Source organism: Thalassophryne amazonica, chromosome 10, assembly GCF_902500255.1.
Source record: "Thalassophryne amazonica chromosome 10, fThaAma1.1, whole genome shotgun sequence".
Classification (NCBI taxonomy): domain Eukaryota; kingdom Metazoa; phylum Chordata; class Actinopteri; order Batrachoidiformes; family Batrachoididae; genus Thalassophryne; species Thalassophryne amazonica.
The window spans coordinates 81172651-81663758 of NC_047112.1; the positions used below are offsets into that span (position 1 = coordinate 81172651).

Sequence of the window (491108 nt, forward strand, 5' to 3'; positions counted from 1 at the left end):
TCTCCTGCAGACGCCTGCGCTGCCTGCTCTCCCATTGGTCGTTCAACAGCCGGGTGACGCCCCTCGGAGTCCATGACGCTGGCCGAGATATCCTGTTGGGAAAGTGTAGTGACACGGACCCACAACAGGGGGAGCAAATGAACGGTCAATAGATGAGCCAAAATATAACAATTTAATGTTGTGAATGTGCACAACGAACATACAGACAATCTCAGAATATCACAACAGTCAATACACAAAGGTGACGTGTGGGCAGGCTCGAGGATAGAAGACGTCTGTCCTGAGGAGAGCCGGAACCACACGATTTCCGCCGCCCCAGAACCTGGTGAATACTGGAGCCGCCAAGTCCCGAATTCCCAGGTGATCACCGTCCCCGACTGTCGGATCTGGTACTGCTGGCGAAGAACAAAGACAGTCAAGTGTGGGTGTGTGTACACCCAGTAACAATAACAGTGGGAATGCCACCTCCACCTCACACTCAGCGCGTTGCAGCGGTCTCAGCTGAAAAGGAGCGCCGTCTTGCACAGCCTCCTCAAAAACGACCGGTTCTCCTGCAAACACTCACAATAAACAGATTTACAAAAGGCTGAGGATATTACCTCCAATGAAGTATGATATCTCGGCAACGAGGTGGAGATGACGTCTGGTCTTTATGGAGTGAGATGATGTTGAGTAGATGGGTGACAGCTGTCAAGAGGTAATGAGCGACAGCTGTCACCCCCGGCTGTGTCCATGGCGGCAGCGCCCTCTCGTGCCTGAAGCCCGCACTTCAGGCAGAGCGCCCACTGGTGGTGGGCCAGCAGTACCTCCTCTTCTGGCGGCCCACACACAACACAAAATGCCAGCATCCTGTGGTTCAGGTTGACAAATGCACTGGGAGCAGACAAACACAGAGGGACTGCTTTTAAAATGCGATGTTGCTTTAGATACAACAAGTAACTAAAGTATTTTCAGGTGTTGATCTCCAAAATAAGGATGCTTTATGTGTTTCTGTGAAGGCTCTCAGTTGTCCAGGTGGTTTCCATAGTAGAGAAGCTTGAATCTTCGACTGGACTGGGTTGCTTGATAAGTTGCTTGATAATGACTCATTACCTCATGGTAATGAGTCATTGGCGTCATCAGGAGAGCTGTCAGGATAGCTGTCAGGAGAGCTGTCAGGAGAGGCATCAGTCCCATCGTTAGGAGGGACAGCTACTCTGTCATTAGGAGGGTGCTAACTAAAGCACAATAGGTGCTAATTAAAGCAATTGTTTAGTCACTAGCCAATAGCAGTCTGCCTCTCGGTAGGAGGGGTCTGGTTAGGTTTAAAACTCCAGCTTTTGTGGCTTCTGTTTGTTCTTCTCTGCAAGAGTCCAGACAGAAGTCAGACTACCAGAGCAAGAATTTTAGCTGAGGAAGCTTCTGCGATTTGAAGCGAAACGTCATCACGTCAAGCAACCCAGTCCAGTCGAAGATTCAAGCTTCTCTACTATGATGCTTTATGTGGATAGGTTTTCATCAGGCTGTGATGATGAATCCAACTGAAACAACGTAACAGGTAAGATTAAGACTTCATATTTACTTGGTGTGTGAATGGTTTTAGTATTTGTAACAATTACTTTTGTAGCGCCTCCCTTTTGTAACCGGTCCATAATTTTGGGACCCCTGCCGAAAGGTGCCGACAATATGGTATGGGTCAGTTATTTTGGTACCCCTTGTGGAAATGCAGAATACACCAACATGACACATTCAGTAAGTTCTGTGGTCATCCGGAACATGTCAAATGCATCTATATATGTCAAAATGCATGTGATAGGTTCAAAGCATGGTACTCATAAGTTTTAGGTGTGCTAGATATTGTGTCAACCTATTTCGACTCATGAATAACTTACAAGTGTGTCAACAATTGCATAACTTGCATACATGAACCATATGAACCAAATACTGGCATGCGTTGAAGATATTATGCCTGCCCAAAATCTATCAGTGAACTCGCTGTACTACGACATATACCAGCATGTGTCAAAGTGCTCTTAACTTATACAGAACTTACCCATAACGTATTACACATACGCCACCGTATTTCCTGCATTTATAATACGTCGGCATACGCTGGCTAAACCGTCAAGGTGTGACAGGGTCTTTACCATTTAGATATTTCAGCCATTTTTATACACAGTCCCTTCACTTTCAGAGGCCATAGGTAATTGGACAAACTACATAAAGTTTATTTATCAGAGAGGAATTTTAAAGCAAGAAAAAAGATCACATATAGACTCAAGTCTCCCATGTTCATTCTGCCAAACTGTAGCTGAGAGTTCATGTGTTCATTTTAGAAAAAGGTCTTTGTTTCCCTTTACCCAACCAACTGGTGCTGTCCTGGACATCTGTGTGAACTTAATAACTTTCAAAAATTTGATGTTCCTCTGTATTGTTAAAAAAAAATTTTCTTAGTATGGCCTATGCAGTGGGTCACCCCTTTGAGTCCAGACTGCTTGAGGTTTTTTCTTCAGTATCATTAGAGGGAGTTTTTCCTTACTACTGTCACCTGTGTGCTTGCTCTAGGGGTTGGTAAGGTCAGACCTTACTTGTGTGAAGCACCTAGGAGCAGCTTTGCTGTGATTTGACGCTATATAAATGAAATGAAATTTACCACGAAGAGGTGTAAGCAGCGGCCTTCTTGCATGGTGACTCAGTTACGCCATCATTTGGGTAAATAACAGACGCTACACTGACTACAGTCGTTCATTCACTTGTGATTTATGTTTCGACACTAAATGGAGCAAATCCAGTGAAATGCTTTGAAACAATTGGTGATGTAATGAAGTTCCATTTAGCACCGAATGTTATGTTTTCCATTCACTTCATACTCCGGAATAACTTTTTTTTTTTAAATCTAACTAAATCCCCCAACTCAACAGAAAGAGGTATGCCATGGTATTTTGAGAAACATTGTTGTCCCAAAAGGTTTCAAGGTACAATGAGCAACTCTATAATATACTGTATGAAAATTTAAGAAGATTGAGGCCACACAAATTTTTACATCTTTAAGATTTGCATGCATTTTAATACAAAACACAAGCTGGCAAAATTCAAACTGCAAACATATTGTCACAATAGAATCAGAATGAAGCAATATTTACAATGACATTGTAATTTATACATTCGGTACATGGCAGAATACAATTACTCTGCACTAAGATGCAGTAAAATAGAAATAATTTCTTTACAAAGATACAATAATTTTTTCAAAGAAGATATAGAAAATGTACAGTATGTTCATGAGGAGTGTAGATCAAGACATGTGACCTGTAATAAGTTGTGGGATGTCCATCCATCCTTGAATCCATCCATGACTTATACCAAATAAAACTGCATTTCCTGGACATTAGCTTAACAAACATTCTGGCATCCCCTCTGTCAAAATCCTGTTATTAAATAACTTTTTCATATTAACTCTGCCTCATTTCAAGATTTGTGATGCGGCTGATAGTACAGATGGAAGCAACCTAAACCTGATTTTATTTTATTTTTTATAGTATCACATTTGGACTGTTTAATACACGTGGTCTGATTTTTTAGCTGAAATCTGGTGATGTGACTGCTATTCAAATAATCAGATAAGGGTACTCACAAATAGAGAGTTAAAAAAAAAATCAGAGATTGCGAAAGTCAGATTCAGTCTGTACTGCAAACATTTGCATGGCTGAAAGAAAACATGAATTAAATTGATCAAATATACAGAAAACAGACAAAATTTTTGTGACATGATGTGACGGGTCAATATAGTGCGGCTGATTAAAAGCACTTCTCAGTGAACTCAATTCATAAAATTTAGGGTTGGGACGACTAATGAAATCAGTCAACGAGTTGGGTACCATTAGTCATCGACTCGTCGGTGACTAAATTTGACATTGAATGAATTAAGCCAGTTTTTAATCTTCTTGCTGAAACTCAAATGTGACATTTATTTTAACAAATATAAGCACAAAATTACAAATAAGCAAACAGCATTAGCACGAAGACAATACCTGCATTCAGTTACTAGGCATAGACTACCTGTTTGAGCTAATTCCCCTACACACTTTCTTCATTGATTGAAGGGAGTGGTGACAGCTTCAACAGGTCTATTTTTAAAGATTAAATAAACTTTATAAATGGCTTTCAACTAGTTGACTAATAAAAAAATAGTCAACTAGTCGGATGTTAGCTAGTCATACTCAATGATTACGACTAGTTGTCCCAACCCCAGTAAAAATGCAATGCGATGCTCAAAACAGCTTCTAAAAAAGAAGGCTAAACAACAATACAGCAGTTACGCAGTTGCAGAGAATAAAAACTAAAAATTTAATACTGATGTTTATTTACATTTTATAAAATCTCCTCCTCACTTTCAGTATAAATGAGAGTTCCAAAGAACCTTTCAGTGTACAACATATGAAAACAGGCAAAACATTTTATTCTTCAAAGCAAAATTATGTATCAGTGTTAGCGTCAAAGTCATTTTGCACATACTTTGACTTGTAATAGGGATATTGCTGCCCCAGTCACCTGTTCTTACACTATGAAATTGGGTATGATCTCCTGCAGAAAGTGTATAACACTCTTCAGTGCCAGTCTGTATTGTAGGAGTGGATCAACGGCTTCCCTGTGGCTTCACATGTCTTCATCCAGACCTACAATACAGATCAGCGGCTTTCAGCCTGCTATGAGATGAAGCTAGCTGAGTTTGTTCAGTATGGATGTCATGGTAGAAACAAAGAGATCAAAGCTGAGAAGAGAAGAGGAAAGTTATCAGCATGAGGACAGATGAGTAAATTTTGTACTGGATTTTTCATGATGGTAAGAGCAGCACAAAATAAAGATGACTAACTCATTGCTTCCCCTCAGGGAGCTTTGGTGGCTGCTCTCTGGTCTTGTGCTTTCATGCACAAAATCTCTCACTTGAGTCCACTGTAGAAATAACAGTGCACCAGGTTCCAGCACACAATGACTCTTAAAGAAAATGACAGATAACAGTCTGCTTTATTTCATATTCTAACTAAAGCATGCCCATCCATGCTCATGAGTAATTAAGTGTATAAATCCAACCCTTTTTCACCCTGCACCATATCTTGCACTCAGATTATGCACCCTTGAATGAGCAAACTGGAGCTGGGCATGCCCCAAATACACTTCAGTTTTGTAACAGATTGTGCATCATCGATTACCACGATAAGGGCCATTGTCTCTCGTTCAGGTTCCATTATTTTAGCATGCTACTCTTCTTAGTGGTGCACTGCTTATGCAAAGTTTGCCACTTGTCAATGACATGGTTTAGAAGTTCAGAAAAGCTGTTCAGTCTGTGTGACTTCTCATGTCCGTGCACACAAATTGCTAACAAGCCTCAGTCACAAATCTCACAAACCGCAATGCTGATGCATTTTTAAAATATTAATTTGGATTCAATGCAAAAATGAACCAGCACTCAAATTCTATAAGGAAGTTTAAGGTGAGTGTACAATCATTCTGGTCTCTTGACAGTGTCAGAACACTTCAAAAATAACAAACATTAACCGAACACCAACAAGCGGGAGTGACGACAGTAAAGCTCTTACCAGCAGTGGGATCAGGCACATGCTTTGTTTGCACAGCTCGCCTGGGTATCATCTTATCTGAGTTATTGTGCACAAAGGGACAGAGTTTGTACGTGCACAGATGAGAGACACAATGCTCTAAATATCTGCTGCCTACGGTGGCCACATGCAGTGAATCAAAGTGTGAAATGTTTTCAAAAAGCTTGCTTGTGAGATCATGTTAGGTTCAGATGAATCGTGTCACTGAGATAAATTGCTATTCCTGATTTGTGATTCATGCAAAGGCGAGAAGTGATGCAGTCACAGATTTGGCTGCCGCGTCTCTTTGTTGTGCTTCTAAAAAGAGTATTTCTGGAAAAAGCCTTACAATTAATTTATTATGACACAAATATCTGTATTCACTGCTGGAAAGTGATATTCAATTAAAATGTGAATTCTGTAAAACCAGTTTTTTTCTTTTTCTTTCTTTTCTCCAAATAAATATCAACTTGTAGCATTTTAAGTGATTGATCTTGACATTTATAGGCAAGTTTTCAAGCTGCTCAGACTGCTAAAGCTAATGACCTATTTAAGCAGTCTACAATCGTAACGAGGCAATATTAGCTAGGAAGCTAACACTAGCAGTCATTCACAGTCCCTGACTCATTTTATGTTATGTCGCTGGCGAATGGTCTGTTAGGGCCACCTTTAAGCAATGAAAAACAGTGTTATTCAACTTTCAAACACATGGCTTATGAATTGTATGGAAACATTTCACCATCATTGATCTTTACATTTATAGGCAAATTTTCAAGCTCCTCAGACTGCTAAAGCTAATTCACCCTATTGACGTATCCCATAATCCCTTACGTGCCAGAGAGTCGCTGCAGTCAACAGCATATAGAGAATCAACACGATGACAGTTGTAAATTAATATTATACTACAAAAATGTATTTTTTTATGCTTTTCATCACGTTAATAAGAGACTATATGCATGATACCCTGAAAACTTGCTAAAACAATTATAACAAATAATCCGTACGTTTAATCTGCCTGGAATTTAATAAACGCAAACCAAATTTCAGACATATTATATTAGTCTTGAACAAAGAGGACAAACAGTGTTGTAAAGAACAATAATCAAGACGTTAAAGAGCAAACTTCACTTTCCCCCAGAACGACATGATCAGGAAGTGATTGTAGCTCACAGCAGCTCCCGTTGAAAATAACGGAGCGACAGCCTGTGATTCTCGCATGTTTACATAAAATAAACACAATAACAACGTCTGTAAACCCAGAGAATATATTCACAAGAGTTTTAGGCACAATATAAAAATAGTTTTATGTTGCGATGTTAATGGTGTTGTCTGTGTGCAGCAGTTAAAGTGCAGTATGATCAGAGTGTCTCAATGCAGTTCTCAATGTTACTGAGATCTCGCAGCGCGGCGAACTCTTCGAAGTTTTGCGGGATTTGAAACGTCAATAGGGCGAATGACCTAATTATGCAGCCTACAATCATAACGAAGCAATATTAGCTAGGAAGCTAATACCAGCGGTCATTCACAGTCCCTGACTCATTTTATGTTATATCGCTGGCTAACAGTCTGTTAGTGCCATCTTTAACAAATGAAAAACAGTGTTATTCAACTTTCAAACACATCGCTTATGAATTGTATGCAAAAATTTCATCATCATTGATCTTTACATTAATAGGCAAATTTTCAATCTGCTCAGACTGCTAAAGCTAATGACCTACTTATGCAGCCTACAAGCATAAAGAGGTGGTATTAGCTAGGAAGCTAACACTAGCGGCCATATACAGTCCCTGACTCATTTTATGTTATGTCGCTGGCTGACGGTCTGTTAGCGCCCTCTTTAACCGATAAGAAACAGTGTTATTCAACTTACAAACACATTGCTTATGAATTGTATGCAAAAATTTCACCATTAGTGGAAACAGAGCAACAACACAGTGAATGATGCATGTTGCCAAATTCACACTCGGGCAATGATTCCTAACCAGGAGTATGTGTACCTTAGATTCTCGTAGCCATAAGCCCTATGATTATTCAAATTTCTTGGATCACTGGTGATAAATTGGCTAAATAATTAAGATTACTGAAGAAGTAATTTCAAACAAATCTATGCACAGTACTGTCCAAATGTTTTAGGCACTTGTGTGGAAACCCATGGTCATTGTGTAGTTGAATTAGTTTTGTTAATTCATGAAATGTTCAAGCTAGTTTTCTGAACTTGGAATTGTGTGTGATTTGGTTAGATGCCCCGTATTGCTCACTCAGGATTACCACAGTAGAGTCAATATGAATTCATATGTTGATTTGGCACAAGTTTTAGGCTGGATGCTCTTCCAGGATGAATTCTAGGTAAAAGAAGGACATTTTGGAACATTGCAATCAAAAGTCCAGATGCTAACAGCAGATAATTTAAAAAATCAGCTGTTATTCATGTGAAGATTTTTAATAATGCCTACTTTAACAATTTTATTCAATTTAAATCACAAACAGAATTTTGTTTCTATTAATAGAGGATGGATTATACCTTAGGTATAGTTTTTACCTAATTATACCTTAGGTGTAGTTTTTCTGGTTGACTGATTCAGCTTTTTTTTTTCTCTGTCCGAAGTGCAGATTTGACGGACTCTACCGCGACTCTACCCATTGAATGGCATGAGAACTGCTGGATGACCCTTGCCTGTGGACCGGACGCCTGCATGGACTTCTCATCAAATGCATATTCTTTTGTTGTGTTAGGTTCTTGTTTTGTAAAACTTTGCAAAACCTTGTAACTGTTAGAATGGCCTAAGCAGAGGGTCAGCCCTTTGAGTCTGGTCTGCTTGAGGTTTCTTCCTCAATATCATCAGAGGGAGTTTTTCCTAACCACTGTCACCTGTGTGCTTGCTCTAGAGGTTGGAAAAGTTAGACCTTACTTGTGTGAAGTGCCTTGAGGCAGCTTTGTTCTGATTTGGTGCTATATAAACTAAATAAATGTAATTGAAATTAATATTCATAGTTCAAGTTGAGGTCAGGTTGAATTAAAGCATTGGGTGAGTTTGGGTCACCTGTGAATGAACCCATACATCACTGGGTCACCATTCCTATGATTATTATTATTATTATTATTATGTTAAAAGATGTCAACATGGCCAAAAATAATATATTTGCTCTCTCTCACCTATGTATATCTATAAGAACCCAAAATGTTTGTGCTAAATGTGCAGGAGTTTTTACAAGATTACTGATAGGAATTTTTTTACACCTGCTAATTGACTCGCTGACTTACTCCATGATGCCCATGCCTACCTTGTGAGTTGCAGGGAATATATAGTTCAACAGCAATTGAAGGACCGAATGGTCCCCCCTAAAAATTGGTCCGCCCTGCCTTCACTGTGCATGTGTCACCTGGGACAATGGCAGCAAGTCTGAGTCTGAGTCTCTAAACCCAAAGCGATCAAAGGGAATAATGTGATTATTAACCATCAGATGACAAAGTAAAACCACTTAAATCATTCTAACATCAGCTTTAAGCAGAAACGAGGGGATATTTGCCTCATTTCGCCACTGTCACACCGAAATGATGAGCTGCTGAGCTCTGATTGGTCTGCCATCTTTTATTATGAAATAAGTCTGAATTTATGTGGAAATGATTGTTGTACAAAAGCTTCAGATATCTGTCGCTGAGATAGTGCAGTTTGAAGCAGAAATGAGGTGATAATTGGTGGATTGCAGCTGACACTTAGAAATGACAATGCTGATGCTCCGAAATGACGCGTACACAGTGAAGGCAGGGCAGATCGATTTTTAGGGGGGACCGTTCGGTCGACGACACCGGTACATAAAACAAAGTCAGTCTGGTTTTGTGGGTATACTTTCAAACTTCAATCTGGGGTGCAGTAGTAGTACTCTGCCTTCCAACAAGAAGGTGCCTAATTCAAAACCACCAATGCCCCAATCTTCATGTCCACCTGGATTGTGTCCATAAGGGCATTTGATGCAACACTTGTGTAAAATCAACATGCGGATCCACGTGGCGTCTGCTGTGGAAGAAGCCAAAAGTACCAAATCAAACAAAAACAGACTTTTAGTATTCAGTCTTTTCCATAAACATACATAGAAGGGATTCTGAGGAGAGATATTTGAGATACTATTCCATGAAGCACACAGAGGGCACCTACAGGTGTATGCAGAATGAAGGTCAGGTAGAGTATGTTTGGAAGAGCAGTTGTGTTGTAGTTCCAACATTTGTGAACATTTTCTAACACCTGTGAGGATATTATAGTATACCTGTCTAGACACAGTAAGCTGTTGCCAATGAGCTTTGTTTTCTCCTTGAGTGCACCGAGAAGAAAGATTGGGTTGTAAATTCAAAAATGAGAGCAAAGTCAGAGCAATTTACACAAGATAATTTGGAAATCTGCAGCGTGTGAGAATGGGCATGCTCAGACAGTATATCTGAGGTAATGTAATAACATTATGCAGACGCTCTATGGAGCGAAACAACTTGCTGGAGACTGCAGCAACACTGAAGTGTCTGTCCTTAGAACCTGAAAATCTGAAGCAGCTGAAGCGGTACAGCAAAGTTAAGCTCCAGTGCAGCGTAGCAGCAACACAAGACGCCTCGCCGAGGCCTGGTTTACAACCAGCACAGTCACTTGTCCCTCTAGTTATCCAAGTTAAAATAGGATTTGAGTTTTCGGGTACCCGGCTCGACCACTCATAAGCTGCACGTGCCATTCTGCTGTTACAGTACTGAATGTGAATTCATCCAACACAGGGTGTGCATGTCAGCGATTAGTTCTCCAAGGCTTCATTGGATAATAAGGCTGATATGGCTTCTCCACTGTAGAATTCAGGCATGTCGAGGATCCATTTATTTTCCAGAAAAGTCACATCACCTCAGGGAAAAGTTCATTTTGCACAAAAAAAAAAAAAAAAAAAAAAAAAAAATCCACCAGCAGTTGTAAAACAGCATGCCATGTTTGCTGGGCTACAGCTACAAAATATACAGTGCATCTGGAAAGTATTCACAGCGCTTCACTTTTTACCCATTTTCTTATGTTACAGCCTAATTCCAAAATGGAGTAAATTCATTTTTTCCACTCAAAGTTCTACACACAATACCCCATAATGACAACATGAAAAATGTTTTAAGATGTTTGCAAATGTATTTAAAACTAAAAAACTAAAAAATCACATGTACATAAGTATTCACAGCCTTTACCATGAAGTGCAAAATTGAGCTCAGGTGCATCCTGTTTCCACTGATCATCCTTGAGATGATTTTACAGCTTAATTGGAGTCCATCTGGGGTAAATTCAGTTGATTAGACATGATTTGAAAATGCACACACCAGCCTACATAAAAGGTTCCACAATTAACAGTGCATGTCAGAGCACCAACCAAGCATGAAGTCAAAGGAATTATCTGTAGACCTCAGAGACACGATTGTCTCAAGGTACAGTTAGTTAGTTTATTATTTTTAATAAATTTTGAACAAAAAAAAAACAACAACTTTTTTTCCAGGTTGTCATTATGGGTTTTTGTGAGTAGAATTTTAATGGGGAAAAAAACAATTTCATCCATTTTGTAATAAGACTGTAACATAACAAAATGGTGAAAAATTGAAGCAGTGTAAATACTTCCCGAAAGCATAGTTTGCAATGGTTGAATTACAGCTAAAATACTGTAATTAGTGCAGCATTTTGTCATTGAAATCATTCAGTTAGTGATATAAGCACTGCATTTGGTACAATTACATGTCTTTTTGAACACACGCACGCACGCACACACACACACACACACACACACACACACACACACACACACACACACACACACACACACACACACACACACACACACACACACACACACACACAGCAATTAGTCATTTGAACTTTGCAGATGGCTGCCATATTTTTGAAGATGGCCACAAAATTTGTAATTTTTGTCATATTTGTGCACAAAACTTCAATAATAACTTTTTGCATTAATATAGTACAAGCATACATTTCTGATGTACAACTGTAATTCTACATCCTGTTTGCTACTTCAATTAAAAATTCATCTCAAATTCAAAAACTGAATTGAAATTCAAGAGTCAGTCTCAATTAAATTCAGAATTTTGTATAGCCCTTACACACACACACACACACACACACACACACACACACACACACACATATATATATATATATATATATATATATATATATATATATATATATATACGTACACACACACACACACACACACGTATGCATATATGCAACATTTGTGGTAGCCATACTGGAAAATGTCAGCCATTTGGAAATTTTGAAATGCTAATTTATTTAATGGACTCTGAAGGTGACTTAAATTTGGTGCCTGTATAACCACGTGAATGATTCTTACACTTGTCTGCTGCACTAAATGCACTTATATATATATATATATATATATATATATATATATATACACGTCTTTGAAAGAATGTTCATAGTATAACATAACGGCTGATAAAGAAAAACTACAGCTGTCTGCCATTTTTATCAGTTGTCCTGAAAGACATCACCCCAGGTACTGACTTCATTTTCATTGGAGTCTGACAGCGCCGCCGTACACAGGTCACTGAAGATATCTGGAAAACACAAAACATCTGAATTAACTTTAACCTTAATACCTGCTGGCATCATAATATCATATTATAAACTATGTCCAACAGCCATGTGGACAATCGCTGGCATTCCAACACAAAGTATAAGAAAGGTAGTGGGAGTGCACGGCCCAGCTCCAGCGCCAATAAAACAATCCGCCAAACAAAGCAGCTTTAATAGGAGTGTAAAACAAGGAGACATAATAATGCGGCATTCAATATCTGCAACAATATCGGACAGTGGAGTGCATAAAGAATTATAGGGAAAGCAGACAAGGGCAATCAAAACAGACAGGTAAAGAGGCCTTTTTGTAAATGGGCTCCACTTAAACTACTGAAGGTCAATGGCTACTGCATGGAGCTCTGTCCTCCTCTTGAAGTATGAAAAGTCGTCAGGGAGGGAGTCAGAAAGAGATTATAGGCAAAATCAAGGAAGGGTTGGTCGGGAAGAGAGGGGCAAAGGAAGGGATACGTGTTTTGAAGAGGGGAACAGAGCTCTATAACAAAAGAAGCAAGGCCACGAGAAGCACTTCAAGGACCAGCCTTCGAGTTGGCGTGAAAGGGAGGAGATGGTCGAGAGATGGATCGAGGACAGTGGGGGCATTGAAGCGAGAGAACAGTGCAAAGGAGAGAGACAGAGAGAAAGAAAGAGAAGGACATTAAGAACAGTCTGGGAGTGGACATCCTTTAAAAAATAATACAGCCACAGACGCTGTATGGTACTTCATTATAAACTAGTGGTCAAACTGAGTATCTGTTGTAGATTTATAGGACATGTGTATGTACATACATAGCACTGACAGTTATTTACCACAAAGAGATATGACCATTGGTTTCATTTTACAAACAAGGAACTGGTATAAACATGGTCTTATTTCAAAGTAGAGGGCACTCTGAGATTGGATACCTCCACTAAGGTCTAATATCAGTCTCTATCTATCCTTATGCCTCGTTTCCACATACTGCAAGTGTAATGTCCATAAGATAATGCAGTATGCAGTATGGGGAGGTGATGGTCTAGTGGTTAAGTGTTGGGTTTCAGATGAGAGGATCCTCACTTCAAAGCCCAGGCAGACTGCAAAATCACTAAGGGTCCTTGGGCAAGGTCCTCAACCTCCTAGTTGCTCCCGGTGTGTATTGAGTACCTTGCATGGCAGCACCCTGACATCGGTGTGTGAGTGTGAATGGGTGAATGCAAGGCATAATTGTAAAATGCTTTGGTGTTCAAGCCAAAGAATTGCATGTCATTACGAAGACTCAAATATGAGTTTTTCATCATCTAGTTGTATGAGCACGAATTACTGCAAAGACAAAAACAAGAGGCGACAAATTTGTCTCAGAGCTGCAAGACATAACTATTATTCAAAACATGTTAAAGTCACTGATCTACTTTCGTTTTACTTCCTAAACTACACTATTTAAATGGCAACAGTCCAGCAACTGAGAAAAAGGAGCTAGCTGCTTAGCTTTCGAAAAGTTGTTGGTAATGTGACCGTAGGACCTTTGTGGCCGGGACAGCGGTGTGATCAAACCCCAGACTGCTTGCACTAAAGACCAGAACTCTAACAGGTCAGCCAAAGGGGAATTCCCCTTTAGCCAAGCTAGCGGGAACGTCTTTTCAATCCGGACTTCATCTTGCTACATATATCCCCACCATTTTTGATTTTGTCCCAAAGTCACAGGTGCATTTAAGCATGTTCTGTGATTACCCACATCCTGCCAACAATGTCAGTTGTGACAGTAGGACCTTTGTGGCCGGGGCGGTGGTGGGATCAAACCCCGGACTGCTCGCACTAAAGACCAGAACTCTACTAGGTCAGACAAAGGGGAATTCCCCGTTAGCCAAGATAGAGGGAATGTCTTTTCAATCCGGACTTCATCTTGCTACAGTAAGGTTAGACCTTACCCATGTGTAGTACCTTGAAGTGACTTTTTTTGTGATTTGGCACTATTTTATATAAATAAATTGAATTGAATTGTTGGGTTTCCAAAGGGGACCCTGGAAGGAGGAGCTTTGCACATATGATGGACGCATACAGAGATGAATCTGTGAACATCCAACAAGGCTGTGTACATAGAGGTCTGTGGAAATGAGTTGAAGTGCAGGTAATGGTGCTGTTTAGCCAAAGTAACGGTAGGGGTGTTGTGTCACCAGAGTACAAATGCCATCAAAATCCATGCATGGCATTATTAAAACAATTAAAAGTGATTGTAGCTGGCTCGAAATCTAATCTTCCTTGAGCCAGGGCCCACGTCTCCAATAATTTGACTGAAATCTGTTCCTACAATAACCTATAATGCAGGTTATAAACATTCATAGTTAAGAATCACATTAGGTATACTACAAGCAGTACAAGTACTATGAATTTGGGCACAAGCACAGTATAACTCTGTTTTAACCCCTTTCACTTTCTGTATAAAGGAAAGTTCCACAGGCTTGTTTCTATGGTTACCACAAAATCTTGCATAATTACTGGGGCGCTGCCAAGGTGGGAATGTTTTTTCCACCATTCTGACAGATAGTTTGTTGGTTTGTTTGTTAAATGCATTACTCAAAATCCAACTGACCAGTTTTTGTCAAAAGCAAGTGAATATTTTCAGTTTGACCGGGAATAGAAGCCATATATGATGGGGTAAGCCTACATAAAAAGAATAGATGAAGAAAAGTTTTAAATTTGTCCAGTGGCTTCATAGCGAGCAGTACATCTCTCAAGAGTACTCTGTGTTAGGGCTTTTAGACTAATCTGTAGCATTAAATTTCATGTAGATGATATAGTTTATGTACAATATGTGTTTGAAATGTGCTGGACTGGCAACCTTTGTGATAGGACAGGAATAAGAATTATTCTGACAATATTATGAACACATTCTTTTATACACTGCAAGTGTTGGCTGTGTTTTGCTCCTTGGTGCAGTTTGCCATGTTCATGAGTGCGCTACTGCTTCTTTGACAGCTGCTTAAAACTTTAGCGTTTGAATTCATTCAATCTGCTGGTTGATCTATTTTGGAAGTTTGCTTAGAAGCTGACCTACACTCTGTTTTTCCTATAGTCCTGACATTGTGACATTAATTATTATTATTTCTCCAGCCACAGACTGCTAATTCCCAAGTACAGGACCAACAGACTGAAAAATTCCTTTCTCCCTCAGGCTATCAGACTGTACAGGAGTAACAGGAAGACAGGGAATGGGAAGGAGAGGAACAGTAGTAGTCAGTAAACCAGTAGTGAGCAGTATTTCTGGTACTTACATTAGTATTTACATTTTGCAAATTGTTTTTTACTTCTATTTTTGATACTCTGTGTGCTTCTTACCCAGTGTGATGCTATACAATGCTGCTGGAACCACATTTTCCCAAAGGGAGTCTTCCCAAGGGATTAATAATAGTCTATCTAATCTATTCTAATCTAATTAATGGCAGTCAAAACACTTTAAACCAAAGCTACAAGTGTGTCTTTTGAGGATACAAATAAGGAAACCTGTCAAGTGCATGAAACAATGTTGTACTTTTTGAAATAATGAACCACTCCCAGCTTTGTTAACAGAGAGAACCACAGAAAAGGAGGAATCGTCGATAAAGTGAAGTGCTGTGAAGAAAATGATGAGATCATGCGCTGATGATTAAATTCCTCAAACCAAAGCTCATCCATCCCTGTCCACTCCATCCAACCTCAACCCCACCCAGCAATCCCTCCCTCTCCCAAAGCAGCCGTATTGCCAGATTCACATCCACACCCTCAGATTATGGCCAGACTGCTGTGAGAGACAGAAAGTGAGCTCCTGAGTGGAGTTGGAGTTACAAAGGGGGAGCGAGGAGTGAGTGGGTGAGTGTGCTGCATCAAGGCCACCAGCGGTTAGTCAGACGTACAGCAGTGATGTTACTTAGTGACCTCCTTCAGATGACGTTTGCAGTATACCAGGTGGAATCAGCCCTGTTTCCTCTGTTAAAAGCTTCTTGACTAGCCTAGAACATGAAACATAATGCATGGGAGGGTCTTCACTGAATCATAGGATCAAAAAACAAAGCAGAGCAGACAACAGAAGGGTGTCCTCCTAAAATTCAGAGTGAAAAAAAGTATATTCACAAAGGAAGAATAGCAATTAAACACTTGCCGCTCACATAACACAAGCCTGTTTCAAATAATTTTCTCAGCAGCTCAAGTTATTTGTAATCACTGGTCAAACTATGTTCTGGAGCTGTTGTGCCTAAAACAGAGCAAAAATCATTTATATATGGCACATTTTCTCTTACTAGACTACAACACAGTAGGTGGCAGTAGTGAGAAAGTATCCTTTCATACAGGTAAGTAAAGTAAGAAAGGATTAAACCTCAGCAAGATGACAGCAAAGTGACCACATTCCTTATGTTTAGTTGCATCCATATGTCTCTCACTTGCAGTCCTCCCTCTTATGACAGAAGGAAACATACAACAAAAACACGAGGAGAGGGTGAAGTGAAGGGGACGTCTGTTCCAGCTGTTATCTCACACAGCCTGATCGCGTTTCCCACAGCATCCAGTTCTGCCACTTTGTCAGGGCCCTTTGCATCACTGTAGGAATGCTGAAGGTCCCCTTATTAGGAGACATATGAGTGTCTAGGTTTTCCATATTTGTACAAATAGATGGCATGCTTTATGAAGGTCCAGTGCTTATCTCCTGATTCCCTAGCATGAATGGAAGACGGGATGCCAGTCTGATGCAGGTTACTTTTCCAGTGGACTGGAACAATGCATATTAAGTGTCTTGTCCAATAGTGCAGCAGATAACAAACAATCGTGCAAATGGTGATACAAGCACCAAAGTTGGCACAAATACTCTTAGACATTACTCTTCTGGACAAACCAACTGGCCACTTGAATTTTCAGTAGGCGGCCAGGTAGGAGTCAATTGAAGAATTGCACAGGGGTCAAAATTAAAAATGCTCAAATCATTTTGAAAACTACACCACATTATTTGTCTGATCGTAAAGATTCCAAAAAGGTATAGTTTGGACTATCTATGACTGAATGATCAGGAGTTATGGGGTAAAAACAGCAAAAATGGTGACAAAGGTCAGTTTCAGTTTATACAGGGGTCAAAACTTCCTTCAATTTTGGTAAAAAGTTATGCAAATTATTGGTTGAGCTAATAGGATTAATAAATGGAATAGTTTTGATTGTGTTGAATGTTTGGTCTCCAAAGTAAAGGTCAAACAAGGTCACCGTCCATTGGATTCTATGCCATGTGACATATGTTACCCCGTAACATAATAACTAAGCATGACACATGGTCCAAACTCTTCCCTTTTAAAACCCTCATAACTCAACTAATAATTTGCATCACTTTTTACCAAAATTGAAGGAACTTTAACTTTGCTCACAAAACCTTAAAAATTAGCACATTACTTTAAAACTAAAACATATATCTGATATTTTCACTTTATAAAACTTCAGACATGACAGTAATTTTAAATAACTTGTCCAAAATTAGTTTGGTTAAAATTTGAACCATAAGTTAAAAATGTATGCCTCTGGATGACTTGGGTGATATTGCCAGCCTATCGGTATGGTGTTAAAGGAAATGATTTTTTTTTTTTTTTTTGGCCATTTCTCCTTTGTCTACAGAGGATAGAGATGCTTTTCATAGAAGCAGCTCTCTTCTGTTAGCAGAGGGTATAACTGTCCATCTGTTACAAAACTTTTAATAGGTAGGTGCTGAACTGATTTTAAATTTTAAAAATGCTTGTCGCTGTTCAGCTTTGTTTACTTTATTTATCGACCTAAAAGTTATTGGACAAAAATTAATCGGAAGATAATTGGTCCGATAATGGTTTTTAAAGTTATCTAAAAAGATAATCCGAAAATGAATACATTATCTTCGATAATTATCTGTTATCGGATTATCGGAAGTGTGCCCACCACTGTGTCTAAGGAGTATTTGTGCCAACTTTGGTGCTTGTATCACCATTTGCATGATTTTGCTCTGAATATTCTCTTAGCTGCTGCACTAACTACAGACACAGAGAGCATGAGCGGGATTTGAACCCAGGTCTATAGATTGGCAGCCTAGTTCCTTACCTGGTCTTGTTAGGAGAGAAGGCATCCATCCCACTTTGGATGGAGCACGTCTAATCTCTAGAAATCTGGCCAATTTTACTAAACCCTCCAAATCGTGACTATCCAGGGTTGGGACCAGGAAGCAGAGTTGTAGTCTTACACACCTCTCTGCAGCTTCTCTTCCCCTGCCATCTCCCCAATACCCCATCCCCGTAGAGACGGTGCCTGCTCCCAGACCACCAATAACCAGTAAACATCTATTTAAGCATAAAAATTCAAAAAGAAAAAATAATATAGCACCTTCAACTGCACCACAGACTAAAACAGTTAAATGTGGTTTATTAAATATTAGGTCTCTCTCTTCTAAGTCCCTGTTAGTAAATGATATAATAATTGATCAACATATTGATTAATTCTGCCTTACAGAAACCTGGTTACAGCAGGATGAATATGTTAGTTTAAATGAGTCAACACCCCCGAGTCACACTAACTGTCAGAATGCTTGAAGCACGGGTCGAGGAGGAGGATTAGCAGCAATCTTCCACTCCAGCTTATTAATTAATCAAAGACCCAGACAGAGCTTTAATTCATTTGAAAGCTTGACTCTTAGTCTTGTCCATCCAAATTGGAAGTCCCAAAAACCAGTTTTATTTGTTGTTATCTATCGTCCACCTGGTCGTTACTGTGAGTTTGTTTGTGATTTTTTAGACCTTTTGTCTGACTTAGTGCTTAGCTCAGATAAGATAATTATAGTGGGTGATTTTAACATCCACATAGATGCTGAGAATGACAGCCTCAACACTGCATTTAATCTATTATTAGACTCAATTGGCTTTGCTCAAAATGTAAATGAGCCCACCCACCAATTTAACCACACTTTACATCTTGTTCTGACATATGGCATAGAAACTGAAGACTTAACAGTATTCCCTGAAAACCCCTTTTTGTCTGATCATTTCTTAATAACATTTACATTTACTTTAATGGACTACCCAGCAGTGGGGAATAAGTTTCATTACAGTAGAAGTCTTTCTGAAAGCGCTGTAACTAGGTTTAAGGATATGATTCCTTCTTTGTTATGTTCTTCAATGCCATATACCAACACAGTGTAGAGTAGCTACCTAAACTCTGTGAGTGAGATAGATTATCTCGTCAATAGCTTTACATCCTCATTGAGCACAACTTTGGATGCTGTAGCTCCTCTGAAAAAGAGAGCCTTAAATCAGAAGTGCCTGACTCCATGGTATAACCCACAAACTCGCAGCTTAAAGCAGATAACCCATAAGCTGGAGAGGAAATGTTGTCTCACTAATTTAGAAGATCTTCATTTATCCTGGAAAAAGAGTCTGTTGCTCTATAAAAAAGCCCTCCGTAAAGCTAGGACATCTTACTATTTATCACTAACTGAAGAAAATAAGAACAACCCCAGGTTTCTTTTCAGCACTGTAGCCAGGCTGCCAGAGCTCTATTGAGCATAGTATTCCTTTAACTTTAACTAGTAATGACTTCATGACTTTCTTTGCAAATAAAATTTTAACTATTAGAGAAAAAATTATTCATAACCATCCCAAAGACATATCTTTATGTTCGGCTGCTTTCAGTAATGCTGGTATTTGGTTAGACTCTTTCTCTCTGATTGTTCTGTCTGAGTTACTTTCATTAGTCACTTCCTCCAAACCATCAACATGTCTATTAGACCCCATTCCTACCAGGCTGCTCATGGAAGCCCTACCATTAATTAATGCTTTGATCTTAAATATGATCAATCTATCTTTATTAGTTGGCTATGTACCACAGGCTTTTAAGGTGGCAGTAATTAAACCATTACTTAAAAAGCCATCACTTGACCCAGCTATCTTAGCTAATTATAGGCCAATCTCCAACCTTCCTTTTCTCTCAAAAATTCTTGAAAGGGTAGTTGTAAAACAGCTAACTGATCATCTGCAGAGGAATGGTCTATGTGAAGAGTTTCAGTCAGGTTTCAGAAATCATCATAGTACAGAAACAGCATTAGTGAAGGTTACAAATGATCTTCTTATGGCCTCAGACAGTGGACTCATCTCTGTGCTCATCCTGTTAGACCTCAGTGCAGCTTTTGATACTGCTGACCATAAAATTTTATTACAGAGATTAGAGCATGCCATAGATATTAAAGGCACTGCACTGCAGTGGTTTGAATCATATTTATCTAATAGATTACAATTTGTTCATGTAAATGGGGAGTCTTCTTCACGGACTAAGGTTAATTATGGAGTTCCACAAGGTTCTGTGCTAGGACCGATTTTATTAATTTTATACATGCTTCCCTTAGGCAGTATTATTAGAAAGCATTGCTTAAATTTTCATTGTTATGCAGATGATACCCAGCTTTATCTATCCATGAAGCCAGAGGACACACATCAATTAGTTAAACTGCAGGGATGTCTTTCAGACATAAAGACATGGATGACCTCTAATTTCCTGCTTTTAAATTCAGATAAAACAGAAGTTATTGTACTTGGCCCCACAAATCTTAGAAACATGGTGTCTAACCAGATCCTTACTCTGGATGGCATTACCCTGACCTCCAGTAATACTGTGAGAAATCTTGGAGTCATTTTTGATCAGGATATGTCCTTCAATGCGCATATTATGCAAATATGTAGGACTGCTTTTTTGCATTTGCACAATATCTCTAAAATTAGAAAGGTCTTGTCTCAGAGTGATGCTGAAAAGCAAATTCATGCATTTATTTCTTCTAGGCTGGACTACTGTAATTCATTATTATCAGGTTGTCCTAAACGTTCCCTGAAAAACCTTCAGTTAATTCAAAATGCTGCAGCTAGAGTACTGACGGGGACTAGAAGGAGAGAGCATATTTCACCCATATTGGCTTCTCTTCATTGGCTCCCTGTTAATTCCAGAATAGAATTTAAAATTCTTCTTCTTACTTATAAGGTTTTGAATAATCAGGTCCCAGCTTATCTTAGGGACCTCATAGTACCACATCACCCCAATAGAGCGCTTCGCTCTCAGACTGCAGGCTTACTTGTAGTTCCTAGGGTTTGTAAGAGTAGAATGGGAGGCAGAGCCTTCAGCTTTCAGGCTCCTCTCCTGTGGAACCAGCTCCCAATTCAGATCAGGGAGACAGACACCCTCTCTACTTTTAAGATTAATCTTAAAACTTTCCTTTTTGCTAAAGCTTATAGTTAGGGTTGGATCAGGTGACCCTGAACCATCTCTTAGTTATGCTGCTATAGACTTAGACTGCTGGGGGGTTTCCCATGATGCACTGAGTGTTTCTTTTTATTCACCTCTTTTTGCTCTGTATGCACCACTCTGCTTTTAATCATTGGTGATTGGTCTCTGCTCTCTTCCACAGCATGTCTTTTTCCTGATTCTCTCCCCTCAGCCCCAACCAGTCCCAGCAGAAGACTGCTCCTCCCTGAGCCTGGTTCTGCTGCAGGTTTCTTCCTGTTAAAAGGGAGTTTTTCCTTCCCACTGTCGCCATGTGCTTGCACATAGGGGGTCGTTTTGACCGTTGGGGTTTTTCTGTAATTATTGTATGGCTTTTGCCTTACAATATAAAGCGCTTGGGGCAACTGTTGTTATGATTTGGCGCTATATAAATAAAATTGATTTGATTTGATTTATCCTATAAGTTACCTCCTCTTTATGAATCTAACTGAAAATAACTCTAACCTGATCTCTAAGCAGAATTAAATACATGTAAGTGGAGTGTACTAATGCACTGAACAGACGCACTGACCATGTTTGTCATCAAAGACTTTGGTCCAGTGACATCAAATAGCTTTGACAATGTGTAATTGTTTGTTGCCACCAAATATTCTCCAGTGTTGTATGACACAGTATGCATTTCTGATGGTGGCAGCACACCGCGACCCTTAATTGGACTAAGCGGTAGAAGATGGATGGATGGATGGATGGATGAATCATATTTAATCATATTTGGAGTCAATCTGGGTTCATCTGCACCATTTCGTTACATTTTACCCCAGTTTCATTATTACACTATGTAACACAATTTTTGTTCCTGGCTTCTAAGTGTTATATTTCAACTGCTTATGTCTATGGAAAAATGACTACATTCAGCACAAACTTTGATTTCATTTTTTTTTTTTTTTTTTTACGTTCTACAAAGTTCTAAAAGTTTCTTGAAATTTCTAGATAATTCTGGAAACTTCTAGAAAATTCTGGACAGTTCTAGCAGTTAAAGAACATTCTAGAAGACTACTCAGTACTATTGAAGGCGAATCGAGAATATTCTTGAAAACATCCATCCATCCATCCATTTTCTTCCGCTTTATCTGGAGTCGGATCACAGGGGCAGCAGCTCAAGCAAAGCCGCCCAGACCTCCTGATCCACACACACCTCCCCCAGCTCCTCCGGGTGAACCCCAAGGCGTTCCCAAGCCAGCAGAGATGTAGTCCCTCCAGCGTGTCCTGGGTCTTTCCCGGGGCCTCTTCCCAATGGGACATGCCCGGAACACCTCTCCAGCGAGGCGTCCAGGGGGCATCCGGAAAAGATGCCAGCTCAACTGACTCCTTTTGACGTGGAGGAGCAGCGGCTTGACTCCGAGCTCACAGAAGCAAAGTTTCTGTGGAATAACAGCTATTTTCTATTTATTTAAGGCATAACAGGTTAGGAAAACACACTGTGTACCCTGGAACAAAACAAAATAAAAATTTGTTACATGGTGTTATCAGTCCCCATTTCACTTTAAAATAATGAAATAAAACAAATAAACTGAATCATATTTGGAGTTAATCTGGGTCAGTCTGCTCCATTTAATTACTTTTTACCCCCATTTTGTGATTATTAGGCTCATTTTGCTCCATTTTGTCCATTTCATATTTAGTATCTCTTTGGTGGGTTCAAATGCAGATTCAACAACAAACAAACTGGAAAGTACTATTATAGGTGAGGCACGACATCTATTTGGGGCCACGTACGTTCTGGCTCTACTTCTGCCCTGCTCAGTCCCATTGTCATGGCACTGTGAATGGTCATGATAGCTGATTCTCCACAAATCCAACACAGATCTCAAAAACGTACTTCTGTGACTGTACTCACACATTGGTGGTACATACCTGATTGTAAAAGTGCATGTTTCATTGTTTTCATTGAGAAAAGTTGCTGGTAGTGAGAGTGGCAACTCCACCAGACACCACAACAGTATTGACAAACAAATGTTAAAAATATCACCTTTTTCCACTTGATGCAGCGACAAGGACAAACCAGATTATAAACTATGCAAGTATATTATTGAGATAAGATAAGATAAGATAAGATAATTGCTATGTGCCAGATTCAAGAACATCAGTTGGAAAATACATTATATGTATCAGGTTGAGGGAAAGTGCCCCATCGTCTACAAGGAAGCCAGTCGTTTTCTACATCTTTTATTAGAGAAATTGGGACCTCAGAAGAGGTGACTTGATCGAGATTGCTCCCTAGCCCTTTATAGCACATAATTTAGCAGATATTTTTGACCATTCGATCATTGTTGCCATGATCTTCCTGATTTTTGGATTGGCATTTCTAAATGTGACATTCTACTTCTTTATCTGTGGAAAGGAATTTGTGATTGCATTAAAAAAACAATCATTAGTATTGCATATTTTAAAGAAATATATTAATATTAAAATGCGGGGAATATGCCAAAGGATAGTTTGTCCATTTTGACAAAGTGAGAAACTGGGCTGACACACTGTCACAATCCTAAACACAGCAAATTTCTGTTTCTACTAATGCACTGTGACTAGCGTCATTCAAAGTTCATAAAGTGAACTTCAAGCAAAGAATGTAAATGTATTTGTAGACTTGTGTGAAGAGTATTAAATCACGTTTTGTGTGAGGGCTTTGTCTGTGAGTAGCTGAGCGATGGTTTATTGAGTGGCAAAATTGATTTTTACAGAGCTGGTTTTCAGGCCAGGAAGACAGAGTGAGACAGAGGGCATTTTTAATGACCTGGAAAAGAGTCAAGACATTGAAGATTCCTTTAAAATATTAAAATCACAAGGTTGTTTCGAGAGCATTTGAGTTCCTTGCCTTGTGGCCAAACCTTTTGTGGTTTCTTTTTTTGGACAGTGAGGGACTTAGATTGAAACATAGGTATGAAATATCAAATGACTGCATGAATAGATTTGAGCATTTCATTCTATTGTATATGAAGACTAATAAAACCTGAAAATATTACATGTATGGCAACTCAGACAGTTGATGACAGTTTGGGTCTTATAAGGATTTTAGGCATTTTCTACAAACTGATCTCACATTCTCAGATGACCTCACCGAAACAGAAACCTATACAAACATGTGAATGTCCAGCTCAACAGCTTCAACTACAGAGACAAACATAAAAAAACAAGACAAAAATAAAGTTTGTCTTGGTAGCCTGTGCTGTGTGTCAGCACTGAAATAACAAGAAAAGAGGTGAAAGTGTCAAAGCAAGATGGTAGATATGAGAAGAAGGCAAGTCCAAATGTGCATCTGTTTGTGGTGAACGTGCCCAACGTCTTGAGATATTGACTTTTTTCAGCAGTGACTTTTACGTGTCAGATCTGAGTGAGGAATCATGAGGTTGCTGGACAGAGGTTTTTTAGTGATGCCAACCTTTGCATGAGGAGGAAGGTCCAAGTCTTTAGGGTCCTGGTGCCTTCATTCTTTTCATATGGCAATGAAACTTGGACAACAACCACTGACTTAAGGCAAACCACTGGATACTGTTGGTGGTGGTGGAAAGGCTGTGTCAAATGAACAATTACTTAGGGCAGTTCAGTGAGAGGGGCAGGACGGTGGTTTGGTGCTAAGCACTGTTGCCTCACAGCAAAAAGGTCATGGGTTCGAGTCCCACCTGTGGTCTTTCTATGTGGAGTTTGCGTGTTCTCCCGTTTTGCGTGGGATCTCTCCACATGCTCCAGCTTCCTCCCACATCCAAAGATGCACAGGTTAAGTGGATTGGACACTTTAAATTGTCCATAGGTGTGCGTGCGGGTGAGATTGTGTTTGTTTGTCTATATGCGGCCCCGCGACAGACTGGCATCCTGTCCAGGGTGTACCTCACCTCACGCTCTGTGACTGCTGGGATAAGCTCCAGCCCCCCGCGACCCTTGAATGGACTAAGCGGTTGAAGATGAGTGACATAATTGAGTGAGGGGTACTACTTGAATTCTGAGGGAACATTATGTGTGATACAGCATGCAGGTGCCTCTGTGCTGCAAACCACAACAACTGGAAAAGGGGATGTAAATGTACTGTATGCATCACCTGGATGTGGCAGATTGATGGCTACAGTCAAGAGATGGGGATGAACCAGGGGTGGCTGGTCCCTACAGAGTAGACAGTTTTAAGAATGTCTTCAAAAGTGGATAAGGGTGTTGTGAGGGCCGTTCTGTTATCTTTCCATCTGGATAAGTCCCTAGCACAGTCATTGAGCAGAAAGAATGCATAACTCGCATTTATGAGGTCTATTAGAAAAGAAACCAACCTTTTTATTTTTTTAAAAAACTATATGGATTTAAATCACGTGCAATTACGTCAGATAAGCTTGAACCCTCGTGCGCATGCATGAGTTTTTTCACGCCTGTCGGTTGCGTCATTCGCCTGTGGGCAGGCTTTGAGTGAGCACTGGTCCACACCCTCGTCGGAATTCCTTTGTCTGACTTCTTCCTGAGAGACTGGCGCTTTGCTTGACCAAAATTTTTTCGGAAACTTTAAGGCACTTCCAAAACACATCCAAGGCACATCCAAAACACCTCCGTTGGAAGCATTACAGGACAAGTTTAAACATGCCCAGCTGTTAAACAATTTCTTGGATACTCACTCGACTGAAAGCCATTGAAAACCGCCTGAATCTTACGAATGGTTATCAACACGGAGGTGTTTTTCTGTGGCGCCGTGCCATGGGCGGCTGGGTGCCGACGCGCGAATCCGTCCGCACCTCTTTCATTACAAAATCTCCTTTAACAGTGGAATGTCCGGATAAACTGCTGATCCCGACCTCTTCTGAAACTTCTCTGTTCTCTCACGATGTCCTGGGTCAACAGAGGCTTAAATTTGGAAGTTTTCAGCTTGAAACAGGCTGACGACGGCGGCTCGGGGCGCGGCGCGCCATCCGGCTCCGTGGGCTGTCCTTAAAGCGACAATAACACTCCATAATCTCTCATCAGCCGTTAAAATTTTCACCGAAAACCGTCTGAATTTCTCGAATGGTGTCCACTTGGATGTGCCTTACAGTTTCAGAAAAATTTTGATCAAGCAAAGTGCCAGTCTCTCAGGAAGAAGTCAGACAAAGGAATTCCGACAAGGGGGGTGGACCAGTGCTCACTCAAAGCCTGCCCACAGGCGAATGATGCAACCGACAGGCGTGAAAAAACTTACGCTTGCGCACGAGGGTTCAAGCTTGTCTGATGCAATCACACGTGATTCAAATCCATATAGTTTTTGAAAAAATAAAAAGGTCGGTTTCTTTTCTAATAGACCTCGTATGTGGAAATCACAACCTGATTGACAGGTAAGAAGGTGTTATACTTGCTTTTATCTTGTCTGGCCTTCAAAAAGAGACTGCTTTCTGGCCAGTGTTTTATCAACTTCTCCTATTTTATCATGGATTTGGAGGTTCTATAGAACCTCGTGTTTTCCAGCCTGTCACGCATATAGTGTATGTGTGTATGTATGTGTAAGTAAGTGAGAGTAAGAGTAAGTGGGCTGTAAAGGGGTGATCGTGCAATGAGTGACGTTGAATTGTGAGTGTTTTGAACATGTCCACAACAGTTGGCTACTACAAGTCAAGCAAATTATCCATTGTGCTTATAATTTCAAAATTTTCAACATGAATTAACCCAATTCGGGTTGCTTAAAATGCCATAAAGGCACAACTGGGTGGCATGATGGATTAGTGGTTAGCACTGATGGCTCACAGTAAGAAGGTTGTGGGATCGCTTCCCACCCTTTCTGTGTGGAGCTTGCATGTTCTCCCCGTGTTTGCGTGGGTTTCCTCCAGGTGCTCCGGTTTCCTCCCACATCGAAAGACATGCAGGTGTGGTGGATTGGAATCTTTAAATTGTCCGTAGGTGTGCGTGTGGAGGTGACTGTATTTGTTTGTCTGTTTGTGGCCCTGTGACAGATTGGCATCCATTCCAGGGTGTACACTGCGTCACGCTCTATGACTGCTGGGATAGGCTCCAGCCCCCTGCGAGCCTTAACTGGAGTAAGTGGTTGAAGATGAGTGTGTGTGTGAGTGTGAGTATTAGTAGTAGTAGTAGTAGTAGTAGTACATGAAAGAATGTCTTCAAAAGTGGACATTTACTCTAAGAGTGTTGTCAGGGCAGTTCTGTCATATTTCTGTCTGATTAAGTCCCTGGCCTGCACAGTCATTGAGCAGAAAGAATGCATAACTTGCATTTACGTGGAAATCACGACCTGATTGACAGGTAAGAAGGTTTTATACTTGCTGTAATCTTGTCCCACCTTCAAAAAGAGACTGCTTTCTGGCCAGTGTTTTATCATCTTCTCCCATTTTATCATGGATGTGGAGGTTCTGTAGAACCTTGTGCTTTCCAGCCTGTCATGCAGATAGTGTATGTATGTGTGTGTGTGTGTGTGTGGGTGTGTGTGTGTGTGTGTAAGTAAGTAAGTAAGTGAGAGTAAGTGGGCTGTAAAGGGGTGATCGTGCAATGAGTGACGTTGAATGGTGAGTGTTTTGAACATGTCCAAAACAGTTGGCTACTACAAGTCAAGCAAATTATCCATTGTGCTTATAATTTCAAAATTTTCAAAATGAATTAACCCAATTCGGGTTGTTTAAAATAAAGGCTCTGTTATACAGTAGTGTTCAGAATAATAGTAGTGCTATGTGACTAAAAAGATTAATCCAGGTTTTGAATATATTTCTTATTGTTACATGGGAAACAAGGTACCAGTAGATTCAGTAGATTCTCACAAATCCAACAAGACCAAGCATTCATGATATGCACACTCTTAAGGCTATGAAACTGGGCTATTAGTAACAAAAGTAGAAAAGGGGGTGTTCACAATAATAGTAGTGTGGCATTCAGTCAGTGAGTTCGTCAATTTTGTGGAACAAACAGGTGTATATCAGGTGTCCCCTATTTAAGGATGAAGCCAGCACCTGTTGAACATGCTTTTCTCTTTGAAAGCCTGAGGAAAATGGGACGTTCAAGACATTGTTCAGAAGAACAGTGTAGTTTGATTAAAAAGTTGACTGGAGAGGGAAAAACGTATACGCAGGTGCAAAAAATTACAGGCTGTTCATCACAATGATCTCCAATGCTTTAAAATGGACCAAAAAAAAAAAAAAAAAAAACAGACGCGTGGAAGAAAACGGAAAACAACCATCAAAATGGATAGAAGAATAACCAGAATGGCAAAGGCTCACCCATTGATCAGCTCCAGGATGATCAAAGACAGTTAGAAGACGAATGTGTGAAGCTAATTCATTTGCAAGAATCCCCCGCAAAGTCCCTCTGTTAAATAAAAGACATGTGCAGAAGAGGTTACAATTTGCCAAAGAACACATCAACTGGCCTAAAGAGAAATGGAGGAATATTTTGTGGACTGATGAGAGTAAAATTGTTGTTTTTGGGTCCAAGGGCCACAGACAGTTTGTGAGATGACCCCCAAACTCTGAATTCAAGCCACAGTTCACAAAGAAGACAGTGAAGCATGGTGGTGCAAGCATGATGATATGGGCATGTTTCTCCTACTATGGTGTTGGGCCTATATATCGCATACCAGGCATCATGGATCAGTTTGGATATGTCAAAATACTTGAAGAGGTCATGTTGCCTTATGCTGAAGAGGTCATGCCCTTGAAATGGGTGTTTCAACAAGACAATGACTCCAAGCACACTAGTACACGAGCAAAATCTTGGTTCCAAACCAACAAAATTAATGCCTCGCAGATGTGAAGAAATCATGAAAAACTGTGGTTATACTGATTCACAGGATTGCTAAAAAAGCAGTTTGAACATAACAGTTTTGAGTTTGTAGCGTCAACAGCAGTTGCTATTATGTATTATTGTGAACACCCCCTTTTCTACTTTTTTTTACTAATAGCCCAATTTCATAGCCTTAAGAGTGTGCATATCATGAATGCTTGGTCTTGTTGGATTTGTGAGAATCTACTGAATCTACTGGTACCTTGTTTCCCATCTAACAATAAGAAATATACTCAAAACCTGGATTAATCTTTTTAGTCACATAGCACTACTATTATTCTGAACACTACTGTATTAAAGATGTGTCAGCACAGTTGCACATCCATACAGTCCACGTTGTGGTTTGGATGACGGGCCAAAGCATCATGTAGTTGATCAGTCAGATGCTGCAAAGTTCTATACAGCTGCACTTAACTTTGATCAAAGCCAAGAAAACAGAAAGACGATATAAAGCAAAAGTGGAGAAAGAGTGCTGGTGAGGGACAACTTTTAGCAGCAGAAACCCAGAGATGTGGATGACAGGAGACAATTATAAGGCCTGAAATATGTATGAAGTGATGAAAAATGAGCACATTCAAAGCAAGTGGAGCTTTTATCTAACAGAGTATTAGTAACTTCTAAATGTGGAGAGCCTGCATTAGACCAAAACACTTTTCAGTGCTGGATTCTAGAGGCTGTTTCTGGATAAAGGAGGCAGCTGCTGCTTTTTCCAGTGACCGGAAGGATGGAAAGATGCAGGGGAGGTATAGTGTATAAAAGATTTATTATTCATTTGAAGCTATTGTGTTTTCAGCCATTTCCCTTGATTTTACAATGGACCATTAGTCACACGTTTTGTTTTTTGTATGTCCCAGTGCTTCATCGGGGTAATGTTTCAGTGAATGAAATTTTAATTCTGAATGAGTAAAACTGAGCCTTTAATCCTCCAAGAAAGAACAGGGGGGAAAAAAGAGGAGCACTATCTCCACCAGGCTCATTTGCTCACTCAGGCTTGGCTGATTAATGTGGTCCAAACTCGAGAGACACTTTTAACCACGGGAGCCATGGTATGGGTAATGATTAGAGGAATGATTTTTAAAAACTCTCATGGAAAAGCACAGATAGACATACTCTAGTACCATCCATACATCAACATCCTCTTCAATAGCTCTGAATCACATTCTTTAATTTTTTTGTTGAAACTGCATTGGAGAAGTCAACTCAAAGTTTTTCATTTCACTCAAGACCTTTCAATAAAACTTTAAGCATCAGGTGGAGGAGGTGATAGCTTGTGACTCAACAGCTGTGAAGGCAAATGAACAATGGAGCAAGTACTCAGACTCCGATTGTCTGGGATTTCCCAGCCATTGGACCAAGCCGGGGATCTGTCAAGGACCATGTGTTTGTCAGAGTGTCATGGCATTCCCATGTTAAACAAACACACACTGCATCCAGGGTCTCTACTCGACCCTGGATGCAGATTTTTGTGAATCTGGAAGCTCTTAGCTCTGAGCTGGCACAGAAGCAGCAGATCAAATGAGCAGCCCTATTTAGGATTGGCCCGACTCACCCTGAACTGGGAGAGGGCTAGAAAAGATGTCCTAAACATAGTCTGCTTCACCTTAACCTGTCAGAAATCCACATCCAGAAGGTCACCAGTCAACACCTCTCGACACTCCCTCTGCAACTTGTGAGTGACTGACATGCCACCGTCATCAGTGCTTACATCTCAACACTCGACGTCAGCCATGAAGTGAAGGAACCCTTGTATGCCAAGTTAGACAGTCTATCTGCAATCCCAGCAGCTGACAAGACCATCGTCCTAAGCGACTTCAATGCCTGGGCAAGAAAGGACCACCAGCTTTGAAAGAGAACCATTGGGAGAAATGGTTTGGGCAAGTGCAACATCCTACTTCGCACAACATTTGCAGAACATGATCTTGCCATCACCAACACCATCTTCAGGCAAAAAGAATAATATAGAGTCTCCTGGCAACATTCTCACAAGGCATTGGCAACTGCTGGACTACGTCATCATCTGAAAGCAAGACCCAAAGGATGTCCTGTCCATCAAGGAAACGACTGACACAGAGCACTAGTGGAAGGATCACTGTCTGTTCTGCGCCAGGATCTGGCTGAGCCTGCCAAATTGAAAACCCTCCTCCCCCTGACTATGCCTCTATATCCTGTCCATGAATATCACAAACAGGATTGCTGACAAAGCGCAGCCTTGGCGGAGGCCAACCCCACCAGAAACAAGTCAGACTTACTGCCGAGCACCCGAACATAGCTCTCACTTTGTGAGTACAGAGATTGGATGGCCCTGAGAAGGAACCCCCTCATTCCATAGTCCCGCAGCACATCCCACAGTATCTCCTAGGGTACCCAATCATATGCCTTCTCCAAGTCCTGCTGAAAACCAAAGATGATGTCAGTGCTCAATGGAAAAAACACTTTGAAGACCTCTTGAACACAAACCCAACTGTTCAAGAGGAGGAATTGCTCAGTCATCCACCAAGACAAGATATCTTTGAAGAACTCAGCCAAACCCCAGCTCCCAAAGAAACTCTCCTCACCCTTAAAGGCAGGAAAAACAAGAAAGCACCCAGGGAAGGAGGTCTGTTTCTCCATCTCCAGGTGCACAACTCTTCATCAAAATCTGGACTTAAGAAGAAATTCCCATAGTCCTGAAAGACTTAATGATTGTCACCATCTACAAACAGAAAGGAGACCAGTCTGACTGTGGAAACCATCGCAGAAGCTTAGAGGCAATATGAATTGAACATGGTGGGAGGGTTGTGTGGTAGTCAAGAATGAAATGGTTCAATCTTGGACAGAATTGATCAAATGTCAAAACAAATCATAACAAATTAATGTGCATGAATCTTCTGATAGTCTGAGAGTCCCTTCTTGTTTATTATCAGCAACACCACCACCATTATCATCTTCTTCATTGCTTATGCATAGCAGGTGTGGAAGCAAGTCTTAGTTTGAGTTATGGGTAAGTGATGGTCAGATGGTTAAAACTGTGGTCTTGTGACTAGACATTTCTGAATTCAAATCCCCGTTAAACCGGAAAATCACCAAGGACCATTGGGCAAGGTCTTTAATCCCCAAGTTGCTCCTGGTGCGCAGTTGAGCGCCTTGCATGGTGGCACCCTGACACCATTAGTGTGTGAATAGGTGCATCACCATAAAGAGCATGACAGTGCTATATAAAAGCAGTCCATTTATCCAAAATAGTTAGACTTTAGAAAATGTCCTGTTTAAACTACCTAGACCTTTTCAGAACTCAGAAGAAGTTTACTGCCATTGCCAATGAACAGGATTCACAGACTAGGAATTTGCTTTGGTATAATGGTGCAACATTAAACAGAGAGCAATATAAAATGCTAAGATAAAATATGTGCTAAAATAAGATAAAATACAAGATAAAATATGAAATAGAAATATGAAATATGAAAGGCTATGTACAATGACACAAACAGAACAACAAGGCAGTGGAAGGAGTACAATTAAAAACCAGAGTGTTGTGTGGGCCGCCAGAAGAGGAGGTACTGCTGGCCCACCACCAGAGGGCGCCCTGTCTGGAGTGCGGGCTCCAGGCACCAGAGGGCGCAGCCGCCTCACAGGAGCAGCTAGGGTGACAGCTGTCACGCATCACCTGCAACAGCTGTTACCAATCAGCAGGGGTACATCAGCAGGACGACGTCTCCACCTCTTTGCCGAGATATCGTTCTACCTGGAAGGTAATATTCTCAGCTGACTGCTTGACAGTAACCTTTTGTGATTTTTGTGAGTGATAACAGACCTTTTTTTCCAACGAGAGGTGGAGGTAGCTTTCCTGCCGTGCGGATTACTGGGTGCAAACGCGCCCACCTTTAATTGTGTTTTTGTTCCTCGCCAGCAGTACCAGGTCCGACACGCGGAGGCAGTGGCCACCTGGGAGTTCGGGACTTGGCGGCTCCAGTATTCCCGGGGTCTGGTGGCGGAGGAAATCGTGTGGTTCCGGTTCTGCTTTGGACAGGTGTCTCCTATCTTTGAGCCTGCCCACACGACACCTTTGTGAATTGATTCTGATCTATTGTTGTAATCTGTTGTATTTGTTGTGCACATTCACAACAGTAAAGTGTTGTTATTTGACCTACTCCATTGTCCGTTCCTTTGCACCCCCTGTTGTGGGTCCGTGTACCGACACTTTCCCAACACAGAGTACAAATCAAATTTTCACGAGTAATTTGATTTTTATTTGAACAGTTTGGAGATAATGTTTTTACTTTAAAGAAAGAAAATGCAACAAAATTGCTGAGGAGTCAAAATATCAAGAATTGAAGAAGATAAATCATCCATGTAATGCATTGGCTTAGATCTCTTTGAATAGAAGTGGTCTGCTAGGACAAACAAAATCACTATAGCTGATTTTAAGGGACTCTGCTGTTGATAAATTATATAATTCTTAATTATCCTCTAACATAGAAGGGTTTGACACAGATTTAACCATGTTTGTTTATCTTACAATTTATATCATCAAACAAAGGTGGCTGTTTTTGTTCCTTCATGGACAAAGCAGTGAGTGCTGTTGATTTTGTACCAGACTGGCATCATTTCAGCTAATTTGATGCTGGCAATCATATCTGAGTGCAACGTGCAACATTTGGTAAATCCCATGTTTCTCACTTCTCTAGAAACTAGGCAGATGCGGTTGGTTGTCTTTTGCTTACTGAAAATATTGCAGAGGACGAGCCAATGTCTCTGTGTTGAAATCTGCATTGATACTGCAGCTATAGGTTACAGACTACAGATAAAGTTTGGCTCTGAAGAAATGCATTGGCACCGTCTTCTGCAATCTACTGTAGCATTTTGTTGCCAGTGTTGTCTGAATAAAAGCAATTTGTCAATGCACTGATAGGCGCATGATTAATACCTCCTTAATACAGGAATGACATCGGCACAAGATGCTATTAGGGTCATCTGAGCAGCTCGCCGCGTTGTGTGCACTCAGACGTGGCTGGCCAGTCCCCGTTAGCACATACATATCAGCATTCCATGGAAATGTGCTCCCCGCACCCCCCGGCATGCCATATGTGTTGCGAGGAGGAGGGGCGCGAAAGACACGAACGAACGCCACATCTGTAGTGGGGGCAGGGGGTGCAACACACGCGTGATACACATGGCACATATGTTGAAGGGGGAGCCGATATTCTGGCATGGCACATGTGTGTTGCTTTGCCACGCCACAGTCATGGGAGCACCTAGACAAATTTCACATCCAGCTCGAAAGTGGTCGTCTGCTCACTATTTCCATGCTGACAGCGCAAATGGCCCCACATTTTCCAAGTGTCCAACAAGCAGTGTTGGATGTTTGTGTGTATCACCTGGAATTTGGCCGACACCTGCCGCGAGAGGGACCGAATGGGCTCTCACAGGACACCCTCTGTCTTTCAGCCTCTGGTATGCATGAATAGTTGTAGTGACAGGTGTACGAGGCGTTAGAGGCAGCTCCGATTTTTCACGAATGGCATGCAATTCCTCCTTTGTGCGCTAGTCGCCTTCAATCATGTTATGTGTGAAGGGGCCCTTACAGAGTGGTGGCCTTGGCCTTGGTCTATATTTTTACTGCCCAAGCCCTATGCTGTTAACAGTGTGGAGAGTTTCAAATATATAGAGAAAGTTATCAGAGCTGGTCAAACTTTCTCAAACTCTAGAAAATCTGCATTTAAATGTGACGTTGCCTCAGTGTAAAGTCTAGAGCATGAGTGGGCAGGACCAAGGAAAGGGTACATGCCTGTTGGTGCAACACTACTGCACAACCAGGAAGTCAGGCAGGAATAGTATAATTTTTAGCTGCTTTGCTCAGGCATCTCTACCCCCAACACAAAATGCTAAAAGGTTAGATGCAGAACTAAGCAACAAAATAACTGCTGTGGGGTGAAAGCATGGCAAAATCGTGCCAATGGATTGAAAGTTTGAATGGAATAAACTCTAAACTCCAGCTAATGCCAAACATCTGAAATAATAAATGTGGGCGGTATGGAAGTTGTACTTTTTTGACATGATGTTATTTAGACATTCAACCAATTAATTCTGAACTCACAAACTCCAGAATCTATGTAAAAATGTAAGTAGATAATATGAAACAGACTAAAGTAACAGGAAAACTATCACAAAAATGCAGAGCCAAAAGTACACTTTCATTTCCACAAATAACATTCCAAATAAGGACAGTTTGAGGTCACACAGAGTGAATGAGATGAGACATTGTAAATGAGGCCAAAATGCTTCTTAAAAACATTTATACTTACTTTATTTGCTTGTATCACACTTGAAAAAGCCTGGAAAGTCTATATTGTTGCATTTTTACTTATTGGAGCAAAATGTTACATAGTCATAAACTCAGCCAGAAGACAAAATGTGGTATAGAAACAAGTATAATGACATCACCCAGTCAAACAGTGAGCAATCAGCAACTCACCAGTGTCCATTCTCTGCTTCCTCAAGAAACTGGACCAGGTCACCTGTCTCCAGGGATAGATCTCTGGTTTCCCGAGACTCGTAGGTCAGCTGCACCCGAAACCGACCACTGTCACCCTGTTAAAGAAATTATGTGAAATATTTTTACTAATAGAGATCAGAGCTAAACTGCAAACCATTTGGTTATGGTATACAGCTGTATTGTATGATACGGTACAGTGAGTGTTTCATGAACTAAAGGGAGAGCAGTTCGATCCCTGGCTACTCCTACATATGTGTTGAACTGACGTTGAACAAAACAATGAAGCTCAAACTATTTCTGGCATTCCAGTCAACATCCTCAATGTGCAGGTCTTGGTTTTTGTGTGAATGTGTGAATTTATGAGCAATCATTTCAAGTGTAGCTCACACTGGAGACAAGCATCTAACAAATGCATACATACACATATATTGTACAACCAAGCCAACCTACTGTATGGATGTGAAACTTGAATTATAGCTAGTCGCCTACTATTATATAACTAATTATAACCATAGGCATGCCTGCTGAAAATAGACATCACATCCATCTGAAAGTCTAGACTAAAATTTCACTTATGATGCCAATTATGATTAGCAGGTCTTAGCTCATTTATCTCATAGTAATCATGTTTGACTGAAATGTTGATTTTTGTCTGCGTAATTTATCCGTAGTATAATTGTTCAACGATTTGTTTTCTCATGTATTTGTTTTGTAAAGCACTTTGAATGTCAAATGTGACTCATGAATAAAGTTATTATTGTTGTTATTAATAGAAAACAAAATTGTCCCCAAAAAGATCCTTGAGGAACTCTGAACCTTAATATAAAAGTAGCAGAGTTATAATTGTCTGTGGAGGTACACTGAGTTCAGCAGAGGAATTACTGTCTTTGAACAATGGAAGGACAAATGGTGACATCCAATTGCGGGGGATCAAACCACATTTTAAACTGAGATTAAAAATCAAATCAATGGGTCTGGCAATAAAATCTGTGTCTGTTTTAAAAACACAAGGCTCATTCCGGTTTAGACTAGTCCACTTTTTTACAATCAAGACGTGACAGAATTTTAGAAAGTTGGGTTGGGGAAATGGGGAGAAAATGAATACTACAAGTATTCCAGGTCAACTTGGTGTGGTAACTACACAGTCTTTAACATATGCGTGAGAAAAAAAAGTGTGGTAAAAGTTAAATTGATAAAATACTTATTAAAATCATTTGCTATGTTAAGTTTCCCCTTTATTTTGTACTGCTTTACCATTAAAGATCAGGAAGATTAAAAGGAGACATTTTCTGTGATAATGATTTTACTAACTTCCAAAATTAAATGGGATCATTAAGGTTCTCATTTATTAAGTTCAAGTAGTACTCGCTCCTTGTATTTGCAACCATCTTAGTGCATTTGGTTATTAATGCCCTATAATATACCCAGTTCCATCATTAATAACTCTTCATGATCTCTTCTGGCCCATTTCTTTATGTCTTTCTCTGATAGAGTCATTAAATGATGGGTTATCTTTACTACTAATTCTAAATCTTGTCAGAGGCACATGCTTATTCCTTAGGGCCAAAAACAGCTGTTTTAAAAATAACTACATTCCAAGTCAACACTGTCTATTTCAAGTCACGCTTATATTGATGACTGAAATATTTATAATTTCCTCTGAAAAAAATCGGGAACAATGGTTGGGTAATTTGTAGTTTATAACATAAGCAACTTCACAATGATCACTAATATCATGAATGAATATTGTAAGAATAACAACAAGCAGTGTGGACTTATCTAGTTATTTATATATTTTTTGTCTTTGGCATTGAGTTGCCAATTGTTTTGAGGCATTATTAACTGTGTGAATGTTGACATTTCATTAAAAAGAACAGGATTGACTTTGAATCTACTACTCAGAATGAACACAGCATTGTGAATTAGGTGTTACTGTTTGGTATATTCCACCATGAGGGTAAAATGTACTCAAGATTATTTCACTATTTTCACAATACAGTGTACTGGCAGTGGTCACTCATGAGAGGCATTTCCAGCGTTGACATTTGCGTCAACATAGGTTGTGAAGACTGTGGAGACACTGGACATGTGATAATTGAGAATAACTTTGAGACGATTAACAAAAGAAAACCAGAAATTTTTGATATCAAACATTACTTATGATACTCAGCAGATTTTTGTCTAACTCTACCACCCAATAGGTGATGCATCAAATTGGGAAACTGGTCAAGTAATTGATTATTAATGAAATACCATCTTAAAAACATTATTTATTGTACATTTCTATATCTATGCCTGCCAAAATGCTAGAAGTTCCAGGGTTATCTGTTAAGGGGCCGCAAAATAAAAACTTTCAGAAGCAGAGTGCACTAGTGCAGAATCCTTCAGGATGTACAGTACAGGGATGTGTACCATCGAGGCTCTCTAACGTACATCACACACATTATAATGGAGCCTGTCATACCCAGCAGACCTGCCCTGGTATAATCCTCACCCACTTTTCCCTCATTTCTAAAATGTCAAGTCGCCAGTTCCCACTTCTAACAAGACGGTCGTCTGTGAGGTGTAATTAAGCAGGGGACAGGTCCTCTTTCAAGAGAGATCTGGAGGGGATTTCGCTGAAAACAGAGGAACATGAGCGATGAGTAAAGAAGGAACGAGGGACGAGTGAAGAACTCTGATAGGATTCTGAGTGATCATAGAATATGATGATTTATGATGAAACCTTTAGGGGCCCAGCTGGACTGGCCTGAGTACTGACTGATAGTCTCTATGTTCATTCAAACATGGACTTTAAATACACATCACTATGTTAGAAACCAGAACACGGTCCAAGGAATGTTCCACGTTTCCAGGGATCTTGAATGTTACTTACATTTTTATTGCTGCCTTCCTCTTCTGAGGAGTTGGACGACTCCTCTGCACTGGAGGGTATCGTTTCAAAGTCCTCTGTGTCCATGGATGGGAGGCACCGCTGGGTCCAACCTAAAGGGAATCAATACACATATTAAAGACCAAAATGCAATCATAAATAGCGATGGATATTTCTGGTCCGCTTGAGAGATGATGGTACTTCAGATTGAACAGCTTGTTGTGGTAAGTCTTCAGAAGTGTGAAAGCTGTTATAAAACTCTGGTGCTGTCCAGAGATTTGGCCTCAGATCCAACGCAAAATTGTGGCTTTGAGATTGACAGTCTGCATACTGATACTGAACAATGTGATTGGGATTTTTAATGTGTTTTTATAGGAAAAATGGATGTTTGTGATGTTTTGTACACCTATAGCTGACAATAAATATAGGTATAATACTACAGAGTTACACCTCATCAGAACTCATCACTACCATGGTGTGACCCTTGCACTGAGTGATATAGTCCCCTCTAAAATTATTGGCTTGACAAGGCTAATTAACTTGTTTTTATTGTACACTGAAAACATTTGTGTTTGAAATCAAAATATGAATATGAGAACACAGTTTAGAATATTGTTTTTTTTTTTTCTTGGTAATTACATCTAGATTTGTGTAATAACACAGAACATTGCACCTTTTGTATCAGACCACCGATATTTGGATGTTTCTTCTGACCCAACAAACAGAAAGTGAACATAAATGTCAATATGAGAAATGCACGCTACTTTCCAACTGAGTAAAGAGAGAAAATCAATTTGAGGCATTGCACAAACAACAGTGCATAGCAAATTCAACAATTTGGAATGGCCTGAAAAAGAAAGAACACTGCTGATATACAGAGCAAAAGATATTGAACGGGATGGCCAAGGAAAACAACACAATCATTGTGAAAACTGCAAAGAAAAACCTAAAAAAAAAAACCCAGCCAATTACATTACCAAGATCCTCAGCAAGCCACCATTTGAAGAAGGCTTTCAGAGCAGAAACAGAGGCCATACCATAAGAAACCACTCATTAGACCTTTATTCATGATGTAATTCATAATGGTGAGATGAAAATGATTTTAGAAGTCGACAGGAGGGGGCTTTTCTGTGATTTTGCAAAGACAACTAGCGGTTACTTTGGGTGCCAACACACTTAGGCTTTGGAAATGAAAGAAACTGAAAAACAGCTCATTTCAAGTGAAGTGTGATGTCAAAACTTGTGGAAGAACAATAAATTAATCTGGATGGAGGGCCACAGGCAAAAAGCAAATACTTACACACAATTACATCCCACAATTACATCCCAATTAAATGTATTATATTTTTCTAGAAAATTTATATTCTGAATTTTAAATTAAATGTCAAAATAGTACATAGACACACGTGTTAAATTTTAGAAAAGTATGTCATTGTATTTATCTCAGGATACTCTAGCATGAGGTAGATCTGTGACTCCCCCTGGATAGGACTCCAGCCCGTTGCACATTTCTTCCCCACTTATTTACAGCTGGGTGAACTGGGTCAATGCAAATGAATTGTCTTGTCCAGGGGGACTCACAGGAAGTGTGACCAGGAATCAAATCCAGATCTATGCATTGGTAGCCCAACTCCTAACCCACTTAGAATGCTAGCAGTAATTTATTTTAATTTAGAGAGAATTTGCCCATTGTCATAGTGGGGAAAAAGAAAGAGTGCAGATTAAAAATGGCCCGAGGGCCCAACTTCAGGCAGCCTTGATTGAGAGAGATACAGTTGTACAGTAAATACAGTTGTGGTTAGACATATACCATGGTAGTTTTGGGCTTTTAATGATGTCTCTGAAAGGTTCTTTTGCCAGGGTGAAATGACTGTACAGCATACATCATTATTGAATTTAAAAATCAAGAATTGGGTGCACAAGTTTGAATTTCTTTTGGATCTTCTGTAATTTGCACAGGGTCAAAATTATACATACAGACTCATATATATATATATATATATATATATATATATATATATATATCTTTTAATAAGTGGTACTGAAGGTTCTACGTTGTGTTTTAACGTGACAAGGTCAAGGCCTATTAACTCCTTTTTAGTTATCATGATTGACTACAACTGGTAGTTTTCTTTGCCTGCATAAAAAGTACGTGTTTGACAGCACTCATTTGACTGACCAATGACCAATACTCAGAATAATGTTTTGTGGAGAAGTGTAGGGTTATTGTGGGTGTAGCACTGTACGCATGCATGAACACAAACAAGTGTGTCATGGGACTCATCCATACTTGGGTGTATTTGGCAAAAACCAGCAATACTCAGCAACCACTCATTTATAAGTGCACATATAATACTTGTAGTAGATAATACAAATTTTGCCTGCAAATTTAATGAATTGGGTCAGATTTCCTCAGTGGAATTGGGACACAAATTAGTGCCAAAAATCAGTAATGGGAGATGGTCGTTAAACTAAAATTAATATCACTAAAACAATGAAATGCTGCGCAATCCTTGTCTCTTTTTGTTACCTGGTTGGGAGGTAGATCGTGGGACAACTGATTTGCCACCAGCAGCAGTAATACTGCTCGTGATGCTCTGACGTTTTCCAATGGCGGCCATAGCACCACGTAAAGTATCTGGAGGAAAGCCACACGCTTTATACCACACTGTCACTAAACATTATCAACCAACTAAAATTTAAAGAAGTTGAAAATCCAATAACAACCACAAAGCAAGCAAACAAAACCAAAAATGAGATCCAGTCCATTCAGTTTCACACAAAAAGAGGTCCGTCACAAGACTATTCATGCACAACGAACCAAAAATGAAACACCCCAAAATGAATGACACACTGTCAAACTCAGAGGAAAGAAACGTATCAGATTCTTTTTTCATCCAGTGCTCATACATTTTGAAACATCACATCACATTGCAGACAAAATCACAGCAAAACACAGCAGGCAAACACAGAAACGGATTGAACACACAAATCTTGCATTGGTATGCATAGGTACCCACATCAACACCAACACCAAGATCAATTCACAAAAATAATCTTACTAATTCATCAAAAATTAAAATACCCAGCATGCTCTGAGTCTATGCATGACATATCTCTGCCGGTACCTTCATAGCCAAATGGAGTGGGATCGCTCTTTATTTCGTGTCTCTTGGTCTTTATGCTAGCAGAGAGAGGACCTGGGCAGGGGAAATGAGTTTAACCACACTTAAAAAAAAAAGAGGTCAGCAAACAGCATTACCCCACAACAAATAATTCATTTACAGTGCATTAACAACCAATAAAATAAAAAACACAAGGTTACATTTATTATCATGTGCCCGTTTTGTTTTATGGAACCCTATCTATCTATCTATTCATTAATTTCAAACATGTTTTGTCATTAGCAAAGTTGACTATATTTACAATATTTTCATCTTCACATTGTTGTGTTTCAAAAGGAGTAGGCAGACGTATAAACCTATATTACCCTACCCCATTTCTACAATACATTATAACACATTTTTTCTATAACACAATTCAATCTTCTTCACATCACACCAGCTTAATTAAAAATACCGATCAGTTTAATTCAAATATATGTACTTTCAGTACAGTGGAAACAAGAAACACAACATTAAAGCTATTTAGGCTGTTGTTTTAGGCTCGTGTGTGACTAATGTCTTTCCAGACTGTTACGAAAAGTTTTTTTTTGTTGTTGAATTATTGTGAAATATATGTTTATGCAACTTAAACTCCGGTGTGACATATATGTTCTTTTTAAAACTGTGATATATGTCACTATTTGCCAAATACCAGCCCAGTCTCACGTTTTTTTTTCGTGCTCCCGTCACGAAATGAGTCAAATTTTTGTGACAAGGTTTTTTAACTCACTATTCCTAACCCTACTCCTACCCCCAACCCTAATCTTAACCATAACCTAATCCTACTCCTTCTCCCCACCCTAACCATAACCCCCCCACCCCCCCGCTTCACTTTTAATTAGGTGCAGCCTTCACGGAATGAATTAGAATGAATTTGTGCTGCCGTGACGAAAATGAGGCGCTTTTCGTCACAATATCACAAACCAATAGATTAATGTATATTTCTTGCTACTGAATCACGACTTGCCGTGAGACCAGGTTGCAAATACACTGTTGAAAGTCCATTGCTGCTATTTAATTATCATTATCCTTTCTTTAACGCTCAAGATTAACAGTGTATTCATTCATTGAGCATATTACAACACAAATTTAATCCATTCAAATGGCATTTGTAACACCAGCCTCATCACTATCTTGTCAAGGCGGTGCAGGTTTTTCTGGGAACTGATCTCCTCAGCAGGTGATTTCATAGATGATCAAGACTTAAGGGGTGGCACAGGTGATTGGGTGCAGGGAAAAATTTGCACTTGTCATGGCCCTTCATGGGACGCTGTGCCCACTCCTGTTCTAAATGAAACTACTCAGATCCTTCTCTGCTCGGAACTATGCTTCATAGCTTGTTGAACAAGATCATAGGCTGGACGAGTGTTTTTTGAATGCTGACTCGTCACAGTTGCGTGTCTACATCTATTGCTCTAAAGGAGGCTGATCCAAACACAGCAGTGAGAAATTGTGCATGAAAGAGAATAAACAACAAAATGCCTGTGGTTATTTGGAGTATGTAAACTATAAGAGTAATGGTGCCCTGACACTTGCATGACTTTGATCAGCGCACTTGCATGCACATCGTTGTGATGATCCCACCCACTGTGTTCCCAGCTGGATGCCTTGTGTTGTTCCACTGGCTGCTACACGTTGTGCGCTGGACACTGCATATATAAAATAATTATTTTGTAGGGGATTAATCATTTTCTCTTAGAGTTGGCTGTTGAAAACGCCTCTAATCATTTCCAGAATCACAGAGGAGCGCTCCAGCAGCAGCTTTTCTCTCGCAAGTGCTGAACGAGGTGGGGAAAGCATTTGGAACCGTCTGAAAAAGGTAGTTATATGTCATGTTTATATTGTAATGGCTTGGTAAAACAGTTGCATGTTCATAACTTCTTGTGAGCAGCTGTAAAAGTATGTTTATGATAGATTTAACATCTTATTATAATTGTGCAGATGAGCTGTGCTCTGATGCGGTGTGCTGACACAATCACTCGCACTCACATGCAGTGTTTTTGAATTGTTTGCATAATGTTCGCATAAGGTTCACGTAATTAATGCGTGACGGAGATTTTGAAGATTTAAAAATTTTCTTTGCTCACTTGCACGAAGCTGCACAGAGTTTACAATAGTTTACGACAAGTTTAAGACAAGTTTACTTTTGTGCACAGCAGAGTGTGTGCAAGTGCATGGATCAAGTTGTGCAAATGTCAGGGGGCCTTACGTTGCTTGTTGCAGGTACTTGCCTACATTGAAATGAATTAGCTGCAGGGTCATTGCAGAGTTTTAGAAATATTTAAGGACTATTTGCAAGTTAAATGCAAGGCTGTTGCAACCTGCCACGCACCACCAATGCCTGTCAGTAATGAAGGCAGACTAGAAACAAAAAAAAGAGGGTGGGGAAGGACAAAACTGGGAGCAAAATTATCATATGCATTGTTCACTGCAAATACTTACAAACTGTTTCATCACCTGTGGCAACACTGCAAGGACTTTGTGACCATGTGTTCCTTATAAACAATTATATAACGCATGAACAGATCCTTGTCATTTGGTGGTTTGTATGTCACGTGACACTGAGAAAAACAGATAGCAGTCTGTACAGTACACGATGCACAGCATCAGCTATGGACTACATTGTCAGGATTGTTTTTAAACTATCTGACTGTTTTTAAAGTTGACAGAACAATTTTGAATTGGATTGGACTCCAATTTAAAATTCATGTTGGACTGTTTGAAACCTCTTGACGTCAAAAGAACAGTGACGCACACCAAAATGCAAGTGCCTTTTCTCTTGTTTATAAATTACTAAAATATCAAATGACAAGGACCTATTTTAGCCGTTATAAACAAGTAATGAATGTTGTTTTCATTTTTTCAATGGAAAGAATATTTCGCCTCGTTGAATGGAACTTTTCATCTTTCATTGCATTAAATATTCTTACCATTGCACTCAAACATTCGTTGTTTACTATTACATTTTTTGTTGCATGTGATAGAAGCATAAGAGGAAAAAAATCTAAGTACAGATTGATGAAATATAGTTTGTAACAAGTGTAGAATGTACTTTACTGCTGCTGACAAATATGCAGAAGTAGTGCATACTCACAGAACAATTAAGCAAACACATAAACACACATCCCAGCAAACATGACTTTCAGATAACATCAGGTTTTGGTCAGAATTTGGTCATGACAAGTAATTACATCACCTAAATGTCATAAAAACATCAAAATTGATGTCAGATCATGACATCTGAATGATATTATGAAATGACGTCATTTGGAGGGTCATTTTGTAGATCATGTGACGTCCATACATAATGTCAAGCAGACACTGGAAGCTTGGTTGGTTGTCTTGTATTTATTAATAATTTTTTCAGCACTTGAAAGGATAGGGTATGGGGAATGTAATCTAAACTGCATCATTCCTGTAGAGAAAAAGGGCTACCATATTTTCCAGAGAATAAGTTGCGTTATTTTTTACTAGTGATTTATACTCCAGTAAGACGTATATACCGAAGATTCACAAGCTTGTTGTTAATAATTGTAATTACAAGCTTGTTGTTAATAATAGGAACTTTAATGACTATTTATATGGAACTTTCCCAAGAATGAAAACACTAAACAAAATAAACTCCAATAATAAAAGAACAAATTCATACACTACAACAATGTACAAAAATCCCAAATTAAAGAGCTCATTACACAAAAACAGGTGTGACTTATCGTCTGGTGCGACATATATATGCTTTTTCCTCTTCAACAGGCAGTTTTAACAGGTGTGACTTATAATCTGAAAATACACAAAATCAGTTTGCAGGAATATTGTAATAGCTTGGCCGGGATCTGTTATTTTAGGGGAAGTTTATAATGTAGTTACATAAGAGTAATTTTTTTTCATGAATTATCAAACAGTCACAGAAAGGCCATTTTTTGTTTGGGAAAAGATTGCTTAATGGTCAAGACACAACGTCAATCCATGGTGTAGCTGTAATGTAACTGGAAGTCTACAAAATTACATCAAGACAAAGCTACTATAAGGTGCCAAGGTCTCCAACAAGTGACGTTTTCACCTCATCGTACCAACAGAAATGCTTGCTGGGTTCCTGACAAGTGGAAGTAGAGTACAGAGAAAATATGATCCTTTTGTGGAGGACAATCAGCTGTGTGATACTGAGACCAGTAGTGGCTGAGGGAGAGGTCAGAAGTGGAAAATACAGTCAACAAAGTAGTGTTTGGGGCTGTTCAGAAGTATCACCGACAGAACATGAAACACTGCCCCTGAACACGTGAAAAGTCATTCTGAGTTCTGAAAATTTTTCTTTAAAGTATACTTGAGCCTCATGGGTGGTTTTTTACTTCACAAGGTTGTGGTTCACTTGCTGCCCGAGTGTCCAAACTGCATGCCTTTTTTCAGGACAGCTGATCATATAGACTGTTTCAGTACTGGGATGTAGGTTGGCACCGTGGGATAAAGCTGTTCTGAAAGTCATCCAGAAACAAAAAGAAAGAAGAAACTCTTGTAGTTATTTAGAAAAGCTTCCAGTACTTTTTCACCTCCCGTGCTAGTCACGCATCAAAGTGCCTCACCATGTTTGTTCTTCACACAAGATATTCATCAAGCGTTCATGAAAGAATATTCACACCCATTACTGACCCCCGCCCCGTCTCTTCGTTTGACCAGCCACTGGTGAATGTGTATTTGCTTCACTCCAGCAGCTGTGTTCTTTCAGAAACTGCCTGGAACATAACCAAGCAAAAATACCCCCAAAGAGGTGGCCACACCCTTTTGAATTGGAGCCAGTTGTTCCTGCACCCCATGGCACATCTGAACCCCACTGTGGTTCTAAAGGGCCGCCACACATGTGGAGACACGCCTGACTTTAAATAAAACCATAAAATCACTTTTCATTTAATGCAACAAAACAGATTAAATCTGAGCTTGGGTCTTCTGTATGCCTTCTGACAAACTGTTGATAAGATTTGACATTTTTCAGGAATTCCTTTTCTGTGCCACTCCACCATGAATCTGTAACATTGGTGACATAACAGAAAAAAGTGCACTGTGGACAGTTTCTCCAACCACAATCACAGTGACAGAAGTCTGCAATGCATCCACACTTATGTGGATCTTATTCAAATTGTAAATAAGACAATAGGATATATATATACACTCAACAAAAATATAAATGCAACACTTTTGGTTTTGCTCCCATTTTGTATGAGATGAACTCAAAGATCTAAAACTTTTTCCACATACACAATGTCACCATTTCCCTCAAATATTGTTCACAAACCAGTCTAAATCTGTGATAGTGAGCACTTCTCCTTTGCTGAGATAATCCATCCCACCTCACAGGTGTGCCATATCAAGATGCTGATTAGACACCATGATTAGTGCACAGGTGTGCCTTAGACTGCCCACGATAAAAGTCCACTCTGAAAGGTGCAGTTTTATCACACAGCACAATGCCACAGATGTCACAAGATTTGAGGGAGCGTGCAATTGGCATGCTGACAGCAGGAATGTCAACCAGAGCTGTTGCTCGTGTATTGAATGTTCATTTCTCTACCATAAGCCGTCTCCAAAGGCGTTTCAGAGAATTTGGCAGTACATCCAACCAGCCTCACAACCGCAGACCACGTGTAACCACACCAGCCCAGGACCTCCACATCCAGCATGTTCACCTCCAAGATCGTCTGAGACCAGCCACTCGGACAGCTGCTGAAACAATCGGTTTGCATAACCAAAGAATTTCTGCACAAACTGTCAGAAACCGTCTCAGGGAAGCTCATCTGCATGCTCGTCGTCCTCATCGGGGTCTCGACCTGACTCCAGTTCGTCGTTGTAACCGACTTGAGTGGGCAAATGCTCACATTCGCTGCCGTATCGGAATCCACATCAATATTTTCGTATGGTAGCTTAAATCTACGCATTTCGACATCGCCGTTGCTCCGCCAGTTTCTCTCGCTATCAGCTGACAACGCCATTATTGACATCTGCATAGCAGCGCTGTCAGGGCGCGGAGTAATACATCAAATGTGAAATGGACGAATATTATGCCATCGTCAACGCAATATTTTATGTTCTGAAATTGCACACGATTAACCAATCAGATTTGCGGAACAAATGTAACTGGATTAGAATGACTTTTCAGACACAACAACATAGACGGTGGCAGAAGACATCAAACGCAAGGCACTTTTTACTCATGGTGACAACATAACTCGTCTTCACCAAACAGACTGCACTACTTGAGCTAGAATAACACAGCAAATCTATAACGATAACGACACAGCTCTAAACTAGCATGCATTGCTACTATACATACATATATATATATATATATATAGTTTGCTCTGGGATGCCAATTAAACAACTTCAAATTTTAAATTTAAAGAACACAACGCCCATACGGCCGAGGGTATTTTAGAATTGTGTTATTTTTAATTCCTCTCCTGCCTCTGCCAGTTGAGAATGAACTTCTCATCTGTATTCCTGCAGTAACTCGCACTTGTTCTGCTACTTTGAATGTCACCCCCACATTTCAAATGTCAGCTTATCAAAATTCTGATTTTCTTACGGTTGCTTTAAAATGAAGATGAAAAAAAATATGTAAGGGAGCTCATTTGCAGTTTTTGTTCACACTTAAACATTGTTTAGATTCTCAGCAAAGACACGACTTTCTCTCTGCATCTCATACATTTCTGAGTGTAGTAAATGGGGAGAAGGTAATAAGAAGGTGGCTAAACATAGATGCATACATTTGGCATTACTGATTTAGTTAATGCATGAGTTATGATCATGAAAAAGAGTGACATTGTAAAGCCTTTTTTGTGAAAAACGAAAGACCTCCACATCTAAACACTGTTTAGACATATTTTAATTTGAAGTTTGGGAATTTACTTTCAGGGCATTTTTTTGTTTGGTTGATGTACTTAAACATCAAACTCAGGACTGCCCACTCTACTGAACAGAGTGTTGGTTATTGAACTGTGTGTTTACCAAATGAGTTGACTCACTCACTGTAAACCAAGTTTACCCAAGGGTATAATAATGAATTGAATCTTGAATCTTGAACCTTGAACTGTCAAAATTCTATTTACCCAAATCCCAATATGGTGGGGTGGTTAGGTCAGCAACACAGATGGTTGTTTTTAATTTCAGAATATGACACTCATCTGTGAATATGTCCAAATTTATCTACCAAAGGGATCAAGCAAACACCAAGCCAGCTGAATACCTCCAGCAGGGGATGCCTGACAAGAGTGGTCATTTATTACACTGTATGCTGCATCAGAAAGTTTTCACAGTGCTTCACTTTTTCCACATTTTGTTATGTCACAGCATTATTTCAAAATGGAGTAAATTCATTTTTCCCTCAAAATTCTACTCGCAACACCCCATAATGACAAAGTATGTTGTATGCAAAGTATGCTTTCATATCTTGGCTTTGTGTTTAGGGTCATTGTCCTGCTGAAAGATGAACTGTTGCCTCGGTCTGAGGTTGAGCACTCTGGAGCAAGTTTTCATCCAGGATGTCTCTGTACATTGCTGCATTCATCTTTCCCTCAATCCTGACTAGACCTCCACAGCATGATGCTGCCACCACGATGCTTCACTGTAGGGATGGTGCCTGGTTTCCTCCAAACATAACGCCTGGCATTCATGCCAAAGAGTTCAATCTTCATCAGACCAGAGAGTTTTGTTTCTCATGGTCTGAGAGTACTTCAGGTGGGCTGTAATGTGCCTTTTATTAAGGAGTGGCTTCTGTCCAGTCAGAAATACCATACAGGCCTGATTGTGGAGTAAGGAGAATGTTCAAGAAGGACAACCATCTTTGCAGCAATCCACCAGAGGAATGCTGGAACTCTGACCGAGTGACCATCGGATTCTTGTTCACCTCCCTGACTAAGGCCCTTCTCCCCCGATCGCTCAGTTTGGACAGGCTGTTGTATGGCTGGGGGTGCCTGGCTGCCTTTTGTTTCTGTCTTCATTTCTGTCTTTTGTTTTTCCTTCCAGGTGGCTTGCGTTCAGGACTGAGTGGCTGTGTGGCTGAGCTATCAGGACCTCACCCTGATCACCTGAGGCTGGTCATGTGCAGCTCGTCAGGACTCACAGCTGCGGTGCATCTACAAGGATTGGAGCATGGTTGCATTTAAGTCTGGAGTACACAGTGTGTATTTGCCAGAGACTCGACCTTGTGACCAGACGGGTGAGATCGTCGTCTCGAGAGCCATCTCATCATCATGGATGCAGAGACCATACCAGGTTTTGATGCCATGGTCTGTGAAAGAGGAGGGGGTGAGGTCTCATGCTCGTCAGCACACTTCCTGAGGTACAGTAGGTTTTGTGACTAACATTAGTACAGTCAGTAAATGTGGTGTCCCTCACACCTTATTATATTGAGCTGTTATGTTAGTCGTTTAATCAGCTTCCACTGCAGTTGAGAATGTGAACTGGGTGTTCCATGCCTGCAGGGTGGGAAGCTGATTAGTGATTAAGCCAGGAAGTGTTTGCTGTTTATGTACACCTTTGAGTGGTCTCTCTGTGTGTGGAGTGTGGACTCACATGATGGTTTATTCTTTCACAGACTCGGTTTGTCGCGGCCACCTGGGGGGTGTCGGCGGGGTCCTTGGGTCCGAACTGTTTCTGGCTCCGGACCGTTTGTGCTACTAGGAGCGCACCGTATCTCCACCTCGCAGACCGCGCACTCATTTGTTTGTAATTTGCACATCACTGTTATGTTATTAAATTCAGTTATCCTTTGTACCGTGCTCTGCTTATTTTATACTGGGTCCTTCAAACGCTGGTCGGTTCTCCGTCCTGCGTCCGACACATAACACAGGCTTCAACTCTAGGAAGAGTCCTGGTAGATCTGACCATCTTCCATATCCAGATTATTTAATTTAACCTTAATTTTACCAGGTTAGTCCCATTGAGATCAAGATCTTTTTTACAAGGGAGACCTGGACAATTATTAAAGTTTCCAGTTCATCTAACCTGCACATCTTTAGATGTGAGAAGAACCCGAAGCACCCAGAGGGAACCCATGCAAACATGGGGAGAACATGTAAACTCACCACAGGCAGAAATGTTCCTGTACTCTTCCTCAGATTTGTGCCTTGAGACAATCCTGTCTCAGAGGTCTACAGACAATTCCTTTGACTTCATGCTTGGTTTGTGCTCTGACATGCACTGTCAGCTGTGGGACCTCATATGGAGACACGTGTGTGCCTTTCCAAATCATGTCCAATCAACTGAATTTACCCCAGGTGGACTCCAATTAAGCTGTAGAAACATCTCAAGGATGATCAGTGGAAACAGGATGCACCTGAGCTCAATTTTGAGCTTCATGGCAAAGGCGGTGAATACTTATGTACAGGTGATTTCTTAGTTTTTAATTTTTAATAAATTTGTAAAAATTTCAAAAAACATTTTTCATGTTGACATTATAGGGTGTTGTGAGTAGAATTTTCATGGTAAAATGAATTTCATCACTTTTGGAATAAGGCTGTAACACAACAAAATGTGGAGAAAGTGAAGTGAATTTATTTGTAAATATAGTTTATATTGATACACACACTCAGTACAATATACCAATTCATGAATTACATATACCATATTTTCTCATCGGAGGGCCCAGGGCCAAGCATTAGCCCACCTCCCTTTTTGAAGAAAGTGTTGTGTGGGCCACTGAAGAGGAGGTACTGCTGGCCCACCACCAGAGGGCGCCCTGCCTGAAGTGTGGGCTTCAGGCATGAGAGGGTGCCGGAGCAACCGGGAGTGGCAGCTGGCAGTCATCACCAGCACCAGTTGTCACTCATCATCACCACAACCACATCTCCATAAAAGCCGGACAGCATCTTCACCTCACTGCCGAGAAATTGTTGGACAATTGTTTCCCACCCTTTCTGACTGTTTGCTGGGTGTTCACGCGCCCACCATCACCTGTCTGTTCTTCCTGCCAGCAGTACCCGATCTGACAGCCGGAGGCAGTGTCCACCTGGGGACCCAGTGCTTGGTGGCTCCGGGGTGCTTCAGATCCGGTGGCAGTGGAAAGCGTGTGGGATCCGGCTCTTTTCTGGATGGGCGTCTTCTATCCTCAAGCCTGCCCACACGTCACCGTGACTTATTGACTGTTGATCTCAATTGTGTTGTCTGTTGCTCTGTTGTGCACATTCACAACATTAAATTGTTATATTTTGGCTTATTCCATTGTCCGTTCATTTGCGCCCCCTGTTATGGGTCCGTGTACCTATACTTTCACAACAGAAAGTTGGTTAAACACCCACCTGAAATTAAATTAAATTACCTGGAATACATTTAGGGAATGAGAAAAGGACAAACAAATGGACACAATCAGGTGAGATATTTGTGATAAAAATTTTATTTGTGATGAAATTAGAGATTTTATTGAAATTGGCATTTTGATGTAAATGATACTGGCTATGCTCATGCACTGGCCCACTACCCCTTCAATTAGAATTTTACATGGAAAGCCCTGGGCCCTCTGATGTTTCATACAGTGCAGCGATCTCTGTATTCAAATGATTTCATCAAAATAACAACAGTGAAGATATGTCATTCATTTCCCAAAATGGAAAATATAATTTATCAAAATGTATATATTTCAACATATTTCACATTAGATTTGAGTCATAAAAATGTGCCAAGCTACAAAAAACAAAACAAACAAACAAACAAACAAAAACAAGAATGTAAGGCAAACCATGTTGTTATTATTATTATTATTATCATCATTATCATCATCATCATCATCATCTGTAGTAGTAGCAGTATTAGTAGTAGGCAACCCCAGCACAGATACTTGATATCTGCTTGATCCTTAAATTAATGGATATTGTGGTTGATAATTGAATCCACAGTATTACTACATCTAATGATTTTTCCATTTCAATATCTTTTTTTCTAACTTTAAATGCTCTGGAGCATGTCAACTGCTGACTAATTACTTTTCACCTCTTTGACAGACAAATGCTCTTTGATAATGCACTCATATGTAGGCTTAATACAAAATTATGGTGGAGCCTCATCCATTTTTTGGTAACATGAAATTCTTCTGCTTGACTGAAGCTTAATTAGCTCTCCAGTTAATGCACCTTGAGCATATATAATTAACATTTGATTTCTTAGACTTACGTACCTAACATTTACTGTTATGGTCATCTGCAAAGTGACTGGGCTGTTGATGAAGTACAAATCCACTTTTCCAAAATGAGCTGTCAAACAAATATCTAACATTCTAATATTTGCAACATAGTGTCATGTGGGTGGTTATTTTATGTGTGGGTTTTTGTTTTTTCTTTGTATTCATGTTTGGGTTTTTCTTTATGTTCATATTTTGTCTGTATTGTGTTTGTCTGACTTCATGCTCTTGTCTTGTGTTGGGCCCTCTTCCTGGTTGTTCTCCCACACCTGTATCTTATTTTCCCGAAATCACATCTGTTATTTAAACCCTCTGTTTTCCCTCCTGTGTTTGCCGGTTTGTTGATCCTCGTGTTTTCGTTCCAGCCTTTTTCTCACAGTTCTTAAGCTTTTTTTTGCCTCGTCGTAAGGCCTGTTTGCTTGTTTTTTGACCCCAACTTGGTCTCATGATTTAGACACCGTTGTTGATTTTGGCTTTCCTTCCTGTGTACCGACCTTTCTTGATTTTTCAGTAAATCATTTTTTACACTCCACGCCTCTGTGTGAGTCTTGCATTTGTGTTCAGCCTTTTTTGGACCCATGTTTCTGATACATTATGATTAGAACTTTGTAATGAACAAGACCTTTTTACACCAAGCATGATACAAATATATGTCCCAATTAGAACCCTTTATGGAAAAAGCATTTGTTTAAATGCTATATTCTTTGCCTAATCACTGCAAGCATTGCTTTCATTTGCTGAACAGCACAACTCTGTGTGTGTGTGCACATTCGTCAGTCTGCTGTGTGCATAAAAAAAAAAAAAAAATCAGAGAGTGAGTAAAAGCAAAAACGTCAAAAAGAATTCAAAATAGACTGGAAACAAGGAGATCTGAGACAGGTTCAGTACCTTTTGTGCGACGTGTCGCAAAGGAGGAGGAGGAAGAGGTGGCAAGAGAGGAGGTTAGGGAGAAGCGTCGTGGGACCTCTGCCTCCTTAGCAGCAGGTTCTGCAGCCAGCGAGGGGTCAGGAAGGAGCGAGAGACATGGACAGGCAGCGAAAGAGAAACAAATAACAGAGCGAGAGATGCAAGAGATAGAGGAAACAAAAAGAGTGAGGACGAGGGGGAAAATGTGGTGGGATGATGAAAAAAGGGCGACATACAGAGAGAAAAGGAAAAGCAAGAAGCAGGGAGAGATTGCAAAGAAAAGAACAAGAGCATACAAAGGGTAATACAGCAGAAGTTATGTGTCAAAAGAAAAGGAAAAGGGTGACACAGTGACAGGATAAAAGTAGGCAAGGTTGTTAGTTGGGTTGTCAATACGGTGAACATCAACTTTACATCTTTTTCCCATTAAAATCCCCATTATTTAAAGACAACACTGCTGTCATTACTGTTGCAGCAGCATAATTATGTAAAATTGTTTAATGTCATGTAATAGCCTAAAATGGTTGTAGAGTGAATGGCAATGAAAAAAAAATGTTAGGAGCAAATGCATGCAACACCATGTAAAAATGGAGAGTATGAGGCTGATTTTAACAACATCTAACCAGGCTGCACTCCAAACCCCAACCCTATAATGAGAAGTATTTTACAAGAAAATGACTAGAAAGAAAGCCCAATTAATTTTGTACTCTAGGTCATGATGCCCACTGGATTTTTTATTATGTGGATGCTTACTTCCATTATAACTGTGTGTTCTATTCTATTCTATTCTATTCAATTCTTGTTGCATTTTGTTTATTTCAGCTTTATTATTGTTAGTAGGGTGAAAGCAGTTGGTCAAGCAGACCCTCTGAATCTGGTCTGCTTGAGGTTTTATCCTCATAAGACACCTGAGGGAGTTCTTTCTTCAGAAGGTCCCTGATGGTCCCTTAGAAGGACGGGGAGATGATCGTCTAGTGGTTAAGTGCAGGGGTTGAGACCAGAGGAACCTCGGTTCAAACCCAGCCTGACCGGAAAATTACTAAGGGCCTTTGGGCAAGGTCTTTATTCCCCAAGTTGCTCCCGGGTTGCAGTGACCATCTTGCGTAGCAGCACCCTGACATTGGCGTGTGAGTATGTTTGTGTGAATGGGTGAATGTGAGGCATTGTAAAGCACTTTGAGCTTCTGATGCAGATGGAAAAGTGCTGTATAAATGCAGTCCATTTATCTATCAGTCAATTAATCTGATAGTCTATATATGTGTAGGGCAACTTGGTGGATTAGTGGTTTCCATTGTTACCTCACAGCAAGGTCTTGGGATCGATTCCCACCTGGAGTCTTTCTGTGTAGAGTTTGCATGTTCTCCCCATGTTTGCGTGGGTGCCCCGACTTCCTCCCACATCCAAAGACGTGCAGGTTAGGTAAATTGGAAACTTTAAATTATCTGTCAGTGTGTGTATGGGTGTGAATGTGTTTGTTTGTCTATATGTGGCCCTGCGACAGACTGGTGTCCTGCCCAGGGTGTATCCCACCTCATGCCTTATGATTGCTGTGATAGGCTCCAGCTGCCTGTGACCCTTAATTGGAGTAAGTGGTTGAAGATGAGTGAGTGAATGAGTTTTTTGTCTTCTTTTACCAGAATTTGCCTTTGTCTCCCATGAACCTGACTTGAAAAGCTATTACTTATGTTAACTACCATAGGGTTAGTTAAAATTCACAGCCCTCACTATCTTAGCATGCAAAGGCAACGAATTTGGTCATCTCTAGTAAACTGGAAGGGGAAAAAAAAATCCACTTAAGTGATGAGCGAAGTAATTAACAACCTTCTTAATGCTTAAATGATCCGGTGAACTCGAGATGAAGTCAAAATATGGTGTGGTATCAAGGTGCAATCCAGACTGAAATACAGCTATGTTTCTAAGAGTGTGTGGGGACTCCCCTTTGGATGACCTGGTCTCATTTGACCAGTGGCATTCAAATCCTTCCCAAAGCCACAAAGATATTTCACTCAGTTACAAATGAAAGACATTACCACTCTTAAAAAATAAAATGCCCCGTTGCTGGCAGCACAGTGGCTTAGTGGTTAGCACTGTTGCCTCACAGAAAGAACACCATGGGGTCGCTTCCCATATGGGGCCTTTTTGTGTGGAGTTTGCATGTTCTCCTGTGTTTATGTGGGTTCCCTCCGGGTGCTCTGGCTTCCTCCTACGTCCAAAAACATGCAGGTTAGGTAAAACCGAAACTTTAAATTGGCTGTAGGTGTGTATGTGTGTACTGGTGTGAATGTGTACGTCTGTCTATATATGACCTTGCTATGGACTGGCGTCCTGTAAAGGGTGTATCCTGCCTCGCACCCTCTAACTGCTGGGATGAGCTTCAGTCCCCCTGCGTGATTCCCCTGCATATAGAATCACATATGTAACCTGTCATTTTGTGACAGGCTTTTATGGTGATTGTTGGGAAAGTGTAGTGACACGGACCCACAACAGGGGGCGTAAATGAACGGACAATAGAAGGAGTTAAATTTGAACACTTTACTGTTGTGAATGCCACAACCACACACAGCAGATTATAGAATAAATACAAAGTCAATGGATAAAGGTGTCGTGTGGGCAGGCTCGACGATAGGAGACGCCCATCTAGAGAAGAACCGGAACCACACGATTTCCTCCGCCACTGAACCCGAAGGATACTGGAGCCGCCAGGTCCCGAGTCCCCCAGGTGGCCACCGTCTCCGCGTGTCGGATCTGGTACTGCTGACGAAGAGCAAAGACAGTCAAGTGTGGGTGTGTGTACACCCAGTAACAACAACGGTGGGAATTCCACCTCCACCTCTAACACACTCGTGCAGCTCCTGTCTCAAACACTTATCTGACGGAAAGCAGAGCGAAGCAGTCGCAGCTTCCAATCAATATTGGAATATTCAGGCTGAGAGTATTACCTCCGTAGGAGAACGATATCTCGGCGACGTGGTGGAGGTGTCATCCTGGTTTTATCCGGGGTGAAGTGCAGATGATCGGTGACAGCGGTCATAGTTGATGAGTGACAGCTGTCACCTCGGCTGTTCCTGTGAGGCGGCAGCGTCCTCTCGTGCCTGAAGCCCGCACTTCAGGCAGGGCGCCCTCTGGTGGTGGGCCAGCAGTACCTCCTCTTCTGGCGGCCCACACAACAGTGATGGCAGCTCAGTTATGAAGACAAGCTGTTTTTAAGGACAATTCCTTCAACATGAATGATGAATTAGGAAAATAACTCACCGTACTCTTCTTCAACTAGTCTATATAATTGTTCATGGACTGGCACCTCCATACCTAGCTGACCTAATTAAACCTTATGTACCGGCCCGGGCTTTGCGTTCTCAGGGTGCAGTGAATAAGAAGTCTGCAGGTGATAGAGCTTTCGCTTATCGTGCCCCTGTTCTGTGGAATGATCTCCCCGCGTCAATAAAACAGTCAGTTCTGTGGAGACTTTCAAGTCCAGACTTAAGACGCACTTAATTTCCCTTTCGTATGGTTAGCATACTGGCACAGTATAGTTCTGCGGTTTTTGACTCTTTTAATTCATTTTATTAGAAAACGTAACGTGCCGCGGCCTCAACTTTACCTAAATTCTGGGTCTCTTAGTGAAGCTTAGGGCTTGTGGCCGGTGATCACCTTAGTATTTCCTGTTTTTCTTGTTGTTTAATGCTGGCAAATTATACTGTACTAAGTATACTGATTTGGCGCTATATAAATGAAAATAAATTGAAATTGAAAATCAAAATCTTACTCTAAATGAGGTATCTAAAAATTATTGCTGGAATGTGCATCGTTGTTGTGGAGGTTCTGCAGTTTGAAACATTGTCACCTTCCTAAAATAATGGCCTAAGTCATATTTTCCAAAACATGACTTAGGCCATTATTTTAGGAAGGTTACAATATGGCTGACGGCCAAAAAAAAATGAAAATGTCATCTTGGAGCAGTTCATTATTCAGAAAGGACTTTCCACATAGTTGTCACAGACTCTGGAAAAAGCAGTAAACAACACACCGCTCAATATCAACAACTATCAGGTATCACTAATTGAATTTGTCATGCTTTGTCTTACATATCTCTGGAGTTTGATGCAACATCAGTGAAACAGAGCAGTGAAACACCTTTCATTCATACTGAATGTAACTCCTGCCCCCTAGTGAATATAAGGGAGTGTGTGCAGAAACTGCATGGAGGCGCTGGGATTATAAAGCTTGTAAACAGAATAAATCCAAAATTCTTCTCCCTCCTGACTTTAAATTCTCTGCCACTATTAAAATAAAAAACACCCGAGCATGGAATGAATGTCTGAGTGCTCGCGAGGCACCCCATGAAACAGATAAATCAGCCCTTGATTCTGGCCTTTCTTCACTGATGCACTTGCTGAAGCAATGAAGTGGAGAAAGGTGCAGAGAGGACACTTGTTAATGGAACGTCCATTCAGGAGGACATCTGCCATCGACTCAGCATTGATTCCTCTTTCATATGGCAGACAGTGCTTTCATCACTCATTATTGAGGGGAAATGTGCACACATCATGTGTGAGCCTTTTGTGTCTGGGCCTATTGTATAACCCAGTGAAAACACAAAACTGCCAAAAGATTGGTGTGCCAAGCTTGTGGCAAAAATCTTTTTTCATGTTGTCATTATGGGGTGTTGTGAGTAGAATTTTGAGGGGAAAAAATGAATTCACTCCATTTTGGAATAAGGCTGTAACATAACAAAATGTGGAAAACGTGAAGCACTGTGAATACTTTCTGGATGTACTGCAGATTACACAACCTCAGTGTCTGTGTGGTATTTTTTTTTTGTAAAACACTTGAACATCAACATTAGTTTGCAGAAAAAGATTGTAATATGACATTGTAATGGAGCTATATGCAGTATGAATTTATATAATATATATATTATATATATATAATTATAAATATTCTCACAAGTGACAAGAAGCTGGTACTTGATTGCATATTTTCTGCAATTTGATGAGTACTTTGCACTTCTACGTAATGTCATAGGATCACTTTGCAAGCTCAATATGCTATGCATTGTCTATGAATATGAATAAGGGAAAACTGTAAATGGCTTTTTTTTTCGATGATGGCAGCAATTGAAGAGGCAGCTTTTTGAGATCAGCATTTACCTACATAAACCCCATAGCTTCATAATGCAAAGTAGAGATTACAACAATATGATAAATTGAGCCTTGAAGGAAAAGCACAGAAAACATGCTCATTGGCACCTCAACCATTGAAATTCCAAAAACGCAGACATTTCAGAGTCCTCTTTCTCTGAAGAAACTATAAACCTCAAAGTTGTATTCAATTGTTAATGCCACAATGCAGAAGGTGCTTTTAAATTCTACAAAATCCAATTCACTGTACCTAATAAAGTGGCCAGCCTCTCTCTCTCTCTCTCTCTCTCTCTCTCTCTCTCTCTCTCTCTCTCTCTCTCTCTCTCTCTCTCTCTCTCTCTCTCTCTATATATATATATATATATATAATTTAGAAAGAAATTTCATTGCACTTGTATGACAATAAATCTATATATCTAACTATACACACACACACACACACAGGGTGAACACTAAAACACTCTTTGGTTTCAAATATTTATAATAACAAACATCATATGAATAATTTTACAATTTTGAAGAAGAAGAATCTGCAAAACAGCAAAAAAAACAAAACAAACAAAAACATGAGTTTCTGCAAATGTTGATACCAAAATTGTAAGATTATTCATGTGACTTTTGATATTATACTGTACATATTTGAAACCAAGGAGTGCTTTTTTGTTCACCCTGTATACTATATATACACTCAACAAAAATATAAACGCAACACTTTTGGTTTTGCTCCCATTTTGTATGAGATGAACTCAAAGATCTAAAACTTTTTCCATATACACAATATCACCATTTCCCTTAAATATTGTTCACAAACCAGTCTAAATCTGTGATAGTGAGCACTTCTCCTTTGCTGAGATAATCCATCCCACCTCACAGGTGTGCCATACCAAGATGCTGATTAGACACCATGATTAGTGCACAGGTGTGCCTTAGACTGCCCACAATAAAAGGCCACTCTGAAAGGTGCAGTTTTATCACACAGCACAATGCCACAGATGTCACAAGATTTGAGGGAGCGTGCAATTGGCATGCTGACAGCAGGAATGTCAACCAGAGCTGTTGCTCGTGTATTGAATGTTCATTTCTCTACCATAAGCCGTCTCCAAAGGCGTTTCAGAGAATTTGGCAGTACATCCAACCAGCCTCACAACCGCAGACCACGTGTAACCACACCAGCCCAGGACCTCCACATCCAGCATGTTCACCTCCAAGATCGTCTGAGACCAGCCACTCAGACAGCTGCTGGAACAATCGGTTTGCATAACCAAAGAATTTCTGCACAAACTGTCAGAAACCGTCTCAGGGAAGCTCATCTGCATGCTCGTCGTCCTCATCGGGGTCTCGACCTGACTCCAGTTCATCGTCGTAATCGACTTGAGTGGGCAAATGCTCACATTCGCTGGCGTTTGGCACGTTGGAGAGAAGTTCTCTTCACAGATGATGCGAAGGAGATGTGTTGCACTGCATGAGGCAAATGGTGGTCACAACAGATACTGACTGGTATCCCGCCCCAATAAAACAAAACTGCACCTTTCAGAGTGGCCTTTTATTGTGGACAGTCTAAGGCACACCTGTGCACTAATCATGGTGTCTAATCAGCATCTTGGTATGGCACACCTGTGAGGTGGGATGGATTATCTCAGCAAAGGAGAAGTGCTCACTATCACAGATTTAGACTGGTTTGTGAACAATATTTGAGGGAAATGGTGATATTGTGTATGTGGAAAAAGTTTTAGATCTTTGAGTTCATCTCAAACAAAATGGGAGCAAAACCAAAAGTGTTGCGTTTATATCTTTGTTGAGTATATATATACACACAAGGTCTGTGAGAAAAGTAACGGACCTTTTTATTTTTTTCAAAAACTATATGGATTTGAATCACGTGCGATTACATCAGACAACCTTGAACCCTCGTGCGCATGCGTGAGTTTTTTCACGCCTGTCGGTTACGTCATTCGCCTGTGGGCTGGCTTTGAGTGAGGAGTGGTCCACCCCTCCCGTCGGAATCTCTTTGAGAACTTCCTGAGAGACTGACGCTTTGCTTGATCAAAATTTTTTCAAAAACTGTGAGGCACATCGAAGTGGACACCATTCGAGAAATTCAGCTGGTTTTCTGTGAAAATTTTAACAGAAGATGAGAGATTATGGACTGTTGCTGTCGCTTTAAGGACTTCCCACGGAGCGGGTCGTCACGACGTGCCCTGAGCCACCGTCGTCAGCCTGTTTTGAGCTGAAAACTTCCAAATTTAAGCCTCTGTTGACCCAAGATGTCGTGAGAGAACAGAGAACTTTCAGAAGAGGTCTGGATCAGCAGTTTATCCGGACATTCCACTGTTAAAGGAGATTTTATTAATGAAAGACATGCGGACAGGTCCGTGCATCGGGACGCAGCCGGCGCGGTGCGGCGGCACAGGAAAAACACCTCCATGTGGATAACCATTTGTAAAATCCAGGCGGCTTTTGATGGCTTTCAGTTGAGTGAGTATCTGAGAAATTGTTTAACAGCTGGACATGTTCCAACTTGTCCTTAAGGCTTCCAACGGAGGTGTTTTTCCTGTGGCGGCATGCGGCGCCGGCTGCGTCCTGACACGCGGACCTGTCCGCACTTTCTTTCATTACAAAGTCTCCTTTAACAGTGGAATGTCCGGATAAACTGCTGATCCCAACCTCTTCTGAAAGTTCTCTGTTCTGTCACAACGTCCTGGGTCAACAGAGGCTTAAATTTGGAAGCTTTCAGCTCGAAACAGGCAGACAGCGGTGGCTCAGGGCGCGTTGCGACGTCCCGCTCCGTGGGAAGTCCTTAAAGTGACAGCAACAGTTCATAATCTCTCATCAGCCGCTAAAATTTTCACAGAAAACCAGCTGAATTTCTCGAATGGTGTCCACTTCGATGTGCCTCACAGTTTTTGAAAAAATTTTGATCAAGCAAAGCGTCAGCCTCTCAGGAAGTTCTCAGACAAAGAGATTCCGACGGGAGGGGTGGACCACTCCTCACTCAAACCCAGCCCACAGGCCAATGACGTAACCAACAGGCGTGAAAAAACTCTCGCATGCCCACGAGGGTTCAAGCTTGTCTGATGTAATCGCACGTGATTCAAATCCATATAGTTTTTGAAAAAAATAAAAAGGTCCGTTACTTTTCTCAAAGACCTCGTATATATATATATATATATATATATATATATATATACTCAACAAAAATATAAACGCAACACTTTTGGTTTTGCTCCCATTTTGTTTGAGATGAACTCAAAGATCTAAAACTTTTTCCACATACACAATATCACCATTTCCCTCAAATATTGTTCAAAAACCAGTCTAAATCTGTGATAGTGAGCACTTCTCCTTTGCTGAGATAATCCATCCCACCTCACAGGTGTGCCATACCAAGATGCTGATTAGACACCATGATTAGTGCACAGGTGTGCCTTAGACTGCCCACAATAAAAGGCCACTCTGAAAGGTGCAGTTTTATCACACAGCACAATGCCACAGATGTCGCAAGATTTGAGGGAGTGTGCAATTGGCATGCTGACAGCAGGAATGATAACCAGAGCTGTTGCTCGTGTATTGAATGTTCATGTCTCTACCATAAGCCGTCTCCAAAGGCGTTTCAGAGAATTTGGCAGTACATCCAACCAGCCTCATAACCGCAGACCACGTGTAACCACACCAGCCCAGGACCTCCACATCCACCATGTTCACCTCCAAGATCGTCTGAGACCAGCCACTCAGACAGCTGCTGAAACAATCGGTTTGCATAACCAAAGAATTTCTGCACAAACTGTCAGAAACCGTCTCAGGGAAGCTCATCTGCATGCTCGTTGTCCTCATCGGGGTCTCGCCCTGACTCCAGTTCGTTGTTGTAACCGACTTGAGTGGGCAAATGCTCACCTTCGTTGGCGTTTGGCATGTTGGAGAGGTGTTCTCTTCAACTCTATGCGAAGGAGATGTGTTGCACTGCATGAGGCAAATGGTGGTCACACCAGATACTGACTGGTATCCCCCCCCCCCAATAAAACAAAACTGCACCTTTCAGAGTGGCCTTTTATTGTGGGCAGTCTAAGGCACACCTGTGCACTAATCATGGTGTCTAATCAGCATCTTGGTATGGCACACCTGTGAGGTGGGATGGATTATCTCAGCAAAGGAGAAGTGCTCAGTATTACAGCTTTAGACTGGTTTGTGAACAATATTTGAGGGAAATGGTGATATTGTGTATGTGGAAAAAGTTTTAGATCTTTGAGTTCATCTCATACAAAATGGGAGCAAAACCAAAAGTGTTGCGTTTATATATATATATATATATGTAAGGATTAAACAACTCGAACCCGTGCATTATACGGTTTGAATGCACGACGCGGAGTCTAAAACACTCAAACCGCATTCATATAATGCACAGGTTCGAGTTGTTTAATGCGCTTATACCATGGTCCCACACAGTGAGCTAACACACAAATATTTATTTAAGTTAACAGAACTTGATAAAAATATGTGAGTATTTGGGACTATTTTATACCAGCCTCAAGATATTTCGTCTCTGAAGCGCTTACCGAGTCTGCGGGCTCGCACCGCAGCAGGCCACTCACACCGGCCCCCTCTCTGCTGTGTCGAGCTGCGGCCAATTCTGGCAACAGGTCCAGAAACCACACTCGCTGTTTTGATGCGGAGCGCTCCGGCAGCCCGCAAGGATAGAACTGTTCTCTTCTTCTTTCCCGTTTTCAATCTTGTCCAATTCATCCGATGTTAAATCTTTACACCGTTGCTTTTGCTGTTCTTCTCGTTTGCTCTCCTCCTCTATCCATTCCTCAAACATTTTATTTTGGCCAAAAATATTAAATCCACTTGGAAATCCATGTTTTATCACGTTTTTGTCATTCACCTGTCAAAACACAGCTGATCTGCGCCAACTGGTTCGCGCGTTGCTATGGTGATGGCCAGAGCGGAGTGATTATAACAGTGACTTAACTCGCCGAACTACGTGTGCGTATACACGAAAATAATGCACGCCACTTAGACATGGAATTCTCACTGACCATGGTAAAAAAATAAATAAATAAATAAATAAATATATATATATATATATATATATATATATATATATATATATATATATATATATATATATAAACAACATTCATGGATATTTTCTCATCTTGAACCTTGTCGCATGGGGAGCACATGGTGGCTCATGGTAAACTTATCGCTGTTCAAATCAGCCTGGACAAAAGAAGAGTATTTCCATCAGACCCAAACAGACAAGCAAAATGGGGAGTACTTATGGAGTGAGAGACCAGGGAGCTGTCTTCCACAAGTAGGATATGTAGCAAAAATTCCTCTAGTGGTCATTTGTTGGTTTGAGTGCCAGATAATTCAGAGAAAGCTGGAAAGGGAGCTTACTTATTGGTTTTACACTGCGGATGAGTCTATGGGATTCCACTTCTGTAGACAGGGGAGGAACAAAGAAAAAAAAAAGGTCTCCCAGTACCGTCTTCATATTGGATCATTTGTTCATCATCTCCAACATCAGGCAAAACTGACAAGTTAATTATAATGAATGAATGATTGATTGTAATATCAGACCCGATACTGCTATTTTATGCTCCACTGCTCATTAACAGTTGGTGCATTGTGTGTGCATGCACAGAATTCTGGTCATATTCTAGACCACTTGTTGTGTGGGCCGCCAGAAGAGGTACTGCTGGCCCACCACCAGAGGGCGCCCAACCTGAAGTGCGGGCTTCAGGCACGAGAGGGCGCTGCCGCCACGGACTCAGCCGGGAGTGACAGCTGTTACTCATTACTTCCTGACAGCTGTCACTCATTCTTCATCATCTCACTCCATAAAACCCAGACGTCATCTCCACCTCATCGCCGAGATATCATACTTCACTGGAGGTAATATCCTCAGCCTTTTGTAAATCTGTTTATTGTGAGTGTTTGCAGGAGTACCGGTCCTTTTTGTGGAGGCTGTGCAAGACGGCACTCGTTTTCCTCTGAGGGATCGCTGCAACATATTGAGTGAGAGGTGGAGGTGGCATTCCCACCGCTGTTGTTACTGGGTGTACACACACCCACACTTGACTGTCTTTGTTCTTCGCCAGCAGTACCAGATCCGACAGTCGGGGACGGTGATCACCTGGGAATTCGGGACTTGGCGGCTCCAGTATTCACCAGGTTCTGTGGCTGGCGGAAATCGTGTGGTTCCGGCTCTTCTCAGGACGGATATCTTCTATCCTCGAGCCTGCCCACATGTCACCTTTGTGGATTGACTGTAATGATATTCTGAGATTGTCTGTATGTTCGTTGTGCACAATTCACAACATTAAATTGTTACCTTTTGGCTCATCTATTGACCGTTCATTTGCGCCCCCGTTGTGGGTCCGTGTCACTACACTTTCCCAACAGGATATCTCGGCCAGCGTCATGGACTCTGAGGGGCGTCACCCGGCTGTTGAACGACCAATGGGAGAGCAGGGAGCGCAGGCGTCTGCAGGAGGCATGATTGGTGAGCTGCAGCACATTCTCACCGCCTTTACGGCTCAGTTAGATCAGATGACCGAGCAAAACATCCTCCTGAACCGCAGGGTGGAGGCTCTCTCCGCACAGATGGCGGCGAGCGCTCAGGGCGCTGCTGCAGCTCGTCCTCCTGCCGACCCTGTGCAGGATATGAACGTTCCAGTGGTGGTTCAACAACCCCTCCCACCATCCCCTGAAGCATACATAAGCCCTCCTGAGCCATACGGAGGTTGTGTGGAGACGTGCGCGGACTTTCTCATGCAATGTTCGCTCGTCTTCGCACAATGTCCCGTCATGTACGCGTCAGATGCTAGTAAAATAGCTTATGTGATTGCTCTGCTTCGGGGTAAAGCACGCGCCTGGGCTACGGCGCTCTGGGAACAGAATTCACGGTTGTTATCAGCATACACTGGGTTTGTGGGGGAGTTCAGAACAGTGTTTGATCACCCTAACAGAGGAGAGACCGCTTCAACTGTGCTGCTGTCAATGAGACAGGGACGCGACAGCGCAGCCAGTTATGCAGTCAACTTCCGCATCGCGGCTGCGAGGTCCGGCTGGAATAACGTTGCGCTCTGCGCCACCTTCATAAACGGACTGTCGTTAGTCCTGAAGGAGCAGCTGGTAGCTAAGGAGGAACCGCGGGATTTAGATGGGCTTATCGATCTCGTTATACGGTTAGACAATCGGTTGGAGGAACGCCGTCGGGAGTGAGGCGAAGGACGTGACCGGATACGCGCCGCCCCTCTCCCTTCCGGGTTCGAAAAGGGGCCGCCCTCCTCACGCTCCACAGCCGCAGCGCTCTGTGGGGCAACAGCTCCCCCTGCTGACGTTGTTAGAGAAATGCACAGGGCCAAAATGAGGAGGCTGATCCGTGGGGATTGTGTTTTCTCTGCAGCTCAAAAGAGCACATACAGAAAAACTGCCCCAAACGGCCAAAACGACAACACTCGCCCTTAGAGACTGGGCTAAGGGGGGGTCAAAACATTCAAGTGAGACACACACACAGATTGCCACACGACTCCCAGTCACAATCCTGAGCGGGGATTTAACCCTTCAAGCCCCAGCACTGGTGGACACGGGGTCAGAAGGGAATCTGCTAGACAGCAGATGGGCAAGGGAGGTAGGGCTTCTTCTGGTGGCGCTTCCTTCGCCATTGCAGGTTCGGGCACTAGATGGCACCCTCCTCCCTTTAATCACACACAAGACACAACCAGTAACTCTGGTGGTGTCTGGAAACCATCGGGAGGAGATTGAGTTTTTTGTTACTCCTTCTACCTCCCGCGTGATTTTGGGCTTCCCATGGATGTTGAAGCCCCGGATTGATTGGCCATCTGGGGTGGTGGTTCAGTGGAGCGAAACCTGCCATCGGGTGTGTTTAGGATCCTCGGTTCCTCCCGGTTTACAGGCTACGGAGGAGGTCAAAGTCCCTCCCAATCTGACGGCAGTGCTGGTTGAGTACCACGATCTTGCTGACGTCTTCAGCAAGGATCTGGCACTCACCCTTCCCCCGCACTGTCCGTACGATTGTGCCATTGATTTGGTTCCAGGCGAAAGATGGCGGACTCGCCTGTGCAGGTGCGGGCACTAGATGGCTCCCTACTCCCTCCAATCACACATAAGACACCACCAGTAACTCTGGTGGTGTCAGGAAATCACCGGGAGGAGATCGAGTTTTTTGTGACTCCTGCTACCTCCCGTGTGATTTTAGGGTTCCCCTGGATGTTAAAACACAATCCCCGGATCGATTGGCCGTCCGGGGTAGTGGTGCAGTGGAGCGAGACCAGCCATCGGGTATGCTTAGGTTCCTCGGTTCCTCCCGGTTCCCAGGCTAAGGAGGAGGTCAGAGTCCCGCCCAATCTAGGGACAGTGCCGGTGGAGTACCATGACCTTGTGGATGTGTTCAGTAAGGATCTGGCGCTCACCCTTCCCCCCCACCGTCCGTACGATTGTGCCATTGATTTGGTTCCAGGCGTTGAGTTCCCGTCCAGCAGACTGTACAACCTCTCACGACCTGAGCGCGAATCAATGGAGACCTACATCCGGGACTCTTTAGCTGCCGGGTTGATCCGGAATTCCACTTCCCCGATGGGTGCAGGTTTCTTTTTTGTGGGAAAAAAGGATGGCGGACTACGTCCATGCATTGATTACAGGGGGCTGAATGAGATTACGGTTCGCAATCGATACCCGTTGCCATTGTTGGATTCCGTGTTCACCCCCCTGCATGGAGCCAAAATCTTTACTAAGCTGGATCTTAGAAATGCGTATCACCTGGTTCAGATCCGGAAGGGAGACGAATGGAAGACGGCATTTAACACCCCGTTAGGTCACTTTGAGTACCTGGTCATGCCGTTCGGCCTCACCAACGCCCCCGCGACGTTCCAAGCCTTGGTTAACGATGTCTTGCGGGACTTCCTGCACCGATTCGTCTTCGTATATCTGGACGATATTCTCATCTTTTCTCCGGATCCTGAGACCCATGTCCAGCATGTACGTCAGGTCCTGCAGCGGTTATTAGAGAACTGACTGTTTGTGAAGGGCGAGACGTGCGAGTTTCACCGCACGTCTTTGTCCTTCCTGGGGTTTATCATCTCCTCTAACTCCGTCGCCCCTGATCCGGCCAAGGTTGCGGCAGTGAGAGATTGGCCCCAACCAACAAGCCGTAGGAAGCTGCAACAGTTCCTCGGTTTCGCTAATTTCTATAGGAGGTTCATTAAGGGCTACAGTCAGGTAGTTAGCCCCCTGACAGCCCTGACCTCTCCAAAAGTCCCCTTCACCTGGTCGGATCGGTGCGAAGCCGCGTTCAAGGAGTTGAAATGACGGTTCTCTACTGCGCCAGTTTTGGTGCAGCCCGACCCTAGCCGCCAGTTCGTGGTTGAAGTGGACGCCTCTGACTCAGGGATAGGAGCCGTGCTGTCCCAGAGCGGAGAGACCGATAAGGTTCTTCACCCGTGTGCCTACTTTTCACGCAGGTTGACCCCAGCTGAACGGAACTATGACGTCGGCAATCGAGAACTCTTTGCGGTGAAAGAGGCTTTTGAGGAGTGGAGACACCTGTTGGAGGGAGCGTCTGTGCCTTTCACGGTTTTCACTGACCATCGGAACCTGGAGTATATCAGGACCGCCAAGCGGCTGAACCCCAGGCAAGCCCGCTGGTCACTGTTCTTCGGGCGTTTTGACTTCCGGATCACCTATCGCCCCGGGACCAAGAACCAGAGGTCGGATGCCTTGTCCCGGGTACACGAAGAGGAGGTCAAAACTGCACTGTCGGATCCACTGGAGCCCATCCTGCCGGAGTCCACTATCGTGGCCACCCTCACCTGGGACGTGGAGAAGATCGTCCGGGAGGCCCTGGCACGGAGCCCGGACCCAGGTACAGGTCCGAAGAACCGTTTATACGTCCCACCAGAGGCCAGAGCTGCAGTCTTGGACTTCTGTCATGGTTCCAAGCTCTCCTGTCATCCAGGGGTGTGAAGGACCGTGGCAGTTGTCCGGCAGCGCTTCTGGTGGGCGTCTATGGAGGCCGACGTCCGGGAGTATATCCAGGCCTGCACCACCTGTGCCAGGGGCAAGGCAGACCATAAGGACTTCTTCAGCCGTTACCGGTGCCTCATCGCCCCTGGTCCCACATCGGCCTGGATTTCGTCACGGGCCTCCCGCCGTCCCAGGGCAACACCACCATCTTCACGATAGTGGACCGATTCTCAAAGGCGGCCCACTTCGTGGCCCTCCCGAAGCTCCCAACAGCCCAGGAGACAGCAGACCTCCTGGTCCACCACGTCGTCCGTCTGCATGGGATACCCACCGATATCGTCTCAGATCGTGGTCCCCAGTTCTCCTCACACGTCTGGAGGAGCTTCTGCAGGGAACTGGGGGCCACCGTGAGCCTCTCGTCCGGGTACCATCCACAGATGAACGGACAGGCAGAGCGGGCCAACCAGGAACTGGAACAGACCCTCCGCTGCATAACATCCGCGCACCCGACGGCCTGGAGTAACCATCTGGCCTGGATCGAGTATGCGCATAACAGCCAGGTGTCTTCTGCCACCGGCCTCTCCCCATTTGAGATGTGTTTGGGGTACCAGCCCCCATTATTTCCCGTGGTGGAGTGAGAGGTCGGTGTGCCCTCGGTCCGGGCCCATCTTCGGAGGTGCCGTCGGGTGTGGCGCACCGCCCGTTCTGCCTTGTTGAAAGCCCGGACGAGGGCCAAGACCCATGCAGACCGCCGGCGGTCCCCGGTCCCTGCATACCAGCCCGGGCAGGCGGTGTGGTTGTCAACGAAGGACATCCCCCTGCAAGTACAGTCTCCTAAATTGATGGACAGGTTCATCGGCCCCTTTCGTATCCTCAAAGTCCTCAGCCCTGCCGCAGTGAAGCTCCAGCTCCCAGCTTCACTGCGGATCCACCCAGTCTTCCATGTTTCCAGGATCAAGCCTCACCACACCTCACCCCTCTGTGCTCCCGGTCCGGCGCCACCTCCTGCCCGGATCATTGACGGGGAGCCGGCTTGGACTGTGCCCCGGCTCCTGGACGTCCGTCGAATGGGCCGGGGGTTCCAATATCTGGTGGACTGGGAAAGGTATGGACCCGAAGAACACTCCTGGGTGAAGAGGAGCTTCATCCTGGATCCGGCCCTCCTGGCCGACTTCTACCGCCGACACCCCGACAAACCTGGTCGGGGCGCCAGGAGGCGCCCGTTGAGGGGGGGGGTCCTGTTGTGTGGGCCGCCAGAAGAGGTACTGCTGGCCCACCACCAGAGGGCGCCCTGCCTGAAGTGCGGGCTTCAGGCACGAGAGGGCGCTGCCGCCACGGACTCAGCTGGGAGTGACAGCTGTTACTCATTACTTCCTGACAGCTGTCACTCATTCTTCATCATCTCACTCCATAAAACCCAGACGTCATCTCCACCTCATCGCCGAGATATCATACTTCATTGGAGGTAATATCCTCAGCCTTTTGTAAATCTGTTTATTGTGAGTGTTTGCAGGAGTACCGGTCCTTTTTGTGGAGGCTGTGCAAGACGGCACTCTTTTTCCTCTGAGGGATCGCTGCAACATATTGAGTGAGAGGTGGAGGTGGCATTCCCACCGCTGTTGTTACTGGGTGTACACACACCCACACTTGACTGTCTTTGTTCTTCGCCAGCAGTACCAGATCCGACAGTCGGGGACGGTGATCACCTGGGAATTCGGGACTTGGCGGCTCCAGTATTCACCAGGTTCTGTGGCTGGCGGAAATCGTGTGGTTCCGGCTCTTCTCAGGACGGATGTCTTCTATCCTCTGACTGTAATGATATTCTGAGATTGTCTGTATGTTCGTTGTGCACAATTCACAACATTAAATTGTTACCTTTTGGCTCATCTATTGACCGTTCATTTGCGCCCCCTGTTGTGGGTCCGTGTCACTACACTTTCCCAACACCACTATATCTTATATCAGGTGCATTTAACCTCACTGCATTCAAAATCACATTAAACTCTGGTTACTTTTGGACTCTTATTTTATAAAATTAAAAAATACATTTTGTGGTCCGAATAGGACCTCAAAGAGTCAATATTGGCTCAGTTTCAACTTTTATTTGAATTATTTGGTTGTTAGTTGAGCTGAATTTTATTTTGTTGATATGGAGTTTCCAGAAGAAAAGATCAGGTGTGATCTGGGAGCATGCACCAGTGCTGGACATCACAGCATCCACCGCACTACTGAACCGCCTGTGTTCTGACTTTCAACCATCCATCCTCACCTCCTGATAGGAGCCATGGAACTGCTTCAGCCAGATGATACATATGTGGACCGTCCTCAGGGAAGAGCACCACATAGTCATAGTGTCATAGATGTGTGACATATCGACATTTACTTACACTGCAATTAGCATGCCTCATCTGAGTCTCCTTAAATAACCACTCATTTGACACAAAATCACTCCAGCAGTGCCCAGAAATTCTGCAAAGAGTGCCAGAACCAAAGTGTCTTAGAGTCTTAATCTCAAAGCCATACAGCGAGAATGGAATCACCAGATTTCTAAAGTCTTGGACTATCATTCTCCAGTTGAGATCTCAGCACCACCAAAGACCTCTATCCAGGGTCACTGTAACTCCATAAACAATTTCCCAGACGTCCGTTGACCTCACAGGGTGAACTCTCAAGAGACATGAATGTCACTGCTGAGATAAATGAATCTCTCATCAAGCTCAACAGTTTTACTTCAGACCATTACACTTGTGTTGGTTTAGTAGAAGAAGCCATTGAAAGCCTGGATCTTAATCTTGATCCAAGATAATCCCTAACCCAGCCACTCTGGCTCATCTTTCAAATTCTCAAGTGCTGACTGATTCCATAAAGATCACAGTGTGGCATACAACGTCAAGGTCAGTGAAAGTTTCCTCACCAGTGAAAACAACTAACCAACTGGACTCCAAGAGTAAGAGCTACCATGCGATCCTGACAAATGTCAGAATCGACTAGGAAGAAGTCAGGAGAATTCCCAATTAGTTTCTAGACATCAAACCCAGCCTACGCAGAGTTACTCTGAGTGCTCTGTGAAGTCAGAGTCTTTAAAATGGGCAACTGCTCATAGTAAAAAAAAAACAACCCAGAATGCATTGCACACTACTTGCTTTTGCCTGCATTTTATAAGGTTTGCAGGCAAATGCATTTCAAGCGGTCAGAGTTCACAAATTGGGCACTTCTACAGATCCAGCTGTTCAACAGGATTCTCCAGCATGTTCCCCTGAGAACAGGATCAATCTCCTTAGCAAACTGAGCATGTCTTCAGATCCAGCTGTTCAACGTGATTCTCCAGCATCTTCCCATGAGAAAAGGATCAATCTCCTTATCAAACTGGACACTTCTACAGATCCAGCTGTTCAACGTGATTCTCCAGAATCTTCCCCCGAGAACAGGATCAGTCTCCTTAGCAAACTGGGCACTTCTACAGATCCAGCTGTTCAACAGGAATCTCCAGCATCTTCCCCTGAGAAAAAGATCAATCTCCTTAGCAAACTGAGCACTTTTACAGATTCTGTTGTTCAACAGGATTCTCCAGCATCTTCCCATGAGAACAGGATCAATCTCCTTAGCAAATTGGGCACTTCTACAGATCCTGCTGTTCAACAGGATTCTCCAGCATCTTCCCCTGAGAACAGGATCAATCACATTAGCAAACTGGGCACTTCTACAGATCCAGCTGTTAAACAGGAATCTCCAGCATCTTCCCATGAACACAGGATCAATCTCCTTAGCAAATTGGGCACTTCTACAGATCCAGCTGTTCAACAGGATTCTCCAGCATCTTCCCCCAAGAACAGGATCAATCTCCTTAGCAAACTGGGCACTTCTACAGATCCAGCTGTTCAACAGGATTCTCCAGCATCTTAACCCGAGAACAGGATCAATCTCCTTAGCAAACTGGGCACTTCTACAGATCCAGCTGTTCAACAGGATTCTCCAGCATCTTCCCAAGAGTACAGGAGCAATCTTCTTAGCAAACTGGGCACTTCTACAGATCCAGCTGTTCAACAGGATTCCCCATCTTCTCCTGAGAACAGGATCAATTGCCTTGCAAACTGGGTACTTCTAAACATCCTACAGTCCAACAGGATTCTCCAGCATCTTCCCCTGAGAACAGGATCAATCTCCTTAGCAAATTGAGCACTTCTACAGATCCAGCTGTTCAACGGGATTCTCCAGCATCTTCCCCTGAGAAAAGGATCAATCTCCTTAGCAAATTTGGCACTTCTACAGATCCAGGTGTTCAACAGCATATTCCAGCATCTTCCCATGAGAAAAGGACCAATGTCCTTAGTAAACTGGGCACTTTTACAGATCCAGCTGTTCAACAGGATTCTCCAGCATCTTCCCATGAGAACAGGATCAATCTCCTTAGGTCATGTGACTCCACATGGTGTGATTATCAGCCCACACTGATGAGTAATCATGCTGCGGTGACAACAGCAGAGCAGTACTTGTATGCCTATTCATATTGTATTCTTTTTTAAATAATGGCAATACAAAATACTAAAAATTAATTATGCAAATATCAGCTGACCCTATATACAGCATTGTGTTAAAGAAGATAAAAAGTTATGTGAAGGTTTTCAACCTAAAGCAGGAGAGCTGCATGGATGACAAAAATATACAGCAACAGTGGTATCGCTCAGTTTTCTCTACCTTTCTCACTTTCAATCTCTCCATCTACCTCCTGTCTGCTTTCATGCATTCCCAGACTACTAATCAATGTGAGGCCTTGGTCAAATGCTAACAAGAGTGGATGTATTGATTTGGTAGGTTCACCTGACTCTGTTTCTCATGTCACATACGAGAGGAAGACAAATGATTATGGGCTTGTCTTTACACGGTAGGGTATACCGCAGCCACCGCACCTGGCAGGAGTTACCTCCTGCTCCTTCTGTACGATGGCTAGCAACGAAGTCGCTCCCCTCAGACGTATTCAATTGAGGGCTTAAATGTAAGTGGTTCAACATTTTTTTTGTTGTCGTCGTTAATTTTTGCACCACTTATTAACCGCCATGCTCCCCTTTGCAAAAGAACAAGTGAAACTTCATCCTACTTCAATAATACTATGGAAAATAGCTACAGAAAGAGCTTTCTGAAATGTAGTTGACTGAAGTGATATTATGCAATAGCATTCAGTTGTTTTTTTCCTACCAGACTGCAAATTATGTCCATTTATATAGCACATTAAATTCTATCTTGCTGTTAAATCTTGTTAATGTGGGTAACTGTCTTGCACAGTCAATGAATTCAGTTTTTTTAACTGGTTTTAAGTGGTACATAGCTTGATAGGTAATTTAATAAAAATAAAGAACATGAATTACCTTTGTCTGGTTTTGCCATGCTTGAACAGGATACCTCACATCAGATCCTAATCTCACTTTAAATTGACATTATCACAAATTACCACCTAAAGAATGACATTTCTTTAAACATAAGGAGCCATCACGTTATAATTTCAGGTAAATTATCTACTACAGCTTTAAATATTAAATTAGAGCTAAATTAATTCAGACAAGAACTGGCACCAACGGGTCTCAGGCCTATATCACACTTATTTCCTCTTCTTCTTAAGTTGTTAAGCAAAAACTACGATCGCATTAACTTTGACCTATTTTAAGAGGTCAAAAGGTCACATTCTGTTTCCTATTTTTATGCTCACATGGTGAGGGTATTTTAGCATTGCATTATAATTTTTAGAGTGTAATGACATGGTTGCCAAACAGAAAAATGACATAAAATGCAAAGTCGAGATTTTTTCTTCTTTTTCACTCAGTTACTCACACAGGTAATAATATACGTAATATTCGTATAAGTGTTAACGCAGCAGTCATTAGCAGTTTCCAGCATCATGTCTCTTTTTTCAGCAGACTCCATGTATGCACACGCCGTCCACACAGATTAGTTTCCTCCCCAGAAAACCTCTCACTTCTAAGTACATTATGTGCATGAGAATGCTGCAAACATAAGGTATATCTGAGTTTGAAAAGAGTGGCAGGTGCCACTCTGATTATGCCCACAACACACCCTTTAGTAATGAAGAACATAAATCTAACCCCTTTGCACCCAGCACCCACCATCATGCGCTGTACAGAGAGCGAAACTTGACTTGGACACACCCACTTGTAACATATCCACTGTCAACAGAGAGCTTGATGAGTTATCAGCTGTAAACGCTTAATAACTCTACAACTACAACAACATGGAAAACAGAACATGGAATCAAGGTCCGTTTTCCCGCACAGATGCAATATGCTTCCAAATGCCAAGTGAGCTTGAATATTAAAGGGTGACATTTAACGTGAAACTGTGCTGTGGTGACTCTCCTGCCACAATCTCTCCCTTTCTCACATTCACATCCATCTGTCTATCTCCTGCTGTTCCCGTCTTTAGATTCCCTCTCTCCAGGCCACCCTCCCTTCCTTTCTTACATCACACTTCCCTCGCTGTGGCGCTGGCAGATGCAGCCCATACTGAAATGAACAGATAAAAGATGAGAAAGGGGAGCAGTGGGAGATGTGGCCTTTATTATGTCGAGACAGGAGAGATCTGCCTGGCGACAATGAGACGTACGCTGGCACGGAAATTTATGGAACATTTGAAGAAGAAAAAGAGAACAAAGGATGTTATGTGACTGGAGAGTGAAGGCTGAACCAGCAGGAAGGAAAGCGAGGCGCACACCATCCCCTCTGCTGCTGCCGCAGAAGATTATTATTATTACGATGATGAAGAACCGGATGATGACAGCAATAATGATGTGGTTGTGATTATCACAATGCAGTAATAAATAGATTATGATGACTAAACGGACATCGATGACATTTGTCAATAGAGGAAGGATAGGACGAGCAAACAATCAGATATGGATGAAGCTGGACACGCACAGTGGCGACTCGCATGCCGTTACCTGCGGGAAGAGACCTTCTGTTGGAAAGTCCCTGCAAGGTGAAGCGTTTCCGAGCGTTAGCGGCGGAGTTGCCTGATTGGCTGGCTGAAGCATCAGCTGAGCAGGAAAGCAAGAAGGGGTCAGAGTTAATACGGCGGCAAAAGACAAAGAAGAAAGTGTTAAAAAGAATAAAGAAGCAGATCGAGTAGTTCATAAGTAAGAGTCAGAAAAATGAGTATTTTTTTTTATACATATAGAGTTGGGAAATAGGTTTTCATACATCTTGGCTAAACACTTTCAAACTCAATTTTCTCCCACTGCACACATTCCATTTTGTCAAACATTATGCACTGCATTAGTCTGAATTTCTACTATATTTCCATTTAAAGTTATGTAAAAATAAGAGTTCCAAGATGGATCATTTTACTTTTAATTCACGATGTCAAATTTTCAGGAGGTCAGCACTTTACATGTACCAAGATGAATGTCTGTTTAAACAGCACTAGTGCAGTGTCTGTAGGAAGTTTGTATTTCTATAGAAAATTGGGAGCTTATAGTATATTTTTCATGGATGGTCGTATGAGACTGTGTTTGAAGGTGGGATGTACAAAAATGTGTACTTACTCATATAGTTTTAACAGACAGAGTGTATAGTAGCTAAGACATAGTTGACATTGAGATACAAAGAGACACGCAAACACAGTTATTTTAAGAAAAATATTAGCATTCATCCAACATGGTCAGAAACCCAGATATTGGAAGGAATAAACACAGGTACATGAAGCACAAACATATGGATGTGAATACAGTAGTTACTGATAATGTGAGTATTTCACATTTTTAATTTGTTTATGCCATTTCAAATACAAAGAATAGAGAAAAATACAGAAAATAAAAGCCAGGATGATGGGGTACATAATTAATGGAATGTTTGATATAATACCTGTAAATAATCTGTTGTATTGCCAGTTTTCTTCAGACAAGTCAGGGGATGGATACATGAACATTTCCAAGTCACTGAATATGTCTTCATAACATCAGTTATGAAGAAATAATAACCTCATAAAAACCTCAATGTCATAAAAAAGGGTCTCTTTGTGGCAGTACAACCCATCTAACAGTAATTTCTCTACAAAATATAGTGACATCAATGATAAGAGTCACGGTTTAACTTCACGCAGTTGACGTTATTACAAGAAGCCAAATGTGGATCTAAATATAAGAATGGCAATAAAAAAAGGGCTATTAAATAAAACTATAAAATCACATTTTCCCTTTAAGATAATGAAGTGTGATTTTTTTTTTTTAATCACAATTGTTTGAAGGAGGTCAGAGAAAAACTGTTCATTCATAGAAATATAACTGATTGAGGAACAACAGCCTGTGAAGGCGAAATGTGAACCACCTTGCTCAACAACTGTGGTTTAAGTCCCCTTGAACAAGACAATCAACCCTGAAATGCCTGAGAGAAGTTCCTCAATAACACGCAGTCATGAGGAGAAAATGAATGAGTATTGAGAATTATTGTAGATAAAAGGCAGATACAAACGTGGATGAGCAGAAGCAGAAAAAGAGTAAGTTACATCACTCAAACGTTTAAACCTACAAAAAAAGATTTTTTTAAGCCACTGAAAATGCTACAAAAATGTGCAGAAAAACCTTTTACCCTGATAATCCATCCATCTATCTGACATGTGTCCAGACTGTGAGGACTGAATTTTACGTTGACCCCGACTGTGGCAGAGCACTTAGAGCCTGTTGGCCTTCTGAACTCTGCAGGTTTGAATGGGGCCAAATCAAACACATGGGGATTTATTTGTCACACATACAGGACATGCACAGACACAGAAGGCATTATCTTCCACCCAGTATTTTATGCTGCCTTCAAGGTGACATCTTTTCCAGGGACATCTATGCATTTTTCAATGAGACACTGCAAAACCACATTCTGCACATATTACAAAAGTATAGCTGTGCAATATACATTAAGCCTTTTCTGATTTGGGGTTTGTTATTTGAGTCCATAAAATTGTGTAGTTGTCTTTCCTTATATATAGCTGAATCTCAAGAAAGAAGACAGTGATAGAAACCCCAAAATCTGACATTGTAGCAACATTTTTTTCTATCAAACAGCAATAAAATACCCATCACGTTCAAGGGGGCCACGCAACCTGGCTTTTGTGGACTTAGTGTTTCTCAGGCACCAAGACAAGGGGAATTGTTCGCTTTGACTTACAGGTCAAATCTCAGTCTCAAATCAAAACAGAGTTTCAAATAGTCACCTGAGTCCTTGGATTCAGGTTCTTCTAACCTACATAAAGAGGCAAAATTCAAACTGGTGAATTTAGATTGTTCAGCTTGCAGCATTATAAGGCCCCCTTGAGCCTTGAGGGAAATTTCTGGATGAATTCTGTGAATTTATTTTACATCTATGTGTACATGCTGATGGGGATGAAACTGTGGGGGGTAGCTTTTATATTAATAAACCAAATGATAGTTCATGTAGAGCTTTACTAGCAGGGTTGTATATGTTTGGGTTTCAAACATTTATACAGGAACCCACTGAGAGTGGTCCAGATTTTGGAAGGACTGTTGCAGGACTTCTATGCATCCTTTCTGACAATTTGTTTGTTAAATTTGTAATAGCTGTTTCCTGTCAATTGAAGGATGAGAGCAATGTGTTGTCAACATGATTTACTGGACTGATTTACTGACCCACAGCCAAAACAAAATTTAATTGTCAGATTAATGAATTAATTACCAGAGGTTTTCAGGGCACTTCCTGTGGACAATATTACTGATAATTTTAACTGTGTGATCTGCTGGACTTATTACACCTTTGAAGATTAGCTGGCACTGCTTGCAAATGCAGACACCCTGGCTTACTGTGCATGTGTGGACTTGTAAATGTAGGTATTTGAACATATGTTGCATCATTCAAGGCCAGCAGTATCTTGTCATGGATGGCATCATTGCTTGGCTGTGTATAAATATACTCTCTCAGCTGCCAAGACAGCCTACTTCGCTTCAGCTGGTAAACAGCAAGCATCATCTTAGATCTGTGTTTAATACTGTGGTGGAAAAAAGTTTTTTTTTTGCAAAAAGAATGGAAATAGCTGTCATGAGTACTTCAAGAAAAAAGAGGAGCACAGGTTGACATGAGCGTTGAGGAAAGTGGACTACATTCTTTGTAGGAGATGAAACCTAAAAGAAACTGGAGATTGCAAGGTGATGCTAGACAGCATCAGATGGTGGTTTGTAGGATGACTTTAGAGGTGAAGAAGAGGAAGAGAGTGAGAGTTCCCTAATGGGATCCGCCAAGAAGCAAACAAACAACAAAAAGAAAAATGAGAAACATAATAATTATAATTAATAATAGTTATTATAATAAGGAAGAATCAACCAAATCTGTATATTACCTAATCTATGTTTGGCCACACATTCTCTGTAAGATCAGGACATTTTAGAGTTGTTTTTGCTGGATTCTAATGTTGAACAAAACTAAATTCAAATTTTTAGATTTGTCACATTTTGAGTGGGATGGTGTTCTGCATTTTAATTATGAGTTTGTGTTTTCAGGTCAGTTTTCAGACTGTATCCTGCGCCAGGATAATCTCTACTGCTCACAGCTGTTCCTGCCATCATTGTCACACTCACACGCAGAAAGAAAGCAGAGAGGTAGAACACGAAGATATAAAATGTTTTTTTAATCTTGGTTTTTTTTCTTGAGATTTCCGCCAAAATGGAATTGAATCTAATCAATTTTAATTCATAGATTTCAATCAGTCCTCTGAAATCAGTTTTGCTTTCAGTTCAAGTGAAGACCAGGAAAGCTTGGCTCTTCCTCTGTCTGTTGGCAAAGGTAAAAATATCAGCATGGATGGATCCCACAGGAATCTTTAGATCCATAAAGATTTGAAACCAGACCAGAACTCAAAATGCAACAGTGTTTGATTTGGCGAATGCACATGCTGACTGAGAAGGCATTACTTAAAACAGGGGTCACCAACTCTGCTCCTGGATATTATCTGCCTTGCATATTTTTCACATGTACGCATTGCAACACCGCTGATTAATCAAGTATGGTTTTCCTAGCTCTCGATTGGCTGATCACACCTGATGAAGTTAATTAACAGTGGGCAGAGCAGGGAGATTGAAAAAAACATGCAGGACAGGTGACATCCAAAAGGAGGGTTACTGACCTCTGACTTGCCTTTAGCTACTTGAGTCTGAACCTAAGACTTGTCTTAAATGACTTGAGACCTGGTTTTACTGACTTTAGAAGGTGTGACTTCAGGCTTGCTTTGACAAGTTTAATAATTGATTTGAGGCATGTCTAAAACTACTTGAAACTGGACTTGTTCTGGCTCCGACTTGATATCCGGTCTGAAAACCTTTAAACTTGACACTCGTCTCAATTGAATGACTTGAAATTTGTTGTGAGATTGGTTTTGAATGGCCTGAGATCTGGCTCTAATGAGAAACACTCATCTTTTTTTTCCAATATCTTAAAATTAAGAATGCAGATGTGGGACTTGAAAAGATTTAGAAACGTGCTGATGCAGACATGAGGCTTTAATCAGATTTGGCTAAAGTAAAAAATGGTAGAAAATCACCACTTTTGGAATGAGACTAAAGATGGTTTCTTCAAACATCTTACTTTATTCTTATTTAACTGATTGACATCAGGTTTTTGATATTTGCGGTGCCATCTCTGTTGTGTGGGCCGCTGAAGAGGAGGTACTGCTGGCCCACCACCACCAGAGGGCACCCTGCCTGGAGTGCGGGCTCCAGGCACCAGAGGGCGCTGCCGCCTCACAGGAGCAGCCGGGGTGACAGCTGACACTCATCACCTATGACAGCTGTCACCACTCATCTGATCAGCATCGGTATATCAGCAAGACGTCATCACCTCTTTGCCGAGATATCGTTCTACCTGGAAGGTAACGTACCTCAGCTGACTGTTTGACAGTATTCTTTTGTGATTTTGTGCGTTGTATTGTGGACTACTTTTCCAACGAGAGGTGGAGGTAGCTTTCCTGCCGTACGGATTCCTGGGTGCAAACGCGCCCTCATTTAATTGCTTTTTGTTCCTCGCCAGCAGTACCAGGTCCGACACGCGGAGGCAGTGGCCACCTGGGAGTTCGGGAATTGGCGGCTCCAGTATTCCCGGGGTCTGGTGGCGGAGGAAATCGTGTGGTTCCGGTTCTGCTTTGGACAGGCGTCTCCTATCTTCGAGCCTGCCCACACGACACCTTTGTGAATTGACTCTTGTCTATTGTTGTAATCTGTTGTATTTGTTGTGCACATTCACAACAGTAAAGTGTTGTTATTTGACCTACTCCATTGTCCGTTCATTTGCGCCCCCTGTTGTGGGTCCGTGTACCTACACTTTCCCAACAGGATATCTCGGCCACCGTCATGGATCCCGAAGGGCGTCAACCGGCTGTTGAACGGCCAATGGAAGAACAGGGCGCACAGGCGTCCGCAGGAGGAATGATCGGTGAGTTGCAGCGGATCCTCACCGCTTTCACGGCTCGGTTGGATTTAATGACCGAGCAGAACGTCCTCCTTAACCGCAGGGTGGAGGCTCTCGCCGCGCAGGTGGAAGCGCGCCCTCAGGGCGCTGCTGTGGCTCTCCCTCCTGTCGACCCTGTGCGTAACAGTGACGTTCCACAGGTCGTTCAACGACCCCTCCCACCTTCCCCGGAAGCATACATAAGCCCTCCAGAGCCGTACGGAGGTTGTGTGGAGACGTGCGCGGACTTCCTTATGCAGTGTTCGCTCGTCTTCGCACAACGTCCTGTCATGTACGCGACTGATGCCAGCAAGATAGCTTATGTAATAAACCTGCTTCGCGGTGAGGCACGCGCTTGGGCTACAGCGCTCTGGGAGCAGAATTCACGGCTCCTTCAGACATATGATGGGTTTGTGAGGGAGTTCAGAACAGTGTTCGATCACCCAAATAGAGGAGAGACCGCTTCAGCCGTGCTGCTGTCAATGAGACAGGGGTGCCGGAGCGCAGCTGCCTATGCAGTCGACTTCCGCATAGCGGCTGCGAGGTCCGGCTGGAATAGCACTGCCCTCCGTGCCGCCTTTGTAAACGGACTGTCGTTGGTCCTAAAGGAGCACCTGGTGGCTAAGGACGAACCGCGGGATTTAGATGGGCTTATTGATCTCGTTATACGATTAGACAATCGGTTAGAAGAACGCCATTGGGAACGAGACGAAGGGCGTGGCCGGGCACGCGCCGTCCCTCTCCCTACCGGTTCCGACCGCGTTCCGCCCTCCCCACGCTCCATGGCCCCTATGCTCCGTGTGGTTACAGCTCCCCCTGCTGACGAAGCTATGGACACGAGCAGGGCCACATTTAGGGCACCAGATAGACTGAGGAGGCTGGCCCGCGGAGCGTGTTTTGTTTGTGGCTCGATAGAGCATCAGGTAAGAGACTGCCCCGAGCGGTTAAACACCAACGCCCGCCCCTAGAAACTGGGCTAGGGGTGGGCCGAGACATTCACGTGGGACACACCCACATTGCCACACGACTCCCAGTTACAATCCTTTATGAGGATTTAACCCTGAAGGCCCCAGCACTGGTGGACACGGGCTCTGAAGGGAATCTGTTAGACAGCAGATGGGCCAGGGAGATAGGGCTCCCTCTGGTGGCGCTTACCTCGCCTGTGCAGGTGCGGGCACTAGATGGCTCCCTACTCCCTCCAATCACACATAAGACACCACCAGTAACTCTGGTGGTGTCAGGAAATCACCGGGAGGAGATCAAGTTTTTTGTGACTCCTGCTACCTCCCGTGTGATTTTAGGGTTCCCCTGGATGTTAAAACACAATCCCTGGATCGATTGGCCGTCCGGGGTAGTGGTGCAGTGGAGCGAGACCTGCCATCGGGTATGCTTAGGTTCCTCGGTTCCTCGGTTCCCAGGCTAAGGAGGAGGTCAGAGTCCCGCCCAATCTAGGGACAGTGCCGGTGAAGTACCATGACCTTGTGGATGTGTTCAGTAAGGATCTGGCGCTCACCCTTCCCCCCCACCGTCCGTACGATTGTGCCATTGATTTGGTTCCAGGCGTTGAGTTCCCGTCCAGCAGGCTGTACAACCTCTCATGACCTGAGCGCGAATCAATGGAGACCTACATCCGGGACTCTTTAGCTGCCGGGTTGATCCGGAATTCCACTTCCCCGATGGGTGCAGGTTTCTTTTTTGTGGGAAAAAAGGATGGCGGACTACGTCCATGCATTGATTACAGGGGGCTGAACGAAATCACGGTTCGTAACCGGTACCCATTGCCCTTGTTGGATTCAGTGTTCACGCCCCTGCATGGAGCCCAAATGTTCACCAAGCTTGATCTTAGGAATGCGTATCACCTGGTTCGGATCCGGAAGGGAGACGAGTGGAAGACGGCATTTAACACCCCGTTAGGTCACTTTGAGTACCTGGTCATGCCGTTCGGTCTTACAAACGCCCCCGCGACGTTCCAAGCATTGGTTAATGATGTCTTGCGGGATTTCCTGCACCGATTCGTCTTCGTATATCTGGATGACATACTCATCTTTTCTCCGGATCCTGAGACCCATGTCCGGCATGTACGTCAGGTCCTGCAGCGGTTATTAGAGAACCGGCTGTTTGTGAAGGGCGAGAAGTGCGAGTTTCACCGCACTTCTTTGTCCTTGCTGGGGTTTATCATCTCCCCTAACTCCGTCGCTCCTGATCCGGCCAAGGTCGCGGCGGTGAGAGACTGGCCCCAACCCACCAGCCGTAGGAAGCTGCAACAGTTCCTCGGCTTTGCTAATTTTTACAGGAGGTTCATTAAGGGCTACAGTCAGGTAGTTAGCCCCCTGACAGCCCTGACCTCACCAAAAGTCCCCTTCACCTGTTCGGATCGTTGCGATGCCGCGTTCAAGGAGTTGAAACGGCGCTTCTCGTCTGCACCCGTTCTGGTGCAGCCCGATCCTAGTCGCCAGTTAGTGGTTGAAGTGGACGCCTCGGACTCAGGGATAGGAGCTGTGCTTTCCCAGAGCGGGAAGACCGATAAGGTCCTTCATCCGTGTGCCTATTTTTCCCGCAGGTTGACCCCGGCCGAACGGAACTATGACGTCGGCAATCGTGAACTCCTTGCGGTGAAAGAGGCTCTTGAAGAGTGGAGACATCTGTTGGAGGGAACGTCCGTGCCCTTCACGGTTTTCACTGACCACCGGAACCTGGAGTATATCAGGACCGCCAAGCGGCTGAACCCCAGGCAAGCCCGCTGGTCACTGTTCTTCAGCCGTTTTGACTTCCGGATCACCTACCGTCCCGGGACCAAAAACCAGAGATCGGATGCCTTGTCCCGGGTACATGAAGAAGAAGTCAAAGCGGAGTTGTCGGATCCACCGGAACCCATCATCCCGGAGTCCACTATAGAGGCCACCCTTACCTGGGACGTAGAGAGAACCATCCGGGAGGCCCTGGCACGAAGCCCGGACCCCGGAACTGGGCCGAAGAACAGACTCTACGTCCCACCAGAAGCTAGGGCTGCAGTCCTGGACTTCTGTCACGGCTCTAAGCTCTCCTGTCATCCAGGGGTGCGAAGAACCGTGGCAGTTGTCCGGCAGCGCTTCTGGTGGGCGTCACTAGAGGCCGACGTCCGGGATTATATCCAGGCCTGCACCACCTGCGCCAGGGGCAAGGCTGATCATCGCAGGGCTTCGGGACTGCTCCAGCCGCTGCCCGTGCCCCATCGCCCCTGGTCCCACATCGGCCTGGATTTTGTCACGGGCCTCCCGCCGTCCCAGGGCAACACCACCATCCTCACGATAGTGGACCGATTCTCCAAGGCGGCCCACTTCGTGGCCCTCACGAAGCTCCCGACGGCCCAGGAGACAGAGGAGCTCCTGGTCCACCACGTCGTCCGGCTGCATGGGATCCCAACAGACATCGTCTCCGATCGCGGTCCCGAGTTCTCCTCGCAAGTCTGGAGGAGCTTCTGCCGGGAATTGGGGGCCACGGTGAGTCTCTCATCCGGGTATCATCCCCAGACCAACGGGCAAGCAGAACGGGCCAATCAGGAGGTGGAGCAGGCCCTGCGTTGCGTGACAGCCGCGCACCCGGCGGCCTGGAGTACCCATCTGGCCTGGATCGAGTATGCCCATAACAGCCAGGTGTCGTCAGCCACCGGCCTCTCCCCTTTCGAGGTGTGTCTGGGGTACCAACCTCCTTTGTTTCCGGTGGTTGAGGGAGAGGTCGGTGTGCCCTCGGGCCAGGCCCACCTACGGAAGTGCCGTCGGGTGTGGCGTGCCGCCTGTTCTGCCTTGCTGAGGGCCCGGATGAGGACGAAGGCCCATGCAGACCGTCAGCGGACCCCGGCCCCTACGTACCGGCCAGGGCAGGCAGTGTGGTTGTCTAATAAGGACATTCCCCTTCAAGTGGACTCCCCTAAACTGCAGGACCGGTATATCGGTCCGTTTAAGATCATCAAGGTACTCAGTCCAGCCGCAGTGAGGCTTCAGCTTCCGGCCTCACTGCGGATCCATCCTGTTTTCCATGTGTCCCGGATCAAGCCCCATCACACCTCACCCCTCTGTACTCCGGGTCCGGCACCACCTCCTGCCCGGATCATTGATGGCGAGCCGGCTTGGACTGTGCGCCGGCTCTTAGATGTCCGCAGGATGGGCCGGGGCTTCCAGTATTTGGTGGACTGGGAGGGGTACGGACCTGAAGAACGCTCCTGGGTGAAGAGGAGCTTCATCCTGGACCCGGCCCTCCTGGCCGCTTTCTACCGCCGCCACCCGGACAAGCCTGGTCGGGCGCCAGGAGGTGCCCGTTGAGGGGGGGGGTCCTGTTGTGTGGGCCGCTGAAGAGGAGGTACTGCTGGCCCACCACCACCAGAGGGCACCCTGCCTGGAGTGCGGGCTCCAAGCACCAGAGGGCGCTGCCGCCTCACAGGAGCAGCCGGGGTGACAGCTGACACTCATCACCTATGACAGCTGTCACCACTCATCGGATCAGCATCGGTATATCAGCAAGACGTCATCTCCACCTCTTTTTCCGAGATATCGTTCTACCTGGAAGGTAACGTACCTCAGCTGACTGTTTGACAGTATTCTTTTGTGATTTTGTGCGTTGTATTGTGGACTACTTTTCCAACGAGAGGTGGAGGTAGCTTTCCTGCCGTACGGATTCCTGGGTGCAAACGCGCCCTCATTTAATTGCTTTTTGTTCCTCGCCAGCAGTACCAGGTCCGACACGCGGAGGCAGTGGCCACCTGGGAGTTCGGGACTTGGCGGCTCCAGTATTCCCGGGGTCTGGTGGCGGAGGAAATCGTGTGGTTCCTGTTCTGCTTTGGACAGGCGTCTCCTATCTTCGAGCCTGCCCACACGACACCTTTGTGAATTGACTCTTGTCTATTGTTGTAATCTGTTGTATTTGTTGTGCACATTCACAACAGTAAAGTGTTGTTATTTGACCTACTCCATTGTCCGTTCATTTGCGCCCCCAGTTGTGGGTCCATGTACCTACACTTTCCCAACAATCTTGAGTGAAAAGTGTATTACATGTGGCATGCCACAGGGCTCCATTTTGGGTCCGCATCTGTTTCTGGTGTATGCCAATGACATGGCTGAGGTGGTTAATTGTAAACTAATGCTCTATGCAGATGATTTGTCACTGTTGGTGTCCAGAAATGATATACTGCAGATAGAGGTGACCCTATCTATGGAACTCAAAGCTGTCCATTAATGGTTGGTGGACAACAGGCTATCGCTTCACCTTGATGAAAAAGAAAGTATTCTGTTTGGGACAAAGAGGAAACTGCAAGGGGCGGGGGAGTCTTAACATCATATGTAAAGGTACAAGCATTGTTGCAAAGACACTTGTATCCTATTTGGGAGTTAAAATTGACCAAATTCTATCTGGTGGTATATGTCATAATATCATTTTCAAATGTTCAAAATGAAGTCAAATTTCTCAACAAGAATGTGTGTCAACTAAATCTGAACACAAAGAAGCATCTGCTTTAATACAGTGTCATTATGATTATGCTTGTACTCCCTGATACTCTGGTCTGAGTCAAAGATTAAAGACCAGACTGTAGGTCAATCAAAATAAGGTTGTCAGGTTCTTGTTAATATTGCCTCCCCAATCCCATATTGGGGCTGGAGAATTGCAAAGTGTTGGAATGCTGCCAGTAGACTATCAGGTATAGCAAATAAAGCTACATCATATGTATAACATCAGCAGGAACAGTGCTCCTGAGTACATGATTAGTCAGTTTCGACTGTTGCATAATGGTCACCACACTAGAAATAGTTTATTGTCATACAAGGTACCCCATGTTAAAAGCTCAGGTTTTAAATCTTTTAAATACACTGGTGTTAAATTATGGAACAAGTTATGTAGTTGTATATAACAGGCCCATTTTAAAAATGTATTTAAAAAAAACAGGTCATAAATTTTCTTAGTCACAGGTTTTGTCAGAAGATTAGAATGATTTTGTATTTTTTTTAATTAATTTGTGTATATAGGTGGCCTAGTAGTCATTTTTAAATAATTTCAGTTTTTTTAATCTTTGTTGTTTGTTTGATGGAAATAAGTCTGTGCTTTTTTGCACCATCCTCGGCAAATATATGTATGGACATTGTCGTGGTTATATCATATCATGTATTTTGCCAAATCAATCAATCAATCAAAAGATATCCAGATGCACCTCACACAAGATGAAAATGACATCTAAAATCTTGTTTTTCTCACCACACTACGGAAGAAACAGGCTTGGCACAAACAAGCAGTATCACACAGCTTGGTACAAACTGACGCTTCTTAAATCAGCTGACAAATACTGAGACATCAGGGACGCGTGCACACTTGCTTGTATGTGATATTCATCACTGGGAAGTAGCTGACCAGGACTGAGATATCAATGAAAAGTGTGCAAAGTTGGAAACTTCTGCACACTCCAGAAGTTTATCTCCAGAAGAAACAAACGGTCAGAGAAGAGAAAAAGTGGCAGGAAGAATGAAGGAAATAGAGGATTTAAAGAAAATATGAGTGTTGACTAGATGTGTGGTAAAAATACACTAAAAAGGGAATAGTTGAACCAACTTAAATGAATTGTTTCAAATGGTAACAGCTAAATGAATTAAGTTGTTTGAATTTGTTTGTAAGTTAGAGTTGATCTAACTTATTAACTTAAGTTCAAACAACTTAATTTATTTAGGTATTACCAATTGAAACAACTTTTTAAGTTGGTTCTTTTTTCAGTGTTGCTTATGTGAATTGTCCTCCGAATGGTATAGACAGAAAAACAGGTGACTACTGAGGGATTTTTAGACAATGAACATCAGTCTGCATGGTCCCATATACAGTATTTTTAAGATGCGCCCAAAATTGTAATCAAATCAATGTCTTTCTCAAATACATTAAAATAGAAGTTAATTTGTCACAACCTTGGCTGTATTAAATCTTTCTTAATTATCAAGTGTCTGGGTGCTGTACTCATCGTAGACAATTCTATCATATCAACGAAAACTGTTTTCCAAAGATTACAGACAAGAAAATAGATATCAATCAGGTACCTGCATTAGAGCATTATATTAACTCAGATATTTTTCTCCATCTTAAAGCTGTACAAAATGGTTATTCACATATCCTTGCATTTTAGAATTACTAATAACACGTATTGTTGGTGAGACTACTAAATTTCTATAAATACTATTTCCCTACTGGTGGTACTCATGCTTTAAAATATCTACTAAAGAACCTTTGTTGATTACTGTTTAATATAGTTTGAACAACAACAAAAAACTGTATGTTGGCTGGTTCAGATCATATCAATGCAAGGTCAATGCTCAACATTAGTAATAAATAAACTGACTAGAGCTAACTTCTAAGGTGCCACAGTGGCTTAGTAGTTGGCACTGTTGCCTCAAAGCAAGAATGTGCTGGGATCACTTCCCACCTGGTCCTTTCTGTGTGGACTTTGCATGTTCTCCAAATGCCTGCATGGATTTCCTTCAGGCACTCCGGTTTCCATCCACTATCAAAAACAAACTTATTTAGTGTCTGCCCTGACCAAGCCAGTGTCTCTACATCTGGAGTTGGTCCCTGGGTGCTGGAGTGTGGCTGCCCACAGCTCCTAGTGGTTGGATTGTGTCTAACTGTAATTAGGATGGGTTAAATGCAGAGGACAAATTTTGCTGTTTGTATTCATGTACGAGGTCTATTAGAAAAGTATCCGACCTTATTATTTTTTTCAAAAACCATATGGATTTGAATCACGTGTGATTACATCAGACATGCTTGAACCCTCGTGGGCATGCGAGAGTTTTTTCACGCCTGTCGGTTACGTCATTCGCCTGTGGGCAGTCTTTGAGTGAGGAGTCGTCCACCCACTCGTCGATTTTTTTCATTGTTTAGGAATGGCTCAGAGACTGTTGCTTTGTTTGATAAATTTTTTTTCAAAACTGTAAGGCACAACTGAGTGGACACCATTCAATAAATTCAGCTGGTTTTCGGTAAAAATTTTAACGGCTGATGAGAGATTTTGGTCTGGTAGTGTCGCTTTAAGGACGGTCCACGGCGCCTGACGGCGATCTGCGCTTCGAGGCGGCAGCGTCTCGCCGTTTCAAGTTGAAAACTTCCACATTTCAGGCTCTGTTGACCCAGTAAGTCGTCAGAGAACAGAGAACTTTCAGAAGAAGTCGGCATGAGGAGTTTATTCGGACATTCCATTGTTAACAGTCATTTTGTAATGAAAGAACGTGCGGGCAGAGTTGCATGTCGGGCTGGACCCGACCGCGGGGGGTCGCGGCAGGAAAAACACCTCCGTTGGAAATCTTAACGGGCAAGTTGGAACATGCCCAAGCTGTTAAACAATTTCTCAGTTACTCACTTGTTGAAAGCCATTAAAAGCCGCCTGAATTCTACAAATGGTTTTCAACACGGAGGTGTTTTTCCTGTCGCGGCGCACACAGATTTGCCGAGTCGTCACAGAAACGACTCGGCGAATTTGCGCGTACGTCTTTCATTAAAAAAATGTCCTTAAACAGTGGAATGTCCGCATAAATTCCTCATGCCGGCCTCTTCTGAATCTTCTCTGTTCTCTCACGATGTCCTGGGTGAATTAAGCCTTAAATTAGGATGTTTTCAGCTCGAAACAGGCCGACGACAGCGCCTGGAAGCGCTGCAGGACGTCCCGCTCCGTGGGAAGTCCTTACACCGACAGAAACACCCCATAATCTCTCATCAGCCGTTAAACTTTTCACAGAAAACCAGCATAATTTCTCGAATAGTGTCCACTCGGATATTCCTCACAGGTCCAGAAAAAATTTTGATAAAGCAACGCGCGCCGTCTCAAGCAGCGTGTGAAACAAAGGAATTCAGCCGAGAGGGCGGGACCACATCTCACTCAAGGCCTGCCCACAGGGAAATGACGTCACCGACACGCGTGAAAAAACTCACGCATGCGCACGAGGGTTCAAGCATGATTGGTGTAATCGCATGTCATTCAAATCCATATAGTTAAAAAAAAAATAAAAGGGTCAGTTTATTATCTAAGAGACCTCGTATGTACAATGACAATAACAGCCCCTTCTTCTAAGAGAGATGCAGGTTGGATGTAAAGGCATGTATTAAAAAAAATAGACCTAGCTGATTTTTTTTTTTTTTTTAATGATACACGTACAGTGCTCCAATTTAGGGTCATGGGGGACTGGAGCCTATTCCAGCAGTCATAGGGTGTGAGGCATGGTACACCCTGGACAGGATGCCAGTCTGTCACAATGCCACATATAGACAAACAAACATACACACCTGCACATACTAGTTTAGACAGGTAGGCAGCTCTAGGAAGAGTCCTGGTGGATTTGAACTTATTATATTTATGGACGATGGAGGTCACTGTGCTCACTGGGACCTTCAAACCAGCAGAAATGTTTTTTTCCTTTGACTTCATGCTTGGTTCGTGCTCTGACGTACTGTCAACTGTGGGACCTTATATGTAGACAGGTGTGTGTCTTTCCAAATCATGTCCAATCAACTGAATTTACCCCAGGTGGACTCCAACTAAGCTGTAAAAACATTTACAAGATGATCAGTGGAAACAGGATGTACCTGAGCCCAATTTTGAGCTTCACGACAAAGGCTGTGATTACTTATGTACATGTGATTTCTTTTTTTTAATAAATTTGCAAAAATCTCAAAAAGAACTTTCACATTGTCATTGTGGGGTATTGTGTGTAGAAAATTGAGGGAAAAAAAAGAATTTCATCCATTTTGGAATAAGGCTACAATATAAAATGTGGAAAATGTGAAGCACTATAAATACGTTTTGGATGCACTGTGTCATTGTGTCATTAACATACTGACAATGTATTATTTCATTGCTATTTTGGGCCTATAGTGAATTTTTCACTGATTTCAAAAAATTTTCTTTCAAAAGGATTTCGAGCATAGAAAGCAATTATCAAAAGGGGAGCACAGCACTCAGAGACTTGATAGCTCACAATTTTTTTAATAAGATGAGGGTTACAGAAAAAGGCAAGTTATCATTTAGCATTGTCAATAGCCAGGGGACAAGAAGGTACACAGAGAAAGACAAAGAAAAAAGAAAAGGAGGTATGAGTAAATCTGAGAAGACAGATATGGGTTTGGATAGGTGACTTTCTAATCATTGCCAGAAACCCATTTGAGGTGTGAAACAAAAAAATGACACTGTCAACTGTTCTTACATGTCACACTGCCACGGGGAGTGGGTGGTGTGTTACTGAAGCCAGTCATGAGAAAGTAAAGCAAATACACAACAGTATGTCTGAGAACTTCCAGACTCCCTGATGCACCTACAGACATGAGTGGAATATGGGCATGTGTCTCAAATGAAAAATGCACAGTATAACTTCTGTACTGTGAAATGCTAATTTTTATTTTTGCAGGATCCCAAATAATTCTCATGAGTGTTTTTTAAATGAGAAAGATTGCAAAGCTGAGGTCCATTGAGTCACAATGGATCTCACAATTTTCAAAAAGGGGGTATTTATTGACAATTGCGTGTGCATGCATGCTGTACACAGTAGAGCCTTATGGTACGTATGGACGGACATGCACACTGTATGCAAAAAAAAACAGTGCAGACTCGAAACAAATGTTTTTCTGCATGCAGTAGCTCCTACACAATTACATAAAAAGGCTGTGTGCAAACGTTGCTGCTCAGCAACGTTCAAGCTAACAGTCATGAAAGAAATAGAAGAGAAGGGGCAGCACCATACTGCTCTGATTTTCCTAGACAATAGAAAGGCATGCGGGAGTGGTGTAGGAACAAGGATAAACTTGCAACCCCAGCCAAAACAGCAAAATGGCTGACTGGCAGGGGGGAGAAAAAAAAATGTTATGAGGACATTGAAGAGGAGATGCTGAAATGTTTCTACAAAGGGAGAACGGGAGGTGTCCGTGTGATAGAGAAGACTTTGAAATACAAGGCACTGTAGCTGCATAAACAACATGGAAACCAGAACTTCAGAGCCTCGAATGGCTGGTATTTGAAGTTTGTGAAATTACAAAACATATCAAATCGACGATCAAGTGAAGATGCTCAGTAAGTGAAAAAACTGACAGATAAAAAGGTTGACACATTTCTGAAGTATGTCTTGAGAATGCGCAAGCTATGCAAATATGATGCCAATATGATTGGGAATATGGACAAAACACCAGTTTGGTTCGAACTGCCAGGGAAGAGTACCCTTTCACAAGCTAGGGAGGGTGAAATAACTGTATCATCAACAAGGCATGAAAAAAAGAGGATCACAGTCACACTGGCTGCCTACGCAGATGGTACCAAGTAGGCACCCTTGGTATTGTTGCCAGGGATCACCCCTATGAACAAGGATGAAACCCCTAGTGCCATACAGGTGTATCTGGGAGGAAACCATGGGCAGATGAAGACTCTATGAAGCATTGGCTAAAGGTTGTCTGGGAATGAAATAGTCGGTCTAGCCATATACTTGTGTGTGACTTGTTTCGATGCAATTTGCGTGGCGATGTCAAAAACATGGTGAGGAAAATCTACAGCACTGACATTGCAGTGAAACCAGGAGGCTACACATCATGCCTGCAACCCGCTGATGTGAGTCGGAACTGTCCACTCAAAGCCCACATGCAAGAGTTGTAGGATGAATGGTTGTTCAGCGGACTGATTGAGAAAACTTCCTACTGGAATAGGAAGTGTCCACTGAAGAAGGATTTACTCAAATGGATCAAAGAGTCATGGTGAGCAATAACCACTGAGGTGATACACAAATCCTTCAAAAAGTGTGGCATCTCAAGTGCTATGGATGCCTCAGAGGATGACTTGGTTGAGGCTCAGTCTGATTCTGATGGTGACCCATTTGAGGGATTTGACGTAGATGGCCAGATAAACAAACCAGGGAAGAGAGGTCACAAGGCCAGACAGAGTGATGACTGGAGGGCAGTGGCTGGCTGGAGGGCAGTGGCCAGGACTGCTGGCTGGGAGGCAGCCACAGCAAGGCATGGATGTCACAAGGAAGACCATAGCAAGGATCAGACATCAGGACAATAGCCACAGCAAGGGAGAGACATCTTGAGGATGGCCAGGCATTCATAGCAAGGCAAAGATGTCAGCAGGACAGCCGGACAGTCACAGATGTCAGAATGATGGCCAAATGGTCACAGGGCACAAATATCAGAAGGGCAGTTGGGTGGTCACAGCAGGGCAGAGACCTCAGGAGGATGTCCAGGTGTTAAAGCAGAGCAGAGATGCTGGAAGACCTATTTACAGGAACACCTATCAGAAATCTTCACCATCTTAGATGTTGATGCAAGAGCCATGATTGGGAAGGTCAAAGTCAGAAACGTGAAAGGGATGTTCATCACTGGTAACTTTAGAAACAGGGATGGAGGAGACAAAATGGTCTGTGGCCTCCTCAGACACTACTACATGAACACGATCAAAAAAGATGCCCCGGTGTTTGGCAGCCTCATGGATCTTAACATGAATTGGAGCAAGAGAGGTGTGCTAGCCACCTCACAGTGACAGGACTGAAAGATTTCAGAATTGTTCAAAAAACAAACTATATGCAAATGTAAAAAAAAAAGCCATTACCTTTGTAGCGACAGAAGTAATGGCTTGATTTCCAATGCATGCGAATGAAAGTGAAAATAAATGAGACAAAATAAACAATTGTGAAAGGAATGAAGGAGGTAGGAAAAAGATGAAGGAAGGAAAGTAGGGGACAAGGAGGTTGAGTATATTTTATCCTTCCGATGATAAAAGAGTGAATGTGGAGGATCAGTCCTGTCACTATCACTTAGCCATGGTTTCAGTAACCCCCCCACACACACACACACGGTCAACACAAACCCTTGTTGCCAGATTGCAGATATTCTCACTCACTGAACAGTGACACAGAAGGGGCTCTCACATGCGTGAAATCGTACCTGTTATCCCTGGCTACTGGAACCCCGGCTGCTTTCGGCCTGACTGTGTTGTGCTCAAGTGTTGATAAATGGCTTAGTCTGTGTGTGTGTGTGTGTGTGTGTGTGTGTGTGTGTGTATGGTCAGCCTGTTACGGAGTGGGTATACACCACATTCTCTATGATCTCTGATTTTTGTCTACAGGTACTTTTCATTACAAAAAGTCAGTAACACGTACTGTTTCTATTGAAAGGCAGTGAAGTTTGTTTTTGTTTGACATCATGGGCAATAGATAATGTGCTGGTGATGCCACGGATCACGTGATATGTGCTTATGCAAGTTTCCATCCATATTGGACAGCAACTTCAGCACTGCATGAACAGCAAATGATTGAATCTTATGTTTAGCAGATGTGTTCTTTCGCTTTATTTACAACTGTCTACACAATTTATAAAAATAAACGCCTGCCTTAAATAAACGGCTGGCATCATGTGCATTAAAAAAATTACATTTTCTGGAGTCACTCTTTTTTTCTAAGTCTGCTGCGGTGTGGTACCTTAAAATCCTAAAGCCTGATTCATGCTTTTGCAGTTCTGTGACTCCATGGCCATGCAATGACGTCGATGTGCATGACAGTTTCAAAGATGTCTATATGCAATTTTTCTGGATGATGTTTTTTCTGGATAAATTTGTCCCTCAACGAGCTCTTCTTTCTACAATTATCAACCTCCAAATCACAGGTAAGGCGTACAATTTCCTCCATGAATTGCGGGTCATTTGAGAGTTTTTTCCAACTCCATGTTGTGAAGTTGGTCATATTTGTGGACTTTTCTGTCAAACGTAATTGATGCATGATCAAAATGTAATCAGTGGGCGCACTGCAAAAAGTGACAAATTACAGCCTTTTATGGTGTTCGATTTAGCAGGTGCACGTCAGACTGCAAGTCCCGTGTCTGAGCACGGTTTGAAAAAAATAAACAGCCGGGCTTTTAATCATGAAAATATGGTACCCACGTTCCTCGAATCGGCAAGTGTCAGTGGTGAACTTCCAGGCGGCTCTGTTTGGTAGATGACGGGGTTTTTAATGGAAATACGAGGACTGTCCGTAAAGTATAGGTCCTTTTTATTTTTTTCAAAAACTATATGGATTTCATTCATATGTTTTTACATCAGACATGCTTGAACCCTCGTGCGCATGCGTGAGTTTTTCCACGCCTGTCGGTGACGTCATTCGCCTGTGAGCACTCCTTGTGGGAGGAGTCGTCCAGCCCCTCGTCGGAATTCCTTTGTCTGAGAAGTTGCTGAGAGACTGGCGCTTTGTTTGATCAAAATTTTTTCTAAACCTGTGAGACACATCGAAGTGGACATGGTTCGAAAAATTAAGCTGGTTTTCAGTGAAAATTTTAACAGCTGATGAGAGATTTTGAGGTGATTCTGTCGCTTTAAGGACTTTTCACGGTGCGAGACGTCGTGCAGCGCTCTCAGGCAGCGTCATCAGCCTGTTTCAAGCTTAAAACCTCCACATTTCAGGCTCTGTTGATCCAGGACGTCGTGAGAGAACAGAGAAGTTTCAGAAGAAGTCGGTTTCAGCATTTTATCCAGATATTCCACTGTTAAAGGAGATTTTTTTAATGAAAGACGTGCGGGCGGGATTGCAGCGTCGGCTCGCAGCCGCCGCGACGCTCCGCCACAGGAAAAACACCTCTGCTGGAAGCCTTAAGGACAAGTTGGAACATCTCCAGCTGATAAACAATTTCTCATATACTCACTCCACTGAAAGCCATCAAAAGCCAACTGGATTTTAGCAAATGGTTATCAACACGGAGGTGTTTTTCCTGTGCCGCCACGCCGCGTCGGCTGTGTCCCGACGCGCGGACCCGTCCGCACGTCTTTCATTAAAAAAATCTCCTTTAACAGTGGAATATCCGGATAAAATGCTAAAACCGACTTCTTCTGAAACGTCTCTGTTCTCTCACGACGTCCTGGATCAATAGAGCCTGAAATGTGGAGGTTTTAAGCTTGAAACAGGCTGATGACGCTGCCTGAGAGCGCTGCGCGACGTCTCGCACCGTGAAAAGTCCTTAAAGCGACAGAATCACCTCAAAATCTCTCATCAGCTGTTAAAATTTTCACTGAAAACCAGCTTAATTTTTCGAACCATGTCCACTTCGATGTGTCTCACAGGTTTAGAAAAAATTTTGATCAAACAAAGCGCCAGTCTCTCAGCAACTTCTCAGACAAAGGAATTCCGACGAGGGGCTGGACGACTCCTCCCACAAGGAGTGCTCACAGGCGAATGACGTCACCGACAGGCATGGAAAAACTCACGCATGTGCACGAGGGTTCAAGCATGTCTGACGTAAAAACATATGAATGAAATCCATATAGTTTTTGAAAAAAATAAAAAGGATCTATACTTTACGGACAGCCCTCGTATATTGCATTCGAACAGGACGTTTTGTCCAATGTGAGCAAAAATCCATTTTATACTGTGTTTATTACAAGGAAAACATACAAAAGCATTGGGACTGTCTGGTAAGTGCAAATAACAGGTTTATACCTTGATGGTTTTGGCAAGATTTACTGTACTTACTTGGGTTTTTATTACTGAGATGTCATTAGTAACCTGACTACATTCTGCAACCATCTGGCTGCAAAGAAGCTGTAGGCATCCAAATGTTTATATGTCTTCAGGGCTTCTCCTGTGTAGGGTGATGTAGTGTGGATAAAGTAATTCAAATGTCTGGACGCCACACATCTGGCTTCCGCTCAGAATTGATAAAACTGGTGAACGTCTTGAGGGAAATATTGTAAGGATACATGTGGGTCTCTGTATTTTCTCTAAATACCTCTTTTGATGTTCAGGATCGAGCACTTTTGCTATATCAGACAAAGTAGCTTGGCGTCCACAGACAATCTAGCATCGGCCACGCTGTGGTGTATACGGAGTTTGCCGTCCAATATGGCTGCATACACAAACCGTGTGTTGTGTGCGACGTCAGTGCACACAACACACTGTGTAAATGAACACATAAGCACGATGCAAACATGATTGGTCATTTTCACCTGGCATTTTTGAGGTTTGCAGGTCCAGTGTATATCCTTTCATTTAAAATTAAGATTATAGTCATATGTGGCCCCATTCAAAATGGTGATGTGGTCAGGCACTGTGATGGTGAATTTATAAGGTCTGACAGGAGAAGGTATTTATGAACATACAGCAGCAAAAATCTGGTGCATTTAAGGCGCAATACTTAGATGCACTTTACATACGTGGGTTTATGATGCACATATATTCTGTTGGTATGCACACACGGACAACCACATGGACAACCATTCCATCCCCGTCTGTCAACAGTAAACATCTGCTGCAGCCAGGTGAAGTGTGGGCGCATGCACGCGTGCACACACACACACACACACAAAATGCCATATTCTGCTACATCCCATATTTAGTTGTTAACTCTATCATGACTAGTTATCCAAAAGTCACAATAGCACTGCAATGGTTAGTTTAGACAGAATGGGCAGATAATTCAAGCATTCAGCTGACTACAAAACACATTACTGAAAATGAATCTCTTTCACTAGTGTCAGCAAAAATAGCACCTTTTTCAATAGACATTTACATCAAGAACTTGTATAGAGGGAAATCCTCCCTGAAGTTGCTTTCTCAATGAACTGCTTCCAAAAAAGCAAGAAGGGGACATAAAATTCACCACTGCATCATCCATCCATGCTGACTGATGTCTTACAAATCATATTGTGAAAACCATGTTGATGTGAAATATTTACTCAACAAAAATATAAACGCAACACTTTTGGTTTTGCTCCCATTTTGTATGAGATGAACTCAAAGATCTAAAACTTTTTCCACATACACAATATCACCATTTCCCTCAAATATTGTTCACAAACCAGTCTAAATCTATGATAGTGAGCACTTCTCCTTTGCTGAGATAATCCATCCCACCTCACAGGTGTGCCATATCAAGATGCTGATTAGACACCATGATTAGTGCACAGGTGTGCCTTAGACTGTCCACAATGAAAGGCCTCTCTGAAAGGTGCAGTTTTGTTTTATTGGGGGGATACCAGTCAGTATCTGGTGTGACCACCATTTGCCTCATGCAGTGCAACACATCTCCTTCGCATAGAGTTGATCAGGTTGTCAATTGTGGCCTGTGGAATGTTGGTCCACTCCTCTTCAATGGCTGTGCGAAGTTGCTGGATATTGGCAGGAACTGGTACACGCTGTCGTATACGCCGGTCCAGAGCATCCCAAACATGATCAATGGGTGACACGTCCGGTGAGTATGCCGGCCATGCAAGAACTGGGACATTTTCAGCTTCCAAGAATTGTGTACAGATCCTTGCAACATGGGGCCGTGCATTATCCTGCTGCAACATGAGGTGATGTTCTTGGATGTATGGCACAACAATGGGCCTCAGGATCTCGTCACGGTATCTCTGCGCATTCAAAGTGCCATCAATAAAATGCACCTGTGTTCTTCGTCCATAACAGACGCCTGCCCATACCATAACCCCACCGCCACCATGGGCCACTTGACATCAGAAAACCGCTCACCCACACGACGCCACACACGCTGTCTACCATCTGCCCTGAACAGTGTGAACCGGGATTCATCCGTGAAGAGAACACCTCTCCAACGTGCCAAACGCCAGCGAATGTGAGCATTTGCCCACTCAAGTCGGTTACGACAACGAACTGGAGTCAGGTCGAGACCCCGATGAGGACGACGAGCATGAAGATGAGCTTCCCTGAGACGGTTTCTGACAGTTTGTGCAAGAATTCTTTGGTTATGCAAACCGATTGTTTCAGCAGCTGTCCGAGTGGCTGGTCTCAGACGATCTTGGAGGTGAACATGCTGGATGTGGAGGTCCTGGGCTGGTGTGGTTACACGTGGTCTGCGGTTGTGAGGCTGGTTGGATGTACTGCCAAATTCTCTGAAACGCCTTTGGAGACGGCTTATGGTAGAGAAATGAACATTCAATATATGAGCAACAGCTCTGGTTGACATTCCTGCTGTCAGCATGCCAATTGCACGCTCCCTCAAATCTTGCGACATCTGTGGCATCGTGCTGTGTGATAAAACTGCACCTTTCAGATTGGCCTTTTATTGTGGGCAGTCTAAGGCACACCTGTGCACTAATCATGGTGTCTAATCAGCATCTTGATATGGCACACCTGTGAGGTGGGATGGATTATCTCAGCAAAGGAGAAGTGCTCACTATCACAGATTTAGACTGGTTTGTGAACAATATTTGAGGGAAATGGTGATATTGTGTATGTGGAAAAGGTTTTAGATCTTTGAGTTCATCTCATACAAAATGGGAGCAAAACCAAAAGTGTTGCGTTTATATTTTTGTTGAGAAAAAAAAAAAAAAAAAATATATATATATATATAATTTTTTTATTAAACATGGAAATACATAAACACAGCAAATTGCTCAAAGATAGAATGTATTGATGTATTCGCTCTTCACTTACTATATGTGAAGTGAATTTAATTGTTATTATTGTTATTATTATGGTGGCCAAGTGGTCAGTTTATTTGCTTCCAAAACAGGTTCCCAGTTCAAATCCACATGTGCCCATTCCAGCCCAGTCTCACACCTTTTCTTCATGATACTGCCATGAAATGTGTAATTTTTGTAGATGTGGTCAAGTTTAATTCACAATTTTTAACCCTACCCCTACACCTAACCATAATGCCCCCCCCCCCCCCCCCGCATCACCCCAAATTTTGTGATACATCATGAAATAATTTCATGATACATCACCAAAATGTGTTACATTATCATGACATATCAAAAACTAATAGATAAAATGTTTTTTTTTGTGACACCTTCACAAACCAGAGATCGGGTTGGCCCATTCTCCATGTAATATTCTACATGTAATATAGAATTGTATCAAGAAGAACATCTGGTATAAAACTTCCAACTTAACATGCTGATCTGTGTTGGATCTGCTGTGGCGACCTTTAACGCAAAAAGGACAAGACAGAAAACTTTTTTATAAAGAGAAAGTGTGGCCTGTTGTCTTGTTACCTTACTAACTACTATGGTGCCACAGCCAGTTATACAGTTGAACATCACACAGGTTAACTTACTAATATTTTCAAACAGACAGGTGGGTGTTTGGGGGAGTCATCTTTGAAATAAATACTGTAAATTTTAAAAAATAAATAAAGTAAAATCTATTTTAAAATAATGTCTGAGTCTGTACTTTAATAGCTCATTTATAAATTCCACAATAAAGTATGATGGCACAACGTTAATCCAGTTTGCATTTTGCTCAATTTCACAGCCTCCTACTTTGGCTTTTTCTGTCACAAACCCTGCTTAATTATTAATACTTGCAAATAAGCACTACCAGTAGGTCATGTGTTTGTTCTGTGTTAAGCTTCCATCATTGAAACTCAACATTTACAAACCATTCAAGAAAAGCCACATTTTTCCAAGACACATTCAAAGACAATGAATGACCCCTCACCTCGTTTCTGCCTCATGTTAGGGCTGGGGTTGCTCCTCCGGAAGCCTGTCTCTGGACTCGAAGAATCAGATTGCCTCAATGCCATCTTACGCACATTTCTTATGCAACAGAAGAAGAGGGAAGCAGTTTCAGCCAGTGATGCTAAATACCTGCTTTTTCCACCACTTAGCAGTAAGAGACACCATCATAATTTATGGATCTGTGAGGTTTAGTTTATCTGCTCACCTCATGGGGGCGCCGTAGATGTTGTCTGAAATCTTTTGATGGAGTTGGCTGGCTTCTGAGAAGACAGGAGAGACATTACATCTAACTATTGTCCAAACCTATGGTTTCTTGGTTAATTTATGCCAGAAAATAAGATTGTTTGCAGATGACATCCATATTTACTTTGAATTTTTCACCATATATAACTACTAACAACTAAATGAGCTTAAACAAAGCAAAGACAAAACCAAACTCATGTATGCCAACAAGGCAGTTTGGTTACAGCCCAGTGAGAGATTTTGGACAAACAGAGGTGAAAAATCATCCAACTGTATTTCCAGCAGCAATGATTAGAACTGTTATTGTACCTATTATTAAAGACAAATCTGGTGATGTGACTAAGAGTAACTATAGACCCATCGCATTATCTTCTATTATTTGTAAGGTTTTTGAAAGGGTTTTATTATCTCGATGTGAAAATTTCCTTGTAACTTCAGAATATCAGTTTGGTTTTAAACCTAAACATTCCACTGATATGTGTATCTATTTACCTCGTGAAGTGATTGATTACTATAGAAAAAGAAATAGTCCTGTGTATCTTTGTTTTATGTATGCCTCTAAGACATTTGACCGTGTTAATCACTGGACACTTTTTAAAAAGGTATGTGATGGGGTCTACCCACAATTTATGTAAGAATAATAGTGTTTTTGTTATATGGCTGGGGGGCCTGGCTGCCTTTTTGTTTCTGTCCTTTGTTTCTCCTTCCAGGTGGCTTGCATTTGGGACTGAGTGGCTGTGTTGCTGAGGTTATCAGGACCTCACCCTGATCACCTGCGGCTCGTCAGGACTCACAGCTGAGGTGCATCTATATGGATTGGAACATGGTGGCATTTAAGACTGGAGTATACAGTGTGTATTTGCCAGAGACTCGACCTTGTGACCAGACGGGTGAGATCGTCGTCTCGGGAGCCATCTCATCATCAGTGGATGCAGAGAACGTCCAGGGTTTGATGCACGGTCTGTGAAAGAGGAGGGGGTGAGGTCTCACGCTCGTCAGCACACTTCCTGAGGTACGTTAGATTTTGTGACTAACATTTATACAGTCAGTAAATGTGGTGTCCCTCACACCTTTATTATATTGAGCTGTATGTTAGTCATGTATCGGCTTCCACTGCAGTGGAGTTTTGTGAACTGGATGTTCCATGCCTGCAGGTTGGGAAGCTGATTAGTAATCAAGCCAGGAAGTGTTTGCTGTTTGTACACCTTAAGTGTTCTCTCTGTGTGTAGAGTGTGGACTCACATAATGGTTCCTTCTTTCACAGACTCGGTTTGTTGCGGCCACCTGGGGGGTGTCGGCGGGGTCCTTGGGTCCGAACAGCTTCTGGCTCCGGACCGTTAGCGCTGCTGGGAGCGCACCACGCCAGACCGCACTTTCTTTTGTTGTTTTTTATATCACTGTTATGTATTAAATTCAGTTAGCCTTTGTACCGTGCTCTGCTTATTTCATACTGGGTCCTTCAAACGCGGGTCGGTTCTACGAGCTGCGTCCGACACATAACAGTTTTGGTATCGTAGCCAGTTGGCATGTGTCCACTATGAATTCCATACATCTGAACTGTTTAGGGTCTGTAACGGTGTTCGTCAAGGAGGTGTTTTGTCTCCAAGACTTTTTAATATACACACACACACACACATATATATATATATATGGGTGATCTCAGTCGTAATCTGGTTAATGATAAAGTTGGTGTATGCTTGGTAATAGACTTCTATGCTGATGATATAGTTTTACTGTGTCCCTCAGTTAAGAGCCTACAGAAATTACTTCACACCTGTTCTGATTATGATATTAAGCATGATATTTTGTATAATAAGGCTAAAACTGTATGCATGTCAATATTACCTAAAGGTAGATCCCTTCTGAATTCTCCCATGATTTTCATTGAAAATACTCAGCTCTCTTTTGTGGAGAATTATAAATATTTGGGGATGATCACTGTTCATAACCTCTCTGATGACAAAGATATGGAACACCAGATGAGATCTTTCTATGTTAGGGGTAACTTTCTGTTAAGGAATTGGAGGTTAAACGCCAACTATTTAATGCTTTTTGTACTAATATGTACTGCAGTCATCTCTGGTTTAATTTCAAAAAATCTACTTTCCATAAGTTAACAGTTGGCTACAATAATTCCTTCAGACGTATATTTCACCTGCCCTGTTCATGTAGTGCCAGTGGAATGTTTGTTTTTAGTGATGTGCCTAGTTTTGCTGAAGTACGCAGGAAAGCAATTTTTGGGTTTTGTTAGCGTGTTAAAAGCAGCAAAAACACCTTGATCAACGATGTGAATCAGCTCGTTATGGGAAGTCATCGCTATGGGAACACTGGCATTCCACATTATATACCACTGGTAATAAATTTTATTTTATTTATTTTTTTAATTAAATTTTTTTTCTTTCTTTATGTTGTAGTTATTTTGTGTGTTTTCTCAATATGGACCTGGTGTCTGAAATAAAGTATCTTATCTTATCTAATATGTATAACAATGTATGAAATGAGCAATGCAAGGTGTCAAATGTAATACTTTCTCAAAGTACTTTGTGTACTTGTATTACTTCATTTGTGTCCTCCGATAACTGGTGTGCACAAAAGAACAATGTGGGTTTCTATAATGCAGTCCTTTTATTTTCCCCAACACCCTTTATGGACCATTTATTTTTACTACAATTAATACAGCCTTATTGTGCCTTTGAGTAGAGATGGATATATTTTGGGTTACATTTATTTTATTGGATAACAGATTTAACTTATGAAGATGTTACTGCTGGTGTAACAGACAAAAGTTGCATCACATACAGTACAGTTTATCCCATCACAGCCACAGAAGGCTATAACTCTTTCAAAGTTGTCTGGGTGCTTTGGTGGCTTCCCTCACCAGTCTCATTCTTGCGCAGTCACTCAGATTTCGAGAACTGCCAACTCCAGACAGATTTACCATAACAGTACCACACGGTTTGTATTTCTTAATATTTGATGTAAATAAAATACAAAACACATGGAGTCACTTGGAAAAGACTTGTTTAAAGAAAATATGGCAGTGAAAGTAATGACTTACAGTAAATTCATCAAAGGATGACAATGTCTGTGCCACATACACATTTTATATCTGTATTATTTCATGTTATGATATGAAAATGCTTTCTTGTTCAATAACTATAGATATTTTATATATTGTCTATAGATATGACTATATTCCAACTAAGAAATGATCCCTTTATGTAAGCCTTGCCAAATCTCTTGAGAGGCTGAGTGATATCATTTCCTCCAAAATTCTAAAGTGAACTTGCTCTAGCATTTTGCTCATGTTTATTCACATAGTGAATGTCAGGCAGTATTCGTATGATTATTTGTGTTTTTGTGTATTTCACTCATGAATATTTGTTTCCAAGACACCATTCGTGATGGCGATAATTACATGTGGCGAGAAAGACTGTGATGAAGCTTCTAACAGCCATTAGCAGGCCACATTTTCTGAGCTGTACAAAAGAAGCTGATGCACTATTGAACAGCACTCATAGGTCTTCAAAGAAAGCAGCTCTTTTGAGCCCAAGCTTGAAATATGCAGAAATTGACTATGCAAGGTCTGCATTCATTGTGAAAAGAAATTTAAGAGCAGTTCCACATGAAAATGGACAGCGGATTATTTATCTGCACATTGGATTATACAAGGTCTGTCAATAAAGTATAGGTCCTTTTTATTTTTTCAAAAACTATATGGATTTCATTCATATGTTTTTACGTCAGACATGCTTGAACCCTCGTGCACATGCGTGGGTTTTTCCACGCCTGTCGGTGACGTCATTCGCCTGTGAGCACTCCTTGTGGGAGGAGTCGTCCAGCCCCTCGTCGGAATTCCTTTGTCTGAGAAGTTGCTGAGAGACTGGCGCTTTGTTTGATCAAAATTTTTTCTAAACCTGTGAGACACATCGAAGTGGACACGGTTCAAAAATTAAGCTGGTTTTCGGTGAAAATTTTAACGGCTGATGAGAGATTTTGAGGTGATACTGTCGCTTTAAGGACTTCCCATGGTGCGAGACGTCGTGGAGCGCTCTCAGGTGCCGTCGTCAGCCTGTTTCAAGCTGAAAACCTCCACATTTCAGGCTCTATTGATCCAGGACGTCGTGAGAGAACAGAGAGGTTTCAGAAGAAGTCGGTTTCAGCATTTTATCTGGATATTCCACTGTTAAAGGAGATTTTTTTAATGAAAGACGTGCGGGCGGATTGCAGCGTCGGCTCGCAGCCGCTGCGACGCTCCGCCACAGGAAAAACACCTCCGTTGGAAGCCTTAAGGACAAGTTGGAACATGTCCAGCTGTTAAACAATTTCTCATATACTCACTCCACTGAAAGCCATCAAAAGCCGCCTGGATTTTACAAATGGTTATCAACACGGAGGTGTTTTTCCTGTGCCACCGCACCGCGCCGGCTGCGTCCCGATGCGCGGACCCGTCCGCACGTCTTTCATTAAAAAATAAAAAGGACCTATACTTTATTGACAGCCCTCGTATACTTAAATCCCAGCTATAGCCAAACTGCAATTTAATTTGAGTTTGATAAATTATTTTTTTACACTCATGAGTAAATTGGCTGCAAGTACCAGTTGCACAATAAAGAAATGTCACTGTTACATTTTGCACCTTTCACACTTTAAAACAAGAATGTAATTTTTTCTGAGGCTCTGAACCAGTTCAGATGGAAACCGATGTCACCAATCAAGCTGGCCTATACAAAATCAAATGTTATATATCAATATGTGCATGTGTGTATTCATCACTAATTTGCAGTACAGATGACAAATTCTGATATTATCTCAGGGTTGAGCCGGATACTTGTTTCAGACGAGTATCCGGTGCGGTTAAAGCATTTCTGACAAGCACGAGCATGAACCAAGTAAAACTTGTCAATATCTGTGCTTGTGCTCGTATTATTTCCCTGTTTGTCATCACTGGATGTTTGCATGAATCACCAAGTTTACACAGATCATTAAAAAATAAACAGTCTTAGAACAACCTCTCTCTCTCCCTCTCACTCACTCTCACACACATGCACAGACACACACTCACAGACACCTTAATCAAAATGCCAAGAACGTTAGGTCATAAAAATAAATAAACAATTGAAAAAAAAATCACAGTTTGATCATAAAATAAAATAATAATAATAAAAACGTTGTGTTGAGTATGACAACTCTTGTTCATGCATACTTAGTTCATAATTTCCTACGACGTTGAATGTCAATTCTGAGGCTGTTCTGTTATTAATTCACGTTCTGAGTTTATAAAAAACTTGTTCTGTAAAATAGTTCCTTTACTATTGTGATCAAAAACATTCAGTCTCATTTCTGAGGCTGTTCTGTAAATATTCATTCATACACTGAAGAATATTCATGTTCTGAGTTTATAAAAAAACTTGTTCTGTAAAATAGTTCCTTTACTATTGTGATCAAAAACATTCAGTCTCATTTCTGAGGCTGTTCTGTAAATATTCATTCATACACTGAAGAATATTCATGTTCTGAGTTTATAAAAAAACTTGTTCTGTAAAATAGTTCCTTTACTATTGTGATCAAAAACATTGAATGTCAATTCTGAGGCTGTTCTGTAAATATTCATTCATACAATGAAGAATATTCATGTTCTGAGTTCATAAAAAACTTGTTCTGTAAGTAGTTCTCTTACTTTTGTGATCATAATCATTGATTTGAATCTCAAATTTGAGGGTGTTCTGTTAATCGTTTTCAAATAAACAATAAATATAGCAACTTCTGATCAATCCATATCAATTTCAGACTTAAAATAATGTACTGATTTAAGCCCCACCCATTTCTGGTTAAACCACACCCAGTTCCAGTTTATGCCCCACACACTCCAAGTACAGATACAGATCATTTACATTTTGAACAGATAAAGATACAGATAGTGGTGTACTCGCTCATCCCTACTTTCAAGTTCTTTTGTGTATTTAATGCCATATTTGCCCACTTAGTGGGCATCATAAGTCTTCCTACAGTTGCTTAACTTGTCAAATGAAAAACATTTCAATGTGGGCATCTCAACTAACTACCCAGCAGGTGGCAGAAACGTCTATGGGGATATTATATAAGCAAAAGGAAGTTGCTTTAATTTCGTGCCTCAAAGTTAACCACTGTCTAATCACTTCATCGCCACTATGTGCTCTTAAAATTTGGTGAGTTACAAGATTATTTTAGAGTTTTTGTTTATAAATGCCATGGACTACGTCACTCAGATGAGTCAGAAGGGCTGGCTCTGTCCTGGAATGTACTTTCGATACCATAGCAGTGGGAGGTGAGAGAAGTATGTTAGCTAGAGTGACATCAGTTATGGATGCTCACCCACTATATGAAACTGAGAGCCTTAAGCAGCTCCTTCATTAAGAGATTGTTGCACCCTCAGTGCAAAACAGAACACTTCTGCAGGTCATTTGTTCCATCTGCAGTCAGACTGTATAAATACATCAAAATATTTTTCACACCATAACCACCTGCTGATTTTACACTGTTAACTACATCTTATGCACTTTTTGTGCTTTATTACATGCGACTGTGCAATTTATCCTGTGCAACAATTTTACTATATATATATATATATATATATATATATATATATATATATATATATATATATGTACAGTGAGGAAAGTAAGTATTTCAACACTCTGCGATTTTGCAAGTTCTCCCACTTAGAAATCATGGAGGGGTCTGAAATATTCATCTTAGGTGCGTGTCCACTGTGAGAGACATAATCGAAAAAAAAAAATCCGGAATTCACAGTGTATGATTTTCTAATAATTTATTTGTATGTTACTGCTGCAAATAAGTATTTGAAAACCTGTGAAAATCAATGTTAATATTTGATACAGTAGCCTTTGTTTGCAATTACAGAGGTCAAACATTTCCTGTAGTTTTTCCACCAGGTTTGCACACACTGCAGCAGGGATTTTGGTCCACTCCTCCATACAGATCTTCACTAGATCTTTCAGGTTTGGAGTTTCAGCTCCCTCTAAAGATTTTCTATAGAGTTCAGTTCTGCAGACTGACCAGGCCACTCCAGGACCTTGAAATGCTTCTTACGGAGTCCCTCCTTAGTTGCCCTGGCTGTGTGTTTGGGAAGACCCAGCCATGACCCATCTTCAGTGCTCTTACTGAGGGAAGGAGGTTGTTTGCCAAAATCTTGCAATACATGACCCCATCCATCTTCCCTTCAATACGGTGCAGTCGTCCTGTCCCCTTTGCAGAAGAGCACCCCCAGAGTATGATGTTTCCACCCCCATGCTTCACGGTTGGGAGGGTTTTCTTGGGGTTGTTCTCATCCTCTAAACATGGTAAATGGAGTTGATTCCAAAAAGCTCTATTCTGGTCTCATCTGACCACATGACCTTCTCCCATGCCTCCTCTGGATCATCCAGATGGTCACTGGTGAACTTCAAACGGGCCTGGACATGTTCTGGCTTGAGCAGGGGGACCTTGCTGCCCTGCAGGATTTTAAACCATGACAGCATCATGTGTTACTAATGTAATCTTTGTGACTGTGGTCCCAGCTCTCTTCAGGTCACTGACCAGGTCCTCCTGTGTAGTTCTGAGCATTCTCAGAATCATCCTTACCCCACAAAGTGAGATCTTGCATGGAATCCCAGACCGAGGGAGATTGACAGTCATCTTGTGTTTCTTCCACTTTATAATAAATAATCATAACAGTTGTTGTCTTCTACCAAGCTGCTTGTCTGTTGTCCTGTAGTCCATCCCAGCCTTGTGCAGGTCTACAGTTTTGTCCCTGGTGTCCTTAGACAGCTCTTTGGTCTTGGCTATGGTGGACAGGTTGGAGTGTGATTGATTGAGTGTGTGAACAGGTGTCTTTTATACAGGTAACAAGTTCAAACAGGTGCAATTAATACAGGTAAAGAGTGCAGAATAAGAGGGCTTCTTAAAGAAAAATTAACAGGTCTGTGTGAGCCAGAATTCTTGCTGGTTGGTAGGTGTTCAAATACTTATTTGCAGCAGTAACATACAAATAAAGTATTAAAAAATCATACATTGTGATTTCCAGATTTTTTTTTTTTTTAGATGATGTCTCTCACAGTGGACATGCACCTAAAATGAAAATTTCAGACCCCTCCATGTTTTCTAAGTGGGAGAACTTGCAACACCGCAAGGTGTTCAAATACTTGTTTTCCTCACTGTATATATATATATATATATATATATTATATATAGTCACTTATTTTCTATTTTTCATGCAGTCTGTTCACATTAGTATTTATGTACCACCAGCAAACATTGCAATATACCTTAGTCACCTTTAATGTAAATATTTTCCTTTTCTTTACTACTGTACGATTCTTGCTGCTGTATCAAGTGATTTTCCCCGTTGTGGGATCGATCAAGGTTATCTTATCTAGTCCAATTTTACAATAAAGTTTTTTTTTTTTCTGTACAAGCCCTTATGTGTTAGTGGCAGAGGGTTCCGATATTGTAGGCTATCTACATCCAATGTCTGGTCCAGTATGCCACATGCATGCACTAAATGTTTGGCAAAGTTTCCTTTACTGTTCCTGACTGACAGAAAATTGAAGATCATAATTTGGAAGAATGTATTCCTTTTTAAGTACTTCTCTAATCAATTAACCAATTTTATTTTTTCTTCAATAACTTTTTCAACATGTCGTAATGGACAGATGTTACCATTGTCCATTACAACATGCAAATAATCTGTATTATATAATGGCTGAGTGGATCCTTGTCATTTGATTGGTGCCTTGTATTTCAAGTGACATGGATTATTCGTCCCATTTGTGTCGCGTTACATTTAGCATGCAATTTGGTTTCGTTTACCATGCAAATTTGGTTCTGTACATTTTGTACCATTGCACGCTGGTACAAAACGGCTTTGCCTCGTTGAATGGAACATTTCAGCTTTCACCTCATGAAATATTCATACCACTGAACTATTTGTATAATATTATTTCATTTGCCCATATGTATCTTCACTGTGCTTTTACATATCAGTTGCAAAAAAATGTTTGGCCATATGGGACCTTGCTCAAAGATACTCTTTTTTTACCCTGTGTGGACCATGTTTCATTAGGTCCTTGTGGTTGCTCCTGTGCCATGTTTGGTGCACCATTAGGTCAGTCCTACAAAGGTCAGCATTCTTCTTTAGGACATGTTGTAAAAAAGAAGTATGTGACATTCACTTTTTCAGCTGGGTGTTTTTTTTTTTCTTCCTAATGTCTCATTTCCAAGTTAGTGTTATAAAACTTTTTTTAATCCAAAAAATTCCTTTGACTCTCTGCTCTCCTTTTATCTCCAAGCCTGCAGTCATTGCTGCTTCAACTTCTCCAGCTCCTTTTACTGGCCTGATAGAAATCACTTTGTGGCTCTATAAAAGTGTGTGTGTGTGTGTGTGTGTGTGTGTGTGTGTGTGTGTGTGTGTGTGTGTGTGTGTGTGTGTGTGTGTGTGTGTGTGTGTGGTGGTGGTGGTGGTGGGGGGGGGGGGGTTACAACAAAAAATTCTTCAGAATGCTACTCAGTGGGAGCAAAGCTTTGTATCAGCTCATATCCAAACAGGAGGGTTCATAAATGCAACGTTAACAAACCCTGCCTGCCAGAGGATTCTGCTGTGTGAGAAGAAATCTCCAGTGAAGCATCTAGTAAAATAAGTGCAGAGCGTAAGGCACAGCCTTGGCCAAATGCATAGCTCACATAAGTGAAATACCAAGCACTGTGAATGATCTGCCTTGTCACCTCCAGTTCCAAAGAACCAATGAACCTTTCGCAGAAACGCAGCCTCAGCACCAAGCTTTTCCACATGCTCCAAATATTGTATTCAGCACTCGGGATATATTTTTTCATCATAGATCTAGCTATGTTTAATTCATAAAGGCTAGTCACAATGAGGCCTGTATAGCCGACAAAAGTCTGAGAGCGGAGCCTTGGCACAGAGCAGCAGAAAGGATTTGAATTTAGTGTTGCTGTAAGACCGTGAACAGTCATAGCCATCAAACAAAGTCAATTCAGTTCGACTGAGCGCACCGCGGCTGGCTTTCTAATGAGAATATGACACACAGTTGCCGATCATGCAATAATTCACATGCAGGCATGTGCTTACTTATTTTCCAATCCTGGTTCCTTTCCGCATCAAACCTTTTCATGCTTGCATCAGCTCATTGCCCTCACCAAGCAAGTAATGTTTTATCCAGCATCTACTGGGTTGGTTGCAGGATTAATCCAAAGGCAATTAATCAATTTCCACACCCACAAAAAAGTCCGTCCTCAAATAGAAACAACAGGATTCGGTGTTTTGGATATTGCTAAGGGTACACATGTTACTGAATGCCCTTCTTGTTGTTTTTATTTTAAAATATAGATGTGGTGTTTCAGTGACTTTCTGGATGTGGCCATCAGAAAGGTGTCTGTACTTGGTGAAAATGCCAAATTTGTCATGTCTCTGGGTCCTTCAGCCTTTGAGACAGAGAGATACCTGTGAAGAGCTTATGGGGTCGGGAAATATGTAGACAAAGGTGTTTGGCAATGCCAGTACTTTTGCCGGAGCATGAAGGTCCAAGTCTTTTGCGCCCTAGTGTTTCCTGTCTTACTATATGGGATCATGGGATGACTAGATGTCTTTGGTACTAGATCACTTTAGAGGTACAGCTGGAATGACTTTATGTCACATGAAAACGATGACAAGTATTGGTTGTGTAACCTGGGTGACAAATCCTGTCATTTTTATTTTGCATCTTTCCCATATTACTTGTACTTTACATGCTAGCTCTTGCGTAAATACGTCACACGGTCATGTGACCTAGCGCGGCCAATTGTGTTGGCATAAAGAGACTGAAGTGACTTGCTTCTGTTAGGAGCGTGAGGGGTGCGTGCATTGCGGGTAGGCTGCAGGAGCCTTCTATCGGTGCCGTCGATCTGAAACAACTGGGCGCAGAATGTTGACAATCTATGGAATTGGCCAGATTTGATGGTGAGCTAATGAGCCTAAACAGCTGTCTGGGACTTCCAGAAGATCTCCCTGAATTTAAGTGAACTGAATCTCCTGGCTTGGTCTGGTAGGAGGCGCCATTGTGCAGCCGCCTTTTCCTTTTTGTTTGCCCCTCTGCCATTCTTAATAACGGCCCAAATATACACATCTTTGTTGGACTAAAAACTTTGTCCAATATTTGGACCATTTTTCCTTCTGGTCTGCGTGAGGCCGTTGAACTGTGGTGCCTTTGGGCAAAAATTGAAACACATTGATTGGAACTTGTGATTGCAAAATACCGTGCGGGGATTTTTTGTTGTTGAATTGTTACATTTGGACTGTGAACTGTTGAATTGTGACTACTCATGACTTTACTATTTTTATGGTGTTTATCGAATGGCCATTCGTATATGTGTTGTATGTTAAATTGTTTGTCTTTCACAATATATGATACTGCTCACACCAAAAGTTAATTTGTGGTTCAGTTTTTTATTCTCCTCTCCTAGAGCCGTTCTTAGTTCTTCTGATCTAGATTATCAATTAGATTTATTAGTACTGAAACTGCTATTTCTGAGTAACAGCCTGTGGGTTACACTTGCATTGTGAGGGAACGGGTCATGTGGTGCATTTCTCTGGGTATGATTTAGCATGCAGGTCCCAGTGTTTAGCACCCCAGTGGCTGAAGAAGGGGTCGGGATGGACCAGTTGCCTGCTTGAGTGGTTGCCATCAAGGACCAAGGACAATTCCATAGTGTGTTGATACAGTTTACACATAGTCATCATGGGCTACATCATGGGTTACAAAATGTGGTGAGCCAGCCAGGAGGTTGTGAGATCAGCCAGCAAGACTCCAACCCTCATCCCTGCTGGCTGTACTACAGTCGTTGATGGGTTGTTGCATCCCAGCATGCCAACTCCTGGCCAGTGGGAGCTTGTGGAGCATCCATCCACTGCCAGGTGGGCTGTGTGTTAAGAACTCTTAAATTATGCTCCCAAGCCAACCCCACAAGAAAATACCTGTCCTTCTCAGTAATGAGTCAGACTAAGATGTGACAGTTCAACCCTTCTCCATCACAGAACATGCAGTGTCACCGCAGGTCCTTTCGCACAGTGTGAAATCCTGTTCATTAAATTCTGGTAATGCTCTGACAATGAATTTTGGAGACTCGCCTATTCCTCCTGAGTGGAAGGCAAGGATCACGGAGAAACTCAGTCAGATTCCTGAAGTCTTTTCGTTTAACAACATGGATTTTGGATGCACTAACAAGGTGAAACATCACATTAAACTGAGCGATGAAACTCCATTCAAACATAGAGCCAGACCTATCCATCCTCAAGACATCGAGGCTGTCCGACAACATCTAAGGGAACTATTGGAGGCTAGTGTCATTCGTGAATCGGAGTCACCCTTTTCATCACCTATTGTCGTCATCAAGAAAAAGAATGGAGACATACATCTGTGCATTGATTACCGTAAGTTGAACCATCAGACGGTTAAAGATGCCTATCCTTTGCCCAATCTGGAGGAGTCACTTTCAGCATTGACCGATTCCAAATGGTTCAGTGTACTTGATCTAAAATCTGGGTACTACCAAATTGAAATGAACAAAGCTGACAAAGTAAAAACAGCCTTTGTGACGCCCACTGGATTCTGTGAATTTAACCGCATGCCTCAAGGGGTAACAAACGCCCCATCGACATTTCAGTAGTTAATGGAGAAGAGCATGGGGGACCTCCATTTAACATAAGTACTGGTCTTTCTTGATTATCTTATTGTGTTTTCTGATACACTTGAAGAACATGAGCGAAGACTGCTGCGGGTGTTGTGTCGCTTGAAGGAATATGGACTGAAGCTCTCTCCAGAAAAATGTAAATTCTTTCAGGCATCCGTTAAGTATCTGGGACACATTGTGTCAGAGAGAGGGGTCGAACTTGATCCAGATAAAATCTGTGCTTTAAATTCCTGGCCGATTCCGAGGGCTTTAGAGGAATTGAAATCATTCTTAGGATTTGCTGGCTACTATCGGAGGTTTATAAAGGGTTACTCTATCATCGCCAAGCCCCTTAATGACTTGACACGTGGCTATGGGCCTACCTCCAAGTCTCAGAAGAAGACCAGTCCAATTAAGTTCCAGGACATAAAACAGCCATTTGGGGAGAGATGGACACCCAGTTGCCAGCTGGCTTTTGAAACGCTCATTAACAAACTAACCACTTCACCTGTCCTTGGCTTTGCGGACCCGAAATTGCTGTACCTTCTACACACTGATGCTACCACCACTGGGCTCAGTGCAGCTTTGTACCAGGAACAGGATGGACAGATGAGGGTAATTGCTTATGCCAGCCGCGGTTTATCTGCAAGTGAGTCGAGGTATCCTGCTCATAAATTAGAATTCCTTGCACTAAAGTGGAGTGTGTGTGAAAAGTTTCACGACTATCTTTATGGGGCTAACTTTGTGGCAGTGACAGACAACAATCCGCTCACTTACCTTTTAACATCCGCAAAGTTAGATGCCTCCAGCCATAGATGGTTAGCTGCCCTGTCCACCTACACTTTTAAGTTGCAATATCGAGCAGGTAAACAGAACCTTGACGCAGATGCTTTATCTTGCCTACCTCGCCCCCATCTTGCTGACTTGTCCATACAGAGAGACCGAGATCTGATCCACAAATTCAAAGCAGAACATGACATGGAACCTGATGAAGTCCAAGAGCTTGATCTTGACACTGTGTCTGCCATCTGCTGCCGCAGTCTTGTCACCAGTCAGCCTGTCTCTTTGAATTCCATCACCTTGGTTGAGTCTCTGAGTATGTCACCAAAAGCCATACCAGACTGTTACAGCAGTGAAGACCAGCATGGACTGCCAGTTTTTCCCTTCCTGTCACATTTGGACCTTAAGGAAATGCAGTGCGCTGATCCAGTCACCAGAGAGGTCATTTACCAGATGGAGACTGGAGAGAAAGTTCCCCTAAGGGCAAGGCAGGAACTCCCAGACCTTGTACTGTTGTTCAGGGAGCTGAATTGTCTTGAGTTGCAAGAGGATATCTTGTATTGAAGGAGGCAGGAGGGAGAGTATGTCTCATTCCAGCTGGTATTACCTGAGGAGCTGCGGTCAACTGTCCTTAAAAACCTGCATGATGATATGGGCCATATGGGCATTGAGCGGACCTTCGATCTCATGCGTTCCCGGTTCTTTTGGCTCCGCATGGCAGCAGATGTAGAGGTCAAAGTCAAAACCTGTGATCGTTGTGTGAGACGTAAAGCACTCCCAGAGAGATCTGCACCCCTTGTGAATATCACAACTACCCGTCCTCTGGAGTTACTCTGCATGGACTATTTGTCACTCGAGCCTGATCAGAGTAATACAAAAGACATCCTTGTTTTCACCGATCATTTTACCAAATTTGCAATAGCTGTCCCTACTGCAAACCAAAAGGCGAAAACGGTGGCAAAATGTCTATGGGAGAACTTCATTGTGTGTTATGGGATACCCAAATGGCTCCACACCGATCAAGGGCCCGACTTTGAGTCCAAGTTAATAAAAGAACTCTGCCAACTCGCTGGTATTGTAAAGACTCGCACGACCCCATACCATCCTTGTGGTAACCCAGTAGAGCGGTTCAACCGGACTCTGCTTAGCATGCTCGGTACTTTGGAGCCTGAGCAGAAGTCCAGATGGAAAGACTACGATAAACCGCTAGTGCACGCTTACAACTGCACCAGAAATGATGTTACTGGCTTTACGCTGTATGAATTAATGTTTTGCCGTTCACCGCGTCTCCCGGTGGATCTGGCCTTTGGGTTGCCTGTGCGGGAGGATCAGTCTATTTCACACTTCCAGTATGTGAAGAACTTGCGGTTGCGACTGGAAGAGAGTTTTCAACTTGCGACGAAGAATGCTGCAAAGGTTGGAGAAAGGAATAAATGTTATATGGCTGGGGGGGCCTGGCTGCCGGTTTGTTTGTCTTTTTGTTTTCCTCCCAGGTGGCGTGCATTTGGGACTGAGTGGCTGTGTTGCTGAGGCTGTCAGGACCTCACCCTGATCACCTGCGACTCGTCAGGACTCACAGCTGAGGTGCATCTGGATGGATTGGAGCATGTTGGCATTTAAGACTGGAGTGCACAGTGTGTATTTGCCAGAGACTCGACCTTGTGACCAGACGGGTGAGATCGTCGTCTCGGGAGCCATCTCATCAGCAGCGGATGCTGAGAAACGTCCAGGTTTGATGCACAGTCTGTGAAAGAGGAGGGGGTGAGGTCTCACGCTCGTCAGCACACTTCCTGAGGTACGTTAGATTTTGTGACTAACAGTTATACAGTCAGTAAATGTGGTGTCCCTCACACCTTATTGTATTGAGCTGTTTGTTAGTCATGTATCAGCTTCCACTGCGGTGGAGTTTTGTGAACTGGATGTTCCATGCCTGCAGGTTGGAAGCTGATCAGCAATCAAGCCAGGAAGTGTTTGCTGTTTGTACACCTTTAAGTGTTCTGTGTGTAGAGTGTGGACTCACATAATGGTTCCTTCTTTCACAGACTCGGTTGTTGCGGCCACCTGGGGGGTGTCGGCGGGGTCCTTGGGTCCGAAACAGCTTCTGGCTCCGGACCGTTAGCGCTGCTGGGAGCGCACCACGCCAGACCGCACCTTTCTGTATTATCACTGTTATGTATTAAATTCAGTTAGCCTTTGTACCGTGCTCTGCTTATTTCATACTGGGTCCTTCAAACGCTGGTCGGTTCTCCGAGCTGCGTCCGACACATAACAGTAGTCTCTGGCCAAACATCACGGACCCAGCGGTAGCAGAGACGGTAACGCGCCGGGAAGGCGGCAGCAGACGTTCAGTGGTTATCCGGATCAGTTGCGGGGCTCTCCGCCCGGAAGGTGCGTGTTTGAAACCCATTACTGGATACTAATTTGTGCTCTCTTGCAGCCGTGTTCCTGTGTTGTGCCTTATCCGTGGGTCGTGGTGGAGTGTGACTGGCGACGGCTTCGCGTCACACTCCGACCGGATAAGAGGTGTAAACGGGAGCTGCAAGAGTGCGTTTGTAATGGGTTCACGCGCACGGCGGAGCTCTGTTAGCACGGGTCGCTGAGCTTCTTGTGTTACAGTCATAGCCCCGTTTCCCCGGAGAAAGGTAACTACTGCGTCTGTTGTATCAGCTCCGGCGTTATTTAGTTGAGCACATTTTGGTTGTGTGTTGCACTCAGCTGCGCACACAAAAGCAGCTCGTTTGTTTTTTTCTGTCGCCCAAGGGGTTTTTTCATTTTTAGCACTCTGGTTCCCCCTTGTGGTGACTGAATCACGTTACCGTCAAGCTCTTGAGTAGGAACAGGTGTGTTCCATTTGGTTGAGCTTGACGGTATAACTCACTGATTTGTTTTGTGTTAGTTCATTTTGTGTGGGTGTTTTTTGAGTTGGTTTTTGTGTGGGCTTTTCTTTTTTGTTGTCCACTATTTGTCTGGGGGTGTGACCCTGTAGCCTTTGCAAAAAACAAAAAAACACAAAGAGAACAGGGACCCAAACAACTGTGTGTTGGTCTGTTTTTTTTTTTCCTTTGTTTCTTTTTGTTTCACATCCCCAGGGTTGGATGGTACGGTCCCCTGGGGGGTGATGGGGTGGTCTTTGGGTTGTTTTTTCTCTTTGTTTTTTGTTATGCCCTCTCTTCTCCTCTGACTCCAGCCGGGTGTGCCGTAGTGTCGGCATTGCTGGAGGGGTGCAGTTAGGTTGTGCTGGGCGTTTCCCAGGTAGCCTCTGCACCCGGGAGGGGAGGGGGGGGGTTTGGGTTTTTTTTTTGTTTTCCCTCCCCCAGTTTCCGCCCTCAGGGTTTGACTGTGGTGTCCTCTGGGGGGGAACGGGCGTTGGGTCCATCTAGCCGTGGACGGCCGGGGCTGGGTCCATTAGTCATGCGGGGAGGCGTCTCCTGGGGTTGACGAGTGGTCCTCTGGGGGGCGCTGGTGGTCCCCGTGGGTGACGTTGGATCCCAGAGGGACCTCGGCCGTGGTTATTACTCCTGGAGCTGGCAGGTGGCCCTCTGGGGGGTGTTGGTCCCTACGTGTCGTTTGGGGGGGAGGAGGGGGGGGTATTTTGGCATTTGTTTGTGAGCTTAAATTTGGATTGTTTTTCTTTTCTCCCCTTCCCTGGGGTTTGATGGAACGGTCCTCTGGGGGGGGGGGGGGGGGGGGGGGGGGGGGTGTTTTAGTGTTTTTGTTTGTGGGCTTGGGTTGGGTTGTTTTTCCTTTCTCCCCTTCCCTGGGGCTTGATGGGACGGTCCCCTGGGGCGGGGGGGATGTTTTGGTTGTTTTGTTTTCTGACTAATCACACATGTTTGGTTAAAGGCTGACCGCACAGGTGTAGGAACTCCTGGCCACACCTGTGCTGAGACTGTCAAACAAGGGCAAAGATGCAGCCAGTTCAACCAGTCTGTTGGAGGACGAACGCAGACGCGGTTTCCAGCCATGGTCCCTGGAGGGGGGGTGTTTCTCCTGGGCCAGGTGTGTGTGGTCGCCGGGAGGCTTCCCGTGAGGGTGGGGTACTGTTATATGGCTGGGGGGGGCCTGGCTGCCGGTTTGTTTGTCTTTTTGTTTTCCTCCCAGGTGGCGTGCATTTGGGACTGAGTGGCTGTGTTGCTGAGGCTGTCAGGACCTCACCCTGATCACCTGCGACTCGTCAGGACTCACAGCTGAGGTGCATCTGGATGGATTGGAGCATGTTGGCATTTAAGACTGGAGTGCACAGTGTGTATTTGCCAGAGACTCGACCTTGTGACCAGACGGGTGAGATCGTCGTCTCGGGAGCCATCTCATCAGCAGCGGATGCTGAGAAACGTCCAGGTTTGATGCACAGTCTGTGAAAGAGGAGGGGGTGAGGTCTCACGCTCGTCAGCACACTTCCTGAGGTACGTTAGATTTTGTGACTAACAGTTATACAGTCAGTAAATGTGGTGTCCCTCACACCTTATTGTATTGAGCTGTTTGTTAGTCATGTATCAGCTTCCACTGCGGTGGAGTTTTGTGAACTGGATGTTCCATGCCTGCAGGTTGGAAGCTGATCAGCAATCAAGCCAGGAAGTGTTTGCTGTTTGTACACCTTTAAGTGTTCTGTGTGTAGAGTGTGGACTCACATAATGGTTCCTTCTTTCACAGACTCGGTTGTTGCGGCCACCTGGGGGGTGTCGGCGGGGTCCTTGGGTCCGAAACAGCTTCTGGCTCCGGACCGTTAGCGCTGCTGGGAGCGCACCACGCCAGACCGCACCTTTCTGTATTATCACTGTTATGTATTAAATTCAGTTAGCCTTTGTACCGTGCTCTGCTTATTTCATACTGGGTCCTTCAAACGCTGGTCGGTTCTCCGAGCTGCGTCCGACACATAACAAATAAAGCTCGGTTTGATCAACGAGTCATTCCATCAAGTCTGGAGGAGGGAGACAGAGTTTTGGTGTGGAATGTCAGACTTCGTGGGAAGCACAAGCTTGAAGATAAATGGGAGAAAGGTGTGTACGTCATTGTGAAACGTGCTGGTGACCTACCAGTGTACACAGTACGGCCTGAGGACAGCCCAGATGGACCAAGTCGTACATTACACCGAGACCTACTGCTTCCCTGTCCCTTCCTTTCAGCAAGTGCCGATCCAGAACTGTCGCCAGCTACACAATCTTGTCGTCCTTGTACAAGGAGCCAGAGGCCAACCGGTGTCGAGGACGTTGTCGATCTGGATGGGGAGGAGGATGGATGGAGTCCTCCGTGAGTCCGAATACAGCCAACAATCTCTTGCAACCTTGTATTCACAATGTTTAGCATGCACCAGGAGTCGCATGATCTAAGGGGAGAGGGTATACCCTGGGTGACAAATCCTGTCATTTTTATTTTGCGTCTTTACCATATAACTTGTACTTTACATGCTGGCTCTTACGTAACTACGTCACACGGTCATGTGACCTAGCGCGGCCAATTGTGTTGGCATAAAGAGACGGAAGTGACTTGCTTCTGTTAGGAGCGTGAGGGGTGCGTGCATTGCGGGTAGGCTGCAGGAGCCTTCTATCGGTGCCATCGATCTGAAACAACTGGACGTAGAATGTTGACAATCGATGGAATTGGCCAGGTTTGATGGCGAGCTAACGAGCCTAAACAGCTGTCTGGGACTTCCAGAAGATCTCCCTGAATTTAAGTGAACTGAATCTCCTGGCTTGGTCTGGCAGGAGGCACCATTGTGCAGCCGCCTTTTCCTTTTTGTTTGCCCCTCTGCAACTCTTAATCATGGCCCAAATATACACATCTTTGTTGGACTAAAAACTTTGTCCAATATTTGGACCATTTTTCCTTCTGGTTTGCGTGAGGCCGTTGAACTGTGGTGCCTTTGGGCAAAAATTGAAACACATTGATTGGAACTTGCAGTTGCAAGACACCGCGTGGGGATTTTTTGCTGTTGAATTGTTACATTTGGACTGTGAACTGTTGAATTGTGACTACTCATGACTTTACTATTTTTATGGTGTTTATCGAATGGCCATTCGTATATGTGTTGTATGTTAAATTGTTTGTCTTTCACAATATATGGTACCGCTCACACCAAAAGTTAATTTATGGTTCGGTTTTTTATTCTCCTCTCCTAGAGCCGTTCTGATCTAGATTATCAATTAGATTTATTAGTATTGAACCTGTGCTATTTTTGAGTAACATCCCGTGGGTTACACTCCATAGTGTGTTGATACAGTTTACACGTAGTCATCATGGGTATAAATGAAAGGGCAATGCATGGCCCTCAATGTATTCTTTCGACTGTTCTTGTTCTGTATAGCTTACATCTTCAATAGGGAAAATACAAGAATTTGGTCCACAAGCTGTAATTTACTTTGGGTTTCTGAAATCAGCATAAATACGCCCACTTCAAATATTAATTCAATGGCACTGAAAGCTGCAACATGTCTTTTAACTTGCCAAAGCATCTGAACTTCATGAGTGACTACAGCTGGTAGCTTCTCTGTGCCAACATAAATGAGTTTAACACCAACAAACAGCACAATGGGAAAGTCCAAGGAGCTCAGTGCAATACAGAGACAGAACTGTAGGAGGGAAACGAACACAAGTCAGGAATGTCTCTTGCAGCCATTTCGAAACAAGTGCAAATTCCAAAATCATGAGTTTAAACAAATATACAAAAGCACAATTTATTGGGCGATATAGGCACTTTTCAGCTACTCTTGATCTGACGAAAGAGGACTACGCTCGAATTATTTTATCAGATTTACTTTTCAGCGACACAGGTGGGACTGTAGTTACTTCCTCTTCTGATCTTCATCTTAAATTGGAGCGCTTACAAGCTAAGGAAACACGTCTTTATCTCCACGCTGTCACTTTAAGTGATTATATGCGCGTGAAAAGAATCCCACACGGTTTAAAAATTAATAAAGGACTCATTATTGGTAGAAACAATGCCACTTTTTGTGATCAATGGAGCGAAGTGTTAAACAAATGCTCCTTTGATTTGATAGCGCTCACAATACAGGAAGTCTCACAAAACCTCATGCGAGTTCGTTCGCTACAGGAAGAGATCACAGCGTCCAAGAAAAAGAAGTTCGAGAGACTCGGACTACATAAGTGGTAATGTTTATCAATGGAGAAACCTTAATTCACGGAGCAGACGTGGGGCTGCAGCTACACGGGCTAATCATGGAGGCAATACAGCAACACTCAGTCATGATGACACCACCACAGACTTTGACTCTGAATCTAGCTCGGACTCATTAAGAGTTGATCCTTTTTTAGACAGACGATGAGGAGTGGATCATCGAAGACAACAAGCACGAGGAAGAGGACATGCAGGAGGGGGAAGAGAACGTGTCGCAAGGGACCCATATCCCAGGAGACAGACATCATGCAGGTACACAATGTCATAAACTTGTCGAGTAAAACGTTATCTGAGACCTGTGTATCAGCGCTTACTAAAGGCCTCTCCTTTGTGCCTACTACGTATTGTAAAGACTTTGACGCCATAGTGGACTTTCAGAAGTTCTTTCGTAATTTACGCCTGAGAGAATTTTATGGTGCCATTAATTCCGTCAACTTGTCCACCTCTGTCACTCAAGGCTCTGAGACCGGAGAAGTGAGACTGACACAAAAGCAACAGGAGGCGAATAACATCGATCAACCATCCATTACTGGGCTAAAAACACCATTCAGAGGTAAAAGTATGTTTATTCCACCACAGAGGAGAAATGCCTCCATAGATACATACTGCAGACTTGTGGAATGTGTCTCAACTTCTCTCAACAAAAAGACAATATAAAGTAGCAGATAACCTTACCAGAGAACAAAGGACTGAACTGGAGTCCCTTAAAAAGGATAACTCGATCATCATAAAACGTGCTGACAAAAGAGGAGCAATTGTAAGTCTGGATCGGATAAAGTATATTAAAGAAATACAAAGACAATTAAACAATGCATCTTTTTATAGAAAACTGGACCACAATCCTACTGCAGAGTTTAAACAGAGGATCCATAAAAAACTTGATTATCTTTTGCTAGACAATGAAATTTCGACATCAGAGTATTGATTCATGAAGGTGGACAGCCCAGTTACTCCAGTCCTGTACTTCCTTCCTAAGATTCACAAAGAGTACATGGATACACCTCCGGGCAGACCCATTGTTTCAGCCATTGGCTGTTTAACAGAAAATATTTCAGCCTTTGTTGATTTTTTTTACAGCCACTAGTTATATCACTTCCCTCCTATGTTAAAGATTCTATGGAATTTTTGAAAATGTTACAATCCATTACAGTCCTGGATTGGTGTTTATTGATTACCATGGATATCGAGTCCTTATATACAAATTCCAATTGAGAGTGGTCTCAGAGCTGTAGAATTTTTTAAAAAATCAACGGACAGAATACACACAGAGTACTAAAAGCATTGTAGATCTGGTGGAAATTGTGTTGACATCCAATTTATTTATGTTTGATTCTGATTATTATTTGCAGATTTCCGGGACAAGCATGGGGTCCAAGATGGGGTCCAAGATGGCCCCTAGTTTTGCTTCTTTGTTTTGTGGCTTCTTTGAAGAAGTTGTTCTCTCTGGAACCCCTCATCCTTATCTACAACACATTGCACTTTGGAAGAGGTATATTGATGACATATTTTTTGTTTGGAACAATACTGAATCATCACTTAGGGATTTTCATAAGTTTATCAATGATAATGATTATAATCTGAAATTTACCATTGAGTGGCATGAATATCAAATTAATTTTCTGGACATTTTGATTCATAAGAAAGACAATAGACTTCATACTAGTTTGTACAGAAAGCCCACTGATTGCAATTCGTTATTGCATGGTACATCGTATCATCCGATTCATTTGAAGAAGCGTTTGCCTTATTCACAGTTCAACCGGATACGTCGTATCTGTAGCTCTAATTCTGACTATAATTTACAAGCTGAATATTTGCAAAAAAGTTTTGAACAGAGACAATTTAATCCAGTGTGGATCACAGTAGCCCGAAAAAAAATTTGAGACTATGTCGCAAAATGACTGTCTTTATAGTAAAAACAAAAATATTAAAACAGAGCCTTCCAGATTGAACTGTATTGTACAATATTCACCACTAGGTGGAGCATTTGAGAAAATCATTAAGAAGCACTGGCACTTCATCAAAACTGATCCTAAATTAAAAGATATCAAAGATTTTTCTTTGCCACCTCGCATTGTTTTTAAGAGGGCTCCTAATTTGAACTCCATGCTTGTCTGTGCAAATTTGCCTTCACGCTGTCAACCATATTCTACACAAGTATCACCACATGGTAACTACAGTTGTGGCCATTGTGCCCAGTGTAATTTTACATATACAACTCAAACATTCTTACATCGTAGGACTGGCAAAGTCTTCAAAATTCGTGGCACTATTTCATGTAACACTGCTAATGTTATTTACATGTTAAAATGCCCCTGTGGCTTAGCCTATATTGGTAAAACAACAAGACCTCTTAAAATTAGAATATCGGAACACAGATCTAATATTCGGAACAAAGATAATAAAAGTTCAGTGGCCATTCACTTTACACAGGCTCAACACAATGGGACTCATGTATCAACGTTGTGTACGGCGATATTTGAGGGTATATGGGGTGTACGCCAAAACGGCTGCACTACTTGGCATTTATCAATGTGGTCGTTGGCGTACGCTGCGCTGAAAATATACAGCAGGTCGAGAGGTGGCGTAAATTATACACCAAAATGAACCAGCGCTGGAATCCACATAAAAATGAAGATGATCAACATGATAAACAGTGCCATTATACAAAACAATGCATATGTTACATAAATAACACTTTCCTGATTATACTACATAATAATCAATACAAATCCCGCTTTTGCGGGATTGTTATGGAGCATGATCCGTGGCCACAGCGTTACTGCAAAGAGAGCGCTGCTCGCCTTTTTCTCCAGACTTCGAGCCTGGAGCCAGAGCAGCGCTGAGCTTAACTTTATGTGGTGTGATCGTTTTAGACAATGAAATTGATAATTGCAACTCTAGTTTTGTCATTCCCTTCACCCGTGCTGCAACCAGGTTTTGTCATCTCCATTCGTTTGTCACAATAAAATAAATAAAGAAATACATTTAAAAAATAAAGAAATCTGACAGATTAGGCGTGTCTTATTAATTGAGCGAGCAAATATCCACATGTCAAGAATTATTGACATGTGAAAAGAGAATACAGTGGTCCCTCGCTATAACGCCGTTCACCTGTCGTGGCCTCGGAGTCTCGCGGAGTCTTTAGTCCAATTTTGCATGCCTTTTTTTACAGTGTCCTGTGTTCTGTGTATCTGTTTATAAGAATCTTGTTGCCCAGAAGAGAAAAGAGCACTTTAAGAATTAAATTTGTCTTTGTGTTTTTTTGTGAATGAAATTTATCTGAATTTAAACTGTATTTAAATCTGTCTTTTTTTATGTAATAGATATTTTAATGGATCGAAGTGGAACATCATTACAGTATGAACCCTGCTTGATGATTGTGTGGGCACACAGTTTTTTTTGTTTTTTTTTTGGATTCTCACACATGTTGCCAATCACAGTTTATATACAGGTGTGTCCTGACATGATGAAGGGCGAGGCCTGAAACGTCACTTTTGGTGTGTCATTACAGGTCTGTTTGGCAGATAACTGGCTGTGCAGATCTCTCCTTCGTTTTTTTGTGCTATTCCTTTTTTGATCCTGCACGCCAATACGGACTGTGATGTGCGTGTCATTTCATTATTAGATGTAGGCACTTTGCCAAAGTCTGGAGGAAAACCCAAACTGCTATGCCCTCTCCACCAAACTTTTGCATCAGCTTCAAAGATAATGTCAGATTCAACTGACACAGGGGTTGTCTGTGCTGTGACTACAATACATGGAAGCTGAAGGTCCACGCGCCTGTTCACCAGTAGTATAGTAGTAGTAGTAGTAGTAGTAGTAGTAGTAATAGTAGTAGTAAACTATTCTATGCTCAGCACATTGCAGAAAGTTTGTTCATCCTGCAGAAAAATGAGCAATAGAGTAGACACAGGAAAGCCAATTCAAGCTGTAGAGAAAGGACCAACACTGTACGATAAAACTGCACAGCGACCGTGATATTAAAGGAAAACTATGGGAAGCAATAAAAGCGGAACTTGAGGTTAACGTAGGTGAGGTAAATGTAGGTGAACGCTATGCTACACCTAAGAGTTGATCTTGCAGTTTTAGTTGTACTTATGTGAAATTTCAGGCTCAAAAATTCCAAAGCAGAATCTCACTGTAAACATTTGAACATAAAATGAAATGCTGATGCTAACACTAACACTGTCACAAAAGCTTGGCGGAATCAAGCCCTTACCCTCATATGAAAAGGAAGTGGTTCTAATATAATAACCGCAGAAACCAAAACAAAGACTGATCATCGGTAGAGTTGAACAAGTCGCATTGTACTCAGACATCTTTTTTCATTCATTTTTGTATCTGTGTCTTAGCACCATTTCAAAACAAAGGAATCAGAGAGTGGTTGCATAGCCTGTGCGATATACACACTATGATATAAACGTACAAGTGGAGGTGTTTTGACCGTGTATGACTTCATTATATGACTTCTGTGTGATTTCATTATGTCATTTACAGCATTCATTTATTGCAATTAAGGGTCACTGGTGTTGGTGGACCGGTTTCAATGACCTTGACCTTCAAACTAGTCCAAAATCTAATCACCTCTTGATATCCATCCTAGTGATATTCCAACCAAGTTTGAAGGAAATCCATCCAGTTGTTTTTATGTCCGCCAAGGACGTAATAAAATCATTGGCGTTTATTTATTCATTTATTTGTCTATCTGTTAGCAGGATTACGTCAAAACTACTGCACAGATTTTGATGAAATTTTCACCACAGATAGATATTAGGCCATGAAAGACTCCATTTAGAATGGCGTGCTGTCCGCTAGTGCTGCCGTTTTGTCTGCCTCTGTCACCGGTTAAAAAGCCCTTGAGGATGCCGATGTGGGCTCTATCGTCGTTTTACACGCCGTTGATTAGGGATACAACGCCGGCCGCCAATTACGGCGGTGTAAACTGCAGCACTACAGGAAGGGGCAGGATGAAACGGCGATTAAAAAGTATCAAACACCATTGTTCGCGTTGTCTCCGTTGTCACGCGAATTCTCCTGGAGCGCTCCCGGAATTATTCGACATGTTGAATAATTTTTTCGACGATTCCTGGTAAAGCCGGAACTAAGCCATGCCCCCTAGTGCCGGCGTTAACAACGGCGTGTGATCCTTAAGACAGCCAAAAACTCTTCCGGGACGCTTCCGGGATGTCTATGTGTAAACGGGGCTTTAAGCAGACAGAGTTACTCCTGTATATGTACATGGTCATTGGTATCATTTGGAATATCGCCATCTAAACAGCGACGCACGTCTTCCACCGGTGCGTGATTTGGTCTGATGTTCATGCAAATCCTGCTTCGCGTAACTTTTCAGCCACCTTCTTGTAAATGTCGCTATCTCGGTACTTTCTACCGTCAATAAAAGACATTATATTCATGTCTTTCATGATACTCAATCAATCAATCAATCAATCAGTTTTTTTTTATATAGCACCAAATCACAACAAACAGTTGCCCCAAGGTGCTTTATATTGTAAGGCAAGGCCATACAATAATTATGTAAAACCCAACGGTCAAAACGACCCCCTGTGAGCAAGCACTTGGCTACAGTGGGAAGGAAAAACTCCCTTTTAACAGGAAGAAACCTCCAGCAGAACCAGGCTCAGGGAGGGGCAGTCTTCTGCTGGGACTGGTTGGGGCTGAGGGAGAGAACCAGGAAAAAGACATGCTGTGGAGGGGAGCAGAGATCGATCACTAATGATTAAATGCAGAGTGGTGCATACAGAGCCAAAAAGAGAAAGAAACAGTGCATCATGGGAACCCCCCAGCAGTCTACGTCTATAGCAGCATAACTAAGGGATGGTTCAGGGTCACCCGATCCAGCCCTAACTATAAGCTTTAGCAAAAAGGAAAGTTTTAAGCCTAATCTTAAAAGTAGAGAGGGTGTCTGTCTCCCTGATCTGAATTGGGAGCTGGTTCCACAGGAGAGGAGCCTGAAAGCTGAAGGCTCTGCCTCCCAATCTACTCTTACAAACCCTAGGAACTACAAGTAAGCCTGCAGTCTGAGAGCGAAGCGCTCTATTGGGGTGATATGGTACTACGAGGTCCCTAAGATAAGATGGGACCTGATTTTTCAAAACCTTATAAGTAAGAAGAAGAATTTTAAATTCTATTCTAGAATTAACAGGAAGCCAATGAAGAGAGGCCAATATGGGTGAGATATGCTCTCTCCTTCTAGTCCCCGTCAGTACTCTAGCTGCAGCATTTTGAATTAACTGAAGGCTTTTTAGGGAACTTTTAGGACAACCTGATAATAATGAATTACAATAGTCCAGCCTAGAGGAAATAAATGCATGAATTAGTTTTTCAGCATCACTCTGAGACAAGACCTTTCTGATTTTAGAGATATTGCGTAAATGCAAAAAAGCAGTCCTACATATTTGTTTAATATGCGCTTTGAATGACATATCCTGATCAAAAATGACTCCAAGATTTCTCACAGTATTACTAGAGGCCAGGGCAATGCCATCCAGAGTAAGGATCTGGTTAGACACCATGTTTCTAAGATTTGTGGGGCCAAGTACAATAACTTCAGTTTTATCTGAGTTTAAAAGCAGGAAATTAGAGGTCATCCATGTCTTTATGTCTGTAAGACAATCCTGCAGTTTAGCTAATTGGTGTGTGTCCTCTGGCTTCATGTATAGATAAAGCTGGGTATCATCTGCGTAACAATGAAAATTTAAGCAATACCGTCTAATAATACTACCAAAGGGAAGCATGTATAAAGTGAATAAAATTGGTCCTAGCACAGAACCTTGTGGAATTCCATAATTAACCCTAGTCTGTGAAGAAGATTCCCCATTTACATGAACAAATTGTAATCTATTAGACAAATATGATTCAAACCACCGCAGCGCAGTGCCTTTAATACCTATGGCATGCTCTAATCTCTGTAATAAAATTTTATGGTCAACAGTATCAAAAGCAGCACTGAGGTCTAACAGAACAAGCACAGAGATGAGTCCACTGTCCGAGGCCATAAGAAGATCATTTGTAACCTTCACTAATGCTGTTTCTGTACTATGATGAATTCTAAAACCTGACTGAAACTCTTCAAATAGACCATTCCTCTGCAGATGATCAGTTAGCTGTTTTACAACTACCCTTTCAAGAATTTTTGAGAGAAAAGGAAGCTTGGAGATTGGCCTATAATTAGCTAAGATAGCTGGGTCAAGTGATGGCTTTTTAAGTAATGGTTTAATTACTGCCACCTTAAAAGCCTGTGGTACATAGCCAACTAACAAAGATAGATTGATCATATTTAAGATCGAAGCATTAAATAATGGTAGGGCTTCCTTGAGCAGCCTGGTAGGAATGGGGTCTAATAAACATGTTGATGGTTTGGATGAAGTATCTAATGAAAATAACTCAGACAGAACAATCGGAGAGAATGAGTCTAACCAAATACCGGCATCACTGAAAGCAGCCAAAGATAACGATACGTCTTTGGGATGGTTATGAGTAATTTTTTCTCTAATAGTTAAAATTTTGTTAGCAAAGAAAGTCATGAAGTCATTACTAGTTAAAGTTAATGGAATACTCAGCTCAATAGAGCTCTGACTCTTTGTCAGCCTGGCTACAGTGCTGAAAAGAAACCTGGGGTTGTTCTTATTTTCTTCAATTAGTGATGAGTAGAAAGATGTCCTAGCTTTACGGAGGGCTTTTTTATAGAGCAACAGACTCTTTTTCCAGGCTAAGTGAAGATCTTCTAAATTAATGAGACGCCATTTCCTCTCCAACTTACGGGTTATCTGCTTTAAGCTATGAGTTTGTGAGTTATACCACGGAGTCAGGCACTTCTGATTTAAAGCTTTCTTTTTCAGAGGAGATACAGCATCCTAAGTTGTCTTCAATGAGGATGTCAAACCATTGACGAGATACTCTATCTCACTTACAGAGTTTAGGTAGCTACTCTGCACTGTGTTGGTATATGGCATTAGAGAACATAAAGAAGGAATCATATCCTTAAACCTAGTTACAGCGCTTTCTGAAAGACTTCTAGTGTAATGAAACTTATTCCCCACTGCTGGGTAGTCCATCAGAGTAAATGTAAATGTTATTAAGAAATGATCAGACAGCAGGGAGTTTTCAGGGAATACTGTTAAGTCTTCAATTTCCATACCATAAGTCAGAACAAGATCTAAGATATGATTAAAGTGGTGGGTGGACTCATTTACTTTTTGAGCAAAGCCAATAGAGTCTAATAATAGATTAAATGCAGTGTTGAGGCTGTCATTCTCAGCATCTGTGTGGATGTTAAAATCGCCCACTATAATTATCTTATCTGAGCTAAGCACTAAGTCAGACAAAAGGTCTGAAAATTCACAGAGAAACTCACAGTAACGACCAGGTGGACGATAGATAATAACAAATAAAACTGGTTTTTGGGACTTCCAATTTGGATGGACAAGACTAAGAGTCAAGCTTTCAAATGAATTAAAGCTCTGTCTGGGTTTTTGATTAATTAATAAGCTGGAATGGAAGATTGCTGCTAATCCTCCGCCCCGGCCCGTGCTACGAGCGTTCTGACAGTTAGTGTGACTCGGGGGTGTTGACTCATTTAAACTAACATATTCATCCTGCTGTAACCAGGTTTCTGTAAGGCAGAATAAATCAATATGTTGATCAATTATTATATCATTTACCAACAGGGACTTAGAAGAGAGAGACCTAATGTTTAATAGACCACATTTAACTGTTTTAGTCTGTGGTGCAGTTGAAGGTGCTATATTATTTTTTCTTTTTGAATTTTTATGCTTAAATAGATTTTTGCTGGTTATTGGTGGTCTGGGAGCAGACACCGTCTCTACGGGGATGGGGTAGTGAGGGGATGGCAGGGGGAGAGAAGCTGCAGAGAGGAGTGTAAGACTACAACTCTGCTTCCTGGTCCCAACCCTGGGTAGTCACGGTTTGGAGGATTTAAGAAAATTGGCCAGATTTCTAGAAATGAGAGCTGCTCCATCCAAAGTGGGATGGATGCCGTCTCTCCTAACAAGACCAGGTTTTCCCCAGAAGCTTTGCCAATTATCTATGAAGCCCACCTCATTTTTTGGACACCACTCAGACAGCCAGCAATTCAGGGAGAACATGCGGCTAAACATGTCACTCCCGGTCCGGTTGGGGAGGGGCCCAGAGAAAACTACAGAGTCCGACATTGTTTTTGTAAAGTTACACACCGATTTAATGTTAATTTTAGTGACCTCCGATTGGCGTAACCGGGTGTCATTACTGCCGACGTGAATTACAATCTTACCAAATTTACGCTTAGCCTTAGCCAGCAGTTTCAAATTTCCTTCAATGTCGCCTGCTCTGGCCCCCGGAAGACAATTGACTATGGTTGCTGGTGTCGCTAACTTCACATTTCTCAAAACAGAGTCGCCAATAACCAGAGTTTGATCCTCGGCTGGTGTGTCGCCGAGTGGGGAAAAACGGTTAGAAATGTGAACGGGTTGGCGGTGTACACGGGGCTTCTGTTTAGAACTACGCTTCCTCCTCACAGTCACCCAGTCAGCCTGCTTTCCCGGCTGCTCGGGATCTGCCAGGGGGGAACTAACGGCGGCTAAGTTACCTTGGTCCGCACCGACTACAGGGGCATGGCTAGCTGTAGAACTTTCCACGGTGCGGAGCCGAGTCTCCAATTCGCCCAGCCTGGCCTCCAAAGCTACGAATAAGCTACACTTATTACAAGTACCATTACTGCTAAAGGAGGCCGAGGAATAACTAAACATTTCACACCCAGAGCAGAAAAGTGCAGGAGAGACAGGAGAAGCCGCCATGCTAAATCGGCTAAGAGCTAGTAGCTGCGCTAAGCTAGCAGATTCCTATAAACACGCAAAGTGAATAATGTGTAAATAATTTAGAGGTGATTCAGCAGAAGGAGTGCTTTAGTTAAGGCACGTAAAGATTACACTGGGAAACAAATCGTAATCTAGATAACTAGATCAATCTAACTGCGCAGATTAAACAGCTAACAGATACAGAAAAACACCGCTGTGCTCCAGAACAGGAAGTGATACAATACCGCAGTGAGAGACAACCACCAGTAGAGGCCAGTAGACCACAAGAAAGCAGTCAATAGCCTAACTTCCGAATTGGCGCTGCTCGACGCGAGCGGCAGCCTCTCCAGTAGCTCCGTCTGAAGTGCGTCTTTTCTTAAGTTTTTTCTTTTTTTTTTCCTCTTTGTAAGTTAGTACACACGTCTGGTATGAATATATTATTATATCCGATGGATATGTGCACTTCATTTATTTCATACACACGGGTCAGCGAAGAATATTGTGTTTATTCTCTGGAAGAACTGCTGGCCCTACGGCCGAAGGGACGCGAAGGCATTGTCCACACAATGCCGGAGGAGCTGAGGCGGAAGTATCGGGGCTGTAAAGCCGGCGCTAAGCTAAAGGCCAGGCTATAGGCTAAGAACGCAGCGAAGTGGCGATATAAAACCTCGGTTCCGTTGGTGGTCATAGAGAATGTTAACTCACTGACCAACAAATCCGATGAGCTGCCGGGACTGGTGAAGAATCAGAGGCTCTACAGGGAGTGTAGTCTACTGTGTTTCACGGAGACGTGGCTCACTAGCGATACTCCGGATGCTAACGTGGAGCTACCTGGATTCACCATGCTGAGAGCGGACAGGGACGCGATGCGAAGCGGCAAGTGTAAAGGTGGGGGACTCGCACTGTTTATTAACAACAGATGGTGCAACCCTAGTCATGTAAACATAAAGGAGATTGTCTGTTGTGGGGACATTGAACTGATGGCGGTGAGTCTCCGACTGTATTACATTCCAAGGGAGTTCACACACGCCATCTTTACGTGTGTTTACATTCCTCCACGGGCTGACGCGCAGGCAGTGTGTGACGGCATCCACTCCACCATCGCAGCGCTGCAGACACAACACCCTGAGGCTTTCTTCGCGATCTCTGGTGATTTTAATCATGTCACACTGAACTCCACTCTCCCTGCTTTTCATCAGTTTATGGACTGTCCCACCAGAAAGAACAGGTCTATTGATCTGATGTATGCCAACGTGAGGGAAGCATACACAGCTGCTCCACTACCACCACTGGGAAAATCAGATCACAATCTGGTTTTTCTACAGCCTCAGTACAAACCACTGGTACTGAGGTAGCCCATTACTACACGTTCATTCAGAGTCTGGTCTCCTGAGGCAGAAGAAGCCCTCAGGGACTGCTTCAAGACTACTGACTGGAGCGTGCTGCAGGACACACATGGTGAGGACATTGATGGGGTGACACAATGCATTATGGGCTACCTGAACTTCTGTAGGGACTTTGCTGTTCCCATAAAAACTGTACGTTGCTTTCCAAACAACAAGCCCTGGATCACCAGCGATGTCAAGAATCTTCTAAACCAAAAGAAGAGGGCGTTCAAAGACGGAGATGGGACAGAGCTTAGGCGTGTACAGCGGGAACTAAAGGCTCGCCTTAAAGAGGCCAAGGAGTCCTACAGGAAGAAGGTGGAGAGAAAGAGGGGGTCTGGGATGCAATGAAAACCATCACAGGCTGCAAAAACAGCAGCCGCAGCCCAGTGGATGGGGGTGTGGACAGAGCAAACCAGTTTAACAACTTTTTTAACAGGTTTGATTGTTGTACCTCTGCAAACCCCCCATCAACCCCTCCCGCAGCAGTTATCACTTCATCACCATCAAAACCCCCAGCAGATCAGCCCTCACCCTCACCATCATCATCATCACCGTCAGCACCAAAACCCACAGTAGATCAGCCCTCGTCCTCGCCCTCACCATCCTCACCACCATCATCATCATCGTCACAGTCAGCCGGAACAAGCACCCACTCTCACCGTCCTCCCTCCTTCACAGCAGACCAGGTCAGGAGAGAGCTAAGGAGACTCCACCCCAGGAAGGCAGCAGGCCTGGATAAAGTGTGTCCCAGAATGCTTAAGGCCTGCGCCAACCAACTGGGGGAGCCCATCCAGCATGTTTTCAACCTGATCCTGCATCTCGGAAAGGCCCCAGTCACGTGGAAGACATCCTGTGTCATTCCAGTTCCTAAGAAGGCACACCCAAAGGAGCTGAATGACTACAGGCCAGTCGCTTTGACATCCCACGTGATGAAGACCATGGAGTGACTGCTGCTGAGCGTCCTCAGACCTCAGGTCAGACATGCTGAGGACCCACTGCAGTTTGCATACAGGGAGAAGGTGGGAGTGGAGGACGCCATCCTCTACCTCCTTCACAGGGCCCACTCTCATCTGGACAGGGGTAACAGCACTGTGAGGGTCATGTTTTTTTTTACTTCTCCAGTGCCTTCAACACCATCCAGCCCCTGCTACTGAGAGACAAGCTCATGGAGATGGAGGTGGACACTCATCTGGTCACCTGGATCACTGATTATCTAACTGGAAGACCACAATACGTCAGACTCAGTAACTGCACCTCAGACACAGTGATCAGCAGCACTGGAGCACCACAAGGAACCGTGCTCTCTCCAGTTCTGTTCACTCTGTACACATCAGACTTCAATTACAACTCGGAGTCGTGCCACATGCAGAAGTTTTTGGACAACACTGCTATTGTGGGATGTGTGCGAGAGGGACAGGAAAGAGAGTACAGGGACCTGATATAGGACTTTGTGGAGTGCTGCAAATCAAACCACCTGCAGCTGAACATTGCCAAAACAAAGGAGATGGTAGTGGACTTCAGAAGGTCCGGGCCCACTCTGCAGCCAGTCTCCATTGAGGGGGTTGATGTGGAGGTGGTCCAGACTTACAAATACCTGGGGACACTTATGGACTATAGGTTGGATTGGTCAGCCAATACTGACACCCTCTACAGGAAGGGACAGAGCAGACTGTACTTCCTGAGGAGGTTAGGGTCCTTCAGGATCTGTCATAAACTCCTGCGAATGTTCTACCAGTCTGTGGTAGCCAGTGTCCTCTTCTCTGTGGTGGTCTGCTGGGGGAGCAGCATGAAGAGGAGGGATGCCGGGCGACTGGACAGGCTGGTGAGGAAAGCTGGTTTAGTGCTGGGAACAGAGCTGGAGACACTAACATCAGTGGCAGAGAGAAGGACCCTCAGTAAACTGCTGGCCTTCATGGACAATTTTGAGCACCCTCTGCACAGCACCATCATCAGGCAGAGGAGCTCATTCAGCGGCAGACTGCTGTGCCAGTCCTGCCACACGGACAGATTCAGGAAGTCTTTTGTCCCTCAGGCCATCAGACTGTTCAACTCTTCCCATCTCAGTAAGAAATAATGCTGTGACACATCTGTTTGACCTTTTATTGCTTTCTTTTGCACTACCAACACTGTTTACACTGCTTACTTCTTTGCACAACCTACACTGTTCACATTGTGTACTGTTTACATCTGTGCTACCTCCTCACTACTGCACTACTACATTTACTCCTCCGTCATATTCTCTGAGACTGGATGCTGTACTTGCACACAAATTTTATTTTTATTTTTAGTTAGTAGCTTTTATTGATTAGTCTATTTTTCTTTTATTTACTTAACCCTATTTTTGTGTGTCTGGTGCGATGTGTGTGTCTTGTCTAATGTGTAAGCAGCTGGATGCCTTGAATTTCCCTCTGGGATCAATAAAGTATCTATCTATCTATCTATCTATCTATCTACTCGGTTTCCTCCTCGCTCCAAAAGTGTGGTGCTGTGCTGCCGCGTCTGGATTTCCCCATGCTTGTTTACCTCTGCTTCTGTGGTGTCCGGTGGGTTGCGCACACCGCATATAAGAAGTTGCCGTACTCAAAAGACCAAGATTCCTTGCGGATAGGACATGCGCAGAAAACAAAATAATGTTCCTTTCTATGGCCATATTCCGATGCGCGTTTATATGACCTGATATTTGGGTTACAAAAGGAGTAGCCCAGGGGTCATATTCAGGTTTTTAAAAACCAGAATATGAGCATATTCCGGTATTTGCGGGTGTTTACATGCCTGTGCTCAACCGGGTTATTGCTTTTATCATATACCTATAAATGATACGCCAATATGATTGGATACAACACGAAAGAATAAATAGCAATACACCCTTTTCGCGGACGGGTAATATTTTTCATACCACCCGAGTAATCAGCCAATCCGGACAGCAGAGCGGCGCCACGACGAAGAGGTGCGGTCAGAGGAACTGTGAAATACTCGTGAGTCACTATTAATAATTTCTTACATGTCCAACCTCGTAGGTTGATCATTAAAGTTAAATTCATTAGTTCTAAAAGCCATCATAATTATTTATAGGAAAACATTCTATTTTTTTTCTACTAAGGTTTGAACTTTGTTAACACAGGAGAGAAAAGTGAGAAAATGTTAATGCCTGTTTGAGAAAAGTGCATAAAATGTGTAGTGAGGGGTTTTACAGCCTTAAAACATCTATAATAATTGTAAAAAATAGCACTGATTACTTCGCAGATTTCGCCTATCACGGGTTATTTTTAGAACGTAACTCCCTTTCGCTGCCTCGCAGTTTTGTGGATTTTTTTAGTGCAATTTTCAATTTTGCATGCTTCTTCTTTTTTTTTTAACAGTTCATTGTGTTCTGCGTCCTTATCAGGCGGGCCGGTCGGCATCACCCCGATTGCTCTCACTGCCTCCGATGCGCTTACTGAGTCTGTGGGCTCGGTAAGCGTCGCAGCAGGCCACTCACACACCCCCCCCCCCCCCCCCCGCTTTGCTGAGCTGCATCCAACTCCAGCACCAGGTCCAGAGACTACGCTCGCTGTTTTGATGCGCAGCGCCCACTGCATGGTCTCGGTAACCGTGGCCGCAAAGCTCCGTGGCCATGAGTTGGTGTAAGGTTTTCTTCAGGGTGTATGAGGTCTGTCCATAAAGTAATGGACCTTCTTATTTTAGGACGCACAGCAAAAAAAAAAAAAAAAACACCTCCGTGTTGGAAACCATTCAGAAGATTCAGACAGCTTTCGATGGCTTTCAGTCGAGTGAGTATCCGAGAAATTGTGTAACAGCTGGACATGCCCCAACATGTCCTGTGAGACTTCCAACACAGAGGTGTTTTTTTGCTGCGCGTCCTGAGCTGCTTCGTGCCGACGCGCGAAATCCTCCACACGTCTTTCATTACAAAATCTCCTGTAACAGTGGAATGTGCCGCAAAAGTGCTATGTCCAGCTCTCCTGCCATTTCTGTGGTAGTCACATGATGTCCCGGATCAACACAGCGTTCAGTTTAGAAATGATCTGGTCGATCCAGTCTGTCGATGGCCGCTCGGTGCGGCGCGCGCCCTCCGCCGCTGTGGGCCGTCTTTAAAAAGGTTTTAACAGTCCATAATCCGCGTGACGCCGACGGAATCTTCACCGATATCCAACTGAATCTATCGAATGGTTTCCAACTGCCTGTCTCTAACAGTTTCTGAAAAAAATTTCATGGAGCAAAGCGGCAGTCGCTTAGCAAGTTCTCAGACAAAAGAAATCCGACGGGAGGGGTGGACCAGTGCTCACTCAAAGTCTGCCCACAGGCGAATGACGCAACCGACAGGCGTGGAAAAACTCACGCATGCGCACGAAGGTTCAAGCTTGGCTGATGCAATCACACGTGATTCAAATCCATATAGTTTTTGAAAAAAAAATAAAAAGGTCAGTTACTTTATGGACAGACCTCGTATAAAGCCATATTCATTGGTGAACAACTTAATAACTGATAATATTCCGATTATGAAAGGGTTATTGGCTGTATGTAAATGTAGTCAATGATGTTTAGGACACACAAGTACACTGAGTACCAGTTATGTGCACCCTGCGTCATATTTACAAAACAAACAAGGTGCGAGGTGCGGGAAAAAAAAAAAAACCTGTCCAAAAATAAATAAATAAATAAAACCGGGGGGGGGGGGGGGGGGGGGTTGTCCTGACAGGGGAGTTCGTGGTTACGTTACGGCAGAGCGTCTCCCCCATCTCACCTCTCGCGTTAGGTGAGTAACGCTGCACAGCGCAGTTTGTGCAGGGGGAGGGGGGAATCATTCAATGTTTGGACAAGGAGGTGGTCGAAACGGAGTAAGACATAATCATGGATAGGAAATGATCAAAGCCATCAGGTGCCCAATTTCGAAAGAAAAAGAAAGAAGAAAAGGAGAAACGAGCAAAGGAAAAAGGTATGTATGGATTTACGTATTCCCGCAGCTTCACAGTGCTTTAAACAGTGTTTAATAGCGAAGCAAAGACTGCAGCGAAACGAGACGAGTCATTGGATAAATGCTGGGCTTTGTCCCGCCCATCGGACGCTCAGCGTGTCTGGGGGTCTATGGGGCAGTGGGCTGGCCTCGGCTGGCCCGGACGCTCAGCTTCTGCATGATGATTGGATGATCTATCTGAGGCTGAATCCCTTTTTGATTGACAGCGAAATGAGCGAATGAGCGAATCAGCGATCTTTCGGTGTAAACATCCGTGGGAGCATTTTCATTCTTTTCTGAGTTGAACCGGAGACTTTCCTAACCCTCTTAGCAGCATTTTCTTTGTTAAAAGCGACTAGCGACAAATCGAGCTTCTATTTCTGGTGTGTTTTTTTGTAGCTGCTTGTGTTTGGAGACTGACTTCTATCACTCTTTCTGACTTCTATCGCAGTTTCTGTCCCTACCGAGCAGCGGGTGCTGCTGAGCTCCTTCACCGTCACAAAGCACTCACAGGCGGACACACTTCACACTAGCCTCGCGCCAGTCCCAGCTAGCGAGCTAGCTAGGTAGCAAGCTGCGCATAATGGCAGACAATTTTAATGTGGACCGGATTTTGGCGAAGCCATTTGATAGTCTTCCTTACGAAGAAGCCATAGCTGCTGTCATGGCTTCAGCTCTCAATGGTTTGCAGGCCAAAGTTAAAGCAACAGCCCCCAGTGCAATGTTTGTGCATTGCTATGCACACAGACTGAATCCGGTTCTGTCTCAGGGGGCTAAATGCTTATCTGAGTGCAGAATATTTTTTGCATCACTCTCTGGGTTTGCCACATTTTTCTCAAAATCCACAAAGAGGATGTCTTTTCTTGAGTCTGCAGGCTGCTCAAGGTTGCCCAGAAATGCTCCTACTCGATGGAATTTCACATCACGGATAGTGAGCACTGTGACAAACAATTATGATGCCTCCTGCAAACTTTTGAATATAGACTGTTTTCCTCTTACTTCTTTTGCACTTCTTGTTATTTATGACAAATTATTGTGGTTTGCCATTTTTGCTTTTAAAGAGTGTTAACTTCTTCACTTGTTGCTTCCTGTTACTTATGATACACAATAGTGTTTATTTCTTCTTATGTGTACAGTAATGGGTATAGAATTTACCTCTGTCGTTAGTTAATTTATTTATGATACATGATTGCGCGTTACCATTTTTGCCACTTTAATGTATAGGGATTTTTTGTACATTTTTTGTCAATTCATGGTATTCTGTAATATACAGATTGTTTAACTTCTTTTGTTATTTATATGGTGCGACTTTAATGGAGGTATAAGTCTTGTTCATTATGGTGTATGGTACTCTATGATAATGCAAAGTGCACTCTGTTGGTAAAACTGAATAACGTGCAATATTTTGACCATCGGGTGGTGCTGTAGTGCAGTTGTGCTTTCTTAAATACCTGTATCTACCTAGTTGTAATGTGAAGTCACTGAGTCTTTTGTTTTTTTATGTTCAAAAACTTTATTGAAGTAATTATTGTTTATCTTTGTGTTATTGCAGTAGTCATTAAAACCGCAAGTTTGTTCTTGAAAATAGCTGTTGTAAGTTAATTTGTGGGATTGTGGGTGTTCTGGACAAAGTTAGTGTTTTCATGGGTGGTGGGGCGGAGGTGGTGGCCACGTTAGTGTGCGCGGGGGGGGGGGGGGGGGGGCACGCAGGGGGTTTCGCCCGGGGAGTAAATCACTCTAGGACCGCCACTGGCATCATGGATCGTTTTCCATTTCCATTTAACACCAGGACCGGATATTCAAAAAGGACACACGGTTCTCGGGGTAAGTGAAAAAGGAGTTTAAGACATGACTGCCATTTTTCTCCATTCTCCTTCCTCCTTCCTTCCTTTCATGTTCATCCCTTTTTGCTCCCTCTCATTCCCTCTGCACCATCTCTCACACCATGAAAGTCTCTCTCTCTCCACCCATCACACCTCTGGCCTTGTCGCTCCCTTTCAGTTTCAATATCCTTCCACTCTTTTTCTCTGAGCAATTTCATTCCCTCCTTGCTTTCTCTCTTCCTCACAACCATGTGGAGTCAGAGGTGTAAATCAGAGCCTCTGCGTGCCGGGCTTCGTGACAAGCCTGCTGCGTCATTAGTCAGTCTGCTCACACACACGCACACACCGTCAGTGTGCAGATCTCACAGGCTGGTTTTCCTGTCATTCGGAAGCCACAGAGTGGAACAGTGGATGGCCGCCGCTCACCAGCACAGAGCGCGAAAAAGGGCAGAAACTATAATTTAGCCAATTTATTGGATTTTAAAAAAAATATCTCTTCAAAGATTAGACGGAACTTTACTTATCCCTTGGGAAGACTCCCTAAGCGAAATTGAAGTTCCAGTAGCATTGTATAGCAGCACACAGGGTACGAAGCACACAAAGCATCAAAAGTGAAAAAAGAAAAACAATTTGCAAATATAAATATCAATACACAATATAAATGCCAGACATACTGATCTATACTGGTTTACTGGCTACTACTGTTCCTCTCCTTCCCGTCCTCTGTCTTTCTGTTACTCCTCCTCCCCCTGAGTGAGAAGTTGTACAGTCTGATGGCCTGAGGGACAAAGGAGTTTTTCTGTCTGTTGGTCCTGCACTTGGGAAGGAGCAGTCTGTGGCTGAAGAGACGCTTCTGGTTGGTGATGACAGTGTGCGGAGGATGACTGGCATCGTCCATAATGTCCTGCAATTTTGAAGATACGGTTAAGGATATACGTTTGCATACACCTGGTGTTGTGCCGCATTCACACCGGATGCCACGTGAGCGACGGTGGCGAGAGGTTGCCATGTAATCCTTATGGAAGTACGCGTTGTGGTGCCACAAAAGTCCAAGCCACACAATGGACACGAATCGTCCATGAAGATAGTTTTATTAACTACACAGATGTATAATAAAACAAATGGTGATTGGTTTATAGCACAATTATGACAGAGTTGGAGCTGAGAGCGAGGAACTGCAGCAGCAGCCAGTTTTTTAAAAATTGTTTACATGTGCGTGCGCGAACGGGACAGGAGGTCCTCAAACTGGGTACTGGAGAGGCAGAGGTACCGCTGAAAGCGGGCGTCATCCAGACGCAGCTCCTGCATCAAATGATGAAACTCCCCGAATTGGGAACATCTCATGAGGATGTTGTGAACCCAGGGATGGCGCCGCTGGCGACGTCTGTCAGCTTACAAATAGAGCACAGCAACTTGCTCCGTGTGATCAAGGTCCGCCATGTTGACTTGACGGCGAGTGGAATGGAAGCTCCTCCTATTTGATGACGCATTGGGGAACACACCAGGCGAGGGTGGCGTGTCCATCGCCAGGTGAGGGACGCGAATTTGTGGTGTCACGTAGCGTCCGGTGTGAACGCGGCATTAAAACGTTCCACTCAAACTTTTCATGTTTTAACATGACATTTTTTAAATTATAACAAGATATGTACACTGACACTGTTAATTTAACAGTCAGTGTTAATTTTACACTGCTGAGTTTACTGTGTAAATGCATCCATATATGATGACTGTCAAAAATATTGTTAATATTTAAGCAGAAAAACTACAATTACAGTTATAAACTTAATTAATATGAACAAAATTAACATTTTAGCTCCATAAATAAACCCAGTATTTTGGACTTCATGTTTCAGGTCTATGTAAAAACCTATGGGTGAATACAGTCTATGGTTTCCCGTCATAGTGACTTACTGACCAGTCAACGTAGTGGTGGAGATGGAGCAAATTCAGCCCAGTCTCACGTTTTTTTTCATGCTCCTGTCACGAAAAGCGCTTGATTTTCGTGACATGGTTTTTCTTATTTTGCTATTTATCTTCCCCTTCTCCGAACTTGAACCATAGCGTTAGTGTCTACACTCCTCTAACCCTAACACCCCCAGACCTCTCCCCATCACCCCACATTTCGTGCCCCATCACAAAATTAATTTGTTCCCCCGTCACAAAAAGCACCACATTTCTGTACCTCCAGCACAAACCCACAGATTGATGTCGTTTTCATAACCCAGTATCATGAACTGCCGTGAGACTGGGTTGAGCAAATTACATATATTCTTGGATTCTGTATGACAAGTTGATAAATTTGCTATACTTTTTAACAGGATTGGAATCATTCCTTGTTTAACCCCCAGTTGACCAGATTGGAACCCCACAAATATGAGGTCTATTAGAAAAGAAAACAACCTTTTTATTTTTTCAAAAACTATATGGATTTGAATCACGTGTGATTGCATCAGACAAGCTTGAACCCTCGTGTGCATGCGTGAGTTTTTTCACGCCTGTCGGTTGCGTCATTCACCTGTGGGCAGGCTTTGAGTGAGCACTGGTCCACCCCCCCCCTCGTCGGAATTCCTTTGTCTGACTTCTTCCTGAGAGACTGGCGCTTTGCTTGATCAAAATTTTTTCTGAAACTGTAAGGTACATCCAAGTGGACACCATTCGAGAAATTCAAACGGTTTTCGGTGAAACTTTTAACGGCTGATGAGAGATTAAGGAGTGTTACTATCACTTTAAGGACAGCCCACGGTGCCGGACGGCGCGCCACGCACCGAGCCGCCGTCATCAGCCTGTTTTGACATTCCACTGTTAAAGGAGATTTTGTAATGAAAGGCATGCGGATAGATTCGCGCGTCGCCACCCAGCAGCTCATCGCGCAGTGCCACAGCAAAACACCTCCGTTGGAAGCTTTACAGGACAAGTTTGAACATGCCCAGCTGTTAAACAATTTCTCGGATACTCACTTGACTGAAAGCCATCGAAAACCGCCTGAATCTTACGAATGGTTATCAACACGGAGGTGTTTTTCTGTGGCGCCGCGCCATGAGTGGCTGGGTGCCGACGCGCGAATCTGTCTGCACGTCTTTCATTACAAAATCTCCTTTAACAGTGGAATGTCCGGATAAACTGCTGATCCCGACCTCTTCTGAAACTTCTCTGTTATCTCACGATGTCCTGGGTCAACAGAGGCTTAAATTTGGAAGTTTTCAGCTCAAAACAGGCTGACAACGGCGGCTCGAGGAGCGGTGCGCCGTCCGGCTCCGTGGGCTGTCCTTAAAGCAACAGTAACACTCCATAATCTCTCATCAGCCGTTAAAATTTTCACCAAAAACCGTCTGAATTTCTCGAATGGTGTCCACTTGGATGTGCCTTACAGTTTCAGAAAAAATTTTGATCAAGCAAAGTGCCAGTCTCTCAGGAAGAAGTCAGACAAAGGAATTCCGATGTGGGGGGTGGACCAGTGCTCACTCAAAGCCTGCCCACAGGCGAATGACGCAACCGACAGGCGTGAAAAAACTCACGCATGCGCACGAGGTTTCAAGCTTGTCTGACGTAATCGCACGTGATTCAAATCCACATAGTTTTTAAAAAAAAATAAAAAGGTCATTTTTTTTTCTAATAGACCTCATATCCACCACTTTGAAGAGGAACACTCTTTAGTATCTTGCTAGGAACCCAGATTTATTCTGCTCCTGTTTGGATTAACACAGATTGTCTCTCGATATACTATCACTGATAAGTGAGACCCTTCGGCTGCTCCCTTGTTTTGCACTTGGGGTCACCACAGCAAATCTGAGGTGGATCTGAATGTGGAATTGGCACAGGTTTTAGGCCGGATGCTCGTCCTGAAGCAACTCCAAATTATATGATGAAATGTGGCAGAAGTGGACTTTGAACCAGGAACCTTCCGCACTGAAACCAAGTGCACTAACTTACTGGATAATAAAAAAAAACTCTCCTAATACCCAAATATCTTTAGTGTGTGTTCTGTCTCCAAATACTATCTTTATTTGTCCAACAGCAATATCAAAGGACTGTTCTCATGAATGTTCTCAAAGCAGTGTTTAGCAACTAGTGAAGGATTTCAATTTGTATTTATAGTAGATCTGTTCAGTATTGGCTAGTAACAGTAATCTCCCATTGTCACTTACTGCTGAGTGTGCGCAACGTCTAATTTGTAATCACAAGTTTGTGTCTGTTAGTTTCTTCAGCTTGTTGCACCTCAAATCAGAAATGTAAATGCATTTTTTTAAATGGGATTCTGCTTAGAACAGCAAGTCTAAAAGGTCTAAGTTGATAAGGTATATGTGACGATTTACGTAGAAAAACAGATTGTGTAGTTTTGACTTGCTTGTAAAAAGACTGTACCCTTCCAAAAATAAAGAAATGTAGAATACTGGGGTGATGATGAACTTGTATCTTTCTGACAACTAAATTCTACAGTGTGTGACAATGTTTGTATATTTTTATTATTATTATTATTATTATTGCAATTATATTTTATTCTGTCTGCAGCTCAGAGTTGATATTAGGAAGAACACATTTTACTTATGTGGCAGACAGAAAAAGAGAATGACAAGCCAATCTCCAGACTGCAGTGAAGAACCACTTCGAGATGTGTTGATAGATGCTGGTGGTGACAGGAAAATGTTCATGATAACAAAAACATGTTGCATTGTTGCAGCAGTACATAATGATGGCACCACAGCAGGGCAAAGTAAAACAGAAAATAGAGTATGTGCAAGGACTTGGAAAATGGAATTTTTACAAGCAGAAATTCAAGTTTTTTATACAAGCGGCAATTCATAAGTCCAGTGGATTTATTTCCATGTTTGTACCAGAACTGCAGACTGCTGTACGGTCACATTAGGCTGACTAGACTGACTAGTCGTGTAACTCTTTGTACCAGGATGCTGGAAATCTCCAGTGCCGTGACTTATCCACCAGTCAGCTGTAAACAATGGAATCTGAATGATACTGAGAAAAGCAATGAAACAGCTGAGGGTGGGTAAAGCTGCACAAATCTGTGTTATTGGGGCAGAACGTCATGATCATGTGGAATATGTGCAAGGAATTGGAAGCTGGAGTTTTTTACAAGTGGAAATTTGAGTTTTGTTTTGTTTTTTTTTACATGCAGCAATTCACAAGTCCAGTGCATTTATTTCCATGTTTGTACCAGAACTGCAATATGGGCAAGATTTTAGAGTGTAAAATGGACAAAACGTTGGTAGTGGAAAATTTCAAATTCCTTACTTGCAGCTTGGTGCAGCAGAACTTCCTTCTGATTGTCAATAATTACACCAGTGAAACAATTAAAACCACCATTCTGAATCATAAGCACCAAAACATGCTATGATTGGCACAGTTATCAATCTTGTTAAATAGACTGAACATTGGCAAAATACATGTGTCCTGGGTCTTCCCCGGGGCCTCCTCCCGATGGGACGTGCACAGTTATCAATCTTGTTAAATAGATTGAACATTGGCAAAATATAATGCACATTAAATATTTTTCAAGACCATACAGCTCTATGTATTACCTTAAACCACTACTTAATGTATGAGCAACCATATGCTGTCACGGAGCACGTGATTAGAGAGCCTGCAGGGCCTACTATTAATGTGAGTGTGGAATCCATGAGTTTAGTGAGGAAACTAAGGCAGGAAAACCATTATGGTGATACTGGTTTATGTGCCAGGATGGGAAATTTTTCATATCAAGACTGTTGCCTGTTTTCATCAATGAACCCATAAAGGGTATAGAGGACCATGATATGCAAATTACTATTACTATTACTATTTCACATAATAGCCAGTCTGCTCTGTATAAACCTAATCCCATCAGAAGCTAAGCAAAGTGGGTCCTGGTTAGTATTTGGATGGGAGACCTCTGCAGAAGACCACAGCTGTGTGTTTCTCCAGGTAAAACTGGAGTTGCGTCAGGAAGGGCAGCCGATGTAAACTTGTGCCAAGTCTAAATGGAGATATGTGCTGGATCTGCTGTGGTAACCTAGTTCAAAATAGAAGCAGCCGAAAGGCGAATAACAACTATTTTGGATGATACTATAACTGGGGATGTCCCACTAGCAAATTCTGTAATGCATTTAAAAATTCCACTTTTCCACATGGACCTTCAGTCCATGTGTCTGTTACATAACGGCCCATGATTTGGGTTCTCAGGACACAGGATTACTATGTGTCCCTAAGGTTAAAAAGAAATCAGCAGGCCACAGAGCTTTCTTTTAGCATGTGCCTGTTCTGTGAAACAATCTGCCTGCTGAGATAAAATGGCCAGATTCTCTGGAGTCAATCAATTCTAGATTAAAGATTTATCTCTTTTCCCTTTCATATGGCTGGAATATGGCTTGTGCATTATTAAACCAACCAAACCATTTTTCCTCTCCTTTTAAACTGTGTTATTAGCAATTGAGCAGGTTTCGGCCTCATTATACTCTATCTAAATTCTGGGTCTGTTAGTGAAGAAAAGGGCTATCTGCTGGTGACCACATTATTACCATCTATGCTTCTCTGTTAGTTTACTGCTAGGAATTAGTGCCCTATGTGCTGTCAGTTCCAACTGATTGTGTTCTCTCTCTCTCTCTCTCTCTCTCTCTCTCTCTCTCTCTCTCTCTCTCTCTCTCTCTCTCTCTCTCTCTCTCTCTCTCTCTCTCTCTCTCTCTCTCTCTCTCTCTCTCTCTCTGAGGTGCTGCGGCTGCAACTGAGGCCCAAGTTCTACATCACCTGCTGGACCCTCACTGAAGGCTCAGAAATACACAAACAGACACTGGCTGAGACACTTAAAACAACCTAAAATTCCACTTTTACTTGACTGTGAACCCGTCTTTGTTTGGCATGGTTGATGTTTGATGACTGTTTGTGTGTACTTTGTTTATTTAGTCTCTGTTATTGTTAAAATGGTGTAAGTAGTGGGTTGGGGGAGGTGATGGTCTAGCGGTTAAGCGTTAGACTTCAGACCAGAGGATCCTCGATTAAAAAACCCAGCCAGACCGGAAAATTGCTAAGGACTAAGAGCATTCCTCCATGAATGGGTGAATGCAAGGCATCATTGTAAAGCGCTTTGAGCTTCTGATGCAAACGGGAAAGCGCTGTATAAATGCAGTCCATTTCCCATTTACCTCTCTGAGTCTGGTATGCTTGAGGTTTCTTCCTCAAAATATACTAGAGGGAGTTTTTGGTGCTTGCTCAGAGGCATTACTGAGGTTAGACCTTACCAATGTGAAGCGCCTTGAAATGACTTTTGTTGTGATTTGGCACTATATAGGTAAATTGAATTGAACTGAATTATGTTAAAGTAACTTAGTGATTCGGTCAGGCATGTGTATCTGTGTGCAATAAAGGGCCAAGAGTTTGCAGTTTATCTCCCAACTGATCGCAATTTTCTGATGAGTACCTGCCCTTAACTAAAAGTGGTGCCCATCAGCAAAATATCCTGCAGAGGTGGCTGGGGAGTGATAATATCAGGATACTCATGACAACTCTGAAGGAGTTATAACCTTCAGAGGCTGTAATTGGAGAAACGGCACAAAACATCCTTTGCCTGCTGCCTCACAATTACAATTTCATTGTAGAGTGGAAAAGAAAAATGACACTGGGCCTCAATAAAAAACATTTTTGTAAATTAAATTAAATTTCTCTTTTTTTTTATGACAGGCTTGAGCAAGTGGGGGCAGGGGTGGTGTCCAAGCGGTTAGTGTGCTTGGTTTCAGTGTGGAAGGTTCTCGGTTCAAACCCCACCCCTGCCACATTTCTCCATGTAAGGTGGAGTTGCGTCAGGAAGTGCATCCGGTGTAAAACTTGCGCCACATCAACATGCAGACCCACCCACTCTGGATCTGCTGTGGCAGCCGCAAGTGAAAACAATGAAGCAGCCGAAGGGTCTTACTTACTTTACAGGCTTGATCAAGTGTTTCACGCCAGATGCATCAAATGCTCAAAAATCCAGAGAACTACATAAATTATGTGCGCAAACCTGCTAACCTCCACCTCTGTGTAAATAGCATGCATAAGTGAGAGTGAATTACAACAAGTTAATCAACAAAAATGCCAAATAAGGCTACATGCCCCACCGATACATGTCAGAGGTCCCCATTTGTTGAGATCGGCAATAGTGGAAAGGATTTTTTTAAAGAAGAACTATGGTGACATTCTCCATCAGAGGAAAACAAAAGAAAGTCTACAAGTCTTAATGGAATAAAAAGTGGACTCAAGTGATTTGGCAAGGTCAGATAATGGGACAAAATAATAAGTGGTTTTAATGTCATTTTACCCAAAGGATGGACTTTGCTACTTAAATAAAGGTAAAAGTTTGACATTAAATTGCATTTAAAAACCTCTTCTCTGATCAAGCTTCACTGTCTGTCATAGAAGAGGGTCAAGGATAAGTCTTCATTGTGGATGGGTTATTATGTGCTATAAGTGTTTTTGCAGTGTGAGTTCATATTATTTTGTGGTTCAGTGGGGGTCGATCAGCATAGATCAGACCACCCACCATAGATCGGACTATGATGGGTGGATGGTCCATAGCCCATCCACCCACATGTCTGAGGAGGTCGGTGGGGTTTAATGTTTCATGCACTGGACTTGACCTCCCATCAATTATTACCAAATTTCAGGACTGATTAAGAAATATCTCATACATAGGGTGTCTCAAAAAATGTACCCAAAAGTATTTTGACAGCACAGAAAAAACAATCAATATTACCAGACATTTTCTGCATGACCATGTAATTTTTCTCCCCAATACACAGTTTTTAGTTCAGTCTTTCCTTTTTGATGTTTTAACCCTTTATCTTTTACACCACATGATCAATGTAACCTCCTTGTCTGAAGTTTCCTTAACAACAAATCATCTGTCTCCAGTTTTCCGGAAAACCACCTAGTAAATTCAAGTCTCCTTGCCATTTGCTGAGGAGTTAGTTCGCTCTGAGACTGAATTTTATATGGAAAGAGATGCAAGTCAGCCCTTAAGATGGGTTGCACAGAACTCTGCAATTTTTGTTCTCTGAATTATGGTCAACTGCTGCATTTTTCCTGGACTTTAATGTCTTGCAGAATAAACTTTAGGGTTCCTGAAATGAGAAAAAACACCATTATATATATATATATACACACACACACACACACACACACACACACACACACACACACACACACACACACACACACACACACACACACACACACACACACACACACACACACTTGTGGGACCCCATATTTCATAGAGCAGACATGGCTGAGGTGGGATCACCTGTGATCCACCAAATTTTAGTGAGACTGCTAAGGCAGTGAAAGCAGTGATGGGGGAACAAAGTCACATGGACATGCGGTGTGGAGGAAGCCCTACTTCAGAAGAATTTGTGAGCAGGTCTGCTTACAGAGGGATTTTAGCAATGTATTCCTCAAAATCTGCACCTCCTTCCACCGTAGTAACAGCAGGTGACTATACGGTCCTGATACATGACTGCTGTACGGTCACATTAGGCTGACTAGACTGACTAGTCGTGTAACTCTTTGTACCACAATGCTGGAAATCTCCAATGCCATGACTTATCCACCAGTCATCTGTAGACAATGGAATGTGAATGATATTGTGAAAGCGAGGGTGGGTAAAGCTGCACAGGTCTGTGTTATTGGGGCAGAACTTCATGATCATGTAGAATATGTACAAGGACTTGGACATTGGCGTTTTTTTACATATGGAAATTTGACTTTTTTTTTTTTTTTTTTTTTACAAGCAGCAATTCATAAGTCCAGTGCATTTATTTCCATGTTTGTACCAGAACTGCAATATGGGCAAAATGGACAAAACGTTGGCAGTGGAAAATTTCAAACTCGTTACTTGCAGCTTGGTGCAGCAGAACTTCCTTCTGATTGTCAATAATTACACCAATGAAATAGTTAAAACCACCGTTCTGAATCATAATCACCAATACAAGCTATGATTTGCACAGTTATCCATCCATCCATCCATTTTCTTCAGCTTTATCCGGAGTCAGGTTGTGGGGGCAGCAGCTCAAGCAAAGCTGCCCAGACCTCCCGATCCACACACACCTTCTCCAGCTCCTCCAGGGGAACCCCGAGGCGTTCCCAAGCCAGCCGAGAGATGTAGTCCCTCCAGCGTGTCCTGGGTCTTCCCCGGGGCCTCCTCCCGATGGGACGTGCACAGTTATCAATCTTGTTAAATAGATTGAACATTGGCAAAATATAATGCACATTAAATATTTTTCAAGACCATACAGCTCTATGTATTACCTTAAACCACTACTTAGTGTATGAGCAACAATATGTTGCCACGGAGCAGGTGATTAGAGAGCCTGCAGGGCCTACTATTAATGTAGCACTTTGAGATTTCTTTGAAATGTAAGGTGCAATACAAATAAAATGTATTATTATTATTATTATTATTATTATTATTAATGTGAGTGTGGAATCCATGAGTTTAGTGAGGAAACTAAGGCAGGAAAACCATTATGGTGATACTGGTTTATGTGCCAGGATGGGACATTTTTCATATCAAGGCTATTGCCTGTTTTCATCAGTGAACCCATAAAGGGTATAGAGGATCATGACATGCAAATTTAGTCCCCATTACTATTTCACATAATAGCCAGTCTGCTCTGTGTAAACCTAATCCCATCAGAAGCTAAGCAAAGTGGGTCTTGGTTAGTATTTGGATGCGAGACCTCTTCAGAAGACTACGGGCTGTGTGTGTTTCTTTGGGTAAAACTGGAGTTGCGTCAGGAAGGGCATCCAGTGTAAAGTTGTGCCAAATCCTAATGGAGTTATGTGCTGGATCTGCTGTGGTAACCCCGTTCAAAATGGAAGCAGACCTGGTCCATGAACCATTGATCAAAACCCAGCTGTGAAATGCTCGCCGTACACACTGTGTGATCAGCCTGCTTTGTGAAACACCCTGAGAATATGCATCAACCTCAATAAGTTGCTAGATATCATCGACCAGCTATGAAAAATGGCAGCTTGAGTGGCATCTTCCTTTTGAATTCTGATGTTTGTCAGACATGTGTTCTGGCTCCTGCTCTGCTCAAGAGTTGTATGGACTGGATCTTGGGTAGGGTTGTCACATTCTGTGATGCACCCTCACTGACCACTTTGTTAAGTGCACCTGTTCCATTACTCAATCATATGGCAGAAACTCAATGCATGTAGGCATCTAGACGTGGTGAAGATGACTTGCTGAAGTCAAACCAAGCATTAGAATAGGGATGAAAGGAGATTTAAGTGACTTTGAACGTGGCATGGTTGTTGGTGCCAGATGTGTTGGTCTGAACATTTCAGAAGATTTTCACACACAACCATGTCTAGGGTTTACAGAGAATGGTCCAAAAAAGAGAAGATATCCAGTGAGCGGCAGTTGTGTGGACAAAAATGCTTGGTTGATGTCAGAGGTCAGAGGAGAAGAGGCAAATAGGTTGAATGAGGAACTGCGTGATGCTGTCGTGTCAATATGGACCAACATCTCTGAGGACCGTTTCCAACACCTTATTGAATCTATGCCATGAAGAATTACACAAGGAAGTTCTGCAGGAAAAAGGGGGTCCAACCTGGTACTCGCGAGGTGTATCTAATAAAGTGGCCGTGAAGTGTAAAACAAGATTAGATTAGAGAGAACTTTATTCATCCCTTGGGAAGACCCCCTCAGGGAAATTGAGGTTCCAGCAGCACTGTATTGCAGCATACAGGGTAAGAAGCACACGGAGTATGAAAAGTGACAGGTTTACTGGCTACTACTGTTCCTCTCATTACCGACCTCTGTCTTCCTGTTACTCCTCCTCGTGGCACTTAAGAAGCTGAATGTCTGGGTTTGAGAGATTATCCTAAATGAAAACTAAGATTCAGGCTTTCAGTGACCTCCTGGATTCAGGCATCAGACGTGTATCTATTTGCGGGCAAAGTGTTAAACTTGCTGAGAGATTCACTTGTCTTGGCAGTGACATGCATTCGTTTGGACTTCAACGTTTGAGATCAAGAGATCTCTGGGAAGAGTTTATGGAGGAGGATGCTGAACAGAGATGATGCCAATCTCTTTGCAGGACAATGGTGCTCCAAGTCTTCAGCGTCCTGGTGCTTCTAGTCGACCAGTATATAGATGAGACTTGTACACTAACCAGGTATTGACTGGATGCCTTTAGTACAGGGTCTCTCTGGAGGAACCTTGGTACTGTTCGATATTGCTTTAAATATTTGGTCACTGAGAGAAACTCAGCTGAGGCATGTCACCTACATTATGAGGGAATATCAGGTGCACTGTGGACAGACTCCACTCTCCTCTGAGCATGTTTGACCCAACATAAAGCTGCTTCAGTCAGGAGAACTTGAGCATTTGGGAAATGGCAAGGTCCCTACGTACCATCTGGCTGTGGGACAAGCATCTGGCTGCTTTAGGGAGGCCGGGATGGACTGTGGTCTGCACTAATGTGCAGCACAAGCGAGCACTCCCAGATCTGACCTGACCGTACAACATGCAAACAAGAACAGATTCTCTGACTCACACACCGATTCATACAGGTCCGTGTTCTTCAGCTTCAGACTAAATTGGAAATAAAGTTGTGATGAAAGAGGGAAGAAGCATCCAAGAGTGCATCACATGTGTTTATGTGTGTGAAGGTACCTCTGCAGGCCTCGAGCTGGACTGTGAGAACTTTACGAATCTCTGACACCCATATATTTTTCACATCCATGGAAGAAGCCTGAGGAAGGAAACACACACACACACGTTAAGTAACATGTACAAAAACCTCTTCACACTCGCTCACACAGCCTGTTTCACAGGCAGGCACTGTGGTGCAATGCTGCCCCCTAGAGGATCACAGCAGGAAAGAAAAGAAAAAATCAGCACTTCCCAAGAGGATTTTTTTTTTCTTTTGTTTTGGACAAACAAAGATTTAACTGGTTACTCTCCTGTCTCAATTAAATCGTAACTGATGAAAAATGCACTCAAGATATTTCTGTGTTTTTTCATCATGTTTTGAATCCAATAGCTCCTTAATAGTTGCACATTTATTATGCAAAAAAACAAAACAAACAAACAAAAAAAAACAATTGCAAGCATTATAAAAATTGTATATGCACAGTTTGCAGTCATTCACGTGCCATGAAAGTATTGATGGTTTTCTTTTTCAGACAAATGTTGAATGATTGTGAGGATAAAAACAGATGTGTCTCATTTGACATACCTGGACAATGTAGACCTCCTCTCGACCGTTGTACCACACTTCAAACTTCTTGCTGTCACCTTTAACGTTCTCCGTAATCCCAACAGCGCTCATCTGGACAGATGCAGACAAATAAAACAAAAATGACTACACATACACACACACACACACACACACACACACACACACACACACACACACACACACACATATATATATATATATATATATATATATATATATATATATATATATATATATATCAAAAGTATTTGGCCCCTTGGTATTCCACACATTTTAATTCCATGCAATAAAAATGCTAATTAATTATTTAAAAATCATACAATGTGATTTTCTGGATTTTTTTTTTTTAAGATTCCGTCTCTCACAGTTGAAGTGTACCTAAGATAAAAAATTTCAGACCTCTTCATTCTTTGTAGGTGGGAAAACCTGCAAAACTAACAGGGGGTCAAATACGTATTTTCCCCACTGTAAAAGCCAAGATGATAGGTTGCATAAGTAATGGGCTTTGGTATAATGTGTAAATAATCAGTTTTACTGCCAGTTTTCTTCAGACAAGTCAGGGGATGGGTACATGAACATTTCCAAAACAATTCAGGGGATGGATACATGAACATTTACAAAACAAGTCAGGGGATGGATACATGAACATTTCCAAAACAATTCAGGGGATGGATACATGAACATTTCCAAAACAAGTCACCGGTTGGATACATGAACATTTCCAAAACATTTCAGGAGATGGATACTTGAACATTTCCAAAACAAGTCAGGGGATGAATACATGAACATTTCCAAAACAAGTTAGGGGATGGATATATGAACATTTCCAAGTCACTGAATATGTCTTGGACTTTATTTACAACAATTACAAAGAAATTGCAGTATGGCACTCTGTGTGGAGTAGATAGTTCTCAAAAAACTGAGTTACTGTGCAAGAAGGAGAAAAGTGAGGAAAGCCACCAAGACACCCAGACAACCAAGAAGTAGTTATAGGCTTCTGTGGATTGAAGAAATTGTGCATAGTGTATATTTTGCATGTTGTATTCCCAGTTATACAGCTTCATGATGAAGTGGTATAAAGGAGGACTTTCTTAAAAAGAAGACCTGAAACTTCATTTGCCAGGAGATACATCTGAGACGCAAGCCTAGATTTGATGTTTTGGTGAAAGAAAATTCTCCTCTTTATTAGCAACAAGAAACCATGAATTCATCCTGCTTCATACCAGCAAGTGGTCATGTGTAATGTGTGACATTCTCATTTCAGTGTGGACCAAAATTTCTGAGGGATGCTGCCACCATGCTACTGAATCCATGCCATGAAGAATTAAAACAGTTCTGAAGGTAAAAATGGGTCCAACGCAGTAATTAGCAGTGCACCTAATGTAGTGGCCAAGTGGATAAATACTGCACACGGTGAGGGGTGTTAATCACAGATATGCACCCCACATTTCTGGGGAGCCTGTAAAGTTGTCAGATGTGCTGAAATGTCACCCGGATGCTTTCCTTGAAGGGCCATGGTTGTGTTAAAGTTAAAGGTTCAAACCTCACGTGTTACATCATCAAACCGCATGCAAGATCACATCCATGGGCCACTGTGACCAGTGGTTTGTTATGGATATACAACCCCTGGCAAAAATTATGGAATCACCGGCCTCAGAGGATGTTCATTCAGTTGTTTAATTTTGTAGAAAAAAAGCAGATCACAGACATGACACACAACTAAAGTCATTTCAAATGGCAACTTTCTGGCTTTAAGAAACACTATAAGAAATCAAGAAAAAAAGATTGTGGCAGTCAGTAACGGTTACTTTTTTAGACCAAGCAGAGGAAAAAAATATGGAATCACTCAATTCTGAGGAAAAAATTATGGAATCACCCTGTAAATTTTCATCCCCCAAATTAACACCTGCATCAAATCAGATCTGCTCATTGACATTGACCCTATGCCATGACATTGACCCTATGTGTCTTTTTGCAAGGAATATTTTTGCAGTTTTTGCTCTATGGCAAGATGCATTATCATCTTGAAAAATGATTTCATCATCCCCAAACATCCTTTCAATTGTCCAAAATATCAACATAAACTTGTGCATTTATTGATGATGTAATAACAGCCATCTCCCCAGTGCCTTTACCTGACATGCAGCCCCATATCATCAATGACTGTGGAAATTGACATGTTCTCTTCAGGCAGTCATCTTTATAAATCTCATTGGAAAGGCACCAAACAAAGGTTCCAGCATCATCACCTTGCCCAATGCAGATTCGAGATTCATCGCTGAATATGACTTTCATCCAGTCATCCACAGTCCACGATTGCTTTTCTTTAGCCCATTGTAACCTTGTTTTTTTCTGTTTAGGTGTTAATGATGCCTTTCGTTTAGCTTTTCTGTATGTAAATCCCATTTCCTTTAGGCGGTTTCTTACAGTTCGGTCACAGACGTTGACTCCAGTTTCCTTCCATTCGTTCCTCATTTGTTTTGTTGTACATTTGTCGATTTTTGAGACATATTGCTTAAGTTTTCTGTCTTGACGCTTTGATGTCTTCCTTAGTCTACCAGTATGTTTGCCTTTAACAACCTTCCCATGTTGTTTGTAAAAAGGTGTGTTCACTCCTTTTTAGATACAGACTAACAAGCAGATCTAATATGATGCAGGTGTTAGTTTTGGGGATGAAAATTTACAGGGTGATTCCATAATTTATTCCTCAGAATTGAGTGATTCCATATTTTTTTCCTCTGCTTGGTCTAAAAAAGTAACCGTTACTGACTGCCACAATCTTTTTTCTTGATTTCTTATAGTGTTTCTTGAAGCCAGAAAGTTGCCATTTGAAATGACTTTAGTTTTGTGTCATGTCTGTGATCTGCTTTTTTTCTACAAAATTAAACAATTGAATGAACACCCTCCGAGGCCGGTGATTCCATAATTTTTGCCAGGGGTTGTAGGCTGATTTCACACAATCAGAAAAGATTCAACACTGTTAGTCAATGAACATATGAGATATGAAATAAACAGGAACTATCTTCCATTAGTCCAAACGTGATTGTAAGTGACAGATGACTCCACTTATATAAAACATTTCCCACAGCATGACCGCGGTCTGACATGCAATAAAGATGTGCAATGAAACGTTTTGATTTGTAAGTGCAGCACAAGTGTCATTGCTAGTTTCCAAATTGCACCCTTGTTATTTTCATACCCAATCAATCACCTGCGCAGTTTAATCAGCAACTGGAGGTTCACTCCTCTTTACGCCTGCGGTTCTGCTGGTCTTAAACTGAGCTGTGGTTAGATGCAGTGCTCAAGCACAGCTACCGTGGAGTGAACGCTCAAGTCTGGGAGCACAGCGCCTGTCCTCATCACTTTCGCCACACCACAAAACCGCCTTGTGTCCTGGCTCACAACCACCCCCAACAGACAATAGATCCATCCCCACCTCTCGAAAGTAACCATAGATCTGTGGCAGCCAGGTGAAGAGTGGGCATCCCGTTTTTCCTTTCGCCAGCCACTGAGGTCCTCAGCACTCAGAGACCAATGAGCTGGATCATGCATCGAGAAAGGCGCCACATGGCCAGCTTTGTGTTTCCTTTTCGACTGAAGTGTGTGTGTGTGTGTGTGTGTGTGTGTGTGTGTGTGTGTGTGTGTGTGTGTGTGTGTGTGTGTGTGGTAACTGTGGTGTTTGCATGCAACACTGCTGCTTGCCTTGAATAGAACAAGAGCGCTTGCAAAGTTCTGTTCTATACCTGCAGTTGCTGGGGCCTGTCATTTAGAAAAAGGGGGTGAAAAACTTGCCTTTTCTCCATTCTCTTGGGGGGTGCATAAATTTTAATTAGTTGTGTTAATTAATTTCAGTTGAGGGCCAGTGCCAGTTCTGGGTGCCAGCTTGATCCACACTCTAAGAAATGAAACACAGATGTTTTAAATGTAATTAATACTATTATTTTCAATAAGTATACTTGCAATTGTTACTTTTAGGTATTTAAGTAATAATGTTTATTTTTATCTAATTAATTTCAACTACAATATTGTTTTGCACTTAACTGACAATGTTATGTGGAAAAAGTTACCTTAACTTTATCAATTAAATTCAACGTTTTAGTTTTTAGAGTGTAGTGCAGGTGGTAGGCTGAAAAAAATGATAAATGGTAAATGGACTGCATTTATATAGCGCTTTTCCATCTGGATCAACTTAAAAAAAACTGATGGAATTTGTTACAGCTAATTTTTTTTAGTTTTTCACAATGTATATTTATAATTTGGTAAAGTGATTCCAGCAGATTTAAACTGGAAACCATAATTTTCCATTAGACCAATGTAAATAAGTATTTTTAATGAAGTGCGCTGATGTTTCACTTTTTTCAGTGTAGGAGAAAGAAAAGAAGAGGATAATAGCTAAACTATCATCCATGTTGAGGAATGTGCACCATCCATGCTGAGGTAGTACTCTGACAGCGCCAAACAGTTCCTTCAGTGACTGGTTGCTCCACCCAGTGTGTGGTAAGGAGAAGCACCGTAGGTCCTTTCTTCCTGCTGCTGTCTGATTGCACAGTCAGCACTGTAACAGTAGACTTACACAGCACACTTGAACTGCCTTTCTGACTGCTTTTTCAATGTATAATGACTTTTTAATTAATTACCGTGTACAATAACTGTGTTCTTGTATGTGCAATATTATGTGAGCTCACTGTCTTAATAGACCGTTGTTGCCTATTTGTCCAAAACATGTACGAGTAGCAGCTCTCACAGTTTATTCCATAGGGTGCTGTTGTACTATGATCACCCACGATCCAAAAAAAGTAATAAAACAGGATGAAATGGCTTAATCTGGTTTACCTCCAAACAGGCTGGTGTAGAAAGTACAGACATGGCAACCTGCTTCAAAACGAAAGTAAACTGTGCCCTCGGCCACATGTTCCGTGGCTAACAGTTCTCGTTTTACTGTTTTTAAAATGCTTGAAAAATGTTGAGTTGGTGTTTTCTTTTTGTGATGACTGGAGCAATGCACTTTAATGTTTTTGATGAATGGAACATAGCATTTTCATGGTGTTCCGCAGTCTGCCTGGCAGTGCTTCCTGATGGAAAAGTCCACTGTTTTTGTTGGGAAAGTGTAGTGACACGGACCGAAGGACAATGAAAGAGTCGAATATGAACACTTTACTGTTGTGAATGAGCACAACCACAATACAGAGGAATACAGAATTTTGCAAACAGTCAATCCACAAATGTGACGTGTGGGCAGGCTCGAGGATAGAAGACGTCTGTCCTGAGAAGAACCAGAACCACACGATTTCCTCCGCCACTGAACCTGGAGAATACTGGAGCCGCCAAGTCCCGAGTTCCCAGGTGGCCACCGTCTCCGAATGTCGGATCTGGTACTGCTGGTGAGGAGCAGAAACAATAAGATGTGGGTGTGTGCACACCCAGTAGCAACAATGGTGGAGAGTCCACCTCCACCTCTCAAACACACTCATGCAGCTCCTGTCTCAAACACTTATCTGGCTGGGGTGTGAAGTGAAGCCGTCGCTGATTACGCCAATCTCCCAGATAAGGCACTCCACAGGAAAACAGCTGTAAAAAGAGTTCAGACTAAGACACAGTTAGTTTTAAGGCTGAGAATATTACCTTCACAGGTCGATGATATCTCGGCAACGAGGTGGAGATGACGTCCGGTTTTTATGGAGTGGTATGATGAAGTGTAGATGGGTGACAGCTGTCATGAGATAATGAGTGACAGCTGTCACCCCCGGCTGTGTCCGTGGCGGCAGCGCCCTCTCGTGCCTGAAGCCCGCACTTCAGGCGGTGGGCCAGCAGTACCTCCTCTTCTGGCGGCCCACACAACAGGACCCCCCCTCAACGGGCGCCTCCTGGTGCCCGACCAGGTTTATCCAGGTGACGGCGGTAGAAATCGGCCAGGAGGGCCGGGTCCAGGATGAAGCTCCTCTTTACCCAGGAGCGTTCTTTGGGTCCATACCCCTCCCAGTCCACCAAATACTGGAACTCCCGGCCCATTCGACAGACATCCAGGAGCCGGCGCACTGTCCAAGCCGGCTCCCCGTCAATGATCCGAGCAGGAGGCGGAACTGGACTGGAAGCACAGAGGGGTGAGGTGTGGTGTGGTTTCAGTCTGGACACATGGAAAACAGGGTGGATCCGCAGTGAAGCTGGGAGTTGGAGCTTCACTGCGGCAGGGCTGAGGATCTTGAGGATTTTAAATGGTCCGATGTGCCTGTCCTTCAACTTAGGGGAGTCCACTTGGAGGGGGATGTCATTCGTTGATAACCACACCTCCTGCCCGGGCTGGTATGCAGGGGCTGGGGACCACCGGCGGTCTGCATGGGTCTTAGCTCTCGTCCGGGCTTTCAACAAGGCAGAACGGGCAGTGCGCCACACCCGACGGCACCTCCGCAGGTGGGCCTGGACCGAGGGCACACCGACCTCTCCCTCCACCACGGGAAACAATGGGAGCTGGTACCCTAGGCACACCTCAAATGGGGAGAGGCCGGTGGCAGAAGACACCTGGCTGTTATGTGCATACTCGATCCAGGCCAGATGGTTACTCCAGGCCGTCGGGTGCGCGGATGTCACACAGTCTGTTCCAACTCTTGGTTGGCCCGTTCTGCCTGTCCGTTCGTCTGTGGGTGCTACCTGGACGAGAGGCTCACGGTGGCCCCCAGTTCTCTGCAGAGACTCCTCCAGACTTGAGAGGAAAACTGGGGACCACGATCCGAGACTACGTCAGTTGGTATCCCATGTAGACGGACGACGTGGTGGACCAGGAGGTCTGCTGTCTCCTGGGCCGTTGGGAGCTTCGGGAGGGCTACGAAGTGGGCCGCCTTGGAGAATCGGTCCACTATCGTGAGGATGGTGGTGTTGCCCTGGGATGGCGGGAGGCCCGTGACGAAATCCAGGCCGATATGGGACCAGGGGCGATGAGGCACAGGAAGCGGCTGGAGAAGTCCTTGGGACCTTTTGTGGTCTGCCTTGTCCCTGGCACAGGTGGTGCAGGCCTGGATATACTCCCGGACGTCGGTCTCCATAGACGCCCACCAGAAGCGCTGCCGGACAACTGCCATGGTCCTTCGCACCCCTGGATGACAGGAGAGCTTGGAACCGTGACAGAATTCCAAGATTGCAGCTCTGGCTTCTGGTGGGACGTAAAGTCGGTTCTTCGGCCCAGTTCCGGGATCCGGGCTCCGTGCCAGGGCCTCCCGGACGGTCTTCTCCATGTCCCAGGTGAGGGTTGCCACGAAAGTGGACTCCGGAATGATGGGCTCCGGTGGATCCGACAGCTCAGTTTTGACTTCGTCTTCGTGTACCCGGGACAAGGCATCCGATCTCTGGATCTTGGTCCCGGGGCGATAGGTGATCCGGAAGTCAAAACGTCCGAAGAACAGTGACCAGCGGGCTTGCCTGGGGTTCAGCCGCTTGGCGGTCCTGATATACTCCAGGTTCCGATGGTCAGTGAAAGCCGTGAACGGCACAGACGCTCCCTCCAACAGGTGTCTCAACTCCTCAAAAGCCTCTTTCACCGCAAGGAGTTCTCGGTTGCCGACGTCATAGTTCCGTTCAGCCGGGGTCAACCTGCGAGAAAAGTAGGCACACGGGTGAAGAACCTTATCGGTCTCTCCGCTCTGGGATAGCACGGCTCCTATCCCTGAGTCAGAGGCATCCACTTCAACCACAAACTGGCGGCTAGGGTCGGGCTGCACCAGAACTGGTGCAGTCGAGAACCGTCGTTTCAACTCCTTGAACGCGGCTTCGCACTGATCCGACCAGGTGAAGGGGACTTTTGGAGAGGTCAGGGCTGTCAGGGGGCTAACTACCTGACTGTAGCCCTTAATGAACCTCCTGTAGAAATTTGCAAAGCCGAGGAACTGTTGCAGCTTCCTACGGTTTGTTGGTTGGGGCCAATCTCTCACCGCCTCAACCTTGGCCGGATCAGGGGCGACGGAGTTGGAGGAGATGATAAACCCCAGGAAGGACAAAGAAGTGCGGTGGAACTCGCACTTCTCGCCCTTCACAAACAGCCGGTTCTCCAACAACCGCTGCAGGACCTGACGTACATGCTGGACATGAGTCTCAGGGTCCGGAGAAAAGATGAGTATATCGTCCAGATATACGAAGACGAATCGGTGCAGGAAGTCCCGCAAGACATCATTAACCAAAGCATGGAACGTCGCGGGGGCGTTAGTGAGGCCGAACGGCATGACCAGGTACTCAAAATGACCTAATGGGGTGTTAAATGCCGTCTTCCACTCGTCTCCCTTCCGGACCCGAACCAGGTGATACGCATTCCTAAGATCCAACTTTGTAAAGATTTTGGCTCCATGCAGGGGGGTGAACACGGAATCTAACAAGGGCAACGGGTATCGATTGCGAACCGTAATCTCATTCAGCCCCCTGTAATCAATGCATGGACGGAGTCCGCCATCTTTCTTGCCCACAAAAAAGAAACCTGCACCCATCGGGGAGGTGGAATTCCGGATCAGCCCGGCAGCTAATGAGTCCCGGATGTAGGTCTCCATTGATTCGCGCTCAGGTCGTGAGAGGTTGTACAGCCTGCTGGACGGGAACTCCACGCCTGGAATCAAATCAATGGCACAATCGTACGGACGGTGCGGGGGAAGGGTGAGTGCCAGATCCTTGCTGAAGATGTCAGCAAGATTGTGGTACTCAACCGGCATCGCCGTCAGATTGGGAGGGACTTTGACCTCCTCTTTAGCCTGTAAACCGGGAGGAACCGAGGAACCTAAACACATCCGATGGCAGGTTTCGCTCCACTGAACCACCACCCCAGACTTCAATCAATCCGGGGATTGTGTTTCAACATCCACGGGAAGCCCAAAATCATTCGGGAGGTAGAAGGAGTCACAAAAAACTCGATCTCCTCCAGATGATTTCCAGACACCACCAGAGTTACAGGTTGTGTCTTGTGCGTGATTAAAGGGAGAAGGGTGCCATCTAGTGCCCGCACCTGCAATGGCGAAGGGAGCGCCACCAGAGGGGGCCCTACCTCCCTAGCCCATCTGCTGTCTAGCAGATTCCCTTCTGACCCCGTGTCCACCAGTGCTGGGGCTTGAAGGGTTAAATCCCCGCTCAGGATTGTAACTGGGAGTCATGTGGAAATATGTGTGTGTCCCACGTGAATGTCTTGGCCCACCCTAAGCCCACTTTCTAGGGGCGGGCGTTGGTGTTTAAACCGCTTGGGGCAGTCTCTCTGCTGGTGCTCACTCGAGCCGCAGACAAAGCACTCCCTGCGGGCCAGCCTCCTCTGTCTGTTAAATGTGGCCCTGCTCGTGTCCATAGCTTCGTCAGCAGGGGGAGCTGTTGCCACACGGAGCACTGAGGCTGTGGAGCATGGGGAGGGCGGAACCTTTTCGGACCTGGAAGGGAGAGGGACGGCGCGTGCCCGGCCACGTCCTTTGTCTCACTCCCGACGGCGTTCCTCCAACCAATTGTTTAACCGTATAACGATATCAATAAGCCCATCTAAATCCCGCGGTTCTTCCTTCGCTACCAGGTGCTCCTTCAGGACCGACGACAGTCCATTTATGAAGGCGGCGCGGAGCGCAACGTTATTCCAGCCGGACCTCGCAGCCGCGATGCGGAAGTCGACTGCATATTCGGCTGCGCTCTGGCGATCCTGTCTCATTGACAGCAGCACTGTTGAAGCAGTCTCTCCTCTGTTAGGGTGATCAAAAACTGTTCTGAACTCCCTCACAAACCCAGTATAAGTGGTAAGGAGCCGTGGCTTTTGCTCCCAAAGCGCCGTAACCCAAGCGCGTGCCTCACCACGAAGCAAGTTAATTACATAAGCCACCTTACTGGCGTCAGACGCGTACATTACGGGTCGTTGTGCAAAGACGAGCGAACACTGCATAAGGAAGTCCGCGCAGTGGAACGTCTTTATTCTGCACTGGGTCGGCAGGAGGAGGAGCTGCAGCAGCGCCCTGAGCGCGCGCTTCCACCTGTGCGGTGAGAGCCTCCATCCTGCGATTAAGGATGACGTTTTGCTCGGTCATCAGATCCAACCGAGCGGTAAAGGCGGTGAGGATTTGCTGCAACTCACCAATCACGCCTCCTGCAGACGCCTGTGCACCCTGCTCTTCCACTGGCTGTTCAACAGATGGGTGACGCCCCTCGGGATCCATGACATTGGCCGAGATATCCTGTTGGGAAAGTGTAGTGACACGGACCCACAACAGGGGGCATAAATGAACGGACAATGAAAGAGTCGAATATGAACACTTTACTGTTGTGAATGAGCACAACCACAATACAGAGGAATACAGAATTTTGCAAACAGTCAATCCACAAATGTGACGTGTGGGCAGGCTCGAGGATAGAAGACGTCTGTCCTGAGAAGAACCAGAACCACACGATTTCCTCCGCCACCGAACCTGGAGAATACTGGAGCCGCCAAGTCCCGAGTCCCCAGGTGGCCACCGTCTCCGAATGTCGGATCTGGTACTGCTGTCGACGAGCAGAAACAATAAGATGTGGGTGTGTGCACACCCAGTAGCAACAATGGTGGAGAGTCCACCTCCACCTCTCACACACACTCATGCAGCTCCTGTCCCAAACACTTATCTGGCTGGGGTGTGAAGCCGTCGCTGATTACGCCAATCTCCCAGATAAGGCACTCCACAGGAAAACAGCTGTAAAACGGGTTCAGACTAAGACACAGTTAGTTTTAAGGCTGAGAATATTACCTTCACAGGTCGATGATATCTCGGCAACGAGGTGGAGATGACGTCCGGTTTTTATGGAGTGGTATGATGAAGTGTAGATGAGTGACAGCTGTCATGAGATAATGAGTGACAGCTGTCACCCCCGGCTGTGTCCGTGGCGGCAGCGCCCTCTCTTGCCTGAAGCCCGCACTTCAGGCAGGGCGCCCTCTGGTGGTGGGCCAGCAGTACCTCCTCTTCTGGCGGCCCACACAATAGTTTTTCCAGCTTTCCTCCCAAACACAGCTGTCACATGTGTGAAGCACGTTTGAATCAAGACATTAAATGTAGTTGCACACAAGCTGTTTTTACTGCTGCAATTCTGAATGATTTTTCAGAATAAAGCTGTGGCAAAAATGTGCGCTTTTTTGGACTTTGTCCACATTTCTTTGGGCAAATTACAGGTATTTGCTGCCATGTTATTTGTAGATTCAGTCATGTCCGTGTAGTTACACAGAGGATGCATGCCTGCATAAAAAGGTGCCGCTCCCCAAGGCGTTCTACATTGAGTGACTTGCAGAGTATTCATTGTGAATGTGCCAAACCATGCAACAACAGTCTATTGTGTCTCACAGGTGTGTAAAGTGTAGTATTTTTCTTCTTTCTTCCCTTTTTATACACTCTGTTGTCACTTGCTGCTGAACTAATATAAATGTCCCAGCTGTGGGACAATAAAGGAATATCTTATCTTATGTTCAGGGTGCCAAAGTAACCTGGTGTGAAACTCTGATGGCTTAGTTCACTGAATAGAGATCATTTTCAAAAATGTAGTTTAACTGCTGAAGGTGGATCTGAAAAGAGTCGGAGATCCAGCAAATCTAAATCTTGGTGAACAGTTCAATCTGATCGAGAACTAACAATTTGAAATTTTGGATTGGATCCAACCAAAAGACTTTTGGGGGTGGGCTTTAGAAGACATTGAATGTCAGATCCCATAATTGATTCCATATTTATGAAGTAGAGATCTGTGAACAAGTTCACAAAAAGACCCCAGTGTCAAAATATGACTTGCTTGCATGAATTATATATATGGTTCAGAGGAGACCTATATATCCCTTGAGGCTGGTTGGTGCCAATGCTCATGCTTGGACTTCATATCAGCGTGAAGTGTATGAGAGTCAGGATGACAGTTCATCACAGGTTACCTCTCCGGACCAAGCCCAGTACCCATTAGGGCTGCCACAATTAGTCGACTAGTCACGATTACGTTGACTATCAAAATAGTCGACAACTAATTTAATAATCGGCATAATCGTTAATTTTTTTTTAAGCTTTGTTTTTCTCTCAAAACTGCGGCAGTACCTTCTGCTGCCTTCTCTGCACATGCACAGTATTGGTAATCCGGATCAGCCGTGATGTCACCAGAAAAGTTAAACTCAAACAATCTCATGGCTAGCTGGCAATGAAGTGCAAAGGTTTGGGAGCATTTTAACCAAATTAAAGAGAAAAATGTGAAATGCAAAATCTGAAAAGCAGAACTTGCCTTCCACAGCAGTACAACAGCAATGCAGGAGCATCTGAGAAGGAAACACGTTGTGGCTGATTCTGACGAAGTGAGAGTCGTCTTGGTAAACTAATTGGCTAGTTAGCCACTAACATTAACGTCTATAGTGAGCTATTTACTTAGCTGTAAACGTTAACATTAACAATGACGATTTCATTAGCCTTAGCACACATAGGTGTTTTCTGTAACGTTATAACAGTGATGTTATATTTGAATAGGAAATGTGATAACACCAGTGTTTTATAACGCTACATTACAGTGCTAAAAAATACATTCTTCTTCAATGAACGACTTTGTTACCAAGTAAAAGTTAAATGGTAAATGGACTGTATTTATATAGCCCTTTTCCATCTGCATCAGACGCTTTACAATTATGCCTCACATTCACCCCGATGTCAGGATGCTGCCATACAAGGCGCTCACTACACACCAGGAGCAATAGGGGATTAAGGACCTTGCCCAAGGGCCCTTAGTGATGTTCCAGTCAAGTGGGGATTTGAACCGAGGATCTTCTGGTCTCAAGCCCAACACTTTAACCACTAGACCATCACCTCCCCTAAAGTTGAATGAACTATCATCTTAATTGTCTTTATTTTTAGTTAGCACTTACCTTAAACACTTCAAGCTTAAAGCTAATGATGGTTATATAACAGCAGCTGTATAGGCTATGATCCCATTAGTCGACTAATCGCAGAAATAATTGGTGACTAGTCGATTATCAAAATAATGATTTGTGGCAGCCCTAGTACCCATTTACAGCTGGGTGGACTGAGACAATGCAAATGAAGTGTCTTGTCCAAGGACAGACAAGTAGGAATTAAATCCAGGTCAACACACTGGTAGTCAAACTCCTTATCCCATTACGCTACTTGCTCTATATATCCTGGTAGTAAATGTTTTTTTGTGATCAGGCCAGGTCTGGGAGAATACACTGGTGCAACACTACACTGCATCTAAAACAATATGTCCATCTTGGGTCCTAGATGGCAACCACTCAAGCAGACAAATGACCCAGCCCCATCCCTCAAAAGTAGCCACAGTCAGGTGGATTACCTGTGATTAAATACCTGAAGTAATAAACTCTATATTAAAGAGCCCAATATGGACTCAACAAATAAACACATAAGTCCAGTTATCTCTCCTGAAAGATGTCAGTCCAGAATTATTTTCCTTCATTTAAATCTTCATGTGGTGTACTACCATTGTGTGAAGGTTCACTGAAATCCCTAAAGTGATTTAAGAGAAGATCTCCTTATGAGAGTCAAAGATTGACATACCTTGAGTGAATGTTTGAAGCCGTAGGATGGTGTCTTCTCGTGTCCATCTGTGGTCTCTTCTCGTTTCTTGCAGAACAGCAGCATCTTGTCATACAGGAACAGGTGCCTCTGCATGGGCTTAAACCTTGCAAGGTCCTTCACCTGAATCCAGATCATCAATCAGTTAGATACAGAGTCTGTCCGCACAGTCTGACAGCAGTTCGAATTAACTTTGTTTGACTGCAATATGATCCATCAGTCATCATGTCCGCCTGCCTGCATTTATCAATAACTTTAAATCTTTTATGTTATATTTTGAAAGAAAGCTTTTTTTATTTTTTATTGCATGGAATTTCTTACCTGAAAATAAAGCTAAACTGTTGACTTTATGGAACACAAAAACACACGTTTTGTGGATACAGGGGTGGTGGCCAAGTGGTTAGTGCGCTTAGTTTCAGTGCGGAAGGTTCCCGGTTCAAATCCCAGGTAATGTGGATTTGCCTCAGGAAGGGCATCTGGCGTAAAACCTGTGCCAATCCAACATGCAGATCAACTTTAGATTTGCTGTGGCGACCCCGAGTGCAAAACAGGGAGCAGCCGAAGGGACTTACTTTTATTCTGAATTATATTGGATAAAAAAAGAAAGAAAGTGTTGAACAGACATACAGAGGGACTGACAGAAATGCATATTTCAGTAGATCTGATAACTACTTCATATTTTGTGCATATATGAAAGTATGACTGCGCTCTAGTAGCCCAAACTGCCCAAAATGCACAAAAAGAGGAGCAAACAGACCTAAATTAGTAGCTATTATATAACAGCTGAGTGGATCCTTGTCATTTGATTGGTGCTTTGTATGTCACGTGACATGGATTATTCGTCCCATTTGTGTTGCGTTACATTTAGAATGCAAATTGGTTCCATTTACTGTGCAAATTTGGTTCCATACATTTTGTACCATTGCACGCTGCAACCATGTGGCGTGTTTAGCTCAACATGACGGAGTTTGTTTTGCCGATGGATGAAGATTTGAAGGAGCTAATTGATGGTGTTAATTCTTCTAACAAAAGAAATACCAAATCACCTATGCCGTAAGCCATCTGGAGGCATGAAGAGGTGTTTGGATGAAGTTGGGATGAAAAGTTGGATAAATTTCTGACGTGATTTTTTTGCTGGAGTGAGGAAAGCAAATGGCAGTCTGTACATGAAATCAGTAGACGGCGTCACGGACTACATCATCAGAAATGGTCTTTATAAGTTGACTGAGAACAATTTTGGACTCCTATTTAAAGTTCGTGTTGGATTGTTGATGTCAAAGCACCAGTGATGCACACCAAAATGTAAGTCTCTTTTCTGTTGTTTATAAACTAATAAAATATCATGACAAGGATCTATTTTTGTCATTATATAAAGCAAATAATGAATGTTTTTACATTCTTTCAATGGCTCAAATATTTCATGAGGTGAAAGCTGGAACATACCACTCAACTAGGCAAAGGAGAAATCAACAAAGAAGTGCATAAGTTGTTGATGAGTTGAATATATTTTGGAAAATGTGCACATTTTCTATGTTATTCTTGTGATTTGCTCCATTAATGATCAAAAAAATAATTTAGAGTGACACAAAATATCCATAGTTGTGAATTTCTTCACAACTATGGATATTTTGTTTTGCGAGATGTGCGTTCACATTTCGTGAGATTTTTTTTCAGTATTTGCATTGTTTGTGTTTCACCATTCTCAGTCTTTTTAAGACAAAGGTTTTTAAGCTTGTCATTTGTGTCTTATTGACATACGAGGTCTGTCCATAAAGTATAGGTCCTTTTTATTTTTTTCAAAAACTATATGGATTTCATTCATATGTTTTTACGTCAGACATGCTTGACCCCTCGTGCGCATGCGTGAGTTTTTCCACGCCTGTCGGTGACGTCATTCGTCTGTGAGCACTCCTTGTGGGAGGAGTCGTCCAGCCCCTTGTCGGAATTCCTTTGTCTGAGAAGTTGCTGAGAGACTGGTGCTTTGTTTGATCAAAATTTTTTCTAAACCTGTGAGACACATTGAAGTGGACATGGTTCGAAAAAGTAAGCTGGTTTTCGGTAAAAATTTTAACAGCTGATGAGAGATTTTGAGGTGATACTGTCGCTTTAAGGACTTCCCACGGTGCGAGACGTCGCGCAGCGCTCTCAGGCGCCGTCGTCAGCCTGTTTCAAGCTTAAAACCTCCACATTTCAGGCTCTATTGATCCAGGACGTCGTGAGAGAACAGAGAAGTTTCAGAAGAAGTCGGTTTCAGCATTTTATCCGGATATTCCACTGTTAAAGGAGATTTTTTTAATGAAAGACGTGCGGACGGGTCCGCGTGTCGGGACGCAGCCGGCGCGGTGCGGCGGCACAGGAAAAACACCTCCGTGTTGATAACCATTTGTAAAATCCAGGCGGCTTTTGATGGCTTTCAGTGGAGTGAGTATATGAGAAATTGTTTAACAGCTGGACATGTTCCAACTTGTCCTTAAGGCTTCCAACAGAGGTGTTTTTCCTGTGGCGGAGCGTCGCGGCGGCTGCGAGCCGACGCTGCAATCCGCCCGCACGTCTTTCATTAAAAAAATCTCCTTTAACAGTGGAATATCTGGATAAAATGCTGAAACCGACTTCTTCTGAAACTTCTCTGTTCTCTCACGACGTCCTGGATCAATAGAGCCTGAAATGTGGAGGTTTTAAGCTTGAAACAGGCTGACGACGGCGCCTGAGAGCGTTGCGCGACGTCTCGCACCGTGGGAAGTCCTTAAAGCGACAGTATCACCTCAAAATCTCTCATCAGCTGTTAAAATTTTTACTGAAAACCAGCTTAATTTTTCGAACCATGTCCACTTCGATGTGTCTCACAGGTTTAGAAAAAACTTTGATCAAACAAAGCGCCAGTCTCTCAGCAACTTCTCAGACAAAGGAATTCCGACGAGGGGCTAGACGACTCCTCCCACAAGGAGTGCTCACAGGCGAATGACGTCACCGACAGGCGTGGAAAAACTCACGCAATGCGCACGAGGGTTCAAGCATGTCTGACGTAAAAACATATGAATGAAATCCATATAGTTTTTGAAAAAAATAAAAAGGACCTATACTTTATGGACAGCCCTCGTATTTGGCTTTGAGAAATGATGCACTATTAGTGGTGCAGCTTAGCTAAAATTTCCAAAAAAATTGTTCATTCTGCGATAAAAGCATGGAATTTGGCACACATATTCTAAATTAACGAATGTCTATTTTCAGATATGGAGCCAGCCTGGAGCACAAAACGATGCAAATTATTGGTTGAGTTAATAGCATTTTAAAAAGGAATACTTTGCGCCATCTGTCATGCTTAGTTATCATGTTATGGGGTAACATATGCCATACGTCATAGAATCCAATGGAACGTCGACCTTTTATGACCTTTACTTTGGAGACAAAACACTCAGCACCGTCAAAACTATTCCATTTATTAATAATTTTATTTCAACCAATAATTTGCATCACTTTTTACCAAAATTGGAGCAACTTTAACTTTTGACCCCTGTACAAACTGAAACTTACCTTTGCCACCATTTTTATCATTTTCACCCCATAACTCCAGAACATTCAGTCATAGATAGTTCAAACTAATGATAGTTCAGACAACTAATGTGGTATAGTTTTCAACATAATTGGAGCATTTTAAAATTTTGACCCCTGTATAATTTTTTATTGACCCCTGTAGCTCATTAGAGGTCAACTCCAGGATGGCTCCATATCTGAAAAAAAAAACATTATTTAATTTAGAATATGTGTGCCAAATTCCATACTTTTACCACAAAATGAACAATTGTTTTACTATGCCGCCCCACTATATATTTTGCATGGCAGTGGAAGATTTACATGATAAGATGTTCATATAAAAATAGATCACAATATGGATTGTGGAATATAATCAGTTCTGCGAGAATGGAAGCAATAACCAAAATAATGTTGTCAGCATAATCATGCAACATGACCTTTTGCGATGTGTACATGCCTTTTTGTCTGACTCTGTCAAAAACAGTTTATTTCTGACAGAGCCTACTGTGACCACTGTCTGGTGCAATGTGACAGAGCCATTAGTTTCATTTGACATGAAAATCTTCTCATCAGCAGTTTTTAAGTGGAACTCTAATTATAGTTTAATCCATGTGACTTTAGCGTGATGTTGTACCTTGCTGTGTCCTTTCTTATGGTCAGTCCACACGTTGAAAGACCCCTGCATCAGCAGCTTCCCCAGCTCGCTCAGGTTACCCTGTGAACACACAGTCCACAGTCCACACAGAGATGATCAACCACACAACGCCGCTCATTAGACCACTTCATCTCGACAGCCCATACAACCTTTCCTTTTTCACTTTTGTTGTGATACCGTGTCTCTGAGATAATGGGCAAAACAGTTTTCAGGAATCTGTAGAAGGTAATCTGGTGGATGTTTCTGTACTGTTCGCACTTAGAGTTTTAAAGTGCCTTGCCCCTTGGTATTTCACACATTTAAATGTATTTATGCCATTTCAAATACCAAAAGTAAATCAGGCTTCTCAACATAGAAATGTCTAAAATTATCTTGCTTAAACTCAAACTCATCATAAATCTCTACAGCTTGATATAAATTAATAAAAATATAAAAGCCAAGAAAATGGATTGCATAAGTAATGGAATGCTTTGGTATAATACCTACATATAATGTTTTGTTGCCTGTTTTCTTCAGACAAGTCAGAGGATGGATACATGAACATTTCCAAGTCACTGAATATGTCTTGGACTTTATTTACATCAGTTATGAAGAAATACAAACAGTATGACACTCCATGGTAAATCTGTGGAGAGTAGATAGTTCTCCAAAACTGAGTGACTGTGCAAGAAGGAGAAGAGTGAGGAAAGCCACCAAGACAACGAGACAATCGAGAAGTTATAGGCTTCTGTGACCGTGACTGGAGAAATTGTGCACAGTGCAGCCACCCTCCTTAGGAAACCCATTTAGGATGCTCAGACCATGAGAAACAAAATTCTCTGGTCTGATGAGACAATTTGAACTCTTTGGTGTATCATGTTTGGAGGACACCAGGCACCATCCCTACAGTAAAGCATGATGGTGGTGGTGGTGGTGCTGTGGGGATGTTTTTCAGCGGCAGGAACTGGGAGACTAGTCAGGATTGAGGGAAAGATGAATGCAGCAATGTACAGAGACATCCAGGATGAAAACTTGTTCCAGAGCGCTCTTGATGCCAGGTTGTGGCGACAGTTCATCTTTCAGAAGAATAATGACCCTAAGCGCACAGCCAAGATATCAAAGGAGTGGCTTCAGGACAACTCTGTGAATGTCCTGGAGTGGCTCAGCCAGAGCCCAGACCTGAATCTGATTGAACATCTCTGGAGTGATCTGAAAATGGCTGTGCACTGACACTCCCCATCCAACCTGATGAAGCTCTAGAGGTGCTGCAAAGAGGAATGGACAAAACTGCTCAAAGATAGGTGCACCAAGCTTGTGGCATCATATTCAAGTTGACCTGAGGCTGTAATTGCTGCCAAAGGTGCATCAACAGAGTATTGAGGAAATGGCGTGAATACTTATGTACATGCAACTTCCTAGTGTTTTATATATATATATATATACGTGGGCTGTCAATAAAGTAACGGTCCTTTTTATTTTTTTCAAAAACTATATGGATTTCATTCAGATGTTTTTACGTCAGACATGCTTGAACCCTCGTGCGCATGCGTGAGTTTTTCCACGCCTGTCGGTGACGTCATTCGCCTGTGAGCACGCCTTGTGGGAGGAGTCGTCCAGCCCCTCGTCGGAATTCCTTTGTCTGAGAAGTTGCTGAGAGACTGGCGCTTTGTTTGATCAAATTTTTTTCTAAACCTGTGAGACACATCGAAGTGGACACGGTTCGAAAAATTAAGCTGGTTTTCAGTGAAAATTTTAACGGCTGATGAGAGATTTTGAGGTGATACTGTCGCTTTAAGGACTTCCCACGGTGCGAGACGTCGCTCAGCGCTCTCAGCCGCTGTCGTCAGCCTGTTCAAGCTGAAAACCTCCACATTTCAGGTTCTATTGATCCAGGACGTCGTGAGAGAACAGAGAAGTTTCAGAAGAAGTCGGTTTCAGCATTTTATCCGGATATTCCACTGTTAAAGGAGATTTTTTTAATGAAAGACGTGCGGACGGGTCCGCGCGTCGGGACGCAGCCGCCGCGACGCTCCGCCACAGGAAAAACACCTCTGTTGGAAGCCTTAAGGACAAGTTGGAACATGTCCTGCCTGTTAAACAATTTCTCATATACTCACTCCACTGAAAGCCATCAAAAGCCGCCTGGATTTTACAAATGGTTATCAACACGGAGGTGTTTTTCCTGTGCCGCAACACCGCGCCGGCTGTGTCCCGACACGTGGACCCGTCCGCACGTCTTTCATTAAAAAAATCTCTTTTAACAGTGGAATATCCGGATAAAATGCTGAAACCGACTTCTTCTGAAACTTCTCTGTTCTCTCACGACGTCCTGGATCACTAGAGCCTGAAATGTGGAGGTTTTCAGCTTGAACAGGCTGATGACGCTGCCTGAGAGCGCTGCGCGACGTCTCGCTCCGTGGGAAGTCCTTAAAGCGACAGAATCACCTCAAAATCTCTCATCAGCCGTTAAAATTTTCACTGAAAACCAGCTTAATTTTTCGAACCATGTCCACTTCGATGTGTCTCACAGGTTTAGAAAAAATTTTGATCAAACAAAGCGCCAGTCTCTCAGCAACTTCTCAGACAAAGGAATTCCGACGAGGGGCTGGACGACTCCTCCCACAAGGAGTGCTCACAGGCGAATGACGTCACCGACAGGCGTGGAAAAACTCACGCATGCGCACGAGGGTTCAAGCATGTCTGACGTAAAAACATATGAATGAAATCCATATAGTTTTTGAAAAAAATAAAAAGGACCATTACTTTATTGACAGCCCTCGTATATATATATATATATATATATATATATATATATATATATATATATATATATATATATATATATATATATATATATATATATATAAATTTGCAAAAATTGTAAACTTTTTTCATGTTGTCATTATGGGGTGTTGTGAGTAGAATTTTGAGGCGGAAAATGAATTTAATCCATTTTAGAATAAGGCTGTAACACAACAAAATGTGGAAAAAGTGAAGCGCTGTGAATACTTTCCATATGCACTCTATGTGATCCAGGTTTTGCTAAATTCTGAGTTGACGTTTGGACAGGAGAGGGACACACACATACACACACACACACACAAAGTCTCTTAGCATATTGATGCCATAAAGATGCTAAGTCATGACATAAAAATGGTTCTTGGCTGGATATTACACCTGTGTTTTATGATTACATAATAACAATTTTCTGTCACCACTAAAAAAAATTCAGTAACATTCAAATAAAGAATTAAAAATATGTCACCAATATGATCAAAATTCACCTTTTCTGGAAACAGTGTGGAATTTTAAAACACATTCACAAAAGCTGTGATACCATGACACACTGGGAAAAGTCCATTTCTTGTCATGTGGGTTGACAGTCAAAGGCCACTGCTGTGAAAACTGTTTCAGAAATACTGCCCCTGGTGGCCATAATTGGAATCAAACCATGCCCAATTTTATTCTTGTCCGAGATGTTAAACAACTGACATTTTGTACCAAGTTTAACCTTGACATACAAAGCCAGTGGAAGCCAGGCAAGGCCCCACTGCCTGACAGCATCCTAGCAAGGGTGCTTTGGACCTTTGCCATGGAACTTGCAATTGTTCATTCATTATCTTGTGAGTCCTGCTGTTCTGCATCAGACTTAATCAATAACCTTCAATTGTCCTTTCTCCCATAACAATGAAGTACCGAGAGAAACTGCTGCTGCAAACCATCCTGCCATAATGCAAGCCAAAACTACACCCCCCAATTGGACTGCAAGGTTAAGAGAAGCACAGAGGACACTATGTCCTGGATTCAGCACCGCCTCCACTAACATTTGGATTCTACAGGTAACATTGTCAGTATCTCCTCTGTTCAAAACAACTTAAAATTCCACTTTTGTTTGAGTGTGAACCTGTCTTTGGTTGATGTTTGATGATTATCTGTGAGTACTTTGCTAATTTGGTCTCTGTTATTGCTATAGAATGGCCGAAGTAGTGGTTCACCCCTCAGAGTCTGGTCTGCTTGAGGTTTCAAAAACACTAAAGGTGTCACGATTTTGGCCGGCTCTGGGCGTGGAGTCAGTTTTTTCCTCTTTCTTTTTCCCTTCACACGCCCCAGCTTTGATTTATTAGTTGTTTATTTTCATCTTGGTTTATTCTGTTAGGTTTTACATTGTTATTTTTGATACTTTAGCCATTGTTTAGTTCCATTCTAGTTTTGTTCAGCTGGTTTGTGTTTTTATCACTTGTTTATTTTGCTCTTATTTATGCTATGCTGTAATGTCGAGTTCTGTTTGTTGTTATCATGTAGTCACTGTTTTTCTTATAGTTTGTTTTACCACCTTGTTTTCCTAGTCGGTTCCTGTTTAGTTTCGCTTTAGTATTTATTTTCCATTTATTCTCTTAGTTTTCTGGTTCATTGTACATTTTACTCGGTCCTTGGTTTCTGTTTTGCTCTGTTCAGTTTCCTCACGTTCACTTAACTGCACCTGCCACGTGTCTTTGTCTCTCACTTTGTTTCTGTCTGCTTTGTGTTTTCATTCACTCACGTTTGGCACCTGTTCACGCATCTTTGTGTCTTACCTCACTCCACCTTGTGTTGTCCCTCCTCACCTTCTTGCACCATGTATCATCTTTGTTCACTAGCCACGCCCCTTTCTAGACGTGCACCTTGTTAACTCCTGCCTTATTTAAACACCTCCCAGCCAACACTTCTCTGCCAGTTTGTTGTTGTGTGTACACATTCTAGCTCTTGTTTTCAGTCCTCTTTTGCCTTGCCGTGTTTTTTCAATTCTGCTCTGTTTTTGACTACACCTTTCACCTCATCCTTGATGTCAGTGTTTGCTTGTGCCTCTGAACCCTGCCTGAATATGGCAGGGTTCCCCTGCATTGTTGCCTGACCCTGTTTGTACCTCCGCTCCGCTGATTGATTACCTGTGTACCGAACCTCAGCCTGAAATAAAGATGGCGACCTCTTTTACACGTAAACCTGATCTGGGAGTCTGCATTGCGGGTCCAGCTGCTTCAGGTGCCTGGCACCCGCCCGTCATGTCAAGAGGGAGTTTTAGTTACCACTCTCGCCTATGTGCAGCTCAGGGGCCTTGTTAAGGTTAGACCTTACCCATGTGAAGCACCTTGGGGGGACTTATGTTGGGGGGGGCTTATGTTGTGATTTAAATAAATTGAATTGAACTGATAAATAACCACCATAGTGAGGAACAATGTAAAGTGCTGGTTTATGAGTAGAAAACATCCTTTGGCATTGGTCCTTGTCTACTAAAGGCCTCCAGGGAGATGCAGAGCTGGGAACCTGCTGTCAGAAGAAGGCAGGGGCAAAGTGCCAACCTTCAATATTGGGAGAGGGGCCAACTGGTGACATCGAGGTGGAGGAGGTGACATCTAAATCGGTGTACAGCAAATAGGTTAGAGGTAAGCTGGAAGTGACAGCTTTAAATACTCATGCCTGCTTCTAATTCATGGGTGAATGGCGCGAGAGTAACTAGCTCTATCTCAATGTCACTTTAAAAAAATTATACCATGGTCAGTGAGAATTCCATGTCTAACTGGCGTGCATTATTTTCGTGTATACGCACACGTAGTTCGGCGAGTTAAGTCACTGTTATAATCACTCCGCTCTGGTCGTCACCATAGCAACACACACACACAATCAATTGGCGCAGATCAGCTGTGTTTTGACAGGTGAATGACAGAAATGCGATAAAACATGGATTTCCAAGTGAATTTTATATTTTTGACCAAAATAAAACATTTGAGGAATGGAAAGAGGAGGAGAGCAAATGAGAAGAACAGCAAAAGCAACGGCGTAAAAATTTAACATCGGACGAACTGGACAAGATTGAACACAGGAAAGAAGAAGAGAACAGTTCTATCCTTGCGGGCTGCCGGAGTGCCTCGCATCAAAACAGCGAGCGTAGTTTCTGTCTGGACCTGTTGCCAGACTTGCCACTGTACCACTCCTGCACAATGACAATAAAGACTATTCTATTCTATTAATAAAATAACTTAATTTTGTCTAGCTATTGTTTGAGAGATGTTGCATTCAGTCGGTAATTATTATGTGATGTTTTTACTGTTTTGTAATATTGTTGTCTTCAATGTGATGATGTAGATTTTAACAGTGGGATGGATGTACAACCCCAAATCAGAAAAAGTTAGGACAATACAGAAAAGGCAAAAAAAAAAAAAAAAAAAAACCCTGCAATGATCCTTACATTTATGAGGTGAAGTGTGCGGTATGAGTGTGTGGTGCCCTTTGTGTTGTTTAGACATAACACAACAAGGCTTGAACTGAACATTTTGCAGAGGCATGGCGTTGCATACGTGAGGAGTATTTTCTTCATTTGCTTGCATACAGTTGTGAAGAGGAGATGGTGTGGATCAGGATTCAGCCCGTCAAGCAAAAACATATTCCCTTTTGAGACAAAAAAATTACAACCATGTCTTTGACTTAGCACAGCTGAAACTACTTAAAGTGCGTCATACAGTACGTGGCATCTTACATCATCAGACATCCTGTATGGCCTGTCTGACTCATGTGATAACATCACATCAGTAACAACAGATGTGCTTTGAAAATGTTTGTCACCAGTCTTTGAAACAACTGTCTGACTTATTTGAAATGACACTTTGGTTATTCTAATAAATTTAATACGGCAAAGCCTTATTATTATTGCTTATCCTTGCACACGCTGTTCGATGAACGTTTACCTCTACTTGTACCCACCTTGTGTGTTTTCTTAAGAGCTGATGTAACATGTGAATTTCTCCTCTGTGAGATCAATAAAGTTTATCTATCTATCTATCTAACTATTTGGACTGGGACCAAACGTTATCCCAGCAGAGTAATTTTTTTTACTCAGAAGCTGAGGCTATTTTGAACTGAATATTGTGCACCGAACCTGAGCCTGCGTTTTTGGCCACCCATCCAGTTTGCCACTTAGCTGCTGCTAGTTAATTTACCATGGACAATGAAATCTGTTGGTGGCTTAGTGGTGGCTAAGAAGGTTATGGGAACCTTTCCCACATGGTCCTTTCTGTGTGGAGTTTGCATGTTGCCCCAGTGTTCACATGGGCTCCCTCTGGAGGCCCTGGCTTCCTCCCACTTCCAAAGTTGTGCAAGTTAGATGAATTGGAAACTTTAATTTGACCATTGGTGTGTGTGAATATGATTGTCCGTCTCTAGGTGGTCCTGCAGTAGACTGGCACACCCTGTCTCACAAGTGATAAATATATAAAACATGGGGAAAGGTGGGAACTCATTCATGTGTGATCGCTTTGCACAGAGCAAAACACAGCGCCTGTCAGCTGATCACCGGCCAGCGAGTCAATGCTGGAAATGACAGCAGCTCAATGCACACGACATGTTAAATTAACAACACAGAGAACAGAGTCAGGACAAATACATAAATAAATACTACAATAACTACATACATAACAAATACATAAAATAAATAATAATAATTGCAAAGGTGAGCGTGTCCATAACAGCAGCAGCTGTTGGGATCTGTGGACTTGCAAGTCACAGCTGGAGAACACATATCATGTTATGAAGGACATCACCTTACAACACTCCACTGTGAGGCGCGTGCAAGGGCATGCGGCCCTCATGTGGAAATACATAAAAACACATCGCCTTAGCAATGGGCAGCAGCAAATGCATCGGCGCGCACAACATCAGCTCCGTGTGATCATGTGAACACTCAGCTCGCAATCGGACTGTCACGGCCACCACTTGAGATATGGGCCATATGATGTGGTGTCTTTTGGCGCAGCGCTCGCTGGACACCTGGACATGCGCCGCCCGATGGACATGAGCGGCCAGCTGATGTGCCCACGTTATGAGCACGTAGCTTCATTCATGTCAGTCCATCAGCTTGTGTACATGCATGACCATGGGTCATGTACAGAGAGGAACCAGAAGATATTATATATTGTCCGCTCTTCATAACAGGAATTAATTATTAGAACCTGCTGTGTTTTTTTTCTTCAGTGACAACAGATTCATGACCAGTACCATGACTGTGTTATATTTAAACAGTACATTCATTGTTCCTATGATGTTCTGAATCTGTGCGTTGCATTATTTTCATCTTCGATATATATTTGTTGATTTATGTACATATGTCCAGCATCTAACTGATGCACTGTGAGAGCCACATGTTCCACAGGCTCACACTGTGTTCATCCAAGCTCACAAGCGTGAATGAAACCGTCGCCCCATATCGTGAACAATATGGGGCAACGGTTTCGTTCACGCTTGTGTGTCCACCTGTTGTTCCTCCCGACAACAGGTGGAATTGTTCGCGGTTGCCCAACTCCATTTTTTGCTGCGGCTTTTCGACCGCTTCCTGCATTTTTTGCCCATCTTTGTGTTATGTGTGAAGTTAGTGATTTATAAGTGAAAAGGGGTACAAATCATATAAAGTGGAATCAAAAATGAGAAGGAGAACTCAGAGTTAAATCTTTGTGATTCAGTCATATCATAATACAAGCTTCACTGTGGCCTTGACATTTGATTAATGCTTTCCTGTACTGAACCATCTGAGCATGAGACTAAAATATGAATTGTGCACACTGACCTCGAAGCCTGTGATGGCTATCTGGTGCATGGAGTCGTTGACAGACTTGATGATGTCCAGCATGGTGGCTAGGGCTTCCTCCAGCTCTGCCGTCCCTTCACCCTTACTGCACTTTAACATCTCCTGGAAGATGGAGGGAGTGTTAAAAGACTTGCATCTGCATTTTATCAACTAGTGATGAGAAGGAATCAGATCATAAAGGAAAGATTTGAAGGGCAAAAGACAGTAGAGAGTGGATAGCAAGCATAGTCATTAATACAGGTAGACTGAGACACCACTGTCATCATGTTGAAGATGTCAAGCTTTCTGTCCATCCAGCAGTTCATCTTTGGGGTATAAAAATTCACATCTACTGGTCGGATAAGAGAAGCTCCCACATGAATACATCTTCATGGTAACACAGGTGCTTTCATGCCTACTTCATTGTTCGTATGAGCAACTGTGACTAAAACAGCTGGATGTGGACATCATGTTTAAGGTTGACTTGCTTGATCATGGTGTGGGGGTGTACGGTGGTGCCACACTTCACTGCACTCACTACACTACAGAACTGCCTTGTGCTAGAGGGCACCACAGAGATAGAAAACCAGTCTATCCCAACCTCTCGAAAATCAATCTGTTGCAACCAGGTGAACCGTGGGCATCCCCATGGCCTTCTCCAGCTGCTGGGGTCCTCAACACCAAGGCATCTGCAAGCTGGATAATGCTCAGAGAAATGTGCCACATGGCCAAATTCTTGTTGCTAAAGTTCCCTCACAACAGGGGCGTAGGTTTGCATATGGACCATAGGGACAAGTCACAACCAATATTTTGGGATGGCAAAATAGTCCCTACCAATATTTATAATTTTTTTTATATAACAAAATCATTCACTATTTTTTTGCGAACTCGGTACTATAATTTTAGTCGTCACATTTTGTGTTTTCGACGTGCCAGAGTGACAGGGTTACCCATGTTGCAATTTCATTGGCTCACGTTCTTCTCACATGGACGTAAACAAAACGCATCTCGTGGCAGGCAGTGCTTCATTTGTAAAGTGGGAGGTCCCAGAGCGCAGAGGATGGGTGGCTCCGGTGCACTGTTGCCAGATGTACGATAATTATCGTATTTGTACGATAGTTTTGCCCTCTGTACGATGTACGATCAATAATGGGAAAAAATCCAATATGTACGATAATTTCAGTTGGTTGCCCAAACACGCATCTCTCTCTGACACCCAAGAATCATTTTGCAGGTGTTGCACTCAGGCGGCATCAAATGCTGGCTTTGGGCGACCGGGACAGTCATTTGAAAGCCCGCCCCCTCTCATACAAAGTAATGAGTTCCCATCCAATCTTTACCGTGACAGGAAGATTCCCCAACCAACATTTTTTTTTTTTCGAAACTTTATTTCAACAAATGCAATAACAAACGAACAAAATACAAGAGCAAAGAGATATACAAGAAGAATAACAAAAAGTTAAAGTTCCTTATGGAGGTGTCAACATTTTTCTGTGTTCAACAAAATCTGCACAAGTGGCCATGGCATCGGATGACGACAGCGACCTCGAGGTTGAATTCGACTCTTTCTAGTCTGGTAATTAACACGTTTGTGTCCCTTCACAGAAAAAAAAAATCTTTCTAGTCTGGTAGTGCATTTGCGTTCTTGTTGTGCCATAGTTTCCCCATTACTATAATTACTGTTTAAAAATGTGACATAAAATTCTTTGTAAATTAAAAAAAACAAACGCTAAAATAGCTACGTTGTATGCGTTTTGTTTGTGTACGATAATTTCTCCCAAAATACGATAATTTTGAGGTTTTGGTACGATAGTTTCATATTTCATATCTGGCAAAACTGCTCCGGTGCAGAAAAACAAGGGCGGGGGGGAGGGGTTGCGAACAATGCTGTGCGCCACACTTAAAATAAACTGCACACCCACACAAACACGCACACACACCTTCACAGATGACACTAACACCCTGCCTTTTCCTCAAAAATTACTACATTTATGTTTGCTGTCTGTCTCTGTACTTTTCTGTCACTTTTGCGCTCTTTTTCATACTTTTCCCTCGTTTCAAAAGTCACCGAACGCACTTTACCGTAATATATGCAACATATAGCATACTGTTGGAAAGCACGGGTTCTTGGCTTGCTGTCAGTGTTGAAATTTTTCAGCGTGAGGGCTTACATGAGAACTTACGGTAATGAGAATCAGCGGCGCACTAGTGTGAAACTTCTGTTTTTCCTCTGCGTTATGACATCACAGGCTTACGTTTACCGTAATACACCATATATATCATTGTAAAGCCCTTTTTTTGTTGGCAAATTAGGTTGCCAGATACCTACAACTGCATTATTGATGAAGAGAATAGATTATACATCTTGGTTGCAAAAACTTTTTTTTTTTTGTTAGCTCCACAAGTATTTTTTTTTGTTGTCTTGTTCTCTCAGGTGTAGGCCTATAGAATAGATTCATGATTTTGGGTGCAATTTTGTTATTTAAGCTATTTGTTTGTCTGCCTACACACTTAATAATGTAAATAAAGTGTTAAATTATTCAGCATTATGTCGTCATATGTTATGTATTATCCTGTACTTGTGCGTCTAATGGTATGAGTGGGTTAGGGGGTGATGGTGGTGGACAGGGGGGCGGGGGGGGGGGTGGTATTGTCCCTACCAAAGCTGAGACCAAACCTACGCCCTTGCCTCACAATATAAGTGATCCATCTCATCTTAGCTTCCCTAAGTAAATGCTCAATTGACACAGTTATTCCAGCACTACCCAAGGATCTTCCCAAGAGACCGGATACCAAAGACATGTAGTTGTCACCTTACCTCTCTGATCATGTACCAGGAAAATTTTAAAACACTACTGTTGTTTGCCAGAGTGTTGTTAATATGCCTCAATTGACGATTTGAAAAGAAAGATTTGATGGTGGATTTACTGGACACTTTTGTGCTGTACAACTATGTAGATAAACTCGGAAGCTTTCCGCTGTATTTTAAGAAACAGTCAACAGAAGTCTTTTGAACAGTGCCTGTGTTTGAAATCATAAACTGTCATTTTTTTAAAAATTGTGCATTGTTACTGTAACTGAAACCTTTGTGTTTGATTTCTTATTTGCTTGTATTTTATGTATTTTAATGGTTGTTTTTTTGTCTATTACAACGTGTGCTGCTGTCTTTCTTGGCCAGGTCACCCTTGCGAAAGACACCTCGATCTCAATGGGTTTTTATCTGGTTAAATAAAAGTATAATAAAAAGGATGGACTTCATTTTCAAGTGATGAAGAACTTTGGTACGTATAATTGATTTTTGTTTACAAGCTACTGGTTATTCCTTGTCTCACATTATTGCTGTTGATGTCTGTGGCTTGGCTGTATCAGAATGTGTGTGTGTGTGTGTGTGTGTGGCAAGTGCACATGTGTCCATCAGCTTGGTTGGAATCTGTTGATGTTTGACTGTTATTTGTTGTAATGACATTTTTGATGGTTGGTGGTTGTATGAGTACTGTAAATATACTTGGCTGTTGAGAGTTTTCTCTAGTTTCTTTGGTAATGACAGTGATTTGGGATATATTATGCAATGTCTTTTTGGAATACTACATGTGTAAGTGTAAATGAACTGTATTTATATAGCGCTTTTCCATCTGCATCAGACGCTCAAAGCGCTTTACAATAATACCTCACATTCACCGTGATGTCAGGGTGCTCATACAAGGTGCGCACTACACAGGAGCAACTAGGGGATTAAGGAATTTGCCCAAGGGCCCTTAGTGATTTTCCGGTCAGGCTGGGATTTGAACCAAGGATCCTCTGGTCTCAAGCCCAACGCTTAACAACTGGACCATCGCCTCCCCAAGCGTGCATACAGTTCAGGGGGGTGTCACAAAGGCTCTCTAGGTGTTAACAAAAACATCCAGAAAAACCAGAAGATAAAAAGAAAATGTTTCCTGAGTAGTTTATTCATCGCTTTATTCATTTAGGGACAAGTATAAAAATTGCTATCCCATACCAATATAAAACGTGACTGTGAATTCGGAAAGAACATGAAAAACACTTTAAAACAATATCAAAATCATGTGATTATCTTAAGTATTAAGGAAATTATGGGTGTTTTTGTCCTGGGAATCGAGCTTGTTCTCCTGGGGTTAATGACTAGATGAAACAATAGGGCCGTTGTGACCGAGTTGGACTTGTTCCTTCATATTTTTTTCTCATAACTTCCTTAATATCCAAGATATCTCCATGAAATTTTCAGGAATGATGGATTACCCCCTCTCCTTCATTCTCTTTCATTTTAAATGGTATATCATCTCAACACTGGCAGTCACTGGATTTTGGCGATCAACCACAATCTTTGTGAAATGGTCAATCCTTCTGAAATTCAACAGAAATGAAGGGAAATACTTACTCTTTATTCCCTATACATTGATTTTTAATCCCTAGTCTTCCTTGCTTTACAATTTAAGTGACTTTGACGAAGCAAAAACAAGAAATCATGTACAATAACTTCTCTCTCCGATTGCCTGTGATGAAAATTCGAACAAGAGGTGGGAGCTCGGTAATTCTTCTACGTCATCAACCTAAAAATAGATCAGGATATCTCTCCAACAGCCAAACAGCAACAGGAATTGCAGGGAACTCCCTGTCCGAATCCCGAAAATGCGGTCACATGCAATTATGCAGAACCTAATCGAGGCGCTGGCCTACTTGTCCACATCCCAAATTCATACTTTGCCAATAATATTTTATTAATAAGGTCAATTAATTGTTATGGTGACTGTTGTCATTAGCATGATCTTAACCCTAACACCCCCCCACCCCACCCCCCTTATGGTGTGTATGTGAGAGAAACAGAGAGACTTTGCCTTGAGCATGAGCTGGTATTTGGTGATCCTCTGGACAGGCTTTAGGAGGTAGGCATCAAGAGACAGTTTGTGGTCCAGCTTCTTCTGGCATTCCTGTTCAGATAGTCAATCGAAAAAAAAAAAACTGAATGAAGCATTACTAAAAATATTATGTTAAAGTCAGCAGGCGAACAAGTTCCTGTTTTCACTCGCATGTGAGTATTTTGCACAAACATCAGAAGTAGCAGAGAAATGTTGCACAAAAATTATAGCAAATGAAACATAAACACCAAAGTGCCTCAGACTCTTGTCAGCACGACCACAAGTTAGACGTTTGGCATTTATTGTCAGTAAGAAAGACATTTCTCATACCATTAGACCTGTCCTGCATGTTTTCATTGTGTAACTGTTACAAACACCTGATAAGTCATCTCTGGTGTTTCCTTGCTCTTGATTGGCTGAGAAAACCTGACATAGATAATTAGCTGTCAGTGGAACAAGGACAGGTAATCTCCAGGAGCAGTGCAGGTGAGCCCTGCATTAGTCTACTACAGTACATCAGTGCATTCTACACTCAAAAAACTGACTCATTGGAATGGATTTCCATCTAATAAATATATGTAGTCCCAACTAAATTAAATTAAATTATCTTGCATGGATGTGTTTTCTTTAAGTTGGGGCTGCATATATTAATTAGATGGAAATCCGGCACATAACTGAATTGAGTTCTTCCAATGAGTCTTTTTTTTTTTAGGGTAACAACATAACATCACTGAGTGGAGTCAACAAATATTTTTTTAATAATGCAAACAACTATGTCCATTTCAGATCATGATAAAAAATATGTTTGAGGTGAGAATTCTCTGAAAACAGAAAAAAAAAAAAACATGTAATTTAATAGATATTATTTAAGGTAACATCTTGGTTATGCCTGGTTGGTTGTTTTGAATTTGGTAAAAAAAAAAATAAATAAATAAATAAATAATCCATAGATGTAAAATAGTCAGATATACAAACTAGTTAGCAAATGTTCTAAGAATTTTATTATATACATGTGCTTTAAGAATATCAAGTACTCATTCATCCTTGAAAGAGCCGTTGGGTGACAAAACAAGCGGAATCACTGTTGTTTTACTTGATAAACATAATTATTCCCTTGAAGAAGAACATTGCATGTAGACATAAGATTAACAGCAGACTGCAGAAGTGTTTTTGACACACATCCCGAAATGTCATCACTCTGTGAAGATAAATAGTGTCAGATATCAAATGTGGTCTGACCATTTCTTTTGAAAATTCTGGTGTGCGTTGTTTCGCAACTGCTCCTCTTGTACAAGATTAGATCTTGAAGTGTGACAGATGGATCTCCGGTCTGTTCTTTGAGTTAATAATTCATTTTACACCAAGGATAACACATATGTGTAAAAGACACTTACAGTGCAACCGGAAAGCATTTACAGCACTTCACTTTTTCCACATTTTGTTATGTTATAGCCTTATTCCAAAATGGATGAAATTAATTTGTTTCCTCGAAATTCTACACACAATAGCCCATAATGACAATGTGAAAAAGTTTGTTTTTTAAAGATTTATATATATATATATATATATATAAAAAACTAAGAAATTACATGTACATAAGTATTCACAGCCTTTGCCATTAAGCTCAGATTTATCCCGGACATGATTTGGAAATGCACACACCTGTCTACATATAAGGTCCCACAGTTGACAGTGCATGTCAGGGTATAAATCAAGCATGAAGTCAAAGGAATTGTCTGTAGACTTCTGAGACAGGATTGTCTTGAGGCATAAACCTAGGGAAGGGTACAGAAACATTTCTGCTGCTTTGAAGGTCCCAATAAGCACAACCAGGAGTCTTCCTAGAGCTGGCCATCCATCTAAACTGAGCAATTGGGAGAGAAGGGCCTTAGTCAGGGAGGTGACCAAGAACCCGATGGTCACTCTGTCAGAGCTCCAGCATTGCTCTATGGAGAAAGGAGAACCTTCCACTAGGACAACCATCTCTGCAGCAATCCACCAATCAGGCCTGTATGTATATTTTGTAATAAGTCTGTAACATAAAATGTGGACACAGTGAAGCACTGTGAATTCCAATGTGGTCATCTAACATGGCCATAGTATTGGATTTACAGTGACAGCAAAATCTGGCCATGTGGTAGTTCACCATTAAGAATTTGCTCTGATTGTAATTCCCCTGCCATAGAATTGCCAGCCTGAATTTCATACTGCTTAACTGTGAAGTCAACATCAAGACAACAGACGTTCTAAATCAGTTACTATAGGCACCAAGTTGGTTCAGACACAAATAGAAATTTCAATTTGTTTTCTGTATGCAGTGACAAGAAACTGTCACACAATTTATTCTTCATAACACTAATGCAGTCCTGCAGGAGATGTTACAGCTGAATATCATTTGTGTTGCAATGGTATGAGATGGCTTCTGTAGTACCTACGATGTGGGCAAGTATGTATTATATACGTATATATCGGCACGGTGGATTAGTGGTTAGCACTGTTGCCTCACAGCGAGAAGGTCGTGGGTTCAATTCCCGTGGCCTTTCTGTGTGGAGTTTGCATGTTCTCCCCGTGTTTGCGTGGGTTTCCTCCGGGTGCTCCGGTTTCCTCCCACATCCAAAGACATGCGGGTTAGGTGGACTGGAATCTTTAAATTGTCCATAGGTGTGTGTGTGGGTGTGTCTGTGTTTGTTTGTCTATTTGTAATATTTAAAAGAATAAAAGCAAAATAAAAGAGGAATTGCAAGATCTAATATATGAGCTCTTCATATATCTTCTAAAGGAAATGATCTTTCAAGAAAGCAGCCTGCCTTTGGTGTCACTGTGCATGCTCAAAGCGCACAGAGCAAAGGTGCACACGTGAGGCAGCACAAAATGAATTTTAACTCTGGTGACATTACAGGATTTTTGACATCAAAACTTTCAGCTAGACGTCGTTTCAGTCTGCAGACATTGTTACCTGAAAGAAGAGGCTGTCTCCATACTGCCTCCAGAGGATTTCAGAGCGCGGTTTATTCTGACAGTACTTCTCGTACACCTGCAGCTCCTCTTTCTGACAACACAAAGATGCGAGTGGTTACAGCGAGGGCCTGACATGATTTCTAGATACATCGAAATGAATTTCAGCTGGTGCTGGATGTATTATGTCTCTGGAGTGATATAGAGAAAGAACACGGACACATTTCTTTCCTCACTGCCACTGTCTGTCCACTGTGCACTTAGTGCAACAATATGAACTACAAATGTGGATATTAGTGTATATGTACAGGTGCGTCTCAAAAAATTACTATACAGTATAGCAGGACCACAATGGAAATAATTTTTTGCTTTATTGTGCGATCCTCGGTAATTTCATTTACTATGCTGTTTTTATGTAAATGTATTTTATTGCCAAATAAATCAAATCAAAGCAAAAATTATGAAAAGGTTCAATAATTTTTATTTTTGTCGTGTATTTCAGAAAGTGAATTTTTTAATATATTCTGGACTCATTACATATAAACTAAAGTGAATCAAGCATTTTTTTAAATTTATTTTAATTTGGATAATTGTGGGTGATAGCTTAAAAATAAAGGAAAAAAATAAAATATGTGTCTCAAAATATTAGAATATTTCATAAGATCATTAAAAAAGGTCTGATAATACAAAGAATTTGAACTTCTGGAAAGTATGTTCATTTTTACATTCATTACTTGGCTGAGGTTCCTTTTGAATGAATTAGTGGATTAATGCTTTGTGGTCTAGAGGTGATCAGGCTGGGCATTGCTGAGGAGTTATGGAAGCTCAGGTTGCTTTGATTGTGACCTTCAACTCGTCTGTATTGTTGGGTCTTGTGTCGCGCATCTTCCTCTTGACAATATCCTATCCAGAATCTATGGCATCTTCTTCTTCCTCTTCTTTTGGCTGCTCCCGTTAGGGGGCGCCACAACAAATCAATCGCTTCCATCTCACCCTGTCCTCTGTATCTTCTTCTCTCACACCAGCCACCTGCATGTCCTTCCTCACCACATCCTCCTCTTTGGCCTCCCTCTTCTCCTCCTGCCTGATGGCTCCATCCTCAGCATCCTTCTGCCTATATACCCTGGGTCCGTCCTCTGCACATGTCCAAACCATCTCAATCTGACCTCTCTAACTTTGTCTCCAAACTGTCCCACCTGAGCTGTCCCGCTGATAAGTTCATTCCTAATCCTGTCCATTCTCATCACCCCCCAAAGAGAATCGCACTCCAGCTTTGCCTCCTGTCTTTTTGTTCATGCCATCATCACTAAGCTGTACAACAGAGCTGGTCACACTACTGTCTTGTAAACTTTCCCCTTCACTCTTGCAGATATTCTTTGGTCACTAATCACTTCTGCTACCTTTTGCTGCCCACTCCACCCTGCCTGCATCTCTTCTTCACCTCTCTACCATTCTTTCCATTACTTTGGACAGTTGACCACAAGTATTTAACTCTCGCACCATGAATGAGTCTGTCATTCCTGCTGTGCATCTCACTACTGGCACACTATCCTTGTGCATATCCTGCACTACACACACAATGTAACCCCCCCCCCCCCCCCCCCCCCGGCCTTCTCTATACTCCTCCATCATTATTCTCAAAGCAAACATTGCATCTGTAGTGCTCTTTGTTGGCATGACACCATATTGCTGCTCACAGATCTTCACCTGTTTTCTAAACCTCGCTTCTACTACTCTTTCCCATAACTACATCCTGTGGCTGATCAGCTTAATGCCTGTTTAGCTACTCCAGCTCTGCACAACACCCTTGTTCTTAAAAATAGGAACCATCACCCTTCTTTTCCACTCCTCAGGCATCCTCTCAATTTTTCAATTTCAATTTATTTTCCTTTATGTAGTGCCAAATCACAACAGAGTTGCCTCAAGGCGCTTCACACAGGTAAGGTCTAACCTTACCAAGCCCCAGAGCAACAGTGGTAAGGAAAAACTCCCTCTGAGGAAGAAACCTAAAGCAGACCAGACTCAAAGGGGTGACCCTCTGCTTGGGCCATGCTACAAACATAAATTACAGAAACAATTCACAGAACAATTCACGGACAAATATACAAGAATTGCTGTTGGTGCACAGGACAGGAGGGTCGCCAACACAAATACAACTCCCATCTCTGGATGGAGCTGCACCTTAAACAGAGAAACAGAACTTTCCTAGATTTTATGAAACAAGCTGGTTAGAAACTCCACTGCTATCTCTCCTAAACATTTCCATGCCTCCAATGAAATGTCATCTGGACCAACTGCCCTTCCACTCTTCATCCTCTTCATAGCTGCCCTCACTTCATCCTTACTAATCTCTTGCACTTCCTGATTTAATCTCTCCATGTCATCCAGACTTTTCTCCCTCTCATTTTCTTCATTCAACAGCTCCTCAAAATACTCCCTTTACCTTCTCAACACACTCTCCTCACTTGTCAGCGCATTACCATCTGTATCCTTTACCACCCTAACCTTCTGCATATCCTTTCCAGCTCTGTCCCTTTTTCTGGCCAATCAGTACAAGTCCTTCTTTCCTTCCTTACTATTCAACTTCTTGTACAGTTCCCGATATGTCTTTTTCTTAGGTTTTGTCCCATCTCTTCTCACCTTACACCGAATCTCCTTTTACTCCTGTCTACTTTATTCATTTCTCTGACTATCCCAATTCTTTTTTACCAACTTCTATACTTTCCTTCGACCGCCCAGATGTCACACTCAGTACCTTCCAAACTGTCTGCCTCACCACATCTGTAGTACTTTTCCAGTTGTCCAAAATTGCTTCCCCTCCATCCAGTACCTGTCTCACCTTCTCACTGAATTTCACACAACACAGAATCTATGGAGTACTGTCTTTGAAACTAATCAAGTATAGTAATGCCATTGTCTACAAAGCTGTTTTTTGGCACTGTGGGCAGGTGCCATGACTTTGGGGGTGGGGGGATCAGCACCTCCATAAGACATCACATCAGTTGGAAGCACAAAGTGCTCAAAAATCTCCTGGCAGACAGGTGCATTGACTTTGAACTTGATAAAACACAGTGGACCAACACTAGATGACATGCCACATCAAATCATCCCTGACTGTGGAAAGGCCACACTGGATTTCAAGCAACTTGGATTCTATGCCTCTGTGCCAGAATGTGCCTCTCCACTTTTCCTCCAGAGTCTGTGACATTGAATTCCAAATGAAATGCAAAATGTACTTTTATCTAAAAAAAAAAAAAAAAAAAAAAAAAGGACTCAGGACCACTGAGCAACAGTCCAGTTATTTTTCTCCTTAGCACAGATAAAATGTTTGTGACATCGTCTCTGGCACAGGAATGGCTTGACACCTGAAATGTGAGACTTGTAGTCCATTTCCTTGACATGTCTGTGTGTGGCAGCTCTTGATGCATTGACTCTACCCTCAGTCCACTCCTTGTGAAGCGCCCTCAAATTCTTGGCTTTGCTTGACAATCTTCTCAAGGCTGTGGTAATCCCTGTTGCTTGTGCATCTTCTCCCACCACACTTTTCCCTCACTGTCAAGTTTCCATGAATGTGATTTGATACAGCACTCTGTGAAGAGCCACCCCTTTCAGCAATGACCTTCTGTTACTGACCCTCCTTGTGGAGAGTGTCAGTGAGTGGACACCTGTGAAGTCGGTAGGCTATAATTATCAAAATTAGAATTTAAAACAATGCATGAAGCATTTTAGTTTCTATGTAACGACTCTAGAATATCTAATATTTTAAATATCTGACAAAAAAAATTGTCAAACATTTTACAAAGTGTCTAAAATATGTGACAATGTTTTTTCATTTTTTTATTTTTTTTTTCAAGATATTAATTTTTTTTTCTGAGATGCAACTACGTATATCAGTACAGTTACAATACTATACAGTATTAGTATTATAACTCTTCTTACCCTTTTCAGAAAGCAGGTCCCCACCAGCTCTGGTCTCTCTGCAGAGTTCTCCAGCTCTTTAAGAAATGTCCTGCAGGTCATTTATGAAAAAGAGGCATAATAATGGTAATTAACTTTATTCTTATTTTTAATCAGCAAAAAGCAAAAGAAGCTGAACATTAACTTACTACACCACAACTGCATGCCAGTGCAGGGATCAAATTCATGCAAGTGTCAAGGTGGCTTAAGTCTTTCAATCTCCACCCCCCCATTAAATTTAGGAGACAAAGGGGGTCTTTAGTTATTGTCTTAAATATATTCAAAGACTGAAACATTTGTGGACTCCGTGCTGTTTAAAGAGTACTTCATCTTGGTGTATGTCAACTGTTCCACTAAAAAATCTGACAGAAATACTGAAATTAATCTATCTTGTAACAATTTTTTAAATAACATAGAAATCGGCATTCTAACTGATTGATAAAATGGAATCGGTACAGTTGCTGAAAATTGAACTTGAAGGTTTTTAGTCAATATGTCTGTTTATATATTGAACTGTATTCACACTGAAAAAATAGAATAGTTACACCAACTTAAATAAATTGTTTAAATTGATAACATCTAAATAAATAAAGTTGCTTGAATTTATGTTTGAAAGTTACATCTTACCTAACTTATTAACTTAAGTTCAAACTTTATTCATTTAGATGTTACCAGTGGAAACAACTTTTTAAGTTGGTTCTTTTTTCAGTGTAGCTCGCTGTACTCACTTAGTACCCTGAGGATGGAGTAACGTTAAAAACAACACACTGCTGACATATAAAATCATTATGTCCTTGGCTACATTGAAACGTTTGCACTTTATTGTGGTTTCTCCATTCCTTTGACTGTTTTTCCTCTTACTGGTCTTCATTGATATTAATGTTTTCAAGACACACTGTATAGTGGAGCAATGCAGAAGAACCACTCTGGTACCTGTTGTGAAATTCATATATCTCTGGGAGATTGCCGAACAATATGTCTCTTTTCTTCTCCAGGGACGGGGGGATGAGGTGGCTGAGCTCAGAATTATCTAGCTCTGCAAAGTAACCCTGAGGACGAGACAGGAGTATGTGGAGAGAGAGCAAGAGAGAGAGAAGCAAAAAGGAACACACACCAACTTAGGCATAACAAACATAATGGTAAATACAGTGCTCTAATAATTTTGACATCTTGGTGCCAAAGATAGCGTTAAAATACATGCCTACAACTGACGACAGTGAATTATTACCTCTGTTTTTAGGGCTGTTTGCCTGACTTTTATCAGGATTACTCAAAAAGTACTGAACCAGTTTTCTTGAAACTTGGTGGAAGGGTGGGCTATGGGCCAAGGAGGAAACCATTATCATTTGAAGTAGATTAATTCAGTGGTGGATCCAGATTTTTTTCTCCTCTTTTATCTTTCTTTAATATTGCCAGACAGGATAATTTAGCAGATTTTCATCAATTTTTATGACGTTATTATATAGGCAGTCATCAAAAATACATCAGGTATTTGCATCATGAGACATCATCTCATCTGTACATGTCAAAATTCATCTCAATCTCACCTCTCTGACTTTCAACAGTGTATTAAATTTCGTGCAGATCCCCACAAAGTTCTAGATTTTGTGGATCAAAACATAAATTTTAAGGGTGTACATCCAGATACCCAGATTTAGCTTTTGTGGTACTTTAATCAGTTTGTTTTCAGGTCATCAGAAATAAATACAATGTGCTCACAGAATATGTGAATAAACTAAATAAATGTAAAGTTGCAGGTTTTAAGCCCAATTTGTTGTTTTACACTAAGTTAGTAAATTAATATCAAGGCAAATACTGTATGAGGACATTCCCATATTGTCTTCTCCCTCAGATTTTATGGAAGCTTTGGTGAAAATATGTTCTTTGCTGCTGACAGAGGGATGTGTTCTGAGAGCATTTCCAGTTGCAAAGTCTAACAACTCTGGGCTCTGTTTCATGTAATCATTACAACATGGACACACAAACGACAGTGTGTGTACATGCTTCAGAATGAAATTCCTTGCTGTGTGTTTAATATAGCCACAACATAGACTGGACATATTTAACTTGGGATATCCCTCTACACTGATACACTGAAGACATCTGGAGGCTGGCTTTTTAAGGAGAAAAAATGCAGAGTACTGAAAGTAGATCAGTGTGATCACTGAAACAGTACAGCACTGTTCTTACTGCTGCTGGGTATCTGGATGAGAGACCGTTTGCATTAATATGGTCTTACACTCAACAAAAATATAAATGCAACACTTTTGGTTTTGCTCCCATTTTGTATGAAATGAACTCAAAGATCTAAAACTTTTTCCACATACACAATATCACCATTTCCCTCAAATATTGTTCACAAACCAGTCTAAATCTGTGATAGTGAGCACTTCTCCTTTGCTGAGATAATCCATCCCACCTCACAAGTGTGCCATATCAAGATGCTGATTAGACACCATGATTAGTGCACACGTGTGCCTTAGACTGCCCACAATAAAAGGCCACTCTGAAAGGTGCAGTTTTATCACACAGCAAAATGCCACAGATGTCGCAAGATTTGAGGGAGCGTGCAATTGGCATGCTGACAGCAGGAATGTCAACCAGAGCTGTTGCTCGTGTATTGAATGTTCATGTCGCTACCATAAGCCGTCTCCAAAGGCGTTTCAGAGAATTTGGCAGTACATCCAACCAGCCTCACAACCGCAGACCACATGTAACCACACCAGCCCAGGACCTCCACATCCAGCATGTTCACCTCCAAGATCGTCTGAGACCAGCCACTCGGACAGCTGCTGAAACAATCGGTTTGCATAACCAAAGAATTTCTGCACAAACTGTCAGAAACCATCTCAGGGAAGCTCATCTGCATGCTCGTCGTCCTCATCGGGGTCTCGACCTGACTCCAGTTCGTCATCGTAACCGACTTGAGTGGGCAAATGCTCACATTCGCTGGCGTTTGGCATGTTGGAGAGGTGTTCTCTTCACGGATGAATCCCGGTTCACACTGTCCGGGGCAGATGGCAGACAGCGTGTGTGGCGTCGTGTGGGTGAGCGGTTTTCTGATGTCAATGTTGTGGATCGAGTGGCCCATGGTTGCGGTGGGGTTATGGTATGGGCAGACGTCTGTTATGGACGAAGAACACAGGTGCATTTTATTGATGGCATTTTGAATGCACAGAGATACCGTGACGAGATCCTGAGGCCCATTGTTGTGCCATACATCCAAGAACATCACCTCATGTTGCAGCAGGATAATGCACTGCCCCATGTTGCAAGGATCTGTACACAATTCTTGGAAGCTGAAAATGTCCCAGTTCTTGCATGGCCGGCATACTCACCGGACATGTCACCCATTGAGCATGTTTGGGATGCTCTGGACCGGCGTGTACGACAGCGTGTACCAGTTCCTGCCAATATCCAGCAACTTCGCACAGCCATTGAAGAGGAGTTTATATTTTTGTTGAGTGTATATAAAAGAGATCACAAAAAGTTATATTCTGTAGGCCAAGCAGGTTTTCAGTAGCAAAAAAAGTGCCATAATGTCACGTCCAATCCATTCTCAATGTATAAATGGCAGAAATAAAATATATAAGAAGTCCTCTCAGAGTGGTAGCTATCCATAAGTTGGAGTCAATAGAGGATTCCTGAGTTACGTGTGCTGCCGTCTAGTATGCCAAACTTCGCATCTTATCCCGGCAAGTAGTCAACACACAAAATTCAACACACCTTCTGATGTACCGCTATCAAAGTTAACACAGGCAGAGGGCAGATATGAGGATCTTGGGAGTGTAATCATGAGGAGTCCGAACATCACAGAAAAAGCTGAGACTCGACATTCACGGGTAAACATCCAGCTTTGTTGATTTTCTTGTATGCGATGCACATTTTGAAGTGTCACAGAAGAAATCTATGCTGTCTGGGAACCATTAACACCACTAAATCACCTTAAACACACACCAGATAAACTAAACTGTAGAGTGACATGATCAGATATAATGGGTCTGTTGACCTTCGTTCCAGAATGCATTGTGGTGACAAATTTTTACCCACTAGGCGGCAGCACACACAACTTGGGGGGAACCTCTATTAAGGATTACACCGGTCAAAAATTTTAATTCTCCAATCATGTTGAAAGATGCATCACATTATTTGTTTGATCATAAAGATAAAAATGGTATAGTTTGTACTACCTATGGTTGAATGTTAAGAAGTTACAGTGTAGAATTAGCCAAAATGGGGACAAAGGCCTATTTAGGCCTATACAGGGGTCAAAATTATACAGTAGTTTATCCTTTTTTTTGGTAAGTCACTATGATGTAAAACTTTTATAGTTTGCACCATTTGTTGTTTTTAATTATCGTGTGATGTGACAGGATAAGACGTGTCACAAAAAACCCAATGAGCATTCACTTGGTTTGCCATTTCCTTTGCAAACCAAGCATTTAACAGTCAAAATTATTATTTTCTGAAAAGTTTCATGATGTCTTGTGAAAATGGATTCATGAGGAAAATATGTCATTTATCATTTTAAAAGGAAACTTTTCCCCCAGTAGATTATGTGGATCCACTCTAACGTGCAATATTCCATGTCAGGACCAACATTTTCAAAAATTAATTAGAATCCACTGTGACCTCTAATTAATAACAAAGAAATGACATTCACCATTTTTTAATTATATTACACTGGTCAACAACAACGGCTAAAAAAAAAAAATAAAATAAAAAATTCTTGCATGGACGTTGAGAACTGATTTAGGGTAATTTTGGGGTGCTGAATCCAAATCTCAGCTCAGATTTCCTCTATCACATCATGTTTTTTTTTTGTTTTTTTTGCAATCTGCATGTTCTGTATTGATAGATTACACAAATGTTGCTCATTCACTCACAAATTTGTTGCCACTAATCCTGCACTAAAGCAGCTTCAAAAGCATTGTTTTCAAACCAGGTTCACAAAATTTGAACAAGAGCCATAATATTGTTTATGGTGCCAAAGAGGTGTGCGAGACTGCAGCCTTTGCTTCAATGCTTGATACTGAACTCAACCTTTATTTCTAAAGCATGTTCAAAACAACAGCAGTCAACTAAAGTGCTGTACATCATTAAAAAATGGGCACCAAGTTACAACCATCCATCCATCCATCCATCCATTTTCTTCCGCTTTATCCGGAGTCGGGTCGCTGGGGCAGCAGCTCAAGCAAAGCCGCCCAGACCTCCCGAACCACACACACCTCCCCCAGCTCCTCCGGGGGAACCCCAAGGCGTTCCCAAGCCAGCCGAGAGATGTAGTCCTTCCAGCGTGTCCTGGGTCTTTCCCGGGGCCTCCTACCAGTGGGACATGCCCGGAACACCTCTCCAGCGAGGCGTCCAGGGGGCATCCGGAAAAGATGCCCGAGCCACCTCAACTGACTCCTTTCGACGTGGAGGAGCAGCAGCTCGACTCCGAGCTCCTCCCGAGTGACCGAAATTACAACCAATCGTAAATAAATAAATTAAAAATAACAAAAACATTTGTATAGGCAATAAAACAAATAAAAGACAAAGTAAAATAATAAGCAAAAAGTAGTAGGAAATAGAGATGTAATCGCTCATTTAGGAAACACCAGAGAAAAGAAATAGGTTGTTAAAGAGGATTTAAAAGTCTCTAGGGACATGGGTGATCTAATATTAAAGGGGAGAATATTCCAGAGTCAGGAGGCAGCCGCTGAAAAGGATCTGTCACCTCTAGTGTTGAATCTGGTTTTAGGCACCTTCAGCAACAGTTGGTCAGAAGACCTTAACCCCTTAACGCCCATCGCATATATGCTACAATCTCTGACTCAAATATGCAACTTACCAAATTGACCTGTATGCCTGTTGTCGCAAATTTGCAACATACCATCATTATTATTATAACATTATAACATAAAGTCATTACCAGAATACCCAATATTACTATCTAGTTTTTCTGCAAAAGTGAAATTAATAATCTCAACATTATTTACCATCTACTTAAAGGCAAAAACGCACACAAAACATTTTTTTATATACAGCTATATAAATTCGGGCGTTAAGGGGTTAAGGCTCTGGTTGGGGTGTAATGTAATAGAAACTCAGAAAGGTACACTGGGGCCAGGCCATTGAAGGCTTTAAAAAGAAGTTTAAAATCAACTAGGAACTGGTAACGGACTGGAAGCCGGTGAAGAGTGGCCATACAGGCGTAATGTGGTCATATTTTTTCTTTCCCGAAAGAAGACGAGCAGCAGCATTCTGAATAAGCTGAAGACGGTTTAGAGAGGTCTGATCCAAGCCAACGTACATAGAGTTAAAATAATCTAGTCTACTTGTGATGAAGGATTGGATAGCCTTCTCAAGATCAATCCTAGAGAAATATGGCTTGGACTTGGCTAAGTGATGGAGTATGAGAAATATGTTTTCATATCAGAAAAACATGATGTAAATAGCAAAAACTAACACCAGATTCGGATTCAGCGCCCCAAATTACCCAAAATCCATTGAAAAACTCCACACAAGAAAAATCGTGTTGACCAGTGTTATGGGTATATTTAATGTGTTTTGAGTTTATATTAGATAACAGTGGTTAACAAAGCTAGTACAGAAAGGATTTTATTACTTATACACCCACGCATAGTATTAGCGCATGCAAGGGTTATTATTTTCAGCCCTGTGTCTATGTGTCTCTGAATAAAATAACCCAAAGAGTTCTGATTCAAACCAAATTTGGTGGAATGATTCATGGTCAGTAGTGATTTGATTTGGGCAAAAATGACCATAAATCAAGGCCAACATTTTGGCCCAATGAAGAATGCCTGAATTAACAACTGGGATTAATACACATTTATTCTAAAGGCCCAACAGAACACTGGGATCATGGCATAAAATGGGTCAAAAACAACTTTTGGTTCAGAGGCATACTATACCTCCATGATGCTTTGCAATTCCTCCACGTACAGCCGCTCTGTTTCAATCAACTCCGTCATGATGTGTCTACGCAGGGAGACGAGAGAATGTGGTGATAACTGATTCAGAACAAATCATTAAGAAGCACTTCCATCAGAATTCCCTCTGTGAAGGTTGTCTTAATTCACCAGGCATTGTTCCACTCAGTTTGAAGGGGCATGCCTCCCATCAAGACAAATAAATGAACAAAGCATTTTTCCCGGCGGTAATAAGGTCATAGAGTGAAGCACTCTCTGGTCACATGAGACACACATTCTGCATTCTGAGTAAGTCGAAACTGGCGATTTGCTGCTGTTGCTAAAGTTGTTCACTTGGACCTCTTATCAGCATAAAGAAAACAACACAAAATAATATAATGGCTTTTCAATCAAGGCAGACCAGACACCCCTCACTGAGAAGATAGCAGTTTACAGGAAGAGTAGTGAGATCAGATCTCATTAGACTTTGCCTCTCTGGTACCATTATCAAAGAACTGGAATCTATGATAGTATTTACTGTCACAGGGAGGAAACAATGATGATAATATTTGTGTTGCCTTGTTTTGGTTGGTTTTCAGTTTACCTCTTCTCCATGTATCTTTTAGAAATTTAGAATTTAGATAGAGATCTGGAGGATTTGCAATGGCGTCATAAGTCAAGGGTCCCTATGTGGACCAAGTAAGTGCTATACAGGTTCAGAGGCCCACTGGTGCAGGGACTTCTCTGTGGATTCTGTAGCAGACCAGAGTGATTGCTATACCAACAGATGACAAAAAAAACGTCCTGCATTGGGTGTGACAGTCCCGGTATTTACCCTTGTGTCCCATATCCCACATGAGTGTGTTTGGGATGCCCATTAGTCCCGCATTTGTGTAGGTCCAGGCATACCCCCAGACCCCCTAGTTACGCTTTGCGCCCTTGGCGCTCGTGGCCATGAATGGGTGTCTCACATTGGTAAATTCAAATGTTGACAGGTATGTATACAAAGCATCTTGTTAATCATACTGCTGTGGTACATGTATGTTCCTACCACTTTTACTTCCTACCTCTTAATGCCAGCAGTCTAAGGGGGTTGTCCGTCAAATCACCAAGTGCATCCATCGTCTTTGCCACATTAACTTGTAGGACTACCCAATCACACCAGAGTACAAAATCATATACAACAGGACCGTGATTATTTTCATTAACATGAAGGAAATAGCAGAGTCATCTGCAAATTTTAAGACGTGTCTGTTGTCTGGGGCAAATATCAGTACAAGAATGTAGAGGAGTGGTGACAGGACACACCCCTGAGGAGACCCCGTAGATGATGACACATCCTCAGACAAGCAACCATTCACCTTTACTCTGAGTTCTGTCAGTTAACAAAAAGAATGGATGTGAAATCATATCTTCAGGTTACATGAATATCAGATTTAGTGGTGCAACACTGGCAACAAGGCAGCTTGTGGCCAAGCATCCTGCACCAGAAGTGAGGCATTCATTCATACACACACGAGTGTGATTCCAAATGGTGCAAATGTTCATATGATGGGCAACAGAGTATAATATGCCTATTGGTAAGGGTTGGGTTGGTAAGGTTAGACCTTATTTGTGTGAAGCACCTTGAAGCAACTTTGTTGTGGTTTGTGCTATATATATTAAAATAAATTGAAAATTGAAAAATTGAAAATAATTTTTGGAATGAATTGGACAGACTTAACGGGCATTGTTTATTAATGATATAATATACAGAGTCCATAGTGTTTGAAGTGACTTTGTTGTAAAAATCCTGACCGACAGATGGGCCAAATGTTTATACAGGAAGCCTAGTTTACAATAATGCATATCATTTTCAGAATAAATTGGATAAGATGTTCATAAGCCATAGTGTTGAGAGAAAAAAGTGATAGATGGACTTATGGAGGCACAGTTCCCCTGCTATTGAAACCACACTATTGTAGTTAACCCCAAGGATTACATCTAGTCAAGTATGTTTTGATGATACAATGGATGGTACTGGAGTTTAACTAGCAAATACTAATTTAAAAAACCTGTTTAAACAGTTCTATGCTAGCTAGGGGGTCAATGAGATGAATTGGTTCTACTCACAAATAAATCAAAGTAAAAAAATGTGCATTTTAAAAATTGTATGCAAAATGTTTGCATGCATGACTGCTTATGGCAAAACAAAATGTTTATATTTATGTTTGTATATGATACAGTTTGTATAAATATCCAAAATTTCTTCACTAAATAATTTCCTTTGGGATAAATAAAGTTCGTATTATCTTAATTCTCGCAAATTCCTGTTAATTCCCTTATATTCACATTTATTTCTGTGGAAAGTTTCCAACTTGGAATACTGCAAATTCTTCATAATTTCCAAGAATCCCAAGCTTAACTTTACATGGAAAATTTCTGGTAAGTTTCCAGAAATTTACCTGAAATTTTCCATCCTTTGTAACCCTACTTGCCTCACAGGAAGAATGTCATTGGGTCAATGCCCACCCATCCCCCAACCACCTTGTACCTGTCAAGAAGGACATCCAGTGGAAACCTTCAGTCAAATCAATATGCACGTCTGTCGTGGAATTGTTTGGGAATTGCATTGTAAAGCGATGGCAGCATCTTCTACTTCTTGCTGTGCACTGGACAAAGACTCGCTCATCTTCAACTGCTTATCCGGGATAGGGTCACTGGGGCAACAGCTCCAGCAGGGAACAATGGCCACCTCTGAGGAGATATAATCTCTCCACCTAGTCTTGGATATTGCCCAGGGTCTCCTCCTAGATGGACGTGCCTGGAACACCTCCATAGGGAGGTGCCCAGGGGGCATCCTTACCAGATGCCCAAACCACCTCAGCTGGCTCCTTTCAACATGAAGGAGCAGTGGCTCTAGTCTGAGCTCCCACAGATGACCAAGCTTCTCACCCTATCTCCAAGGGAGACACCAGCCACCCTCCTAAGGAAGCCCATTTCGGCCACTTGTACTTGTACCCGCAATCTAGTTCTTTCGGTCATGATCCAGTTCTCATCATCGTAGGTGAGAGTAGGAACAAAGATTGACCAGTAGGTACGGTAGAGTGAATGCAACACCGCTCCTGCTGACAAAGACAGCAGGGGCGAGCAGGGACGGTCAAAGACTGCTGACCTAGACAAAGACTGTTATAATATTTTTTTCAAAACACAGCATAACTACATAGGTCAGGACAACTGTTTTGAAGTCATGTTGGAAACTCTGCAGTAAAGCACACAGTTTGAATTCTGCAAATTATGCCCAGAGATCATAGAACATGACACACCCACATTTAAATGTCTTAGGCATGTACATAGACAAAATACATGGGCTTTTTAACAATCAAGTTTGCTGACAATAAAACCCTTGAACTTATTTCCATAAAATTTGATTTTTATCTAAATGTGAGGATGGGAGCCAGATATTTGCCCTTCCAAACCACTTGTTCCCAAAAGCTTAGTGTTCCTGTCAAGCTCGATCTGGAGTAGGCATTTTTAAGATTTATTTATTTATTTTTTTAACATACATTCAAACACAATTACACACAGACCAAGGTGAGCACACACACGTATGCCTCCTGTGGCATTGCTAAGCATCACACAGAGGTACTGGCTTCCACCATAATCATTTCCCCAGGGCAACCCCGCATTCACAGAATTACAATTTTTGCAGTCCCGCTAAATTCTCAGCGCTGGTTGAGGCTGAACCCTGCCCCGGGCCATCGAAGAGTAACACAGCTCAGCGTGAACAATTTGAGAGATGCTTTGGATACCATAGCACACTCAAAAGGTGTTCTATTCATAAATACTAGAAGCAAATATGTACTGACAGGAATGGTCCCTTTCATGTGGTCATGTTTATACAGTTTGAGTTTTTGCATTTGTACACTCACAAGCCCAGTGGGGCGGGCTAAAAGGCTCTTTGATGCATGAGACCATTTTTATAGGTCAATAAAGCACCAACCTTTTTGTCATATCACACACACAAAACTTGAGATGTGTGTCTGCATGTCAGTGCTTGAAAGTTCATATAATAGAAGCATCGATTACAGCAAAGTAGCCAGTGAAGTAATTTCCTGATTGTTCAGACGGTATCAAATGAGGCTTCATTCATAGTAAATGACTAATTCTGATACAAAAAGTGAAAATAATGTGTTATGGTAGAATGTTATGTGGGAGCTTGTGGTTAGAGATAAATGTACAAAATGTTCAGGAAGAATATCTTTAGGGTGTTTTCTTGAAGGCACGACTCATCCAAACTGTAAAACCAAAAGCACAGTGAAAAACTTAAATTTCTTTCTTTTACTCAGCATTTGTGTCTGTTTTATAAAAATGTAAAGGTACTGATGGAACAGAGCAGTGCCACTAGTAATTGTGGGGGCAGTGTTACCAAAGCTCAAACAAGACACAAACATGAAGAAGACAGTTAATGATGTAATATTTTGGTAATACTTTTGTACATGTGTATGAAGTGACTGCTTAGACCACCTTCGTCTACACTGGTGCCTTGTCTTTTGTCTCCTTTGCAGTAGAAACTTTATTAAGACTTTCTCGACAATCACGTTTGATGTTCTCAGAAACTTTCAAGAGTGTCTGCAGTGCCATCTAGTGGATATTTCTCTTACCATCTGTACAAATAGAAAGGATAGGCAGCGATAGCTGCACAGTTTGCAATACACACGTACATTTAGGGATGTAAATGGAGCATAAATGATGCTTTAGTCTTATTGTGGTGTTAGAGGTAACTGGCTCAAGAGGCCCCTCCAAAGATCTACTTGGACAGTGACTTCTGGCTTAGCTCCCAACATAGTGGCATTCGAATGCATCCTCAGTTGCACCCGCCACCAACTTATCAACTGTAATTCTCTTCCAAACTGGTTGATTGGAGAGCCCTAATAAGAGTGGAAATCTTCAATCAATTCCAGATTGTAACCGGAGCACTTTTTTCCATCCTCATTATTACTAATTCCCACAGGGAGACAGCGGGACAGTTCTGTCTGCTTGTTGTCTGCCTGTGTGTGGCTACATGTCTCTGAAAAAGTACAAATGTACACACCCAGTGGTGCTGACAAGGACTTATGTACTTCCTAAATCAGCTGTTGCATCTTTGATGAAATGCATTCTGTATATTCCGCTATGCATCACTACTGAATGCGCGTTTGCAACAGTTTGAGCTGTAAGCATCCCTTTGACATTTCAGTTAATGAGATTTCTTCACATATATCTATAACTACAAGGTCCCACATGTCGGGTGAGGGTGGAGGGGGGGTTGTGTGGTAGAACAGCAACGGCACAGCATTAAAACAGATGTGCTGCAAATCCAATAATGCTACATAGAATGAAAGATGTTCAAAATGGAAAAGCACATGCATACACACACAACTACAAAATGATTTTCCAAACCAGAAGTGCAATATGAGCAAGTGATGAGCTCATTTTGACCTCTCAGCAGAAAGCGTGGTTAGTGTGGCTGCTTGGTTTTGTGGATTTTGATATTTTTCCATTGCCTACAAGATGGGAAAACCACAGGAGATAATTATTTAACCTAAGTGGTGACTTTGCCTTTCTGTCAAGGCTAACTGAAGATGAAGCATGCAGTGACAGACAACAGAAGAGCTGCCCCTAGTGGCTCCGAGTCATTGGCTACCACAAATTAGCAGATTTCTTGATTTTGCTTGTTCTTTTCTTTTAGTGTTTATAAAATGTCTGGATTTGGTCCGCGTTTTTTTTTTTTAAATTTTTACATGATTATCTTTGCCTGCATTTTGTAATATTTCTGGTGTTGTGTGTTGGGGGGGGTTGGCTGGACAAGGTTGGGTTGTTTTGTGTTTTTTTTCCTTCCCAGGTGATTTGGGGCTGTTCTCTGAGGAAAATGTGCTGCAGAAGAGTCTCTCTCCTCTGTTACGATGATTGGCTGCACCTGTTGCATTCTCGTGCGGCTCTCTATCAGGACAATCCACGACACCTGTGATGTTCACGTGCAGATCTGAGGACTTCCAGCTGGTACCAATGTAGTGATGTAGAACTACATTTAAACCAGCAGTGAGTTGGATAAGATTGCCGGAGAATACGACCTTGTGACGACCGTGTGGGGACACTGAGCGCCGTTTCAGAGTCTGACATCATGCGTGTGAAGGAGGACGAGGGTGAGAGGCAAATGTTGTCAGCACACGACAGAGGTGAATATTCTGAAAAGTTTATCCGTGAATGTAAATTGGCGTTTATACACAGCTATAAGTAATTATTGGTGGAAATTGTTTGGCGTGCTCCTCACGGCAGTGGCGTGCGGATTAATGATCCTCCACTAGCTGTGAGCAGCAGCCTCTTTGAATTAAGTTTTGAAACCAGACCTAAATGTGTAGCTGATAAGTTTGCCTCTAAACAATATTTCGTAGTAATAAGTGTTGAATAATCTCATCTCTGTTCCTCCTTCGCAGAGTACAGTCTGGGAAAGTCACCTGGGGGGGGGTGTTGGCGGAACACCTGAGTCCTGAACGTTCGGACTCCGACTGTTGAGACACTGAGAGAACGCGCCGCCTTTTCACCTCACCAGAACTATAATTATTTAGTATTTCATGTATAGCACAAAGGGAGAAAAATAAATGTGTTTTCTTTTTGGAACTGCTTCTGATTATTTCATGCTGGGTTCAGTCAGATACTGGACCGCTCCTCAATCCGCGTCTTATCCTTAACAGAATTCTCCGGCCAAACCAATATGGACCCAGCGGCAGAAGCAGTTCCATTTCAGGAGAAAGTCCAGAAGCACCTGGAGATGAAAACAAATGCCGTGGTTCAGCGATTGCTGAACCTCCGACAGGGGCGACGAAGCGCAGCTGATTATTCTGTGGATTTTCGAATCTTTTCCACTCAGTCTGGTTGGAACGCTGCTGCTTTGAGGGGGGTGTTAGTAGACGGGTTGAATGACTCCCTGAAAGATGAGCTAGCTGTCCGTGACGAACCGAAGGATTTAGATGAGTTAATATCCTTGGTTATTCGTCTAGACGATCGGATTAAGGAGCGTGGAGGAGAGAGAGGGCGAGCGTCCGAGCGGGGTGTTTTGTCTCGGGGTTTTCCCCGACATAAGTCCGGACAGCCTCTTCTTCGTTCCTGTGAGACTCCTCCGACGGGACCTCTAGCTCCTCTAGTGGATGAGCCAATGCAACTTGGAAGGGTCAGAACAGCCATATTGCCCTGGTCAAACGAGCGTCAGGAGACCGCATCTTAATATGGCTCCAGGTGTTTTATGGACATTTTTGTGGGATATAAATGGGAGTTTTTGTGAACCGGTTTTTGTGTGTAGCACTTGAGATAGTTCTGGTGGGGTGAACAGGCTGGCTGGTCGGAGTTCGTTTGGACTCAGGTAAGCATGTTTTTTTTTTTTTTATTGTTTATAGTTATTTAATTTTTGTTGGCGGAATGGGTCGTTTTGTTGGTTTTTATTTCCCTGTCCCCTAACCCCAGCCTCACACACTCCTGGCCATTCGTCTTTGGTGTTGTGGGGTGGTGCAGGTTGGTTGATTGGCATTCCCATGAGGACCTCTGCACCTCGGGGGGGGGGGGGGGGGGGGGTCCAGGGCTCTTTTCTTAGATTTAGTTGTTTCCCAGTTCCTCTCCAGCCTCAGCGTGCCTCTGACCGTTCGCCATTGGCATTGCTGAGGTGTCGGGCAGTGGGGATATACTCCAGTCGGAGCGGTGGGGCCGATCAGTGCCGTACGCCTTTTCTGCTGCCCACCCCTCCCGGTAGGCTGGAGTATAGTCGGGGGGTCGACACCGGCCGTCTTGCCGGTTTTCACCTGCCCTTGGGGGTGGAGCCGGGTTGCGTTTTTCCTATTGGTTTCTCCGGCTTAGTAGTCCTGTGCTGATTGCCACGACGTGTTTCCCGACAGACCTGGAGGGTCTTTCGGGGTGCTGGGGAGGTCAATGGGGCTTTCTGTAGTTTTTGTTTGCTCCTGGGGTGGTTTTTGGAAATCCCTGGGGGTTTGGGGTTTTTGTTTCCTCCTGTTTCCCCCCGGGGTTTGATGGGACGGTCCTCTGGGGGGGAGGTTGACTGTGGGGCCGACCGGCCGTGTTGGGCTGGGGTGGGGTTCCTGGGTTGTGGGGGTGTCTCCTGGGGATTGATGGGACGGTCCTCTGGGGGACGTTAAGGCTCCCGTGTATGCCTGGGGATTCTTGGATGGCTCCTGCCATGGTCGTTGCTCCTGGGGTTGACGACAATGTCCCCTGGGGGAAGTCGGGCTCCGCATGTTGGGGGAGGGCATTGTTTGTTTTTTCCTTTGACCTGTGTTGGGGGGTTTTTGTTGGGGTTTTTGGGTTTGTGTGTTTTTTGTTCCTCCCCAGGGTTTGATGGGACGGTCCTCTGGGGGGGGTGTTGGGTTGGGTATTGTGTTTTTCTTTTGTGTTTACCCCGGTGTGCTTCCCTGGGGTATGTTTGTGGTACTCTCTGGGGGGGGATGATGGGGGTCTTTTTTTTTGTTGTGTTTTGTTTTTGTGTTTGGGGTTGTTTCGGGATGTTTTTTTTTTTTTGTTTTGATGCCGGCCAGCCTTTCTGCCGCATCTCCCGGCTTTGCTGCCTGCTGTGATCTCTGCCCTCCTCCTGCTTTGGCCTTTGATGTGTGGGCTGGTTTTTGGGTCTGGTTTGTGCGGTCGCCGGGAGGCTTCCCGTTGACGGGGGGGTACTGTTGTGTGTTGGGGGGGGTTTGGCTGGACAAGGTTGGGTTGTTTTGTGTTTATTTTCCTTCCCAGGTGATTTGGGGCTGTTCTCTGAGGAAAATGTGCTGCAGAAGAGTCTCTCTCCTCTGTTACGATGATTGGCTGCACCTGTTGCATTCTCGTGCGGCTCTCTATCAGGACAATCCACGACACCTGTGATGTTCACGTGCAGATCTGAGGACTTCCAGCTGGTACCAATGTAGTGATGAAGAACTACATTTAAACCAGCAGTGAGTTGGATAAGAGTGCCGGAGAATACGACCCTGTGACGACCGTGTGGGGACGCTGAGGGCCGTTTCAGAGTCTGACATCGTGCCTGTGAAGGAGGACGAGGGTGAGAGGCAAACGTTGTCAGCACACGACAGAAGTGAATATTCTGAAAAGTTTATCCGTGAATGTAAATTGGCGTTTATACGCAGCTATAAGTAATTATTGGTGGAAATTGTTTGGCGTGCTCCTCACGGCAGTGGCGTGCGGATTAATGATCCACCACTAGCTGTGAGCAGCAGCCTCTTTGAACAAAGTTTTGAAACCAGACCTAAACGTGTAGCTGATAAGTTTGCCTCTAAACAATATTTCGTAGTAATAAGTGTTGAATAATCTCATCTCTGTTCCTCCTTCGCAGAGTACAGTCTGGGAAAGTCACCTGGGGGGGGGGTGTTGGCGGAACACCTGAGTCCTGAACGTTCGGACTCCGACTGTTGAGACGCTGAGAGAACGCGCCGCCTTTTCACCTCACCAGAACTATAATTATTTAGTATTTCATGTATAGCACAAAGGGAGAAAAATAAATGTGTTTTCTTTTTGGAACTGCTTCTGATTATTTCATGCTGGGTTCAGTCAGATACTGGACTGCTCCTCAGTCCGTGTCTTATCCTTAACATCTGGTTCTAGAATGTATGTCCTTAATTTTTGTATGTAGAAATTCACAAAAATAAAAGCAAACATAGAATAGAATTAAAAGGCACATAAAAGGTTGCCACATGCAACTTTTGTCTGTCGTTTTTCCATTTATAGCTTCATGGCAGAGTGACACAAATAGAGACTTTTTCACCATTCACCACTACAGAAACATGTAACTCCTTCACACTTGTCATTGTGTGCTTTGTAGCTTCCCTCACTGGTCTGCTATGTTTAATATCACTGTTTGGTATCACTTAAATGTCAAATAATTCAAAATTGTTTTATCTCTGGTGTGTTTTATATGCTGGTAATATATATATATATATATATATATATATATATATATATATATATATATATATATATATATATATATATATATATATATATATATGAAGAGTTCAGATGCGACACCGAGTAAGTTTTTATTTTTTATTTTTATTTTTTATGGAGAAAAATGCAGTTGAAAATGGAGATTTAAACGAAACCATTTGTGGAAATGCACAGACTTTCATCAGTAAAATGAAATGGCCCCCTTGACAGCCAAGATCATGTTGGCCTCAACTAAAAATGTATGGTTTTGGAGATATTGGGTTATACACACACACACACCTTGCTATAGTCAATGAGTCCATTATTTTCCTGTTTACAAATTTTAACATTGTGGGACTCGGTTGACTACATCACAATACAAATTATATATTAAAAGTTAAAAATAAACTTTTGCCTTAACATGTCCAGGATCTGTTTAAAATGAGGGACTCCAGTTATAATTTGAGAGGAACATCATTTTTTGAGAAATTAAAGATCCGAACTACTATAAAAAGTTGTGTTTCTGTTAAAAGTGTTGACATTTGGAATAATTGTTCTGATAATATTAAATTACTTGTACCTTAGATGGCTTTAAAAGGCTTTACAAAAATAATAAAATTACTCATTATAGTTTGAAGAATTAGGTTTACCGATTTTGTTGTGTGTTTTGAAATTTTAGTGCATGGATTAAGTTATATTGTTCACACTTCTTTGGTATTTTGTTGTTATGAATATATATATTTGTATATGTATACGTTCTTTCTTTTTTATGGTATAAGGGGTGGGTATTTACAACCCCAATTCCACTGAAGTTGGGATGTTGTGTAAAATGTAAATAAAAACAGAATACAATGATTTGCAAATCCTCTTCAACTTATATTCAATTGAATACACCACAAAGACAAGATACGAGGTCTGTTCGAAAACTATCCGACCTTTTTATGTTTTGCAAAAACCATATGGATTTGAATCACGTGTGATTGCATCAGCCAAGCTTGAACCGTCGTGCGCATGCGTGAGTTTTTTCACGGCTGTCGGTTGCGTCATTCGCCTGTGAGCAGGCTTTGTGTGAGCAGTGGTCCACCCCTCTCGTTGGATTTTTATTGCAAGTAAAATGTCTGAATGCCGCCACCTTCTCTGGGCCCGAGCTCATTTGAAATGGACAGACCCAAAGTGGAAAAGTGTGCTGTGGTCTGATGAGTCCACGTTTCAAATTGTTTTTTGAAATCATAGACGTTGTGTCCTCTGGACAAAAGAGCAAAAAGACCATCCAGATTGTTACCAGTGCAAAGTTCAAAAGCCAGCATCTGTGATGGTATGGGGGTGTGTAAGTTGCCCATGACATGGGCAACTTACACATCTGTGATGGCACCATCAATGCTGAAAGGTACATCCAGATTTTGGAGCAACACATGCTGCCATCCAAGCAATGTCTTTTTCAGGGACGTCCCTGATTATTTCAGCAAGACAATGCCAAGCTACATTCTGCACGTGTTACAACAGCGTGGCTTCGTAGTAAAAGAGTGCGGGTACTAGACTGGCCTGCCTGCAGTCCAGACCTGTCGCACATTGAAAATGTGTGGGGCATTATGAAGCGCAAAATACGACAAGAGAGACCTCGGACTGTTGAACAACTGAAGTTGTACATCAAGCAAGAATGGGAAAGAATTCCACCTACAAAGCTTCAACAATTAGTGTCCTCTGTTCCCAAAGGCTTATTGAGTGTGGAGTGAGGAAAGGTGATGTAACACAGTGGTAGTTTATCAGTTTGATCATTAAATATCTTGTCTTTGTGGTGTATTCAATTGAATATAGGTTAAAGAGGATTTGAAAATCATGGTATTCTGTTTTTATTTACATTTTACACAACGTCCCAACTTCATTGGAATTGGGGTTGTACAAGCTTTGCTTTTGTTAAGTTGCTTTTTGTTTATGAGTTTTTGTTATTATTGATTTGTGTGAATAAATAAATTCATTCAATAGTCCACTAGTCCACAAAATCCGGAGAGTTGTTATTCTGAAGTATAGTGGATCCTGGACAACTGGCAGTGCACACTAATAAGACCATGACTTTCTATAAGGACGCACTCCTAGTGGGTGGTATGACATGAGGCACAGGGGAGTAAAGAGGTAGAATTTCCTCTGCAGCCCAAGGGTTCCTCCTCCTTGACAGTTAACACCACCCCCAACCACAACCCATACACCGCCCCTCTCAGACTCACACAGAGACTGTCAGGGCACATTACATGTGTGAAGCATGCTCTCTCTCTCCTCCTATGGGCCGCTGATCCGAGGTGCTGGATTCGACGAGGTGAAGTGAGCCAAAGAGCAGAAGGAAAACTTGACAAAGTGATACAAACAAGCAAAAACTGGAAACAGTTGGAAAGAAAGAAATCCAAAGTCGTAAATGCCAAAAGCAGACCGATTCAAAAAGAGAGAGGACAGCAGAAAGCTCTGAGCGAACATTTGCTTCTTCGCATGAAGTGGACTCACAAACTGCTTGGTAAGTACAGAACACAGCGAGCATGTGTAAGTCTGAGCGGCGGAGGGTTTCTCTCTGAGTGGAGACTGTAATGCCTTCCAGTGTTCAAGGCTAATGGTGTCGGCTTGCAATAGCAGACTGACAGGGAGGGAATTGTCTGGGAAAACCATAGCTAATTAGTCAAGCCATTGATGTCAGTTGAGTAAATACTCTCAGAATCTAATGGACTTTTTCACCCGTCTGTGGCGAGACACCGCAGAGCCAGAGTTCACAGGCTGTATTCCCAGCCTCAGACTAAGCAGTCAGAGAAGGCCTGACATACTCTTCAAGCATGCATGTGCGCGTTGTTTGTTCCCTATTTATTTTCATTTAGGTTTCAGTGTTAATAGATTAAACTTTGCACACCGGCAACATGAGTGAAGAGTCCCAAAAACGTCTCAGATTCATGTGTTGTATCATATGTACTATGCCCCCTTGAGATCCGACACCTATTTTTTCATGGGTGCCATGCACGGCACACAGCTATAATAGAAAGTTATCTGTAGACAGTCACTTTGACACCATACCGTCAACATTCAATAAATAACACCTTTTAGTGGACTTTTTCAGGGAGGTGATGGTCTCATGCAGCATTGGGGTTGAGACCAGAGGATGCTTGGTTGAAACCATTACCAGACTGGAAAATCACTAAGGGGCCCTGGACAAACCCCTTAATCCCCCAATTGCTCCCCATGCAGTCGAGCACCTTGCATGGAAATATATGCTGACATCAGTGTGTGTGTGTATGGGTGGATGTGAGGCATAATTGCAAAGTGTTTTGAGCTTCTACTTCAGATGGAAATGTGCTATATAAATGCAGGCCATTTACCATTTTTATGATTGGGAAATAAGTACCATAATTCCAATTTTTTTTACAAACTATGTTAGTGATTGAAAAAAGTCACATGACAGCTGGCTGACAACTTTTCTGCTCTTCACTTTTTCCAAACGCCTCCTCAACATGAACCTCTGTGACTCACAAGATCTCAATTATAAAGAATAATCTGATATGGAAAAGTTGATGGTGAGTCTACATGCCTTAATACATATTTATATTTTTAAGTTTATATATCATAAAACATTCAACACGCTTTCAGGGAGGTGCTGTCGGGTGGATGGCTGTAGTATGCATATGAGTTCAGCTAACCAAGACATGGGATATACCAAGAGACATATGAGGGGTGATTGAGAAGTTTTGATCCTGACCCAGAAATAAAGGGCGTGGTTCTCCATCTTTTGCGTTCTGAGAAACCAAGATTTCTCAAGAATGTGTGAAATTTTGAGTCACTGGGTGCAATCTTGAGAAATGTTTTTTTTTTTTTTAGAATGCAAAAGATAGAGAACTACTCCCCTGGGTCATGCTCAAAACATCTCAACTCCCCCCCCCCATAATTAAATGAATGTATATATTTAAAGATTGAAAATGTCTACCAAAAATCTATGACTTGTTCCAGGATATTTATTGCTCAAATGAGTGACACAAAACCAGCTTATCTCTTTGGAGAACTGCAGCACATCAAGTGAAGGGCAACATTGTATAATAACAGTAGAAATATATCAGTTAGTATTGCTGTATCTATTTTTGGATAACTGATATATTTCTAATTATGCTTTCATTAATCAGTGTTGTCCCTCAAGTGATGTATGTGTGTCTTGATATGGCAACACCCACATTTGTTTGTGAATTGCTGGGGATGGATTATAGCGGAAATGTGTTTGGGTGCACTGGTACTGCAGTAAGTACATTTTACATTGACAACTCATTGGCTGTTAGTATTTCTTTTTTAATCATCATAAATGACATATCAGACACTACCTAGTGTTAAAAAATAGTTTTGAGTGTGTGAGATGAGATTGTTACTGATGAGGTACATGTTGGGATACCAATGACAGACCTGGATTCAATTCCTGGTCATGCTACCTGTCTGTGTCCTTGTTCAAGACACTATCTGCAATGTAGCAGTCCACCCAGCTGTAAATGGGCACCAGCCTTGGTTGTGAAGGTGTCCTATGAGAGTTAGTTGAACTCAAACCATTTGACAAAACCGATTGCCTTAAACCATTTGTGTTTGCCAACTTAAATAAAATAATTTTCAAAAATGTAATTGTTAAAGTTTTACTAATTAGCAATTTATAGTTAATTAAACTTATGTAAATCAAGTTTATGTTTTTCAATAAAAAAGTGACAAATAAATTTCTGCCTAAAAAATTTGCATTACATTTTTGATGCATTCTTTGGTTTACTTGTTGACTCTGCGTTGTGTTGTTATGACTCTGCCCATTCGGTCCCCTCGGGACGCGAACTCACGATCTCCAGCATGGAAGTCGGACTCTCTAACCAGACGGCTAAAACCTAGGGCTCTGACCTTGTGACCAGAGAATCCTTTTGAGCTGTTGGGAGTGAGGTTTACGAACTACATATGCACATTGACACTTGCTGGCCTCCGTTACTTAAACGTAATTAAAATGAGTGAATGCAATGCACTGGAAATACATCACCAACACTTAAATGCCCCAAAACTTTAAATGCACGTAAAGGAACTGAGTTGTTATGACAATTCATTTTTGAGTTAGTTTAATTAATGGAAATGAGTGACTATAACTTTTTTCAAAGTTTGAGATTCATGAACTTAATTATTGTATTAAAATGGAGTGTTCGGTTTAACAGTGCACTTCACCCTGTGGTATCTTGAGGAAAACATGAGCACCAATGGTCCTTAGGGTCTGCATAGGAATTAGTGGTACATGTGGCCGATATAAATAAAACTACACATGTTCTGGCTATAAACATGTAATTTGACTGACTAATGACTGGAGTTGCAGCTGCATACAGGAAGACAAATACAGATTAAAGCAGGTAAACTTAAGGGCAACCAGTGCTGAATTTACATAAAAGAGGATTCAGTCATTTCATTAGGCAGGGGTCTTGTTTCTATAGCCATCACTTCTAGATACTCTATATCCAAGATAAATATAGAAACCTATATTTCCATCAAATAGTCTACAATAAGTGCCAGACAGGACCACAGAAATATAGTTTCAATGTTGATTTGTACTTTGTCAGCTTTGGCTGAGTCTGGGAAGGATGAAATGAGAGATAAACTGCACCAAAACTGCTTACATGGAATTATTGAGCTTGGGTAGGAGGAAGATATCCGCTGTTGCAATTATGTTAGAGAGAAATAATCCCAGCAACACTATGCAAGGTCTGGGATGGCAGAGATGCACAACATGGTCCATATGTGACAAAAGACGCCTGAACACACCCCCTCTTAGAGTTCGAGCCACCTAACCTGGGTTCGGGGATTTATTCAATCATACTTTTGGGGACTGTGTGGTGGTTCTCATAACGGTTTGGTTTGGTGTGGACATTAAAAGCTATGAACCGCATATTTTTCTCAGTAATCGTATAAAAAGTGGGCCTAGGAATCAGCTCCTAAAAGTGCTAACGGTGTCAGTATACAACATTAAATCAGACGAGAATTTCACTCAGTGAGAATACTATGACCAAGTCATCTTAGATGATTCATTAGGACGTTTCACCACACAGCAAGCCAGATTATTCCAGGTGTTTGTTATAAAATACTCCAAACAAACAGATACAGCCTCCACAAGCAGCCGCATTGAGCGAACCCTGAGCTAAAGAAAAGAGGCCGAGACACTGGACTCGACAGCTGTCACTCAAAGTGACCAGGGCCCCAAATTTACAGACCTTTATGGCTTAAAATGCCTTAAACAAAAAAGTTAGAAAAAAATTCACCTCTATACAGTTGTCACGGAGGAGAAACTATCTACAGAGACCAAAACTGCTTTTTGTACCAGGCTGTAAGTAAGTCCCTTCAACTGCTCCCTTGTTTTCGCTTGGGGTCACCACAGCAGATCAAAGGTGGGTCTGCATGTTGATTTGGCACAAGTTTTACACCATTCTTGATTCAACTCTACATTACATGGAGAAATGTGGCAGGGGTGGGGTTTGAACCCGGAACCTTCCGCAATGAAACCAAGCACAGTAAGAACTTGGCCACGTTTTGTACCAGGCTGTAAATGTGTTTATTTCACTGTTAAACTGAACAGTACATTTTAATACAATAATTAAGTGAATGTAACTCAAACTTTGAAAAGAGTTATAGTCACTCATTTCCATTAATTAAACTAACTCAAAACTGAATTGTTGTCATAACTCAGTTCCTTTAAGTGCATTTAATGTTTTGGGGCATTTAAGTGTTGGTGATGTATTTCCAGTGCATTCCATTCACTCATTTTCATTGAGTTTATCTAACGGAGGCCAGCAAGTGTCAATGTGCATATGTAGTTAGTAAACCTCACTCCCAACAGCTCAAAAGAATTTTCTGGTCACAAGGCCAGAGCCCTGGGTTTTAGCCGTCTGGTTAGAGAGTCCGACTTCCATGCTGGAGATCGTGAGTTCGCGTCCCGAGGGGAGCGAAAGGGCATATCAACACAACGCAGAGTCAACAAGTAAACTAAAGAATGAATCAAAAAAATGTAATGCAAATTTTTGAGGCAGAAATTTATGTCATTTTTTTATTGAAAAACATAAACTAGAGTTACATAAGTTTAATTAACTATAAATTGTTAAGTTACTAAAACTTTAACAATTACATTTTTGAGAATTATTTTATTTAAGTTGGCAAACTCAAATGGTTTAAGGCAATCAGTTTCCTCAAATGGTTTGAGTTCAACTAACTCTGAGTTTTAGTGTTCTGCTTGAAAGTTTGACATTTTAGCATGGCATTCTATGGGAAAGTGTTCTGTTTTGGAGCCAGCCTCAAGTAGCCAGTCACGGGACTGTACTTCCACATAGGCTTGATTTCATGCGGTCTTAGATTGCAGCTTGAAAGAAGGTCATTGAATTTCACTGGTTTCTCTCTCTTTCTGTTGCAACAATGTGTATGACTCATCCAAATGTTACAATACTTTATCGCACAAAAGTGATGCAGCAACAATGGAAAATTTTAATCTTCTCTTCATTTCCAGGGGCAGCTATAGTTTCAGGTGTGTGTGTGTGTGTGTGAGTGTGTGTGTGAGAGAGAGAGAGAGAGAGAGAGAGAGCGCGCGCGAGTGAGTGAGTGCCTTTTAACTGTATTCTAAGACAGTTTGGGAAACTAAACACTGACTCTCTCGTCATCGTTTTTAATAAACAATTTTTTAAATTTTTCTGGAAATCTTGTAATTGTGCGTGTAGCAGAATTCATCAATCAGCCTTGTTTATGTATGTTTATGTAAGAGCTCTCCCATATTTTCTACTACTTTTGTTCAGCACGCCAAAGATCTGTCACTGATTTCTTCCTCTCCTTCAGTTTTGGGAGCACAGGAAGTTGAGTCGAAGGGGCGGCAGCTTTTACTGTAGTCAAAACTTTGAGAGGTGCAGAGCCGACTGCAGGACTGCAAGATGAAAGCACTCAGAAACTGCAAAGGAAACGTCTCTGCAGAGCCACAGCAACACTTTGACCTCGCACAGTGAACTTAAAAAAGCTTGAATTAACAACTAAATTAATTACGGTGAGGAAAATAAGTATTTGAACACCCTGCGATTTTGCAAGTTCTCCCACTTAGAAATCATGGAGGGGTCTGAAATTTTCATCTCAGGTGCCTGTCCACTGTTAGAGACATAATCTAAAAAAAAAAACATCCTGAAATCACAATATATGATTTTTTAAAACAATTTATTTGTATGTTACTGCTGCAAATAAGTATTTGAACACCTGTGAAAATCAATGTTAATATTTGATACAGTAGGCTTTGTTTGCAGTTACAGAGGTCAAACGTTTCCTGTAGTTTTTCACCAGGTTTTCACACACTGCAGCAGTGATTTTGGTCCACTCCTCCATACAGATCTTCTCCACATCTTTCAGGTTTGGAGTTTCAGCTCCCTCCAAAGATTTTCTATTGAGTTCAGGTCTGGAGACTGGCCAGGTCACTCCAGGACCTTGAAATGCTTCTTACGGAGCCCCTCCTTAGTTGCCCTGGCTGTGTGTTTGGGGTCATTGTCATGTTGGAAGACCCAGCCATGACCCATCTTCAGTGCTCTTACTGAGGGAAGGAGGTTGTTTGCCAAAATCTCGCAATATATGACCCCATCCATCCTCCCTTCAATACAGTGCAGTTGTCCTGTCCCCTTTGCAGAAGAGCACCCCCAGAGTATGGGGGTGGAAACATCAGCAGTAACAAATAAAGTATACAAATAAATTATTTAAAAAAAAAATTGGTTAAAAAAATCATACATTGTGATTTCCGGATTTTTTTTTTTTTTTTTTAGATTAGATTATGTCTTTCAGTGGACATGCACCTAAGATGAAAATTTCAGACCCCTCCATGATTTCTAAGTGGGAGAACTTCCAATATCGCAATATGTTCCAATATGTTCAAATACTTATTTTCCTCACTGTAAGTTGTTTGAACTTACATTTGTAAGTAACTTACAAACGTAAGTTCAAACAACTTAATTGAATTAACAACTAAATGAATGAAGTTTGAACTTAAGTTTGTGAGTTACTTTCAAACTCAAGTTTAAGCGATTTAATTCATTCAGGTTTTACCAATTGTAATGCTTTTTTAAGTTGGTTCACTTATTCTCTTTTTCAGTGTAGTTGACGAAGCTAGAGGATGAAGACAGTGTTTCACACATGCATGAGAAGGGTGGGACAGTTGGGCAGGTGTTGGACTAATGATGTCCAGCTTTCATACAGTCAGTTGGCATGGCCCCATATGGTTTTTTTTTATTATGTCTGCCAAGGACGTATTAAAATAATTGGCATTTATTTATTTGTCTGTCTGTCTTTTAGCAGGATTACGTCAAAACTACTGCAAGGATTTTAACAAAGGTTTCACCACAGATAGATGTTAGGCCATGGAAGACTCCACTGAATTTTCGAGGTGATCTGGATAAGGATTGGTGGATGGCAGAAATCTCAGATTGCTCTTGTTTTAGTGTTGTAGCTGACATTGGCATTGTTGGCATATCGGGATGTGGATTCTGGATCAAGATTTCACTTTATTTGACCAAGTGAGTCCCATTGAAATCGAGACTTCTTTTGCAAGGGAGACCTGTACAGTTATAAAGTTTCCAATTCACCTAACCTGCATGTCTTTAAATGTGTGAGGAAACCCACGCAAACAAAGGGAGAACATGCAAACTCCACACAGAAAGGCCACAGGTGGGAATCAAACCCATGACTTTCTTGCTGTGAGGCAAGAGTGCTAGCCACTAATCCACTGTGCTGCCCATGTAGTCTTTGGAGGAGTACATCAAAACTACTTCAGGGATTCTCACCAAATTTGCACTATAGATAGATATTAGGCATGGAAGACTCCACTGAATTTTGGTGGTGATCTGGATAAGGATTGGCAGATGGCAGAAATCTCAGATTGCTCTTGTTTTAGTGTTGTTGCTGACATTGGCATTGTTGGCATATGGGGTCGAGGTGGGGGGTCCATGGGTATATGTTTGTCATTGCATGTATTTATCAACGTATCAAGATGAATCTTTATTGAGGATGCTCCTGTCTCAATTTTTAGGATGGGGGGGAGCATCCATGGTGAGTTTTATTGCTTAATAATACACAAATGTGTAAAAGTTGCATTGACACTTCAATACATATCACCTAAATTTGGTGCAGATCCACCCAAGTAAGTTAAGCAAAAGTGCAAGGGCATAGTATTCTGAATTTGTGGACACTTCTGCTCTTGAAACACTGTTGTTATTCTTCATATTCAGATCAGAGATTTGTGTTGAATATAAAATCTACACTGAGAAATGTCATGGAAACGATCTTCCTTAAGATAAGCCCCAGATCTGAATTGGAAATGGCAGCATGTCATAAAGATTGTGAGTAATGCAAACCTCACACCACTATGTCTGCAGCACTAGTAGTGCTGCCAACCTCAATTTGACTACATTTTCATAGTGTTTACACTCTGGTAAATTTTAGCTACAACTTTGCAACAGAAAATTCTTTGACTTGAGCACGGTATAAAACGTCAGTGACTGATATCAGCTATCAAAACCTAAAGTCCAGTTGAATCACCAGGTGCAACCACATCCTAAATGACAGAGATTCTCTACATTCTTTAAATGTTTTACCCCAAACATCAGTATTGTTGGACTCTGTACCTGGAAAAAACAACCAATACAATCAGCATAACTGACCAAATAGCAATCAAAATCCTCCACTCTTCAGTCAAAACAGCCCATGGCAGAACGTCATTGTGCTTTATGATTGATGTCAGAATATTTACCTCCGCCAAGGAAGTTATGTTTTTGATCGTGTCCATTTGTTTGTTGGTTGGTTGCTTGGTTGGTTTGTTAGCAGGATTACTCAAAAAAAAATCCTCAACAGATTTCAATGAAATTTTTTACCACGGGTGTATCTTGGCCTAACTTAGAAGTGATTAAATTTTGGTAATGATCTGGAACACGATCCAGATCCAGTAATTTTTTTTAAGGATTCTTTATCATTTCAGGATAGGGCCAATTTCAACATTTTTGCATCTAACTTCATGAAGACAGGTCACAAAGGCTGAACAAAAATTAAGTTATGACACAACAATAATTTAGCATTTGTTTCTCCTCATTGAATAAACTTATTATAAAAAAAACGTGTAGTTCATGCAGTTTCTCTTTATAAATACATTTGCTGAAGATCTAAGGGTATACGATGGCTGAGACCAAGCTTTACTAAATTATAAATAACTTTTTAATGATATGAGATAGAAACTTACTTTTTTTTTTGCTGAAACTTTCACTCTGCGGACTTTCAAGCCACCATCCACCATCTTTGTACTCCTCATAGACGCTGTGTGATGACGTGCGCAATGTGAGTGTCCAATCAGAATTGGTTCACCTTCACATGGTTTTCCAAAATCCAATCATAGGGCAGATTCACCTCACGTGACACACCAAAGATTGTTTTTAGGAGTGATGTGTTACTAGTTTATTATAGTTTGCTGTGTGTTTTGAATAAATGTGTGTGGAAAATTATTTGCCACTTTACTTTTTCCTGTCTTATTTCTGATTGTAAACCTTTATTACACTTATAAAACACAAGTATAGCATATATATTTTGAAAATACAGGTTGTCATGAAAAAAAGAGACATAAAAGATTGTGGGATGCAGGGAGAGCTGTTAACTGCAATAATAAAACATTTATGCCAGGCGAGTGAACTGTCCAAAAAATGCCCTCGGACCCCAGAGGGTTAACCACTGAATCTGAAACATGACGGTAGATGCGTGAAACGACGTGTAATAAGTCTCTTTGCCAAAGGGTATTCCATGTGATGTCAGTGACCCTATGGTCTTGGCGGAGGTTTGCGCTCTCCGAGTGCTTCTAGTTTAGTTTTTGTTTTTCTCGCTACAGTTTTTTTCTCTGATCTAGTCGATGAAAAAAGTTATCTTTGTCATACTGTATTTGCATGCAATGCGGGGGTCATTTGACTTTCAAAATAAGCTTGACGTCGTCAGCTAGTAGTTGTTGGGTCAGCATTTTTTTTTCCAGCTGTCATGGATGCTACTTGGAAGTTTTGTTTAAAAATACAGGCCAAGCACCAGTAACCTAACATGAACTTAGCTGGATTACGCATTGCTGTTCTCCATTGCAAAGCACTACCTACAATGGTGATTTTACATTTTCTGTACATACATTTCATGCAACACTCAAACAGTGTGTAGACATGACAGCCTTTTTTTCTTTATCATTTCATTAGTTCTGAGATTTCAGTTGACCCTGAGTAGGTGGTAAAGAAAGAGAAGCTAATAAATAAAGAAATACCAAGCGCAAGCAGAGATTTCTGACATATGCCAAGTGTTGACAAGGACTCAAAATAAAAGATATGCACTCAAAAAACTGATGCATTGGATGAACTCAGTTCAATTATGAGCAGGATTTCCATCTAATAAATATATGTAGCCCCAACTCAAATAAAGCACATCCATGCAAGATAATTTAATTTAATTTAGTTCGGACTACATATATTTATTAGGTGGAAATTCTGCCCATAATTGAATTGAGTTCATCCATTGAGTCATTTGTTTGTGTGATACACTCAAAGAAACTGACTCATTGGACTGGATTTCCATCTAATAAATATGTGTAGCCACAACTAAATTAAATGACATTGTCTTGCATGGATGTACTATTTGAGTTGGAGCCACATATACTGATTAGATAGAAATCCTGCACATAACTTAATTGAGTTCATCCAATGAGCCATTTTTTGAGTGTGGGATTCACATTATGACTCGGACTTTACCTGGATCCCGATTCCACAACACAATGCAATAATTGCATACTGATCCAGAATGGTCCAACTGATCAAGATGTTCCAATCTGATATTTAATTCACAAGCTGAAACAAAACAGTGTCTTCCTAATCTTGGTTTTACATTCTGACGTCGTATGTTTCTGCTGCAAACCTGCATATTGATCCAGATCACGCCCAACATCCAACACTAACAAGGGTTTTCCTTTGTACAGTAGCTGCATGCCATTTCAATTTTGTGAAGATCTTTCAAGCAGATTTGAGATGATCCTCAAAATGGTGAAAGTTTAAGAAATGGTCCAATATTGGGATTTTGATCCCGATCCACTACAACATTTAATGAAGTCTTCCATGGCCTAATATCTATATGTGGTGAAAATTTCGTCAGAATCTGTGCAGTAGTTTTGACATAACCCTGCTAACAGTCAGACAAATAAATAAACAAGAATAATCAGAGATGTCCCACATCCACCTATCCGGATCACTTCCAAAATTCAGTGGAGTCTTCCATGCCCTAATATCTACCAGTTGTGTAAATTTGGTGAGAATCCATTAAATAGTTTAACATAATCCTTCAAAGCCTATATAAAGTGAAAATCCAGAATCCGGATCCCGATGTGGATCACTGCCAATGTTTAATGGAGTCTTCCGTGGCCTAATATCTATCTGTGGTGACAATTTCATCAAAATCTGTGCGATAGTGTTGACGTAATCCTGCTAACAGACAGACAGACAGATAAATAAACACAGATGATTTTATTACGTCCTTGGCAGACGTAATAAGAATGGCAAGTGTAAAAGTGTGTGTCCCCAAGCTATGGCTTGGATATTTATTTATTTTACACTGTTATTTGACAGTATATTAGTTTCAAAAGGCACGAATAAGACTGTGCCGCAAATTGGTACTTTATCATCCTCGACAGTGGACCCCGTCGTGGTTTGTGCAGTCACAAGACTCCTGCATGTCCAGGCGGAGCCACGTGTTGTCAGATCCCACTATTGTTGGTTGACCTCTAGGTTGAAACATGCTGCTATGTGGAAATATGTGCTCAATCTATTGTGTGACAGCACGACACTGACATCAGCAGCTTTACGGTCAGGGGCTCTGTGGGACTAAAGCCCCTCTATTATGGTGATTTTTGCTGGGTTTGCATTTACATTTACTGTGTTGTGACAAGGACAAGAGTTGGCCAACATAATGCTTCAGTATGTAACAACATCACGATGCAGTAGTGATTCTGGCATTGAAACAGTTCATCTGTTTTATTCCAGGTCCTTGATTTTTTTTTTTTTTCCAATTTTGGTGTACTATATGATGATTGTGTGAATAATTATGGTTGTAAATATAAAAATCCAACTGTATTCAACAGACAAGCATATCTGCACCTCTGCATAAAATGATAAAATGATAGAAGAAAAAGCTTGAATCTTCGACTGAACTGGGTTGCTTGACGCGAGGACGTTTCGCTTCAAATTGCAGAAGCTTCCTCAGCTAAAATTCTTGCTCTGGTAGTCTGACTTCTGTCTTGACTCATGTAGAGAAGAATAATCAAGAAGTCACAAAAGCTGGAGTTTTAAACCTAACCAGACCCCTCCTACCGAGAGGCAGACTGCTATAGGCCAGTGACTAAACAATAGCTCTAATTAGCACCTATTGTGCTCTAGTTAGCACCCTCCTAATGACAGGGCAGCTGTCCCTCCTAATGATGGGAGGGACCCTCTCCTGATGGCTCCCTTGACGACTCTGCTGATGATGCCATCAGCAGAGTCATTTAAAACTCCAGGTTTAAAACTCCAGCTTTTGTGATTCAAACTTTTTCTACTATGGAAACCACCTGGACAACTGAGAGCCTACACAGAAACATGATAAAATGATCAAAACATGCATGTTAGATTCTTTCTCCGTGTTGACCAGAGTTGCATGTGAAAGGGCATCTGGAATTTATCCATCCATTTTCTGTAACCGCTAACTCCAATTAAGGGTCACGGGGGGCTGGAGCCTATCCTAGCAGACATATGGCGTGAGTTTTGGCTTCAGGTTTTGACTTGCGAATAGCATGATAATGTGCATCCTTTATTAGAAATTTTCAAAACCTTTACTTTGAAACCTTGATTTTGATTAACATTGTAACATTCGTACTTTGAAGATGGTGTGGCTCATTGATGTTACTGCTTGCAAAATTAAATAACATTAGATAGTTCATGTTGCTCGCACAATTTCAGAATAAAATGTTTAATGCCAGCATCCCAGCAAATACTTTTACTGTGAAAGGCATCCTGTCAGTGTTCCTTGAGACTGAATTTAACTTGACAACACTGAGGAGATGTTAGCTAAAAGGTGGGCGATACCGGGAATTTTGGTATTGATTCGATACCAAGTAAATACAGGCCCAGTATTGCTGATATCGATACTGATACTGATACTTTTTTCATATTTAAGCTTCATAGATACAAAGGATACAAAAGACCTAGGATAGAATTTCGCCAAACATTGTACGTGACAACAAAATACTTTATCACAATCAACATTTTTGTTTAAAAAATATCACTCAACACAACTTAAAACAAAATGTCCTGAGGTAGACGGCTGACAAACCACAGTACAAGGGTGCGCTGCTTCATGTTGTGTGACACAGCACAGCGCTGCTCTTACAGACAGAGAGTAGAATTTGATGAATCTGCGTGCGCAGCAGTCAGTACGTGCAGGATACAAAAAACTTGAGTATCGATCTTTTTACACAAGGATTGTTCAATATCAATACCAGCGTTGGTATCGATATTATTGATATTTCTTGTGTGGGCCGCTGAAGAGGAGGTACTGCTGGCCCACCACCAGAAGGCGCCCTGCCTGAAGTGTGGGCTTCAGGCACGAGAGGGCGCTGCCGCCTCAGGAACAAGCCGTGGTGACAGCTGTCACCCATCATCCGTGACAGCTGTCACTAATCATCACATCTGGTATAAAAGCAGGAAGACACCTCCACCAAACTGCCGAGATATCATCTTCATCTGGAGGTAATACTCTCAGCCTTTTGTGATTTATAAATCTGTTATTGTGAGTGTTTGCAGGAGAACCGGTCGTTTTTGCAGAGGCTGTGCAAGACGGCGCTCCTTTTCATCTGAGACCGCTGCAACGTGTTGAGTGAGAGGTGGAGGTGGAATTCCCAACATTGTTACTGGGTGTTCACACACCCACCCTTTGACTGTCTTTTGCTTTCTGCCAGCAGTACCAGATCCGACACGCCGGGAAGGTGGCCACCTGGGGACTCCGGGACTTGGCGGCTCCAGTATTCCTCGGGTTCAGGTGGCGGTGGAAATCGTGTGGTTCCGGTTCGTTTCCAGACGGGCGTCTCCTATCGTCGAGCCTGCCCACACGACACCTTTATTAATTGACTGTTGCACATTCTGAATCTGCTGTGTTTGGTTGTGACATTCACAACAGTAAAGTGTTATAATTTGACTCCTTCCATTGTCCGTTCATTTACGCCCCCTGTTGTGGGTCCGTGTCACTACACTTTCCCAACAGATATTAGGATCGATCCGCCCACCTCTAGTTAAAATCCTTTTTTTGATAACACCAACAAATTTCCCAGTATTTGGACAACATTTCAGTAAGTACATAAGCTGAATAAAATATTCAGTGGCTTTGTATATATCACAGTAAGAAACAGCTATACTGACTTAATAAAATCTCTGAAAGACATACAACTGATTGTTTGTGTTGGATACACCAAATGAAATGTCTAAAAATTTAACAGTTCATTTTATCTTAACTTTACATTTATTATTTGAGTTTATTTCATTGAAATAAATTAGCATTTGCTTAACAAATTATATATTTTTTGAAATATACTTAATTTGTTTGGTAAATTTCATTCAGAATATTTGGAAAGGACTTGTACACTTAATATTTTTACATCATCATCATCAAGTATATTTAAATGATTTCACAGCTTTTTAATTTACTCAGTATTTATAAGTGTAAAAATGTTCCACCAAAAAAATTGAGGAGAACACAGTAACAGTTTTTAGAGTGTAAGAGTGTACATGTTTTGTGTGGTCAACTCCATTTCATTTGTTAATATACGAGGTCTATTAGATAAGAAACTGACACTTTTATTTTTTTTTTAACTATATGGATTTGAATGACGTGCGATTACACCAATCATGCTTGAACCCTCGTGCGCATGCGTGAGTTTTTTTACGCGTGTCGGTGACGTCATTTCCCTATGGGCAGGCCTTGAGTGAGATGTGGTTCAGCCCTCTCGGCTGAATTCCTTTGTTTCACACGCTGCTCGAGACGGCGCGCTTTGCTTTATCAAAAATTTTTCTGGACCTGTGAGGAATATCCGAGTGGACACTATTTGAGAAATTTAGCTGGTTTTCGGTGAAAAGTTTAACGGCTGATGAGAGATTATGGGGTGTTTCTGTCGCTGTAAGGACTTCCCACGGAGCGGGACGTCGCGCAGCGCTTCCAGGCGCCGTCGTCAGCTTGTTTCGACCTGAAAACATCCTAATTTAAGGCTTAATTCACCCAGGACGTCGTGAGAGAACAGAGAAGATTCAGAAGAGGCTGGCATGAGGACTTTATGCGGACATTCCACTGTTTAAGGACATTTTTTAATGAAAGACGTGCGTGCAAATTCGCTGAGTCATTTCAGTGGCGACTCGGCGAATCTGTGTGCGCCGCGACGGGAAAAACACCTCCGTGTTGAAAACCATTTGTAAAATTCAGGCGGCTTTTGATGGCTTTCAACAAGTGCGTAACTGAGAAATTGTTTAACAGCTTGGGCATGTTCCAACTTGTCCGTTAAGGTTTCCAACACGGAGGTGTTTTTCCTGTCGCGACCCCCGCGGTTGGGTCCGGCCCGACATGCGACTCTGCCCGCACATTCTTTCATTACAAAATGTCCGTTAACAATGGAATGTCCGAATAAACTCCTCATGCCGACTTCTTCTGAAAGTTCTCTGTTCTCTGACGACTTACTGGGTCAACAGAGCCTGAGATGTGGAAGTTTTCAACTTGAAACGGCGAGACGCTGCCGCCTCGAAGCGCAGATCGCCGTCAGGCGCCGTGGGCCGTCCTTAAAGCGACACTACCAGACCAAAATCTCTCATCAACCGTTAAAATTTTTACCGAAAACCAGCTGAATTTATCGAATGGTGTCCACTCAGTTGTGCCTTACAGTTTTGAAAAAATTTGATCAAACAAAGCAGCAGTCTCTGAGCCATTCCTAAACAATGAAAAACGACGAGAGGGTGGGCGACTCCTCACTCAAAGACTGCCCACAGGCGTGAAAAAACTCTTGCATGCCCACGAGGGTTCAAGCATGTCTGATGTAATCACACGTGATTCAAATCCATATGGTTTTTGCAAAAAATAATAAGGTCGGATACTTTTCTAACAGACCTCATACATCCATTCCTGCATTTAAGGCCTACAGGCTACACCACATTCCAAAAAAGTTGGGATCATGGGGGCACTATAGGGCAAGTAATGACGTAAATCGATCAATAAATAAATAAATAAATACTTGTAAATAAACATGGGGGTGGGATGAAAAGCTTTGCCTCCAACATGATTATTTCAATAATAGGCAAAATTCTTCTTCCTTAGGCTGTTTCTGTTAGGGTTCACCACAGTAGATCAGTCGTTTCAATCTCACCCTGTCCTCTGCATCTTCTTCTGTCACTCCAGCCACCTGCATGTCCTCCCTCAGGACATCCATAAACCCACTCTTCTTCTCATACCTCATGGCTCCATCCTCAGCATCCTTCTCCCTATATACCCTGGGTCTCTCCTCTGCACATGTCCAAACCATGTCAATCTCACCTCTCTGACTTTGTCTCCAAACCGTCCCACCTGAGCTGTTCCTCTAATATGTTCATTCCTAATCCTGTCCATTCTCGTCGCTCCTAAAGAGAGTCACAACATCTTCAGCTCTGCCACCTCCAGCTCTACATCCTGTCTTTTTGTTAGCACCACCGTCTCTATGCCGTACAACATAGCCGGTCTCACTACTGTCTTGTGGACTTTCCCCTTCAATAATAAGCAAGATCTCGAAGTGAAACTACATAGTATGAGAATATTCCTTTACTTACTGACTATTGTTACACCAAATGTTTTTTATCTTCATTTTCAGGCATGTGCAGAAGTGCCTTCAATGTAAGACATGCACGCAGTAGTCAATAAAAAATGGCAACGTACACTGATGTGCATTTGAAACAATGCACTGTTATTGAATTCCTCACTCAAATAATCACGATCTGGTACAAAAGCACTATCCAAATAAAAGGCAGAGTCATGACAGAGCAAAGACATGAAGCAATTTGCACATTTCTCCCTCTACAGTGCATAATATCATTAAATGATTCAAGGAATCTGGAGGATTTTCAGTGCAAGGGCTAGGGCGCAAGACCAAGCAGCAGAACACTCATCATCTCTGATCCTTAAGATGACACTGCATCAAAGGGGATTAACTTTGGGAAAACCTTTGCCAAACACTGCAATACAGATATAGTAGAAATATACTATATCATCGTCACATGAATCAGTATTTCTGTTCTTTTTTGGAAGTAATGTGTGCCATGTACTATAGACCAAAGACGAAACGGACCTTCCAGACTGTTGTCAGAAACAAGTCCAAAAGCCAGAGTCTGTCATTCAATTCAGTTCAAATCATTGTCACTCACACACCTGTTAAAAACATGAGGGAACAAAATTTGTACACCAAGTCCAGTAGGGTGCAGAATAAGTGACTTTTAAAAAACACACCATACAATAAAAATAATAATAATAATAAAAACTTAATTGCACACACACACTCATCTTCAACTGCTTAGTCCAATTAAGGGTCGTGGGGGGTGGGGGTGGGGGGGGAGCTAGAGCCTATCCCAGCCGTAACTTAATTAATTAAATACCAAATAGCTGATGAAGTCAGAGCTGTGCAAAGTGCAGAAGTACAGAATCAAGGAGATCATAAAACTCACAGCCTCTGTGAGGAAGCTGCACTTAAGCCTCATTGTTCTGGCTCTGAGGTTGCATTCATGTTCATGTGTGTGCTTCATGATTCATGATACTGTGCTTCTATACACCTGCTGACATAAATGTCCTCCGATGAAGGGAGGTTCCTGCTGATTGTTTTTTGAGCAGTTTTAACCACCTGATGCAGTGTCTTCCTGTCAGTTACATGGAAGATGTCACCATGTTTCTCCATCATACATTGAAAAAAATAGGTGAGGACAGCCGGCCAACTGCAGTGTCCTCAAAAAGTACATACGTTGGTGGACCACATGAGGTTGCTGGAGATGTGCAACCCCAGGTATTTGAAGGTGGACACCATCTATATGATTACTTGGGTACCTTACAGAGTATTTTATTATATCCTTGGCGGATGTAATAATATCATTAGTGTTTATTTATTTATTTGTCTGTCTGTTACCAGAATTACGTCAAAACTATTGCACGGATTTTCACAAAATTTTCACCACAGATACATATTAGGGCATGGAAGAATCCATTAAATTTTGGAGGTGATCTGGATCCAGATTCTCGATCAAGTTTCACTTTATAAAGGCTTTGAAGGATTATGCCAAAACTACTTCACAGATTCTAACCAAATTTTCACCACCAATACATATTAAGGCATGGAAGACACCATTAAATTTTGGTCGTGATCTGGATCCGGATTCTAAATCAAAATTTCACTTTATATAGGCTTTGAAGGATTACTTCAGAACTACCTCATGGATTCTCACCAAATTTGTGCCACAGATAGATATTAGGGAATGAAACACTCCTCTGAATTTGCAAGGTGATACCGATTGGTGGACATCAGAAATCTGTGATTGCTCTTGCTACTTCTGTGATAGCAGCATGAATACAGGAAAGTACACTGAGATTTTAAAGCAAAACATGCTGAATTCAAGACACCATCTTTTCCAAGGACATCTGTGCATTTTTCAGCAAGATAATGCAAAACCATATTCTGCACACATTACAAAGAGATGGCTGCTGAAGAAGAGGGTACAGTTACTGGACTGGCCTGCTGGTAGTCCTGATCTGTCCTCAGTAGAGGACATGGAAAATTCTGAAACAAAAAACACAACAATGCCAACCTTGAATTGTTGCATGCCTTAACTGTTTGCAGAAAAAAAAATGGGACAAAATAACACCTGAAGTGCATCACCCCTTCATGTCCTCAATGGCAAAATGTCTTTTAAGTGTTTTGAGTTGCAATGGCAACATTACAAAGTGGTAAATGCTTTACAATTGTCATTCTGAAGACTCCCAGAAACTTGCTGCAACATTCAAGTATATCCCGGATAAGCGGTTGGAGATGAGTGAATGAGTTTTCTGACATTGTGATTATTTCTATGCATATTTTCCAACTCCAAGCTTTTTAAATGTAAAGGCTGATTAGATTTAAGCATTCTCAGTTGATATGTATTTGTATAAATGATTAATACCCTACAGCAAAATGTGCGGCAGCACGGTGGCTTAGTGGTTAGCACTGTTGGCTCACAGCAAGATCGCTTCCCGCCCGGACATTTGTGTGGAGGATACAGAGGACAGGGTGAGATGGAAATGACTGATCTGCTGTGGTGACCCAAGCGAACAGCAGAAAGAAGAACAACTTCCTTTCACTCATTAATATGCATCCATTCCTGCAATTAAAGCTTGCAACACATTAAAAAAGAGTTGAAACTGAAGAAATTTGTTCTAAACACAAGCGCAATCAGAGATTTCTGACGTCCACCTGTCCGGATCCGGATCACCTCCCAAATGCAATGGAGTCTTCCATGCCAAAATATGTATCTGTGGTGTAAATTTGGTGAGAATCCATGAAGTAATTTTTTGACGTAATCTTTCAAAGCATACATAAAGTGAAGTCTTGATCCAGATCAACTCCAAAATTGAATGGAGTCTTCCATGGCCTATTATGTATCTGTGGTGAAAATTTTGTGACAATCTGTAAAGTAGTTTTGACCTAATCCTTCAAAGTCTATATAAAATGAAACTCGATCCAGAATCCGGATCTGGATCACCACCAAAATGTAATAGAGACTTCCTTGGTCTCATAGCTATCTGTGGTGAAACTTTCATGACACTCTGTGCAATAGCTTTGATGTAATCTTGCTAATAGTCAGACAGATAAATAAATAAATAAACGGCGCTGATGTTATTGCGTCCTTGGTGGATGTAATAAGGACTAAATCAGGGGATGTCCGGGGATGGATACATGAACATTTCCAAGTCACTGAATATGTCTTGGACTTCATTCACCTTAATCATTAAGAATACAAGTAATATGTTGCTGTATAGTAAATCTGTGTCAAGGAGGCAGTTCTCAAAAACTGAAGGGACCATGTTGGAAGGAGATGAGTGAAGGAAGCCGCCAAGACAGCCAGACAACTGCTTATCCTTGCACACGCTGTTTGATGCACATCTTCCTCTACTCGCACCCATCTTGTGTGTGTTTTTTAAGAGCTGATGTAACATGTGAATTTCTCCACTGTGAGATTAGTAAAGTCTTATCTTATCTTATCTTAACTCTGGGTATCAAACATGTCCAAGTCTGGAGGACAAATGGTTTGGACTTCAGACAGCTAAGCAGTGTATCCACTGTAGTTTCAGTATTTCATAATTCAGTGTGTGCTGATTAGAACCTTTAGATGCCCTTTACCGACTTTTCCATTTGGGTGTGACCTCATTCATATCAGGTCAGATGGTCAATAATCAGTGGTAAATATTTAACATGCAACTCACCATTGTGAAGCCAATTCTGGGTGTGACACAAGTCAGTTTTAAGTTTAGTGAGTAAGTAAGTCCCTTCGGCTGCTCCCTTGTTTGCACTTGGGGTCGCCACAGCAAATCCAAGGTGGATCTGCATGTTGAATTGGCACAAGTTTTACGCCGGATGCCCTTCCTGATGCAACTCCACATTACATGGAGAAATGTGGCAGGGGTGGGATTTGAATGTGGCAGGGGTGGGATTTGTGAGTACAGGATGTTTAACCTGGTATGTTGTCAGTTGGCACTCTGTCCTGGTCTGCAGGTGTGCAACACATTCCTTAAAAACCCTGCCATGTTCAGGATTCATTACTAAGTCTGTTGTGTAAAAAACAGCCAGTATTTAAATCAACATGTTTTCTTAACCTTAGAAAAATCCATACAATTTTAGGCAAGACGAGGTAACCAGATTTTTGTTAGTCCACATTTCAGACTTATTAAACGGCACCACACTGACAAACTGGCCAAAGTAAAATTATTTATTAGAACCACCAAACACCAAATGTCACTGTGAATTCTGAAAGGCAAAGCTTTATGAAGTTTGCATTTATTTATATTAAGATGAACAGAACAGTTCCTCTCATCAGGATGGACATTGTTTTGGTCGAGAAGCCACCATGAAAGATTAAAAAAAGATGAAAAAAAAAAAGAAGAAAGATAGAAACTTTTTGTGCAGACTCACTCCTGTGAACATGCCTTCACAGATGTGTTTATTGAGCTCTTTTAGAACGCTGGAGTCATATGACACGGGCAAAGAAACATTTCTGCTCAGCAGAAGTTTGATCTGGTTTATTTTTATTCAAACATTAAGTGATTGAACATGAAGCGTTAGCTGGTAACTTGTGGAAAATTGACTAAATAACAAAAGATACAGAGCAATGCAACTTTGATAGACAGACACACACACACACACACATATATACTCAACAAAAATATAAACGCAACACTTTTGGTTTTGCTCCCATTTTGTATGAGATGAACTCAAAGATCTAAAACTTTTTCCACATACACAATATCACCATTTCCCTCAAATATTGTTCACAAATCAGTCTAAATCTGTGATAGTGAGCACTTCTCCTTTGCTGAGATAATCCATCCCACCTCACAGGTGTGCCATATCAAGATGCTGATTAGACACCATGATTAGTGCACAGGCGTGCCTTAGACTGCCCACAATAAAAGGCCACTCTGAAAGGTGCAGTTTTATCACACAGCACAATGCCACAGATGTCGCAAGATTTGAGGGAGCGTGCAATTGCAATGCTGACAGCAGGAATGTCAACCAGAGCTGTTGCCCGTGTATTGAATGTTCATTTCTCTACCATAAGCCGTCTCCAAAGGCGTTTCAGAGAATTTGGCAGTACATCCAACCAGCCTCACAACCGCAGACCACGTGTAACCACACCATCCCAGGACCTCCACATCCAGCATGTTCACCTCCAAGATCATCTGAGACCAGCCACTCGGACAGCTGCTGAAACAATCGGTTTGCATAACCAAAGAATGTTTGCACAAACTGTCAGAAACCGTCTCAGGGAAGCTCATCTGCATGCTCGTCGTCCTCATCGGGGTCTCGACCTGACTCCAGTTCGTCGTCGTAACCGACTTGAGTGGGCAAATGCTCACATTCGCTGGCGTTTGGCATGTTGGAGAGGTGTTCTCTTCACGGATGATGCGAAGGAGATGTGTTGCACTCCATGAGGCAAGTGGTGGTCACACCAGATACTGACTGGTATCCCCCCCAATAAAACAAAACTGCACCTTTCAGAGTGGCCTTTTATTGTGGGCAGTCTAAGGCACACCTGTGCACTAATCATGGTGTCTGATCAGCATCTTGATATGGCACACCTGTGAGGTGGGATGGATTATCTCAGCAAAGGAGAAGTGCTCACTATCACAGATTTCGACTGGTTTGTGAACAATATTTGAGGGAAATGGTGATATTGTGTATGTGGAAAAGGTTTTAGATCTTTGAGTTCATCTCATGCAAAATGGGAGCAAAACCAAAAGTGTTGCATTTATATTTTTGTTGAGTGTGTATATACACATGAGCATGTTGCACATGCCACAAGACCATCAAATCTGATGGAGCTTGAGAGATTCACCAAAAAAGAATGTGCTGGGGTTCCTCTGGAGACCCTTTGGCCCCCACCCCACTTGTGCACGGTGCAAAAATTATTATTATTTTTTTTTTTTTGCACACATAATTTTATAATTTCTGGGACATTTGAGATGAATACTGAAAAAAAAAAACACTGGACCTCAACAAGGAGGTCCAGGGACCAACAGAGGCCCCGGAAACCCAGGCCTATCAATAATTGTTGTTGTAAATAATCTGACACCAACAAAATATATAAAATATGAATGTTCCTTTATTCCAAATGTGCCCTGCAAATTAGTATAACTTCAAATATAAAAAATGCAAACCTGAGTCAAAAAAAGTGAACAGTGTATAAGGGCCACATCAAAAGAAAATTCCAATTGCCATGATATATATGAAACAATTAAATTGTGGAAATAAATAACTTCAGATAAAATAAATAATTAGTACAAAATTTGGTTTGGCTGGTTTGTTGTTATTGCTGAAGAGGACATTTGAGTAAATTTTGGGAGCTTGAACCCCCCCAGTGGCCGGGGCTTCAAGCAACTGCCTGATTTACCTGTTTGCAAGCCCTGTTCCTGCTCGTTGAAAACTAAAACAAATGACTGGAGGCTGTTATTCGGCAAAAAGGAAACAACTGAATATTAATATCAGGGTGACTTAATTTTGACCCTGGTATTTTTTTTCGTGAAATAGTTTTGTTTTTGTGTGCAAAGTAAAATAAATAATGTAAGCATTCAAAATAAAACTAGGGTGCTTAGAAATGCTGTGTTGAAAAGTACTTGCTCTTTTAAAAAGCAGTAGAAAATTACATTTCATTGGGGCTAATAACTTTGTTCTCATCTGTATGTACACTGCTCAAAATAATTAGAGGAACAGAGTGTCGATTATTGTAATATATAAATATATATAAAGTGTGTTTTTTTCGTTTTAACACTCGTGAAAAGCAAATGCTATAATCACGTGACTATAGATGGGTATGAAGATAAGCACGAGCCAAAATAAAAGGCTGAAACTGGTTTCGTTGCCCAGTTAGATTTTTGTCAGTAAGGAGACGAACTGATCTCACGACCAGAAATCTGACCGTGCAGATCACGCGAAATAAGGCGATGAGGAGGATAAATAACTCCGTGTTATTCCTAAAAACTCCAGCTGTGGACTGAACCGACAGCTGATCCGCTTCACACCCTGTGACGTGGGAGGAGCCACGTGACGCGAGGGTGAAGACAAACGGGAGAAGGATAAATGCAGAAGAAACCACCTTTAAATTTTGCTTGTCGTTTTTCAGTGGGCGAAGTCTTTTATTTTATTTATTTATTTATTTATTTTTTTTGTCTTTTCCTTCTGCATCGTGGGGCTCACTTTGGATTGGATGGCGGTAGGTTGTGTGTTCGTGGCCACGACTGTTTGTGTTAACTTTTTAACTTTAGTTTCTAAGGACACAAACGCATATACATACATACACAGACAGACACACAAACACGCGCGGTGTCTGTGTGGAGGAGGCGTTAACCGTTTGTTGTCTGTTAACAGTTATTTAACGGCTGTGCTCAAACCAAACATTATTCCTGACTTATGTTCGTGCTCAAGTATGTCTGAAAGAAATATCTTTTTCAAGACGCAGTCATTTCCACCAGACAGAGCTACATTTGTTTGTTTTTGTCTGTCGACAGGGTTACTGAAAAATTCAAACTTTTATCAATTAAACGCTGTTCAGAGGGGAACCCTTTAAAGGGTCAAATTATACCGTATAAGGTAAGTCAACAGATGCCCTAAAAAAAAAAAAAAAAAAGTTAGTAGCCATAAAATACAACCTGGATGTTTTGGTACAAAAGTTAAACTCGTTTCATGTTTTTAAGAAATCTTATGTTATTATGTTCTTCTTGGATTTAATGGTGGCTGCAATCAGTCACCCAACTGTCTTAGCCCAAAAGCATTCACACCCAAAGCTGATCAAGGGAATAATGTGATTATTACCATCAGGTGACAAAGTAAAACCTCTTAATCATTCTAAAGTTAGTTTTAAGCAGAAAACGAGGCCGTTTTAAAGCAGAAACGAGGCACTAATCAGTGACCCTTGTTTTCCTAATTTTTAGTTTTTTAAAGGTCACAACAAAACCAGGCCTGTGTCCATCTTGTGAATGTACACATATTAGCTTGTACAACACATTTATACAATATGGGTGGTAACAATGTGTGTGGTTTAGTCTCACATTTCTGTTTCTGACTCTCACCAACAGAAGGAGCTCTCCCTGTATCTGGAACTTGCACATGTGATGGAAGTGAAGCTTAGCTCATATATTTACACTTTAAACCAGGTTTCAAAAACTTTCAAACAGATAACACAGACAAACACTTGATAACTACTGTAAAATAAGGAATTAGCACAGTTATTGTCTGACACTATTAACCATCAGATGACAACGTAAACCCTTAAATCATCAAAGTCAGTTTTAAGCAGAAACGAGGCGATAATCTGTTAATCGCTGCTAGCGCTCTGGCATTGGCAGGTGGTTAAGGTGTTGGGCTTTAGACCAGAGGATCCTCAGTTGAAATCCTAGCCTGACCGGAAAATCACTAAGGGCCCTTGGGCAAGGTCCTTAATCCCCTAGTTGCTCCCAGTGTGCAGTGGGCACCTTGCATGGTAGCAGCCTGACATCGCAGTGAATGTGAGGCGTTATTGTAAAGCACTTTGAGCTTCCAAAATGCAGTCCATTTACCATTTATTTGCCAGGATGCATGCGCAGTGAAGGCAAGGGGTTGCCGAGTCCCCGACACCGGCGCCCGGTGACCAACTCCAAATGTAGAGACGCTGCCTTGGCATACATGTCAACCTATACGGATTGTCCGTAAATTATATGGATTTTTCCATGTTTCAGAGTCATACGGACATACAAATAAAGTCTTATGGATATTTAGGGTTTTCTGTTGTAAATTTATTTTTTTACTGTTGTTTTTCTTAACTCCGCGGACTTTCTGCCAGTCGTCCACCATCTTTGTACTCCTCATAGAAGCTGTGTGATGACGTGTGCAACGTGAGCATCCAATCGGAATTGGTTCACCGTCACATGGTTTTCTAATATCCAATCGTAGGGCAGAGCAGTCTCAGACGGTAGGGCCAAAGATTGTTAGGAGCAGTGATCTGTTACTCTGAGTTCTTGTTTCTGTAAAAATAGAACAGCTGTGTGACACTATATTTACGGGAAATATATTGAGTTTGTACAAAATACCTACAATGTACTTGTAGACATTGATTTTATTGACCACAAGCAATTTTACTGTGGAGCAGGAGGATTTAACTGTGGAGGACTTCCACCATAAAAGAGCCCATGGAGATCCGTGGTGTTAGTTATTAATATACAGACAAAACCCCAGCTATGTGATACTGCTATGCGGTTGTGTGTACTGTAATAAAACTGATTTTGGTGCGATTTAGGAGGTTATAAGTATTTTGTGTTGATTTTAGCACTTGGTTATACAGGTGGATCCTCAAAGGGGTTGGCATGTATGTCTTAGTCAGGGGCAGAGACAGGAGCAGACCTTGACTGTGGGAGGAAAGTGGAGTGCCTGGAGGAAACCCACGCAGATGCAGGGAAAACATGCAGGACAGGAGGATTTGATGCTTCCAAATGAAGATCGACTTAATAACTGAACCTTATCCCTGTCTCATCCAACATGTTGCTGTGATAAAGGTGAAATGGAGACATGATACACTATAGAATGTAAGCTGAGGTTTACACTTTTGTACTGTTTTAAAATGATTCTCCATGAAATTTTGGAGTTGCATCAGGAAGGGCATCCGGCGTAACTTGCGGTTATGACTCACAGACTGAGCCTTTGGCTTTTTCCTGTCACAAATCCATGATGGCGATTTGTCGTGTTGTTCACCAGACGCTTGAAAAGCCAGATAGTGACGTAGAAATCTCCACCCCCTGTGTGTGTCCAGATGTATTGCTGCCGCATCCACTTTTGCAAAAAACACAAGCGAATACGGCAGAATGATCGTGCGGCGCACGCATTGTAAAAGGCCCTTTAACAAACACTGGGGTTAACAAACTGGCCAGTTTTGCTATTATTGTGTAGCTTTCACAGATCCCAAGCTGAAGTTATTAAGTGATATACTACTACATGGTAGACTGTGTTGTAAAAAATATACTGGAGAGACTTCTTTTACCTTCCCAGTTATCAGTTAGATACCAAGTGTCAAAAAGCAGTGACGGATTGTGCAGAGCAGAGAACCAATGTTCTGTGAAAATGATTTAAGAATTACCAGCAGACCAGACCAGACTCAAAGGGTCACCCCTTTGAGTCTGGTCTGCTTGAGGTTTCTTCCTCAGAGGGAGTTTTTCCTTACCACTGTTGCTCTGGAGGTTGGTAAGGTTAGACTTACCTGTGTGAAGGCGCCATGAGGCAACTCTGTTGTGGTTTGGGCTATATAAAGGAAATAAATTGAAATTAAATTGAAGAATTCAGAAACCGAAAAAGTTGGAAAAAAAAAAAAACTGACACCACCACAATAAAACTTTGATTCATGTGCATGAACTAAATGCATACTGACATTTGATCTATTCTATTTTAGCTTGTGAAAAGCCGCTTCTAACAGGACTTTGACTTTGAAAATTTTCTCCAAGGTAACTAGTGTTGGCGGTGGGTTTGCGCTCTACTTTATGTTTAAATTAATGGTGTAAATTTGTTGCCATGATATTTGATAATTGTCCCATTGTAAACAGACTTGTCCTGTTATGTTTCCACAAATCGAGACTGTCTTTTTGGCTTCCTTTACCTTCTGATCGCTGGTAATTTGCATGGTGAGGTTTGCATGACCTTCCCAAGGGTTTATGCTGAAAATGTATTTCCTGGTGAATGTGAGTGTGTCCTTGGCCTTTCATCCTTGGGTCATCAACACTGAAGCATTTGGGTGGGGGTTGGTCATATCCACAGTGTTCATGTGGCCAGAATGTAGCTCACCTTCACACACAGTGGGAGTAATTTCCTCAGTTATTCAAATTGCCTTGACATTTTCTGTGAGCCACAAACTACAGAATGATAGTTCTCCACTGCACAAACCTGTTTGAGGTGAAGTGTAGACTGGTTTTGCACTACATGATCCTTTTTAATAATTGGCTAATTTGATCAAGACTGGTTTAACTGTCAAATGTAGTCCCCTTTAAATCTTAAAACCTGAATGGGAAAATCAGATTAATCAAATGTTTTTATAGTTTTAACAAACACGTTTTTTGTTGTTGTTTTTTTTTTTTTAATAACTGGTATAATTGTGCGGCTTTTATTGTGAAGGGATTGTATGTCAAATACTGATGTCTAGGTTGCAGCTATTGATTATTTTAGTAATCAAGTATTCAAGTATTGATTATTCTGGCAATTAATCGAGTAACTGGATAAAAAGTACTTCTGCGTTTCCAGGGCTCTTCCTAAGCAATGGTAGAAGGTCGCTGCACCATCACACAATTGTCAAATTTAGTGTATCCCTTTCTGTTTTCCTGGGAAATTATTTTTTTTACATCTTTACAAGTTTTGGATCTTTACCGGTGTCAGGAGCTCAGCCAAAGTCTTGACATTTTGCTGAAATGGCGATGGAACTTGGCTTTCTGTTTTTTGTTTTCCCCAACTTGTAAAATGTAATCATTTTTTTTTTTTTTTAAGATTGGTGGACTGGGTCCCTGCATGAAGTGAATTTTATTTTTTGTTATCCCTCTTTCTCTGCGATTCAGCTGGAGGTTGAACATACAATTCTCACAGTCACTTTATAAATAATTATTATTTTATTTAAGTTTCCATGTTTGTGAAGCATTGTGTGTTGCCCCAAAAAAAGCGAGAATTAAAAAGCAAAACACTCAGTGCAAGTCTAAGAGGAAAAAAAAAAGAAAGAGGATTTTCTTTCAGAGAGTGTTTGTCAGTGTGGCCGAGGATGGAGCTGTGACTCGCCCGGTGTGAGGGGAGTGCTGAAAGCCCCTCACACCATGCAGAGAGAGGCAGCAACCGTCCGCCGCATGAATAATCACTCCCCACGTAGAGCGGAGAGCAGCTAGCAGACAAAATTGTGTTTTTTAAAAAAAAAAAACAGAAATGCACTGCTTCGCTTTAAATGCACAGTAAGTCTATTTCAGATGATCAGTGTAAACCGTCTTTCTCCTAAAAAGCTTTATTTAGTCTGTGTGTCACGTTGGAAAGCTGTAGCTTTTGTGCTAAATGGATTAGCGCTTACACAGCTTCAGTGCATGCTCTAGTCTTCTGTTTTTTTTTGTTTTTTTTTCTGGGGATGTTACAATGCCAGGCCTTTGTATGGCACTATGTAGTATAACGTTAAACAAAGCTTTGAGGCACAGAATTTGCCTCAAACATTTTTTGTAATCGAAATATTTGAGTTACTCCCCTAATCATTTCAGCCCTACTGATGTCATTTACAGCCTACACTCATGGCAAGCTGATTCTGTATACTGATCTCAATGAGGCACTCTGAGTCTCATTCCATAACAGAAAATTGCAGTAACATATAATTAAGCTGGTGTAAAGGGGCATTTAAAACAAGATCTGAATGAGGACGACATGTTGGTTCTTGCAGAACAAGTAAAATTAATAAATCATGCTCTCAAACTGAAAGACCACCCTCTTGATTTAACCTTCATACTACACTGCAGTCTACTTGTTTTCACTTTGTAGGACAGCCAAACACTGTAATGAGGAGCACGGGTTAGCTAAGTAATGCTACATCTGTTTTAAAAAATCTAGAGGAGTTTTTTGTTAGTGTGGCGAATGTGCATGTTTACACCCAGTTTCTCTTGCCCTGTACAGTAACTTAAATAGCCCATTGACTTCTACTTGCTAACATTGTTTGCATTATAAATAATGTGGCATTTAAAAAGATTTTGCTTCTTGTCACATGAAGTAGTAGCACCATGTTTTCAAAAATAAATGCAACTTAATGAACCAATGTGATTTGTTTGTCTGCTCCTGTGATATCAAAATTAAACTGCGATATCATTAGGGATGGGATGACAAGTCATAATAGTCCACGACGACTAGCTAACATCCGATTAGTCGACTAATAAAAAAATAAAAAAAAATTGTCTAGTGGCTGAGTCTTACAGAACAAACCCCAACTTGGCACTCGACTTCTTCCCGCTTTGTGGGACAGCTACAACGGAGGAGGACGGCTAGGCTCCAGTAACACTATGTAATTGGCTGTTTTAATGAGGTCATTTGCATTTGGTGACTAAACGTGCACATTTACTCGTAGCTCCGCATTGGAGCAGTCCATGCATCCAGGCATGGGTGATGTTTTTGTCTGAGAGGCGACAAGAAACAGTTTATTCAGAGTTTTTGTGCCTCATACATAATGTGGTGTTTGCCACCCAATAAATAATGGGAAGTGAAAAGATGATGCCCAAACATCTCAAAAGAGACTCTAGGCTGAAATATGTTGAACTGCTTCATTACTGGTTTTGGCGTTGGTGTTTCCTATTGGCTCTTGTTGCTGTGGTTTGGACAGTGGTTCCCAAACTTTCTTTTGCGGCTCCATCCCGTTGATGTGGTCACCCAGGTTGTCTACAGTAAATAATTGTTTTGTTTCGGGTAGGAAAAATTTAAATGTCAAATTGAAAAACGTAAATAGCAATAAATGTCCAACAAATTTACACTTCACATGATAAATAAAGCCTAACCTAATTACAATAATTTTACAGTAGGTTTTGTAATAACTGTTATGCTAAAGTCAAAACTGTGTATGAGTAGTGATTTGACCACTAACATTTTAATATTTGAGGCAATAAATGGTATAATTTTGAGCAAGTGTGGCTGAGAGAAGCCTTTTCGTACAAATGAAAATATTCAGACTGAGGAACAACAAAGATAAACAGGATGGCAGGAACCTGAAACCTTATTTTCTTCTCAGTGACCCTCTTCTAAAATCAGGAATGTTCCTGCCACCCGGAAATGTTCCTGAACATTTCTATCTGTTCATGTTTGCGTGACATATCTGTTCTGGCCATTATTTTGAATAGTCATCAGCATAAAACAGTCAAGCAAAATATATTCTCTCTCTTAACCCTGTTCTCCATCGTCAAGCTAGTCTGGTCTCATGGAGTTTCTCCACCAGCGTCGTCTCAAATCAAATTCTGAGGAGACATTACTAGGGTGACCATATTTTGTTTACTGAAAACCAGGACACTCAGTCCAGCAATGAAATACTACTAATCAGTGAAACCAGAATAATATAATTGACAGAATGATTGACAGAACAGCACCTTATCATGCCCCCTACTCTCAAGATATTGATGACCAATCTCAAGATAATGCCCCCCTCCATCATGTTCAAAGCACAAACTTATCTCTTTTCTGTCCCAGTTAGTACTAATCACCGGAATAGCAGATTGCCATATTGGAAAATTTACCATTACCATCACTAGATGGCACCACACAAGTCTGGTTCTGCCATTTCCGTCGCTGTTCTGTCAAGGGTTTTGGCTTCTAATGCCGACCTACAGCTTTATATAGTGGCTAAATAACTTTATTATTTTAATGGTGAGACCTGATCATCTCATCAGTACTTGTTTTGGTTATAATTTTAAGCAAAAACAACCTGGTTCCATTCCGCCTATAGTTCTGGCGATTAGTAGCTCCCCGAATACCGGTCAATTTAATGGCCCAATGAAAACCAGAACATTGTCATCACTTTCTTCAAAAAAAATAAAAAAAAAATAAAACAGGATGGCCCGAACAGGACATGTCCTGGGAAAATAGGACGTTTGGTCACCCTAACTTTACTAAAACACAATGAAGGCTGAAACACGTGGTGGTGTTTTTATTGCTTTGTGCAGAGATGTAAATTCTGAGTGCTACCAAGCACAACATAAGCTCCTGATGCTGCAAATCAGGGCTCAAGACATGCAAAGCAGGGGAAGTGGTGGCTTCAAGGTTTTACAGAAGCAGTCTTGTGACTTCATGTTCAACCCCCCCCAAACAGATCAGCCCTTATTCGTCCTTATTCGTCAAGTTGCTCCTGGCATGCCAAAAGTAGCTGTTGTAAAACCATCGAGGCTAGCAACTAATGTTCAAAGGAGTTAAGATGGGAAGCACATTTTAGTTTAACAGTGGTTTTAGTTTACTGGTATTTTAGCTCAACACCACGTGTGAGGTCGCATTGAAAGTGGATCATGGTCCCTTTTTTTTTTCTTAAAAATGCAAGAAGTCTGTACATTATACTAATCCCAGTTATTCTTTTGTTTTTTTCTTCCAGATGCAATGTGCCTTTATGACACACCACTGACAGTGTGCAGAGGGGGAAAAGAGCAGCAATGCTACTGATGTGTCCTCAAGGAACATGGGAATGGAACTTCTTCAGCTAAAGGAGTGACGCTGTGCTTTTCCTGTTTTGTCTGCAGTCTGAGCACTATGAGGGAGGGGAGCATTTTCTGTTTACAGTGGACGACAACCAGTAACGGAGATCCCAGACTGCTGAAGTGTTTGACAAAAGCCTACTGGACTTGATGACAACAACATAAAGGACAGTTGGTGGGACTAGGAGTTAGTGGACGAGGGATATATATGTGAAGTGAGAGTGGACAGAAGGTGAAAAGAATGAAAGGAAGACCACAAGTAGAAAGTAAGAAGTTAAGAATGCAGAGATAAAATAACACACTCGACTGTTGGGAAAACAGGAGAGGAGGGCTTTCCAGGATTCTGAGAGTATCTTCAAAACAAGAAGTCGTAGAAATGTTTATGAATTTCCGCCGTATTCATAAGTGTCAGTGCGTGCAGCTGCTCACCACAGGCTTGCTGTTGTGTGTGGTGATGGTGTGCTGGGAGGAGCTTGACCACCACGTGGTCAGCCACGTGAGATCCTACTCCTACCGCTATTTGGACAACAGCTACGACTTTGTCAACTCTTCCTTTGCCATCACAACAAACCGCGGCCATAACCGCAGAAGCGGCAGTTCCCACCTCGTAGATGGCGGGTTTGTGAGCTACCCTTACCTCATCAACCACCCGTGCAAATGCAAAGCTGCGGATGAGAAGACGTGGGAAGAAGTCCTCCTGCTTTTGTTTGTGAAATCATCTCCAGAGAACTTTGAGCAAAGGCAGGCGATTAGGGACTCCTGGGGCAACCAAAGCTTTGCCCAGTCTGAAATGGGGGCAAGTGTGAGGGTGCTGTTTGCTGTTGGTGTACCTTCAGATGTCCTGCAGAGGAGCAGTGTGCAAAAAGCACTGCTCCATGAGGACCAGGCTTATGGCGACCTGATTCAGCAGGACTTCGTGGACACCTTCCACAACCTGACTACGAAACTGATCCTTCAGTTCCACTGGGTCCACCAGTATTGCCCTCAGGCTGATTTCCTCATGTCTGCAGATGACGACATCTTTGTGCACATGCCCAACTTGTTGAAGTACCTGTCACACCTCAAAAGTAGCCAGGCAGGGGCTAGAGACGTCTGGGTGGGGCACGTACACAGAGGCGCCCCCCCTGTTCGACGTAAGGACAGTAAATACTACGTCCCCTATGAGCTGTATCCTTGGGCTTCCTACCCCGACTACACCTCTGGTGCAGGGTACGTGGTATCAGGCGACGTAGCCGCGAAGATATACCAGGCTACTCTGCTGCTGAACACCTCCATGTACATAGACGACGTCTTCATGGGAATTTGTGCCAAGGCAATGGGGGTCTCTCCCCAGGAGCACGTGTACTTTTCAGGGGAGGGAAAGACTCCTTACAACCCCTGCATCTATGATCGAATGATCACATCACACGGCCATATCACAGATGTGCGCTTCCTGTGGCAGTCGGTGACCGGCCATGAAGCGTATAGGCACTCCAAAGGATTTCTGAGTAATCTGTACTGCACAGCGGTAAAAGTGATGCTGCTGTGTCGACCTCATTACCAGAACACTTATTCCTGTATGGCAGCTTTTTCATAATTGGACCTTTTATGTGATGTGACAACTGCTGAATGTGTGTGACACACACACACACCCTGCCACTCATTGCAGCATTTTAATGTGATTTTAATATTTCACCGTTTCGGCGAAGTGGTTCACAGACTTCATGAATATGTTTGCCATCTTGTAGTAAAGATCGAAGCTGTTCCATCAGCTTTCACTCCATTATAGTGCGAAAGGGCAGAGCTGGTAAAACCTGTCTCAGGAGTATTTACATAACCGCCTTTGTCTCTCTGTACACAGAAGGGCACATTTTACCTGCCAGCTACAGAAGTTCAGTGCTGTCAGGAGGAAGACGCACACTGTAAACTAGCTGGCAGTATGCATTTTTTTTTTTGTTACTGTCACGGTGGCACCTGATGAAGTTAACTTCATGCTCTGAAGACCTTTTCAAGAAACTGAATTCAATTATGTTTTAATGTTTGCTACTTAGTTGTGGTTTGAAAGGTTGTCTTTTATTTTTTAAATGAGCCTTAAACCACAAAGTTGTCAAGACTACATTTTTGGTAACATATGAAGCTGTTTGGTTGGATTGCTCTGACAATGTGAAATAAACCCTGGAGAATCTTTAGTTTCTGTGATACCTCTTATTTCTGAGATCTAATGTCAGGTGAAATTGTGTTTGATTAGTCAAAAGTGGGTCATTGCTCGGGGTACATGCAAGTGTCAAGACCAACTGTCCAAAGAAAAGGGTCAAAACGAGGTTTATTGGACACAATTTCTGGTTCTGGTAGTACAGTGGCTTGCAAAAGTATTCAGCCCCTTTGTATTTCACGCATTTTAATTTGTTTATGGCATTTCAGATACCAAAAGTAAATCAGGCTTCTCAATATAAAATTTCAAAAATTATCTTTCTTACACTCAAACTGAAAGTAAATCTCTACAAGTTGATATAAATTAAGTAAAAATATGAAAGCCAAGATGATGGGTTGCATAAGTAATCAGCCGCTTTGGTATAATACCTGTAAATAATCAGTTTAACTGCCAGTTTTCTTCAGACAAGTCAGGAGATGGATACATGAACATTTCCAAGTTACTGAATATGTATTGAACTTTATTTAGATCCGTTATGAAGAAATACAAACAGTATGACACTCTATGGTAAATCTGTGTGGAGGAGACAGTTCTCAAAAACTGAGTTGACTTTGCAAGAAGAAGAGTGAGGAAAGCCACCAAGACATCCAGACAACCCGGAAGAAGTTGCAGGCTTCTGTGGCTGTGATTGGAGAAATTGTGCATAGTGCATGTTTTGCATTTTGTATCCCCACTTCATGATAAACTGGAACAGAGGAGGGTTTTCTTTCACCAAAACATCAAATCTAGGCTTGCATATCAGATGTACCTTCTGGCAAGTTGTAGCTGAAGGTTCAGATCTTTTTAATAAAATCCTCCTTTATACCACTTCATCATGAAGCTGTATAACTGGGGATACAAAATGCAAAATATGCACAATTTCTCCAATCACAGGCAGAGAAGCCTACAACGTCTGGGTTTTCTGGATGTCTTGGTGGCTTTCCTCACAATTCTCCTTCTTGGACAGTCACTCAGTTTTTGAGAACTGTCTCTTCCACACAGATTTACCATAGAGTGTCATACTGTTTGTATTTCTTCATAACTGAAGTAAATAAAGTCCAAGACATATTCAGTGACTTGGAAATGTTCATGTAAACATCCTCTGACTTGTCTGAAGAAAACTGGCAATTAAACTAATCATTTACAGGTATTATACCAAAGGGCTGATTACTTATGCAACCCATCATCTTGGCTTTTATATTTTTAATTAATTTATATCAAGTTGTAGAAATTTACTTTCAGACTGAGTCTCAGGAAGATAATTTTAGAAATTTTTATATTGAGAAGCCTGATTTACTTTTTGTATTTGAAATGCCATAAACAAATTAAAATGTGTGAAATACCAAGAGACTGAATACTTTTGCAAGCCACTGTATGGCACCATTCTTGTGTATTTATTCCTCAGCTGTACTGTGGTGTCACGTATCGAGGCTCTTGGTGAAGCGATGTAAATCAATCCCAATAACTAGAAAAGTTCAGATACAGCCTACCAATACTCTGGTACACTCTAAAAAAATAGATAGTTCAGTGTCGTATATATCACAGTAAGAAATGGCTATACTGACTTAAAAAAAAAAATCTGTAATACTTGAAGGTATCATCATAATAGTGACATAACACTGTCATAAGTATTACATGACAGTCATGAACGTGCCATAAACATTATGTCAATGTCATGAATGTTTGACTGCTGTCATGAAGTGTCATTCAGTTTTTGTAATGACAAGTTGATTTTTTTGGGTTGTCTTGAATATGACAACTTGATATTAATCAAAGTGACATAACCAGAAGTTGTCTTTGACCTTTTTGGTCTTTGGCTGTATGCCAATTTGTCATTACAAAAACCGAATGACACTTCATGACAGCAGTTATGAACATTTGTGACATTGACATGTTTATGACACATTCATGACTGACAATGTTATGTCACTATTATAATGATCCCTTCAAGTAAAGTGTTACCAAAAAATCTCTGAAACACATTCAGTTGATTGAGTTGGATATACCAAATGAAATGCCAAAAAAAAAAAGTTAATTTTATCTTAACTTTTGCATTCATTATTTGACTTCATTTCATTGAAATAAATTAGCATTTGCTTAACAAATTTGATTTTTTTTTAAATATACTTAATTTGTTTGGTAAATTTCATTCAAAATATTTGGAAAGGACTAATATAATTAATAATTTTACTTTGATTTACCAAGGTCATCAAATATATTTCAATAATTTCACAGCCTTTTTAATTTACTCAATATTCTTGAGTGTAAAATGTTTCACCCACTAAAGAATTGAGTAGAAACGCAGTAACAGTTATTAGAGTGTATAACCAAAGTTTTTCGATGATGACTTGTTGGTTCATTCCCAGGTGCAGCCCATCAAACTGTACCCACGTGTTGGTTTTTCCCCTCTTGAGCTGAGTGGCTGATGTCGTAGGCTTCAGGTGGGTTTGGGACCTGGACACAATCTAATTTTAACAGTTTTCGGTGTGTTTTTTAAAGTTGTTGGACCATCCGCTACTCTCTGAATTCAACTGTTCAGGGAATGCATCTGTTCACTTTAAGTTTTGGTTTGTGAGCTGATGTGGTACTACTCTGGGTCCCACTGCACTGTAACATTTATTTGGAAATTATATGATTATATGCAGTATATGAAATACTGCATGGAAAGTACCACAATTAAATTACAGTATTTCAAAGGTTTTCAAATACTATTTTTAAAAATCAGAATCAAATTTACTGCCAACTTCTCATATACACGGAATTTAATCTGGTGTCATTGGTGCGTAAGAGGAAAAAAAAATTTTCTATAAGAAGTAATTTGAAAAACTTTTTTATATATAGAAATAAGAGAAGCTGGCACATTATTGCACCCACACTTTGCATTCCAAAATATGGAAAGAAATGACAAAGCTTTTTAGAAATACAGTGCATCCAGGAAGTAGAATTTTGAGGGTTAAAAAATGAATTTACTCCCATTTTGGAATAAGGCTGTAATAACAAAATGTGGAAAAAGTGAAACGCTATGAATACTTTTCAGATTTACTGTACTGTGCAACATAACTGTTGCACAGTACAGTTATGTTGCAACAGGTATGTTGCTGAAAGAACATCTGACATCAATGACATATTTCATGTTCAGAATAATAAAATGAGGACCCTATTTCAACTAATTCTGTTCACGAAATCAAATATAGGCTTCAGTTTGATAAATTTTGTTGTCGATCCCAACGTCTCACACTTTTGTTTTTTTGTTTTTGTTTTTTTGTGCCCACATCATGAAAACGGGGCACTTTTCGTGGCGTGTTTTTTTTTTTTTTTTTATGTTTTACTATTTATAATCCTGCCCCTTCTAACTTACCTCCCAGACCCCCTGTTACAAAAGCGCCCTATTTTGATGATGATATCACAAGCCCATAGATGAAGTGACTTTTCCTGATGCCATAACGAACTGCCGTGAGACCTGGTTGACATACAATAGACTTGAAAGGCAATAAAATGTTTGAAAGACATGCACAGTATAGACTGACCCAGGTCTTGTAGTTTAATACGCCACAAGTGAGAGAGATACAAAGACATACGTATAATATAGCAAACTTTCCAAGCAGATTTTCTACTCTCAGCTGAGCAAAGAAAAACAGAGGAGGGAAAAATAATCGTTACAAGGACCTCTGAAAGCAGAACCTCAACAGCTGCTCAACTGACTGGAAGACCCGGGAAGAACACGAGGGATTGAACCAGCTGGAGAGCAATGATCCACACAGGAGTCTTCAAAAAAATGGGTGAGTATAAAACAGAGGAGGAAGAGAGAAAGCAAGATCCTGTTTGGCAGAAGTATCCACTGAATTTTGGAGGTGATCTGCATTCTGGATCAAGATTTTACTTTATAGAGGGGTTGAAGGATTATGTCAAAATTACTTTGCAGATTCTCACCAAATTCGCACCACAGATAGATATTAGGGCATGAAAGACTCCGCTGCATTTTGGAGGTGATCTGGATCAGGATTAGCGGATGTCACAAATCTGATTGTTCTTGTTTTAACAAATTAGTGAACACAATTTAAGACTAATCCTTTTGTGTGCATAGAAGAAATCTTGGCTCTTTAACTCATGAACAATCAGAGCAAAACAAATGTGTTGCCATTATATTTTGAGTATTTGCTGTCAGATAGCAGTAGAATTAAGAACGGGAAGTTGCCTTTTTTATCTTTCACTGTGTCTTCACACTGAGTCATGCAGAAAAGATAGCTACCATACGCCCGTGCGTTGTATGTGCTTACCACGAGTCATTTTTGGATTTTTCAAGGCCCATCTTGGCTGTGCAGAAATATTTAAAGCAGAAGGAAGTCACATGGGAGCAAATGTGGCTGAAAAGCTTTTGGGAAGTCAGAAAGTGCTTGGTTTGGAGTTCCTCATGTATAGATCTTTTTGTATTTTGAGTTATAGTCTGACTCAGTCGCAGTCAGACGTTTTCCTGTTGAGACATCAGCTAGCCAGTGTGAAGAAAAACCACATCCTGAGTGAAATTCCAAAGAAAAAAGGCTTAAACCATGATGTGTTCACAGAAATTAAATTCCCCTCAGACCTCAAAGTTCTGGGTCAACATTTAACTTATGCTCATGTGCTGCTGTGCATCTTGATGGTTTCACTTAGATTTGTGCTAGATTTTGTAGTTAAAAGTGATTTTAGATTTGATCCTGTTCACTTTGGGATTTTAGTGCAGTAGATAACTAAAACAATCCTTCAAATGGCGATACAAGCTCCAAATTTGGCACAAATACACTTAGACATGACTGGTTTGAAACAAAAAAAAAACGACTGGCCACTTGAATTTTTAATAGGTAGCCACGTAAGGGTCAGTTGAAGAATTACACAGGGGTCAAAATTTTAAAATGATTCAGTCAAATTGAAAAGTATGCCACATTATTTGTCTGATCGTAAAGATTCCAAAAAGGTATAGTTTGGACTATCTGTGACTGAATGTTATGGAGTTATGGGGTAAAAACAGCAAGAATGGTGACAAAGGTCAATTTCAGTTTGTACAGGGGTCAAAAGTTAAAGTTGCTCTATTTTTGGGAAAAAGTGATGCAAATTAATGTTTGAGCTAATAGGATTAATAAATGGAATAGTTTTGACAGTGTTGAATGCTTGGTCTCCAAAGTAAAGGTCAAACAAGGTCAACGTCCATTGAATTCTATGATATGATTCTATGATAACTAAGCATGATACATGGTACAAACTATTCCTCTTAAAAACCCTGTTCACTCAAATAATAATTTGTATCACTTTTTACCAAACTTGGAGAAACTTTAACTTTTGACCCCTGTAAAAACTGAAACTGACCTTTGTCACCATTCTTGCTTTTTTAGCCCATAACTCCATAACATTCAGTCACAGATAGTCCAAACTACTCATATAACTTTTTGGAATCTTCATGATCAGACAAATGTAGTATAATTTTCAATATGATTGGCGCATCTTTTAATTTTGACCCCTTTGTAATTCTTCAATTGAGCCCTACCTGACTGCGAATTGAAAATTCAAGTGTCCAATCGTCTTTTTCAAGAGGAATTTCTAAGGAGTATTTGTGCCAAATTTGATGCTTGTATCATCATTTGCTGAATTGTGCTCTAAATGTTCTGTTATCTGTTGCACTATTATTTTACACACAAAGAGGTGAAGTCACTTGAGTCAAATTGATCGCTCTTCAACAATAGGCAAACATGCACTGTTAACACATAGCAAATCCAGACGATATACCACAATGTCAGATGTGATTCCCCGCTCTTTATAAATGAATATAAATTCCAGTGGATCTGTCATGAGTTTGCAGTGTTAATCACGGGGACGGGTGGCTAAATTCAAGATGAGCAGAGGTGGGTTTTGTGCACGTTTTTTATTCTGTCACCCGTCTATTCCTGACTTCAGTGATATTAAAGCCCTCTAATTTTTTCCAAAACGGCGATGGAAGCAGACTGAAATCCATATTAAAACACCTTCAGGGGAACGTGTGCCTGCCAGGGCTGTTTTATTCCTACCAGCTTTGTCACAGCTGTCTCCCTCTTTTCTGTTTCTCCCTCTGCTTTTTTTTTTGCTCAAATCTCCTCGGTCTTTAACTCTCTGTGCTACTGCTCACTAAAAATTCCTCTTGATGCCGCCACCCCATACGCTGCGGTCGGAGAGGAAAAATGCAGTGAGGGTTTGAATTACAAGCAGGCTGGGCCTGCTTTGCATTATGACCTTCTTGGGAAATTTATTTGCCACCGATTTGTTTGAGGACAATATCCACTACTGGTTCGGCTGAAATCTCTCAATGAATAAAGCAGAGCATTGAATGTGACGGTTCCAGTCATTTGTAGTCAGCTTGATGTGTTAAAACCAAATGGATGTCTGTAATGTTTGACAGACCATATCCTATCTGAAACTTTCCTTTCGATAGGTTTAGGAATATATAACCTGTGACAGGGTGGAACATTTGACTGAGAATGACAAACAAACTTGACCACTTACCACCATTTTTTTCTTCAGGAAGTGGCAATTTTTGAGTACAAAATGGTATCCACTATTTTTGGATGGAATAAACTCTTGAATCTTGGAAAAATTGATACCAAACTCAAATTTAAAATTTTTCATGGGAAAAATGTACTTAGAAATGTATCCCTAAATGGGGAAAAATGTCATAGTATTTCAGTGTTACAGCTGATGCCCTTGGCTAATGATGTTGTCTAACGTGCAATGCCATCTTATATTATGTGGCTGTGACGCTATGCACGCTCTGGTTGGCTGATTTCCAGTTGGATATTTTCCCATATTGGACCGGTTAACATGACAATCAGTCCACATGTATCACATTCATTACAAACCAGAAAGGCAAAAAAACGATTCAGAAACCTAGTTGGACATGAACATACGCTATAAATATCTAAACGGCATCGGAAAACCAGAGATTAAAAGCTTACTAGCTAACAATCAGCCCATCTGTTAGCATGTTCTTCATGGAGATGAAGAAAGCGAACTGGTCTGACTACGAGCCGTCAGCAACTTTCATATTTGGGTGATACTGTAAGTTTGCATGTGTGTGTGTGTGTGTATATATATATATATATATATATATATATATATATATATATATATATATAAAATCAACAAATTATTAACCTTGCTTGCTCAGTTAATAATTAAAAATTCTGGATTCTGTGAACATGAAAAGGTCATTCCAGAATTCGCAAGGTCAAATTTTCTAAGAAATCCAGAGAGCCAGCATTAGGTCATGAATTAAACAACAACCCTGCAAGTTGGTATACAGTGTCTCCAGGACTAGGACTGTTGGCCTACAAGATTTTATGGACATGACACAAATACATCTTGAGATATTTTAAGCTGAAAATGGTCAGTTAGACAATGAAAAATGCATAAAATGGGCTGACTTTACTCCAATTAGGAATTTTTTTTGTGAGAATAGTATGCAGAGTAGAGATCTGAAATTTTGGATATTGTCTAATAGTTACATTATCCGTCACATATATTTTTTTCAGGCAAAACTGAGGGGGTAAGGTGGGGAATGTTTCCAAAATTTGATGATTCCAGCTGGAATGACTCATATTCCACGGCAACTGTTAAATCAATAAATTACAAACATCAGTTATAACTTCTTAATGAAATGATTTAGAACACATAGAAGTGACGAATTAAGATGGTCACTGTGTTAACTGAATATTATGAATATAATGAGGGTTAGGGTGTTTTTGTTTTTTGCTTCGGCTTGTAAATATATAGTATTTTGTATGTAAGTAGGTATGTGTAGGTGTATATATATGTGTGTATATGTGTATATATATATGTATATGTGTGTATATGTGTATATGTATGTGTTGTGTGGCTGGGGTGCCTGGCTGGCTTTTGTTTCTGTTTTCTGTCTTTCCTTCCAGGTGGCATGCGTTCAGGACTGAGTGGCTGATGTGTGGCTGAGTTATCAGGACCTCACCCTGATCACCTGAGGCTTGTCATGTGCAGCTCGTCAGGACTCACAGCTGTGGTGCATCTGTATGGATTGGGGCATGGTTGCATTTAAGTCTGGAGTACACAGTGTGTATTTGCCAGAGACTCGACCTTGTGACCAGACGGGTGAGATCGATGTTTGGAGAACCATCTCATCATTATGGACGCAGAGACCGTACCAGGTTTGATGCCATGGTCTGTGAAAGAGGAGGGGGTGAGGTCTCACGCTCGTCAGCACACTTCCTGAGGTACTTTAGGTTTTGTGACTAACATGAGTACAGTCAGTAGATGTGGTGTCCCTCACACCTTATTATATTGAGCTGTTATGTTAGTCGTTTAATCAGCTTCCACTGCAGTGGAGAATTGAACTGGGTGTTCCATGCCTGCAGGGTGGGAAGCTGATTGGTGATTAAGCCAGGAAGTGTTTGCTGATTATGTACACCTTTGAGTGGTCTCTCTGTGTGTGGAGTGGTGGACTCACATTATGGTTTCTTCTTTCACAGACTCGGTTGGTCGTGGCCACCTGGGGGGTGTCGGCGGGGTCCTTGGGTCCGAACTGTTCTGGCTCCGGACCGTTTGTGCTGCTGGGAGCGCGCCGTTTTTCCACCTCGCCAGACCGCGCACTTATTGGTTATTAATTGAGCACTCACTGTTATGTCATTAAATTCTGTTATCCTTTGAACCGTGCTCTGTTTCTTTTATGCTGGGTCCTGTCTAACGCTGGGTCGGTGCTCCGACTGCGTCCGACATATAACAGTATGTGTATGTATGTTGATATATATATATATATTGATATCGGTTTAGGTGTGTAGGAATCTATGTGTATATGTGGCAAAGGGTATTACTGGTTGTGGGGAAGAAGGGGTAGGGATAAATAAGCTGATGCTTCACCCTACCCCTTTTCGGACATGTTGGGTACACAGTAGGAACTTTTTTGTTGTTGTCCTTACTGATCTATCTTGTAATTGTTGTTGTATCAAATGTTCGAAATAAATAGTTTTCATTCATTCATTCATATTTTAAGAGTAATATGATTTTTGTCTTGATGTTATTCAGGAAAATACTTAGAAATTTTACTTTATTTGTCATTTATCGACTGTGTACGTTTCTTGTCCATTTAGAAGCTAAAAAATATAATGCAATGATAAAATACCCTCAGCTGTATGAGCATTGTGTGCTTTATAATTTGCAGTTGTTTAAATAATAAAGAGCCTATTGTCTTACATACAATTTGTACATGTTCAATAAAGCCCCTCTATCAATCAGAAACTATTTATGTTTTAATGGCATCTGTAGGAGGCCTTGTGTATGCAAATACATGAGCTTTTGATAAGTGCGGAAGTTGTGCAAATCAAGGAATATTTACAGATCACCTTCTGTGCATTTCCAGTATTAATGAGACAAATTTAACAAATTTAAGAATTTAGTGTGCACGCTAACGTCCATGAACTGTCTTGTAAATCAGTTCAGAGGTGTTATTAGTTTCTAAAAACAGAGTTTTGAGTTTTAGAAGTGTTTATTTCTCGCTAACATTCACATAATATATGAGAAAGGTGTTATTTCTAGCCATAAACGAAGCAAAGTTAGCAGCTAGCGAAACTAGGAAGTGACATCACCACGTTAATGTCTAACATCATACCATAAAATTATTGACAGAATGTAACTGTTTAACCTCTTAAAATACCTTTAAAATAGGTCAAGGTTAGCCATCTTTGAACTTGTCCAGGACCTGTGTCCCAAGAATGTTCCCTGTCAATTTTAAGACCTTATCGTAATAGGACTGGACTTATACTAAGCACAGATGGATAGACAGACGGACAGACACCTTCGCAACCCTTTGCAATACCCAATGGCCATATTTGATGACCTTGGGTAATAAAAATGTTAGTTTGGTATCCTATTTTTCCATGAACTAGACCATTTGAAGAAGTTAAAAACAATACTGATGTACTTCTACTCAAAGTTAACTTTTTATAAAGCCACTTTTCATGAATTATGTATAGACTAAAACACATTGTTACAATTCCACAGTCAAAATCCCATCATTCCTTGATTCATTCTTTCAAGATCTGGAGATCTTTATGTGAAGTCATGTGACCGTAGGTGATAAAAAAAAAATGTCACATTTTCCTCTAATTTTGATATAAAGCGCTAGAATGATGATCTCAAGTGCATATGCATAGGAAAACAGATTCCCATGTGCTGAGGGGTACGTGACATCATGATATATATAAAAACTTAATAGCACCTGCTGTTCTATATGTAATGTCATGATGATGTCATCACATGACATCAGAATATGAGATTCCATTTTCTGGTTAATAGTCATATCAACTCCTCTAATTTTAGAGTTGCTGAGAAAAATTGAGTATTTGTATCATATTCTGTCCAATGACAGCATATAGTGATGTCATCATGATGTGGCGTACATGCGCGCATGTGGCATCTGTTTGCTGCTTCATATTGTCACCTTCCTAAAATAATGGCCTAAGTCATATTCTCCAAAACATGACTTAGTCCACTATTTGAGGAAGGTGACGATATGTAATTCAGATCATCTTTCTTGCTTTTTTGATTCAGAGTTATTGTGAAAAATGTGATTCTCACTGTTAAATGATCTTGATTGACCTGGACTTTTGACCTTCATATTAATGCTATGCTGAGATGTAACTATCCCCTGAAATTTCCAAGTTGACTGATTTAAAGAAAAATAATGCACAGGTGTGTGTGTGTGCAGAATTTTGGAAATCTGCTAAAGACCCCTGTCATGCATGATACAAATGTTTCCACCGTTTTATCAGTAGGCCCCCTTGAGGACAACATTTTAATGAAGTCTGATTCTTCTTTATACTGAATATACTGATCATAAAGACAGATACATGGACACTCACATCATGCAGTGAAACAAACTGAAGTAAAGCTCTGGGTTCTGTCCTTACCTGCGTCTGTTGCACAGACTCTCTTCTGTCTCATTGGAAACAAGGACGTGGGTGGTGCCTCCTTGACTTTCCTCATGCATCACCTCAATCTGTAAAACACACACACGCATTATCGTAGTATAATTTGAGAAGGGTGTGTGTGTTTTTTCCAATACCCCTCCTTTGTGCGTGGTCCACATTCCACCAAACAAGCTGTTTGCATGTAGGTTGACTCCAAAATTGCCCATATGGTGCTTGTTTCGGCAAAGGTCAAGGTCATTTGGCCCAAAGGTCAAGGTTTTGGATGAATTGTGCCAATTCTGCCATTCCTTCCAGTAGTACTGCGCGGTATAGGTGATACCCGATATAAATGATATAAATTTGGCCGACGGTAGAGATTTGGACTTCACCAACCAATTGCGATAATGCGAGTTTTATGATCCAGGAAAACTCTGTGAAACATCTGTGCACCTTTGCTGCAGAAAGAGTGAAGGGAAGGGGGGGGGGGGGTGTTCTGAGCTGAGGCGTGTCTCTCACTGAGACGAAGAGTGTTTCTTGCAGCATCTTCCACACATAGCAGTCAGCTAAACAGGAGTTGTGTCGCTGACATGTACACTGAACACCGCAAAGCCATTATTTATTTCAGTGGATGCTTCGGACAGGTGAGGCGACACTCCGTCATGACCTGAATTAAACATTTGAGAAAGCACCACATTAAATAACACAAGGATTTTTTAAACCGGGTGCAGAAAGACAAAAATCAGCCAGGGAATGATGACTTACTCAGACTGACTTCAAATATGAGTAACTTAAGCACTTTATTTATTTTTGGGTTTCTTGTTGTGTTTTGGAAATGAGGAAATGCCTCCGTCCTGAAAACGGTTCATGTATTCAATGCGGGTGTGCCATCTAGTGTTCAAGAGATGAAACTTCAGCCACTGACCCAACAATAAATAAATATATTTTATTCTTTCACCAAAACATCAAATCTAGGCTTGCATCTTAGTTGTATCTTCTAGCAAATTGCCGCTGTAATTTTTGAGATCTGCACAATAAATGTGTCTGTCTTTTTTTAATATATATATCAATTTACCTTTGCTAAGGGACTATATAACCCATTCAGAAACACTTCCATTATAACTTTTACATTTAAGTTTATATCGCAATATATACCGTTACCGTGAAGGGATTTAATTTATTCCGCGATATGACTTTTGGGTCATATTGTCCAGCCCTGCCTCCCAGACCCTTTGGTTGATTTCCACCAAATTTAATATGTGGATGGCAGTTGACCGCAGAATTGCTCTTAAAGGTTTTGTTTTGGCAAAAGTCAAGATCATTGGGGTTAAATATCAAAAGTATGAAAGTATGATTTCTCACTCCAGTGTCCACCAAACATGGCACATACACTCAACAAAAATATAAACGCAACACTTTTGGTTTTGCTCCCATTTTGTATGAGATGAACTCAAAGATCTAAAACTTTTTCCACATACACAATATCACCATTTCCCTCAAATATTGTTCACAAACCAGTCTAAATCTGTGATAGTGAGCACTTCTCCTTTGCTGAGATAATCCATCCCACCTCACAGGTGTGCCATATCAAGATGCTGATTAGACACCATGATTAGTGCACAGGTGTGCCTTAGACTGCCCACAATAAAAGGCCACTCTGAAAGGTGCAGTTTTATCACACAGCACAATGCCACAGATGTCGCAAGATTTGAGGGAGCGTGCAATTGGCATGCTGACAGCAGGAATATCAACCAGAGCTGTTGTTCGTGTATTGAATGTTCATTTCTCTACCATAAGCCGTCTCCAAAGGCGTTTCAGAGAATTTGACAGTACAACCAACCAGCCTCACAACCGCAGACCACGTGTAACCACACCAGCCCAGGACCTCCACATCCAGCATGTTCACCTCCAAGATCGTCTGAGACCAGCCACTCGGACAGCTGCTGAAACAATCGGTTTGCATAACCAAAGAATTTCTGCACAAACGGTCAGAAACCGTCTCAGGGAAGCTCATCTGCATGCTCGTCGTCCTCATCGGGGTCTCGACCTGACTCCAGTTCGTCGTCGTAACCGACTTGAGTGGGCAAATGCTCACATTCGCTGGCTTGAAAAGGAGTGGACCAACATTCCACAGGCAACAATTGACAACCTGATCAACTCTATGCAAAGGAGATGTGTTGCACTGCATGAGGCAAATGGTGGTCACACCAGATACTGACTGGTATCCCCTCCCAATAAAACAAAACTGCACCTTTCAGAGTGGCCTTTTATTGTGGGCAGTCTAAGGCACACCTGTGCACTAATCATGGTGTCTAATCAGCATCTTGATATGGCACACCTGTGAGGTGGGATGGATTATCTCAGCAAAGGAGAAGTGCTCACTATCACAGATTTAGACTGGTTTGTGAACAACATTTGAGGGAAATGGTGATATTGTGTATGTGGAAAAAGTTTTAGATCTTTGAGTTCATCTCATACAAAATGGGAGCAAAACCAAAAGTGTTGCGTTTATATTTTTGTTGAGTGTATATGGAATTTGATTCTGGAACTCATAGAAAAAAATCCCCATCTTATACAGTGTTACTAATGACTCAGAAAAAGTTCATTAGAGTTTTAACATGCTCAGAATGAATAAAGAATACACCAAAAGTACTTGCTCAGCTTTTAGTTTTGGCTGACTTTGACTGGAAAGTGAAACATGACATCCAAAAAAAGGATTTTCAGCTCTGTGTTGCCCTCATCAATTATGGAAGAAGGTTTATGGATTAACACACCAACACTATCGCTACACAGACAGACCCTGTTTGTCAGTAATGCAAAATAACCCCGGGGTGTGCATCCACATTATGCACGCTGTAAACCAATTAATGAGATCAGACGAAAATCACACCATAGCACGAAACACCACCAGGGTGGCATACGGAATAGCAAGACCCTCCTTTTGCTGCAGAAAGTTCATTTAAAGTACATTTTACCCCTGGTGTCAGAATGATGAATCCCTACCGGTGTCAGGGCGGCTACATTGAACCTGAACTCTCACCTCCTTGTGATGGGGCTACAAAGAATTGCAGAGATCAGAATTTTAGAAAAGCTCTGTCTGTGTGCACAGAGCAGGTTTCTCAGTGGGATAAGGAGTTGAGCTACAAATATTTAGACTTACGTTTGATCCCCTGTGTTTGCAATGTCTCAGTTCATCACCTATAAATGGGTATCACCTTGGTTAGGGAAGTGGCATGCATCAGACTGGTGTTCTAGCCAAGGGGGAGTCATCAACTCTGGGGATAAGCACGGGCACCAATGCCCCTCGGAACAAATTTTGTCATGTAACTCCAGAGCCATATGCAGGAATAGACTAGGTAAAACATGAAATACTGTCTGCAATGAAATAAAAATCAAAGTAAATGTAAGAATTAATGCATTGTTTGTGTTATTCTTTGTTTGCATTTTCCATACTGTCCCAACTTTTTCTCTATATCTTTTCAAAATGGATGAAATTCATTTTTTCCTCAAATTTCTACACACAATACTCCATAATAACAATGTCAATTTTTTTGGAGATTTTTGCAAATTTCTTAAAAATAAATGAAGAAGTCACATGTACACATGTACATTATCCACAGCCTTTGCCATGAAGCTCAAAATTGAGCTCAGGTGCATCCTGTTTCCATTGATCATCTTTGAGATGTTTCTACAGCTTAATTGGAGTCCACCTGGGGTAAATTCAGTTGACTGGACATGATTTGGAAATGCACACACCTGTCTACATATAAGGTCACACAGTTGATAGTGCATGAAGCACAAACCAAGCATGAAGTCAAAGGAATTGTCTGTAGACCCCTGAGACAGGATTGTCTCAAGGCACAAATCTGGGGAAGGGTACAGAAACATTTCTGCTGCTTTGAAGGTCCCAATGAGCACAGTGGCCTCCATCATCTATATATGGAAGAAGTTCTGATCTACCAGGACTCTTCCAAGAGCTGGGCACGTCTAAACCGAGTGACTGGTGATGAAGAGCTTTAGTCAGGGAGGTCACCAAGAATCCGATGGTCATTGTCAGAGCTCTGGCATTCCTTTGTGGAGAGAGAAGAACCATCCAGAAGGACAATCATTTCTGCAGCAATCCACCAGTCCGGTCTGTATGGTAGAGTGGCCAGATGGAAGCCAGTCCTTTAGCATGAATACCAGGAGTCATGTTTGGAGGAAACCAGGCACAACTCTACAGTGAAGCATGGCAGTGGCAGCATCATGCTGTGGAGATGTTTTTCAGCGGCAGGAACTGGGAGACTAGTCAGGATTGAGGGAAAGATGAATGCAGCAATGTACAGAGACATCCTGGATGAAAACCTGCTCCAGAGCGCTCTTGACCTCAAACTGGGGTGACGGTTCATCTTTCAACAGGACAATGACCCTAAACACACAGCTAAGATATCAAAGGAGTGACTTCAGGACAACTCTGTGAATGTCCTTGAGTGGCCCAGCCAGAGCCCAGACCTGAATCTGATTGAACATCTCTGGAGAGATCTGAAAATGGCTGTGCACCAACGCTCCCCATCCAACCTGATGTGGCTTGAGAGGTGCTGCAAAGAGGAATGGGAAAAACTACCCAAAGATAGGTGCACCAAGCTTGTGGCATCATATTCAAGAAGACTTGAAGCTGTAATTGCTGCCAAAGGATTGAGCAAAAGGTGTGAATACTTATGTACACGTGATTTCTTAGGATTTTATTTTTAATAAATTTGCAAAAAATACAAAAAAAAAATCATTTTGTCATTATGTGGTACTGTGAGTAGAATTTTGAGGGAAAAAATACATTTACTCCCTTTTGGAATAAAGCTGTAACATAATCTTGAAAAAGCGAAGTGCTGTGAATACTTTCTGGATGCACTGTACGTATATATATATATATATATATATATATATATATATATATATATATATATATATATGTGTGTGTGTGTGTGTGTGTGTCTGGGATAGGCACCGGCCAACCGTAACCCTTATTTAGAATAAGCATGTATACAAAATAAATGAATTTATGTTATCCTTTAATGAGTCCATCTGGCAGAGGGGCCAAGGATCACTTTTTTCAGCTGATTTCTTACATTTTAATTTAGCCACAATAAAGGCACATGCATGTTCCTCGTTTGTTTTTCCTTTGGTAACCCATAGACTGTTGTCTAGACAGTACAATGGCAAAATATTGACAGATTTCGGTTGCTATAGTTAACAAAAACAGAGTACAACTAAAATTAGCAGCAGCCTACTGCCTACTGAATAAAAATATTAAATCAAAAGGTAATGAAAGAAATATATCTGACTAAAACTACATAGAATTGCAAGTCAGATGAGCTTTGCCTGAGAATTCTGACACCAAGCAAAAAAAAATATGACTTGTGCAAAGCAATGCAGTGCACAGACTGGAAGATGAAGCCAGCAAAGTTTGTTGGTGTTTCAGCAATATGTCCCAGTTATAATAGAGTGTGACGTCACAGTTTCATGCAGTTTTAATATCCACTTGGTTTTACAGCAGAAATTTCAAATAATTTAGGAAGCCAAATGAGGTAACATTAATTAACTCGACAGCTCATACAGTCAGAAAGGCCATTATAATTACACAATAAAAGCACTTTACGTGACTTGCTATGAAATTAAACGACACTGTAAAAGACGAAATACCTTAATGCCACCTTTGGCCTTCCGGATGTTCTTCTTCTTGTTGGGATTGACTTCGGCTGGTTGCTTCCCACTGTTGGAGTTATCAGATGGTCGGCGAACAAGGGCTGTGCAAAGGTGAGAAAAATAAACTGATTTCCCACGGCATCTGGATTATTTTCAGAAAGCCTTCTTCACAACTTCCTACTAACATAAATGCAAATTTTAAGCATCTTTTCATATTTTTTTCATATCTTTTCAGTTTTTGTGTGTAGTTTGGAAAGAGTTTTCATTTTGTTCTTCAACATTGTGTTGCACACTTTCATTTCTTCTCACTTTTAAAAAAGGTTTGAACTGCTGATGTGAATGTCACATGAAGTTGTTTGCTTCTCATACAACAAAAAATTAAGACCACTGCTGGAAACAGTTAAGTGGCATTTTAAGAACACATTGATTGTATTTTTCCAATACATATATGGACATAAATTTACATACACCTTAGCTAAAAACTTTCAAACTCAGTTTTAATCCACTGCATATATTATATATATATATATATATTATACATATATTATATTTGACAAGCCCTATGACTGCTGGGATAGCCCCCGGTGTTCTTTAATTGGAGTAAGTGGGCATAGAAAATGGTTGAATAATTCATTTGATCAAACAATATGTGTGTGTGGGATGTTGATTAGAATATCTGTGATATTTTCATAAAAAAATTTTTTGAGTAGTTACAAGTTAGACTTATTTCAGTTTTTCTTTACTATTTCAGTTTTTCAGTTGAGAAGGCAAGAATTTGAGAAGATTGACACTTTGGGATTGCTCGGAATGTCCTTGTATGGTTGACATCCTACCTAACCAGTCACTCTCACTGTGTCCTGTACAATAACATCACCTCTAACCTTGTTCTGATGAAATACAGGGTTCAACAGGGATCCGTTTTAGACCTCCTGCTTTTCTCCCTTTATATACGTAGCACTGCTTGGGTTTATACTGCAATCTCATGGATTACTTTTCACTGCTTTGCTGATGATACTCAGTTGTATATGCCAATAACTGCTGGTAATCTCATACACATCAAGACTTTGGAGGATTGCCTTGTTTCAGTGAAAAGCTGGATGTCCAGCAATTTCTTACTTTTAAATTCAAAGATGACTGAAATGATGGTCCTTGGTTCAGTGAAACAATGACATCAATTTGACCAGTTAACCCTTAACTTAGACTCGTGCGTCATACATCACTGTGACAAAATTAGGACCTACATATCAGATAAATCTCAAGGACTGCGTTCTTCCCCCTTCGTAACGTAGGGAAGGTATGTTCCATCCTGTCTATGGTTGATGCTGAGACCCTGATTCATACATTTGTTTCTTCTAGATTGCACTACTGCAATGTTCTATTCTCTGTTTTACCACAGTCCAGCATTAGTGGCCTCCAATTGGTTCAAAATGCTGCTGTCACAGTTTTGACAGGAAGCATAAAGTTTCACAGTAAAATCACCAGTGTAAAACTAACACTAACAGTATTAAATTAACACTGGCAGTGTACATATGGTCCTACTCTGGCCAGAATAAGACCATATGTTGACTGTCAGTGTTAATTTAACACTGCTGATTTTACCGTTTTGACCACATTACACTGATTTTAGCCTCCCTTCACTGGCATCCTGCCTCTGTGAGGTCTGATTTTAAGGTTCTGCTGTTAGCTTATATGTATATGTCGCGGACATGACGAGCAAAGCTCTTCAGCATCTCACCATGTCATTTAGGTCCTTCAGACTTTTTTTTATTGTTTTTTTTTAGTAAATGCTTTGGTGGAGCATGAGCATGGCTAAAACCTTTCAGCCTTTTAAATATATATATTTTTTGTATTTCAGCTTCTGGGGGAGCTCCACCACCCCCCCCCCCACCCCCCGACACCACTATTTACAGCCCTTTTAACCCCCTGTCGCTTTAAGCATTTTTTTTTTTAAATGTAGATGTAAATTAATATTCAAAGTTTTCAGCTAGTTGACAGTAGGGCTGTACAATACGCCAAATTATCATATCTCAATATTGTCATATCAATATGATATATGATATGACTATGATTTCACACAAAGTGCAGCAACAGTGAAAATTAAACATTCTTAAACAAAACAGTAATAATACCACACTCATTTTGCACTCATCATAAGGTTAGGATACTGTGCCCTCCAAAAGTATAGGAACACTTGGTATTTCACACATAAAATTTTTTCGATGTCGCTGACATTATTGAGCGAAGCACTTCACTATCTGTGTATATATTGTGAAACAATAATTTAAAATTTAATAATTGTTGCAGAACCTACCATCGGTTTGTGGCTTATTACAACAATGTTGTCCGGTTTGTGGCTTTTTCCCCTATGGGAAGATTTTTTGTGCCATTTCCTGATTGTGATTTTTTTTTTTGGTGCCATTTCCGGTTTGTTTTGTGCCATTTCCGGTTTTTGCCTCCATCTATCATAGAGCAAGCTTCACACTGCTGTGCTACGCTTCGCTCATACAAAATTATTCACAGATTAGCGCCTTCCTACCTAGCTGACCTAATTAGACCCTACGTACCAGCCCATGCGCTGTTTTCTCAGGGCACAGGACTACTATGTGTCCCTAAGGTTAAAAAGAGTCAGTAGGCTACCTATGTATTAGAGACCCTAGATGGACTCTACTTCAAATTTTTTTCAATTAAGTACTCTGTTTTTGTTTCTCTTCTGTTTCTTCAGTTTGTAAAGAATCTCTTGTAGAATCTGCAAAAAACCTTGTAACTGTTAAAATGGCCTAAGCAGTGGGTCACCCCTCTGAGCCTGGTCTGCTTGAGGTTTCTTCCTCAGTATCACCAGAGGGGGTTTTTCCTTACCACTGTTGCCTGTGTGCTTGCTCACACCTTGAGGCAGCATTGTTGTGATTTGGTGCTGTACAAATAAAATAAACTAAACTGAACTGAATTGAAACTGAATTGAGAAGATTCCAGAAAAGGAAAGAATTGTTTTAAGAAGCTTCTGAATGACTTACTGGCATCATTTCGTGTTAATTGGGGGAGATTAAAATCCTGGACAGAAGTTTACAACTGATCAGTAAAACAAAGGTTATAGCTACCATAAATTCAGTGGTTAGTACAAATAGGAAGAAACATACTTTCCCTAAAGAAATAAATGCTGAGTTTTCTTAATTTCATTCTGGTCTTTATACATCCAAAATTATACTGGACAGAGATAAATGTAAATCCTTTTTACAAGGTTTAACTATTCCTGTTCTTAGTGAAGATGATGCTGAGCATCTTGCTCAACCAATTACACTGAGTGAGTTTAAGAATGCTGTGGCTGGAATGAAAAAAGGGCAAATCACCAGGATGGGATCCCCCCAGAATTTTATCTCACTTTTTGGGAGGAGTTAGAGCAATACCTCTTGGCCATGATACATAGCTCTATTGATGCTGGTGCCTTTTTCAATGATATGAATTCTACTCTATTTGGAGTACAACCAAAACCCAAAAAGATTTAACTAAATGTAACAACTACAGACCACTATCTATCCTAAACACAGAAATTAAAATATTTGCCCGGGACTCCCACTTGGAACCCCATTTTACCAAAAATAATTCACTGTGACCAAAAAGGTTTCACAAAAACATGGCTTGCTTCTGATAATGTACATCGGCTTCTTCATGTTATTCATGCTGCCAAAGATATAGCATCCTCGTGCGCTGTATTGAGCCTTGACGCAGAAAAGGCCTTTGATAGGCTTGAGTGGGGTTATTTGTGGGAGGTTCTACAATGTTTTCAATTGGGTCATAATTTTATTAAACTGATTAACTTATTATACAGTAATTCAGCTGCAGTGATAAATCCTATTTGCATTATTTTTTCAAAAGTCGCCTTGAGTTTTCCTTTAAGCCCATTCTTATTTGCTCTGTCATTGGAGCTCCTCACTCTGACAATATCCATTTATCTCCCCAATTACTTTTCGTAATACTTCCAACTCCTTATCACTATATGCTGATGACATACTTTTATTCCTTGATAGGACTCCCACATCATTAACATGTTTCGGATATGTTTGAGGAATTCAGCTTGTTGTCTGGTTATAAATTAACTGGACAAAATATGCATTTTTTTCCACTGAATTCAGAAGCAGTCCCTCGTGCTTTTCCTCAATGTATCCCTGTTGTTGTCAAACAATTTAAGTGGGAGTGGAAATTTTTCATTTCTTACTTACTATTGCAAATAAATTTTGAGGAACAGAAAATAAAACTGAATCAGATCTTGATAGATGATTTTATCTACCTAAACCACTACAAGTATGTGTACCAATTGTTTCTTTTCCTCTATGTTACCTTTGCCACAGCTGATCTGTTTACTGGGACAAAATTCACTCTTTGATCTATGGATTCATCTGGGGTGGAAAATTTCCACAAAGAGGATTGACAGCTTCTCAGTGCCATAAATCAGAGGGCGGACTCAGTTCCTAATTTTAAACAGTATTTCTGGTCATTCGTTTTACGACCACTGTCAATTTACATGCTGGAAATCTATAGAGAGTAATTTGGCATTGCCACATAGATTGGAATACCTAATCTACTCAACAGTTCCTCTTAAACAAGCTAAATTGCACCTTGGCCCCATTAAGAGTCATGCATTGTTGGTATGGTGACAGGCTGAGACGGCAGTTAACATTACATGTAAATGGCAGATGAAAAGCCCAGTTTTAAATAACTATTCTCTTCTCACTAGGGGGATCCCATTTTCAAATCCTCTCTGGAGCTCAAAAGGGGTTCATACATTTGCTGATATATGTAACGACAATGGGCTTTGCAGCTTTAATGACCTGAGACAGTCTTACAACTTACCAGGTTCATCTTTTTTCTATATCTTCAACTGCGCTCTGCCATGAAAGCATATGGAGTACCATGGAATACACCACTTACCACCCATGTCTTACACTCCATTGTGGGAAACAGTGGTCACAAAAGACATGTAGTCTCCCAATTACTATATTCACTCCTCAGGAATACCTTATACAAAGAAGTTTGGACTAAGGACCTGGAACATTGCATTGAGGTGAAACTACCTGACTGGGAAAGGATGGCCCTCCATTGTACTCGCCTCTAAAAATCCAGACCACAAGCAGATACATTTCAACTATATTCACAGGAAGTCACTCCAAGAAAAGCCTACTTCATGAAACATTTAACATCGCCAAATTGCACATTGTGCTCAGATAACCTCTTAGGTTCATTTATACATATGTACTTGGATTGTAGAGAAGTTAAAAAAAAAAACATTTTTGGGGAATGGTATGACCTACTCTGTCTGATATGTTGGGCTTAGCTGTACCATGTTCCCCCATAGTCATTTTTGAATGAGACCATCCCATTGAAACTAACAGGTGCAAAAAGACGGACACTCTTGTCAGGTATCATTGAACCTAAATGATGCTGGCTGTCTGCTGGAAACTACCTCACACACTCGCCAAAACTCAATGGATTAATACATATATTGACATTATTAATATGGAAGTATCAGTAGCAAGAATACACGATGCTGAAGCTGGAACCATTTCAGCATAGCAAGAAATAGAAGCAAAGATAAAGGAATATCTGTAACTTATAATTTTCATTTCACTTAAAATTTTTGAGTCATTGCTCCCTGTGCCCTGTTAGGAAACTTGTAATTGGACATTTCCTTCTTTCTTCCTCTGTTTTTCAGGTATTATATATAATGGTTGTGCAACAATTTCTTTGCAGTTTTATGTTTGCACTAACTATGTGACTGATTATATTTCTGATTTAAAAATAAAATGAAAAGTTGATCACATAAAACATCATAGCTCACTAACATATAACAGACAGATTTGGGCTTTGGAGAAGTGTGGCATAGATATGACTGCACAGTGCTGACTTTATTCCTACAGTATAGATTTTCTTAAATTTGTCTTTATTGTAATATCTTTCTTTTAAAATAACTTCAAATGCAAACATAATATTTTCAAATAAAATTCCAACTTTTACATGACTGTGGAATTCTCATTTACTTTGCTGTTTAATAACAACTTCTTTCTTATAAAAAATAATTTATTCATGTAGTTACTCTATAGATTTACATTGTTAGCCTTATTACTGTAACTGTGTGGCTCTTTTTTCTAATATCACAACTAAATTGACAAAATACCACATATTTGTTTTTCTCATTCTCTGGTGGTTTCAATTCACTGTTTCTTATTTGATGTGTTCTCTATTGTAAACATTTTTTGTTAGAACTTTCTAAGCAGTGGGTCACCCCTTTGAGTCTGGTCTGTTTGAGGTTTCTTCCTCAATATCATCAGAAGGAGTTTTTCCTTACCACTGTTGCCTGTGTGCTTGCTCTGGGGGTTGCGTGAAGCGCCTCAAAGCAGCTTTGTTGTGATATGGAGCTATATAAACTAAATAAATTGAATTGAAATGCCCTGTTTAACACCATCACCCAACCCCTTAACCAACAATACTGTACAAATTTTGGGCTCAATCGTGATTGCAGCCAAGACAAGCACGAGCAATTTCAACCTGTTACACCATGTTCACCATCTGCCACATAATTCCAGCGGGTATGACACCACTAAACTTACGCTGCTGGCTCCCAGCTGTTCTGGACGGGTTCTTTGCTGTGGGCCGTTTGGGAGAGGACTCGGGTCTTGGAGCGACAGGCTGCACAGGCCTCGTTTGTTTGGCTGACAACCTCTTAAGACTGACGTGCCTCTTCTCAAACATTTCCTGGACATCCTCAAGCCGCTTCAGTGCTTTCAGGACACTAGCCTGCAGAACAAAAGTTCAATGACAATTCTTCTTTTACTTTTAGAATAATACTCTGTAATTCTGCTTTATACATCAATTATTATAATTCCTGCAAAAAAAAAAAGAAAAAGAAATGGAACATTGGCAGTCACCAGAAAAACAAATCACTCCACTGAACATTGTCATGTTTTACCTTGTTTGAAACACAGAATCTTTAATGTCAAAATTAAAAAAAGATGTGACATACAAGAAAGCATTTTTACACTTGCATGCAGCAGGTGTAAGTTGAAACAAACCTGGTGGAATGATATATAGTTTCAAAGTTTATCTAATTGACAATGGTTTGACTTATCCTCCACTCAAAAAGTTTCATATAAGAACTACAAATTGGAAACCTGCTTTCACTTGGAAATGAATGGCCCATTCACACTCTGATGATTAGCCCAGTGTTTTCCAACGGAGTTGCTTCACATTGACCAACAACAAGGTCTGTCAGATTCCGCAGGAGCTAAATGGATGTCCATTGGGCAACGCTGATGTTCATCGTGGTCCCACAAAAATTTTCAACATTTAAAATCTTTGATGTTCGTGCTAAAACGCTGGCGAGCGTTGAGCTTTGCTGGCACTACGTTACCTACACTAGTACGCTGTTACTGTTCCATCTGCCACCGTCGGCCTCCATTGGTCAAAATTGGAGGCTTGACCACCTCCTCTGGATATCATGGGCATGAAGGAATATGTAGAAATATGAAGGGATATGTAGAACCTGTTTCAATGACGCACCAGTAGCAAGTGACGCAATCGCATTGTTTATATAGGCTACATCTCAAACGTTGAATCAATGATCAGCTACGCCAAGCCATGCTACTGCTCTACGGAGTGTACTATCAAGGTGACTGCCCTCTGACAGTGAAAGTTTAACATCCAACAGTAAGTCACTGTAGCATTACCAAATGTAGAGCACCACACTACATCACCCTCTCCGGTTATGTCGACCTGCATTGAAGACAGGAAATGTGGACCCCTGGAGCGAGCATTCTCCAGTGTTTCACAGAGATTTTTGAGAATCTGCTACATCAGCCACATCATAGCGTGAATGGGCCATAAAGACTGTTTTTGTCTGGGATATTGTTGTTGATCATTGCTAAAAGTAAAAGTATTAAAAGTGGTGATTCTGTTAAAAATCATGAAGTGTTCTGAGAGAACCCTATGTGTTTCTTTGCACATTATACCTTTATATCATCTGACAGGACAACCTCAAAATGATTGTGGAGGTTCCTGAGTTCAGTCAGCTGATCCTTTTCAGCCGTCTCCAAGAAGCGTTCGATGTCAGCCAATGCCGACTCTGCTCCATCCTGTGACTGACATTTATCGACAGCCTGCGAGGCCAGAAGGTAGATACCGGACTCGCACCACTGGTTGACCTGCACAGCAGACAGAGACACAAAAAACAGTATATGTTAAGTATGTTTATATATATATATATATATATATATATATATATATATATATATATATATATATATATATATATATATATATATATATATATATATAGCGAGAGAGAGAGAGATGAAATCTGTTCATGGAACAGCAGAGCAGTGTCACCTCATAGCAAGAAGGAACTGGTTTTCAATGTCACTAGGGCCTGATAGGACATACTCAAAGTACAGCATGAGGCACCAAAGATTTGAATAAGAACTGCACATTATTAGTACAATAATGTTTTAACAATTACACATTAAAATACAAGAATAACACAAGAAAGTGAAAAACACTTGTTTCCATTGATTTTACTCACTCATCTTCAATCGCTTACTCCAATTAAGGGTCACAAGGGGCTGGAGCCTATCCCAGCAGTCATAGGGTGTGAGGCGGTGTACACCCTGGACAGGACGCCACTCTGTCGCAGGGCCACATTTAGACAAATGTGGCCCTGTGACACATTCACAACCACATGCACACCTACAGACAATTTAAAGTTATCAATCCACCTAACCTGGATGTCTTTGGATGTGGGAGGAATCGTGCAGCAGATAACTGAAACAATCCTTCAAATGGTGATACAAGCACCAAATTTGGCACAAATACTCCTTAGACATTACTCTTTATATATATATATATATATATATATATATATATATATATATATATATATATATATACATATATATATATATATATATAAACCAACTGGCCACTTGAATTTAAAAATGCTCCAATCAAATTAAAAACTACACCACATTGTTTGTCTGATCATAAAGACTCCAAAAAGGTATAGTTTGGACTATCTGTGACTGAATGTTATGGAGCTATGGGGTAAAAACAGCAAGAATGGTGACAAAGGTCAGTGTCAGTTTGTACAGGAGTCTAAAGTTAAAGTTGCTCCAGTTTTGGTAAAAAAAAAAAAAGTGATGCTTCACCTTGTTGAATGGAACATTCCATCTTTCATTCCATCTTTCACCTCATGAAATATTCATACCATTGAACTCAAACATTCATTATTTGTATAACAACACACGTATGTATGTACTGTCTGTAGGAAGAAAAAGGCTGAATTCTTTATGATGAATGGAGAAGATGTGCTTTGATTCATCATAATGTTTTACATTGAGCACATCAGTGTTCAACTGGTTCTTATAAATGTCTATTCATATGATGGTTTGTGTGCCATTTGAAAACAAAAATACAATTTTGAGAAGAAATAACCTTGTTTTAATCAATCAATCAATCAATCAATTTTATTTATATAGCACCAAATCACAACAAACAGTTGCCCCAAGGCGCTTTATATTGTAAGGCAAAGCCATACAATAATTACGTAAAAACCCCAACAGTCAAAACGACCTCCTGTGAGCAAGCACTTGGCGACAGTGGGAAGGAAAAACTCCCTTTTAACAGGAAGAAACCTCCAGCAGAACCAGGCTCAGGGAGGGGCAGTCTTCTGCTGGGACTGGTTGGGGCTGAGGGAGAGAACCAGGAAAAAGACATGCTGTGGAGGGGAGCAGAGATCAATCACTAATCATTAAATGCAGAGTGGTGCATACAGAGCAAAAAGAGAAAGAAACACTCAGTGCATCATGGGAACCCCCCCAGCAGTCTAAGTCTATAGCAGCATAACTAAGGGATGGTTCAGGGTCACCTGATCCAGCCATAACTATAAGCTTTAGCAAAAAGGAAAGTTTTAAGCCTAATCTTAAAAGTAGAGAGGGTGTCTGTCTCCCTGATCTGAATTGGGAGCTGGTTCCACAGGAGAGGAGCCTGAAAGCTGAAGGCTTTGCCTCCCATTCTACTCTTACAAACCCTAGGAACTACAAGTAAGCCTGCAGTCTGAGAGCGAAGCACTCTATTGGGGTGATATGGTACTATGAGGTCCCTAAGATAAGATGGGACCTGATTATTCAAAACCTTATAAGTAAGAAGAAGAATTTTAAATTCTATTCTAGAATTAACAGGAAGCCAATGAAGAGAGGCCAATATGGGTGAGATATGCTTTCTCCTTCTAGTCCCCGTTAGTACTCTAGCTGCAGCATTTTGAAATAACTGAAGGCTTTTCAGGGAACTTTTAGGACAACCTGATAATAATGAATTACAATAGTCCAGCCTAGAAGAAATAAATGCATGAATTAGTTTTTCAGCATCACTCTGAGACAAGACCTTTCTAATTTTAGAGATAATGCCTAAATGCAAAAAAGCAGTCCTACATATTTGTTTAATATGCACATTGAATGACATATCCTGATCAAAAATGACTCCAAGATTTCTCACAGTATTACTAGAGGTCAGGGTAATGCCATCCAGAGTAAGGATCTGGTTAGACACCATGTTTCTAAGATTTGTGGGGCCAAGTACAATAACTTCAGTTTTATCTGAGTTTAAAAGCAGGAAATTAGAGGTCATCCATGTCTTTATGTCTGTAAGACAATCCTGCAGTTTAGCTAATTGGTGTGTCCCCTCTGGCTTCATGGATAGATAAAGCTGGGTATCATCTGCGTAACAATGAAAATTTAAGCAATGCTGTCTAATAATACTGCCTAAGGGAACCATGTATAAAGTGAATAAAATTGGTCTTAGCACAAGACGAAGAAGATTCCCCATTTACATGAACAAATTGTAATCTATTAGATAAATATGATTCAAACCACCGCAGCACAGTGCCTTTAATACCTATGGCATGCTCTAATCTCTGTAATAAAATTTTATGGTCAACAGTATCAAAAGCAGCACTGAGGTCTAACAGAACAAGCACAGAGATGAGTCCACTGTCTGAGGCCATAAGAAGATCATTTATAACCTTCACTAATGCTGTTTCTGTACTATGATGAATTCTAAAACCTGACTGAAACTCTTCAAATAGACCATTCCTCTGCAGATGATCAGTTAGCTGTTTTACAACTACCCTTTCAAGAATTTTTGAGAGAAAAGGAAGGTTGGAGATTGGCCTATAATTAGCTAAGATAGCTGGGTCAAGTGATGGCTTTTTAAGTAATGGTTTAATTACTAATTTAATTAGTTAAAATTTTATTAGCAAAGAAAGTCATGAAGTCATTACTAGTTAAAGTTAGAGGAATACTCGGCTCAATAGAGCTCTGACTCTGTCAGCCTGGCTACCGTGCTGAAAAGAAACCTGGGGTTGTTCTTATTTTCTTCAATTAGTGATGAGTAGTAAGATGTCCTAGCTTTACGGAGGGCTTTTTTTATAGAGCAACAGACTCTTTTTCCAGGCTAAGTGAAGATCTTCTAAATTAGTGAGACGCCATTTCCTCTCCAACTTACGGGTTATCTGCTTTAAGCTGCGAGTTTGTGAGTTATACCACAGATTCAGGCACTTCTGATTTAAAGCTCTCTTTTTCAGAGGAGCTACAGCATCCAAAGTTGTCTTCAATGAGGATGTAACACTATTGACGAGATACTCTATCTCACTTACAGAGTTTAGGTAGCTACTCTGCACTGTGTTGGTATATGGCATTAGAGAACATAAAGAAGGAATCATATCCTTAAGCCTAGTTACAGTGCTTTCTGAAAGACTTCTAGTATAATGAAACTTATTCCCCACTGCTGGGTAGTCCATCAGAGTAAATGCAAATGTTATTAAGAAATGATCAGACAGAAGGGAGTTTTCAGGGAATACTGTTAAGTCTTCAATTTCCATACCATAAGTCAGAACAAGATCTAAGATATGATTAAAGTGGTGGGTGGACTCATTTACATTTTGAGCAAAGCCAATTGTGTATAATAATAGATTAAATGCAGTGTTGAGGCTGTCATTCTCAGCATGTATGTGGATGTTAAAATCGCCCACTATAATTATCTTATCTGAGCTAAGCACCAAGTCAGACAAAAGGTCTGAAAATTCACAGAGAAACTCACAGTAACGACCAGGTGGATGATAGATAATAACAAATAAAACTGGTTTTTGGGACTTCCAATTTGGATGGACAAGACTAAGAGTCAAGCTTTCAAATGAATTAAAGCTCTGTCTGGGTTTTTGATTAATTAATAAGCTGGAATGGAAGATTGCTGCTAATCCTCTGCCTCGGCCCGTGCTACGAGTGTTCTGGCAGTTAGTGTGACTCGAGGGTGTTGACTCATTTAAACTAACATATTCATCCTGCTGTAACCAGGTTTCTGTAAGGCAGAATAAATCAATATGTTAATCAATTATTATATCATTTACTAACAGGGACTTAGAAGAGAGAGATCTAATGTTTAATAGACCACATTTAACTGTTTTAGTCTGTGGTGCAGTTGAAGGTGCTATATTATTTTTTCTTTTTGAATTTTTATGCTTAAATAGATTTTTGCTGGTTATTGGTGGTCTGGGAGCAGGCACCGTCTCTACGGGGATGGGGTAGAGACTTTTTAAAAGTAAAGTTTCATTTTGCAGGAGAAATGAGGGGTGTTGCTCATTGTGTGTGTGTGTTTTCATTTGTGTATAGAGTTCAGAGAGTATGAGGCATGCTTTCAGATCGAGAAAAACTGTAATAACTTCTCTTACACATTAATCACACAGAATCAAGGAACTCAGAAATACAGGAACTCAGGAGGACACAGTAGCAGGTTCTAAAAAGAGAAGTACGCTAACAGGCTTTGACACACCAACCTCAGTGACCTATACCCCCCCACCACCACCACCACCACACACACGCCTTATAAAGAACCCAGTTAATAAGACATTAAGACACCGGAGGACATGGAACAAGTAACGGAGTAGAAGAGAGTCACAATGAGGTGCTGAAGTCTCTGGATGCTGTTCACCTGCCATGACTGACACACCTATGCATTGTTGCACAGGTGTGTGGGGCATACGGACACTACTTCTGGTTTGGCAAACCGGGGTGGAGGTTCCTATATTCCTATTTTGGAATTATGAATTACCCAGACAATTAGTTTGAGTGTATATGATGTTTTATTCATCTGCTCTTAGCCATGATGACAAAATGTTTTATTTTAAAAATACATTGGCTCATATATAATTATGAGCAAAATATTACATTTTGTATAACATAAAAGTGCAGCTAAAATCAATTATCTTTCTTTTTTGTTTGTTTTGGTCATAGCACACTTTTCAAACAACTATTTGACAACAAATTTGACATCCCTCATTATAAGATCCAGAAGGATCTCACTGGCCTTGGTGAAGCATTCGGCTCTCCTCTTATCTATCTGCCCTCCCCTACAGCCGCCTATTGTCAAAGCAACTCCAGACTTTCATGCATACACGGACAGACACTGATGTGAGCCACCTGCACACATGGACGCCCCACCCTTGTGTTTCTGTCCACCCCCCCACTACCCTGGCTTCCGCACGGCCACTCCTTTCCCTCTCCAGGAGGCAGCATGGCTCAGCTGCTGCAGCTTTCCATTTCCCCCCGAGCTCGCGGCTGCACAGGATACTGCTGCGGCCACCCCACACTCACATTGCCTCAATTCAGTTGATGAACTGTCTTAAAGTTGAATGTACATAAACAATCAAATGTATATGTATGGTTGTTTTAATTCTGATGTGTGCCATTATTACGTTTTTGTCTGAGGTGATTGGGTGTGAAGATAATTTCGTTGCACTTGTTGTAACTTCATTGCACTTGTTGTAATGGCAATAAAATCAATCTATCTATCTATCTATCTATCTATCTATCTATCTATCTATCTATCTATCTATCTATCTATCTATCTATCTATCTATCTATCTATCTATCTATAATGTTCCACCTTATGTTGTTACATATTTATTTGCTTAATTTATTATTCATTATTGTTAGAAAAAAAAAATACCTGTGACTAACATCGATGTGCAGCAAAACTGTGACACCTGCTCGTGACTTTCTCCTCACCTTTTCAATGCCCGTGTGTATTTGCAAGGACTTGGACAGGATGTCTGTCTTTTTCTTGGTCTCATTGCTGAAGTCATCACAGACTCGACGGAGTTCTACACACTTTGGCCTGATGGAGTCCACGGCGTAGTGGTTGCTCTGGATCAGCTGGTCCCCGTGCAGTGCGTGCAACTGGGCTTTTTCTACAGTAGCCTGTAAGACAGAGCACAATCAATAAACAGCTGTTTATTGTATACAACAACAAAGTTTTTTTTTTGTTTTTTTGGGGGTTTTTTTGCTAAAGAATGGATTTTTGCAAAAGTTGGTTAATTTTCTGTGCCTGGTCTGTAATCAGTGCTGTTTAGGATGTGATTTGCATTAAGGGGTGGAGCCAATCTTATTTGTTTTAATTAATGATGTAATAGGACAGTATATGAGGTCAGATCAGGTCAGCTCTGGTAGCCTGCACTGGTACAGTTCAATGCCCCTATCATCACACTACTGAAGTGCTCTGTATCTTGGATGGTAACCACCCAGTGAACAATCTCCCAAAGACATCCAATAAGCACTTGAGGTGACTGGTGGGCGTTTATGTAAGAGTAAGAGCTCAGTCTCATACCCGCTATTGGTCACGTCATCGTTGCTTTTCTTTCATTAGTTTTGGTTTTGTTTTATTCCTTTTTGCACTCTTGATTTGCAGGCTTTTCGGTGAAGGGAAAGGTGCAGGATCATTTGTACACCTTTTCTCAATGATTTGAGAAATTTAGACTTTTTTCCTTTGTACAGCTATCATCATGTGCTGTGTGCTATGTGAGCGGGCCCTGACAACGTAGCTTTTCGTTCCAAACATGGACGAGTCATCAGCGATACAAGGATGTTATGTTCACCTCGTCAGAGCTTTAGTTTGCCGTTCAGATATCGTCAACCTTGCAAAACGTCGGACTTGGGAGGTTGGACAAAGTTGGACACCAGTCAAATGGAACAACAACAAACTACACAAAGAATAAGGAACTGTCAAGACAGAAAGCAAAATAACATATGGGACGAATCGTGGATGTCGCCCGTATTCGTTCACATTTTTCAACAGTTTGAAAATTCTGACGAAGCGCCAGCTGCAGGAACAAAGCTGGATGAAGGTCAAACGATGCCTCAGAAATTCAAAGTCCAGATTTCTTGTTTCATTTGGGCGTCGTTGTCCTTTGTTAATGCTGTGTGACCGCAAAGCTTAAGACATAAAGCGCCAGGGGCTTCATTTCTAAAACACATTCTATTATTCAAACTAAATGTATACATAGGTACGAACTTCTTCTTCTTTGTCCTTCGGCTGTTCCCGTTAGGGGTCGCCACAGCACCACCTTCTCAGCACACACTCCTCACTTGTCAGCACATTACCATGTGCATCTTCTACCACCCTAACCTGCTGCACATCCTTTCCAGCTCTGTCCCTTTGTCTGGCCAATCGGTACAAGTCCTTTTCTCCTTCCTTACTATTCAACTTCTTGTACAGCTCACAATATGTCGTTTCCTCCGCTTTTCCCACTTCTCTTTTCACCTTACGCCACATCTGCTTGTACTCCTGTCTACTTTCTTCATCTCTCCGACTGTCCCAAAATGTTTTCGCCAACCTCTTTCTCCATATGCTTTCCTGGACCTCTTCATTTCACCACCAAATCTCCTTGTCTTCTTTCCACTGTCCAGATGTCATACCCAGTACTGTCCTAGCTGTCTCTCTCACCACATCTGCAGTACTTTTCCAGTAGTCCAAAATTGCTTCCCCTCCAACCAGTGCTTCTCTCACCTGCTCGCTAAATTTCACACAAGTCTTCCTCCTTCAGCTTCCACCATCTGATCCTTTGTTGAGCTCTCACTCTCTTCTTCTTCTTTACCTCTAAAGTCATCCTACAACAACCATCCTATGCTGTCTAACGGCACTCTCTCCTGCCACCACCTTACAGTCTGTGATTTCTTTTAGCTTGCATCTCCTATAAAGAATGTAGTCCACCTGTGTGCACCTTCCTCCACTCTTATATGTTACCCTGTGCTCCTCCCTTTTCTTAAAGTAGATATTCACCACAGCCATTTCCATCCTTTTTGCAAAATCAACGACCATCTGTCCTTCCCCATTCCTATCCTTGATACCATATCTACCCATTACTTCCTCATCACCTCTGTTCCCTTCACCAACATGCCCATTAAAGTCATACATATGTACAAACAAAAAGTGAAAATGGTGTACAAAAAATAAATGAATAAAAAACACTTAGAAAATGATTCATATGCACACCTGCAAATCACACATAATGGTAAATGGGAAATGGACTGCATTTATATAGCGCTTTTCCATCTGCATCAGACGATCAAAGCGCTTCACAATAATGCATCACATTCACCCCGATGGCAGGGTGCTGCCATACAAGGCACTCACTACACACCGGGAGCAACTAGGGGATTAAGGACCTTGCCCAAAGGCCCTTAGTGATGTTCCGGTCATTTAGCCTATCCCACCAGTTATAGGGGTTGAGGCAGGGCAATGCAAAACACCTAATGAATATTCAATCATACAAATTAATTTGGTTTTGTTTTTTGTTCTTTTATTTTTTTTTTTTTTGCCTGTTGCTTTACACAGAAAGGGACTACTGCTTCCCACAATCAATTTGTCGCTTTCTTGGAGTTCCTTGGCTTATGTCACAGAAGTTGAAAATGAGTCATGTCAGGCCTAAATTTGCTCATAGCAGAAGATTTGCTGCAAGGACAGTCATGGAATTTGCCAGCCTTGTATAAAGTACCTCAAAGTGATACTTGAGTGAAAGTACAAGTATCTTACCATAACATTACTTTGGTAAAAGTTAAAGTATCCTTTAAAAATATTACTTGAGTAAAAGTTAGGGGAGGTGATGGTTTAGTGGTTAAGGTGTTGGGCTTGAGTCCAAAAGATCATGGGTTCAAATCCCCACCTGACTAGAAAATCACTAAGGGCCCTTGGGCAAGGTCTTTAATCCTCTATTGCTCCCAGTGTGTAGTGAGCGCCTTGTATGGCAGCACCCTGACATTGGGTTGAATGTGAGGCATTATTGTAAAGCGCTTTGAGCGTCTGATGCAGATGGAAAAGCGCTATATAAATGCAGTCCATTTACCATTTACCAAAGTCCTAAAGTATCTGACATTTACTGTACTTAAGTATCAAAAGTAAATTTTTCATATAAAATGTACTTTAAGTAAAAGTACTGAGTAAACATAAAATCCAAAATGAGTGGAAAGTGAAACAGTGACATGAAAAGAAAGCCAGTCCAGTGTCTAAAGAAACCAAGAGGGGGCCTCAGCCCCTATAAAAAGGCTGTATCCACCTCTGGTGCAGCAGTTGGTGATGGTGACGGGATGGGAGACCTGGGCAATTCTAAAGTTTCAGATTCACCTAACCTGCATGTCTTTATAAAGCTGTACAGAAAGTTGCCGTTTTTTTCCTGGAAGACTCACACACACACACTATTCTGTTACACACAACGGCCAGGCTCTTGTGAGACAGAACAGTCATTTATAGCTACACAGTTGAAAAGCAAAAAACAAAACAAAACAACTTTGCAGGCATCGCCACCACCAACCACTGCAAAACAGCCAAACACAGCGCTCTTTGCGCTCTTGAATTCAAAACGCAGAGCTGCTTTTACACAGCACTTCTCTGTGAACATTTCAAATAAAATAAAATAAATGAGTTTTGTTGGTACTGAAGTTTTCCCCTTAATTCCGATCATATGCTGGAATCCATGTGTATGTGTGTGCGTTGGAATCCAAAGCGCACAGTCCACCCTCCACAGTCTCATCTTCCTCAGCGGGGGTGCAGATTCAAGCTGTCATCTTTTATATTTTTTTGTCTTTTAAGCTTGTTTTATGTCAAACACGACACTTGATGGTGCAGGGCTGGAAGGCGCTGCGCTCCGGCTGAAGAGGACTGTATCTCTTCCCGGTGTACAGCTGTGCTCCAACTTACTTTCACCTCTGCAAACGAGCATTGCCCAATCAAATTTCTTCTACTTTTATATTGTAGTAACAAGTAATGAAGATGTTTAAGAGAAATGTATCAGAGGTAAAAGTATACATTTTTTTGAGGAAATGTAGTGGAGTAAAAGTGAAAGTCACCATAAATGTAAATAATGAAGTAAAGTACAGATATGTCAAAATTCTACTGAAGTACACTAACAAAGTATTTCTACTTTGTTAGTGTATTCCATTACAACACTGGAATTTGCAGACTTTGGGGATGTTTCACATGAAACTCCAACCATACAGTGCCTTGCAAAAGTATTCGGCCCCTTGGTATTTTACACATTTTAATTTATTTATGTCATTTCAAATAAAAAAGTAAATCAGGCTTCTCAATATAAAAAAAAAAATCAAAAATTATCTTCCTTAAACTCAAACTCAAAGCAAATCTCTACAACTTGATATAAATGAATTAAAAATATAAAAGCCAAGATGATGGGTTGCATAAGTAATCGGCCCCGTTGGTATATGTGAACGTATGACTTATTTTTGTGGCAGGACTGGCAGTGGGATTCAAACACCGGATTGCTCGCACCCGAGACCAAGACTCTACCAGGTCAGCCAAAGGGGAATTCATCAGTTCTATTGGCAGTTTTCTTCAGACAAATCAGGGGATGGATACATGAACATTTCCAAGTCACTGAATACATCTTGAACTTTATTTACATCAGTTATGAAGAAATACAAACAATATGGCACTCTATGGTATATCTGTGTGGAGTAGACTGTGCAAGAAGAAAAAGAGTGAGGAAAGCCACCAAGACACCCAGACAACCCAATTATAGGCTTCTGTGGCTGTGATTGGAGAAATTATGCATAGTGCATATTTTGCATTTTGCATCCCTAGTTATACAACTTCATGATGAAGTGGTACAGAGGAGTATTTTCTTTCACCAAAACATCAAATCTAGGCTTGCATCTCAAATGTACCTTCTGGCAAATTGTAGCTGAACTTTGAAGTGTTTTTTTTTTTTAAGAAAATCGTGCATGCCTGAGTGAGTGTGTGTGTGTTTGTTGACTGACCTGAGCCTTCTGCTCTAGTGTTTTCAATTCCTTAAGCAGGTTTTCTACTCGTGTCACACAATCCCCAATGTCTGATAGGCTGGTTAGAATGTCCATCAAACTGTCTAAAGACACTTTGACCTGCAGAAAGAAGACAGAAACAGAGACATGAGGGAAAAAAACTGGTCAAAACTAATTTTGTAACAATTTTATTGCAGTTATTTACTTCTTTTTTCCCATATCAAGATTCATCACTGAGGTAACAATATTTGTGTGAAATAAGATTCTCAGCACTGATTTCCTCCCCTGTCAGTAAAAACCTTGACTGAACCTTGATGATTTAAATAGCAACTTTAGAATATGAAATGACACCATTGTTTTGTTTGGGGAGTTCTTCAAAATGAAATTTTAAAGCTCAAGTCTTTTGAGGCTTTTTCTTTTTGTGAAGAGACACAGGAAAGACCTAAAGGTTGTGGGCCAAGGCACTCAGACACACAGATGTGGAGATATACCTCTCTGAAGTCCTGTTCAAAGTGGCGTAGCTGCAGGCACTGCTCCAGTTTCAAATGGTGTTTACACCAGAACTGTTCAAAAGCGTTCTCCGTCTCATCGAGCTGTGCCAGGAGCCTGAAACACACACGCACCACAAAGACGGTTACACACAAGTAGATACTTTGAGCATAAAAAAATGAAACTATTCACATGAAAGGTTGATGTGTCACCTTTCTACCGTGGTTTGATTCTCCATCTCATCTGAGTTGAGTTTGTGACTCTCTGATTTGGCCGCTTGCTCTTTGATACAGCCGAGCAGTGTGGTGCCCTGCTTCAGCGCCAGCTTCAGCTCATCCTGGTTTGGACACATACAGCACATGCAGTAATGTCCAGAAAACACAAGCAGACTAATTACTTTACAGCACGGAGACAATGCTACAAGATGCGTTGGCCTTGGTGGCCACCAAACCTTTGGCACACATGTTCTTAATTCCCATCATGCATGTGCTGATAATGTTATTTCCTGCAACAAGCCTAGATATGTCCACGTAGATATATGTTTTATGCTAGTGTGACCATATTTTTATTATCAAAAACCAGGACACTTGGCCCTGCAATGAGATACTCAAATGATACTTGGTTGGCAGCAGGTACTATTTGGCGGAACTGGAACGACTGGCACAACCGGAATGATAACACAATTGACAGAATGATCAATCAATCAATCAATCAATTTTTTTTTATATAGTGCCAAATCACAACAAACAGTTGCCCCAAGAATGATAGACACAACAGGACCTTACTTTGCCCCCTACTCTCAAGATATTTATAACTAATCTCAAGATAATGCCCCCCCCCACCGCTGTCATGTTCAAAGCACAAATTTATCTACCGGTGTGTAGTGAGCGCCTTGTATGGCAGCACCCTGACATCGGGGTGAATGTGAGGCATAATTGTAAAGCGCTTTGAGCGTCTGATGCAGATGGAAAAGCGCTATATAAATGCAGTCCATTTACCATTTATCTCTTTTCTGTCCCAATTAGCACTAATCGCCAGAATAGCAATTTGCCATATTGGAAAATTTACCCTCACTAATACTAGATGGCACCACACAAGATTCTGTTCTGCCATTCCGTCGCTATTCTGTCAAGAATTTGGGGCTTCTAATGCCGACCTACAGCTTTATATAGTGGCTAAATAACTTTAATATTTTAATGGTGAGACCTGATCATCTCATCAATACTTGTTTTGGGTGTAATATAAGCAAAAACAACCCATTGCGCCAGTTGTTCTAGTTACATTCCTCCTATAGTTCTGGCAATTAGTAGCTCCTTGGAGGCCGGTCAATGTAATGGCCCAGTGAAAACCAGGACATTGACATCACTTTCCAAAAAAAAAAAAAAAATACAGGACGGCCAGGACAGGACATGAAAACATAACACATCCTGGAAAAACGGGATGTTTGGTCACCCTGGTTTATGCTAGATGGCCCGTTGTGCCACACACAAACAGTTGACTGAGTTGATTATTCCAGGTGACCTTGAATAGACTATTGGTTTCATTGCTACATCTTCAACAATATTGATTTTATACTAGTTGGTATTCTAAATTACGTTATGTCACAATATACTGTAGCATTGTTGTGATGTTTTTGCAGCCTCCACGTGGTATATGTAGAGCTCTGAAGTGTGACATCACATTTCCATGACATTTCTCAAGGTGGTTCTCTCCTGTCTTTTTAAAATGGGCATTTTGTAATTTGAAGACCGGTCTGAGCTCAAAGTGTGGACTTTTGTCATCCTTGATTTCAGTAGTGATAGATTAAACAAAGGTGAGTTCTTTATTTATATTTAATGTATCAACCATAAGTTTGGCGAATTTCAACTTTATGCCTGGAGTGTTCCCAAACACCACTCAAGGCACAAATCTTCTTAAACCTGTTTTAGGGTTTCTATTGATCTGGTGCATCAAAGGTAACCATATAGTAATCTGTTTATCCTCGTTACGGTACTTGTAATTTGGATATTTATAAGATGATACCTTTTCTTGAGTGTTGCGTTATCATAATGTAGGGAATTAACTCTTTCATTCACTTACAGCATGCATGCATAGGCTTTTTTTTCAAAGCCTTGGAAAATTATTAACACAGAAACACAAATATGTCTTCAATACCTTAACTTGTTTCCATAATTGCATCTTTCTTTACTATCCATGAAAGGCTTGGAAATCAATTGGACACAGATGTTGTCTTACTGCCTGATACAACTAGCAGGGGCGAGGTTATGTGTCTGTTTGGCTGACCGCCTTTATACACAATAACTCAAAGGATAGAATTTATTGATATTTTGTATCAATATGACCACTGAGTCCAGGAACTGTTGATTACAATTTGAGATCTAGATCCCGCTCACACTTCCTTTCATCTTTTTCCTGTATACACTGAGAGCTAGCTTTGTGATATCACATAAGATCTATGCTTATGATGAGCCATAACCTACAGACCTAAGTTTAAAATGTTTTCTCTGTCAGATCAGTGCACTAATGAGTAGTAGCCAGCATTACCCCAACACTTACATCATCTAATTTAAAATTTTAAATTAATTTATCTACATTATCTGTGCCAAATGCCTTCACATTATGACTTGCCTTACAATTTAGGACTAAACCATTATTCATCCTGTACATTTTTATATTCACATGGCACATTTGGCTAATGTTTGCCTGTCAAAGAATATGCTTACTGCAGTCAGTATATCTGGTCAAGATAACAGCAGAAGACGCTAATAACAATTGAAGTTAACTGTTGGCATCAACCATATTGTGACTTAATATGCAAACATTGGTTTGTGGTTTCTTGAATATAACCCATCGATTGTCAAACCCGCAGTGTTAATGTAGAAGCATCCATCATTGATTAAGGCTGCTCTTACCCTTGCTGAGCTTGACACAGTGTTGAGCCCATAATGGGCCAAGCTAAAACCCAATGCACCTCCTCTGATTGCCCACTGATTTTCCCGGAGCTCCGTGGACTCCCAGCTATCTCAGCACTGCTCACGCTTGGCTCAGGAAATATGTGGCACACGCTCCATCCTCAACTACTAATATGTCCACATGATTCTTTCTTTGCTTAACATGAAAAATGAACACCAACATGTGGCAATACTGCACCAGTCCCAAATCAAGGCAGTCAGTAGTCTGACTGAGCTCCAGAAAATGTCTAATGAGTTCAATCTGGCATGAGTTTAATCAAGCTTTTCTGAATCGTGCTGTTCTGTGCCAAGCAGGATGCCGACCAACGTCCCCCCGAGAAATACCTGAACTGTGCTGAGACACTGCTTCAGAGAGTTCAGTGCCAAAGACGGCAGAGTGTAAGAGCAGCTTAATGCACTTTGCTGACCTCCCCCCGAGAAACACCTGAACTGTGCCGAGGCACTGCTTCGGAGAGTTCACTGCTGAAGTCGGCAAAGTATAGGAGTTGCTTAATACACTTTGCCGACCTCTCCCAAGAAATACCCGAACTGTGCTGAGGCACTGCTTCGGAGAGTTCAGTGCCAAAGACGGCAGAGTGTAAGAGCAGCTTAATGCACTTTGCTGACCTCCCCCCGAGAAACACCTGAACTGTGCCGAAGCACTGCTTCGGAGAGTTCACTGCTGAAGTCGGCAAAGTATAGGAGTTGCTTAATACACTTTGCCGACCTCTCCCGAGAAATACCCGAACTGTGCTGAGGCACTGCTTCGGAGAGTTCAGTGCCAAAGACGGCAGAGTGTAAGAGGAGCTTAATGCACTTTGCTGACCTCCCCCCGAGAAACACCCGAACTGTGCAGAGGCACTGCTTCAGAGTGTTCACTGCTGAAGTCAGCAAAGTGTAAGAGCTGCTTAATACACTTTGCCGACCTCCCCCCGAGAAACACCCGAACTGTGCAGAGGCACTGCTTCAGAGTGTTCATTGCTCAAGTCGGCAAAGTGTAAGAACTGCTTAATACACTTTGCCAACATCCCCCGAGAAACACCTGAACTGTGCAGAGGCACTGCTTCGGAGAGTTCATTGCCGAAGTCGGCAAAGTGTAAGAGCTGTTTAATGCACTGTGCTGACTTCCCCCCGAGAAACACCGGAACTATGCCGAGGCATTGCTTTGGAGAGGTCAGTGTTGAAGTTGGCAAAGTATAAGAGCTGTTTAATGCAGTGTGCTGACTTCCCCTGGAGGAACACCCGAACCGTGCCGAGGCACTGCTTCTGAGAGTTCAGTGCCGAAGTCAGTAAAGTATAACAGCTGCTTAATACACTTTGCCGACCTCCCCCCGACAAACACCCGAACTGTGCCAAGGCACTGCATCGGAGAGTTCAGTGTTGAAGTCGGCAAAGTATACCAGCTGCTTAATACACTTTGCCGACTTCCCCCCGAGAAACACCCGAACCGTGCCGAGGCACTGCTTCGGAGAGTTCAGTGTCAAAGTCGGCAAAGTGTAACAGCTGCTTAAGATACAGGTCTAATGCATTTATTCTTTTATTACTGTGGCACCCTTAGGATATAAGGAAATAGCAGACATAAGAAGAGACAGACAAGAAAAATTAAACTATCAAACTATAAGTTGAAAAATGTAACTGTGCTGTGTTTAATGTGCTCAACAAATGAAGCGGTTACCCTGCAACACAGTGTCCTATAGTCATACAGCATACATTCTTACACCTGTACACCACATTGTTTAATTTCCATTCAAACTGAACTGCATGTGATACCATGCATGTGTCTGTGCATTATACTTAGTAACTCACCTTGAGGTCGTTGTGTTTGTCAGTGTGTGTGGTGAGCAGGTCTTTCGTACACTGTACGTCATTGGGCAGTTCTGTCTCTGCCAGGTCTGTCCCAAACTTCTGTAACATCTGGGCCGTGGATTTCACCGTCATGGCAAAGTTCTCAATAGCCTAGAGAAGAACATCCAAGCACTCAACACCAGAGGTTCCTCAACATTTTCTTTCATGTCCTCACCCTTAGATAACCTAAGCCCACTGTACAATGTTGGAATTTACAACCCCTGGCAAAAATTATGGAATCACCGGCCTCGGAGGATGTTCATTCAGTTGTTTAATTTTGTAGAAAAAAAGCAGATCACAGACATGACACAAAATTAAAGTAATTTCAAATGGCAACTTTCTGGCTTTAAGAAACACTATAAGAAATCAGGAAAAAAAATTGTGGCAGTCAGTAATGTTTACTTTTCTAGACCAAGCAGAGGGAAAAAAAATATGGAATCACTCAATTCTGAGGAAAAAAATTATGGAATCATGAAAAACAAAAGATCGCTCCAACACATCACTAGTATTTTGTTGCACCACCTCTGGCTTTTATAACAGCTTGCAGTCTCTGAGGCATGGACTTAATGAGTGACAAACAGTACTCTTCATCAATCTGGTTTCAGCTTTCTCTGATTGCTGTTGCCAGATCAGCTTTGCAGGTTGGAGCCTTGTCATGGACCATTTTCTTCAACTTCCACCAAAGATTTTCAATTGGATTAAGATCCGGACTATTTGCAGGCCATGACATTGACCCTATGTGTCTTTTTGCAAGGAATGTTTTCACAGTTTTTGCTCTATGGCAAGATGCATTATCATCTTGAAAAATGATTTCAACATCCCCAAACATCCTTTCAATTGATGGGATAAGAAAAGTGTCCAAAATATCAACGTAAACTTGTGCATTTATTGATGATGTAATGACAGCCATCTCCCCAGTGCCTTTACCTGACATGCATCCCCATATCATCAATGACTGTGGAAATTTACATGTTCTCTTCAGGCAGTCATCTTTATAAATCTCATTGGAACGGCACCAAACAAAAGTTCCAGCATCATCACCTTGCCCAATGCAGATTCGAGATTCATCACTGAATATGACTTTCATCCAGTCATCCACAGTCCACGATTGCTTTTCCTTAGCCCACTGTAACCTTGTTTTTTTCTGTTTAGGTGTTAATGATGGCTTTCATTTAGCTTTTCTGTATGTAAATCCCATTTCCTTTAGGCGATTTCTTACAGTTCGGTCACAGACGTTGACTCCGGTTTCCTCCCATTCGTTCCTCATTTGTTTTGTTGTGCATTTTCGATTTTTGAGACATATTGCTTTAAGTTTTCTGTCTTGACGCTTTGATGTCTTCCTTGGTCTACCAGTATGTTTGCCTTTAACAACCTTCCCATGTTGTTTGTATTTGGTCCAGAGTTTAGACACAGCTGACTGTGAACAACCAACATCTTTTGCAACATTGCGTGATGATTTACCCTCTTTTAAGAGTTTGATCATCCTCTCCTTTGTTTCAATTGACATCTCTCATGTCGGAGTCATGATTCATGTCAGTCCACTTGGTGCAACAGCTCTCCAAGGTGTGATCACTCCTTTTTAGATGCAGACTAATGAGCAGATCTGATTTGATGCAGGTGTTAGTTTTGGGGATGAAAATTTACAGGGTGATTCCATAATTTATTCCTCAGAATTGAGTGAGTCCATATTTTTTTTTCCTTCTGCTTGGTCTAAAAAAGTAACCGTTACTGACTGCCACAATTTTTTTTCCTGATTTCTTATAGTGTTTCTTAAAACCAGAAAGTTGCCATTTGAAATGACTTTAGCTTTGTGTCATGTCTGTGATCTGCTTTTTTTCTACAAAATTAAACAACTGAATGAACATCCTCCGAGGCCGGTGATTCCATAATTTTTGCCAGGGGTTGTATCTGGCTAACATACACACGCACATATTAGTATACAGTACATAGTTCATATTCAAACATTTTTTGTGGTGAATAAGACTATTCTATTCTATATTGTCCCACAGACTGACTTCTTCAACAATGCGAATTTGATTCAATTAGGCCTTTATTGTCACTGTATACCAGATATAATGAAATTTCATGTGTCCCTTAGTGCTAATGCTTAATTACATTTAGCTGGTCCTACACAGTCAAAATGGATACTGAATTTTAAAAAAAGTATAAATAAGAATTCAAAAAGTCAAATTTACACAGCTTTGAGTACTGTTATTGCTTTGTTATAAAGAGTGTTTTAATCTATTTGTCCGAGTTTTTATTGTTCTGAAATATTTGCCCGAGAACAGCAATTCAATCAGTGAAATATGGTTCATCTGCAAGCTTTTAAAGTACCTCAACAGAGTAAAATTCAATTGAACAAGTCATTTTCATGTTTAACATGACATGCTTTCCAGTATCATTCCTAACAGAAAATATATTTGTTACACAGTATCACCATCATTTCAACCACAAGAGTGTAGTTCATTGCAGATTGTACAAGTGGTTGCTACAGAATTGACAGTGACATTGGGGCACAGGTCTAATATGGATGAGATTTAAATTTTTATCTACAACTGTTAATAAAAAATTAAGGTAAATGTTAGGTACATGTTGTTTCCAAACATACAGGAGAGATTCTTTCATGCTATCAGGCTTTGTAACACAAAATAGCTGGACACAAGTGCTAGGCTCAGACACAGAGTGGAGTTGTTCAAAAAGGTTTACGGGTAAAACAAAAAGGCAGTCCAGAATAAGCAACAGTAACCAGTTCATCAGGCGACGGCGCGGTCCAAAAAAACAGTCAGGTGATCATGAAAACACAGAGAGGCAAGAAAGACGAGAAAGACACAAGAAACAAGGCTGGAAGCGAAGGCATGGAGCACAACAATCTGACGGGGAACAGGCGGACAAGGTGAGGTTTAAATACAGGAAGGTGATGAGCAGACAATGAGTAACAGGTGTCAGGGAAAGATCCAGGGCATGGAAGTGGAAAGACAGGGGGACACGCTCACCACAGAGCACCAAGTGACAGACAAGAGAGATAGAGACAGAAAACCCCAAGCAGAAAAAGCCAGACAAGATCCAAACCCCCATATCCACATGCATCATTTGCTAGCTATCAAATCAAAGCAAATATGTCAATACAACCATTTTCGATACCCACTTACTACAATTAAGGGTCACGGGGGTGGGGAGGTGGTCTGGAGTCTATCCTAGCAGTCATAAGGCATGAGGCGGGGTACACCCTGGACAAGACACCAGTCAGTTGCCACATATAGACAAACAAACACATTCACACCCATATGCACACCTACGGTCAATTTCGAGTTTCCAGTACAACTAACCTGCATGTCTTTGGATGTGGGAAGAACCCACGGAAACAGCGATCCCATGACCTTGTTGCTGTGAGGCAGCGGCACTAAGCACTAAGCCACCGTGGTGCCCTACTTTCTCTAGTGCCCACAAATGTATTATAATTGTAAAAAAAATATACGTAAATCAAGTCATGAAAATAGTCATATATTATTATAGACTGACATATGTCATGGTGGAAATGACATCTGTTCATTAAGGATAAGAAATAAAATGTCTAAAATGCTAAAATTTTCCTGTTGTTGTTGTCAGTTCTGTTGTGGTTTGGTCTGTGTTGGGTCCTGGTCTCCTCTTTGTTAATCTCTTACCAACTCTGATCTGTCTTCTTCGATCTCTTTAGGTTTTCTTTATATTTCCCAGCCTCTTATCTTGTATCACATATTTTCTGATCTAACATTCTTTGCATTTCCCAGCTTTTGTCTGTCATGTTGTCTGTCTCAAGTGTCATTTCCTTCTCAGTCATTTCCTGCTGTATCACTCCTTGTCAGTTTCACCCTTTTTCTTGTCTTGTATTCTCTGCATTGGCCCTTTATTACCTCTCAGTGTTTAGTACTCTCTGCTTCCCTCTGGTGACCCTTTATGTCTTCACAGTTTTTAGTCTGTCTTTACCTCATTTTTGTCCCTACACATAATTAGGCATTATCATTTACACCTTGGTTGGTCTGCACCTGTATCTGATGAGACATGCTATTTAAAGTGACTCTGGCTTTTCTTCAGTGCAGGTCCATTGTCTCTGTTTGAGTATGCATGAAAGGTTTGCCCTTTGCAGCCTGAGTGCTTCCTGTCCTCTGTCCCTTGGGATCATGTTTGGAGCATGAGTAAAACATTGGTTTTGCACTCTGGAGTTTAATTCGCTCTTTTTACCAAGAAAGACTTTTTGCTGGAATCCTGTTTTGAATCATAAAGAATTTTGTTGGAATCCTGTTTTGATTGAGAAGACTGATATCTGTTTGAATATTATAACGGAAATACTACTGGTTGAATTTGGTGTGTCATTTTGCAAACACTCTAAGCAGCAAAGACATTAATTGGCTCTGCTTACTGTTTGGCACTCACTCTTTTATGTAAAGTCTGTCTAGTGCACTCCCCTTTACAGGAAGGAGTTCCCAGTCCTGGTGAGCACTCCCCTGGAGCTTCTACCAGCAGTGCAGTGGCATTCCTCTGTGGCCCTCACCAGGATTTAGAAGAGGACTCCCGACTCCAAGTTTTGTTACCACATTACATTCTTGACTGGTTTATTTATCATTAATTAAACTGTGTTTTAATGCCACTCTCATCGCCTCGGCTGTCCTGCATCTAGGGGTTCCCCTCGTTCCTTGGTTCACCTCCTCCCGACCATAACAAGTTCAGCTGTTCCTGATAATGTTTGGGGTCGCCACAGTGGACACAGCCAGTTCCGCATTGGTACAACCTCAATTCCAATGAAGTTGGGACGTTGTGTGAAATGTAAATAAAAACAGAATACAATTATTTGCAAATCCTCTTCAACCTATATTCTATTGAATACACCACAAAGACAAGATATTTAATGTTCGAACTGATAGACATTATTGTTTTTGTGCAAATATTTGTTCATTTTGAAATGGATGTCTGCAACATGTTTCAAAAAAGTTGGGATAGTGGTATGTTTACCACTGTGTTATATCACCTTTCCTTCTAACAACACTCAATAAGCGTTTGGGAACAGAGGACACTAATTGTTGAAGCTTTGTAGCTGGAATTCTTTCCCATTCTTGCTTGATGTATGACTTCAGTTGTTCAACAGTCTGGGGTCTCCGTTGTCGTATTTTGCACTTCATAATGCGCCACACATTTTCAATGAGCAACAGGTCTGGACTGCAGGCAGGCCAGTCTAGTACCCGCACTCTTTTACTATGAAGCCATGCTGTTGTAACACGTGCAGAATGTAGCTTGGCATTGTCTTGCTGAAATAAGCAGGGACGTCCCTGAAAAAGATGTTCCTTGGATGGCAGCATGTGTTGCTCCAAAACCTGGATGTACCTTTCAGCATTGATGGTACCATCACAGATGTGTAAGTTGCCCACACCATGGGCACTAACACACCCCCATACCATCCCAGATGCTGGATTTTGAACTTTGCACTGGTAACAAATGGATGGTCTTTTGCCTCTTTTGTCCGGAGGACATGACATCCATGATTTCCAAAAACAATTTGAAATGTGGACTCATCAGACCACAGCACACTTTTCCACTTTGCGTTTGTCCATTTTGAATGAGCTCGGGCCCAGAGAAATCAGTGGCATTTCTGGATGTTGTTGATGTATGGCTTTCGCTTTGCATTGTAGAGTCTTAACTTGCACTTGTAGATGAAGTAACGAACTGTGTTAACTGACAATGGTTTTCTGAAGTGTTCCTGAGCCCATGTAGTAAGATTCTTTACACAATGATGTTGGTTTTTAATGAGTGCCGCCTGAGGGCTTTAAGGTCACGAGCATTCAATGTTGGTTTTAGGCCTTGCCACTTACGTGTAGAATGTTCTCCAGATTCTCTGGACTGTAGATGATGGAATCCCTAAATTCCTTGCAATTGAACATTGAGAAACATTGTTCTTAAATTGTTGGGCTATTTTTTCATGCAGTTGTTCACAAAATGGTGATCCTCACCCCATCTTTACTTGTGAACGGCTGAGCCTTTTGGGGATGCTCCTTTTATACCCAGTCATGACACTCACAATTAGTGTCCTCAGTTCCCAAACACTTATTGAGTGTTGTTAGAAGGAAAGGTGATGTAACACAGTGGTAAACATACCACTATCCCAGCTTTTTTGAAATGTGTTGCAGGCATCCATTTCAAAATGAGCAAATATTTGATGATGGTTTCCCTATTGAACATTGATAAACATTGTTCTTAAACTGTTGGACTATTTTTTTCATGCATTTGTTCACAAAGTGGTGATCTTTGCCCCATCTTTGCTTGTGAACTACTGAGCCTTTTGGGGATGCTTCTTTTATATCCAGTCATGACACTCACCTGTTTACAATTAACCTGTTTACCTGTGGAATGTTCCAAACAGGTGTTCTTTGAGCATTCATCAACTTTCTCAGTCTGTTGCTTCCCCTGTCCCAGCTTTTTTGAAATATGTTGCAGGCATCCATTTCAAAATGAGCGCACAATTGCACAAAAACAAAAAAGGCTATCAGTTTAACCCATTAAATATCTTGTCTTTGTGGTGTATTCAATTGAATATAGGTTGAAGAGGATTTGCAAATCACTGTATTCTTTTTTTATTTACATTTCACACAATGTCCCAACCTCACTGTAATTGAGGTTGTATTTGGCACAAGCTTTGTGCCAGATTGTCCTGTGATGGCAATAAATCCTCTCTTGGTCCTTAAAACTAGATAAACATTTAACAGTAAGTGTGATTTTTAACAAGTTCACGAAGCTAAAACTACTCCTAGTTGAAGAAACACCCAGGTACTTCTTACTTATGTACTAATTTTATCATCAAATTTTAACATCAGTAAGATTTCACATATCATTTCAGAAATGAAAATCCCATTCTGCTATGACATGTATCATCACCATAAACTATAAAGCAGTGGTTTGAAAGTGCCAACAATCACTTGGATTTCATTACAGCTAAAGACTCCACAACAGATGTTTTCATTGATTGATGCTTTTTGAGTACAGAGGAAGGAGTTCATGACTGAGATCACCTGCTGTGTTTAGCTGGAAGGAAATCAATTAGACCACTGGCCCTTTATAGAATGACTGAGAAAGTCAAATAACACCTCAAAACAGAGAGAGAGAGAGAGAGAGAGAGAGAGTGGAGATAAGGGGCAAAAGATGACCTACAGCAAAGGTCACCCAAGACAGGAATTGAACCTCAGGTTACTGAAAACTGCATCTTGTAAAATGTCAATTTACACACTACGGAACAACCCCAATGTTGATTAGCAGCCATCCAGGCAAACCACCAATCCATCGCCGCCTCACAAAAGTAACCATCTATCCGCCACACCCAGATGATATGTGGATTTCATCTTAGCCTTTTTCAGTTCCTGTGGAACTCAACACTAGGGCACCTGCAGGCTGGATCATGGTGAGGGACGTGTGCCACACACCCATAGCTTTGGATAAAATTCAACCTCATAACCTAAATACTGAGGTCATCTGATATCTAGCAGATAGCTTGAAGTAATACAGACTTTACAAAAAATGATTTTGTACTCCTTGATTCAGGTTGACATTAATCACTGTTAAAATGTAGATCTTTCCCCTCCCTGGGATGGCTCATGTACCAATTGTAGATAGTTTAGTCCCAACATATCGTGGAAAATGCTCAGACAGAATGAAGGACTGCTGACATTTTGTTGGGATAGTCAGCAGCAGTAAATGAACAGTTAATTCAGACGACTGATTTAGAACTGCCCACTCCCATTTTAGGACTGGATGCAAATAATCACGGATGTTTGTTTCCAGAATAGGAAACAGTCAATTTCAGTTTATTTCATTTATATAGTGCCAAATCAATTTCAATTTCCATTTCAATTTATTTTCATTTATATAGCACCAAATCACAACAGAGTTGCCTCAAGGTCCTTCACACAAGTAAGGTCTAACCTTACTAACCCCCAGAGCAAAAGTGGTAAGGAAAAACTCCCTCTGAGGAAGAAACCTCAAGCAGACCAGACTCAAAGGGGTGACCCTCTGCTTGGGCCATGCTACAGACAAATTACAGAACAATTCACAGAACAAAGCTGCCTCAAGGTGTGTCACACAAGTAAGGTCAAACCCTACCAACCGCTAGAGGAAACACACAGGTGACAGTGGTAAGGAAAAACTCCCTCTGATGATTTGAGGAAGAAACCTCAAGCAGACCAGACTCAAAGGGGTGACCCACTGCTTGAGGTTACAGTCTATAGTGCCCAGTCTGCAGTCTATAGTCCCCACTCCTTCACTTGTTTGTACACCACCTGACCACCAGTACTATAGTTTACATTGTGTAGCACATAGGGTACTTCACATTTGCTTGTATGCTAGATCGTCTCGCAACCCAGCTATTGAGTCTGCCTCTATGTTTGACCTTTGCTGATTAACAGTTATATACCTGTATCAGATTTGCGAACACTCATGTTTGACAGGACCACATGGTCACTTTACAAATAAGCAGTTCTTATTAACAATAAAAATGTAAGATGTTCAATGACTAAAGCAGCACACTTTTCTCCAATAGCTGGTGTAATGTCTATGTTGTGGAAGACTCCCATATTGGAGATTGAGGCAATAAAATACTTGTATGAGGGACACGCTGCGTAACAATAAATAGGGGTCAGGCCAAGATCAATACTCACGGTCCGGTGGTGTATCCACTGACTGTGGCAGTACTCTAGGTTCCCTCCCAGCTCACGGGTGAGCTGGCCTTTGTCCACGTAGCTGTGCAGGTCCGACAGAGAGTTCAGCATTACAATCTGCAAAAAGCATCCATCACACATTAAAACGTAATCGTGGACTTCCTCTCTTCTTAATTATGTAGAAGAAAAGCTGGAGTTAAATAGTGTTTCTACATTGTAAAAAGAAAAAATTTACAAACTTCTAAATTTTAACATACTACAGTATATTTTTAGTTTTTAGCACAGCTCAGACTCAAACTCAGTTTCATTCATGTCATTCACTTTCTGCCATTTATCCAGGTCCGGGTTGCCGTGGCAGCAGAACAAGCAGCTCATTCCACACTTCCCTATCCTCAGCGAAGTTCTGTAATTCTTCTGGGAGGATCCCAGGGTATTCCCAAGCCAGCTGGCAAATACTGTGCCCTTGGTATTTCACACATTCTAATTTGTTTATGCCATTTCAAATATAAAAAATGCAAAAAAAAAAAAAAATCTAAAATTATCTTCCTTAAACTCAAACTGAAATCAAAATGCTAAATCTTAATATAAATTGACTAAAAATATAAAAGCCAAGATGATGGGTTGCATAAATAATAGAGCGCTTTGGTATAATACCTGTAAATAATCAGTTTTATTGCCAGTTTTCTTCAGACATGAACATTTCCAAATCACCAAATATATCTTGGACTTCATTTGCATCAATTATGAAGAAATACAAAGAGTAGGGTACTCTATGGTAAATCATATAGACTTCTCTGGCTGTGATTAGAGAAATTGTGCATAATGTATGTTTTGCACTTTGTATCACCAGTTATACAGCTTCATGATGAAGTGGTGTAGAGGCAGATTTTCTTAAAAAAGAAGACCTGAAAGTTTAGCTACAATTTGCCAGAATGGACATCTGAGATGGTGAAACGAAATCCTTTTTTTTTTTTTTTTAATTTGGATGTTAGCGATATCATGGAGTAAAAAAACAAAACAAAACAAAAAAAACAATTATTCCTAACATTTCATTGTATCAAGCCTTTATAACACAGAAATATAATTGAGGTTTGATATTTTACAGTTTAAACATGAACTTTATGTAAATACAGTAATTATAAATATAGCCAACATCCACGTTTTAACAACCATCATACATCATGCTGCCATTATGATGTTTTCAATTAGTGGCAGCATCCCATCTCTTTGCAAAAAATAAACTTCATCTATTTTGGCCCCACCTAACATAGCGACGAGTTGTCTCTTGTTGCTGTAATATGCATTCTGGTTAAAAAAAACAATGCCGGCTGGTTGGGGTGATTGGGGTCCCAGCCACGCATGACAGCATTGTAAACAATGCCATCAGAGGCCCCTCTGCTGGACAAACTAGGTAATGACACAATTTCCAACAGCCACACTGTTTTTTCTGCATTGTTTATTCATATCAGCAAAAAAAAACGCCAATACCAATACATTGGTGAAAGACACATATCGGTCAACCATTATATCGGTCAGGCTTTCATAAAATGTGTTTCGACTTTTCAGCTTTAATAATACATACTTTCCTTTAAGTTCTTTAAGTTATCTTCTGCAGTTCATAAATCATTCCCGCTGGATCTAACCAGATTTTTACGGTCATTTTAGTTTTGAGTGATATTGCTATAGTACTGTCATGTGCCAACAGTGAGTTGGGGGTGGGGGGAGTCTGTCCTATATCTCATGTAAGCAGTGTGGCATCAGCTGTGACTCACACTAGAGTGATATACAGACAAGGGTGGACCAAAAACATCAAAACAAAAGCAAACATTTTCTTGAATTGCTGAATGTTTGTGTAGCTGGCATGATGTATGCTTACCGGTACCTTCATTTTAAAGTCGTCTCTGTGGAGCTTGATTCCAAAATCGGAAATGGCCCTCTGGAAGAATCTGGACGGCCTCAGAACTAACACCAACTGCAAGTGTCCTGGAAACGCCCCCTAATTTAACAATAGTAAACGAAATAATGTGAACGTTCAGCATTCCATTCATAAATTTAATGATTTCCATGAAGTTACTCCAGCCAGCTCAAGACCTGTAAAAGATGGTTACTATTTAATGTTGCCTGAATGATGTCAAAATGACATGGAATGAAAAAAATTATGCGCCGGGACTATTGTCTAGAGAGGAGGGGCACTTGTGAGACAACACAGGTGTCTGGGAGTCATCCCTCATGATGACTATCTGCAAGGTTTAATCTGTTAAGACACAGACGACTAAATGATAGAGGTGGGCGGATCGATACTAATATCGATAATATCAATACCAGCGCTGGTATTGATAGTGAATGATCCTTGTGTAAAAAGATCGATACTCAAGCTTTTTTTCTCTTTCGCACGCACTGACTGCTGCGCACGCAGATTCATCAAAGTCTACTCTCTATCTGTAAGAGCAGCGCTGCGCTGTGTCACACAACATGGAGCAGCGCACCCTTGTATTGTGGTTTGTCAGCCCTCTGCCTCAGGAGATTTTGTTTAAAGTTGTGTTGAGTGATTTTTTTTAACAAAAATGTTGTTTGAGATAATAAAGTATTTTGTTGTCATGTACAATGTTTGGCGAAATTCTATCCTAGGTCTTTTGGATCCTTTGGATCTATGAAGCTTAAATATGAAAAAGTATTGGTGTCAATATTGGCAGTACTGGGCCTGTATTTACTTGGTATCGGATGAATACCAAAATTCCCACTATCATTCAACTCTACTAAATGACATGAATGCAATGCTTGCACTGTTTCAGGCAGTAGTGGGCACAGCTAACCAAAAATTAGCTTTGATAACAGATAATCGGCTAACTGAAAAGTTATCTTTTATAAAGCTAGAACAATAAACCACCCAAAAATTTATCAGAAGCTACAGATAAGCCAATAACTTCCAGTACTGTCTCCAGTACACTTGCAACTACTAACAAGTTTTAACACCACAATTACTTCTGGTAGCATCAAAGGTGACTACAGACCCAAACAATGAGTCAGCACTTCCGTCTTTGTGCATCCTGTCCACTGCTGGAAGCTCCTGTTTATTACAATAGCAATGAAGCAGTTGCGAGGAGCAGCAAAACTCAACTCTCCACTCAATAACAGCATCAACGTGAGGCGGACGTCTTGGAAAAAAAAGCAGTGCTGACTTATGGTTTGGTTTATAAATAAAAATAATACTGATAGAATAACTCCATTAATGTAAATTCTGTCATTTGTACAAAGTTAAAATATAACATATATATTTTAATGTTGAATAATGCACTAATTCTGAAGTTTTGTAACAAACACAGACAGATGGCAAAGGATTATGGGTAAAATGTGCCTCCACCACCACTGATTGGTTTACTCATTCATTCTATGTAAACCAACATGTTAATGTGAGGTGTGTGTTGTGTTTACAGATAAATGTGCTTTTGTAAAACATGCCATTTTTTACTTGTAAAAAAAAGTCATTTTCAAAAAAAAAAAAAAAAAAGCCAAGTTGTAATTAGATGACCGTTCGATATAACCAGTGTCAAAATAAATAGAACACTGCCAACTACTGGACGCTCAGTACTAGGGCGAATACTGCCATGTACACTACTGGCCAGTAGATGGCAGTAGAGACCGTGAAAACTTGCCAAAACAAAATTCCAGATAATCTGTGTCTGCTATGTTTAAGATGCGTGGAATTTAATAAACACAAACTGAATTTCAGACATCTCATATATATTAATCTAGAACAAAGACAACAGACAGTGTTTGACATAAGCAGGACTCTAATAGCAAACAGGAATCAACTGCAATGATTCCAATTGAAAATAATGGAGGAGCAACCTGAGCTTCTTCTGGCATTTTTACATAAAACAAACACAATAACAACATCTATGAACCCAGAGAATATATTCACAAGATTTTTAGGCACAATATACAAAGAGTTTAATGCTGTTGTCCGTGTGGAGCCTGATCAGAGCGTCTCAAATGCATTTCTTCTGTTGTGGATGTACTGAGGTACCCATAATGCACCTGGGCACAGCATGTCCACACTAAAACTTTCAAAATTAGTGCATTACTTTAAAACTAAAACATATATCTGATATTTTCACTTCATAAAATTTCAGACGTGACATTAATTTAAATAACTTCTCCGAAATAAGTTTGGTTAAAATTTTAACCATAAGTTAAAACTATATGCCTCTGGATGACTTGGGTGATATTGGCAGTGTATCGGTATGGGGTAAAAAAAAAAAGAGCCTTTTTTTCTTTTTTGTGACCAGTTCTTTATCTGCAGAGGATAGAATGGCTTCTTCTAGAACCAGTTCTCTACTGCTTATGGAAGATAGAACTATGCAGCTACTATAAAACATTTAACAGGTAGGTGTTTAACTCATCTTAGATTTCATCTAGGATTTTGCAACAAGTCAGCTTTGTTTACCACATCTGCAAAGATTATCGAACCAAAACCTATTGGAAGGTAATTAGTCCGATGATGGTTTTCAAAGTTATCTGAAAAGCTAATCTAATAATGAAAACATTTTTGATAATTAGCGGGTTAGCGGAACTGTGACCGTCACTGGTTTCAGGCCATAGTTAGCAAGTGCAGGCCCAACAGACTGAAAAACTCCTTTGTCCCTCACTTTGGGGGAGGAGAAGTAACAGGAAGACAGAGGATGGGAATGAGAGGAACAGTAATAGCCAGTAAACCAGTAGTGAGCAGTATTTCTGGTATTTATATTTTTATTTACATTTTGCAAATAGTTTTTTACTTTTACATCTCCAATTCCAATGAAGTTAGGACATTGTGTGAAATGTAAATAAAAACAGAATACAATGATTTGCAAAACTTGGATGTACCTTTCAGCATTGATGGTGCCATCACAGATGTGTAAGCTGCCCATGCCATGGGCACTAATACACCCCCATACCATCCCAGATGCTGGCTTTTGAACTTTGCGCTGGTAACAATCTGGATGGTCTTTTTCTTCTTTTGTCCGGAGGACACAACGTCCATGATATCCAAAAACAATTTGAAACATGTACTCATCAGACCACAGCACACTTTTCCACTTTGCGGCTGTCCATTTCAAATGAGCTCGGGCACAGAAAAGGCGTGGCATTTCTGGATGTTGTTGATGTATGGCTTTCACTTTGCATGGTAGTGTTTTAACTTGCACTTCTAGATGTAGCGACGAACTGTGTTAACTGACAATGGTTTTCTGAAGTGTTCCTGAGCCTACACGGTAAGATCCTTTACACAATGATGTCGTTTTTAATGCATTGCTGCCTGAGGGATCAAAGGTCACGGGCATTCAATGTTGGTTTTCAGCCTTGCCGCTTACGTGTAGAAAGTTCTCCAGATTCTCTGAATCTTCTGATTATGTTATGGGCTGTAGATGATGGAATCCCTAAATTCCTTGCAATTGAACATTGATAAACATTGTTCTTAAACTGTTGGACTATTTTTTCACACAGTTGTTCATAAAGTGGTGATCCTTGCCGCATCTTTGCTTGTGAATGGCTGAGCCTTTTGGAGATGCTCCTTTTATACCCAATCTTGACATTCACCTGTTACCAAACAGGTGTTCTTTGAGCATTCATCAACTTTCCCAGTCTTTTGTTGCCCCGTCCCAATTGTTTTAAAATGTGTTGCAGGCATCTATTTCAAAATGAGCAAATATTTGCACAAAAACAATAAAGCTTATCAGATTGAACATTAAATATATTGTCTTTGTGGTGCATTCAATTGAATATAGGTTGAAGAGGATTTGCAAATCATTGTATTCTGTTTTTATTTACATTTTACACAACATCCCAACTTCATTGGAATTGGGGTTGTACTTGTGATACTTTGTGTGCTTCTTACCCTGTGTGCTGCTATACAATGCTGCTGGAACATCAGTTTCCCTGAGGGAGTCTTCCCAAGGGATTAATAAAGTTCTGTCTAATCTAATTACAGAGTGCTACTGATCATGTACACACATACACAGAGCCATGTGGGAGTTTGTTTCTATCCACCTCCCGAAAGGCCAAGTAATGTTAACATGAGACGTCCTTGCCCTATTGGCTCCAAACTGTTATGACCATGAGTTTGACCTTTCAAGTTGATACAAGGTCAAATGTCATACTACCAATGCAGAGGTAATATATTACTTTAAATTACTGTTTCAATGGAACCATAGTTGGTTGGAACCATAGAAATAGCCATTCTAGCTTTTCCTTATACATAATCACTGCATCAAGCTTTTGACCTTGGCCTGTGACCTTGATTTTTTCCCCTTTTTTCTCAAAATCATATAAATTTGTCCTCAGTTGATCCTCTATTATTTCTGTGTCCAAATCAGATGAAAACTCCTTTTATTAGTATTTTGTTCACACACAACGAGCATGCAGGACCCAAAACCTACGAAAAGTGAAGATTAATCAATCAATTTCAATCAATTTTATTTATATAGCGCCAAATCACAACAAACAGTTGCTCCAAGGCGCTTTATATTGTAAGGCAAGGCCATACAATAATTATGTAAAAACCCCAATGGTCAAAACGACCCCCTGTGAGCAAGCACTTGGCGACAGTGGGAAGGAAAAACTCCCTTTTAACAGGAAGAAACCTCCAGCAGAACCAGGCTCAGGGAGGGGCAGTCTTCTGCTGGGACTGGTTGGGGCTGAGAGAGAGAATCAGGAAAAAGACATGCTGTGGAGGGGAGCAGAGATCGATCACTAATGATTAAATGCAGAGTGGTGCATACAGAGCAAAAAGAGAAAGAAACACTCATCATGCATCATGGGAACCCCCCAGCAGTCTAAGTCTATAGCAGCATAATTAAGGGATGGTTCAGGGTCACCTGGTTAAAAATCTGAAAATTCACAGAGAAACTCACAGTAACGACCAGGTGGACGATAGATAATAACAAATAAAACTGGTTTTTGGGACTTCCAATTTGGATGGACAAGACTAAGAGTCAAGCTGTCAAATGAATTAAAGCTCTGTCTGGGTTTTTGATTAATTAATAAGCTGGAATGGAAGATTGCTGCTAATCCTCCGCCTCGGCCCGTGCTACGAGCATTCTGGCAGTTAGTATGACTCGGGGGTGTTGACTCATTTAAACTAACATATTCATCCTGCTGTAACCAGGTTTCTGTAAGGCAGAATAAATCAATATGTTGATCAATTATTATATCATTTACTAACAGGGACTTAGAAGAGAGAGACCTAATGTTTAATAGACCACATTTAACTGTTTTAGTCTGTGGTGCAGTTGAAGGTGCTATATTATTTTTTCTTTTTGAATATTTATGCTTAAATAGATTTTTACTGGTTATTGGTGGTCTGGGAGCAGGCACCATCTCTACGGGGATGGGGTAATGAGGGGATGGCAGGGGGAGAGAAGCTGCAGAGAGGTGTGTAAGACTACAACTCTGCTTCCTGGTCCCAACCCTGGATAGTCACGGTTTGGAGGATTTAAGAAAATTGGCCAGATTTCTAGAAATGAGAGCTGCTCCATCCAAAGTGGGATGGATGCCGTCTCTCCTAACAAGACCAGGTTTTCCCCAGAAGTTTTGCCAATTATCTATGAAGCCCACCTTATTTTTTGGACACCACTCAGACAGCCAGCAATTCAGGGAGAACATGCGGCTAAACATGTCACTCCCGGTCCGATTGGGGAGGGGCCCAGAGAAAACTACAGAGTCCGACATTGTTTTTGCAAAGTTACACACCGATTCAATGTTAATTTTAGTGACCTCCGATTGGCGTAACCGGGTGTCATTACTGCCGACGTGAATTACAATCTTACCAAATTTACGCTTAGCCTTAGCCAGCAGTTTCAAATTTCCTTCGATGTCACCTGCTCTGGCCCCCGGAAGACAATTAACCAGAGTTTGTTCCTTGGCGGGTGTGTCGTCGAGTGGGGAAAAACGGTTAGAAATGTGAACGGGTTGGCGGTGTACACGGAGCTTGTTTAGAACGACGCTTCCTCCTCACAGTCACCCAGTCGGCCTGCTTTCCCGGCTGCTCAGTATCTGCCAGAGGGAAACTAACGGCGGCTAAGCTACCTTGGTCCGCACCGACTACAGGGGCCTGGCTAACTGTAGGATTTTCTAAGGTGCGGAGCCGAGTCTCCAATTCGCCCAGCCTGGCCTCCAAAGCTACGAATAAGCTACACTTATTACAAGTACCATTACTGCTAAAGGAGGCCGAGGAATAACTAAACATTTCACACCCAGAGCAGAAAAGTGCGGGAGAAACAGGAGAAGCCGCCATGCTAAACCGGCTAAGAGCTAGTAGCTGCGCTAAGATAGCGGATTCCTAAAAAACACACAAAGTGAATAATGTGTAAATAATTTAGAGGTGATTCAGCAGAGGGAGTGCTTTAGTTAAGGCACGTGAAGATTACACTGTGAAACAAATTGTTATCTAGTTAACTAGATCAATCTAACTACGCAGATTAAACAGCTAACAGATACAGCAAAACACCACTGTGCTGCGGAACAGGAAGTGATACAATACCGCAGTGAGAGCCAACCACCAGTAGAGGTGGTTGGCTCTCACTGCGATGATTGATTGATTGATTGATTGATTGATTTTTACCTTCAGGGTCAAGTGTATGAAAAACCCATTAAAACACAGGCCATGGCATCTTGTACACTGCCCTCTACTGGACAAACACACTCATTACAACACCTAGTTTTGATGCAGATTCTTTTCCAGTTCAGGACCGATGGATCAGGTGAAGCACCTCATGATTACTTGAATGTTTGAACCAAAACTACAGAAGTATCACACACTGCATGAAAGGAAGCCATGTTCTAAAAAACATTAAACAGAACAGGGTTTTTTTTTAACAGTGAAGCAGAATGCATTAAAACCAATGGGTTAAAGTCATTTTGGTTTATTGTAACAGAATGTGGGTTATATTTCTGTAATTTGTCAACCCACACTAAAATAACCTACAAATATTCAAACAATATTAAAAAATTAAAGTGAGAAACTATTTATTAATCACTCTGAGAAAATGACATTTTTCATCAGCAAAACTTGATATGAAAGGGTGTAGGTCATCCCAAAAATAAAACAAGCGATAATTTTTAAATTTATGAATGGAAAACAAATTCATCCATAAACTTCTCCTCCTCCTGCCACTACAACTATTAGTACTACTACTACTACTACTACTAACAATAACAACAACAATAATAATACTGTAATAATAATAATAATAACAAAAAGGTGGTTAGCACTGGTGCCTAACAGCAAGAAGTTCTGGGATCACTTCCCGCCTGTCCAACCCCACGATCCTTCTTACTGCAAGGCAGCAGTTCTCACCGCTAAGCCACCATACTGCCTGAATGAAAACATCTTTGACGAAAACTCATGTTAGATCAAAGAGAATGACATAATTCAAATATGCATGTATTGTCTTTCAGAAAAAATCATCTTGTTCATGCTCACCTTCACTAAAGTCCAGTTATCCTGGCACACTAGGGATGTGCATATTTTGTATATCTCAACAACCAAGCATATATATATATCGTATATTGATATGTGCTTGGTTTTTGGTATTATATTATTATTGTTGTTGTTAGTATTTAGCTATAGCTTACATAAGAGGGTGCACAATACACATTAATTCTGCTTGAATACACAACAGAACTAAAATAAAAACAATAATTTCACAATAAAAGTTAACTCACATGCAACTAGAGCAATGCAAAACCTCCGCCAACACTAGTTTCCAATTCCACAAATTTTTTACCTTGGAAACAATTTTCAAAGTCAAAGTCCTGTTAGAAGTGACTTTTCATACGCTAAAATATTATACAAAATATATATCAAAAGGGCTTTTCAATGTTAATATCAAATATACGCTAAATCTGCAATACGGACCACGTGCGTATCAAACTTAGTCTATTCATTGAGAGTCCTAGTTTGCACCTCATTGTCAAAAAGGCACTTTTGATTGCGATATGCAAAATATACACCAAATGGGCTTTTCAATATTAAATTCAAATGGCTGAAAAATCCACAATCTGGATCAGATCCAGATCAATCTTTGTCAGGTGATAGTGAGGACCCGTCTGCACCTCACATTCAAATATGAGAGTGACTGGTGAATTTTTAATTAAGATATAATGTAAAATATACATTAAATGGGGTTTTCAATGTTAAATTTAAATGGCCACAAAATCTATAATCTGGATCTAATCTGGATCAAAACCTACATAACGCTCTAATATGAAAGAAATGCGATCTTTATGAATTTTTGAAAATTTGTTCAATGTTAAAGGATAGGGATTTTTCAAATGCCCTTTAACTTATGTCCTTGAAAATTAAATCAGTTCTTGTCTATCAGGATATGAATCATCAGTAAAAATGTCATAACGTTATATGAAAAATTGTCAGCTCCAGGCTGTTCACAAACAAACAAACAGACAAAAACAAAAACAGGGGCGAATACATAATGTAAAAATGCAAAACTTCCCCTGACTGTTTCACCTCAGGGAGCTTTGTTCTAAGCTGTCTGCTCATGTGCTTTACTGCAATGTGCACAGTGTCCATTGCTGAAATGAACTTACAGCTATTCTGGTGAGAGAAGCTTTGACGGAGCTCCATTTGTCCTTTCGTCGGTCGATGATGATGATGAAACCGATACTAGCAGCATCCAGGCTGTGGACACGTCAGAGAGAAAACATGTAACAGAACTATCTAGTCTTTGTGCTCAGAGAACATTTACTAGCAGAACTACAAATAAAAACTAAGTCCACATGAACTAATATTACATGAAAATGAAATTATCCCTCGTGATTAACAGGGCAAAACATGAATGTAACAGAGTCAGTGAGGGAGTGGGTTTGCAAAATGTACACGAGTAACTCAGCAAAAACGACATCATACTCAGCTCTTAAATTTGGACAGGTACAGGTATTTTGGGCCAGATTAGGCTTATTTTAACATAATAAACTGTACATATTCTTTGATATATTACTTTAAATAGGAATGTTGGCACATCTGTGTGCATGTCTGTGCTTCTACAGGGAGCCTCAAGGCAACTGACTACGTACAATAAATGTTTGAGTTTACTCAACTTAAAGTCATTATTTAGATGTTAGGTTTACAGGTTGAGTTTAAAAAAGTGTTTAAAACCAGTTGTCTTGAGTTTTGCTTTTAACTTTTAATCGACTTTTACCATCATCTGCTGTTCTTATTACCATGTTCCATTTCATGTGAGGATTCTCTTTTCAGAATTATGTTAATCTTTAACGTAACAAGATACATTTTGTTACAAAGCTTTATCTTTGCTGCATGTGCATCAAGTCAGGATGATTTCTGTGTTCTCAGTATCACTAAATGTTAACTAATGGCCAATCAATCGAATAGACATAGAATAGAAAATTAAAAGTCACTGGTTTTGATTAGTGGTGTTAATAATTTAGTCCAATAACCAGAACGTGGCGAAGTGACTTCATAAAGAGACGTGTGCTTATATGGAAATACTGCCGTGCAAAATAAATCCATGCGCACCTGGGGATGCTGGTCAGGTAGGTGACAACATTGAGGAAGTCTTCCTCAGGCACATCACTGAAGGCTGAATACTCGGGGAATGTGATGATGGGGGCGCCATCTTTGCCCCGCCCTCCTGTAACACAAAAACAAGACATTTATGGTCCTTCTGTCTCCCACATATTCACTCTTACTTCACTGCTGTTCTGCTATTTATTGAAGCTCCACACTTAAATAAAAGAAGGAAGCTCAAGTTGTATGAAGTAGCATTCCTGTCCACCAGGTGTCGATCAACCACTCATATATATATATATATATATATATATATATATATATATATATATATATATATATATATATATATATATATATATACACATTTTTTTTTACACTGGCACAGCAGGAATGCATGCAGTGGTATAGTTTTCAGTCTTGTGTATCTGCCCATCTGTTTGTGAATTAAATAACTCTGTTTTGATCAGATTTGGATCAAACTTGGTGGAGTAACTGAGGGTCAACCAAGGACAAAAATCTATTAAAATTCATGATCAGATGCCAAGTTTAAAATTTTTGACCAGTGGTTACATATGAAATACGCAGATATTTAACACAGAAGACTCAATCTCCATTAGAATGGCTATTTTGAGGAACTGGTTCAAGATACACATATGATCACTGTGATTTCTATTGGCCACAACACCTTTGCTCAATCACAAGGTCAGAAATTTCAAACAGTTTGGGGCAAATATGGATTAAACATGATAGAAGGGCTGTTTGTTCATGATGGATAGAATGGCTCATTTTTGGGGAAAGACCACACATAAACAAATATATTATGGTATCACTGAATAACAAAGAATTTATTTGCATGACTTGCTGGCAAACGTGTAAAGTTCCCTTCTCCGAGTGCCCATTCTGGAGGAGGTATATCAGTGCAGACAGATTTTAAAGCTAAGAAAGTTATATCTATATGACATAATAATTATTAATAACAGTTTGGAACACATTGCAAGGTGCTTTAGAATGATGCCTCACATTCACCCACATGTAAGAAACTCAACTACACGCATAGACCAATGTGGGGGATTAAGGATTTTGCTCAAGCAGCACTTCACTGTTTTTTCTATCTGATCAGGGAATTGAGCCTTTGACCGTTTGGTAACAAGCCCACTTCTCTAATCTATTGGCCAACACTTCCCCAAAGTGCGCATATAATTATGTATATACATGAAAAATACACATGAAAAGTGATGAACATCAGGTGAGAAAAGTGGCCCTGTGATTGAAGAGTTGTAGGTTTGACTCCAAACCAGATGGACTGAAAGAAAATAAAACTATGGAAAAGTGAAGGCAAGGAAGGGCAGTACACAAAAATAATCACAAGATGGCACCATTGAGCTAATGGCTATAGCGTAACTGAAATATGATGACGTATAAAACTTATGTTCATGAAACATCTGTGTTGTGATCACAGTTCACTCAGCAACAGCTGGACTGCTTGTTTATTCTTCAAGACTTTTCTCCACTCATCCAAGAGACATCTTCAGTCACTGAAGTGAAATAAGGCCAAATATTCCAAATGATTTCACATTTAGAATTGTCTACCTTTGTCTGTTAAAGCCACAGTGTGCAGGATTTAGAGGCGTGTATTACCAAAAATGGAATATAGCATTCATAACCACCTGCTAGTTTGTGCGTAATTACCAGCAGCCATGAAATAATGTTTTCATAAGCTTAGAATGAGCCCTTCATAACTACAACCCCCATTCGAATGAAGTTGGGACGTTGTGTGAAATGTAAATAAAACATAATAGAATGATTTGCAAATCCTCTTCAACCTATATTCAATTTAATACACCACAAAGACAAGATATTTAATGTTAAAACTGATAAACTTTATTGTTTTTGTGCAAATATTTGCTCATTTTGAAATGGATGCCTGCAACATGTTTCAAAAAAGCTGGGACAGTGGCAACAAAAGACTGGGAAAGTTGATGAATGCTCAAAGAACACCTGTTTGGAACATTCCACAGGTGAACAGGTTAACTGGAAACAGGTGAGTGTCATGATTGGGTATAAAAGAAACATCCCCAAAAACCTCAGCCGTTCACAAGCAAAGATGGGGCGAGGAACACCGCCTTCTCTGGGCCAAGAGCTCATTTGAAATGAACCGAAACAAAGGGGAAAAGTGGTCTGATGAGTCCACATTTCAAATTGTTTTTGGAAATCATGGACGTTGTGTCCTCCGGGCAAAAGATGAAAACGACTATCCAGATTGTTACCAGTGCAAAGTTCAAAAGCCAGCATCTGTGATGGTATGGGGGTGTGTTAGTGCCCATGACATGGACAACTTACACATCTGTGATGGCACCATCAATGCTGAAAGGTACATCCAGGTTTTGGAGCAACACATGCTGCCATCCAAGCAACGTCTTTTTCAGGGACGTCCCTGATTATTTCAGCAAGACAATGCCAAGGCACATTCTGCACGTGTTACAACAGCGTGGCTTCGTAGTAAAAGAGTGCGGGTACTAGACTGGCCTGCCTGCAGTCCAGACCTGTCGCTCATTGAAAATGTGTGGTGCATTATGAAGTGCAAAATACAACAACAGAGACCCCGGACTGTTACACAACTGAAGTCATACATCAAGCAAGAATGGGAAAGAATTCCACCTACAAAGCTTCAACAATTAGTGTCCTCAGTTCCCAAAGGCTTATTGAGTGTTGTTAGAAGGAAAGGTGATGTAACACAGTGGTAAACATACCACTGTCCCAACTTTTTTTGAAACGTGTTGCAGGCGTCCATTTCACAATTAGCAAATATTTGCACAAAAACAACAAAGTTTATCAGTTTGAACATTAAATATCTTGTCTTTGTGGTGTATTCAATTGAAAATAGGTTGAAGAGGATTTACAAATCATTGTATTCAGTTTTTATTTACATTTTACACAACGTCCAAACTTCATTGGAATTGGGGTTGTAGATGGGAGCGGGCCCCTTAATGGAGGCTGCCATGTTGGACCACCATGTTGATTCAGTATATACAATACTCTCCATGGTTAATATAGTTAGTTGTCTACACATGGACAGTGAACAATGGATGTTGCAATTTCATACTTTTGTGCAATAGCTTCAACACATCTTTTGTCAGGAATCTGTGACTCCATGAATATTTTGAACAGCGTGCTGCTTTCCTATTGGGTTCCACGTCATCTGTACTCATGACATGCTAAACAACTGTTGCCAAGTGCATAGTAGGTCCAGCGGCATTTGTGCATGTTTTAAATGTAAATGTAACTTTAATGATGCAAAAAAAGCCAATTCAGTCTGTGTGTGTTAGTTGGTAGCACCCTACAAATTGAACACAGCTACTGAGCTTCATACACATTTTATAACAGACCATCTGTTGTCTTTAGCAGATTGAAAACTTCAGTGAAGACTAATAACCCACATTACTAAAGAGTTAGTGGTGTCAAATTCTGATCGATCCCACTAAATACCCTCATCACTGTGTTCTGGTGTCAGGTGATATGAAAGTGCCTGCTCTGCACTTGATTGCACCTCAGTTTAAGATGAACACACCCACATGAGCACAACTGGATTTATTAAGAGGACGGGGTGCTGGGTTTAAAAACCACATCGGCATTGGGTAGACTTTTGCAATAACTCTTGTGAAATGTGCTACTTTGCACAATGTGATCGGTATGATCCTTTTTCACTCACTCACTCATCTTCAATCGCTTATCCGGGATTGGGTCACGGGGGCAATAGCAGGGGACCCCAAACTTCCCTTTCCCGTGCTACATTAACCACCTCTGACTGGGGGGATTCCAAGGTGTTTCCAGTCCAGTGTTGCGTGAATCTCTCCACCTACTCCTGGGTCTTCCCTGGGCTCTCCTCCCAGATGGATGTGGGAGGCACCCAGGGGGCATTCTTACCATTTGCTCAAACCACCTCAGCTGGCTCCTTTCAACATGAAGAAGCAGTGACTACTCCGCGCTCCCCATGGATGACCAAACTTCTCACCCTATTTTTAAGGGAGACACCAACCACCCTCCTGAGGAAGCCCATTTCGGCTGCTTGTACCCCACGATCTAGTTCTTTTGGTCATGACCCAATGCTTATGACCATAGGTGAGAGTAGGAACAAAGACTGACCGGTAGACAGTGGTGGGCACACTTCCGATAATCCGATAACAGATAATTATCGAAGATAATCTTTTCATTATCGGATTATCTTTTTAGATAACTTTAAAAACCATTATTGGACCAATTATCTTCCGATTAATTTTTGTCTGATAACTTTTAAACCGATAAAGTAAACAACAATAAGCATTTTTAAAATTTTAAATCAGTTGAGCACCCACCTGTTAAACGTTTTGTAACAGACACAGATGAAAAGCATCTCAATCCTCTGCAGACAAAGGAGAAACGGCCAAAAAAAAAAAAAAAAAAAAAAAAATTTCCTTTAACACCATACCGATATGCTGGCAATATCACCTAAGTCATCCAGAGGAATACATTTTTAACTTATGGTTAAGTTATTTAAAATTACTGTCATGTCTGAAGTTTTATAAAGTGAAAATATCAGATATATGTTTTAGTTTTAAAGTAATGTGCTAATTTTTAAGGTTTTGTGAGCACATGCTGTGCCCCGCAGTGCATTATGGGTACGACGATGTAATCTCAGTACGTCACGACAGGACAAATGCATTTCAGACACTCTGTTCAGGCTCCACGGACAACAACATTAAACTTAAACACATTCTCTCAACATGCAAAACATTTTGTGATGACACTTCCAGGGCTCCGTAAAAAATGCCTGTTTTTACAAATAAAAAAATTGAATATTTTACAAAAGCACATTTATCTCTAAGCACCAACACACAACAGACGTCACATTAACGTGTTGGTTTACATAATGAATGACTGAACCAATCAGTGTTTAGCAGAGGCACTTTTACCCAGAATCCTTTGCCATCTGTCTGTTTGTTACAAAACCTCAGAATTAGTGCATTATTCAACATTAAAAGATATATGTTATATTTTAACTTTGTACAAATGACAGAATTGACATTAATGGAGTTATTCTATCGGTATTAATGTTATTTATAAATCAAAACCATAACTCAGCATGACTTTTTTTTATTTTTCAAGACCTCCGCCTGACCGGAGTGTTGTAATTGATAGAGAGCTGGTTTTATGGCTGCTCTTGGGGGTATCGCTGTGCTGGGAGTGCTGTAGTATACAAGAGCTTCCAGCAGGGGCAGAATGTTGAAAGAAAAAAGTGTGGTCTCATTGTTTGGGTCTGTTGTTATTTTTAATGCTACTAGAAGCTATTAAATTTGTTCTACTAGTAGTTGTAAATGTGCCAGAGATAATATTGGAATTTATCGGTTATCTGTAACTTCCGATACATTTTTGGGTGGTTTATTGTTTTATCTTTATCGAAGATAACTTTTCAGTTATCTGATTATCTGTTATCGAAGTTAATTTTTTGGTTATCTGTGCCCACCACTGCCGGTAGATTTTCATCACAACAATATTGTCGAGCAAATGCAACACTGCCCCTGCTTCACCGATTCTCCGGTCAATCTCATAACCATTGTCCCCTCACTCATGAACAAGACCCTGAGCTACTTGAACTCCTTCACTTGGGGCAAGACCACATTCCCTACCCGAAGTAGGCAATCCAGTTTCCTGCTGAGAACTATAGCCTCAAATTTAGAGGTGCTGATCCTCATCCCTGTATGATCCTTTTTGTTGTTGTTTTTTTTTATTCCCCTCAATTTGTTTCCCATCTGTATCTTCATTTAACACAAACCCACATCCTACTGACAAGATTACACTCCCATGTGGTGAAGGTCAGACATAAGTCAGACTTGGGTAACACCCAATAGTTTAGCAATGTAAAGAAATGGGATTTTTCCAATAGTTGTAATTTTGGCTGTTGTGAGAGTGCAGAGTGAAGGAATTAAAAACATTCCTGCAGAACCACAAGAGTTGCCATAAGTGGCACACGACACATCTGGAAAATCTGAAGGAACCCAGTTAAATGCCAGTGTGACAGCTGCAGCACTCCTGCTAAAAGTAACACAAAAATCAAATGTCAATTTCCACAAGATCTGGAGGCCCTAATCTAATCTGTATCAAGAAAACTGTCTGTAAAAATGATTTTTTGGATTATAATCATCATCATGATTCATTTCCCTAATGATTTATGGGCTCTGTAAATAGAGGGGCTGTGTCTGGTATAACTTTATTGTGACTTCACTAATGTTTGCTTTGTGAGTTTAACAATCTATGCAAACCAGTTTATGTGAAAAGTATTCAGCTGGATAAAGATGTGTAGTTCAGTTTGGCATATTTTATTTGAGAGCAGGAAATTCTTTAGTTTGTAGCTAGTTATGTTTCATTTAAGGACTACACTACCCATAGGGCTCTAGGAGAAAAAAAACCCCCAGCAATGTTATGCAGCATTCATGACAAAGGTTAACTTGAAATACCCATGTTTGAAACGTCAGAGTTCCGAAAAGCTTGTGTTCGCTTGATTAACTCAGAAAACAATATGGATCCACATAAATAATGTGCACATGAATAAGTTAATGCAGCTGCTTGCTGGGAATGATCAAGATGGAAAATATGTCAGATGATTGTATTTCTATTTTTGTCAGTTACAAAGCTGGCAACTTCACTTATATAAAAAATCCAAAGGTAAATAATTTGTTAAAAGTAATTAAAAGGCATTTACATTATTACTGTTTCAGCAGTCATGGCGGAGGATGCCATGATTGTAAAAAAATAAATCCAACCGGACCACATATTTAATTTTTCTCCTTGCAGGCCCTTGTATTTTCCATTTTTACTACATCATGAATGCAGCATTAACTGCTGCTGTCACTGTTAGCATTTTCACAGTCAAGTCAAAATGACTGTCACATGTAAAAAAAATTTACATGCAGTCTCACCTCATGGTGGTAATAGCTGAATTAAGTCATGTCAGTGTCATCTACCAGCCACTTGATCACCCTCCAAATGTATCACTCTTGTTTAGGACTCCTGACCACTCTCCTGATGTCTCAGGCGCTTTGCAGTTGCCTGGCTGGTCTCTCTTCCTGTATTTGTTGTTTCCCTCCTTTTAACAAGACATTTCAGCGCTGCTGTTGTGGACTCCCAGCTGCCTTCTCGATGCCCCGCCAGATCTGCTGTTGCCATTCAACGACCTTCCAGATGCATAACACCTGTTGTGAACACCCACTGAAGTCAACGTCTCTCCTCTGCTATGGCCAACTGTCCTCCAGATATCCATGTCTTGTTGCAACCAGATGGTCATCCTTGAGGTGTCTCTTTCACATTGTGGACACTCTTCAGATGTCAGTTGCCTATCCACTTTATATGTCTTTGTCTATGACCGCTTTCTGGCCAGATATTTCAGTATAGCTGCTTCGACCTTCTGACTGTCATCGAGAAGTCTCAGTGCAATTTCTATGGAAACCTGGCTACCTTCTGTATATCTCAGCACAGGTTGTGCAGCCTCCTGTCAACCAGCTACTTATTTCAGCATAGCTGCTGTGACGTTCTGGCCATGCAATGGATACTTCTCCTCCAAAGCTGCTCCTGATGCACGGCCACCTTCCACATGTCCCAATCCTGTTGCAGCCACCCAGTCCCCCTCTTCAGTCTGTCTCCCTGCAATGCACTGCCACCCTCCTGACATCTCTGTCCTGCTGTGATCACCTGGTCATGAATGACCAGTCACCTTCGAGATGTATCGGTAGTATGCGACCAACCACCATGCTGATGACCCAGTACTGTTGCAGTCGCCCTGCAGGGATTCCCTCTCCTTGTCACAGCTGCCTGGTCACCCTCCAGAAGTTCAGTTCCTTCCAGTGCCTCCTGGCCACTCTCTCTCTCTCTCTCTCTTTCTGCCTTCCTTCTGGACCCATCCACCCTCCCTGTCTGGTCTTCTACCCCTTTTAAGTCCTCTTACTGGTGGTGTTCAGTAGAATATAATTCCTGAGATAATTTCCATTTGGAAAATTTGATATTTGCATCTAAGCTTGATCGTTGACCTATTATAAACCAAATCCATAGGCTTAATTTCCCTGCCAAGTTTGAACAAAATTGAGTTAGGCAATCTTACGATGTCTTGCTAATATACGTACACAGTAAATTTTTTCAGAGTAAAATATACTCTGCCAGGATAACATTTGGTCCCAGTTCAAACAGAGTCAAATACGCTCTATTATGTAGAGTGAAATCAGCTCTACCATCTTGTCAAATCAAGTGTTTTTACTCCAATAAGAGTTGATTTTACACTGTGATAGTTGATTTTACACAGTGATAGAGTTGATTTTACACTGTGATAGAGTTGATTTAGCATGGCGATAGAGTATATTTAACTCTATTTGGACTATAACCAAATGTTATCCCGGCAGAGTAAATGTTACTCTGCAAAATTTACTGTGTACATAAATACAAACATACAGAAATCAAGATAATTACCTCTGGATGTGCCACTAAAGATTTTTCATGAATCAGTAAGAAGGGTCAGTAGGTAAAAAAATATAAAGTACTGGCCTGCGACCCTTAATTGGACTAAGCAATTGAAGATGTGTGTGTGTGTGTGTGTGTGTGTGTGTGTGTGTGTGTGTGTGTGTGTGTGTGTGTGTGTGTGTGTGTGTGTGTGTGTGTGTGTGTGTGTGTGTGTGTGTGTGTGTGTGTGTGTGTGTGTGTGTGTGTGTGTGTATGAAGTAGTGAAGTAAGATAAAAGGCATCTTGGCACCATCAGCAGAACATTTGTTTTTAGTCCGCTCATTCAATGAGGACCCCTTCACACGTGTGTGTGGTCTTACAAAAAACACTAGAGGAAACAACTAGAGGAGAAAACAGTGTTTTATGGGGACTTTAAATAATCATGCAGTGCATCGCTGCAGTACTTTCTTCTAACAGCCCCAGTGTCGGTTAGCTGGCAGTTTTTTGAGCACTCTTATTTCCGTGTGATTTCTCCTGTGACCAGAAAGATGTTATGAGAGAAGCAGGCAGCTGTGTTACCCGTCACCGCTACAAAACAACACCGGGAATGTGCTGAAGTTTCAGTGTGCATCACCAGAAATCCAAACACAACGTTTACTTCCCACAAGTAAAAGTTACTTAATACTCTGGATATTAAGGAAGACTACGTACAGAAGCTCAGGAATTGGGAATTGTTGGTATTCATGGAGAAAATACAGAGTTTATTGATTTTGTACAATTATGGATCGTGTGATGTGCGCTATTACTGATTTTGTTATGATGAGAAATTCAAGTTAATTGATTATTTTAAAAGGTTTATGCTTTACTTGTTCTGCTCATTTTGATTTTGTTGTGAGAAGTATAATTTACTAAGGCAAAAGGGGAAGGTGTATATAAGCTTTTGCTTCAACCTACACCCTTTCAGTTACTTAGTTTAACTGACAAATCAATTTTGTACTGAAAAGTTTCTCTTTTTTCTTTGTACTGAAATAAAGTTATTCATTCATTTTTCTTTTGACAACATACTGTAACATACTGTACTAGGAAAGAGCATGGATTGACTTTTTGCTTTGAGGAAAACATCATTCGTTCATTCACTTTCTATACCCATTGATGTTACTTAAGAATCACGGGCAAGGTGGAGCCTATCCCAGCAGTCAGTGGGCAAGAGGTGGGGTACACCCTTGACAGGACGCCAATGTATTGCAAGGATAGGCAAATATCAATTCATGTAAATACAGTGAAAGCCAGGAAGAACTGAAATGTTTGAAGGCTTTGGAAAAGCCTAGGCATTAATACTGTAGCATGAAGTTACTGAATAGGCAGACAGATGGACATCAAAGAATTAATCACCTCAGTTTGTAATACAGTAACTCAAAAAGCAGAAGGATCTCTGACCAACCTTTTTTGGACATGTCCGAAACTGTATAACTTTTGGTATGACATATTTAAGTGGTTTTCTGATGTGTACTGTTGGGGAAAGTGTAGTGACATGGACCCACAACAGGGGGCACAAATGAACGGTCAATAGATGAGCCAAAAGGTAACAATTTAATGTTGTGAATGTACACAATGATTATACAGACAATCACAGAATCTGATAACAGTCAATACACCAAGGTGACGTGTGGGCAGGCTCGAGGATAGAAGACGTCTGTCCTGAGAAGAGCCGGGACCACACGATTTCCACCGCCACAGAACCCGGTGAATACTGGAGCCGCCAAGTCCCGAATTCCCAGGTGATCACCGTCCCCGACTGTCGGATCTGGTACTGCTGGCGAGGAGCACAAACAGTGAGATATGGGTGTGTGCACACCCAGTAACAAAAACCGTCAGAAGATGGAAAGTCACCTCCACCTCTAATCACACACTCGTGCAGCTCCTGATAAACCACCTATCTGGTTTGGGTGTGAAGCGAAGCTGTCGCTGTTCACACCAAACGCCAATCCAGCAGATAAGGCACACCACAGGAAAACGGCTGCAAAAGAGTTCAGACTATTATTCAGTATTAAGTCAGCAGAGACATTACCTTCACAGGTAGATGATATCTCGGCAACGAGGTGGAGATGACGTCCGGTCTTTATGGAGTGAGATGATGAAGTGTAGATGGGTGACAGCTGTCAAGAGATAATGAGTGACAGCTGTCACCCCCGGCTGTGTCCGTGGCGGCAGCGCCCTCTCGTGCCTGAAGCCCGCACTTCAGGCAGGGCGCCCTCTGGTGGTGGGCCAGCAGTACCTCCTCTTCTGGCGGCCCACACAACAGGACCCCCCCCCCCCTCAAGGGGCGCCTCCTGGCGCCCGACCCGGCTTATCCGGGTGACGGCGGTAGAAATCGGCCAGGAGGTCCGGATCCAGGATGAAGCTCCTCTTCACCCAGGAGCGTTCCTCGGGCCCATACCCCTCCCAGTCCACCAAATACTGGAACCCCAGGCCCATCCGATGGACGTCCAGGAGCCGGCGCACCGTCCAAGCCGGCTCCCCGTCGATGATCCGGGCAGGAGGCGGCGCCGGTCCGGGAGCACAGAGGGGTGAGGCGTGGTGAGGTTTGATTCTCGACACATGAAAAACCGGGTGGATCCGCAGTGAAGCTGGGAGTCGGAGCTTCACTGTGGCAGGACTGAGGATTTTGAGGATCTTGTATGGTCCAATGTACCTGCCCTTGAGCTTTGGGGAGTCCACCTGGAGGGGGATGTCCTTCGTGGATAGCCACACCTCCTGCCCGGGCTGGTAAGCAGGGGCCGGGGACCGCCGGTGGTCTGCATGGGTCTTCGCCCTCGTCCGGGCCTTCAACAAGGCAGAACAGGCGGAGCGCCACACCCGACGGCACTTCCGTGGGTGGGCCTGGACCGAGGGCACACCGACCTCTCCAAACACACCTCAAATGGGGAGAGGCCGGTGGCAGAGGACACCTGGCTGTTATGCGCATACTCGATCCAGGCCAGATGTTCACTCCAGGCCATCGGGTGTGCGGACGTCACACAGCGCAGGGCTTGCTCCAATTCCTGATTGGCCCGTTCTGCCTGTCCGTTGGTCTGCGGGTGATACCCGGACGAGAGGCTCACGGTGGCCCCCAGTTCCCAGCAGAAGCTCCTCCAGACATGTGAGGAAAACTGGGGACCACGATCAGAGATGATGATGGTAGGTCTCCCATGCAGACGGACGACGTGGTGGACCAGGAGGTCTGCAGTCTCCTGGGCCGTGGGGAGCTTCGGGAGGGCCACGAAGTGGGCCGCCTTGGAGAATCGGTCCACTATTGTGAAGATGGTCATCATGCCCTGGGACGGCGGGAGGCCCGTGACAAAATCCAGACTGATGTGGGACCAGGGGCGATGAGGCACAGGAAGTGGCTGAAGAAGTCCCTGTGCCTTCTGGTGGTCTGCCTTGCCCCTGGCACAGGTGGTGCAGGCCTGGATATATTCCCGGATGTCGGCCTCCAGGGACGCCCACCAGAAGCGCTGCCGGACCACTACCACGGTCCTTCGCACCCCCGGATGACAGGAGAGCATAGAACCGTGACAGAAATCCAAGACAGCAGCCCTGGCCTCTGGTGGGACGTAGAGCTTGTTCTTCGGCCCAGTTCCGGGGTCCGGGCTCCGTGCCAGGGCCTCCCGGACGGTCTTCTCCACGTCCCAGGTGAGGGTGGCCACGATAGTGGACTCTGGAATGATGGGCTCCGGTGGATCCGACAACTCAGTCTTGACTTCATCTTCATGCACCCGGGACAAGGCATCCGATCTCTGGTTCTTGGTCCCGGGGCGGTAGGGGATTCGGAAGTCAAAACGCCCGAAGAACAGTGACCAGTGGGCTTGCCTGGGGTTCAGCCGCTTGGCGGTCCTGATATACTCCAGATTCCGATGGTCAGTGAAAACCGTGAATGGCACAGACGCTCCCTCCAACAGGTGTCTCCACTCCTCAAGAGCCTCTTTCACTGCAAGGAGTTCTCGATTGCCGACGTCATAGTTCCGTTCAGCTAGGGTCAACCTGCGAGAAAAGTAGGCACACGGGTGAAGAACCCTATCGGTCTCTCCGCTCTGGGATAGCACGGCTCCTATCCCTGAGTCAGAGGCGTCCACTTCAACCACAAACTGGCGGCTAGGGTCGGGCTGCACCAGAACTGGTGCAGATGAGAACCGGCATTTCAACTCCTTGAACGCGGCTTTGCACCGATCCGACCAGGTGAAGGGGACTTTTGGAGAGGTCAGGGCTGTCAGGGGGCTAACTACCTGACTGTAGCCCTTAATGAACCTCCTGTAGAAATTTGCAAAGCCGAGGAACTGTTGCAGCTTCCTACGGCTTGTTGGTTGGGGCCAATCTATCACCGCCGCAACCTTGGCCGGATCAGGGGCGACGGAGTTGGAGGAGATGATGAACCCAGGAAGGACAAAGAGGTGCGGTGAAACTCACACTTCTCGCCCTTCACAAACAGCCGGTTCTCCAACAACCGCTGCAGGACCTGACGTACATGCTGGACATGAGTCTCAGGGTCCGGGGAAAAGATGAGTATGTCATCCAGATATACGAAGACGAATCAGTGCAGGAAGTCCCACAAGACGTCGTTTACCAATGCTTGGAACGTCGCGGGGGCGTTAGTGAGGCCGAACGGCATGACCAGGTACTCAAAATGACCTAATGGGGTGTTAAATGCCATCTTCCATTCGTCTCCCTTCCGGATCCGAACCAGGTGGTACGCATTCCTAAGGTCCAGTTTGGTGAAAATTTGGGCTCCATGCAGGGGCGTGAACACTGAATCCAACAGGGGTAAAGGGTATCGATTACGAACCGTTATGTCGTTCAGCCCCCTGTAATCAATGCATGGACGGAGTCCGCCATCTTTCTTGCCCACAAAAAAGAAACCTGCACCCATCGGGGAGGTGGAATTCCGGATCAACCCGGCAGCTAATGAGTCCCGGATGTAGGTCTCCATTGATTCGCGCTCAGGACGTGAGAGATTGTACAGCCTGCTGGACGGGAACTCAACGCCCGGGACCAAATCAATGGCACAATCGTACGGACGGTGCGGGGGAAGGGTGAGCGCCAGATCCTTGCTGAAGACGTCAGCAAGATCGTGGTACTCAACCGGCACCGCCGTCAGATTGGGAGGGACTTTAACCTCCTCATTAGCATTTACACCGGGAGGAACCGAGGATCCTAAACAATTCCGATGGCAGGTTTCGCTCCACTGAGCCACAACCCCAGACGGCCAATCAATCCGGGGATTGTGTTTAATCATCCATGGGAAGCCCAAAATCACGCGGGAGGTAGAAGGAGTTACAAAAAACTCAACAAAAGACGGCTTGTGCCTGACCACGCCCTTCGCCTCGCTCCCGTCGGCGTTCTTCTAACCGATTGTCCAATCGTATAACCAGATCGATAAGCTCAGCGAAATCCCGCGGTTCCTCCTTAGCCACCAGGTGCTCCTTCGGGACCGACGACAGTCTGTTTATGAAGGCGGCGCGGAGCACAGTCATATTCCAGCCGGATCTCGCAGCCGTGATGTGGAAGTCGACTGCATATTCGGCTGCGCTCCGGTGCCCCTGTCTCATTGACAGCAGCACGGTAGACGCGGTTTCGCCTCTGTTAGGGTGATCAAAAACAGTTCTGAGCTCCCTCACAAACCCAGTATAAGAGGCAATGAGCCATGAACTTTGTTCCCAAAGCGCTGTAGCCCAAGCGCGTGCCTCACCTCGAAGCAAATTAATCACGTAAGCCACCTTACTGGCATCAGACGCGTACATCACGGGACGCTGTGCAAAGACGAGCAAACACTGCATAAGAAAGTCCGCGCACATCTCCACACAACCTCTGTACGGCTCTGGGGGGCTTATGTATGCTTCAGGGGATGGTGGGGGGGGTCGTTGAATGACCAGTGGAATGTCTGTATTCGGCACCGGGTCGGCAAGAGGAGGAGCTGCAGCAGCGCCCTGAGCACACGCTTCCACCTGCGCGGTGAGAGCCTCCATCCTACGATTAAGGATGATGTTTTGCTTGGTCATCAGGTCCATCCGAGCGGTAAAAGCGGTGAGGATGTGCTGCAACTCACCAATCACGCCTCCAGCCGACGCCTGTGCACCCTGTTCTTCCATTGGCTGTCCAACAGATGGTTGACGCCCCTTGGGATCCATGACGTGGCCGAGATATCCTGTTGGGGAAAGTGTAGTGACACGGACGCACAACAGGGGGCGCAAATGAACGGTCAATAGATGAGCCAAAAGGTAACAATTTAATGTTGTGAATGTACACAATGATTATACAGACAATCACAGAATCTGATAGCAGTCAATACACCAAGGTGATGTGTGGGCAGGCTCGAGGATAGAAGACTTCTGTCCTGAGAAGAGCCGGGACCACACAATTTCCACCGCCACAGAACCCGGTGAATACTGGAGCCGCCAAGTCCCGAATTCCCAGGTGATCACCGTCCCCGACTGTCGGATCTGGTACTGCTGGCGAGGAGCACAAACAGTGAGATGCGGGTGTGTGCACACCCAGTAACAAAAACCGTCAGAAGGTGGAAAGTCACCTCCACCTCTAATCACACACTCGTGCAGCTCCTGATAAACCACCTATCTGGTTTGGGTGTGAAGCGAAGCCGTTGCTGTTCACACCAAACGCCAATCCAGCAGATAAGGCACACCACAGGAAAACGGCTGCAAAAGAGTTCAGACTATTATTCAGTATTAAGTCAGCAGAGACATTACCTTCACAGGTAGATGATATCTCGGCAACGAGGTGGAGATGACGTCCGGTCTTTATGGAGTGAGATGATGAAGTGTAGATGGGTGACAGCTGTCAAGAGATAATGAGTGACAGCTGTCACCCCCGGCTGTGTCCGTGGCGGCAGCGCCCCCTCGTGCCTGAAGCCCGCACTTCAGGCAGGGCACCCTCTGGTGGTGGGCCAGCAGTACCTCCTCTTCTGGCGGCCCACACAACAGTGTACTGTATAACTATGTGTTTGAATCTGTTCCGGAGATTGCATTGTTTGGGATTTCTCCTTCACTACTTAGAGTGTTTCGGTACAGAGCACAATTATGTATGGGATGGTAATTGCAAAGAAATTGATTTTAAGACTCTGGAAGTCAGATATTGTGCCTCAGTTGAAGACTTGGTTGAGTGAGCTCATTGGTATTTTACATATGGAAAAAGTTTGATACGGTATAATGGATAATCATAATAAATTTCTGGCTCATCTTTCTAATTATGGCACTGACCCTGACTGGTAAGGAAGTTTAGAGTGCCATCCACCTCTCATTGTTAAGTATTTGTGTTAAGATGTTACTGTCATTGATGCAGCAGTGTACTTATTTATGCTTTAAATATGCCCTGTGGGTTTGTCATGTTTTTGGTTTGTTTGTGTGTGTGTGTGTCTTGTTATATACAAAAACTTAATAAAAATATTATTAATGATCCACCAAACAAAACAAAACAGTAAATACTATCTTGCAATTTTGTAACTGGAGATACAAAACGCAGAATTTGCACTGTGCACAGTTTCTTCAGTCACAGCCACAGAAGCCTAAAACTTTTTGTAGGTTGTCTGGGTGTCTTTCCTCACTGTTCTTCTTGCACAGTCACTCAGTTTTTCAGAACTATCTACTCCACACAGATTTACCATAGTGTCATACTGTTTGTATTTCTTCATAACTGATGTAAATAATGTTTAAGACATATTCAGTGACGTGGAAATGTTCATGTATCCATCTTCTGATTTGTCTGAAGAAAACTGGCAATTAAAATGATTATTTACAGGTATTATTCGTATACCAAAGGGGCTGATTACTTATGCAACCAGTCATCTTGGCTTTTATATTTTTAATTAATTTATATCAAGTTATAGAGATTTGTTTTCAGTTTGAGTTTAAGGAAGATAATTTTATAAATTTTTATATTGAGAAGGCTGATCTATTTTTTGAATTTGAAATGTCATAAACAAACTAAAATGCATGAAATACTAAGGGGCTGAATACTTTTGCAAGCCACTGTATCTTGTTACTGTCAGTACAATGAAATTTTTGGCAAATTGTCCAAATGAAAAGTCATTACTAAAATAATAGATTCCCAAATGTTGCCAATTAACAAAAATCAGGACATTGTAACAAGAATAATAAAGATCATCATGATGTTTTATGTTATTTCAAGTTTTAAAAAATGCAACACTTCTAAATATATAGCAGTTGTGTTGTTTGTGAGGTGTATTTTTTTCTGTTGTAAGGTGGCTATGAGCTGACGACTTGTTACATACCTGACAGCAAGGCAAACTGACGATGAAGCTGCTCGATGATGTCGACCGCCAGCAGGGGCCTGATCTCCTGCTGCATAATCTCATCTGTCAAGAAGAAGAGGAAAAAAAAGGCATTAAAAAAACATGTGACACACCCCCTCGCCTGCTGCACAATATAATTACTTCCACCACAGAGGCTGTGTTTTTGCCTTGATTGTTGGTTTGTAGGAATGATTACTTAAAATTACAAGAGGACAGAACAGAATGCAATACATACATACATATAAATATATACATACATACATACATACATACATACATACATACATACATACATATATATATATATATATATATATATATATATATCCTAAACTGTTTTATCAGTTACAAACACAAACCACTATAATTCAGCTTTACTCAGTGCGTAGCTTAACTGCACTGTAAAAATAAGTTTGAATGGTCACATTATGTAGCTGCTGTAATTACACCTCGGAGTACAAAAGTGGTGAATAAAACAAAAATGACTAACATTTGTTTTGTGGACATAGAGGAAAAACGTATAGAGACATTAAAACCAAAAAGGATTAATAACATAAGCAGTCTGTTGAGTTTGCGAATCATGTTGGGTTGTGACAGAAAATTAAGAACGCACAACAGTGAAGCACAGAAGATTATTTGTTTCATCTTAATTGCAAAGAAGAAAGACACATGATGGGACAAATGAACCCCAAACACCCTCTGCACTCCCCATCTCAAAGTTACCAAACAAGCTAAAGCTAACAAGCTAATCTTGGAATTGGGCTGTCAGGAACTGAGGTGTCGAAGCACGGCGGGCGGATGGACACAAATGCATGACTCAGACAAATGATGAACAACTAATAATGAAACCTAAAATCCAAACGTGAGTGAAACAAAATAAATTCATGAAAGAGTAGAAACAGAACAACTGCGAGTGACTAAAGTGATACTGATACAACATGGAAAATCACAGCTGAAGAAAAACTACCACAAAATAGAACACCTATAAAATGTAAAATAAACAGAGAGACAAGACTCAAGTATGATAACTGAACATACATAATAAACAGAAAACCAAAACAGAAACTATGAAGTAACAAATAGAAAATCAAAACTGATGATCAAAGAAGTGGCAAAGAGGAGGACAGGGAAAAAAGATGATGCCCCAGGGCTGGATTAGGGCCAAAACCTGACAGCACCCCCCCACCCAAAGCAGCTGACCCTGGCAGGCCGAACCACCCCCACGACCCAGAGAGGGGCAACCACAGACACAGACAACTACGGGTGGGCAGGAGGGGGACCGGAGGAGGGAAACAAGGCAACCAAATACCAGTGGGATCCACACTATCCACCCTTAGCCAAGGAAAGACGAGGGGAGCAACCGACACAGAGATTCTCCAAAAGACGAGTGACAGAGCAACAAGCGGGGGCCAACCAGGGCATGAGGCCGGAGAGCAGAGGTGAAATCCGGGGGCTGACCGGCGGAGGGGGGGGGGGGGGGGGGTTAGCAGTAGACAGACAGAGAGAGAAGAGAGAGAGGAAGAGAGAGGACAATGACTGATAATAGAGAGCCTGGCCTTTAATGGAAGCATTATCAATGTACCTCTGTTCTAAGAGCCCGCTGACTCAGCGAGGATATTAAGAACAGCACGTCCCAGACGGAAATGCACTTCGTGGGGTTTAATCTATCGCTCAAAACATAACAGCTGCCATTTAAAGTCTTCTTTCCAAAAACTGTCTTTTTAAGAAAAACTACAGATCATTATTCGCCAGTTTTTCCAAAACTGATCATTCCTTTTACAGTATGTCATCAATAGTGTCTTGTGATAGCACCCCCCCGCCCCCGCCCTCCCAAAATAGACAGTTAACATATTAGAAGATGGAAAACCACATGTACACCTAGAAGGGCATTTAGTATATTCCATACCTCTGCCAAGGTCCGATAGCCCATTTTAAGTGAATTTAGACCCCTAACCATGTTCCAATCCTTCATCCCTTCTCATGGGCCACCTGTGCCTAAAAATACCTTTTTTGGCTACCAGATCTGGTTGTACGCTGATATGGACAGACAATCGTTGGATCCTGAACATGACACTGATGATTCATTTTCTAAACCCATTTACTACAAACAAGGGTCACGGGGCAGCGGAGATCCTGTCCAGGTTACCCTCGACAAGACACCAGTCTATCGCAGGACCACACATAGACAAACAAACTCATTCACACTAACACACACTATGGTCAACTTAGAGTCACCAGTTCACCTAATCTGCACATATGTGTATGTGGGAGAAAGCCAGCGTACCTAGGGGGAACCCACGCAAACACCACACAGAAAGGACCAGGTAGGAAGCGACCCCACAACCTTATTGCTGTGAGGCAACAGAGCAAACCACTAAGCCACTGTGCCTATACTAATTCTAGTGCATTGCCCATGGGGATCCACAGGCTCTAGATTGGGTAGTGTTTATAAAATAGTTAGCTGACATTTTTCAAGGGTGGTAATAAATTATGCAGAGTTTCTATAATGAGTTAGAATGGACTGAGAGTCAAGAATGTTTTTAGAAGCTTCGACCTTAGACCTCAACCGTTTTTATTAGAAGAATTCAACACTTTTTTCAACAAGAATTCAACTATTTTTACTATAAATTGTTTAGGTTCTTGTTATCATATAGACACTATTCCGATTATTATTATTTCATTTTATTATTACTTCTATTTTGTCATTTGATGTTTTTTAAATAGACCACAATGGAAATAAGTGTTTTAACTTTCTTGTGTCATCCATGTATTTTTAACATATACATAATTATATTATGTACTTACATTGAACTTAATAAAATCACGCATGCACACATGCTCGCACACTTTTAATATATAGATGATTTACCATCCCATGCTGGAATGGCATGCGAGTACAGAATGTTAATATCAACATCCATTGTTCAGTGTTGTTAACTAATATATGTAGTTTCTGTACAAATATTACTCCCATCATCTTCCTGCATTCATCCATGACCCAAAATACATAAGCATACCAAACGGCAAATGTCAGCACTTGACAATTTGTCTGTGATCAAAATTGCTTGCATGCACGCTTAATTTTAAACACCTACAAACAGAGATGGTGGTGGAAAACATCACTCATGGTAATGGCAACATGCTACTTAACTAAACTGACTCAACCAATTTAACTACAAAAAACACAATAAATAAATTACATTAACAACACTGTTAAACTGAGATGAACACATACGTCACTTGGCTATTATAATATAGATACACCATTCTTTTGGAAACCAAGATTTTTATCCTTTTCAAAACAGTCAGAAGTTATGAGGCCATAAAGTTACACAACACAGATAAAATTTAATTTAATGCAAATTGTATTTTACATGATAATGAAATCTGATAGAGCTCTTATTATATTTTTTAAATATAGACACAAAAAATACATCAGATCCCTGCAAGCTGCACAGGTCTGATGTACAAAAAAATAAAAAATAAAAATTTGTCACACAGCCAAAGCAGCTCATGTAAGGAATCTGGGGACAGCTGACTTCAATGGGCTTTTCAATATTAAATTCAAATATCCACAAAATCCACAATCCAGATGAGGTCCAGATCAAACTTTTCAAGGCGATAGTGAGTGCCAGTCTGCACCTCACTTTCAAATATGAGAGTGACTGAGGCATGTTTAATTAAGATATAATGTAGACATGTACATTAAATGGGGTTTTCAATGTTAAATTTAAATGGCCACAAAATCTGTAATCTGGATCAGATCCGGATCAAACGTTGTCATTAGGTAACAGATACCATCCTTCATAATGCTCTCGAATATTAAAGAAATTTGATCTTTTTTGACAGAGTTATGAATTTTTGAAAATTCATTCAATGTTAAAGATAGGGATTTTTCCAATTTTCCAAGCTTTTTCCTAACTTTGCCTGTTGACCTATGACCTTGAAAACTGAGTCAGTTCTTATCTATCAGGATATGAATCGTCAGCAAAAATTTCATAATGATATACAAAAAAATTAGGGGCTCCAGGCTGTTCACAGTCAGACAAACAGGGGCGATACCATTACCTCATCCAACTTCATTGCCGGTGGTAATAATTTCCATTCATTGAAAAGTTGGCTCAGTTCCAATGATTAGTGCAGTGTGTTAAATTCACAAACTGTCACTCAGATTTATGCTAAGCTATGCATTAATGCTAGTCTGAGTTGAAATGACTGAGATCATGCAAGTTGCATTTGGACTCGGGCTGATACAGATACGAGGGGCATGATACATAAACAGACATGTAATAAGATATTTATCACACATTACAACAAAAATAAAGAGCAAGAACTATATAATTATCATCAACTACAACTCATTTACTCACTACACCAGCAATGTTCATTCAATACTTGTGCTAATAATAAATAGCATAACACAATAGGTCTGATCTATATAATCATCAAAATAGTTAATGAATAATCATACACATGAATCATGTAGAAATGTAAATTACTGAATGTTTGGTGACACTTTACTTGAAGGTATTGTCATAAAAGTGACATGTTACTGCCATGGAGGTGTCATAAACATTATGTCAATGTCATAAACATTTATGACTGCTGTCATTAAGTGTCATTTGGTTTTAATGATGACAAGATGACATTTTTTGGGTAATGTTGATTATAACAACTTGACTTTAATCAAAATGACATGGCCTTTTTGGTCTTGGGTTGTATGCCAAGTTGTCAACTTGTCATTATAAAAACTGAATGACACTTAATGACAGCAGTCATAAACATTTATGACATTGACATAATATTTATGACACTGTCATGAAACAGTTATGACAGTGTCATGTCACTATTATGACAATACCTTCAAGTAAAGTGTTACTGAATGTTCTTATGTCTCTCTATAAAGTCATGAGCGTCCACTAACATCTTGACATCTCACAATTTCATTGTAAGACTCAAGTTGTAGAATTTTCCCTGCTAGGGAGGCTAAAACTCTCTCACCTTGATCAGAAATCTTGGTTGAATGAAATAATCTGGATCCTGTATCAGGATCCTGCACCAGTCACCAGGGTAACACAAAATGGGGGGGTGTCATTCGTGGGGCCAAGAAATGGAGGCTCCTGATTGGATGAAAAGCAGGATGATACAAAGCCTGGTATTTTCAATGTCTTTTTTGTATCGCCCTCTTTTAAGATTTGTATCGCCCTGATTTTATTGCCACAGTTTCCAGGGTAGTAAAATTGATGGAACAAGTGTATGATTTATCAGCCCTATTTTTCCTTGTATCTCATGAGGGCTGGTTTATGAGTACAGGGCAGATTTTTGTTGTAATATGTGATAACTATACCTTTATTGTCCACAGAGTGGAAATTCATCTTTCTATTGGAAACTCAAAGTTCTGTTCAACTTTGTATTCATTTAATATTATTATGAGGTGTGCCCAAGTGGTTAGTGCACTTGGCTCAAGTGCAGAAGGTTCCCGGTTCAAACCCCACCCCTGCCACATTCCTTCATGTAATGTGGCGTTAGGTCACGAAGGGCATCTGGTGTAAAATTTGTGCCAATTCAACATGCAGATCCACTTCGGATTTGCTGTGGTGACCCCCAAGTGTAAACAAAGGAGCAGCCAAAGGGACTTCATTATTATTTAGCAATAATGGATAGTTAGGACTAATACAGGATCCTAGCCACACAACAGAGATGTGGTTGCTGAGGATGGCTACTCAAACTACTTTACTGTACTCCAGTTAACTTGGTCTAAAATGTTATATTGCTATGAACCATGTCCAATGTCTAAAGACAAAAAAACCATTACACACTGGCCTGTTGCAAAGCATTAGAGTATTTGTCTGTCATTAAGTGGAAAAAGTGAAGTTCCTTCGTCAGCTTTTTAAAAGTGGAAGAAAATATTTGAGAGACTAACTCACAGCACTGACACACAGTAACGGAAAAGACTGGCAGAATGGAAAAAAGGGAGAGAAAACAACGACGACGTGTCACATTAAGTTTAAAAAATATTTGGGCAGTGGGACAGGGTTGCAGTACAGGTCATTAAGCTCACATCTACTATATAAGAGTGTCTCGGAACAGACTCTTGTGCAGTGGGTGACCACATCCACAACCCTACGGAACAATCCTGGGTCCTCATTGGCAACCATCCAGGCAAATCAGCAGTCTTTTAGAGTAACCACTCATTTGACACAAAGGCATTCCAGCGGCACCCAAAGAGTCTCTACAGAGACTTTCAAAACACATCCAGTCATCGTCTTAAGTCACTACTCCAGTAAGACTGCCAAAGCTTGATGCGACTCAACACCAAGACGCAGAAGGCTACTTTCTGTATGTTTTCAACTCATTGGAAATTTTATTAGATATAAATGTTGTTCAGCTGATATTATACAGCTGTTGTCACATTTAATATTTCAGGTAAACACATGTTCATGAGAACTAGGATTTGATTGTGCGGAACCGTTCTATAATAGGTTTCTCAATAACTGACAGCTATAAAACAATAAAATGTTTTTAGAAATTTATTAGATGGTAAAACAAACCCCCACTGCCAAAATACTTTCACTTGTAGTGCATTAGATAACAGAATATTTACAGAAAAATCCTTCAAATGGTCATACAAGCACCAATGTTGGCACAAATACTCCTTAACGTTACTCTTTTGAAAAAACTGAGTACCACTTGAATTTTCAATAGGCAACCAGGTAGGGGTCAATTTAAAATTACATACCGGTCAAAATTGAAAAATGTTACAGTCATATTGGAAAGCTATACCACATTATTTGTCTGATCATAAAGACTCCAAAAAGGTATAGTTTGGACTATCTATGACTGAACATTTAATTTTTGAATTAAATGTTCCTGAATGCTTGAAAATGCTTCTTCTGCAACCTGGACCAAAAATATGCTCCAGATCAAATTCACAAAAAGAGCATCAGAGATTTCTGACATCCGCCGATCTGGATCACCGCCAAAATTCAGTGCCCCAATATCTGTGGTGCAAATTTGGTGAGAAACTGAAGTAGTTTTGATGTAATCCTTCAAAGCCATCAAGTGAAATCTTGATCCACAATCCGGATCACCTCAAAATTTAATGGAGTCTTCCATGGCCTAATATCTATCCGTAGTGAAACTTTCATCAAAATCCATTCAGCAGTTTTGAGGTAATCCTGCTAACAGACAGAAATAAAGGCAGATGATTGTATTATGTCCTTGGCAGATGCAATAAGATCTTCATTTTCGAGGACATTATCCATTCTTATTTTCACCAAATTTCATCATCACCCTCTGAAAACTTGAGTAAAATGCTATATTCCAAACATTCTTCTGGATTTCAGTTCAAGAAAATCTTCCAGATCACCTCCAAAGCAAAGTTATTTCACTGGTCACCTAACTTTATTGAAAGTTGTTAAATACATTTTAATTAGAAGAAGAAGGGCCTTTATTGTACATGCATTCAACAAAATTTGTCTGCTGCATTTAACCATCTTAACTGCAGTTAGAAACAATCCAACCACTAGGAGCAGTAGACAGCCACAGTCCAGCACCCAGGGACCAACTCCAGATGTAGAGACATTGCCTTGGTCAATGACAGATCCTAAATAAGCATATTTTGGGAGGAAACCTATACAGGTACAGGGAGAACATGCAAACTCCTCACAGAAAGGAGTAGGTGGGAAGCGATCCCACAGCCTTCTTGTTGTGAGGCAACAGTGCTAACCACCCAAATATTTATTCCCATACCGGGAGTTGAACCCGGGACACATGGGTGAAACCAGGAATCCTAACTGCTGGACCATATGGGAACTATAGTTATCCTGCTATTAGACAAACAGGTGAAAACTTTACATCCTTGACAGAGGTAATAACTAAAATATCAAGTGATGATTTGGAGCAGAAAGGAAAAGATTTTCCTTGGGAGTGATGTTGACAGACAGGACTAGGAATTAACATGTTATGGGACAGCGCAGGAGACCACGTTACAAAGGGGAGACAAATGGTTTGGGCATGTGCAGAGGAGGGATAAGGGGAAAATCTGGAGAAGGATGCTGAGGACTGATTTGACGGGCAAAAGAGGAAGACCAGAGAGGAGGTTTATGAATGTGCTGAGGGAGGACATGTAGGTGGCTGACATGATAGAGGGAGATGAAGAAGACAGGGTGAGATAGAGGCAGATATTCTGGCAACCCATAAGGAGTATGGTGTCTAAACCAAGTCTCGAGATGACTAATCACTCCTGATCCCCATCACACAGTTTCAAAAATGGCCATTTGATGGCAGTCTGTAGCCGAGTGTGACATGCCATTGGGCATGTCTTGTACTTGTACCCACTGTTATTTTGGATATTAATTTCATAGTCACGCTGCAAGGAAAATTTAATAACCTTTAATTTAGCAGCGCTTCAAAAGGTGAGGCAGCCAGTCATATAATATTGCGATCAGTGTTGCCACAGTTACTTCATTAGGAGCTGCCGACAACTTGTAACTAATAATCTAACTTTGTTACTCTTAAGATTGAGTAAATAGCAAAGTAACTAAGTTACTTTTCTGAGTACTCTGTGAGGGTTGGGAGTTACGGCAGTGAACTAGAACCAGAACTAAGCAGTCAGAGTAGAACCCCAGGATGCAGGTCAGCTCAGACACAAAGGATGGCTTTAAAGCACAGTTTTATGAAGCACAAATGAGATTCAAACCATTGTAGTGGAGACAAAACTTGTGGAGGAAATCCTCTTCATAAACTGGTGCAACCAAAATGAAGAATCTTCATACCAGAGTGATCAAGCTAAGAAGTCTTCTCCTCAAGACTGGAGAATTCCAAACATAGACAGAAATAACCAAGGAGTTTCTTTTCTTCAAAGATGGTGAGCTCAACAAAAACAGAGTTCCTTTCTACAAGGGAGACAAGTGTCAACACAAAAACAATTACACTGAGGAACTGTTCTTCATAAAAAGGAGTGCAAACTGAGAAGTCTGTCTTCAGAGGTGGGAATCAACTCAGGAATCTTCTTTATCAAAAAGTGACACACAAACTGAAGAAGCTGCTTCATAAGAGTAAAAATCAGACTATGTACAACTAAAGAATGTCTCTTCTTAGGAGTGGAATACAAACACAAAGACAAGACTCAACCAAGTCTTTTCTTCTTAACAAAAAGGTTCAAACCTATGACGGCATTTTAGGGCCACATAGAATTAGTTTTTTTAAGACTTCAAGAATAAACTCGTAATATTACGAGAATAAAGTCGTAATTTTAAGACTTTGAGAAAAAAGTCGTAATATTATGAGACTAAAGTCGTAATTTTATGAGAATAAAGTCGTAATATTACGAGAATAAATTTGGAATTTTACAAGAATAAAGTCATAATATTACGAGAATAAAGTCATAATATAATATTAAGACTTTTTTCTCGTAAAATTATAACTTTATTCTTGTAATATTACGACTTTTTTCTCGTAATATTATGACTTTTTTCTCATAATATTACGACTTTTTTCTCGTAATATTACGACTTTATTCTCAAAGTCCAAAAAATAAATAAATAAATAAATACATTCAATGTTGCCCTAAAACTCCGTCGTACAAACCTAGAGAACAGAGCAAACTCAGAAAGTCTGTTCTGAGTTTGCTCTGTTCTCTGGGTTTGAGTTCTGAGTAATGAGTTCAACTCCAGACTGCAAAAAACCAAGACCATACTCACTACCAAGAGTGGCAATTGGAAACACCATGGAAATGATGCCATCAAACTATAATATACCAAAGCCATACATTCATAAAAGCAATGGGCCCACAACTGAGGACAAGCAGGAGTCACTATAGATAGCCAGCCTTAATTGTTACAGGTGCAGACCCAAACAGGTGAACTTAATCAAAGGCTAATGATGTGTAGGAGATGTCAGAAAACACCAGAGGGCAGCAAACATTCAGACACTATATGAAATTGAAGAGAACAAAAGGGAACAACAGATGGCAGCAGATAGCCAGACAGTGCTAGAAACTAAGGAACAAAAAAGGCAAATGTAGACACTACTACTTGACAAGATAAAAGGTGAAAAAACAAGATGTGATAACCTAACAAGGAGACAGGAGCTAAAAGGAGATAAGAGTAGACAGACGCTGGGATTAACTGTTAGGACATAACACAAAGAGATGAGGGCAGAAATACGATAAGAGTAGATACGAGCTGGGGACAAATGTGAGAAGCAGAGAGGAGACACAAAACTAAAACCCCAGCACTGACAGAACCACAACAGTCTCACTCTTAAAAATAACCAAATTAGATCACTAGTTACTTTCTTAGTTACATTCAGCAGCTGCCGACAAGTTGTCTGTGGCTGCTAATGAAGTAACTGTATAAAGTAACTGTATAAAGTAACTACTAAAGTAAATTTCAAAGTTACTGTGGCAGCACTGATTGTGATCAGTTAAATTTGAGTAAAGATGTTTGTTTTTGTTTTTGAAAGGTAGTGACCTCCAAATGCCCCACACTCGGAGTCACACTGAAGGTGCCAGTGATTATTGAGAGTGTGGTGAAGGTTCTGATTAAGGTTCAGGTATAAGGTATAGAGTTTGGTTACATGTTAGGATCAAGGTAAGCATTAGGGTTAAGCTTGGGGTCAGGGTGGTGGTTTTTGTGGAGGTCACATGCTTCCGGTGTAAAGCTGAACTCCACTTTTTTCATGTTCTGCAGGCAGATGTGTCAAGCTGCATTCACATGTAGCCTGTAGGCAGTAGATGTAAACTGGATGTTCCATTCTTTTTAATGTAAAGTTTAATGTAATGTAATCTTCATCACCTGGATTTAATCCGATAAATGTTAATAATTTGCGTGATATTACAGAGAGGAATGAAACTATAACCTCAGAAAAAGTTAACTTTTTAAAATTGCCATCTTTCAATTTAGTAAATTATTGTCTGTGTTGAAGGCGGCATGGTGGAATAGTGGTTTGCACTGATGCCTCACAGCAAGATGGTTGTGTGTTCGCTTTCGCTCTTTCTGTGTGGAGTAAGCGGATATAGAAAATTAATGACTTGTCTGTGTTGTTAGCGTTAAAAATCTTCCATCCTCACCTTCAGTCATGTGGGGAGGTGATGGTCTAGTGGTGAAGCGTTGGGCTTGGAACCAGAGGATCCTTGTTTTAAACCCCAGTCTGACTGGAAAATCACTAAGGGCCCTCGGGCAAAGTCTTTAATCCTTGAGTTGCTCCCGGTGTGTAGTGAGCACCTTGCATGGCAGCACCCTGACATCGATGTGTGTTTGTTTGTGTGAAAGGGTGGTGAGGCATAATTGTAAAGCGCTTTGAGAATCTGATGCAGATGGAAAAGCGCTATATAAACGCAATGTACCATTCAGACAAAAGGAATTTGCTATAACGGTTTTTCTGCCACCGACATGTGAACACAGCGTCAGGTTAACATTAGCGGCTGTCCAAATGAGACTCACCTAAAGCTAACCACTGCTTAAAAATTAATACGTAAAAAAAACATTCTAAGTCAATGTTTACTTGTGATTCCACAAATAAAACCAAAAGAACATGCGTCACTGCAGCCCGAGCTGTGAATGTTCTTCTTTTAAAGCTTTCATACTTTTGTGAGCATCTTGTGTGTATGTGCGTGCAATTATTACCTATCACATGACTGACACTCTTCATCTTAAGACCTTCCTGCCCTGAACTCAATCACAGGCGTGACAGCAGATCCTTTCGACAAACAGCAGCGATCCAAGCAAATGTCAGTGATGTGTTGGCGTTCCACCTCAGTGTGGACAACCCAACACCCAGCAGTAACCTCAACGCGTCGATAGCAGCCGCTTCTTCATCATCGCATCTCACTGTTCTAGACTCCAGGACAAACTCGATCTGTCCCACTTCCTCCAGTCTGCCGCTCCGCTCTGTGGAGCGCATGTGTGTGTGCTGCTGGAGTTGTTCTGTCATTCTCTGGTCACTTTTTCCAGTTCAGCTGTGGTAAAGCAGCTGTTCTGTGAGCAGCTGGCAGCCTATCAGCAGTCAGAGAGGGAGGAGAGTCAAAGTCGGCTTCAAAAAGAAACCCAAACCGGAGGGCGTGAGCTTCAGTCTGTTTGTATGTCAGTGTGTGTGTGTGTGGATCCATGTGCATTTCATTTTTTGGTCAGAGGGCCAGTATGTGTGTGTGGAGGACTGTGGTGAACAACTCAGTAAGATACAGCTTACAGCAGTACCATTTATGCACCAGTGGATATAGCCGTAAAACATCTAAGGAGTATTTTTACAGCAAAACAGGGTATTGTAATCGGTCCTGTGTGTCTGTCGGTCTGTGAAAAAGATAACTCAAAGCCGGGGCACTGTGATAACAGTTAGATGCACGGTCATTGCACAGGTGCCGTGCCTCAGAAGTACTAAACAAGTACTCCACACCTACGATTTGTGCAGTCCGCAAGACAGAAGTACATCTTATTCTCCACCCCTATGTGCAACACAGGTGATAACACTCCATCTGGGTCTATATACTGGGGAGATCGTGTAGCGTGTAGCATTGGAAAAGGAAAGAAGAGGGCAACTCCAGGATATTATTCCACGGCATGCACCAGACGCACCGTGAAAATACCCACCATGGTGTTGAGTGCAGGAGCTCTGTGCTATAATGCGGCACAGACCCAATACAGCTTGGGACTCCGACGAGGGCGGTTGCATCTCCTCCACTCTCCCTTATCTCTGTTCTCTGCTTTTAACCTTCAAGTCCCTACTTCACCAGACTGTGAATTCCTCAAATTATATTGGATACTGGATCTATTGGACTACTATTGGATTAACCATGGAATTGATCAGCTGGTCTTTGAACGCTATTGACACCATTTTTTCTACAAGAAGGTCAGGACCGGGGGATCCTACCTTCCCAGATGGAACATATCCTACAGGCTATGTTCTCGACTCCTGGAGTTCCTGGCGTGTGGCATGCTTGACCCCTTTCTCTGTTGAGGGCATCGAGGATTTATTCATTTTTTGTCTTATGGTAGCAGGGCTGGTACTTTTTGGCTTATGTGCTGCCCTGATCTACCGGAAAATTGGCAAGACAGCGGCAACAAGAAGCACGGCCGCTCGCTTGTCCGTCATGATTAACGAGGTTGGCAAGTCCCCAATAACTTTACCTTTGCTTAAACTCTTTCACATTCATTTTGGGATTGACCTTAAACAAAAGACAAAGCTTGGTGAGAAGTGGGCAAAGGACAAAGGAGGAGTAGGGGAACAAAGAGACAAATATTAAATATCTTTTTAACCAATTTCACAGCATTGTCTTGGTGGCTCTGGTATTATTGTATGGTTGTGAGACAGAATGCTAACCAGTGGCCTCAAACAATAACTACATATATTTTGTGTTCAACGTGGAGACTTCTGTCTGGACTCCGCATACATTTTGTTTGTATTTGTGTCCATTTTCTGAAAATTTAGATATACGGGAATCAGAGGGCATTATAGCCGAAGTTCAATCAAGACACACCCTTAAAGCGAAAGTCCAATCCATGACTATTTTAAGGAGAGTTTTATAGATAAAATCTTGTCATGAACTATTTAATGGATCCACATACCATCTCCATCTATACCGCTGCCACCTCGGAGTACTTATACCATCACATTTGATATTGTCAGAAATTTTCAAAACGGTCTACAATGCCCTCTAGTGGAACATCCATGCCTATGTAAAGGATGTGTGGAGGAATCTGAATATTGTATGTGATGGCTACATGGTTTGAAGTGCACTATAGATTTACAGTATGTGCGTAAATGGAGCATAAATGGGCCTTTACCAAAGCCATGTTTTTCTGATTGCTACACGTTGTAAAGACTCATGTGTCATGATGTCATGGCTGACGTCAACCTCTGCATCAAGCAACAAGGAAAACAACTGCACTGTTGCTCAAAACCTGTATAGGCCTACATTTCTCCACAAAGAATATTGATCGGGAACTAATAACAAATTGGCAGATAAGCGGAACTAATAATGGTATTGAAATCATGTAAATTCTTACCAGTTCCCATCCCTAAACTGGTGCATCACTGCTGATGAGATCAGAAAATTAGGAGGATTCCAGCTGGAAAGATGTGATGCTCAAATTGATGACGTGCCTGATGAAGAAACTACACTTCAATTCAGTCTTTATATTAAAAGCCAAGTAGCCTCTGTGTACGTGTGTGCCTGCATGTAACTTTGATCACGGAGAAACTGGGGAGAGTTGAAATTTGCTGTTTGGTATGCTTATGTGTTTTGGATCAAGGATGAACACCGTGAAAATGGAAAGTTGATAGGACTAACACAAGTGGTTTATTACTCTGTGGTAACCAGACAAGCTCTGAACAAAGGAAATATCTCAACCTTGCCAGTTGTAAAACATGACATCAACTAAATGTGACAAATAATCAATACAATTATTCACAAAACTTTCAGTTAAAATCATTATAGAAACTTTGCTACCTATTTTATAAACACTACCCAAGCTAGAACCCGTGGATTCCTCGTGCAACACCCTAGTTCCTTTATATAGCGCTAAATAAGCTACAACATAAGCTGCTCAAAGGGGCCTCACAACGGTAAAGTCTGACCTTGTCCACTCCCTGAGTAAGCACGTAGGCAACAGTGATAAGGAAAAATTCCCACAGGCATTTTTTGAGGAAGAAACCTCAAGCAGATCAGACTCAAATGGGTGGCCACCTGCTTTGGTCATACTAAGAATAACAAAAATCAAATAATCAAAGCACAACAATTGTCAAACATTCAAACAGAGATGATGAAAGTTAGCATCCGGATAATAACAGGTCCAGAGCGCAACATGGGCTCGGTTTCATGCGGCAGTCTAATCTTTTAGTCTACCAAGCTTACTTAGTTGACTAAGGTTAGTAGCCCATCATTACCTGTCTAATCGCCATTTCACATCTACGACTAAACTTGTAGATTAGCAGTCTTACATTAGTCGACCATTTTCACAGTTATAGCAGCCTTCCGAGTGCCGTTGGTAAGAAACACCTCCAATGCGCAACAGTTTTGTTTACTTCCGGGTTGGTCTGTCTGCTACAAACATGGCTGAGTCCGCCTCGGCATCTGTAAATATCTCCAATGGATTATTCCGATCCCACCGCAAGTCTCTCCTTCCTCCTCCAGCTGCCTTTTGTGAGGTAAGACACTGAAGTTTTGTTGGCTAAAATAAGATTAGCCTCCTCTGTACCAGTCGGGTAACGCAAACGTTTAGCTGAGTAAGTGCTTTGTGCAATGACTAATGTGTCGACTAAGTGAGTTTAGTCCACTAAACAAGTTTAGACTGTTTTATGAAACCAGGCCCTGACCCACAATTCATCATTATGTGACTTGTGGCAATACAAAATGTGCTCAGACAGGGGACTGCTAGATGAACACCGTAATTATCCTGGTCCAGTATACAACTGCAATCTTTATCTTATGCTTGATGTGTTAACTAGCTAAATGATTGAATGATAAAAGTTCACACCTTCCTCAGGCAAACTGTTTTATTCTGCAAAATCTGGAGTTGTGCATCAGTGCTTCAGTGATAGAAGAGTGTTCCATGTTTTGTGATTCACTTTCTTACAGTAGATGTTATGAATACCACTGCAGTATAATCCTTGAGATTTTTTATTAAAAAAAAAAACACTAGCAGTGGTACACGGCTTTGCCCAGATGAAGAACAAATAAGCCAATAATTAACAAGTAGACATGTATATACATATTTCACTAGCTAATTTTGGAGAAGAGAGGGTTCTTGGTACTTAGAGCCTTTAACCATTGTGGGCTTAGATTTTTTCATTTCTGTGCCCTGTAGTTACCAGATTTTAAGCATTTTTCCTTGAGGGAGCTATGCACTCCCTGAGTCTTCACTTTATTTATAGCCTACGTACAGTAGAACCACATGCTGCAGTGATGCATATAAGAAACTGCTCATGCACATTTAGACACACACACACACACACACATTGTTTTCTACACAATGCGGCTCAAACTGCCGGACGTGTTCTGAGAACCCAAAAGCTTCCTGTAGCAGCATAAACACTATTTTCTTTACATTACTGTATTTTCAGACTTTATGTGTGATGAAGTGGATGGACATAATTCTTTCTCACTTTGTGGAACATTCCAAAAACAACTTTCAGTAAAAGAAGTGTTTAAAAAAATGCGACTGGTGCAACTCATGCACACACACACCTGAAAACAGACAAAAACAGATGGAATCTTGGTGAATATAGATCCCAATGCAGTAGTGCAGTGGTTCTCAAAATGGGGGGTGTGTACAAGCTCAGTCAAGCACGTGCTATCTCAAGCATAACACAGCTATCCACCATGCACGGAAACTGCCTTGCCTCCTGATTGGAAACAATCCAGGTAGACCCCCAGTCCATCACATCCTCCTGGAAGTAGCTATTTATCTGCTGCAACCAGGTGATGTATGAGTACCACCTTGGGCTTTGCCAACTACCGAGGTCCTCAGCACTTTGGCACCTATGTGCTGGATCATGCTTAATTTGTAACTTGTATGCTTCATCAAGGGCTCCCTGAGTCATAGCTGTTTGGACACAAAGTGATTCCAGTGGCACTCAAGGATTCTTCATAGAGACGTGGTACCAAAGATATCCAATCATCACATTAGGTTACTGTTGTCCAAAAACCCTGTCTTGAGGTTGAACATGCATACTGCAAATCCATTTAGGGTGTGTCCAAGCACACACACTGTTATCAAGAGGGTGCATGTTCTGAATGCAAACCTGAGCGTTATGCATAAAGGAGCAAGGTTAGAACGCCACATTATACAAGAGGGTGCTTTGAGCATTTTGTAAGTACATCATGAAAATGGCAAAACACGGTGTCACCAACTATCCTCTTTCAACTGGAGTCCAAGGTGCACATCACTGTGGAACTGAATGGATGTATGTGAAATGTGTGGAGAGGTTTTCTGGTGATTAACTGCATTTATGCACGCAAGGAGACCAAGCACATGTGTAGTGTGGAAAAAAGACATAGTGCTTAAAGTTACCATGACAGCTGGATTTACACCTACATGCATACTGCATTCTTTTGTGAGTCATGATAGCACTACTTTCAACGGGAAACTGTTCTTCTGTTTGTGCGCTGTGATGCATTTAGAGTCATCTTTCTTTGGCTGTTATATGTTTGGAGTGTGTGATTTTTGTTTGTAAAATGTTTTGTATCAAAGTAGAAGTTGTTATACATTTATTATCAGCGCATACTATTTCAAATCCTGTTTAACATTTGTACCTCTTGAAACTGAAACAATCCCTTGTTCACTCACATTATCTCACACAGCCCCAGCTGCAGGCAAGAAGAAAAGTAGCAGTAATATGTGAGGCAAATAAGTATTTGATCCACTGTCGAGTTTGCAAGTTTTCTGACCTACAAAGAATGGAGAGGTCTGTAATTTTTGTCCTAGGTACACTTCGACTGTGACCCACATGATGGATCTATGTAATTATTAAAATACTCTATACAAATGATCCTGGATCTGCATCCAGGGTAGATTTAAATATGAAAATGTCTATATGGCGAATACTGATTGTCTTCAATATTGATACATTTGCTGCAAAGTTCAACAACAGAGAAAAGACACACGTACACATGTTGTACAGTTTGTGTTATTTTTGGGTGGTCATTCCCTGGGTTCTAGGGGAAGGAGGCTTCCTATTGGCTCTCAGGAAGAAGGCGTCAGTAAGGGAAGACAATCAGAGGATGTCTAATGACCGGATCTGCTGATAACAGGGCTCACACACACGTACACACACATGTACACTAGTCACCATCATATGATGAGATGCAGAGTTGAGATGAAAAATTCAAAGTAAGAATGACTAACAGCAAACACAGCATGACTCATTGCTGACTTCACAACATTGAGTTGCATAAAAAATGCAAGTTTTACTACATGAGTGTAAACTTCTTTGTGTAAGCCTGATCCCGTCAGATCTCAGAAGCTAAGCAGTGCAGGATCTGGTTAGTACTTGGATGGGAGACCTCTTTGGAACACCAGCGGCTGTGTGTTTCTCCAGGTGAAACTGGAGTTGCGTCAGGAAGGCATCCGGCGTAAAACCTGTGCCAAATACCGATTCAGATCTGCCTGTATCCACTGTGGTGACCCCGAACAAAACAGGAGCAGTTGAATGGACAACAACTATCAATGTTCCACTGATAGGACTAATATTTTTGGAGAAATTATGGATATAACGTAACAACAGTGAACAATGGATGTTGATAAATACATTCTGGACTCTAAAATCATTATAAAAACTTTGCATAATTTATTACCACCCTTGAAAAATGTCAGCTACCTATTTTATAAACACAACCCAATCTAGAGCCCATGGATCCCCTTGTCAGCACAAGAAAGAGTATGCTTGAAGCTTATTTAAAGTTTTCTGCACAACATTTAGACAAACCTGTGAAATACTGGGAGAATATATTTTGGTCAGATGAGGCCAAAATTTAACTCTTTGGATGCCATAATACATACCATAAATGGCACTGCACATCACCCCAAAAACACCATACCAACAGTGATGCTTAGAGGTGGGAACATGATGGTGTGGGGATGTTTTTCAGTAGGTGGCACTGGTAAAATTCATATAATTGAAGGAAGGAGGAATAGAAAAATGTACTGAGACATTCTTGAAAAAAAATCTGCTGCCATCTACCAGGATGATGAAGATGAAACCAGGGTGGCCAGCCAATCAGCTGACTTGAAACCAATAGAAGATCTATGGAAAGAACTAAAGATCAAAGTTCATAGAAGAGGTCCACAGAACCTACAAGATTTGAAAACTGTTTGTGTGTCCACACAGGAGGCATCTTGAAACTTTTTCCCTGTGTCATTCCATTTTTTGCACAAAACATATTTGTTTTGGTTTCTTTTCCTGTTTGTATTAGTTGGGTTGATGCCGACATCTGGTCAAAACATCATGTCGTAGGACCTTTAGAAATATATTTACTGAGAAAGTGATGTGTTCAATACTTATTTTACCCGCTCTGTGTGTGTGTGTGTGTGTGTGTGTGTGTGTGTGTGTGTGTGTGTGTGTGTGTGTGTGTGTGTGTGTACACATATATATCTATAGTGTGTGTGTGTATATATATACACACACACACTATACTCAACAAAAATATAAACGCAACACTTTTGGTTTTGCTCCCATTTTGTATGAGATGAACTCAAAGATCTAAAACTTTTTCCACATACACAATATCACCATTTCCCTCAAATATTGTTCACAAACCAGTCTAAATCTGTGATAGTGAGCACTTCTCCTTTGCTGAGATAATCCATCCCACCTCACAGGTGTGCCATACCAAGATGCTGATTAGACACCATGATTAGTGCACAGGTGTGCCTTAGACTGCCCACAATAAAAGGCCACTCTGAAAGGTGCAGTTTTATCACACAGCACAATGCCACAGATGTCGCAAGATTTGAGGGAGCGTGCAATTGGCATGCTGACAGCAGGAATGTCAACCAGAGCTGTTGCTCATGTATTGAATGTTCATGTCTCTACCATAAGCCGTCTCCAAAGGCGTTTCAGAGAATTTGGCAGTACATCCAACCAGCCTCACAACCACAGACCATGTGTAACCACACCAGCCCAGGACCTCCACATCCAGCATGTTCACCTCCAAGATCGTCTGAGACCAGCCACTCGGACAGCTGCTGAAACAATCGGTTTGCATAACCAAAGAATTTCTGCACAAACTGTCAGAAACTGTCTCAGGGAAGCTCATCTGCATGCTCGTCGTCCTCATCGGGGTCTCGACCTGACTCCAGTTCGTCGTCGTAACTGACCTGAGTGGGCAAATGCTCACATTCGCTTGCGTTTGGCACGTTGGAGAGGTGTTCTCTTCACGGATGATGCAAAGGAGATGTGTTGCACTGCATGAGGCAAATGGTGGTCACACCAGATACTGACTGGTATCCCCCCCAATAAAACAAAACTGCACCTTTCAGAGTGGCCTTTTATTGTGGGCAGTCTAAGGCACACCTGTGCACTAATCATGGTGTCTAATGAGCATCTTGGTATGGCACACCTGTGAGGTGGGATGGATTATCTCAGCAAAGGAGAAGTGCTCACTATCACAGATTTAGACTGGTTTGTGAACAATATTTGAGGGAAATGGTGATATTGTGTATGTGGAAAACGTTTTAGATCTTTGAGTTCATCTCATACAAAATGGGAGCAAAACCAAAAGTGTTGCATATATATATATATATATATATATACACACACACACAACACTTTACATTAGTGACAACCACTTTCTAAAACACAGGACAAGAATGGTGAATTGAAAATATTTTTTCTTATTGTATATATTATAGCATATAATATTAAACTCAGTGCAGGAAATGATGCCGTAAACCTTCTTGGGATAGTTACTCCATCCATTGTTGATCTGGATTTTTTTCAAAATTGTATAATTACTGTATTGTTTCACTACAATCAAAAGTGCAACATTATTGCAAATGTTGCTTTCATGTGATTATAAAAAAATTCAACTGACAAACCCTTGTAAAAACAACTGCAGTTGAAGAGAAGTGATGATAATGATGATGATGATGATGATAACAACCTCTAATCAGAAGATGATTGCAATATTTAAAGGGATGAGTGTTGCCCCGTGTCAGTCTGAGGCCGAGTATATGTAAAACTGCGTTGTACGGTTCATGAATGCATCACCCTGTATATGACTATTTCCTGGTCACATATGATGTAACAGTAGATTATTTGAGTGTTCATGGGAAAGCTGAAAAAGTCTCTTAAGATGTTTTTTTTTTTTTTTTTTTTTTACTTTGATGGTGAGATCTTTCTATAATGGTTTCATTCTGGAACTGAAGCAATGTTTGAAACTACCTGGAAATCAGCTTCATCTGAAAAACAGCTGTTACCAGCTATTCTGGACCTTTGTTATCCAGCTGGGTCTGAAATTAATACCAGACTGCACAGGACGAACACAAAGACAATTTTTAGGTCTACTCTGATAAACCGTGCCTGGTACGGAAGATCTTCAATACCAGGCACAGCAGCAACTGCAAACGCTTTTATGAAAGCGCTGGAGTCATGTGGAGCTTTCCATATCTGCAGATAGTGGACTTGTAAATGTTTACAGTGCAAACATTTAACATTTATCATACAAATAGGAGGGAGATGGAGCTCAAGTAGTCCTCAAAAAAGAAAGAAAAACACAATGGATCAAATGTGGATCACAAACACATAACTGGGACTCGGAAATAAAGAATGACAGAGGCAGGGAATAAAGTCAAAGGAAGGTCTTTACTGATATCAAAGTTCATACATGGGTAATCAGTCCACACACTCAACAGTGTCAAAAAGGGCAAGGGAAAAATCCAGGACAATAAACAGGCACGGGTTTCAGCAGTAATCAGTCCTACAAAGTCAAAAGTATCCGATAAGGGTGACGCAAAATAATAAGAGAACAAATATTCAGAGCCTGTAAACATGAAATGATGTGAAATGATGTGAAAAGGTGTGAACAAGAGACAATAGACAATCTGGTACTGGTGAGATGAAACAAGAATGCACTGGTGGTGCAGGTGAACACATTCACCACACCACAAGACTGCCCTGGGTCCTGGATGGCAGTGTTAATTTCATCAGATGAGACGAGATGAAACAAAATATCTTAATCAACAACCATTTTTTTTCATGATGAAAAAGAGACAAATTTCTTGTGTTTTGAAATTTTAGCTCAGTGATTAATTTATACTTTGTATTTGTCATGAGCATACACACACACACACACACACACACACACACATATACAGTATATATATATATATATATATGTGTGTGTGTGTGTGTGTGTGTGTGTGTGTATAGTAAGTAAGTCTCTTTGGCTGCTCCTTTGTTTGCACTGGGGGTTGACACATTAAATCCAAGGTGGATCTGCATGTTGAATTGGCACAAGTTTTACGATGCCCTTCCTGGTACAACTCCACGTTACATGGAGAAATGTGGCAAGGGTGGGATTTGAACCGGGAACCTTCCACACTGAAACCAAGTGCATTAATCACTTGGCCACCACCCCTGCTTATATATACATATGTATATTTTTTTTATTTCTATGGGGGGCACATTTATAAGCTTTTGCTTCTGCCTACACCCTTTCGACCAGATGGGGTACGCCGTTAAATTTTTCTCTTTAGGAGCTTTTTTGTTATTTGGGGAGGTGATGGTCTAGTGGTTAAAGTGTTGGGCTTGAGACCAGATGATTGTCTGTTCAAATCCCAGTCTGACTAGAAAATCACTAAGGGCCCTTGGTTGCTCCCGGTGTGTAGTGAGCACCTTGTATGGCAACACCCTGACATCAGGGTGAATGTGAGGCATTATTTGTAAAACCCTTTGAGTGTCTGATGCAGATGGAAAAACGCTATATAAATGCAGTCCATTTACCATTTTTGAGTCTGTTACAAATGAAAATAAATTCATTCATTCATTCATTCAACATCATCAGTATTAAGTCTATGCATATTTAGTAGGGAAAAAGAATTTCCAAACAAAGTTTGCTAGCCATCTTGTAAAACAGCTGGTATTTTGAAAATGTGAGTAGCCTCTAAGCAAAGAGTAATGTCAGAGTTTTTTTGTTGTTGTTTTTGTTTTTGTTTGCCCAATTTAGTGCTTATACCACCATTTGAAAAATTCCCCTGAAACATTCTGTTACACTATAATGTAAAAAATAATACCATTGACAAGGCTTCTAATCAGCACAGATAGAACAGTTTGTAGTACTGTCAAAAATTCAAAAAGAACTTAAAATGTATTTATAGATGTTGAAAACCACAATAAATGTCCTATAAGGTCGAATATATAAGTAGATGGCCTTAATTTAATTGTACATTTTAAGCTTCGAAATGCCAGCTGGTTTCAACCACCTGTGGTCTCCTTCAGGCTGGAGACAAGAAAGATAAAAGACAGTCAAACTGAGGCACTACTGTAGGTGTGTTCAAACAAAAATAAACTGTCCTAGTGTGTTTCCATCCTCTCTTTACTGTCAACTGTTGCACAGGAACCAGTGCAGGCAGTATCGACTGCATCAGATACCTACCAATATGACCGCCATAGTAATACCAGACTGTTCCAGGTTTGCTATTGATTAAATGAGCTTCAGGTCAGGTCACTTTATTAGACACAATAAAAGTCTGCTGCATGACATCAGGGTTAGCATGGTGGATTTGAGCTTAGCACTGTTGCCTCTCAGCATGAAGGTCCTGGGATCCCACCTAGTCCTTTGTGTGTGGAGTTTGCGTTTGTGTCTCCAGGTGCTCCGGTTTCCTCCCACTTCCAGGATTAGGGTAGGTGGGTTGGTGATGCTAAACTGACCATAGGTGTGAATGTGTCATGGTTTCCCCCTGCCCGGGCCTGTGTTGTGCTTTGTCCCCTGTCTGTGTCTGTCTTCTTTTCTTTGATCCCTTTTGGCCCATTTTTTGATCATCTGTTTGTGTTACTTTAGTCACTGGTTTTGTTTTCTGTTTATCATTTATTTTCTGTTTATCATACTTTAGTCATGTGTTTAGTGCCATTCTAGTTTCTATCCTGCCTTTGTTTTTCACCACTGTGTAGTCATTAGTTGTATTATCTGCTATTCTTTAGCCACATGTGAGTTCCGTTCTAGTTTCGTGTTGCCTTTGTTTTCTTGATCTATTTTTGGTTTTTACATTTGTTTCCTGTTTTAATTCTTTGTTCCTTCATATTGGGTTTTCTTTATTTTATTTTTATTTATTTCTTAGGCCTGGGGTTTTGTTCATCTTTAATTTTGGTATTTTACATTGATCACAGCAGGTTTTGGGTTCTTCTTTTAGTTAGGTTCTGTCCAATTTGCGTTTGTCTAACTGCACGCGCTTCTCTGGTGTTCAGGGTTTGGTACGGGTGTGTCTTGTCCCTTTTGTTTGCCACGCCCCCTTCCTGATTGTTCTCTCACACCTGTGGCTCATTTTCCTAATCACCGCCTGTTCTATTTAAGCCCTCTGTGTTTCCCACTTTGGGGCCAGTTCGTTGTGATCTCGTATCCTTATTCCAGCCATTTGCCATAGTCCTGTTTTTTGCCTTGCCTTGTATTGAGCCTGTGTTTTTTCGGATATCGCTTTTGCCTCAGCCCTTGTTACATTGTCTCTCCAAGTTACTTAACCCCGCTTGTTTTCGACCACGCCATTTGCCTTGCACCTGACTATACCTCTGCAACGCTGCCTGACTACCAGTGTACCGCACCATTGCTTGGTTCAATGATAAAGTTCCTTTTAACTCTTGCACCTTGTCTGAGAGTCTGCATATTGTCTGCGCCATGTCGCCTTGCAGTATGACAGAATAAGTTTGTCTGTCTATATTTGGCCCTGTGACAGACAATTGTCCTGTCCAGGGTGCACCCTGCCTCTCGCTTAATGACCTCTGGAATAGGCTCCAGCTCCCCCATGACCTTTAAGTTTAATAAGCGAGTATAGGAATGAATGAATATAGGACATAAAATACAATGTGCAAGAGATCCTGCCAGCAAAAAAGTCCACTTAAATGAAATACATCAATATAGACAATGAATGAATGAAAGACATTGTATCTGAAATCTTCAAACAAAAAAACAAACTCTGATACTTAAGCAGGAAATGCAACACTTTGGAGTAATGGAGTGGAATTCATTAGCTGACACACACACACACACACACACACACACACACACACACACACACACACACACACACACACCTCTAAAATATGATATCACTCGTCTAGCGCTTCTCAGGAGCTGACTGACAGGAGGTTGCAGGAAAAGTGCTTCCTTCTGTGTTTTTACTGTGCATTATTTATTTTTTAGCAAGGACGAGCGCCATGAGCACAAGTTAAGCCTGGTTCACAGGACAGGATTTTAAAATGATCTTTAGGTTTCTAAAACCTGAGAGACCACACATGTGAAGATAAAAAATCATAGCTCTAACAGGTTTGGTCGTACAGTGTGTGGTGTTCAGCCACATGGTAAGGACAACAACACCACACACGAACAGATGTCACACACGAACATTCACATCTCAGACAGGAAATCTCGCAAAATCTCTCGAGATTAAACGTGACTTCAGAGTAAACAAACGGAGGTACTTTGTGGACTATTTAAAACAGAGGGGAAAAAAATGATACAAAAAGAAAAAGGTGTTCTTTAAAGGAGTGGAGACAGCGCGACCACCGGACTTTCTGGTAAGTCAGAACAGCTGTTTTGATTTTATTTTCTGCTCCATGCGTCCATCACCTCACTTTCTGATTGGCTGCACGTCACATTCAGCAGGCTGCGTGCACGTTTGTGGTCGGAGGACACAACACACGCTGCGATATCGGGCCAAAAAAATGTTGAACATGTTGAAGATAAGGTCTGATATCGGCCTAATTATCCTGCCGTGTGAACCCGGCCTCAGGTGCACATATGCATATATATCTTTCAGGACAGTTGCTCATATAATGGGTTTACTTTGGGTAAGCCTACTGTGCACTGGAGGTACCAAAATAAAAAAGGTAGACTGAATGTGTACATACAGTTAAAGTGACGGTATGAAGTATTTAGGGTGTTCATGAGCAGAAATCAATCAATCAATCAATCAACTTTTTTCTTATATAGCGCCAAATCACAACAAACAGTTGCCCCAAGGCGCTCCACATTGCAAGGCAAGGCCATACAATAATTATGAAAAATTATGAAAAACCCCAACGGTCAAAACGACCCCCTATGAGCAAGCACTTGGCCACAGTGGGAAGGAAAAACTCCCTTTTAACAGGAAGAAACCTCCAGCAGAACCAGGCTCTGGGAGGGGCAGTCTTCTGCTGAGACTGGTTGGGGCTGAGGGAAAGAACCAGGAAAAAGAGATCGATCACTAATGATTAAATGCAGAGTGATGCATACGGAGCAAAAAGAGAAAGAAACAGTGCATCATGGGAACCCCCCCACAGTCTACGTCTAAAGCAACATAACCAAGGGATGGTCCAGGGTCACCCGATCCAGCCCTAACTATAAGCCTTAGCGAAAAGGAAAGTTTTAAGCCTAATCTTAAAAGTAGAGAGGGTATCTGTCTCCCTGATCTGAATTGGGAGCTGGTTCCACAGGAGAGGAGCCTGAAAGCTGAAGGCTCTGCCTCCCATTCTACTCTTACAAACCTTAGGAACTACAAGTAAGCCCGCAGTCTGAGAGCGAAGCGCTCTAATGGGGTAATATGTTACTACGAGGTCCCTAAGATAAGATGGGACCTGATTATTCATCTGTTCATTTGTGTCTAATTACCTGCAACCAGTGGTGGGCACAGATAACCAAAAAATTTACTTAGATAACAGATAATCAGATAACTGAAAAGTTATCTTTTATAAAGCTAAACCGATAAACCACCCAAAAATTTATCGGAAGCTACAGATAACCGATAAATTCCAGTGTTGTCTCCAGTACACTTGCAACTATTAACAAACTGATTTTGAGTTTTAACACCACGATCACTTCTGGAAGCATCAAAGGCAATGACGGACACAAGTAATGAGTCAGCACTTCTGTCTTTGTGTGCCCTGGCCCCTCCTGGAAGATCCTGTTTACTACATGGCTTCCAGCACAGACACAGCTGAGAGGAGCAACAAAACTCAGCTCACTTCTTAATAACAGTGCTGCCGTCAGGCGGAGGTCTTGGAAAATAAAGCAGTGCTGACTTACGGTTTGGTGTATAAATAAAATTAATACTGATAGAATAACTCCATTAATGTCAATTCTGTCATTTGTACAAAGTTACAATATAAGATATATCTTTTAATGTTGAATAATGACTAATTCTGAAGTTTTGTAACAAACACAGACAGATAGCAAAGGATTCTGAGTAAAATGTGCCTCCACTAATACTGATTGGTTGACTCATTCATTCTATGTAAACCAACATGTTAATGTGAGACGTGTCGTGTGTTAGTGTTTACAGATAAATGTGCTTTTGTAAAATATGCCATTTTTCATTTGTAAAAAAAAAGGCATTTTCAAAAAAAAAAAGCCAAGTTGTAATTAGATAACCGTCTGATATAACCGGTGTCAAAATAAATAGAATGCTGCCATGATCTACTGGTGCCAGACGTTCAGTACTTAAGATGGGCTTACACTGTGTGAGTTTTGACCCTTGTTCAGCTGATTTTTCACGCATGCAAGAATTTTTTGGATCGCACCAAGTTTCAGGTTAATCGTGTGTCCTACATAGTGTAGTATACATAGAGCAACAAGCTGCGTTTAACATCTCACGACCACCTCCTGATCGCCAGGAGGTGGTCGTGTGGTCGCATGAAAATCAAACCTGTCTGATATTCTGGTCAAGAGTCATGAGGGTATCCCGCTGCTGAAACACTACAAGCATCCAACCTCTCGCACTGTGCATGTGCAAACATCAGAGAGAGCATAACAGTGATCATCTCTTTGGAGACCAGCTTCTGTTTCTTCCTCTCTCCCCCCCCCCCCCCCCCCCCATTCTTCAACTCATGTAAATTCTTGTAATGTTTTTTTTTTAACTTTGATGTCTCCCATCGAGAATTTTTGTAAAAAATAAGAAATGTAAATTACGAGGGCTGTCCGTAAAGTATAGGTCCTTTTTATTTTTTTCAAAAACTATATGGATTTCATTCATATGTTTTTACGTCAGACATGCTTGAACCCTCGTGCGCATGCGTGAGTTTTTCCATGCCTGTCGGTGACGTCATTCGCCTGTGAGCACTCCTTGTGGGAGGAGTCGTCCAGCCCCTCGCGGAATTCCTTTGTCTGAGAAGTTGCTGAGAGACTGGCGCTTTGTTTGATCAAAATTTTTTCTAAACCTGTGAGACACATCGAAGTGGACATGGTTCGAAAAATTAAGCTGGTTTTCAGTGAAAATTTTAACAGCTGATGAGAGATTTTGAGGTGATTCTGTCGCTTTAAGGACTTTTCATGGTGCGAGACGTCGTGCAGCGCTCTCAGGCGGCGTCATCAGCCTGTTTCAAGCTTAAAACCTCCACATTTCAGGCTCTATTGATCCAGGACGTCGTGAGAGAACAGAGACGTTTCAGAAGAAGTCGGTTTCAGCATTTTATCCGGATATTCCACTGTTAAAGGAGATTTTTTTAATGAAAGACGTGCGGACGGGTCCGTGCGGACGGGTCCGTGCGTCGGGACGCAGCCGACGCGGCGCGGCGGCACAGGAAAAACACCTCCGTGTTGATAACCATTTGTTAAAATCCAGTTGGCTTTTGATGGCTTTCAGTGGAGTGAGTATATGAGAAATTGCTTATCAGCTGGAGATGTTCCAGCTTGTCCTCAAGGCTTCCAACAGAGGTGTTTTTCCTGTGACGGAGCATTGCGGCGGCTGCGAGCCGACGCTGCAATCCGCCCGCATGTCTTTCATTAAAAAAATCGCCTTTAACAGTGGAATATCCGGATAAAATGCTGAAACCGACTTCTTCTGAAACTTCTCTGTTCTCTCACGACGTCCTGAATCAACAGAGCCTGAAATGTGGAGGTTTTAAGCTTGAAACAGGCTGATGACGCTGCCTGAGAGCGCTGCGCGACGTCTCGCACCGTGAAAAGTCCTTAAAGCGACAGAATCACCTCAAAATCTCTCATCAGCTGTTAAAAATTTCACTGAAGACCAGCTTAATTTTTCGAACCATGTCCACTTCGATGTGTCTCACAGGTTTAGAAAAAATTTTGATCAAACAAAGCGCCAGTCTCTCAGCAACTTCTCAGACAAAGGAATTCCGACGAGGGGCTGGACGACTCCTCCCACAAGGAGTGCTCACAGGCGAATGACGTCACCGACAGGCGTGGAAAAACTCACGCATGCGCACGAGGGTTCAAGCATGTCTGACGTAAAAACATATGAATGAAATCCATATAGTTTTTGAAAAAAATAAAAAGGACCTATACTTTACGGACAGAGCTCGTATGTTTGAAAAAAAGCTTCTATTTACATTTTGCTTCTGGAAACACGAGTCCGACGTGTGGTTTTTGAACGTACAATGTGTGTGAGAACATAAATCGGGCGCTCTGAACTTTTACACTGTGCGGTTCTGTCATACAGTTTGAGCTGTAGCCGAGTACAGTGATTGAAAATATCATACAGTGTCTGCCCAGCCTCAGGACAAATACAGCCATGAACACTACTGGCCAGTAGATGGCCGTAGAGACCGTGAAACTTGCCAAAACAAAATTCCAGATAATCCGTGTCTGCTACGTTTAAGATGCGTGGAATTTAATAAATGCAAACACAATAAACACAATAAACCCAGAGAATATATTCACAAGAGTTTTAGGTACAATATACAAAGAGTTTAATGCTGTTGTCCGTGTGGAGCATGATCAGAGCATCTCAAATGCATTTCTCCTGTCGTAAATGTACTGAGATTACCCTACCCATAATGCACTGGGCACAGCATCTCCACACTAAAACCTTAAAAATTAGCGCATTACTTTAAAACTAAACATACAAGGTCTGTGATAAAAAAAAGCGGTCCTTTTTATTTTTTTCAAAAAATAAATGGATTTGATTCATATGTTTTTACGTCAGACAAGCTTGAACCCTCGTGCGCATGCATGAGTTTTGTCATGCCTGTCGGTGACGTCATTCGCCTGTGGGCAGGCTTTGAGTGAGGTGTGGACTCCTCCTCCCGTCGGAATCTCTTTGTCTAAGAAGCTGCAGGGAGACTGCACGCATTGCTTTATCAAATTTTTTCAGGCCCGGTGAGGGACACTATTCGAGAAATTCAGCTGGTTTTCGGTGTAAAGTTTAACGGCTGATGAGAGATTGTGGAGTTTCTTTCGCTTTAAGCACAGCCCACAAAGCGGATTGGCGCGGCGCGGTTGGAGGTGGCGTCCGTCTGGCTGTTTCGAGCTGAAAACATCCTAATTTAAAGCTCTGTTCACCCAGGGCATCGTCAGAGAACAGAGAAGGTTCAGAAGAAGCTGGCATCAGGAGTTTACCCGGACATTCCACTGTTAAAGGAGATTTTGTAATGAAAGAACGCGCGGACAAATTTGCCGAGTCGGATCCGTGACGACGTGGCAAATCCGTCTGCGCCGCGACAGGAAAAACACCTCCGTGTTGAAAACCATTTGTAAATTCAGGCGGCTTTTGATGGCTTCAACAAGTGAGTATCTGAGAAATTGTTTAACAGCTTGGGCATGTTCCAACTTGTCCGTTAAGGTTTCCAACGGAGGTGTTTTTCCTGTGGTGACCCCCCGCGTTCGGGTCCGGCCCGACATGCGAATCTGCCCGCACGTTCTTTCATTACAAAATCTCCTTTAACAGTGGAATGTCTAGATAAACTCCTGATCCCGAATTCTTCTGAAAGTTCTCTGTTATCTCACGACATCTTGGGTCCACAGAGCCTGAAATTAGGAAGTTTTCAGCTTGAAACAGCGAGACGACGACGCCTCGGAGCGCAGATCGCCGTCAGGTGCCGTGGGCCGTCCTTACGGCAACAGTAAAACTCCAAAATCTCTCATCAGCCGTTAAAATTTTCACCGAAAACCAGCTGAATTTATCAAATGGTGTCCACTCAGTTGTGCCTTACAGGTTTTGAAAAATTTTTTATCAAACAAAGCAGCAGTCTCTGAGCCATTCCTAAACAATGAAAAAATCGACGAGCGGGTGGGCCACTCCTCACTAAAAGACTGCCCACAGGCGAATGACGTAACCGACAGGCGTGAAAAACTCTCGCATGCCACGAGGATTCAAGCATGTCTGATCTAATCACACGTGATTCAAATCCATATAGTTTTTGAAAAAAATAATAAGGTCCGTTACTTTTCTCACAGACCTCGTATATCTGATATTTTCACCTTATAAAATTTCAGATGTGACGATAATTTAAATAACTTGTCCAAAATTAGTTTGGTTAAATTTTGAACCATAAGTTAAAAATCTATGCCTCTGGATGACTTGGGTGATATTGCCAGCGTGTGAGTATGGGGTGAAAAGAAATGAGGTTTTTTTTTTTTGGACCAGTTGTCCTTTGCCTGCAGAGGATAGAGTGGTTTCTTCTAGAAGCAGCTCTTCTCTGTTTGCAGAGGGTAATCACCCTGTAAATTTTCATCCCCCAAACTAACACCTGCATCAAATCAGATCTACTCGTTGACATTGACCCTATGCCATGACATTGACCCTATGTGTCTTTTTACAAGGAATGTTTTCGCCATTTTTGCTCTATGCCAAGATGCATTATCATCTTGAAACATCCCCAAACATCCTTTCAATTGTCCAAAATATCAACGTAAAGTTGTGCATTTATTGATGATGTAATGACAGCCATCTCCCCAGTGCCTTTACGTGACATGCAGGCCCATATCATCAATGACTGTGGAAATTTACATGTTCTCTTCAGGCAGTCATCTTTATAAATCTCATTGGAACGGCACCAAACAAAAGTTCCAGCATCATCACCTTGCCCAATGCAGATTCGAGATTCATCAATGAATATGACTTTCATCCAGTCATCCACAGTCCACGAATGCTTTTCCTTAGCCCATTGTAATCTTGTTTTTTTTCTGTTTAGGTGTTAATGATGGCTTTCGTTTAGCTTTTCTGTATGTAAATCCCATTTCCTTTAGGCGGTTTCTTACAGTTCGGTCACAGACGTTGACTCCAGTTCCTCCCATTCGGTCTCATTTGTTTTGTTGTGCATTTTTTCGATTTTTGAGACATATTGTTTTAAGTTTTCTGTCTTGACGGCTTTGCTGTCTTCCTTGGTCTACCAGTATGTTTGCCTTTAACAACCTTCCCATGTTGTTTGTATTTTGGTCCAGAGTTTCGACACAGCTGACTGTGAATAACCAACATCTTTTGCAACATGCATGATGATTACTCTCTTTTAAGAGTTTGATAATCCTCTCCTTTGTTTCAATTGACATCTCTCATGTTGCAGCCATGATTCATGTCAGTCCCTTGGTGCAACAGCTCGCCAAGGTGTGATCACTCCTTTTTAGATGCAGACTAACGAGCAGATCTGATATGATGCAGGTGTTAGTTTTGGGATGAAAATTACAGGGGTGATTCCATAATTTTTCCTCAGAATTGAGTGATTCCATATTTTTTTCCTCTGCTTGGTCTAAAAAGTAACCGTTACTGACTGCCACAATCTTTTTTCTTGATTTCTTATAGTGTTTCTTAAAGCCAGAAAGTTGTCATTTGAAATGACTTTAGTTTTGTTTCATGTCTGTGATCTGCTTTTTTTCTACAAAATTAAACAACTGAATGAACATCCTCAGAGGCTGGTGATTCCATAATTTTTGCCAGGGGTTGTATTTGCTAGTGCAGGCTAACAAGTTTGAGAACCCTGAAAATGGAAGATTGTACATATTGCTTATGACAGGAGAAGGCAAGGGAGCATGAATCCCCATCAACAAGTCTCAAAACATGAAGAGAAACAAAATCGTGATTGGTGACATAACACAACCTCCAGATGAAACTAAATCCAAGAAACTTTAGCCAAAAGGCATGGGCACAAAATAATAACTGCAACAGTTATTACTACTAGCACATTGCCTGTGGGCTCTAGATTGGGTAATGTTTATTAAATACATAGCTGACATTTTTAAGGGTGGTAATAAATTATGCAAAGTTTCTATAATGAGTTTGAATGGGTGTGTGAGTCCAGTGTGTTTTTAGAACTTTAGGACCCTTTTATTTCCTGTTAATTACGTATGGTTTTATGTTAATTTACTTTCTTCCTGTATTTATAAATTGTTTCGGTTCTTGTTATCATGTACACACTATTATTATTATTTTATTTTATTATTGGTTCCATTTTTTCATTTGTTTTATAAATAGACCACAATGGAAATAAGAGTTTTCACTTTCTTATGTCATCCATGTATTTTTAACATACAATTATATTATGTGCTTACATTGAACTTACTAAATAAAATCCCGCACACACATACTTTTAATATATAGATGATTCACCGCCCCCTTTTGGAATGGAGTGTGAGTCCAGAATGTAATTATCAACATCCATTGTTCAGTGTTGTTTGCTAATATCCATAGTTTCTTCAAAAATATTAGTCCTATCAATATTCTGTTTTGGCGGCGTTCACCCTTGACCCAAAATACATAAGCATACCAAAGGGTAAATGTCAGCTCTTCCCAATTTGTACATGATTGAAGTTATACACACATGCATGCATGCATAGATTTTTGTCTTTTCTGCATTCTGCTGCAAGCAGGTAGTTTTATTTTTACACACCCACAAACAGAATCGGTAGCAGAAGACATCAAGCGCACTACACATTTCACTCATGGTAACACCAACATGACACCTAACCCGCTCATGGTAATGGTAACATGACAGTTAACTAAACTGACTGAACCAATTGAACTACAAAAACACAATAAGTCAATAACATTAACACTGTTAAGCTAGCATGAACAACAATAACAAATTTAAGATGTAAAACCCCGAAATCCCATGGTGCATTGCAGCACAACATCCATTGTTCACTGTTCACTAATATTGCTAATTCCTCCTAAAATATTAGTCCTATCAACTTTATGTTTTCGTGGCATTCATCTTTGACCTGCAGTACATAAGCATACCAAATGGCAAATGTCAGCTCTTCCCAGTTTCTCCATGATCAAAGCCATTTGGTTATTATAATATATAGACATAGATTGTTTTATTTCAGTCTGTCTTCAAATGCAAGTTCTTTTGTTATTATTTATTATTTCAGCACAAATGGAAATGATCAAGACTTTTTTGACATGAGACCTTGACAACAAGAACAAGGACGAAACAAAAAAGCTTACTGTCAGTGATGTCAGCTGGGTTTTTTTTTTTGTTTGTTTGTTTGTTTGTTTGTTTTTGTTGTTGTTTTTGTGTGTATTATGCATGCACCATGATCAACACAAACAATGTGTTACCTACGTTTTTGTGGTCTTATTTACCTTCACAGTTGCCCAAGAGGTTAACTGAGATATGTGACGCAACAGCAAAACAGTTACTGGGTTTAAAACCAAGAAATGTCTATATACACTAAAACACCACACGTACAGACACACTTGTAGAAGACAGAGGATGGAAGGGCCACGTTTAGGATGGAGAGATGGATGGTTTCACATACTTCTCTGCAAGGTTGACTCAGTCGCCTGACACACCCCCAGGAAGTGGTAGTAAGATTCCATTTCAGCAGTAGAGATCCGCACTGTGGAATACGCTTGCAGATAGCTACCACACTTGGGACAGTAGGAGGGGAGGCTGGGGTTGAGTCCATCTCCAGGCATGCTGCTACCTCATCTCCTGCATGGATGGACACTGTATACCTGTTGCAGCCACTTATGTCTCTTTCTGCTCCTCTTTTTTAATGTAATCCATCTTTCCTCGATGCTTCCAAACACAATTTCATGCACTCTAATGCACACTTTACCTTTCCCTGTGGCAAAGCGACTGCAGTTGTTCCAGCATGTGCTCCAGTGAATTCAGCAAAGGGTCTCTAACCTCTATGCTTCTATCTCTCTCTCTCTCTCTCTCTCTCTCTCTCTCTCTCTCTCTCTCTCTCTCTCTCTCCATCATAATCTCCATTTAAATCCTATTACAGTGCATCTGCCTGCACCTGCCTCCGCGACACACAACCTGCTGTGAAGAACTGCTTACACAGTCAGGCGGTCCAGTTTATAGCTGAATCACATTGCCAAAGTTGTATTTTAAGCAACAGTGATACTGGATTAATGGAACCTACAGAAATACACAATCAGGATTCTTTAAAGTGTGCTCACACTGGTAAAATTACACTTCTGGAGAAACAACCTGACATGGTACTCCATCACTGTTCAAATATACAACGGCACCCCTAAATCTCATTACCCCAAATATCATCACCCCATTGGTCGAAACTACAACTAGAACCTCATGAATTCACCTACAAGGCTATCAGGGCCACAGACGCTGCAGTGGCCTGTCTGCTACATCTCCTCCTTCAACATCTGGATTCCACAGGTACCTGTGCCAGGATCTTATTTGTGGATTTTATTTCTTTGTTTAATACCATCAAAAGGCACATACTGATCTGGGAGCTTCACCAGCTCAATACCCTTCTCCAGTTGATCCATCTTCTGCAGAATTTTCTCAGTGATAGATGGCAAGCAAACTGGGTAGGTAACATGGCATCTCCGCTACTCACCACAATCACTGGAGCACCACAAGGCTGTGTGCTAAGCCCATTTTGTCACACACTGCACAGTAATGACTGTATCAGCCCCTTGATCCATAATTACCTAGCCCAAATATTCTGACAACGCTGCCATTTTGGCTTTCCTCACAGATGATAATTTATAGATTATCATAATACTATTGCTCGCTTTACCAATTGGTGTGATACCTATCTCTGTGCCATTAACACAAAGGAAATGGTAATCAGTGTCCCATCACTTTAGTACCCCACCTTGAAATACATTGGACTTAAATTGGAAAATAAACTGTGTTTTGAACAGCACATAAAGGACATACAAAAAGAAGTCATCAAAGACTTCAAAGGATTCTATGCTGCTACCCATCTTCTCCTAGTACAAAAGCATCACCCAAGCCACTTTGGTCTACTACCCAGTCTCTTTCTATAACATGCTCTCCAAACAAAAGACACATATAACTCCACCCTGCTAGCTGCAAATAAAGACTGAGCTGTATAGTGATGTGGTTTTCTGCTCAGGGGTCTCCAGTTGTGCTTCAGTAATTACTTAATTTAATTTAAGCTTGTTGTGTTCTGCAGGCCCCCTGAGCTGTATGTGAGAGCCTCGAACAAATTTGAAAAATACGGTAAAATCCAGACCTGCTTGTACTTGCTGATAAGCTTTTGATTATGAGGGATGTTAAGTAATAATTAATAATAATTTGTTTTTGAAATACTGAAATATTATATTTATTCACATACCTCAAAACATTTTTTCTTAAAAATGTTTACTTTAGTAAAAAAAATATAGTTTAATTCTCATAAAAGTATGACTTCTTTAAAAAAAATAGATTATTTTTCCTCAAAAAAATTTTTCACCTAAAATAATTGTATGTCATTATAATTAGTGTGTTATTAAATGCAATGACAAAGAATTTTAATTGCAATAATTTATATAACATGCAATATTGTGTAAAAGAATTAGGTACATGTCAAAAATAAGTTAATAGAAATCTGGTTTAAAATGTTCAAATTTCCAATTCCTTCAAAAAACCAAGGCTGTTGTGTGGGCCGCTGAAGAGGAGGTACTGCTGGCCCACCACCACCAGAGGGCGCCCTGCCTGGAGTGCGGGCTCCAGGCACCAGAGGGCGCTGCCGCCTTATGGGAGCAGCCTGGGTGACAGCTGTCACCCATCACTAGACACAGCTGTTCCACTCAGCACAGAGGTATATCAGGAGGACGGCGTCTCCACCTCAGTGCCGAGATATCGCCTTTAGACTGAGGTAACGTACTCTGCATTTATATTCTGACTAACTAGCTAAAAGACTTGTTAAACCTTTTCAGGACAGCTGATTACTGAAAGCTAAATTGCTTGGATAAGTACTCACCTGCCTGCCATATTGTGACTAGAGGTGGAGGCGGCTTCTCCCCTCTCCGTTACTGGGTGCTGTCGCATCCACGCCTGTGTTGTTGCTCTCTCCCGCCAGCAGTACCGGATCCGACGAGCGGAGGCAGTGGCCACCTGGGAATTCGGGACTTGGCGGTTCCAGTATTTCCAGGGTTCGGTGGCAGAGGAGATCTGGGTGGTTTCGGTTCGACTGAGATGGACGTCTCCTACCTTCGAGCCTGCCCACACGACACCAGCGGATTCGACCCCAAATTGTGATTGTTGTATTCATTGTGCTCGTTTCACAATAGTAAACCTTGTTATTCACCTTCCTCCATTGTCCGTTCATTGCGCCCCCTGTTGTGGGTCCGTGTTCCTACACTTTCACAACAGGATATCTCGGCCAGCGTCATGGATCCCGAGGGGCGTCAACCGGCTGTTGAACGGCCAATGGAAGAACAAGGCGCGTCGGCGGCTTCGGGAGGGGTAATCGGTGAGTTGCAGCGGATCCTCGCCGCTTTCACCTCTCGGATCGATTTAATGACCGAGCAGCACGTTCTCCTAAACCGCAGCGTGGAGGCTCTCGCCGCACAAGTGGAGACGCGCCCTCCGGGCGCTGCTGCGGCTCTCCCTCCCGAGGACCCTGCGCGTGAAAGTGACGTTCCACTGGTCGTTCAACGGGCCCTTCCTCCGTCCCCAGAAGCATACATAAGCCCTCCAGAACCGTACGGAGGCTGTGTGGAGACGTGCGCGGATTTCCTGATGCAGTGTTCGCTCGTCTTCGCACAGCGTCCCGTGATGTACGCGACTGATGCTAGCAAAATAGCTTATGTAATAAACCTGCTTCACGGGGAGGCACGCGCTTGGGCTACAGCGCTCTGGGAGCAGAACTCACGGCTCCTTCATACCTACGATGGGTTTGTACGGGAGCTCAGAACGGTGTTCGACCATCCCAACAGAGGAGAGTCCGCTTCAACCGCGCTACTGTCGATGAGACAAGGGCGTCGGAGTGCAGCTGCCTATGCAGTCGCCTTCCGCATCGCGGCGGCGAGATCCGGCTGGAATAGCACTGCCCTCCACGCCGCCTTTGTAAACGGACTGTCACTGGTCCTAAAAGAGCACCTGGTGGCGAAGGACGAACCGCGGGACTTAGATGGTCTCATCGATCTGGTCATACGACTCGACAACCGGTTAGAAGAACGCCGTCGGGAGCGAGGCGAAGGGCGTGGCCAGGCACGCGTCGTCCCTCTCCCTTCCGGTTCCGATCGAGCTCCGCCTTCCCCACGCTCCTCTGTTCCTGCGCTCCGTGCGCCTACGGCTCCCCCTGCTGACGAAGCTATGGACACGAGCAGGGCAACATTTAGGGCACCTGGAGCACAAAGGAGGCGGGCCCACGGAGCTTGTTTTGTTTGTGGCTCGAGTGAGCATCTCGCAAACGACTGCCCCGAGCGGTTAAACTCCAACGCCCGCCCCTAGAGACTGGGCCAGGGGTGGGCCAGAACATTCACGTGGGACACACCCACATTGCTACACGACTCCCAGTCACGATCCTGTTTGAGGATTCAACCCTGAAGGCCCCAGCACTGGTGGACACGGGCTCTGAGGGGAATCTGCTAGACAGCAGATGGGCTAGGGAGATAGGGCTCCCTCTGGTGGCTCTTACCTCGCCTGTGCAGGTTCGGGCACTAGATGGCTCCCTACTCCCACCAATCACGCACAAGACACCTCCAGTAACTCTGGTGGTGTCAGGTAACCACCGGGAGGTGATCGAGTTCTTTGTGACTCAGGCCACCTCCCGTGTGGTTTTGGGTTTTCCCTGGATGTTGAAGCACAATCCCCGGATCGATTGGCCGTCCGGGGTAGTGGTTCAGTGGAGCGAAACCTGCCATCGGGAGTGTCTAGGTTCCTCGGTTCCTCCCGGCTCCCAAGCTAAGGAGGAGGTCCGAGTCTCGCCCAATCTGAAGGCGGTGCCGGCGGAGTACCATGACCTCGCTGACGTGTTCAGCAAGGATCTGGCTCTCACGCTTCCTCCCCACCGTCCTTATGATTGTGCCATTGATTTGGTTCCAGGCTGTGAGTACCCGTCCAGTAGGCTGTACAACCTCTCACGGCCGGAGCGTGAATCAATGGAGACCTACATCCGGGACTCATTAGCTGCCGGGTTGATCCGGAATTCCACCTCTCCGATGGGTGCTGGTTTCTTTTTTGTGGGTAAAAAAGATGGCGGGCTTCGTCCATGCATAGATTACAGGGGGTTGAACGAAATCACGGTTCGCAACCGATACCTGTTGCCCTTGTTGGATTCAGTGTTCACCCCCTTGCATGGAGCCAAAATTTTCACCAAGCTGGATCTTAGGAATGCGTATCATTTGGTTCGGATCCGGAAGGGAGACGAATGGAAGACGGCATTCAACACCCCCTTAGGTCATTTTGAGTACCTGGTCATGCCGTTCGGTCTCACTAATGCTCCCGCGACTTTCCAAGCGTTGGTAAACGATGTCTTGCGGGACTTCCTGCACCGGTTCGTCTTCGTATATCTAGACGATATACTCATCTTTTCCCCGGATCCTGAGACACATGTCCGGCATGTCCGTCAGGTCCTGCAGCGGTTGTTGGAGAACCGCCTGTTTGTGAAGGGCGAGAAGTGTGAATTCCACCGCACTTCTTTGTCCTTCCTGGGGTTCATCATCTCCTCCAACTCCGTCGCCCCTGATCCGGCCAAGGTTGCGGCGGTGAGAGACTGGCCCCAACCAACAAGCCGTAGGAAGCTGCAACAGTTCCTCGGCTTTGCTAATTTCTACAGGAGGTTTATTAAGGGCTACAGTCAGGTAGTTAGCCCCCTGACAGCCCTGACCTCCCCAAAAGTCCCCTTCACCTGGTCGGATCGGTGCGAAGCCGCGTTCAAGGAGTTGAAACGGCGCTTCTCGTCTGCACCAGTTCTGGTGCAGCCCGATCCTAGCCGCCAGTTAGTGGTTGAAGTGGATGCCTCGGACTCAGGGATAGGAGCGGTGCTCTCCCAGAGCGGGAGGACCGATAAGGTCCTTCACCCGTGTGCCTATTTTCCCGCAGGTTGACCCCCGCTGAACGGAACTATGACGTCGGCAATCGGGAACTCCTTGCTGTGAAAGAGGCCCTCGAAGAGTGGAGACATCTGTTGGAGGGAACAGCCGTGCCATTCACGGTTTTCACTGACCATCGGAACCTGGAGTATATCAGGACCGCCAAGCGGCTGAACCCCAGGCAAGCCCGCTGGTCACTGTTCTTTGGCCGTTTTGACTTCCGGATCACCTACCGTCCCGGGACCAAGAATCAAAGGTCGGATGCATTGTCCCGGGTGCACGAAGACGAAGTCAAAGCGGAACCGTCGGATCCCCCGGATCCCATTATCCTGGAGTCCGCTATCGTGGCCGCCCTCACCTGGGACGTGGAGAAGACCGTCCGGGAGGCCCTGACCCGTGACCCGGACCCCGGAAACGGACCAAAGGACAGACTATACGTCCCACCAGAGGCTAGGGCTGCAGTCCTGGACTTCTGTCACGGTTCTAAACTCTCCTGTCACCCTGGGGTGCGAAGGACCGTGACAGTCGTCCGGCAACGCTTCTGGTGGGCATCCCTGGAGGCCGACGTCCGGAACTACGTCCAGGCCTGTACCACCTGCGCCAGGGGCAAGGCCGACCACAGAAAGACCTCAGGGCAGCTCCAGCCACTGCCCGTGCCTCATCGCCCCTGGTCCCACATCGGCCTGGACTTTGTCACGGGTCTCCCGCCGTCCCAGGGACACACCGTCGTCTTCACGATAGTGGACCGTTTCTCCAAGGCGGCCCACTTCGTGGCCCTCCCGAAGCTCCCAACGGCCCAGGAGACAGCGGACCTCCTGGTCCACCACGTCGTCCGCCTGCATGGCATACCATCAGACATCGTCTCCGATCGCGGTCCCCAGTTCACCTCGCACGTCTGGAGGAGCTTCTGCCGGGAACTGGGGGCCACGGTCAGCCTCTCGTCTGGGTACCACCCCCAGACCAACGGGCAGGCAGAGCGGGCGAATCAGGAACTGGAGCAGACACTTCGCTGTGTGACAGCCGCGCACCCGACGGCCTGGAGTACCCACCTGGCCTGGATCGAGTACGCCCACAACAGCCAAGTGTCATCAGCCACCGGCCTCTCCCCGTTTGAGTTTTGCTTGGGGTATCAGCCCCCCTTGTTTCCAGTGGTTGAGGGAGAGGTCGGTGTGCCCTCGGTCCAGGCCCACCTACGGAAGTGCCGTCGGGTGTGGCGTGCCGCCCGCTCTGCTTTGTTGAAGGCCCGGACGAGGGCGAAGACACATGCAGACCGGCGGCGGGCCCCGGCCCCCAAGTATCGTCCTGGGCAGGAGGTCTGGTTGTCCACCAAGGACATTCCTCTGCAGGTAGACTCGCCAAAACTTCAAGAACGGTACATCGGACCTTACAAGATCCTCAAGGTCATCAACCCCGCCGCAGTGAGGCTCCAGCTTCCGGCCTCACTGCGGATCCATCCAGTTTTTCATGTTTCCCGGATCAAGCCCCTTCACACCTCACCCCTCTGCACCCCGGGTCCGGCGCCGCCTCCTGCCCGGATCATCGACGGGGAACCGGCTTGGACTGTACGCCGGCTCCTTGATGTCCGTCGGATGGGCCGGGGTTTTCAATATTTGGTGGACTGGGAGGGGTACGGTCCCGAGGAGCGCTCCTGGGTGAAGAAGGGCTTCATCCTGGACCCGGCCCTCCTGGCCGACTTCTACCGTCGCCATCCGGACAAGCCCGGCCGTGCGCCAGGAGGCGCCCGTTGAGGGGGGGGTCCTGTTGTGTGGGCCGCTGAAGAGGAGGTACTGCTGGCCCACCACCACCAGAGGGCGCCCTGCCTGGAGTGCGGGCTCCAGGCACCAGAGGGCGCTGCCGCCTTATGGGAGCAGCCTGGGTGACAGCTGTCACCCATCACTAGACACAGCTGTTCCACTCAGCACAGAGGTATATCAGGAGGACGGCGTCTCCACCTCAGTGCCGAGATATCGCCTTTAGACTGAGGTAACGTACTCTGCATTTATATTCTGACTAACTAGCTAAAAGACTTGTTAAACCTTTTCAGGACAGCTGATTACTGAAAGCTAAATTGCTTGGATAAGTACTCACCTGCCTGCCATATTGTGACTAGAGGTGGAGGCGGCTTCTCCCCTCTCCGTTACTGGGTGCTGTCGCATCCACGCCTGTGTTGTTGCTCTCTCCCGCCAGCAGTACTGGATCCGACGAGCGGAGGCAGTGGCCACCTGGGAATTCGGGACTTGGCGGTTCCAGTATTTCCAGGGTTCGGTGGCAGAGGAGATCTGGGTGGTTTCGGTTCGACTGAGACGGACGTCTCCTACCTTCGAGCCTGCCCACACGACACCAGCGGATTCGACCCCAAATTGTGATTGTTGTATTCATTGTGCTCGTTTCACAATAGTAAACCTTGTTATTCACCTTCCTCCATTGTCCGTTCATTGCGCCCCCTGTTGTGGGTCCGTGTTCCTACACTTTCACAACAAAGGCATTGGTTTGATGACCACACATTAATAATATTATTGATTCAATAAAACGTAATTTTCATATAAACTGCAGGACTTTACTACAAATTACTGTTGAATAATTTTAATGTAGATGATTTTTTGAAATGTTAACAGAGGTCATGTATTTTACATATTTATATTTACTTACAATTTTGAGATATTTTGCACTTTTCATTATTTAATGAAAGGTGGGTCACTATGATCAAGTAACCTGTTGCACAACAATGGCTTATTTGCTCGGGAATTTTTAATTTTAATTTTTTGCTCAACTGAACATGTGACTAATTCTTATTGGTATTGGAATCACAGCACAATTACAGGATATGCTCCAGTAAAACTAATCCCACAAACACTGAACAGCCACAGTGTTGGACACGTTTCTTTTCTTCGCTGGTCTTCTTCATGGAAAATAAAGCTTTTTTTCCTCTGACAGCATGAAGCAGAGACACAAGGAACAGGAATTTATTTTGTCTCTTAATTTCAAATGGTTCAAACAAATCACAGTGACTTCTTTTCCTTTTGTTTTTGAGGATTATTTGACCCATCATCTTATCTCCAGATGACTTTGTGTGCAATGAATAAACAGTTTGTGACTTCCTCTGGATGAGATGCACATTCACAACAGGTTACTTCTCAGTTTACGAGAGTACCCATTTACAGCTGAGTAGACTGACAAATGCAGATGAAGCACACTGTCCAAGTATAGACATACATAACTAATATCACATGATCATACCAAGAACTGAACCACCAGCCATTAGGCCAGAAGATGGCTATAGTAAGGTGTGCACTCTATATGTTCTGCACATCAACCAGATTCTTCTGCCTGTTATAATCTGCACAAAATATACTAGGCTTTACATCAAATTTGTATCTAGCGACATCCCAAATGACGAGTACTCCTGATACGTCAAATTTATAGCGTGATCGAAGTCCCACCCTAAAACAGCTAATGACCTCCAAGTGGCCCCACCACTACCACCTACCCACACACACACACACCACACCAAACACACACACACACCACACCCACACCACACACACACACACTTTAGTGAACAGAATATTGATTCATGTTATTATTATTCAACTGGCCACCATACAAGTTTTCATCCTTGTTTTGTTTGTTTGCTCCTCCCTTTTTAAAATCAGAATCCAATTTTTTTTTTTTTTTTGACCATTGTTAAGGTTTGCACATACACGAAATTTGATCTGGTGTTACTGGTGCATAAACAATAAGAAAAGACTTCTGTAAGTCGTAAAAGAGTCAAATACGCAAAACTATATTCATTGTTAATTAAATGTAACGGAATGGGACTGTGCAAAACAGATGATTGGAGTACAGATGTACAATACCTTTCATTGCAGGGAAGACCAATGGGGAGGGGGTAAGTGGGGGTCTCTGGCATTATTTATAAGTCTATCTGCAGATGGAAAGAAGCTGTTTTTGCGTCTTGAGGTTTTGGTCCTGATGGACCCCAGCCTTCCGCCAGAGGGGAGGGTGACAAAACATTTGTGACCTGGGTGGGAGGGATCGGCCACAATCTTACTTGTTCACCTCAGGGCCCTGGAGGTGTACAGGTCCTGTAGGGATGGCAGACTGTAACAGTACCTGGCTGTATTTTCCTATCCCTATCCTAATCAATCAACCAAACTAAAAAAAAAGCAATATTTGGTCAACATAAGTAATAAACCTTGAATCTTTAACACTGCAGTGTGTAGGATTTAGTACCATCTAGTGATGATATTGCAAACTATATGACGCTATCATCAGCCATGATATTGTTTCTTTTCGTGTTTTGCTTCTCAGACGAAGGGAATTCCACTGGCTTCTCTTGGGATACGTATGATCCTCCAGTTCACAACAGTTAACATTCACATATTTATTAGCATGCACTTGCAACAATTAAATGTAAAGAGGAGCAAATTGCTGATTCTTCTTTTTTTAGTACGTCCTTTTTATGTTACTGTATAAATGTGGAGGTGCAACAGGGGAGCGGGTCCATGAGGGGACCCGCTCCCACACAGATATGAAGAAGCCATTATGTGTTTATGTAAACAAATCAATTCATTGTACAATACACTAATGAATCGTTGGTTATGAACACAGTATTCCATTTCTGCTAATAAACACCCTACAAACTGCACAAGTAAATCCTGTGAATGCGACACACTCTAACTTCAAAATGTGAAAGCAAAACTGCCAATATTCCATTTACCAAAATCCAAATCTAGGATGTGTCTGGTGTTTTTCCATTTAGCACAAGAACACTTTTGAACAAATTTTGAAGACAATATTGTGGAGTAAAAATAAAACAAGCGTTAAGAGGATACAGTGATGTTCTTGGTATGATAAATTGCACCACCTTACAGTGGGCTCTGCAGGTCCTCGATAGAATGCTGTATAACAAATTACTTCATCGGCCATCAGTTACAACTGTCAAACTATTATTGTCATCAAAACATTTGTAAACACTCCCTAAATGGTTTGAGGCTCAATCACGACGATTGGCAATATAAAAGTGTGACTGAGCAAACCACGTGATATTCCAAACGGTAGTGAAACTGTCTACTAGTTACAATACGGGGACTAAAGCATGTAAGTGACTGTGAAGAATGCAGATCGACAAAGTGACAAAGTGTGTCCATCACTTACATATCACTGATCCCATGCTGCTGCTTTTCTCGATACAATCCACACAGAAAGCAGGAGCTCAACAACGCGGCTACTTACACTCCAGCATAATACACACAGACACAGGTCCACTGGAATCTAATGTCAGGACCGTCTGTGCTCCTTCAACATGGCTAGACAAAACCTCCTCTTTGTGTGTGTGTGTGTGTGTGTGTGTGTGTGTGTGTTGTGGTGTGTGTGTGTGTGTGTGTGTGTGTGTGTGGTGTGTGTGTGTGTGTGTGTGTGTGTGTGTGTGTGTGTGAGAGAGAGAGAGAGCGAGAGAGAGCGTGTGTTTTCATCCGCCTTGGGGTCTGAGTCTTTGGCAGCCTTGTGACCAGCTGAGCGGATCAGTTCTTACCAGAGTTTACACAAATATCTCAACAATACTCCCATCATGCAGCAGGGACTTCCCTTTCCCTGTTTACTCCCACCTATCCTCTCGCCTTACATCTGTGAGAGATTTGTTTTTAACGTTTTTTTTTTTGTTTGTTTTTGTTTTTTTTTTCTGTTATATTTTATGCTCCAGACAGCAGAGACGATCGTACAGTGTATCTGAAAAGTATTCACAGCATTTCACTTTTTCCACATTTTATGTTACAGCCTTATTCCAAAATGGATGAAATTCATTTTTCCCTCAAAATTCTACTCACAACACCCGATAATGACAACATGAAAAAGTGTTGTTTTATTTTGCAAATTTATTAAAAATAAAAAACTAAGAGATCACATGTACGTAAGTATTCATAGCCACGCTACCATACAGGCATGATTGGTAGATTGCTGCAGAGATGGTTGTCCATATAGAAGATTCTCCTCTTTCCACAGAGGAATGCTGGAGCTCAGACAGAGTGACCATGGGGTTCTTGGTCACCTCCCTGACTAAGCCCTTCTCCCCCAATCGCCCAGTTTAGATGTGCAGCCAGCTCTAGGAAGAGTCCTGGTGGATCAGAACTTCTTCCATTTATGGATGATGGAGGCCACTGTGCTCACTGAGACCAAAGCAGCAGAATATTTCTGTACCCTTCCCCAGGTTTTTTGCCTCAAGACAGTCCTGCCTCAGAGGTCTATAGACAATTCCTTTGACTTCATGCTTGGTTAGTGCTCTGACATGCACTGCCAACTCTGGGACCTTATATGTAGACAGGTGTGTGCCTTTCCAAATCATGTCCAATCAACTGAATGTATCCCAGGTAGACTCTGTTTAAGAAGTAAAATCATCTCAAGGATCATCAGTGGAAACAAGATGCACCTGAGCTCAATTTTGAGCTTCATGGCAAAGGCTGTGAATCCTTATGTACATGTATTTATTTTTTTTTTATAAATTTGCAAAAATCTAAAAAAACAAAAAATGTCATTATGGGGTATTGTCTGTAGACGTTTGAGGGGAAAATCAAATTTTATCCATTTAAGTATAAGGCTGTAAAATAACAAAATATGGAAAAAAGTGAAGTGCTGTGAATACATTCAGTATTACAATTATTTGATGTGATAATGGTCATGAGGTCAGATTGAACCTTCCTGGCACAGTTCTTAACTCTGCTCTTGTTTTTAGCATTTTTTTCTCATTTCTTCCCTCATTTCACCAACCATATGTTTCCAGGACTACAGTATAAGGTTTTTGTTTTGTTTTTTGCTGGTTTAGGAGGTTCTGCACCTTATAGGCTGAGGCAGGTTATATATGAAAAAATACTACATTGCCATCTCTGCCCACTTGATGGCAGTGTCTACATATGTGACAAGCTGCTCCTGTATACTGAATGAGGTGCTGTGAATGATAAATCTTAGTATAATATAACGGTAACACATCATTAAACTGGATGCGAACTGCTGTAAAACATGACGAAGAAGATTTAAATGACAGAGATATTCTGTGTCTTAAAGGATGCATAAATTTAAGAAAGCATGCTCTCAACCTGAAAGACCACACTCTGGGATAAAAAGAGGGACTATGACTTTCATAGTCCTCAGCACAACACTTGTTTGGACTGTTTGAGACAACACAAAGAGCAATGGCAGGCCAGCAAGACAAATCTAAGGGGTTTGGCATCCATCAATTTTGTATAAAGGTTTACTAAGGGTCACAGGGGGGCTGGAGCCTATCCCAATAGTTGCAGAACATGAGGCGGGGTACACCCTGGACAGGACGCCAGAATGTCACAAGGCCACATATACACAGAAAAACATGTTTACATATTGCAAGATGTTTGTGTTATGCATAAATAATATGTAAAGTTTTCAAATATTAAATTAAATTGCATTGTATGTTTACTATTCCTATGACTGACTGTTCAGTGGCAACAAGAAGCAGTTTACTTGCATTTTGTGTCTTGTACAATAACATTAATGAGCTCGTTTGCTTTTGCTGGCTAATGCAGTGTTTGCGTTATAACTAATGCAGCAATTAAATTCATTTTTCTTCTTGTTGTACCAAGCAGCCACACTATGTTTAAAAAAATCAATGCGACTTATAAACCGGTACAACTTATACATGTGTTTTTTCCTCTCCATGATGCATTTTTGGAGCGATACGAATAACATTCCAGTGTGAAACCGCAATATATGCTCTTCATCTTCATTTTTGTGCAGTCGTGTTTACTATCACCATGTCATGGCTCCCTTTACTTTTCCTTTTCCTTTAGGGCCTCCTCAGATGGTCATGCAAGACTGTCTGGATCTTGACTGTCTAGTTTTAACACAAGAGTTTTATAAAAATAAAAAAAAAACTGATACAATATTAACTGTTTCAGAATTATGGCTGCTGAATGTAACTAATGAAGTAACTAGGAATCTAAATTGGTTATTTTAAAGATTGAGTACTCAGAAATGTAACTGTTACTTTGTTGATTAGTTACTTTGCTGATTACTCAGTCTTAAGAGTAACCAAGTTATATTACTAGTTACCTTATTAGTTACAAGTTGTCAGCAGCTGCTAATAAAGTAACTGCATAAAGCTGCAAATAAAGTAACTGTATAAAATAACTGTATAACATAACTAATAAAGTAACTTTTCAAAGTAACTGTGGCAACACTGACTGTATTGAGATCCTTGTCATTTGAATGATGGTTTGTAGGTAACGTGATGATGCCCATTCTTCCCATTTGCCATTTTGTTCCATTTACTGTGCAAATTTGGTTCCATTTACTGTGCAATTTTGGTTCCATACATTTTGTACCATTGCACGCCATGACCACCATACACTCACACTCTCTGCGACAACACTTAGCTTAAAAACAAACATGGTGGGGTTGTTTTGGTGACAGATGACAATTTGAATGAGCTTATTGATAGTGCTCATTCTTGTAACACAGAAAAATAAATCCAGTACGCCGTAAGCTGTCTGGAGGCATTTGCAGTATTCGCTGGGACATCTCCAGTTGAAGTAGAAATGCTGAGGAAAGCAGACGGCAGTCTGTACACAAAGAAGTCAATGCACAGCATCAGCTATGAACTATATCGTCAGGATTGTTTTTGAACTGTCTGACTGTTTGTGCAAGTTGAATGAGAACAATTTTGTATTGGATTGCTATTTAAAGTTTGTGTTAGACTATTTGGAATGACACCAAAATGTAAATCCTTTTTCTCTTTTTTCTAAATTAATAAAATATCAAATGACAAGGATCTATTTTAGGCGTTATATAAAACAAATAATGAATTTTTTTTTTTTCATTTGTGCAATGGTAATGGTAACAAGGTGCAGGCGAGTTGAATGGAACATTCCATCTTTCACCTCATGAAATATTTTTACCAGTGCACAAATGAAAAAAAAAACATTCATTAGTTGTATACCATTGAATGACAAAGACAGCGCTCAGAAATGTTTGCTTGCCGTGATAGTCGGCAAGCAGCACTGGAAATGAAAGAAACTTTATTCCTTTTAAAAGAAGCAAAAATTATTACGTAAACTTTGCAAGTGAATCCCACAGTCATACTTATGTCAAACTATGAGGGTTGGTCTGTACAGATCATCGATCAACTGTGATTGGTTTCACCACTGGGGAGTCAAGAAATTGTGTGAGAACAGTGACTGGAGTCTCATTATGTATTTTGAACATTCACACGGCAACACATTGCAGATGCCCATTTTTTTCAGTGACAGTTGAGGGAATGTGTCTGAAACCCTTTAAATGCACAGCCTAACGTAATGTCTCCAAATTAGGATGTGAGGAAAAATTAAGTTTAAAAATAATGTTCATATTTCAGAAAATGTAGTTAATATTTAATTCTTAATGATTATACATGCGGGCAGCACGGTGGCTTAGTGGTTAGCACTGCTGCCTCACAGCGAGAAGGTTGTGAGTCAATTCCCGTGGCCTTTCTGTGTGGACTTTGCATGTTCTCCCCGTGTTTGCGTGGGTTTCCTCCGGGTGCTCCAGTTTCCTCCCCAACAAAGACATGCGGTTAGGTGGATTGGAATCTTAAAAAAAAAAAAAACGTAGGTGTGTGTGTGGGTGTGTCTGTTTGTCTATTTGTGGCCCTGCGACAGACTGGCGTCCTGTCCTGGGTGTACCCCGCATCGCGCTCTATGACTGCTGGGATAGGCTCCAGCCCCCCGCGACCCTTAATTGGACTAAGTGGTAGAAGATGGATGGATGGATGGATGGATGGATTATACATGCATGAGACCACCTGGTTGCAATTATGCATGTGGGTCTCTGCATGCTTGCACACACACATAAGGAAGTGCAAAACAAAATACAGCCTCTCTATATTAAATTGTTCCATTTTAAAATCAAACCATAAACAAATCTATCCAACATAACATAAATTAAATTAAAAGCCAAAATAATGGGCTGTGTGTTTGTCAAATGTGGGAAGAAGCAAAATTACCCAGAAGTCACACATCCATGGACAGAATATGCATGTCTCCCAATTGGATTTGAACCCAAGACCTTCTTACTGTAAGGTGACAGTACTTCCACTGTATTGTGGTCCTATCAGTCATGACTATTTCCTTTAATGTGGTGAGTTTGTAGTTAGGTCAGACAGTTCTTATTGCCACTGTCAACCTTGGTGACCTCACTGGGTATGCTCGCAACTTGTCACACTGAGAAAACCTGTCTGTGAGAAAATCAGACATGTGTTCTGAAATGAAAGTTCTCCTGAGAGTCAGGGTGTTATTGTTCTACTGTATTGTTTTGGACAAAGAGTTAATCTGCTCAGCAGGCAGGTCAGCTGAACTCAGTTGAGTGGAAAGAACAGAAAGACAAATCCTTTATGAACCACTCCTCCCATGTAACAGAGACAGGAAGGGGAAGTAGACAGAATGCATCTCTGACATCATAGCAGCAAAGCTTGGGGACTGGGGGGGGGGGGGGGGTGCTCAGGATAATACCACTGGTCCACAGCAACCATCAGAGGGGAGTAAATCAGAACTACACTTTTGTTAGTGGTGAGAAAATATACAGTGAATACTTTGTATACGACTGGTTCCTTGATGACGCCCCCATGCTGCATTCCCAAGTTGACTGTAGAGAAACCATCATACTGGTTGCTATAGCGTGCATCACGGTGGCTTAGTGGTTAGAACCTTTGCCTCACAGTGAGGTCCCAGGTTTTTTTTCCCACCTGGTCCTCTCTGTGTGGACTTTGCATGTTCTCCCCGTGTTTGTGTGGTTTTCCTTCAGGTGTTCCTGCATCCTCCTGCTTACAAAGACATGCAGGTAAGGTGAATTGGTGCCTCTAAACTGGCCATAGGTATGAGCATGTGAATCAAGGTTGGGTAGGATTACTTTGAAAGAATACATGTGGATTAATGTATGTATGTACATACATTTGGATTACTTGTAATCTGATTACTTTTGGATTACATTTCAAAGTAATCCTACCCAACCTTGGTGTGAATGAGTTTGTCTCCTTATATGTGTTGACCCTGCAATAGACCAGCATCTTGTCAAGACTGGACCCTGTCTCTTGTCCAGTGACCGCTAAGACAGGATCCGGTGCCCCGATGACCCGTGACTGGAATAAGTAGGTTCAGAAAATGGATGGATGGTTGATATAGCAGAATTACGGTTATCTGCAGTAGGTGATAATAGATGATGACCTGAGCTAAGATAACTTTTCCAAGTCAACAGAATTTCAAATACGCAATAATTCATGTAATTGAAAGACATAATAGAGTTTTAGTATGTTGCACATCTTACTATAACTGTGAATGATTGTAGCATAGTGCAGCAAATAAATATTTGATCCACTGTCGATTATACAAGTTTTCCCACCTACAAAGAATGGCGAGGTCTGACATTTTTATCATAGGCACACTTCAACTGTGAGAGACAGAATCTAAAAAAAAAAAATCTGAAAATCACATTGTATGATTTTTAAATAATTAATTAGCATTTTATTTCATGAAATAAGTACTTGATCACCTACCAACCAGCAAGAATTCTGGCTCTCACAGACCTGTTAATTTTTCTTTAAGAAGCCCTCCTATTCTGCCCTCGTTACCTGTATTAAGTGCACCTGTTTGAACTCATTACCTGTTTAAAAGACACCTGTCCACACACGCAATCAATCACACTCCAACCTATCCACCATGGCCAACACCAAAGAGCTGTCTAAGGACCCAAGGGACAAAATTGTAGACCTGCACAAGACTGGGATGGGCTACAGGACAACAGGTAAGCAGCTTGGTGAGAAAGCAACAACTGTAGGCGTAATTATTAGAAAATGGACGAAACATAAGATGACTGTCAATCTTTCTCGGTCTGGGGCTCCAATGCTCCAAAGATCTTGCCTCGTGGGGTAAGGATGATTCTGAAAAAGCCCAGAACTACACAGGAGAGCCTGGTCATTGACCTGAAGAGAGCTGGAACCACAGTCGCAAAGATTACATTAGTAACACACAACGCCATCATGGTTTAAAATCCTGCAGGGCAGCAAGGTCCCCCTGCTCAAGCCAACACATGTCCAGGCCTGTTTGAAGTTCACCAGTGACCATCTGGATGATACAGAGGAGGCATGGGAGAAGGTCATGTAGTCAGATGAGACCAAACTAGAACTTTTTGATATCATCTCCACTTGCCATGTTTAGAGGATGAGACCAACCCCAAGAACACCATCCCAACCGTGAAGCATGGGGGTGGAAACATCATTTTTGGGGTGCCTTTCTGCAAAGGGGACAGGACGACTGCACTGTATTGAAGGGAGGATGGATGGGGTCATGTATAGTGAGATTTTGGCAAACAACCTCTTTCCCTCAGTAAGAGCATTGAAGATGGGTTGTGGCTGGGTCTTCCAGCATGACAATGACCCCAAACCCACAGCCAGGGAAACTAAGGAGTGGCTCCATAAGAAGCATTTCAAGGTCCTGGAGTGGCCTAGCCAGTCCTAAACTCAATAGAAAATCTTTGGAGGGAGCTGAAACTCGAAACCTGAAAGATCTGGAGAAGATCTGTATGGAGAAGTGGACCAAAATCCTTGCTGCAGTGTGCAAACCTGGTCCAGAACTACAGGAAATGTCTGAACAAAGGTTTCTGCAGCAAATATTAAGCCTGTTTTTCTGTTGTATCAAATACTTATTTCTTGCTATAAAATGCAAATTAATTATTTAAAATCATACAATGTGATTTTCTGTTTTTTTTTTGTTTTTTTATATTCTGTGTCTCACAGTTGAAGTGTACCTACGATAAAAATTGCAGACCTCTCCATTCTTTGTAGGTGGGCAAACTTGCAAAATCGACAGTTAGCTAGTTTCACTGAGGGTAAACAATGTTCCCAGTATAAGCTGGCTAGTGAAAGACAATTGAGTAAAATATAACCTATGTCAATACACAATTTTATACCTTGTGAAAGATACATACTGTTATACCACACAGCCTTACATAGAACCTTATTAAGTGGATTTTTTTTTCAAGAACAATCATTTTAAGAATGGAACTCAAACTGGAAATGTTCAAAATACTGATTCTAAAAAAAATTCTGGCTTGAACCCCTGGAGCACACACGCAGCAATTTTGAATATGAAGGGAGGGATTTCCCTGTGGACTCGAAAAGATATTTTCATCTTTTTGTTCTCTTGCCATTGCCCAGAGCAACAAAACATGGCACCACTGAGCGTCGTCCCTTCCACTGACCTTTTTCCACTGGAAAGTCGGAAGGTCAATCTGTAACACACCCTCCTTTATTTCGGACCACTTTAGGAGCAGCTTGCAGGCTGAAGAGGGTGTGTGTGTGTGGGAGGGCTTTAGCTTGAACAAGAATATGATTGTGTCCGAGTGGTGAGCTCTTATCACCAGTCCTTGGCGCAGATCATCCTGACAAGATGGTTCAAAGGGAGAGGAGCAGTCCATTTGAAATCGGCATCCATAAAAAAAAACATAATTTTAAAAAAGCAACACGTACAGTCATGAATTATGCGTGACACAGTTATGGTAAATTACACATCCCTGCACTTGTTATGTGGGCCGCTGAAGAGGAGGTACTGCTGGCCCACCACCACCAGAGGGCGCCCTGCTTGGAGTGCGGGCTCCAAGCACGAGAGGGCGCCAGACCCAGAAGAAATGACAGATGTCACTCATCCTCAGCACCAGCTGTCACTCGTTCATCATCATCATCATCACTATAAAGGCCGGACTGCAACTCCACCTCCTCGCCGAGAAATCGACTACCGAAGAGGTAATTTTCTCTGCTGACTCGAACGTTGAATAATAATCTGAACTTCTTTTGCAGCCGTTATCCTGTGGTGTTCGTCCTTATCTGGGGATTGGCGTTTGGTGTGACAGCGACGGCTTCGCCTCACACCCCGAACCAGATAAGTGGTTTAAACAGGAGCTGCACGAGTGTGTGATTGGAGGTGGAGGTGCTCCCTCCTAACTGTGTGCAGACTGTGGATTACTGAGTGTGCGGACTCACACTCATTCATCTTGTTTTTGCTTTCTGCCAGCAGTACCAGGGTCGACAGCCGAAGACAGAGGCCACCTGGGGACTCGGGACTTGGCGGCTCCGCTGTTCTTCAGACCGTTGGTGGTGGAAGCCGTGTGGGACGCGGCTTCTCTCTCATCGGGGGTCTTCTATCTTCGAGCCTGCCCACACGTCACCTGGTGTAAATTGACTTTACAAATTCTGTGTATCTCGTTGTGTGTTGTCACAACATTAAATTGTTACTTTTTGCCTTATTCATTGTCCGTTCATTTGTGCCCCCTGTTGTGGGTCCGTGCTACGACACCTTCCCAACAGCACTGTTATGATGTCACCTTGCTGTGTCATGATAATGATAATTCGACATAGTTTTCAAGATGTTTTACTGCGATAATTAAAAAAACCAACAAACCACATATGTAGAACTCAATATTCAGTGCCAGTGCCTTGAAAGTGACAAGGACATAATATGCAAATATTGTTTCATTATTTTGCAGGAGTGGTGGCCAAGTGGTTGGATTGAGCACAGAAGGTTCCCGGTTCAAATCCCAGCCCTGTCACATTTCTCCATGTAATGTGGAGTTGCATCAGGAAGGGCATCCAGCGTAAAACATGTGCCAATTCAACATGGCAATCCATCTCGGATTTGCTGTGGCGACACCGAGTGAAAACAAGGGAGCAGCCAAATGGTTTTACTTACTTACTCTTTTATTATTCCAAAGTGTGCCATCAGAATTGGAACTAATTGTATCATAATCTTAGTTCTTATATTGTGCAATAATTTGCACGTATGCATTGAGAAGATACGATTATCCAAAGTCACAAACAGTTTTGGGGTAGTACCATCATGTATTGGTGAGTGTGGTTCTAATTTGTATACATATGGATGGATAAGATATTCTCACTTTCTCTTCAAGTTTGTTTTAGTTTTTTAAAGATATTCTAATAAATTAAATTTAGAGTACTCTGGTTGACGTTTTCCAATAAATCTATGAAATTGTTATTTGAGTTTGCATTTCAGGTTTAATAAGTTCCCAGCTCTAATATCACAGCAATATTCATCATCGTATTGGGACCAGAGAAGAGAACACTTTCACAGGAAGCAGACACAGGACTGCAAACAAAAAGGTTGATTTTCACAAGAGTTTGAGCAGCAGAGGGCACTGCAGAGTTCAAGTAAAATTCCACTCTGAAAAATAAAATTGAAGAATGTGGTAGTTTTAACAGAACAGAAATAACCAGTGATGCAGTTAACAAAAAAACTGCTCTTGTCCTACAAAAATATAATCATGAAATAAGGTTTGCTGAGTATGTAAAAAATCTTCAGTGCGTGATATCCAAGTCGAAAGGTCAGAATAAGGTCAGAAATGTGGACAAAGAGGAAAGTATTTTAAAAAAAATTCACAAAAGCTGCTAGAAAATGTCAAAACCAGCGACATTCTGGCAAGGAATGAATGTGCAGGCTCACCTTTTGATGGGCTGCTGTAATCAGCAAGAGTGCAGGTACGACATGCTTCACAGGGTTTCCAAGCAGTGATGGACTATTTGGAAGCCTGGCCCATAGCCGGGGGGTGTCCTCAGACGGACCACCCACTTTTACCACGATTTTTATACTGGCGTCTGTTTGGCATCTCTACTGGCTTATCAAAGTACCAGTATAACACGTTTGGTACGTGCACCTGTAATCCCTCCCTGTACATCAGCGTGATATTTTTGTGAATACTTGTTCCTTGATATTCCTATGAAGCACTTTGGACACCGTCTGGGTGCTGTAAAGGGCTATATAAATAAATGTTGATTAATTGATTGATTGGTTGATAATAACCTTATCAAACAAATATGTAGGTTGTGATATCAATTTGGGGTAAAGGCAAAGAAAAGGTGAAAATGTGCAAAAAAAAATTACAAATACCACACATATTAAGCAGTATATGAGAAATTGTGGTCTCCAGACTATTCACAATCAAACAGACAGGCAAACAAACAAACAGGGGTGAAAACCTCGAGGTAATAACACCACAAATTAAAAAACTGACACTCCTGAAATTGGAGCTGATGAAGTTTTGTTAAAAAAAAAAAAAAAAAAAAGCTATTCTCAGTTTAGTTTTGAAAGTTCTTCTCATTAAATAACGTTTATGGATTAAAATTTAGTGAATTTGAGGACTTCAAAGTAATCTTCACAGGGAATTTCTGGGAAAATACAAATGCTTCCAATCACTTTCACTTGACCATCTAAACTCAAAATGAATGCAATTCTTGGGATCAGCCTACAGTACCTGACATATATGCAATGTTTCATAACAATGAATTTACAGACTAATGTGAAATTGTGTCTCTTACACGTGACATGAAATGATGATGAACTAATTTTACTTTGAATTATGGCGTTGATAAGAGTGTCAGCAGCAATATCAGATGAATGTGCTGTGACTCAGGGAAAGCTTTCAATGATCAGCCTCAACCATCATTAAATTACATCACTCAGCCCGGCTGCTCTGTGTAATCCACACTTCGAACATTCGAGACACACCTTCCTCAAAAGACTGCACCGGAGTGGGTCACTGCTTTAGAATCAATAAACTCAATGTTTTTATCCTTGCTCTTTTTAATCTATAACATAATGCTAAAATACCCTCTGCCATATGAGCATATATATATATATATATAATTTGCAGTTGTTTAATTGGTAACCCAGTACAAAGTGTGTGTATGTGTGTGTGTGTGTGTGTATATATATATATATATATATATATATATATATATATATATATATATATATATATATATATATATATATATAATTATTCTATTGTCTTACGATTTGTACATGTTCAATAAAGCCCCTCTATCAAACAATCATAAACAATATTTACGTTTATGAGCTTTTGACAAGCACAGACGTCTTGTAAATCACTCTGGAGGCATTATCAGGTTTTCAGTTTCAGAAGTGTTTATTTCTTGCTAGCTTTTACATAATATATAACAAAGAGGTTATATGTATATACAATGAAACAGATTTTGCAGCTAGCTACCAGCCTGTGATGTCACCACGCTAGCGTCTGCTAAATGTCTTGTAAATCCCTTCAGAGGTGTTAGGTTCCAAAAACAGCATTTTCAATTTTAGAGTGTTTATTTCTCCCTAGCTTTTACATAATATATGACAAAGAGGTTTGTTGTTGTTGTTTTTTTCATACAAATGAAACAGAGTTTGCAGCTGGTTAGACCAACCACTGACGTTATGGTGCCGCTCTACTCTGAATGGCTGTCACCTCCGCCACTCAAAATAAAAAAGGGAACAAATTGAAATGGAATGTGACTTTTTAACCTCTTAAAATAGGTCAAGGTTAGCCATCTTTGAATTTGTCCAATGCCTGTGTCCCAAGAATGTTCCCTATGAATATGAAGACTCTGGCAGTAATAGAACTGGACTTAACGCTGAACACAGACAGACAGACAGACGGACGAATGGACGCAAAATCTTCGCAATATCCAGTGGCCATATTTGATGGCCTTGGGTAATAAAGCAAATGTTTGGTAAAATCTAATACAAGCAGGGTTTCGTCAAAGGCCTACTCACAGTACACAAAGCAGACGTAGTGAAGGAAGCTACCAAGACACCAAAGACAAATCTAAAAGCTTGAGGAAAATGGTGGCTTTTCCCACATGCTTTCAGTCAATCTCCAGACAAAACTGGTACTTCACCAAGCACACTTATATTATAGAATGAGAGGAAACCATTTTAAACAGAAGACAGTAAATATAGGCTTGAGTTTATCACAAGACATGTGGAACACTCTAGTTGAGATTCCATGTCTTGTTTTGTACAAAGGCTTTCTCTGTTCAACCCTATTGTGTAGCTGTGAATAATGAAGTGATAGATGAGTCTCTTCCTCTGCGCATTGTCTCCAATCACAATCACTGTGGTTTGCAATGCTTTCTGAGTTGTCATGGGGGTCTTGGTGGCTTCCCTCACTAGTCACCTGAGCACACAGGTTTTGAGGATGTCTTTACTGTCATCAGATTTACCACACTACCTTATGTTCTTTTATCCGGCATGTGAATGTTCTTAACAGCCAATTTTTCAGTTACTTTTGGTTCCTTCAGCATGGGGACTGCACACTGAAAGTGCTGTAATTCCTAAAGGATTCAATCAATTTGGATGAAAAGACTTTCAAATTAAAGCTGAAAGCCTGGTGGTTTGATAAATAGATAAAATAAACCCTTGTCAATGTCCAAATACAATTACTGTTGAGAACAGATCCTCCATAACCGCAAGCTGTGAGACTGCAGACAGCTGAGTGGTTCACCCCAGCAGCAAGTGAGCACCCTGCTGGTCAGTCAACAGATATATCCTGTTGCTGTAAAGGGTGGGAATGAGAACAGATTAAAATCACACACACACACACATATATATATATATATATATATATATTATATATATATATATATATATATATATATATATATATATATATATATATATATATATATATATATATATATATATATATATTGCGTAAAATGTAAATAAAAACAGGATACAATTATTTGCAAATCTTCTTCAACCTATATTTAATTGAATACACCACAAAGACAAGATATTTAATGTTCAAACTGATAAACTTTATTGTTTTTCTGCAAATATTTGCTCATTTTGAAATGAATGCCTGCAGCACTTTTCAAAAAAGCTGGGACAGTGATATGTTTACCATTGTGTTACATCAGCTTTCCTTCTAACAACACTCAGTAGTGTTTGGGAACTGAGGACACTAATTGTGAGTGTCATGATTGGGTATAAAAGGAGCATCCCCAAAAGTCTCAGCCATTCAAAAACAAAGACAGGGCCACTTTGTGAACATCTGCATGAAAAAATAGTCCAGCAGTTTAAGAACAATGTTTATCAACGTTGAATTGCAAGGAATTTAGGGATTCCATCATCTACAGTCCATAATATAATCAGAAGATTCAGAGAGTCTGGAGAACTTTCTACATGTAAGCGGCAAGGCTGAAAACCAACACTGAATGTCCATGACTTTCAATCCCTCAGGTGGCACTGCATTAAAAACCATCATCGTGTAAGGGATCTTACCGCGTGGGTTTGGAAACACTTCAGAAAAGCATTGTCAGTTAACACAGTTCGTCGCTACATTTCCAAGTGCAAGTTAAAAATCTACCATGCAAAGTGAAAGTCATACATCAACAACATCCAGAAACACTGCCGCCTTCTCTGCGCCTGAGTTCATTTGTAATGGACAGACGCAAAGTGGAAAAGTGTGCTGTTGTCTGATGAGTCCACGTTTCAAATTGTTTTTGGAAATCATGGACGTCGTGTCCTCCAGACAAAAGAGGAAAAAGACCATCCAGATTGTTACCAGCACAAAGTTCAAAAGCCAGCATCTGTGAAGGTATGGGGGTGTATTAGAGCCCATGGCATGGACAACTACCCAATGACCATATCTATAGGTGTCATTTAAAACACAAAAAACAAAGAAGACATGAAAGTTTGGGAGAAGGTACATCTGAGATGGAAGCCTCAATTTGATGTTTTGGAGAAAGAAAATCCTCCTCTATACTACTGTATAACTGGGGATACAAAATGCAAAACGTGCACTTTGCACAATTTCTCCAATCACAGGCATATAATGTGTTCTGGGTTGTCTGGGTGTCTTGGTGGCTTTTCTCACTCTTCTCCTTCTTGCACAGTCAGTCAATTTTTTGAGAACTGACTACACTCCATGCAGATTTACCATAGAGTGTCATACTGTTTATATTTTTTCATAATTGATATAAATAAAGTCCAAGACATATTTAGTGACTTTGAAATGTTCATGTATCCATCCCCTGACTTGTCTGAAGAAAACTGGCAATAAAAGTGATTATTTAAAGGTGTTATATCAAAGCATTCTATTACTTACGCAACCCATCATCTTGGCTTTATATTTTTTTAATTAATTTATGTCAAGTTGTAGAGATTTGCTTTCAGTTTGAGTTTAAGGAAGATAATTTGTTTTGTTTTGTTTTCTACTTTTTTGTATTTGAAATGGCATAAACAAATTAAAATGTGTGAAATACTAAGTGTTCCAATACTTTTGGAGGGTACTGTACATACAGGGATGGAGTCAGGACATTTAGTGCATCAGATAACAGAATATTTACAGAGGAATCCTTCAAATGGTGATGCAAACAAAGAATTTTGCACAAATACCCCTAAGACATTACTCTTTGAAAAAATGCTCCAGTCATATTGAAAATGATACCATATTATTTGTCTGAACATAAAGATAACAAAAAGGTATAGTTTGGAATATCTATGACTAAATGTTATGGAATTATGGATAAAAACAGTAAGAATGGTGATAAAGGTCAATTTCAGTTTGTACAGGGGTCAAAAGTTAAAGTTGCTTCAATTTTGGTAAAAAGTGATGCAAATTATTGTTTGAATTAATAAGGTTTAAAAAGTGTCATGCTTAGTTATCATGTTACAGGGTAACATAAGTCATGTCATAGAATCCAATGGATGTCGACATTGTTTGACTTTTATTTTGCAGACCAAGCATTCAACACAGTCAAAAGTATTCCATTTATTAATCCTATTAGTTCAAATCTACAAATCTCATATTATTTACAGCATGTTAGAAAACTTACAATAAATGTCACATTTTTATTATGGTATTGTTGATTACTCGCTTATCTTCTAATTCACCAGAGAATGCAGCTGGGATCCAGCACCATGGACAGCGCTGTAACTAGAGAAAAGTACTGGTAAAAACAAAAATAACACTTGTGCAGAACAGTCATTTTTATAGTTTCATAATCAGGTATTCTGTCATTTAAGAATATAATTATTGTGACAGTGTTAATAATATTTTCATTTAATCAAATGGGACACTGCACTGGGAACTGGGTTTAAAATGTTGTGTTGTATACAGCCATTTAAAACAATAGCTATTTTTAAACACTCTCCATGGCTCAAAACCAATGGAATGTCAATGACTGGTTCATTTTCAGATATACATTTGTTTTAACCGTAGCTCCCAAAAAAATCATCATAGGTTTTGGACAAGTGATGCATACATATCTATGGGTTTGGGGAACTTTTGATTGGTTATTTGACCCTACTAAATATCATCAAACATTTCATATAATAAATAATGAATCCACTAATAGTAACAAATAATGTACATCCTAGTGCACATAGAGACCCTGTGCTTAGTGTAGCCTTTAAATATGAAATTTGTCAGTTGATATGGATGCAGATTCCTGAACATCCAGTAGCTGCCAGCACAGCACATGTTGTCTTCCTTTTTATGCAGAGTCCACAACAATGTCTGAAACATGGACATTTCAAAGGTTTTGAAATGTTTCAAGACAGTGTTACGAGTTAGGCATTCACTAATTTGCAGTTAAGATGAAAAGTTTTGATATCATCCCCAGCCACACAGTCTATCTATTCTTTAGTATCAGCATTAGTTTCCAGTTCTGCTGTATAATTTGTTCTGTATTTAGGCAACTTTTTGGCCATCATGTTTACTGGAGTTGCTATCTGAACTTGTTAAATGTTACTGGAGGTAGCCACTGGTGGGCGGAGCCCCACTAGTGAGCGTATGGAATGATCAGTATTCAGTAGGTGGCAGATAAACTACAAGTGAGTTCAAAACACTCATTCACTCACTCATCTTCACCCGCCTACTCCAATTAGGGGTCATGGGGGGCTGGAGCCAATCCCAGTTGTCACAGGGCGTGAGGTGGAGTACACCCTGGACAGGATGCCAGTCTATCACAGGACCACATACAAAAAAAAAAAAAAACATTCACACCCGCGGACAATTTAAATTTCCCATTCCACCTAACCTGCATGTCTTTGGATGTGGGAGGAAGCCGGAGCACCCAGAGGGAACTCACACAAACATGGGAAGAACATGCAAACTCCACACAGAAAGGCCACAGGTGGGAATCAATCCCATGACCTTCTTGCTGTGAACCATCAGTGCTAACCACTAATCCACTGAGCTGCCCAAGTTCAACACAACTGTTCATAATTTTCCACAATCTATCCATCATCCACGAACCATCCAGCAGGTGGCAGGCATGTCTATGGAAATTACATAGGCAAAACAAAGTTGCTTTTGGGGTTGATTTGGTGCTTCAACATTCAACACACACTAATCAGTTGATTGTCATTATTTGTTGCATGAATTTGGTGAAAAACACAATGATAGTATTTATTGTTTTTGAGTTATTGTCTACACAAGCGCTTGGGTTGGACTCACCCACTCAATCCATTCAACTACATTTGTGCTGTGCAGACCCTATGCTGTTTTCACCACAGGGAATATTCCAAAGATTGATCGATACTGAGAATAATCATTATTGCCTAAACCTTAAATAAAGATACAGTATCGTATTTACTTCCTCTAAATGGGTTTACAAAATATCAGTGGAAATTCAGAGTAAAATCATGACAAAAACATGATCTCATTTGCACAATGACACAGCCGACGGTGCTGCAAACACTCTTATCAGCATCCCATGTGAGGCAGGCTCCTGATAATATAAATCAATTCAGGACCACTCGATTGGTGGAAGCCAGCCGGTTTCCACGGTAACGCCCTTCACAAGTCTCTGCTCCCCCTCCCCCCCACTCCCCTCGCTTCCAAAGCAGGAAGTGATGCGATGGAGGATACTGTGCCACCGTCTCCAGCGTGGCACATTAATCTACTTCCCCCCCAAGCAATGGGAAAACAACCCGGATGCGGAACACGGAAGAGGAAGGAAAAGGAGAGCGAGGGAGGGAGGGCACTGAAAGAGTGAGACAATAGAATGGAATGGTGGATAGGAGAGGACGTGTGGGAGGAAAGGAGGAGATGCAAAAGGGATGGAAGTGGAAGAAGGGGTAAAAAAAAAACTGACAAGGACATTATCAGGAAAAGAAGAGGAGCCAATGACAAATGGAACGGGATGGGTGGAAGAGGATGGAAAATGTAAAAACTCATTCAAAAAATGTCTTCTTTAAATAGTCTAATAAACACTGAAAAAAATCTGTTTCCCTTCATCACTGTAGAGGAGGCTGAAGAAAATCCTTTGAGGAAATAATCTGATTCAAACACTCTCATCTTGAGCTGAACTGAAGGTGAACCGTTGATTCGAGCTGAGAAAGCCACAGAGGTAAACCCTGTCTTGTCCTGGAGACACCCCCCCCCCCCCCCCATCCTCTCCTCACTCCGCAGTGATGAGGAAAGGATGGAGACCCCCCCCACCCCCATTTCTGTCTTTCATCTGCCTATCACCACATTTGTACCTCACGCCATCACACCCCTCTGCCATGCACGCAACCATGATTACCTGGGAATACTCCCCCCCCACCCTCCCTGCACAGGAGGGGTCTCCTGTACAGTTTCCCATCATGTAAAATCCCTCCATCTCTCCTCCCGGTCATCTAGGTGTGAAGCGTACGCGAAGGTGAGGAGAACGGGGAAAAGCTTACCGATGTGAGTGATGACACACTGCACCCGCTCCAGCAGCTCGTGGACCGACATCTCTTCTTCTCTCAGCCAGCACAGCATCTCAGGGAGCAGGAGGCAGCATCCACTCCTCTCTCTCTCACTCTCTCTCTTTCTCTCTCTCTCTCTCTCTCTCTCCTGTGCCACGCCTCCTCTTCTCTCTCTTCCCCTGCTGGTCTCTGCTCCCTAAACTGACTTTCCACTTCTCTCCTCAAACATTTCAGTCTTCTTGTTTCTGCCCCTGATGACTTTCTTTATCTGAATCTTCTTAAGTGCTCATCTTTTAAGGCCACTCACACAGCTTGAGGATGATAACGGTGCCACTCCCAACGTTGGATCAAACAGTCAAACAGCTGATTGGATGATTCAATCAGGCAGGCGATGCAAAAAAAAAAAAAAAACATCAGTTAACAAAAGAGAGAGTTCAATCATCAGACTGTCAATCAATCACAAATGAGTCAGTTCATTTACAGCCAGAAAAGTCAATTGGGAAACAGCCGCAAACTCTCAGTCAGAGAATAAACACAATCAGCAGCCACTCAACCAGCTAGTTATCCCTTTCATGAAAATTTTAAAAGCTTGCAAACATCCAACATCTGCAGGGCTTCCACTCTAGAAAGTCCAGACCTGTAGGCAGGGACACTTAGGTGTGGACTAGGAGTGAACAATATCAACAACATCCAAGCTGTGGAAAGAAGCATCCAACTCCAAACTGTATCCTTCTTAAAAAGGAAAAAAAAAGGAAGTTCACACCTCAAAACAACATAGAGGTAGCCAAAAACGATGATGCTTCTTTTCAAATAGGGTGAGAAACAACTGGAGCAGTAAAAATGAAAAAAAATCAGTGGTGAGTTCACCTACAGGGCCGCTCCCTGAGTTCACGCAGGAAAACGCCGCTGCTTTGATGCTCTGTTTGCTCAAGCTGAGTCACCAAGACAGAAATGAATCAGAGAGCTGTTGTACCTGCCTACAGGGAGGAGGGAGAGAGAGCAGCCTCGGGAGGGCAGGAGGTGGGGGGCCACAGGTCTCACAGAGGGAAATTCTGGTGCCCGGAGCGTCAGCGAACGGTGGATTGGATTGTGTCAGACAATACTATCACACTCCCTCACTTAAAGCGTGTTCGGAAAACGATATCAGAGTCTCTCACCCACTGACTGCTGGGGCGGGCTTCAGTGCCCCAATACCCATGTTCCTAGTGGGTTCAGAAAATGGATGGATGGATGTATGCTTTAACCAGTTATGACCTTGAATTTGACCTTTGATGATGTTTTTCTTTTTTTCAATTTTGATACTCTGTGTGCTTCTATACAATACTGCTGAAACCTCAACTTCCTGTTATGTGTCGACACGGGTTGAGGAGCGGACCTGCGTCAGACGGAACCCAGCGCTAAAAATAACCAGAAAAGCGGTTCCAAAAACAATATATTTATTACACCCGCCGTGCATAAAAAGTGTAAAAACAAAAATAGCGTCCTTCTGGTGGAGTGACTGTTGGCACGCTCTCCAGCGCCCGCAAGGATCAAAGCCCGGCGCTCCTGGACCCACTACCACCGCCAAACACCCCCCAGGTGGACACAACAAACTGACTCTGTGAAGCAAAGAAGAGGTGAGGTAAGTCAGCAGTTACAATATCTTTCAAAAGACACACGCTATCAGCAACACATTCAGGTCTGTATCTTTTTTAACTTTATGCAAATGAGCAGCTTCTCATAACAGGTGGAGGATCACTTATCCGCACGCCACAGCAGTGAGAAGCAAGCTGCACAATTCTCATCACAATTCAAGTATACTGTGTAACAAAACACCAAGTTACTATCAACAATTAGTCAAACACTTAATCACCTTTAATGTGTGCTGACAGCATGTGTCCTCACCCTTCCTTGCTTCACGGGCTCGATGTGTCAAACACAGGCGCGGTCCTCAGCGTCTCACAAACGAACATCACAAGGTCGAGTTCCCGGCAGTTCTGCTTGAATCACACATGACTTAAATGCAGAACGCCATCCAATTATCTGCTTCAGCTGAAAGTCTTTAAGGTTGCATGTGAGCACCCGTCACAGGTGCTACACATGATGTTGATGAGGGTGAGGACTCTTCAGCCAGCACCTTCTCCACAGACAAATCAGTTTCCATGCCACCTGAAGAGCAAAGAAAAGAAGAGAACACCAAAACATCCAGCCACACCCCCCAACACACAACACTTCCCTGAGGGAGTCTTTCCAAGGTATCAATAAAGTTCTGTCTAATTTAATCTAATCTAATCTGAGAAAAGGTCAAAGGTTATGTGACAAACAGCAAGGCGATGCATGATTTCATATTAGTGTTTAATCAGTGTTTCAACTTAAATATCACAAAGATTAAATGGGAAGACCATTGCAGGTCACAGCAAACTCATTTGTGCCTAAACTAAATTCATTCATGAGTTTAACATTCAAAATGGCGTCCAAAATGGCGCCAATGTACCCTTATCATTGAATCTCTGTGATATTTAAGTTGTTTATATGTTGTTTAAAGGTGTTTTAGTGAAAAACCCTATTTTGGCAGCCATCTTGGATGCCATCTTGGATAACTGACTTGAGGCTAGTTTTTATTTTTGGGAACATCCTGATTGTGTTTTGGGGTCATCTAAGGAACCTAAAAAAGTTGGTTTGGTTTGGCAAAGGTAGTGGTCGTAGCTCCCCTAGTATAAGCATTGGACCAAATTTTTGGCCTTGACCTTGGGCTTTTTGGTCAAAATCATATCACTTTTATCCTTGGCTGATAATCAGTCATTCCATTCCAAAATCACATCAAAACTCTTCGAGTTATCTTGGTCACACACGGACAGACAGATGGACAGAAAAACAGGACCAGAAACAATAACCCTCAGTGCTGTGTGTGGACGTTATGAGGTCAGGCTGATTCAGAGGCCGCTCCGCTGTGCCCGCGCCACATTTTGTAGAAAGCAAACAGGCAAAGCAAAGGCATTATCATCATCTCCATGTGGCGATTGCCCCTGGGACTGTGAAGATTGCCTGGGAGACGACCATTAGCCAGAGACATCTGCGCTCAGCCTCACCCTGTCACTCACTTATCTTCACTCTGCCAGCCAATTAAAAATAGCAGAAACATGAAGCATCAATAGATAGCAGCTGGCAGACAAAGCATGATCCAGTGCAAGGCCATTTAATCTATGAAGCCGGTGCATTCTCAGAGAAGGTTGGAAAGCAAAGATTTCCAAAGATGTGCATCAGTTACAACCCATTATTAATGATATTATTTTATTCTGGTCAACCGATATACATATTTAAATCATGTAAATCCAACAGATCTATTTTCATTATATTTTCTACTTTATGATTTCCCACTTCAGCCTCCATCCCCTTCATCCTGAAGGTCTGCATCCCAAAATGTTCATTATGTTTGAGCTGTAATGATGTCAGAATCACAGGACCACACCACAATCACCACAAAAATTATTTGCTATATATTAAACCTTGAAGTAATCGATGCATCGAGGAGTAGTGTGGGACTGCATCAACCTGAAAAATCAGAATTTGAGTTCCATAATTAATAATCACATTATATGGTTTGTTTATTAGATTCTGACTCTGTCCATCATCTACTTCTCTGTAGTATTAATAACTTTGGGTTTTTTTCATTTTGTTTGTGTGTTTGTTTGTTTACAATAAACATTGTTACAAATATAATTTTTTTAAGATATGCCATGTTGTGTGTTGGGGGGTTTGGCTGGATGTTTTTGTGTTGTTTTCTTTTCTTTGCTCTCCAGGTGGTATGCAAACTGGTTTTTGTCTGTGGAGACAGTGCTGGCAGAAGAGTCCTTCACCCTCATCAGCATTATTAGCTGCACCTGTGGAGGATGTTCACGTGCAGGCCTACTGACTCGCAGCACCTGTGGATGATGCTCACGTGTAAACTTAAAGACTTTCAGCTGAAGCAGATAATGAGATGGCGTTCTGCATTTAAGCCATGAGTGGTTCAAGCAGAATTGCCGGGAACTCGACCTTGTGACGTTCATTTGTGAGACGCTGAGGACCGCGCCTGGGTTTGACACATCGTGCCTGTGAAGGAGGATGGGTGAGGGACACATGCTGTCAGCACACATCAGAGGTGATGATTGTCTGAATAAGTGTTAACATTAATTTGGTATTTTGTTACGCAGTATATTTGAACACTGATGAGAATTGTGCAGCTCGCTTCTCACTGCCGTGGCGTACGGACTGATGATCCTCCACCTGTTGTGAGAAGCTGCTCATTTACATAAAGCTTAAATTCAGACCTGAATGTGTTGCTGATAGTGTGTGCCTTTGAAGGATATTTGTTGTAGCTGTTGACTTACCTCACCTTTTCCATCCTTCACAGAATCAGTTTGTCGTATCCACCTGGGGGGTGTTCGGCGGTGAGACTGGGTCCAGAAGCGCCGAGCTTTGATCCATTTCAGCGCTGGAGAGCGCGCCGTCCTTCACCTCGCCAGACAAACGCACATTTATGTTGTACACCAATTACTGCACGGGAGAAAAATAAAATTGTTTTGTTTTTTGGAACCGCTTTCTGGTTATTTAGCGCTGGGTTCAGTCAGACGCAGGTCCGCTCCTCAACCCGCGTCTGCACATAACATGCCAGACGAAAAAAAAAAACATAAAATTCCATCTTAAACTATCAATGTTTAATCAAATTGAACTGAATGGTCACACCACAAATAACAACTAAAATTATAATCCAAAAGATCATAAGATAAAAAAATAACACAATGCAAAAATACCCTCAGCCATATGGGCACTGTCCTCTTTATAATTTCCACTTGTTTAATTGGTATCCCAGTGCAACGTGTTTGTGTGTGTGTGTATATATAGTTATTTACAATAATTATTAAGATCCTATTGTCTTACGTACAGTTTGTACATGTTCAATAAAGCCCATCAATCAATCAATCAATGATTCAATCAATCATAAACAATGCTTTATTTTTGTTTTATGTGCATGTGCACATACATAAGCTCTTGACAACAGCCAAAGTTAGCTTTGAGTTATTGGACGTTAGCGTGGACACTAACATGCACGAAATGTCTTGTAAATCTTGTAAGTGTTTTCAGTTTTAGAAGTGTTTATTTCTCACTTGCTTTTACATAATATATGACAAAGAGGTTATATTTACACACAAAGAAAATGGTGTTTGGAACTAGCTAGACCAGCCACTGACATCACAGTGCCACTCTACTCTGATTGGCTGTCACCCCCACCCCAATGAAAAAGAATGTAAGTTTTAACCTCTTAAAATACCTATTAATATAGGTCAAGGTTAGCCATTGAACTTGTCCAAGGTCTGTGTCCCAAGAATGTTCGCTATGAATTTGAAGACTCTGGCAGTAATAGGACTGGACTTATACTGAGCACAGTCAGACGGACAGACAGATGGACAGCCAGGCGGAAAGACAGGCAGACGGACGGGTGGACAGATGGATGCGAAGTCTTCCTAATACCCAATGGCCATCTTTGATGGCCTCGAGTAATAATTCAACTAAGAAATAAAAACACATCAAATTACATACAACAGGGCAAATTTGGAAATTTGTTGTGTATGTTATTTCAATTCCAAAATCAAGGTTATATATGTATTTTAAAAATTTGCTCAGTGAATAGTTTAATTTGCCAGTATTACACACTTACAGCATGGACTGGTAGGTGATAAATTCTAATCCCTGTCTGAGAAGAGGGGTTAGAATTTTGATATCAGGGAACAAGGGAAATAATTTGAATAGATGTACACTTTTTCTTTGTGAAAATCCCTCTTAAATGTTTTCTCATGCCTTTCTACCTTGAAAGTGAAATTTATTTTGTATGTAGCTCATTGGGCAAATGAGTTGGGCTGCAAAATGTAAACTAAGCTCTTCTTAGTCTACAATTTTTGGGGGGAATTTTCTACAAAGTTAGATTTTGAATAAGTTAACTTGCTAGTATCAGTTTTTTTTAAATCAAATTATGGGTTTCATGATTATCTAATTTTATTATTATTATTATTATTATTATTATTATTATTATTATTATTATTATTATTATTATTATCATGCCTTGTGCTGGTAACAGTGTCAGGTATCTGGTCTAGGTGACAGGTTAGGATGCAAGCAAATGCAGGACTCTGACAACAAGCTCTATAAGTAAAAGCAGTTTACTGAAACAGTAAATGGGGTCCGGTACACAGTGAGGCAGTCCAACAAGAGTAACAATACCAAAAACATTAAGCAAAGGCGTGGTCGAGGATACAGGCAGGTAACATATGTGAGGCAAGCAAGTAGAGAATACACAAAACAGAGCTGGAAAGAAGGCACTAGGTGCATCAATCTGGCAAAGGAATAAGGCAAGGAGAGGAGCTTAAATACACCCAGGTGATGAGGTGCTGATTGGAAGCAGGTGTGCGTGGAACACCAGAAAGGGGGTGTGGCCAGAGAGAGGGAAACACCCACCACCAAGAGCAAGCAGAGACAGACAAGAGAGACAGGCACAGACAGACTCAAACAGGAAAAACCCCAGCAAGAGAACAAACAGAAAGTAACGGAAAAACAAAACAAAGAAATAAAAGCAAACCAAAGTCAAATCCTGACATCGGTCTTGTACAGCAAAAACATAGATTTGTGCCCTCGTTACAAAAAGCCCCTGATTTACGTGACACAGGTTTTTTATTTTGTTAATCCTCCCCTACTCCTAACTCTATTCATAACCATAACATAAGTGTCTCCCCTTCCCATTTTCATGCTTCCATCACGAACCAATAGATTAAGATACTTTTTGTAATGCCATCATGAACTGCAGTGAAACTGAGTTGAGTGTGTGATTTGGTTAGTCCATCTATTCGCCACAACCAGGTGAAACGTGGGTGTCCCCCTGGCCTTCTCCAGCTACTGGGGTCCTCAACACTCAGGCACCTGCATGCCATATCATGTACAGAGAAATGGACCACATGGCCAAAATGTCAAAGCTGACGCTCCCTCACAATGCAAGAGATACTCCTCATCCTAGTTTCTCTTAGTAACCACTTGTTTGACGCATAGTCAGTCCAACAGTACCTCAGGATCCGTCCAAGTTTCCGAGTACCAAAGACATCCATTCCCTAGATCACTGGTTAGTGTCCAAGTTTCACAACCATGCAGGGTAGCACCAGGACCCTAAAGACTTGGACCTTTGTTTGCTTGCAAAGATATTGGCACCAACAAACACTTCTTTCCAGCTCTTCCCATGCACCTCTTGATCTCAAAGGCCAAGGACCCAGAGACATGTATGTCACTGCTGAGATAAAAGGAAGATCCCGTCTATTTTATGACCATTTCAGAAGAAGACAACCACTCCCACTTCTGGATGGAGCCGCACCTCGGACAAAGAGCAAAAAAAACACGGGGAGAAACACAATGTGACCAAATAAGGGATGACATATACAACAGAACGGGAAAGTAAATCTTGAATTAACAAATGATAGAATGTGTGACTATGGATGACACCAAAAGTTTTCATTGGTACTGAAAATTAACAGCAAATTCGACACACTGTTGCAGAATGTTTCAAAGCCTTTGCATTACCCAGTTTTTTTTTAAACATTTTTCTGGAGTCTGTATCAAAAGGAAGAAGTAGTGCTAAATGCAACCTCATTATGTCACCAACTATTTTCAAAACAAATATTCCACTTGATTTTCCCCATTGGTGTTGAAACATAATAAAACACAAGTGAAAAAATAGTAATTGAAATGTTTTGGTTCCTAAAAAACATTAAAATAACAGTGTAAAAAAAAAACATAAAAGTTGCATTTATTAAATGTTCCTTGTTCATTTTCCTTTGAACCTCTGTGTGGGCTTACTGATTTAAATTTTTGGTGTTGAAACCGAAGACTGTATATATCGGTTAAAACAGCAGATAATGATGAACCCATTCCACAGTGGCAAACTTTGTCACATCAGATCAACCAAAAAAGCAACTTTATCTGCCATCTGCAGAACACTGACACCTGCTGGATGATTCACAAATGTTCATCAATATCAAATTACAAATGTCATATTTTAAGGCTACAGTCAATGCAGGATCTATACATATCCTTGAACATAAGTTGCTTGTCATTACCGTGATTGCACATAGACAAGGAGTTATAAAGGCAAGGCTGCTGTATGATTTTCTTGTAAATCAATTAATTTGTTTTGCAATATCTTTTCAGAAAGTAGCTAAGCACTCTATGTCAAGTCACATTTCAAAGTGGCCTTTTATTGTGGCCAGCCTAAGGCACACCTGTGCAATAATCATGCTGTCTAAGCAGCATCTTGATATGCCGCACTTGTGAGGTGGGATGGATTATCTCGGCAACAGAGAAGTGTTCACTACACATTTGTGAACAATATTTGAGAGAAATAGGTCTTCTGAAATAGGCCTTTTGTCTTTTGTGTTATAAATGAATTTAATTTAATTTAATGTATCTATATAGCACCAACTCACAACATAAGTTTCCCCAAGGTGCTTCACAAGGGTAAAATCTAACCTAACCCCTGAGCAAGGGTGTAGGCAGGAAGTAGTAAGGAAAAATTCCCTTGAGGTTTTTTTTTTTTGAGGAAGAAACCTCCATCAGACCAGACTCAGAGGAGTGACCAACTGCTCTGGCAATACTAACAAGAACAACAATGAAATAAACAAAATATAACAAGGAATTTGTCGAACATGCAAAACAAATGACGGACATAAGCAATGATATAATATAAAAGTCCAGTGGGCATCATGACCCCCCCAGCTCATCACAAGTGGCACATTTCAGTATGTGTTGTATAACTTTGGTCCAGGCTCAGCTGAGGACCGCCGGATGGACACGCCTCTCCATTGCAAGCCATCAGTGAAGACTTCACTGACACTAAATCGAACAAAGACAGAGAACAGAAATCAGTTAACGGGAAAGAACAACTCACGGAACAGTATTTCTCAGCAGCAAAGTAACAGAGGAACAGACAGGATTCTAATGCAATCGTTGGCAGCTAGCCCTCTGCTTCACTAATGGTACCAGGATTTAGATATGATGAGAATGAGTCCAGCTCCATTAGCAGTAAATATTATAATATTAGAAATATCATTTAAGATGGAGGGAAACAGTAGTTTGGCACAACCCTTACCACAAAATAGTACTGATAAGTATATAAAAAGTAAACTGGAAGTATACTTGAAACATACTTGCATGTACTACTTTTTGGTAAGGGAACACTAACTGTAGTTGCACAGCTGTACAAAAAGAGAACAGATGGGTTGTTGGTTTGGATTTGAATGAATCAGCAGAATCAAACTGCTTTATCTCATCAGGCAGACTGTTCCACGGAACAGGTGCACAATAAGAAAAAAGCTCTGTGGCCTGCTGACTTCTTTTTAACCTTGAGAGCACACAATAATCTTGCATCCTGAGAATGCAGAGAATGGGTCGGTACATAAGGTTTAATGAGATCAGCCAGATAGAAAGGCCCTAGTCCATGAAGGATTTTGTAAATTAGTAACAAAACCTTAAAATCTGACCTCACATGGACAGGAAGCCAATGAAGGAAGGCTAAAATCGGGGTAATATGGTCAAACTGTATTCTCCCAGTCAGAATTCCAGCAGCAGCATTTTGAACCACTTGGAGACCTCCTGTTTTCTGTAACCACTAAATAGGACGTTACAGTAATGTAATCTGGAAGAGACAAAGGCATGAATCTAGGTCTCTGCATTCATTATAAACAGAATAGATCTAATCTTTGCAATATTATGGAGGGAATAGAAAGCATTCTTATTGATTTCTCTATTGTGTATGACAAAGGACAGTGTGGGATCAAAGGTCAACCTGAGATTTTTTACTTTATCACTGTGATGAATAAATGGAGCTTGATTGTTTGCTTCTTGATGACTTGATCACTTGTTAGACCCATAAAATGGCAAAAAAAGGTGAAAATGTCAATCAGTGTTATCCAGAACCCAAGATGATGCCTTCAAATGCCTTGTTTTGTGACAGAATTAAAACAGCAAGTAAAAGTAAACCAGAAAATATTCACATTTAAGAAGCTGAAGGATTTCTACACACACACACACACACACACACACACACACACACACACACACACATATATATATATATATATATATATATATATATATATATATATATATATATATATATATATATATAAAAGGCTCAAAATAATTAATCAATAATCAGAATAACAATAATATTTGATTAATTGTTGCAACTCTAGTAAATAAAGAATGGGCGGGAAACTACCTTATTTCTGACTTGTACTAAATACAAAATATATCTTACCTTGGCCATTGGCCAGATGGTGGCGGTAATGTAACAATAAGCTATTTCACCAACCACCAATCTTGTAAAGGAAGAAGATTACCCTTTCAAACATTCCAGTTGTTCAACTTTAATGGTTGTCACTTAATGTTGGCCTCATTTTTGAAACAAGATGAATAGTTATCAAGGCACTGCAGGTCTCTCTCTTTTAAAACATAATAACAATGATGGTGCCACCTGGAGGAGTGGGAGGAATTTTAACTATGTGCTTTCTCAAACACAGAAAGCCTTCAACCAAGTTGCGCAGTGGGCAAATAAGGGGGTTCAGGTTGTCTGCTGAACAAAGTAAATTTATGATTTGTGGGTTAAAAAGAAAGATTCCATTCAAGAACCTCTGCACCTACGGCTCATTGATTGAGATGGTTAAAGTTTTCAAATTTTTAGGGTTGTGGTTTCATGAAAAGCTGATCTGGAAAACACATATAGGGAAAGTAATAAACAAGTGTGAGAAGGTAATTAACATCATGAGAAGTTTGTCGGGCAGTGGATGGGGAGCAGAGAGATGCACTTTACTGCAAATTTATAAGACCATGATTTGGCCCATTTTGGATTATGGGTGTGTAGTTTTTGGGAGTGCTTCTAAAACAATATTGTGCCGTCTGGACCGTGTCCAAGCCAAAGCCTGGAGAGTCTGTTGTGTGGCCTTCAGGACTACATCTGTTCCATCTCTGCTTATGGAAATGGGAGAGAGCCCTCTACAGTTAAGAGGGGCAAAACTGGGGGTGCATTATTGGGTTAGGGTCACTGGGTCCAGCAGTAGCTTAGCAGCTAAATGTCTCCTAGATGAGTGTAGGGAGTTCAGCAGGAATAGTGATGTTAAGCTCGAGTCAGTCTGCTCGACACAGCATCGAGCTTTTTGAACCAGAAGTGTCAGTGAGCAGCGTTTTGAGCATGCCCCCATCACGTGACCACTGCGAGCGAGGCCTCGTTACGTCACACCACATGTCGAGCTTCGCGGAAAATTCGAATAATCTGGGTGTTTCAATACGACCCGCCAAGTATTTAAATGAGATCTGAATCGCAGCTCAAACCGTGTGTTTTTGAGAGGAGGAGATTGCTGCCTAGCGACACTGTTATTGCCAATTACCACGTGCATCAGAGCCAAGGAAAGCATTAGTTTATATTTTGGTCTAGTTTAGAGTTCATTTAGTATAGTTAGCTACATACACATAGTGATGGCAATTTCGAAGCCTCATGAACCAATGAGCCACTGCAACATAACTGGCTGAAAATTGACACACTGCTTCGAGCGTTTGATACAGTTTGAAGGGTGACATCTGCTGGATTGCTTTGAGAATTACCTTGAGCGAGTGCCCTGATAAATGTTTGCATTAATTCGTGAATGATGTGGTTTGTTCTTGAAAAATAATAATAATAATAAAAAAAGTCATGTATTATTGTGTCTTTTTAATGTAATAAATGGTCCCTACAGATGCACACATAATGGTTATGAAAGCCTTTATTGTAGACTATATGTAGATTTGTGTTATCATTCCTCAAATTATATTTGGATAAAATGTGACGGGAAAAATGAAAAAGGCATGTGCTTCTGCAACTGGTGCTTATGTTGCTGTAATTTGTAAATTAGAATAGAGGGGATAGGAGACGGTGATTGTGCAACTTTCAACAATTTTTTTTTTTTTTTCTGATCTACCTATAATATATAGTCTAACCTATAACCTATGTTGATGTACTGTGTGGATAAATGTTGTATATGAATGGATCAGAGACTGCGCTGAGTGACTGAAGAGCTGTGATTTTGTTCAAGTGAAAGGTGTGAGAAAGGTGAGTGTGTGTGTGAGAGAGTGAGTAGTGGTGATGAAGGGGCATGGAGGAGCCAGTTCCAAAAAGAGCACGATCAATTGCTTGCAAAGCGGGTCTTCTCCAAAGCTGGAGAGGTGGTGAGGCAGAAGAGGAGCCGATTAAAGTCCAGCACCGTTGAAATTATTCTTTTTTTGAATAAAATTGTTGAAAGTTGCACAATCACAGTCTCCTATCCCCTCCATTCTAATTTATAAATTACAGCAACATACGAGGGCTGTCAATAAAGTATAGGTCCTTTTTATTTTTTTCAAAAACTATATGGATTTCTTTCATATGTTTTTACGTCAGACATGGTTGAACCCTCGTGCGCATGCGTGAGTTTTTCCACGCCTGTCGGTGACGTCATTCGCCTGTGAGCACTCCTTGTGGGAGGAGTCGTCCAGCCCCTCGTCGGAATTCCTTTGTCTGAGAAGTTGCTGAGAGACCGGCGCTTTGTCTGATCAAAATTTTTTCTAAACCTGTGAGACACATCGAAGTGGACACGGTTCGAAAAATTAAGCGGGTTTTCTGTGAAAATTTTAACAGCTGATGAGAGATTTTGAGGTGATTCTGTCGCTTTAAGGACGGCCCACGGGGCGAGACGTCGCGCAGCGCTCTCAGGCGCCGTCGTCAGCCTGTTTCAAGCTGAAAACCTCCACATTTCAGGCTCTATTGATCCAGGACGTCGTGAGAGAACAGAGAAGTTTCAGAAGAAGTCGGTTTCAGCATTTTATCCGGATATTCCACTGTTAAAGGAGATTTTATTAATGAAAGACATGCGGACGGGTCTGCGCGTCGGGACGCAGCCGGCGCGGTGCGGCGGCACAGGAGAAACACCTCCGTGTTGATAACCATTTGTAAAATCCAAGCGGCTTTTGATGGCTTTCACTGGAGTGAGTATATGAGAAATTGTTTAACAGCTGGACATGTTCCAACTTGTCCTTAAGGCTTCCAACAGAGGTGTTTTTCCTGTGGCGGAGCGTCGCGGCGGCTGCGAGCCGACGCTGCAATCTGCCCGCACGTCTTTCATTAAAAAAATCTCCTTTAACAGTGGAATATCCAGATAAAATGCTGAAACCGACTTCTTCTGAAACTTCTCTGTTCTCTCACGACGTCCTGGATCAATAGAGCCTGAAATGTGGAGGTTTTCAGCTTGAAACAGGCTGACGACGGCGCCTGAATCACCTCGCACCGTGGGAAGTCCTTAAAGCGACAGTATCACCTCAAAATCTCTCATCAGCCGTTAAAATTTTCACCGAAAACCAGCTTAATTTTTCGAACCGTGTCCACTTCAATGTGCCTCACAGGTTTAGAAAAAATTTTGATCAAACAAAGCACCAGTCTCTCAGCAACTTCTCAGACAAAGCAATTCCGACGAGGGGCTGGATGACTCCTCCCACAAGGAGTGCTCACAGGCGAATGACGTCACCGACAGGCGTGGAAAAACTCACGCATGCGCACGAGGGTTCAAGCATGTCTGACGTAAAAACATGAATGAAATCCATATAGTTTTTGAAAAAAATAAAAAGGACCTATACTTTATTGACAGACCTCATAAGCACCAGTTGCAGAAGCACGTGCCTTTCTCACTTTTCCCGTCACATTTTATCCAAATATAGTTTGAGGAATGATAACACAAATCTACATATAGACTACAATAAAGGCTTTCATAACCATTATGTGTGCATCTGTAGGGACTATTTATTACATTAAAAAGACACAATAATACACATGACTTTTTTTTATTATTATTATTTTTCAAGAACAAACCACATCAGTCATGAATTAATGCAAACATTTATCAGGGCACTCGCTCAAGGTAATTCTCAAAGCAATCCAGCAGATGTCACCCTTCAAACTGTATCAAACGCGTTGAAGCAGTGTGTCGATTTTCAGCCAGTTGTGTTGCAGTGGCTCACTGGTTCATGAGGCTTCGAAATTGCCATCACTAAGCAGGAAAAAGCAGGATTTATTAGCCATATTGTGAAGGTAGCAGGAAATATGGGGCTTCAAAACGACACAGTCGTGGGGATAAGGTGGCCGTCAGTGCCATTCTGGCACCTGCCTGAGCCCCAGGTAAATGTTGAGTTGATGGGCATGGATAAAGGAGCTGCTGCTCGGCACCTTGAAGTGTACTTAAGTGAGCAGGAGGATTCTATTCTAATTTATACTGATGAGTTGAAAGAGGGACAGTCACATAAACTGGCTTTGGGATGTTCATTGCTGAACCACAAGTTAGGCAGAGTGTGCATGTGACTGATAACCTTTCTGTTTTCTCTGCTGAGCTTCTTGCAATCTTGTGGGCAGTGCGGTGGACGGAAGAGCATAGGCCCACACACTCTATCATCTAGAGGTGGGCGGATCGATCCTAATATCGATACCAACGCGGGTATTGATATTGAATGATCCGCATGTAAAAAGATCGATACTCAAGCTTTTTTTCTCTCCCACACGCACTGACTGCTGCACACGCAGATTAATCAAAGTCTACTCTCTGTCTGTAAGAGCAGCGCTGCCCTGTGTCACACAGCACGGAGCAGTGCACCCTTGTATTGTGGTTTGTCAGCCCTCTACCTCAGGAGATTTTGTTTTAAGTTGTGTTGTGATATTTTTTTAAACAAAAATGTTGATTGTGATAAAGTATTTTGTTGTCACGTACAATGTTTGGCGAAATTCTATCCTATGTCTTTTGGATCCTTTGGATCTGTGAAGCTTAAATATGAAAAAGTATCGGTATCAGTATTGATATTGCGATACTGGGCCTGTATTTACTTGGTATCGGATGAATACCAAAATTCCGGTATCACCCACCTCTACTATTATCCTCTCTGATTCTGCAGCTGCATTGTTGGCCCCTCGACACAGGACATCTGAGACGCGCCCTGACTTACTGAGACTTTGTGCTGTCTCTGACGAATTGAGAACAGTGACTCTAGTGTCCTATTTGTTTGGGTCCCTGGGCATTCTGGTGTAGGAAATGAAATAGCTGATGCATTGGCCAATGAATCACTTTGCAGAGGCACTATTGACCTTCACCTTGCACTGGAGAAGTACGAGTGTTACAGTATATGCAACAGGTATCTCCAAAATCAGTGGCAGCAAGAATGTGCGGGAAGCACAGGGGTGACTGCATTTTTCTTGTCCGCCGTCAGTTCAGGTCAGTAGGCAGCTCCATGCTTCTTGTCGTAGGGATGAGGTTGTATTTACTAGAATCGGAGCGGGTAATGGCTTAGTTCACAGCCAAAGCAGTTATAGATTTTCTGAAAAAGAACTCAACTTCCGAGGAGACTTTAGTTTGGTTTGTTTTGCTTTGTTTGTTATGTTCTTTTTTCTTTGTTATTTTATCACACCTCAGTCCAGTAGATGACGGTAGTGCACTGAGATTGCAAGCCGCCAATAAAAGTCACAGAAGAAGAAGAAGAAGAATTAGGTTACCGTCCGCAGGATCTGATTGGATGACAGCATATTTCATTGCCGGAAGTTAAACTCATTGCTCGCGCGGGAAAACACTGCTTTCTTCTGTGCGACAATAGCTTTATCCTCTAACTTTGATCCAAAACCAGACATTTAACAGAAATTATATTGTGGTCTAATGAGACGAACAGTTCTTTTGTTCGTCTTAAAGACGCTATTACGTTAGGTAAGTGAACTAGCGTTCATTTTATTTGCGGATTAAGTAACTGGCCGACTAACTTCACCTGTTTATCTAAGAATTATTCGATATTTAAAAGTTATGTCTTAAAAGTTGATTCCGGTAAAACTTACTTATGTTGTCACAAGAAGTCAAACTTGACGAGAGGAAACAATTTCCACAGGAAACATCAGCGCTCTCCCGCTTCGCCAAACCGCATTGAGAATTGTGTTGATTTAGTTTTGATACGCTTCAGACACAACAGAATTAATCACATCGCACTAAAACACCCGAAACTGACGATAAAACAATTCAATCTGTTGTTCGGCATTCAGCCACTTCATCTCTAATAACGTTATGAGGAAGATTATCTCTACGTTAGCTAAAGTATTGTGAAATTGGTTGGCCAGATTACAACTAAAATGTGTCAAGGGACACTGAAATACAGAGGACGATATCGGAAGGAAATTTGGCACATATTCATGGGTAATTTAATGGACACTGGTGTGATTTTTGGACACGTTCTTTGTGTCAAATCACACCACTGTTCTTTGTGTCATTTGTTGCTTTCACCAAAAAAAAAAAGACGTGAAAGTGGGTTGCAAATTCGCAAGAAGAGATTGAAGTGTTAAAATAAATCAGATATTCTATCAAAAAAATAAAATACAAACGGAAATATCACACTTAAACTGATCTGTACACTAATAGGTCAAATACGAATTTCTCTGTTTTACAGACTGCAAATCCAGCAGAATCTATACATCAGGCACATGTAATAACGTGGATTTACTGATGTCTTTTGCTTGTAAAATCATAATTTATTAATCCATAGTTTGATGTGATATTATTATTTAATTTAGCTGCTGTGTTGTTCTCTGCTGTGTGGGACATCCTGAGAACACAGGTACTGAGTGCTATGTGTAGTGGAGTCAGAGTCTTTGAATTCTGGTGTATGTTAGAAAGGAGTTTTGTAAACTACTGTGGTTTTTGGGTAGGCTTGTGGAATAAAGTAACTGGTGTGCTTTTGTTGGCAATAAAAGGTTTGTTGACCTCAAATTTGGGGATGGTGCCATTTATCTTTGGCATGGTTAGTTTTTGATGCCACAGATGTCTTCTCCTTGGGTACCACAGATGAAACTTTCAAATAATCACTTAGAAAAACTTTGAGTACTACTTACACTGTGAGGGATCATCAGTTAAATAGTTCTTAAAGTATGATTTTAAAAGTGGGGGGAAAAAAAAAACATGATTACAGGCATGAAAAAAAGGGAACTGACCGACCAACTTTGCATGCCAATAAAAACAACAGAATTGAGTCCATAATCCAATAGTTTCATTTTCTCGGTTAAATAAGTGAAGAAATGCTGGAAAGAAGTCAGAGGTGATAAGTGCAACTAATTTTCTTATTTTGTCTGACATCCCATGTAATCTAAAAAAAAATTCTTAGTAAATGGCCATCTTCCTGTAGGCCTGGACTGTTGGATCTTCTGAGAAGCCTCATCTGTCCTGTCTTGTTCATTCTCTGAGCAGTAGCCTATTTGAGAGTTTGGAACCTCTTTCAAGATGACTGGTTGTATTGATTTTTTTTTTTATGGTCATCCTACGATGTAGGAGATATCAAATAAAAGAAATGAGATTGACCAAAAGCCAGACTTCCTGTCAGAAATAAATACAGATGCTTGTGTTTAAAATAAAAAAGGGAAGCTCTAAAATTTTTTGATAAATACACAATTAATGACTGGTGATGTAATTGTCCCAGTTAACTACACCAAGACCTGGAGAAACTGCATCTCGTTCTGCCTGTAAGGGTCGAGTGACAATAAAAGTGAGTCTGAGTCTGAGTAATGGTTTGATTTTAATTACAACACCATAGTAACAGTACCTTCGGCTTGTCCTTCATTTCACTTGGGGTCACCACAGCAGATCCGAAGTAGATCTGCATGTTAATTTAGTTTACGCAATTTTAAGTTTTACGTTGCATCCCCTTCCTGACGCATCTCAACATTACATGGATGACCTTGAACTGGGAACCTTCCACACTGGCAACAAGCGCACTTAACCCCTTTGCCATCACGTCTGCCCCAATAATAATAATATTTTATTTATTTATTTGTTGTTTGTTTTTTCCACTATATTTTAGGTGTGTTGTGATTACAACCAGTTTTTCAATTGTGCATGCACATAAATACAAAATTAGTGACTGTGTTGCCGACTGAATGGTCCCCCCTAAAAATTGGTCCGCCTTTTTCATCTGCGTATGCGTCATTAATCATGGTTCACGGATTAAAACCTCATTTCTGCTTAAAACTCCACTCCAGTCATCATCTGTCTCAGCGACAGATATCTGAAGCTTTTGTACAACAATCATTTCTACATAAATTCTGCATTATTTCATCATAAAAGGTGGCGGAAGCAATCAGAGCACCAAGGCTAAATGAGCTGCTAGCTGATGCATTCACTGCGTGTTGGTCATTTCAAAGCGTCACAGAATTTTGCTGAGTTTCTGCTTAAAACAGCCCCGCTTCTGCTGAAAGCTGACTTTAGAATGATTTATGAGGCTTTACCTTTATCATCTGATGGTTAATAATCCTATTAATCCATTTGATCGCGTTGGGTGAAGAGACTTTGTCTCAGGCGTGCTGCTGTGGTCCAAAATGATGCATGCGCAGATGCAAAAGGTGGACCAATTTTTAGGGGCGGATTGTTTGGTCTGCGACAACGGCATTCAAACGAAAATACCACACGTTTTGACTGAACTGACCTGATTGTTTTTTTTGTGGCATTGTCTCAGATTCAATCTCTACGTGATTACTTACGTGTTCCTTCTCAGGTAAGGCTGTTTGTGTACCTTCTGTGTCCTTACTGTGAGGATGTAAACCTGTGATGTAACTGTGTCTGTAGTTTTGTTTGTCTTGGGTATTTTGATAGGAGGTGTCATGCAAGCCTTTTTAAAAGGAACAGCCGTTCAGGCTTCCAAGCTTCAAAAAGACAAGGCCACAGCAGGACCCAGCACAGAGAAAAAAACCAAGCCTATTCCTTGGGTAGAGAAATAGTAAGTGTGAAGAAAACAGACCTCAAATTGTTAATTTAAATACGTATGCACAAAGGAAACCCTGTGCTTCTGTGCATATTTTCATGACTTTGATGTTGTGTTAAATACTGGCTGGTTTTGTTTCTGTAATCCTCAGCAGACCAAAGTGTGTGGATGAGGTGGCCTTTCAGGAAGAGGTTGTAGCAGTGCTGAAGAAGTCCCTGGAAGGAGCAGATGTATGTATCATGCATTCCTGAGATTCTTTTCATAGTGCCATTTCCTTACAGCTACGCTAAATTCTTTCACTCTAAATGTGCACTTAGTGCACTTTCAGGTAAATATATATTTGGCAGGTGTTCTCCATTATTGGATATGTTAGGGGTGGGCAAATTTAAATTGTGAAGGCTCATGACCATGATACCGGTCGTATTAGATTTTAGCTAGTGATGCTAAAATTAAGCAATAAAGCAGTATTGAACCACTTTGCTAATTGTATTGAAAATGGGTTCATTCATTCAAAGTTTCATTTCAGTGACATCTAGTGGTGAAATACTAGACAACACTGTCAAAATATGTTCAGCTGATTCAGTATATGTTTAGTATCTGGGATTGAGAGAAGGTGTGCTTTACGAAGCAAAGTATGTGCAGGGAATTCAAGCTTCTCTACTATGGAAACCACCTGGACAACTGAGAGCCTACACAGAAACATTGCGACCAACTGTGGGCATGATGCCCTGTCACTGGTACGTAAGCTGGAAAGGACGGCTAAAAAGATAGCTAACATTAGAAACCACTTAAGATTTAACCTAAGATGCAAACAAAACAATGTTATTCCCAAATGCATGAAGCAAAAGGCACTAGAAGCAGGTCACACAGCAGAAAAGATCCAGCACAGTTACCTTAGGAGGATTTTGGGTCTTAGAATTAGAAGGCTTCATTTTAAAATATTAGACCTCCAAAATAATCTTGATAGTCCTTACAAAAGGTTAGAAACCTTAGTGGGGGAAGAGGCCCATAATAAGATCACAAAGTTCATAGTTAAAATTCAAATGGCTGAGCATTTAAAAAGTAAGGAGCCGCAAATCAGGAAGTTTCACAACCTTTTAGTGCAGAAAAGGCGTACTTTCAGGGGGAGTAGTTTTAAAGATACACCCAGACAAATTAGTGACAACAGGGAAAATTGGGTAAAGAATCTGTCCGACAGGGTTCTTACACAGACAGAAAAGGATGTGCTCGCTAAAGGACTAAATTTCTCAGTGACCCCTAAACATATACATACAGTAGATTACATCACTGCAGTAGAGTCAGCCATTAAACATAACAGTTTGTCAGAGTTAGAAGCTGGGGACCTCCGTCTATGAGTCACAGCAGTGCTTAACAGTGCTAAGCCTCCTCCGTCCAACATCACAGGAGAAGAACAGAAAGCTTTGGCAGCACTGCAGAAGGACCAAAGCATCCTTATCCTGCCAGCGGATAAAGGCAGATGCACGGTGGTCCTGAACACATTAGACTACGAGGCCAAGATCAACAACTTGCTCAGTGACTCCAGTACATACGAACGTCTGAAGAGAGACCCCACGAGTGGCTATAAGAAGAAAATCATTAGCTACCTCCAAAACCTGGAGAAAGAGGGACTCATCGACAGGCAGACATACTACAGACTGTACCTAGGGGACACCACTCCATGCATCTATGGACTGCCCAAAATCCACAAACAGGACGTGCCACTCAGGCCTATTGTATGTACAACCCCTGGCAAAAATTATGGAATCACCGGCCTCAGAGGATGTTCATTCAGTTGTTTAATTTTGTAGAAAAAAAGCAGATCACAGACATGACACAAAACTAAAGTCATTTCAAATGGCAACTTTCTGGCTTTAAGAAACACTATAAGAAATCAAGAAAAAAAGATTGTGGCAGTCAGTAACGGTTACTTTTTTAGACCAAGCAGAGGAAAAAAATATGGAATCTCTCAATTCTGAGGAAAAAATTATGGAATCACCCTGTAAATTTTCATCCCCCAAATTAACACCTGCATCAAATCAGATCTGCTCATTGACATTGACCCTATGCCATGACATTGACCCTATGTGTCTTTTTGCAAGGAATGTTTTTGCAGTTTTTGCTCTATGGCAAGATGCATTATCATCTTGAAAAATGATTTCATCATCCCCAAACATCCTTTCAGTTGTCCAAAATATCAACATAAACTGATGTAATGACAGCCATCTCCCCAGTGCCTTTACCTGACATGCAGCCCCATATCATCAATGACTGTGGAAATTTACATGTTCTCTTCAGGCAGTCATCTTTATAAATCTCATTGGAAAGGCACCACACAAAAGTTCCAGCATCATCACCTTGCCCAATGCAGATTCGAGATTCATCACTGAATATGACTTTCATCCAGTCATCCACAGTCCACAATTGCTTTTCCTTAGCCCATTGTAACCTTGTTTTTTTCTGTTTAGGTGTTAATGATGCCTTTCGTTTAGCTTTTCTGTATGTAAATCCCATTTCCTTTAGGCGGTTTCTTACAGTTCGGTCACAGACGTTGACTCCAGTTTCCTCCCATTCGTTCCTCATTTGTTTTGTTGTACATTTTTCGATTTTTGAAACATATTGCTTTAAGTTTTCTGTCTTGACGCTTTGATGTCTTCCTTGGTCTACCAGTATGTTTGCCTTTAACAACCTTCCCATGTTGTTTGTATTTGGTCCAGAGTTTAGACACAGCTGACTGTGAACAACCAACATCTTTTGCAACATTGCGTGATGATTTACTCTCTTTTAAGAGTTTGATAATCCTCTCCTTTGTTTCAATTGACATCTCTCGTGTTGGAGCCATGATTCATGTCAGTCCACTTGGTGCAACAGTTGTCCAAGGTGTGATCACTCCTTTTTAGATGCAGACTAACGAGCAGATCTGATATGATGCAGGTGTTAGTTTTGGGGATGACAATTTACAGGGTGATTACATAATTGTTTCCTCAGAATTGAGTGATTCCATATTTTTTTTCCTCTGCTTGGTCTAAAAAAGTAACCGTTACTGACTGCCACAATCTTTTTTTCTTGATTTCTTATAGTGTTTCTTAAAGCCAGAAAGTTGCCATTTGAAATGACTTTAGTTTTGTGTCATGTCTGTGATCTGCTTTTTTTCTACAAAATTAAACAACTGAATGAACATCCTCCGAGGCCGGTGATTCCATAATTTTTGCCAGGGGTTGTAGCACAGATTCCATCACATACAATTTGGCCAAGCACCTCAAGTGGATTTTGGCTCCTCTAGTGGGTAACTCAGACCACCATGTGGAGAACACACAAGATTTTGTGAACAAGATCAAGGACCTGCAGCTGGAGGCAGATGAAACTATGGTGTCATTTGATGTGACTTCGTTGTTCACCTGCATCCCCACCGCTGAGGCCATCTCAGCTGTGAGGCAGAGACTGCTGGAGGATGTGTCTCTACCTAAAAGGACCAAACTCACACCAGACCACATCTGCCAACTCTTGGAGATCTGTCTTAACACCACATATTTCCTGTTTAGGGGGAATTACTACAGGCAGATCCATGGTTGTGCGATGGGGTCTCCGGTATCCCCCATTGTGCCCAATCTGTACATGGAGCGAGTGGAGAAGACAGCCTTGACGTCGTTCACGGGCATCTCTCCCAGTCACTGGTTCAGATATGTCGATGACACATGGGTTAAAATCAAGCAACAGGAGGTCGAGGACTTTACAGAACACATCAATTCGGTGGATTCCAATATCAAGTTCACACGTGAGGATGCCAGAAACAACCATTTAGCCTTCTTGGACTGTGATGTTACGATTGGAGAGAACAGGCAGCTCCAGACAGTGGTTTACAGAAAACCCACTCACACTGACCAATATCTGCTCTTTGGCTCAAACCACCCCCTTGGACACAAGCTCGGGGTGATCAGGACTCTTCAACACAGAGCCCTACAGGTGCCCACAACTGCAGAGGGAAGGGCTAAAGAACAACAACTTGTACGGAAAGCCCTCACAGTATGTGGGTACCCACGATGGTCCCTGGACAAAGTGCAGAAGTCCCAGAAAACAGAGACCAGATAGACAGACAGGAGACGGAGACAAGAAGAGGAGTGTCTCTCCCTTATTTAGCAGGAGTAGGGGAAAAACTACAGAGGATCTTCAGACAGCACAAAATCCCAGTTTACTTTAAACCGGTTAACACCTTGAGACAGAAATTAGTTCACCCTAAGGACAGGATCCCTAGTTACAAACAGAGCAATGTAGTGTATTCTATCAGATGTCAGGAAAACTGTAACGAACACTACATAGGTGAGACTAAGCAACCTTTAAACAAGAGGCTATACCAGCACCGCAGAGAGGTCGCCAGTGGACCTCAGTCTGCGGTTCATCTCCACCTGAAAGACACTAACCACACATTTGAGGACAAGGAAGTTAAAATCTTAGCCAGAGAGAAGAAATGGTTTGAGAGAGGTGTCAAGGAAGCATTCTTTGTAAAACAGTTGAAACCCAGCCTTAACCGGGGAGGGGTCTGAGACACGCTTTGTCCCCTGTTTACAATGGGGTACTCAGGTCAAAACAGTTTGTCTTTTGTTCATGGTAATGAGTCATTCACATCATCAGGAGAGTCGTCAAGGGAGCCATCAGGGGAGGCTTCCATCCCATCATTAGGAGAGTGCACAATAGGTGCTAATTAGAGCTATTGTTTAGTCACTAGCCTATAGCAGTCGGCCTCTCGGTAGGAGGGGTCTGGTTAGGTTAAAAAAACTGCAGGTTTTGTTGGCTTCTGCTTTATTCTTCTCTACAAGAGTCAAGACAGAAGTTAGACTACCAGAGCAAGAATTTTAGCTGAGGAAGCTTCTGTGATTTGAAGCGAAACGTCCTCACGTCAAGCAACCCAGTCCAGTGGAAGATTCAAGCTTCTCTATTCAAGCTTCTCTACTATGTGCAGGGAAGGTGGGCTGTGCTTGTGTTACTCAGGACACTCATGAATTTTGGGGATGGGAATTCAGAGATTGTTATTTAGGACACAAAATAGGTGCAGGGAAAGTGGGTTGTGCTTGTGTAACAGACTCATGAAATTTGGGGATGGGAATTCAGAGGTTTTTTTTGAGGGATAAGTTTTTTCCACTGTTTGTGGACTCATGCGATTTCTTTTTTGCTGACAACTTCTCCAGCTTTTAAAAAAAACACAAGAGCTCACAGGAATTATACATCGGATGCCATGATTGAAGTTCAGAGATACATGACTGATCCTCCCTTGCAAAGATCGGAGGATCCTCTGGTGTCCTGGAATGACCACAGAAATGTTTACCCACATTTATTCTTGTTGGCTAAACAATATTTATGCGGCCTTTACAACCGCACATGCAACTGTACCTAATTTACAAACTGCAACATTACTACCTTTTAAGTTGCTTGTTTAGTAATAAAGTACTCACCTTATTAGGACTGATCAGCTCAAATTGTTCCAACATTTGAGAACGGCTTCTCTTCCTGGTTGGCTCCATGTTGATCCAAAAGTAGTGATGATAACAACTCTGAAAACAAACCCACATGTTGTTTGTTGTGACGGGTGCCTTTAAGGTGTGTTTTGGCACGCAGAAGCTTCCTGAAGCAAGTCTCACGTCAACGACTCATCTCGCGATATGAAGCGATTCATTCGGGACTGATTCAGTCACTGCTTCATATGTTCTCGCTTACGTCATTTGCTCTGCCGCAAAGCAAGCTTTAAAGCAGTGGTTCAAAGAGAACGCAAGTTCGAGTTTGAAGCAAGGATCGGAGCTTTGGTGTCAGACTGACATCACTAATTTTAGCCACTCTGTTGTGTAAAGTTACGTAGACCTTCGTGGGAAGCACCTTGGGGCTGCTTATAAATTGAACTGAGTTAGCAGGTGTTTTTAATAATGTGCTCCTCTTCTCAATTTAAAGTCCTGATCATCTATGAAATCACCTCCTCATGTGATCAGTAGCCAGGAAAAGCTGCACCGTCTTGTGGTTCTTGAGCCACCTTCTTGACCCATTGTATTTGTTCAGTGTAAAAAAAAAAATAGTGAAATTTCAAGGGTGGTGAAACAGCAGAAGCTATAGAAAGCTCAGAGGATCTGTGGTCTTGGAACTGAACTCCTCAGGGCCGGTTGAAATACAGTCTTGACTGCATTCTGGGGGGCATTCTCTGGAATAAAAGAATGTGCTTGTCATGACTGTCTGCAAAGGAAAATCACCTTGTCCTTTGTGTCTGTGCTGGGGAAGGTACTTGCCAAGATGATTCTTAATATAATTCAGTCCCAGTTACTTGCTATGTATCGTTTGGAGTAGTCTGGTGTCATGTCAAATAAGTCAATCATTGATCACATCCTAGCTCTGCAAGTACTTGTTGATGACACATGCAAATGTTAACCATGCTTCTTGGTAACCTACTGTGTGCTTATTTTGCAAAGTGGATTGTTTATGGCAGGGGTGTCCGAGTTCGGTCCTCGAGATCTACCTTCCTGATACTCTTAGTTGAAAGACTCATTAGCAGGCTTTTAATGAGCCTTTCATTGGATTCAGGTGTGTTGGAGCAGGGAGACAACTAAGAGTGTCAGGAAGGTAGATCTCGAGGACCGAACTTGGGAACCCTGTTTTATGGGATGTCTTAAAATTTAATGTGGTCCCCAGTAACTTGCTGGACCTAGTTGGCCAATACAGTGGTACTGTGAGTGGCAGTCTTCGAAGAAATGCAGATGAACAACTCAGAGGAGAAAGAGGAAGGAGAGCGAGCAAGATCCTGACCAACAGAAGCTTCCCAAGTTGATGCCAATCAGTGGATGTCCTGATTATAGCACCGGAGAAGCTGAGTTATTTATCGTAGTGTCTAGGATTTCAGTTGTCCTAGAGTCATTCCATATGTGGTGAATATGTTGAAGTTGTAGAGGTACACTTGTCTTGGTAGCAGCGTTAATGTTTCCTGATTGTTGGCCTTTGAGATCGTACAATACAATAGGAAGACCTTATGAAGTCACAAGGTCCCTGACAGAGGTGTTTTGGTGGTGTTGATTGATATCTTTGGAAGTCTTTTGGAGTCCTGTCATTTCCTGTCTTCGTGTATGGTTGTGAGATTTGGGTGTGAACCACTGACCTCAGGCAGTTACTAGGTGTCTTCAGTGCTTTGTTTCTACAGAGGATCATGGGTGCTGTTGGAAAAAACTTAGTGTGAAATGAATAGTTATTTGGGAAGATGGATCAGATGAAGTATGTCATTTGCATTGTGAGGGAATGGCAGCTATGACATCTTCACCATGTGGTGTGTGTCTTCTGAGCATGATGCAACACATAGGCACCTGAGCATTGAGAGCATTAGCAACTGGAAAAACATAAGAAGAATCCCACCTGCCACCTGGTCGTTTACTGTTATTTTTAGGTGGGTGGGGCAGGGTTAGTAAAATAAAATCATGCTAATGCTAAACAATATTTCACAAAAAATGTTAAAAATAGCTCATATCAATATATGTAGTTTTAAGAAACAAGTTAATTGAAATTGAAAATTTAAGTGCTGAACAAAATTTTCAAATACTGGCAGTGTCAGAAACTCACTTAGATTCAACTTTGGAAGATAGTTCAGTTACAGTCAGTGGGTACAATATATTCCGTCGAGACAGAGATGCACATGGAGGTGGAGTGGCAATTTATGTTCAAAGTCACTTGCCAGTAAAAGTGAGATATGATCTAATGCTGAATTCTATTGAATCCATTTGGATACAGGTATATTTAAAACATCTCAAGCAATTCTCATAGGATGTTGTTATAGACCTCCAAATTCATGTAAAGATTATTTAGATAAAATTGATCAGATGCTTGATCATGTCACTAGTACAGATTCTGAGGTGTTTTTGCTCGGTGACCTGAACATTGACTGGACTATGAATTGTCCAATGAAATCTAGACTGATGACACTGGCAACGGCATATGGTCTGACACAAATGATATCTGAACCGACCAGAGTGAGTCTCAAAATTGATGGAACTGAGGTGGCAACATGTATTGACCATATATTTACAAACAGACCAAATCTCTGTTTGAATGCCTCTTCTACATCTGTAGGATTTACTGATCACAACTTAATAGGCATTATCAGGAGAACAAAAGTTCCCAAGGCTGGTCCTAAAATTATAAGGAAGAGATTTTTAAAATATTTTAATCTTGACAAGTATGTGGATGAAATCATACATGTAAATTGGTCTGAAGTAATGACTGAAAAAGATCCAGAGAAAGCTTTTCAAATATTTGACGATCTATTAACAAAAATTGTCAACAAATATGCACCTATTAAGAAATGTATTGTATCCAACTCAAACAGTCCATGGCTGGATGTCAACTTGAAAGCACAAATGAAGGAAAGAGATAAAGCCAAGCAGACTGCAATAATATCTGGAAGTGAGTTTGACTGGAAAGTATATCGTAAACTTAGAAACTTTGTGGTGAAAGAAAACAAGAAAAAGAAAAGATTATACTATTATGAGAAATTTAAAACTTTTACGGACAGTAAACAGTTATGGAGAAGTCTCAATTCCTTCCTGTATGGTAATACATCAACTCCACTGGTCTTGGAAACAAATGAGGGATTTTTAACTAAATCTGACGAAATTGCAAATTATTTAAATAATTATTTTATAGAAATGATAGACGCATTCAGAAATACATTAAAATCAGAAAATGAAAATCAGTCATTTGAGATAATAAAAGAAAATATGAAATCAAAAAAGTGTAATTTTTGCCTTAAGGTTCTAAGTATAAATGAAGTTGAACAATATTTGAAGACACTAAAAGACAAACCTCCAGGAGTAGATGAACTAGATGGGCGCCTCCTAAAACCTGTAGCCTCAATAACTGCACCAGCCATAACCCATATAATTAATCAATGTTTTAATGAAAATAAATTTTTGGGCGCTTGGAAAATATTAAAAATTATAGCATTGCCAAAAAATAAAAAGTGTCATTTTCTGCAACGAATAGTAGACCTATCAGTTTACTTCCGGTATTGAGTAAATTAATGGAAAAAATTATGTATGATCATATTAACGCTTATTTTAGAGAGAATAATTTAATAACAAATTATCAGCATGCTTATAGAGAAAAGCATTCAACAGTGACTGCACTGACCCTAATGACTGATGACTGGTTATGGGAAATGGACAAAGGTAACATTATTGGGACAGTATTATTAGACTTCTCCACTGCTTTTGATCTCATTGATCACAAAATTCTTCTAAAAAAAACTTGAATGTTATGGCTTCTCCAAATCTGCTGTGCAATTTATTAGTGATTATTTATGTGACAGAAAACAATTAGTGTATTACAATATAATGGATGTTTTTCAAATGTTTTCACTGTGAAACATGGTGTGCCACAGGGCAGCTGTCTTGGTCCGCTTTTATATTCTATCTTACAAATGATCTACCATTAGTGCTTGATACAGCAAGCATTTCAAGGTTTGCAGATGACACAACAGTCTATATGGCTGGGAAATCAATTGAGGAAGTTGAAACAAAACTTGAGCAGGAAATTAAAAAGGTTGAAAATTGGATTGAAGACAACAAACTCATTCTGAATGTAGGAAAAACAGTAAGTATTGTCATTGGAACTAAACATTCCTTAAGAGCAGAACCACAGTTAAATATTGTAATGAAAAATACAGTTGTTAAACAAGTGGAAGAAGTCAAGCTCCTTGGAGTCTGTATTGACAGCCAACTGTCCTGGGACAAACAAATAAATAATGTAGTCTCTAAAATGGGACGGACTTTGGCAGTGATAAGAAGATGTTCAAGATATTTAACTAAACCAGTGATACCATATGTCATTCAAAGTTTGGTGTTGTCTCAGTTGGATTATTGTGCAGTTGTCTGGTCAAATACTTCAGTAAATAATGTAAAAAAAATTACAGCTTGTGCAAAATAAAGCTGCATGTGTGGTGTTAAAATGTGGTTTTAGGACGAGTGTGGATACAATGCATAAACGCCTCTCTTGGCTTTTGGTGAGGGACAGGTGGCTATATGTAAAAGCAAACTTTTTAAGAAATATTATTACAACTCAGATACCGTCTGTCCTTTACCAACAACTGCCTTTTAGTAAAGATACTCATTTTTATCCAACCAGGCATGCCAAGGACTGTGTTTCATTTTGCCTAAATGTAAAACAAACCAGAGTCAACGGACAGTGATGTTTCGAGCCATGAGAGAATGGAATCATTTACCACTAAAGTTAAGGGAATTGAGCAGTGGACTGGGTTTTAAAAAGTATTATCTGAGGCAAATGGTTGAAGTATTGTGATGTATTATGAATTGATTATGAATGAATTTATTCTGAATGTATTATGAATTTTCATTATGATTTACAGGCCTTAATGGAAATCTATTATGTTATTGTACTGAAACTGTGATTAAAACATGAATGGACCCCAGGAAGAGTAGCTGATGCAGTTATACTGCAGATGCTAATGGGGATCCAAATAAATAAACACACTGTACTCACTCTTAATGCCTCTGTCATTAAAACTACAATGATTTCCTGAGTACTTTCTCACAATATTACAGAACAGTAGAAAATGTTTAGCTACAACACTTATGTGATGGATTCAGTTTAGACTGTGAGATCCTCTGATTCAGTGTGTTTGTGCATGTTAATTGTAGCTTCCCAACCTGCTCTTCTATGGCCCACCTGGAACAGGAAAAACCTCAACTATTTTGGCTGCTGCTAGAGAACTTTTTGGGTGAGTACATTGTATAAATTGTTGATGAAACAAAAAATGTGTTCCTTTGCTTTTAGTTTGTGGTTTGTAAGTTAACCTGTACATAAGAACTGTGGAGGCTGAGGTGCTTATTTTTCTTTTACAGACCGGATCTGTACAGGCAGAGGGTTTTGGAACTAAATGCCTCAGATGAACGAGGTATCCAGGTTATCAGAGAGAAGGTCAAGAACTTCGCTCAGCTCACCGTAGCCGGCAGTCGTTCTGAGTGAGTGATATACAGTGATGGGAGTTTTTATTGCCGTGGACAACGTTTCCGAATTACGTTTGTTTCCCTGGCCCACGTTGGATTTAGTTTATGGTCTGATTTCATGATGTTCGTATTTGTAAAATCGTTTGGAAACGCCTCTGGTGAGACTCCACAGTGGATATTAAGTCTCACGTTTTCACGTCCTGATCCGGACCAAGACTGAAGGATAAATGTAATGTGCCGCCGCTCGTCCACACAGTGGTGAATGACAGACGCCGTTACAGATTTTACCGTGAACTCTGCGTCGTGTTGAAACTACCAAGTAAATGGATAGAAGCGTTCTGCTGCAGGAAGACAATTTAAAGTTCATCAGGAATAAATTTGAATGGGACTGGTTCCAGCAAAAGGACCAAAACGCTGACCCAACTTTTTCTTAATCATCGTTTATACAGGAAAGCTAACACTCCCAGTGAGTCTTTGATCTTACTCTATCATGTTTTTGATGGCATGCGTTGTCAGTTGATGTTCAAGTTATTTCGCACAAATCAAAATTTATAACTCGATATGTGTATTTACTGAGCTAGCCTGCTAAATCTGCATTTTGTGGTTTCTTCTGTTACATCGCTGTGAAATATTCATGTGGAGGAAAATGTGATGATGCTCATAGAATGCTCATAGTCAAATATTGATGTGAAAAATGTTTGTGTGTTGTTTTGCGTGACACGTAAATTGTCAGTATGGTAGAACTGGAGGGAAAAATCTGTTAGTGAATAAGAATCAAATTTAAACCCAAATCAATGTTTCTGAGCACTAAAAGTGATGTTGGTGACTTAATGAACAGTAGATGCAGCATTACTTGTATCAAGTTTTTGTGTTCATGTTAAGACACTGAGTTGTTATAAAAGTACAAATTGCTGAAGTCAAAAGTTTAGATAAATGTAGAGGTAGAACAGTTATGCTGCGTTTACACATAACGATGACAAGTCACGAATGCCACGAAGTACACATTCTTGGCCGCTGATCACGAATGTGATGATTCGGGGCAGAGGCGTCAGGTGTCCTCAGGAACTGCTGCAACCTGTTATCATGCGTTACGATTAATGGCACGTGTTGCTGGAGAATTATCAGCAAACCATTACGCACGGTCAAGAATAGTGTTCCGCATTGCTGCGCGCTATTGCGCGTAACAGCGCATTAAGTTCTGTCACATTGTGAACGAGGTGAATTGTCTCCACACACACACCCATATTCATCCAACCGAATTCAGATCACTCCAGTTTTTCAGAAGAACTTTGTGACTGCATGCGTAGTTGGGCTCTGTGTCATGGAGTGGCGCAGAGAGGAGGAGGAGGACAGAGCCAGATGTGTGGCTTCATGCCGCTCTCGTCTCACTTTTTTTCCCAAACATCAGGCACATGCAGCAGGTGGAACACCTGCAGGAACGCGCTGAAGAGCACTGAAATTAGACTTTTAGCTGACTTGGTGTCAGCAATCAAACTGAATGCGATGCAGCAGGGTTTAATTGTGCGCGCACTTCTTCCTCCGCCGGACTGGAGGAGGTGAAGAGATGTCTGGCTGCACGTGAGTCTCCTCTCGCTCCTCTGGTTGCTCAGACTCGTTCTCCCGCTCATCGGTTACAACAGCAGGTGGAACACCTGCAGGAGCGTCCTGAGGAGCTTCAGCAGGAACTGCGGAACGACACTTGGAGCTGAGTTTAATTGTGCGCACGTGACAGAAAACTGATTTGTCGTGGCGCGCAGTGAAATGTGACGCCACGTTACAAGTTGTGTCAAAACTTGACAATTTCCGTGTCACTTCGTAATAACACGTGACAGTTTGGGCTCCAAGAACCATCACAGGAACCACTACGAACGTTGTCACCTTCTATTAAGGATCAGTACTCATCAAGACGGATCAATACGCTCAGTTGCGACCTCCACGACGTGAGACGAAATGAGGGTGGTGTGTAACATTCGTGGAAGATTTTTTGACAGGCAAAAACATGCTCCACGAATATCAAGAATATCACGCACCAACACTCACTATTAAGAAACATATTCAGATGCATTAAGTCACATTAAGAATGTCAGGAATGTGTCACGAATGACAGAAAAATGACATTTGTAACGCGTCTTGGTTATGTGTAAACGCACCTTAAAAGTCCTGTGTGTGTGTGTGTGTGTGTGTGTGTGTGTGTGTGTGTGTGCGCGCCCGTGCTTTTTTTTTTAAAGTATATTTTGTTTACTTTTTGCTTTATTGAAGCAGTGTGCATTCACAAACATTGTCATAATCAGGGGTCTGTATTATTATTATTATTAATTTTTTATTATTAATTTTTGTCTGGCTAATCATGAACAACACACAAAAGAAAAAAAGAAAAACAAAATATCAAGACATCAAGATTTCTCTGAATGCTCACCATTATTCATGTCCTGTACAGTCATCAAAATGTCAGGCGTAAGAATGCACCAAAAGATGACTGTTAGGGTTCCATCCCGTGTTCCTCAAAGCAGCATATTAATCATCATCAAGAACCCCCCCCCCCCCCCCCCCCCCCCCCCCACACACACACACAGAGTCACCACAGCAGATCTCAGATTTGGCACAAGTTTTACTCTGGATTTGCAGTACTGAGCCAATATGCTTTCCAAGTCTGTACTCAAGAAAATGAACAAAGGGACATCATCTATTTTTAAATAAGTCATACATCCCTTTAATAGGATAAGTAATCGTTTCTAAGGATGCACATATTGACGTTCTGTTAACCATTCTCTAATATTTGGTCTGTTTATCTTTTTATGATAACGCTAACATCCGTTTTACTGCAGCAAACATAAATCTGAGCACATTTGCTCTTTCTTCCTCAGCTTAAGTGCATTTGTATAACAGCTGGGGGAGCTTGGGCTCCAAAGTAAATTGTATTGATATTGTATTGATTTTCTTTTTTATTATTTTTATTTTGTTTCATTCTCAATTTTCTACATATATTTTCAATATTTTATTTTCAATTTTATTTATATATATAATATATATATGAGAGTGAGGTGTCCTCCACCCAAAGCCAGTCTAATGCTTGGTGCACTGAGGGAAAAACTGTCACTCTTCACATATGTATGGACCATAGATTGTAGAAGCGTTCCTTATAAACATGAAACCATACTTATTATTATCATTATTATTACTATTATTATTATTGCAGTGGAAAGCCATGCCCTCCTTTCAAGATCATCATCTTGGATGAGGCGGATTCTATGACGGCACCAGCTCAGGCTGCTCTCAGGCGGACCATGGAGAAGGAGACCCGCACCACTCGCTTCTGTCTCATCTGTAACTACATCAGCAGGTTGGTAGGCTGATGGGTAGGCTGAGTCAAACTCACTCTCTCTCTTTGCACAAAGCCTGACTCTCACATGTCTGTGTTTAGGATCATTGAGCCTTTGACCTCCAGATGTTCCAAGTTTCGCTTCAAGCCTTTAGCCAATAATATCCAAGAGGCACGCCTCCTAGAAATCTGTGAGAAGGAGAATCTGAAGCACACTAAAAAGGTAAAACTTAAAAATAAAAAAGAGACCATATTTCTGTGACACTTTATAAGAATGACAGATTCACCATCACTTACCAGAGGCCTTAAGGCACCTCGCACAAATTTCATCCCCCACACTGGCACGCAGTCTTGCATGCCAATGAGTAAACCTATGTTAAACTGTGCATGAACTGTTGGCAAGTGTGTGCCAATGCACAAAGAAAATTTTGAAATGTTAAACATTTTTGGTACACATTAATTTTGTGCCACTTTTGTGAACGTGTTGTGAACATTGTGCATCCTATTCAAAAGCACTGCATGCGATGAGAGAATGGTTTCTTCAGCCAAGTTCTAAGAGCAAATACGTCATCGCCTACAAAATGATATGGCACAACCTTTATTTTATATAGCGTGGCGTCAAGCGGGACAAAGCAGGACGCATTGGCACAGTGAATTGCACGACATTACGGGATCAAATTCATGCAAATGTCGAGGTGCCTTTAGTGCTATTGAAAGGGATTTAACAGCAATGTTAAGAATTTAATTATTACCGAAATTTTCATGCATACAGTAGTGTTCAGAATAATAGTAGTGCTATGTGACTAAAAAGATTAATCCAGGTTTTGAGTATATTTCTTATTGCTACATGGGAAACAAGGTACCAGTAGATTCAGTAGATTCTCATAAATCCAACAAGACCAAGCCTTCATGATATGCACACTCTTAAGGCTATGAAATTGGGCTATTAGTAAAAAAAAAAAGTAGAAAAGGGGGTGTTCACAATAATAGTAGCATCTGCTGTTGACGCTACAAACTCAAAATTATTATGTTCACACTGCTTTTTTAGCAATCCTGTGAATCTCTAAACTAGTATTTAGTTGTATAACCACAGTTTTTCATGATTTCTTCACATCTGCGAGGCATTAATTTTGTTGGTTTGGAACCAAGAGTTTTGCTCGTTTACTAGTGTGCTTGGGGTCATTGTCTTGTTGAAACACCCATTTCAAGGGCATGTCCTCTTCAGCATAAGGCAACATGACCTCTTCAAGTATTTTGACATATCCAAACTGATCCATGATACCTGGTATGCGATATATAGGCCCAACACCGTAGTAGGAGAAACATGCCCATTTCATGATGCTTGCACCACAATGCTTCACTGTCTTCACTGTGAACTGTGGCTTGAATTCAGAGTTTGGGGGTCGTCTCACAAACTGTCTGCGGCCCTTGGACCCAAAAAGAACAATTTTACTCTCATCAGTCCACAAAATATTCCTCAATTTCTCTTTAGGCCAGTTGATATGTTCTTTGGCAAATTGTAACCTCTTCTGCACATGTCTTTTATTTAACAGAGGGACTTTGCGGGGGATTCTTAAATAAATAAATGTAATAAATTAGCTTCACACAGGCGTCTTCTAACTGTCACAGCACTTACAGGTAACTCCAGACTGTCGTTGATCATCCTGGAGTTGATCAATGGGTGAGCCTTTGCAATTCTGGTTAGTCTTCTATCCATTTTGATGGTTGTTTTCCATTTTCTTCCACGCGTCTGTTTTTTTTTTGTCCATTTTAAAGCATTGGAGATCATTGTAGATGAACAGCCTATAATTTTTTGGACCTGCGTATAGGTTTTCCCCTCTCCAACCAACTTTTTAATCAAACTACGCTGTTCTTCTGAACAATGTCTTGAACGTCCCATTTTCCTCAGGCTTTCAAAGAGAAAAGCATGTTCATCCTTAAATAGGGGACACCTGATTCACACCTGTTTGTTCCACAAAATTGACGAACTCACTGACTGAATGCCACACTACTATTATTGTGAACACCCCCTTTTCTACTTTTTTTACTAATAGCCCAATTTCGTAGCCTTAAGAGTGTGCATATCATGAATGCTGGGTCTTGTTGGATTTCTGAGAATCTACTGAATTTGCTGGTACCTTGTTTCCCATGTAACAATAAGAAATATACTCAAAACCTGGATTAATCTTTTTAGTCACATAGCACTACTATTATTCTGAACACTACTGTAGTTCTTTTATTTTCAGATACGAAAAGTACAAGAACTCCCGCTGTGAACAAAATGGGTGACAGCTTATAAAAAAGATTCCAGCCGAGGGCTGCATGTCTTTTTCAACACTGTGACATATGTACACCAACCTTCATTTATATAAACGCATGTCCTGCGTGCCCTCGTCTTCCCAAAGAGCTCCGTTACACGGTCCGCGCGCAGGAGCTGGAAGCTGGACAGATGTAGAGGGCTGTCGGGGATATGTTCACTGAGCCAGATTTCAGTGAAATACAATGCAGTGGATCTGCCAAAGTTTGAGTTTTTCCTGTTGAGGAGCAGCAATTCATCCATCTTGTTCGACAGAGAGCAAACGTTGGTGAGGTGAATAGACAGGAGCACAGTGTATAATCCCCGCTGCCTCAGTTTCACGAGCGCACTGCCTCGCTTCCCTTGCTGGTGTCTGTTGTAAACTCTGTACAGAGCTGCTGCTCCTCCAACCAAAACATCTGTAAAACTCCCTGGTTCGGTGAAAACTGATGAAAAAGTTGCAGCAGAGGACAGTCCAACATTTATGAGCTCTTCCCTTGGTGTAAGAGACCAAGGAAAAAGAGTAGAGCGCAAAAAATGGGAAGTGTCCAGCTGCACAGAGGGGATCCCTGTGGAGTACAGTGTTCACACAAAAGATTGCTAACAATAACATTATTGCATGGTTAGCTGTTTTGTAGCATTTTAAACGATAAGGTGAGAAGCACTGGTGTATTTACGGAACTACTGGAATGTATGGGGAACTGTTATGTAATGCTGTTTTTGTGAAAAGATGCATCATGGCAACCACAGGGGAACACCTACAAGGGATATTTGGTGGCCAGAGTATTGTTTTGTGGCACAGGCCACTGATCCATGGTTAATGTTGAACTTTGCCTAAGCTGCTCTGTCAAATTACATTATATATTGTGGCGACCCCGAACAAAAAACCGGGAGCAGCTGAATGAACAACAACATTTGCAAGTTAAGAAAAATGCAGACAGGCAAGTGTGATATTGGTCTTTCTTTTGGTCTAGAGTATAGCAGCATTGGTGAAGGTGTCTGAGGGAGACCTGCGGAAAGCCATCACCTTCCTCCAGAGTGCTGCTCGCCTCAGTGTGGACAAGGAGATCACAGAGCAAGGAGTTATTGAATTAGCTGGGGTGAGAAATATTTCTTTGAGTCATGGAACAGAATGGAGGAGACGAAGAACATATGTTTGACAATTCAGTGCATTCCTATCATGGTACATACAATATGTCCACACCAAGAAAAAATTGTGAGTCACATTGTTCTTTCTTACAGGTTGTCCCTCCCAAGATGATTGATGGGTTGCTTGAAATCTGCTTCAGAGGAACATTTGAGAAACTAGAAGTTGCCATTAGGGTCAGTGCTTTTTAGAGAATTTTGTGTCTGAAATTTGCAGCACTTTATTTACCCTACAGTCAAATTAGCTACAAATGAGGGCAGCAAGCTGTCTGCGTTTGTTGCTTCCTTGGCATTTCTGGAGTGTGGCCAGCTCTTGGTTACTTACTACTATTGTCCACAATGTTTAATGATACGAGCTGCGCGGCACGAAGCTCGCTCTATGGTAGACGGAGGCACAAACCGGAAATGGCACAAAAAATCTGCCCAGTGGTGAAAAAGCCACAAACCGCACAACATTGTCGTAAAAAGCCACAAACTGATGATAGGCGAAGCCACAAACCGGAAATGGCATGAAATGATTTGATCCACTAACATCAATAGCCTTTTTTCTGAACGATTTCCTTATCTGTCCTTCAGATCAGCCGTTGTTTTTGAGGGTGTTTGTCAGGAAAATGATCACTTCTCTATGTTGATTACAGACTCTGCAGCGAGTCTGCTTTGAAGCTTGAACCAATGAAGTTGTGCTCCGACCCACTGCTTCATTGGTTCTCTGCTTCGATGCTTTTCAGAAGCGACAAGTCCAGTTCTTAACCCATCTCAGAGCCATTTAATGATGTCAATCATGAGTCACTTTTTTGCTGATTAAAGTCACAAACTGGAACTCTTGGCTCGTCCTGAGTTGACGAGCCAATGAGACTCGTCCTCCGTTGGGTTCACACACCTCCAAATGCTGCGCCGATCTCTGCCGAGTCAAGTTAGAATCCTCCCGGAATTAATAACTTTGAAGTTAATTGCCATTTTAAATCAAATGACACATTTCCAAACGTGTAATACAAACGATAAACTACAGTCGACTAAAACATTTTTTTTCCTCCCAAAATGAGACGTCCTGTGTTCTTTATGAATTACTTTGATGCTGACGTGCAGCTCAGCTCAGAGGTATGGAGTGACATTCATGTCATTAATGTTTGAAATGAAACACTTTTGATAAAACTACAGATTTGTTTATTTCTATTTATGTCCAGAGATCAAGGATCTAGTGACCAATTTCATATTTATTTACTTTAAGACTCAGTAAAATGTTATTGACAGAAAACCTGGAAAGCCTACTTTTAGTACACAGAAAATTCACAAGAGGTATTGATAAGGGAATCGATAATGGTATCGATATTGATGAAAATCTTACCAATACCCATCCCTAGACCTAAAATGACATGGTAAGATGCTGAATAACTTTGCTCGTTCATGTCCGCGACATATACATTTTAGATTATAATGAAACCTGACACTGTCACTATGAACTTTTCCTCCATGAACGACTCTTAACAAAACTAAAATTTGATTGATTTTGTTTCAATAAAATGTATCATGGTGGCATCCCTGTATGAATTGTATTCTTAAGATGTCTTGTAAATAACCTCAAAGGTATTATACGTTTACAAAATAACATAAGTTTCAGATTTTTAAATGTTTACTTCTTGCTCTAGTAGTTCGCACTGTTTCCTTAAAGCAAGAAGGTCATGGGATCGCTTCCTTCCTGGTCCATTCTGTGTGGATTTTCTGTGTTCACTTGGGTTTCCTCCAGGTGCTCTGGCTTCCTTCCACTTCCAATGACATGCAGGTTCAGTGAATTGGTGACTCCAAATTGACTATAAGTGTGAATGAGTTTGTTTGTCTATATATGGCTCTGTGATAGACAGGCGTCCTGTCCAGGGTGACCCTCCCTCTCACCCTATGGCTGCTGGGACTACATATACACACGTGTGTGTGTGTGTGTGTGTGTATGTATATATATCCAAAAAGGTCACGTCCCACATTGTATGCTAGGAGTGCATATATATGATTGTCAGATGCTGAATTTGACACCTGTCTTTTCATCTGGCAGAGCATGGTGGATGAAGGTTATGCAGCGACGCAGATCCTGAATCAGCTCCATGAATGCATCATAGAGCAGGACCTGAGTGACAAGCAGAAATCAGCCATCACAGAGAAGATGGCAGTAAGTTAGATCACATCAGACCTGGGGTGATTTTTTTTTTGCTTGTTTTTGTTGTTGTTATTGCTGCAAGTTGTATTGGTTTTGCCTGTAGAGGTGACACACACTGGTATGTTCTGATGTTTGAACAAACAATTCAAGTGGTGACACAAACTAATATTTCCTTAAAATATAATGAAGTATATCTGTTGACAAAGATGGTGTGGCATCAGTCAACAACCCGCTGTCATTGTGTACACAGAGTACAAGTGTTTTTCAGGAGTTTTGATGTGTATTTACATGGATGAACACCTTTTTACATGTACCAATCAAATAGTTTTTTTTAATGGCATGTTTTCCATGTCAGGTGATTCTTCATATGTATGTATATATACACACACACACATACTGATGTCAGCACTGCCATGCAAGGTCCTCAGCTGCACACTGGGAGCAATTTTGGGATTAAGGGCATTGCCCAAGGGCAGAAATTTGAACTGAGGATCCTCAGGTCACAAGCTCACTGCATTAGCCACTTGACCATCACCTCCTCAGTGTCAAAACTGACCACTTTCATTGTTTGGGCCAAAGTAACAGTTTGTACTTGTATTTGTTGTGTAGGTGGTGGATAAGTGCCTGACTGATGGTGCAGATGAGTACCTGCAGATGCTGAGTCTGTGTTCTGTCATCATGCAGGAGGCATCGCAGAACTAAAACATCTCTCTCCAGGCAGGTACTCTGATCTGCCTCCAGCAAGACCAACAAACTCACTTAAATATCAACACTTGAATTGGGTTCCTTCTGCAACATGAAATTAAAGTTAGTTGTAACTTTCCTTTCTGTTTTCAAAGCAGTAGATGACAGACAAGTAAGCTTTTTCTGTCTATTCAAAGGCTAAATAAGGAACACATTCCCTCTAACACAAGTCTGTTGTGAATAAATGCATCACAGAACTGTTTCGATAATGCCTTCTTCAAAGTGAAATAGCCAATCAGATGTCTGAGTTCCATTTATTTAGCGACCTCTCGACAGATCTTTGGAGATGTTTTGCATTTTGTATTGTAATAAATATTATTTTGTATCTTATAAGTGGTTGTCTCGATAAAGTCATTGTTCAGGATTTGGTTGTATGGGGTGCAAACTAGGCACGCACGAGTGGTCCCATCCCCACATCAGTCCACACCCCAGCAGCTTACCAGCCAATCAAGCCCTCAGGAGTGATGATGATCTCTTAAGCACCAGGGGTGTGCAGACAGCAACCCAGCAGAACAGCTGAGGACATGAGAGGTGCTGGGTAATGTCACCACCCCACACCCCAAACAGACAGGGATGACCTAGCCATGGACCACAGAGGGGGCACAGCCAGAGGACTAGCCCCTCCCCACACCAACACAGATCATCACCCAGGCAGCCAGAGAATACGACGCATGCATCCCACACAAACCTCAAGGAAGTGCTCCCCACTAGCCTCTGCACCAAGCCCCCACCACACAATGGCATTGCCCCAATCACCAACCAAGCCACCAAGTGGGGCACAGGTCCACTCGCTACAGGAGATCAGGCCTCACTAGAGGCCCACACCAGCAGCCGTTCCCCCCTTTGCACCATGTACTCAGATGGTTCATTCATTTATTTTATACCAGCAGTTACGGGTCATAAGGGGAGCTGTAGCCTATCCCAGTCATCATCTGGTGAGGTAGACCCTGGACAGGCTGCCAGTTCAGGCTATGAAATTGGGCTATTAGTGGAAAAAAAAAAAGTAGAAAAGGGGGTGTTCACAAAAATAGTAGCATCTGCTGTTGACCGCTACAAACTCAAAACTACTGTATTATGTTCAAACTGCTTTTTTAGCAAGACTGTGAATCACTAAACTAGTATTTAGTTGTATAACCACAGTTTTTCATGATTTCTACACATCTGCGAGGCATTAATTTTGTTGGTTTGGAACCAAGATTTTGCTCGTTTACTAGTGTGCTTGGGGTCATTGTCTTGTTGAAACACCCATTTCAAGGGCATGACCTCTTCAGCATAAGGCAACATGACTTCAAGTATTTTGACATATCCAAACTGATCCATGATACCTGGTATGCAATATAGGCCCAACACCGTAGTAGGAGAAACATGCCCATATCATGATGCTTGCACCACCATGCTTCACTGTCTTCACTGTGAACTGTGGCTTGAATTCAGAGTTTGGGGGTCGTCTCACAAACTGTTTGCGGCCCTTGGACCCAAAAAGAACAATTTTACTCTCATCAGTCCACAAAATATTCCTCCATTTCTCTTTAGGCTAGTTGATGTGTTCTTTGGCAAATTGTAACCTCTTCTGCACATGTCTTTTATTTAACAGAGGGACTTTGCGGGGGATTCTTGCAAATAAATTAGCTTCACACAGGCGTCTTCTAACTGTCACAGCACTTACAGGTAACTCCAGACTGTCTTTGATCATCCTGGAGCTGATTCTGGTTATTCTTCTATCCATTTTGATTGTTATTTTCCATTTTCTACCATGCGTCTGTTTTTTTTTTTTTTTTTTTTTTTTTTTGTCCATTTTAAAGCATTGGAGATCATTGTAGATGAACAGCCTATAATTTTTTTGCACCTGCGTATAAATTTTCCCCTCTCCAATCAACTTTTTAATCAAACTATGCTGTTCTTCTGAACAATATCTTGAACGCCCCATTTTCCTCAGGCTTTCAAAGAAAAAAGAAAGTTCAACAGGTGCTGGCTTCATCCTTAAATAGGGGACACCTGATTCACAGCTGTTTGTTCCACAAACTTGACGAACTCACTGACTGAATGCCGCACTACTATTATTGTGAACACCCCCCTTTTCTACTTTTTTTTAATATTTTTTTTTATTAATAGCCCACTTTCATAGCCTTAAGAGTGTGCATATCATGAATGCTTGGTCTTGTTGGATTTGTGAGAATCTACTAAATCTACTGGTACCTTGTTTCCCATGTCACAATAAGAAATATACTCAAAACCTGGATTAATTTTTTTAGTCACATAGCACTACTATTATTCTGAACACTACTGTGTATACAAACACAGATTCTCACAAACTCTGTGGTCAACTTGGAGTCACCAATTCACTAAACCTGCATGTCTTAGGAAGTGTGAGGAAGCTGGAACACTCAGGCAGAACATCCTTTCTGTGTTGTTTGGGTGTCCATTTGTCCCGAGGGTTGTCTTTTCTCCAGTCTTTGTGGCTCTTGCATTGGAATTTTCAATTCACTTTCAATTTATTTAATTTATATAGCACCAAATCACAACAGAGCTGCCTCAAAGCGCTTCACACATGTAAAGTCTAATCTTATACCAACCCTTAGAGCAAGCACACAGGTGACAGTGGTAAAACATCCTCTGATGATACTGAGGAAGAAACCTCAAGCAGACCAGACTTAGAGGGGTGACCCACTGCTTAGGCCATTCTAACAATAGCAAAGTTATATAAATCTGAAGAAACAGAAAATAGAAAATCAAACAACATAATATAAAGATGAAAAATCCACACAAGCGTCAGCACCACAGAGTTTGTCCCGCGGGAGGGTCACATTCAAACGCATAGTGCAGCATGCGGCACCCGCCTCAGGCCTTCCAGCTCACAGTCCGTCCGGGTCCCTTAGTTTGGATCTGTCTGTTGTTCGTACCTGGGACAGCGAGAAAAAGAGCAGAAACAGTCACCTGGAGAAAAAAATCTGTAATATGATCTCTTGCTTCCAAGTGCCTTCTGCTTCCCAGATGAGTTGCTGCATGGTGGAGCAGTACTTTAGGTGAATCACTCAAAAAATGGGCAACTTGTGTGTCTGCTATTGCTCTTGTCTTTCGTGAGCTGATTTTCTTGCCAAAAATTGTAGTGCATTGCATGAACATTACAGTGCATTCATGGAAATGCTTAGCGAGTGGATGAATCAGGTGATCAGAAAATAATGAGAAATAACCCTATGAAATATCTTGGTTTTACTGTCTGGAATGTACTGTCCTGTCTCATCAAATCAGGACCTTCAGCGTGCACTGGGGCGGTTTGCAGCCGAGTGTGAAGCGTCCGGGATGAAAATCAACACCTCCAAATCCGAGGCCATGGTTCTTGACCGGAAAAAGGTGCTTTGCCCTCTTCAGGTCGGTGGAGTGTCCTTGCCTCAAGTGGAGGAGTTTAAGTATCTCGGGGTCTTGTTCACGAGTGAGGAACGGATGGAGCGTGAGATCGATAGACGGATCGGTGCAGCATCTGCAGTGATGCAGTTGCTATATCGGACCGTCGTGGTGAAGAGAGAGCTGAGTAGGGGGGCAAAGCTCTCGATTTACCGATCGATCTACGTTCCGATCCTCACCTGTGGTCATGAGATTTGGCTCATGACCGAAAGAACGAGATCGCGAGTACAAGCGCCTGAGATGTTTCCTCCGCAGGGTGGCTGGGCGCTCCCTTAGAGATAGGGTGAGGAGCTCGGCCACTCGGGAGGAGCTCGGAGTCGAGCCGCTGCTCCTCCACGTGTGAAAGGAGTCAGTTGAGGTGGTTCGGGCATCTTTTCCGGATGCCCCTGGACGCCTCGCTGGAGAGGTGTTCTGGGCACGTCCCATTGGAAGGAGGCCCCGGGGAAGACCCAGGACACGCTGGAGGGACTACATCTCTCGGCTGGCTTGGGAACGCCTTGGGGTTCCCCCAGAGGAGCTGGGGGAGGTGTGTGTGGATCGGGAGGTCTGGGCGGCTTTGCTTGAGCTGCTGCCCCCGCGACCCGGATAAAGCGGAAGAAAATGGATGGATGGAATTAAACAGATCTCATCTCATGCATTTGGGATGCTATTTTTTTTTTTTTTTGAGCTGTAGGTTGTAATTACCAAAATTAAAAAAAAAAAAAAAAAAAAAAATGGAAGCAATTTATATGCTGCGAGTCTACAATACATGCCCTTTTTAAAATAACTGATACCTGACACGGCCTTAAACGTTTCTGGCTGGGCTGAAAAGATAACAGTGGAATCTCAGTTGAGAAGACATAATAAAATAAATAAATGTCAATCCGTTGCTCTTTCAATGTGAATGGTTGAACAAACAGGAACAAAGTTCAGGGCGGGCACACACGCACCAAGCCGCGAGCACGGGGGTTGCTATGGCAATCCAGAGGGGAGGGGAGTTACACCCACCGGAAACGGTGTCTGCAGTGGCAGCAGAAAATGTGAAAGGCTCCGGAGTCGCTCTTTCGTTTACCGTCTTGATTTCTGACATATCAACCTTCACCAATGTCTGTTGCTTGCCGTGTTCGTCCGGAAACAGCGTGGAGACGTCGACTGCCGTCACCGGACTCTTTGATGGAGTAGTGCGGCGACCGTGTGCTTGGGGAACCGTCGCACCGGCCGAGAGAGGAGTCTATTCCGAACCGGAGCTTCCCCATCTCCCCTCAGCGCCAGCGCTAATAAATGGTCGCTGGCGGCGGCCATGGAAGCCGACCTTGAATACTCCTGGCGAGGCTGCTAGATGCCTGATATGAACGTTACACGGCTGCTTTTTCCGTCTGCTCATCTGTCGCCAGGGGGAAGCAGGCCGGCTAGCCCTGCTAGCTTTAGCCTTTTCCGCACCGTTTCCCGGCTTTTGACAGCGCAGGTTTTTCCATGACCTCATCGTTTACTCTTTACGTCTCGACTCGACGATTTAAATCACAAACCGTGTTTTATGGGATTCATATCGGAGCAGGAGAAGAGGGCCTAAGCCAAAATGGTGAACTGGAGGCGGCTGCTGCGACTCTCCAACCGATCGTTCCTGGCCTTCATATTTTTCTTTTCCATGTCCACCACTTGTCTCTACTTCATTTACGTGGCTCCTGGAATAGGTTGGTTGAGACGAGTCTGTGCTAAACGCTTTACACGGTAACGTTTAACGGCATTACGTTTGGATTATCGCTTGGCAGCTAAAAGGGTTAGCTCGTATGCTAAGTAGCTTAATGAGGACGCTGCGTCCCGGTATTTGGTCGCACTCAGGTGCAAGGATTTGAACAGTGATGGTCCTTACAGTTTTTTCTCTGTACATCAACACAATTACGTTGAGAAGTCGCAGTGTAGCAGTTTAACAAAACTGTTACAATACTCATTTAGGAATTAGTCATTTTTCTCAACAGTTCCTCCTTTTTAGAAGCCATAAGTAAATATATACAAACTAGAGATTATTTATACAAGTCACTTTTCCAACCATTTTTCTTTAGATAAATTAGGGGATGGATACATGAACAACACTTAATGTGTTGGACATGCATCAGTCAAAAACTGTAAATCTCTCTGGAGCAGGTTGTTCTCAAAGCAGTGTCTACAAGTATGGAAGACTTGTTACGTCTAATAAAATAATCACCATTTGTCTGTTAGTAGGATTACATCAAAACTATCGCACAGATCTTGATATTTTCTCCACAGATATTAGGTCATGGAAGACTCCATTAAATTTTGGAGGCAATACAAAACCGGATTCTGGATCAAGATTTTACTTATATAGGCTTTGAAGGATTGCAGCTGGTCTGCTCTTTGTCAGTCTGATCCCGTCAGATCTCAGAAGCTAAGCAGAGCAGGATCTGATTAGTACTTGGATGGGAGACCTCTTTGGAATGCCAGCGGCTGTGTGTATTTCTCCAGGTAACACTGGAGTTGGGTCAGGAAGGGCATCCGGAATAAGACTTGTGCCAAATACCAGTGCGGATCTGGCTGTATCCGCTGTGGCGACCCCGGACAGAAACGGGAGCAGCCGAATGGCCAACAACAACATAGGCTTTGAAGGATTACGTCAAAAAAATACTTAACGGATTCTCACCAGATTTGCACCACAGATAGATATTACAGCATGGAAGACTCCACTGAATTTTGGAGGCGATCCAGATTGGACATCAGAAATCTCCGATTGCTTGTTCCAAATGCAGTGGTTATTTTTATGACAAGTGACACATGCACAGAGTACTAATTTTTGGTGGTATGTGTGCATTTGACTTATTTTCACAGTTTTATGGTCTTGCACCTCTCAAATGTGTAACAATGTGAAGTCCAAATTAAAAAGCTATTCCTACTAGTTTGGCTAGTGGGAAATTCTTCTTTGGCTGCTCTGGTAGAGCCTTGGTCTCAGGTACGAGCGAGCTGGTGTTTGAACCCCATCGTGGCCTCAAAGATATATCGTCCAGTCACAAACTGGAATTATTGGCAGGATGTGGCAGTTAACACACCTGTGATTTTGGAATGAGGTCAAAAATGGTTGGGGAAATATGTAATAAGGTAAAATCCAGATTGAAAAGATGTTCCTACTAACTTGGCTATTGGGGAGTTCCTTTTTGGCTGACCTGGTAGAGCCTTGGTCTCAAGTACAAGTGATCTGGAGTTTGAAAATTGCTGTGGTCTTAAAGATATGTTATCTGATCACACACTGATTAATAGGCATATGACAAAATGATAACCTGGACATGTTGGCGTGTCTCTGGATCCCAGGGAGTTGGTAAATAGAAGAAGCAATTACAAATCCTGAATTAGTTAGCTTTTTTTAGCTTTATTTTCACACTTTCACAGTCCTTTTGCATTTGTAGATTTGACAGTGGGACATCCTTGAACTCACACATTTAACAGAAATGCACTTCAGAGTCTGTGAATCTGTAAGGCCGGATGTTGGGATTAGGCCATTGTTTCAAACTTTCAAAGTCTAAAATTAGTACTCTGCACATACGTGAGTCATCATAATAGCAATCACTGCTTAGCCCAAAACATGAATTCAACAGGTACAGTAGAAGCATTAGAGTTACAAGAATCATTTGTATACACTAGAAACACTTGTATACACAAACCCGTGGAACAGGGTTCTGTTAAATGAATTGGCCATATCTGTGGAAACTTGAGGAAACGGGATAGTGTGGGGGCTGTCCTGTGGTGATGAACAGCCAGACAGAGGCATAGAGGTATATGGTGTTCCATACCTGTAGCCACTGCAGTGACTGGAACGAGGAGGTGTGTAAGGGCAGCCACAATGGTGTCCATAACTGGAATAAAGAAGGACTTAAGCCTAACATATGCTTCTCCAGCTCCGTAGCATCACTACATACCCTCTCAAAGCCCCTCTCCATAGCCTGACGTGCACCTCTCAAAACTTGAAACTACATTTCGAAATGACAGACCACTTTTTTCTTTTACAGTTTCACTCCCTCCTTTCCCATCATATTTGAAAGGTTTTTGCAGTGCGCATGCAGATTACATTTTGATCTTGGATCAAATAGAGGAACGTTTGGTAGAAAAGTCTGCAAATATGACAGACTTTACAACACAAAGTCCAAAAACTGCAAAGATGTTCAAATGCCCCACAGTTCATGGAGGGAAATTGCACACAACTTTGGTTTGGAGGTTTATGATTGTATAAAGAAGTGGAGGTCGTTGACAGACAAATTACGAGGTCTGTCAATAAAGTAACGGTCCTTTTTATTTTTTCAAAAACTATATGGATTTCATTCATATGTTTTTATGTCAGACATGCTTGAACCCTCGTGCACATGCGTGAGTTTTTCCACGCCTGTCGGTGATGTCATTCACCTGTGAGCACGCCTTGGGAAGGAGTGGTCCTGCCCACGCGTCGGATTTTCATTGTCTGGAAATGGCGGAATGAAAAGGACTTTTTTTCCATCAGAATTTTTTCAGAAGCTGTTAGAGACTGGCACCTGGAAACCATTCAAAAAATTTATCTGGCTTTCGGTGAAAATTTTACGGGCTTCACAGAGAATAAGGTCTGTTACTACAGCTTTAAGGATGCTCAGTGCGCCGCGCTCCGAGCTGCGACAATGAGGCACAAACCACCGGACCATTTCTAAACGGATGGCTCTGTGGATACGAGACCGTCGTGTGCTTTTTCTCTGGTTATCACCAGAGCTGGGCATCAGCCATTTTCCGGCAGATTTCACTTTTAGCAAGAGATTTTGTCATGGAAAGCCGCGCGGAGGCTTCGCGCATAAAGACCGATTCGCTTTGGAAGCGAGACAAAGGAACACCTCCGTTTCGGCGTGTCAGAGGACAAATTTGGACATGTCTATCTCGGCTTTCAATGCTTACCAGTCCAGTAAGTATCAGTGAAATTGTGGAGAGCTGGACATGTCCAAACTTGTCCTCTGACATGCCGAAACAGAGGTCTTTACGCGCGAAGCCTCCGCGCGGCTTTCCATGACAAAATCTCTTGTTAAAAGTGAAATCTGCCAGAAAATGGCTGATGTCCAGCTCTTGTGATAACCAGAGAAAGAGCACACGACGGTCTCGTATCCACAGAGCCATCCGTTTAGAAATGGTCCGGTGGCTTGTGCCGCGTCGTCGGAGCGCGGCGCGCCGAGCGTCCTTAAAGGGGTCCTTAAAGCTGTACTAACAGACCTTATTCTCTGTGAAGCCCGTAAAATTTTCACTGAAAGCCAGATACATTTTTCGAATGGTTTCCAGGTGCCAGTCTGTAACAGCTTCTGAAAAAATTCTGATGGGGAAAAAAAGTACTTTTCATTCCGCCATTTCCAGACAATGAAAATCCGACGAGGGGGCGGGACCACTCCTTCCCAAGGCGTGCTCACAGGCGAATGACGTCACTGACAGGCGTGGAAAAACTCACGCATGCGCACGAGGGTTCAAGCATGTCTGACGTAAAAACATATGAATGAAATCCATATAGTTTTTGAAAAAAATAAAAAGGACCGTTACTTTATTGACAGACCTCGTAGTACATAAAAGCCCCCCCCCCCCCCAAAAAAAAAAATCCAGGAACAGTAGCAGTGCAGGTGGAAAGAAAGTCTCTGCCTTGTTGTTCATGTCACGCCCCCTACTATTCCGGTGACAAATTACAGTACAACACCCACCAACAAGATGGAGAGCCTCGAAAGGGTTGCGTCCACATTGAAGCCATTGCAGAGTTACGGAGTTGTAGAAGCATAAATCAGGCGTTACAAGAAGGTTTAAGTCTCCCATTTGCTTTGTGCCAAACTGCAGCTGAAATTTTATGTTCTCTTTTGAGGAAAGCCTTTGTATCATTGCACCATGAAATTGTCCAACTGGTGATGCAAGATGCACTGTGCAGTTTCTCTAATTACAGCCACAAAAGCATAAACTAAAGAGTTGCCAGTGTTTTCCCTCACTTTTCTCTTTCTTACATGGTTACTTAGTATTTGAGAACTACATATTCGAGACAGAAATGTCATAGAGTACTATACTGTTGGTATTTCTGATGGAGAGTCTGCATCAGAAATACCAACAGTACTTGGTGGTAAGACATAAAAGAACATAACACGATGACACAGACAATAAAGCACAATACTAAGATCAAAAGAGCATAGATTAACAAACATTGATAGCTTAAAAAGTTACCTTTTTGTGAGGTTATAGCGTAATGCCTGTCTATGAGGTACTAGCAGTCCCATAGCCTGATGGTCAAAGAGGAGGTGGATGTTAAATGTTAGATTCCCATAGGCATAGGCTGGTATGAGATTTGGATGGTATGATAATCGTGGGCAAAAATACAGTGGTTTCACAGTATTATGTATAGCTTTAAAATGTGCTTTAACAACATTATGGCTATTTGCATATGAAGCGCATGTGATTCAGGCGCACTGATTGACGCTATGTCTACCGTTACGAGCACTATACCACTGCTAACTTTAGAGAAGATACCAAAATAATAGTCTCTCTTTTAGACATGTAGCATCTGCCCCGTGGGAAACATGACTTACTTGCGTAGGGAGAAACGTGGCTGGAATAAGGTCCGGAACTCCGGATGCTCAATACGTGGCCCAGCTTCACCAACAAAGTGCTTGGAATAGATGTATTTGTCCTTCTTGACATGTTTGTGGGAGAAATTTGGTCGACCACAAGCACAACTCAAGTCCACTGCTTGTACTTCTCAGTGGTTTCAAAGATGGGATAAAGTTTACTCCTTCCATGTAATCCTTTGTAGGTAGCTTGAATCGCTCTGCCTCTGACACAGGCCATAGCTATGGTGCTTTGTTGCCACCATTTTTGGCTTGAAGGGCTATTTCGCAGAATAATAAAATGAAAAAGCCGACTTGGTCCTTTTAGACGGAGGAAAAAGTTCAGTGCAACGGAAAATTTTTGTGGTTTTGGTATTGTGGCTTTTTCATACTGCGATATACTGTGAAACCGGTTATTGGCCCGTGTCTACATTCCCACCTTTTGTAGGGTACGGCGTATGAACGGAGGTGATCTTTCCTCCCTTTGCAACCTTCACCAATTCCAGAGTCAAATCCCCATTCTTTGCTGGGTTGACAGTTTCCCCATTATTAGTCCTAGTAGGATTTAAACCAGTAACCTTCTGCACCATAGGTTATGCACTCACATTGTGAGACACAGGGAGATGATGCAAACTTTTCAACTTGAGCTTCAGCACAAACAGTGGACAACTGCTCACCACATCTGGCATCAGTATATTGAAGTATTGGTGACTATCCCAATACACATGCCGAACGTCATAATTGTGCATTGATAATACCATGATCTGGTTTGGCTTCAAATTTTTACCCCAATGGAGCATGATCAAACAAGCTCCAAGCCGTAGTCACTACGAATACCCTGTTTAAAGACGTTTGAACATGATTGAAGCTGTAAAGACTATGAATATACTGTCAGCAATTTCAAGAATTGGGATTAAATTTTTTAACTTTTCAGAAAATGAATCTCAAGTTTACTCAAGATGGGCAAAGGTACAGTAGATCATGAAGTTATCATACTTCAGAATGTTCCCCGATTTGCTGTTTGGGAGTAAACCTGAAGGAACGGCGCTCTGTGGAATAGCCCTTTAATCGCTTGGCCGCCGTGCTGCTCCCAGCTCTGATACAAACCCTTCTGTTTCTCCAGGCATTCAATCCTTAGTAGTGAAAGGGCTGTTTTATGACCACTGTGTGTGTCTTAGTTATTTTATTGTGATATACATAGTCTTTATTCTCAGAATTTTTATTTGTGTGTCTTTTGTGAAGCACCTTGTGACTTTCCTTGTCTGTGAAAGGTGCTATATAAATAAACGTTACTTACTTACACATAAACACACATTAATAACATCACGCAGACTGCTATTTTCTATTCAGTCTCTGAACACTTGGCACTTTGGAACAGGTCGGAGATGTGGGCACAAAATCAGAGGTGACGGCTTAAGGAAATGTTGTCACCCTAAACAGGCCTGTGGCTGGTAGTTACCCACAACTGGTGTACATATTTGAATGATCTAGCTTACCCACAGCTGGTGTACATATTTGAATGATCTAGTGTTGATTTTCTGTACTGGACAGGATTGGCCTGTTTTGCATTTGTCCTCAGAAAGCAAACCCTTATTTTCAGAGAATATGCCAGATATTTGTTCAATTTTGTTGTCACATACAGAATAACGCAGCATCATGTGCTGTCCAGCCTGCTTTGATATGACAGTCTTGGTGACCTCCCATTCAAGGCTTCTGTGATAAGGGTCTTATCATCCTGAAGCATAAGCGTCACTCCTTCAGAAACATTTTAAACTGACATAAGGGATTACTGGCCAAATGATGCATTACGTTAAAATAACTTCTAACAAACAAGTAGGCATGAGACAAACTGTCAGATTATGCTGTCTCTGTTCTTTCTAACTGATGCAATGGTCCCTCCCTGTTTCTAGTCACCCCTCTGTCCTGCCCAGGGCATTATCTGATTGCTTACACATCACAAGATAGTCTGTCAACACTCAAACACACTGTGCTACAGAGGAATGCATTTGCATAGGGGCATGGTACTGTTGTGCAAACAGTTAAGGTAGCATATGTTGTCAAAGTTTCAGTAAACATCACACTTCATGCTGAATTGGCAAAAACACAAGTGTTATCTGTGATGACAAGCATACCCAGTTTCCTAGTTACACTAAAAATGGTCAATGTAGCAATGGGTATAGCTGTGAGCGATTTTGGACTTAGTGCAACTGGCGCCAGTTTTAACTACCAAATTGTGAAGTAGTGGTGCATTAATACATCTCCCTCACGGTTTGGTATGACTTGTGGTTTCAAGACCACTAGACTGTTCCAATCATAGTGTATTCTCACGTTTCTTTATACAGGTACAGAATAAAAAACTTGCATAAAAAGAAATGGTAGGCATAAGAACACTGACCATACCTGGCTTCATCTACCAAGTCTAGCTCTGGCATATAGCTTGTAAAATAACAGTACTTGAAAGTCAAGAATGAAAGTCACGATGACTGTATTGTTGGTCATAAAAATGGAAACCTTACAGAATCCAACACTATATGTGCTCCAGTTTTCTGCAGGTGACATGTTCCTTTAAATATGACATCACTTTTCATGCCTTCTTGAACATTTTCTTTAGCAATTCAGTGTTTGGATAGGAATATCAACAAATTGTCGTCTTTGCTCAGTCTTGACAGTAATCCCTAAAGCACTGTAGACTCTCTCAGAAACAAAGTCTCATGTGGCAATAGTCGGATATTCTCTGGAAAAATTGGATAAGTGAGGTACAGTCAGCCCCCTACCAGATTTATTTTTAACTTATCATATAAGCTTGTAAGTAACACGTGTTCATTTAAATCCCTACACTAAGCATCTCACATTTCACTGTCAGGAATCGAATGCAAAAGTTGTGAACAAGTCACAAGAAGGAACATTTAAGAAATGTGGAAGAGCCAAATCGTGCGGTTCCATGAATGTCCACTTGAGGCTGTTTCCAAACGTCCATCACTCCCAGTGTTGCCAGGTCTGTCACTTTCACATGGTTTTGGCAGAGCTACTTTGTAAGCAAATTATTCATTTCACCTTCTGGCTTTATGTAACTGATGTTACACTAGATGTTACATTGTTTTCAAACATTATGGCACAGAATTCCTCCACCCCGGTAGAGTGTCTGTATTGATAATATTCTGGACTCACATGCCATTCCAAATCGTTATTTAAACTTTGCATAATTTATTACCACCCTTGGAAAATGGCAGCTACCTATTTTATAAACATTACCCGATCTACAACCTGTGGATCCACACGGGCAATGTGCTAGTAATAATTATTTTCTGAGCACGGAAAAACAACTGCTGCTGCAGCAGAAATGGTCTTGAAGCCTGGTGTCACATGGTGGGGGCTCTGGCTAAGGTGGTGGTTCGGGATGGCCGATCTGTGCATGCGTTGGCTGTTGCCAACATTGATATTGTGAAAAATATATGCACAGACAATCCCAATTTAATTTACCTATTGCTTCTTGTGTCAGTAACTTACCTTTATGTCAGATATCATAATTAGGAGAGTGTCAAATAATATTTATATTGTGTATTTGGATATATATTTGCAAACCGTTTTTCTATTTTCCACTTTTGATACTCTGTGTGCTTCTTACCCTGTGTGCTGCTATACAATGCTGCTGGAACCGCTCAATGGGTGATTTTCAAGTTGCGATAGAGCAGCACCTGTGCAAGCGTGATGTCACAACTGTGTCCGGTTAGGGAGACGCGGTTTCGTTCAGCAACAAGAACTGTCAAGAAACTTTCTGGTCACTGTTTGCAGTTGTGGAGGTATGAATAGCCTTTTGAATGCTTGAATAACGATGTCAGTCACACAGAGAAATCAAATAATAATGAAAACATGTTCATTGCCCCCAAAATGTTGGTATTTTGGTTGTTGAACTTTCCTAGCAATGAATGTATAGCCCCGGTCACACGATACTAACAAAGGACACCAAAGCCAAAACGAAACAAGAAATCTGGACTTGCGTTGACTTTCAGAGACATCATTTAACCGGCGTTCAGCTTCGATCGGACAGCCGCTCCGTGAGGCGTCATAAGCTGTTCAATTTAAATTTAAATTTATTTTAATTGATATAGCGCTAAATCACAAGGTTGCCTCAAGGTGCCTCACACAAGTAAGGTCTAACCTTACTAACCCCCAGAGCAACAGTGGTAAGGAAAAACTCCCTCTGAGGAAGAAACCTCAAGCAGACCAGACTCAGAAGAGGTGACCCTCTGCTTGGGCCATGCTACAGACACAAATTACAAAACAATTTACAAAATAAACAAACAGGAAATGTTGCCGGTGCACAGGGTGGTTTCCGGAACAGACACCACAGCCATCTCTGGATGGAGCCGCACCTCAAACAGAGAGAAAAAAGCATAATGAAGCATCACAAAGACAACAAATACAGTGTAATTTGTCTGCATTAAGCAACAAGAAAAACAGAAGAAATACTAAGGTAAAAGAGTAAAAAAGCAACAGCTGTTGTTTCTAATGATGCCAAACACGCAAGCAAGAGGCTCCCTAACCAGAAGTCTCGGTTTCAAGATGGTGGCACAACTTGAAAATTGTCATTTCTGTGAGGGAGTCTTCCAAAGGGATAAATAAAGTTCTATCTAATCTAACAGGCAGCAAAGTGTAATTTATTTTCCTCAGGATGAATGAGGGCAGTTAACACAAAGGGTCATGTCTATATGCTTCTTAGTCCAGTCAAAATAAGATTTGACCCGGACAAAATTGCAATAGAATTTATTTCACTTCCATGTATTTCTTTTAGTGCCTCATATCAACATACTAAAAGTTCATGAAAATCCGAGTGGTGGAAAGGCACCTAATTTGCATATTTCAAAATTAACACTAAGTACGTACATCTATTTGGTCCCCTAACTTTACTTCTAGGCCACATAGAGACATGATCTTGGTGTCTATACCCATATTTTCAGGTATGGGGAATCCAATGGTGATGATTAAAATTCCTTCCAAATGGCAGCCATCTTGGATTTTCAATATGGCTGCCACTTTTACTATTATTATATACCAGTTTTCCCTATGATCAAACTTCATAGTGGACCACATAATGACATCTTACACTCATGCCAATAAGTTAAGCATATTTTCGTGGGGTAAAATAATACCCCTGTTTGAGGGTTTGTGTCATGTTCTACTTCAAAATACCGACCAAATTCAAAACTACACATGGTTACTTCTGTTGATAAACTTGCCTGAAAGTACATAGTATTTACTATCCTACTAGCACAACACAGCCACACTGGAGTTTTAGAATTTTTTATCACAAAATTATCAGTTAACTTTCAAAGAAAAATATATAATAATAAAATACACTGCAATATTATTAGTTGAAACTATCATGTAACGTACTGAGAATAATACGTCATTTTAAACATATGTTGATTGATACATTTTCTAGATACACTTTAATGCATTCACATAGATCTATCAATTGCAATAATCTAGCATAAGTAGCTACATGTTCGTATACTGGTATTGGTTTGCAAAAAATAACATATAAAATGATCTGTTATACATGTATTAGTGCCCCTGGTTTCACCAGTTCTAGTCATCAATTGCAAGATCTGGAGTTTGTCCATTACTGCAGCTCACTCCTTTACACAAGCCAAAGTGCACTCTATGCCATACTTTTCGGCAGCTACACATAGTGCCAGTGCAGTCCCCATTGCACTTGCACCTAACCACATCCAGCAGTTCCTCAGGAGCAGGGGCCATGTCAGTCATTTTTGGCATAAACTGTCCATCAACCTTTTGCCATCCCCAATTCTGAGCTTGAATGCTGGTGTTTCCATTCCTGAACCTGATGATATACCCTAAAGCTGTGATACTTCAAAGCAGAGGCAGTTGGTGGAAGACTTTGTGGGTGCACAAACATGCTGCTGGTAGCCACTTTCTGATAGAATCTTTCTTGTCGAAGATCATTTATACTGGTATCTCTTTCCTTCCCACCATACAGTTTCACCATAGCTCTTTCACCTGCAGAGCATACCTCATCATGTGTAGATGTGTCTGAAGCAAATACATCTGCTAGCTCTTTGAACTCTTTATCATCATTCATGACCTTAAGGACAGAGCCTTTGCCTAGTCCAAACACTCCAGAGGTTGTATCAGAACCAAGAATGGCATGGCAAAACGGTAAGGCATTGCAAGTGTCCAGACCAATTTTCTGTTGCAGATGTTTGATATTCCACACACGCAAACCTTTCTTAGTTGGTTTCTTTGGCTTCTTATCTGATCCGAAGTATACATTGTGAGATTGAGGCTTGCAGTGATAGCACAATAGTACTAGTAGATCTGTGTCTTCCCCAATAATTGTTACATTGTGTTCAGTTGAAAGAGTGACTACTGTTTGCACAATCAACAGATCTGCATCATTATCAGCATAGTGCACATCACATCCTCTGTCTTGAAGCTGTTTCCCTATCAACTCAATCATCCTCTGTTTGTTGGTGGGATTTGCTAGGAAGTGATCTTTTCTCGAATTGCAAACCATTCCAGAGGTGAAATGCACCTCTGATGCTGTGTCTGTTGTAACGTCTTTCATGTGTAGTGTCCTTTGTTGATGGGCCTTCATACCCATCAAAGACTACAGATGCCTTACCATACTTGTGAATTACATGATCTGCATGCATTATGGCTAAAGCATTGTATGTGCTTCCTCGTGGCCATTGCAGGCGCTGTAACAATGATTACTTTTGGTAACAGCTCAAAGCATTAGACAGGTCTATTAGCAGAACTTAGTAAGGCCATGAAAAGAAAATATTTTGTTTATGGTCAGGGCATCTCAAGAAAAGTGATGATGTGATAAGGGTAGGTGTGGGGTCATGGGTGGCCTGACATATTATTAGACCTCATTAGTATTATTTAGACATGAAAATATATTTTTATTTATCCATACTCTGTGTGTTAACCTTGTGAGAAGAGGCAAAAACTTTTCATGGCCTAAGAAGTGTTAGTTATACCAATACATTAGGGATTTTACTATTTGTGCAACACAGCACTACTGTTTGAACAACAACAAATCTAATAAATTTTCGCATCTGCATTTGGTCCCATAACATTACCTTGAATACAGCTAATCAGTTTTTCTACATACCTAAAAACTCAGACTTTAACATCAGGATTATGTCTCTATCTGGCCTAAAATGAGGTTAAATGAAAAAAAAGGCTATTCTGGCAGCTATTTCAAAAATCCAAGATGGCTGCCATCAAGAATGAATTTTGGTCATCACCATTGGATTCTCTATACCTCAAAATATGGGTATAGACACCAATATCATGTTTCTATGTAGCCTAAAAGTAAAGTTAGAGGACCAAATAGGGGTTCTTGCGGCCATTTTGAAATATGCAAATTAGGCACCTTTCTACCACTCGGATTTTCATGAACTTTTAGTATGTCAACAAGGACATATTCCTAGGTATGTTAAAACAGAAATAATTTCTATTGCAATTTTGTCCGGGTCCAGCCCCAAAATGGCGTAGATTGACTGGACTATCTTGCTCAACTTAGTTTTTGTTTTCTTAGAGAAAATTTCAGGGAACAGGCTTGATCCTGGTTTAAATCAATGTTGTTCAGTAACTGTAAATAAGATTGACAGCCTCAGACATGAGGATGCTTTCAGACATCTGCCTACCTTTTGTTGTGGCACATTATGGGAATGCAGCAGCTGATGTACTTTCCAGATGTGATTCTGCATCAGTCAGATGCTTACCTCGGGTGGAAAGACTGAACTATGCAGGAGAGATTGTAGCTACAGAAGCTTTTCTTTATCCTTGACCCACCTAGTATCCAGAAAAATTATTGATACTCCACAGCTTCTTCTGCCTGTGCACTGATATGCAGTTAAAAAAAAAATCAAGCTTTGTATTTGGGCCCTTATTTTTAAGCATCTTTTGAAGAACTAGGACACTATTGAAGATACCACAAAAACTGTTTGTTTCCTGTGATAACCCTTGTGGGGAACACTGGCACTCTTATAATACAGCTGCATTATTTCAGTCGACTGTGACTTTACTAGCATGCTGTTGTAGCTTGATGATTTTGAATTACTGTTATAACAAGCCTTCGTAGCTAACCAGACCAAAATTTTGGAAATGAAAGAAACTGACAAACAAACTCATTCTGTAATGCAAGTTCAAAATTGGACACGTTGAGTAAAAAGGATGAGTCTTTTCCACAGGGCTGTGTGGATTTCTGGCAGTGTTGTTTGTGTTTTAGAATATAACTGTTGTTAATCACAGAATGTTGTTTTCTGTCTCTGACTTGGTGGATTTCTCTGAGTACCTTGCATGACCACCTCCCCCAGTTTGTTTGTCTTTCACAATGAATTTAATACATAATACTCAGTGTTGTGTGGAGGTTCATTCATTAATTTTCTGTACCCACTTACTCCAGTCAAGTGTCATTGGGGGGGTTGTCTCAGTATTCATAGGGCGAGAGGTAGGGTACACACAGGGCAGGACACTAGTCTATCGCAGGGTGTTGCATGGAGATAGCGAATGTCTCCACAAATTCAACACTTTCACCACATACAGATACACTTCCGATGGCCGAGTCTAGGGAGTCATTAAGAGCTTCACAAGTGCTGAAATCAGACTGTTGATTCTACAAAGAACACAGCATCATCAGAATCAGAATGCCTTTTATTGTCATTATACATTGGTACAACGAGATTAGGGCCATCCAGTTGCAGTGCAATAAAATAGAATAAAAATAAAAATAGTGCAAAAAAAGAGATAAAAATAGTGCAAGAGTATGTATCAAGAAGAACAAGATATAAAGAAAAATTCAACAATGTAAGGAAAAATATATATGCAGTTGACACTAGTGCAAGGTGCGGCTAGGATATAAATATATTGCACAGAAATGTACGAGGTCTATTAGAAAAGTATCCGACCTTATTATTTTTTTCAAAAACCATATGGATTTGAATCACGTGTGATTACATCAGACATGCTTGAACCCTCGTGGGCATGCGAGAGGTTTTTCACGCCTGTCGGTTACGTCATTCGCCTGTGGGCAGTCTTTGAGTGAGGAGTCGCCCACCCTCTCATCGTTTTTTCATTGTTTAGGAATGGCTCAGAGACTGCTGCTTTGTTTGATCAAAATTTTTTCAAAACTGTAAGGCACAACTGAGTGGACACCATTCGATAAATTCAGCTGGTTTACGGTAAAAAAAATTTTAACGGCTGATGAGAGATTTTGGTCTGGTAGAGTCGCCGTAAGGACGGCCCACGGCACCTGACGGCGATCTGCGCTTCGAGGCGGCAGCGTCTCACCGTTTCAAGTTGAAAACTTCCACATTTCAGGCTCTGTTGATCCAGGAAGTCGTCAGAGAACAGAGAACTTTCAGAAGAAGTCGGCATGAGGAGTTTATTCGGACATTCTATTGTTAATGGACATTTTGTAATGAAAGAACGTGCGGGTAGAGTCGCATGTTGGGCCGGACCCGACCGCGGGGGGTCCTGACAGGAAAAACACCTCCGTTGGAAACCTTAACGGGCAAGTTGGAACATGCCTAAGCTGTTAAACAATTTCTCAGTTACTCACTTGTTGAAAGCTATCAAAAGCCGCCTGAATTTTACAAATAGTTTTCAACACGGAGGTGTTTTTCCTGTCGCGGCGCACACAGATTTGCCGAGTCGTCACGGAACGGACTTGGCGAATTTGCACGCATGTCTTTCATTAAAAAATGTCCTTAAACAGTGGAATGTCCGCATAAAGTCCTCATGCCGGCCTCTTCTGAATCTTCTCTGTTCTCTCAAGATGTCCTGGGTGAATTAAGCCTTAAATTAGGATGTTTTCAGGTCGAAACAGGCCGACGACGGCGCCTGGAAACGCTGCAGGACGTCCCGCTCCGTGGGAAGTCCTTACACCGACGTCATTCGCACGTCATTCAAATCCATATAGTTAAAAAAAAAATAAAAGGGTCGGTTTATTATCTAATAGACCACGTATATTGTCTATGGGTGATTGGGTTATTGCACATGGTTAGGATTGCACAAGGAGGATCAGTGCATGCTAGAGTTCAATGTGGTTATGGCTTTGGGGAAGAAACTGTTTTTCAGTTTGTTTGTTTTTGACCTTGTGAGACTGTAGCGCCTCCCTGAGGGCATCAGGTCAAACAGGGCAGAGCCAGGGTGAAAGCAGTCTTTGTAGATCGCTTTGGCTCTGCTGAGGCAGCGTGAGGTGTAAATGTCCAACAGGGAGGGGAGAGGGTGGCCGATGATCTTCTGTGCTGCCTTAACAACCCTCTGCATTCTCTCCCTGTCAGCAGCGGTGGACCTACCAAACCATACTGTGATGCAGTATGTCAGCAGGCTCTCAATGGATGAGCGGTAGAAGGCCAGCAGGTCGGTGTTGAGGTTGTACTTCCTGAGGACTCTCAGGAAGTGTAGCCGCTGCTGAGCCTTCTTGAGGATAGAGATGTTGTTGGACCAGGAGATGCAGTCTGAGATGAGAACGCCAAGATACCTGAAGGTGTGGACCCTTTCCACACGCTCGCCGTTGATGAGAAGGGGGGCAGGGTCGGTGCAGTGTTTCCTGAAGTCAATGATGATCTCTCTGGTCTTCCTAGTGTTCAGAGCGAGGTTGTTCTCTGAGCACCAGGCTGCCAGCTGCCGGATCTCCTCTCTGTAGGCAGCCTCATCACCTCCAGAGATGAGACCGACCACTGTGGTATCGTCTGCAAACTTGACGATTTGTTCTTGTGGGCCGGTCTGCAGTCGTAGGTGTAGAGGAAGGGGCTCAGCACGCAGCCCTGTGGAGAGCCGATGCTCAGTGTGCGTGTGGAGGAGAGGTGGGGGCCGAGTCTCACAGTCTGGGGACGTTTGAAAGAAAGTCTTTAATCCAGGCACATGTGAGAGGGTGGAAGCCGAGAGTGTCCAGTTTTGTGGTGAGTCTGTCCGGGATTATTGTGTTGAAGGCAGAACTATAATCCACAAAGAGCATTCGGATGTAGCTCTGCGGCTGCTCCAGGTTGTTTAGAACAGAGTGGAGAACGATGGCGTCCTTTGTGGATCTGTTTGCCCTGTATGCAAACTGGTGAGGGTCGAGGTCTGGGGGGAGGTGGTCCTTGATGTGCTGAAGAACCAGTCTCTCAAAGCACTTCATGATTACCGGAGTGAGGGCCACCGGGCGGTAATCATTCAGGCTGGTGATGGGAGACTTCTTCGGCACCGGGATTATGGTGGAGGTTTTCAGGCAGGACGGGATAACTGCTTGGTCCAGGGAGAGGTTGAAGATCCTGGTGAAGGTGGGGGCGAGCTGGTTTGCACACGCTCAGCACCTTGCCAGGTACTTCATCTGGGCCAGCAGCTTTCCTAGGGTTCACTGCGAGGAGCACTCGCCTGACATCATGCTCTTTTACAGTGAGTGGAGTGGTGCGGGGACCAGGTGGGGGCGGGGGGAGGGCAGGAGCAGGTGAGTGCAGCTGGGAAGATTCGAACCGAGCAAAGAAGCCGTTTAGCTCCTCTGCCAGTGGTACACTCAGGTCCGCTGTTGGAGCATCACAACCCCGGAAGTTTGTGATGTCATGTATTCCCTGCCACACCTCCGTGCGTTGTTGCTAGACATATGGGACTCTATCTGCATCCTGTGGTCCGCTTTTGCTCTTTTTACTCCTCTCTTCAGGTCAGCTCTGGCAGCACTATACAGAGCTCTGTCACCTGACCTGAAGGCAGCGTCGCGGGCCCTGAGGAGTGAGCGGACCTGGCTGGTCATCCAGGGTTTCTGATTTGGAAAAGCCCGGATGGTTTTTGTCACAGTCACATTCCCAATGCAGAACTGAATGTAGTCCCGTGTAACCGTTCCCGTGTGTGTCTCCAGCTCATGATGTTCAAATAGGTCCCAGTCTGTCTGTCTGGAAGCAGTCTTGGAGTATGGGGAGTGCGCTGTCAGGCCAGATTGTAACAGTGTTTGTTGTGGGCTCAAGCCTGCGTCTAAGGGTGGTGTAGGCTGGCGTGAGCAGGAGGGAAAGATGGTCTGACTGTCCGAGGTGGGGGAGGGGTACGGCTCTATGCAAGTTTGATGTTGGAATAAACATGATCCAGTGTGTTCTCCCCTCTTGTAGCACATTTCACGTGCTGGTAGAAGTGAGGCAGTACAGTCTTTAAGTTAGCCTTGTTAAAATCCCCTCCTAAGATGTGTACTCCGTCTGGGTGAGCCTGCTGCTGTTCGTTCATGGTGCTCAGCAGGAGAGAGAGCGATGTGTTTACACTGGCGTCGGGTGGAATATACACAGCAGTGATGATAACAACAGTTAGCTCTCTTGGGAGGAAAAAAGGCCAGCACTTTACAGACATGTACTCGACATCTGAGGAGCAGTGACTGTCTATGATTGTCCCGTTGTTGCACCAGTTATCATGCACATAAATACAGAGCCCCCCACCTCTCCTCTTCCCGGAGTCCTTTGTCCTGTCTCCGCGTAGCAGCGTGCGGCCAGCTAGCTGCACGCTAGAGTCGGGTATGTCCGGGTGTAGCCAGGTTTCGGTGATAATAAGCACACAGCAATCACGCACATAGCGATTTCCAGCGAGTTGTAAAACCAGGTCGTCCGTTTTATGCACCAGGGATCTGGCATTGGAGAGAAACAGGCTCGGGAGGGGTGGCTTGTGTGGTTGTTTGCGTAACACCAGACCTGCGGCCTCACTTCTGCTTCCTCTCCCTCCTCCGTCTTCGTCGCCTCCCATATCCGATAACAATCCACGGAGAGCCCGGCAGTCTCGTTATGTCGTCTGGGATGTTGTGCGTGTGGTGAAAGTCGCTCGAAACAGATATCTGATGTAAATGTCCGATATCCAACAGCGACTGGCGGGTGTACTGCAAGCTTGCAGTGCAGATAGTGTCCAAAAATAAATAAAACTGTAGGAAAATAAAAAGAAACGAGCACTGAACGGAGAGCCGGAAAGCCGCTGCACCACCTAGACGCGCCGCCATGGCACAGCTCCGTGAAGTCATCCGTGAAGTCATAGTCCCTAATCCTTTCCTCACCACCAAAAGACCTTAAGTCACTGGTTTTCACAACCCTACCCAACACTCAATCCATGCAAGCACTGAACAGTGTTGGAGCCAGAACGCACCCCTGAGGAATGCCAGTTATCACCAGGAGTCTTTGTCTCTACTTCGCACAGTGCTCACATTGCCTGTGTATAGGCAGGTTAGGATGTCCATTAACTTCTTGAGGATCCCATGAATTTTCAGGATGTTCCAGAAAGCAGCCCGATCAATTGAGTGAACATAAAAATTAATAATTAGAAAATATATGTGGACAAACTTGGCCCAAAGACAAGATACTGACTGCTGTCGACTGTTATTACATAAAACCAAATTAATGTACTGTATTTCAGAAAAATCAGTTATTAAATATGTTTCCCATATTTCACTGCTTCACTGAGTAAACATTCAAAAATACAAGTTTGATTGTTGCAAAGTAAATGGTTATTTTTCTGGCAATACTAGTTCTTGTGGCATGTTGAAGTTGGCGGCAAATGATATTTTGAAGAGATTTGAGCTCTTTTCTGGCAAATGTTATACTTTAAATTGCATAAACGCAACTTTTTGAGAAATATAGATATTTCATTGTTCAGACTTGTTGCATCTGTTGATGTTACATGCTTTAAATTCCTCGTTCATGCTGCAACTTGTCTAAATATTTTGAGAATAAAACTGCCATTATTACCACCGATTTGTTGGAAATGCTGGTGCTCATCTTACATTACATGGAAGTGTGTTGCCACGGTGACGCGTCTTGAGTATTTGTGTGTGACATGATGACTGAACTTGATCTTTTTTAAAATGTTGTTTCTTCTGTCTTTGTTTCAGCTAATACATACTTCTTCATGGTGCAGGCTCAGGGCATCATGTTGAGGGACAATGTGAGAACCATTGGCCAAATGATTCGATTGTACACGAACAAGAACAGTACCCTTAATGGGACAGGTAGGTGATAAATTCTGTAATACAGTCAGATTTGTATCCCCTGTTCAGTTTTTTTTTTAAAGGCTGTTTACTTTTAAACCACTCTTAACTAGACTACCTAATTCTTTATTTAATTAAAACCTAAATGTTTGGCAGGTGGGTTTGCCTCACTGGTTTTGTTTTTAAATTCCTTACATCAGTATAATGGAACCTCGAGGGAACCTTGAGATGGATCTGACACGGATGGACACATATGGCGTGAATCCAGTCCATATGTTGGTTGTTCTTTGATGTCCAGTACAGGTGCAAAGGGAGGACAGAGCTCTCCAGTTTGTGTTTGCCATCCAGAAAATTTGGAGATCAGGCAGCTTGTAACACCTATTATGGCCATCTGACAGCAGTCTGTGTCGTCTACATGCACTCTGGATGCGATCTGACAGGTGTGGACGAGGCAGTCTGCGCTCTGACACGGCTGACCACGCCTCTTTTCCTCCTGACTGTGTCAGATTATGACAATATTTGCCGTATCGGGCATGCTTCTGGCACATTCTTGCTATGTGTGATGGTGGCCTTACAGTGTTAACAAGTTTCTGTTGAAATGTATTTCGTTATTAATGCAGTTTGTTTGGGGGATAAAAGCCGGAATGGACGCTACAGAGCAACTGTGTATGGATATGATGCCAGTATGAGGACGTTTGATGCCCTTGTTTCAGTTGTCTTGGCTTATGGTGCTTTCACAGTTACATTGTTTGGTTCAGACGTTGCAGAATTTGTAGTTTGAGCCAAACCAAATTAGCAGGGCCCAGTTTCATAAAACAGTATAATCTTTTAGTCTGTTAAACTTACCTAGTCCGCTGTGGTTAGTCACCCAACATTATCTGTCTAATCACATTGCACATCGATGGCTGAACTTTAGCCATCTTATGTTAGTCGAAGATTTTCACAGGCATAACGGCCTCGCGAGCACCCATACCAAGAAACACCTCCAATGCGCGAGAGTTTTGTTTACTTCCTGGTTGGTCGTTGTCATGGACTGTTCAGCCTTTGTTTCGTTTACTGGCTTGATTAACATTTACGGACACATACGAACTGCAGAGCAATGTGCTTATCTCTTAGCAGTTCCTCTACACTTCTGTCAAGCCTTTTTGTGCACAGCGTAACAGTGACACCCGGTGGTTAATGTGAGAACTGTCACAAATGCATCATGACAAGTCGTCTGCTACAACCATGGCCAAAAGCGGCGGAAGCTCTCCTTTTGAAGGAATACGAGCGTCGTAGGGGTGCTCTTGAGTCTTCCATCAAGTAGTGGTACCTGATAGCCGCCATTTTTTAGGTAAGACACTTAACTTTTGTAGGATAAAATAAGATTAGTCTCCTCTGTACCAGGCTAAAAACTTTAGTCTTTTTGCAACGACTAACATCAAAGGATTGGTTGTTTGAGTTTAGTTGACTAAACAAGACTCGACTGCTTTATGAAAGTGGGCCCAGATGTAAAAGCTGCTTGGGACATGGGTCCAGACCAAAGGACCAGGGCTGGGGTGATGCACAAACATAATCAGTTATGTCAATTACATAAATACAACCCCTGGCAAAAACTATGGAATCACCGGCCTCGGAGGATGTTCATTCAGTTGTTTAATTTTGTAGAAAAAAAGCAGATCACAGACATGACACAAAACTAAAGTCATTTCAAATGACAACTTTCTGGCTTTAAGAAACACTATAAGAAATCAGGAAAAAAAATTGTGGCAGTCAGTAACTGTTACTTTTTTAGACCAAGCAGAGGGAAAAAAATATGGAATCACTCAATTCTGAGGAAAAAATTATGGAATCATGAAAAACAAAAGAACGCTCCGACACATCACTAGTATTTTGTTGCACCACCTCTGGCTTTTATAACAGCTTGCAGTCTCTGAGGCATGGACTTAATGAGTGACAAAAAGTAGTCTTCATCAATCTGGCTCCAACATTCTCTGATTGCTGTTGCCAGATCAGCTTTGCAGGTTGGAGCCTTGTCATGGACCATTTTCTTCAACTTCCACCAAAGATTTTCAATTGGATTAAGATCCGGACTATTTGCAAGCCATGACATTGACCCTATGTGTCTTTTTGTAAGGAATGTTTTCACAGTTTTTACTCTATGACAAGATGCATTATCATCTTGAAAAATGATTTCATCATCCCCAAACATCCTTTCAATTGATGGGTTAAGAAAGTGTCCAAAATATCAAAGTAAACTTGTGCATTTATTAATGATGTAATGACAGCCATCTCCCCAGTGCCTTTACCTGACATGCAGCCCCATATCATCAATGACTGTGGAAATTTACATGTTCTCTTCAGGCAGTCATCTTTATAAATCTCATTGGAACGGCACCAAACAAAAGTTCCAGCATCATCACCTTGTCCAATGCAGATTCGAGATTCATCACTGAATATGACATTCATCCAGTCATCCACAGTCCACGATTGCTTTTCCTTAGCCCATTGTAACCTTGTTTTTTTTTCTGTTTAGGTGTTAATGATGGCTTTCATTTAGCTTTTCTGTATGTAAATCCTATTTCCTTTAGGCAGTTTCTTACAGTTCGGTCACAGACGTTGACTCCAGTTTCCTCCCATTCGTTCCGCATTTGTTTTGTTGTGCATTTTTGATTTTTGAGACATATTGCTTTAAGTTTTCTGTCTTGACACTTTGATGTCTTCCTTGGTCTACCAGTATGTTTGCCTTTAACAACCTTCCCATGTTGTTTGTATTTGGTCCAGAGTTTAGACACAGCTGACTGTGAACAACCAACATCTTTTGCAACATTGCGTGATGATTTACCCTCTTTTATGAGTTTGATAATCCTCTCCTTTGTTTCAATTGACATCTCTCATGTTGGAGCCATGATTCATGTCAGTCCACTTGGTGCAACAGCTCTCCAAAGTGTGATCACTCCTTTTTAGATGCAGACTAAAGCCTGGTTCACACGGCAGGATAATTAGGCCGATATCGGACCCGATCTTCCCCTTCTGACAATCTTAACGACGCCCCGACAATCGTGATGACGTCAAAGATAATCTTATCAGATATTCCTGCCATGTGTGGTGTGTTCAGAGCGCTCTGATCTGCTCGGAAGGGCGTCAGGAGCGCTACAATCACAAATCGGGGATATTCAACATTTTGGATTTTTTTGGCCCGATATCGCAGCGTGTGTTGTGTCCTTCAACCACAAACGGGCACACAGCCTGCTGAATGTGACATGCAGCCAATCAGAAAGCGAGGTGACGGACGTACGGAGTGGAAAATAAAATCAAAACAGCTGTTCTGACTTACCAGAAAGTCCGGTGGTCGCGCTGTATCCACTCCTTTAAAGAACACCTTTTCTTTTTCTTTTTGTGTCATTTTTCACTCTGTTTTAAATAGTCCACAAAGTACCTCCGTTTGTTTACTCTGAAGTCACGTTTAATTTCGAGAGATTTTGCAAGATTTCCTGTCTGAACTGTAAATGTTTGTGTGTGAAATCTGTTCGTGTGTGGTGTTGTTGTCCTTACCGTGTGGCTGAACACCACACACTGTACGACCAAACCTGTTAGAGCTATGATTTTTTATCTTTACATGTGTGGTCTCTCAAGTTTTGGAAACCTAAAGATAATTTTAAAATCCTGTCGTGTGAACCAGGCTTAACGAGCAGATCTGATCTGATGCAGGTGTTCGTTTTGGGGATGAAAATTTACAGGGTGATTCCATAATTTTTTCCTCAGAATTGAGTGATTCCATTTTTTTTTTTCCCTCTGCTTGGTCTAAAAAAAGTAACCGTTACTGACTGCCACAATTTTTTTTTTCCTGATTTCTTATAGTGTTTCTTAAAGCCAGAAAGTTGCCATTTGAAATGACTTTAGTTTTGTGTCATGTCTGTGATCTGCTTTTTTCCTACAAAATTAAACAACTGAATGAACATCCTCCGAGGCCGGTGATTCCATAATTATTGCCAGGGGTTGTACATTGATTTAAGTAATGTGCATCAATATGTTGCAATATGGCTGCATGTGTTCAGAGCATGGACTCAGAAGAGCAAGTAGCTGAAGAAGAGGGGGGCAGGGGGGACTCACTCATGCTCTTCCATAGTGTCCGAAGAGTTGAGCCTGAATGTCATGGCGCTCTACAAACCCTGCAAGTTGGCAATGGCTTATCAGGCTTATCACAGCAGTACTACTTCCTTGCTCGAGCACTTGAAGCAGAAGCATCCTAGTTCGATTTCTCAAATGGGCAGCGGGAGCATTTATTTATTTTTTTTGTCCCCGTGTTTGTTGCTGCTATTAATTGTAACACCACACTGCTTCCAGCGATTCATATTTCAAGGCAGACCTTGTCATTGACACATTTATTTTTAAAAGGTTGAACTGTGCTTTTGAGTTTACTGCAACTAGCAACAGGAGGGAGCATGACAAAGATAATTAGAAAACTTGACTTTTTATATGAATTGGTTTAAGATGTTACATATGGGATGTGTGTCAAATAATAACACTGCCTATGATCATTTTAAATCTGTAGAGTGATGTTTTATGAGATGGCATCATTTGCACAAAATCAGACAAACTTGTCAAATATTGAAGGCAGCCGGTGTGAGGGCAATATTGAAAGTACAGCCAAAAAAAAAAAACACGCCAAAAAACACTTACCATGCTACTAACTTTATCCAACATGAATGACAAAATGTAATCCAATTCAAAAATGTTTAATGGATAAAAGAAAGTTTACATTTGCATCCTGCCACACAGTTTGGTAGAGAAGGAAAAACTCCCATGTATGATCGCAGTTCTCTGCCTCACTAGATTATAAAGCTACTGTGATTAAGTTTTAAAGACAGCAGAAGATGCTGTGTCTATGCAATATTAATGTGTTTTTGACCTTTTAAACATTATTTATGACCGATGTACAACATCAGAAATAGCGTTGGATATTTTACTCCAAGATGTTTTGTTGCACTGCCAGATTTGAGAGACTTTTGGTACTACTCCTAAAAGTGTCTTGAATTTTGCATTTTCATTAATTTTACTCTTTGATTGCTACATGTAGAATGCACTACATAACTTACTGTAAAAGTAAGATGGCCAGGAAAGACTGGGCAGTTTATTTGTTGTGCAGCAATGTCCAGTGGTGCATACTTACCATATTTTTTGTTTTAAAGAGAAGATGGTTGAATAAAATAATGTGATATAAATGACAAGTTTTTAAAATGTAATTTTGGTAAATTTATTGTTATATTGCTGGAGTAATAAAATAATAGTTTAATTAAAAAATAGATTAATTAATTTAAAAAGATCATTAGGTGCAGCTCTCCAGAAGACCTGTCTTTGGTCAGACTAAAAGAGGTGGTCTCCATTCAGATCAAACTGAATCATAGTCTGGTTTGTTTGGATTATAAAATCGCTTTTTCAAGTGTTACGACTTTTGAACCAATTACAGGAAGTTTAAGCAGGCTATCACCCCATTAAACAATAAAAGAAGAAAAGAAATAATTTACACCTGTCCAAAAACATATCTTTAACAGAAAAAAAAATGTATTTAAGTCACACTAGAGTAAAAGTCACATTTCCTATTTCATGTAGCAAGAAGCAAAACAACTTTCATTGGTGCATTGTTTGTTTCTAAGGCACATGTGGTGTTAAGAAGCACAGCTAACGAGCTAATTAATGTTACTGTACTAAGCACAAAACATGAGTAAAGTGCTTCTTTAAGCCACCGAACAGACAGCCATATGTGAGGTAAATGTGCAGTGCAATTAAGTGCAGTATTTACTTATTTTTAACACAAACTCTGCTTTATTAGTATCGGAAGCTACAATCAAATTGTTACTGTAACAAATGCAAAACGTGAGTACAATTCTTCATGCTTGAGCCTATCCCAGCACTCATAGGGCATGAGGGAGGGTACACCCTGAACAGAACTTCTATCAAAAGGCCACATACTGACAGACAAGCTAATTCACACTTGCATGGACACCTCCGGTCAATTTAAAGTTGAGAGGAAGCCGGAGTGAACACAGGAAGAACATTCTTCTGAGATGAACTTCAGTTCACCAACTCAACCGTATTGGTGCGTTTTGTGCAAAGCAGTGAAAACGGCAACATGTCTTTCTATTATATATAATATACCTCGTAACCGCAAAAACACAAAACTCAGAAATAATGGAGAGATTGAAAACTTGTACTTGGAGTCCCCACAACAGTTCCCTCAGAAAGTTGCGATCACAGCAGCTTACGCAACTTCAGCCAAACACCTTGAATTCAGTGTGACCTTGCGATTTTGCCCGATAACTGTAGCCTTTCTGCAAATTTGACCAATGATTGTTGTTTTCCACGAGTTGTACCAATCATAATCCAGCCATCCCTCACCAAACATCTCAGCTTTACCAACAAAAAACAATCCTGCTGAACATGTTCTCTACAAGTGGAAGTAAATAGTTTTACACTTCGTTCAGTGTTGTTTATAGACACAAACAAAATTGACAAATCACAACAAAAAAAAAACTGCCATGAAATGTTGTAGTTTAGGCTACAACAATCCCAAACAGCTTGTGAAATTCTGGAGGGACTGTCAAGAGCAGGATTGACAACACTGGGTAACACTCAGCAGTCATTTGTTTGCTGAGCAGCAGCATGTACCTGCCATTGTGAAATAATTCCATCCATCCATTTTCTTCCACTTTATCTGGAGTCGGGTCGCGGGGGCAGCAGCTCAAGCAAAGCTGACCAGACCTCCCGATCCACACACACCTCCCCCAGCTCCTCCGGGGGAACCCCAAGGCGTTCCAAAGCCAGCCGAGAGATGTAGTCCCTCCAGCGTGTCCTGGGTCTTCCCTGGGGCCTCCTCCCAATGGGATGTGCCCAGAACACCTCTCCAGTGAGGCGTCCAGGGGGCATCCGGAAAAGATGCCCGAGCCACCTCAACTGACTCCTTTCAACGTGGAGGAGCAGCGGCTCGACTCCGAGCTCCTCCCGAGTGACCGAGCTCCTCACCCTATCTCTAAGGGAGCGCCCAGCCACCCTGCGGAGGAAACTCATCTAGGCCGCTTGTACTCGCGATGTCGTTCTTTCGGTCATGAGCCAAATCTCATGACCATAGGTGAGGATCGGAACGTAGATCGATCGGTAAATCGAGAGCCTTGCCCCCCTACTCAGCTCTCTTCACCACGACGGCCTGATACAGCGACCGCATCACTGCAGATGCTGCACCGATCCGTCTGTCGATCTCATGCTCTTTCCGTCCCTCACTCATGAACAAGACCCCGATATACTTAAACTCTTCCACTTGAGGCAAGGACACTCCACCGACCTGAAGACGGCAAAGCACCTTTTTCTGGTCGAGAACCATGGCCTCGGATTTGGAGGTGCTGATTTTCATCCCAGACACTTCACACTCGGCTGCAAACCGCCCCAGTGCATGCTGAAATATAGACCTGGAATGGACGTGCGTGCCTCAATCTATTAGTGTCGCTCAGGACAGGAAGGCGCCATTACTAAGGGTGGAAATGTGCCTATCATAAATAATAAACTGACTGCTTTTTTTGCACTAGCGTCGCTATTTCTTAGCAGATTTTAATACATTTAGGCTTGTTTCAAAGCCCTTTGAAAGCTGTTTCCAATGAACTTATGCGTGGGTGGGAAAAAAAACTTTTATGTAAAATGCAGAAAATTGGTGAAATTATGACAAACTGTGCTGCTTTTCTCACTCTATTGTCGCTATTTGTTAACAGATTTTAATAAAAGTAGGCTTGTTTTAAAGCCCTTTAATTGCTCTTTCTCATGAACCCATATATGCCTGGGTAGAAAAAAAATGTTTTATGTAAAGTGTGTAAATTTGGGTGAAAATATGCCATTCTGTTCATTTACTGTGATGTTTTTTTTCCTGTCGTCATAATTCTCGATGGATTTTTATAAATGAAGCTTTGTAAGTTGTATTCAAGCTGATTAAAAGCTCTAACGAACCCATACATGCCTGGATAAACAATCCTTATTTATTAAAATATAAATCTGAAGTATGCCTTGCCATTGTGGTCATTTACCTTGCTGCTTTTTCCACTGTAATATTATTGCTAGTCTTTTAATGACAACATATATATGATTTTTACTAACATTTTATTACAAGTAGATATAAAGCCATTCAGAATTTATGACTTTTGACCCTCAGTCAGGGTAAAAAGTACCTCCTCCATCCCCTCCAACCACACTATTTAAATCGAAATGCCGCCTGTGACCACCATGTACATATCATATTAAACAACACTGCAAGTATATTTACATAAATACATTTAAACATTTTTATTTCCGTATTTGTATGCATGTGAACACAGCTTAATGAAAAGAACTTATGGCGTTGAGTTATAGTCTCAGTACATCTATTAAATTGCAGCATCACTTTAAAATAGACATTTATTTTGCATAATTACATTAAGGCTTGTACAGTTCATTTTAGTATTTGAGAATTTGTTTTTGTAGTTGGTGCAGTTCATGGTGAAGCACTTTTTTTCCCCTCAGTTCGCTTCTGTTTAACAGGCGCCTTAACTGGCTCAAGGCGCTCTGTCCACCCTTAGTAATGACCACCGTGCGGCACGCTGCTAGTCACGTGACGTCCATTCCAGGTCTATATTTCCATGCTTGAGCCATCCACAGTCAAAGCACTTATGTTTGCGGTTGTATTTTGTTGCAGACTACCCTGATGGCAGTAACTCCAGTGAATACTTGCTGCAGCCAACCACGTATCTCCCAGAGAACTTCACCTATGCTCAAAATCTTCCCTGTCCACAGCGATTACCTTCTATGAGTGAGTAGCTTTAATATAAACCCAATGGTAGTGATGGTGACATGATGCTTTGTTGCAGTATTGAGGCTTCCCAGCCATTTGCTTCACCAAAGGCTTCATTACTTGAAATCTCATTGAACAGTCATCAGTCACTACTGACATCTACTGGTGAAAGTATAGCTGCACACCTACCATCATAGTGCAAGTTGGAAAATATGTGGAGCAATCGAGTAGGTAGCTCAGTGGATAAGTAGCTGGTCTGCCTGTATATATCCTTGGACAAGACACTTTATCTGTATTGTCTCAGTCCTCCTAGCTGTAAAGTAAAAGCAAATGTGATGCATCATTGTAAAGCAGAAATGCAGTCCTTCACAGTTTCTGTGGGCATGTTATAGTGTCCAAATATTGAATGTCTGAGTGAAGTGGTAAGAATATTTGCATGAGTTGAAAGATGGAACATACGCTGAGTGGAATGGTAGACTCCTTCTTTCAGCAAATGAAGGCATTCTTTTCATTGCATGAATGGAAAGCATTCATTATTTGTTTTATATGACACCTCAGTGGATTTGTGTCATTTGATATTTTAATTAAAATCAGAAAGAGGTTCCTTCTCGGAGCAGAAAGAAGAGGGTTGCGGGGCCCAGCAGTTCACTGTGGCCTGCATTACTCACCAACACACAGCTGTCTTCAGTGAGTACTGAGGAGCTCAGCGGTGTGTGTGGAGACTAGGCATGGGCCGGTGTGATATTTGGATGGTATGCTAACCGTGGGCAAAAATACTGCGGTTTCGCGGTGTTATGTATAACTTTAAAATGTGCTTTAACAACATTATGGCTATTTGTATATGAAGCGCATGTGATTCAGGTGCACTAATTGATGCGATGTCTACCGCTACGAGCGCTATACCACTGATAACTTTAGAGAAAATACCAAAATAATAGTCACTCTTTTAGACATGTAGCATCTGCCCCATGGAAAACATGACTTACTTACTTAGGGAAAAAAAACCATGACTGGAATAAAGTCTGGAACTCCGGATGCTCAATACTTGGCCCAGCTTCACCAGCAAAGTGCTTGGTATAGATATGGTATAGATATATTTGTCCTTCTTGACATGTTTATGGGAGAAATTTGGTCGACAACAAGCACAACTCGAGTCCACCGCTTGTACGTCTCAGTTGTTTCAAGGATGGGATAAAGTTTATTCCTTACATGTAATCCTTTGCGAGTACCTTGAATCGCTCAGAGTCTGACACAGGCCATAGCTACGGTACTTTATTGCCACCGTTTTTGGCTTGAAGGGCTATTCTGCAGAAAGTAAAACTAAAAAGGTGACTTGGTCCTTTTAGACAGAGGGAAAAGTTCAGTGCAGGCTTCGCATCCTTTGGCCATGATGCAGAGCTACCTGATGTTAGCTGCCTGTTTGTAAACAGAGACAGAGGTGAGCGCCAGGGGGAAGGGCGGCAGCGGCCGCCTCCGCTCTGGCTGGCAAGAATTCTCATAACCCGCTCATACTGTAGGGACGGTGTAACGGAAAATTTTAGTGGTTTTGATATCATGGCTTTTTCATACCGCGGTATACCATGAAACCAGTTATTGGCCCATGTCTAGTGGAACATCTGCTTTCCTCAGTCCAGTGAAAAATCACTCCAAGAACACTTCACTGCAGCAGCTGCTACAGATGTCCCTGTGAACAATGTAATTGCTGGATTTAGCTTCCTCGTCTCACGGAAGCATTTCAGAGAGAAGCTAATGGGGCTGTGCAATCTTGTTGAATTTATGTGTCAAACGTGTCACGTCTCCATGGAGACATTTAATAGTGCAAAAGGGATGGGGGAAAAATGCACAGATAGTACCAACACGCTAGTGAAAACGGCCATGCAACAAGACAAGTAAGGAATATCATGTGACATAGAATTCACCAGTTAAATGACAAGGATCCATTCAAGTGTCCTATAATTGTTACAAATCATTTTGGCAAAAGCTTGTGATGCATGATGGGGGTATTTAAGTGACATTTGTGCAGTAAATGAAAGTGCTTGACTGACTGGGAATTACAAAATTCTTGTTTGACAAGCATGGAGAGGCTTACTTTATTTATTTTTATTATTCAGAAACTATTGTTTTAACTGTACCCAGGGGTCAGATAATTTTTATTTATTTATTTTACATGCTCTACTTTTGAAAACATTGCCTCAAAAAGAAGATGCCAGTGTGCACAGAAATAGAACTGTAGAATTGATGGTAGAAGCAAAGATTTTTCTCTCTGACCCACATTTTTTTAAGTGACTCAAAATGCAAAAAAAAAAAAAAAAAAAAAACACAACTCACATTATTCACACTCACAGGCACTTTTTTTTTTTGCTATCTTTTACAGTTTAGCTGAGAAGTTAAGATGATTCAGTGGCATGACCCCTACAAACAGACATACAGACAAAAATAAAGTAAAATAAATGATGTCTTTCAACAGAGGGCCTTATAGAGGTGAATATGACAGAGATCCCTATGGAGGAGGTAGAACTCAAGTTTTCCAAGTTTTTTGGCATTGAGTATGGCGGCCATTGGAAACCAAAGGACTGCGGACCTCGCTGGAAGGTGAATTTTATTTTTTTATTTTACCAAATGACTTCTTAAATGTAGCAAATATATTGGTTAAATGTAGTGTCAGGAAATATTGCTGTAATCTAATAAAACAGGCATGTGAGCATTTTTGCATATTTACGCATTTCAAAATTTCTGCCAAAGTGTTTTGTGATGTGAATCAGTTGGTTTGGAAGGCGCACATTAGATGTATGCTTATACAGTACAAATATAAATGGGCACAAGTTGCCATAAAGTGGTCAAACCAAAAAACAAATAAAAACTTTTTGTAGAAAAGCAGGCATCAGGTACTGTGGGATTGAATGATGGTTCTTCCATGCTTCTTTCTTCAGTAAGTTAGTCTTTAAAGGACATGTCGCACATTAATGTCCCACTTAAGCCCCGGTCACAACCCACCGTGCGTTTTTTTTTTCGCAGTGCGTTTTCTGCGGATGCCACGACCACTACGTTTTTGTGAAAACGTACGGAGGCAGTAGCAAGAGGAGGGAGGGAGTACGTTCAACGCACGTCTCTAGGAGTGTAACGATAAAGAGTGTTGACAAGAAAGCAGTGTGTGTGTGGGGTCGCTTTTCTTTTTTATGAGCGGGACCGGAGCGGCAGGTGTTTTTCTCCATCGGCGATGCATGAGCATGTCCAGCCTGCAGCGGTCAGTTGTACGAGTGTTTACTTGCCTCGAAAAGTTACAGCTAGTTAACAGACTGAAGCTGTGGAGTGTCTGTGTTGCTGACGTTTGGAAATAAAGTCCAAGTTCAAGTGAGAAGCTGTGTTGTGCATGCAAATCTGTTGGCATCCATGTGGTGAGTGCCATAATCCGTACTGCCTACGTACGGATTTGGTTAATTCAATAGTAATTGAATGAAAATGTGCTGCTTTGAATCCGAACTGAGGCAGTACTCAGAGCGTGCGTCATCTGTACTGCTGGTGAATCCGCAGCCTGACCGCAGCGAAAGTTCTGCATGCACTAAAACCTCTACGGCGTGTCTGCGTGCTCCTAAATTCGTACTGAGGCAGTACTTACGACGTACGAATCTCCAAATTTAGCCCACGTTTTTGCAAGTAGACTGCACGGACGTGCAAGTACGGCGGGTTGTGACCACGGCTTTAGCAACACAACATCACAGTACTCAAGATTGTAAGCCTATCTGTGCACATGTGGAAATAATTAGTGGTTACTTATGTATTATATTTCTAATCATTAGTGACGGATAAGCCGAAGCGTTTTGATGGTTCAGTGTTTCGAAGCATTTGATACCATTAAATATGGCGACATCTGCTAGCCAATCTTTAACATAGCAAGATGTCATGAAACAGACACTGTCATGTATGTTTAATAATAGGTTATTATAGGTTTAATAAGGTTCTATGTGCATCTTTAAATTTTTGATTAAAGACAAATATACAAAGACATTAATAGTATACTTGTGTTATAATGTGATTGTGCCATCATAAAATACTGTATGTAATAAAAATATAAATTGAGAAATGCTTGTGCAACTACGGACTTACGAAAATAGTTTTACAAAATGATAGTAATTTGGGCCCTTCAAAGGATTTTATTTAAGCACAAGATCATTTCAGTCATGTTAGGTTTGAGTCTGTTCTTCTTTGTTACCACCTCTCTAGTTTTGGAGAAGATTCTCTCACACAGCACAGAAGTTGTTGGCATATGAAGATAGATTTTGTCCAGCTTGTAAAGAGTTGGATAAACACCTGCCTCCATCCTCCCTATCTCTTTGCAAATTCACTGCAGAAAATGCTTCTGGGGAGCATTAGCATAGCTAAAACCCTTCGGATTCTGGGGGGCAAAGCCCCCCGACCAGGTCCCTCTTGACCCCCAGCCATTTTAAGCATTTCTTTATTTTCCTCTCACATGCCTGTAAAAACTATAAAAATAAAAAACGTCTGTTATAATGTCAGTAATGCAGAATGAATTATTTCGAGAAAATTGAGAGACCATGTAGACATAGATCATATAGATATGGGGACATTTAATATTTATTTTATTTACTTATGTTTCTTTTGCTGGTGTAGGTGGCCATACTGATCCCATTTAGAAACCGCCATGAACATCTACCCATCCTCTTCCAACACTTAATCCCCATGCTACAAAGTCAGCGGTTGCAGTTTGCCTTCTACGTCATTGAACAGGTAAAGCCTGTTTTCATCTGGTTTTGGTTGCTTGGTATTGCAATATTAAGGCAGCATTGAATAATTAACCATAGATCACTAGGAATCAATTATAAATAAATGCAAACAGTACTTTCATTATAAAAATACAGAAAGCATGCATCGACTAAGTGGACTGGTGAAAAGGTGCAGAAGGTTTTTACTGTTTTGTCTACACTCAGAGGACTCAGTCATCTGTGTACAACATCAGGAATCTGAATGCGTGTTGCACATTTTGGATAAACTAAAAATGGTGTTTTAACATGAGTAGATATCATTAAGCAAAATTAACATTTACTGAAATTTATTGCAGCATCTTCAGCTGACTACTAGTAAAATTTGCACAGATTGGAAATATGATGACCATGACCACCTACACTATGGTTAAATGTATATTTAACAAAAAACAAGTTGATCAGTAAGAACATTAGCCCATACTTTGACTTTTGTTGCTTAGCTAGCTTGAGGACCCCTCCCTTAATTTCCATGATGCCTTTGCCAGTTCCTTGTTGAATTATCTAACATTGACTCTGGCCCTCAAATCATTCACTGTACAGATTTTATATTGTTTTATATATTCTCTTCAAGAATAAAATTCCTCCACATGGAGCTGGTGTAGCTAATGGCATGCCTTGATGCATTTATGCTTGACTAATTTAGCTTTAGAGGTTGGTGTTTCATTTTCCTTCATTAATCCAGGTAAAGCATTAAGGAAAACTTATTTTTTACAGCACTGGCCCCGCCATGATTATTCTGTTGTATTGCATTGTGCCTTTTATGTTTGGTGTATCATCATGGATTTTTATTTTTTGTCTTGTTTTTCAACAACAGTGTTCGAATGTTCTTGAGGCAGGTTGCACAAAAGTGTTTCACCAGTTTTCCTATTCAGAGTAACTCATGAATTGGATTACTATTAACCAATGGTGTAAATAAGATTTGGATGTCATATGTTTAATTTCAGAAAGCTTGCAGTTACTCAACTTTTTCACTGGTTTTTGTTGGTATTAGAGTGGGAGCCAACCCTTCAACAGAGCAATGCTGTTTAATGTGGGTTTCCTCGAGGCCATGAAGGACTCGGACTGGGACTGCTTGATTTTCCATGATGTCGACCACATTCCTGAGAATGACCGCAATTATTATGGGTGTGGTCAGATGCCACGCCACTTTGCTGCCAAATTGGACAAATACATGTACATGTAAGTCTGTTTGCTACTAGTGGGTTTTCACCAGATGTCGCTAACAACCCAAGTAATCCACATATAGAAAGAAATCTAACTGTAGATGTCCATAAATTAAGTTATGTGTAATAATATGAAATGACACAGGGAAAAGTATTGAGGTGCAAAAAGGCATGGAAAGCCAAGGCACCAGGCATGGAAAGCCAAGACACCAGCTGAAATCTATCTAATTAGAAAGCAATCCTGCCCCTTGTCAGGGCAAATTAATATCAGCTGGTTCAGTCTGATGGCCTATAAAAATTTTTCTCATTGCCAACGTGTCACACAAGAAACATCTCATGATGAGCAATAGCAAAGAGCTTTCTCAAAATCTGCGCAACGTTATTGTACAACATACTGATGGCATTGGTTACAGAAGTATTTCTAAACTTCAGAATGTTCCAATGAGCAATGTTGGGTCCATAATCTGGACAGGGAAAGAACATCATTTCACCATAAACTGGCCACAACCAGGTGCTCCTCGCAAGGCTTCTGACAGAGGAGTGAAAAGAATTACCAGAAGAGTTGTCCAAGAGCCAAGGACCATTTCAGAAAGACCTGGAATTAGCAGGTATAATTGTTTCAAAGAAAACAATAAGTAATGCACTCAACCACCATGTCCTGTATTCACACTCAACACGCAAGACTCCATTGCAGAAAAAAAAAGCACGTTGAAGCTTATTTAAAGTTTGCTGCATAACATTTAAACAAACCGAAATTGAACTCTTTGGATGCCATAATACAGTGGTCCCTCGTTTATCGCGGGAGTTACGTTCTAAAAATAGCCCGCAATAGGTGAAATCCTCGAAGTAGTCAGCGTTATTTTTTGCAATTATTATAGACGTTTTAAGGCTGTAAAACCCCTCACTACACACTATACACTTTTCTCAAACAAGCATTAACATTTTCTCACTTTTCTCTCGTGTATAAACACTCTCAAAGTTCAAACCTTAGTAGAAAAATAAGACCAACCTGTTTTCAGGCCCAAACATTTTTTTGAGAAATAAATCCATCCATCCATCCATTTTCTTCCGCTTTTTCCGGAGTCGGGTTGCGGGGGCAGCAGCTCAAGCAAAGCCGCCCAGACCTCCCGATCCACACACACCTCCTCCAGCTCCTCCGGGGGAACCCCAAGGCGTTCCCAAGCCAGCCGAGAGATGTAGTCACTCCAGCGTGTCCTGGGTCTTCCCCGGGGCCTCCTCCCAGTGGGACGTGCCTCTCCAGCGAGGCGTCCAGGGGGCATCCGGAAAAGATGCCCAAACCACCTCAACTGACTCCTTTCGATGTGGAGGAGCAGCAGCTCGACTCCGAGCTCCTCCCGAGTGACCGAGCTCCTCACCCTATCTCTAAGGGAGCGCCCAGCCACCCTGCGGAGGAAACTCATCTCGCCGTAGATCGATCGGTAAATCGAGAGCTTTGCCCCCCTACTCAGCCCTCTCTTCACCACGACGGTCTGACACAGCGACCGCATCACTGCAGACGCTGCACCGATCCGTCTATCGATCTCACGGTCCATCCGTCCCTCACTCGTGAACAAGACCCCAAGATACTTAAACTCCTCCACTTGAGGCAAGGACACTCCACCGACCTGAAGAGGGCAAAGCACCTTTTTCCGGTCGAGAACCATGGCCTCGGATTTGGAGGTGCTGATTTTCATCCCGGACGCTTCACACTCGGCTGCAAACCGCCCCAGTGCACGCTGAAGGTCCTGATTTGACGAAGCCAACAGAACCACATCGTCCGCAAACAGCAGAGACGAGATTCTGTGGTTCCCAAACCAGACCCCGTCTACACCCTGGCTGCGCCTAGAAATTCTGTCCATAAAAATAATGAACAGAGCCGGTGACAAAGGGCAGCCCTGGCGGAGGCCAACGTGCACTGGAAACACTGGAAACAGGGAACTAAAAATAGAACATTTTCCCATAAATAATTATGATGGCTTTTAGAACTAACGAATTTAATTTTAATGCTCAACCTACGAGGTTGGACACATAAGAAATTATTAGTAGTAACTGACCAGTATTTCACAGTTCCTCTGATCGCGTCTCTTCGTCCTGGCACCGCGCCACTGTCGCGCCTTTTTCCACTGAGTAACACCTCGGTGCAGGTGTCTTTTTCCGAGTGAAGAACACAGTTATGGGTAGTTAATGGCGCTCTTTTTTTCTTCTGGGCGAGAAGTTTCTTATAAACAGACACGCAGAACACAATGCGCGTACTCTCCCTTTTTTCCCTGTCATTCCAGCTATTATTACACATAGCTTATGGATGTCTGGTGAAAATTTCATGTCAATAGCACCTTTAGAAATAAACTTACTGAGAAAAATTGTGACGTGTTCAATACTTATTTTACCAGCTACAATGGACATGGTGCTGTGATTTGTTTTTCAGGTTTATAACTGTTTTATCTGTCTATCATCTAAAACCTGAAGATAATCAATTTGCACTGATTAAAAAAAAAAAAATCAAAGGCACAACATTATTTTTGGAAAACTCAAAGAAGACAATGTTTTAGATTTTATATTTGACAAATTGCTTAAATCATTATCAGTTTAGTTAATGATTTTTTTTGGGGGGGGGGCTGACTAAGCAATGTGTAGTTCAACAATGCATTATCAGCCTTTACAAAAAATATATTTTTTTAGTGTGTAAAAAGGTTATCCTTGAACAAACAAGTGTGGCGTTGAGCTTTTGTGTTCTCAGTTGGACTCCCAATGGAGCACTGATCAGACTTTCATTTTAATATGTCATGAAGGAGTGGGGACCTTCCATCGCCATTAAACTTGTTTTTGTTGCTTTCAGTCTTCCATACAGTGAATTCTTTGGTGGTGTGAGTGGACTTACCGTGGAGCAGTTTCGCAAGATTAATGGGTTTCCCAATGCATTCTGGGGATGGGGAGGAGAGGATGATGACCTGTGGAACAGGTGAGTCGACTAAAATTGGATGTAGAGTGATGTCAGTACTTCAAAACATATTTTAAGTCTTTATTGGTGTTGGCTGTATTTGATAGTAAGAAGCTTGTGATATATCCAAACAAGCTGATTGATTTAATTGACTGACTGAAATTCAGCATGATTAGCACTCTACATGTCCTGTATTTCTGCTAGAAAAATGTACAGTCATTTCCATAAGTATTTTAATGGTGTCACAGATTTTGTCATTTTGTACACCGCCTCAGTGGTGTTGAAATAAACAGTCAAGCTGTACTGTAATCCTTTTTAATTCTAGGGTTTAACAAAATATAATCCATTAACCACTTGGCAATTACAGTCATTTTCATACATCATCCCACCATTTTTTTTTTCTTTTGGAGATCACAAGTAATTGGACAAATGAAATAAAGTGTTATTGTTAATCCCAATGTTTATTTTTACAGGCAGTTTTCTTGATACAAGTCAGGGAAAGGATACGTAAACATTCTCACGGAACAGTAACAGTATGGAACTGTATGGTAAATTTTTCAACATTAGGCAGTTGTCAAAAACTGAATGACTGTGCTAAAAAAAAAAGGAAGCCACCAAAACACCGGTGACAAATCTGAAGGAGATAGAGTTCTATGTCTTTGATCAGAGGAACTATGCATCACAAAAGTATGTAGTTGTTCATGACAAAGCAACTGTTTTTTTCACTCTCACAGTCCTGAGGTTACAAGTAAACCATGTGTTGTGGTGTAAGTGGACCACAGCATATGTACTCCCAGGTCTACCGAAGAACCATGCCTTTGTCACTGTATATTACATGTAACAATTTGTCCTCTGTGTTTAATCCATCGTAATAACAATTAGATACCATGCAACCACCAGGAGTAGTGATATGGTAATTGGCAGGTCAGGGACCAACTCCAGGTCTACAAAAAATGGTCATTGGCAGTCAAATGAGCATTTTACCTAATGTGTATGTGCTGATGGTGGGATGAAACCAGATAGACAGAACAAAAAGTAACTGTGTATTGGTGGAATTGAACCTTAGACCTTTTTGCTATGATGCAGGAGTGCTAACCATTCTGTCACTGCACTGCAGTATTGAAGAGGTGTAGGTTGTTGTTTATTCCAGTGTCAGAAACTGAGCAAGTTAGGTTTCTTAATGCTGAAGCAAACCATAAATAAGTACATGGTTCTGTATTGGCAGCTAATGGAATTGTTTTACCGGATAGCTGGAAAAATTCAATTTATGTTCATCTTGTGTCTGTCTGTAGTCAAAATTGGTGGAGGGCACCCTACTGAACATTAAAAGAAATTACATTTATTTGGAGGCATATTTCCTGTTTGTCTTGGTACACTTTAATCAGTGCCATTCTAGCAATATTGGTATAACTAATTGTTTATGAGCTTCATGGTTCGTTTGTCTGTGGCTGGTTTAATCCTAACCTTGAGGGAGTAATGCATCATGGTTGTTCTGCAGGGTGCACTACGCCGGTCTGAATGTCACGCGACCCGAGGGAGAAATTGGAAAGTACAAATCAATTCCTCATCACCACAGAGGAGAGGTGCAGTTCCTGGGGAGGTGAGAGATGTTTTATTCTGAGATTCACAAGATATGCTCGGTTCCATTACAAGCATAAAATAATAGCATCCATGAGAATGCAGAAAAATCAAAGATTCATCTTTTTAAAGTTGGGTGGACACTGTACGATATTTTCAATCATTGTACTCAGCCCCAGCTCAAACTGTACGACAGAACCGCAGGGTGTAAAAGTTCAGAGCGCACGATTTATGTTCTCACACTGTACGGCCCGATGCTCTGATGCGATCTGACTTCTCACATTGTACGTTCAAAAAAACCACACGTCGGACTCGTGTTTCCAGAAGCAAAACGTGAAGAGAAGCTTCTTCTTTTCTTTTTTTTTGGTCACACTTTATTTACATTTCTTGTTTTTCATCAAAGTTTAAAAAATAAAAAATACGAGACTTTACGTGAGTTGAAGAATAAGGGGGAAAAAGAAACAGAAGCTGCTCTCCCAAAGAGATGATCACTGTTTATGCTCTCTCCGGTGTTTGCACAGGCACAGTGCGAGAGGTTGGGGTAAATCAGCGTGTAGACACTTGTAGTGCTGCTTCAACAGCGGGATACCCTCACGATGGCCGACCAGATTATCAAACAGGTTTGATTTTCATACGATTGCCGATCGGGAGGTGGTCGTGAGAGGTTAAACGCAGCTCATTACTCCATGTATACTACACAATGCAGATTAAACTGAAATGCGATCCAGAAACGAGTGAAAAATCGGCTGAAAAAGGGCCAAAACTCGCACAGTATAAGACCAGCTTAAGTGGGTAGCATTAGGCTAATGGAAGTAAAGTAGCAAGCAAAAGTACAACAGTGCCCTCCAAAAGTTTTGGGTCCCTTGATATTTCACACATTTTAATTTGTTTATGGCATTTCAAATACTAAAAGTAAATCAGGCTTCTCATTATAAAAAATTCTAAAATTATCTTCCTTAAACTCAAAGTAAATTTCTACAACTTGATATAAATAAAAAAAGCCAAGACACCTGTAAATAATCTGTTTTACTGCCAGATTTCTTCAGACAAGTCAGGGGATGGATATGTGAACATTTCCAAGTTATATATTTCCAATATATATATATATATTTTTTTTTTTCTTCTGTATGTATGAAAAACAATTCTCAAATGATACCCTTTAAACATACAGTGAAAACTAATCTCTACAACATGACATATATGAAATAAAAATATAAAAGCTAAAATAATGGGTTGCATAAGTAATTGCACCCTTTAGTTTAATACAAGTAAATCATCACTTTTCCAGGTAGTTTTCTTCAGAGAGGTATGAGGATGGACACATGAACATTTTCAAGACACTGAATATGAATATTTATATCAAGTAGAAAGAAATACAAACAGCACGGCACTGTGTGGTAAATCTGTCTGGAGGAGGTAGCTCTCAAAAAGTGAGTGACCAAGCAAGAAGGTGACTAGCGAGGAAAGCCACCAAGACACCCAGATAACCCTGAAGACGTTCTAGGCGTCTTTGGCTGGGATTGGAGAAACTGTGCATACTGCATGTTTTGCATTTGCATCAGCAGTTATACAGCTTAAAGCTACAGGGCCTTTCAAAGTTCACAAAATTGAGAAAATTTAGTTTCTACTGAAATCCAAGCACTTTAATGTAGGCTTATTTTTGTAACATGTTGCAAAAATTACAACTCATTTGAATGAAGAGGGCATATTTATCGGTGGAAAATTCCATAGTGAATATTGTCTTTTCCTTCATCGCCATTGTTACTGAGGCTATAGCAGGATGCTAGTTCATTTAAGGGTTAACTGTAGACAAGATGGTGTGTCAGTCAGAACACAGGGATGAAGATACCAGACTCCAGCATGTCCTTCAGCAAGCTTTACTCCAGCTCATATTCATCAACATATTTCCAGATATATACAGATAGGGAGTCTGAAAGAACAAACCAAATAATAGATAATTCAAAACATTACAGCTCTGTTATTATAAACAAAATACATGTAAAACCCATACATCAACGCAGAAAGCTGTGAAATGGCGCCACCAAGTGATGCTGAAAAATAGCTACAACATGAGGACCATATGGACACAACTTATACCATAACTCATCCCTGCATAAACATAACAAAGAGTAACAAGTATTATAGCGTTAGATGACTCTGTAATATGCGAATGCACGTTTACAGGTTCCTACCTATGCATTATAAGGACCGCGACCGAGTCACACAGACTAAACTTACATTTACAGCATGTTACCAGCACACAACATACACTTACTTTTTGTCAGTAACTCAGTGCTGAAAACATCAGCGATAGGAGGTGAAAGGAACTTATATTTAGCTGGACTACTTGGCTGTATCATGCTACACGTCTGAGAATACCAGGGAAATCAGAACTCAGTAACAACATGAGACCATGAACGTAACCTCGTGATGCTGAGCCTTTATTACAGCTATCATGTAGACTAAAGGCCCAGTCACATGGCACACAACGATTCCTGAACGAAGGGGGAAAAAAAGTCACAATTTGTTGAGAAAAGGTGGACGTAAAGAGCTTTATCACCAAATAGCCTGCGAAGCAAGAGCGCAAAAGGGATGAAAGAGGAACTTAACAAAACGTAAGCTAGCGATCTCAACGCTTTAAACGAAATGCACCTGGAGCCACAGCTGGAGGAGTGTGTGTCTGCATCTCTGAGTTCCAAGACTCGGCGCTGGGTCGGAGCCATGGAGCTGTATATAAGAACTAGAGAGCGCAGTAGCGCTGAGCCGTGTGCCGACAAGGAGGCCATTTTAATTCCGGGCAAGTTAGTGATTTGCGTGCATAGACGTTCACTTAGTCTCGTCAAGAAACAGGTGGAATATGCCGGAAAGCTGCGCATGTTGGCAAAGCCACAAACAGAGGAACAAGGGAGACAATATTTCCTTCCATAAGTAAGTGGTTTTGGTTATTCTTGTCACTTTGTCCGTGATATTTGGATGATAAACAGCTGTATGTTTCCTGCCGTACCTGTGTCGCCCAATGACACAGACCATTAACTCTTCACTTATGTCTAGTTGATATTTTCCACTGCTAGACCAATGTGTAGTTAAAATATTTGTCGTTAGTGATTAAAATTGTTCGACAAGACTGGGGATTTTTTTTTTTAATTTGCACCTTAAAATAATGAGATTATAATGACCCGCACTGTGCCGCTCACAGTCACACCCACACAGAGAGATGTGTACCCACACCACTGACTTACCACTGACTTCATGAATGAAACTATATAGTAATGGTTTTAGGAGCCGCGCTAAGTTGAACACAGCAGCAGCTCAGCCTAGCAACATAGCTTAACAGCGCAGATCCGTGTAACTTTCAACACTAATATTTGAGAATGTGTATGTGTCAGAGTAAGTTTAATACTTTCCTGACATAATTTAATGTAATTTAATTTTACTGGCTCAATATCCAGGTCAGAATGGCATTTTAACACGTATTTTGCGAGCATTTTTCTGAGTGTGTTCAGTCGCGAATCTCCATTGAAAATGCATTAACATCCGGGTACTTCATCAATATTTTGCCCGGTTACGAGACGTCATGTCGCTTTCCATGAAGGGATGTTTCGTTTAGTGTGCAGCATTGGGACTGCACTCTCTTGTACTCATATACAGCTCCATGGTCAGAGCTCATAGCCCCTGAGTCCTGGAGAAATTGCAGACAAGCTGTGGAGATCTGTGTGCACGTCGGTGGACCACCTGCTTTGGTTCCTCGTCCAGAACAAAAGAGGGATCATCTTCATCATCAGAAGCCACAGTGTCTGTCGACACCCTGCACACTCCGTCTTGCTCCAATTTAAAAAAAAAAAGGGTTAGGGTTAAAAAAAACTCTGGCATGCCGTGGTCATTGCTGTATCACTGTATTGTGTTAACTAAGCTAGATATATATTGATTTACAACAGAAAACTGTCAAAAGGGGGAATAAATATAAGTGTAAAGATGATTGAATATGTCAGAGCAGTAAATTGATCATTCCGTGTGAACGCGCATTGACTCCCCATGTGCGGTTATTTCAACCAGCTGCAGCTGATCCACAACATGAATTCTGCCTTCCAGAACAGTTCTTTATACAACCCCTGGCAAAAATTATGGAATCACCGGCCTCGGGGGATGTTCATTCAGTTGTTTAATTTTGTAGAAAAAAAGCAGATCACAGACATGACACAAAACTAAAGTCATTTCAAATGGCAACTTTCTGGCTTTAAGAAACACTATTAGAAATCAAGAAAAAAAGATTGTGGCAGTCAGTAACTGTTACTTTTTTAGACCAAGCAGAGGAAAAAAATATGGAATCACTCAATTCTGAGGAAAAAATTATGGAATCACCCTGTAAATTTTCATCCCCAAAACTAACACCTGCATCAGATCACATCTGCTCGTTGATATTGACTCTATGCCATGACATTGACCCTATGTGTCTTTTTGCAAGGAATGTTTTCACAGTTTTTGCTCTATGGCAAGATGCATTATCATCTTGAAAAATGATTTCATCATCCCCAAACATCCTTTCAGTTGTCCAAAATATCAACGTAAACTTGTGCATTTATTGATGATGTAATGACAGCCATCTCCCCAGTGCCTTTACCTGACATGCAGCCCCATATCATCAATGACTGTGGAAATTTACATGTTCTCTTCAGGCAGTCATCTTTATAAATCCCATTGGAACGGCACCAAACAAAAGTTCCAGCATCATCACCTTGCCCAATGCAGATTCGAGATTCATCACTGAATATGACTTTCATCCAGTCATCCACAGTCCACGATTGCTTTTCCTTAGCCCATTGTAACCTTGTTTTTTCTGTTTAGGTGTTAATGATGGCTTTCGTTTAGCTTTTCTGTATGTAAATCCCATTTCCTTTAGGCGGTTTCTTACAGTTCGGTGACAGACGTTGACTCCAGTTTCCTCCCATTCCTTCCTCATTTGTTTTGTTGTGCATTTTTCGATTTTTGAGACATATTGCTTTAAGTTTTCTGTCTTGACGCTTTGATGTCTTCCTTGGTCTACCAGTATGTTTGCCTTTAACAACCTTCCCATGTTGTTTGTATTTAGTCCAGAGTTTAGACACAGCTGACTGAACAACCAACATCTTTTGCAACATTGCGTGATGATTTACCCTCTTTTAAGAGTTTGATAATCCTCTCCTTTGTTTCAGTTGACATCTCTCATGTTGGAGCCATGATTCATGTCAGTCCATCAGGGTGATTCCATAATTTATTCCTCAGAATTGAGTGATTCCATATTTTTTTTCCTCTGCTTGGTCTAAAAAAGTAACCGTTACTGACTGCCACAATCTTTTTAACTTGATTTCTTATAGTGTTTCTTAAAGCCAGGAAGTTGCCATTTGAAATGACTTTAGTTTTGTGTCATGTCTGTGATCTGCTTTTTTTCTACAAAATTAAACAACTGAATGAACATCCTCTGAGGCCGGTGATTCCATAATTTTTGCCAGGGGTTGTATAATCATTTGAATTATCTACCTGTTGCCACATGTATATAAGGGCTGGATTGCCATTTCTACACTCATATTGTTATATTTAATTTTAAAAAAAAGTGCACGCAGGAGCTGCTGCGTTCAAGTACCGTTGGAAATTACACAACTTTTTTGTTGTTTCAAATTCAGCAATTGCTTGTGGCAAAATAATTAATTGTATCCATGCAAAAGATTAATTTTGGCCGATATAAGGTGCCTGAGCCCAATGAACCTGACTCTCCACCCAGAAAAAACATCCAAGCAAATAGGCTGAGTTTGCCCTATAATTTCCAACGGTACATTAACGCAGCGGCATTAGCAGTGCACGCAAACCGGCTTCTGCACTGTGTGAAAACATTCAGCTGGTCGAATGAAGTCAATCTAAACACTAACGTTACAAAACCTAAGCAAACAATTAAAAAAAAACATCAAGAACGACAGCAAAAGGAATACGGACGAACTGAGATTTTCATTGCCGTTCGTTCAAATTTTTCAGCGGTTTAAAAAATCCTGACGAAGCGCCAGCTGCAGAACGAAGCTGAACAAAGGTTAAATGATGCCGTTGAAATTCAACAAAAGTCCAAATTTCTTGTTTCATTAGGGCTTCTTTGCCCTTCGTTAAGTGCCGTGTGACTGAGCGATAACTACAGAAGGAAGCACATGTGTGATGTTTTGAGATTACCTGTGACTCATCTTACGTTAACATCCAAAAGATTTCTTGTAAATCACCCTAATCTACCAGATGTTCATCATAGCATCTGATCCCTTGAATGCTTCCCACTCAGGTGTTGAAATTCTAATTTGTTTCCAGACAGCATGAATTTTGATAATATTGGCAATATAATAATATGTATATGTCACGGACATGAATGAGCAAAGCTCTTTAGCATCTCACCATGTCATGTAGGTAATTCAGGCCTTATTACCAGGAAATGCTTCTGGACAGCATTAGCATGGCTAAAAACACCTAAAACCCCCCAACTACAGCCTTTTGGCCACTCTCCATTTTAAGCATTTTTCTTTATTTGCATCTCACATACCTGGTAAAGTCCTCACTATCTCATTTACATCCTTCAGACTTTATTTTCAGTAAAGGCTTCCGGGTAGAATTAGCATGGCTAAAAACCATCGTCCAATTTACAGACTAAATAATCACTGACTGACCTCATGTGCTGTCAAGGTGTGCGCTGCCTCCCACTTTATTGTTCCCGGATTCAGTGTCAACTCAGTATTTAGTATTTCGTGTTTCAGTGTCAACTATGCACTGAATTCCTGTGAGATCTCCTCTTTTCACGTGAGATCACCTCTTTCTTTTTTTTATTTCTTTTCTTCTTTTTTTTTTTTTTTATTGAGACAAACAAAATGTCACACAAAAACCTTATGGAGGATAAACATAGCAACGCAAAAACAACATAATGAAAACGGAGTGGCTATTCGCCCAACCGTTGGTTCAATAAAGTAAATAAACATATATGCCCAACCACAACCAACCATTGAGCACGCTTGTAAGTTAACTTCCGCTTTCAACGTGGGGAAAAAAGGCGGATATTTTCTCGCCGGCTGTGGGAGGGTTTCGCAGCCCGCGGAGGGGATGTGCTCTAAAGCGGATCTGTTTGGCTCATCACACCAGGGAACTGTGTCAAACTAACACCATCTTACAGGCAACAAGCAGCATTTTGTTCATAAAAACAGTTTCGTCGTCATTAACAGGCTTCCGTTCAAAATACTTATGATGTTTGTCTGCTTTCATCCATTGCGGTGTTTTTTGCAGTAGTTAAAGATGCCACCGTTAAATGTGTCAAACATATGCCGCTTTTCACACCGCAATAGAGCCTTAAAAAAGTGGTGTAAAAAACGTAGTTTAGATGCGCAAAATGTGTCAAATACACAATCATGGTTGGGCGAATAAGGTGAGACATTATATTTATCTGCCCAACGGTTGGGCGAATAAGGTGAGACATGTTTATCTGCCCAACGGTTGGGTGAATAAGATGAGACATTATATTTATCTGCCCAATGGTTGGACGAATAGCCTTGCCTAATGAAAAACAGGTAAATATCTTATGTTGTAGTTCCAGGAAGTGTTCAACATTTGACATTTCCTTTTTCACTGTGGGCTCAAAATTTGGCACTTAATGTTTCAGTGTCAACTTGCTACTGAATTCCCATGAGATCCCATGAGATCTCGTCTATTATTGATCCGGGAAGTGTTCAACATTTGACATTTCCTGTTTTTTGTGCTTAAAATTTGGGACTTCCTGGGACACAGTGTACCATGAGTGAGCTTCATGCCGCTGCACTTCGCTTCACTCCTGTTATGATCCCTTATCTGAATGCTAAAGGGATAAAATTATAGTGGCAGCCATATAAAATTATTTTTATGGCTTAAATCAACCCAGTGGCACTATACAGTTTTGCTCAAAAGTTTACATACCTGGCAAATTCACTCATGGTTAGTGGTTGGATGAAGCCATTTATTGTCAAACAAACTGTGTTTACCTCTTTTTAAATCATGATGACAACAGAAACTACCCAAATGAAACAGCGGTTGGCCAAATTGTTTCCTCAGGCAGTGTCACACCATCACCCGCTGACGTCTGCACGTAGAATTGGCGAAACTGATACAGTCATTTGCCCAGTTCCGGATCATTGCCAGTTCCAGATCAGTGCTGTAGTTTTTGCGCCGCCGTTTCTCATAATCAGCATGAATAAGCTAATACTTGGTACGAATGGAAAGATTGATGTTTTGTCTACAAACGACCACAAGCTCGACCGGATCCAGCCGTCCTTGTGATCAGCAGAGGAATCAAAACATCCCGGTGTCTGCGGTGTGCGCACTTTTCTGACTCACTCATTCCTGCAAGTTTTAAAGTAACGATCTCTAAAACGTAGCAAAGGTGAGTTAGCCGTTTGGTGTTGTTGGTTCTAGAGTGGGAAAATACTTACTTACTTGGGTAGAAAATGTCAGTGTGTTATGTCTTGCTGTTTAATTGCTGCGCGCATTTTTCTCCGACGCAAAAATTTGCCAGTTGCGGATCACTGAAGCAGCAGCCTCGTGTCTGTAGTTGTGAGCCATGTGGACTTTGGGGGTCATCTCATCATCACGAATGGACATGAATCTGGGGGCTTTTACTTTTTAATTCGGGAGAAATCTCACCTCCACACTTCATTTTTTGCTCGTAAAAACGTATAACGGCGCTTTTCGAAACGAAGGAAATTCTCATTTAATAAGTATAATTTATATCATTTTGTGTTCAAAACACATTCTCGGGCACAGTGTGTATCATTCTGCATTAGAAGGGCTCCAGCCAGATGCCAGGAATGCCACCAAAGTGAGGCAGAGTGTCGTGATCCGGAACTGGCAAAAGTGATCCATTTCTGGCAAATGTTTGCACCACACATAATGCGACTTCACACTTTAAGTAGAAGCGCTACTCCACCCAGACTTTTTCAGCTAAATAACATCCAAATACCCAATACAACAATACACAATAAAGGACATTCAGTTGCATTATGGTTCCGTATAGCAGGACTTTAAAAAGGTGATCCGGAACTGGGCAACCGATAAGGTGCGGTGAACATTACTGCAGACATAATGTGTTGTTTATGAGCCACATTGGAGCATGTGTGAGATTGGTCGACCACTTGAGTCTGCAGGTGTTACCGCCATAGTTTACATGTTAGAAGATCTGTCATAAAAACTGAGTGAAATACCTCGCTATGGTTGCCTTCATTGAAAAGGGGTGAGGGTGCAGGCAGTTTCCTGTGCTGACGTGGATGAAGCTGGTCTGATTGTGTGTCTGTGTAGGTATAAGCTGTTGAGATATTCCAAAGAGCGCCAACACCTGGACGGCCTGAACAACCTCCGTTACAGCCCCCACGTGTCCCTCAGCAGCCTCTACAAGAACATCACAGTGGACCTGAGCCCCGAGCTCGCCCCCATTGCAGACTACTGAACTGCCCCGCCTCCTGCACCCCTCCGGTCCGGCCTCCCAGCGCCCTCTTCAGCTGCACACAGGCAGAGAGCTTGTGTGGCAGAGGAGGGCATTGGGGTACAGGAATAACATGTAATGCTGCCAAGAAAAGCTACCGGGGGGGGAGGAGGGGCTCCAAGCAGGGGTAAAAAAAAAAAGGCAGTGGCAAGTCTGCTAAGGTGAACTGGTGTGTGTGTGTGTGTGTGTGTGTGTGTGTGTGTGTGTGTGTGTGTGTGTGTGTGTGTGTGTGTGTGTGTGTGTGAGAGAGAGAGAGAGAGAGAGAGAGATTAGCTGCATGTCTTTCTGTCTGCCGGCTTTACTCCTGAAAGTGACATCAGTCTGGGTTTAGGGTGAAAGGAGCAGCAGCATCAAAGCCTTAACGTGGCAGAACCACAGCTCTCGGCTCGTCACCGCTTCACTTTCTGATGTATCACTGTCACCTTAGAAGCCACCAGACAAGTTTCTGTTTCACTTTGTTGATTTATATATATATATATATATATATATATATATATATATATATATCATTTTGTTAGGTGCCTGTTCTCCTTAAATACAAGAGCTTGTATATTTTTTTTCCTTTATACATTTCGAGAACATATTTATTTCCTGTGAGTCACTCAGATTGGATGAAGCACTCCCATCACACTCAAGTGTTTGCCGTTTGTTTTTCTGCACTGCTGCTGAATCCGCATGAACGTGTATGTAAATACTGGCCTCCAACTGCTCGAACACAAATATGTAAATATTGGCCTTTAAATGCTCGGCGTATTACAGCGATATTCCAGTGAGGTTGAATTTTTATTTGGCAGCTACCTTCTTTCTGAGGACTTAGTAAGCGTGAGTGGTTTTCTTCCTAACAGGAAGCTGTTCTAACAAATATGCGTATAGTATGGCTGGCTTAAAAGAAAAAAAAAAAGAGGAAAGGGGAAAAAACAAGAAAAAACAGACTGAAATATCCAAATCTCAAGATTTGACATTATCTTTTGCATGCCTTAATTTATTTTGTTTACCAGATTTTCTTTTCAGAGCTAAATCATTTCATCAAAGATGTGTATATTTTTATTTGCCTTCGTTGTGCATTTTCTTCTTTTTGAGGTGCACTGTGTGAAAAGAGTTGCTGCTCAATAGTGAGGAGGCGTACTGGACGCTGAGCTGCTTCACGTCTTTCTTCCACAACTGTGCACACAGCAGTGTCAGGTGTGTGTTGAAACAACATACTTCAGTGCAGGCTATTGTGTATTGGGTCACGTTCAGCTTTTTTATTTTATTTTTTTTATATCCATGTGTGCGCGTGCTTGCTGGTCCGTGTGATAAAGCTCTTCATTGTACTGTACCGTGCACTATAGCATGGGGATTTGTGCTGGATGCTCTGGATGCCGTATGTGTCTGGAATACCCCCACCCCTTCCCTAAAAGCTCGTGAAGCCGGAATGAGAGAACGTCAGCTGAAGCGCCCAGCTGAAGCTAACCCTGTTCTTGAATGGCACCATAAGAATGTTGGGCTGTGAAACTTTAATTTCTTAAGCTTTGAGCACATTTAAGATCGCGAGTATAGGGAGATTGCTTTTCAAGTAGTTTGAATTTTACTGACGTTTTGTTGATTGTGTGTGTATATATGTGTATGTGTATATATATATATATATATATATATACACACACATATTTTATTTTTCCTCTTGTTTCTGAGTCAGAGATTCAAATCACATCTGCCTAGATTTGGCTCTCCAAACATTTCAGTGGAGTGTTCAGGGCTGCTGTTAGAGGGGAAAGGAATGTTTGAGATTTTAAGAATAAAGTTCCATTGTTAGGACAATATTTCAAAATTTAAACATTAAATAAGTATAATTTTTTTTGAAAGAAATTAATATTCTCTGGTGGAGAAACATAAGGTAGCATTTTTGCAGTCTTTTTTAATTGAGGAAAGACTTGTACTTTGAGAAATTGTGAATTATTGCTTTGTTTTTTTTACTTCTTTCTAAAGTAGAATGTTTATTTTAATATATTGCAGTATATTAAATTATTAAAACTAAATTTTGATGGCCCTTTTTTCAGAAATCAAATTGCATTACTCAATTGTAGTAAAGTAATAAAACCACAGCACGTTACAGACAAATAGACACAAAAAGAAATTGAAGCCCCATCCCTCAAATCAGTGCATTTGTTTGACTTTTTGTGGCTCGGTTTTCTGAACGATGGTTTTCCAAAGAAAATCGCAAGTTGGTTCTCACAGCAGTATGGCTATATCGACATTTAAAGCTTTATTCTTTGAATATCTTTCGTTCTTTTTTGGGCTGGCCCTGGCGCTCTGTTGTTCCAAAAATATTCACACTGTCTTTTGTTCAAAATGATCACATACACAGGACACTGAGATATAGATTAGCTGTTTGATTTTTTTTTTTTTTTATATACTTTGTGGACTCGTTTGTCACAGCATTTCATTTGCACCATGTAGGTGTGTGTGTGTGATTAGCGAGCAGGTTGTACGTTTTGTGTGCCATTGTGGGGGTGTGAGGCACACTTGCGTAAACTATGTTCTTAAATCCACTTGTTTGGTTCACAGTCAAAGTGCTTGATGGATAAAACCGAGAAAATGGAGGTCATGTTTGAACAGTCAAGGCCGGATTTATTTATGTGCAGTTTATTTTGTACGTATCACTCGAAATATTGAGCATGAGTACTGCAAGGACTTCTGGGAAAGACTGTGTTTAAAGCAGTCCCGGAATTGTATATTGACAGTTATGTCCCCAAAAGTGGATGGGGTTGAACCTGCGCACAGAAATCTGGCTGAGATTCAGCTACAGGATGGTAACTGCTGTGACACCACCATAGTGTATGTGTCCACTGAAATCAGAAAGAAAAATAGACTGAAATGTGGGTTTAGGTCAACTGTTTGTGTAATTCCTAACATGTCCAGCAGTCTAATCTTGGGAATGAATGGATGAAGCATTCACTGCTACTACACGTTTCTTACCTTCATGCCATACGTTTCTATAAGGCGATTAAAACGCCTTCTTGGGTAGACATTTGTATTAAGCAGGTACTGGATGGTGCTGTGAGTGAACTTTCTGGAGCAGTTAAGCTGGTGTTGATCTACTTCAGAACCCGGATTGTTGTCTTGGCGATAAGCTGGTTCAGGCCGATGCAATTACCACATAATATCACCACCGTGATATTTGTCCATATGGTATAATCATAACAGAGTTCTTGCACAGTAAATTTGATCATACTTTTGGTAATCTGGTGCTGATTTATCAACAGTGTAATAAAATAATGACCAGATTCAGCAACACGCTGTTTTTCTGCTCATGTATTCCGTGACAATTACGCAACATTGACTTTCATTGTTTTAACACTAAGACTGTTGTAAAATTACAACTTTATTCCTTGAAAGTGATTTTGTTGTGATATTATGGCTTTACTCTCACAACAGTCTTTCAGGGTAAAATTTGTGAAAAATTGAAGTGCAGCATGATTTACGGTATCGTTCTTTTAAGCCTTCACTTTGCTTGTTGTTGGCAACAACTATTCATTGTACATTACAGCTGGTGATACTTTCAAAGTTGTATCAATCGCCACCTCAATGCCGGTGTTACAACCCACTTATCCCCTCACCTCTTACATGTTTTAAAAGTATATCACAATTTGAAGACAATCCCTGAAGCACTTATTCTTGAAAACAAGTCCGTAATAGAAGTTATGTATCAGTTGAATAGCCACCAGGTGGCTGGTAGACATTCCCACCCTTCACCTGGGCTTGGACAATTGCTTTGAGCCCTTTCAGACAACTTTTATGCATCTCCTTTGCAGAAAAAGTTCCCTCACAGCTCTGTTCAGACACCGCAGAAGTTTTACCTAAAAGGATTGAGACACAATGTGCAAAGCAGAATGTTACATGTAATATTTGAGGTGCATCTTTCCACTGGTTTGTGTAAAGCATTTATCTCATTTTGGCATTGGGCAACTTCTCAATCACTTTACATAATGTGTTGGACAGTTTTTGCAAACGTTTGAAAAGCATCCTTTGAAGTGTCATTTCATTGTGTGCTTGGATTGATTGCCTTTTCAAAGTGTCATGAAAAATGTTTTGAAAACATTATTACTATGTCACACTTTCTGAAATTGTTGATGAAACATTTATGGAAAAGTTAACTTGTCACTTTTTGTTTGTTTTTTTTATATCACAGTGGAGTCTTCATTGGAGTACTGAAAGCAAAGGTTGCTTGTCCTGAGTAGTGGGTGAAGTCAGTTGAGGTTGCGTAACCAAAATGGACATTGACCGATAAGGTATCCAGCAGGGAACATATGGCCAAATCTATCAGAGTTACTTAATTCTATGGTTTGTTCTGAAATCAGGGATCAACACCACAGAGACAGCATGGAGACAAAGTGACAGGGTGGTTATGCATGTAGCATTTAATTTCAGGTCATTCGAGAGTTTTCATGTTTTGGTTTTTTTTTTTTTTTTTTTTTTTTTGTCATTTCACACTGAAGCCAAAACTGTGGCCCTGATGCCAAGTGCTAAATTGTTGAAATCAGTTTCTTGTTTTTTTTGTTGTTGTTGTGTTTGTTTTTTTTTAGAGCAGAATTCTCCCGAGTTGCATCTGTTCAACTATCTCAAAACATTTCATGTTTTTATTATACGACAGTTGTATTGATGTTTTGTTTCCCATTTTGCAGTATTATTTGTGCCTTCATTTTTATTATAATTTTTTTTAATCTTTCACACTTTATGTTTTAAAGAAGAGATTAAAAGCTGAATTTCTGAAACTGGTGTAAATGTTTTTCCCTTCACATTCATAATGGAATGGAGTCAGTGTGAAACATTTTCATGACAGCTGGCCAAATAAAAATCCAAAACATGATCAACGACCCTCTTTGTACAACTACTCAAACTTTGGGTTTGGGTGCCTTGAGGACCATGTGCACAGTTATCAACAGAAAGACCCAGATACGTAATCTAAAAGACTTACAGTGGGGTAAAAAGTATTTAGTCAGTCCCTGATTGTGCAAGTTTTTTTTAACTTAGGAAGATGAGAGAGGTCTGTAATTTTCATCATTGGTAAACTTAAACTTTGAGAGACAAAATGAGAAATAAAATTCCAGGAAATTACATTGTAGGATTTTTAAAGAATTGTAAATTATGGTGGAAAATAAGTATTTGGTCAATAACAAGCAAGATTTCTGGCTCTCACAGACCTGTAACTTCTTTAAGAAGCTCTTCTGTCCTTACCTGTATTAATGGCACCTGTTGGAACTCATCTGTATAAAAGACACCACAGCCTCAAACAGTCAGACTTCAAACTCAACCATGGCCAAGACCAACGAGCTGTCGAAGGACACCAGGAAGAAAATTGTAGATGTGCACCAGGCTGGGAAGAGTGAATCTGTACAATAGTCAAGCAGTTTGGTGTGAATAAATCAATTGTGGGAGCAATTGTAAAAAATGGAAGACATACAAGACAATTGATAATCTTTGATCTGGGGCTCCACGCAAGATGTCATCCTGTGGGCTCAAAATGATCATGAGAACGGTGAACAAAAATCCCAGAACTACACGGAGGGACCTGATGAAGGATCTGCAGAGAGCTGTGACCAAAGTAACAAAGGCTACACACTTAGAGAGGGACTCAAATCCTGCAGTGCCAGGCGTGTCCTCCTGCTTAAGCCAGTACATGTCCAGGCCCATGAAGTTTGCCAGAGAGCATATGGATGATCCAGAAGAGGATTGGGAGAATATCATGTGGTCAGATGAAACCAAAATAGAACTTTTCAGTAAAAACTCAACTAGTCATGTTTGGAGGAAGACGAATGCTGAGTTGCATCCCAAGAACACCATATCTACTGCGAAGCACGGAGGTGGAAACATCATGCTTTGGGGCTGTTTTTCTGCAAAGGGGACAGGATGGCTGATGCGTGTTAAGGCAAGAATGAACAGGGCCATGTACCGTATGCTTTTAAGCCAAAACCTCCTTCCATCAGTGAGAGCATTGAAGATGCAACGTGGCTGGGTCTTCCAGCATGACAATGATCCCAAACAGGAAACAAAGGAGTGGCTCTGTAAAAAGCATTTCAAGGTCCTGGAGTGGCCTAGCCAGTCTCCAAACCTCAACCCCATAGAAAATTTGAGGGAGTTGAAAGTCCATGTTGTCCAGCAACAGCCCCAAAACATCACTGCTCTAGAGATCTGCATGGAGGAATGGGCCAAAATACCAGCTACAGTGTGCAAACCTGGTGAAGACTTACAGGAAATGATTGACCTCTGTCATTGCCAACAAAGATTATGTTACAAGGTATTGAGCTGAACTTTTGTTATTGACCAAATACTTATTTTCCACCATAATTTATGAATTAATTCTTTAAAAATCCTACAATGTGATTTCCTGGAATTTTTCTCAATTTGTGTCTCATAGTTGAAGATGATGAAAATTACAGACCTCTCATCTTTTAAGTAGGAGAACTTGCACAATCAGGGACAGACTACTTTTACCCCACTGTAGTTGAGGACACTCTTTTTTGCATGATAATTTTAATTTTAGATAACGTACTTTGTTTTTTAACATTGCACACAAATGATTCTGAGCAAGCCGATAACACGACATCCTTCCCTATCAATATCAGAACATTGTTTTCACAGTAAAATTAACAGTATTGTTGAAACTTTTGTATATTTTGTAACATTTTGTATATTTAAAAAAAAAAAACCTTTCAGATCTTTATTTTCATCTTGTTAGTATTAAGTATTTGAATGTACCATCCGGCCTGTGGAGACCATATACCACATATTCATAAGTGATCAAAACGCATGTCATCAGTATCTTGGGGATGTAGTGCCCAGTAAATCACAGGTCATAATAGGTATGTTTTGATTTAAAGCTCTTTCATTCTCCCAAAATGTGTGGTATTTTGTCATTTACAGGAAGCTGGCCCCAGAATGGGTGTGAGGGAAGTTCCTCAAAACACTCCTTTCACTTTATTTAAAATATAATATCCCAAAGATCAGAAGGAAGTCGGAACCACCATATATGAAATCATTCTCCCAACGTTTTCCACAATTTGCCTTATTCCAAAATGGATGTTTTTTTTTTCCTCAAAATTCTATACACAGTACCCCATAATGACAATGTGGAAAACATTCATTGTGGAATTTTTGCAAACTTATAAAAAATAAAACTAAAAATATGTACATAAGAATTCACAGCCTTTGTCATGAAGGACAAAATTGAGCTCAGGTGCATCCTGTTTCCACTGATCATCCTTGAGATGTTTCTGCAGCTTGGAGTCCACTTGGGGTAAATTCAGTTGATTGGGCATGATTTGGAAAGACACACACCTGTATATAAGGTCCCACAGTTGATAGTGCATGTCAGAGCACAAACCAAGCATGAAGTCAAAGGAATTGTTGTAGACCCCCGAGACAGGATTGTTTGGAGGTACAATTCTGGGGAAGGGTACAGAAACATTTCTGCTGCTTTGAAGGTCCTAATGAGCACAGTGGCCTATCATAAATGGAAGAGATTCGGATGCACCAGGACTCTTCCTAGAGTTGGCCGTCCATGTAAACTGAGTGATTGGGGAAGAAGTGAAGGAGGTGACCAAGAACCCACTTGTCACGCTGTCAGAGCTCCAGTATTCCTCTGTGGAAAGAGGAGAACCTTCCAGAAGGACAGCCATCTCTGCAGCAATCCACCAATCGGGCCTGTATGGCAGAGTGACCAGAAGGAAGTCACTCCTTAGTAAAAGGCCCATGGCAGGCCACCTGGAGTTTGCCAAAAGGCACCTCAAGGACTCTCAGGCCATGAAAAACAAATTCTCTGGTCTCATGAGATAAAGATTGAACTTTGGCCTGAATGTTAGGCATCATGTTTGGAGGAAATCAGGCACCATCCCTACAGTGAAGCATGGTGGTGGCAGTATCATGCTTATCAGTGGCAGTATCATGTTTTAATCATTATTTTATCATGTTCAGTACCTGTCACACTGTGTGTGTGTGTGTGTGGTGTGTGTGTGTGTGGTTGTGTGTGTGTGGGTGTGTGTGGTGTGTGTTGTGACAGAATGAATGAATATGATGCATGCAACCTACTGATCAAAATCAAATATCTGTTACATCAACATAGCTTTCTGTCTTGAAATTTAGTTAATTTTGTACCAGTTATTTTGTTTAAACTTTCTGCTATCAAGTCACCTGATTTTGGTTTTAAGAGAAATTTTCCAATTTAAACTATAAACTTAACATTATCACCAACATTTTTAACACTGTAATATAATTGCACAGTACTTCAAAGTAAAAAAAAAAAAAAATGTTTGAAGATCTTCTCAATAACTCCTTATGTACGCTCTTGGCTTTGATGGACTTGCTTTCTTTCGAAGCCATACCATTGAGACATGTTTACACAACAGAGATAAATAACTGTCGTTCTATCAAACAGGTTTTTTTTTTTTTTTTTTAAAGATGAGTTGTCACGTAACAATAAGAATTTGTTGTTTGGATAGAATGATTCCATGTTTATTTTTGGCCTCTCTTAGCAAGATTACCTGGAACCAACAAAACAAGTTTTAGGAATGCCTTGTTAAAAAAAAAAAATTGTTCTGGTTGGCCATGACCTGAAAATGGGCAATTCAGATTTTTTTTTCATGTAAGGCCATATGGTTCCTGGATAGTAGTACTATCAGTTTATTCTCCTGAAAGTGACCACCATTTCCAGAAAGATGCACCATGCTTCTGGATTCCCAACAAGTCAGCTGACGTCTCAGCCGTGCAGCAAATGTGTACATGACTTCATCTTAAGGTGACTAAACAACACTTTGAATCCAATCTCAGTGTACCATGGCCTCCACAAAAATGTTTCGCAGCCATCTCAGGGTAGCACGTAGGGGTCAATGAAGATTCACATAGACAGTGGCGGTCCTAGAGTGATTTACTCCCCGGGCGAAACCCCCTGTGTGCCCCCCGCGCACACTAACATGGCCACCACCTCCGCCCCACCACCCATGAAAACACTAACTTCGTCCAACACCCACAATCCCACAAATTAACTCACAACAGCTATTTTCAAGAACAAATTTCCAGTTTTAATGACTACTGCAATAACAAACACAAAGAAATTGGCACAGTCTAATGTGTCATCATCCATGGACTTATCTGCAATGATCATCTCAAAAGTTTGCAGGAGGGCATCATAATTGTTTGTCACAGTGCTCACTATCCGTGATGTGAAATTCCATCGAGTAGGAGCATTTCTGGGCAACCTTGAGCAGCCTGCAGACTCAAGAAAAGACATCCTCTTTGTGGATTTTGAGAAAAATGTGGCAAACCCAGAGAGTGATGCAAAAAATATTCTGCACTCAGATAAGAATTTAGCCCCTGAGACAGAACCAGATTCAGTCTGTGTGCATAGCAATGCACAAACATTGCACTGGGGGCTATTGCTTTAACTTTGGCCTGCAAACCATTGAGAGCTGAAGCCATGACAGCAGCCACGGCTTCTTCGTAAGGAAGACTATCAAATGACTTCGCCAAAATCCGGTCCACAACATGCTAGCTCGCTAGCTGGAACTGCTGCGAGGCTAGTGTGAAGTGTGTACGCCTGTGAGTGCTTTGTGACGGTGGAGGAGCTCAGCAGCACCCGCTGCTCGGTAGGGATAGAAACTGCGATAGAAGTCAGAATGATAGAATGTCAATGTCAGTGTCAATTTTATTTATATAGCACATTTACAACAGCAGCAGCTGCCCAAAGTGCTTCACAGTAAAAACAATATCAAAAACCATATCACCAAACAGAGCATTAAAATTCCAAAATATACAAAAACACATAAAACCAGACACACACAGCTTAAATTGTATTAAAAGCCAAAGCATAAAAATGAGTCTTAAGAACAGATTTAAAAGACTCTAGAGATGGAGCGGCTCTGATGTGCAAAGCAAACTGTTCCAGAGTTTAGGCGCAGCCACCGAAAAAGCCGATCACCTCAAGTTTTTAATCGAGATCTGGGCATTTAATAAAAGCTGGCTTTCTGACCTCACTGATCTGACCGGAACATAAGGAGCCAAAAGCTCAGAGAGGTATTCTGGAGCCAAACCATTTAAACACTTGAACACAAGCAGCAGGATCTTAAAATCAATCCTAAATGAGACTGGGAGCCAATGGAGCGAGGCTAACACAGGGGTGATGTGCTCTCGTTTCCTCATCCCCGTGAGCAGTCGTGCAGCAGCGTTCTGAACCTGTTGCAGATGCTTTAGAGACAACTGGTCCAGTCCACAGTAGAGTGAGTTACAATAATCTAAACGAGATGTTATAAGCAAATGAATAACTCGCTCAAAATCACACGCTGGGAGGTAAGCCTTCACTTTTCTCAAAATTCTAAGTTGGTAGAAACTGGCCTTTACCACAGAATTAATTTGGCTTGTCTATTTTGAAGGAGCTGTCAAAAATAACCCCCAAATTTCTGACAGAATCATGCACACAGAAAGACAAAGGACCAAGCACATCATATGAGCCAGTTGACCATGCAGGGCCAAAACTAACTATTTCAGTTTTATTCTCATTGAGAATTAGAAAGTTTTGAGCCAACCAAGTTTTCACTTCCTGCAGACAATTTACCAAAATAGTAAGAGAATTTGATGGGAGCTTAAGTGGCAGAAGTCAGTCTGCAAACACAAGCAGCTACAAAAAAAAAACACACCACAAATAGAAGCTAGATTTGTCGCTAGTCGTTTTTAACAAAGAAAATGCCGCTAAGAGGATTAGGAAAGTCTCGGATTCAACTCAGAACAGAATGAAAATGCTCCCATGGATGTTTACACCAAAAGATCGCTGATTCGCTCATTTCGCTGTCAATCAAAAAGGGATTCAGCCTCAGACAGATCATCCAATCATCATGCAGAAGCTGAGCGTCCGGGCCAGCCGAGGCCAGCCCACTGCCCCATAGACCCCAGACATGCTGAGCGTCCGATGGACGGGACAAAGCCCAGCATTTATCCAATGACTCATCTTGTTTCGCTGCAGTCTTTGTGTCAATATTGAACTCTGTGGACGCTCAGCGTTCACACTGTTTAAAGCACTGTGAAGCTGCGGGAATGAGTGAGGGGAAAGCCGCGTCGTTACCAGTGATAAGAAGCTGATTCTGAACAAAAGTTGAGCGCGTTGTAACCACGAACCTCCCCGTCAGGACAACCCCCCCCTTTTTTTTTTTTTTTTTTTTACTGGAGGAGAATTTGACCGATGGTCGAACCTCGGATTCAGGAGGAGCAGTGTGGTTTTCGTCCTGGTCGCGGCACACTGGACCAGCTCTACACGCTCCATCGGGTGCTCGAGGGTTCATGGGAGTTCACCCAACCAGTCCACATGTGTTTTGTGGATCTGGAGAAGGCATTCGACCGTGTCCCTCGGGGCACCCTGTGGGGATGCTCCGGGAGTACGGGGTCCGGGGTCCTTTGCTAAGGGCTATCCGGTCCCTGTACGACCACAGCAGGAGCTTGGTTCGCATTGCCGGTAGTAAGTCAAACCTGTTTCCAGTGCACGTTCCAGTGCCCTTTGTCACCGGTTCTGTTCATTATCTTTATGGACAGAATTTCTAGGCGCAGCCAGGGTGTAGACGGGGTCTAGTTTGGGAACCACAGAATCTCGTCTCTGCTGTTTGCGGACGATGTGGTTCTGTTGGCTTCATCAAATCAGGACCTTCAGCATGCACTGGGGCGGTCTGCAGCCGAGTGTGAAGCGTCCGGGATGAAAATCAGCACCTCCAAATCCGAGGCCATGGTTCTCGACCGGAAAAAGGTCCTTTGCCCTCTTCTGGTCGGTGGAGTGTCCTTGCCTCAAGTGGAGGAGTTTAAGTATCTCGGGGTCTTGTTCACGAGTGAGGGACGGATGTAGCGTGAGATCGATAGGCGGATTGGTGCAGCATCTGCAGTGATGCGGTCGCTGTATCGGACCGTCATGGTGAAGAGAGAGCTGAGTAGGGGGGCAAAGCTCTCGATTTACCGATCGATCTACGTTCCGATCCTCACCTATGGTCATGAGATTTGGCTCATGACCGAAAGAACAAGATCGCGAGTACAAGCGGCCGAGATGAGTTTTCTCCGCAGGGTGGCTGGGCACTCCCTTAGAGATAGGGTGAGGAGCTCGGTCACTCAGGAGGAGCTCGGAGTTTGGACTATCTGTGACTGAATGTTCTGGAGTTATGAGCTAAAAACTGCAAGTTTCAATTACAGGGGTCACAAGTTAAAGTTGCTCCAATTTCAGTAAAAAAATTATGCAAATTATTGGTTGAAATAAAAGGATTAATAAATCGAATAGTTTTGACTGGGTTGAATGCTTAGTCTGGAAATTAAAGGTCAAGCAAGGTTGACATCCGTTGGATTATATGACATGTGACATATGTTACCCTGTAACAACTAAACACGACAGATGGTGCAAACTTTTCCTTTTTAGAACCCTATTAACCCAAACAATAATTTGTATAATTTTTTATTTTACTGAAATTGGAGCAACTTTAACGTTTGGCCCCTGTACAAACTGAAATTGACCTTTGTCACCATTTTTGCCATTTTTACCACATAACTCCAGAACATTCAGTCATAGTTGGTCCAAACGATACCTTTTTAGACTTGTTATGATGAGACAAATAATGTGGTGTATTATTTAACATGATTGGAGCATTCTAAAATTTTAACTGCTGTAATTCAGCTGCCACCCTGGGATGGCTGTAAAACACTTTTGTGTAGGTCACAGTACACTGAGGCTGTATTCTAATTGTCGTTTTGTTACCTTAACTGGTATCGAAAGCCTGCTTGATCCATGGATGAAAGTGGTTATGATGATCATGAGCTGTAATTTCTCTGAAATGCACAACCAAATGCCCCCCAGTGGAAGGCCACCCATGCCCTGTTCTCAGTGTATATCTGGAGTTGTGTCAGGAAGGGTGTTGAGTGTAAAACGTGTGCCAAATCACTGTATGGTCTATACCAGATCTGCTGTGGGTGAATCTCAACAAAAAATGGGCAACCAAAAGCCCAACGAACTTCTACAGAATCAGTCAATTCCCCACTGTTGCAACCTGTTGAGATGTAGGCGTTCCCTTGGCATTTTGCAGGTGCTGAGGCACCTATGTACATGTTGGATCGTACTCAGGAAAACTAACACTGCCACACAGCGCAAGTGATACTTGTCTTTTGAGTCTCCCCCTCAAGTGAGTATTCGATGTCTTTGGTACAAGGACAAGGTATCTTCAGAGGAACCACTGGAGTTGTAAACATTTTAGAGTCCAACGTTGTCCCACCTTCAATGTCAAAGTTTCCAGTTTCAGAATAAACATTACGACACAATCTGGAAAATTTGAATGAACTGTTTTGGGGCACACAGTTAGTCCACTTGGCTGCCAATGAGAATGTCCCCAGATTGAAAATACCTGTGTTCCTTTCACCTTGTATATCTGGAGTTGCATCAGGAAGGGGATCCAGCATTAAACTTGTGCCAAATCGACAAGGAGTAGCCAAAAGACATAACTTCGACAGAGTCCCCTTGATGTCTCACTTGTTTTGTTTTATATAAAAGATCCATTAGATATTTTGATGACTATTGTGGCTTACGTTGTATGCAGATTGTAGGGGCTGATTTTAAAAAGGTGGCATCTTTTACATGAAAACTTGGATATAACCTGGAAATCCATCAATTTTCTATACCCGCTTACTCCAATTAAGAGTCACGGGAAGGCTAAAGCCTATGCCAGCAGTCATAGGGGAACACCCTGGACAGGATGTCAGTCTGTCACAGGGCTACCCTGATGTTATATCAATACAAGCAGAAATTGTCACCTTGTAGAATCCAGATTATCTTCACTTTTCCCAAGTGCATTATAAAAAAAAGAAAAAAAGACGCAGGCTGACGTGGACTAGCTTGGTGTTCCTTTGTGTTGCATGTTGACTCATTAAACTGAATG

At 41.6% G+C, this 491108-nt stretch overlaps 4 protein-coding genes and 2 long non-coding RNA genes across 17 annotated transcripts; 4 read left to right on the forward strand and 2 right to left on the reverse strand.

The window, feature by feature from the left end:
- Positions 1 to 5137: 5137 nt before the first annotated feature.
- LOC117519054 lies at positions 5138 to 7647 on the reverse strand. The gene is made up of 2 exons (XR_004563152.1): positions 7032 to 7647; positions 5138 to 6119 (listed from the first exon to the last, which is right to left on the reverse strand). It is a non-coding gene; the product is annotated as an uncharacterized LOC117519054 (long non-coding RNA).
- A 4357-nt stretch (positions 7648 to 12004) lies between these two features.
- On the reverse strand, positions 12005 to 385249 carry mcf2l2 (MCF.2 cell line derived transforming sequence-like 2). Of its 9 annotated transcripts, XM_034180353.1 has the most exons (35): positions 385057 to 385249; positions 321909 to 321992; positions 305177 to 305291; positions 304231 to 304321; positions 295523 to 295642; positions 293647 to 293763; positions 284936 to 285085; positions 280391 to 280515; positions 280181 to 280295; positions 279690 to 279809; positions 274650 to 274841; positions 268548 to 268739; positions 267150 to 267336; positions 260548 to 260651; positions 254875 to 254963; positions 197791 to 197857; positions 191807 to 191922; positions 190856 to 190925; positions 186918 to 187010; positions 183941 to 184033; positions 179088 to 179210; positions 170498 to 170578; positions 166315 to 166455; positions 152804 to 152896; positions 152239 to 152317; positions 100961 to 101015; positions 100736 to 100833; positions 75827 to 75922; positions 53738 to 53836; positions 41656 to 41727; positions 41058 to 41165; positions 38531 to 38640; positions 35635 to 35750; positions 16077 to 16150; positions 12005 to 12171 (listed from the first exon to the last, which is right to left on the reverse strand). In XM_034180353.1, the coding sequence occupies exons 1-35, from the start codon at positions 385133 to 385135 to the stop codon at positions 12083 to 12085; spliced, it is 3753 nt and encodes a 1250-aa protein (XP_034036244.1). In that variant the 5' UTR covers positions 385136 to 385249; the 3' UTR covers positions 12005 to 12082. The 9 variants fall into 9 exon arrangements, with proteins under 9 accessions (XP_034036244.1, XP_034036237.1, XP_034036236.1 ...); XM_034180346.1 differs by lacking the exon at positions 16077 to 16150 and having other exon boundaries at positions 295529 to 295642; positions 385057 to 385247; XM_034180345.1 differs by lacking the exon at positions 16077 to 16150 and having other exon boundaries at positions 385057 to 385247.
- LOC117519056 lies at positions 192131 to 208170 on the forward strand. The gene is made up of 3 exons (XR_004563154.1): positions 192131 to 192224; positions 203806 to 203808; positions 208159 to 208170. It is a non-coding gene; the product is annotated as an uncharacterized LOC117519056 (long non-coding RNA).
- On the forward strand, positions 210021 to 243938 carry b3gnt5a (UDP-GlcNAc:betaGal beta-1,3-N-acetylglucosaminyltransferase 5a). Of its 2 annotated transcripts, none has more exons than XM_034180355.1 (2): positions 210021 to 210232; positions 241671 to 243938. In XM_034180355.1, exon 2 carries the CDS (start codon positions 242147 to 242149, stop codon positions 243344 to 243346), a length of 1200 nt encoding a protein of 399 aa, XP_034036246.1. In that variant the 5' UTR covers positions 210021 to 210232; positions 241671 to 242146; the 3' UTR covers positions 243347 to 243938. The 2 variants fall into 2 exon arrangements, with proteins under 2 accessions (XP_034036246.1, XP_034036245.1); XM_034180354.1 differs by lacking the exon at positions 210021 to 210232 and adding an exon at positions 233472 to 233795.
- Positions 385250 to 400702: 15453 nt separating the features above from the next.
- On the forward strand, positions 400703 to 424841 carry rfc4 (replication factor C (activator 1) 4). Of its 3 annotated transcripts, none has more exons than XM_034180359.1 (12): positions 400703 to 400856; positions 403639 to 403677; positions 403749 to 403899; positions 404036 to 404114; positions 414555 to 414634; positions 414759 to 414878; positions 418060 to 418203; positions 418285 to 418405; positions 421453 to 421578; positions 421721 to 421801; positions 423669 to 423782; positions 424380 to 424841. In XM_034180359.1, the coding sequence occupies exons 3-12, from the start codon at positions 403784 to 403786 to the stop codon at positions 424470 to 424472; spliced, it is 1074 nt and encodes a 357-aa protein (XP_034036250.1). In that variant the 5' UTR covers positions 400703 to 400856; positions 403639 to 403677; positions 403749 to 403783; the 3' UTR covers positions 424473 to 424841. The 3 variants fall into 3 exon arrangements, with proteins under 3 accessions (XP_034036250.1, XP_034036249.1, XP_034036248.1); XM_034180358.1 differs by having other exon boundaries at positions 403776 to 403899; XM_034180357.1 differs by lacking the exon at positions 400703 to 400856 and having other exon boundaries at positions 403383 to 403677; positions 403776 to 403899.
- A 4053-nt stretch (positions 424842 to 428894) lies between these two features.
- b4galt6 (UDP-Gal:betaGlcNAc beta 1,4- galactosyltransferase, polypeptide 6) lies at positions 428895 to 477565 on the forward strand. Its single transcript, XM_034180356.1, has 10 exons — positions 428895 to 429586; positions 448347 to 448463; positions 457135 to 457248; positions 459698 to 459822; positions 461860 to 461976; positions 463003 to 463190; positions 466011 to 466133; positions 467611 to 467712; positions 477006 to 477378; positions 477438 to 477565. The coding sequence occupies exons 1-9, from the start codon at positions 429472 to 429474 to the stop codon at positions 477151 to 477153; spliced, it is 1149 nt and encodes a 382-aa protein (XP_034036247.1). The 5' UTR covers positions 428895 to 429471; the 3' UTR covers positions 477154 to 477378; positions 477438 to 477565.
- Positions 477566 to 491108: the final 13543 nt, after the last annotated feature.

What these genes read in the sequence shown, in the direction of transcription:
- b3gnt5a (XM_034180355.1), top strand. Translation starts at nt 242,147, where the DNA reads ATGTTTATGAATTTCCGCCGTATTCATAAGTGTCAGTGCGTGCAGCTG.
- mcf2l2 (XM_034180353.1), bottom strand. Translation starts at nt 385,135, where the DNA reads ATGCTGTGCTGGCTGAGAGAAGAAGAGATGTCGGTCCACGAGCTGCTG. An exon ending in GTGTGTCATCACTCACATCG is followed by an intron (nt 321,993 to 385,056) that starts GTAAGCTTTTCC and finishes TCTTCTTGACAG; the next exon opens with ATGAGATTATGCAGCAGGAG. An exon ending in ACTTTAAAATGAAGGTACCG is followed by an intron (nt 293,764 to 295,522) that starts GTAAGCATACAT and finishes TGCTTTTTGCAG; the next exon opens with ATTGTAATGCTGAACTCTCT.
- rfc4 (XM_034180359.1), top strand. Translation starts at nt 403,784, where the DNA reads ATGCAAGCCTTTTTAAAAGGAACAGCCGTTCAGGCTTCCAAGCTTCAA. An exon ending in GTAGCCGGCAGTCGTTCTGA is followed by an intron (nt 414,879 to 418,059) that starts GTGAGTGATATA and finishes TTATTATTGCAG; the next exon opens with TGGAAAGCCATGCCCTCCTT. An exon ending in GAGTTATTGAATTAGCTGGG is followed by an intron (nt 421,579 to 421,720) that starts GTGAGAAATATT and finishes TCTTTCTTACAG; the next exon opens with GTTGTCCCTCCCAAGATGAT.
- b4galt6 (XM_034180356.1), top strand. Translation starts at nt 429,472, where the DNA reads ATGGTGAACTGGAGGCGGCTGCTGCGACTCTCCAACCGATCGTTCCTG. An exon ending in ACAGCGATTACCTTCTATGA is followed by an intron (nt 457,249 to 459,697) that starts GTGAGTAGCTTT and finishes GTCTTTCAACAG; the next exon opens with AGGGCCTTATAGAGGTGAAT. An exon ending in GATGATGACCTGTGGAACAG is followed by an intron (nt 466,134 to 467,610) that starts GTGAGTCGACTA and finishes GTTGTTCTGCAG; the next exon opens with GGTGCACTACGCCGGTCTGA.